Source organism: Mirounga angustirostris, unplaced genomic scaffold (assembly GCF_029215605.1).
Source record: "Mirounga angustirostris isolate CCGP_5_RB_7025 unplaced genomic scaffold, mMirAng1.0.hap1 SCAF_8, whole genome shotgun sequence".
Classification (NCBI taxonomy): Eukaryota; Metazoa; Chordata; class Mammalia; order Carnivora; family Phocidae; genus Mirounga; species Mirounga angustirostris.
The window spans coordinates 95,923,998-96,419,347 of record NW_026991716.1 but is presented as its reverse complement, the minus strand read 5'-3'; the positions used below and the strand labels follow the sequence as shown (position 1 = coordinate 96,419,347).

At 39.8% G+C, this 495,350-nt stretch overlaps 5 protein-coding genes, 1 long non-coding RNA gene and 3 pseudogenes across 22 annotated transcripts; 4 read left to right on the top strand and 5 right to left on the bottom strand.

Annotated features, from left to right (window-relative positions):
- The first annotated feature begins 14,428 nt into the window (after positions 1-14,428).
- On the top strand, positions 14,429-62,966 carry TRAF3IP2 (TRAF3 interacting protein 2). Of its 7 annotated transcripts, XM_054505504.2 has the most exons (12): positions 14,434-14,812; positions 21,844-21,980; positions 22,752-22,948; positions 35,198-36,034; positions 36,889-36,984; positions 45,712-45,898; positions 49,024-49,202; positions 51,266-51,354; positions 55,216-55,284; positions 56,396-56,512; positions 59,855-59,929; positions 62,400-62,966. In XM_054505504.2, exons 4-12 carry the CDS (start codon positions 35,206-35,208, stop codon positions 62,544-62,546), a joined length of 1,788 nt encoding a protein of 595 aa, XP_054361479.1. In that variant the 5' UTR covers positions 14,434-14,812; positions 21,844-21,980; positions 22,752-22,948; positions 35,198-35,205; the 3' UTR covers positions 62,547-62,966. The 7 variants fall into 7 exon arrangements, with proteins under 7 accessions (XP_064454070.1, XP_064454072.1, XP_054361481.1 ...); XM_054505506.2 differs by lacking the exon at positions 22,752-22,948 and having other exon boundaries at positions 14,432-14,812; XM_064597999.1 differs by lacking the exons at positions 21,844-21,980; positions 22,752-22,948 and having other exon boundaries at positions 14,432-14,812.
- Positions 55,398-136,815, bottom strand: LOC135365601 (uncharacterized). 2 transcript variants are annotated; one of them, XM_064598006.1, is made up of 3 exons: positions 136,435-136,815; positions 61,936-62,001; positions 55,398-57,574 (listed from the first exon to the last, which is right to left on the bottom strand). In XM_064598006.1, exons 1-3 carry the CDS (start codon positions 136,669-136,671, stop codon positions 57,530-57,532), a joined length of 348 nt encoding a protein of 115 aa, XP_064454076.1. In that variant the 5' UTR covers positions 136,672-136,815; the 3' UTR covers positions 55,398-57,529. The 2 variants fall into 2 exon arrangements, 1 of the variants encoding a protein (XP_064454076.1); XR_010413735.1 differs by lacking the exons at positions 55,398-57,574; positions 61,936-62,001 and adding an exon at positions 106,494-132,404.
- Positions 87,575-120,428, bottom strand: LOC135365602 (uncharacterized). Its single transcript, XR_010413736.1, has 2 exons — positions 120,294-120,428; positions 87,575-117,337 (listed from the first exon to the last, which is right to left on the bottom strand). It is a non-coding gene; the product is annotated as an uncharacterized LOC135365602 (long non-coding RNA).
- REV3L (REV3 like, DNA directed polymerase zeta catalytic subunit) lies at positions 136,812-318,931 on the top strand. 7 transcript variants are annotated; one of them, XM_045865328.3, is made up of 32 exons: positions 136,812-137,397; positions 189,356-189,545; positions 195,720-195,794; positions 201,492-201,652; positions 208,920-209,016; positions 213,415-213,509; positions 214,063-214,167; positions 215,235-215,319; positions 215,407-215,555; positions 221,298-221,417; positions 224,616-224,853; positions 229,709-229,851; positions 231,423-235,581; positions 239,422-240,335; positions 246,176-246,255; positions 247,561-247,686; positions 250,926-251,118; positions 252,453-252,564; positions 257,964-258,079; positions 261,301-261,419; positions 270,690-270,808; positions 280,146-280,287; positions 281,948-282,192; positions 283,377-283,485; positions 285,333-285,539; positions 294,928-295,037; positions 301,656-301,770; positions 305,796-305,933; positions 308,458-308,648; positions 309,750-309,996; positions 312,166-312,375; positions 317,820-318,931. In XM_045865328.3, the coding sequence occupies exons 1-32, from the start codon at positions 137,259-137,261 to the stop codon at positions 317,958-317,960; spliced, it is 9,390 nt and encodes a 3,129-aa protein (XP_045721284.1). In that variant the 5' UTR covers positions 136,812-137,258; the 3' UTR covers positions 317,961-318,931. The 7 variants fall into 7 exon arrangements, 6 of the variants coding, with proteins under 6 accessions (XP_045721284.1, XP_045721285.1, XP_045721283.1 ...); XM_045865329.3 differs by having other exon boundaries at positions 215,404-215,555; positions 252,498-252,564; XM_045865327.3 differs by having other exon boundaries at positions 215,404-215,555.
- On the bottom strand, positions 171,761-171,860 carry LOC123838040 (U6 spliceosomal RNA; annotated as a pseudogene).
- Positions 318,932-338,143: 19,212 nt separating the features above from the next.
- On the top strand, positions 338,144-339,122 carry LOC123836359 (pleiotrophin-like; annotated as a pseudogene). Its single transcript, XR_008505368.1, has one exon. The product of XR_008505368.1 is annotated as a pleiotrophin-like (transcript).
- An 8,739-nt stretch (positions 339,123-347,861) lies between these two features.
- MFSD4B (major facilitator superfamily domain containing 4B) lies at positions 347,862-360,088 on the bottom strand. Its single transcript, XM_045865337.3, is given in 5 exon segments — positions 347,862-354,242; positions 354,244-355,454; positions 356,705-356,821; positions 357,975-358,143; positions 359,957-360,088. Coding segments are annotated over 5 exon segments (1,584 nt in total). The 5' UTR covers positions 360,008-360,088; the 3' UTR covers positions 347,862-354,206.
- Positions 360,089-374,992: 14,904 nt separating this feature from the next.
- SLC16A10 (solute carrier family 16 member 10) lies at positions 374,993-494,957 on the bottom strand. Of its 3 annotated transcripts, XM_054505501.2 has the most exons (7): positions 494,370-494,957; positions 424,347-424,491; positions 421,742-422,204; positions 394,073-394,216; positions 385,578-385,806; positions 384,489-384,604; positions 374,993-383,275 (listed from the first exon to the last, which is right to left on the bottom strand). In XM_054505501.2, the coding sequence occupies exons 1-7, from the start codon at positions 494,704-494,706 to the stop codon at positions 382,997-382,999; spliced, it is 1,713 nt and encodes a 570-aa protein (XP_054361476.2). In that variant the 5' UTR covers positions 494,707-494,957; the 3' UTR covers positions 374,993-382,996. The 3 variants fall into 3 exon arrangements, with proteins under 3 accessions (XP_054361476.2, XP_045721281.1, XP_064454075.1); XM_045865325.2 differs by lacking the exon at positions 384,489-384,604; XM_064598005.1 differs by lacking the exons at positions 374,993-383,275; positions 384,489-384,604 and adding an exon at positions 387,248-387,408 and having other exon boundaries at positions 385,643-385,806.
- LOC123838108 (U2 spliceosomal RNA) lies at positions 473,723-473,832 on the top strand (annotated as a pseudogene).
- Positions 494,958-495,350: the final 393 nt, after the last annotated feature.

Genomic DNA, 495,350 nt, shown 5'->3' with positions numbered 1-495,350 from the left:
GGATCAGTGAGTTGTGAATAAATTCATACTGGGGAACATATTACACAGCAAAAAAAAGAAACTATTGATTCAAGCCAGAATATGGATAAGATCTCAAAATTATAATATTGAGTGAAAGAAACAGACACAAAGAATACATTCCATACGATTCCAGTTATACAACGTTCAAAAACAAAGAGAACTAATCAATGGTAATAGAAGTTGGCCTTGCGATTTTCTAGGGGTTGAGGGATATTAACTGGGAGAGGGCGCAGAGGAACCTTCTGGAGTGAAGGAAATGTTCTGAATCTTGATCAGATTGGTGGTTACATTAGTCAATACATAAGTCAAAATCCACTGAGCTATTCACGTCATACTAGTGCACATTACTGAATGTAAATTGTTCCTCAATAAAAAAAACTAAAATAATTGAGAAAGACTGCTCATCTTAAAAGAGATGTTATAAGGACTTAATTTTAAATCTACTCTCTCTTTGGGGACAGGTGGAATGTTTACCTTCTCTGAGCCTCAGTTTGTCCTCTGTAATAGAACACTTAATCCATATGTATTAATCTGATGAGGTAATGTACATAAAACATGTCATTTAACCACTCTTCCTTAGTTTTCCCATCTGTAAAGTAGGTATAAAAGGAGTAACTACCTCCTATCAAAGGTAATTCTGAGCCAGTTCACATAAAGCACTAAGAACAGTGATACAGGGGCGCCTGGGTGGCTCAGTCGATTGAGCGGCTGCCTTCGGCTCAGGTCATAATCCCGGGGCCCTGGGATCGAGCCCTGCATTGGGCTCCCTGCTCAGCAGAGAGCCTGCTTCTCCCACTCCCACTCCCCCTGCTTGTGTTCGCTCTCTCGCTGTGTCTCTCTGTCAAATAAATAAATTAAAATCTTAAAAAAAAAAAAAAAAAAGAACAATGATACAGGGGGCACCTGGCTGGCTCAGTCAGAGCATGTGACTTTTGATCTCAGGGCTGTGACTTTGAGCCCCACGTTGGGTGTACAGATTATTTAAAATTAAAATCTTAAAAACAAACAAAAGAACAGTGACACAGGACTTTCAATATGGAGAGTAGCAGAGGCTACCGCTATTGTCAATATTATGAATATGGACCAGATTAACTTCAAGGCCTCAGTCAGCTGCTGGAGGCATCCATCTATCGATAAATGAAAGCCAGGAAGATCAAGTATGTGGTCCATGCCTCCTGCGACAGGGCTGAGAAGGAAAAGCAGGTCCCTTGAGTCCCTACCAGGGTCTTTCCACCACCTGCCTGGGGCAAAAAAAAAAGGAGAGAGAGAGAGAGAGAGAAAGAGAACAACCAGGGAAGTATTCATTCTGCGTTGATTTTTATGTGCCTGGCCCTCTGTGTCTGCCCAAAAAGTTTCTGTGTTCATGAAGGACAACATGGCCTCCAGCATGGAGGTGGGGAGAGTCCCGCACCCTATACATGCTTAGACTGATTCCTACTACTCCAAATTAGCCCCTGAGATGCTATGTTCTCTTCTAATTGATGTAGTAAGGCTATTAGCCCAATTTCGTCATTGAGAGAACTGGCAAACAGGGTGACTAAGTGACTTGCCCAAGGTCACACAGCTACTAAGTGGGGGAAGCCAGGAACCGAGCACACAGTGCCGGATGCTGGGCTCCACGGTCCTAACCTCTGCGCCGCCGCCTCCTCCAGGGGTTCGAGGCTGCTGCCTTCGGGGTCACAGATCTCCCACACCAAGCACAGCTCACGGCATAAAAGGCTGTTGTGAGTTTGGATTGGGATGGAGGCTGAGTGCCAGAGTTTGACGGGCTGGCCCGCCTGCAGACCCTGCAGACCCCCGTTTGTGTTCTGTTCCGTTCCAAAGGCCTCCAGCTGATACAATTTGCAATCCGATAAAAGGGGTGAGTGGTGGTAAAGCACCTCAGCCTCTCTGCCTGTCACCACAGGAAACTGTGACTCTTTCCAGACCCAGATTTATGTCCGTCCTACATAAACTTTATGCAGTGCCTTGCGGCTGCTGAAAGTGATTTACTCACGAGATGTTGGATCCCAGGAGGCAGCCCTTCCGGAGATCTGTGCTAACCCCGCCGATGTCATGTAAAGACACCACCGACACGTCAGAGTGATTCTCTGCAGGACCTGGAATCACAGGGGTCTGGGCTGAAGGTTCTCCCAGAGAAGGGGTGGCGGGGGCGGGGGAGGTCCTCCTGTTTGGCTTGAAAGCCTGACAGCTATAAAACAGAAGAGGCCTCAGAAGTAGATCTTACTTGTGTTTTGTGGATGGCAGAAAACCCATGTGCCCTATCTTTCCTTTCTTCCCGATACGTACCCAAAGAGAGTCTGAGCATGTTGAAAGGGGGAAAATGTATATTCACATATTATCTGCAGAATAATATATGTATTTTTAAATATGGAAGACAATACCTTTTCTAAATATCTATAGAGGGATCGAATCTGCCCCTGCTCTTCGGTGAATAATGGGGAGAATAGAGCCCAGACCTTGGGCCTCTTCCTGGGGCACGTGGTGTGGGCACGGAGTGGGGTCCCCTGATGCAGTGGAGGCTGAGCTTTGGCAGAGAAGTGCTCCCTTCTTGCCTCAGCCCAAGTTCTCTGTGCACTGAGGCCAAGTGTGGGTCTCCATGCTGAACCTAATTGTATCAACAACTAACTATACAGAATCTAGCTTCTTCATTTTGACAAGCTCAAAAAAAAAAAAAAAAAAGGAATAATGGATACTCTCTCTCCATTACTTCAGTTTCAGATAAGCTGTCCGGGGGGGTGGGGGTCTTAATTTACCTGGTGTATCAGTCAGGGAAATTAATACTACCTGCAATAACAAAAATCCCCAAAGTCTCAGAGACTTAACACAATATAGTCATATTCTAGTTTAATTTGAGTTGAGCAGCTCTCCTGCGTTCTCTCTTCTGGGAGCTATGTCTCAGGCTCTCTCTCTCTCACGATACCGCCATACCCTCAAGCTTCTCTGGAGCCTGCTGCTCAGTCTTCCGCCTTCATCTGGTCATCAGTGAAGGATTAATGAACAGATATTCTGATGGGACATATTAGGGGCCAGATCTGGAAGTAACATTTATTACTGCTTCTCACATCCTATTTATCAGAACTTGTTGCAGGCTTCACCTGGAAGCCGGGAGTCTGAGGAATGTTGTCCCCTCTTGTGCTTGCCGGAGGAAGTGAAATTAGTGGGCGTGCCACCAGTTTCATCTACATCTAGGAATGGAGGCGGACTAAGAGGTCGCCAACTCAAGGTCTGCCAGCCTCTCTGTCCACCTAGAAGCAACATTTAATAATCCCATCTAATGTGGATATAGAGTTCTGTCAACTACCTCGTGTAATTTCTGGACTGTCAGAAGGCTCTCCGACTCCAACATACCTTCTCTAGCTTGCCAATTCTGGAAACGTAACACTAGAGAATCCCACGGGATTCAACATTACCCTGATCTTTTCTTTCTCTTCTAAAATGCGCGCCAGTGATCAATTTATTGCTTCTTTTTTTTTTAAAGATTTTACTTATTTATTCGACAGAGAGAGAGAGAGCGAGAGCAGGAACACAAGCAGGGGGAGTGGGAGAGCGAGAAGCAGGCTTCCTGCTGAGCAGGGAGCCCGATGTGGGACTCGATCCCAGGACCCTGGGATCCTGACCTGAGCCGAAGGCAGACGCTTAACGACTGAGCCACCCAGGCACCCTCAATTTATTGCTTCTTACTCCAAATTCATCCCTCATTGCCTGCTATTCAAAAACAGACATGCACCCTTTAAATAGTTTTCCTTTGCAGCGGGCACAAGGTGAAGCTTTGTCAATAAGGATAGTTGGGAAGGGGCGCCTGGGTGGCTCAGTCGTTAAGCATCTGCCTTCGGCTCAGGTCATGATCCCAGGGTCCTGGAATTGAGCCCTACATTGGGCTCCCTGCTCGGCGGGAAGCCTGCTTCTCCCTCTCCCGCTCCCCCTGCTTGTGTTCCCTCTCTCGCTGTGTCTCTCTCTGTCAAATAAATAAGATGGAGACAGTGCAGGAGGAGGGGGTTTTCTGTCCAAGTTCCCCTCAGCTTGTTCGGCAGACTCCTGCAGTTTAGTAGCCCCAGTAGCACTGGCAGCTTCTCCAGTCCGGCCCCTCTACCGCCCAGTGGCCCCCAGCCCCCAGTAGCCAGCAGCTCCGCTCTCGCTTCCCCCAGCCATGGGCTGACTAGAGCCGTTAAGTGTTAATCTTCATTTCAGTGCAAAACATCTTTGGTTCCCGAAGGTCAGCCTAACAGCACCAGAAATAGAATCAAAACCAGTTTTTCTGGTGTAGTGGCAACATTGTACTTTGATAAGCTTAGTACATTCTTCCCTTTGTTGTTTTGTTTCTTAATCACATACGAAAATGTGTTGCTGTAGAAAACATAAAGAGAACAGCTCTGGATATTTTACTTCATTGAACAAAGCTGGGCTACTCCCTGAGTGTGCATTGGCTCCTTCAGACAGGACATTCTCACCTTCAGGCTGCAACGAAAATATGAATCAAAACCAAGAAGATTGTCAGACAATGAAGTGGCTTTGTTAAGGAGAGGCTAGTGTTGCTTTCTCTAGGGATTATTTAAAATAGGGTGGCACCGGGCGCCTGGGTGGCTCAGTTGGTTAAGTGACTGCCTTGCTCAGGTCATGATCCTGGAGTCCCGGAATCAAGTCCCACATCCGCATCCTGCTCCCTGCTCAGCAGGGAGTCTGCTTCTCCCTCTGACCCTCCCCCTTCTCATGCTCTCTCTCTCTCTCATTCTCTCTCAAATAAATAAACAAAATCAAAAATAAAATAAAACAGGGTGGCACCTTGTACCTTTCAGATGGTATAAGTGTGGTCTTGATTAAAAACTGAAGTAGGGAACAGAGAACTAGAAAACAATTAGCAAAATGGCAATCAGTACCTATCATCAATAACTACTTTAAATGTAAATAGATTAAATGCTCCATTCAAAAGATACAGAGTGGCTGAAAGGATTTAAAAAAAAAAACAAGACCCACCTGTATGCTGTCTATAAGAGACTCACTTCAGATCTGAAGACACACATAAACTGAAAGTGAAGGGATGGAAAAAGATATTCCATGCAAATGGAAGTGAAAAGAAAGCCAGGGTAGCAATACTCATATTGGACAAAATAGACTTTAAGACAAAGACTGTAACAAAAGACAAAGAAGGACATTAAATAATTATAAACACATCAATCTAAGAAGATATAACATTTGTAAATATTTATGCACCCAACATAGGAGTACCTAAATATATAAAGCAAATATTAACAGACATAAAGAGAAAAATTGACAGTAATACAATTATAGTAGGGGATTTTAATACCCCACTTACATCAATGGATAGATCATCCAGGCAGAAAATCAATAAGGAAATGTTGGTCTTAAATGACACATTAGACCAAATGACTTAATAGATATATGGAGAACATTTCATCAGAAAACTGCAGAGTGCACATTCTTTTTAAGTGCCCATGGAACATTCTCCAGTATAGATCACCTGTTAGGCCACAAAATAAGTCTCAATAAATGCAAGACGATTGAAATCATATCAAGCATCTTTCCTGACCATAACGGTATGAAACTAGAAATCAATTCGAAGAAGAAAACTGGAAAAATACAAACACATGGAGACGCAACAACATGCCACTAAAGAACCAATGGGTGAATGAAGAAGTCAAAGAGGAAAATCAAAAATCTCGACACAAATAAAGGTGAAAACACAACTTTCCAAAATCTATGGGACACAGCAAAAGCAGCATAAGAGGGAAGTTCATAGCAATACAACCTACCTCAAGAAACAAGAAGACTCCCAAATAAACAATTTATAACTAAAGGAACTAGACAAAGAAGAACAAACAAAGCCCAAAGTTAGTAGAAGTAAGGAAACAATAAAGATCAGAGCAGAAATAAATAAAATAGAGCTTAAAAAAAAAAAAGACAAAAGATGACTAAAACTAAACAGTTTCTTTGAAAAGATAAACAAAATTGAATTGATAAACCTCTAGCTAGACCCATCAATAACAAAAGAGGGTCCAAATAAATAAAATCAGAAATGAAAGAGAAGTTACAACTGACACCACAGAAATACTAAGGATCATTAGAGACTACTGCAAACAACTTCAAACCAATAAATTAGAAAACCTAGAAGAAATGGATAAATTCCTAGAAAGACACAACTTTTCAAGACTGAATCAAAAAGCAACAGAAAATCAGGATAGACCAATTAAAAGTGATGAAATTAAATCAGTAATTTAAAAATTCCCCAAAACCCCAAATTCCAAAACCAAACATCTTCATAGGTGAATTCTACCAAATATTTAAAGAAAAGTTAGAACCTATCCATCTCAAATTATTCCAAAAAATTGAAGAGGAAAGAACACTTCCAAACTCATTTTACAAGACCAACATTACCCTGTTATCAAAATCAGAAAAAGACACGACACCAAAAAGAAAATTACAGGCCAATACCCCTGATGAACATAGATGCAAAATTTCTCAATAAAATATTAGCAAACCAAATTCAACAATACATTAAACAGATCATACACCATAATCAAGTGGAATTTATTCTAAGGATGCAAGGATGATTTAACATCAACAAATCAATCCAACAACACAAAATGAAGGATAAAATCATATAATTATCTCAATAGATGTGGGAAAAGCATTTGACAAAATTCAAAATTCAAAATTCAACATCTAATTAAGAAAAAAGTTCTCAACTAAGTGGGTATAGAAGGAAAATACCTCAACATAATAAAGGCCATACATGACAAATCTACAGCTAACACCATACTCAATACTGAAAAGCTGAGAGCTTTTTCTCTAAGATTAAGAACAAGACGAGGATGTCCACGCCAACTATTTTTATTCAACATAATATTGCAAGTCCTAGCCACAGCAATTAGGCAAGAAAAAGAAACAAAAGGCATCCAAATTGGAAAGGAAGACGAAAATTCTATTTGCAGATGACATGATACTATATATAGAAAACCCTCAAGATTCCACCAAAAAACTACTAGAACTAATAAATGAATTTAGTAAAGTCATAGAATATAACATTAACATACAGAAATTGGTTGCATTTCTATATACTAGTAACAAGCTATCAGAAATTTTTTTGAATCCCATTTACAACTGCATCAAAAAGAGTAAAATACCTAGGAATCTATTTAACCAAGGAGATGAAGACCTATACACTGAAAACCATTAAGACATTAATAAAAGAAATTGAAGACAACATGAATAAATGGGAAGATACACCATGTGCATGGATTGGAAGAATTAACATTTTAAAATGCCCATACTACTGAAAGCAATCTACAGATTCAATGCAATCCCCATCAAAATACTAACGGCAAGGCGCCTGGCTGGCTCAGTCCATGGAGCATACAACTCTTGATCTCAGGGTCATGAGTTTAGGCCTCACACTGAGCATAGAGCATACTTGAAATTAATTAATTAATTAATTAATTAATTAATTAATTAATTAAAATACATGATTTAAAAAAAATACTAATGGCATTTTCCACAGAACTAGAACAAAAAAATCCTAAAATTTGTAAGGAACCACAAAAGACCCCAAAGAGCCAAAGCAATCTTGAGAAAGAAGAACAAAGCTCAAGGTATTACACTCCCTGATTTCAAACTATACTACAAATCAATAGTAATCAAAACATATCATACTGTCAGGAAAACAGACACCTAGATCAGTAGAACAGAATAGAAAGTCCAGACATAAATCCATGCATATACCATCAATTAATCTATGACAGAGGAGGCAAGAATATACAATGGGGAAAAGACAGTCTCTTCAATAACTAGTATTGGCCAAGCTAGACAAGTACATGCAATAGAATAAAACTGGACCACCATCTTATACTACACACAAAAATAAATTCAAAATGGATTAAAGACTTGAATGTAAGACCAGAAACCATAAAACTCCTAGAAGAAACCCAGGCAGTAAACTCTTTAACACCATTTTTAGCAATATTTTTTTGGACCAATCTCCTCAGGCAAGGGCGACAAAAGCTAAAATAAACAAATGGGATTACATCAAACTGAAAATCATCTGCACAGCAAAGGAAACCATCAACAAAATGAAAAGGCAACCTACTGAACAGGAGAAGATATTTGCAAACCATACATACAATAAGGGGTTACTAACCAAAATATGTAAAGAACTTACACAATTTAATATCAATACAACAAACAAGCCAATTTAAAAATAGAGGATTTGGGGGCGCCTGGGTGGCTCAGTCGTTAAGCGTCTGCCTTTGGCTCAGGTCAGGATCCCAGCGTCCTGGGATCGAGCAGGCATCAGGCTCTCTGCTCGGCGGGAGGCCTGCTTCTCTCTCTCCCACTTACCCTGCTTGTGTTCCTGCTCTCACTATCTCTCTCTCTGTCAAATAAATAAATAAAATCTTTTTTAAAAAAATAAAAAATAAACAAAATAGGAACAGACAACGAAAATCCCTTCCAACTTAAAAAAATATATATTTTTACCAGAGTAATATATCTACACAATTTAAAAAACAAATGGTAGAGAGGACTTCTTTAGCAAACCAACTGTCCTCTCTCTTACCTTCCTTCTCCCACTGTCCACAGATTCCTGCTTCTCCATTTTCTTCATGTTGTGGGGTTATACCTTTTTCATATTCCTTCATTATCATTTTAATGGGTCCTTGAAAGGGAGCATATAGAAACCCATGTGCCCATCTTGAAAAATAAGCCTTCCTCTCAACATCGACTAATTTTTTTTTCCTTAGGCAAGAATATAAAAAGCAGAATCCATTGTCTTGAAAATTCTCTGCTTACTGAGTCAAAATGCATACACATGTGTGTCATTTAAGCCTGTGATGGAAACATACTTCTTCCATCTAGTCTAATCTTTTTGACCTTCTAGATATTTCTCTATCCTGTCGCCCACATGGGTTCAGGATCCAGGCTTTTTGCCGTCATCCATTTGGTACTCTTTGGACAAACATTACCTTGAACATGTACATTTTTTTTTTTAAAGATTTTTTATTTATTTATTTGACAGAGAGAGACACAGCGAGAGAGGGAACACAAGCAGGGGGAGTGGGAGAGGGAGAAGCAGGCTCCCCGCAGAGCAGGAAGCCCGATGCGGGACTCGATCCCAGGACCCTGGGATCATGACCTGAGCCGAAGGCAGTCGCTCAACCAACTGAGCCACCCAGGCGCCCGAACATGTACATTTTTAATTAAAACTCTTGATATAGGTCAACCATTACAATAGCAGATTGTAATATGATTATCAGAATAAAAACAGCAATGCCGCAAATAATGTATTAGCTACAGTCCCAAAGTGCTGTGCCCTAGGACGGGAGACATGGTGAGTGGCAAAGCAGCTAGAACCCAAGTGGCCGAAGTGTGGGATCCTCACACCATGGCCTTCCACTCTCCCAGGGATGGTTATCCATCCCATGGCTCGCTCCTCAGCTGGCTCCTCCCGCTATCCCTACCATTTCTGCCCTTCCTGGCGGCAAATGGAGAGCTGGGCAGAGCGTAGAAGAGAAAAATTAGACTAAATTCATCTCTCTCCTACACCACTGCCAGTTAATCCACCTATACTTTACTTCATCCCAATTTCACTTCTCCCCAGCTGCTACACACCGCAGAGGGCCCTGCCCGAAAGGACCAGCTAAACCAAAGCCATGTTTTAATGAGGCAGCCGAACCACACTAAGCTCCTACTATCACATGGCCATTGGTCTATCATCTTTGTTTATTAACGACTGCTTTGCAGAGGGCTAAGTAGATAACACTCAGAGAATGCACCTTTATCTGGGTTAGTGTTTGTGAACAGGGAAAAAAAAGAGAAGACATCTACTTTGCAAAAAAAGAAAAAAATGCCATCAAAGCTCCTTAGCACATAATACATCTTAGCAATCAGAGCCAGAACCCAAAAGCATAATAAAGAAAAGCAAGTGAAAATGCCTATAATCATCATTTTTTAAATGCCTTATTTCCTGCCAATCTTATATTCGCTTCCAGAGAAGCAAAAGTTGCCCGCTCTGCCAGCTCCTTTGTCAGCTGCCAGATGTTACTTTCCTTCTGGAAAAAGGGTCAGAAGGCTGCTGGTAGCTAATAGCCAGCCAGACGCCGCGAGGAAGAACCATGCCTCGTGGGTTTTAGCTGCTGGCTGATTGTCATTTGAGAGCTACAAGTTCTGGTTTGATAAAAGCCAGCTATAGATTTCAAACCTTCTTTTTTTCTTTTTCCATTTGTGCTTTGAAATTGTCGTGCACTCCAAATGGAACTCTGCGAGCACGCGGGCCTTTGTTCTGCCTTGTTAGGCACCAGCAGTTAGAGTCCTCTCCAGACAGTCACTTTGCAGGGAGGGCCCGTGGGCTGAGGCGAAGCAAGGGAGGCAGCAGGGGAGGGGTTTGGGGCTGGATGAGCTGCGTGATGCAGCCCTGAGTAAGGATGGACCCAGCGGAGAGGGTTTCATGCTCTGAGAGGCAAGCTCAGACTCTAGTTGTTTCTGTGATGGCCGGGGGGTGGGGTGGGAATGTGTTTGTAAGTTCAAGTCAGAATTTATTGACTGAAGTCCCCTGAAATGAAACGAGTCACCAGCTCGATGCACCAGGCATGAAATCCGAATCTTAAACTGCTTCAAGGCTACCAACTGTTCCCCAAGGCCAGTGATGAGAATTACCTTCTCTGAGACACCGTGTGGGAATCAGCGCTCTGTAGATTTCAGGGGGTCGGGCAAGAAGAAGGGGGGGCAGCAGGAATTCTGTACAATGGTGTGCTTTAAATTCAGATGCTTAGGGGCTGTCATGTGCCATGCATCAACGGTGAAAAATAAACACCCAGCAGAAGCTGGCTTTGAGTTAAGGCGAGTGCACAATAAATTTCAACTGGTTAAATTAATCGTTTGCTGCTTGTTGTGAATATTAATCCCAGGGAGGGAGCTGGCTTCAACCCAATCAAAAGACAGGTGAAAACTGAAAACAGCAAAACATTTGGGATCTTTAGAGGGAAGGCTTACGTGAGCCAAGCGTTGATGCTGAGTCCCAACGAGAAGCAGAATCTGACAAACAGCCCCTCCTGCTCTATGGGCACAGCTGTGCTGTGGGAGTGAGCTCGCCCTGCCCTCAGCCCTCACCTGTCCCCTCTGGGGCTCTCCAGGGACGTGTTCGGAGAAGAGTCTTGCCTGAGGGTGTGGAAGATGAAGGAGCCAAGACTCCTAATTTGGCTTTTTTTTTAATTGTGGTAAAATATACATGACAAAATTTACCATTTTAACCATTTCCAAACGTGCAATTCAGCGGCATTGAGTGTATTCACTGTGTTGTGCAACCATCACCTCCCAATTTCCAGAATGTTTTCATCATCCCAAACAGAAACTCTGCACCCCTTAAACAAACTGCTCCTCATTCTCCCCTTTTCTGGTAACCTTTCTTCTATCTTCTGTCTGCATGAATATGACTATTTTAGGTATCTCATACAAGTGAAATCAAATAATATTCGTTCTCATATGTCTGTCTTATTTCACTTAGCATAATGTTTTCAAGGTTCATCATGTTGTAGCCTGTATCAGGACCTTATTCCTTTTTAGGGCTGAATAATATTCCATCTTATAGATTATACCACATTTCGTTTATCCATTCATCTGTTTGGTTTTAGGGTTTTTTATTTACGTAGGCTGCATGCCCTGCGTGGAGCCCAGCATGGGGCTTGAACTCACAACTGTGAGATCAAGACCTGAGCTGAGATCAAGAGTTGGACACTTAACTGCCTTAGCCACCCACACGCCTCTATCCATTCATCTGTTGATGGACATTTGAGTTGTTTCCACTCTTTGACTTCTATGAATAGTGCTGCTATAAACACGTGTGTACAGATATCTGTTCAAGTCCCTGCTTTCGATTCTTTTGGGTATGTTTCTTTTTGAGGAATCACCAAACCATTTCCTAATTTGTTTGTAATCTTCCTAGAATTTCTGATATAAAAGAAAGAAAAAAATCATTACAAAAAGATAAAGTAATGGTTGCTTTTGGCACTTGGTATTGATCTCAGTGGGAAATGGCTGTTTATGGAATGACCCCGATGGGACATGTTTGGCCGTAAAAAGTGAGATCCTTTACAGTGGTCTGGAAGGAGAAAGTCGCCACCAAGAAAAAGAAGTAGGTAGTACAACCTTGATAAAGATGCAAAACTATTGTCTTCCCTGGGTGATGCCAAGACAAGGACCCTGGAGGGAGGGAGAGGAAGAGGTCTCTGGAGAGAGGGAGCCACACCAAGGTCAGGGATCCTAAGGTGAAAGATGGCCAATGACGCTGGAAGGCTTCAGAGTTCATTTTAAGATTGCTGACTTGGTCTGCCCTGGGCTGTCATTCCCCTCCGTTGTCCCTAAACCGTCAGCTAAAATCTGTTCGGTGTCACAAAGTGGTGATAGTGGCCCTGTGAGCTGATCAGGAGCATGGGAGGGACAGGGAAGGGGGCGAGGGGCTCTCACTGTGGGGGAGGTTGAACTGTACCCCTATTCGGTGCCAACAGGAAATCAGAGTTGGCTGTAAGGCACGTCCGAAGCCCAAGAGGAGATGAGGTAGGGATTCGCTATCACTTGGAGTAGATATTGAAGGAAAAGGCAGTTGCAGACGAGGGAAGACTTGGGGCTTTCCAGGTTATCCTGAGAATACTGTGCCTCTGAGCAGGAAAACCAGAGCCACCCTAGGTAAAGCCCCAGTGTCAGATGCGGGCAAGCAAGTCCTGCTTAGTGAATGTTCCGTCCCTGCCTGAAACCGAGACTCACCCTCTCTGTGGCAGGTTTTGTCAAGATGCACAGCCTGTTAAACAGAACTCCATGGAGACACTGGGGCAGCTCAGATGAGATCTCACTTCCCATCTCTATGAGGAACATCCCCAAACAAGTCATTCCAGGGACCGGCCTTGAAATAAATATGAACTTGCTGAGACAGAACCCAGCCCACACTGAGGCAGGACCTTGTAAACTACCATCAGCCTCCATAAGGCCATCATGGGTATCAGAACCTTGACCCATGTAATGAAATGGCAGGAATTTGGGGTTTTTCCCCAGGCGCCAAGGGAGACCGTGGCCCCATTACCCAGAATATGTTGAAAGGAGGCAGAAGAGGTTCCCAAAATGGCTACAGTCAAGGCTTACGGAGAAAGGTAACTCCGGGGAGAAATTCTCCATGGCAGGCAAAGCAAAGGGCCCTGCGCTTGAGACCCTCGCTGCTCGACTGTGGTCCACAGAATAGCAGCATCGGTCGGTAGCCCCGGAGAGCTCGTTAGAAATCCAAATCCCAGGCCTCACCACAGACCTACTGAACCAGAATCTGTCACTTAAAACACGCCCTGGCAATTTACATGCACTGCATTCTGATAAGACACGTTTCAGCGTATTGCTCTGCAACCTTGGCTGTACGTTGGAACTACCTGGGAAACTTTATTTAAAGTTTTGCCAGCTCACTATCAGAGCTCTCTGGTGATTCTAATACGCAGCAAAATCTGCGAACCACTGCTTTAGAGGGTTCTGCTCTGGCCTCTTCCTGGCTGCGCCCCTGTGCTTGGGTGAGGTGTCCAAAGCCAGTGGTGTACTGATGAACAGGCTTTCCAAGGGAAAGAAAAAAAAAACACCAAAAAACTGACTTGTAAAGTTCGAAAGTTGGAAGTTTGCCAGTTCTCCTTGTGTACATATTCCTACCCCACCGCAGCTGATTTCGGGCTACCAATGTGGTAGCAGGAGGGCAGAGGTAGGGCGAGATGACTCAGCTCTCAGGCAGCTGTACCAGCCAGCACCCGGGCTTGGGACCAATTGGGTGTATCCACACCGAGCCTCTGCCATCCTCTGGACCATAGAATTCCCTGATCCCGTGCAGGCCTCTTCTCCAAGGGGGTGGTACAGAATTTAAACATGGGCCAGGGTGTCCACGCATGAGGCCCCTCGGAGGTGCTGGCATTAGGAAGAGCATGGAGGGGGTGAGAGCCGGGCTCTGCCCCATCCCTGTAAGTGCAGGAAGGAGCCTGCAGACAGTCATGCCCCATTTGAATTTGCAGCTCTTTACAGAGCTCTACTATGGTATGGCAACCCTCTGTTATGACCAAACATTCCCCAGTCCTTAGGAACGGGTTTAACTTGCCAGTTTGGGGCTTAGGTGTGTTTCAGGGAAGAAGGGAGACAGACAGCACTCTTGCACTGGGCAAGGGACAGGGAGAGAGGCCAGCAAATGCTGGAAGGACTTGAAGGGACCAGGGACTTAAGTGGGAATAAGCAGGAGAATATAACTCAACCCCGACTGTCCCGGAAGCCCTGGAAATGGTGGGGAGTTGCTGGACTTCCCACAGGATGTGGGAGATAGATTTACATCACCGTATTTGTTAGAGGAAAGATGATCTCAGAAGTCTGGAGGACTTACAGCAGAGAGCTCAGAGCCTTGAATTAGACTGCATGAATTCAAGTCCCAGCCCCACCGCTCACTAGCCTTGTGGCCTAAGCTTCCTTCCATTCCCTACTCCACATCTGCCTTATGAACCTGGGGTGCACTGGAAGGCAGGGGGTTGACCAGATCTGGGGCAGGAAATGGTCAAGGAGAGCAAAAGGCCTGGTGGCAATAACACTGGGAGGCTGGAGGAGGTGGGACAGAACAGGCAGCAACCCTCTCTGTGAAAGGAGTTTCTTGGGAAGATGGCACTCTGAAAGGACACCTGGAACCAATGAAGGAAACTGATCCATGAAAAGAGGTTGAGGGCAAACATCACCTCCTTCCCAGCTGTTATTAGCACCAGCCTTCCGCCTCCTACCCAAATGTCAGGTAATACTTCTTTTATTTTATTTATTTTTTTAAAAGGTTTTATTTTAAGTAATTTCTATACCCAATGTGGGGCTGGAACTTACAAGCCTGAGATCAAGAGTCGCGTGCCCTACTGACTGAGCCAGCCAGGTGCCCTGGTAAGACTTCTTTTAAAAGATTCAAAGTGTGAGGGCTTGAGCTACCTCAATTGCTAGAAATTAAGCTTCTTCAAAGGGCCTATGAGCTCCCCAGAATTCTGACATTTCTACCGTGTGTGTGTGCGTGTGTGTGTATGTGTGTGTATGTGACACAGAGAGAGAGAGAGAGAGAGAGAGATATGTTGTCTCATGGGTTGTCAGGGTCTTATGGCTCCAGCTACCTTGTCAGCTTCAGGTACCAGTCAGCAGCACGATCCCGTTTGCTTGTCTGTTTCCAACTTAGAACTACCCATATTCAGAGAGTCCCAGTCTGTGACTTCCTCCCATAGACTAGCTTACCTCCCCACAGAAGACATGCCCTCTATTCAGGGTCCTGGCCCTATTCAAGGGGCCCAAGAGAGGAAGAGCTGATTCTCCCATTCTGGTCCAAGGCCAATCTTAGTCCTCAAATCCTTTTCATGATTGAACTCTTCTTGAGATTATTAATAATGGAAATGCCCACAATTCTCAAGGAAAATCTTTTTCCTACCTGAGACTATTGGAGGGGATGGGGCTTGAGAAAATTGGGAAAATTCCAATAAGGCAAATCAAAGTCAAATATGAGTCATATATTATTTCATATCTACAATATAAGTTCTGGTGTCATCAGGGACCCAGACTACTTCCATCTTGCTGCTCTACCATTCTTGGGGTGTTACTGTCAACCACATGGTCCCCAAAAGCTTACATCCACAACTAAATCCACAGTCTAGCCAATGATAAGTGGAAAAAAGAGGAAATCATGCCTCTTCCCTTGAAGGGCATGACACTTTCCTATCTTCTTTTTTTTTTTTTTTTAAGATTTTTAAAATTTATTTGACAGAGAGAGACACAGTGAGAGAGGGAACACAAGCAGGGGGAGTGGGAGAGGGAGAAGCAGGCTTCCCGCCAAGCAAGGAGCCCAATGTGGAACTCAATCCCAGGACCCTCAGATCATGACCTGACCCGAAGACAGATGCATCATGACTGAGCCACCCAGGTGCCCACTTTCCTATCTTCTTAATCAGAACTTAGTCCACATGGCCATATTATCCACAGGGAAGGCTGGGTAGTATAGTCTTTATTCTGGGCAGCCATTTGCCCAACTAAAGATTCTATTACTGTGGCAGAAAAAGAGACTGGATTTTAGGGTTCACTTTCAGCCACTGCTGCAAACATCAACAACCCAAATTGGGTTGAGCTGAAACTGGGTCCATTTCCTTAAGAGAGTCTCCTAGAGAGGGGGAGGAACAAGTCAGCCTACCCCTCTAGGAAAGCCAAGGTGAGCATTAAAAGGGGACTTGCTTGTCATGCATTGTCATCATCTTCAGATAAAAGCAAGGTGCTCAGTGAGACAAAGACTATTTCCACAGAGAACAGGAAAGCCACAACATGGGCCTGAGGCCTTGTGCCACCACCATGAAGACACATAGGCTTTCCTCTACCGCTAGACCCTATCTTGAAGAGAAAGAGGCAGAAATACCAAAAGACTGAATAATTGTCAAGGAGAGAGTGAATTGAGACTGAATTGCTCTGAATGGAAGCCTAAGGTGTTTCCCTGACTCTTTAGTGGGATGGGAGCTCATGAGGACAAACTAAATCCTAGAAATAGTGTTGCAGGGTTTTGGTTTTGTGTTTGGCTTAATCTACTAATGAAATCTCTCTCTCTCTCTCTCTCTCTGTCACACACACACACACACACGAGTAAAATTTCCTGATCTTATTGTTTTTAAGATACAATTCTAAGAACATCTTTCTTATAGATAGCACCACTACCTCTGTTAACTCTTACTTCTACATGCATTCTGCCAAGTAGGCAAAGCTGACGTGAAAAGAATCCATGTTTTTTTCTCTGCCAGGAAGGTGTCATCACCAAGGTAGCACGCTTAGAGAGAGAAGACAACTATGCTTTCAGGTGGCCTAGAGGTGAAGTTGTCCGTCTGTCCCCAGACCAGAGTGCAGAGCAGGGCGGGCAAAAGCCCTCACCAGGTGTGTGGTCCGACCTTTGGTTTTTCCTCAGCTGGGTCCTCACATGTGGTTGGATGCTCTGATCTGTAGTAAATTCTCTGACATATAATACTCCTTTAGTCAATTGGTAGCATAAAAGTACATCTTCCTGCTACATATGAATAGTTGTATTATCTACTATTTTGTTGTTTTTCCCCCTTACAGTATTGACTGATAACCGATTCTAATTGAGTTACGCATTTGTTTGATAGTTAGTATTTATTATTATAATAGCAGCTAGTATGTATTGAGCACAATGCCAGAGACTGCACACAGATCATGTAATCTGCTCTTCATACTCATCTCACAGAGCGGCAGAACACAGTTGTGTCATTTGTCTGGCTGAGGAGGCAAATGGGGCTAAAGTCTACCCTGGTCCTCACTCACCAAGGGCTGTGCTGAGGGAGAGGCTTCATTCCCCTTTCCTCACACAAAGCCAGGAGAACTGCTACCTTTGGAGCCTTACTCACCTGTGAGAGAGAGAGGCCTTACTCTTCCCATTCCAGAGATTAAGAAACTAAGGAACAAAGAAGTTACGAAACTTCCCTAAGGTCACACAACTGGCAGGCGGAGGAATAGGGACCCAAACCAGATGCCTGACTCAGAGCCCAGGCTCTTAACCTGAACGCTATTGGTATAATGTCTGTTCTACTCCCTGGGAAATTCCCAGTCTTAGGTTGTAAGCGCCCAGAAGACAGGCTTTTTGCATCCACATGATTTGCCTTCGATTCTATACAACGTACTATGTTAATGTGTGCGTAAAGTGCATTCTCGACACTAAAGGAGTGAATGCTCAGATTCTTTGGCCAGAGATCTCCAACTACTGCACCTAGCTGCTTGAGACGAGAATTTCATGCTATAACAAGAGAAGAGGCATTGAGAACTGTCAGGCCAATGATGCCCTGAGGAAATCAACCCTCTAGATTCTCTTGAGGATGTGCACAGTTCTGAGGCCAAGCAAGACTAGGGTCTGGCAGTCAGGCAACCAAGTCTGCTCGAAGGGGAGGGTTTAACGTGAAATGTCCACCTAACTCCCTTGCGTCCACACCTCACATCTTGGTGGAGCCCTGAAAGATCAGTCTGCCCATAAAATAGATCTCCCTTCTAACTGTGTGCCTAAAGTTTCCACCATTGAATGCATTTCTTTGGGTTCGGGTTGCCCTGCCTGCCAACACCACCCTCCAGATTCTCCCCGCCTGCTCCCTGATGCCTGAAATTCCTTTAATATGGAACAAAGGTTTTCATTTCATAGAGGGTGATGAGGCTTAAAATGCAAGCACCCCTCAGAGAGGTGGCATACTGATTTAAATTCACACCATGTAACAGGTATAAATGAGTGCTCAGGTTTTTTTTCCTGAGAGCACCTTTTGATGAGGGGAAGGCAGAGGAGAGAATAAGGACACTAGGAAAGGCAGTGTTAGAAGAAGGGTAGTCTAGAGAAAGAAAAGGGCACAGAGAGGAGATGAATCTGTGTGGCTTCAGCCTATGTGGGGCATCCTTGGCCCCCCCGCAGGTACCAGACAGCTCGGTGGAGGGGGGCAGCGTGGCTTTCTTCGAGAGTTCGCTCAGCCTTCAAACCCGGCTGTGTAGCCCTCGAAAGCTACTTAACTTCTCTGCACCTTCCTTTCCTCACCTGGAAAATGAGGTGAAAAAAACCCATTGTGCACGACTGCTCTGGGGATTTTTATTTTATTTATTTTATATTTTATTGTGGTGAAATGCATATAAGATAACATTTATCAATCTTAGCCATTTTTAAATGTACAGTTCAGTGGCATTTCGCACATTCACATTCGGTGCAACCATCCCCGCCATCCATCTCCAGAACTCTTTTCATCTTGCAAAACTGGAAGTCTATATGCATGAAACAATGATTCCCCATTCCTCCCTCTGATCTGCCCCTAGCAACCACCATTCTAATTTCTGTCCCTATGGATCTGACTATTCTAGGTAGCTTATATAAGTGGAATTACATAGTATTTGTCCTTTTATGACTGGCTTATGTCACCATAATGTCTTCCAGGTACAGCCATGTTTGTAGCACATGTCAGAATCTCCTTCCTTTTTAAGGCTGACTAGTATTCCACTGTATGGATAGATCACACTTTGCTTATCCACTCATCCACTGATGGACCGTTGTGTTGTTTCCACCTTTTGGCTATTGTGAATAATGCTGTTATGAACATAGATGTACAAATATCTCTTCGAGATCCCGTTTTTAATTCTTTTGGGTATTAAAAAAATTCTTTAGAGTATATACCCAGAAATGGAATTGCTAGATCATATGGCAATTGTATTTTTCTTTTGTTTGAGGAACCGCCATATTGCTTTCCACAGTGGCTACACCACTTAACATTCCCACCAACGGTGCACAAGGGTTCCCTTTGCTCCACATCCTCACCAACCTTAATTTCTCTTCTCCTCCTCCTCCTCCTTATCCTTCTCTTCCTTATAACCATCCTAACTATGAAATGTAACTTACACAGTTTTTGCTTCTGAAAGACACACAAGAACCCATTGAGGATCTTTCAGTTTGCATGCCTAGCACCTAGTGTGTGTGTGGAGTAAGGCAAGCACTCACTAAAGGTTTGGGGACTGGAATACCCAGAAGAGCTGGACTAGACCCTGGGAGCCTGGGTGTTTCTTCTCGTCCTGCCATTGTCTCAACAGCCATGCCACAGAGCTGTCAGCCAGCAGTGTGTGAGCCAGGGGACCCTCTGAACAAGGGCCCTTCTCAGGGAAATTCCTTCTGGAGTGCCATAGTTTCACTCTGCCCTTTCAGCGTTTGAAATAACACCATTTAAAAATGGAAAATCAAGGCTCCTCCAAGGAATGAGTCTTTCCCTTTTTCCTTTCTTTTCATGGATTAATACTGCAGAATGGAGAGTTTCTGAACATCAGGTCCAAATGGCTTTGTTTGGTTTGGTTTACAGAGGTGGGAAGAGCTGACTTTCATCTAAGGATGTCTTTTGCAAGAATACTGAGCAGCTCTAGAAGCTGGCAAACACAAATCCTCCCCTCCTAGACTTCCAACTGTGGGGGAGAGAGCTGACCCCCATCTTGGCTACTCTACCTATTATGTCTACAGCAGCTAGCCCCGTATACACACCCGCGGCACCCTATGACTGGCAGTCTCAGCGCCACCCTTTTATTGCCTACAGCTTTTTTCCTTCTTGAGTGCTGTCAAGAGTTATGCAAAGGAAGTTACCTGTGGGCACCTGAGCATGTAGGAAGGACAGAGCACAACATGACAAGAAGGGACAAGAAGTAACATCCCCCCGGAGGTGAGACAGTTCCGGAATCCTTTTCCATAGACTAGCTGTGTAAACATGGAGAAGTTACTCAATGTCTCTGAGCCTTGGATTCCCAAAAGCCAAGTGGGAATGACAGTAAATGGCTTTCTCGGGACTGCTGGAGGGTTAAAGGAGCTGACAGGTAGCGTATGGTAGGTTCTCCGTGATGGCAGCTAAAAGGGTGTATGCGTTAGTCTGAAAACACCAGTGGGGACTCCTAGGGAACAGAGGTGCTCATTTCCCAGACTCCCTGACATTCCCCCTGCGTCCACATTTCCCTGTAGCTGCCTGTGGCACATTCAGACAAGTCTCTCTCCTGTTCAGAATACCCTCTCTAAACAGTTTACGTCCTCAGGCTGCTTTCAATAAGGGCCCCAGCAAAGGCCCTAGGTAGGAACCATTAACCTGTTCCTCCAGGTGCCTGCCCTTCTGTTCAGGATAAATGGAGACAGGAGGAAGGCCCAGCTAACAGCTATTAAAAGCAGCACTTTAGCACCTGGTTATCTTCCTACAGCACCTGGTTAGTACCTGGTTATCTTCCTTCCTCAGGCCTCCCATCTGGGGAAACAGTTGGGAGGAGAAATGGAAAAGAAGATTCTCCCAGTTCTTCCTGATGGGTTGTATTCCGAAGGTAGTACTTGACAGAAGCATCTTCCAGGCTTTTCCCAAGCCGTATAAGGGATCGAAGAGAAATGAAAATGATTTTCACCCCTCCCCTTTTCTTGGCTCTCCTTATTTCCTCCCCTTGACATTCTTTTCTTCTCTGTTCTCCAAGTATCCTGGGACTAGCTGCTGTACAGAGAAAACTATTTTTCCCTAAACTAAAAAAGATTATTATTAAAATAATAATTTTGAGGCAGAAAGTTCAAGGCCAAGGTAATAAATACTATTTAAAAAAAATATGCTTGTGGAAAAAAGACTCAAACAGCTCATATGTGTAAATAGTGTAAAAGTCCTCCATTCTCACTCGTTCCCCTCAATCTCATCCCCTGGAGGTGACAACCACTTAACAGTTTGCATGTATTTTTCCAGACATTTATGATTTCTTCATTTGACAGATAGAGAATGATTGCCTACTATGTTCTGGGCAGTGTGTCAGGTGCCAACCAGCAGTGAACAAACATGAATCTATATATGTATGTATATGTGTTTATCTGGCATATATATTGGCAAAAATGAGATCATATATCTCAATTAATAATATCCCAGAGCCACTTTTCCATGTTAGAATGTAGAAATAGGGGCGCCTGGGTGGCTCAGTCGTTAAGCGTCTGCCTTCGGCTCAGGTCATGATCCCTGGGTCCTGGGATCAAGTCCCGCATCGGGCTCCCTGCTCGGTGGGAGGCCTGCTTCTCCCTCTCCCACTCCCCCTGCCTGTGTTCCCTCTTTCGCTATGTCTCTCTCTGTCAAATAAATAAATAAAATCTTAAAAAAAAAAAAAAAAGAATGTAGAAATACATACATACATATTTATGAGTTTTCACAGCTGCATAGTATTCCATTGTAAGGATATACCAAAACATATACAACCTGTATATGTTATTTTAAAAACAATCCATGTTTCCTCTGCTTGCAGAATGCAGAGCAACCCACTTCATGGGACCTACTTGAGCAGAACCTGGCAGTCTGGATGGGGATGCTCCCGGGTCTGTCACCTGCACAAAGGTGGAGAGATGGCTAGCTGCACGGGCTGACCCTTGGGCCTCTCAACAGGTAGGCAAGGCCAGCCCCTGAAGCACAATGTGCCTGCCCAGGCATCTAGCTGTGGTGCCTAGCCGGCCAGTGCCATCACTGAGTTCACCCCCACATCCCTCTGACTCCAGAGCTCTAGAGGCCACAGCTCCCATCCCACTCTGCTGCCCTGGTCATCCTGTCGCCAGTGTCTCCTTCGACCGTAACTTCTGTAGGCTACTGATTAAACAAGCAGAAAGGAGAAGAAATAAACTTGAGGTCATGAAAAATGCAGCCAGAGGGAGAACAGTGCGTGTGTGCATGTGCACGGGAGTGTGCATGTGTGCGTGTGTGTGTTTTCTTAAAAGGAGTCACTTTTTTCGTGTCTGTTGATGGGCAGGGTGTGTGTGTGTGTGCACGCGGGTGCGCACACGCTCACATGGGGTGGGCAGCCAGTCCTCCCTCACCGTGAAGGGCAACAAATGCTGATGTTTTAAGCAGCTACAGATAGTTCTTGCCTCATATTCCACCCCGCTATCTGCCCCCAACCTCCTCCTTTGGAGCTGCTAATGAATAACCAATCTTAACACCCAAGTTCAACCCCCTCCCCAGGCACCCTCTCCGGCTACGGTTAGGGCATGCGGTAGCCCCGAGATCCGGGCCGTGTGGACATTCCTCCACAGTTACTTAGCTGGGTGGTGGAAACAAAAAATGCACCCTAATTGGTCAGTCAGTGGCCTTTTCTACGGAATGAAGGAGGTTTCTGTTTTAAGAAATAAAGTGACTTCTCGGCTGTTGATTCACTGCCCACAGGGAGATTTTTCAGCGGCGGCTTCTTAGCCTCCGTAGAAATTTGCATACAACTTCCACTTCCTGCTTCAGAGCCTGTTCTACGGCTTACCTGGGCCTGGACAGGGAGGAGGGAGGCGGGAGCCACCCAAGGTGCAGTGTGAGAAGGAGAGAGCACGACCACCCTGTCGGCCGGTCTGTCTGTGCTTGGTGGTGCTAAGGTAAGTTGTTCAGAGCTGTTGCCTGCCTAGCCTTACTTTTTAGCCGCTGACCCATTTTCCCAAACACTGTTTTCTCCTTCACCGAAACATTCTGCCTTCCTTTCCTCCCACCTTCCACCCCCCACCTTTAACTTGTTCCTGCACCCGCTTGGGCTGAGAAAATGACACTTAAAAGTTTCTGGCGGCAAGAAAGTGCCGGTGGTTTAGTATTTCAGACAGGCGAGCTGAGTGAGATTAACTCTTTGAGGAATGGACGGTGCGCACACGGGTGTTGTTTTCGGAGCTGCCTGGGAACCATTTGTTTGAGTACTTAGTGTCCCCACAAGTTTTGGTGAAGAATCCAGCCCCACTTCTCCAAGGAGGGAGCCCGGGATGGCAAAAATTAAGTAATTGGCTTCCAGCCCCGGGACACGTCAGTTTCAAAGATGGAAGGAAAACTCCCAGTTTTCTTGATCCTTGTCTCATGCAGGAAAAAGATCAACCCCACATTCTTGGGCCAGGAAGTTCAGCTCCGCTCTGTGCCGGGCCGGCTCCCCTACAGCCCCTCCGCCCCTCCCAAGCAGCCCGGACATTTACTGGCAACGAAAACCGGGGGAGAAACGCTATTGATCTCAGCAGCTAATCAAGCTTCATGTGACTTTCAAGTTCAAGATGATCTCTTAGAATAGGGGAATTTTTTTTTTTTTAAATGGATGGGGGCAAGGCCAAATAAATAATAAAAAAGAGGACAAGAAACTTGGTTTCAAGTCCTCACTCCACTCCTTGCTGGCTCTGTGACTTAGGCAATTCACTTTGGTTTCCCTAGGCCTGGATTTCTTCATCAATAAAATGTGTGTGGGAGATGAACTAACATGATTTTGTCTAAATTCCCTTCTAACAAAATAATGGGAGTCCCAGAGGGCAAGCCGTACTGGGTGGTCTTGGAAGATTTGTTTTGTTTACTGACTATTCAAATATATTAATTTTACCTCCTGCTACTAGACAGTTCCTTGAGGAAAAAGATTTTGTTTCTTAATCCTTCTCTACCCCCTAGCATCCCATATAGTATCAAACGCTTCATAGGTGTTCAAGTTCTTTCCATATAAGCTGCTTTGATTTGTTTCACTCACCTGCTCTCAAGGCACAAGGTAAAAAGCAGCTTTCAAGGCCAAAGACTGGGGGTGGCTAGGAGGCCACGTGGCTCTGTGTGAGGGCTGCCCGGAATTTAGGCGTTTTTATTGGCTCTTGCTACATAAAACAGGGGGTTTCTTGAATTAGTTCATGTCCCATTTGGGTTCCCCAGGAAGAACTGTCCTGTGAACTTGCCCACAAAGTCAAGGCAGGCCAGAGAACTGGCAGACCAGCCTGGAAGTTTGCCTTACTGACTTAGCTGGAGCTGAAAACCACTCCTGGGCTAGATCAATCACTGGGGGGGAGGGGGGGGGCCTTCAATGGGAGGTGAAAGGAAGCCGTGCAGCACATCCTGATACCATGTAAGGGTGATGGCTGTGATTGGACACGTCAGATGGCAGACACAGAATCCTTAACCTTTTCCAAACCACTACTTTATTATTATTTATTATTATTATTATTATTTCTTTGGGTCAATTATTTTTTGCCAGTACAGCTCCAACAGGCCCTGGCTGACTGGGACGGGCTGACTCAGGGCTTTAAGTATTGCCAAACTGTTTCTGTGGAAAGGCCCTGGTATAGTCATTGTCACGTTCTTACATGGCTTTCTGTCCCCTCCTCCCCCCGCCGCCCCCACGCCGGGATGAGAGGACAGAAATTTCAAGATGTTTCAACTGTGATGAGTTACCCATTCTATTTTCAAATAACGAAGCACCATTATCTGAAACGAGGCTCACTGCTGCCGGGCTGCCAGCCTAGCTTTTACCCAGAAAGACCACCCACAGTCATTCTTCATCTGGCGTTGCAGCTCCAAGTCATTTCATGATGGAGGTCACGAAATGGAGCCGTGACTGCTCTGCTCGCTGTGTGGGGTGGGCTGCCTAGGCGTGAAGTCAGGGCGATGAACCAGCAGGCCGGGGATAAGACTCCTAACTCGGGGATACTCACTTTTGGAGGGTGCAAAGACCGAAAACATTTAAGCCTGCTTCTCCCAGGACTAAAGAGTTAGTGACTTTCAAATGGCTCTGAAAACAGGAGGAGAAGGCAGTCATCTTTGCAGGCATTCTTTAACAGGCTTGCAGAAGACAGATTATGTAGGCAATCTGTCTAAATGAAATCTGTTTTACACAGCACAGAATCGAAAGCTCAGAAATACCCTGAATTCAACCATTTTTCTCCAGCAGGCAATTTTAGATTAGCCCATAAAAACATGTAAGAATTGCGGGCAACTGTTTGGGGGGGGGGGCACAGATGAAGCACATTAAACTTTAAATTCCTTTCAGATCCAATGAAATGACCCCTAATGTTTGATCACATTTCCTTATCAAAACAATCTTGCCGTCCTTCCGTGAGAAAGCATCTGAGGATTGGAATCAAGGAGCTCTCCCCCTGGGCCTCTCCGGTTTCTTCTCAGAGCGTTGTCACCAAGATATTTTTAGTTCATGAAACCCCAGCTGTCCCTTCTCCCCCCGACATTCTTTGCATCGCATCACCAGCAGGCCTTTACTAGCCCACGTGCGCTTCAGTGCCTGGCCGCGAGTGCGTGTGGGGGCGTGTATAGACACCATGGGGGGGCGTGCTGCGAGTTGTAAACTGGCTGAGCTTGGGGTGGGGGGTCCTTTCGTCTACCAGGGGACACCGTAGAGCTGTGCCCGTTTGGCTTGGTTCCCTGATGAGGCAGCTAAAATGGAGCCATTTGGGGGTGATGGAACTGCCGGGTCCTCCCCCAGCCCGCGTGTCCCCCTTCCTTCCACCCTGAAGACCGAGGCTGGCTGGGGTCTTGGCAGGTCCCTCCGCGGTGAGGGAAACTTGGCCCTTTTCTGCCTCGTTGTTTTCCTGCTCTGGGGGGTTCCAGTGTTTTTCCTTCTTCCCCTGCCAGGGTCACTGGGCCTCCCTCCCGTCTCTCATCAGTCTTCCTCCTCTGTGCTGTCTGTCTAGGCTCTTCCAGGCCCACCAGCTGACCTATAACACTCTTACCTTTCACCTGTATTCATTCTTTCCCTTCCCTTCCAGCTGCCCCTTCTCATACCCAGTAATACATAAAAATCACAATTTAAATAAATCTCTCTCCTACACCAATAAAGGGCACATTTTTAAAGATGTCCTTCAAGGTTTCCCCACTTTCCTTGTTGTCTTTCCTCTTCCATTCTCCTTTCTTACTTAATAGCTCTTCTTTTTTCTCTCCTGATTTTTGCTTTCTGCCCCTTCTCCTTCACTCTGGGGCTTGGACTGAAATTAAGAATCATAGATACATGCTTAGAGAAACCTTATCTGAAACAAAACGAACGAAAACCTGGGCTGGTTTGAGGTTGTTCTCCAAATATTTATTCCCAGCTCACTACAGAGCAGAATCAGTCCGTTCCCATTAGTCCATGGTCTCCTTGCTTAGCGACTCAGAGGAGCTCCAGAGCGAACTTCAAATTAGGTCAGGTCCTGCTGTGCTGCCTTCGGCCTGATGTGAGTCGTAGTGTGCAGGGGATGAATAAGGGCCAGTAAATGCTCCCTTGTCTCTTGGGCTCACCACTACTTCCAGTCCTCTGGCAAACCAAATGGAAGAACTTCTCTGTCTGGGAAATCCTGCAAGTAAACTTGGAAGTATTTGTTCACTGGAATTTGAACTGGAGCCAAGCAGTACACTCAAAACCAGCTTCCACTGAGCAAACCGACATTGTGAAAGTTTGCATGCATTTGGGCAGTAAACAAAGAACATTAATGAGTTTAAAGATTTTTTTTAATACGTGACTTTTAGACTTTTAATTTATTTTTTTTTTAAATTATTCCCTGAGGAATGAAGAGCTTGAGAATCTGTAATTGAAACTATCTGATCCAAATTGGATCTGAGGATCTTTCTAACTGTAAATTTATATATTTATTTATTATGTCCACCTGAAATATTCATGTTGTATGTCTCTAGGACTCTTCAACCCTGTTGTTGACCCAAAGAATTCTTTTTAAAAAAATCCAAGCAGTTGGTGAACAGCAAGCCTGATTATTTAGGAGCTGGTAATGTGGTTTATTAATTACTCAGGCTGCTCACTTCTGCCCTTCCTCTGTTTCTTGCTATGCTATTTGTCTTCTTCCAGGGACATAACACCTTCATTAAATCCCATCCGTCCTTGCCTCAGAGGCGTCCCCTGGAAGATATCCCCTCTCTAGATGCATCACCATTTATCATCACCCTTTGTTTGTGCTCTGTCAACCAGTTTTCAATTTATTTTGAATTCAGTTTATGATTAAAATTTAATGAGATCCAATCAAGTGCTTTTCTCAAATCAAGATGCCTCTACAGGCTCATCCATGTCCTCTATTGTAATGGCATGAAGGAAAGCCACCACAGGTTTCCCGCCTGGTAATCCTTTATAAAACACAGGTGGCTTGTATCCACGCCTCCTTAGCTGCAAGGTGAATGGTTCCGAAACATATTCATTCCAGAAGCTTCCAGGGGTTACTTAGCTCCTCCAGGCCTCTTCCTCCCTCCTCCCTTCAAATAGCTGTACAAGTCAGGCTCCCAACCAACAAACAAATTGTTAAGTGCGCAGGTTCTGGTGCTGAACTGCTTGGATTTGAATCCTGTCTATGCTGCTTACTGAGCATGTGATCTTGGGAAAGTTACTAAACCTGCCTGTGTCTCAGTTTCCCCATCTGTAAGATGAGATTGACAATAGTACTTACCAAATAGGGTAGCTGTGAGGATGAAATAAGTTAATATATGTGGAGCAATATTTGACACATAGTAAACATTCAATAAACATTAACAATTACTACTAATAAAGGAGAAGATTTCTTTCTTTTTTTTTTTTTTTTTAAGAGAGAGCATGCAAGTGGGGCATGGGGGAGCAGAGGAAGAGAATCTTAAGCAGGCTCCACGCCCAGCGCTGAGCCCGATGGGAGGCTCAATCTCATGACCCTGAGATCATGACCTGAGCCAAGAGTCAGACGCTTAACCGACTGAGCCACCCAGGCGCCCTAAGGGGAAGGTTTCTTTATATTTTGATTTGTCAGTGTAGTCTATATCAGCTGTTGGTAAACTATAACCCTTGGGCCAAATGTGACCCATGGTCTGTTTTTACTACAGCATATTGCTAAGAATGGTTCTTGTATTTTTAAAGTGTTGTTTAAAAAGCACAGTATGAGACAGAGACCATATGTGGTCCATAAAGCATGAACTATTTACTATCTGGACCTTTACAGAAAAAGTTTGCCAAGTCTCTGATCTGTGTGGTTTAATGGAGTTAGGAGATCTATAGGCTAGATTCGGCTGTGACTTTGGAAAAGCTACTTAATGTATCTAAGCCTCTGTGAAATAGGAATGGAAAAGTGATAGCACATACCCAGTCTGTGGCCCAGCTTGTTTTAAGACAAGAGACAATGTGTATTGAATGTGCCAGAAACTACACACGTTGGTTAAAAAGATATAGTCTCCATTCATTAGGTTCACATAATAGCATTAACATTCAGGTATAAAACCAGTGAACATAGTGTAGAAGAAAGTTCTAAAGCCAAGTCACTTGTAAAAATAATAACAAGGTGATGGGGCGCTTGGGTGGCTCAGTCAGTTAAGTGTCTGCCTTTAGCTCAGACCATGATCTCAGAGTCCTGGGATTGAGTCCCGTGTTGGGCTCCCTGCTCGGCCTTGAGTCTGCTTCTCTCTCTTCCTCTGTCCCTCTGCTCCACTCATGCTCTCTCTCTCTCAAATAAATGAATAAAATCTTTAAAAAAAATAACAACAAGATGGGTTTTGGGTTTTGAGAGCTTGATACGGGCCAGGCCCTAGAGTCAGCATTTTTTTTTTTTATTTATTAGATTTATTTATTTATTAGAGAGATAGAGCAAGCATGAGTGGGGAGAGGGGCAGAGGGAGAGAATCTCAAGCAGAATCCCCTCGGAGCCCGTTGCAGGGCTTGATCTCACAACTCTGAGATCATGACTGGAGCCAAAACCAAGAGTAGGACGCTCAACTGACTGAGCCACCCAGGCGCCCCTACAGTCAGTATTTTATTTATATCTTCCTTTATCCCCACAATATACCTGCAAAGCAAACGTTATTTCCCCCATTTTACATATCAGAAAAATGAGGCCCAGAGAAGTAATTTTCTCAAGGTCACACATTGAATCATGTAGCTGGCAGAGAAAGAATTAAAATGTAGGGATTTTGAATCTAGAGCCTGTGCATTTAAATTCTGCATATTTTCTGACATCCTCAAACTATGTGTTGATTCGGGGTAAGCCCAGCTGGAAAGCAGAGCCGCAGTTAACTGTGCATGTGGACATTAGATCTCTTCACGTGTGCCCTGACAGAGACTTGTTTGCCACACAGGGTGGGGTGTAATGGACATGCAGAAAGGGAGGTGGGAATGATGGAAGGAAAAGAAGCTTTCTGAGGAACTATGAGATCAGAAAAACAGTGATGTGAAGGCTTCATAGGCTCTGTTTCTAGAAACAATTCAAGGCAGGATGTGCTGGAGGAGAAAAAGGTAAAAAGAGTTGGCGGCGGCTCAGGGGGATTGACGGAGAGCTTTGTGCAGCAAGAGGGGGGAGGGGATGGGGAATTCTGTGAACGGGACCCCTGGGAGCATTGTCACATAGGACGTCAGAACTGCTGCCATCTGGATAAGATCTGAGCTTCACAATCGGGCTCCTCAAGGTAGAGTGGATATGCTTAGAGAAAGGTTTCAGGCTGGAGGAGACAGCAAGGCAGCCCCAAACAAGAGACTTGGACAGAGAAACACTGACAGATTTGAAGCAAGGTGTGGTCAGAATCCAAGAGCTAGAACCACAGCTCACGCTCCAAAGGGCAATGAGATTCAAGGGAAGGAAAGTTAGTGTCTCTTGGGTCAGCTCGGGAGCCAGGCTCCCAAGCACGCACCACTGCTTCAGCCTAGTCGTGTGAGCTCCGGACTAGCCCTCTGTTCCAGCCCTCTGTTCCAGCCCTCTGTTCCAGCCCTCTGTTCCAGCCCTCTGTTCCCGGCTTGTGCCAACCCATTCCCACCCCCAGGCAAATGTTCTCACCCTCTGCTGAATGCTCTTTTGTATTTTAAGGGATGTGTTCTTTCCCTGGAGTGGTTTCAGGAATGCCTCCTTCCTTCGCATTGGTTCTTAATCTTTGTGAACATCAGAAGCACTCTGGAGCTATTCCTTTTCTTTCTTTCTTTCTTTTTTTTTTTTTTTTTTTAGCTTTTAAGTAGATACAGAAGGTATAAAATGCTCCAAAAAGCAAGTCTCCCTCCTGCCTCTCAGCCATCCAGTTCCCTTTCCAGAGGCGACCACTGTTGCAAATGTCTGACGAGATGGCATGTACATACACAGTCTTAGTTTGTACAAAGGGTAGCATGCTCTACATGCTGTCTGCTCCTTATTTTTCTAACTTCACAGATAAATCTTGAAGTAGTTCCTCCTCAGTTCACAAAGCACTTCCTCAGTCGTTTTTAAAAAGACACAGAGAAGTCCTCGTTTGGCTGGACTACAGTTTTAAAAATCAGAACCTTTCTGGACGTGTGGGTTGTTTCTAGTCTTTGCCATCACAGACAAGGCTGCACTGGCCATCTTCAGAGCCTCTTCATTTCACATAGTACGCACATATCCCTGCAGAGGAGATTCTTAGAAGTGAAATGACCAGGTCAAAGGGCATGAGCTTTAACAATTCTGACAGTTCCTGCCAAATTGCACAGATTACATTCCCTTGGTAAAGAGCAAGAGAAGCTGTTTACCTGTGGGACTTAAACAAGAATACACAGGAGCCCTGACCTCGCCTCAGAATCTCTAGGTGGGAGGCCTGAGCACCTGTATCGTGAGCCCCAAAAAGATTCTGAGCCAGAGACTCCCTTGAATTGAGTTCCCTCAGCCTCTAGCCTCTCCCTTCTTCCAGGAATTTGCCCCAAGGTGAGGTAGACAGGGCCATTGACCTCCAGGCCTGACAGGCCCAGCTGGCCCCAGGCTTCCTGAGCTGGGCAGGATGCTGGGGAGACACAGACTGTCCATGACGCTGCCAGGGGCTCAGGATCCTGGGGTCACAGGGTCCTGGGGCTCACAGCCCTTCTGGCCCCCTGGAGCCTTCTCCTCTAGGGCAATGGTAGGAAACAGGGTTTTTCTGCTTCCATCCAGGTGTCACCCCCTGTTAGGGACTGGAGCACAGGCCATGCCAGCATTATAACCATGTGGGCATCGTGTGGAGAAGCCCTGCAATAAAACAGGGAAAAATGGAAATATTAGGAGTGGTGAGATATTGAGTGATTTTTTAAAAAATGTGTAGTATTTTTACAATGTTGACATTAAAGACCAAAAATAAAAGTGCCATTTCCAACAACCCACTTATCTGCCCATGGCCCTCTGATGTACCATTTGTGTGTAGTTGTTCTCTGTGACATGGAGGGGATGGCAGGGTTTGTTTTGCCAGTTCTGGTAGGGGCCTAGAGCTGAGAGGGGCCCACATGGTAGCTGTAAGCATGCCTACCCTCTGCTGTGTGGGGCGAAGCCCTCAGGGTGCAGGAACAGACCAGCTCCCTGTCTGGAACAGAATAGCAGATGTTCCTATCACACTGGGTGGTAGAATCACCTTTATTCTCCAAGTGAGGGTGGTGGTCAACTCTGCCATGGGTGGGACCTCTGAGGCATAGCCCAGACTCACCTTGGGGCCTGACACTCAGTGAGCATTTAATAAATATTTGAGATGAAGCAAGGAAGGGGGGCGCCTGGGTGGCTCAGTTGGTTAAGCGACTGCCTTTGGCTCGGGTCGTGATTCCCTCTCCCTCTGCCTGCCACTCTGCCTACTTGTGCTCTCTCTCTCTGTGTCAAATAAATAAAATCTTTAAAAAAAAAGAAGAAGAAGAAGAAGCAAGGAAGGAAGGGGGAAAGGTCCCCAGGTGGTATAATTTTTTTTTTTTAAAGATTTTACTTATTTATCTGAGAGAGAGAGAGAGCCCCAGCAGGGGGAGGGGCAGAGGGAGAGGGAGAAGCAGATTCCCCACTGAGCAAGGAGCCCAACAACATGAGGCTCCATCCCAGGACCCTGGGATCATGACCTGAGCTGAAGGCAGATGCTTACCTGACTGAGCCACTCAGGCACTCCTAATTTTTTCTTAAGAGAGAGGTTTGGCAATGTGCAGAGGGAAAGGGAAAGAGAGAATCCTAAGCAGGCTCCATGCCTACATGGAGCTCGATCTCATGACCTGAGCTGAAATCAAGAGTCGGATGCTTAACTGACTGAGCCACCCAGGCGCCCCTCTATATAATTTTAAGAACTCTGAGTACTTGGCCCACAAATGCTCCTTGCCACCCACCATGGAGCCTGACATTCTCACTGTCAGTGATCCTTCCAGCTACACAGATCTGTACCCTCTCCAAAACAGGCATCGATAATTTATTCATTCAACAAATATTTATGTACCAGCTCTAGGTGGTGAGAATATAGCCATGAGACCAACAGTCAAAAATCGTACCCTCATGAAGTTTAAATTCTAGGGGAGGAAAGAAACAATAAACAAATAAGGCATGTATTAGATATTTGTATTTATAGTATACATTTTGTAGTATGTAAGATGGTGATAATTGCTGGAGAGGGTGGTGAAGCAGGGAAGAGAGACAGGGAGTGAGAAGGGCATGTAACCATTTTAGAGAGGGCGAACAGGGCGATCTCACTGAGAAAGCGGCAGCTGAGTAAAGACCTGAAGGAGAAAGGAGGCAGGCCATGCAGATATGTGGGGGAAGCAAGTGCAAAGGCCCTGAGGTAGGGCCTTTGATTTCCTACATTAGTTTTCTCTCTTGATCTGGATCACAAGTAACATGAAGGTAGGAATGGTGCTTTTTAAGTCCTTAGAAATAGTTTTGATTACCAATTCCCTGTATACCCTTTTGTACTCTTGAATTTTATATCACTTGTAGGTATTACCTATTATAAAAAAAATGTTTTAATTCAGCTCATGCCTCAGAAGGAGGATACACAGCACTGAGTTGGACACATAGTTCAGTAGTCATTTGCTGTTTGAATACTTGATAGTAAGAGGTATAAAACATCAGGGTCTGTTTTGTCTTTTACGGATTACCAATCCCACAGCTTTCCTTAGAGGCTGTTCCTTACCTCGTCATCCTTACTACCATCCAGGGCCGTTTGTTCCTTTTTAGTCCAGTTGTAACTGTAGAATTCCCGCCGCAAGATCAACCTTGGGTGTTCAGTTATGTGAGATGACCCCACTAGTCAGCTTTGTCATTAGCTTCCACCCAGCCCCTGGAGGCTCCTCGGCTAGAAGAGAATTTGCAACTTTTTCGGGAAATACTTAACCCCAGGGAAAATGTCAACAGTGGCACCTGAAGTGTGGGCAACGAACTGCATCATGGAACAAGAGTCAACAGAATGCAGTCCTTTTGCAAGTTGACTCCCTTGGGGCATCTCTTTGCCCTCCCATTCAGCTGTGGGCCCACAGATGCTCGCAGGAGATTCCACAACACTCGGCCAGCCCTTCAGAAAATACTTTTGTTTCCTGACCAGCTGAAGAGCATGTTGTATGGCATATCCAATTTCATAGCTATGGACAAATTGTAGGCAAGAGAGGAAAACAATGGTAAGCATTCAAAAATAATTATTTATTATTTCAGCTATTTGCTGAAATATTTGTGTTTGCGGTAGGTTCCTGTTCATTTTTACAAGGTCTGATCAATGTAGGTGATGAGGTCTCTTTTTTGCAGAGTCCAGGGGCAAGGGGCACCCACCACCTAGACAGCTGCTTAGAAGGCAGGCAGCCAGGAGAAGAGGGAGCCTGAGGCACGGAGGGAGGGCCAACCAGGAATTAGAAACTAAGAGTTTTCTTTTGTGCCAGAAAACAGTACAAAGGTTGTTTGCAGCAGATGGGTAAGTTTGTCACCAAGCGAGGGGAGGAGAAGTGTTAGTGTTCACTTGGCAGAGAGTGGGGAAGGGCAGTTGGAGGTATCTGTCTATAGGCGGTAAAGATAAATTTGGTAGGAAATTGCTGGTCCCACCTCTGCTCAGAGGGAGCATCTTAAAATGCACGCTGTCCAGTTGCCATTGGGTTGGGTCCAGGGCTCAAGAGAAGGTGAGCTCATATTTTTCAAAACTTGTCTTAGAGCAATAATTGATGTACATCATGATTTTATGCACAGCAAGCCCTCAGTAAAGGTTTGTGGTTGAAAATCTGCATGAACCCAGAATACGCATTTAAAAATCCCCCACCAGCAGCACCACCCGTATTCTCTGGTATTATGTCCAAGGCCTGCATAGAACAAACCTCTGGGATGTTTTGTTTGCTGTCTCCCTCCCCCTCCACCTGCTCTGGAGCCTTCTGTAGGCCTTCAGTCACTCCTCTGCTCTTTTTTCCCTGCCTGTCTCCTGCCTTCCCCTGGAGCTTGGGTATCCTAGGGCATCATCTCAACCAAACTCATGATAAGGGGAGGCTAATTTTCTCTTCCATTTTGTCATGTTGATCAAGAGTTCTATTTCTATAGGTAAAACCAGTATTACCTGGACTGTGGGCTAAAGGCGAGCTCGGCCAGCCTTGCTAGCTCATCACAAACCAGATGGTCAGGGCTACCCTAACTGCGGGCATAGGACCAAAGGGAATTAAGTCCTGCAAACAATCTATAGCTGTTAAGTGGAAAATGTCACTATGACCTTTTTTCAGTGCTTTTAAAAAACTCACTCTTCTTTTTTTTTAATCTTTCGTGTGTGTGTGTGTGTGTGTGATTAGGCAATAGCCACACAGCAAAGTTTTTAAAGTTTAAAAGGTGAAAACTCTCTCCCTGATTAACTCCATCCTCAAAGGCAACCAACATGCCAAAACCTGGTGCATCCTGCACACGCGTCTTACACGTCTACATGCACGCACAAAGCAGCCCACGTGATAATTTCTCTTTCCTCGATACTTAGCTGCTGATTTTCATCTGCCCTCCTGTTGCACCATCTATCACATCACTGTCCAGTCACATCCTTTGAGTCACCTTCCATATAAAAATATCTTAATAAGGATTAGAGCTTTTGCTGGAGAATAAGTGAGCAACTTTATGTGACTGGGGCTTTGAAGCACGTTGGTGTCACACTGATGCTCATTGAAATCACATCTTGAATGAGGTCCCTTAAGGTCATAAAGCTGGGACTCCAAGAAATGATCTGTGGCATGTTTTCTCTTGTTCCAGAAACTAGAATGAACCGAAGCATTCCTGTGGAGGTTGATGAATCAGAACCATACCCAAGTCAGTTACTGAAACCAAGCCCAGACTATCCCCTGGAAGAGGGATCAGAACCACCTGCTCCAAGTCTAAGGAACATGGCTCCCAACAGCTTGTCTGCGCCCAGAACCCCTCACTGTTCCTCAGGAGAATTTTCTCAGGCCCAGCCACCCCTGAAACTTTCAAATCACCTACGGCCTGTGTCCCAGCAGGTCACCTGCCTGCGCACTAAAATCCTGGAGGAGAGCGAAGACAGCTTCTGGAGGAGACACCCAGACCCGGGCAAAGATTTTCCCTTGGGCTCCTCCGCAGCCAGCGAGCATGAGCCCGAGTCTGTGGTTGGAGTCCTCCCTCCGGAGCATCAGTTTTCGTTTATGGAAAAACGGAATCAATGGCTAGGATCTCAGCTTTCGGCAGCTTCTCCTGACACTGGCCATGACTCAGACAAATCAGACCAAAGTTTACCTAATGCCTCAGCAGACTCCTCGGGCAGTAGCCAAGAGACGGTGCAACAGCCGGGGCCCCCCAGGCACCGAGCAGCTCCAGATCTGCCTACCATAGACACGGGGTATGATTCCCAGCCCCAGGACGTCCTGGGCATCAGGCAGCTGGAAAGGCCCCTGCCCCTCACCTCCGCGTGTTACCCCCAGGACCTCCCCGGGCCGCTCAGGTCCAGGGAGCTCCCTCGGTTGGAACCTCCGAGGTACCCAGCGTGCGCACAGATGCTGCCTCCCAACCCTCCCGCACATGCGCAGTGGAACTGTCATTACCGTTGTCCTGGAGGCCCCTATCACCAGGTGCCGTGTAAGTGAACTTTACCTCCTCTGGACATTCCGGGCTGGGTAACTAAGTACACAAGGGCCTCGTGTCCGTGCCTCGCTTCACCAGACCAGCACAGACTGGTCAGAATGCAGGGAGGGCATTCTGCTTCCCAGTACCGGGGCTCTCCGTGTGGGGCTGGATTTGCCAGGAGCTCTAGAAGAATGCTGCATCTTAGCCCAAGCCAGTCCCCCTTGGAACCTACTTCTCTATAAAACTTTAAGGAGAAAACAGATTCCTCTGTCTCGGTTAGTTTAACTGAAACCTGCCTACAGGCAGGGAGATGACCCAAATGATTTCTAGAGTATACTTTTGTTGACTTAGTTCTTGGGCATCTGGGTTCTTCCTTCTCTGCATGCTTCTTGCCCATCTTAGATTTGGCAAAGAAAGGGGGCCTTCAGTCTAAAATCCCAGAACGGTCTTGAAAACTCTGGAATCAGGCCATTACCCGAATATTGAATTGCTCTTGTGATGCTGTTGCTTAAACTCCTTTGGGGACTTGAGCCACTGCCTCTACTGTACGCTCTGGCCGCCCTCGAGGACCACAGTCCCCCGAACCGGGCTAACTGCTTCACGCTTGCAAGAGCTTGCGCTTGCCCTTCTCTCTCCGGGATGTTGTTCCCCTCCTTGAACGTTTTAACCCAGCTCTGTACCTCTTCTGTTAACAGCTTTATTGCGATCTAATTTACATACTGTAAGGTTCGCCTTTTACCCATTTAGGTGCACAAGTCAATGAATCGTAGTGTTTGCAGACTTATACAACCATCACCATATACTACCTTGTAAGACTTAGCTCAAGGGTCCCTCTGGAAAGTTCCTCAGATCAATCCTTCCTTCAGGCTCTCAGTGCCCTTGTGCTCTGCCCATCAGAACACCTAGCATCAGTATGGCATCTACTCATGGACTTGTCTACCTCTCCCTCCACATCAGCAAAGGTATATCATTTTTTTTATTAATTAATTTTATTTATTTGGGAGGGCATGTGTGCATGTGCATGAAGTTGGGGGGGGGGGAGGTTGGAGAGGGAGAGGGAGAATCTTAAGCAGGATCTACACCCAGTACGGAGCCCAAGGTGGGGCTCCATCTCGTGACTCTTGAGATCATGACCTGAGCCAAAACCAAGAGTCAGGTGCTTAACTGACTGAGCCACCCAGGTATCCCAGCAAAGGTATATTTTTAATCCATAACTCTCCAGCATTTAGCACAGTGACCAGCATATACTAGACTCTCAATAAATTATTTCTGAATCAGTGGCTAGGTGAATAATGTGTATCAGTGCAGTAAGCATTTCTGAAAGTGATAAAGTCTTAGATTGAGATAAAAGGTCCTTTACAATTCTTGATGTTCAGTCACAGCTGAGGCTGCTGGGAAATAACAGGGCTTTGAGAGATGATATTTTTCTTAGCAAATAAATGCTGTACAAAAAGCAGTTCAAATGGTCAGACCAAAGCGTCTGACCAAAGGCCTGATGCCTAGCTTTAAAATAAATTCTAGAAATAACCAAAAATGTTGTAACCAATCATAATTTATGTATTTGTACATGTACACCTCGTATAAAGCTTCCTAAAATGAATGGAGCAACAGTTGAATTCCTAATCTAGAAAAAAAAAAGGAGGGAGAGGAATTTTTGTCCCGATATACGAAAGCTTACATTCTGGAGGGAGAGGTAGACAAGTCCATGAGCAGATGCCATACTGACATTAGGTGTTCTGACAGGCAGAACACAAGGGAACAGAGCCTGAAGGAGGCATTGATCTGGGCAGGTTTCCAGAAGGACACTTGAGCTAAGTCGTGGAGGAACTTAGAAGATGTTTGGAAGAAAAACGTAGGAACGATTGTGAGGTCAAGAGTGAGGCCAGGAGCCGTGGAAGCAGCAAGGCTTGGGGAGAAAGAGCCTCGGAGGCCTAAACCTGGGACCTTGAGTTTTGGAGGTTGGGAAGTCACTGATTGGGGTTATGGACGCCGCTGCCCATTCTAAGTGCCCAGTAATAGGATGGGTGCGGCGGCAGAGTTCCTTAAGTATGAATCACTGAGGAGTGAACCTTGGCAGCCTCAGGGCTGCATTTATTTCTCCATGATTTCCAGGTTAAAAGGGAATAATTCTGTGAGGATAATACTGTCAACTACTTTTTAACATTCTACTATCTGTGTTTAGAGATAATTTTTCTGATCATAACAGCAATATGTTTGCTCACAAAATTGAAATATGCCTAAAAATCCCATTCATATCTCCATCTCCTATTTATCATTCCTTATTGGGGTTTTGACTTATAAAATATATATATATTTTTTAATGTAAAGTTTAAAATAATTCCCAGTGACATTCAGTGCACTTCTTCCGGCATCATTTAAAAACGCTGCATAGTATTTAATCAGATGGATCTACCAAATTGCTTTTAAGCTGTTCTCTGTTATTGGACAATGGAAAGAGTTTCCAGTTTCTGATCCAGTAAGCAATGCGAGGATAAGCATCATGTACGTAAGTTTTTATCTGCATTGCTGATGAATTCCTTAGATTAATCTGTAGAAGTGTGAATACTTAGTAAGGGCTTTGTGATCCTAAGTCCCAGGCAGTTGCCTTTATCTGCTAACAGGAGAAAGCCTCATTGTGATAGACAAAGAAAGCATTAACTCAATATGATTTCAGGATCCCAGAAAGATCTTCCCACTTGCAAATATTTTTTTGTGTTGAAGCCTGAAGTGACACCACAAGCAGTCCAGGCTTTGGAGGGGAGTGCAAATTGCCCCCTCTGGGCAGACTCTTTTAAAATGCAAACACCCCTGACTGGGGACTCTTTTAGTCTCTAATACCAGCTGATGAGATTTCTCTCATCAGCTGTCTTGCCCTCCCTCAGTACGCTATTTCCCTCCACTGAAGCGGGGAGGAGAAGGCCGCTGGGGGTTCTGGGAGGGAGGAGAGGTGATGAAAGGCAGAGAAGAGAATTTGGACAGAAGGGGCTAATTCACAGAAGACACACAAACAGTAAGCATATGAAACCAAGCTTAACGTTACTAAATTTAAGAAACATGTGTGTGTATATATATAGCAAAAAATTTTAAACTACCCTTTTCCTAATTAGGTGTGCAAAAAGGAAAAAATCCTCAGCTGACACCCATTGTTATGGGGTTATGGGGAAATGAACACTCCCACCTGTTCTTGGCAGGCGTGGCAATTGGTACAATCTTCCGGAAGGCCGTCCCACTATTTATCAAAATTTTAAATGTGCTTCCTTGGCCCAGCAGCCACACTTGTAGGATCTATCCCATAGAAACACTAAACAAGCCTATAAAAACACATGAACAAGGATGTTTAGGAAAGCATCGTTGTAGAGTAAAAAGGAAAACAATTCCAATGCCACTCAGTAAGGGGACAGATAAGGAAGTTGTGGTTTATTTATACAGTGGACTACGAGGCCACTGTTACATAGAACAAAATACACATTTTGACATAAAAAAGATTAGGTGGATAAACAAGATGCAGTGCTGATTCCATATGTGTTATTTTTAAAAGCTGTATGTGTTTAAAACCCAGACATTGAAAAGTCTGGAAGGATTGCCCTGTTGTCAGTGATCATGGCATCAGGGGTGGAGGGGGCAGGGAATTCAGAAGAGACAGAGGGACTTTTCCTTCTAACTGTATATACTTAAATTTGTTACAGCAAACAGGTATTTTTATAATTAAAAGTAAGTAAACGCTGAAGAAAGAAGAATCCCGGGAAATGGGAGCATACGGCAGCCTCATTCCCCGTGCCTCTTTGCCCTGGCCCTGGCTCCCAAAAGCATGTAATGGGGGGTGGGGAGTGTCAGGGTTGGGCTGGCTTTGTCCGGGAAGCCCAGGGCTGAAGTTTTTCCTCAGGGCACTGCAAGCCGGGAAGCTTTATGAGGCCTCTGGCACCAGTGGTTCCCGGGAAGGTCACTCTGAAGATTAAATGAGATAATATACTGAAGGTGCTGGGAATGGAAGCCCTCCCCAACTGGCAGTTCTTAGTTATTATTGTTATTACTTACATGGGTCGGGCAGCCTGGTCCCGTAGAGCGCCCCTCCCCTTCCAGATCCCTCCGGCTGGCACAGATTTTAAGCATTCAAAGCAGGTGTACAAATGCTTAGTTTCATGTCAGGACCATAACTGCACTTAATTGCCAACAAAACCACTTCAAAAGAGCTATTCACCTAAGGGATGCTCGTGTGCTTGGAAACCATGGCTACATGGTTCTACGTGGCTTTACAAGAGCATTAGTTCCTCATCCGTTAATGAAAATATAAATAAATAATGATCGCCATGCAAATGGCATACCTTCGTCTTTGCAAGTTAAAGGAGGCATACTTGTCACCGCTTTTATGTAAAAAAAAAAGTTCAAAGCAGGTGAAAATGAGTAGAGAGTAAGTAGAAGTCAAATAAGCCCGTGTTTTCTCCCCTACCCCCAACCAGTCCCCCAGCGAAGCTGGCCTCTTACTATCTCAGAATCCTTCCACTGAAGGTCACCAAAATGGAGATCATGGCTGTGCAATCAAATAAAACCCATGATGCAAATCACTTGGAAAAAAAAGAATGTATGAAATCTAAAGAGCCTTTATTTTACTATTCAAATGTTCGCTTTCTCTACCAAGAAGACCGAATAAAATAAAACTGTGGGCATATGCCTACTATTACTCATAGAAACCCAAAAAAGTGATTATTTGTATGCTGGAGTGCATGCATAATTAAAAGTAAGGAAAAAATAACCCAGATGGAAGAAATGATAAAGAAAGGAGCTGCTTTCAGGAACCACAGCTGCTTACAGCTGTGGGTGTTCCGGTAACAGTTTATGTTGGCCATTTTGTTTCCTGGCCAAACTGATTGCGTTGTATCATCATGCTTTTTGACAACTTGAAAATCAGATTTTATTTTCTCTCTCATACTTTTGTAATACCATGCTTAATAAGGAAGAAAAACGTTGAATGTTTTGACTGGTAAGTGGAAAACCTTGTTTAGGATTTGTTTTACAAATTCCAAGTGGTAAAAGGCTAGTAACATGAAGACCGTGTGTCCCCAGGCCAAGAGGATCATAAGATTGATAAATAACATACAGTTCTGGGCACCCATTTTGAGTGTGCAAGATTTGTATTTTTGTTCTGTGATTAGCCCTGCCTCAGCATTGAGGAGTTACCGTGCTCACAAATCACTTGTTTGTCCCATCATCCACCACCTTCTATCCTCCAGGCTCCTACAGAATGAATTCTCTTGATGGAATTTTAGGCACTGAGGACAAGTCAGTGGGGGAGATATTTTTGGGCAGTAATTCTTAAGTCTACCAAGTAGGTGACTGCCGACTTGCACGCCTCCCCTTCTCACATACCAACGAGTGTGGGTTTGTGTTTCAAAACAGACACCCACAGACACACAGATTTTCTCTTTATCTATTTTGAGCTACTCAAAGAAACTGTATCCTATTTATCTATGTTCACTGCATGGCTAGCAACAGAGGTTCAACAAATATTTGTTGAATGAATAAGAAGAAGTTCTTTCTGTTTCCTGCCTCCTGGGGAAAGGAGTAATCCCTAATCATGAGTACAGCCTTTGTGATAGCAAGCCTTGGAAAGGCCGTCTTTCACGGTCTTGTGGAAGAGGGGAGGGAAGGAAAGGAGGGAGGTCAATGGGACTTGGCAACAGAACTTGTCCATTCATTTATCAGTTTATCCAACAAATATTTCCCCAGTCCTATGCTAGGCACTGGGTGTACAGTGATCAAACACATGTGGTCCTGTCTCCATGGAGTTCACAGTCTCCTAGAGAGCCAGACAGGAGAGATCAGCAAACAAAACAACAAGGTCTAAGTGCTATGCAAGAAGAAACTGGGTGTTAGACATGTAGGATGGCAAGAGGAGACCTCTTTAAAAGGACACATCTGAGTTGAAATCTGAAGGATAAGAAAGCGAAGGAAGCAAGGAGCTCGGTGTAGTGAAGGCACCAAAAGCAAGTCAGGGGGGCTGGAGCAAGGTGAGCTACGCCAGAAGGTGAAGGATGAAAGGACCAGGGTAGGGAATTGAATTTTATTGTAAGTTAAACTTCTTTAGGAAAACAGAAAATTGAACTCTATAATCCCAAATAAGAAACTTAGTACAGTATCTGGCATGTAGCGAGTGTTCAATAAACGTAAGCCATGATTCTATAGAGAGTACCCAACTAAACGAGCAAGGTTTGGTCAAAATCATGGAACAGAATGATTAAAACGTGAGCAATGAAAAGATCCTCGTTTACCTGATAAACGTTTTTGCATTTAGCCAATTCTCCACACAACCAAATTTCACTCACGAAAGGGAAAGCTTGTTTTTGATTGACCCTCTGGTGTTCAATATTTCTTTGTTTTAACCAATCAAAGCACAGCATAGAGGACTCTATTGTCAATTCTTAAAAATTGGTAAGGTGGATCATTTTCATCTGCTTGCGGAAACCGGTGTAGGTTTTTACCGCAGGTGGCCATTTCAGAAATGAAAGTTACAGCTAATCAAACCTTAGCCCACATGCCTTAGTGATTTTAATGACATGATTTGTTGCTATGAGACAAAAACATGTTGTGCGGGAAATAATCTGTTAGAAATCACATGACCTTGATTCAAAGGCTTTTGATTAAGAGTGCTAACATCCGCTCTCTGGAAAAGAAACAAACCCTATGATTAGAGCCTGGTGGTCCTTTTAAAGCAAATAAACCTTTATTAGCCACTTATTAATGGATATGGGAAGCAAAAATGGTTGCAAACATTAAAAACTTTCAAGGCCACTGGCAAAGTTTCTCCTCTTTTACCTTGTTTTTCTCCTTTCTACTTGTGGAGGGAGACACTGGAGAAAAAAGACCAAAGTGGACTGCAGATAAGTAGCTGGTCTCATGGCTTCTCTTTTTCTGGGTGTGGGAAATTGGCTTTGAGAGCATGCAATCTCCATTCACAGACCTTCGATGCTAGTAGGGAAGGCAGACCAAAAGTTGACAAGAGTCATGCTTACTCATACATACGATAAGCGCTATGAAGAAAATAAAATCGGGGGGATAGATTAAGGCAACTGGGTGAGGGGGGGGTGGGCCCCTCTGAACAGGCTAGTGTGGGAGCTGAGCCCAGAATGACAAGAAGTTGGTCTGTAAAGATAGAGTGCGAGAACATGCTAGGCAGAGAGGATGGCCATCTCATGATCCCAGAGTTAGGGACAAGCTTGGGGTATTCAAGCAGAAAGATGACCAGGGTAGCTGGGGCTTGGTGAGCTTGGGAGAGCATACAAGGGGCTAAGGTCAAGGGCAGGGACCCAATCATGCAAGGAGGATTTTAAGTGCAAGGGGAGATCTCCGGAGGGTTGTAGCTGCAGCTGGTTTCGTAAATGGTCCACTCATACGAGCCTCCTCTAAAAGCAGGGCTGGCCCCCACCTGGGGACCTGATGGCCGCGGTACTTTTTCCCTTTTCTAGGGAAAAGGAGCAGTAGTAACAACCTGCCCTGTTGTCCTGAAATTCTTTTTTTTTTTTTAAGATTTTTATTTATTTATTTAACAGAGAGATAGAGCACAAGTAGGCAGAGTGGCAGACAGAGGGAGAGGGAGAAGCAGGCTCTCCGCCAAGCAGGGAGCCTGATGCGGGGCTCGATCCCAGACCCTGGGATCATGACCTGAGCCGAAGGCAGCCGCTTAACCGACTGAGCCACCCAGGCGTCCCTGTCCTGAAATTCTACCTGGCCATTGGACCCCTTGGAATATATGTGACCTGCCCCAGAATGGCTGTAAGAGCAAAATCTGTGGGGTATATCTTGTCGTGCAGTCCTGTGTCCCCATTCGTGGAGGTGCTCTCCAAGTCCTGGTCTCCTTTATCAGCCAGCCAGGGAGCTGAGATAGATCCAGGAACATCTCTTCACCCCCCTCCCCTTCCCTAAGCCCCCAACATCAAGACCAACCCTAAGCAGTTGCAGGGAGGCATAATGGGCAGGGCCAGGAGACAGCCTGGATTAGAGAGGGGACAGGAAGGACCTGGCTGGTGTCCTGTGTCAAAGCAGGCAATAGCTTGAACCCAGGGAACCTGACCATGCTTGAGAGACTGGCTTGGCCACATTTTCAGGGTCACCCAGCCAAGTTGCCTGAGTCAGGCAGTGGAGACCTGGAGGCAGTGAAGATGTACATTATTTGGTTTCTGTCTATACTTGAGGCTATTGTTCCCCTGAAAACATCCAGGGCTGCTGACTGCCAAACCAAGAATAAAATCCCCAGCCATGTTCTCACCCCCCCACATTCTGGTTCCAACCTACCTTGTCTGTGACTTGCTTGCTTGCTTGCTAGTTTTATTTTGCTCTACCTTCCTGCATGTATCCTACCTTCACAGCAAGCAAACATTATTATTATTATTTAAGATTTTATTTATTTATTTGACAGAGAGAGACACAGTGAGAGAGGGCACACAAGCAGGGAGAGTGGGAGAGGGAGAAGCAGACTCCCCGCTAAGTAGGGAGCCAGATGCGGGTCTCGATCCCAGGACCCTGGGATCATGACCTGAGCTGAAGGCAAACACTTAACGACTGAGCCACCCAGGCACCCCAGCAAACATTCTTATAGTTCTTCTTCTTCTTATTATTATTATTATCAGAAAAAGAATAAAGACCAATACATGTTGTTTTGAAAAACAAGGTTCCTTCTCGTTGTAACCAGCTCTGCCTCCTGATCACCCGGCTTCTTGGGCAGAGGTGGCGGAGCGTGGATCGTGAGGAGGTACTCATGGTTTATTTTGCAGTTTATCCACTCAGTTCTCTCCAACCCCTCTGTAGGCTAGACCCATCCCTAAGGCGCATCTGCACACTTACGGCTTAGATTTCCCATTTGAGCCCCTTGGGGCCTGGGCAGGTCCCTGAGGGGCTTCCTGACTCCCCCTGCCTGGTTTCCCTGCATCCCTCCCCTGGCCTTCAGTTCTCTTCTTTCACCTGGTCAGGCAGGCCGCCCCTCTTCCCTGGGGACCCTGCTGCTCCTGGGCCTGGCTAGGACCCACTTTCTTGTAGGTTACACGTGCACATAAGTCATCACCAGCCCTGGCTGTGCCCCGGGGCCTGCCCTTTTCTAACTGCCGTGGCCCCAAGTGCATGTAGGCTTTAACTAGAGAAGACCAAGAAAGTTGGGAGGTGTTGCCAGCCGGTTAGCTACTTCCCAGAGGTATGAGCCAAGTTTCATCATTCATTTACTTCTTCCTAAGGGAATGGTATATGTGTGTGTGAGCATGTGTGAGCATGTGTGTGTGTGTGTGTTGTGTCCCCTTGGGGGAAGGAAAGAAGAGAGTAGCAATTCTGTATCTATCATGGAGATAACTTCTAGCCTTAGATTCTAGAAACTTGGAAAATTATGGTCAGAATGGTGGTGTGAGAGTTTTTCGTGATTGGATTATCCTAAGTATCTTATTAAAACAGAGGCCTGTGTGGAGCTCTGTGCTTTCCAATTAGAACACCAAACTCGTGATTTCACAGATGTTTTTATTTAGGGAAAAATGACTCAATTTAATGAAAACGATCAAGTAAATAATAGTACAGAAATATGGCAAGCATTACAGAGGTGGTAACTGATACCTGAAACCCACAGTATGGACACAAAAATTGGCAGTGAGCTTCTGCTTTCACACGAAGGCCCTAGAGTCATTCTGCCCTGTTCACTTTGCTGTCTTCACCTACAGGCGGCCACGACCACCCTCGAGCAGCCTACCAGCAAGTGGTCCAGCCAGCTGTGTGTGGGCAGCCTGTCCCTGGAGCCAGCGTGAGGGGCCCGCACCCTGTGCAGAAGGTCGTCCTGAACTACCCCAGCCCCTGGGACCAAGACCAGAGGCCCACACAAAGAGACTACTCCTCCCCAGGGCTCCCGAGGTATCACTATGACAGGGCCAACTTTCAGACATTTTTTAGTGGGAAAAAGAATGATGCCAATGGGATCGAGATGTATCACAACTCTCTGTTGGTGTGCCACCCAGGCTAGTGACCGAGCCCTGCAGGGGAATAGACTCTTCAAGTCAGGAGGAAATGGCAGCTGGTGGACAAGAATCTCTTCACCAGATACATTAAAGTCACTGGTGACTCGTCAAAATTCTCTTGAAAGAAAGGCTCTTAAGATGCCAAGGGACACCCCCTCCTTTTACTGTCAAGTCACCTGGCCTTTTAGCCCAGAAATAGATTTTTGTTTTTACTGTGACTGACTTCCACCATTAGGAAATTCATGCTTATATCCCTAGTTTCTACACCTGTTTAAACCCATGTCTTACTTTGAAATTTTAAATTAGCTCTCAGTAGCAATTTTAAAAAGCCCATTGTTTTCTTTTCTAATATAAGCAACCACACATATGGAGCGCCATTATTAGGTCTTTCCGATACTTCTTGCAGAAAACCATTTCTGGCTTTGCTTCACCAGACCAGTTGTTTAACCTTCAGTCATGTCTCCCCTCATTGTTCTCCTTTGCCTCTTCTTCACATTTTCCTCTTCTCTTAATTTATGGACCTAAAATACAGAGGAAGAACTCCTAGAAAGGGAACTCCTTAATTTAAGACAAAATTGAAGAGTAGATGAAATGTTTGCTCTTGCTCAAGCACAATTTTTATATATCACTCAAAGTAAAATTACATTCTGTTTTGAGAATAGAATGAGATACAAAGGTCCTTTTAAAGCAGATTTTTCAGAAATGCAGAAGTTGGTAATTAGCTCAGAAAGTTCATTAAAAGAAGAAAAGCACATTCTATTTACGATGGCAGATAAGGCACGTGCCTGCTTCCCCCTTTCCTCAAAAGCCCATACATTCTCAGATTTTCCTTCCTGACAGAGCCCTTATTTTTTGAGAACAAAATTACACAGAGTTTGGGGTACCTGGCTGGCTCCACTGGAGAATCATGCGACTCTTGATTTCAGGGTTGTGACTTCAAGCCCCATGTTGGGTGTAGAGTTTACTTAAATAAATAAACTTTAAAAAATTGCATGGAGTTTAAATAATGAAATCAGGAAAATGTGATTTTACAACCAAATAAGTACTCTTGCATAAGAAATATCTACAAGTCAGGAAAACAAACAAAACTTAAGCATCTTTATGGAAACATGTCCACTGGCATTGGATGGGGAGGCAATGGTAATTTTCTAAATAAACACTTATTTCGAAATATTTTCAGATTTACAGAAGAATTGCGAAGTTAGTACAGAGGAATTGCTTTGGTAACATCAATTTAAGCCTGCTATGGTCTCCTTGTATTTATTTTATCATTTTAGGATAATGAAAAATAAGTTCAGGTAATGAAGCTAATCCTCTTAGTGATAAATTTGAAAGCAAACCTTGACACAAAAACTTTACTCTGTCATTAATAGCCATGATATTGTTTTTACATGGAAGTTTTTTGACATTACCAAGGCTTTAACATTTTTTTTTTAATCAAATGAGCAATTTCCTTCTATAACAACCAAGCAACTTTTGGTATAAAGGAATTTAATGCAAAAAGGATATGGAACTGGGTCCCCATTAGATGAGGGCATATTTTATAGGGATTTTTTTTTCTATTTATTAGTAAAAATCTAAAACAAAAATAATTTCCTCAAACATTCACACTTCAGAAATATAGTACACTTGAGATTCTGTGTAATTTTATTTTAAATCCCGTTGCATAAGACTTTCAAAATTTTTCTTACTCTTTTGGGTAAAAATATAAGCATATGCAATAATCTATAAAAAAACTGGGCAGATACACATCAATTTGGAAATCAAAACAGTTTTTAAAATTTAGAATATAAAACAATCTCAAACCTACAACAAATAACAAATATCCATGTTCCCACTCCCTAGATTTTTAAAATGTTAACATATTGCCACACGTCCTTCAGAGTTTTTTTTAAGAAATAAAACATTACAGACGCAGTGTTAGCCCCCCTATCAGTCAGGATTCAGTGATAGAAACCAGAAACAACTCCAGTTATTTTCAGCAGAAGGGATTTGACATAGGGGAGTGGGCGCTTACAGAATTGCTGGAGGCTGGAGGAGCAAGCTTTGGGCCAGGCTTCCAGGAAAGATCCCAGAGCAGCACCTCAGAGTGGGACCGAAGAAGCTGCTTCCTCCATCACAGCGAGAGAGGCAGAAGATCAGAAAGGCGCCAGAGAACTCTCCATTCGAGGCCATGCTGCCAGAGCACAATCCAGAATCAGGAAGCCACCACCACTGCAACGATCGGATCCATTCTGCAACGATCGGATCCATTCTGCACCTGCTGGATCTGCACTGGCCCAAAATGGACGCCTCCGCCCTCACCTTGACTCGGGAGGCTGGTAAGGGGACACTGGGATGCCTCCTGAGGAACTCAGCCCCTCACGGCAGCACTTCTCAACTGAGGCCGCAGAAGTGGCTGAAGCATGGCTTCCATTTCCTTCGGCTTCCCAAATCTCCCACGAGTGTGTCTGGCGGTTCTCAGCACGACGTTCATGGGAATACCGGCGACCAAAAAAATAAGACAGGTGCCATAGAACGATGTGGTAGAAACTTCTCTAAAGGGTCTTCAAAATCAGATTTTCATCCATATATTAGCAACAACATGAATACTTTAAGCCTGCAAGGCCTTTTCTACCTTTTGATACGTAATTAAATGTTATCTATCATGAGTTAAAAGTCCTGCCTTTTTATCTGAATGCCTATAACACCAACCTTGTATATCACGCATTATACTACTTTCTTTTATGGGTGACCATGTCTGCCTTGTGCATACCACTTACCTTCCCAATTAGACAGTCCTTGAATGGAGAAATCGAATCAAGCTCCCTCTTCCGATCCCTAACACGGGTCCTTACATGTGGCAGCCAGCCGAATTACTTATTGACTCAAATTCAATGAAGCAACCCTCGTCCTCCTGGCTCAGAAAAGAAACAGAGGCAGAGGGGAGAGCTAGCTCACTGGTATCGCAAAGGCTTTCTGTCCCTCCAGGTTTGCCTTTGTACAAAACGAAAATTTGACTATAAGTGTATTCTTTTCCAGGGACCACCTGTATAAGCAGCCACCTCATCGAGCTGGAGTTCCTGAGGAGTCCTTGGAGTGTCCTGCAGAGTTGAGAGCCCTAGGTCCCCAGGCTCCATCCCCAGCTGCTGTCCCTAGACCCCTTAGTAACCTTCCAGCCAGAGGGACTCTGAAAACAAGCAATTTGCCAGAAGAATTACGTAAGTTGTTTGCAATGTTGTTTTTCCCTCTTTTTGTCAGGTCTTATACTTTTAGAGTACTTGATGATTATTCACCCATAATCTTGGGTTTTTCTCATATACACAGTGAAATAAATTTTACTTCTTTACTCTTCACCCAAAAAAGTAACCAGCATTTTGTATGAGTGTTTTTAGTGATTCTGATACTGGCAGCAGTCCTCACAAAATGCTTACCACAGGGTTTTCTCCAGCATACGCTCCAGTGACAACCCCAATGCCTCGCTCTTCTAAATGATGCTCGTGAGGGGACTCGTCCCTGGGTAACCTGACTGGATGTCCATGTGGTATTGGCCAGGGACCTAGCGTTTCGCCATAAATTCGCCGCAGCCATCAAGAACGAGGTCATTTCCTGTAGGAGTGAGCAATCTTGCTTGGAAAAAGTGGTCTCACATTCTCCATACTGCTTTACAACCAAATGCAAACTAAGCCTTTTATTTAAAGAAACATTCGACTAAGTGTCAGGTGATGATTCTTTTTCCATAGTTTGCAGCCAGAACCAGAAATGTTGAAATATCACCAAAACGGTCTCATGTTAAGGTCAGTCAGGACAGTGAGTTCCAGAAATCTTACAAAAGCAGCCACTACTTGTGAAATTCTTATATTCTGTTGTGCTTGCTAGAGAAGCTCAGGTAATTCTAAGAAGCCCTTTACAAATCTGGGTGCCTCTTTGAACCAAACATGAAAATCAAGCCTTTTGCATTTGCTGACTCCCATCCAGGAAATCTGTGCTTGCTAGTCATTTAGGACTCCAGAAGATTTCTATGGTAAAGATCCACTGTTGTTTATCATTCAAAAAATTTTTTTAATCTTCTTAAAATCTTACACATTTTAGTCCTGAGTGTTTCTGGAGAATGGATGCTGCCTTGCATAGGATAGAACCCTGATGTCAGTCTATAGATCATATTTATCTTACTATAGTCTATAAAGGAGTCCTAAAATTCTTACACAGGAGTTGGTTGAATAGTAGGTGTTAAGGATACACTGAGTGCTATCAATATGCCTGGCTGTTTAAATGAGTCAATATGACCATTGTACACATTTCTATTTGAGATATCTGTTTCAAGAAAAACCAGAGCCCAAACATAGATGAATACACACGCACTTATATTTTCTCTCTAGCCTTCCTTTCTTCTCCACTCTCTGCCCCAGGGACTTCCTGAGATTGAGCCTGTCCATTCCAGACTAAAAGCCAACACACAGAGATTATTCATCTGTCACATTAACGTGCTAGCCAAATAATTTCCCACAAGAGTTTAGCCTGAGAAAACATCGGTTTGTGTCCTGACTGGGTCAGGCTGATGGGCACAATGCCATCGGTGGCTCCAGGCTGACCTAGGGAGGAGGCAGGGAGTCAGTGATGCTAGATGCCCAGAGGTGGCATCTGTCCTTCAAGCCGCTGACGTTCCTGTAACATTTCTGCTTTCATGTACCCCAACTGCCTGACCTTTCTCCCACCAGTGAGTGGAGAAAGGGCAGGAGGGGGTAAGGAGCCACTTCCTCCCTCTCCCGTAATTGCTCTCGTCAAGCAAGAGTTCAGGGCAGCAGAGAGCATCGTGAGATCAAAAGAGGATACTGCTGGGTGGCCCCTTAGCAAGGTTTGGCTTCTTGACCTGCTGCGAGAGTATTCCTTAGGCACAGTGCCAAGTGTCTCTAAGAAACCAGGAGGTGGCCTGATCTCAAGGACCTGAGGTTCTGGGTGATGGATTTTGTTAATGCCTCACGTGGTTTTTCAGCAGACCTCCTTGGTTTGTCTCAGGCTGCCAGCATTCTTCTTTCCCTGCACACTGGGCAGTCTGCACCCCCCTTAGACAGACCCCCTGCCTCTTGGCCTCTTGCGGTCTGTGCGTCTATGTCCTGAGGATAGCAATTCTCCCAGCTGCTGCCGGCATAAGCCCTCAGACCACCCCCATCCCAAAGTTTCACTTTATTATTCTAGAAAGACAAAAGATATCGCATACAATTTACAAGTGTTCGGAATAGAATAATCTGACTAGTTTCTAATACATGTGAAAAATCTCTCTTAGGGAAAGTCTTTATCACCTATTCTATGGACACAGCCATGGAGGTGGTGAAATTCGTGAACTTCTTGTTGGTAAATGGCTTCCAAACTGCAGTAAGTATTCTATCCCAAGAGAAGGCTGAACAATTAAAGTGAGTACAGTGAGAAGAAAAACAAAGGGAGAAAATATATATAAATAACTGTTGAGGTTTCAGACTATATTATTTGAGTTATGGGATTATGAACTAAATGCTTATGGATGGAGGTAATTATTTTCCAGGTTTTAAGCTACCCGGAGTCTCCAGCACTTATTTCTTGCATGCTTTTTGAGCGATTCTGAGTACCTCCGAACAGCCAGACAGTATGCATTAAGGCTGACCGCAAGTGCAGCTTGGCCCCTGGCCTGAAGTAAATCCTGGGCCCTTGCTGCCCTTTGGACCTTTGCCCTTTTTCACCAAGCACGCCTGCTTTGGCTGCGATTCCTGTGCTGCAGGAGGCTGCAGGCTTCCCCAGGCCACCTGCTTATTGTACCGGGTCCTTCTGCGGGGCCCTGGGCGGTGAGGCCTGAAGTACAAGGCCCAATGTGCCCACCTGCTTTCCACACCTTGATGGGGCCATGGCCCTCTGGACAAGGACTCCACGGCCAGGTTCTCAGCTGGTCTAGTCTAGTTCTAGGGGAGGTAGACAACCCAGCCCTGCAGTGCACTGTGATCTTGGCTCAAGGAATCTCAGGAAGCACACACTCCCCAAGTTTCCCTGCAGTGCCTTCCAACAGCACAGCTTAAAGTCATGTACGTTCTTCTGTAGGATAAATAAAATACCACCGGAGGCCACTCCAAGGGCTGGCTTTCCTAAAACACTGAGATCACATCTTTTCCTTCCCAGAGGCCCCCTTGGGGCATTTAGTGACAGTGAATTCTGGAGAGTGGTGAAAAATTAAGGAAAACAACCATGAATAGCAATGTTGAAGGATAAAAAAGAAATACTTAGTAGTGAAATGTCTATTTTAATGATTGCTTGGCATTATTTAACAGTTTTTATTGAACTTTTTCTTTAGTCTATACTTTTTTTAATGGGAGTGTCTGCAAGTTTAAAATGCATACAATTTATACATTCTAACTTGACTGCATAGGAACCAACATTTCAATTTCTCATTTCTGAAATAAAGCACTGTGGCAACCATGACATAAAATCAAATTGCAGGTCATAAGGCCAACATTTCAGAAAAGATCCCACTTTTGTCTCATTTCCAAATAAGCATACTGATTGCCCCTGGAAAAGAGGTTAGGTTTTTATGACCTTACCAATCAGGGGCTACTTAGACAGAACTTACGTCTGTCCTTGATCCTGATCACTATGAAGCCTTGTAGTAGAATCACAGAGCCCCACCCTGGACAGCTAAGTTACTATATTGATACATCAAGAGCCCCTTAGTGGAAAAAAAAAAAAAAAAAAAAAAAACCACTTAATGGGTAATCTAAGGAGTTTAATGAAAGGACTATTTTCAAAGCTCTAGGTAAATTTTAAGAAATCCACAGGGAACAGAGCACTATCCTGGGACTAGCAAAAGCGGGGAGTTGCTACCACCCCTAGGTCTAAAGAGACAAGGGAACAGTGGTTACGACAACTCGAAGACGGAGGTTGTATTGGTTTGCTAGGGCTGCTATAAAGACAATAGATATGTATTTCCTCATAGTTCTGCAGGCTGGACGTGTCCAAGATTAAGGTGTCGGCAGGACTGGTTTCATTCTGGGCCTCTTCCTCGGCTTGTAGATGGCCACCTTCTTCCTATGTCTTCATGGGGTCTTTGCTCCGTGTGTCTTAATCTCCTTTTCTAAGGACACCAGCCATGTTGCATCAGGGCCCACCCAGAGGACCCCATTTCACCTTAATTAAATCTTTAAAGGCTGTATCTCCAAATACAGTCACACTGAGACACTGGGGGTTAAGACTTCATATAATGAATTTGGCAGTGGCAGGGGGAGGACACAATTTGGCCTGTAACAGTGGGTGTGTGGAGAAGTTGGCCTGACAGAAGCTGTGCACTTTGGCAGAGATCTGGAAAGACAATCCAACACATTCTGCCTCCCAGAAAGCCCACCTCAGTGGCAAGAAATAATTTAGGTGCTGGGTTAACAATTAAAATAACCATTTACTGAGTACTTAATTTCAAGCCTGGCATTATGATATTGCCATGTCCAATTGTTTTAATCCTCACAACCATCCTGGGAAGTAGGTTTGTTAACCACATATTACAAATAAAGATAATAAGACTTAGAGAGTTTCAGTGATGTTTTAAAAGTTATATAAGTGGGAAGTGCAGAAGCCAAGAGTAGACCAAGAGGAGAGCCCAGCTGTCTGTTTCTTCTCAACCCCGATGTTATATTGCTTCTGTCTCATATAATAGAAGGGGGTTACCGATCCAGTCACAGAATGCCACACAAGCTTTCTCAAGATTACCTCATGTGGTCATTGGTGATCTGACATTTTAAAGCAGGAATCATCCAAGCCAAAAGGAAACCCATTCCATTTTTGATGTTCCATCAGTAAAGAAACATATTCTGAACTTGCCTGATGAACAGTACGTGTCTGACAGTTTCATGTACTCGAGGCACTTTCTCATTCCACAGGAAGAGTAGAGTCACGATGAAGAGATAAGGCAGACATACACGAGACATTTAGCAAATGAAAGGATGTTATAATAATGTGTTAACTGTCCAGGACCACTGGTCACAATGGGGCAGAGGCGGGTGAGGTGAGCACGAGGAAGTCAATGTGTGGGGAGGATTCACAGAGCAGGGAGGCTTGTGCTATGCTTTCGGGGTGCCCGGGAGTAAAGTAGACAGGACACGTGAGGAAAAAGAGGTAGATGGCCCGGAGAGCTTGCTGAATGGCTAGGACTCGATCAGTCTTAAATGGCGGAGTGACATTTAGGACAACTGATCTGAATGCAGTGTGGCTGAATCAAATACCCCTCCTCGAGGACACTGTCCCCGAGTCAGCCATTCTAGTATAGCATCCGTCTTCTAAGCAAGAGCACCTTGTACACCCGCACATTACTCTCTGGCTGCCCGACAAGCCGGAGCCCCAGAAAGGCCGCCTTATTTGGTCTTCTGAAAAATAGAAAATAACTGGTTTTTCTCCCCTTCAAATATTCCTTTGAAGACTTGATATTTAATATCAGTCTTTTCAAGGCCCAAGAGTTCTGCTTCTTGACTTTCATCATAAACCTTTTCCCACCATCTCAGTAATTGTTTTTGTGACTGTTGCTTGGATTTGCTCCAAGTTTCATACAATCCTTTTTAAATGTATAGATCGAAACTGGACGTAATACCATAATAATGACCTGGCTAATGCAAGGAAAGTGCCAGAATTGTATCTCAGTACTTGCACCCCACACATTCATTAAAATGTTCCAGGATCGGGCGCCTGGGTGGCTCAGATGGTTAAGCGTCTGCCTTCGGCTCAGGTCATGATCCCAGGGTCCTGGGATCGAGTCCCGCATCAGGCTCTCTGCTCCTTGGGAGCCTGCTTCTCCCTCTGCCTCTCTCTCTCTCTCTGTCTCTCATGAATAAATAAATAAAAATCTTTAAAATAAATAAATAAATAAATAAAATGTTCCAGGATGATATCATGTTAGCCTTTCAAATTACATATATAGCTGGCTTATATCCAACTTGGTCTACTAGGTCTCTCGGATTTTTAAAACAATTATTGTGTAGCCAAAGATACATTTTGATGTGTACCACTATATCCTAATAATGGATATTAAATTCTTAAATGCCTACTAATGTTAAAATAGGGAACACTTTAAGAAAACTGTATTTTGGTTTTTTTAGACTTACATGTTCCTCCCTGCAAAATCATTTGTAATTTTTCCAATCTTAAATGCGTGTAGTCTCTTGTATTTTCTCTTGCTCTGCATCTAGAGAGAGCTCCTCATTAAGAGCCACCTCCCACATCTTTCTCTCCTAGATTGACATATTTGAGGATAGAATCCGAGGCATTGATATCATTAAGTGGATGGAACGCTACCTTAGAGATGTAAGTACATTCCCAAATTCTGAGCTCGTGTTCTGGTGAAAAAGACAATTCGCCTGTGGAGTTATTTTATGAAAGAAGCACTGGCAAACCCACCAAGTCCAAAGCTGAGAAAGTCCCAACAAAGCCTCCCTTGTTGGCAGCCTTGCAGAGACCTGCAAAGGAAGGATGGGGTCACCCTCGTGGACGTGCACAGGCAGGAAATAACGGTCAAACCAGACACAGGTGGTTGATAACAATCAGAGCAAACAATTTTTTTTGACCAGAATGGGAAAAGAGGAAATGAAGGCAGGGAGTAGGGTGGGAGCGACAGAATTCAATTTAATCCGAGGCCACCCCAAGTGTTTTGCAGAATCGGGCTCCAGAGCTTTCCCGGGAGGCTGCCCGTGCCGCGCACCCCCCACCCCCCACCCCCCACCCATCCAGGCGCCCACTCGCAGCCCTGTGATTTGTTTTCCACTGACAGAATCTCTACTGACCACTGGGACACTTTGTGCTTTAACAAGATAGAAATTGATTGCTGCCAGAGTGTTTCCGTGTGGGCTGCTTCAGCTGCTGCTTTTGGAGCGAGCGGTGGGGGACCGAGTCTCAGCAGGCTGGGGCTTTGTGGCTTCTCCTTTTGTCTGCAGCCTGATGTTTGCTTTGTGCGGAAGGGGCCGCTCCTCGTGGCTGTGCGGAGGGCCCGCGCGAGCAGGGCAGGCGGAGGCGCGGGCACGACAGCTTCCACCCAGCGGCCCGAGGGAGGGGGCTCTCCGTCCGCGACGCCGCACCGCTTCGTGATTCAGGTGTCGGTCGGACGGTTGTCCGTGGAGGCTGTGCAAGATGGTGGGCAGCACCGCCTGCCTTTAGGAGCGCTCGTCGCAGAGCCGTTTGCACTGCGTTGGAAGGGAGCCGCGAGGAAGACGGAGGGGAGAAGGGGAGGCAGGAGTCTGCCCGAGGCGGGGCGGGGGGCGGGGGGGGGGGAGGGCCTTTCACTCTCCACGGAGAACGAGCCGGCTGCAGGGCCGGCAGTCTGGCACAACACTTACAGTCCTGCTGGCCCGTTTCCAGCCTGCCTTCACCAAATGGACCGCACTCTACACTGCCATAAACATGCTTTCTCTCTCATTAACAGAAGACAGTGATGATAATTGTAGCAATCAGCCCCAAATACAAACAGGACGTGGAAGGTGCTGAGTCGCATCTGGACGAGGATGAGCATGGCTTACATACTAAGTACATTCATCGAATGGTGAGTGGTGAGGAGAGCGCAGCACAGAGGGGCGCTTTCTTCGGTGAAGGCCTGTCCTCCGCTAGAGACCAACTGAAGGTGGCACTGTGAGGGGTGAAGAACCCCAGGCAGGAGTGGGGGATGTTGGTTCTGGCCCCAGCAACCTTCGGGACTGTGGGCAAGTGACCCCATCTCTGGGACTCAGTTCTTGTCAGTAGCAAGGGGAGATTCATCTGTGAACTCTAACTCCCAGGGCTCTGGAAAACAGTGCTCTGCTGGCTTGGTTGTTCACCAACAAATGCGCAGTCCCAAGAGGGGCCGAGGACAGGGCTGTGAGGAGAGCGGGCTCCTGCATCTGTGTCCTATTCTGTCCCCTGACTTAGACACAGAGTATCAGAGTGGAAAGGACGCATGCCATTGTGTCACATGGACTTGGTTCAAGTTCTGCTTCCTCCTGTATAGTTGAGTGACCGTGGGCCAACTGCCTAAACCTCTCTGTGCCTCCGTGTCCCTCATCATACGATGGGTCACTTATACTTACAGTGTTGTTGTGAAGATTCAATGAAATAATGTCTGTGAAGTGTATGGCACATCTCGATGCTCAGATCAAGGGAAGGGATTGTTCTGAGCTCATGATAGATGAGCAACAGTCCACCACCACACCTGAACCATGGGGCCTGGCCAAACTAAAGCCAGTGGGAGAAATTTATAGGAAGATAGGCTTGCTTGGCATCTGATAGAACATTCTGACTGAAAATATCACCCAGCTTTGGAATTGGCTGTTTTGTGAGCTAGTGATCTCCCTGCTTTCCAGGATGACAGAGATGCTGTGGAGACAGTTCCGCTTCACTAGGACGCTGGACTAGACTTGCAACTTTCAAATGGTTCTACGGAGTCCCTACTGGGTGCCCATAGGTGCTGGGGGTCAGGGCGGCTCTGGGCCTCCCACCCCACCTCAGCCAGAGCTGGTTTGCCTTTCTCAGGCTTATTTGTTTACCAAGGATTCTGAGATCTTAAAAAGGCTTGACATCCACTGGACTAGAACTTGTAAGCTCCATTCCAACTGAAACATTCCACAGGCACCTGGAATGGGCAGAAAGGATCACAGACTAAGACGGGAGTATGGGGCAGGACGCTGAAGTGGCCCAGACAGGATAAGTAAGCGGCGCAAGGCAGGACCCAGGCAGGCCTGAGATGGGCAGCTTTACCTCAGGGAAAGCTGACTGAAGTCCGGGTCTGTCCTGTGGATCAGGAGCACAGGAAAAAGGCAGAGTGGGTGGGTGGTTGAGGCTTCCCCATCTGTCTCCTCTTCTAGCAAGTGCCGACCACTTATTTGAGATTAGAACCAACCCAGAGTAAAGGCCAAGGCAGGGTGGTGAGGTCAGAGAATAAGGCCAAGGAATAAGGAGCTAAGCATCCGCCATTCCATCCTCTCCCAATCTGACAGCCCATGGGCAGGGCCCTGCAAAGGGTCACAGCTGGCTGCTGCAGGTCTGCATGGCCCCAAAGCACTCCATGTCCTGTCTGCATATCTAGGAGGCTGTCGGTCCGGGGAGCTGACAGCTGGTGGGTGGGATGGGCTCCTGGTCCCTGCCAGTTCCTGAGGGGACCTGTCAAGCTCTGCTGGTGTGCGGCAATGCCAGGCAGTAAAACACAGCCCAACCCCAGAGCCCGTCTGACGGTGCCCCGCCAGGAGCCAGATTGCCTCCAAACTTAGTTTTCTGGGGACAACGATGTCTTGGGCCCTTCCTTATCACTGGAGGGGTTGAGGAGGCCAGATAAGAAGACCTCCAGGCCCCCTCCAGGCAACAGAAGCCTCTAGAACAGAGGCAATGAAGAGGTTGCCACAAGTAATGGCATCATAGGGCCAATGACCTCACAAAAAGCCCGGATCTGGAAATAGGAGAGAAATACACTGCGGCTGTCCGGCCGCCAGCCGGCTGGGCGGCCTAGTGGACAAGCAAAACTTTACGGATTCAGTGTCCTGGATGGAAGTCAGAGACTAAATCCAGTTCTTCCCTTGTAACTTATAAACGCTGTGCCCTTCCTTTCACGTGTTTTTCCTGGTGATTGGTGTTTTCACGTTGCACAGTACACGGATCATTTTAAACTACGCTTTTGGTCCTCTAAATTTTAAAAGACAGTGGTTCTGAGAACAAAAAACCTTGTGGAGCATTCGTGTGTGCGTGTGTGTGTGTGTGTGTGTTTATGAGAGGGTTTCTATGGTGACTTCAATAACCAGCTGTCACCACTGCCACTTTCTTCTCTGTCCTGTTTTTATTCCCCTGCACAATGAAGACTTCTCAGTGATAAAAAAATCAATCAGAAGATGAAATACTTGGGAACACATAATTCCTCATCTCCTTGTCATCAGATGACTGAGAGCTTTGTGCTGGCCACAGCACTGGGAAGACTCCAGCTCCCCTCACCTTGAAAATTCTGGGTTTGATAGAGTTCTTGGCAGCTAAGTCTTTGGGGGCCACCGCGGTGTCAGAACAAACTGGAACTATGTGACCTACAGTGTGGCGGGCAGAGCACCTCACAGTTGACCCCCAGTCTCATCTCCCACTCCCTCCCTAGCCCATCCTGTGCTCCATCCACAAAGCATTGCTAGCTGGTCCCAGCCCCACCAACATTCTCTCACACCTCCAGACATTTGCTCATGCTGTTTCCTCTACTGAGAATGTCCTTCCCTTCATCCCTTACTTCCTCTGCCTGACCAACTTCTTCTTGTCTTCCAGTATCTAAGTGACACCTCCCTTGTAACTGCCCTTCAAATCACTGATGTAGAATGGATGGCCCCCATTTGGGGCTTCCACAGCAATTTTATACTTTTCACAGTGCCCTGTGGTTGGCAGTTTACCCTTCTTCCTGTTCACCAATCTGCTGGCTTTGGAAGGATAGGAATCGTGTCAGCAGTGTTCTGGTAACCTGGTTCTCAAAACAAAACAAAACAAAACAAAAAACCCCTGATTTGTAGCATTTCCCCATTTCCATGGTATAAATACTCTCATCATGGCCAAGTTCAAGCTACCAGTGTAAAATCACTGAACACAGAATTAGGAAGGGAGGCATACAACTGGCTTTCGTGAGCCGATACAAGCCAGCTCAGCACACCCTGGAAGGTATCCTAATCCCTGAAACCCGAAGTCTAGCACAGAGTGTGACTTTTAGTAGGCCCTCAATAAATGATTAATGAGTGAGCGAATGGCATGCATGTGTAATGGGGAGAACTTAAAAGTCTCGTGTGTGGCACTCAAGGAAATCAGAATAAAAATGCTGTCGGGACTTGCATGGTCCTGGGTGCCAGTAACTCCTCCTCCTCATTCCTGAAATCAAACCTTCAAATTCTGTCTGTTCCAGATGCAGATTGAGTTCATAAAACAAGGAAGCATGAATTTCAGATTCATCCCTGTGCTCTTCCCGAATGCTAAGAAGGTAAACAAAGAAATAAGCAAGCAAAAAACCTTACAATTCAAGCTTTGGTGTGCTTGCTATCTGGGATTTTAAGTGGAAAAGCTTGCAAACTCTTTTATCGGTCCTTAGAGATAACAGTGTTAACCGGAAAGATCCACAGGCTGTAGCACGCAGCTCAGCAGCGTGAATCAGGAAGGTTTTAAGGTGTTATCTGATGGACCATCGCTGTCCTAATTGTTCAAACAGCCATTACACACAAAGAAGTAGTTTGCATTTTAACTCATGAGAGAGAAAAAAACTGTTCATCTGATACTTCTTATCTCTCATACATAAAAGTCAAGATATGTACATTTTTTTGCTGACTGTCCACGGACGTATTTTGGTGCACAGAGTTCAGCTCTCAAATCTGTAGATGACAGGAATTAAATCTACACAGTGACCAAAGTGAGCTTTGCTGTGGTTCATAGGAGGGTTTTTACACCAAAAGAACATGCCAGCAGGTTTGGGGCATGGGGACAAAAGCCATCTGCAGCCATGTTCCAGGCTTGGCAAGGGGAAGGCAGAGGTGTGATGAATGTCTTGAGACTCAGACCACAGCACCCTGAGCTTAGGCCCAGCTGCACCCGGGAGGATCCCTAAATGTCAGGACTGCGCTGAGACTTGTATGTGGCAGGAGGCAGAGATGAGCTGAGACGATCTAGGGTTCCGAAGCTCACCCCCCTCCGTGCGATAGCGTGCATTTCCACCCCTTGCCCCAGGCTCTCATTGCTCCCACTGCAGGATCTCCTTATTGGCCTTCCCGTCTACTCTGACCCTGTACTAACCACCCTCTACTCTGCCATCAAAGAGGAACATCCAAATTGTAGATCTGATCTGTCTCTCTCCAGCTTAGAAACTGTGTGGTGGATTCCGACTGACTCCGGGATCGCATCCACCTTTCTTAGCGTGGCAGATGAGGCCCCTTAGAAGAGGGCTGAGCCCACTTGCTCAGGCTTCTCTCCCCACCATGTGCACGGTGACTCTGCACTGGCCGTACCGGACTATCTCAACATGCCCCCACACCTGCCATGTTCTTTCATGTTTCTGTGCCCCACACGTTGCCCCTGCTTGCAGTGCCCTTCCCTCACCTGTCTGTGTAGTCGACTCTTGCTTCGCCTTCTAGCACCCAATCTCTCTAGATTCACTGCCCTCTCATCCCCCTTGCCAATATACTAAATTGTTCCTCTTTTGAGCGCTCTTAGCTCTAGTGCCTTGAGTCAATGGGATGCGGTTGGGAGGGGATGGGCTGGGGGAACATGGTGATGGAAAAGGAGACCGACTTTTAGTTGGTTTTATTGTTGTTTTAAAACTTCTTCAGACAACCCCCTTGCTGCCTGTGCTCAGGGCAGGCTGCTCCCACCTCCTGCCCCTTTGGTACACCATTGCCTAGAAAATAGTTTCTTTACATTTTCATTTACATTCCATCGTTAGGCCGGGAACTCCTCAAGGCAGTAACTGTGTCTTTTGGATCTGGGTGTCATCCACACCCAGCATGATGCGTGACAGGTAGCAGGTACTGCTTCAAAGCTTATTCTGCAGGCTCCAAAGGGATCCCATCCACTCAGAGAAAGACCTACAAGGCCCTATCTGACTCAGGCCCCTCTACTTCCAGACTTCCTCTCCTACTCTATCTCACTCACTCTTCTCTGGCCACACTGGCCTGTTGCTCCTTGAACAGGCCAGGCACGCCCCCACCACAGGGCCTTTGCACTGGCTGGACCCAGACATCCACAAAGCTGGGCCCCCTCCACTCTTTTAGGTCTTTGCTCATTTGCTCAGTGAGACCTTTCCTAAACACTCCACTTAAAGCTGCAAACCTTTCAGCCCTGCCCAGTACTCCCTCTCCCCTTTCTCTGGCTTATTTTTCTCCACAGTATGTATCACCATCGAACACACTATGTATTTTACTTATTCGTGTCTGTCTCCCCAACCGAATGTCCACCCCGTGAGGGCAGTCTGAATCGGCACCCTCACGATCCCCGGCTTACAGTTTCTGCTTTTTGCCTGATCACAGACCCGGTGGGCTCCTTCTCCTGCAGGCCAGATCTGTGTCGCTGGAATGAAAGGATAATGAATTAGATTAAGCCCATAGCCTTGGCATACTTCTTCTGAAGCCACAAAGGAATTCCCATCACTCTGCGTGACCTCTGTCCTACCCCTTTTATGTGAAGGTGGTGAAAAGCACGTTGAAATGCAAAGGGCAGGTAGCCTGGGAGGCTGACAGAAAATGCCGCGCACATGTGGTTTCCATAATGAGATCTACAGCTTACACCCGAAGCCAGGAGCATTGCACATGCTAACCCCTTCCAAAAGCCAAACAGCACAACTCCCAGGAGACTTCAGTAGGGCGCGCCCACGAAGGGAAGCCATAGAAGTTCGGGAACTGAGCCTGGGCTCTGGAATCCAGGTTTCTCTCTAAGGGCCTTCACTCCTGTCCTTCCCTCTCCCATAGGAGCATGTGCCCACCTGGCTTCAGAACACTCACGTCTACAGCTGGCCCAAGAATAAGAAAAACATCCTGCTGCGGCTGCTCAGGGAAGAAGAGTACATAGCCCCTCCCCGGGGGCCCCTGCCCACGCTTCAGGTGGTGCCCCTGTGACACCCTCGGTCCCCAGAGCCCGGGCTCACGCCGTGTGTGTGTGTGTGTGTGTTTGGGGGGCGGATCCTGTTCCGACAAGACTCTTCCAGCAGAGCTGTCGGTTCTCAGTCCCTCTCAGAGGGTTCCTCCCACCGCAGAAGGCCTGTCCTGCAGACGACTTCTGCGGACACCTCCACAGACCCTGCCTTCCCAAAAGAGGCTGTGGCTGCTCTGTATTCCCTCCTTCTGATGCCCCCAGCACGTTGCTCCTCACAGTCGGAGGCCTCTCCCTGCTTAGCCAGTAGATAAATGATGTCGCAGTGAACAACCACAACCCCCATCCCGTTGCTTAAAGCTACTTTTATGAGTTAGCCAGATGCTCGCGTGTCCTCAGACCAACCTGATTCGTGTACAAATAATAAAATGTTTACTCTTTTGTAAGATTGTATTTTGCTTTATCTCAAAGGAGATAGATGTGTGTTAATTCCTAGTGACGTGGGCAGTTGCTTCAGGAAAGCTGCTTAGATGCAATATTAGACGAATGTAACCAACCGGTCTGTATGAGAGGATTAGAGCCAGATAGTTAAACAGTCCCTTTTAACCTAATCTTCAAAGCTTTGTTCTTGCAGTAGAACTTTTTAACAAAACCACTCCTGTACACCACACAGCCATGATTCTAAGTAGACTCTAAATAGGGCCTGGCTGTGCACGTAAGAACATCCGTGTATGGGAAGCACAGCAGCTGTGGTGGAAGGCGGCCCGGAACGGTGGTTTGTGCTCTCGTCTTGCTCCCACCACTAACTAGCTGTGTGACCTTAAGCAGGTCCTTTCACTCGCCTGAAACCCCAAGGACTCGCTTCTAAAATGACGTGGACGGAGGTATCTCGAGGGCCCTAAGTGTTTTAAGGTCTGGGACCTAAGTTCTAAATACTCTTTTGAAGAATGACTGAGTTTTCATAGTTATATCGCCCAGAGGATAAAATTACATTTTCCCAACAGGGACATTTTTCTCTTTTTTTAAATCTCATCAGCAACACCCTCACATTAGTAATTTTAGAAACATACATATCCTGCTCATCTGATCTCAAGAAAACACAAACATATCCATATATGAAATATATATATAATCTACATAAGCTCTAGAGCAAGGTGGGGTGTTGTTAGCTATGGCCTAAGTAGTAAGAAATATGAAGATTTTGAGGTGCGGGGTCGGGGGGGAGAGCTACTGTTTCCTGTTACCTGTGTACCTCATCTCCAAAACAAGGCTCAATGGTGCTATGAGATAGTTCACCCCTTGTAAGTCACCGTAGGGAAAAGACAAATACCAACTATGAATAAGAAGGTTTGCTAACGAACTGCAAAGGACACAATTTCATTTATGTTGTTACCCGATGTCTACTGGGTGGTAAGGTGAATGTCTTTGTTTAAAAAAACAACAACAACCAAAAAACAAAAAAAAAACAGGAAAAGGGGAAAAAGCTAGTAAACCTGAAGTAATCATTACCTGAAGTAAGACTATCACCAGCATCTTTGGTGCTGTAACATCCGAGACCTAAGAAACCCCCCAAACACAAACTTCAAGTCTTCTCTCTCTCTTTTTATTATCTTTTTTTTTTTTTTGAAGATTTTATTTACTTATTTGACAGAGAGAGACACAGCGAGAGAGGGAACACAAGCAGGGGGAGTGGGAGAGGGAGAAGCAGGCTTCCCACTGAGCAGGGAGCCCGATGTGGGGCTCGATCCCAGGACCCCGGGATCATGACCTGAGCCGAAGGCAGACGCTTAACAGTCTGAGCCACCCAGGTGCCCCTCTTTGTATTATCTTTTTTTGGAGGTGACACCATCATTAAGGATTCACACAATTGTAAATAAAATGACGTCAGCAACCATTTCTCTGAAATGTTTCTAGTTTGCAAGGGTTTAATTAATGTGCTGTTACCCCTCCTCCCTTCAGAGGCCTGGCCTGAGCTCTCAGCCACTGTTCCCACCCCAGGTGAGTGACGAGGGAAGGTCCCCGGTGTTCCACAAATAGTCATTAAACTGTCACAGCTGGTAGCACTGGTAGCCAAAAAGACAAAAAGTACACACACACACACAACACCTGATCAGGTGATGAAAGTTTGACCCCTGAAGTTTCTATGAAATCTGCTGACCATGGACATCAAAGGAATTTTAACAACTATGTGAGCGCGCTGACACAAAGATTAACACTTGGTTTATTTAGATGTCATCCCTGTCCTCGTGCATTCATCTGCAGATATTTTGGGGGTGGATGTGGGGTAGGGCTGACTCAGTAAAAAATAACCTCTTGGCCACAAGGCTTTATTCAGACCGAAACTGATTTTAGGGGTGAGGTGCGCAGAATGCAAGGTTAGATTTTGTCTAATATTTAGTGACCAACTTAAAATTTGAAATGTAATTTTTAATTTCAGGGACTGAACGTACATATGCCTAGTTAGTTTAACTTAACTTCTATATCATCCAGAGACATCTCAGTGCATGGCTACAATCTAAGTATTAGACTAGCTATTTCTCAGTTCAGTGCTCAGAAAAATGATTGTTGTTGATACTCTTTTCTTTTTTCCTATTAAATAAATCACCTATTTAAAGATTGTTTCTCAGTCGTCTCAGCAAGGGAGGGAAGCCCTCTGCTTTGAGCATTCCAGACCTTGCTTCATGATGTTTTGCCAAGAGCATTTTTCTTAACCTCAGCCACTTCATTAACCACCTCCTCCACCACTTTGCCAAACACCCCATTGTCACCATCACCTTTGCCAAAGGGATTGCAAAGTCCTGTGATCACTGGGAAATGATCCAGAAAGAGTTTCTCAAAACACAGGATCTTTCTGTTTCTTCCTAATGAACCAAGAAGAATCAGTGAGCCCCACCTCCTCATGGCGAGTGAAAAGAGAAGGAAGGTTAGACTGTGGGAAAATACCACAAAGAAGAATTGCCTCTCATCCTGAAGAACTTTGCGTTACTTTTCAAAATGAATAGCTCTATCTGAGCCCACCAACCAAATAAACAAAAACAAAAACCAGAAAGGAAGAAAGCACCGAAATAAACTTAATTCTTAAATCACTTATTTCTGGAAGCATTTGGAATTTTCAATCTGAAAGGCCCCTAGAAATCACACACCTCTGCAGTGTAATTTTATGCATGCCAAGAGAGGGGCCCCCCAAAACCGTGGCTTCTTTAAGTTCCCCTAGGACTAGAACCCAGATATCCTGGTGTCTAGTCTGCAGACATTTATCTGGCAAACCTAGAAAGCTTTCTGGCTCTCGACGGTAGATTTGTTCAACAAACGACCCAGTATCTCCCAGAGGTAAACTGAGCCTCATGAACGTAGGAGGCCTGAGGGAAGATGCACCTCTGTCCTCTGGTGGCTAGAGGATTAAATGATCATGTTGCAACTTGTTCTGGGGGAGAGTCTTTGGGGAATTAATTATTGCTGTGATTAGATGGAGTGTGACTTCTCTTGAAGTAGTTTTGGCATATTTATTTATTTCATGTGAGTATTATATAAAACCAAAGCACAATTTAAAAGATCTTGGCAACTTCCTGAAGCCTACAGATAAAATCTGCTGTTAGATCAATTTTGTTTTAGTTTTATCTGGCCAATCTCCACAGCAAGAACAATGAAAAATGCTTTTATTTTTAAATCCTGTAATAGTCATCTTTCCCCCCAGTGCTTCTCATCTGACAAGAGTAGCACTTGTTGGAATAATGCATAGCTGTTTGGAAAATCTGCATTACCTTTCAGATGAAGAAATGAGAAAGGTATGGGTCCTGATCATTCTCCTTTGAGTTGGGGCGGCGGGGGTGGGGGGAGGCTGCAGAAAAAGCCCCTTTTGTCAGGAGGCACATGGACAACACCAAAGAGCCTAGCCCAGTCAATAGAGCTGGCATCTGGGGAGGCCCTGTGCCCAGCAGGATAGCATGTTCCAAACTCCATACTGATTTGTTCCATTTTCTATTGGAAAAAGCTTTCAGATAGAATCCCAGGATACTTGGTGGGAGCTAGGAAGCTTTCATGGACCCTGGGCACTCATGTGCTGCCAACTCACCCACATGCACCTCAGCCCCTCCATCTGTGACTGTGCATTTGCTCCCAAGTCCTTGGCCTCAAGCCAAACAGGTGGGACCTGGGAGAGGGACACTCAGTGTAGTTGAACTCCCTGTGTCACTTCTCAAGGAGCATATGAGTGTGGGTCCAGGTCACACTCACCAGGGTCTTTAGGAAGTGATATTTGAGCCTCTGCTAAAACAAGGAGAGAGTCTTAGACCAAAGTGTACCTGGGCCAAGGTGACCATGTGCCGGGCCTGCCTGCTCTTTTCTAGAAACGCTCGTATGGAAGGAATAATTGCAGCCCCCCGATCCCCCGGCACTTGTAACTAAAACCACGAGGGCACACATGTCTTGTCCCTTGCCTGACCTCCCTTTGCTCCCTTCACCAGGAAGGCGCTGATGGTAGGCGGCAGCTGGGGTAAGGGGGGGTGTAGAGGGCGCGAGAGAGAACTCAGGCCTGATGGAGCCCATTAGGCTTCGTGTGCAAAGCAAGTTGAGATGAAGTAGCTGCTCTGGTATGCGTCCAAACTGCTGTTCTATTTTTAGCCTCTCCCGCGTGCTTCTTCGCCCCGCACGGAGCGCCTGGGCACCTGGATGGGCAGCAGAACATGGAACCGAGCCACTCATTTGTAAAAGTGGAAGCAAGGAGGCCACCGATGCAGGGCTTGTTTATCACTGACGGGGAAGGGGACCTGGAATGTTAATGAGGAAGGCTCTCTGAAGCATGCCTTCATGGTTAGCTAGGAGTTCAAAGGAGAAGGGAGCCTCAGTCCTGCGCCACACAAATGTAAACCGTGGATAGAGGGAAGGAGAAATCAATTATGCTGTCGCAGGCTTCCATGTCATTGTGTTGGAGTTGTTAGAAAAGGTAGGACAAGGACCGGATCTCAAAAGGAAACAAAGCCACATGGCCTTGAAGTATAACGAGTTTGCCATGGCAACTGATGGAAATGAGCCTCCCGGGCACCGAGCAGGTGTGTTATCTTACAGAATAAACATACTTCTCTCACTCCCTGGTTTTTATAATAAAACCTGTGTTTGGATTACTTTCGCCTCCTCTTTGTTACCCAGAGAAGTTGGCCGGGGCTCAATCAGCCCAAGGCTCTAGTGAGGGAAACAGCATTGGTGTTATCAAAAGGGCTGCTTTAGAAAAAGCTGGCGCAGGGCTTGGCTGCCAGTCTGGACGCTCAGCAGCAGCTGGGCCGCAGATACCTGCCTGGCCTTTGCCCCCTGCGGGCGACGCCCTCCACGGAAGGCCACTTGTCCCTGAGAGCATGGAGGTGGAACGGGGAGGCCAGGCTCTCAGGCTGGCGGTGGTCAAAAGCGGCATTCTTCCGAGGAGAGGAGAAATGTGTTTAGGTGAGGCTGGGACCTGACCGATTTCCAGCGTCCTGTGTTATCTGGGATACGGGCCAAGTGTTCCTTGAGTTCAGGGATTAACTGATTCTATCGTCCAGTCTGTTGTTATCTACAAAGTTCGGGTACTCAGAAGCTTGCAGAGAGCGGCCAAGCGCTTCCCTGAGCTTTAAATCCCTCTCAGATGGGTTCTGCCGTGGTAGAGTCTCATGTTCGAAATGTGCACAAAACATGGAGATTTTATAAAATCCTCCCAAGTTAAAAAGAGAAGTTTCCCTTTTTTGTGGTTACAACGCCAAAAATCATGATCAACTAGGAGAGTCCTATTTTCATTGTTCTCACTTTGTGGCTAAAAGAAAACGGGTTCTAGAGGGGAGGGGGGTGGGGGGATGGGTTAGCCTGGTGATGGGTATTAAAGAGGGCACGTTCTGCATGGAGCACTGGGTGTTATACGCAAACAGTGAATCATGGAACACTTCATCTAAAACTAATGATGTACTGTACGGTGATTAACATAACATAATAAAATAAAATTTAAAAAAAGAAAAGAAAAGAAAACGGCTCTCATTCTAGCTTCGCACAGATTTTCAAAACAGGATGCTCTTTCACAACAGACTCCAAGAACACGAGACAACTCTAAACTAGGCTGGGGCAAAACAGCTGAACTGGGGGCAAAACCGTCCAGCAGCGCTTACTATTCATATTCAGCAGCACCAAATGCACTCCCCGCTCTGGCCCGCGCCCCTGCTTTCCTCCCCCCAGGATGCCCAGCACCAGTGCCCCTGCTCCATGTCAAGCCCCAGCTCCCCCAGATGATGCCCTGGTGGCCCCTTCCCATATACCCTTATCTTTGACCCTAAGAAATAAAAAATGAATGTCTGAAAAAATAAGCTCTGGTGTCAGCGGTGGAAAAAGTCTCCTGCACTAACCCTCCGAGGCAAAGGAGTATCCCCAAGTTCAGGCGCTAAACTAGGCTGGGCGGTGACTGAAGGGGGGCGTTCCACACCCAGGGTTTTAAAATTCAAGATTCTAAACTAAGGTCTTTGGATACCAGCATACAGTTCTTTGTCGAAAAGGCAGAGGAAGCAGAAGTCCCAGCGTGAGCATGAAGGTTCTGGTTCCATCATGCTGTTTCTAATGAGACAGGTATTCAAAAGCTAATCCCAGAAAGGTCACACAGTGGGAGCTAAGCAGCAGCTAGAGATCAGCAACCTATCTACAATTAGTTATTAAATGCCTACTGTGTGCAAGGTCCTATGTTTGGCACAGAGGTGAGTGATACATGACTCTTGCCTTCAAATTATTTAAAATCTAGGAGCCTGGGTGGCTCAGTCGGTTGAGCATCCAACTCTTGGGTTGTGGGATTGAGGCCTGCATCAGGCTCCGTGCTCAGTGCCCCCCGCTGCTTGCACATGCAGGCGCTCTCTCTCTAAAATAAATGAATAGATCTTTAAAAATAAATAAATACAAAATCTAGGACATAGATAAAATTATTTAAAATCTAGGATAGGACATGACACGTGACAAGACCAAATCAAGGCAGTACCCAGTAAATGCTAAGCCAGGGGGCCAGATGCTCCCTTTTCCCTGACCCTCATGATGACCCAGGCCTGAGCCCACATTTATGCAGTTTCAAGGTCAGATCCTCCAACAAGCAGTTGACTGGACATTTTTCCTAACAGAAGACTTGCTCATTCCTCCTCCCCACACACGCGTTTTAGATTATAATATTCAACATCCCTATAAACCACCACATGGGTGAGATCCAAGATTAGGAGACACAATGTAAGAAATGGGAAAGTATGGAAAAGCACTGCAGAGCGTACGTATTAAACTAATAAATGAGGGCACCTGGGGGGCTCAGTCGGTTAAGTGTCTGCCTTCAGCTCAGGTTAGGGTTAGAAGGCAGACGCTTAACCGACTGAGCCCCCCAGACCCCCCTCTAGGCTCTCTTTAGAGAAAGCTGATGTATGCCCTGCAGACTGCATTGTCATTTATTGGTTTATTTTTTATTATTTTTTAAAAATTTTATTTATTTGAGAGAGAGCATGAATGGGGGGCCGGTAGGGGGAGAAGCAGGCTTCCCGCCCAGCAGGGAGCCCAATGCGGGGCTGGATCCCAGGACCCTGAGTCCCACATTGGGCTCCCTGCTCAGCTCCCTCTCCCTCTGCCTGCCGCTCCCCTTGCTTCTGCTCTCATTCTCTCTCTCTCTCTCTGTCAAAGAAAGAAAGAGAGACCACCTAATCCATCCGGCAAGAGGGCCAGACAGTCCTACAGTGAGAGGGAAGGTAAGGATGTGCATTTCACACTGCACCCTCCAATGATCTGGGAAGGCAGAGACCTGGCGGGTGCTGGGATCCGCTGGGAGAGAGCAAATGGGTTTCTGGACTCTGCAAAGTAGGGAGTGGGGAATGTTGGAAGTTGAGCCTGTCAGCCAAATCTACAAATAACTAAGTGGGAAAGCAGAAAATGATAATTTGCTGGAATGAGCAAGGAAACTCTCTCCATGAATGAATATTGACATTGTCCAGTTTCCCCAAGCAAGATATGTGGCAGAGAGCACTAACCACGCTGAGTCTGTCTTAACAAGTTTAACAAGTGTCTTAACAAGTTTCTCGCTTGTGCAGGCGGAATAGCTTTGTAATCAAACAAACCTGAGTGTGGGTCCCAGTTCACTTACTTACAAGTTGTGTGCCCTTAGGCAAGTTACTTTCTCTCAGAGTTTCAGCTCTAAAATGAGGAGGACAGAACCGACTCCTGGAAAGACTGTCAGGATAAGGTAAGATGGATGATATAAATCTTCTAGAATAGTGCCTGGTAGGTAGTAAGTTCTCAGTAAATGTTCCTTTCTTTCCCTTTCCTTCTTGCTTTCTCCCTCATAACCAATGATTATTTATGGGGACTTTGAATACTTTATTTCCGAAAAGTAAAATAGCAAATCCTAACAACAACAAAAAATGAAGCCTTAGGAGGGTCAACATATGAGCTTTTAAGCTAAAAACACTTCCATCTTGTTTTCCAGAGGAGATCGTCAGCATTCGTTTGTTTTCTTACTAAGGCCTGGACCACAGCAGACTCAAAGAACAATCACAGCCCCTGGACACAGCCTTCTTCCTCCCCTCTGTCAGGTCGCTAAGGAGCAAGACTCAGCAGCACTGGCTAGGATGATTAAAGGTTTAACATCTCAAACTTGGCAATGATGTTTGACTTTAAAGGAAACTAACTTTAGAGATTCACAATGGGGCCTCAAAAATAGGATAATGATTTAAAACTATTTTGAAAAGTAATCTGAAACAAGGCAGTATTGTGTTCATATTATACCTATTATTAAAAAGGAAATTTTGAATTCAGTCTGGGAAAACTGTTATGCTCTCTCTGGCTCTGCTTTTTCAAGAAGTGAGGTATCACTGTCCACCTCCAAAACAGCTCACTGCAAGCTATCTAGCCACAAAGGAAACCGGGGGGGGGGGGGGGGGGGGTAAGCAAACATTTTAATTGAAACATAGTTGCCATATTGATTAGTGATTCTCAAACATTTTTTTCTGCCCCAAAGGAAAAAGTTCTCTTGAAACTTCCCCCATGTTGGCTTAAGTAATTTTCATTATATCATTCCTTAAATATGTACCAATATATGATTAGGTATAAATGCTTCATACTCGTAGCTCACTAAAAGCTATAGGAACAGAAAATGAAAAAGTTCTAGAGATCTCCTGCACAACAATGTGAGTATACTTAACACTACCAAACTGTACACTTAAAATTGGTTAAGATGGTGAATTTTACGGTATGTGGTTTTTGCAATTTAAAAAAACTGTAAGGGGGCACCTGGGTGGCTCAGTCAATTAAGCATCTGCCTTCAGCTCAGGTCATGATCCTGGGATCCTGCGATCCAGCCCTGCATCGGGCTTCCTGCTCAGCTGAGAGTCTGCCTCCCTCTCTCTCTCTGCTGCTCCTCCTGCTTGTGCGCTCTCGCACTTGCTCTCTCTCTCTCTCTCTCTCTCTCTCTCGTGCGCGTGCTCTCTGTCAAATAAATAAAATCTTTAAAAAATAAACTATAAGGGGCGCCTGGGTGGCTCAGATGGTTAAGCGTCTGCCTTCGGCTCAGGTCATGATCCCAGGGTCCTGGGATCAAATCCCACATCGGGCTCCTGACTCAGCGGGGAGTCTGCTTCTTCCTCTCCCTCTGCCTCTCCCACTGCTCATGCTCTCTCTCTCTCTCTGTATCTCTGTGTCTCAAATGAATAAATAAAATCTTTTAAAAAAAATAAAAAATAAACTATAAGAACAAACCAAATTTACTAATTAAATAAAAATGACATCACCAGATAAATTCAAATAAAAAACAATAATTTAGTGTAAAAGTGGTAATATATTGCTGAGACTAAATAGCCAATGTTGGGTTTAATTTATACCTGTCATTATAAAAGCAAATGAAGATGCTTTTTTGCATTTTATCTTTCAATTGTTGACCTAAATATTTGATGTTGAAAGTGACGGACAGTCTTTGACTCTCAATCATTATCATTATTATAATTTTTCCTCCCATCAGGTTACTCGTTTGAATCTATCAGTTGATTATTTTAATTGGTCCAATGATTTCAAAATGGTTCACTCCAAAATATAATATTTATTATATTGATAAATCCATTTTTTAGAAAAGTTCTTCACGGAGACTATTTGCAAGCTGGGATGTCAAACAAACACAGAATCAAACCAACACATCTGCTTATGATCTGAATTAAGTGACTGCTTTGCCTAGCTTCTTTTGAATTCAGCCTATGCTACCATGCGACCTGTAATGACTCAATTTTCTCTCCATTTTTCTCTCTTTGAATTACTGTAAAACTTCATTTATGCTGGTGCCATGATTCCTTTGCCTTCACTTTCCATGAACACATCATCTCTGTGTTAAGTCGGCCCAGCTCTTTTCTCATTAGCCTGTGACAATTAAAGTAGCATGGCTATTTTTAGGATGGAAAATCAAAATTAATTTATTAAATACATTAAGAGACTAAATTGCATCTTATCACTGAAAAAGAGCAACTTTAGCTTTCTAATTGGTAAGATAGTTCACTATGATTTTCATCAAACAGAAAGCAAGATGGTTGTTGTTACTTTGATGCCAGGAATGCCAATATAAAGATTACCAAAACATTAAAAGTTGAATATTGCCACATTAATGATCACGTGGTGCCAACCCAATTTTAAACACAAAGCACCAATGCTAAAGAGTATGTGGCTATAAAATAAACATCCCAGTTGAACCAAACAAGCTTATATTTTATTGTATAAGTATTTTTAGACTGTTGTTGAAATGAAAATAGTATTTGATGGACCGTCAATAATATATACAGAGATATCTATAGTTTGAGGAAAAACTGATATAGAGAGAGATAATACAAATCTTTAAAGAATTAGAACACCAGAAAATTGGGGTGAGGAGAGCATCTGGATGAGAGGGAGGCCTGGTGCAGGGTGTTGGGCCCAAGCAAGACAAGAGGGGCATTCCTGCAGAGGGTTGGCTTGGCTCAGTGTCAGAACCAAAGCTGGCTGAGTGCATGGCTCAGGGCAGGTTGCTGGATCCAGGGTGGGTTGAGGATTGGGAATTGGGGGGCAGCCCAGCATGGGGCTTCAGAGCCCACATGGGGCAAGGGGATTATTCTTACAAAGGGATAATCTCATATGTGGGTGTTTGAGTCCAGGCAGGGTGAAGAGGGCATCCCTGCAGAGAGGTAACTCAGTATAGGATTTCAGAGCCCAGGAGGGATGAGAGGGGTATCTGCGTAGGAAGGTGGTCCAGCAAGGGTTGTTACAGCCAAAGCAGCTATGCTAGCTCATAATATACAACAACAAGAACAGAGCATCACTTCTGTGGTTTTTACAGAGACATAGAACTTAATCATGAGAAAACATCAAACACAAATGTAGGGACATTCTACAAAATAATTGGTCTATATTCTTTAAAAGTGTCAAGGGTATAGAAGTCAAGGAAAGAAGGAGGATATATTCTAGACTGAAGGAGACTAAGGAGATATGAGAAATAATTGCATCATGTGGTTCTGAACTAGAATCCATTTGCTATAAAGTACATTATCGAGCCATGGAGAAACTTGATTGGCATCTGAACATTAGAACTCAATGTGTCAATGTTAATTTCCCAATTTTGCTGTTTGGACTGGAGATCTAAAAGGGAATGTTTCTGTTTGAGGAAATGTGCACTATGATATTCAGGCATGATGGGGGAATTAGATTGGCAACATCCTTTCAAACAGTTTGGGGAAGAAAGGTCTTTGTACCTTACTCACAACTTTTCTGAAAATTTGAAATTGTCTCAAAATTTAAAATTTAATGGTACGATGTTAAGTTAAAAAAAAGGATAAAAATGTACATATGAAGTATGACTAGCTATGTAGAAATATCTTGCAAAATAGTAAGAGTTCTTATATTGAGCATTTATTATGTGTCAGATACTGGGCGAAGTAGTTTGTATGTTTTATCTCATTTATATTTCACACCAATCTTACAAACTGGGTGTTACTAGTTTTGTTTTATAGATGAAGAATCTGAGGCTCAGAGAGGTTAAGTAACTTGCCCAGGTTCTTAACTAACCTACTGTACTGCTCAGAGAAAAGATTGGAAAAAATTTCCAAAAAGAATGTGTAGGGACTGAGGGCATGCCACACCAAGATGGGCCACTTTGGCATGGAGATTATTCTGAGCTGAAGGCAATCAAGACCCTATAGTCTCAAGAGAAATCTTTGTCCCTTCCTTAACTACATAGAAGAATCTAAACTGGCGGTTCTTCCCAGAGTAAGGGTTATTAGCAGAGATAAATTTTATCTGGGTGACCCATCTGTATGGCAGGGCAAATATCTAATTACCAATCATCTGCTCTTCTTATCACCCTGTGAAGTACATTCCTTTCCTCTGAAGTCCTAGGCCCTACCCCCTTCTTAGTTCAGAATGACATACAGACCTCATTTTGTCTGTCTTTGGAATTTCCATGTCTGTGTGGATTCCCTGTATGTATGCTATTAAATTTGATTTCCTCCTGTTAATCTGCCTTATGTCAATTTGATTCTTAGTCCAGCTATAAGGACCATGGAAGGCGACAGGAATTCTTGCTTCCTGACAATTGGAAAATGTTCAAAACAGAACTGCCACTGGGCAGTGGGACTCTAAATGACTTAGTTTTTCCTTTTCTCATTTTCAGTATTTTCCAAAATATCTACAATGGCATGTTACTTTTGTAATTAGAAAAAAAAAGAGAAAGTTTTCATTTAAAAAGTAAATCATTTGTCGTGGAGGGTGCCTGGGTGGCTCAGTTGGTTAAGCGACTGCCTCCGGCTCAGGTCATGATCCTGGAGTCCCGGGATCAAGTCCTGCATCGGGCTCCCTGCTCAGCAGGGAGGCTTCTCCCTCTGACTCTCCCCCCTCTCATATGCTCTCTCTCTCTCATTCTCTCTCTCTCAAATAAATACATAAAATCTTTAAAAATAAAAAGTAAATCATTTGTCGTGGAGCAATGTTGTAAAAATGTGCTGATTATTCAAAACCATATTGAATAACCCAAACTATTAATGGTGATATTATCTTTTAGTAGTAGTATTATCGGTGACTTTCATTTTTAATTTTTTGCTTCTGTGTAACTTATTGTTTCCATAAATAATTAATTCATTCAACAAATACTGTACATCTGCTATGATTTATTTTTATAAGAAAAAAATTTTTTAATGTATTATATAAGTCTAAAGTTGTAAATTTTATTCAGAAAAGCAGAAAGGAAGGGTAGGTATGCTTAGAAAAAGACTGGGCACCAGAATATTAATAGCATGTTTTAGTGGAATAGCATTATGTTTTAGTGGAAATTCTATCTTTTAAAAATACTTTTCTACACTTTCCCAGTTTTCAATAATAAGAATTCCTTATATATTCTATTCATGGCTATGTCTTCAGTGCCTAGAACCTTAGAAGCAGTGGCACATATAGAAGTTCAAGAAGATTGGCTGAATGCATAAATGCTTTTGAGTACAAATACTCCAAAAATATAGTTTTCAAAAATAGCATTGACCTTTACTTATTCATTCCCTTATGGTAGTTTGCAAACTTTGCATTCAACCTATGCTCTCTTCCTCTGGAGAAGATCTATGAGAAGGCCCAGGTGTGGTAGGGAGTTCTCATGCCATTTACTGGGTGGTAGTGATGTGGAGAGCTATGTTACAAGAAGACAGCGTGAGCAGAAAGAGGGGACACACTATTCAGAAGAACATCACAATGTTGTTTTATTAAGATTTCTATTCAAACAATTTCTCGGAGGAATGGAGGTGACATATCACTATATTAGTGTCGATTGAGGATAGACCTCGTGTTATAATAGGTGGGTTTCTTGGTAGTGATATCTAAGGTTCATGGAGGAATGGAGGGGTGGGATAAGGTGGGGATGGCTAGGTCATAAGCTTCTTTTTTGCTTGTAATTATGAAGTTCATTTCTCCGGTTTTACAAATGAACTTGGATCATAAACCTTAAGGGACAGCACATATCAGGCCAATGTGGGGAGGTAAGTCCCTTGGCTGGTGCATAACTCAAGCTGACTGCCCAGCATCCATATCTCCACTTGGTGGTCCAGCTCTCAACACATTTATGGAGGAGGTTATACACTATAGTGATATTGCCAAGTGTGAAGATTCTAAAAAACCACACGAGGTAATCCTCATGTATATCCAAGGATTACTAGAAGAAACAAACCTTTGAAGTCATCCTGGAATCTTCTCTTTCCCTTTTAAGCAATACACTGCCAAATTCTGTTGGCTCTACCTTCAAACTATACCCAGAATTTGACCATGACCCATCCACCCCTTACCTCACTTGGATTATTTAAAAAGCCTCTTAACTGCTCCCTGCTGGGCCCGCACAGCAGCCACAAGGACCCTTTTAAAACCTAGCTCAGACCATGTCTTTACACAAAAAATTGCAACGGCTATCACCCATGTCATAGGTGCTACCTAGTGTCCTACGATTCTATGACTCTCTGACCTAATTTCCTACAGCTCTCCCCTTGCTCACTCCACACTGGCCACCTCAGTTTGCAATTCCTCACACATGCCAGGCGCACTTTGCCCTTGCTGTATCCTCTGCAGAAAGTAGTCTCTACCCCCATCAAATGGCCCTCTCTCTTAGTATCTCACCTCAAACGTCACCTTATCAAACAGACCTTTCCTGACCCTCCACATCAAGCAGAAACCACCTACCCATACACCATCTCCTCTACCTTGCATTTTTTCTTCATAGCACTTGTTATCATCTGGGACAGTTCTGCCCACAAAGCGTGTCTGATTTTCCCAAACACGTGGTATGGTTGCACTTGCTAACCTTTTGAAGCTGGATGCAGCCATGTGACTTGCTTTGTCCAGTGACATGTGAGTAGAAGTGCTACGTGTCACTTTCAGGCATAAGCCTGAGGATCCAGTGTGCAATTCACCACTTTATCTACTCCCTCTCCCATGGAGACTAGCCATACTCCAGGTGATGGTTCTCCAGGCAGCCTGGGTTCCAGAGTAAAGGTGCACAGAGCCCCCAGCTGACATGCAATGAACATGCAGTGTAAGTGAGAAATAAACTCTGTCCTTTTAAGCCACTGCGATGGGTTGTTTATTGCCACAAAATAGCCTATCCTGACACACTCTCTGACATTACATATTTATTAGTTTACTGCCTCCCCCTCTAGAATGTACCTTTTTATGACAGTAGGACTCTGTCTGTTCACTGTTATATCTCCAGTACCTGGCACAGTGCCTGGCACGTGGTACGTATTCAATGAGTATTCGTCGTCTGACTGAATGAATGATAAATTGATCACACCAACTGATATCGGAAGATTTAACAATGACAAGTCAATCTAATACTGGACTCACTGACAAAAACATTCATTCCACCTGCTCTGCATGTGAACGACATTGCCCTGACTCGAGATCTGAAGTGTGGCTGCTTATCTCACCAGCCACGGTTTGAAAACACAAATCGCCTATGGGTACATAACGTAGCTAGTCATGAAAGCCCATAAAGTAGCTAAAGTTACAACACAAATGGAGATCTGACATACTGCTGAGGGGACGCAGTGACAACCATAAATAAAAAGCATTAGCAGTGTTTGTGTCGATGCTGAATACTGATGTGGTTTCCTTTCCCTGTGTGGACATTAGCAATGGTAATGAACTGAGCCTCAGAGGACTGGGATTTTATCTGCCGTTGTCATAAATTGGTGTATGAGCCCCTCTCAGGACTTTTGCAAAAGCTGTGTGTGCTTTTGTGAGCTGCTTTCTTTTCACGTGCTTCCTCCTGGTATGTCTGAATGTGGAGGGGGATAATGCATTTCCTGTATCACGTGGCACAGTACAAGGAAACTCATTGTATCCCTTCAGAGGAAGAGCACATCTGTAAGTAGTTTTTAAGGGCGCACTGAAGGATCTTGTTAGGGTGACCTATTCTCCCAGTTCCATTTGGTTGATGAAGTGGATCACGTGACCGATGTGCATAATGAACTGCTTCAGCTGCTGCCAGTGGGAAGCTCAACGTATAAAACACGAAATCTCATGGACTCATTGAGGGCATAGCAAGCTGATCACATGAGAGAGGAGCCTGCCTCATTCTGAGCTGTCATTTCTTACTGCCGCACACAATGCGCCAGTGTTGCGAGGCTGTTGCTTTTACTTTCCCCCAAAGTCACTGCCTCTCCAGCTTATTCCTAATTCACCCAGAAAAGGCACTTCTTTCCGCATACAGTTCCCTACAAAGCTGACATTATTAAGATGTGCAAGCCATCATCTATTAAACGCACATGCAAGGAGTCTTTATGCTGTGTCATTAAAAAGGAAAATCTATTTACATCAGAGTAGGATTGGTGGGTTGTCTTTGTTTGTTTGCCTCTCTCCCATCTCTTCTCCTCTCATCCTTTTCTATATTTATTTTCTTTCTCTGTTCCATTACTTATTTTTTCCTCTTTATCCTCATTGCTAATTCCCTAATGACTGCAATCATAAGGGATGTAATTTGTCTCCCATTTTCCATGGTTGATAGAGAAAAGTGATGTCCACGCCAAAATACACAAGTGATGAGCTTATTCCAGGAGTGATCCAACTTGCACCTCACTCTGGATGCTTCTGAGTCACTGAGGGACCCATAGTGAAGGGAGAAATAAAACTCCAGCTTTCAGTAGGATAATAGAAGAAACGATGAAAAAGGCTGTGTCAGTTCAACTCGCTTCTACCACCAACTGTTCACGTGTGTTCACCACTATGCTGGGCACGGTCAGCGAGCTGGAGAGAGCACGTGGCCCTTGACTTGGAAAAAGTCAGTGAATCAAAGGTGGTGTATGATGACATATCCAAATGCACACTTAATAGGGCTTCGGGTGGTCCCGGAGGAAGATCTCAGTGAGGACTTAAGTTGTCAGGCAAGGCTTTGGGCGGGAGGCAGGAGCCGAGCTAGACCTTGAAAGACAGGTAGGTTTAGGATGCCGTCCAAAGAGCAAAATACTCTATGACAAAGAGCTCAAGAGTGCATGACATCGTGATCGAATTCAGCTGTCTGGGGCGCCTTACCTCATAGCCCCTATTCCCCCGCTAACCATTCACGGCAGCTGCGCAGGTTATCTCAAGAATGTTAGAAACAAATGGTCATCAGGTGTTAGCATAAGGCAATCAATCACAACATAAAGTACCAAGATGTCACGGCTGTAAGCTTTAAACTGATTATGAAGACAGCAGAAGTATTTTATATGCCAATGAGTGTCATGGATTAAAAGCGCTGCTGACTTTAAGGAAAATTGAAAACATAATCTGGGAAACGAGCGCTTACTCTTCTAGTAGAAAAACAGCTTACGAAACTTCTTTGGGAGACCTTTAAATATGTCAGATTTGGCTTTTGCGAGTTGAGTGAATTTTCCTTTGTAGACAGAAAGCTGGCATCAGGGCGCTACAGAAAGCCCCCTGGCACCTCAGCTAGCTCCCTCTGACTCTGACGCTGGCTGGCAGCCTCGGGTGAAAATCCCTGGCTCTTTTCCGCAGAGGAGTGGCAAGACTTGGCAGCAACTGTTGCGTTCACAAAGAGGCGGGGGTGACTTGTTCTCAGGGTCAGCGAGGGTGGGGGTGAGAGGCAGCTCAAGGCCAAGAGTTTGACTTCCTGGCCCTTCCAGAAAAGTCTAGCACTCTTTAATTTATTCCTAATTGGAATACTTTGCTGTGGTTTTCCTGGCCACAAAACATGCCCTTTTAACCATTTCCTCTCAAAAGACCTTTGTTAGATTTGATTTAGTTGTTTCCGTATCAAAATAACTTCCACGTAAAAATCAGTACCAAAAATGTCCCGGATTCCTGTTTCACATAACTCAGTAATATGGTTTCTGAGGTCTTAAGGCCAGGACTTTTAGTCCCTTTGGTTCTGAGGGGTTGGAAGGAAAAATTAAATAGAGTTTATGAAGAATAGAAAGATTTCTATTGAGACCATCTCCCTTATTCTGAATGCCATGAGTCCTTGAATGGTTGGCATGCTTGTGTGCACACATACACACTCCTCCTCACACGTCACCTATTTTACTGAAAAATACTACGATAGAAAACTTCATTCTTGTTCTTAGGGTCTGGGTTGTAGTCCTTCGGCGATAGGCACCTGAGAAGCATGTATGTCTGCAGGCAGCTGGAGGGACAGCTAAGTGGTCTGGCCGCAATGCAAAATGAAATTGAGTTGATGATTCTACTGGGAGAGATTTTTCCCCATGTTTTCATTACCAAACTCCGCCACCCCCACTGCCTATAGGGCCTGAAGTGATGGTAGATAGTACTCAGAAGTAACAACTCCTAAGAGACTCTCTCTGGAAAATCAGCATGCAAAAGGCAGTTGGCCCCAGAAGCCAAGGACTCTTGGCTACAGCAGTAGAATGTTAAAGCCACAAAGCGGTAAAAGGAATCTGGGTTTCCTGTATTTAAAATTGTCTATTGTTTCAGCCTTAGCTTTAGTGAAATCCAGAGGATAAATTAAAGATTTGGCTTTTAGAGTCTTTATAAAAATAAGGTATTTTTGTTGTTAGTCCTTAAAAGATGATGAAAATGAGCTGCTGAAATTTAGATGCCTTCTGAAAATGACTTGGAATAATTACATTTGTTAAACTGGGCAGCCCTGATATTGTATGCTGTATAAATCAACTTTCATTATTCTTTAATGACTCTTTGCAACTCTTTTTTCTCGAACTTTGCAAGCTTGACTTGTGTTCACCTTGCTGTGGAATGCTTTAAAGGGCATTTCATCTAATAGCAGAGGGCAATGATAAATTATAGATGCCAAATCATATAGTAGTGATTTAGGTAGCACTAGGGTAAGGTTGTAAGCAATAAAATAAAAATTTTCCCAATCAACCTCTATATTAGGAGCAAAAAAGAAATAGCTGTCTGCATAATTAAAGAGCAACATGTCAACATGCTTGCTCATATGCTAATCTGAAGGCTTTTTTAAAAAACTTGAAATCACAAAGCAGAATACTGGGAATATTTATCAGTTTAAGCGAAGAAGTTCTATATTTATGAATGAGTATGAAGTAATTTCCTTGTAAGTGTGCTTTGGAACTACAGATATCAAGGAAGAAAAAGAAAGGAACGTGGTCTCAGTCTCTCAAGTATTTGTGGCATCAGAACAATGAGGTGGTAGAGAGTGACCTGGGTCTAAATTTTGGCCAAGTCCCTACTAGCTGTGTGACCTCAGGCAATGTACTTAACCTCTTTGGGCCTCTGTTTCCTCAACTATAAAATGGCAGAAGATAGTGGGTTCTACCTCACAAGGTTTTTGTGAAGATTACAAATAAAGCATTTAAAATAGAATCTAACAGAGGAAGCACTCAATAAACATAGGCTCTAAAATACTTTATCATCCCTCTGCCCAGACTCCTGGGTGGCTTCTTTTCTTATTCTGACTGAAAGCCAAAATCCTTACCATGTCCTGTAAGTCCCAACACAACCAGCCTGTTTTCTCCATGACCTCATCTCCAACTGCTTCCCCTACACCCTCAGCTCACTCGCTGGCCCCCTGGCTGTTCCTCAGACGCAGACACGCGAGGCACCCTCCCGCCTCAAGACCTCTGCAGTTACTCTTCCCCTGCCTTGAAAGTTGTCCCTTAGACATCCTCATGGCTGACCTGTCACTTCCATCCGGTCTTTACTTCAAAAACACCTGTGTGAGACTTTCCTTGGACTACTATCTAACATTTCAACAGCTCATCCCCATTGATATTCTATGGTCCCCTTTCCTGCCTTGTTTTTCTCCTTAGCACTAACTACTTCCTAATAATACTATGTAACTAATTTATGTTGTTTGTTTTCTACATCTCCCACCAGAACTTGAACTCCAAGAGTGCAGGGATTTTTGTTTCAGTCACTGCTGTGTCCCTAGTGCTAGAACTGTACTTGTCACAAGAGTAGCCATAATAAATATGTGAAGGCTGAATGAATGATGTTCCTTAGTTTCTAAAAAATTATAATTCTCGGGGCACCTGGCTGGCTCAGTTGGAAAAGGGTGCACCTCTTGATCTCAGGATCATGAGTGTGCAGAGATTACTAAAAAAATAAATAAACTTAAAAAAATAATAATTCTACCCTACACACATATTTCCTCATCCCAAAGTTTAATGGAGTATAATTTTTTTGCCACATAAATTTTCCTTCGTTTTTATGATGACTGTCAACCCTAGATACAGTGACAACCACTCCTTAGAGACCTGATAACTACAGGAGGAAAGTGAGAGGTGCAAGGTTAGGCCACCCTGGCCAGGGCACAGTTGTTTTTCTAAGCCTCTACCAGTTCAGCTGGAGGAAGCAATAATGCTGTTTGCTGGACCTCCCTATTTCCTAGTCCTTTATCCACAGATAAACCGGGGACAGCTTCTGATTTGCCCTTTCTACCTTGTCCTTTTACTAGCTACGTGAGGACGCTTCTTAAGTAAATATGGCAAATAATTTCCAAAATCTGAATGTATGCAAGGGCAGAGTATATAAAATGAGTTCTGTCTCTCTCTCTTTCTCTCTCTCTCTCCTCCTCCCACCCCTCCCCACAGGGTTTTTTAATTTTTTTTATTTTTAGGATTTTATTTGTCAGAGCGCGCCTGCACAAGCAGGGGGAGTGGGAGAGGGAGAAGCAGACTCCCCGCTGAGCAGGGAGCCTGATGTGGATCGATCGCAGGACCCTGGGGCAGATGCTTAACCAACTGAGCCACCCAGGCATCCCTCCCCACAGGCGTTTTTTAAAAGATGTTGCTAAACATTGACCTGCTTAGGGGGTCAGGCAGTAAGATGGAATATAAGATTTTCTGAATGCCTACCATGTGCCAGACATTACACTAGGGCCTTTACATATGACATCTAATTTATTCCCTCAGCACAATCCTGCAAGGGGCATACAATTATCCCCAACCTCTAGATGAGGAACTGAGGTGAGATCAAGGCTCGGAGAGGATAAGGGACCAGCTCAAGGGCACGTGACTAATAAGTGGCAGAGGAAGACATGGAGCATTTATCAGAAACATGACAACCATTTTCATTCTCTCTTTGCCCCTGTAAGCAGTTTCCTAAGCATTAGACCAATTTGTGTGTCTTGAGCCAACAACTTCTGAATTAGAAAGTTAGTGTTCATGATGGATTTCTGCAGCAGCCTGAAGTTATTGGGATCTCAGCAGCTTTTCCTCTCATTAGAGAGGTGAGGACCTGCACACCAGAGACGGGCTGACGTCAGAGGAAGAGCAGCATCTGTGCCTAGCCGTGCCCCCCATTAGTAACCAGATGTGATCTCGCCCCCCTTCCTCATTTTACCCCTTTATGGCACTTAACACTGCTCTGCTTTGATAAAAATACATGTATTCATCTTACTCTAAACCCCTGTTGGGCACGACTGCTGCCAGGTAGGATTCCACTGACTGGGTGTAATAGCCCCCGCATCCAAACACCAGACAAAGCTAGAGTGGGAAGAGGTCACCCAGTCTAACTTCCTAATGCTACTAATGGTGAGAGTGAAGCCTAGCATGCATACATAACTTGGTCAAAGTCACAGAATTGAGACCAGAGCCCTGGTTTTCTTAGTTCCTTAGTATTCCATTATACCACACTATCTCCCTTGTCTTTAAGGAGAAGTACAATGTGAATGGAATGTGGCTTTAAGAAAAAAGCTATTGGGGCACCTGGGTGGTTTAGTCCGTTAAGCGTCTGACTCTTGATTTCGGCTCAGGTCATGATCTCAGGGCCGTGAGATCGAGCCCCATGTCGGGCTCCACACTGGAGCCCACTTAAGATTTTCTCTCTTCTTCTGCCCTTCCCAACCCCTGCTCTCTCTCTCTCTCAAAAAAAAGAAAAAAAGCTATCTGTGTAGCTGTGTAGGCAGCTCATGGTCCTGCAAAGACTGCAGTGGGGACAGAATAGCAATAGTACAGGAAATAAATAGCAATTATTGAACTAGGTTGGTGGCAGCAGAAATGGAAAAAGGGAGGCAAATGCAAGAAACACCATGATATGGACTTGCTAGGACTCATAACTGATTTGGGGGAATAAGTTCATGGGGTGACAAAAGGAAAGTTGAAGTTGAAGTGAGAGCAAGTGTGGTGTAGTGGTTAAGCCAGGTCTGGTTTCAAATCCCACATCCTATGTGTTTATTTTATGACCCTCTGTTCATTCAATAAATATTGAACACCAGTATGAGCCAGGCATTGTTCTAGGCACTTGGGCTATATCAGAGAATACAACTGACAAAGATCCTGGAACTTATATTCTAGTTATGACTTAACCTTGCTAAACTTTCGTTTCCTCAGACATAAAGTAGATAGTATCCATTCATATGGTTGTTGTGAGGATTAAGTACTCAACAAACATTAGAGATCATTATGGCCAAGTTTTGAGTCTGGATAACGATGATAAAAGTGATATTAAAGAAACTGTGAAATTGGAAGCATAAAATGGTTTGGAAGCAGGATTCAGCGTGAGCATTTCAAATTACAGTCCTTAATCACTGCAGCTTCTGGTAACATATGTGACCCAGGATGGCTACAGAGTTTGATCTGTATGTGTACCAAATTTAAATGTGCCTATACGCCCTGATGTTCTTTAAATAAAAGAAGTTGATATTGTACCCCCAAATCCCAGATTCTTGAGTTTGACCTGTGCTACGTAGGAGTCAGAGGCCTCTGGTAGAAGGACACTCACTCTGTGCTTCTGGGTCTGGGCTCTGTCTTGATATGCAAGAGCCCTGGGGGAATTGGAAGTGAGGTGGTGTGTGGCTGGTCATGGGGCAAAGACTAACATCCAACCATTCTCTGAAAAGAACCATGGAACTCTACTGTCAGAGCTTAAGACTACACAACAAGCAATCTCCAAGGGGGCAGAGGAAAGTGCAGTTCAAAACTCCAGGCTGAAAAAAGACCACCGAACAGAAAACCAACACTGTTTGATGGCTGCATGTGGGTCATCAGGAGAGAGAGATTTGGGGGGTGTCCACCAACTCTGTATGGGTGCAGATGGGAAAGGAACCTAAACAGCCAACAGGGTCTAAGAACACCCAGATTACCAAGAGCTACACATCTAGCCACTAGGGGTTCTCAAAGTGTGATCCCCAGACCAGCAGCATCACTGTCACCTGCGAACTTGTTAAAATGCAGATTCTTAGGTCCCATTCCAGACTTACTCCCAGAATCTCCGGGGGTGCAGCCCAGCAATCTTTGTTTTCACAAGCATCCAGATGATTCTCTGATATTAAAGTCTGACAGCTACGGAGACGCACTGTTGAGCTCTGAGATATCTTCCTAGCTGGGTGTCTCCAGCCTCCATTGCCCGCCTTCCAAAATTTATTTCCCTTGATTGCCTCTGTGTTTACATATTTCCAGGTTTTGTTTTGTTTTGTTTTGTTTTTTCTATACAGGACTCTATGAGGTGGAGAAATGATAAATAGTAGGTCCCATTGGGACTCGAGTCAGTGAAGACCCTGAACTTTATCCTCTCACTCAAAATCTGACAAGAAGATTACATACAGATACTTATCCTTGTAGAATTTTCCACTTATTTTCATGTTCATTAGTAAGCTACTTCTGATTTTTTTAGTCTTCTCTGTAGGACTGTGAACAGGATCAAACTGGGCCTTAAACCCAAGGTGAATTAAAGGAATAATGGATAATAAAGATAAAAATAGCAGCTATCATTGAACACTCACTACATCATAGGCACTGTGCTGCATTTTACAGACTTACTTAACTTAATCCTCTAACCACCCTACATTAAACTCTTTTCTTAAAATTTATTTTTTTTTAGTAATCTCTACACCCAATGTGGGGCTCAAACTCACTGAGTCGCATGCTCTTCCAACTGAGCCAGCTAGGCGCCCCTACATTAAACTCTTATTAACACATTATATATTTGAGAACATTGAGGCTCAGACAGGTTAAGTATCTTGTCTAAGGTCAAATACCATGATGTGGCATATCTGTAGGGTGACCCCAAGCAATCTGACTCCAGAACCAAAGTTTTGGTCACTATGCCATTGGTCTATAACATTTGAATCACCAGGGAGCATTCCAAAAATATTCATGCTGGGTCCCACCAGAGAGGCTAATTTAATTGGTCTGGGTGGGGGCCCAGGCAGGGATACCTTCTAAAAGCATCTAGGCGATTCCGCCATAGGCAGGTTGAAAACCCCAATATATAACACAGTCTCCATGTCTCCATGCTTAACTACAGTACACTACCCAAGATCAGCTGCTAGTAAGTAGTGGAGCTGGGTTCTGAATTCAAATCTGTATGGGCTCAGAGTTTGGTTCAATCATCACAATCACCTTAACCACTATGTCTACCATTTCCACTCCAACAGCACTTTACATTTGAAGATTTACAACTTATACAGCATATTGGAAGGCATAGAAAAATAAAATTTCTCCAGTCAGCATATCTAATAAAAGATGCTACTTTCAAAAAATATTTTTATGAGTTCTTAAATCATCTAAGGTTATCATCATCATCTTCTTCAACGTCTTTTAAAGGTTTGGCTTCTAGAAAGTATTCCAAGTATAATGGCAAAACACCCAGCTTTCCTATGAGTTTATAAATTGAAGTGGTTCTTTGGGATAAACAAAAAATCTTTTCATCTAAAAATTTAATTGAGACCAATTCAGTGCCCTGAGAATTAGTTCCAATGTTTGGCTCAGGTTTCTGGCACTGAGCACTGGGCCCTGGCCTCAAGCCTGCACTGGGTCACCTTACAGCTGCACCTCGGGGCTATCTGCCAAGAAGCTGGTCTCATGGTAGCACTACGCTATGGCTTAACACCAGAACATTGAGCCTTGATACCCAACCCGGCTGAAAGCAATTCACATGACTGCAACTCTGTTTAGCAAACAACCTACAGGAGTCATTCGTGTAGCATTGTAGCACCCTCTGACATTTCTGGGACAAAAGAGGACTAATTTTCAGTAGTTTGTCTAGGGGCAGGGAAGGGTGTTTCTCAAAGTTTAATTTATAACCAGAAAGTTGTGGATTGCTGTAACCATCACATAAAAGGGAAAACGTCTGTCACTTCCATTTGTAGCCAAGTTTGTAGCAGCTTTTTCAAAAAGGGAGAAGTTGAGGGACCAGCTATCCTGGTTCAGGGGCAAGAGAGATCAGGATTTGAAATCTGGTCTCCCCACTAACCAGGTGGGTTTAGGCAGAGAACTTAATTTCGTTGTGCCTCAGTTTCCTCACCTATAAAAGAAGGTCTGGGCTCACTAAATGAGTTCTAAATATCAGTCCTAAAGTTGTATTATATGTATGAGTATATATTTATAGTTTTTCTAATTTGGTGTAACCACTTGAAACATCCCCTTACTAGAGCAAATCTGAATTTCTAAAAACCCGGGGTTGACATTAAGGATGGAATTCGAGAACCAGAAATTATAGATTTTTAGCTGTACGAGGCTATTTAGATAATGTACTCCAACTTGCTCCTTTTATCTTCGTCCTCTCTGTCTTCTCTTTCCTCTCTTCTTTTTTTAAAACTCAAGAAATATTTTCTGAGGTCTGCTGTTGCACCAGGCACTGAACCAAGTGCTGGGAACCAAGTGCTGGGAACCAAGGCTGAGTCCTTAGTCTTAAAGAATTTCCAGTACTGTAGGCACAAGTAAGCAGGTTATTAACACACAACGAAGAAAGTGCTACCATAGAGGTGAGCAGAGGGTACAAAGGCAGACAGAGGCTTAGTTAGTCTCAGGGTAGGGAAGGGGTGGGAGTCGGGCCAGGGTTCCTGGAGAAATGACATCAGACCTAAGGCCAGGAGAAGGGGCACCTTTCTAGGCAGAAAAGCAGCATAGGACTTTAAATACCAGAGGGGGAGCTCTGAAATGGTGGGGAGGATTGCCCAAGGGCATGCAACTGGCCAGTGGCAGAGCTGGGGCTCAAGGCCCTAACCTCCAAATTAAAGGCTTGGTTGAATGTCAATGACATGAATTACTAGTCTTTGTGTTTGGCTTTTGGCAAAGGTGAAACATTACAGGGCCTGTGCCAACTCAGTTAGGACTCAGGGCTCTTCCTGGGCTTTCTAGGCTTAGGACCTCCCCTGTCTGGCTCCAGTGTCTTCAGCAGTAACTCATCAACACAACCACAGCACAGGCCCATCAACTGAGAAGCACCAGCACCGATCTGCTTTAGGGATGAGGCTCTTTCAGCTGCTGAGTGGTGTGGATGGATACAGCTTCTGCTATGACGGGTTTAGGAGACAAGTCTTGGTTAGTGATGGCTCAGTTAAAGAACAGTTACAAGTCACGGTGATGGTCTTCAGATATTTGAAGGGTGGTAGCAGGATTAGATCTATGCTGTGTGGGGTGAAGGGGAAGAATCAGATTCAAATGAATGTATAGGTACAGATTAAGTATATTTCCCTAAGTAAGAACTTGAGGTTGGATGCACTCCGAAGTAATGGCTATCTCTACACCTACAGTATTTAAAACAAGGGCAGAATGACCACTTCACTGGGATGTTACAAAGGGGATGTAGGATTTTATTTATAGAGGTCTAATCAAATCCTTCCAGCTCAGAGTTTCTGTATTTTCACAGTTGGCCCTCGCCAACTGAGGTTTAATTGTTCTAGCTTCTTATCTATTCTTCACAAAGTATTTACTCTCAGTTTTAGTTAATTAACATTTGCAAGCACATTCTTTTTACATTTCTAAGCAAAGAAACACTTATTGTGGGCGCCTGGGTGGCTCAGATGGTTAAGCGTCTGCCTTCGGCTCAGGTCATGATCTCAGGGTCCTGGGATCGAGTCCCGCATCGGGCTCCCTGCTCCTTGGGAGCCTGCTTCTCCCTCTGCCTCTCTCTCATGAATAAATAAATAAAATAAAAAAAAAGAAACACTTATTGTGTGCTGTGATATTTAAGATTTAGCCGGGGTCCACCGCCCCTCCCCCCCCGCCCCGGCATAAAGCAGTAATATATTTACTGCTAGGTAGAAACTGCTCTATTTATGTGAGAAACGGGGCTTTGGGCCTGTTCTGGCACATACCACACCGACCTACCCGGTCTGGTGCACAGTACTGCCCTATTGTAGGTATACTTTGCCGGTGTACTTATATGCTAGGGTCCACCCCCTTACATACCCAAAGGAAACTTTATAAAGTCTTCCTTTCCTTTCTTCCACCTTTGTTTTTCTTTGCGGAAACTGTGCCACTGCTCCATTAGTTATGGAGAGAGAAGGGAGAGTATAGTCAGTGAAAACTGAAGATATTACTGGCAGTTCTGACAGGTGCAATTTAGATTCTGTTAACCCCGAATTACTTTCAAGAGCAGTGGTAAAAGATGATTTATATTGTTTTCCAAGGCAGACTACTCTATTGCTAACATAGTAAAGTAAAACATATAATTTGTTTTTACCTGCTTTCTATGCTTGGTGTGTGTAATGTGTTATAAATCAACTATATTAAAAATATTTTGTTTTAACTTAGTATTTGGATCAGGTATTACCCGAGGTCTAAAATTAGTATGTTTTAAAACAACATAATAGCTTTTTCAAAAAGAGAAAAAGGAAGGCAAGCCCATTTTCTAAGTGTTCGAAATCAAACAACATTAAAAGGACCAGCCAAAATGAGTTGGCTCTTCCCTATAAGCCGGGGAACAGAAATGACTTTAACATATTCTGCAAAGGAACTTGTCCTGCACTAGCTCCCATAGTCTACCTTAGAGAGAAGCTTCGGCTCAACTATACATGGAAAAAACAGAAGTTCCGTAGCTGCCGGTTAGATCAGTTTATTATGCCCTGAGAGAAATGCTGGCAGGGGCTGAGAGGTCCCTAAGCACTCCGTGCAAAGTTACAGGGAACGGCCTCTGGTGTAGCTGTTTCCTATGCATGGGATGAATAAATCATTTTTCCCAAGGTAATCCTGCGGAGGGCCTCTCCTCAAAGAGTCATCATCATCTGGCCTCTGCATGCAAATGTAAAATTATAGCTTTACATACACTGATATGGCAGCACATGGGAAAGAACTCCACCAAAAATGACAAGCAGAACTTGCAAGGGCTGCAGCAAGCACCGATAGACTTTGTTTTTTCCCTCCAGTTGTTCTTCATATGACAAAAATGTTTTGATTAGTGATTTCTTTTACCATCAAGAATGATAAAAGCAAGGGGACACCAGGCCAAATCCCCTGAAATCAGTGGAGGGAGAGAGCCAGAACTCAGGTGGGGCACTGGGCAGAAGAGGGCCGTGGGCCATTTTGAAAGGATGAAAAGGACAGCTGGGAGCAGAGGACGGGACAGTCTGCAAAGCAGGGGAGCAGGTGACCCAGAAGATTCTACAGCTGCTTGCTGCAGCTGCTCTCATAGTCTCCTCTGCTTCAGGAGAGAGGCAAATGTGTTTAGAAATGAAAGGCAAGAGGGCATAGGAAAAATGTACCTTCCATTGCTAACCAACTGGAATATATTCTTCACAACGCGCACTCTGTTCTGCGCTATGAGGTAGTTATTTTCAGGATTCAGATATAGGCAAAATATTAACCAGCAAACTCTGTGCTTCTTAGTGCAAGCACAATTGGGTACACGCAAATTACGCTGCAATTTCTAAGGACAAACTTGTAGTTGGAGCCTTGAACATTAGAAATGGTAGCAGTTTTGTAATATGATAGTTTATGGCCTTGCGCAGCTGTTTCTGAACTCATAAAATGCTTTGTCACATGTAACCTTAATTTTTATATGCTTTAGGGCACAAAATGGCCTTAAGCCATTATTTCTTGTTTTAAACTCAAATAAGGGTGGTTGATCCCCCTACTCTGAGATGATTTCCAAGAACTCTGGACCCTTTGGACTATCTGAAGGACTGGCTGTGGTTGACTTGAAATCCTATCCTCAGGAAATAAACACACAGTTGTGGACAGAGAGGTCAGGGGCAGGCCAACTCCATCCATCCCCATGTTTTCTTCAGGATCCACAGGCCTCCTAAACGACAGGGTTTTCACCTTCTTGACAGCAGAACTCACAATCACAAAAAGACATTCCTCAAAAATGTCAGGGACGGAGAGAAGTCACAAAAGAGGAGGAAGAGAGTTAATAGTAACTGCTTAGTTACTGGGCTGTTTTACAGATTAAAAAATAAAAGTCCCATAAAGTTTAGTAATTAAAGTCACACAAGAGGGTCAGAAGTCAAATAAAGGTCTGTGAACACCAAAACTTCTTTCTACTACTGCAAGATGGCCTGAGGGGTGGCGGGGGGAGGGAGGGCCTCAAAATTCTATAGAGCTCTTCCCTCATAGGGTTTATGACATGCAGACAGAGAGTGAGTATGTCACTGATTCCAGAAGGCGAAGCCATTTCTCAGGTTATCTGCCCTCGCAGGCAGGGTGCTCTCCTCCCAACCCCAGTCAGTCAGGCACTTAGAACTACGAAAGCTTACTCCAGGGTCTCTAGCCAGGCCTGAGTCTATGGAGGCCGAGGGCCAACAGCTGCCTGATTTCCCAGCTCAAGTAGGCCTGACGTGACTCAGGAATGGAGAGCGGTCCTCCGAGTCTGTTCTGGTCTGAGCAGCCTCAAAGAAAACAAACATGCTACTAAATGCAAAGCACTTAGTTCTGTTGAGATGGGTTCCTATAAACATGTTTAGAGAAATGAGGTAACTTCGATGAGCAGTTCAGCTAACAGAATAATAATGCTGATCTCCAGCATGAAGCCATAGTCCTAATCTGAGCCCCTGTCTGATCCTCAAGTCTGTCCCGTTACTCCCTCCCAACTCTGTCTGTTCCAGAGAGGATGTCTCTTCATTGTTCCCACATGCTTCCCTCATTCCTGCCTTCATGCCCCCAGCTGCTGTGGAATCTTCAGGCGAAAATGCCTTCACTACGCCCCACTCAGCAAATCCTATCTCTCAAGGTCCATATCAAACCCACCTTTTCTCCATTGAGTTTGCCTTGATAACTTCAGTCAGCAGTGGCCTCTACAATCCCATACAGTTACCACTGTATCTCCACTATTCATGTTCATATTTGATTATGTCCAACTTAGAATGTGACCGTAAGGGCTCTGTAAACTTGCATTAACTCATCTTTGGAAATCCTGCCAGTTGCCAAACTGTAAGCATCTGTTGACATACTAAAATGACTGGTAAAGCAAGCACCATAGCAGCGTTTCCTAACCTCAGATCTATTCTTTTTCTTACTTGGGTTTAAACCAGATGTGAGCTGAGGAATGCTGTCCTTTGAGATTCAACTAAATTGGCTCAAATCCCATTCCTTTGTGTGGTGGGAGCCCTACATTCCTTCCTGTTGGGGATTCTGGAAGGGGATGGGAGTAGTTTACAATTTCTTTTCCTAGTCACCTCTGGCTCCAAGTTCTTGCCTTCTGTGGACTTAGTTCAGTGGCTGGAACAAGTGTTTTGCTCTCTCTGAACCCAACATCTCCAGTTATGGAAATCAGCTCCTTTTTTTTGCTTCAGTAAAATGGGCTAAAGCAGGAACTATATCCCCTTAGGAGAAAAACCAGAAGTGAGGCATATGTGTCCTAGGTCTTCAGATATTGATACTTCATTGTACCTACTATTTGCTTTTGAAGATTTAGAAAAAAATACTTTGTATTAACTAACTCTTCATTACATAGAGTAGAATGCTAGAAAGAATTTTCTTAGCCATTTTCTAAGTGACTGTTTTATTACTTGTGCCATAACAAAAGAATAAATGAAAGCTGCTTCATTATTTTTCATATACGACAGCCTCGTAATCGCTAATTAAACATATACAGACTTTTGAAGTTAATTATAATTTTACCTCAGATAGAGATTACTGTGTTTTCTGTTTCTTTGTTCCAAATGGGATGCTTCTTGTTGAGAGGGGCAGTAGAATATAGTGGATGAGTACAGAGTCTGTACTGTGTGGATTCAAATCCTGTCCTACCACTTACTACCTATGTGACTCTGGACCCACTACTTAACCTCTCAGTAACAAATAGGGATAAGAATAGTACCTAGCTCATATGGATTAAATGAATGCATGCAATGTTTTACACAGTGTTGGACACACAGTCAACACTATAGAGGGGTTATTTTCTTTTTTATTCGGTATCACATGGTTTATGCTACAAATGCATCATTATGGGCTGAATTGTGTCTTCTCAAATTCATGTGTTGAAGCCCAACCCCTCAGGATCTCAAAATGTGACTGTGTTTGGAGATAGGGCCTTTAAAGAGGTAATTAAGTTAAAATGGGGTCATTAATCCAAAATGACTAGAGTCCTCATAAGAAATGCAGATAAGGACACAAACAACAGAGAGAGAGGGATGACCATGTGAGGACACAGAAAGAAGAAGGCCATCTGCAAGCCAAGGAGAGAGGCCTCAGAAGAAACCCAACCTGCCAACACCTTGATCTCAGACTTCCAGTCTCCGGAACTGTGAGAAAATAATCTTCTGTTGTTTAAGCCACTCAGTCTGTGGTATTTTGTTATGGGAGCCCTAACAAACTAATACATGCATCAAAAGTAAATTTGTTTAAAAAATATTAAATATGGTGAGAAACTAATGGTCATTACAATCGAAATTGGTAGGCTATCTCTAAGAGGTTTTGATTTTTGTGAGGCTGAAATATAGTGGTTAAGAGCACTGGACTCTATTCCTGGTTCTGCCACTTTCTGGCCACATACCTGTAGGCAAGAAATCTAGAGACATATGTAAGGACTATATGAGCTCCGGGACTTCATGGGCATGTAAGAGTAAATGAGAGAACGTGTAGCACAATGCCTGGCACATAAGAAATGCTAAGCTAGGAGTGCCTGGGTGGCTCAGTCGTTAAGCGTCTGCCTTCGGCTCGGGTCATGATCCCAGGGTCCTGGGATCGAGCCCCGCATCGGGCTCCCTGCTCAGCGGGAAGCCTGCTTCTCCCTCTCCCGCTCCCCCTGCTTGGGTTCCTGCTCTCACTGTGTCTCTCTCTGTCAAATAAACAAATAAAATCTTTTAAAAAAAAAAAAGAAAGAAATGCTAAGCTAATAAAACTCTATCTAGCTATCTATTTAAATTCTCTTAATAACGGTGGTAGGGGAACAGGGGAGACATTTTCTCAGGATCTGGCAATTTCTGCTTTGGGTGGGTGTGTGTGTGTGTATTTAAATCCGATAAGAAAGCTAAGAGGCCCTTAGAAATTAAGTGATTTCTCCAAGGTTATAGAGAGTAGGGTGGAGATGGGATTCATAGGAAGATATATCTGACTCCAAGACCCATTCTCTTCCCACTCTTATCAATTATCTTTCCCATTAATTTTCTACAACCTCTAGGTTCTAGTATGCTGTCCTCACCTAATACGTGCTTTCCAGTATATATATATATATATATATATGTTTTATTTGTGAGGGGTCATGGGGCCAGAGCAATAGGAAATTAGATATCATTCTCAAAGGCTCTTCTCATATATCAAAGAAAAACAAAAAAGAAAAAAATAAATAAAACCCAACCTGCAGGTAGGTACTCCTGCTACCAGTTCTAGCTTTGGTAACTCTACTGTGCTGTAATGGAGACAGCCAGCACATAATGGCCTCATAAGAACATGGCATAAGTGATTATATTCTCACATTGCAGTGTCCTGATTTGAACCAACAGACTATGATTTCTAAAGGATTAGAACTTGCACTGCTATTGGATCAACCCCAATGTCTAATTTTAGCACTGAACTTGCTCCAGCAGTACTTAGTCCTAGTTAAATAAGCAAAGTGTGTTCTCAGTCGCTAAATGATAGCTCTTCATTTCATTTTGTAACTTGCCCATACTGCAAGTCAGTAATCACACATCAGCTACCAATGGAGATATTTTTAAACACCCAAACAAGGTGTTTTTCCAACTAATTTCTCTAACAAAGAAACAGATAAAACAATAAGGTAATTTCTTGAATCATTTAGGTTTTACTAAATCACCTCCCAGAAAATATGTAATTCCATCATGTGAGCAGTTATTTACTGAGTTATATGTAAGCACATATTTACTTTACTTTTGTTAAAAATAGACTGGTTCTTAAAGAAGGTGATACCATGCCATTCAGGAGCAAGAGCAGGAGACTCTTGATCTCAGGGTTGTGAGTTCGAGTTCCATGATGGGTGTAGAGATTACTAAAAATAACTAAATAAACTTAAGAAAAAATAAAAATAAGAGCAGAAGACCAAAGCTAAGTGATGAGAATATTTTTCTACATAGAGCTAAAATGGTTAGTGTGAACTACTTTGCCCTAGGTAATATTTTTGCCACTTCATTAGTTTTATACTATGGCAGAAGCTTGCTTTGCATAATATTTTTTAAGTTTATTTATTTATCTAAGTAATCTCTACACCAAATGTGGGGCTTGAACTCACAACCCTGAGATCAAGAGTGGCATGCTCTTTGGACTGAGCCAACCAGGCATCCTGGTTTGCATAAAAATTTAGATACTTGGGTTTAAAATGCAAAACCCTTATTTTCAAAAACTCATTAATCCAGTAAAAATATTTTAAATGTTCACTACAAATCTGCAAGACAAATTGAATTGTTATTTTTAATAGAATGGAAGAACAAAAAACTGAAAATTGTTTTTAAAAAATCTAAAAGAATACAGATAAACTATAGTTTGAGGCAAACAAATATGGAAGCTTATTTTCCAAAAACATTGTATAGCTTGTAATTTTCTCTCTATATAAAACTTTGAATTCCATAAAAAATTTAGTTTAAATAACTAAAATGCTTTTCTCTTCTGGCTCTTTGCTTTTTTTTTTTTTTTTAAGATTTATTTATTTCACAGAGAGAGAGTGTGTGTGAGTGAGGCAAGGGGCAGAGGAAGAGGGAGAGAGGGAATCTCAAGCAGACTCCCTGCTGAGCGCAGAGCCCAGTGCAGGGCTCAATCTTATGACCCTGAGATCATGAGCTGAGCCCAAATCAAGAGTCAGATGCTTAACCAACTGAGCCACTCGGGCGCTCCGTGGTTCTTCACTCTTTTAATGTCAGTGTAAAAGCCTTGCCGTATAAATTGAAATATTTATACTGAAAAAAAAAATGGTTCCTTTTGCCTAATTTCATGAGTAGTAACTCTTTGGGAGGGCTCCAAAGTTATTACAGAGAATCTGAAAATCCTGGTGTTCTCCAAAAACAGACTGAGGTTTCAGAAAAAAGAACCTCATATATCACCTTACACCTATCAGAATGTCTAGAATCAAGAAGAAAAGAAATAAGTGTTGGCAGGGATGTGGAGAAAAAGGAACCTTCGTGCACTGCTGGTGGGAATGTAAATTGATGCAGCCACTGTGGAAAACAGTATGGAGGTTCCTCAAAATATTAAAAATAGAACTACCCAAGATCCAATAATTCCACTACTGGCTATTAACTCAAAGAAAATGAAAACACTAATTCAAAAAGAAACATGCATCCCTATGATTATGCAGCATTATTTATAAAAGCCAAGATATGGAAGTGACCCAAGTGTTGATAGATGAATGGATAACATATATGTTATATTATATATATAATGGAATATTACTCAGCCATAAAAAGGATGAGATCTTGTTTTTGAATTTGCAACAACATGGCTGGACCTAGAAGGTATTATCCTAAGTGAAATAAGTCAGACAGAGAAAAACAAATACGATATGATTTCACTTAAATGTGGAATGTAAAAAAACAAAACAAATAAACAAACAAAAAGCAGAATCAGACCCATAAATACAGAGAACAAACTGATGGTTGCCAAAGGGGAGAAGGTAGGGGAATGGGCAAAATGGGTGAAGGGGAGTGGGAGATACAGGCTTCCAATTATGGAAAGAGTAAGTCATGGGGATAAAAGGTACAGCCTAGGAGGGGCGCCTGGGTGGCTCAGTCGTTAAGCATCTGCCTTTGGCTGAGGTCATGATCCCAGGATCCTAGGATCGAGCCCCGCATCGGGCTCCCTGCTCGGCAGGGAGCCTGCTTCTCCCTCTCCTGCTCCCTCTCTCACTGTGTCTCTCTCTGTCAAATAAAATAAAATCTTAAAAAAAAAAGTACAGCCTAGGGAATATAGTCAATGGTACTGCAATAGCATTGTATGGTGACAGGTGGTAGCTGGACTTGTGGGGAGCTCAGCATAACATAAACTTGTTGAATCACTGTGTTGTATACCTGAAACTAATGTAACATTATGTGTCAGCTATACTTCAATTAAAAAAAAAAAAAGAACTTATTAGACCGGGGGAAGGGAGAAAGACCCTTCATTTTCAAAGAGGTTGGCAACCATTGCCCTGGCCTCCCTTTGACTTTCTTCCTCTGCCCCTTCAGGAATGGAGAAATAAGAAAAAGAGAGCAACTAGAAGTGGAGGTAAAGATGATGGTAAAGCACTGCCTGATACCATTTTTATCAAGCAGAAGATGTAGGATGGAGCAGCTAGAATCCGATTCCTTTTTGTTCTTTTCTAACTCAAATGCTGAGTTATGATGCCCTCAAAAAAAAGAGTAGAACCACTATATGGACAATGACTGCATTTCACTTGAATTTCTGTGATTTGGGATCCCTCAAAATGACTGAAAGGGCTGTGAGGGCTTCTAAATCAAGCAGGCTGTTAAATTACATAATTTCGTAAACTGAGACAATATCAAATTGAAAAAGAATCAGCAGAATTTCTAGTCAAGGTGGCACAGTAAATTCACGCTTCAATTCATCCTGTATGCTCTAAACACACAATAATGACAGATACAATAGAAAAAGAGAAAACCAAAAGGTCATTGCTGGGCTCAGAAAACAAGATAAACATCTTTGTGGACCAGAAATGCAACAGAAATGCAAAGCAGTGAGCTGGGCAAATGCTGCAGCCTATCAAGCTCCGAGTGTTAAAGCAGCTAGGGGCAAGTGGAAATCCAGCTCTGGTGGAATACTGGGGCTAAAATGCTCTACTCAAGATGGAGACCAAAACCAGCGATGTTACCAAAAGCCAGGACCTGGAGCAGACCAACCATCCTGGTTTTCCCTGGACTCTCCCTGTTTTAGCCCAGAAAATCCCAAATCCCAGGAAATCCCGTGGTTCTGGGCAAACAGCGATGATGGGTCACCCAACTTTCCCTCGCCCCATGGAAGGAAATGGAATAAACCTACTGCCAATATACTGGCTGGTTGCCAGTGGATTTATGGGAAGCAGTGGACCCAGAACAGGAAAGCAAAGGACGAAAGACAAACAATACTGCAGCAAATGAACTGAGATACCAGCTGGTTTAGACACTAGATGAGCCATATTAATGACATGGATCAGGAGCATTAATGGCCTCTCAAGTCATTTTACTATCTGGTTCTAGACTGGAGCGTGCAGTGGAGATAAGCTCAGGTGGAAATACTCATCAAGTTGGAGATGGGGTAGGAAAGGATAACAGAAATATCTCCCACTCAAAGTGATTGTGCAAGTCCAAATTCCAAAACATATAAGGTTAATGGTAAAAAAGACAGCTGGGCAATGATGGAGTAAGTGACACCGGACCAGTGTTCCTGCTCTAAAAAGTTATAAAAATAGATAAAATATATAAAACAACCATTTTCAGAAATTGAACAACAAGCACTAAGAGGCTGTAATCCCTGGGAGGAACAAAACAAATGAGTTCCTCAAGTGCCCCAGTTGTCTGCCTGGAGGCTCTCTGTGGATTGACAAACAGAAAGGCAGAACTCAAGCACAGCACAGTGGTTTTGCTGTGTTTAAGAGCAAATGGCTTGGGTCATGATCTGGGGGTCGTGGGGTAGAGCCCTGCATCAGGCTCCCTGCTCTGCCAGGAGTCTGCTTGGGATTCTCTCTTTCTCCCTCTGCCCCATCCCTTCCCTGTGTGTGTGCACTCTCTCTCTCAAATAAATAAATAAATAAATCTTAAAAAACAAAAAAAAGAGTGAGTGGAACTCAGGAAGGTAACTACAATTTGAGTAACAGGGTATCAGAGAGGAGAAAGATGTGCAGAGACAGAGCTCCAGAAATCTGTATAAGGGTCATCTTGAATGTTTGTTTGAATATTAAGATGCATAAGCATAGGGAGGACCCCTTAAAGCCAGGCAAAACAACTCCTGGGAGAGGAACAACTCTTGGGGAAAGAATTACTGGGGATCTGAGACTTGGGCAACGCTTTCACAAATGGAAGCATTTGAACTCTAACCAGGACAGAGTCCTCTTAAACATGGGGGGTGCTAGGAGACAACATTCTATGACGTGTCTCCATATCTTGTGACAACTTTTGTCCTTGACTATCTTTCCAAGGATGTTTGTATAGTCAGTAGCCTTTGGCAGGTATAGTGTTGCCTTCCAGGAGAAAGGGTAAATTTGTTTCCTGACCAAGATAATAAAAAATGCCTCCTTCCTGGGCAAAGTTGGGGCAGATTTGATAGCAGTTATCTTATAAAATGAGAGATTTTCTAAGTTCAGGATTCCTCAGCTATGATTCAGACTCACTGTGAGTGTAACATCCACTTGGATCCACTCTGCATTTGCCTCCATGAGGTTTGGGGGACAAGGGAAACCAATGAGAACATGGAGTTCATGCTGCCTGCGGCAAGTAATAAAGTCCTTCGTTCTCTGACCTAGGCGTCTCGTGTCTTCTGCCAGCATCTAGACATCCATCACAGGCTTGCCAGTAGGGTAAAATCTCAGATACTGAATAGCCCCTGACCTGACAGCAGGCATTTAATAGAGACCTCAGAAAGGCTGTCCAGCCCACAAGCTAAATCCACCCCATAGCCTGGTTTTGTGTAACTTTTGAGCAAAGAATTTTTTTTTTTTTACATTTTTAAAGGGATGTAAAAACAAAAACAAAAACAAAACCCAAGAATTTGTAAGAGACTGTATATAGCCTGTAGAGCCTAAAATACTTACAATCTGGCCCTTTAAAGAGAAATGTCATCTACTTCTACTACAGAACCATCTTAACAAAGCTTTAAAACATGACTTGAAAGGATCAAGCTGATGTGCAAGTAAATTAACTGCCTGATGAAACAACATGCTTGTGAAAAGAAGACAAAAAAATCTAGAAATTCAACAGCATGGTAAACACAGTGTCCAGCACCAATAAAAAATTATAAGACAGGCAAAGAAGCAAGGGAATGTAACTCATAAGCAGGATAAAATCAGTCAATAGAAGCAGACTCAGAATTGACAGAGATGGCAGAATTAATAGAAAAGGACTTTAAAATAGTTCTTATAAATATGGTTAAGGATGTAATGGAACGCATGAAATAATTTGGAAACAAATACAGTATCTCAATAGAGACAGTAAAAGAATTTTTAAAAAGTACTATTTATAACTTTTGGAGCTGAAAATACATTATCTAAAATCAAAATTTTAAATTTCAGTGGATGGGCTTAACAGCAGCAGATTATATGCTGCAGAAGATCAGTGAACCTGAAAGATGGGCAATGGGAATTTTACAACCTGAAGCACAGAGGAGAAATGTAAAAAAGGACAGAGCCTCACTGAGGGACAATATCAAGGAGTATGATTCAGAAGAGAGAAAGAGTATATGGCAGAAAAAAATATCTGAAGAAATAAAGGTTGAAATGTTCCCAAATTAGGTGAGAACTTTAATCTCACAGAAATTTCATTTCTCTGGGAACAAGAGAAAAGAAAGGTTAATGATTAGAATAGATGATAATCCCAGTTTCTGCGTTCTGAGGGTAGCCAGTTGAGATTCCTAGATGTCAGGCTTAAAGCATGTTCAAATGGAGTAAGGGCAGACGGTGGCGATTTGATTGATGGTCCTGGTTTGCAGTTTGCATGTCTCTGGTGATCTGCCTGAGTGGCCCACACAGCGACAGGCACGAAGATGGTACATACGTCAGCTGTTGTATTTCTCTTAAGTTTATATAAAGTTGTCCCACTTTAATTTGCATGGCTTTGGGGAAAGGGCAGTTCTCAATGATTCCAAGCCAGAAGGGCGGGAGAAAAAATGAAAATGTTACTTTGAAGAGCTGTAGCCAAGTATTGGAGGAAATGAGAAGAATTCAGGATCTAACAGAGAACAAAACCTCAAACACAATTAACAGAACTGGAATAGAACCTAATATCCACGAGTATGTATTTTTCTACGGAAATGTGATTTTTCTCTCTACAATCCCCATTTCTATCAAAGATAATCATAGTAAGGCCAATTTGTTTGCAAATTAAGTCTGGTTTCAACAAACTTGTCCTGATTATTTACATAAGTGCAACAAAAATAGTGATTGGCCAATTAGGTCCTAGGTTGGCTTTCCTGGAACTTTTCATAAGGAATCTCAAATTGAACTTTCAAAGCCTCTCAAGGATAGGAAGTCAAACCAAAGACTCATTATCAGATTTTGCCTGCAATACCTATTGATTTGGGTTAATTCCTCTCTTTTTGAGGTCCCCCCAAGTATCTTGAGGTTCCTGCACCTAGCAGGAAGTGACCTTCCTTACTCACCTTGCAAGGCTGCTGGGAACAGTACAAGCAAGGTATCAGGCCGATTTTTCCAAGGGGCTTTATTGGCTCCATAAAATCGACCTTAGTTCCTGAAAGCTGTCTTGTAATATCTGAGTCTATACATCTCTCTCTCAAATATGACAATACAGTCAAAGCCTTGGTGATACAACCAATGTTTCCAAGTATGTCCTGTTACAAAGAGAATAGATTCTCATTGAGCTTATGCAAATAACTATATTGCCACAAAAATAAGAATACTCACTAAGAGTTTCTGAATCCTGGAGAGATCAGGTAGGAGGAAAAAAAGTAGTTGTTCCATCTTTGTTCACAAAGATACTTTACCAAATTGCTGTAAGTTATAGCTAGCTAGCTAGCTAGCAAAAAAAAAAAAAAAAAAGTTTCCTTAAATCTAGAAAACAAAAGATTAAAGAACCAGCAATGTTTTGAACAAAAATCCTATAAAATTAGACTCATTCTCATTTAGTCCTATGTAATTAAATCTTGACCTTTCCATAGCAATTTCTATTTTAAAAGGCCAGTTTTTCCTTAGAGTCCTATAAATTCTTACCCTGTTCAGTGGTATGATCTGAAAATTATCAGAAACCTATACTTGTCAGAGTCCTTTCCATGAATCTCCTTGAAGATGGACCACTTTTGCAAAAGCATCAGAGAAAAACAGTAAGTGTCTGTAAATGACAAAAGACTTAAAAATGCCCATGTTTAAGATCTGATGAGAGTTCCTTATGTTACTAACAGAAATTTAATTATTTCTGTGACATAAATTTTAAGATAGTAACTAGAATTACAAGTGTTTTGAGAGAGAGAGAGAGAACAAATCTTTTGAGATGTTCCAGGGACTCTCTAAAAGTCTCAAGTTAGTATGAAATCAAAAATACTTCATTTAGAATTTGAATTTTATAAGATTTGTCAAAATATCAAAAAGGCTTGGATGCAATACTTAATTACCCATTTTAAGAGGCAAGATTTCAAAAGCAAATATAGAAGATTACATCGTTCTGGGCAAAACTTAGCTCTTTTAATAGAGAAGACTTGGTTTACATCATCAAAGACGTGATGAAGACAGACTGAAGCACAGTGGGTAGGACACAAAATCTTTGCTTTCCAAGCTGATGACTTAAAAGGTAAAGAAAAGCCTTTGTTTAGATTTCTTGTTAAGAGCAGACCAATAATCTAAGAAGACTGTCTTTTTGGCAGATGAGATAAAAATTAGTTTTACATAAGTGCGCTATTGGTATTAAAGCTTAATTTTAAAATCCTTGTAATAGGAATTCAATTTTTAGCCACCCTGACTACACAAGATTCCTTCTCTCTCTTTCCCTTCCATCTCTCTCCCTCTGGCCTTCTATGTCCACAGTTTGTCCTTCATTTTCTTCTTTCCCATTCTAAAATAACCAGCTTTATTTTAGAACAAAATCACTTTCATTTCCCTCAACAAAAATGCATTTCCATATCTCATGCCTTTTCTAACCAAAAAAGAAAAAAAAAAAGGAAAAAAACAAAATAAAACAAAACACTACACATCTGGGTGCCTGGGTGGCTCAGTCATCAAGCGTCTGCCTTCAGCTCAGGTCATGGTCCCAGGGTCCTGGGATCGAGTCCATGTCAGGCTCCCTGCTCAGTGGGAAGCCTGTTTCTCCCTCTCCCGCTCCCCCTGCTTATGTTCCCTCTCTCGCTGTCTCTCTATCAAAAAATAGATTAAATCTTTAAAAAATTTTAAAAACCCTACACATCCTACTTTTCTTACATACAGAATTGTTTTCTGTATAATTTCTAGTAGTTTTAATTATATATATTAGAATTCTTAACCCTTAGAAAACTTAATTTCTAGCGAAAACTAAGAAGTAGAAATTGTGAACTGTTACACAGCATTGTTTAGATTGGCAAATTTATGAATACATTTCATGATATCTAGAAACATACATTTCCTCATAGTATTTTTTTAATGTGGCACAACACATGTTTAGTAAGAGGCCCAAATATCTTTATTTCCTCTGTAGTAAAAGGTCAAATGTAGGTAAACTTAGACTTGTTTAGCAATTAATGTTTCAGTATTTTTATCTTATTTGGAAATGATGAAGACATTCAATGAATTCCCATCATTTAATTTAACTTAGCAAAATTCTAAGGATGGAAGTTACCAAAGGTCTGGGAAACTATTTTGGGGGCGGGGAGAGGGAGGGCGGACAGACTATTTTTAAGTAGACATAACATAATGATTGCTGAAAAGCTCACTTATCCTACTTACATCTATCGAAATTATTTGCTCCCAACAACTAGGCTTAGACCACCCATGAAAACTTCATTAGACTCTAGACGATGTCAGTCATCATACCAAGCTACTTTTCTTGCTGACAAATTTTGTAATAGATAACATGAATTTATTTGACTAGTAAACCCAGGTAGGATAAAAGCTGTTATCTGCATAATACTTAATGCTGACAACCCTGAAGACATACCTATTTCAATTAAACCAAACTGAAAGCAGCTTTTATTTACCAAAGATTATGCCAGATCACATGAACTCAAAAAACATTTGGGTTAGTTTCCATATTTTTGAGCTTTAGAAATAATTCGTAAGTGCTTATTTTTAAGCCAATTCAATAGAGTTCTTTTACTAATTAATTTTGGCAATTCCATCCAGAGTTAGAAGGAAAAAGAAAATCACATACATAACTTACATCCACAGACATACGTAAATATGCAGATGCAGATAGAGACCCTATAAGTTTCCATTTCAAAATTTTAGCCATGGGTCAGGTACAATATAAAATTCACTAGTTTATAAATAACAGTTGAATCCAAACTGCTTCTAACAGAGGAACAAGTTAAGGTTACCCACTCCAATGACTAAAGTTTTTTACTATTTGTGGAGACTTTTAAGATTTGTATTTGCCCTTGACAATCTTAGGAAGGCTGTGGACTAGAGTTTGGAAAAGAGAGTTTTCATAGCAATTTCTATTTTAAAAGGCCTCTTACTTCTGCCCCTTTTTTCCTTTGACCTCAGGCAGAGTTTTAGTTACCTCCTGGGGTGTTTACATTACCAAGACAAGGTAAGATTTACATCTTCAAGGGACAGAGAAAGAATGTAAGTTTTCTCCTAGGAGTTCCAGTGCCTTTTGGATGGCTTCAGCAGTCCCCACAAAATGTAGTAACACCACCCTGTAATTAGGGGGTGCCCTGTAAAAACAATTCTCAGGGTCAAGTGGGGCCTCTTCAGGTTAGAAATGAAGAAGGGGTATTTTGGGTCACTGTGGTCATGGAAATGATGAACCCATTGGACCATGACAATTTTGTGCAGCAGGAGATGGGCTTCCTCCGTGAACCTTAGCAGTGATCACTGTGATGGAAGGATGGGTACAGCGCCAGGTAGTGTATATCCAAGTGAGGAGAGGGAGGGCTTGGATATGAGTATCAGTGGCTCTAGGGGCCTTTGTCTTCCCAATTCCCGCTTCCTCCTCAGGAGAGCCCTCGATAACCCTGTCAGCTCTTCCCATGGGGGCAGGGATACCTCGTGAGGCATGCTGGTAGGGGAAAGCCGTTCAGTGGAAAGCCAAGGGGGCTCAGGATCTGTGGTATCTCGGAAGGAATGAGCATATAGCCCGGATGGATCTCTGAGAAAGTTACGGATTTTAGGGTCTTTAGATGCTGGCCAGTTAATGCATTTTGGCCACTGTGAGGAATTTAGAGCCTGTTCCAAACAAACAAGAAAATCCACAATAGCCAATTAGCTCTCTTCTCTCCTTCCTACTGCATAAAATTTTTAAGAAAGGTTTGAATTTCACTAGGTTTTTTATCTCAGTTTCTACTTGTTTTTCTCCTGTTACCTTAATCTTATGTGCTGTTACCAGAAAATGGGGGATGACATTACTGTCAGCCCTCTTCATAGGTGGCTGCTTTCTTTTCCAAGGTGTCCCAGGAGACTTCTCCAGGATGGGAGTCTGCCTTCAGTAGTGTGATATGCACAGGGTGGTTGGGAAAAGTCCCCAGGCCTCTGGGGCATAAACCAGAGTCTTGGCATGTTGGTGTACATGACATTGAATAATAACCAGGAAGCATCCATGGGCTTTTGCAGTTATCAAGGAGCTGGTGTGCCTCCTCAAGGTTCTTAGGAGGTGCTGGCACCAGATGTTTAGGACATTTATATCTGTTCATTAATTTTTTAGCAACACCACACCAAGCAATTAAGCCCACAATATCTCATTGGGTCAGGGGACAAAGAGCAACAGTAGTGAATGAAGTGGTGACACAGAGACGGTAGGCCTCTGATGTATTTTCCCTCTTGTGGTGACATTGGCTTCCATTTGCAAGGCTATTTCATTTTTCTGGGTTAGGACATGTAGTCTGGGCACAACCCACCGACTCGGTGGTAACAGGCAGAGGTCTCCCATCCTCTTCACCTACAGGAATCTTTTCCCTGTGCCTTTAGCCCAGTGCCCTCCTTGGGCAGTGACAACAGCCTTGCAATCTAATCCACCCTGCATAACTCTCCTTAGTGTGGAGGACCCTTATGCACATTAATAGTCCATTCAAGTCTTTATAACTAGCGGTCTCATCATCTTGTTGGCCTTAATCACACTGCTCTGGGGAGATTGTGGGATTATTATGGCAGGCCTGACCTTTTGCACTGGATACTGTAGGCAGTATGTGAAAGTGTATAGCGGCACGACAGACCCCCAGCTTGCGTGCTTCTTTCTCAGATGGTGTTACCCCCCTGACTTTGGTGGTTAGTAAGCACGTTGCAGGTAAAGGCATTTCCCGCGGTTAATTGCAAGGGCAATCATGCAAGGCCAGTTGTGTGTTGGTCTCAGCCTGTCAATCACCAGTGTTGCGGCTAGAGTGGTCCTTGTGGTTCTGATCATTGCAAGATGCCCTTCAGCAATAACTGTCAGGAAACGTTGAAAAAAAAAAATAAAGTTTTATTACTAAGAGGACCTGGAAACTACACGGCACACTGGGGGCCACACAGCAAGGTCATGGGTAGAAAGAGAAAGCACAGTGAGTGCAGGGACCTGGGGTTCTGCTTTTATTGGGGGTGAAGTTGGGAGTCTAAGGTTTCACCTCACTCTTTATTGGTGAGTTTAAAATGTAAAAGCAGGAATTTAAAGCCTAGGAAAAAACAAGTGGCCCAAATGGTCAGTTATCAAGATCAACCAAGATCTCTAAAACAAAGGAACCTCAACGGAGGGAGGCGGCCTGGCTCTGTATCTAGTCGTGTGGCTGGCAACGTGTCTGTTGGAAATAGCCGTCTTTGAAGTGAATGCCTCTTTGAAGCGGATGCAATCAAATCTTAAATCAGGCATTTGCATTATAAAAAACAAACAAACAACAAAAAAAGAAGAACAAAAAACAACTATCAGGGCTTACACTACACCCACATTATTTTCCAGTTACACTTCCATAAAGACAGATTCATTCTTTTAACAGATATTTATTGAGCATTTACTATGTTCAGGGAATATACCCATAATATGGGAAGGAGGTAAAAAGGGGGAAAAATCCCAACCACTCATGGATCTTACTTGGGGTGAGGGCAAAGAGACTGTAAACAACAATTAAGTGAAAACATAGTATTTCACCACATGAAGAGAAGTGAAAAATAAATAGAGCAGGGGAGGTAGGGGGAGTTATCATTTCCAAGAATGGGCAGGAAAGACCTTATTGAGAAGGTGATGTTAGAGGAAAGATCAAAGGAAGGAAGGGAACAATCTATGTGAGAATCTGGTACAAGTGGTATATAGCATTGTTGTGGCTGGTGCAGCAAGAGCCCAGGGGGAGAAGCAGGTGGAGTGCAAGTGATAAAGGGAGGAGGAGGGCCGGGAGGACCAAACAGGACCTTACAACACCTTTGTAAGGACTCCAGCTTTTATACTCCCTGAGGTGTGAAGCCTGGGGAGGGTTTTGAGCAAAGGAGTGATAAGATCTCCTTGGATTTCCGCAGAAGCATGCTGGCTGTTGAGATGAGTACAGACCAAAGGGGAGCAGAGGCTGAAAGAAGGTGGCCAGTTAGGAGGCTCCTACAAGAATCCAAGAGAGAGCTGATGACTGTTCCCACTTAAGTGGTAGTCCTTTAGATGAATGGGAGTGATCCAGGAGAGAGGGTGGGAATGATGACGCAGGGGAGAGGGGAGAGTTGCTGATTCACTATCCTTGAGCAGGGGAAGGGATGGGATCTGGTGCACAAGCCACAGAGAAGTGGAGCTGGGAAGGTCTCATTTGGAGCAAGAAACAGGAAGGCAGGCAGACAACATGGGCACAGATGCCGGTAGGTGACTGTGGACCCAGCGGTGTGGTCCGTGAAAGTTCTTTTCCGATTACTCCTACTTCTCAGGGAAAGAGGAAGCAAGGGTGATCAGGATAGTGGGGCAGGAGGTATTGGTGGCTAGATGAGGAGAAGGTATAAATCAGTGGATTAGGAGAGTAAGAAAATGAAGTTTGGATTTGCCGTGGTTGGTCTTTTCAACCCAACAGACATTTGGAACAGTTCTCTAAACATCTTGCTCCTAAATCTATGGACATGAAGAAGGCATCATTTTGAAGCCAAGTAATTATCAATGGCTATCCATCTTTATTATGCCTATTCTCTGGAGAGAGAGGGAAAATTCTGCCCTCTAGTAAGGGTAGACCTGCCTCAGAAATGCATAGCTCAATGTGAACGGAATGTTGGCAGATCTGTAGCTTTCTTGTACTTTCGCAGAAACTAGATTGCATTTGTTTGAATTCCTTCTTTATTACCAGACTCCTTTCAAAAGAGAATCAGCACATTATGAACGTAAATGCACTTATCATTGTATTTCCCATTTCCCCTAAAATTATAACTGAAGTAAACACTTCAAGGAGAAATTAATGTCATAGAGGGGAAAATACTTGTTTAAAGGGTTGGATGATTAGAAATTTTTTCAAAAAGGCTGTGAAACTCTCTAATGACCACCTGATATCGGAGGCTTAGAAAGAAATGAGTGGTGATTTTTTCACGGCCTGCAAATAGCATCTAATAATTCATCTCAAATAAATAAGGGTGTAAGTTGTATCATAAATATACTATGCATCAAAATTATAGATCTAGAAAACCTATGATAAGGTGAGAAGAAGACTAATTATCATTTCATATTTCTTCTATTGATGCAACTCAGAAAAAGAGAAAAGCAATCTTGGAGTTTCATGAGACATGAGCAGTGTGTTGATTCTCCTAAAACATCTTATTCTCCTAAAACTCTGTATTTGAAGGGGGGAAAAATCATACTTAAATTACATTATTGGACTACACTTACATGTATATATTTTTCCAGAATCTAAATCTTTTGTAACTGTCTCATCATCCCTAGTCCTTCCATTAGGGGATATTCCAAGACAGGGATTGCCCGCATCCCACAACATGGGGATCCAAAGGACATGTATCTTTATAACAGACATATTTTTAACAGGGAAATTATGAGTTTTCCTTTTGTGTGTGGAGGGGATAGCAGATTATTATTTTTAAAAATTAGGCCACTTCTTGGGGTGCCTGGGTGGCTCAGTAGTTGAGCATCTGCCTTCGCCCCAGGTCATGATCCCAGGGTCCTGGGATCGAGCCCCGCATCGGGCTCCGTGGGAGGCCTGCTTCTCCCTCTCCCACTCCCCCTGCTTGTGTTCCCTCTCTCATTCTCTCTGTCAAATAAATAAATAAAATCTTTAAAAAAAAATTAGGCCACTTCCTATAAATAATTACTGCTCATGTTGGGGAATGAGATGTTTAAAAAATCGTTGTGAATAGGGGCACCTGGGTGGCTCAGTCAGTTAAGTGTCTAACTCTTGGTTTCGGCTCAGGTCATGATCTCTGGGTCGTGAGATTGAGTTCCCAGTTGAGCCCCACGCTGAGCCTGTGTGGAGCCCACAATGAGCCCCATGCTCAGCCGGGAGTCTGCTTGAGATTCTCTCCCTCTGCCCCTCTCCACACCCGCCCCCCTTAAAATAAATAAATAAATAAATATTTTAAAAAGATCATTAGGAATATGCAAAGCCAACTGAAGAGTCAGTATACTCTACTTTTTGGTATGAATGAAGCAAAATCAATGAAACAAACTCACTGCTTGCTAGCAAACATTTAAGGTTCTAGAAATGCTGTTCCAACTATTCTTAAAGACAGAGGAAAGCAGTTATAATTCTTACACAGAACTATTTATTCTGCTTAGTCCAAGTTTTAGTTTTGAATGTCTTTAGGCAGTTTTTCACTCTTGGGCAAGGCCCATCCGGCCATTCTCAGGTAGGTTTGACTTTTTCCAGATGGGCAATTTAAAAAATATTGGTTGAAAATGAATAATACAAATGTTCAGATTAGATCCAACCCATGATCACATGGGCCGTTGGGTCTGTGCATGTAATGAAGGATAGGTTAAGAATGCATACCAAAGCAACCTGGATTCCTTTAATACTGTATTATAAATGGTAGAAACATTATGGCAGGAGGGCAGGGGGGAGACCCAGATTTTAACTAAAAAAAACTGTAAAGGGTTGTTTATGTTTTCAGCCTATACTACCTCTTGGAGTAACAAGAATTTTCGTAATTCACTGAAAAGCTTTATTATTTATCCTAAATTTGTCTTTTCATTCCCTCACAGAAAGGAAATGTAACTCCAATAAGAACAAATTTCAGTTGTGATGTCTCTGGTGTTAAAGATATTCTTTTTTTTTTTTTAAAGATTTATTTATTTATTTGAGAGAGCGAGAATGATAGAGAGAGAGTACATGAGAGGGGGGAGGGTTAGAGGGAGAAGCAGGCTCCCTGCTGAGCAGGGAGCCCGATGCAGGACTCGATCCAGGGACTCCAGGATCATGACCTGAGCCGAAGGCAGTCGCTTAACCAACTGAGCCACCCAGGCGCCCAAGATATTCTTGATAAATAAATTTAAAAAATAATCACTAAAATGAGCTTTTTGATTTATTCATAGATTTTAATCACCTCAGCACTTCTTGCCCCTCATTTGCACACATAATTGAAGGCTGATGGTGCTTCTGCCAAACTCCAGATTTCACTCTGCTGCCATCAACCATGTTCAAAGTTTCAAAGTTTCAAAGTTTCTCAGGTCTAAGCGTCTTTGCTTTCTGAAAAGTGTCTTTTGTGTGAGGGAGGAGGGGACAGCATGCCTTGCATTGCATTGATTACTTAAAAAACAGCTAATCTTAAAGCCTTATTTGCATCGTTAATACCAAACAGAAGCTATAAAACCTGGGGAAACTGAGAGCCGGCCCAGTAAGCCCTCATGTGTGGAGCTCATCTGATTCTTCTCAGGAAAATGGAGTCTGTGTTGGCCTCTGCCTCCATCAACCTGTGAGTCCTCCATCAACCTGCCTCCTGGGGTCCTCTGACAGACCACTGCTATCATCCTTAGCTTCTTCAGGGGAGGCTCCCCACTGCAGTCACTTAACTGTCATGTCAGTACCTATTCAGCATTTACAGATATGAAGTACTGAATCCATCTTTGTCAAATTGATAAATAATTTCGCAAGACAAGGGGTTCCAACTTGATGACCTCAAAATTTCCCACCTGGTCTAAAATTTTGATTTGTATTTGTCTCAACCTCTACCTATAGATTTTCAGAATTCCTACAAATGTTTATGTGTATATACAAAAGTTGCCAGTTTGGCCATTAATGGGGTATTAATCCTTTTCCTGCATTATATTGGTGATTTAAGACCCAGAGTGAAGTAAAATCCTGTTAATGGTTTTTCTAGATCAGTACTATCCAATAAAAATATAATACAAGCCAAAAAATGCAAACCACAAATGTGATTTAAAATTTTCTAGTAGCCACATTAAAATGGTAAAAAGAAACATGTGAAATTAATTTTAATGATATAGGTTCTTTAACATCATATGTTCAAAAAATCATTTCAACATATACTTAATATAATTGTTAAGATGTTTTACATTCTTTGTGTGTGTGTGTTAAGTCTTCAAAAGCCAGTGTGTATTTTACATTTGTACATCTCAATTCTGACTAGCCACATTCCAAATACTTAAGAGCCACATGTGGCTTAGTGGCTGCTTTCTTGACAGCAGTAGTTTTAGAGCCCTGATACTCAAAGTCCTCCGTGGACCAGGAGCGTTGGGATCATGTGGGAGCTTGTTAGAAATGCAAATTCTTGGAATGAGAATCTGCATCTCAACAAGCACTGCAGGTGATTTGTAAGGACTTTCAGAAGCACTATTCTAGAGGGTGGTATCCAAATTCTTTTTTCAGTGAAACTTAGTTTTGAATATTCTTATAATTTACACATTTCTAATTTGTATACATTTTTTATGAGTCGCTATGCTTCCAGGTCTCCCCATTTTAAAAAGTAACTTGTTTTTTTTTTCTAGTTATAATAGCATAACTTGTTTATACTGAAAAATTAGAAACTAGAAATAAGACAAAAGAAAACAAAAACCACTTGTCATCCCATCAACCAGAGATAACTATTATTAACATTTTGGGTGTTTACCCTTCCAGTATTTAAAATGTTGTTTATTTCTTAACATAATATATAAATAAATTCTTTGAAAAAAATTCATACAGTAACATAAAATAAGGTACCTTTAACTACTTCCTGAAATGTGGTCCCGCCCTGATCCACTCATCAGGTGAAGAACATTTGAGTTGTTTCCAAATTTTGGCAATTATGAGTAGAGTTGCTATAAACATTGACTTCCAGGTTTTTGGGTAAATACACAGGAGTGGGATTGCTATTAGAAAACATCTTTTTTTAATGCTGCATTGTACTTCAGGACTTGAATATATATGAAGATATATTTATTCATTCAATCAACAAATATTAAATATTTATACTATGTTAGGCAATAAGAATATAGTGAACGTAGTATTGGTCGGTGTTGGACCCAATCCTCCTAGAATTTGTTTTTAATCGAAATCCTATTAATAGACATTGAAGTTATTTCCAATTTCCCTATCATAAACAATGTTTTAAAATTTCAGTTCAGTCATTACTGATCATCTGCTATCTGCCCAAAATTTTCCTAGGAGTTTTCAAGGAAAATAATGAGCAACTAGGCAATAGCCTTGGTTGGGAAAGTCACCTAACTCTAACCACTGAGCTCTAGCACTGGTTAAAGTTGGGGTGGGGGAGGGGAGGGGAGACTCTCGCCCTAGGCAGGTGTTGCAGATTAATTCTAGGTTAATGTAGAGAACCTGGGATTATCCTTCATTTTCCTAGGCCAGTGGTTTTCAAACTTTAGTGTACATCAGGACCACCTGGATGGTTGTGAAAACACATATTCCTGGATCCCACTTCTGATTCAGGGGGGGCTCAATCATTTGCATCTTTAACAAGTTCCCAGGTGAGGCTAATGCTGCTGGTCCCAGAAACATACCTTGAGAACAGCCCTCTGCTGTTTCTGGGGAGTTTCTTACTCTGATATCTAAAATTTGGATTCTCCTTCATCAGCAGTTAGGAATTCAGGGATCTAGAAGTAGCCATCCTTGAAGTTACTGGAGAAGTTATTGATGCAGAAGAAACTTTCTTGGGCAGAAGAAACTTTCCTGCGCCTCGAAGCTCCTCGCTAAGATCACCAGACAACTCCAGTTCCTCGCAGTTTATTTCTATTCCTCTTGAGCTACTACCTTCATGCAGGCTCTTCCCCGACTTGCACTGGTTGGCAGGGGATCTTGGCCTCTGGCACTCTCAGCACCACCGGTAGGCAGGGAGGGGCTTCCCTCATACTTGAAGAGTTCTTCTGGAACAATACCTTAATATCAAGTCCAGAGTTTCCTCATCTGGGTTAGAGAGGACTGGGTTTCTAGCTGCAGGAGCCTTGTGAAAGCAGCAGGCCACTCTCCTGAGACTTCAGAAGGGCTGGGAGGGGATAGGCTTACCCTGGACTTGTGTGTGTATGTGTGTGTATGGGGGGGCAGGGAGTGGATCTTGAGAAAATGAGCTAACTCTGGGAGTTGTGAGGGCCAGGTCCCCTAGGCAGAGGAGCCAGAGTTCTTAAAACTGCTGGTGAGTTTAAGAGAAGCCTTCTTGGTTTTCTCTCCTTAGCTAGTTTAGCGGGTGGGTTTAAATAAGTGATCTGTAGTTCATCCCCCTTATAGCAGGTTGAATGTAGTTTTACCATTCACTAGCTCCATCACTAAGGTTCTTAGCAAACTTCCTCATCTGTAAAATGACAATACCCCCATTCTTAGGGTTACTGTAGGGATTAATACAGTAACATGTAAGTTACCTCATTACTACAGTACTTAACACACAGTAGGCCCTTTATCTGATGGGAGCATGGGTCAGGAGTGAAGCTATGGTAGATCACGCTGTGGGACCTTCGGTGGACTCATCACAAAGTATGCCTGGTTCTTTTTGTACTTAGGAGTACTGGCATTACTCCCTCTGGAAAACGAGGCTAGCCTGCTTTGGGGGCCTGCCGTCAAGCATTCACAAGCATACACATGGAACCTAACTTAGCTGAGAGGGTAACAGTCACACCACACTAGCATTTAAAGACTTTACAGGATCAAGGATGGCCATTCACAGATGGGACTTTTAGAACTAGAAGAAATAGGGCTGATTCATTTCAACCATTCATTTTACTACCTTGGGAGGTTAAGCGACTGTCTCAGGCTCAGAAAGCATTGCAATGTTTGGAGTTCCTAGCTCTGAGCTGACCTTGTTTTCAGCTATTCCATGCTTTCTGGATCTTGACCCTGTTGCTCTACCCGTAAAGCACTTGCTCTAGTTCCCATTTTATTTCAGATTGCATACAGAATGAAAACGAGAAGTTGATGAGCACAGTTCTATGGCTCCAAGTTTTTGCTTAGAGAAGGGTTTTGGAAAAATAAGAATTTAAGGTCAATTTGGAACAGTGTGAGTATAGGGTGGCATGACAAAAGCATCAGAACCCATCTTTCTGCTTTGTCATTCCCAGATACTCTAAAAGCTTAATACTACTTAGAGGTTCACTATAAACATTATTGCATCCGTCTGATTTTAGCTTATTGGCAATTTAATACTTATGTTTATTTTCTAATTTTCTGTTTTAGTAGTCAGGAATCTTTTCTTGTTGTCTTAGGCATATCTCAGCAGTGAAAATAATTTTCCCCTGTGTCAGAAACTTAAAGAAAAAAATCAGAAGCCTAATTTAAAAGTCTGTAAAATGTAAACTTCAGATATGACACGGTATTTGTTTTACAAAGGAAGGTTTCTTTTTTATTTTTTTAAGCAAGTGTTTTTTATTTATTTTTAGAGGATGTGTGCTCCGTGTGGGGGGGGGGAGAGGGAGAGGGAGAGGGAGAGAGAGAATCCCAGGCAGACTCCCCACTTAGGGCAGAGCCCAACATGGGGCTTGATCACATGACCCTGAGATCATGACCTGAGCTAAAATCAAGAATCGGAAGTTGACCAACTGAGCCACCCAGGCACCCCTCTTTTTTTTAATAGGCGTTAAAAAAAACCCCAAAAACTCCACTAGCTGAAGAAAAGGTAAATAATTTCAGAATGGTGTGTACAGAGTGCACTCCCATCCCCCCACCCTCCTACTGTCTTCTCAGAGTTCCCACTGGTTTTTCTGAGAGAATCAAGAGCCCATCATGGAAATGAATCTCCATCACCAGAGCTTGACTCCCCACTTTCCTATCCCCCATACTTAGTAGAAGAGAAGATGGGTGGCAGTTGTTCCGTAGTATTCCAATTGTAAAGGAAGCATTTTCTCATTGAAATGATGTTAAAAGAGATGTATGGGTTTCCCTTAATGTGAATTAGACAAATTTCTGAGAGTTGGCCTGAAAAGCAAATAGCCATTTTAAGATTATTTCTATGAGAATCATATTTGTAGGTCCAAAAATTGGCTGACCATCAACAAACATTTGAAATACAGTCTGTCATAGGTTGGGAAATGGTGGGATATTTTTAAAAATTTGATTTATACAGATTCTTTCAAGTGTGTATTAAGCCACAACCATTCCTGGAGTTCCTGAACATCTGTTGTATTAATAAATGTAGCACTTATACTAATATATCACTTAAAGCTCAAATATAACTTGGGGGCTCATCATACTATTTGTTCTATTTTTGTATGTGTTCAAAATTTTTATAATAAAAAGATTAAAAAAAACCCCTTCAGATGTAAATTTCAAAATTCCCAAAGGATTAACCTAGGGGAAAACTGGGAGGCAATATAAAAACCCTTAATAAGAAGTAAAAACTTGAATTTTAAAAAAAAATTATTTTTTTTAAAAAGTTTAATTTTTTTTAAAGTTTAATTTTTAATTGCAACCATTATATAGACAGCAAACCAGCCATCAAAATGTTGAAAACATTTCAAATAATGGACCTATTTTAAAGCCTCCAAAATCTCACGTCACTGTTGTTTGTAATTAAGAATATCTTTTAAATGCCTACGTTAGGACATTTTTAAAAATCCACTGCAATTAATATAAAAAAGGAAAATTAAATTCAGATTTTAGCATCTCTTTTAACCACATTTATCTCTTTAAAATGTAGCTTAATACAAATCTATTAGACTTCCTAAGATATAATTAAATTCAGAGTTAAAACATTTACTCTTTAGATATCTATAGTTAACCAATAAATTTTCTGTAATATCCTTTCATATCTTTTATAAACAAAATATTTTAAAGACGTACAATGGCATGATGTAAAAGAGCAATAATTATAGTAGACAAAATAATAAATGAAATATGATATGCCTTCTGCTATATACCTATGAGTTTTACAGAATAATCATTACCACAGATGTCCTTAGAGAACAAAAGAGAATGAGAAAGTATACAGGTTGAGGAAGGCGTGGAAGATATTTTCTGTTATCTTCTACTATGTGGTCTCTCACTGCACTATTCTTTAAATAAAAAAAGGGCTCCACAAGGGCAGGTCCTGTTTCAAATTCCCCTTACCCTTCTGACTAGAGAATAATGTGTTTGTGTAGGATATGATTACACCAGACAAGGCTGCGAACACATGTGACTTACTCAATGATTCTATTCTGCTTCCTTTTAAAGATAAAGAATGCATTTAAGTCGATTGTGTATGAGACTCTAGTAATTCCTTGGAAGACTCCATTCGAACAGAGAATAATATTACCCTATTTTCAAACATTAAGAACATAGCCATTTCTGGGGTTTTCATTTTCTTTCCAGAAACTATGAATTAATACTTTCATTTATTTTGAAAGAGAAAAATATGACACATGTAATTACTTCAAAATAGTTTTAATTTTTCTTTGGATAAACAAAACATCCCCATAAAATATTTACTTTAAAAAATGTTTATATACAAATAACTGTATAAGATAGAAAAAACGACTAAAAACACACAACCACCAACACAACCGCTCCTAACAGTAGGCCAGGTCAGGGTGCAGATCTCATGAAAACAAGCTGCTTACATTCCCAGAACCACAATCCTCTGGGTGGAATCTTGTCCTGTTTAACTCACTGGGTGGCGGAGCCCAGAGGAATTAACTCAAACTATGAAAATCCCAAAGCATGGTCACCTATGGGGAAATGAGGAGACAGATATGACTTGAGCATGGTAATTATTTTCTTGTAGTAAAAGTAAAGAAAACAACCTTACATGGTAAAGGTTTTGTGGGCTCCAACATCAACAGGTAGCTGATTGTACATATATTTACCAAACATAGCATTTGTTAGCTATGGTGGAAAACATACTATGTGTGCTTGCCATTTTGCTTTAAAATAATATTCTCCAGAGCACTCCCATTTATTGATTATAGATGCATGTAAGTGGTATTTAAAATAATAAAACATTACCAACATTTGAGGGTTTACTGTGTATCAGACATACTGTTCTAAGTACTTCATATGGTTTGTTTCACCTAATCCCCACAATAACCCTATGAGGTAAGAACTATTATTATTCCTACTTAACAAAGAGCTTAAGGCATAGGGAAGTTAAAGATCACACAAATAGAAAGCAGAACCAGGTGCCTTGTCTGCAGAGCTCTTGCTTTTAATTTAGCTCCAGTGCTATAATGTGAAATTGGATTTTAAACCCCATTATCACACAGAACTATTCTAAGATTGTAGATTCCGTTTCTTTGTGAACTTCCACCTCTTAATACCATTCTGACTCACTGTTTACCTTCTGCCTCCCGATTCACCTTCTGGTTTCACCTGCCTCCCTATACAACCTGGACCCCCAGTCATTTCAATTATACCCCAATTATACTCCTGCCCTGACCTCTCCTACTGAAGTCAAACCAAGGTGGTCGCCTGCACCAGCAATCTCTGTTACTACTACTGCTTCCCAGCAGTGAAACATCACAGCTGATTTAATCCAAGAAAAAGTCATGCTTCCTGTTGTGAAGAGGCCTTCACTGCTGCTCAGCAATCCTTTCTTTGACACTTCGCAGCATCCATAGCAGCTGTTCCCAACTTCTTCCAGGATTAAACCCCCAAGCACACCCACCTATTCCTTTGTAGATTATTTTACTATGGATTTACTTAAAATCCATCCAAAGTAGTGTTGCCAGATAAAATACAGGATGCCCAGTTAAATCTGAGTTTCAAATAAACAAACGATCATATTTTAGTATAAGTATGTCCCAAATATTGCATTATAGAAATATCTAAATGCCATTTAAAATAAAAATCCCCAGCAAACTATGTACTGAGACCCTACCAAATAGTGTACAGAATATACTTAATACTAAAAATGTATTCATTGTGTACCTGAATTTTACTGGGCATCTTGCATTTTAATTTGCTAAATCTAATCCAATCAAATTCCCTTACTTTTCATTCCCAGAAGCACCCTTCCTTTTTTTAAAGGTTAATTCTCTGAGCTATGGTACTGATCTTTCTCCTTGGTTCACTTTCTTTTTCATTCTACATATTCCTTCCATTCTACTTTCAAGCATACTCATGTCATCCCTACTACAGTATGAATGATCCCAATTCTATATCCCTCCATGAGCCCACCCATGCCCTTTGCTGTGTCACTTTGCAATTTCTCTACAAAGATAAATTCTATTTCCCACCCCTTGAATCTGAACTTAGCCACATAACCTGATCTGGTCAACAGAATGAAGCAGAAGTGCTGGTGTGTCAGTTTGGAGTCAAGGATTTAAGGGGCCTTGTATGTTTCTGCTTGTCCTCTTAAAATTCTTCTTCCATCTCCATGAGAAGGCTATGCCTAGGTAAGCCAGACAGGAGGAGGATGACATGTGAAATAGAGTCCAACATGGAACAAAGCTCCTGAGTAGGCTTGTAGATGCACAAGCAGCCCCCACTGAGATCAGCCAACCCTCAGACACGAGCTATAATAATAACTGCAGCCTTTTTTTTTTAAGATTTTATTTATTTGAGAGAGAGAGCAAGGGCGAGAGTGAGAAAGAGAGAGAGAGAGAGCGCCCAAGCAGGGGGAGTAGCGGGGGGGGGGGGGCAGGAGGCAGGCTCCCTGCTGAGCAGGGAGCCCGATGTGGGGCTCGATCCCAGGACCCTGAGATCATGACCTGAGCCAAAGGCAGATGCCAACTGAGCCACCCAGGCGCCCCAATAATAACTGCAGTCTTAAGCCACTGAGTTTTCCAGTGTTCGTTATGCAGCAAAAGCTAACTGAAATATCTACCCTGAAAAAGCTCTTCTTGACCTTACTATACTTACTTTCTTGCACTCCCAAACTGCTGCAAAAAGTACCGTTTATTTTTTTTTTGGCTGTGTTTTCTTACCACTTATTCTTGTTATCTGTATCACTTCTCTTAATTGACAGCAAAACCTCCTAATGGGCACTCCTATAGCTGTGACTCTGTCCTTATCTACCTTGGCCTCTGTATAGCACCTGACACTGTAGATCGCCTGATACCTGTTAAATTTCCCCCTCCCTGATTGTACTGCACTGGTCTCAATTTCTTTGATTGTTTCATCTATTTCAGGGGCTCATCTTCTCTCTTCTACTCTTGGAGTTTATTCATTCCCCCAATAGCAATTATCATATATTTGACTCACACATCTTTATCTCCACCCTAAATCTCCCTTCTAAGCTCTAGTTGGGTGGGTTCTCAAATTCAGTGTGCATTAGAATCACCCAGAGGGCATACTAATGTTCAGATTGTTAGGGCCCCACTGCTTGAGTTTCATATTCAGTAAGTCTGGAGTGAAGCCTGAGAATTTACATTATTAACAAGTTCTCAGGTGATGCTGATGCATAACTTTGAGAACCACTACTGTAGTTTCGTATTTCCTACTACCTAACAGTCTCTACTGGTTATCAAACATTGCACAAGTGATTCAAACACTGCATACAGGGTCAATTAGGGTGTTTTTGTTTGTTTGTTTTGTTTTTAATTGTAAGCCCTAGGAACCAATTTGGGCTAGCTAAAGCAAAACCAAGAATTTATTAGGGAGCTCGCAGAATCAATGTGAAGGCTGGTGAACCATGCTCCAAATAAGGAAAACAGAAAACAGACTACTTGATAATAGGAGCATTACCTCTAAATCTGAAAAAGTAAACAGTGTTTCTTGTGTTCCTGAGTCCCTCTGTTCAAGATTCAATTCCAAGGATGCCTGGGTGGCTCTGTCAGTTGAGTGTCCCACTCTTCATTTCGGCTGGGGTCATGATTTCAGGGTCCTGGGATCAAGCTGGGTGTCCGGCTCCATGCTCAGCGAGGAGTCTGCTCTGGATTCTCTCTCCCTCTCCTTCTGTCCTTCCCCCCACTTACTCACTCTCTCTCTCTCAAAAAAAAAAAAAAAAAAAAAGATTCAATTCCAAATGAGAGTCCCCTACCCATTCTTTAGTTGAGGGCAGGGATAGAAAGGACTATAGTGGAAGCAGCCACCAATGATTGTTCTTCTTTCATACGGTCTTCGTTCAGGCCCTCACAATCAAGCAGGTGGATTACTACAACAACCTCTTAACCGGTTTTCTTGCCCCTAATCTAACCTCCAATTCATTCTCCACATACTCTTCAGTTATCTCTTTAAAACACATGTCATTTTCTTCTTTGCCTTGTCTGGTAGTGTACCTGTCTTATCTTGTTTTAAGTAATAAATTGCTTTTCTTTATGTGCAAGTGGATGGGATACCTTCGCCTTAACAGACTCATAAAATGGAAAAGTAGTTTTATAAGGTAGGAAATACATCTCATTGTTAAATCAGGACCTAATCCTTAGTAATCAGGCAAAGGTCAGAACTGGTCCCAAAATAGAGACCCCTCTAGGAGTCTTTAAGAGATCAATGTCTCACTAGATTGAAAACGCCGCATGACAAGGACCTAGTCCTCATTGCATCACTAGCACCTTGCTCATAGCAGGCACTTAATGAAATGAATAAAGTCTTCATCCCCAGGCCTTCCCTACCTTAGATTACTGTAATAGACTCCTAACTGATTTCCTGGTCTGCAGTCTCTGCTGCCTATCTCCTCACTACCAACTCCTTCCTGTATACCACTGTTAAATCAAGCCAGTTATCATTTCCTGCTCAAAACCTTCTGACTCCCCAGTATATGTTTGCCAATTCTAAATTCTCCGTACTCAAAGCCTTCAATAATCTGGTTCCAACCAGTTTTTTAAGGCTTTCTTCCATTTCTACTTATACTGTCAACCAATCTAGGTAAGATTTTTAAATATAACTTACTTTTTCTGTTCCTATTGCTTTGGTTCTACTTTTTGGAATGCCTTTCTCCCATGGTGTTTATCCTACCCTACCTTCAAGTTTGTTAACTTAACCTGTCAGTATTCTCAATTTATTTAAATCCGTGGCCCACCATCCCAGCCAGGTTCTTTTGGTCATGTCCCCTTGTACCCTATATCCCTAACTTCGTGGTTAGACATCTTTCTGTTTGAAGCTTTTGGGTGCCTGGGTGGCTCAGTCAGTTAAGGGTCTGACTCTTGATCTCAGCTTAGGTCTTGAGTTCAGGTCTTGATCTCAGGGTTGTGAGTTCAAGCCTCCCATTGGGTTCCATGCTGGGCATGGAGCCTACTGAAAGAAGAAAAAAGAAAAGAAAAGAAGAAAAGAAATCTATTTGAAGTTTTTGTTAATTGATGTCTTGCATTTATACATATTTCATAAGAGTTGAACACATACTATCTTAAATTATCACTATATACTTGTTTATTTGTCCCACCAGATTTTAAGAGCTTTCTATCACTTATTAATCTTCTATATTCCTCCAGAAACTACTCTGGTGGTTTACACATAGTACTGATGAATGAAATCTGTTGAACAGATGAATAAATGGATGTTTATAATATGAGGTTAGTCTTTGGGACTGGTCTCCTCGAGGCAGCAGCCAGTGGCTGTGCTAGTAATTCCAGAACTGCTAGAATCAAAGGGTTTAAATCTTGGCAGCTTGGAAGTAGAAGGTGAGTCTAAACCAAGATGATTAGATTGAGCACAGAGGCCAGTGCCAAGAAGCCAAAAATAAGCATCAAGTAAAAAGATCCAAAGCCCAAACCTGAGACGAAGTGTAGAACAAAGGGTTTGGAATCAGGCAAAGACACAGTAGAAGCAACAGTAGCTTAATAATAGGTTGATGGGGATCTGGAATGGTGGACTTCTTTTAGGGGCTTGTGCATACCATTTCCAGGATCAAAATGAGTGGTTTATTAGTAAAACAGAGTTGCCTAAGAGTCAGAAGTTGGGTGGGCAGCAAAGAAATACATGGAAATAAATTTATAACAGCAAATATAGTGAAATATAAATAGACCTGCTTTGAGAGGTAGATTTCATTTGAGTTCCATTTTCTTATGCTCTGCCATCTTAATTTGTTTCACATATTTGCATAAATTCACATCCAAGTTCTAATGCAGTTTTTTGATTCCTCCATATTATGGATAAAGAAAAACATATTTTAAGAGAGATAATATCATAGTACCCAAACCAAACACAAAAACTCAGAATTTGGTTTTGCTATATTTTTTAGACTTTCAAACTACCAATCAATAAAGCTACAATAAGAACACTATACCTAATAACCACTGATTTTTTTTTTCTACATTAACTGTTTATAGACCAGAAAATTCTAAGAATTTTTTACAAGGGTTTTTTTGCCTTTTTTTTTTTTTTTTTAACTTAAAACAGGGGCACCTGGGTGGCTTAGTCAGTTAAGCATCCAACTCTTGATTTCAGCTCAGGTCATGATCTCAGGGTCGTGAGACTGGCCCGTGTCAGGGCCCACTATGGGCTTCCCGCTCAAGAGCACAGAGTCTGCTTGTCCCTCTCCCTCTGCTCCTCCCCCGGCTTGCACATGCGCACACTGCATGCATGTTCTCTCGCTCTCTTGCTCTCTCAAATAAATAAAATCTTTTAAAAAAATAAAAAACTTAAGATGTAAAACAAAAAAAATCCTATTTATATAAAATGCATATTTTATTATTGAGAGCGCTACAAAGTTTAATTCCTACAGCTACCTTTCCCTATAAAGCATTTGTTTGCTTTCAGTCTGTAAGGTTGGGTTAAGCAGCTCTCTGCCACACACAGTATTTCCTTGTACTAATTAGCAGCAAGCATTGTGGCAAAGACTAATGTCCACATGAAAAGCACAGCAAAATTCACTTTAAATCCTATTGTAAATGTGCAATAGTCCTTTGCATGATTTGTACAATAAATTTTGTTATTTTGAATTAAATGATGAATAAAGTACACTTTTCAAGCCTATATTATTCTTCCTGATATTACTGAGAGGAGGATAAACTCCCATATTAGTTCCTTGGAAAGTTAATATATTTTGGCAGGCAACATAAAAGAATAGGAAGATCACTTATCAAGGAGCTAGGTGACCTTGATCCTACCTATTCTATGGGGTCTTAGGTAAGTTATGTATTCTTTCTAAGTCTCACTATCCTTATCATAAAACATAAAGACTTGAATTATTTCAGTGGTTCTTGCAAGGAAGACTGCACCGGGATTGCCTGTGGACATTTTATTTTGACTTGGTAGATGTGAGAAGGGAGGGCCTGGGTAACTGCAGCTTTACACTTCAGAAGTGATTCTGATGCATAGTACTGGTTAAAAACCAATGGTCTAAATAATTTCTTGAGTCTTTTGCAATTCTAAAAGTCTACTTTTTATATCCAATCAATGGAATTTTAATAGCTTCTAGCTTTCATCATTAGTCTCTTCTTGTAATGAATAAATGTATTTTAGGAAATAGGGAAGCTGCTTCTAAATTATGAATAGCTTACAGGTACTGAGTGCTCACCAGTTCTAAGGCATTAACTCATTTAATACATGTAATTCAATCCTCACAACAACACTGAGGTGGGTACTAGTATTATCATCTATATATCACAGATGGGAAAACTGAGGCACAGAGAGTAATTTTCCCAAAGTTACAGAGCAGGTAAGTAGGGAAACTGGGTATAGAGCCTACACTCTTCACCAGTATGCTACTGCCATTCAATATAAAGGACCTACACCCGCAAACAGCACCCTGCACTTCTCCCTACCCAAGTAGCACTGCTTTCTCTGTTACTTTAGGAAAAAAGAAGCGTCTGGTTTTAGAAAATTTGTAGAATCTGAAATCTGGAAGGGGGAAGTTGGGAAAGGCAAGAATGAAATGACTCAAGGGAGGTGAGCCTAAGTCCCCAGACCCTGAGTTACAACAACTAGAGACTACTTAGATTCACAAAAGCCTTGCTAAAAAGGGTAATCATCCCTACAAGTGATTTGCCTTCAGTTCTCACTTCATTCCATAATGTCTGAGACATGTTCTTTTTGACTGACCAAATATTAATTTAAAAAACATTAGAAATTTACTTTATTGGGTGAACTAGACCCAAAACGATAAAGTTAAAACAGGAAAGTAGGCACAAAAGCTATGTTAGAGACTCAGAGAGAGGGTAATGACATTTGAAATTATTCAGCCTACTACTAATTTTGGGTATACAAAGGAGAATTTATAACAAGTGTACCCTGGCATATGGAGTAGAGTCTAGAGCAATATAAGGATAACTAACCTTCCCTTCCCAACAATATGGACAGAGTGACCTAACGGGTCTGTGGTCCTGATTGGACAATGTGAAATGCCAACCTACACAGCAGTGCTATTTTTTCTAACTGGGTGCACTCAGCAATCTGGGTACAGGTACCCAGTTAGAGCTGGTGTTTTGCCAGGTTAGTGACAGCAGGGCAAGCAGGGAAAAGGTGATGTGGTTCTGGCAAGAGAGTGGTAAATAATTTAAAATACAATGCAGCAAAAGATCAAAGGAAGTAAAGGCAGGAGAAGGATGATAGGGAGAAAAAACAGAAGTCTGGATTGGAGGTCGCACGTCAGAGAAGGACGAGAGACTGACATAGAGGAAGAGCACTGGAGACATCAGGGAACTGAGAATGATGTACTGGGAGGAACTGAGGGAGAGAGCTGGGATGCATGTTGTGGCCAGAGAATGTGAAGTCTGCAGTTAGAGGTGAAACAGATTGGGTGTATGACAGGATCCCAGGTATGGCAACAGAAACGAGCAGCCCAAGATCAGTGGGGATGAGATGTCAAGGAACTTCGAGGGTGGTATTCTGTCTACGTTGGTGATGGATTCACTCAGGATAAGGGTAGCAGTAAGGAAAACAGGAAGACTGTAAGCCATGTGTCAGTCTTTAATAATTTAAGTCTTGAAAGACTTAAAGATTATTTATTTATTTATTTATTTATTTATTTATTTATTTATTTGACACAGAGAGAGAGATCACAAGTAGGCAGACAGGCAGGCAGAGGGAGAGGGAGAAGCAGGCTTCCCACTGAGCAGGGAGCCCGATGTGGGGCTCGATCCCAGGACCCCGAGACCATGACCCGAGCTGAAGACAGATGCCCAACCGACTGAGCCACCCAGGCGCCCCTCCCTTCATTCTTAAGACTCATCTTTGTTCCACTTTTTTGACTTGGTAAGAACCTGTGTTTCATATTTTCAACTTAGGGCTAGCTTAGTATTTTGCTAACGTTGAATAGGTAATGAAATTATTGCTAATTCAGGCAAGAAAAATCTCAGCTCCCCACTCTCATAAATTGCTAAAAATAAATGTTTAAAAAATAAATTACAACTCAGTTGCCCCAGTTCTGATTTGAAAACATCTGGTGAGACCCTGGGTACAGGTTCCCACTACTTTTTTTTTTTTTAAGTATAAAAAATACATGTACAAAGGTTTCTTATAATCTTGAAAGAACAGGGTGGCATGCTATTTACTGACAGGCTGACCTTTACACAAAGAACCTCCACCTTCAACAAGCTGAAATTATTGTTACTGATGCCTTGAGAATATCATTGCCTCAGAAAGCAGCATGTTTTGTCCAAGTCACACAGAAGTAGCTAGATAGACACCATTTGGTCACCAAATGGTGCAATGTAGAGGGCAGGGGAAAATTATTTCTACATACCAACCATATGCCTGATACTGTGCAAGGAAGGAAAGGAAATGTCAAATATGATTCCTTATGTCAAGAAGATTACAATTTATTGGTTAATTACATAATACTTGAGCCCAGAGCCATGTCTTACATTTTTAAAAAAATTACAGCATCTAACATAGGACTTTATAGATATCAATAAGAAGTTAATAACAAATTAAAACAATACAAAATGTTTAGAACTAAGTAATAAAACACACATTTAACATAGGTGACTGAGAGAAGAGGTAACAGTTGAGCTAGTGTCATTGTAATCCATGAAAAAATCTTGTTCCTATTCTGTTTTGAGCAGGTACTGACACAGGAAGGTCCCTATTCCTATTTATTGAAATCTTTAGGGAAGAAAGAAACTGGGTCAGCTTTTCCTACAGGTAGAAATTGGAAGGTCAGGCTTATCCTATGCTGGGGCATCAGGAGTGGCTGAGTCCTTACTTGCATCTTTTCCCAGATGGCCAAGGAAACTAGCCTTGAGCAATAGCTCTTTTAAGTATGCAAAACTATTGACCAACCTGTTATTGAAACCCTTTCCCTCTTGGATTCTTTGATCTTATATTGATATCCTTTCATTCATTTATCAAAAAATTATTGAGCACCTACTATATACCAGTAATCTGTTCCTATCTTTTTACTTTTGATTTCTTTACTACTCTTCATTCTCTACCCTATCACTCCCAATCATCTTTACTCAGCCCTCAGCTCTATTCTTCTCTCTCTCTCTCTCTATATATATTTCTATACACCTATATATATTTGTATATATATATATATATATATAATCTTATCCTTCAAAAAAGTACATCAGTCCGCTGAGGTTCATGTAGCCTTTAGGCTAGTATCTCCCAACCAGCATATCCTACACATACAGATAGGAGGTTACAGTGTCTGTAAGGTCTTAAACTTCCTGCTATTGCTATGCCTCATTGATCATCCCTTCTCAGTCTTTCCTGCCGGCACCTCTTCCTCTAGGGAGTATTAGGTTTTGAAAATTTGTCTTTTCTTGAATCTGTCTTTTCACTCTACATTCTTACAATTTCAGCTCCCTCTCCCTATCAATCTCCAAGCTTAAGTTTAATTTCTTTCTATTCTTGCTCTTTCTATACTTCAGGTCTTCACGGAGTCTGTTGCCCTAACTTTAGATAATTCCACTTCTTCCTTAAATTTTAAAGTCTATTCCTTAAGAAGTCTTTGTTCCTTTCCCTAAACTAGGTTAGACAGCTCTGCCATGTGACATTACTGCACCCTGTCCTTTTCTTTTGAAGTATTCATCATCTCATATGATCAGTTTAATGGCTGTCTTGTCCAACAGACCAGGGGTAAACAATAGCCCATGGGTCAAATCCAGCCCCACTGCAGTTCTATTGGAACCTAAACACACTCTCTTATTTATGATTGTTGATGATTGCTTTTGCATTTCAATGGCAAAGTTGAGTAGTTGTGAGAGGCCATATAGCCTGAAAACCCCAAATATTTATTATCTGTCCCCCTAGTTTGCCAAATGCTGCATTAGACTATAAGCACCATGAAGACTGAAATCACGCCTGGTGTTCTCATTTCTAATATTCCCAGCACCTAGAGTAATGCCTGACCCGTAAGTATTTCTGGACTAATTGTATTTCAATCTCAAGCTTTAACCCATCTTGTCAGTGAAACAAATGAGATCACATTAATTGGGCTGTGTTTATAACGTTATAATCACTGCTTATCCAGATAGTGATTGTAGTATTCTAGTCCAAGGGGGAAATAGAATTAACCAAGTAATAAACAAATGAATAGATTATTACAACCAGAGGTAAGTGCTATGGAAAAAAGGAACACTGTACAATTAGAATATGTAACAGAAAACCATAATCAAATATAAAGTTTGGGAAGACTTCCCGGAGGAAGTGGTCTTTGACCTGAAATCTAAAGAGTGAATTAAGTGGGCAAATGAGGTGGAGAGAAGGAACATGGCATGTCCCAGGAATTGATGCTCTTGTCAAATAATAAACTATAAAGTAAGTTCCTTGAAAAGTTAAGGGTAGGATCCAAAATGGAGCAAATGCTCAGTGGGATATTTATTATAATGTAAAATTTAAAACACTCTATTGTCGGCCTACTGTGGGAAAGTGGTAAACTGCCGTATGTCCATAGCACAGTATATTCTGCATCTATTAAAATAATGGGTATGAAAAATTTTGATTTGTATGGAAAATGCTTCTATAATGTAAAGTAAAAAAAGTGGGACATTGCTTCCACTAAGTAATATATTCATAGAAAAATGTTCTAGAAGAAAAATGGACTAAAATGTTAATTATAACTGCCTCTGGGTGGGACTGAATATATTTTCTTTATGGTTTTCCGTATTTCCTATGCTATGCATTTAAAACCTTTAAGACTGGAAAAATACATTTTACTGAGAAAATAAATGTAAGTGTTGATTTGTATCTACACATTTGAGGATAGTCTTTCCTGAACCCTGGAATGAGGATATAAAATGAGGATCAAAACTCAGGAGAGTTCACTGTCAATAACAAAGATTATTAGTGGAAGTTTTCCTGGAATGTGATTTAAACTGTAGATATAAAAGTGCAGTGGGGACATTGGGGCCAGGGAATACTACCCTGAGATATGCTGCTCTATATGACACCTTGCTTCTGAGATTCCGTATCTTGATTATTTAAATTGGGAACTTAATCTAACCTTACTCCACGTGTGTTTGGTCTCTTCCCCTGCCTAGCCATAATCCATCAGAAATGCTCTGGTTTCAATTCTGGATATATAATTTAAATGAGGGTCCTGGAGAGCTCATGCATCAGCTCTAATATTACTTTATTCTGAAAGCTTCTCTTATTTTTTGTTCCTCAAACATCATCTTTAATTTATAGGCCCATTGGCCTTTCCCTTAAAACTATTACTGCTAATTTATGGAAGTGGGTGAGTTGAGAGTTGTTTTTAAAAAGTTTTGCTTCTTCCTGTAACTGAAATAAAAAGATAAGAACAGAAATTCTCACCACAATGATTGATTTGACTTCCCTTTAGTTTTAAAAAAAGAAATAAAACCCCATTCTTTTGGTTAAAATATACTTAATCATCATTCAGGCAATACATATTTGTGTACCTATCTTACACCCAGGCAGGTGCTATGAATCCATGGGGGGAAACCTGCATGAAGTCTTTTGAGAGTGCATAGTTGATAGCAATTGCTTCCAGAGTTCACCATATAGGGCTTCCAAATCCCTTGGGGGAGGGGTGGGGTGGGGAATGAGTTTCTTTTCCATCATGGTTTCATAGAGGCAACACAGTGGATGAAGGGCTGAGTAAAAATTTCCTTTGGACTAGATCAGGGCTTTTCAGCCTTGGCACTATTGACATTTTGGGTCAGATAATTCTCTCTGTTATGGGGGCTGTCCTATGCATTATAAGATATTTAGCTGCATTCCTGGATTCTTACCTACTTGATATAGGTAGCAGTCCTTCAGATGTGATAATCAAAAATGTCTCCAGACATTTTACCAAATGTCCCCTGGGGGTGGTTAAGACAAATAATTTACCTTGACTTCCACTGAATTTACTAGAAAACAAACAAAAGCAACCAAATAATTAAATAAGAAAGAAAATACAGGGGCGCCTGGGTGGCTCAGTCGGTTAAGCGTCTGCCTTCTGCTCAGGTCATGATTCCAGTGTCTGGGGATTGAGCCCCGCATCGGGTTCCCTGCTCTGCGGGAGGCCTGCTTCTCCCTCTCCCACTCCCCCTGCTTGTGTTCCCTCTCTCGCTGTGCCTCTCTCTGTCAAATAAATAAATAAAATCTTAAAAAAAAAAAAGGAAAGAAAATACAAATTTTGCCAGATCACTATGCCCTTCTGCTTATTCCCTAGATTAGAAATAAATGGAAAGACACTGACAGGACAGTCCATTTCCTACAACAGAAATGACTAGCATATAGACCCTACTCAGAAGATTCTCTACAGTAAAGAAGTAAAAGTAATAGATCTGGAGTTAGAAGGCTTAGGTTCTTGCTAAATAGCTTCACTTCTTTGGGCCTCAGTTTCCTGATCTATAAAACGGAGGTGTAGCGGGAAAGCAGTAGTGAGGTTTGTAAATAGATCTTTTAATTTTTTAATTCAATAAACATTGAAGATATAGTCTAGCCACTATACATGGGGCTAGTATATAAAAGATAAAAAGACAGGGTCCTTTCCTTCAAGGAGATTATATTCTATTACAATGACAAACTACAACTACAATAATCTAAGAGTTATAATAGAAGCATGTACCAAAAAAAGTGGGAGCCTGGAAAGAACACCTAAATTTGTTTGGGGAAGTCAGGGAGACTTTTACAAGGGAAATGGCATTTTAACTAAAACTTGAAAGATGAATAAAAATTTTGGCAGGAGACAAGAAGAGGGAAGATATTCCAGTTAGAAAGGCAAAGGCAGAGAAATCTGATGCTTAAAAAAAAAAAAAAAAAGGTATATTTAAGGAACTGTAAGTACTCCAGTGGTGCTAAAGGATATATAAAAAAGGTGAAATGACTATTATATTGTAGTTGATAATTTAAAATTTATGTGATAGACCACCCTTGTCGTGGTGTAGAAAGTAAGTATGGAGGGGAATGAACCAAGAGGCCAATAAGTGACTACTGCAATAGTCTACCTAAAGGTAGTGAAAGCCTACAGAAGGTCAATTATGTGGGCAGGAATGGGGAATATTCAGAGAGAGAATGGGCAAGGCTTCAAGTCAGAATGTTGGAGCAATTATATAGCTAAGACTTACTGAGCACTCTCTGTATGTGTGCAATAGTTCATTTAATTCATATAATAAGCCTAATAGGGATGGAAAACAGTCCAATTTGCTAAAAATTAATTTGCCAAAGAATTAGGTAGTTAAATTTACCAAATACTTGTTTTATAGAAAATCCACCTTAAATTTATTTAACAAACATATTCTCTGGTAAAATTACTTTTTACTGAATTGGCTTTTGGTAGAATGACTTACAGCCTAAGATAATATACACTTATCCTCATTTTGTTGAGGAAAAAACTGAGGTTCAGCATTAGCAAAGGCAAGGCCAGGTCTATAGAGCTAGAGCTTTTAATCTCTACATAGCTAATACCAGTGTAGGGATAAAGAAAACAAATGATCTAGAATATCTTGTTTCAGCTCTAATGTGTTATGATGTTAATATACTTAAATCAAGAACCAAAACTTAAAAAAGAGAGATACAATGAAACTAAGTTCAAAATCTATTAAGAGTACCACAGCTTTTTATGGCGACTTCCTCAATTTTTCTTGAGGGCATTTTAAATTTTTCTCCCTTCAGCCAATTGATGAAGATAATGACAGTGAGATAGTTCTCTTTACTTTCCTGTAGTTCTCTACTTTTTTTCTTAACTACCAGAAATTGCCATCTATCTGGAGTCAACTGCCATTTATATCCATGTGACACATAAAACCCACTGATAACTTTTAAACTTTCATCCCAAATATTTATTTCATCACAATGCAGATAGTAGTATTTTTCTGACAATGGGAAAAAGGTCACCATAATTTTGTTCTCTCCGGTATGAGACTTCTGAAATCTTTTAAACTCAACTCTATTTTTCCCTGAGAATCACTAGCAAAAACCTTGCTTGGATCTGTAATGACCATGGTTCCCAGCCGGAGACAGTGGAGTGCACTCCAGAAGTTCAGTGGAGAGTAGTAACTCCTCTTGGGGGGGCATTTTTGTCAGAGTTGCATGTAGTGCCCAGGGGCCAGGGATGTTAAATATGCTGTACAATGTAGACTTGTTTCACCTAACACATCAGAAGCCCTTGAGAAACACTGAGCTCAGGGTCAACTTCATGGGCATGCAAACTGTGCAGTTCTACAGGGCACAGTGCTTGGTTTAGTGTTCTGCAGTCACCATTTTAAAAATCTTCACACTTTTATGTTTGAACGTCTGTTTTATAAATGAAGTCCGGTGGTACAATGGATCTTACATTCAAGCAGAGGAGGCAATGTGTGCATCTTTTCTTTCTTGCCACCCTCTTTGCATATAGTCTTCATGATGTGTCATAAACACAGGATTCTGATGGATCTACGGATCTAGGAACTCAAGGAGTCACAGTGATGAGACAAGGCAAGCATATTACATCAATGGTTGATTTAGTGGACCATTCCAAAAGGCTACACTCTCCATTTGAACCAGAACTTGCTTCAGATGCAAAAGGAAAGCAATGGCATCCTAAAAAATACAAGTGACAGAAGAACCCCATCATACCTTTCTTACTAGTGTGCATTACTTCCCCGTATTACCATTTATACTGAAAATGATGACAGAGAAGGAAGGGGAAAGGTAAGGCAACCCATGGTTCCCTTCCCTTTCAGTCCTTCCATACTCAAATTGGTAGGATGTGTGCATATCAAGAAGGGAAATAAAAACAGTTGAGTTGGTTCTGTGTAGCATTTACACTGTTCTGATAAGCACAAAATGCATATGCATGTATAAACTAGGAAATATGAATTGTGTAATTTTGGTGATTCTATGTATGAGTTAAATGCTTTTATATTTGCATTTATAAATGGCATTGCACAAAATAAAGATGAATGGTAAAATTCATTCTAATAATTTAAAATTCTAATTTTTCTTTACTTAGAATGACATTAAAAAGCAAATAAAAAACATCATTACAAGTCAAGGGAGGAATGACAGAAGAAAGAAAAAGCTTTATATTTTAGTAAGTATAATGGTACTTTTTTCTTCCTTTTTGAACAAGGGGCCCCACATTTTTCATTTTGCTCTGGGCTCAGCAAATTATGTAGCTGGCCGTGACTGAGCTAGTTTAAGCAGAAAGGGATTAAAGGACAGTATTTAGTTCACAGTTCTCTGAGAGAACCAGGCTTGGATAATACATTGCTATAAACAACACCCAGGAAAAACTAAACCAGAAAGAACACTCATCCCACATCACAGGGCTATTCTAGTGGAAACTCATCCCAACACCACCTGCCGGTCAGCACCTATACTCTAAAAATGGATGCGAGAACTCTTCCCCAGCTACCCAGAAGAACCAAGTATCTCCACCATGGTGTTTGCCGGAAAATCCCATCTCCCTGAGTGTGGCTGAGGCATCATGTTGTTCACCTTCACACATATGTCTTGAATGGGTGCATCTGATTGCTGGAAACGAGGTCAAATGTACTGATATGCTGAAGCTAGCTGCTGATTGTTAGCATCTTTTCCAACTAATTCCACATTCAGTGAAGTCATTTTGGTAGCTTGGGAGTAATCACACCCCAAAGATTGGCCAAAGCTACAAATCAGAGTTTTTCCCTTCCCCAGCCATTAGTAAACATTTACCAGCACACCATCATCTAGCTGCAAGCAGCACTCTAGCTGCAAGGGAGTCTAGAAACTGTAGTTTTTAATTTTCTAGCTTCTAAAGTGCAGAAAATTAAGCTAAAAGGGGGCTGGATGAGTGTTGGGTAAGCCATCTTATAAAACCTGCTGAAAGATTATGGTAGCCATTGCCTTCTGTTCTAGATTATAAATTGCTAATAGGCAAATACTGACAGACATACAACAGTATTGGTACAGAAGGTTTGGCAGGTTTTTACTAAAAGCATGACATGATGAGTATAGGTCAGGGGACTAGAAGAGATAAATGTCAGTTGAGATGACTAAAATACATTTTTATGATGCTAGACTATAAACTTTGTAAGTAAGAGCAGGGACCATGTCTGTTTTGTCTCACTGTATCTCAAATCACCCAGCAAACAGAAGCCACTCAACAGTAACAACAATACAAAAAGAAATACTTAAGGATAGAGAGAGTTCAATTTTGGCATTTCTCTTATTCTGTGTAGATAAGACAATTCCAAATGATTTTGTTTACTCCCTTTAGATGAGTTAAACCTCTGGATGTCAATAGTTCATGATGATACTTTCACATATGTTATCTCATTTGAGTCTGTACCATTCCTGAGAAGTTAAAACAGGAATTACTATCCATTTCATAGATGAGGAAACAAACTCCAAAAAGTGATCTTTCCAAACTCATTCAGCTAGTAAATGATGGTTTAAAATTTTCATTTCCCGACTTAAAATTCCAGAACTCTTTCTTACTCACACATTGGATAGTGATTAATTAGGGAAGTATTCTCAGGTTTTCAATTCAAGCATCAGCTTAAACTCAATTACATGCAATGGACAAAACATCCTAATTTCATGCTGCAAATGTTTTTCTTCAAGAGTGAACATTCTTTCCTTGGCGTTTTGGAAAGACTTGAATTGTGGTTGCAATTGCCTTTTCTTAGTCAATGATGTTGATTCAAGAGATAGGGGGAAGGAAACCCTTTTCTAGAAATAGTTAATGCATGAATTTGATACTTTTACCTTTTTCTAGTTAGGAATAGTATAATTTAAATATTATGGATGTACTTGAATATAGTACAGGCACTCTCGATTTTATATTACTTTAGAATCATGAGTAGTGGGTGAGGTTGCTAAGACAGATTTCCAGGCCTCATCCCTAAAGATGTGACTTAGTAAGAGCCAAAATATTAAATTTTTTTAATTAAATATTTTATTTATTTATTCATGAGAGTCAGAGAGAGAGAGAGAGAGAGAGGCAGAGGCAGAGGGAGAAGCAGGCTCCCTGCCTAGCAGGAAGACCGATGCAGGACTCAATCCCAGGACCCTGGGATCATGACCTGAGCCGAAGGCAGACGTCCAACCATCTGAGCCACCCAGGCGCCCCCAAAATATTAAATTTTAAAACTCCAGTGCCATAGACTGTTATGAGAATCACTGGTGTCATGCATCTGACATTCAGCTTGTACAAAAATATTTATTTTACGAGAAAATGCATTTTAGCACAGTAATGCTATTTTTAAATCACTTCCATAGGCTTCTAAAACTTAAGAGATTTGCCTTTTAAAAATATTAGGTAATTTCCTGTATATTAGAAATCTTGCTACCTATGTTTATTATAATCATGCTCTGAGGTTGAAAACTGCAGACTAATTTACTGTAGTAATCAGCCTCAAATCCCTTGGAGCATAAATTCTTATTAGCATTATATGTTATGGAATTTATAGACAGCTTACCAGTGATCTGTCCCTTTGAACCTTTTGATTTTCCTATTTGAAGAACCAAAATGGTTCAAAATGAGGATCTTTCACAGCACTTAAAATACATGGCAACCTACTAACCATTAAAATACACCTGCATCATATGTAAGTGTGAATGATCTCTAATTAGGGCAGGCTGAAAATGAGTGTCAAAAGTCCTTTATTCAGTGTCATACTTCGAACTTGAAACCATGGTTTCTGCCTCCTACTGCTTAAATCTTTTTGTTGGGATGAAACCCTTCCGGTTTTGTTAAGTGAAACTCTCGTTCCACGGAGGAGAAAACTAAGGTCCAAAGAAACCAAATTATTTGTCCAAGGTCACACCCAGTATTAGTGACCAAGTCAGACAAAAACCCCTCGGTTCCAATATGATGGCCAACCCAGCTGCTTCTGTTCTTTTTTTTTTTTTTTTTCGATTTCATTAACTGCACCCCTGTCTATACCCCCCTTTTTGGATAAAGTTGTTTTGTTTAACAGTCCTTCCCTACCTCCTTTTGCTTTTATGCCTTTGGGTAGTAAAACCTTAAACAGATAGTTAATGAATAACACTGGGTGTCCACATCTAATGCGGTGACTTTCACGGGCCTTTTTCTTTGGCCGAACATTTCTCTGAAAGGCTCTTAATCCTGGATTCTGCCGGGGGAGGGAGAAGAGGAGGGAGGTCACTGAGCGCGGACAAGTCCTTACATGTACACGCGCGCGCCCGGAACGCAGCCTGCGGGGCCAAAGAGGAAACCAAGGAAGGATCTATTAGGGCGGGAGAAAAACACCGCGGTGGGAAATCCCTGAGCATCGGATCTGCCAACCCCTGGCAAAGCTAAGCAGAGCGGAGCGTGAACAAACCCCTTTAGGTGGCCAGGGGCAAACATCGCAGCACCGCGTAAAAGGATGGGGCGCGGCGGCTCCAGCCGCACCAGCGGGAGGGAGCGCCCGGGCGGCCCTTTTATAGGCCGGAGCCCGCGCTCGCGCGCCTCCGCCCCTCGCACCGCCCCCGGGCCACGCGCAAAGCCGCGGCGTTACCTGAGAAGGGCCGGCTGCATCCGCGCTCGGCCCCGCCCGTTCCGCCGCCCGCCCTCCCGCGAGGCCGCGGCGGCACGAGATCTGCGCCTTGCCTTCCTCCTCCCGCGGGCGGGTTTTCTTACCTTGTAAAAAGCTGTCTCCGCGGCTGCCCCCCGCCTCCTCCGCAGGATGTGAAATGGCGGTCGGCTAGGCGAGCGTGAGCACCGCAGCTCCCGCTTATCACGCCTCGCCGCCAAAACGGCCCCGAACACTTGTGGCCCCCCTCCCGCAAGCCCCTCGGAGCCCATCCATGACATCGGCGCTCCGCCGCCCCCCTCCGCTGCCCCCACCCAGGTGGCCGTGCCCACCAGCCGAGTCATCGATTCCCCGCGCCAGTCGTGGGCCCAGCTTTCCACCAGCTTCCTCCCTCGCTGCGAGCCCCGGGGGCGGGGGAGAAAACACCTTCTCGGCCCCCGCCCGGGTGTCCCGCTCGGGTGCCCGCCCCGCTCCCTCCCTTTCCCGCCGCGTCCCCTCCCCCAACTACTCACCGCCCTCCCTTCGCCACACACACAACCCCCTTCTCCCTTCCCCCAGTGGTTGCGTCCGTGACATCATCATCATGGCAACAAGAGCTGCAGCCTGGGACCGAGGAGCCCGTGTGATTCCCGGCGGCGGCGGCAGCGGCAGTGGCGGCAGCACCAGCACCGACGAAAGCGCCAGGGCTTCTCTCCTATTGCCCCTCGCCGGGTGCTCCTGAGGAGGCGGCGGCAGCAGTGCCAACACCGCCCCGCCCGCCGCCGCTGCTCACGGTTTCTGTGTGTGTGAGGGGAGGGGGCCGAGCCGAAGAGGGGAGGGGGCGCCGCCGCTGCTGTGGGGCCGTCGCCGCGGAAGGAGCCGCCGCCGCCGCCGCCGCTGCTGCTGCCGCCAGATCGCTCGTGAAGAGGAGGCGGTGGCGGCGGCGGCGAACATGTTTTCAGTGAGGATAGTGACTGCCGACTACTACATGGCCAGCCCGCTGCAGGGGCTGGATATCTGCCAATCCCCCCTCACCCAGGCCCCTGTCAAGAAGGTGCCGGTGGTGCGAGTCTTCGGAGCGACCCCAGCAGGTAAGCGGGCGCGGGGCGCGGGCTGGAGCCGGCCGGGCGCCGGGGCTGCCCTCCCCGCCGCGCGCACGCCGCCGGTCCTCGGTGTATCGCTGCCGCCGGTTCCCTTCCCTCCGCCCTTCTCGCCTTTCCCCCGGTGCGTGACAAGAGGCGCAAAAATGAGGGTCCGCGCGGGCGCTGCGCCGCCTCCTCCCCGGGGAGGGAGGCGGCGGGCGCCGAGTGTTTCCAGTGCGTGCGGCGGCCGGGAGCCGGATCCGGACTCCCTGTCTCGGGCCGGGGGGAAGCGGGCGCCCGCCAACAGCGCTCTGGCCCAGGAGGATGGGCCAGGTGACCGCGCCATGTCCTCCCTGAACGGGTTCACAGGGCCCCGCTCTGAGGTCTGTCGCTGGTGGGACTGCGGACACCCCCGTGCGTCTCCCAAGTGCCCTTTCTGGAAATGGCTGTAAGAGGAGTGAGGAAGTGTCAGCTCTCTGTATTCAGTCTCTCCTCGCCGCCTCTCGCCCGCGCTTTCCTCTGCCCCTTCCGGAGATGCCGCGGGCTGAAGAGTGGCGCCTGGGGCCAAATAATCTTTCGCATTGAAGTGACCATGTGGTTCTGCTGTGAGTGCAGGTCGTGACTCCTTAGAGTTTAAGCCTCAGAGTCTGGGGACTGGGCAGCATCCTCAGGTGCATTGCTTTGAGGGAAACGTGGATCCTTGCGAGTAGAAAATGCGTGTGTGCTGCCCAACGTAAAACATCCCATTCAATAACGTGAATTTCTTAAGAACCGCAGCTGAACTCAGCAACACAAACATTTAGAAATGCCCCTATGCTGAGTTGTGGTATTGCATTTTAAATACACGTATCTTTAAAGTAAAAACTGATGAACGAGTAGGGTGGGGAGACAGCAGTGACAGAAGCTACATTCTCAAAAGCTCTTAGGGGTTTGTGATAATATAAATAGGTAGTGGCCAGATTTACAAGGTTTTAAATTGTTGTGATTTTCGACATGCTTTGAACTACCTACGTGAAATAATGGAGCTGCCTCCTAGAAAGGGATGCTCTTACCTCTAGCTATGTATTGCCCTATGGGATTTTAGATAGCATTTCCCACTTGATGCTCCTTGCCCTAATCACTTCATCTTATTACTGTTTCTGTGGACTACCAAGATAACACTTTCTCAAATACAAGCACTCATTTTCAAGCAGTTTTCTTTTAATGTGAATTCTCTTTGTTAAAAATTTCAGTGTTGTTAGTGAGATTTGTATTCCTTTTTAAAATAATGAAAACGATTTTGATGCTAGGGACCTGATAAAATGGGGACTTTGAGTGCTGTTCATTTGGTGAAAGTATAACACCTGAAACTTTGGAGGCTGGAAAATAGAGGCAATGAAGTTCTGAAGGATAGATTTTCTGCCCTTTTAAATGTATTGGTGCTTTGTTTCTAATTGGAATTTCAGTGTAATATACTGTTTGTTCTCACTTCAAGTACAGAGGAAGAATAAGATAGTGACGTTTATATAGCTCTTTTCAGCCAGATTTCTGAATTATAAAGTGACATGCTAATAGGATATATTGTGGCATTTCTATGTATTAAAGTTTGTATGATTTGGATTACTTTTCTGCGCATAGTTGTTTGTTTTTTTCCCCCTCTACACAAGTCATTGTGTAGATATTGGATATCATCCAATATCCCTGGATGATTTTCAAGCTGTGTTATAGTAGTTTTGTTTGTGGAATAGGTGAATTTCACTGTGAGCTAGCAGTAATTCTATAACGTGAGAAAATACTCTTTAAAAGATAAAGATGATGAGGTACTTTTGTGTTTTTCAATATAAAAAAGACACAGGACTATTCGATGATAAATATTTTTTCCCTTCTGGACATCTTGCAATAGATTAACAGCCCCCCGTTAAAAAAAACTTCAAAAAATATACTTTGAAATGCATAATGTAAATGAATGTGGATGACTTTTTTACATATATCGAAGGATATAAAAGTTGATACAAAGAAACTGAAACTTAAAGTTAAGGAGTATCAAATTGAGTTTACTATAAGTATAGTTCTCCATTTTACACATAAAACTTCTGTTTCTTCAACAGGTGAAAAAATTTGAAGTCACTGGCATACATTTAGAGTTTATAGCCTTCAGAATCAAGCCAACATTTTCAACATGTTAGAAACTCCCAGTAAAATTAGTATTAATGAAACGTAAACAAAAACTGTACAATTATCTGCTCCTGAATTCTCTCCCCAAAGACATCTAGTCCAGTTCACCCATTAAAATAAAACCTGAAAATAATTAATATAAAAGGTCAATCTGACTTAGTAAAACTCTGAATGATAGAATTTTTAATGAAGACCGTTTTATTGTTTGGAAATACAAACTATGTTTATGTATTTACTAATTAGTAAAACAATGAAAAATAGTAACATAAATCTGTGTTACATAGAGTACCATAAATTTAAGCCTTTCATATAAATTTAAGCTTTTCACATATAGTAGTTAATTTTGGAAGCCCTTAATTATCTTGATTTGGAGAAAAGCTGTTTTTAAACTGAGTTTGCTTTATAAATGAGTCCTGAAAAATAAGCAGAAAAAATTGTTTCCCAAATAGGGCATTTTATATTTGTATTATAAATTCTGAACTGATTGGTTTCTTACATTTTTACTAGTTCAGTTTTTCTATTCAAAAAGGTATTTTTCTGCTTTAGAAAACAGTCCGGTTGACTTCTGATTGTCCTGTGTTTTGAGGGCATATCTTGAGTAATTTAAGAAATAAATTGTCTTAGGTTTAAAAGCTCTCCTATCTTGAGTTGGTGAAATTTGAAAAGGTATTAAAGAAAGTGGCATATTCAAATTTGAATGGTAAATCCTGACTCATTTAATCCCTTGCCGACTGAGGATATTGATTACTGAATCACTTAATTTTTCTTCATGTGAGTGATGGAATTATTTTTAAAACCAAAAAACCTCTTCTGCTTTTCTTCACTCCTTTAAAAATGTCTTGAACGTTGTTTTGATATAACAATGTATTGAGCAATGTAATAACGTTTCAGTAACTTGTTTTAATGGAGAGAAGCAAGGTTATAAATAACTAAAGCAGAGGGCTGTGTTTTTTCACTTAGATTTGAATACAGGTGTGACTGCTCTGGGAATTCACTTTAAATAAAATCCTGAGGCTTCATTGTGAAGACCTGACTCTGGTGGATCTGGGAACCTGTCCGGTTTCCACATCCCAACTCTTGCTTAGTTGCTTGATGTAACTCACTTCATGTTGAGTTTAGAAAGCTCTCAGTTTTCTCAGCACCAGGTTAAACAGAATTATCCTCTCAAAAAGCTTCCCTGCTGAGATGCAGAGTAGGAGTAAATAGAAGAGTGTGAGTGAGATGTTCACACAGCAAGTAATTAACAAAGTAGGCCAAACAGACTATAGAGGGAGCTGCTTGTCTTTAAGATTACTGTAAGGAACTCTGCCACTCCCCCCTCTAGTCTTCCTCCAGTAAAAATTTTAGTAGATTGTTCTAGATGCTAACTGTTAAACATGAAATCAAGTTTTTCAACATAAGAAATTGATCATTCTGAAATGCTATATAAATTTATGTAGTTGTTTAATAACCTCACTTCTTTTGTAAATTGGATTATTAACTAAGTTTGAGATGAATACAGTTTTGAAAAACCATAGCATTTATCAACAATTCAAATTACAACTAATTTCAACTAATTTCTCTAATAAAACTCTTGTTTGTTCATAGTCTTTTTTTTTTTGCTAAGCCACTTAAAAATATTTTAAGATCACATAATACCTATTTGATGTAATTACTAGAAAGGTTTTTCAGGAGCACTACTGAGATTTAGTGATTTACTACAAACAAAATTAATGACTTTATTTAGTAGGCATTTGGAGCCCTGAGTAGCAAATTTTGTTAGCTTTCTGTATTATATTTGATTTAAAATCACAATTAGTAAATCAGAGGATGAAGCAGGGCCCTCTTAAGTCTGGACACAGTAGAATCTGGTAATAGTGATTGGATACATTCAGTGAACACTTAATGAGAACCTGCTATGTATATTGAGCTATTTTTGGTGTCATTATGAACAACTTTTACCCTCTAGACTCTCACAATATTGTAGAGATGACATGGAAACATAAGTCAAACATAGTTTGATTGGAGTATGACGGAAAATGTGTTTAAGAAAGCAAAGACTCAAAGGAGGACATGTCAGTGACCAACTAGCAGGCAAAAAGGGGAGTCAGGGAAGGCTTCATGAAGGAAGTATGGATTAAGTCATTTTTAAGGAATATCCAAATTCTGATAGAGGAACAGATACAAGGTAATTCACAAAGAGAAAACTGCTCTCGGCAGGGCAGCTTGGCAAAACATATCATAATCCTTGAAATGTTTTTTGACCCAATAATTCTAGTTTTAGGGATTTTAATCTATGAATGTAAATCTTTTGGCAAAATCTGATTATCTTTTGAATCCATCTACTTCTTTTCATTATCCATCACCACCCTAAACTACTAGCATTTTTGGATGCATTTACAGTAGCCTCCTAACCTTGGCCTACCCCAATCCACTCTGTTCCCTTCTAATCTGTTTTCTACACTGTAATCAGAGGGATCTTTTCAAAATGCAAACCTGATTATATCACCCTACTACTTGACATGCTTCAGTAGCTTTCCATTGCATTTAGGATAAGGACAAAGCTACATGTCTTATGTGGTGACGTCTACATGTCTTACAAGGTCTTGCATATAGTCTGGCCCCTACCTTTCTATCCAGTCATGGCTTGAGCCATGTTCTTCTTGCCTTGCTCTTTGTGTTCCAGCCATATTGGCCTTATTTCAGTCCCTATTCTTGCCATGCTCCCTTCCACAATGATGCCTTTGTACCTGCTGTTCCCTCTGCCTAGAATGTTTTTCCTTTTCCTTCACCTAAACTCTGATTTATCTTTCCTCAGGGAAGCCTTCCCTATCAGAGACTCTCAAAACTCCATAAACTCTCCTTCATAACACTTGTTATAATTGTAATTGTATATATGTTGGAGATTAATGTCTGTTTTTCCCAATAACCTCCATAAATGCTGGTAATGTGTTCATTTCTGCTCACTATTATACAGTCAATACTTACCACAGTGCTTGAAAATCAAGCATTTTTGCAAGAATTAATCAGTAGATGATAGTCATCAACAGGGCACAACCTCAAATATTCAACAGTTGGGAAGTCGTTACATAAACTGGGCATATTCATATAGTAGAACTAATGTCATTAAAATAACATTTTAGAAGAATATAAAATAATATAGGACAATGCTCAGTATATTATGTGAAAAAAATGAGTTTGCAAAATAGTCATTTATTAAAATGCAGAAAAAATACACAAAAATATAAAGGTTGGTTATTTCTGAGAGATGTGTTTTGAATTTTTTAGATTTTCTTACAGAGAGAATGTATTGATTTTATAATTTGAGAAAAAACTGTGTACAAAATTAAGGAAAAACTGGCTTTCTAGGTATGGTTCAGAAATACAGCAAAAGAGACTTGAAGTTCATACTGGGCTCCAAAATAAGTATCCACACAAATGCATGATTGTGTGATGATAGTATTGAACTTTATTATATAAATTCAGTTTAGGAACTACAGAATGATTCTTACATTAAAGCAAGCCAGTAATTTCTGGCTTTTTTTTTTTTTAATTATACCCATTCATACGTAAACTGATTTTAATTTTAAAATGTTTTGAGAAGTAGTGCGGTTTTGGCACATAGCAACAATGAAACAGAGTGGAGGCCAGAAACTGACTTAAATATAAATAAGAACTTTGTGAAAATGGATGCTACCTTTACCCATTAATATGGAAAAAAATTATTTAGTAAATAGTGTTGAGATAGCCAGTTAATCATCTGGAAAAATAAGAAGTTGGCTTCCAGATGAATCAGAAGATTTAAATGTGAAAAAAACCAAAACAAAACAACATAGGATAATTATTTTTAATATAATCTAGGAATGGCAAAGACCTTTCAAAGTATAAAACAGAGCTGGAGCCAGGTTGCTGATCTTTACAACATAAAAAAATAAATTCTGTATAGAGAAAAAAAATCTTAAAAGAAACAGACTAGTAAAACTTATTTGTACATTTTCACAAAGGACTAATGTCCTGTTAATATACAAAGAGCTCCTAGAAAATAATCTAGTAGACAAAATGAGCAAAGAGAATTCATATGAAAAGGTGTGCAATCTTATTTATAAAGGAGATGTAAATTAAAGCTACAGCATACTATTTATCACCTATCAAATTAGGAACAATTGATTACATAGTATAACTTGGGAAGAATGAGAGGAAGAGGAAATGGGCATTCTCATATTGCTGGTGGGAATATAAACTTCATTTTCTATGGAAAGCAATTTGGAAATCATTTTCAAAATTAAAGATACACATATATTTTGATCTAGCAATTTCATTCAAGGATTTTATCCTCAAATATTTTATATATGTATTAAATGAACATGTAAAAATATCTGTGGCAGCATTGTTTGTCATTGCAAAAAATTGGAAACCTAAGCATAAATCAGTTAGAGGAGTGGTTAAGTAAATAATGGTATATCTATTCAATGGAATACTAGGCAACCCTTAAAGTAACAAAGCAACACTGTGTACTGCAATGGTGCCACGTCTAAGATCTATTAAGAGAAAAAAAAAGCAACATGTAAGACTCCCATGTATAGTATGCTGCCATTTGTGTGGTTTAAAAAATACATATAAAATATATATGTACTTGTGTGTATATATCTGTGTGTGTGTGTGTGTTATAAATATCAAAGGATATATGAGAGTTTGGTAACAGTGGTTGCTTCCAGTGAAGGGAACTGGTAGCCTAGAGGACAAAGGTGGGAGACTGAATTTTTTTTTAGTATATTGTGGTAATTTTGGGATTTTTTTTTACCATGTGCATGTGATACCTATTCGAAGTTTGGTTTTTTAAGTTGTGTTTGAAGGAATTGGTAAAGAAGAACAAAAACAAAAGGCTGTAATAGTTGTGAACAGTTATCAAATGACTACTGCAATACTGTTTAATTTTAGATTTTGCTAGAGGTCTTCTAATTCAGAGCCTCCCGATGATATTATGTGGTTCACTGGAGGGTGGCCCTAGTGGAGTGGATCTAAAGGAAGGCTGTGGGGTTCCTTTAAGCAGGTACCATCATGAGCAATAACCTGCAGTTACTGCTCCTTTTGATATTTTTAATGCATTAAAGATGTGCTTTATTACTTGGAATCTACTTCAGCTCGCCACAGAATACGCAGCTGCCTCTTGTGGAGAAGGGATCATGGAGCTATTACTGTTGGAGTTTATATTCTGGGTGCCTGAGGAGCATGTTACACGGTGTAAGGTGTAGCCCAATGACAGTGAGAGCACAGGGTAGCAGGGATGTTGATTGCCCCAGGGAGCCCAGCTCTAGGCCTGAATTTCTGTATTCGCCTGTATTGGATCTCCTAGTCATGTGCATCTGATGTGTCATTTAGCTTGCTGCAAGGTGGCTGCCTAATAGTGCATGTATGTTTTGCAAAAATAAACATCGTTATTTTGAAATATTATTCTCGATGTGAAAAAGGCTGCATTTGAGATTCATTCATATTATTACAAACCTCATTTAAATGTGATAAATTTTTTTCACGAAGCACCATGTTGATGCTTCCAAATGCCCTTCTGTTGGTCTCTGTGCTGAACAGATACTATTTACAATGTGAAAAAGGTTGGGAAACACTGTTCTGGTCAAATCCTTTCATTTTATATAAAGAGAACTGAAATCTAGATAGGTAAGCTCAGGGATGTGTCCAGTGTCCTATAAGTTGTTTGTGTGGGCTAGGGGTGAAAACTAAGGATCTTGACTCAGCTCTCACTGCCTCACACTGTCCCCCCAAACCTGAGGGAAAATTGGAAGAAGGCATTGATAATTGAAAGGTGAACATACTGAACCTTGAAGGAATTATTAGAAGACCTGCATGTACACAGTTTAGAAATCTTTAAGGGCCTACTGTGTGTAATAGTGCTTAGAATCTTCCTGTAAAATAGGTAGTAGTGGGATTCGTTTTATAATGAGGTTTAAGGAGGTTGGGGTTAAACAAATTTCAAAGGATGTTGTCATTAGCCATAGACATTTCAAAGAAATACTCAGCAACTTACTAAGATATGGGGTATGGTATGTTGTATGTTAATTTGGTACCTGGCTGTCATTTTAACACCACAGTGATACTAAATAAGAGAGGAAATAATGGGAGTTCAGGTACAGTGAACTTTGGGTAAAATGTGTTAACTTAGAGTTTCCAGGTAAGATACAGATAGGGCAGGAGTAAGTGTCTTAGGCAATTAAAACAAAACTCCACTGTTTAAACGTAAAGTAGATACATTTTTGAGATTAAAACACATTATAAGTAAAAATAAAACCCTCTTAATAACGGTCTATTTAATCTTTTGGTGTGTGGGTGTTTTTTTGTTTTTTGTTGTTTTTGTTTTTGTCATTTAAGTTTTTCAGATGACCTTCTGTGTTTCTTCCAGTTCTCTGTTGCTTTTTAAATATTTCTTTTTTTTTCAATGAAAAATATTTTGTTGCTTAATTAGTATTGGCAAACTGGACTGTTTTCTGCAGCAGAAATTGAATGTATGCCTAGCAAAGTAAATTCTGAGAAAGGGTAGTAATTGTCATTGTAAATGTTAGGGTTTTTTTGATCCAATTCTATTTTCTTTTTAGACGTTAGTTGTGGGAAAAACTAAGAATTTGAGGTCAATTTCCTTGGGGGTAGTTATTTAATTTTCTTTGGGTTGAGAGAGCATTTACTATATAAAAGATTCAAATAATATAAGAAAGCGTGTTACCTCAAAAATGCTTGTGTAATAAATAACAATATAACAAGAGTTTTCTATTTTTCTTCCATTTATTACAATTACCAAGGAAGTATAACCATAATTAAAGAAATATCTTATTTTGCATATATATTTACACTTCAAAGTAATTTATATATTAAATTAGGTTTTGTTTGAGATGGTGAAATGAAAGGTTTTGTAAATAAGAATACATGTTGATATGTGAAAAAATGTGAAGTTAAAACATGTTGGCATACTCCTAGTTTCTCAGAACAAGAAAATGACTAATCTAAATTTCATTTCAGAATAAAAACCAAGACAAGCCACATAAAAGCAACCTAAAAATTAAACTGTCATCATATTATTTGTTTTAAAACTATGGAATAATATATCTGAGGAAGATTTCTCTCAAAATTGTTTTTCTCAATTTCAAGTAAGTAATTTATTTTGGTTAATATATTGGGGATGAGGGGGGTTGGGGGTAAGCCTTGGCATTGAAGTTGATAAATCCTACTCATCCTTAAAAGTAACAACTCAAATATTAACCTTTTTAAAGCCTTTTGTGACTCCTTTGCCCATTCTCAAAAGGTTATCTCTTTGGCTTCCCATAGTCTTAGCCCCCTTTCACATTGGTGATAAAGGACTTACTACATTTAGCGTTGTGTTTGTCTGTAGGCATGGTTACATGGCACCCTTGTGTGCCTCCCTGCCCCCCCCGCCCCCAATACCTGTTAGACTGTCTTCTGCTGAGAGACCCTGGTCAAGTTATTTTACTTAAGTGAGCCCTAATTTCCTCCTCTGTAAAATGAGTTCTAATAATTTTTACCTCATTGGATTATTATGATTAAACAATAATCAGCAAATGTGTGGCATGATATCAACATAAGTGTTACTTTCTTTACTCTTCTAACTCCAGAATCTGCCACATTATTTCATATATACTAAGATTAATTATTAATTTCTCAGAATAGGGCAAACTAAAGTACCTGTACATTGTGGTGTAAAGCTTTTTGTAGTTCGTCACTACCTCTTACGTCTTCAGGCTAGGTAATTACCTGTTTGAAATACTTTTTAAAGAGTTGACTTTTTTATAAATACCCGTTAGGCCTGATTTTTCTCTTTTAACTGTTGATCTATAGAGAGAAACAAAAGTGTCCAGGCCTGATCTTGGCCTTGAAAAAGGGCAATGTTAAGCCATTGATTCAAGGAGTAACTATAATTTTCCAATGCTGCAGATTAGGTTAAGTTTATTTCCTCTGAAAGAGCCTTATTTTCCAAAGCCTTCAGTAGTGCCTTCTTTATTAAAGACGGTGGTAGAAAGAATTAAAAGTATGTGTGCCAGAGGTCACAAAGGTGATAATAGGATTTATTGCTCTCTTGTTTTTGCCGTTTGTGAATTCATAAAACACAAAAATTGAAGCCATTGGTTTTTAAACTTATTTAGGATTGTGGAATGTGGACCAAATGAATTCATTATTGCCTGGAGTTTCGATTTCTTCACCATATTTTCCCTATATGTATTCCCAGGTTTGGTTTGGTTTTTTGTTTTGTTTTGTTTTTAATAACATTGTCTTTTAATTTTTTTCTTGAAGTCATTAGAAAGATTTTCAAATTAATTTTGATGACTCACTCCTTGGTTGATGATGCTTCATGATTTTAAAATAGAAGCCAGGTTAGTCAAAAGACACTACTTTTAAGTCATTTTACTAACAGATTATAGGCCATTTATTGACCCCTTACTATGTACTCAGTTCTAAGTGAGTGTTTTAATCTTTACAACAACTCTATAAAATGGGTACTATTATCCCCATTTTACAGTTGAGGAAATGAGGCTTGGAGAGGTTAATTAATTTTTTCCTGAAGTTATTCAGCATATATTTACCTCATAGCATGTGAGGATTAAAATGAGGGAATGTGTATTAGAAGAAGCAGAGAAGCAAAGAAGAAGCAGAGAAGCAAAATCTGAGATGTTGTAATTTGATAATAGCCATTATTGAGACATGACTGTGACCATGAATATATTCTTACTCACTTTTGTGTGTGTATCATAGTATACCCTGCTACTCTGTACTGACCCTTTTTTTCCTGAGCAGTATTAAGTCTCTCAAATTCATGTTCCCATCTGGACTGGATTGTTTTGTTTTATGTATATGTGCTTATAAGGTGATAGTGGGACTTGACTATAATATCAGTCTGATACAAAATATCTTTATAAGTTTAGTTTGATTAAACAAGTAGTATATGAATATATTCTCATTGTGAAATTTAACAAACAGAAACAGGTAAAACATAAATCCACTTGTATTGGTTTTTGCATAACCTCCCCAAAACGTAGTGGTATAAAATAAGCTATTTGTTAGCGTATGATTCCGGGATGGGCTCAGTTAAGCAATTCTGCCCCTGCTGGTGGCTGGGCTGCTTATATGGTGCGGTCAGCTGAGAGGTCAGCAGGAAGGCGGTTGATCTAGGATGGCTTCATTCATATGTCTGGATATTGGTGCCAGCTGTTGGCTAGGGTCGTGGAGTGCCATGTGTCTCCAGCAGGCTGACCTTCCGCTGGAGGCAGTAGTAGTAGGGTTTATGGAAGCAGAAAGTGAAGGCAAGCCCCGTATATTTTATCTTGTTCCATGGCCAAAGCAAAACATGGCAAAGCTCAGGGCAGTGTGGAAAGGGTTTCCTAAGAGTGTGTGACTCATTAGGGGGCCATTATTGCAATAATCTATACCACTGTTGCTGGCTGACTCCTTTTTCAGGAAGCATTTGTCAGTGTGTCGGTGCCCTACTCTTGAAAAAGTATAGTATTTAAAAATTTATTCAATTCAGATAAATTTAGCTAATTCCTTGTTCTTGTTTTATTCCATTCTCATCATTGCTCAGCATCAGTCCTGGTCCCATTTAATCAACAAATATTTACTGAGCCCCCACTAAGTGCACAATAAGGTATCAGGTGGGCAGCAGATGGGGCAGGATTACTGTGTTCATCATCCAAGTTTCTTAAACTTCCCTACCTATCTGCTCTATTATATGAACAAGATTCTATAAAAGCAGGCAATTACAACTTTTCTGAAAATGACCAACAGCCCACATAAGATAGAATATATCTTGTGTACTATACTTTTTAAATGTCTTACAAGAATATTTTCAAGAGAAGAAAAAGTGTAACACAGGTTGTTTTGATCTGTACTCCCACCAGCAATATGAGACTTTTTCCATCTCCTCACCAAGATTATGTTCTCAAATGTTTTGATCTTTGCCAGTCTAATGGATAAAAACATAGATCTCCGTGGTTTTAATTTGCATTTCTTTTATTACAAGTGAGATTGAGTGTCTTTCCATATGCTTGAGAGCCAGTTGTATTTCTCTTTCAGTGTACTACATGTTTATCTTTTATCCACTTTCCTTTCTTGGGTCTTGGTCTTTTGTTTATTGATTCCAAGGAGCTCTTCATATAATAGGAAAATTGGTCTCTATGAATTGACTTTCAAATATCTTTTCCCAGTTTGTTTAATCTTAGGGTAAATACATTTTATTTAAATATTTTTTTCATTTTATAAAGAACTTTTATACCTTAAATGAGGCTTTAGATCACATTTAGTTGAAGTTAGTTTTAAATATTAATCATGGGAATAGAAGAAAAAAATAGTGACTTTATCACTTCTTATTTAGAGAACTAACTTTAAAATGCTGTGACTTAAAATGAACAATTTCAGAAGGATCCTATTTTTTATTTACTTTTTTTTTTTTTTTTTTTGGTTCTATCCTGAAACCACCCCTTTTGGGGCTATTTCTAGATGATTAGACTGTGTAGCATAGGTGGAAAAAATTTTATGTTACTTAGAATGACTTGATAATGTTGCTTTGAGTCTTGTCCAGTTCAGTTTGTGTGTGTGTGCGAGCATGCGTGCACGCAGTGTGTACAACACATAAATGTAGTAGTAGTGGTTCAAGCAGTGCTCTGACTCATAACTCCTTACCTATTCAGCCAGACTTTACCTAATCAATCAGATAGCTACATTAAGGTGGCTAGATTAGGCTAGCCTTTACCCAGTGGGCCAAATAGAGGAAAGACAACGGCCTCTGACCTTTTTTGAGAAGGCGGTAATGCTGCCCACAATCCAAACAATGTCCTACGTTTTTAATAAGATTGTAGGGAGCTAGGAAGACGGTAGCAGAGGCATCTATGACCTCCTCTGTGGCATTTGACATTGTGAAATACTTCCGTTTTTCCCCTTCACTTCTGTGTAAAAGGGGATTAGAAAACCGTGAGGCTATAGAGATGAGTGTGTTTTGAGTCATTTAATGTAGTTTTCAGAAGTTTTTAAAGTTGGCAAACCCTTCATACATAATTTCACCCAGCAGCATCCAAAAAAACAAGAATCCTTACGTGATTTATAGTGGGGAATGGTAGAAAACCAGTTTTTGCCATGCTTTAGTTTTTAATTTTTCAAAGTTGTTGAAGTGTTCTTTAGGATCTATTATATCATCAATATCTTTATAAATGTTTCACTGACAATTAAAAAGTTTTCTAGATGGTAACTATAATTAAATCATAGTGACCATAATTGTCAAATCACTGTTGTATACCTGAAACTAGGTATACATATTGTATGTCGGCTATACTTCAATAAAAAATGTTTTCCATTTATTTGATACAAAATTGTGTGGACATACTGTTTCCTTGACTAAAGGAAATGTTAACATTTCTGAGGTTGTAATACATCTTACAATGTATGCATTTAATACAGTAATTTTCCCTCTGAGAAGTTGATATTAAACTGATGGGATATCTTCTACTATATGACCTCCTAAAGAAAATATGACATTTCATAATTTGTTTTCATCCTCTCTACACTTATTTTTTTATGTAATATGTCATGGAATGAAATTGCTTCCCACTTCATTTTGTTCTTCATTTTTGCCTTGCATCTCTAATTGTTTTAACTTGTATATTTTGATGTTGAGTTATTTGGCACATAAAACTTCATAACTAACAGATCTTTTATGGCAGTGCTTTTCAAACTGTTTGTGGTTAAGAATCAGTTTTTCCCTGATACTTCTTTAAAATATATTAGAAGTGAATTAGAAAAATGAAACAAGAAAGAAAAACCAAGAAGCAAAATACAAGCTTCCTTTTTTTATTATTATATTAAACAGGTATACAATTCCCCTGTCAGGTTGCTGTTAAGAGTTTCTAAATGCTTACTTTCAAGTTTTGTACTTGTCCTGTTCCAGACCTATAACAAACAGCTAGTTTATGGACCACGTTTGAGTAGCTCTGTGAACATCTTTTTTTCAATTTAAAGAGACCCTTTCTTCTTGAAACCTACTTCTTGTCCCACATCAAAGTTGTTATTCCTATTTCCTTTTAGTATTACTATTTCCATGATACTATCATTGCCTATCACTATTTTTAATCTTTTTTTATGTCATTTCATTTTTTTAACCCTATCTGAGGATCTTTCCAACAGAAAGGTTTTAAACAATGAAAATTTGTTATAATTGATTTTTTCTCCTACAATTTTATACTTTTTAATAATTTGTTTTACTCTTTCCTTTGCTTTTTGCAATGTTAGACTGTTTTATGTGTTTTTTTTAAAAAATAGATGCAGGGCGCCTGGGTGGCTCAGTCATTAAGCGTCTGCCTTCGGCTCAGGTCATGATCCCAGGGTCCTGGGATCGAGCCCCACATTGGGCTTCCTGCTCTGCGGGAAGCCTGCTTCTCCCTCTCCCGCTCCTCCTGCTTGTGTTCCCTGTCTCGCTATGTCTCTCTCTGTCAAATAAATAAAATCTTAAAAAAAAATAAAAAAATAGATGCAGAAATCATCTTAAAAGCTTATATATAGAAATTTAGTTGTAATTATAAAATTTAAGAACAAATCAAAAATATTGTCTTTTGGGGTACCTGGGTGGCTCAGTCGTTGGGTGTCTGCTTCGGCTCAGGTCATGATCCCAGGGTCCTGGGATCGAGCCCTGCATTGGGCTTCCTGCTCCACAGGAAGCCTGCTTCTCCCTCTCCCACTCCCCCTGCTTGTGTTCCCTCTCTCACCATGTCTCTGTCAAATAAATAAATAAAATCTTTAAAAAAAAAATTGTCTTTTATGTAATAGAAGAATTTAGCCTATTTTAGCGTTTTACACTCTCGGCTTCCCAAGTTAATCTTTAACTTAAAAATGTTGAATAAACTATGTATCTCCTCTTTGAAAAAATTTTTAGCTTCTGTATTAAATTTCAGTAGAACAATTTGGACTCAACTCTACATATTAATTTGGTATGGAGTACCATCACTAATCTGTTTATACCATACCTCTTATACCCATGCTTGAGTTCCAATTTAAATTTCCTTCTTTTCGTTGCCACAAATATGTTTTTAGGTACTATTTTTCAGGAGATATTCATGTGGATTACTTTTTCTGAACACTTGAATATCTGATAATGGCTTTTTGTTGCATGCATGTGTTAGTGACAGCATGGTTCAATATTGTATTCATGTGCTCAGACTTTTTCTTTATAATTCTCTAGCCATTATTCCAGTCTCTTTTACTTTTGACTGGGACAAAAAAGTCCTTTTGATGTAGAGATGCTGGTGCTTTTTACTTGGGGATAGTTCTTCTATTATACCTTTGAATATTGCTTTCATTTCATTTATTAAGGCTTTTTTTTTTTAATTAAAGAAATAACCTGTTATTGGTAGATTGGTTCATATTTCTTTTTTATACTGGTCTTCCAGTGGACTTTTGGTGATTTCAGCAGTGATGGAAGCTAATGTAACATCCAGAATGGAGAGAGCTGTACTGTATCAGTTAGTGTTTTTAGGTGTGAAACATTCCCTGGGTGTGATAACTCTTGAGCAAGTCTGTTTTGAGGCTTAGGAAACTGTCCATGGGACTGGAGATAGTGCTTGCTATTTGGTATTCCTAACCTAGGGTAGTTATGGCACCAGTCCTCATGATCTCATCCCCTGGTACTTTACCTGCTACCTGGGGAGAGCCAAAGAATATCTGCTGAAATGCTGCGAAGACTCCTGATGAAGAGTAACTACTTCACACTGCCTTGCTCACACCTTGTTTCATATTTTATATCCTATAAGTATAACCAAATGGTCTTCTTGAGTCATGTGAGTCTCAATGTCTATTTGGACCTTAAGCGTTATATATGTATTTCATGATTTTATTATTTTTGGCTTGTTTTTAATACTTGCTGAGTGAATCTGTATTTATTGCTTATTCTTTTTGTAAGCATTTCAAATTATAAATATGTAACATAGTCTCTATATATCTATAATATAGATTAGTATGTGTAAAGAATATAACAAATACCTGTTTTAATACCTACGGTAAGACATAGAATGTTACAGTATTGAAGTATTTGATTGCCTCCTTCTCTCCTATCTGATAATTTTGGTTAATCATTTCCTTGCTTTTCCTTATAGTTTTACCTCATATGTATATATCCCTAAACAATAGATTGTGTGGTTTTATCTTTTTGGAACTATTTGTGTGTGCTTGTTCTGCAGTGATTTTTTTTCTCCCAACATTATGTTTTGGACATCATCCATGTTGAATTATATAGATGTAGTTCATTCATTTTCACTGTTATATAGTATTGCCTTATATGACTATACCATAATTTTATTTTTCCATTCTCCTATCTTTGGACATTTGAGTTGTTTCCTGTTTTTATCCCTAATTACAAACAATGCTGTTATGAAAAGTGTTGTGCATGTCTTCCAGTGCATGTATGTAAGAATTTATATGTTTATACTAGGGGTAGTAGAATTGCTGAGGTTGAGTGTGCACATGTCTCCTTTACTAGGTAATGCCAATTGTTTTCTAAAGTGGTTCTACCAAACTATATTCCCACCAGCAGTGTGTGAGAGTTCTGATGTTCTACACCATCACCAACATTTAGAATTGTCAGACTTCTTAAGTTCTAAATTAATTCTTATAGGTATAAATGATATCTCATTGTGAGTTTGTGTTTTCTCTCACTACTATAAAGTTGAATTTTTCCATATGTTTATCATCTGCTTGTTTCACCAAATATTGAGAGAGATGTGTTGAAGTCTCCAGCTTGTGGATTGTCTGTTTCTCTTTTAGTTCTGTCAGTTTTTGTTTCATGTATTTTGAAGCTTTGTTAAGGCCTTATAGATTTAGGATTATTATGTCTTCTTGGTGAGGTGGCCTCTTTATCCCAAGCAGGATTCCTTGTTATGAAATCTTCCTTGTTTGTTTTTAATATAGCCATTCCACCTTTTTTAAATTAGTGTTTACAGGAAACATCAAGAATTTGAAGGGCCTGAAATTTTACCTTCTTGAAAGCTGTCAGGTTAACTTGCCACAAATTTTCATAGATGCTGGCAGTAGACATGAGATTCCTGGATCTCCATTTTATTGACTATTAATAAGGTGGAACTGCAGATGGGAGATGGTTGCAGGTAAAGTACTGAGAAGTCTGTTCAAAAACTGCTACCACAAAGAGACCCATGGGGAATTGTCTCCTAGCATATCTTTTTTTTCATCCGTTTACTTTCAACCCATTTATACTTTTATATGGGTTTCTTGTAGAAAGCATATAGCATATAGTTGGGCTTACTCATTTAGTCTAATAATCTGTCTTTTCATTGGTGTGTTAAGATTGTTTATGTTTAATTAGTAATACGGTTGGACTAAAAATCTACCACTGCTAGCTGTTTTCTATTATTGTCCTTTGCTTCGTTTTTCCTCTTTTGGATTACTTGGATATTTTTTATTTCTTTTCTCTCCACTATTTGCTTATTTATTTATACCTTTTGAAATTAATTTAGTGGCAGCCCTAGGGTTTGAAATATACGTTTGCAACTAACCAAAGTCTTCCATCATATAACAGTACATAATTTCATATGTACTCTAAGGATTCCAAATTCTTCCTGTTTATCTTTTGTGCTTTTGTTATACGGTCTACTTTTATATATGCTATCAACATATAATATGTTGCTACTATTTTTGCTTTAGACAGTTATCTTTTAAGAGCAATTACAAATAGGGATGCCTGGGTGGCTCAGTTGGTTAAGCGTCTGCCTTCAGCCCGGGTCATGATCCCAGGGTCCTGGAATCAAGTCCCACATCAGGCTCCTTGCTTAGTGGGGAGCTGTTTCTCCCTCTGCCTGCTGCTCCCCTTGCTTATGCATTCTCTCTCTCTCTGTCTCACACATAAATAAATAAAATCTTTTTTTTTTTTTAAAGGCAATTAGAAATAAATAAATGAAGTTTTGTATTTACTTTCATTTATGTCAGTTCTAGTGTTGTTGATTTCTTTGTGTGGATCCAAGTTTCTGTCTGGTATTATATTCCATCTGTGTATTTTTATAAAATATTTTTGCTGAGGGGATGCCTGGGTGGCTCAGTCAGTTGAGCATCTACCTTTGGCTCAGGTCATGATCCCAAGGTCCTGGGATCGAGTCCCATGTTGGACTCCTTGCTCTGCGGGGAGCCTGCTTCTCCCTCTGCTTGCCGCTCCCCCTGCTTGTGCGCTCGCTGTCTCTCTCTCTCTCTGACAAATAAATAAAATCTTCAAGGGCGCCTGGGTGGCTCAGTTGGTTAAGCGACTGCCTTCGGCTCGGGTCATGATCCTGGAGTCCCGGGATCGAGTCCCACGTTGGGCTCCCTGCTCAGCAGGGAGTCTGCTTCTCCCTCTCCCGCTCCCCCCTCTTGTGCTCTTTCTCTCTCTCACTCTCTCTCTCAAATAAATAAATAAAATCTTTAAAAAAAAAAAAGAAAGAAAATCTTCAAAAAAATATTTTTGCTGAGTATAGAGTTGTGGATTGCCTTTTTTTTTCTTTTTCCTTTAAAAAGATACCACTCTTGGGCGCCTGGGTGGCTCAGTTGGGTAAGCGACTGCCTTCGGCTCAGGTCATGATCCTGGAGTCCCGGGATCGAGTCCCACATCGGGCTCCCTGCACAGCGGGGAGTCTGCTTCTCCCTCTGACCCTCCCCCCTCTCATGCTCTCTCTATCTCATTCTCTCTCTCAAATAAATAAATCTTAAAAAAAAAAAAAAGATACCACTCTTGTTGTCTGGCTCATGTAGTTTTGCTATAATTCTTATCTTTGATTCTCTGTAAAGTGTCTTTTTTTTTTCTTTTTTTTTCTTTGTATGATTTGCCTTTCCTTTTTTTTTTTTTTTTTAAGTTTTTATTATTTATTTGAGAGAGAGAGAAAGAGAGAATGAGCAGGTAGAGGGAGAGGGAGAAGCAGACTCCCAATGAGCAGAGAGCCTGACATGGGGCTCGATCCCAGGACCCTGGGATCATAACCTGAGCTGAAGGCAGACATTTAACAGAGCCACCCAGGTGCCCCGATTTGCCTTTACTTTTGAACATGATGTGCCTATTTGCTTTTGCTTGGTGCTCTCTGAACTGCTTGGTTCTGTGGTTTGGTATCTTTTATTTAATGAGGAAACCTCTCAGCCATTATCTCTTCATGTATTTCTTTTTAACTGTTTTCTCCTCTCTGTGTGATTTCAGTTAAATGGATGTGAGACCATAAGATACTGTCTCATAGCTCTTAAATGATTCATTATGGGTTTTGTCTTATTTTCCCCTACTCTTTTTTTTTCTGATATGAGATTTATCTTTTAGGGAGATTTCTTTGATAATAGTTGTTGCTATTCCTGAAGTATTGATATTTCAGAAGGTGAAGCTATAGTAGAAAGGCATGTATATATATATTTTTTTTTTTGGCATGTCCTGAGGGCTTTCAGATTATTAGTAGAAGTTAATAATAAGTTATGTCCCAACTAAAAAACAGTCTGATTAGATTTAAGGACCATGAGATATGGCCCAGGATTATGGCTATTGTTGTGGAGATAGAATTTAATGTAATAATTCAATCTAAAGTATGTTTAATTTTATGTTTTATATGTCTTATTTTTCTATGTTAATCACTTGAAATTCACTGGATTTTCATTCTGAATTATGCCTCAGTTATTGTAATAGTACATATTTAATTTGGCATAAAAATTAATTGTACAAATTATCAAGTAGCTTGACCCAGATATGTTTATTTTACTCACCTAGGACTATGTAGAATTAAATAGACATGAGAAAGACAAGAAATCAATATTAGTATTTTGTTTTTTTTGTGGTCTGTTAACTGAGAAGGTGTTTTGGAAGTGAAGATGGGATATGCCTTTTTTTTTTTTTTTTTAAAGATTTTATTTAGTTATTTATTTGTCGGGGAGAGAGAGCACAAGCAGGGGGAACGGCAGGCAGAGGGAGAAGCAGGCCCCCCACTGACCAAGGAGCCTGATGCAGGGCTTGATCCCAGGATTCTGGGATCATAACCTGAGCCTAAGGAAGACACTTAACCAACTGAGCCATCCAGGCATCCCAGTGGGATGCCTTTTATGAGACTGACGCGCTGCCTACAACGCTAAGGAGGCAGGTTGGGATGCCTTTTAAAGGAGAGGTCTTTTTATGCATGGAAGCTTCAAGATCACTAAAAATTAATAAACCAACTAATATAAATTAAACTTGGAAATTTCAAAGTGTGGGAAAGTTTTTTTGAGTACATATACTTTGAATTATCAAAAGTGATAAATGAGATCTCCCTAGTTTTGACAAAATTACATGGTAAATGAATAAAAAGGAATGTTACCTCAAAAGGAAAGTAAGATATGCTTCTAATTTTTTTCATTTACATCAATTGAGGTGTGTCAGATTTACTGAAGAATCTTTGGATATGTGTGATTCAAGAATCTAACTTTTAATTATTAAAAAAAAAAAATCCTGACTTTTGAAACCTGAGGTTTAATGGGTATTAGTATAAAAAAAAAAAAAGATGTTAGGGGTGCCTGGGTGGCTCAGTCATTAAGCATCTGCCTTCGGCTCAGGTTGTGATCCTGGGCTCTGGGATCGAGCCCCGCATTGGCTCCCTGCTCAGCAGAGAGCCTGCTTCTCCCTCTCCCACTCCCCCTACTTGTGTTCTCTCTCGCTGTGTGTCTCTCTTTCAAATAAAATCTTTAAAGAAAATAAAAATTAAAAAAGATGTTAGGGGGAACTGGTTCGTTATAAGCATTTTTTATGTGAGCTCAGCTTTACCTAATAAGATTCCTTGTCATGATACCTTAAACTTTTTCATGGAAAGGAAAAATGTTTTGTTTGACCCGTGTTTCAGTAGCTGGCAGATTTTGAAATGGGGACATCTCCAAGTTGATAATGGACACTAGCCACATAAAAGGGCAAGGAGCCAAATGCATGAAACATTTTCTTTTTTGGCAGAAAGCTCCAGTATATGCAGATTCTTTTTAAAAATTGAAGTAAACCTGATCATGGGCAGTTTCTTGTTGAGTGTGTTGAACTCCCACCACAGCCCCGGCATGTAACTTGAGAATAGAGGGTCAAGCTTTTGTTGACAACTATGACACTTTCTGGCTCTACTTCTGCAATTGTAGAATCAGAACAGGGAATTGTTTTTCCTCTGATAAAAAGGAAGACTCTGAATTACTTAAATGCAATTGGAACCCTGATCCTACACATACATACACACACACATAAAAGTGCAGATGCGGGGTGCCTGGGTGGCTCAGTCGTTGGGCGTCTGCCTTCGGCTCAGGTCATGATCCCAGGGTCATGGGATCTAGCCCCGCATCGGGCTCCCTGCTTCGCAGGAAGCCTGCTTCTCCCTCTCCCACTTCCCCTGCTTGTGTTCCCTCTCTCGCTGTGTCTCCCTCTGTCAAATAAATAAATAAAACCTTTAAAAAAAAAAAAGTGCAGATGCATAGTGTTCTTTTATCCTGACATGTTTTTCTCAGTAATTATTCTTGGATACATTGTAGATCTTTGGTAAATATTTATGGAAAAAAATGAATTATTTCTTTATATATTGTCTTAAACAGATGACAAATCTTTACATGTAGATTGTGGACTTTCAAATCCATTCTCTGTGCATTTCCATTGTTACTACTTTAATTGAGGTCTCATTATATTTGCTTGGACCATCGTAATATTCTCTCAGCTTGTCTTTGAATTCCCTTCTTTTCAGATTCAGCCCTTATAATGTCACTAGTGATCTTTCTAAAACCCAGATTTTTTCCAAATGATGACATACAGTGGTACAGGAGAAACTACGTGAAAAATTGCTAATAACCTCAGTGTTAAAAAAATGAAGGATAGGGATGCCTGGGTGGCTCAGTCACTTAAGCGCCTGCCTTAGGCTCAGGTCATGATCTCAAGTCCTGGGATTGAGTCCCGCATCGGGCTCCTTGCTCAGCAGGAGCCTGCTTCTCCCTCTGACTGCCGCTTCCCCTGCTTGTGCTCTCTCTCCCTCTGACAAATAAATAAAATCTTTTTTTTTGAATCTTAAAAAAAAATTTTTTTTAAATGAAGGATAGTTACATCTATATGATGTATATGGTCATCAAAAATCTGACTAAGAAATAATATAAAGGGAAAGTGTTCACTTGCCTGGCTAAGTGAAGAAAATATGCTTCAAAATAGTCTGTACAGTATGATCCTTCTGTTTAAGAGTGTATATAATATAAACATTAGAGAAATAATAAAACAATATGAAGGTGGTAGATTTAAGTAATGTTTTTCTTTTTTGTGCTTTTTTATATCTTATAAAAGCAGGTATTACTTTATAACTAGGGGGAGAATTAATAAAACATATAATCTATTCATATAATCTTCTCTTTGAAAGCCATTATGAGCGTCCCATATTCTACAGGGGTATTTCCCAAAAAATAGTCCATGGATATGCCTGTTTGAGAATCACCTGGGGTACTCATTAAAAATACAGATTCCTGAGGCCCATCCCAGACATATGCAGTTAAAACCTCTGGGGTTGTCTAGGAATGTGTACTTCTGGCAAGTGCCACCAATGATTCCTATATATTCTAAAGTTTTGAAACTGGCCTACAGTATAGAATAAAACTCTGGATGACTTTTCCATGATCTGATACCTCAGTGCCTTCCCAGCCTCATCTTATTCTTCCCCAGGCACTTTGCTCTTTAGTCTGAACTGCTTCCTCAGATGCATATCTCATGTCTCTGCATGTACTTTTAGCGTAAGGAAAGCAGGGACTCTGGCTGTCCTGGGTGTGGAGTGCTGGGGATAGTGTTGCCCCTCATTAAATGTTTGATGAATGAATGTATACCATTCCTCTGGATGAAATGACGATGTCCATTCAGTGAATTTTTCCTATTTTAAAATGTCCTGAGACATCACCTCTTGTGAAGTGCTTTTGACTTTGCTCAGAGTTAATTAATCCTTTGTGCCACCATTGTACTTTGTACTTCTGTTAGAGCTGTTATCACACTGACATGCAAGTTGTTGTTATTGACTTGTCTGACTTCCCTATTAGAGTGTAAGTTTCATGAGGGCAGATTAGTATGCTGCCAGTCTTTGTGTCCTCAGTGCTTGGTGCCTAGATATGCAATAAAAAGTGGTAGAAAAAAACTCATGATGGAAGGACAAATATTCTATGATTCCACTTATGTGAGGTATGTAGAATAGTAATATTCATAGAGAAAGAAAGTAAATGAGTGGTTATCAGGGGCTGGGGAAGGGATAAATGGGGATTTATTGTTAAATGGGTGCAGAGTTTCAGTTTGGGATGGTGAAAATGTTCTAGAGATGGATGGTGATAATGGTTACACAATAGTGTGAATGTGCTTATTATTATCACTGACTTGTATGCTCAAAAAGTTAAAATGGTAAGTTTTATGTATATTGTAACACACACACAAACCACCTCATGAAGGTGAAGACCTTGGTTATTCACTCAGCTTTGTTCTCTACAGTTCCTAACATTGTTTTGTTTCATTGTTTAATTGTGTTTTCTTTTGATTTTAAAGATGTTTGAAATTAAGTCAAATGTATCGAGAAAGCCCATAGGAAATTCTATAACAAGTCAACAGAATTTATAAAGAGGAAAACCTAGCATATTGCTTTTTAAAAATCACATATTTAAAGAAAATATATTACAAATAGTAATTAAAATTGAAGTGGCTGTCACCTACTACAAACCAGATAGTGGTGAAACAGAAGCAATATGGATCTTCAATCATGGAACTTCAAATTTGATATGGTCAAAGGATCTTTTTTTTTTTCCTTGCTTAGAATTGTCTCCTTACTCAAGTCCAGGGTGATTGGCAAGCAGTACATTGAGTACCTTGGCAGTATCCTAAGTGGTTTTTGTAGATGAGCTCCTTTGAGTTGCTTGCATCTCCATAAAGTAATGATGATTCTGTGTTTCCATAACAATCATATATGCTATTTAATACTGTTCACTTGGAGCTATTGCAAACCTAGTCTGTGTGTGGTGTGTGTGTGTGCGCGCACACATTCCTTCTAGTACAGTGGTTCTTTTTGATTCAGTTTGCAAAATAATTTTTTTTTAAGGCAGGGGGACAGAGGGAGAGGGAGAGAGAGAATCTTAAGCAGGTTCCACACCCACCACAGAGCCTGATGCGGGGTTCGATCTCACAGCCCTGAGATCAGGACCTGAGCTGAAACCAAGAGTCAGTCGCTTAACTGAATGTGCCACCCAGGCGCCCTAAAGATTTTTTATTTTTAAGTAATATCTACATCCAATGTGGGGCTTGACCTCACAATCCTGAGATCAAGAGTCACATGCTCTACCGACTCAGCAAACCCGGCACTCCACAAAATAATTTCTTTGGGAGAAATTTAAAAGGTAGATTTGGGGACTTTGCACATAGAGTTTCTGGCAGAGAAAGTCTGGGATGCTTCTGATTTAGGTAGTCCTTAGAACATAATGAAAGAAATACTATTACAATGAAACCTATTTTGGACTGGTCAAGGTCTCTTAGAAGCAAATTATTCTCTTGGGGCGCCTGGGTGGCTCAGTTGGTTAAGCGTGTGCCTTCGGCTCAGGTCATGATCCCAGGGTCCTGGGATCGAGTCCCACATCAGGCTCCCTGCTCAAGCAGTGGGGAGTCTGCTTCTCCCTCTACCCTTCCCCCCTGCTCGTGATCTCCCTCTCTCTCACTCAAATAAATAACAAATTATTCTCATTTTTGGAATCTAATAAAAATGGCATATTTCTTCTTATGACTCCATCATTTCTATCAGCTCCCTGTTCTTTCTTGTCAATGATTGCCACATCTCTTCTTTCCTACCTACTGCCATTTTCTGTCAGGCATTGAGAAATCCTGGGGAGTAACAGGTAGGATCATTCTCTTCTTTTTCCTTAATCAGTTTTATTGAGGTATAACTTACATACAACAAAATTGACCAATTTTAAGTATACAAATAGATGAATTTTGGCAAATGTATCAATCCTGTAACCACCATAACCACAATCATGATAATATAGAACACTTCTATTACCCTAAAAAGTTTCCTTGTGTCCCTTTCAATCAAACCTCCCTCCCCACCTCCAGCAACCACTGATCTGCTTTGTCACTATAATTACTATATAATTACAATATACAATATAATAACTATAGTTTTGCCTTTTCCAAAATTTCATGTAAATGGAATCATACAATATGTAGTCATTTGTGCCTTCATATTCTTGCATGTATGAGTAGTGTATTCCTTTATATTGCTAAGTCATATTCCATCATAGGGATATACCATTCACTAGGACCTGGACTTTCAGATTGTTTCTGTTTTGGACTATTATGAATAAAGCTGCTGTGAGCAGTCATGTACAAGTCTTTGTGTGAATGTATATTTTCATTTCTCTTACAGATACTTAGGGATAGGATTGCCGGGTCATATATTTAGTTTACTTCATAAGAAACCACCAAACGCTTTTCCAAAAGAGCTGTGCCATTTTGCATTACCTCCAACAGTGTATGGAAGTTCCAATTTCTCCGTAGTCTCAACATTTGGTTCCAGTTTAGTCTTTTTTAAATTGTATCCCCTCTAGTGGGAATGTAATGATACCTCCTTGTTTTAATTTTTATTTCTAAGGACCAAGGTTACTGAACATCTTTTCATGTGCTTATGTGCCATTCACATATCTACTCTGGTGAAGTACCTATTTAATAATATTTTTCCTACAAAAAAAAGATTAAGTTTTCCTTCTGTCCAGCACCAGTACCCCCTTGGCCTCCCCACCTGCCCCAGATTCCATTCCTTGGCCCTGTTCTCTTTTTCTCTGTGTTCTTACGCTTAGAACTTCCCAAACTCTCAGCTCAGGCCCAGGCATTTCCTTATTGTTCATGTAGAACTATGAATCTCTATTATCGTATATGGGAATTCTTTGTGGTTCCATCCTTTCTACAGTGCTGCTTATAACCCATGTGGGATAAATTTAATGGTTTCTCTGGCTCTTTCTCTTGTGAGCTGACTAGTTTATAGTTAATACCTTATTCTCCTCTTGAGCACTCTTAAGATTTATGGAATGAATACTCTCCTATCCCCCTTTTTAAACTTAGTCGTTCTACCCAGGAGATGCTATCTTAGCTTTCTTGGGTGTATTAGCTTCTACATAACACAGATTGGTTGGTTTTCTTTCCCAGCGAAAACAACATAAGCAACAGATTGAGCAGAGGCAGATATGAGAACCCAGCTTTCTCTTAGTAAGCCAGACAGTAGAGAGATTTACAAAAATGTAAAACAGTTTCTATCTTCGTACCATTTTTTTCTTTTGAAAAACGAAATGTTATTCATGTTAACATGTAATAGGTTTAATATTTTTAATGAATGAAAATGTTAGTACTTTATATATTTCTCAGTTTTAATTTCTAATATGGTAAATTTTCATAGACATTACCCAGATAAGCAAAATTCTTTGGGGTCCTCCATAACTTTTAAGAGTGAAAAGTAGGGCGCCTGGGTGGCTCAGTCGTTAAGCGTCTGCCTTCGGCTCAGGTCAGGATCCCAGGGTCCTGGGATCGAGTCCCACATCGGGCTCCCTGCTCTGCGGGAAGCCTGCTTCTCCCTCTCCCACTCCCCCTGCTTGTGTTCCTGCTCTCACTGTCTCTCTCTCTGTCAAATAAATAAATAAAATCTTTAAAAAAAAAAAAAAAAAAGTGAAAAGTAGTCCTGAGACCAAAAGTTTTGAGAACTGCAATAGCCAGTGTTTATTAAGCACTTACTACATGCCAAAGTACTTTACATGTTTTAACTCATTTAATTCTCAAAACAGCCCTGTTACATAGGTACTACTATTATCTCCAGTTTACTAATGAGGAAACTAAGGCAGAGAGATATTAAGTAACCTCTCCAAGTTCAAATAGTAAATAGAGAAGCTGGGATTCAGACTTAGTCTGGTCCTTTTCAGAATTTCAGCCTCTTAACATTCTCCTTTCCAGTATACAGTTAATCATGAATTCCTATGATTTCTTCCTTTAAAATATTCTCAGTTCTCTCTTTTCTTACTATCACATCCTAATCCTGGTCCTTCTTTCTTAGAGGTAACCGCTTCTAGCTGTGTTACTTGTCAGCCATTGTCAGATTTATAGCCAAATATACAGCTTTTCTCATTTCTTTCCTCCTCTCCGTAATCTGTTATAGCTTACTCTTATGCACTACTTTAAGCCCATACTGTCTTTTCCTTTCTTTTTTTTTTTTTTTGTAATTTTATATAGCACTTATCCTCCACCTTGAGGACTCAAATTACACATGTATGAGTCTGCTTAAAGTTGTTGCATGTGGGTTCCTAATGTTTTGATCATTTTTTTTCAGGTTTATTTTGTGCCTCATTTTGGGTAATTTCTATTGCTGCTCTCAAATTCTTAATCTTTAATTCTGGCATTTCTAATGTTCTATTAATTCCATCCATTGTATTTTTCATCTCAAACATTTATTTTTCATCTCTGGTAAGATGAAAATTTTGATTCAACTTCTTTTTATATTGTCCACATCTCTGCTTAACATGTCCAAGCATTCCTCCACTCTCTTCAACATACAGGTTATAAGAATTATCTTGATATCTTTGCTGATTCCAATATGTATCAGTTCTTGGCTTGTTTCTTTTGCTGCTTTTTCTCCTCATTATGGGCCATATTTTTCTATTTCTTTTCATGCCTAATAATTTTTTATCAGATGCCAGACATTAGGAATTTAATATTGAGTTTGGGATATTTTGTATTTCTAGAAATATTCTTGAGTTTTATTCTGGGATACTTATTTGGAAATCGTTTGACACTTTCAATGCTATATTTATGCTTGTTCAGGTGGAACCAGAGCAAACTTTATCCAGGGTTCATTTTGCTCCATTACTGAGGCAATAACCTTATGATTATTCTGTCTGATGTCCTTTGAAGTATGAGATTTTTTTTTTTCCTTTCTGGATGAAACAAATTATTCGTGCCACTGTCTGACCCCTGAAATTGTTCCCTCTGCTCCTTTTAGTTCTTCTCCTGCTTTGGGTGGATTCCTCACAAGCATGTGCTGATATTACTCAGTAAAGTCTTCAGGGGGCCTTCTGCAGATCTCCTGTCTCTCTGCAACTGTCTCCTCTGTGGTACTCTACCAGGCATATGACAGCAAGCTTGGACTCATACTTCCTCATCTCAGGGAGATTGCTGAGCTCCACCTGACTTCTTTCTCCCTCTGCTCCCTGGAAGCTCTCTCTAAGCAGGGAGCTGTTCTAAGAGGGCTCACTTTGTTTCCCTTCTGTCAAGGATTACTCTCCTATACCAGCCATTGTCTTATGTCTGTTTCATGTGTTGTTTTTTTTCTGTTTTTTTTTGTTGTTGTTTTTCAGGCAGGAGGGTAAATCTGTTCCCTATTACTCCATGTAGACTGGAATCCCTGTCTATTAATTTTTTTAAAATTCAGCTCAAATATTAACTCCTCTCCAAAATGTTTCATAATCCATTTTCTAGGCAGGAATCATTTAACTGCAAAGAACAGAAGCCCTTTCAAAGAAGTTCTAATAAAAAGGAGATTTATTATTATAATACAGAGAAATTGCTCAGATCTTCACTGCATGGTTCAAACAGGTCTGTCTTCTCTTCCATTCTCTTCTCCACACACCAGTCTTCTCTGCAGGGTTCTTTCCACCTGCCTTTGACTCTCACTTGCCATGGTATTAACTCTGGCTTTAACTCAACATGACCTTTCAGCTCCAATCCTTATACTGTGTAATCAGATTATCTATTTATGTAAATGGCCTCAAGGAGCCAGAAAATTAGTATTAATCTTGGGTAAACAGAGTTCAATAGTGACATGACCATGATTAATATTACAATTACAGTTTTTTAAATGAAAAAAAATTTAAAAATAAGTATTTTGTGTGAGAAATACCAACTTATAAATCTAACTAGGAAGTTAGTCTCAAATAACATTCAGTAAACACTGTGTTTGTAACAAGATAGCTCAGACATTTTGCTTATGTTTTTAGATTAAATAATATGATTCATCTACAAACATTTTCAGAGCATATATTATGTACCAGACATTGTCCAAGATGAGTGATACAAAGGAGCTTGTATTATAAAGCCCAGAGAACCAAATTCAGCCCCACCACCTGTTTTTCTAAGAAAAGTTTTATTGGATCACAGCCCCTTCCATTCATTTCTGTATTATCAACAAGAGAGTCTATGGCCCACAAAACCTAAAAATTTTCTGTTTGTCCTATTAGGGAAAAAGTTGGCCAACCTGTGGTATTAGGTGATTGTAAATATTTTTTAACATCAGATGTTTGATTTCTTTTTGCAGTGTCAAGACCTTCTTTATCAGGTCTTAGACTTTGACCAGAATGAATATTTAGAAGTTAAATTATTTTCCCAAAGTCCTGACATTAGACACTGGAAGTTCTTGCTTTCTTTCTCTCGCCATCCCCCCTTTTTTTAAGAAGTTCTTGGTTTCATTCATGAAGACCATAGGATTGTTTTTTCTCAATTTCTGGTTGGATTTGAAATCTCTCATATGAGGGCATCTGGGTTTACTGGTAATTCAGAACACATGCGGTATGGTATTTGGCAAGAGGTTAAAGGCCAAGTTGCAACCACCCACATAACAATCTTTTGCCAAACCATCAAGTGTTTTCTGTAATTTTAGCAATAAAAACAGATTTTTTTTTCTCTCGTTCTATATTAACACAAAAACTAATATGCTTTGAGATGGTTGGTATAGTTGAAAATTAACTTGTTTTCAAATATGAAAATTAACACAGAAACTCAGGGAATACTATCTAAGTGTATATGTGCTTGTGAGGTTAGTAATCAGTATATAGTTCCTTTGTGTTTATGGTTGCCATTAGTTAAGATAAAGAAGTCTTATACAGATTTGCATGAAGTTATTCACTCTTCAGGTCTCTGCTACTATAAAAATAGATCTGTTATTCATTTTTAATATGTGCCTCTTTAAAATGTCATAGCCACTAATCTCAGTATCAAATGCTGGATTCTCCTCCTGCTCCACAGTGGGAGATTCCCACTGAAGAGAATTTAAGAAAGAAAAAGTAAAGAGTCCCTTTGATTTGGGGAGTTTTTATAACTAGGTTAACCATTCATCCCAGTTTGCTTGGGATGTTCTGAATTTATACAAGCATAATTATTAATAGTGCCCCCCTTTATTCTGAAAAATCCCAGTTTAGATGACAGATTAAATGGTCGCCCTATTTATAATCATGTTGACCATTGAGCAGCTGGATCTGCTTTAAAATTTAGCATTTAACCAGCTTCTGCATTTATTCTGATTCTAAATTTAACAGGAGAGCTGGTGATTGATGACTGCAAGACAGCACAGTTGTTAAAGTGAAATTTAACTTGTAAACAGGCTTATCTGATAGTAGGAAGCTAGATTATGTGTGTCTTTAAGGCTCAAAATAATTTGAATCCCTACTGTTAAAAATGAACTTACTGTGTAGTGTTTAGGGATTCCTCAATCTCTTTTCCAGTCTGCTTCTCTATGCTTTTCTTTTCTCATTTTTCTCTCTTTACCATGAACGCTATTTTTCCACCCCACTCATATACACTTGGATTTTCCTGAATATATCCTACACCACTTTTTCTAACTCCCATACCTTTCTTACATTATTCCTTCTATTTTATTTCTTGCTTTACCTTTTTCCTATCTATGCCTATTAAATTCCTGACTATCCTTTAAAGCCCAGTGGAAATATCACTTCTATGAAACCTTTTTTGCCACATCCCCATTCTAAGTCTCTTTTCTCTAGGTTCCCTAAGCATTTTGTTTCCATCTCTGTTATGTGTTATATATAACTTGGTGCCCCAGCCCTATCCCCAGCTAGAGATGGGGCAAGAGACTGTATTTAATTCATTTTAAAATCACATTACCAGGGTGGTCAGGTGGCTCAGTCGGTTAAGCGATTAAGTCTCTGCCTTCAGCTTGGGTCATCATCCCGGGGTCCTGGGGTCAAGCCCATGAGTTGGGCTCCCTACCTATCAGGGAGTCTGCTTCTCCCTCTCCTTCTGTCCCTCCCCACCACTCATGCTCTCTCTAATAAATAAAATCTTTTTAAAAAATAAAATCACATTACCTATACAAAACCATTTATATACTAGGTATTCAGTAAAAATGTATGGTTGGTTGTTGGCTTATTCTCCTTATTTCTTTAGAACAACTAGGCCAGAAGATTTTTTTTTTTTTTTTTTTTTTAAGATTTCATTCATTTATTTGACAAGAGAGACACAGCGAGAGAGGGAACACAAGCAGGGGGAGTGGTAGAGGGAGAAGCAGGCTTCCCGCAGAGCAGGGAGCCTGATGCAGGGCTCAATCCCAGGACCCTGGAATCATGACCTGAGCCGAAGGCAGACGCTTAACGACTGAGCCACCCAGCGCCCCTAGGCCAGAAAATATTTTTAAAAGATAACTTTCTTTGTAAGCTTTGTAAGGGTAACTTTAATAATCCAGTTTCTAAGCTTATTTACTATCTTTGTCTTTATTTTACCTGCATTGTTGTTAACACTTTTTTTTCTTCAGATAGAAGTATATTCTCATTGACACTTTAACTGGGACCAAAAGTTTCTATTTTTCCTTCCCTTCCTAAGGATTTTGCCATGTTCCAAGAGCTTCTTAGGTTCTTTTCCCATTGCCATCTTATCTTTAGTTAATTCTTGAAGATGATGAGATGATCAGTTGCCTCACCACCTACATTAGTTCTCTGGATTAATCATTGCCTTCCACAAATCCTTATTTTGGCCACTATATTTTTAAGGAAGAAGTAGAATGAAAAGTATTAAGGAGTTCAGGAAAGTATACCTTAAACATTAACCTACTTTGTACAATTTTTCTAATGGCACAAAAGAAAAATGAGCAGGTGACATTACAGCCCTGGCATTTCTTTTTCTTTCAAATAAGTCTGATTTCATTAGACTCGTGGTCAAGCTCTTTGGGCACGTTATCTTGCCCAAATTTTTATTTTGTTTGGATGAAAACAGAAATGCACAGGAATTTTCAAAACCTAAAACCAAAAGGTGAAGCCAAATGCTAAACAGCTGTCTTTGCCATAGCTGTTTGATATAGTGACTGGGAATTGGGAAGTTTTGTTATAGAATTGTATTCAGTGCTCTGATCGCATCTTAAACCTTTTGTTTTCTTCACTCCAAATAATTAGCATTTTATTTCACATAAATTATGAGCTAAGGATTGTGACTTGTAAATGAAATAGGATAAGTCAGTTGGTCTCATCTACCTTATTTGTGTTATAGACTAAGTTCTTGGGTCATCGTATATATGGTAGATTAAGTCTAAAGTTAGTCTGTTCTCACATTAGGAAAGTTAGGATAATCACCCCTAACTTGTAGGAGCATTTCAAATTAATGTAGCATCTACAGGTGCTTGGTACTTGAAGGTACGCTTTATATTTCACCATGTTCTTGTGAGATGGATGTTGTTTTGGAATACATGAGAACTCTAGAAACCTATTAGAGGGGAGCCTTATAGTGGGGCTTACATCAAATATAACAGATCCATAGGTTTGTTCATACTTTTGAGGAAGAGATCTCAAACTCTCTGTTACTTCCTCTGTTACTTCATCTTCAGGAAGTTCATCTAGATTGGGCCAAAACACAGGGTATGTATGTATGGGGCAGTAGGGGAGGTGGTGGGACAACACAGCCTAATGGCAATCTCACCCTTGGTGTTCTACTTTTGGCCCTTCAGTCTATGGCAATGACTCAAGGTCACCTTGAAGGGTGCTGTCATAAACTTTCATCATGAGGGGTAAGTAGTAGCATTTCATAGTACAGAAAAATTATCCTTAGGTCAGAATTACTAAGTTAATTGTGGTTTGAGAAGGAGCTTAAAGATTATGGGTTGAAGAAAAACCGTCTTTTATGTTATGTTTTAAAGAGAGAGAGAGATCGATATATTTTCTAAATAGGGAATTAGAATTGGATGATTTGACAGACTTGAGTAGAGACTCAAAAGGCTAAAAATTGCCTAGAAATGCTAGAATTAGGAGAGTACTCCTCTTGGTAGTTTTGTAAGTTTAATAAACTGAAGAAATTAATGAATGTATAAATTACTTTCATTGAAGGTTGATTATAAGGTAAATGTTTTAAGAGATATTTAAGAAATGCTAGGTAAACTTGAAATCAGCATTGGCAGAAGTAAGGATTAGGAAGGAGTATGGATTTATGGATTAAGGAAGAAATGGCACTGTTGTTAACTGTACAGATATTCTTAAAGATTTAAAAATATTTGCATTTGATTCAGTAACCTTTTAATTTTGGATATTTTTCATTTCCTACTAAGAACTCATTGGGAAGCATCACAGTGGTGATTTTGAAAAATATTACATCTGTGATGTGATTATATGTAGGTAGTTCCTTATACATCACTAAATTTATATGATAAAAATATATCCCTGGAGTTTTTGTTATTTTTATTTTTTATTTTTTAAAGATTTGTTTTAGAGAGTGCTTATGAATGAGTGGAAGGGGCAGAGGAAAAGGGTGAGGGAGAGAATCTCAAGCAGACTCCCCGCTGAGCATGGAGCCCAGCTCGCTCTCAATGTCATGACCCTGAGATCATGACCTGAGCTGAAATCAAAGAGTCAGATGCTTAACCAACTGAGCCACCCAGGCACCCCAGTTGTTATTTTTAAAATTTGTTTGAGTGGTGCTTTGGTAAAATGAAAAGAACACCAAAATAAGAATCAAGGGTTTATAATACTTCTGGTTCTGAGGTCCTTGGAATTCTTCTCATCCAGTTAACTCTATGACTTTAGGTACTCTGAATCTCTTATCTCATATGTAAAATGGGTAAACAAACTGACATATCTATACAAGGAGTTACTATGGGACAACAAAAAGGAATGAACTACTGATACATGTGACATCCTGGATGAACATTAAAATCACAGTGCTGGGCAAAATTCAGGCACAAAAGAATATGCCATTTTTATGAAGTGCTAGACAAAACTATTGTGAAAAATCAGAACAATGATTGCCTCAGAGGAGGTGGGGACTGACTGAAAAGCAGCAAAAGGGAATTTTGGAGGTGATGAAAATGGGAAATGTTCCATAACTTAATATACATTTGTCAAAATTAATAAAGTATAGTTAGTATTTGTGCATTTTATTATCTGGAAATTTTACCACTCCTCTCTGTGCCCACCCCACTTCCCCAACACCCCCCCCCCGCCCCGGAAAAGAACAGTAAACAAATACTGCGTGTCATCCTTGTGCAAGGGCCATGCTAATCTCTGTATCATTCCAATTTTAGTATATGTGCTGCCGAAGCAAGCACTAAACAAGTATTGAATTTTAGTATATGTGCTTTTCTCAATGGTAGTGGGTAGGAGTTCTGAAAATACTTTTTATGTTTTTTAGGATTGTGCAAACGAGTAAATACATTAAGGAAAATGGAAGCCAGGTTTCTCACTGTTGGATAAAAGAGAACATGGACATAGGGACAATTAGAATGTCTCTAGGGTGTTGGGTTGGAATTGGAGGTATAAGTATAGTTTTTATTATATACAGAGAAGGATGGTTGGATAGATAGAGAAATAAATATAGGGTGTGTGTATGTGTATAAATATGTAAATTTCCTAGTATGTGCTTAGAGGTTCTAGAAGTAATGATACCCCTGTAGCAATGAGCATAATTTGCATCCAGATCTTGATTTCTAAACAATATTCTCCACTAAAAGTAACCAAGACTCCCTTGAGAAAAGTACAAGATGAACCTGGAACATTTCTTGTTCCAGAAAATAAGTATTTTTAGGAAAGGAATGATGGAAATACATCAAAAAGACATTGAATTCTGGTTTCCACTCAGACATGAAAGAAATTAGAAGTCGCCATTCTTGAGGTCCTTATAGTAGAAACAAAGCTGAACAAACTAAAAAGCAACAGTTCTTCTTAGATCCATCAGAGAACTGAGATCACAGAGTAAACCAGTGCCCCCAAAACTGGAGAGACAGGCAAATACAAAGAATCACAGCTTGCTGGGAGCATAAACTAATGAAGCCAGGAACTGGTAGGAAAACTTAACTGTAATTCATGACCTGCCAGAAGCTGAGTGTGAACTAGCTTGATAGTTAAAAACTCTTGGGGGTCTAGTTTTAAGAGGGCTCCCACGCTCTTGTGAGTTTGTCTTCCACAGGCTCCACCAGGTTCTCACAGTTAAGATTGGGAGGCTGGGGGATTTCCTCATGCTTCCAGCAGGAGGGGAATAGTAACCATTTTGAAATAATGCTCATAGCATTCTGTTCTCTCCCTGCCTAAAAGGGAAACTACCAGAGCCTAACCAACTTGGGGAAACCAACTTCCTCTCTAGCCTTGCTGTCTCATCTGTGGCGGCAGGGCAGGGGTGGGGGGTGGGGGTGGAGCCAAGAGGCACTTTCAAAAGCCATAGCCAGGGATACAGACCCACTGAAAGACCCAGACCTCATCATGGGATTATGGAATACTTCCCTCACATTTTACCACTGCATCAATAGGGCTCCTGTGGAATAGAGGATTACAGATGAAAGAACTGTGAGGTTTGCACTTTGTTAAAGGAGTTTCTAGGGAAACCCAAAGACAACAAGGAAATTAGAGGAAATTTTAGCTTTTGATACCCATAGCTACAGTAAATACAGCCTAACTTCTAGTCAGATATGGCAGAGATTTTGGAATTGTCAGACTGGGAATTTAAAATAACTATGATCAATATGCTAAGGGCTCTAATGGAAAAAGTGGACAACATGTAAGAACAGATGGGTAATGTAAGCAGAGATTGAAATTCTAAGAATCAAAAGAAAATAATAGACATCAAAAGCACTGTAACAAGTAAAGAATGCCTTTTTTGGGCTCATCAGGAAAAGAGAGGAAGGAGCAAAAGAAATATTTGAAGTAATAATGGCTAAGAATTTTCCAAAATTAATGACAGACTCCAAACCACCAATCCAGGAAGCTCAGAGGACATCAAATATGACTAATACCAAATCTACACCTGGACCTATCATAGTCAAACTGCAGGAAACCAAAGACAAAGAGAAAATCTTGAAGGGAGCTAGAGGGGAAAAAAACACCTTACTTATAAAGGAAGAAGGCTAGGAATTATGTTGGACTTCCCTTCACAAACCATACAAGCAAGAAGAGAGTAGAGTGAAATGTTTAGTGTTGAAAGAAAAAAAATCACCAACCTAGAATTCTGTATACATTGAAATTATCTTCCAAAAGTGAAGGAAAAATAAAAACCACCTCAGACAAATAAAAATTGAAGGAACCTGTTGCCAATAAGAACTGTTACTTTGCAAGAAATGTTAAAAATAAGTTCTTCAGAGAAAAGGAAAGTTAGTGAAGGAATAAATGAAGGTAAAATAAAACCTCTTATTTTCTATCTTTACTGGATATAATAGATAATTTCAAAATAATGTATTGAGTGATTATGGATAAATGAAATTTGATAGCAATGTTACAAGGGGTAGGAGAGAGGAATTTGGAATTTACTACCCATGAAGTGCAGTAAAATGTTATTTGACAGTGGATGTAGATTAAATGTATACAGCAAACTCTAAAGCAACCACTAAAAAAATTCAGGTTTTTCTTTTAATACTTTAAAGATGGTGCTCCACTGACTTCTGGTTTGCATTGTTTTTGATAGGTTTGGCAGTATGTTTTTGTCCATTATTTTGGAATTCTAATTTTCATGATTTATAACTACTTTATTCAGGCCTCCATATAAGCAGTTTTATGCTTAGTAGAACTAAATGGCCATACCAGTCTGATACTATTGAGTAACTGAACATAGTCATAGAAAACTTCCATTTAATTCATATACAAAAGTTGTACAACATTTTTGAAGCGGATGGTTTGAAGGGTGGGAGGTGGCTATGCTGCTTCTACATTTTGACAGCAAATATTAAGTGCATGTGGTAGGTCAGTTTTACTGTTACTAAGTTTATTGTCGGAAAGTTTTATTGTCTGAAAAATTTCTTACATTGACAGTTCTTAATCTTATGTTTTTGGTAATGATCTCTTTAAGTAGAACATCTCTCTGTGATTTGACAACATATCTTAATGTGATTGAATGTTTAAAATACTATACTTAGTGCATCATTAAGTGGAAATAGAGATATATAAGTGGTTTGGGGGCTAATATTTATATTTCTCTCAATTTAGTCATAATTCTATAATGCAAATTCAGTAATTCATTTTAATGAATGCATTGTCTCTAATGGTATATTCAAAATTAGGTCTTCTCTTGGGGCACCTGGGTGGCTTAGTTGTTAAGCATCTGCCTTTGGTTCAGGTCATGATCCCAAGGTCCTGGGATTAAGCCCCGCATCGGGCTCCCTGCTCGGCGGGAAGCCTGCTTCTCCCTCTCCCACTCCCCCTGCTTGTGTTCCTGTTCTCACTATCTCTGTCAAATAAATAAATGAAGTCTTAAAAAAAAAAAATTAGGTCTTCTCATTAGAGACCTCCAAAATAAAACAATGAGTATGGATAGGCTAAAAAATTATGTAAGAGGTTTATTCAGGTACAATTTACAATTTGCCTATGCATCCATGTTGTAGAATGTATCAGTACTTCATTCCTTTTAATGGCTGAATAAGTATCCCATTGTATGGATATTCCACATTATATTTATTCATCAGTTGATGGGCATTTTAGTTATTACCACCTTTCGGCTATTATGAAAATGCTACTATAAGGTTCATGTACAAGTTTTTGTGTGGGTTTATATTTTCATTTATCTTGGGCATATAACTAGGAATAGAATTGCTGATCATATGATAACTTATTACTGAGTTGTAAGAGTTATTATAGATACAAGTTCCTTATCAAACATGATTTCTAAATAGTTTCTTTTATTTTGTGTTACCTTTTTACTTTCTTATAGATCAGTAAAATTTTAAGGTCTTTCAGTGTTCAGCTATCATAAAGAATGGTGGAACAGTTTACTAGATTTGCATTAATTTAATTACCTGTATCATTTTATTTTATTTATGTGTCTTTGAGGGAAAATTCAGGCATTTATATACAAATTTGACTGGAACTTTATCTTGATTAGCTATTAATACTGTTTTATATCACTGGAGGTGAATTTTCAGATAGTATTCAGATTGTTAATTTTACTTTAAGACCCTGAATTACTTACCTTTGAATTGAAATACCACATAGATTAACATGTGTGGCCATTCTGGTTGTAAAACATCTGAAACTAAATATTTGGTTTTTTGTTTTTAGACTCCAAACCCAACGTGGGGCTTGAACTCATGAACCTGAGACTGAGCCAGCCAGGTGCCCCAAAACAATATTTGTTTTACAAGCCAGGATTTTATTTTTAGCAAAGGTTAATAAATATTATTTTCATGACATTTAGTCTGAAAGGTATACATTTTCTTGGAGATTCTGGCTTGAAAACACTATTAGCAGTTTAATTTTTTAAGGCTTAGCCTTTTTAGAAAAAATGTGATGGTATACCGTATTGTGTGAGCCTTTAAATAGTACCCAAACTGAGGTTCCCAATCACTGTGAAAGTCAAAGTAATTACTGGTTTCCTTTCTATAGTAATAATTGCAAACTAAATTACACGTGAATTTTGGACATGTCTTTTCATCACATTCTTGACATATTAATCATATTTGTATGTTATATTTTGCTGTGTTAGTTTATTGTTGTTTAATATGGAAAGTTGATCCTTAATTCAGTCCCTTCTAGTACCCTTGCAAATAGGGGAAGATAGGAGGACATTATAAATATCTTTGTTAGCTTTTGAGAAGAAATTATAGGAAAAAAAAATAAAGGCAAATTTTCTATAAGACTCAGCTGAAAGACCTCTTAAGGAGTTAACCAATATGAAAAAGACATCCTGTCCTGTTGGTTTTCCAACAATAAATTCTCAATTCTCTGACATCAACTATGGGTGTTCTGTAATTCAACTCAGTTACGACACTACCTGAAATTAGTGCAGATCCCCACAGGATCTGATCCCTGATCAGTTCCAGAAGATTGCCCCCACTTCACATGCCAGCCACAAATGGATACCCAGGCTACCTGCACTTCTGCCTGGCCAATTACAAATTTGGGATTCTCATAAACCTCCCTACCCTCAGGTACAATAAATTGCTAGAACAACTTACAGAACTCAGAAAAACACTATATTTATACAGTTTATTATAAAGAATACAAATGAACAGCCGGATGAAAACAATAGTGCAAGGTTCAGAAGGTTCCTGAGCTCAGATGTCTCTGTGGAGTCCAGATGTACCACCAAACCAGGAAGCTTTCCCAAACCTCATTGTTCCAGAGTTTCTGTTGAAATTTCATTACAAAGGCATGATTGATTAAATCATTGGCCATTGGTGACTGAACTAAATCTTAAGTGGCGGGTAAGGTGGCGGGTGGAGAGTGGGGTTGAGAATTCCAACCCTCTAATGATATGGTTGATTCCTCTGGCAACCAGCCCACTATTCGGAAGCTATCTAAAGATCCCATCAAGAGTACCTCATTAGTGGGGCACCTGGGTGGCTCAGTCGTTAAGTGTCTGCCTTCGGCTCAGGTCATGATCCCAGGGTCCTGGGATCGAGCCCCGCATCGGGCTCCCTGCTCGGCGGGAAACCTGCTTCTCCCTCTCCCACTCCACCTGCTTGTGTTCCCTCTCTCGCTGTGTCTTCTCTGTCAAGTAAATAAATAAAATCTTAAAAAAAAAAAAAAGTACCTCATTAGTGTAAATTCAGTTATGATAGAAAGGGCTTCATATGAATAACAAAAGATACTCCTATGAGTCAGGAAATACCAAGAGTTTAGGAGCTCTATGCCGGGAATGAGACATAAAGACCAAATACGTATATTATGCCACACATGCTTATCCAGCGTGGATGAAACACCCACTGTATTCTAGGTTCTCTGCTAGGCATTGAGAATAGGAAGAATAAGAAGACATGATGCATGTGTTCATGGAACTCACACTATAGGTATGGAGACAGAAACAGTGAAGTTCCATTTTACATGGGAATTAGGTTCTCAGGCAAAGGTATGAGGTCAAAACCTTTTTTAGAATTAGGCAGGATTTCCCGTGACAGTCTCTTAAATTGCATGAATTCTACCACACTATCTTTCAATAAGTCCAGCAGCTTAATTTTCCTTATTTACAGACACAGACACTAATCACTTTTCCTCAGCTGAGCTCTAGTTGAAATAGTTGGTCCGCAATTGGGGCCATGTTTTATGAAAAACTATGAACTGTATCTTTTAAACAGAATCACACTTAGTTGGCTCTTTCAATAGGAGATGCTTCTTCCACTTTAAAAGTACAAAGGAACTGAAACAAACTAAGGAATAACATTTATATACCCTATCTCATGGCACTAGGTCATAAATTTATTAACTGGGCACACTGGCACTGTTTAATTGCATTCTCATATTCATTCACTTGATCTTCTTTCTCTGTCTCTCTACCTGAGTCTCTTCCCATCCCCCCTGATTTATTCCTACCCAGTAAATAAAATGCACATATGATGTGATTCCACTGTATGTGAACAGTGTAAATCTACGCATAATAGATTTATATAAGTTCTCTGAAGACATAAATGAAGAAACGAGTTGTGCACTTACTTTGTAGGTAAAGGAAGGTGTATATAGTTGAAATAGCAAGGGAGCTTGTCCTTGACGAGAATAGGAGTTACAGTATTTTCCATCTAAATACTAATCATATTTTTTATTTTCTTCAAACAATACTTCACAACAGCCTTTCTCCTATTTCCTCAGTGATGATCCTTCTGGTAATAGAGTATGTTAATTAATTCAAGGAAATATATTGAGCATGTTTAAGACATGACTGAGGCAAAGGATTCTAGTCCTCAGTTTTTTGGGTTTTTTTTTTTTTTTTTTTTTGGTTTATGATGCTTCTATAAGTTCTCATTTTGCATAGTACCCCAAATTGTACTGGTGAATGTAAAATGGGAAAATTGATCCTCCCTATTGAGTTGAGAGCTATAGGGCAAGATATAATGTGTCCTTTGACTACCTACCAGTTCTGCGTAGTTTTATATCTGCTATTTTGTTAATGTTTTCTCTGTGTCTTATGCTCTTTTGTTGTTTTATTCCTTTGTTATAGTCTTCTTTTATGCTAAATAGATATTTTCTTTTTTTTTTTTATTTTATTTTATTATGTTATGTTAGTCACCATGCAATACATCACCAGTTTTCGATGCAGTGTTCCACGATTCTTTGTTTTTGTACAAAATAGATATTTTCTAGGGGTGCCTGGGTGGCTCAGTTGGTTAGGCGACTGCCTTTGGCTCAGGTCATGATCCTGGAGTCCCGGGATCGAGTCCCGCATTGGGCTCCCTGCTCGGCAGGGAGTCTGCTTCTCCCTCTGACCCTCCTCCCTCTCATGCTGTCTGTCTCTCATTCTCTCTGTCTCAAATAAATAAATAAAATCTTTAAAAAAAAAATAGATATTTTCTAGTATACTATTTTAACTCCATTTTTCTTACTTCCTCCTTTTCTTTCCTCCTCCCTCCCTTGCTCTCCCTCCCTACCTCTCCCTTTCTCTCTCTTTTAGTTATTTTCTTCACGGTTACTCTGGGTGTTACACTTAACATGTTAATTTAAGACACTTGGATTAATCCCAGTTTAATTTTCATGCAGGCATACCTCATTGTGCTTCACTTTGCTGTGCTTTGCAGATACTGTCTTTTTTACAAATTAAAGGTGTGTGGCAACCCTGCACCAAGCAAGTCTGTCAGCACCATTTTTCCAACAGCACTTGATCACTTAGTGTCTGTCTCACATTTTGGAGACTTGCATTATTTTGAACTTTTCATTATTATATTTGCTATGTTGACCTGGGATCAGTGGTTATGACTTGCTGAAAGCTCAGATAATGGTTAGCATTTTTTAGCAAGAAAATATTTTTTAAGGTGCATACATCATTTTTTTAAACAATGCTATTGCACACCTACTAGACAATTATAGTGTGAACATTATAGTGTGAACATAACTTTTATATGCACTGGGAAAACAAAAAATTCATTTGACTCACTTTCTTGCAATATTTGTTTTATTGCAGTGGTCTGGGACTGAACCCACAATATCGGTACGCCTGTAGTACATAAAAACTTTGCTCCATTATAACATCATTCATGCAGATTACATCATTACACATTATAAGCCCATCAACACAATTTTATAATTACTACTTTATGCACCTGTCTTAAATGATATGGGAGAAGGCATTATACATGTTTATTATATTTTGTATTTACCTGTGTAGTTATCTTTACTGGTACTCTTTATTGCTTAGTGTGGTTTTAAGCTACTGTCTATTGTCCTTTCATTTTAGCCTGGAATGAGATTTCTTTTAGTATTTCTTATAGGTCAGCCCTGCTAGTGACAAATTCTCTCAATTTTCATTTAGCTGGGAACATCTTAATTTCTTCTTCCTTCCTATCTCACCCAGCTCTCCTTTGTTTTTGAAGGGTACTTTTGCTAGATACAGAATTCTTGGTTAACCATCTTTGTCTTTCATCACTTTGTGTCATCCTACTGGCCTCCATGGTTACTAATAAGAGGTCAGCTCTTAACCTTATCGAGAAAATTTTGTACATGATGAATTGCTTTTCTTTTGTCACTTTCAAGATTTTGTCTTTGGCAGTTTGGTTATGATACATCTTGGCATGGGTCTCTTTTGAGTTTCTCTTACTTGTAATTTATTGATCTTGGATACACAGATTAATGTTTTCAATCAAATTTGGGAATTTTTTTGGCCATTCTTTTTTCAAATATTCTTTCCATCTCTTTTTCTGTCTCTTCTTCTGAAGCTCACATTATGTATGTTGGTATTCTTGATGGAATCCCATAAATCTCTGAGCCTCTGTTATTTTTTTCTTCATTCTTTTTCTTTTTTGTTCCTCAGATTGGAGAATGTCAACTGGCCTGTCTTCAAGTTCATTGATACTTCTACCAGTTCGAATGTGCTCTTGATCCTCTTTAGTAAATTTTTCATTTCTGTTGCACTTTTCAACACCAAAATTTCTATTTGATTTTTTTAAATAATTTCTGTCTATTCATTTATATTTCTATTAGGTAAGACATGATTCTTCAGACATGACCTCCTTTGTTCTTTGAATTTTTTTTTTAAGATTTTATTTATTTTGGGGGGGGAGGGGCAAAGGGAGAGAGAGAATCTCAAACAGACTCCTCACTGAGTGTAGAGCCCAATGCAGGGCCCAGTCTCACAACCCTGAGATCAGGACCTAAGCTGAAACCAAGTCAGCTGCTTAACCAACTGAGCCACTAGCACCCTGTTCTTTGAAATATTTTTAATAGCTGGCTTAAAGTCTTTGTCTAGTAAGTTGAATGTCTGCGCTTCTTCAGAGACAGTTTTATTGACTCCTTTTTTCCATGCTTCTCTTTTTCTTTGTACGTCTTACCATTTTTTGTTGAAAACTAGACATTTTAAATAATTCGACAGTTAAGAAATCATATTCTTCCCTGTCCCCAAGATTTATTATTGCTCTGTTGTTGGTTATGTTGTTTGTTTCTTTAGTGACTTTCATGGATTAATTCTGTACAGTCTCTATTCTTTGAAGTCCCTACTCAGCTAGCTTATTGGTCAGTTAATGATTGACCAGTGATTCCTTTAAATGCCTTGAGCTAATAGGTCTCCTTCCACCTTTTGTTGAGGGGCTCTGTATGTTCGTGTGTTGGTGCAGACCCTCAAGGTCAGCCATAGTGAAAGATTGGGGCCTTCTCAGCTCTTCCTGAGCATGCACCCAGCTCCACACATGTGCATAACCTTCTAAATTTCCAGAACTGTGTCAGAGCCTTTCAAGTTCTTATGGATATTTCAGTCCTCAGATTTTCCTTTTGAGTTTTTTGTGCAGCCTCTTAGCTGCAGCTGGTAAAACTCCCTCAGGCAACTGCCATGTTAAACAATTGCTGCTGATTGTATTCCATAAAGATGCTACAGATAGGACTATACACAAGGAGTGAGCTCTGAGTCTGATCAAATAAAGTCCTGAGAATGGAGCTTTTCAGTGAGCTACCAGGCAGGTCAAATGGTGACAGTTTTCTGGTAATTGGGCTTTTGGGGAACTGCAAATCTATTTTGGTCTCTCCAGGGCCTGCATGGCTATCTGTTTTCACAGCTACTCTGAAGCTGGGGGGGATGGTGGGGGGAGGCAGAGGAGATTGGATTAGGGCAAATTAGAATACCACAAAGCTTCCTGTTCTTCCTAAGATTCATCTGGTTTTCTTGAATAAACACTTGTTGGATTGTCACAAGCCTTTTAATTTATTTCCAAAATGCTGAAAAAAGTTTATTTTGACAGAATTTGCCAGTGTTCTTGTTGCTCTTATGGAGGAGCAGGTTTTTAAAAGTTCTTCCTCTGCCATTCTGAAGTGTTCCTTGCCATTTCTATATACTTTTATCTACATCCTTCTCCCAGTTTCTGATCCAGCCTCTCATTGCTTGTGTTTCTCTTATACATTTCTCATGGACTGTTGGAACTTTGTTTCCATGGCTAACATGCTTATATTTTCAAGTATTCGCTGTTACTTCTCTTTCTTGCCTGGCAGTCCTTTCAGGATCTCATTTTCTCATATCCCACATAAATCAAAACCCTTTATTCCTCCCTTAAATATTACTACTCCTCAAGTTTCTGACCTATGCCCCTTCTTTTGTCTATGTATTCTCTTGAGTGAGCATTTTTACCCATCTGTTAGTCAGACTCCCAAATCTGTCTTCTTCTCTACCCAGATCTCTCAAGCTCAACATCTGTGTACCTAATTGTGCTTAATGTAAATCTCCATTTGGAAATTCTATAAACATGTAAAATTCCATAAGTTCAAAATAGAAATCAGCCTACTCTTCTTTCTCAGTTTTCTTTGACATTCACATCTATCCAGTTGCCCAAACCAAAAATTTGCATCATCCTTGATTCTCTTTTACCCTACTCCCAAGTCCCAGTTACCTCTAAATTCTGTGCCGTAAGTTGATGTTTTCTTGATGTTTTCTCCATCTCTACTGACATCTCTCTTCTGAATTAGTCCAGCAACCTCCTAAACATATTTTCCTATTAAAGCTCTGTCCCTAGCTTCTCCCACAGTGGGCCCACAAGGGAACTTTATAAAATGCAAATCCACACAGATCACAGAATCGACACACTCACACTCACACATGCACGCTTTACCTTTCTCTCCATTGCACTCTTTGCTCCTTCCTGACTACATTTTTCCTGTTCCCAGACCATGCATATTCTCATTTGCTTTCAGATTTTTGTATATACCACAACATTCTCTCTTTGCTCTTCTGTTGCTTCCTCTGGGAAGCCTTTCAATATTCTCACAAAGCTGAGTTAGATACTTTTGGATATAAAATTGCCATACTGTAATTGCCTATTTACTCATCTTTATTTCTAAGTAGAGTAAAAAGTTCATAAGTTCAGAGACTATGATTATGAGCAGCATATGGTCTAACACCTAATGCTGGACTTTCACAAAGTATTTGAAGAATATAGAAGTTATGCCTACATTTATGAGTGAAAAAGCCAATTGTGTTTAGCACTGGAAATACAAAGATATACTAGACAAATGTATAAATAGACCTTTGAAACATCTGGTGCTTGAGGGATATAGTTCTCTTAGTAATGTGGGATTAATAACTTAAAGCCAATGATTTTTTTAAAAGATTCTATTTATGTATGTATGTATTTATTTGAGACAGAAAGAGTGAAGGGAGGAGCAGAGGGAGAGGGACAAGCAGACTCCATGCTGAGCATGGAGCCCAATGCAAGGCTCAATCCCATGACCCTGAGATCATGACCTGAGCCAAAATCAAGAGTCAGATGCTCAACCAACTGAGCCAACCCAGTGCCCCAAAGCCAATGATTCTAAATAAAGTCATGTATACTTTAGTTGAAGAAATAAAATGGCATGAATAAATGTGAAACCCCAAAGAATTATTTATAAAGGAGAAAATGAAGAGGACTGTTTAGCAGAAAGTTAGATACATACGCCCTTTGTAAAGTTAATTATTATACTTAGTTTTTTGTTGTTGGTGGTGGTGTTTTGCTTTGTTTTTTTTAAGATCTTATTTATTCATGAGAGAGAGGCAGAAGGAGAGGGCGAAGCAGGCTCCCCACAGAGCAGGGAGCCCGACATGGGACTCGATCCCAGGACCCTGGAATCATGACCTGAGCCGAAGGCAGATGCTTAACCGACTGAGCCACCCAGGCACCTGATGGTGGTTTTTTGTTTATTTGTTTGAATTTCTGCGTCATTTAGAAGTAGATGACTTCTTCCTGCCTTTCTCTTACAGAAATTGTATAATATTTAGAAAATATATATAAGCAAAAAAAAAAATAATCAAATCATTATCTCACTTAATGTGTTATATATTTTTATAATTGAAATAAACCTGAATATCACCTGAAATAAGTATATCATGAACATCTCTTCATGCCAGGAAATATACTTCAACACCATCTGATGCTGAGGTTGGAAACTTTCTGTAAAGGGCCATTTGGTATGTATTTTAGATTTGGGGGGCTAGAAGGTCTCTGTTGTAGCTACTCAACTCTGCCAGTAGCAAAGCAGCAATAGACCATTCCAAATGGATGTGGTGTGTTATAATAAATTTGTATTTACAAAAACAGGCAGTAAGCAGAATTGGTATGAGAGCCATAGACATGACGTAGATATATCATAATTAATCTCCTACTTTTGGGAATTTATAATATCTTCAATTTTTTTAAACTATTGGTAATACTGTCTCAGCATCTTAATATCTAAATCTTCATGTACATTCTTGTTTTTTTCTTAGATGATAATAGATGATATAACAGTTTTGCTTGGTTCATTTTGTGGTTTTGTGGGAATGGGGAAAGAAAGTAAAACTTTAGAGAGAAGCAAAGAAGGACTTTGCTTGGAGGGATACAGATTGAGGTAATGATAGTGATATAAAACTTAAAAAGATATTCTAAGAAGAAAATACGAAAAATTCCATAAATACACATTCTCCTGTTCACATACCAAGTTTTTCTATTTGATAGCTCTGTAGAGTTTTATTTAAAATCTTGTGTATATTGAAGATTTGGGAGATAGGGTTACAAGTTTCAAAATAAGCATTTCTTATTCAGTCTCCTAAGATACTCTTAGGCCAGCATGATTTTAATTTTGGTGACCAGTCAGCTTATTTTAAAAATAAAAGAAAAAAGAAGACATTAAGCTTTTCTGTTCTAGATGATGAAGTCTAATCGGTTAGAGCAGGGATTAGCAAACTACTATCCAGGGACCAAATCCTTCCCACTGCCTGTTTTCATAAATGAAATCTTACTGGAACAGCACAGCCATGCCTATTCACTTATGTATTGTCTATGGCTGTTTTCAGCCTACAGCAGCAGAATTAAGTAGTTGTATCAGACACAGTATGGCCTGTAAAGTCTAAAATATTTACTATCTGCTACTTTACAGAAAAAGATCTGCAGACCTCAGAATTAGAGGAATGGTACTTGTTAGTGTTTCTGTTTATCAAAAATATATCTACAAAAAATATAGGTAATTTTTCTATGGATAAACTAATAAGACTTTAGATGCACGATTTAATTAAGAGACCAGACCTAGGCCCTTAAAATGCAGAAGAAAATGTGGGAAAATGACATAAGAAATGTTGGAATACAGAGGATTTAAAGTTTAGTGTACATCTAAATTCTGTAAAAGATTAGATTCACAGTATCCAAGTACTGGCTGTTACAGAGGCACCTACCTTAGTTATACAAGCCCTACTTACACGGAGTTGGAAAGTAGCCACCTCCACACAGTTTTGTCATGGTGTCTTTAAAAGCCAGCAGTTATGCTATGAGAAGTTTCTGTGGAGCTTTCCTGAAACAACTTTATTGCAGTTTCTGAATTAGGCAACATCAGTCAAATTGGAAAGCCCAAACTCTTAAAAATTTTTGAAACCTGTGTGTGTAGGCTTATTCTCCCAACAACAGTCTTTATTCCTGCTAAGTTTGCTGCCTTAATTCAGTTTGACATGACAATAAGAGGGGACATTGAGAAATTAGGGACATAAAGAATGCCAGTTGCTTGCTTTCTTTGGATCCACATGTTACTTAGACATAGCTTAATATTTTAAACCTTTTAAGAATCCCAAATCATTTAGCAGGGTTTCAAAATAGCATAGCTTTCACTAATTTTATAAAAACATTCTTAAAAGAATCCTGTGTGTGGAGCTTTTTGGAGTGTAGTGAAAAAGCCGCTGGATTGAAGTCACAAGTTCTTCACTAGGCAACTAACTAGATGTTGCAAAAGCCTGAATGTGCAGTACCAGCTACCTAGCTCTGGACTTATGAGAGAGAAACCATTAATCGAATGCTTAAGCCACTGACTTTAGGTGTTTTCTCACAGCTGTATCCTAACTGATGGGGATGGAGCAGAATAGCTTATCTTCAGGGGACTTTACATATGTGTGGCCCCACACATTTGTGTGGGGTAGAGCTGATGGAGAGAAGTCTATAGAAGTGGTCTGTATCTTGTCAAGATAAAGCAGTGCTATTACAGAACTACAAATTTTACAATAATAAAAGACCTGTTGCCAAAAAGAAATGGAATCTCACATTGATTTTTACACATTTCTTATTCCTAGTTTAACTTTTTGAGTTTCTCATTTTATCTTGTTTCTCATCATTTTCTTTTCTGTGATACTCATTCTGTATTAAAGCCGTTAAGTGCAATGACAAAAATTCTTGTGTTGTGTTCTTCAGGAGGTTGTTCTTGAGGAAAGGTGGTAAGGCACTGAGCCATCCCTAGCTGCTGGAGAACGAGAGGGAGGTACATCTGTGTTGATGTAGTGACTGCGGCTTTGCATGGGACTTTGGGTTATTCAGGAAAGGAAAGTGCAGTAAGCTGGGGACTCTTCCCAACACCTATGTCCCCCTATAACTCTGTAATCCTTAGTTGTATCAAAGTCCCTCTGTTTTCATAGATTTGTTTTTTCAGATACTCAAGGCTTTTACACCATTCATTTCTCCTTAAGCAGTTACTCTATTTTGCTGAGAGTTTGTTCATTTACTAAATATTTATTAAGCACATATTATGTGCTTTGTGCTGGGTCCTGAGGATATTATGATCATTCAAACACAGCACTAGCTCCAAAGAATTTTCAAATGAGAGAGTCAGGTAAGAAAACAGGCATTTACATTACAAAATAAAAACTGAGGAGTTTAAGAATTAAGGAAACCAACATTCACTTTTAAAAAAATTGAACCAGCAAGATTAAATGAAAAGAGCATTGATTTTTAGATTTTATTGATCTGCTTTTAAATTTTGATTCAATTACCTAGTAGGTATGTGATTTGGGAAAGTTAACCTTTGTGATATTTGCAAGGTTTTTAAATGTTTTAGAAATGAATATACGTAAAGCACTTAGTTCAGTGCCTGCTGAATAAATCATTTCTGCTTTTTTCCTCAGTCATACACCACAAATTATTGTAGTTTTAAAGCCTATGAAACAGAAAGATAATGTCTTTGGCCCCTGCTTCACAGGAGATGTGAAAAGTGGGGATTTTTAAAAAATTCAGTGAACTTTGAACACCCTCCCTATAAAGAAACTTAGTAGAAATCAGATTTTATGATTATTTCTTGTAAAATTTATCCAAATTTCCATTATTGAGATATATGGACTGTAAAATTAATATCTTAGGAACTTAGAGAATTGCTTATAAAATATACTGTTACACTAATTCTTGTTTTTTTTTTTTTAAGATTTATTTATTTATTTGAGAGAAAGAATGCACAGGGGTAAGGGACAAAGAGAGTCTTAAGCAGACTCTGCATTGAGTGTGGAGCCCGACTCCAGGCTGGATCTCATGACCCTGAGATCATGACCTGAGCTGAAAGCAAGAGTCGATGCTCAACGACTGCACCACCCAGGCGCCCCACTATTACACTACTTCTCTAATCACTGGTCTTAGATTTATTTGTCGACTTAAAAGAGGATACTTCTCTGTCTCCCCACTTTCCTTGCCCTCTGGTTTAGCATGCCACTTGCTCTTAACCAAATTGTGGTTTATGTCCTGAGTGGTAATGGATATAACATTTTTCATGAGATGTTTAAAAAGCATTCAAGTAGATCATCAGTAAATTAATTAAATATAATTTTAAGACTCATCATTACAATTTTTTTTTTCTATTTGAAGAATTAAGAAATAGCAGTATTTGGCAGATAGTGCCATGTTTGGAATGAAACGAAATAATCAAAGAATTTGCTTTTGGTGAAAGGGTTTTTTTTTTTTTTCCATTCCTTTGAAATTAAGCAACATAACTGCTGCTAAAAATAGAAACTGGTCTAACAGCAGCACAATTTATAGTTCTTCAGAAGTGTGAAAGTTGGTAGTTGAAATCAGAATACTGAACTTGAGAGGGTATAGATCTTATTCCGTTGTGTGATTGGTGTATCCCAATTTTGCTATACTGTTTGTGATAACTGTTCCAGATTTATTTGCTAATTCTGTTATAGCTATACCTTAAAAATAAGATAAACTGATGTTATTCACTATAGAGTGTGAAATACAAGATATCAACAGAACATAGAACTATTTTCTGTGTATTTTATATAAATCATTCTAAATTATAAATAGAAACTAATAAGCAAACAGTTACCTTCCTACCAAAAAAGAAAAAAAGCCCAGTGAAGCAGAGTGGAATAAGGGATGGGGAAGAAGCCTAAGGATTGTGTGGGCAGGGCAGTACAGTGATAGTGACAGCATGAGAAAAATGGGTATGTTCTTCCATCACTGCCGTTCTCCTTGTTTGAAGTAGACAAATGGCATGTCCCTAAGGGGAACTAGGGACAGTGCTCTGAGGACAGGAACCACTTCTGTACAGCCTGCCAGATTCATGAGAGTAATGGTGCATCTGTTTTTTGTTGCTGCTGTTGTTACTTAACCTTGTCATGGATACATTACTGTTTCTGTGGCACTTCTTTTGTGGGTTCTTACTCATATTACTTTCTTTGTCATAGCAGTACCTGATTGTCTGTTGGCGGGTCAGCACCATTTACCCCTTTTGCACCTTGCCAGATAGAACGGCTTCCTGGGAAGTGTGCATGCTTGTTTTTTCACCTCTCATTGTGTCTCCCCCCGTCCCATTCCACCAAATGTGCAATTTAGATATCTAGAGGTCCATTATGGACATATGATCTGTAGAGGTTTTCTTTTGCTTTGTTTTTGTCTTTTTTGGTTGTTTTCTTTTCTGTTTTGATTTTCCTAATAGCAAAGTTTCATTTTTACCCTTCCCAAAACCCCACTCCATACCCGTATAGCAAAATTCCACATACTGGAACTGCTTTTACCCTCTCCTTTCTCCCAGAGCAGTCTCTGTCTCAGGGAATTCTCTTGTTTGAAAACCTTTATGCCAAGACAGACATGCATTGTTTTATTTAATAAACTTTCAGTGAGTTTTTGTAAGATTCGTAATACTGTGCTAAGTGATATTATTAGAGGGCAATTCAGTGAAGTATACAAAACCAGTGAGATTGTGAGGGTAAAATATTCAAACATATTTTCACCAAAACTACTATTTCAATCATACTATAATGCTTATGTTTATAAAATGCTTCTAAATGTTCTGTTGTGAAATGCAGTTAATATGAGTGGCTTTAATTATGGGTTAATTTTCTTCAACTCTTATCCTAGATAAGCTATGTTGTCATTAGAACATTTAAATGATTTGCATTCTGATCTTTGTAATGTTAAAATTTTAAAATGCACCTCAAGACTAAACTTTATGATGTATTATATTTTAGGTCAGAAGACATGTCTTCATCTGCATGGCATCTTTCCTTACCTCTATGTGCCATACGATGGTTATGGACAGCAACCAGAAAGCTATCTTTCTCAGATGGCATTCAGTATCGACAGAGCACTTAATGTGGCTTTAGGCAATCCATCTTCCACTGCTCAGCACGTGTTCAAAGTGTCATTAGTATCAGGAATGTAAGTATATGTTAACTTTTTAAATTTCTTTATCTGTATATCTAGTACCATTCCAAGTAAAGAAAACCTATCTGATTCAAAGATACTTTTTTTTTTTTTTTACTTCTAATCTAATGGAAGTAAGGCAAATTTTATGCTGTAATTTTTAAAGTAAATTTTTATTGCAGTGAAAGATAGATGGTTTAACCTTTTCCATTTCTCCACATCTTAGAACTGTAGAAATTCATGTAATTTATTTTTTATATAAATATATATTTATTGAGCACCTTCCATGTGCTAGGCACAATCCTAGGTGCTTGGGATATATTGGTGAACAAAACAAAGATCCCTGCCCCCATGGAGGTTATATTCTAGTAGTGGGAAACTGAAAATAACCAATAGATATGACATAAAATAAATTTATTTATTTATTAGATGATAGTGCTATGGAGCAAAGATGTAGAGCAGGGTATGACGGATCACTATAGTATAGGGTAAGGAAGTGGACTGGTGGCAGTTTTATATAGGGTAATCAGGGAACGTGTCATTGACAAGGTAAATGACATTTGAGCAAAGACTTGATGGTGAGGGAGTAGGAGTAACATGGAGGTGACTAGAATGGAGGAAAAAGAGTAGGACAAAATGAGGTTAGAGAGATATGAATGGATGGAGATCATGTTGGCCAGTGGTTTTTAAAGTATGGTTTCCAAGATCACCAACATAAGCTTTACCCGATTTGACAATTATGAGAATGCACGTGTCACATCTCCAAATACAGGGAGCATAATTGAACAATGGTCCCACCACCACCCTGAAGTCTATCATTCCATATGAACTGAAGCTGCTTTCCATAGGCTACTTCTAGCCAGTGGCTAAGCCTGGTAAGGATACTAAGGCAGACCTGTTCCTGGGAGACACTTGAGAACTCTCTGAAAGCCTTTCTGCACTTTGATTAAAATTACACTACAATAGAAGACATTTCTACTGATCTTCCCTCTGTCCCTCTCTCTTTCACATGGGATCAGATGTGTATCTAAGTTTGGTTGCTATCCCAGTCTCTCCTGGGTCCCTCCTCATTTTCTCTCACAGGTGTTTCCCCTGATAAATTTCCTGCACATACTGGCATCTATTTCTCAGAGGAATCAGATCAACATACTTAGGAACTTATTTAGTTTCCTTGGGTCACACCCTAGACTTAATGAATCAGAACTCTGGTGGTGGGGCCCAGCAATTTGTGTTTTAATAAGCCTTTGTAATGATTCTGATGCACACTAAAGTTTGAGAACCACTGCAGTGGGTTGTTCTGAGGACTCTGACTTTTACTCTGAGCTATTGCAGAAATTTGAGTAGCCATGATCTCACTTAAACTTGAAAGGATTACTTTAGCAATTCTGTGAAAAGTAAACCATTGGGGGATAAGGGCAGAAGCAGGGGAAAGCATTAGGACTCTGTTTCATTAATCTGGGTGAGATGAGAAAATATGGTAACTTGCATTTGGGTAGTAATAGGAACAGTGAGACGTGGTCAGCTTCTGGATCTATCCTGAGGTTTGAGTCAATAAGCTTTGCTGTCTGATTGGATGAAGGTTGTGACAGGAGTCAAAGATGACTATAAAAATTTGAGTCCAGGGCGCCTGGATGGCTCAGTCGTTAGGCTTCTGCCTTCGGCTCAGGTCATGATCCCAGGGTTGTGGGATCGGGCCCCACATCGGGCTCCCTGCTCCGCGGGAAGCCTGCTTCTCCCTCTCCCACTCCCCCTGTTTGTGTTCCCTCTCTCTCTGTCAAATAAATAAATAAAATCTTAAAAAAAAAAAAATTGAGTCCATGCTGCTAAAAGGATGGAAGGTGCAGGTAGAGCAGGCTGGCAGGAAAGATTTGGAGCTCATACTAGAACATTTTGAGTTTGATATGTTTATATGAAATCTATCTTAAGTCTCTCTACTACTTACACCTTAATGTAGACTTTCCTCTGGACCATCACAGTATCTTTTTAATCAAATTTCTTTCTATTTTTATCTTGCTCCAGAGCCACAAAAGTACTCTTCTTATAATATACATTGGGTCTTCTTAAAATCATTTAAAATCCTTGAATGGCTTAATATTGTTCTTGGAATGAATTTAAGCTTCTAACCACAGCCTGTGTGATCTGACCCCTGCCTACCTCTGTAATTTTGTTCACTATGCTCTATCTAGAAATTTTACATGGGTCTTCTTTCAGTTCCTCTGATGTGCTGAGCTCTTTCCCAGCTTCGTACATGTAGTTTGCTTTCCTTGAGTGCTCTACCCTTCTCCAGTCCTTCAAATCCTTCACCTCTCCAGAGAAGTTTTCTCTGACTTCCCTACTTAAAATAGGTTGTCATTATTGTTATTCTGTATCTCTGCTCATTCTTTGTTTCCTTCAGCACTTAATATACTTGGCAATTATTTTAATTAATTTGTTTACTTAATTTTTATATATTTCTCCCACCAGCATGTTAGCTCCACAAGAAAAAGGACCATGTTTGTCTTTCCACCATTATATCCTTAGCACTTTGTGTGGTGTTGGGCACTTAGTAAATATGGCTCAGCAACTATTTGGTTGCATAAATGAATGAGGTAGAAGTTCACACATGTCCTGTGATTGTAACCATAGGTTAAAGATAATTATCAGCTTTATATTCTAATTTTTTTATGTTTAATAGTTTCTAAGAACTTTCCTATACATATTCTCATTTCAAAGTTTAATTTCCAAACAGCCTAGTAAAATGAATAGTTACCAGTCTTTATTCTTTTTAAGTAAGCTCTTTCCCCAACATGGGGCTTGAACTCACTACCCTGAGATCAAGAGTCACATGCTCCACCAACTGAGCCAGCCAGGCACCCCACTCACCAGTCTTTTCTATATTTTTATTTTTTAAAGATTTTTTTTATTTGACAGAGAGAGAGACAGTGAGAGAGGGAACACAAGCAGGGGGAGTGGGAGAGGGAGAAGCAGGCTCCCCGCTGAGCAGGGGGCCCGATGCGGGTCTCGATCCCAGGACCCTGGGATCATGACCTGAGCCGAAGGCAGATGCATAACGACTGAGCCACCCAGGCGCCCCCTTTTCTGTATTTTTAATGGGTATTTTCTTAAAGGTATTGTCATGTTTTTAGGAATCTGAATACCTGAGGCAAAAGATGAGCTGTTTTATGGCTGCCATTCTCTTTTTCCTCTTATCCTATTTTTTTTCCTAACCTGGATAACCTTTTTCTTACCATACATGTTAGCTTCTATGATTATTTTAGTCCTTCATTTTTTCCTACTTCTTTTGACAAGGTTGCACATAGCTACCAAGTTAAAATTTGTACATGTTTAATTCCAGTCTTTTTAGATAATGCATTATCGTGAGGTTAGGTCAAGAGATAGGATTATGACCTTAGGCTCATTTCTGGAATTCCTTGCCACTTAGCTGCCATGATTCTAGAAAATATCCTATAAAGAGATTCTTTTTTTTTTTTTTTTAAGATTTTATTTATTTATTTGATAGGGATACAGAGAGAGGGAACACAAGCAGGGGGAGTGGGAGAGGGAGAAGCAGGCTCCCTGCGGAGCAGGAAGCCCAGTGCGGGGCTCGATCCCAGGACCCTGGGATCATGACCCCAGCCAAAGGCAGACGCTTAAACACTGAGCCACCCAGGCGCCCCCTATAAAGAGATTCTTAATCCATCTAAGTTAATTGAGATCTTTTGCTATCCATTTTCATTTTCCTTCTTACTGTTATGTTAAAAAGCAATGATAAGATATAATTTTTTAAGCATAAAATATCTACTGAAACTCTGTTCCATTCTGCTTTCTTCCATCCAAAGGATCTCCCTGTTGAGGAATTCTTTTGGTAAAATCAACTGAAGCCAACAGCAGGAAGTAAGGGTTGCCAGTTAGATTATACAGAAGCAGAAAATGGAATTTATAGAATTTCCAGGCTATATTTTGGGGCAGTAGATGGTGAAAACAGAATCCTAGATTTATAAAGAATTTTAGAGGTTTGATAGTCTTAACTTATATTCACTTTTTGAAATTTATGATAAAGTTCTAATTGTAAAACCCTAAAGATTGTTAACAAAACCAAAACAAAGCAAAGAAAACATGTACTGCACTGCAAATTTAATTTTTTTCCCCAGTTTATCTGGCTAAAAATAATTCATGTCTCCAGATAGAGAGCTGTATTTATCTACATGAAGAATACCATAGCAGGAGGAATAAATAGTTGAATTTTCCAGTGAGAGAGAATGAAATCGTTCATGTAATATGTTTGTTTCATGGCAGCAAAAATGGGGTAAATGGTGGAAAAGTAGACAGAAAGTAGTTAAGTGTTATTAAAAAAAGTAGGGTGGGCGGGGGGAAAAAAAAAAAGAGTAAAGAAGGGTAAGGGATAAGGAGTGATGGTCAGAGAAGGCTTTTATGAGGAAGTGAGTCTAAGTGGAAACCTGAATGAAGATTGACAGCAAACCATGCCAGAGTTCAGAACAAGCTTTCCACGCAGAGAGAATGGCAAGTTACTTGAGCGTGGAGTAAGTTAGAGGGACTAAAATGTTGAGGATGGCAAAAGGAAGAGTAGTATGACACAAGATTGGAGTGAGGGGCAAGGACAAGATAAAGAACCTTTTAGGCCTTGGTAAATAGTTGGATTTTTTTTTTTTTTTTTTAATAGAAGTTGCTTTACAACAATCATATAGATGGCTCTGACCTAAAAGCTTAAAGTAGCTAAGGGGAAAAAAAGTTTATACTCCAAATAATGACTCTGCTGCCAAATTACTCCTGTATTTGATGTCCACTGTACTGTCAGACATGATGGAAATGGTGTCCTAATGAGGATAAGTTCTATCTAGTGCCCATTATAAAGGGACAGTATTTTTTTAAATGAAAGTGAATGAGTTTACCCACCTAAAAGATTTAACCAACCACTTATTTACAGATAAACTCTAGGGAGATACAAAACTTTTTATTTTGTATGCAGATTCATACTTGTTTATATATTATTTCTAATTATATCATCTTTGAAAGTGATAGTCTGGGGGGCACCTGGCTGGCTCAATCAATAGAGCATGTAATTCTTGATCTCAGGGTTGTGAGTTCAAGCCCCATGTTGGGCATGGAGCATACTTAAGAAAAAAAATGATTATGGTAGTCTGTATATCAGAGGTACTGGTGTAGTTTCAGATCCTCCTGAAATGATGTAACATACTATTCCAACTTATTTCATCTTGCACTGAACACTTATTTCCCTCTTTACTATGTCGATTTTTGCTTCTTCCTTTCCCCATTCCAGGTAATGCCCTTGAGAAAAATCCAACCTCAACGTAATTAGGGTCCTTAAGTAAGCCATGGTCTTCTCAATCTCTTAAGTTCCTGTCTACACAGTTTTCATAGGCTTCGTTTGAGTTGGATGTGTATTATGCACACACATACGTATATGTGCATGTATAATATAGGTAAATTGTCTCTGGCTAGTGAACTTGCAAAATTAATAATATATAGAGACAAATAAGAAAGTAACATGAATGCTGTTAATTAAAGGACTTTGTTAATGAAGAACTATAGCTTTTGACAGAAAAAATGGGAAATAGGTGAAGAAGGTGCTTGAAAGGTCTCTGTTTTTTTCATACATGGTCAGAGTAAAGAGAAAAGAGCCATTTTTTAATAGTCATTATGATTGAAATTAAGATATAAATAGTTTGCTACTCCTTTTTGTCCCTAGTTTTTGAAAGTTGTATTTTTAAACTTCTTTTTTTTTTTTTTTTAAAGATTTTATTTATTTATTTGAGAGAGAGAATGAGATAGAGAGAGCATGAGATGGGGGAGGGTCAGAGGGAGAAGCAGACTCCCTGCCGAGCAGGGAGCCCGATGCAGGACTGGAGCCCGATGCAGGACTCGATCCCGGGACTACAGGATCATGACCTGAGCCGAAGGCAGTCGCTTACCCAACTGAGCCACTCAGGCGCCCAGTGTATTTTTAAACTTCTTAAAAGAAGTAACCAGATTTCAGTATTTTATATATTAACCTGTTGTAGGTTTAATTGAAAGGTTTTGAATGGTTTTATTTGTTTTTTGGGGTTTTGGGTAATATTAAATATAAATAAGACTGAATTAGGTCACCTGAGTCTAATTTGGGCAATAAGTTGCATTACTTCATCTCTGAATGCTGAAAATAATTTGAAATATCTTTTTCTTTTATTTCAGGCCTTTTTATGGTTATCATGAGAAGGAAAGACACTTTATGAAGATCTATCTTTATAATCCTGCGATGGTGAAAAGGTACAAGAAAAATAAAAATATGAATAACTATCACTTAAGTATTTTAATAATAAAAAAAATCTAGAAGAAAGGATTATATAGTTTGTAGCATTATTAAAGAAAGAGACCATAATATGTATATTTATGTGCAAAGAGAGAGCCATAGCTTGGCCTCTAGGAAGGATATTTTAACAGTGAAGGGACCTTGCTTTATAAAGCTCCTTACTGTTTCTTTTCTGTCTTAGGTTTAGAGAGCTTGTAGAAGTAGATAAGGAGAGATGGATCTTAGTAGCGAGAGCAAATGTTCAATACCAGGAGAAATTTGCTCTTTAGTTTCAAAGCAAAAAGAAATACATGAGAGTGAGTCCAGAGTGTAAGGGCTTCTGAGAACTCAGAATTCTGTTGACTCTTTATTAATGTTAGTGAAATTTTATATCCCAGGTTTTTTGTTTGTTTCTGGTTTTGTTTTGTTTTTTCCTTCCCTCAGTAAGTCTGTCTATCTTATTTTGTCAATGATCCTGGAGCCTAAGTTATTGATGGCAGGAAGGGCACATATAAAGAAGACTTCAGTCATCCTCTGGGGCTCACAACAAGGGTTGTCACTCTGTGTGGTGACGAGCTAGGGTAAAAGTGTCCTTGGAGAAGTGCTGATTGTTGTTTTTTCAGAAGATCTCTCTGCTAGTAAGTACTAGGTTTCAAAAGGTAACCTTTTGGTAAGACACAAATTGAATGTTTCCCCAGAGTGATTTTAGGCACCAAGAGAGGCACAGCTACCAAGGATGTAAGGTTTATTCTGAATTAGGCCATCTGAGTGCTTCACTGAATCACTGCCTTAATCCCAGTCCCTTCTCCAAGTAACCAGTGAAAACTAGTTTTCTCTATAATCTCCTACCCTTATTCCATAACAGCTTCTGTCATGTAGGGTACCAAAATAATTTTTCAGAATAGGCACTTAACCACAGTGATGTTTCTTGTACCACTTGCCCTTGGTCACACTCTCTAATATCCATGGAGTCCAAAAGAACAATCATTGTGAATTCTTACCCTCTCCTGCACACACAGTGGTAAGAGAGTAAACTTAATCATTTTTACTCTTTCTCATCCCCAGATGTGCTAGAGGGAGAACCATGGATAAAATTTGCATGCATCTTTAAAAATAGCCTAGTTCTATGTGAAGTATACATCTGATCTGTTTTTCTTCCTTGTGACTATAGCAATCAAATACTTATTAAACTATTTCCAGTAAGTTTGCTTTAAGTTACATAGTCAGTTTATCACAGTGCCTATGTGAAATTCCGTGATTTATTGAGAGATTACCTGTATTCAAAATCTGGCTCTACTCCATCTGTTACTTATCTTCCTCATCTGTAAATAGGGTTTATATTAGTGCACGTTGTTCTGATGATCAAATGTGTTAATATCTGTAAGTCGCTCAGAACAGTGCCTGGCACATTATAGGTGCTGTGTTGGCTATAGTATATATGAAAACGTTAATGTACAACTTACCTTTACCCTCGCTCTGAACTTGTTTCCCTAGAGGCGATTTAAGACTGTGGTGTGTGTCCTTTTATTTTTCACACATACATACATATACGCACATATCCTCTTTTTAAAATTTCCACATACAGGGGCGCCTGGGTGGCTCAGTCAGTTAAGCGTCTGCCTTCAGCTCAGGTCATGATCCTGGGGTCCTGGGATCGAGCCCTGCGTCAGGCTCTCTGCTCAGCAGGGAGTCTGCTTGTCCCTCTCCCTCTGCCCCTTCCCCCGGCTTGTGCTCACTCACTCTCTCTCTCAAATAAATAAATAAAAATCTTTAAAAAAATTCCACATACAATTGATGTTCTGCTAGAATATAAGTCCACAGGCAAAGATTTTTTTCTGCTATGTTTGATGCTTAATCATCAGTGTCCACAATATGTGTGTCTGGCACACAGTAGTCAATAACTTTGTGTAGAATAAATGAATACATATCATTTGGAGACTGGCCTCTTGCTATCTCTATTTGCTCATCTCCTGTGAGCTTTACTTCCATTCTTCTTAAACTACCTACTCTCACCACACCCTGGAATTTGTCCTACCTCTGAGATTTTCTTTTTTTTTTCTTTTTTAAATTTTATTATGTTATGTTAGTCACCATACAATACATCATTAGTTTTTGATGTAGTGATCCACGATCCATTGTTTTCGTATAACACCCAGTGCTCCATGCAGTACGTGCCCTCCTTAATACCCATCACCAGGCTAACCAATCCCCCTCCCCCCTCCCCTCTAAAACCCTGTTTGTTTCTCAGGTCCATAGTCTCTCATGGTTCATCTCTCCCTCCAATTCCCCCCGCCCATTTTTCCCTTCCTTCTCCTAATGTCCTCCATGTTATTCCTTATGTTCCACAAATAAGTGAAACCATATGATAATTGACTTTCTCTGCTTGACTTACTTCACTTAGCATAATCTCCTCCAGTCCCATCCATGTTGATGTAAAAGTTGGGTATTCATCTTTTCTGATGGCTGAGTAATATTCCATTGTATATATGGACCACATCTTCTTTATCCATTCATCTGTTGAAGGGCATCTCGGCTCTTTCCACAGTTTGGCTATTGTGGACATTGCTGCTATGAACATTGGGGTGCATATGGCCCTTCTTTTCACTACATCTGTGTCTTTGGGGTAAATACCCAGGAGTGCAATTGCTGGGTCATAGGGTAGCTCTATTTTTAAATTTTTGAAGAACCTCCACACTGTTTTCCAAAGTGGCTGTACCAACTTGCATTCCCACCAACAGCTACCTCTGAGATTTTAAATGCAGACATTTTGGTTTCTGACTACAGTCTGTCTTTTTTTTTTGCAAATTCTTGAGAGATAATTTACCACAAAATTCACACATTTTAACTATATACAGTTCAGTGGGTTTTTTTGTTTGTTTCTAGTAAATCTAGTAAATTTACCACTATGATTCAGTTTTAGAACCTTCTCATGGCTCTAATAAGATCCTTTATGTGTGTTTTTTTTTTTTTTTTTTTAATCTTTTCAAGTCTGTCCCTGAGGTACTCCCACTCTACTTGTTTTTAGGCTTTAAACTCCCTTGCCTCACTACTACTGCCCCATTCTGTGTAGCCTTCTCCTGCAATTAATTTCTTTCCTTTCCAGCTCAGATTCTGTTCTTTACTTTTCAACTCCTTTGTCTGCCAGGTAGAACCATCAATTCTAGGTTAATCTATTTATTTACTTTCTTTCTCTGCTAAACTCTGGCTTCTGATTACTATAGGATACAAAAAATTCACGGCAGATTGGTGCCACTATGAATTCATAGTCTTCAACTTCACCTAGGCCCTGCCCTGCCTTATTTCTGCTTTTCTCTAATTTTCTTCTTACCTTTCTCCACCCTCTTTACTCAAAATGTTAAGTCCCTCCCAAGGCTTTGCCTCCTACTTCATAGAGAAAATGGAACCCATGAGTCTAGAAAAGTCGTTGTCAAAGTTGTGCACTGGGGATTCTTTAGATCCTTTCAGAGGATCTGCGAGTCAAAATCAGACCTCTGTGTTGCTAAATCCAGTTAACACCTTTTTGTCCTTAACTTTTGACCTTATGTCCGTGCTTGTAGTGCTTTAAAATAACCCCACATGTTCACTTTCTTTGATATAAGCCTCCTCTGTTTTTCCTTATACCTGTCCAATCATTCATATTTATGCCATTTGGTTGGCTCCTCTTTTAACATCTGCAGCTGTTCTTGGGGTTATGTCTTAGGCTTTCAGCTTTTCTCTCTGTACTCTTTCCTCATTGTACAGCCTTATCTACTCTCATGGTTTGTTTTTTCTTTTTGTTAATCTTTATGCATTTGACTTCCAGGTATATATCAGTAGCCTAAATTTTCCTCCAGAGCTCTGGATCAATGTGTTTAAGGGCTCACAAATCAGAGAAAATTTTAATTTTAGCTTTCCACTTTTAATTTGTATGATTTGGGACAACTTTTTAATCTAAGACCCAGTTTCTCTATAAAATGGGGATAATAGTATCATAGCTTTATAGTGAGGATTACTTGAGAGTAAGCATTTAAAACACCTAACACAATGTCCAGTACATAGTCCTTAAATATATGTTAGCTGCCTCTGCTGTGTAAATAGTTATTCTTGTCCTCATTTTCATTGTCATTTATTGTCAGTATTTTCATGGAAACTTACCTGAATACCCCCAATACCTAAATCCCAGTATGTCTAAAACGGAGTTTATCATTAATCCCCCTCCAAAAAAATCTGCAAAGAAACCTGTTTTCTTCCAGTCCTTTCTATTTCAATAAACCTGGCACCACCAAGAAATCTAGACATTGTCCTTAACTCCTATTCTACCATACCATACCCTCCACATCTAGTCAGTCATGAAGGCCTGACCATTTTATTCATTGTGTCTCCTGAATCAACAGATTGCCATGATCTTTGTTAAAGCCACCATCATCTTAGTTTTTCCACAATAGCCTTCTCACTTCCTATCTCTAGCCCTTTGTATTTTCTAGCTACCCTGGTCATTTCTCTTTCCTGCTCCTCACTTCAAAGGCAAATTCTGCCATCTCTTTGAATGTCTTAATAGGTTGTGTATGATCTGACTTTTCATTATCTCTCTAGCCCATTCCCCCATAGACACACTCACCACAGCCTCCGTCACTAAGCCTCACTCAATGATTTCAGTTCCCAGATAAGCCACATTTTCTTGTGACCCTTCACATGTGTAATTTTATTTGTGTGAAATACTCTTCCTTTCTTCAGAGAAGAAGTATCTTTAATTGATCCTTAATCTCCTGCTTAGAGACTTCTCTTCAAGCAGGCTTTGCAGAAACAACTTCTGTACTTTATCTTATTAATATCCCTTCTAGATGTTTCATATACTTCCCTTGTATAGCACTTATACTTTTTATAATTGCCTGTTGTTTGTATTCCCCATCATGAAGGAAAAATAACCCAAGAAAAGAAAAATACTAAAACGGTAATATTTCTGAGTAGTGGGTTTGAGTCATAAATCCTTTTTCAGAACATTTGTAATAATCTTTTAAAATATTTTTCTCGGGGCGCCTGGGTGGCTCAGTCGTTAAGCGTCTGCCTTCGGCTCAGGTCATGATCCCAGGGTCCTGGGATCGAGCCCCACATCGGGCTCCCTGCTTGGCAGGAAGCCTGCTTCTCCCTCTCCAACTCCCCCTGCTTCTGTTCACTCTCTCGCTGTGTCTCTCTCTGTCAAATAAATAAATAAAATCTTTTAAAAAAAATTAAAAAAATAATAAAATATTTTTCTCAATTTTTAAAAGGAAAAGCTTTTTTTTCTTTTTTAATTTTATTTTTAAGTAATCTCTACACCCAACGTGGGGCTCAAACTTACAACCCGGAGATTAAGAGTCACATGCTCCACCAACGGAGCCAGCCAGGCACCCCAGGAAAAGCTCATATTTTAAAAACTTTTGACATTCTGTTTTTTTAATATAATTAGTATTAAGTTTGTTTTAGAAGTCAAAATATTCTTCATCCAGGTAGTTTTTTTGTCATTTTCTTTGAGTGTGCAACTTACTTTAAAACTTGACCTAAACTTTTAATTTCTAATAAAATACAAAGTTTCAGTAAAATTAAAATAAAAAATTTGTGTGCTAATATAATGTGCTTCATTCTCTATAGTAGTGTAATGTTTCACTTAACATTTTAGGAACCATAATTTTATGATGTAACTTTTTTTTCTAATTTAGGATATGTGAACTTTTGCAAAGTGGAGCCATAATGAATAAATTTTACCAGCCTCATGAAGCGCATATTCCCTACCTCCTACAGCTGTTCATTGACTACAATCTCTATGGAATGAATTTAATAAATCTGGCTGCTGTCAAGTTCCGAAAAGCAAGAAGGAAAAGTAAGGTTAATTTTCCAAGTTCAAATTAAAGCTTTGAAACAAGTGTTATGTACTTGATGATTTATAAAATAACATATATTTTGAAAATAACTGCTGAGTGGATAAAGAATAAAAAGAAATATGCAAAGTGGTATTAGGGTTTATCAGGAAAAGAATCTCAAAAGAAATTTTTTTGGTAATTAGTTTATTGAAATATAATTCAAATACTGTACAACTCACTCATTTAAAATGGACAATTCATTAGCTTTTAGTATATTCACAGAATTGTACAGCCATCACCACAGTCAAATTCAGAACATTTTCAACACTTCTAAAAGAAACCCTGTAGTCTTTAGCAGTCACCTCTAACCCTTCCATGCCTCTCACCCCGTAGCAACCACTAATCTATTTTCTATCTCTCTATGTTTGCCAGCCTGCACATTTCCCATAAATGGAATTATATGGTTTTTTTTTTTTCATTTAGCCTAATGTTTTCAAGTTCATCCATGTTGTAACATCTATTAGTGTTTCATTCCTTTTTATGGCCAAATAATGCTCTATTGTATGAGCATACTACATTTTGTTCATCAGTTCATCAACTGATAGAAAATTTGGGTTTCCACTTTTTGGCTATTCTGAACAAAGCTGCTTTGAACATTCATGTACAGATATTTGTATAGCCATATATTTTCAATTTCCTTGGGGGCACATACCTAGGAATAGAATTTCTGGGTCAGATGGTCTAGCATCTTTTGTTTTTGTTCTCATTGAATTCCTTCTCTTCTGCTTGAAACAAAATGAACCGAACATTTTTTTTCTGCCAACGCTATTGTCCTTTCTGTTACAATTTTTTTCTTTTCCTTCACTGCCAAACTTCTTAAACCAGAGGCTAGCTTTTTTTTTTTATCTCATAGTTTACTGGCTATTCTTTTTGGTTTAACTTCTTACATTTCTTTCTTTCTTTTTTTTTTTTTAAACAAAACTCTTAAGAGTTTTTTTTTTTTAAGATTTTATTTATTTATTTGAGACAGAGAATGAGAGACAGCATGACAGGGAGGAGGGTCAGAGGGAGAAGCAGACTCCCCGCCAAGCAGGGAGCCCGATGCGGGACTCGATCCCGGGACTCCAGGATCATGACCTGAGCCGAAGGCAGTCGCTTAACCAACTGAGCCACCCAGGCCCCCAACTTCTTACATTTCTTCTACAGTATCTAAACTGTGCTCTGAAAAGTAACCAGGGAGGATTTTTTTCTCCCTAAATAGTGGACTAAGTTATCATAATCAACCCTCCTATTAAAAAGAATCTAAAGGCTAAGAAGATTAAAAAAAAAAATCTTAAATGCATCAAAGAGATACAAAACAGTAAAGAAATACTGGCCAAAAGAGGAAATAGACTGCTGAAAATCAACCTTTGTCCCGAGGGGTTGGTCATCCTGGAAAATTTGGAGCCTCCACTGAGACAGCCTTACCGAATGAGAGAGGCAGAAAACAAAACCCAGGGTCTCCTTGGGTAAGATGCCATTACAAACTGGGAAGTGGAACAGTCTTTGATATATTTCAACAGTTTGAATTCCTTGGAGATAAAAGAGATTCCCAGCTCTAGAATTTGATCTGAGGTGGTGATGGTCTGGTCAGATACTCAGATACTCTAGTACAGTAGAGGAATTTTCTTTATTACAGGTCTTAAATTATTCCTAAAAATAACATTTCAAATATAGTATGTTCGCACAATTTAGAATATACCAGTCACACAAGAAAACTGTCTCAATGAGCAAAACCTAGCAAACACTGATGTGCACACGCATGTACCAAAGACCTACAGAGAATTCAGTTATTAGAATTATAGATGCAATTTGAAAAACTATAATTCAGAATTCTTATCAAATACTATTTGCAGTGCTTTAATATATAATGTTATAGTCACTTACTGTTGTGTTTGTCGTGTCTCTCGATGATGCTAATAATACCCTATGTGAAACAATTTAGATTGTTTTATATTGACAACTTATATTAAATATTACATTTTTTAAATGCACAGAAGTTGAAGCATTGAGACCAACATATGACTCCCCTTTTAAGTAGACCAAAATAATTCATTTGTTCATAACTAATTCTACTAGATAATAATCTCAGTTTTAGGTGTCAATTTACAGTTTACTAAATGCCAGTTTTTCTCATCATCTCAAAATCTTAGAATTTTATAAAATTCTATATAAACCAAGTTGTGTAAATGGTCCATAGGATCCCCAAGATAGAAATCATCTAATAAAGGATGAAGTAGGCTGTCTGCCCAGTATCTTTCTTTTTCTCCATAGAGAAAAGATCAGAAAGTAAAGGCAGGAAGAGAGAAGATATTAGAAAGGCAGGAGAGAGATAACTTCACTGCTTAACTTTCTTCCCTACAGGGATTGTTTCCCCAAATTCTTTGAGGGCTGTTATTTCTTACCTGGGAGATCTTCTGCGGGGGGGGTGGGCAATGTAGAGATTTTCAAGAGTAAAGCTTTAAGGAATCACATTACCCAATTTCAGGACATGTATTACAAAGCTACAGTAATCAAGACAGCATGGTATTGGTAAAAGGATGGACATATAGACCAATGGAACAAAAGAGAACCCAGAAATAGACCCACACAAATAACATCAACTTATCTTTGGCAAAGGTACAGTCGTAATTCAGTGAAGAAAGGATAGTTTTTCAGCAAATGGTGCTGGAATCACTGGATGCCAGAAAATAAAAATAAAAGAACCCAGACACATACTTCACACCTTATATAAAAAGTAATTCAAGGGCACCTGGGTGGCTCAGTTGGTTAAGCGACTGCCTTCGGCTCAGGTCATGATCCTGGAGTCCCTGGATCGAGTCCCGCATCGGGCTTCCTGCTCGGCAGGGAGTCTGCTTCTCCCTCTGACCCTCCCGACCCTCCCCCCTCTCATGCTCGCGCTCTCTCTCTCTCAATCTCTCTCTCTCAAATAAATAAATAAAATCTTTAAAAAAAAAAAAAAGTAATTCAAAATAGATCATAGACTTAAAGGTGAAATGTATAACTATCAAACTTACAGAAGAAAACAAAGGGGGAAAGTCTGCCTGACCTTGGATTTGGAAATGAGGTTCTAGGTAGAATACAAAAAGTATGATCCATGAAAAGAGGAACTGCTAAGTTGATTTTGTCAAAATTAAAAACTTCTGCTCTGTGGAAAATACTGTTAATGAAAAGATAAGTCACACACTGGGAGAAGACATTTTCATATTACATATCAGATAAAGTACTTGCATCTGGAATATGTAAAGAACTCTCAACAGTAAGAAAGCAAACAAACCAATTAAAAATAGTCAAAAGATGGGCACCTGAGTTGCTCAGTCGGTTGAGCATCTGACACTTGGTTTCAGCTTGCATCATGATCTCGTGGGTTGTGGGATCAAGCGCGCCCCCGCCCACCCCCCCGAGAATGGAGTCTGCTTGAAGAATCTCTCCTTCTGCCCCTCCCCCAACGTGCGCATGTGTGCTCGAACTCTCTCAAATAAATAAATCTTTTAAAAATAAAAAAAGTTTGGGGCGCCTGAGTGGCTCAGTCGGTTAAGCGTCTGCCTTCAGCTCAGGTCATGATCCCAGGGCCCTGGGATCGAGCCCTGCATTGGGCTCACTGCTCAGCGGAGAGCCTGCTTCTTCCTCTCCCTCTGCCTGCCACTCTATCTGTGCTCTCTCTCTATCTCTCTGTCAAATAAATAAATAAAATCTTAAAAAAAAAAAAAAAAGTTCAAAAGACCTAGACAGATACTAGGAAAGAAGATGTAATGATGGCTAACACATGAAAAGATGATTGTTAACATTATATATCATTAGGGAAATGCAAATTAAAACCACAAAGAGCTACCACTAAATACCTATTAGAATGGCTAAAATCCCAAAACTAGCAATACATGCTGGTAAGGATGTGGAACAGCGGTAACTCTCATTCATTGCTGGTGGGAATGCAAAATAGTGCAACCACTTTAGAATACAGTTTGGCAGTTTCTCATAGTGTTATACATAGAGACTTACTATATGACCCAGCGATTGCTCTCCTCTGCATTTACCCAAGTGATTTAAAAGTTATATCTGCCCAAGAATCTGTATGCAAATGTTTATAGCAGCTTTATTCATAATTGCTAAAAGTCTAAAGTAACCAAGATGTCCACTCATTGGGGCAATGGATAAACTGTGATATAACCATACAGTGTAATACTGTTTATCAATAAAAAGCATCAAGCTATTGATTCATACAACATTGGTGAATCTTTAACGCATTTTACTGAATGAAAGAAGCTAGACCCAAAGGCTACTAACTGGATGATTTCATTCATATAACATTCTGGAAAAGGCAAAACTATAGAAATGGAAAACATATTAGTGGTTGCCAGGGATTGAAGGACAGGGGAGTATTGACTACAAAGCAAATGTACAGGGAAACTTTTAGGGTGAAGGAATTATTCTGTATGGTACTGCATGGGTCTATATATTTATCAGACCCATAGAACTATACCTTAGCCAAATGTTGAAGGTTAACATCCTCAGTGGTGTCATGTGGTTATTGTGTACCCCTTCATATGAGGTGATGAGGAGAACACTTCATCTCTGTGATACTTCATAAACCCATTACCACAGTCTAATGATGAGAAAAACGTCAGACAAACCCATACATGGGGGTACCTTCTACAGGTTACCTGGCCAGTACTCATGATTCTCAAGGCCATGAAAAACAAGGAAAGACTGAGAAATAGACCAGAGGAGACTTAAGGAGATGGGATAACTAGATGCAGTGTGGTGTCCTAGATAGGATTGTGAAATGGAAAGTGGACAACAGTGGAAAAACTGGTGAAATTCAAATAAAGTGTGCCGTTTAGTTAATGTGTCTGTGTCAGTTTATTTTGACAGACGTACCGTTGTAATGTAAAATGTTAACAGTAGGGGAGACTTGGTAAGCAATACGTAGAAACTCTGTACTACCCTTGCAACTTCTCTATAAATGTAAAATTATTCCAAAATAAAAAGGTTATTGGGGGAATAAAAGAATATAACAGGTTGATTATTAGTATCAAATATAGATGAGAGCTCAATTAGGATTGAAGAATGGAAAAGATTCTAGACTATGAACAGGAGGTTTTTATAGGAAAAGGAGGTAATTTTTGCAAAAGTTTATTTCCAATAGGAAAAAAGCATGAGAAGAGTTTGAGTTGTCAAATATATGTAAGCCATTTATTTTAGTTACAGAAGTTAGATGAGTATTATTAGAATGTTAATTAGAAGGAATTTTTTTTAAGATATGGAAAATTTTTACAATTTGAAGGCAGAAATACATGAAATTTATTTGGAAATTAAAAGCAGGGAAATTGCTGCAAGTATGATGAAATAAAATTTATATCTCAATTCATTATACTAAATGGCCCTCAGGTTTTGGTTTGTTTTGTCTTGCTTGTTTTGTATAAAAGGTTATAATGAAATCATGGAAAGAATAAGTGAATCACTTTTTTATATTTTACATTTCTCAGACATCATATAGTTAAACTGTTAACTTCTTACAGTAAATTAATATATATGCATAAGTTAACATTTTTATTTTATAAGACAAGTTAATGTACATAATGTAGTCTTACTTTTGTAAATGGAGTAAATTCAAAAGTAAAGATTTAGGAATTTTAACATTTTATATGCATATACAGCTTTTCTCAGTATTTCAGTTATATAATCAGGTATCAGATGAAATAGAAATGGTGCTAACTACTATAGTTGTTAAGGTGAAGTATATAAAATAAATAGAGTAAATATTTTGAGCACCACAGAGGTATTTTATATTACATATTTTAACATCCACAATTGAAAAATTTTATGTGTGTGTGTGTATATATATATATAAGTTAGGGAGTTTCCATGTTCTTTAGGGAAATATGCTAAAACACATAAAAGTAGGTAAAATGAATTTTTATAATGTTATCAATAACTTTGAATCAGTAAATTTGTGTAGATTCTTTTTTCATATAAATTTATTAGAAAATAATATTTATGGTAATTTTCAACTTACAAAGTAATTTCATATTAATGCCCTAGCCACCTAACAGCAAAGTCTTTAAAAACTTCTGAAGTTATGTAAAATCACTTACATGTTTTGGCATGTGTTTTATGGAAATAACAAAGATGGTAGTACCTGATCTCATTCTTTTTTTTTTTAAGATTTTATCCATTTGTTTGACAGAGAGCACAAGCCGGGGGAACAGTAGAGGAAGAGGGAGAAGCGGACTCCCCGTTGAGCAGGGATCCCAATGTAGGGCTCGATCCCAGGACCATGGGATCATGACCTGAGCCGAAGGCAGCCGCTTAACTGACTGATCCACCCAGGCGCCCCCTGTTCTCAGTTTTAATTACACGATTTTGTGATCAAGCTCACCAAATAAGATCAAAGTACTGGGGCACCCGGGTGGTTCATTTGGTTGAGTGTCTGACTCTTAATGTCAGCTCAGGTCTTGATCTCAGGGTCATGAGTTCCAGCCCCTTGTTGGGCTCCACGCTGACATGGTGCCTACTTAACAACAACAACAAACAAAAACAAAGCATTACATTTAGCTGGAAAAGATTACAAATTTAGTATCTTTCTTAGGATTCTTTCCATGCTACTCAATTAAGCTTTCTCTTAGAATTTAAATTCCCACAAAAGATCACAGAAAAGTTTAGAGACTACTTCAAAGTATGCCCCAGGACTCAGTGCCTGAAACCTAGACAAGTAAACATGCATAGTCACTTCTTCCACTGCTGGTCAAATTGTTTTGCATTTGCCCCAGGTTTCCACTCACTGTTATCTGCCACCACTTCTGAAATGTGTTGCATATTTTTTGTTCAGGGATTAGTGTTAAAGTATGTTTTGAATCTTATCTGGAATCTGATTTCCACTAGAATTTTAGTGGAGATTCATACAGAATACCCTAGGAGTTTTAAAGTCTATAAAAATTCTTAATTCTTCATTATTTTCAAAATGAGTTTTTAATCATACCTACCACAATAGCACACTTAAATGTGTCATACTTTTATTCCAGTATCTAAGTATTGTTTCTATTTCTCATATCCATATTAGAAATACTTTTGTCCCCTCTTAGTTTGGAACCATTGTTCTCAGCTGTGCATATGCATTCCTGTGTGTGTATGCATTTTAAGGGCACCATTTTAGGAACTAGTCATATAGGTTATATATTATTTTACTTAAAGGGTAATTGTGTGCAAGTTAAAAATAGAATTTATCCCCTTTAACCTTTCTATTCCTAGGTGATTCATTGCGTACAACTGGATCTTGCAAGGATCGGCTACCAGGAAATTCTCTTACTGGTACTTTATTTCTGTGGGAAGAAGATGAAATACCAAGGTTAGTTAATGTCGTAAAGGAAAAAAAACCTCTTTATGTATATCCTAATGTATTCAGAAATCAGTGGTTACTATAATTTAATCTTAACGTTATATATATATATATATATTTTTTTTTAAAGATTTTATTTATTTATTTGAGAGAGAGAATGAGAGACAGCACAAGAGGGAAGAGGGTCAGAGGGAGAAGCAGACACCCCGCTGAGCAGGGAGCCCGATGCGGGACTCGATGCGGGACTCGATCCCGGGACTCCAGGATCATGACCCGAGCCGAAGGCAGTCGCTTAACCAACTGAGCCACCCAGGCGCCCAGCGTTATATATATTTTTTAATCTACAAGTCTGTCAGAGAAGCAAATCTCAACATTAGTATGTTAAATGGAATCACAGATTTTAAAAACAGACCTTGGAAATAAGATGAAAATAGACCTACTTATCATCTAATTAATAAAAGTAATCTGGGTATAAATTTTTATACTTCTCTCCAACATGTCTTCATTATGCATTGTAAATTGTTATCCTATAACTTGTCAAATAAAAATCACATATAAAATAGCAATTTAAAATGTAAATAGCAAATATTGTTAATAAAAATAACTCCCAAATTTCTAAATATTTTTATGGAAAAAATGTAAGTTGACATAGTGTGTATGAATAATGTAGTTTGTGATTTCTTTTGACCAAGTATATTATTTATTAGACTTTCTGGAGGAGATAACATTTTCCAGATGTTTAGAATTCCCTACCATAAAGCAGATATGTAATTAGTGCCTATCTAAATTATCAATAATAATTTTATACATAGAATTCAGAGAGGTGGCGCCTGGGTGGGTCAGTTGGTTAAGCGACTGCCTTCGGCTCAGGTCATGATCCTGGAGTCCCACGTCAGGCTCCCTGCTCAGTGGGGAGTCTGCTTCTCCCTCTCCCGCTCTCCCTCTTGTGCTCTCTCATTCTCTCTCTCAAATAAATAAATAAAATCTTAAAAAAAAAAAAAAAAGAATTCAGAGAGGTATCTGAGGTATCTTTAAAAAAAATATAAAGTTTTTGTTGTTTAAGATCCTAATATGTACTTCACAGAATTTCCACATTTTAGAATTACTTGGGCTTTTTTTTTTTTTAAAGATTTTATTTATTTGAGAGAGAGACACAGCAAGAAAGGGAACACAAGCAGGGGGAGTGGGAGAGGGAGAAGCAGGCTTCCTGCTGAGCAGGGAGCCCAATGTGGGGCTCGATCCCAGAACCCCGGGACCATCACCTGAGCCAAAGGCAGACACTTAACGACTGAGCCATCCAGGCACCCCTATTTGGGCTTTTAATAGCTAAAGTTAAGAAAGAATTTCACTAAATAATGATAGAAATACATTGTTTTATGACAGAAATAATTGTACCAGAACGAAACTTCGAGGACTTCAAAGTGATATGCACAGTGACTTGCCTTACCTCTTGATTGACCTTAACAAGTGTTAGGACTTTTTGATAAACGTGCACACACATGTTCACATATGCATACAGGTGTACTTGTTGGTTCCTCTCAGGTACAGCAGAATTGTTTTTTAATCATGTTGAAATGGTATTAAGTTTAAACAAAATATTATTTACCACATCAAATTCAAGTTCTAATCAGTCCAGAGCGAAGTGACCAAGAAGCTACTTGCTGCCTTCATTTTTTTATGCCTGTGATACCAGTCCTCTATCTTTCCGAAATTGGAGCACATCAATTTGATCCAAGGACTTTACCTATTCACTAGAGCCTTTAGTTTTCAAAGTTCCATATTTAATAACGTGTTTTGCTTGATCAAATAAGAACAGAATTTATTAGTATGAGAAATCCGTTTATAAGCAACCATCTTTATAGTTAGGTCATAGTAAAGCTTTACTGGTTAGAAGTAAGTTTGGGGAAACCATATATAATGAAAAGATTGCAACTTAGACTGTTTTGGGGGAGCCCATTTTATTCTTAACTGACAAATTATGAGCAAAGATACAAATAGGCAAACTAGTGAAATTAGACGAGGTACTCAGAATTTATAATAAATATAGGATAGCTATATATTTTTGTCTCAGATTATCCCACATTTTTTTATTCTGGGGATGCTTATATTTTAATTAACATGAGAATCCATTGTTTCACCAAGTACAAATAGCATAATGTCAAAAAATGTTGTCATGGATTAGTATTCTTAGATTTTATTAGTCTCATTTCCGTCCCCAGTGTTGTTATCACCTTCTTGCTGGGTACCTTTTTTTTTTTTTTTAAACGTTTTATATTCCCTCACAAACATTATTACAAGGACCATGACAAATAGCAGCAACCTCGTAAGAGATGAGAGTGCTGAGTTAGCAGTTCTGCTAACCCTACTTGTTAACTCATTGTAAATTACCACATATCATGGACCTTCAGGGTCCTTTGCCAGAGTGTTGAATCCACAAAAGTCAAGTCTACTGCAGTAATCTCAACCCTGGCTGCCCATCAATTGATCTGAAGAGACTTTTAAAATTATAGATGTTTGAGCTCCACCCTCAGTGATTCTAATTAGTAGGTCTGTTGTGTTAAGCTAGAAACAGAAATGTTCAGAGAGGCACAATTGTCTAGTTACTATCATATGGCTTATCTACTTTTCATGATTATAATGAATGGTTTACATGTTTTGCTCACTCAAATTTTTTACTTATGGTTTTTCTATCTACTGGAAACAAATTTTTAATTGTAAAAACTACTTCTTTCCCTAGGAACACCTCCTGTTCTGAATGTCTAAAGTAGTTTTGTAATAAGGGCAAGAAATAGTTGTAAATTTTTACTATGAGATTGCATTTTTTTAATGTTATTCTTCCCATCTTTTATCACAAATATGCTACTCCTGGAAAATTCACCCTTGAAATTTACAGTATAATTCTTGCAAAAATTGTGAAATTTTTTGGTAAAAGAAAACTGTTGACCAAAAACTATTTTATCTACTATTTCAATTCATGGCAAAACTGATTTTATTAAATTATATGAATAAAAAAGGCAAGTTACATTGATAATTATTTTTTTCTGAAAGTAAAAGGGATATATTTTGATAGGTTGGCTAATATGTCCCTTCCCTATCAATGGAAAAAGATATGTATGTGTTTTGTATCTACACGTATATGTATACACATATAGGGATTTCCTTAGGAATAGACAGTGGAAAATTAGGTTTTGCTAATATGTTTCTCTTAAAATATAAAAAAAAAACCTTTCAACTAAAAATGTTAATGAAATCTGCCATCACCCACTTTCTAGTAAAAGTTCTCCTTTTCATTTGGGGTCCATATTTGTAGAAGATCTAAATTTTAGAATGAGCAAACTGGTATCCACATTAGATGTTGTACGTTCACTCTATCAAACAGGGACAGTTATGTGGTGTCTTCCTAATCCAGCTCTGATGAAAAAAAAAATGCTTTTGAGTAAAAGAACATTAGTGGGGAACAACCCTCTGAAGTTGTCATAAGAATTAATGCCTTGTGGTATCACCACTTTTCTTAGCTATGATCCCACTGTTGAACTCATATAGTTTCTCAGTTCTGTAGTTATGAAGACTTTTACAGTGTTCCTCAGCTCAGCAGTAGTTGAGGACAGGGAGAACAGTATTATTTGCCCACTTTTCAGTATGCTTACTTCCCCTTATCTCTTGTTGCATATTCTGTCCTCATTTTTTACAACCATCTGTGATTACAGAGCAAGATGCCTCTAGGCAAGTCATTACAAATATATATGGTTTCTGTATCCCTCTGTTGTCCCTCTGTTATCTAATCCCATTCTACCCTGGATATGACCCACATGCTAAAGCATTGTACTTTCCTTATATATAAAATATAATGAACCGGGCGCCTGGGTGGCTCAGATGGTTAAGTGTCTGCCTTCGGCTCAGGTCGTGATCCCAGGGTCCTGGGATCGAGTCCCGCATCGGGCTCCCTGCTCCTTGGGAGCCTGCTTCTCCCTCTGCCTCTCTCTCTCTCTCTCTGTCTCTCATGAATGAATAAATAAAATCTTTAAAAATATATATATATATATAATGAACCAAAATATATAAAATATACTGAAAAAGGATCTCAATAGAGTTGTCAATACAATAGGTTTTGTATTTTTCTCTTCCTGTTTTTTATTTCTTTATATGTACACACACAGTATCAAATGTGTCATAAATAATTGTGACTTACTATAATATCACTAAACATGAAAAATTATATAAGAAAAGTCTTCAGAAAATTTTCTTTTATGTGATATATATATTTTAAATGTCATTTATTTTTTAAGTAATCTCTGCCCATTGTGGGGCTTGAACTCACAGCCCCAAGATCAAGAGTTGCATGCTTTACCGACTGAGCCAGCCAGGCACCCCCTAATTATTATATTTTTTGATATCTTCTTAATACAGCTCTTTAATACTGGAAGGTGTTGAACCACAGAGTACATGTGAATTAGAAGTGGATGCTGTAGCTGCTGATATCTTAAATCGGCTGGACATCGAAGGTATATACACAATTATTAATATGTGTTTTTATTTTAAAATTTAATGGCCGGAGTGGAAAAAATAGGGAAGAAAACATTAGTAGGGAAGTAACATGTTATAGAAGGAGGATGCAAAATGTTATGAAGATTTCTTCTGTACCTCTGATGAGATGGTCATTTTTTCATTAATATTTTCATTCATGTAAGTATGTTTGCGTAGACATGAGCCTAAAGTAAGACACTAAATACATTAGCCATCATAAAAGAATTTCATATACTCTGCCTTTTAATTTTTTAATTTTCAGGTTATATACCAGGGAGGGGACTCTTAGGTGTATTAGCTGTCATCACATGTTTAAATCTTACTCATTTGATGGGTTTCGGGAGCCAGGAGGAAGAAAACTAAAAAAGGAATAATGTGATAATGTAAATTGGGAATGTTTGGTCGTTTTATTACACAAAGCAGGTAATTTTTTTAAGGCAGTATTTTTTTTTTTTAATTTTGGATTTCTTTTTCTGAGCAAGTATTTTTCACTTTGATCCTTGTTGTATTGAAGTATTGTTGTGATTATAGGTCAAATTGGTGGAAACCCTGGTCTGCAGGCCATATGGGAAGATGAAAAGCAACGGCGAAGAAACAGAAATGAAACTTCTCAAATTAGCCAACCCGAATCACAAGGTATAAACCTAATAGTACTCTGGTGATTTTTTTTTTTTTTTACACTAAATATTCTAATAGAAAAGTTTAAGCCATTGAGTTTTTACCTTGACATTAAATTTTATTTTTCAAATTACCTTTAAATGTTCTAGTTTTTTCCTATTGTCATTGCTCTGAACTGTAATTCTTTACCTCCAAAGTGTCACTCATTGTTCTCTCCCTCCACCCACACCCCCTATCCCCATAGAAATTGGCATCTTCATTGCCCTTGGTTTTTCACCTTACCTTGTCTTCTTGTCCCACCTCTTAGCTCCTTTTTTATTTTCTAGTATGTTCTAGGCTTTTGTATTTCCAAATGAGCTAGAATACTCACAGAAGATAAGAGTCCCAACTTAGAAACACTGTATTTTGTTCATTAAGCTTTGAAAATGAAAGCTTTGAAATACTGCCCTTAAACTACTGGGTATGTCCTATAAATTCCCGCTTTGATCATCTTGTACAGCTCTGAAGAAAATACTCATTTTATGTATTACTAAATTCTGCTACATTCAGAAAAGAATATGAGGGCTTAAATAAATGCCATGGATACAATAAAAAATTTTAAATAAAACTAAAAGAATTAAAGATATATGTAAAAGAATAAAAAGACATAATTCAGAAGGTAAATATATTTGAAATACAGTAGTAAGTATACATTGAAGTCCAATTAAAATTTTTATTATGTCTTGGACACTAAAATGCTATGATAAATTTTGAATGCCTATTAAGATAGAAATATTTTATAAGGGGGAAATTTCTAGGTTCAGAGTGTGCGATACATTTATAGGTAGAGAACAATGTTTTTGTTTTAGATTTAAGTTACAATTATAGAACTTAATCTTGAACTGACTTTAAGTGCTTAATTTTCTAGCTTCAGTAACAACTGTTTCTCTTTTGTTTGATTTAATAATAGGACTACTTTTAGGTGGTATTATATGTGTCAAGAGAAAGATAGGAAATTGTTACCATTTTAAAACTACTCTAAGAGAAAGGAAAATATTTCATTCATTTGTTATCTACATGTTTTAATGCACTTTTAAAATTCAAAGATCGCAGGTTTGTGCCAGCAACAGAAAATGAAAAAATTTTTCAGAAGAGACTTCAGGAAATTCTCAAACAGAATGATTTCTCTGTGTAAGTGGTTATTTATTATAGATCTCAGAACTAATTTTATTGCTTTGTTATCTAGTTTGTTATAAAGGATATGTTTTAATTAAGCAGAACATTATCAGGATCAGTGGACTACAGCGATGGATCTCAGGAGTTCTCTGCTGAGTTAACATTGCACTCTGAAGTTCTGTCTCCTGATATTCTTCAGTGTACGCCAGCTAATATGGTAGAAGTCCACAAAGATAAAGAGTTGAGCAAAGGTGAGGTTTGTTTTGCAAGTATACAGAAAATACTATAATAGACATCTGTATATCTAGCACTGAGATTAGTATTTGGTTGACTTAGCTAAGTTTCTCCCATTCCTTTACCTTTTCTTCATTTCTAGAGGTAAACACTATTCTAAAGTTGTTGTAAATTGTTACCATATGATTTTATATTTTCTTATGTACGTATGTCCATAATATATACTGCTATTTTAGATTTTAAATTTTACATAAATGGTGTTCTACTTGATATAATGTAATTGAGGAGGCACCTGGGTGGCTCAGTCAGTTAAGCATCTGACTCTTGATCTCAGCTTAGGTCTTGATCTTTGGGTTGTGAGTTCAAGCTCCACGTTGGGCTCCATGCTGGGTGTGGAGCCTACTTTTTAATTAATTAAGGTATAATTTGTATAACATAAAGCACACTCATTTTAAGTGTACAATTCAGGGATGCCTGGGTGGCTCAGTAGGTTAAGTGTCTGCCTTCTGCTCAGATCGTGATTCCAGGTTCCTGGGATTGAGTCCCGAACCCGGCTACTTGATCAGTGGGGAGCCGGCTTCTCCTTCTGCCTGCTCTGTCTGCCACTCCCCCCTGCTTCTGCTCTCTTTCTCTCTCTCTCTGACAAATAAATAAAAAATCTTTAAGTGTACAATTCAGTGATTTAGTAAATTTATAGAGTTGTGCAAACATCCCCATAATTCAATTTTAGAACATTTCTTTCACTTCAGAGGATTCCTTGTGTCCATTTGCAGTCACATCTGTTCCCACCTTCAACCCTAAGTAATCACTAATCCACTTTCAAGATTTGCCTTTTCTAGATATAGCATATAAATGAAATTACACAATATGTGATCTTTTATGTCTTCTTTCATTTAGCATAATATTTCCAGTTCATCCATATTGTAGTATCTACCAGTATTTCAATTTGTTTAATTTTATTATCAGATAGTATTGTATTTTATGGATATTACCATATTTTGTTAATTCATTCATCAGTTAATGGGTATTGGAGTTGTTTTCACTTTTTTGGCTCTTAAAAATAATGCTGCTATGAACACTTATATGTAAGTCTTTGTGTAGATGTGTATTTGTCTCTTGAGAGACACCAAGAATGGAATTGCTGGGTCATTTGGTAAACTTGTATTTAACTTTTTAATAAACTACAATACTGTTTTCCAAAGTGACTATACTTTTTACATTTCCACCAGCATTTTGTGAAGGTTCCAGTGACCCTGCATCCTCATGAACACTTGTTATTTGTCTTTTTTATATAGCCGTTCTAGTGTGTGTGAAATGGCATCTCATAGTTTTAATTAACCTTTCCCTCATTACTAATGATGTTGAGTATCTTTTATGTCAACATTATAATTTTGAAATCTATCCTTGTTCATACATGTCTCTAGTTCACTCATTTTAGCTGCTGAATAGTGTTCCTTTGTAAGACTAAACACGTTTATCTGCTTCTCTACAACTATTAGATGGTTTTCACTTTTTAACTGTTATTAATAGTGTTATTTTTGTCATCTTGTGGCAAGAGTTTCTCCACAGAAAACATACAGAAGTGTAATTTGCCAGGTCTTAGGGTATAAGTACTCTACCTAGACAGCATCTGTTCTAACAGGGTTTCTGTAAGGTAGTTAGATTATACACGATTAGTAAATAAAAGAATAATGAAAGTTTTACTCCAGGGGCACCTGGATGGCTCAGTTGTTAAGCGTCTGCCTTCGGCTCAGATCATGATCCCAGGGTCCTGGGATCCAGCCCCGCATTGGGCTCCCTGCTCAGGGGGAAGCCTGCTTCTCCCTTTCCCACTCCTGCTTCTGTTCCCACTCTCGCTGTCTGTCTCTCTATCAAATAAATAAAATCTTAAAAAAAAAAAGTTTTACTCCAAAGTCACATTGTTTCATATGCAATTTTTCTAGGCAAGGAGAGCCAGAATAGCAGGAGTAGGATTACAGCTTTCAGCAGAAATGGAAATCCTCCTTTACACTGCTGCATTAGCGGCAGAGGCTCTTTTGACTATATTTAACTACAATTCCAAATGAGCATCGTTACACCCAGGGCTTCCTCCCTAAGAGTTGCATCCCAGCATTGTGACATCTCTGACTCATGACAGGTTGCACCTGAGGTCTCCTGAGCTCACCTCATTGGCAACCTACCTGCTCAGAGTTCTACTTGCATTTGCTTTGTCTTAGCATCTGCCAGCTGCATTCTAATCAAAATGTATCCAGCATTTCCATACTATTATTTCCTGTGCATTTTAATATCCACTATGACAGCCTCCGGCCACACTGGCTGCCTGCCTGACTGAGTTATCTCCTCAGGTACCAATTATTGATTTTATTAGTGTTCTGGTTACAAAGCTGCATAAATTTTGCCTTAACCTTTTTCCGCCCCATAAGCCCTATTATTTTTAGAGCTCCATTTTTCAGGTTTTGAAGTATGTTAATAATAAAAATATCACATTTTAGTAGTAATAATATAAAATCGTACTTAAGTGTATAATCCCACAGTGTACTAGAGCCTATATTTCCCTACATCTTCAATCATTTGATAGTATCAGATGTAAAAATTTTTTGCCATTCTGATTCTTTGAAATGGTATCTCAGTTTAATTTGCATTTCCTGATTACTAATAAGTTTGAGCATTTGTGTGTCTTTATCTGAGAATTGCTTATTCATGCTCTTGGCTCATTTTCTTTTGGGTCCTTCCCTATCGTGATGTAATGCAAGTTTTCATCCCTACAGCTTATGTGTGCTTACAGTTTGGTTTTTCGCATTTAGGTCTTATAAGTACTTATCTGAAATTTTACTTGTATATATAGTAAGGATCTAATTATGTCTCTCTTTATAAGAGAGGGAGGGGTAGAGGGAGAAAGAGAATTGGGGCTCAATATCATGACTTGAGCTGAAATCAAGAGCCAGACACTTAACCAACTGAGCCACCCAAGCACCCCATATTTTTCTGAAGGTAAATAGCTAGTTCCAACATATTTACTGCAAAATTTTTTTTCCACTGAATTATTCCACCTCAGTTATGTTCCCCTATGTTATTATGTTATATTGTTGTAATTACTGTTGATTTATAAGTATTGATATATATATCAGGGGCAGATCTTACCTTGTTCAACTACAAAATTGTCTACTCTTGATCTTTTAAAGAAACTCTCCATATTAATTTTAGGATCAGATGGTTCATTTCTGGAAAGTACCCTGTTCAGATTTTGCTGGGAGTTTATTGAATTTATAGGCTGATTTAGGAACATTTTTAATCTTTAATAAAGCCAGATCATCTCATCTATGAACAGGATGTATTTCTCATTTTACTTGGTCTTCTTTCATATCTTTCAATAGAGTTTTGCCATTTTCTTTGTAAAATTTGATATCTTAGATATACTCTCAGGTGCCTTATAATTGTTGCAATTGTAAGTTTATCTTTGAAAAATTATATCTTCTAATTCCTGGTATATAGGAACTTCACTGACCTTTGTATATCAATCTTATATTACAGCAACTTTTATTAGCACTAATAGTTTATGTCTTTTCTGTTGGATTTTTTTGTGTATGGAGTCCTCATCTGTAAATAACAATTTTATTTCTTTACCCATCTTCATACTTTAAAAGAAAAAATTTTTTTAAGGCACTGCTTAAGGACTCAGATAATGTTAAGTAGAAATAATGGTCTTTTTCCTGGCTTTGAAAGGATTGCTTCTATATTCTATTATTACATATGAAATTTACTACGGGATGTTAGCAGATAACTTTAATTAGATTAAGATCTCCTATTGCTTGCTTGCTATGAAGTTTAGTTTTTTTAAATCATGAATGGATAATAAGTTAAATTTTACCAAATGTTCTTTTCTGAATTTATTGAAATTGCATTTTTTTCCTTTTACTCTGATAATATAGTTACATTAAAATGATTTTTATTTTCAAATGTTAAACTATCTGTGTACTCCTGAAAGAAACCCTTCTTTGTCACAATGTGGTATTTTTTTTAAAGCATTGCTATATCTACTTTACTAATACTGTGTTTGGAATTTATTCTTTTTGTTTTTAATAATTGAGAAAGAGCCATACTTTGCCCCATTGAGTTGTGGAGTTTTCTTTCTTTTTGAACTCTTCAAGAATTTTAATAATATATAGAATTGTCAAATCACTATGTTGTACAACCAAAACTAATATAACATTGTATGTCAACTATATTTCAATTAAAAAAAAAACAATTTTTATTAGATTTGTATAATCTATTTCTTGGAGATTTGATAGATCTCATCTATAAAGACATCCAGACTGCATAGTTTCTTGTAGGTGAATTTTGTGTTGGGGCATGGAAAATAGAGGGGATTTTAAACTACTGATTTAATTTCCATAATTGTTACAGGTCTACTCAAGATTACTATTTCCTTTTTTTAAAGATTTTATTTATTTATTTATTTGAGAGAGCGCGCACGTGCAGGAGCAGGGGGAGGGGCATAGCTAGAGGGAGAGGAAGGGGGAAAGAATCTCAAGCAGACTCTGCACTGAGCGTGAAGTCCAAGCAGGGTCCAGTCTCACAACCCTGAGATCACCACCCAAGTGGAAACCAAGAGTTGGTTGTCCAACTGACTGAGCCACCCAGGCACCACTCAAGATTTCTATTTGTTTGTTTAAGATTTTACTTATATGAGAGGGGCGCCTGGGTGGCTCAGTCAGTTGAGTGGCTGCCTTTGGCTCAGGTCATGATCCCAGGGTCCTCGGATCGAGCCCCGCATCGGGCTGCTCAGCAGAGTCTGCTTCTCCCTCTCCCTCTGCCGCTCCCCTTGCTTGTGCTCTCTCTCTCTCTGTGTCAAATAAATAAAATCTTTAAAAATAAAAAAATAAAAAGATTTTACTTATATGAGAGAGAAAGTGCATGAGTGGGGGGAGGGGAACTGTTTTCCAGTTAGCTCTAACTGCCTTCCCTTTTCTGCTATTTCCTGCTGCTATTTGCTTGTTACTATCTCTCTCTCTCTCCCTTTCACTAGATTATGAGACTCATTTTATCTTTATTCTTAAAATTATTTAATCCAGCAGTTCAAATTAGGCTTATTAAAATCACATGTTGAAGAACAAATTTTTAGATCATGAGTTGAAAGTGGAGAAATGTAAAATTAATTTGTAATTTTTAAGCCATAGAGAATAAAGAAATTACTCTTTTCCCTGTGTATATTTTAATTTAATCAGAGTAATATAACTGTACAGGGCTAAAGAGATTGTAAATATTTAGTGATTCACAGACTGAGGGGTTTGGGTTTTTTTTTTTTAATTTTTAAAAATTTTTTAAAAGATTTATTTGAGGGAGAGTGTATTGTGCACACGTAAGCACAAGCGGGGGGGGGAGGGGCAAAGGGGAGAGGGAGAGAAAAATTCTAAGCGGACTCCTTGTTGAGCATGGAGCCCAATGTGGGTCTCCATCTTACGACCCTGAGGCTATGACCTGAGCCGAAACCAAGAATCAGAGGCTTAACCGACTGCACCACCCAGGCACCCCTGGGTTTTGGGTTTTTTTTCCCTTTTTTAATTACTCCACGTAACTGGTTAGATATTCCTGTGGCTTTTACTAAATTTTATTATGTTTTTATTTAACATATATCACTAACACTTCAAAATTTTAAGTAGGTTTGCATCGTCATGCTTCCTAATTTACACAAATTTTAAACAGTAAATTTTAGATTTAAGCTGTTGCTTTAATGTTTTTGTATTCTTTGTCATCTTAAGGTCACACTACACACAAAGTGGAGGAAGCTCTTATTAATGAAGAAGCAATTTTGAACCTCATGGAAAATAGTCAGACTTTTCAGCCTTTGACCCAAAGACTGAGTGAGTCACCAGTTTTCTGTAAGTAACAATTCTACCAAAAATTTCAGTATGTTAATCAATGAAAGTGTGTTATGTGAGGGGGTATTTTTCCTTTGGTTTGGAAAGATTAATGTTGCATGTTCAATAAATCCTTACTGTAAGTATAAAATGAAGCCTTGAATTAAATGAAGTAGCTTTGTTTTTTGTTTTTTACACAGCTTTTTCTAAAAAACAATTGTGAAAGAAAATAATTCCTTTGCTTTTTTTTTTAACTTCACTTTGGTTGGAGGAAGACCATATTGGTTTAGGGGGGAAAATGCATTCATTTTGAGTTAAAGTTTTCCAAAGTTGAGTACTTTAATAAAATACCATAATTCTTTCTTGGTGAGTATCAGAAATTTCTCTGAACAGTTACTTTTAAGCCATTAATTTTTGTTTGGGTAGACTATGACCTTTATTTCTGCATGTTTTTGCATCTCTCTAAACGCATTTTCATTAGCGTCATAAGCCATTTGCTAGATTTCATTTCATTAATATAGTCTAAATTACTGACATGTTTTTCAGAAATTTATTTAAAATTTCATTGCAAAAAGTGAGATGTCATTGAGTTTCATGCCTCTTTTATTGCTTGGTTAGTGATTTTATGTTTCTTTGCGAACTTTCTATTTTTTCATTCTTATTGTATCAAATGTGTTCCCAGCTTTCTACAGTGTCCTCTGTCTGTTATCTTCATTTTCATTTGAATGGAACACAAATTGACTAGGAACAATACCAAAAGTATTGTACACAGTCATAGATCAAGAATATTTGAGACAGAAGTAGAAAACTTTTTTTCCTTTATAAATAAATGGCATATGCAGAAAGAAATGATCCAGAGAAAAAATAAGCAGCTGAAAGAGAGGAACATAGAGAAAATGAAGGAATTGAAAAAGAGACTGAGAGAGACATATCCTTATTTCATTACATGAGGCAAATAGAATATATCATTAGTAGATAAATTCCACCTTGCCTAAGGTTGCAAAAATGCAATCTCAATGTTAGTCCAAGATCTGAAAGTCAAATATCTATAATTCATTTGCCTAATATTAATCTTTTTTTTTTTAAGAATGAGACAGGAAAAATGAACTGCAATTCTAGGTTTAAGAAAAGATTTGTAGGGGCGCCTGGGTAGCTCAGGCAGTTAAGCATCTGCCTTCAGCTCAGGTCATGATCTCAAGGTCCTGGGACTGAGCCCCACACCCCTACTGAGCAGGGAGCCTGCTTCTCCCTCTCCCTCTGCCTGCTGCTCCCCCTTCTTGTACTCACTCTCTCTGTCAAAATAAATAAAATCTTTAAAATAAGAGAGACATTTTTGCCAAAATGGCTCTTTTAAGCAACATCTTTATTTTTGCCTTTGTATTTGGTAGTATAATTGATCCAATTTCTTTAATGTGAATGAAGAAAATATGAAACCTGATGTTTTAGTAAATAGGGAGTGCATTATCTCATTTTACAGAGAAAAAAGTTGTGTATTAGAACAAACCTCCGTCTTCGTGGTCTTTTTTTTTAAGATTTATTTATTATTTGTTATTTATTTAAGATTTATTATTTGAGAGAGAGGGAATGAGAGCGCATGCATGGGGGGTGGGCAGAAGGAGAGGAAGAGAGAGAATATCAAGCAGACTCCCTGCTGAGCTCAATCTCACAACCCTGAAATCATGACCTGAGCCAAAACCAAGAGTCAGATGTTTAACCAACTGAGCCACCCAGGCACAACCCCCCCTTTTTTTAAATAATACCTTTTATTGAGATATTTCATATACCAGAAAATTTACCTTCTAATGTGTATGGTTCAGTGATTTTTTAAAAGATTTTTATTTATTTATTTGAGAGAGAGAGCACAAATGGGGAGGATGGGCAGAAGGAGAAGCAGACTCCCCACTGAACAGGGAACCCAACATGGGGCTCGATCCTAGGACCCTGAGATCATGACCTTAGCTGAAGGTAGATGCTTAACCAACTGATCCACCTAAGCACCCCCAGTTCAGTGATTTTTGTCTTGTTCACAGAGTTATGCAACCATTACCACTATCTAATTCCAGGACATTTTTATCACCCTAAAAAGCAGCCCTATAGCCATTAGCAGTCACTCCTCATTCTTCCTTCTCTCAGCTCTTGGAAACCACTAGTCTATTCTCTTTTTTCCTGGATTTACCTGTTTGGGTCATTTCATATAAATGGAATCATAAAACCTTTTGTTTGTGGCTTCTTTCACTTAGCATAATGTTTTCAAGGTTCATTCAAGTTGTAGCATGTATCAGTATTTCATTCCTTTTCACTACTGAATAATATTCCCTCATATGGATATACCATAGTTCATTTATCCATTCTTCAGATGATGGTTATGTGAGTTGTTTCCACATTTTTGGCCATTACGAATGATACTGCTGTGGTTATTCATGTATAGGTTTTTGTGTGGACGTATGTTTTTAGTTATCTTGGTTATATACCAGGAGTGGAACTGCTGTGTCATATGGTAACTATGTTTAACATTTCAGTGAACCATCAAACTTTTTTCCAAAGCTGCTGCACCATTTTACAGTCTGACTGGCAATATAGGAAGGTTCTAATTTCTTCCACTTCCTTTCCAATACTTATTACTTGTCTTGATTTGGCAAGCATAGTGCATATGAAGTGGCATCTCACTGTAGTCTTCAAGGTTTTTTAAGTAATGTCATTGACCACTTTCAAGCTCTCTTGTGTTTTTCAACCACAGGTTTCATTTAACTATCCTATGAGCTAAATGAAACTTAAGTGAGAATAACGTGCTCACATGTATTGTTTTTAAGGCACTTCTTCCTTAGCATTCATTCATATATTTATTACGTATTTTGATTTTGTTTTGAACTCTGGTGACCCTATTTGGTTTAGTGCTCCTCAAGCTTAATTGTGCAGTAAGAGCTTGGACAGCTTGTCAAAATGCATCTTCCTGGGCCCTAACTCAGAAGTTCTGATTCAAAAGATGGAAGATGGGTTCTGGGAATCTTCTTTTTAATGAGGACACAAAATCATTACAATACAAAGAGTCCAAGGATCATCACACTTTGATAAAAGAGCTACATCAACACAAAAGTCTTTGCATGAGCTGTATTCTTTCAGTATGTGCCAGCATCTGTGATTTTGTTGTTTTGTAATTGATCTGAATTGTTGAATTATTTAGAAAAGTTACTTGTTAGTGATGCTTCACTTGTTTTATAGTGGACAGTAGTCCTGACGAGGCTCTGGTACATCTTCTTGCTGGTTTGGAAAATGATGGATATCAGGGGGGAAGAAATAGGATGCCATCACCATGTCATTTCTTTGGAAACACTAAAAATCCCCAAAATAGTGACGATGAAGAAAATGAACCACAGATTGAAAAAGAAGAAATGGAGCTTAGTTTGGTGATGTCTCAGAGATGGGACAGCAATATTGAAGAACCTTGTGCCAAAAAGAGGTAACTTTTTAGTTATTTCAGTTACTTTAATAATTTCCTGTTGTCATTTATCACTATTCTTTAATTAGAAATTATTTTTTACTATTATTCATAATATAAATACCTTATAAACTAAATAGTCTCCTTTTGGGGCACCTGGGTGGCTCAGTCGGTTAAGCGGCTGCCTTTGGCTCAGGTCATGATCCTGGGGTCCTGGGATCGAGCCCCGCGTCTGGCTCCCTGCTCAGCGGAGAGCCTGCTTCTCCCTCTGCCTCTGCCTGCCACTCTGCCTACTTATGCTGTCTATCTTTCTGTCAAATAAATAAATAAAATCTCAAAAAATAAATAGTCTTCTTTTAAATCCCTTTAAAGTAGTGCTTTGTTTTTCATGTGGCATAAACTTCATATTCTAAGCAGAATAAGATTTTGCTATATTCAAAAAGATTAAACCTAGGTGTTTTTTTCCAGTTTTATTAAAAGATTAAACCTAAGTGGGTTTTTTTTCAAGTTTTATTGAGATATAATTGACCTATATCACTATAGGAGTTTCAGTTGTACAGCATAAAGATTTGACCTTACGTATATTATTAAATGACTACCACAAATAAGTTTAGTTAACACTTATCATCGCATATAGATAAAATAAAAAGAAATGGAGGGGAAAAAAGGAAAAAAAGGTTTCTTCTTGTAATGAGAACTCTCAGGATTCACTCTAACAACTTTCCTCTTTCATCCTACAGGAGTGGTGGGGCGCCTGGGTGGCTCAGTCGGTTAAGCTCTGCCTTCGGCTCAGGTCATGATCTCAGGGTCCTGGGATCAAGCCCCACGTGGGGTTCCCTGCTCAGTGGGGAGCCTTGCTTCTCCTTCTCCCTTTCCCCTTTCCCCCTGCTCATGCTCCTGCACTCTCTCTCGCTCTCTCTCAAATAAATAAAATCTTTAAAAAAAAAAAAAAATCCTACAGGAGTGGTAATATAGTCGCAATGTTGTACATTACATCCCTAGTATTTATCTTATAACTGTAAATTTGTACCCTTTGACCACCTTCCTCCAGTTTCTTCTACCCCCATAAACCTAACTTAGAAATTATAAATATAGTATTAATATGTGTGGCTAGTAAGTGGGGCAAAGTAGAAGTGCCTCCTTACCTGTGAACTTGAGGAAAAAGAATGCCCCCTGAGAGTTATATGGGTTACAGCAACAGTTACAGAGTCAGCTTGAAGACAAGAAATAGCCTTTAGGTCTGATTAGACTGAAGGAATTAAATATTAAAAGCAAATAAATAAAAGAGTCTCAGAAACAGAGACTGGTATTCTGGTTCATTTCTCAAGCTAAATGAATAAGATGGCACTGTGGTTTTCGAAGTCAGTTTCTTGTGAGACTAATTGGTTTGAGTTATATGTTCTGTGTGTAGAAAAAGATGAGTCCTTTGAGCCTGAAACACTGAGTATGCCTCTCCTTTAAACTTATGTAGACAATACTAAAACTTCTGAACTCTTTGTTTGAAATTCTCTTGTTATCTGAGTATACATCAGAACCCTTTCTTCGATATTTTCACAGTATGCTCCCTCATTGAATTCCATTTTCATCCTATGGGTGGAGAATCCAGACCTGCAAAATATTATTTCATACTTTTCCTAGATTCATGTACTCAGTTCCCTTTGCTGTGACAGTGATAAATCATTCAAAGACTCAGCCCTTGACCTTTGAAGAACTAGTGCTACCTGGTCCAGACAGAATCGGTATTTGATTTCCTGATAGATTTGACCCTCAACAATGTCATAAAATGTCTTTTGTCAGTATTTCCTATCTGTTAAAAAAAAAAAAAAAGGTGAAAGACAAATTTTTATAGCTCTTCTATAAGTTTTTCAATTTTTTAATATAAACTTTATAAATCTTTCCATGAAATATCCTACTGGGAAATGCCTCAACCACATCAACCTATAAAATGGCTTTGTTCTTGTTTCTCTGTTCTTATTTCTGTAATAATAATTCTCCCCAACATTTGGAAGTTTGCACCTTCAGTGTTGTATTTGACTTGCCCTCCTTTGCCGTTCTATTCTTCCACCCCCCTCCCTCCCAAGGTAATTTCCTAGTTTGGGCCTTCATTATCATTTATCTGGAATACTATGATTCACTTTTTAACTGGTCTCCTCCTTGCCTCTAGTTCTCCTTTATAATAGGGGTAATAATTATGATTATTAGGTAAACATGGGCACTTGGAAAGGGAAGCAGAGAGTATCAGGAACCTTCATGTGTTCAAGTCATGCTCTACAGTCTTTATATCCTTTTTAAATATGGTTATTTAGGGGAATGTTATATCGAGTCTTAATTTCAACCACACATTTGGTAAAGTCTTACATAACATCCTTGTAGATAAGGAGAATACATGGCAGTAGTGACCAATTAGGTGGGTTCACAAGAACTTACATGACTTTGCATTTAAAAAACAACATAAATGCTTAAATGCCAAGTATGCTAGATTGGATTGAGATTGTCACAAATATTAGAGATTGATAATTCTTTGGATGACAGAATATAGATCCAAAAATGCCTCAAAACTAAATAGGTGATGCCTAATAAAGTATATAGACTCATGCAAGGGCTGTATCTAGATGAAGTATATAGAGTCATATGTTTAGGTTCAGTCAGTCAGCTTTATAAATACAGACTAGACAGACCTTCAGCTCACTCTGGGCTTAAGAGTTTCTGTGGGAAAGCCATGATTTTATTAAGAGCACAATAGGGACGCCTGGGTGGCTCGGTCGGTTAAGCGGCTGCCTTCGGCTCAGGTCATGATCCCAGGGTCCTGGGATCGAGTCCCACATCAGGCTCCTTGCTCAGCGGGGAGCCTGCTTCTCCCTCTGCCTGCAGCTCCCCCTGCTTGTACTCTCACTCATTCTCTCGCCTATGCTCTCTCTAGCAAATAAAATCTTTAAAAAAAAAAAAAAGCACAATAAGTCTGTAGTGTTGTATGCCCTGAGTTCCGTATTTTAAGAATCCTGAGAAAGGACAGGAAAGGGAAAGAAGAGGAAGAAAAGGAAGGATCTATGAACATTGTCACTTTTATTTATTTATTTATTTATTTATTTATTTATTTATTTATTTATTTATTTAAATTTAATTAACATATTATTGGTTTCAGAGGTAGATGTCAGTGATTTATCAGTCTTATATAATACCCAGTGCTCATTACATCACGTGCCCTCCTTAATGTCCATCACTCATTTACTCCATCCCCTCAGCCCCCTTCCCCTCCAGCAACCCTTAATTTCCTATGGTTAAGAGTCTCTTATGGTTTGTCTCCCTCTCTGATTTCATTTTGTTTTATTTTTCCCTCCCTTCCCCTATGATCCTGTTTTGTTTCTTAAATTCCACTTAGAGTGAGATCATATGGTAATTGCCTTTCTCTGATTGACTTATTTTGCTTAGCATAATACCCTCTAGTTCGATCCACTTCATTGCAAATGGCAAGATTTCTTTTTTTTTTTTTTTTTTGATGGCTTAGTATTGCATTGTGTATATACATACACCACATCTTCTTTATCCATTCATTTATCAGTGGACATCTGGGCTCTTTCCATAGTTTGGCTATTGTGGACATTGCTGCTATAAATTGGGGTGCAGGTGCTCCTTGGGATCACTACATTTGTATCTTTTGGGGTAAATCCCTAGGAGTGCAATTGCTGGGTCATAGGGTAGCTCTATTTTCAACTTTTTGAGGAAACTCCATGCTGTTTTCCAGAGTGGCTGCACTAGATTGCATTCCCAACACTCACTTTTAAAGAACAGTAGGAAGAATAGATAATGTTTGGTCTAATTAGAGAGGAATTATGGGACAAATTATAAATGCCTTCAAATATTTTAGAGTTATGTGGAAAATAGCATAGGCTGCATATAGCAACACAGGACAAAAGCAGGAATAATGAATGGAATTTGGAAAATTCTGTGTAATAAAGGAAGAAAATCACTAACAATTAATAATAGAAAAGATTAACCTGTGAAACAGCAAGCCCCTTACACTGAGAATGTAAAAGTGGAGATTTTGTCATCTGTTAAAAATAAGGTTTTTGCATTGAGTAGAAAATTGGACTAGATGACCTCTAATAATTCAGCTCTTAAGACAATGATTTTAGTACAAATTGTGATTTGGTAAAGCATTAATGTAGAAACTGTTGTACATATAATTAAGGGACATTTTCAAATTTTTGAGACAAGAGAAAGAAAAACTTAGGTATGGATAGAAAGGAAAGTATCAAGCTGGGACCTAGTGAAAAGATTTAAATCGGTAAGAGATGAATCCTGAAGAGATTATCTGGACTTCACAGTCCATCTGAATTCTTCTTTAACCTGCTTTAGAGCCAATGCTGGGATTGACTCAAAACCTGTACCACTTCCTAGCCCCTCTGATCCCTGTTTCCTCTTTCAGCCTGACCTGAGTACCCCCTTGCTTACCTTTTTGTTTGTTTTTTCCAGTTCACAATGTAGAGATTGTATATTTGTGGAGACTTCTTAAAATGTGCCGGGATGCCACCTTTTTTAGAAGTTATTGGGTTCTCACCCCAGCTGTTATCTATATCTAATAATAGGATGAGGGGGAGAATATAAGGAAGAACATGATTAGATATGGTAGTCCAGGATACTGTGGAGCTTTGGATACAGGAATGATGGTGTTTTCTAGCTCACATGAAAAGGATTTTAAGTTTATCTGCAGTAACTTTTTATAGGACATGATACTAAAGCAAAATAAATCTTTTCTAAGGTTATAATTTTCAGATCTCTTCAGTTTACTATTATATCATCAGATTAAGCAAATTTTACTAATCTGACATGCTTTTTTCTATGATCATACTCACTACTGAATCTTAATATTCTGTAGATCACTGTGTAGAAATACCCATAGAAGCTCAACTGAAGAAGATGATTCATCTTCAGAAGAAGAAATGGAATGGAGTAATAACAGTTTGCTTCTAGCCAATCTTTCTATACCTCAGTTAGATGGAACTGCAGATGAAAATAGTGGTAAGTAAACTAATATACTGAGAGCATTTCATGATTTAGCAGCTAAAAATGTATTTGATTTTAAAACTGTAATCACACAGGGGCTCCTGGGTGGCTCAGATGGTTAAGCGTCTGCCTTCGGCTCAGGTCGTGATCCCAGGGTCCTGGGATCGAGCCCCGCATCGGGCTCCTGGCTCAGCGAGGAGCCTGCTTCTCCCTCTCCCTCTGCCTCTCTCCCTGCTCATGCTTTCTCTCTCTCTCTCTCTCTCTCTCTCTCTCTATCTCTGTGTCTCAAATGAATAAATAAAATCTTAAAAAAATAAAAATAAAACTAATCACACATACAAAGTCGGTTGAGTGTGAGGCTTTGACAATACTATCTATTATGTTTTGTCCTTCTCTAAGATTTTTTCTTTTGAAAGAATGTGGATATATGCTTATTTCTCATTTCTAAGAGCACATTTGTAAATCACTGATTTAAAACTTCATAAACTTTAATCATGTTAACATTTAAGTAGCATAAGAGACTATAAGAAATATGTTCAGATGTTAACTCGAATTTAAATAAAAACTTGAGAAAAGGGGCGCCTGGGTGGCTCAGTCATTGGGCATCTGCCTTCGGCTCAGGTCATGATCTCAGGGTCCTGGGATCAAGCCCCACATCGGGCTCCCTGCTCCGCAGGAAGCCTGTTTCTCCCTCTCCCACTCCCCCTGCTTGTGTTCCCTCTCTCACTGTGTCTCTCTCAGTCAAATAAATAAATAAAATCTTTTTTTTTTTTTAAAGATTTTATTTATTTATTTGAGAGAGAGAATGAGATAGAGCATGAGAGTGGGGAGGGTCAGGGGGAGAAGCAGACTCCCTGCTGAGCAGGGAGCCCGATGTGGGACTCGATCCCAGGACTCCAGGATCATGACCCGAGCCGAAGGCAGTCGCTTAACCAACTAAGCCACCCAGGCGCCCTAAATAAATAAAATCTTTAAAAAATCATAAAAACAAAAAAAAACTTGAGAAAAAATGTGCTCAGCTTATTTGAAGTGATAATACAAAGAAGCGTATTGTTTTATGAAAAATTTTCAAGGTGACAGTTTTTTCCCTATTCACCACAAAGGCACTGAATATTAATCTAATTTATTTCTTTTTTTTTTAATTTTTATTTTTAATTTTTTTTTTGAGAGAGAGAGCGAGAACATGAGCCGGGGGAGGTGAAGAGGGAGAGGGAGAGAATCTCAAGCAGGTCCATGCTCTGTGCAGAGCCCAATACAGAGCTCGATCCCAGAACCCTTAGATCATGACCTGAGCTAAAATTGAGAGTCAGATGCTCAACCAACTGAGCCACCCAGGCACCCCTAATATAATTTATTTCTGACCAAAGGAATATGTATTTAAAATAATGACTAATAATCAAGTATAACTGACTTCCTGATTACTTAGATTGAGTTATTATCTTAATGATAGGAATGACCTTTTGAGATAACCATTTTAAGCATAGAAACTTAATTTCATATAGTTTCTTTCATGGTGATAGTATGGAAAAATATTTTAAAAATTAAAAGCATGGAAGTGAAATAAATTCTTTTTTTCCCGGTTTCAGACAATCCATTGAACAACGAAAATTCTAGGACTCACTCTTCTGTGATTGCAACAAGCAAGCTATCAGTAAAACCTTCCATCTTTCACAAAGATGCTGCTACATTAGAACCCCCATCTTCTGCTAAGATTACCTTTCAGTGTAAACACACAAGTGCCCTTTCTTCCCATGTTTTGAAGAAGGAAGATTTAATTGAGGAACTTCCACAGCCAAACAACATAGAAAAATGTCTAGATCATTCAGTTGCTGCTTTTACCAATGAAAGCACTTACTCTATGAAATACCCTGGATCTTTGAGCAATTCTGTCCATTCAGAAAACTCTCATAAAGAAAGTAAGAAAGATACCCTCCCAGTATCTTCCTGTGAAAGTAGTATTTTTGATTATGAAGAAGATATTCAATCTGTTACAAGACAAGTACCAAGTAGAAAGTATACAAATATTAGAAAAATTGATAAGGATGCCCCTTTTATACACATGAACCGTCATAATAGTGAAAGTACATTGGGCAAAAATTCTTTCAACTTTTCTGACCTAAGTCATTCAAAGAATAAATTATCCTCTGAAGGAAATGAAAAAGGAAACAGCACAGCTCTAAATAGTTTATTCCCTTCATCCTTAACTGAAAATTGTGAATTGCTCTCATGCACAGGAGAGAATAGAACTATGGTACATTCTCTTGATAGCATTGCTGATGAAAGTGGGCTAAATAAACTTAAAATTAGATATGAAGAGTTTCAAGAACATAAAACAGAAAAGCCAAGCCTCAGCCAGCAAGCAGCACATTATATGTTTTTTCCCAGTGTTGTTCTTTCCAACTGTCTCAGACCACAGAAACTCTCTCCTGTCACGTACAAACTACAACCCAGCAGTAAACAGTCCCGGTTAAAAATGAATAAAAAGAAGCTTATAGGTCATCAAGAGACTTCTACCAAAACTAGTGAGACTGTATCCACAAAAGATAATTGTATACAAAATAATCCTTGTAATAGTAATCCTGAGAAGGATAACATATTGGCCAGTGATTTAATTAAAGTCACCCGCGGAGCTTTTGAAAATAAAACACCCGCAGACAGTTTCATAGACTGTCACTTTGGAGATGGAACCTTAGAAACTGAGCAGTCCTTTGGATTGTTTGGAAATAAATATACACTTAGAGCCAAACGCAAGGTAAATTATGAGACTGAAGATAGTGAGTCAAGTTTTGTAACACACAACTCAAAAATTAGCCTACCTCATCCCATGGAAATTGGTGAAAGTTTAGATGGAACTCTCAAATCTCGAAAACGAAGAAAAATGTCTAAAAAGCTACCCCCTGTCATCATAAAGTATATTATTATTAATAGATTTAGAGGGAGAAAAAATATGCTTGTGAAGCTAGGAAAAATAGACTCTAAAGAAAAACAAGTTATATTGACAGAGGAAAAAATGGAACTATATAAAAAGCTTGCACCTTTGAAGGATTTTTGGCCAAAAGTTCCTGACTCCCCTGCAACCAAATATCCCATTTATCCACTAACACCAAAGAAAAGTCACAGAAGAAAATCAAAACATAAGTCTGCTAAGAAAAAAACTGGTAAGCAACAAAGGACAAATAGTGAAAATATTAAAAGAACTTTGTCTTTCAGGCGAAAACGGTCACATGCTATCCTGTCTCCTCCCTCGCCATCTTACAATGCTGAAACCGAAGACTGTGACTTGAATTATAGTGATGTTATGTCTAAACTAGGTTTTCTTTCTGAGAGAAGCACAAGTCCCATAAATTCTTCTCCCCCTCGCTGCTGGTCTCCCACAGATCCAAGAGCTGAAGAGATGATGGCTGCTGCAGATAAAGAAGCAGTGCTTTTTAAGGGTCCTAATGCATGTAATAACAAGACTGTTAATTCCCGTATGGAAAAAAATAGTCGAGCAAGAGCGCAGGTTAAGAAATCGAAAACCAAGCTTGTTAATCCCTCTGTAGTTACTAAGAAAAGGAACAAACGAAATCAGACAAATAAAGTAGATGATGGAAAAAAGAAACAGAGAGCAAAACAGAAACAAAAAACAAATGAGAAAGTTATGTCAAGAAAGCATATAACAGCTAAAGATGAAAAAATAAAATCTCAGTCTAGTGCTGAAGTTAAGTTTGTGCTGAAACATCAGAATGTGTCTGAGACCTCAAATAGTTCTGGAGGCTCTCAATTACTTTTTAAACAGAAAGATGTGTCACTAATGGGCTGTGCTATAGATCATCCCCTTTCTGCCCCCTTGCCCACCGGAATTCATGCACAACAGAATTTATCTGGTTGCTTTCCTTCTTTTTTAGAAAGCAAGAAGCCTGTAGATTTGCAGACATTACCCAGCTCACGAGATGATTTGCATTCATCAGTTGTTTGTAGTTCTTTGGGACCTGGAATCTCAAAAATTAATGTTCAGAGGTCTCATAACCAAAATGCTATGTTTACTCTAAAGGAATCAACCTTGATTCAAAAAAATATATTTGATCTTTCCAACCATTTGTCTCAGGTAGCACAGAATACACAGATATCTTCGGGTATAATGTCTCCAAAGACAGAAGAGAATGCAAATACACAAAAAAACTATTTGTCATCTACCGGAAAGTTAAATGAATATCGTAATTCTTTAGAATCAAAGCCAGACCAGGCGTATGCCCCTAATTTTTTGCATTGCAAAGACAGTCAGCAGCAGATTGTGTGCATGGCAGAACAGTCAAAGCACAGCGAAACTTGTTCTCCAGGAAATGCAGCTTCAGAGGAAAGCCAAATGCCTAATAATTGCTTTGTAACTTCCTTGAGAAGTCCAATCAAACAAATAGCATGGGAGCAAAAACAAAGGGGTTTTATTTTAGATATGTCAAATTTTAAACCTGAAAGGGTAAAACAGAGGTCGTTGTCAGAAGCAATTTCACAAACCAAAGCACTTTCTCAGTGTAAAAGTCGAAATGTGTCAACACCTTCAACATTTGGTGAAGGCCAGTCTGGACTGGCAGTTCTAAAAGAATTGTTACAGAAAAGACAGCAGAAAGCACAAAATGCAAATATTATGCAAGACCCATTATCTAATAAACATCAACCAAACAAAAATATTTCTGGTTCCCTTGAACAAAACAAAACGATTAAACGAACACGATCAGTAACATCTTCAAGAAAACCTCGAACTCCCAGAAGTACAAAACCTAAAGAAAAAATTCCCAAACTTCTTAAAGTAGACTCTCTAAATTTACAAAACTCTGGCCAGTTGGATAACTCTCTATCAGATGACAGTCCCGTCTTTTTTTCAGATCCAGGTTTTGAGAGTTGTTATTCACTTGAAGATAGCTTGTCTCCTGAACATAATTATAATTTTGATATTAATACAATAGGTCAAACTGGATTTTGTAGCTTTTATTCTGGAAGTCAGTTTGTCCCAGCTGATCAGAATTTGCCTCAGAAATTCCTAAGTGATGCAGTTCAGGATCTTTTCCCAGGACAAACTATAGAAAAAAATGAGTTTTTAAGTCATGATAACCAGAAGTGTGATGAAGACAAACATCATGCCTCAGACTCAGCCTCGTGGATTCGATCTAAAACTCTAAGTCCTGAACTATTTGAGAAGTCATCCATAGATAGCAATGAGAGTCATCACCACAACCAGTGGAAAAGTAGCTTTCATCCTCTAACAACTCGCTCTAATTCAATAATGGATTCTTTCTGTGTCCAGCAGGCAGAGGACTGTCTAAATGAAAAATCCAGATTGAATAGGAGTTCAGTAAGCAAAGAAGTGTTTCTTAGCCTCTCACAGCCAGGCACTTCAGACTGGATTCAAGGTCATACCAGAAAAGAGATGCAACAGTCTCTTGACTCAGTCAATACCTCTTTTACTACAATACTATCCTCCCCTGATGGTGAACTTCTGGATGCAGCCTCTGAAGATTTAGAATTGTATGTTTCAAGAAACAATGATATATTGACACCAACTCCTGATAGTTCACCAAGGTCTACCAGCTCTCCCTCACAATCTAAAAACGGCAGTTTCACCTCTCGAACTGCTCACATCCTGAAACCACTTATGTCCCCACCAAGTAGGGAAGAAATTATGGCCACTTTATTGGATCATGACCTTTCAGAAACTATTTACCAGGAACCATTTTGCAGTAATCCTTCTGATGTACCAGAAAAGCCCAGGTAATCAGAATTATTTTTTCCCCTTGAGTCACTCTGAATAATTATAATGAATGTAACATTAGTACATGACTGCTAGTTTTCTGGCTGTAATATACTGTATTTATAAGTAAATCGTTGTAAAAGTGGTTCATAATTATGGACTTCTGAGAAAATTCACAAACTAGCTGGATGATTGATTGCACCTTGAGAACTTTAAGTTGATAAGTGTTGGTCTTAGATCTCACTGTTAACACTGTGTCAACATTAAGGATTAGAGATGCAGAGGCTCACCGTGACATGATGGCAGATTAAGAAGGATGTCATAATACTTGAAAAGTACATTTATTGTTTTAAAAATGGTATTTATTTCTAAAATTACAAACTTACAATTTTTAAAAGAACTTTATTTTTAAAACATGTTTGAAAATGAGCATACATATGTTTTAAGTACTTCTATGATATATCTCTAAATGAAGATTATTTTAAGTTGTTTATATTATATCCCTTTCTTTTCATGTTGCCAGCATCTTCAATCATATTGTTACTACTGTTAGTTTGTAGTTATTAGGAATGCAAGACGGACTTCACTTCCCTTTATCTCTCCTTTTTTTAAAGAACGCTAATTGAACATAATAAAAAAATTAAAAAATAAAATAATAACCATACAAACAGACTATTTAAAAAGGAAGTAATCCCATAGCTCTATGTGGTAAATAAGAGAAAATGTTAGTTAGCTCTCTGAAATTTCTCCCTTAATAATGAACTTGAATTTCTTCAGGCTGTTGGAAATACAGTTGTTGCAAAGGAATTGGTAATGTGGGGTCAGACTAGTACAAAGATTTGTGAATGGAGAGAATTTGAATCCATGTAGGAGGCTCCTAGTCAAAATAGGAATAACCAAACTAAAATCCATAGAAAATAAATAAAATATTGTAGCCAGATGCTGTGCCAAAATGAGTCCTACAATATGATAAATTTGGTGCCATGATAAGGAATAATTTGAAAGTAAAACACTGTTAATATGTAACCCAGTGACATAAAAAAAAAAAATCTTTTCAGAGAGGCAGTAGACAGATGCACAGACACATAGACACACACGCACAGAGCCAATAGCAAAACGCGAAGGCATCAGTATTGGTTGGTTTATTTATAAGCCAGTAGTTAAGTAGGTATTCTGTACCTCTTGCATCACCAACGTAGAATATAACTGATAGGAGCTAAGTTGGGGAACATGACTTAAGCCAGGCCATTTAAGTGATGATTTTTGTTCCTCCCCCCTGTGTCTTTGATCCCATTTACCTAACCAGTTGCAAGGAGAGGCAATTCATTTCAGCCATCCAGTCAGAAGCAGAGAAGGGCGGCTAGGACTGCTGTGGCCGACTTAGCCTAGTCTAAATGATAGAAGAGATGTGAAGAGTTAGTAAGGCAAGAAGCCACACCACATGTGTACACTAACCTTCAGCAGCACCGTGTTCCTGATCCTAGTTGAGAAGACACAGTGAATACCAGGATTTTACCCAGCAGATCAGCAATAATGCATGAGTCTATTTAAGAAGGGGTTGAGAAAAAGTGATCAGAAATATAGGGTTGAAGTTCCCTCCTCTAAAGACTTGAAGTGGAAGACAGAAAATCTCCTCCCCACCCTTCCTAATATACAGTTTTATAGTTTTACAGTTTTGTTTTGCTTACTACCTGTATGTGGTCTTTTAACACAAATGGGACTCTTTTTCTTTATTTCACTGCCAGAATGTATGAATGTCTATTCCTTAGGCATTAGTTTCCATTATTTGGGGGGCTTTGGCTTTATCAGTAGTGATTATGATATATTTTTTAATTGAACTGTTTTTTCTGCCTCAGCCTTACATATCTAATTTTTAATTCTCAGTTAACTTACCATGTGTTAGTCATTAACTCTGTTGCTGTTAGTTGTCCAACTTTGAGACTGGTCCTGCAGCTGAAATAAAAGGTTGATAGTCATTATTATTATTATTAAACATATTTAGTATGTTTAAAAACAATTTTTAATATAAAACTATTCACTATAGTAAATTTAGGAGGTATAAAAGAATAAATATCACACCATTTCTCTACCTATTGACAACCACTCTTAATATTTTAATGTGTTTTTTTAGTTTTTTTAATGTATAGTTTTTATTTTGTTTTATGAAATGTGATCTTACTATAGTCACAGTATTATATACAGATTTTTTTCACCTAATATTCTACTATAAACATTTTCTAAATTATGAGTTTCTGGGACTATCATTTTAATGACTACATAATAATCCTATCATATGTATATTTTATTGGACAGAAAATTTGTTCCCTGTCCTGCCACTGTAGATAATTATGTGATTATTGTTTCCTTCATGAAGCATTTCTTATATTTTGGGGTTTTTCCATATAGTCTTAGAAGTAGGATTACTAAAAAATTTAAGGCTTTTGATATATATTATGACATGAATTATAGCAATTACATGCTGCTGACAATTTTCAAGAGAGCTGAATTTACCACACCTCACCAATTTTTGTTAATTTTTAATTCATTATGATCTCTGTATCATTAATATTAGAGTTGGCTGTGTCATATAAAATGTGTGCTCATTTTCTTCAGTAATGATAGTCTTGCTTCTGATTTTTCATATAGCTGGGAGGTGGTTACAGAGTTAACTATTTTTTTTTTTTAAAGATTTTATTTATTTATTTATTCGAGAGCGAGCGAGAGAGAAACAGCATGAGAGAGGAGAGGGTCAGAGGGAGAAGCAGGCTCCCCGCTAAGCTGGGAGCCCGATGTGGGACTCGATCCCAGGACCCTGGGATCATGACCTGAGCCGAAGGCAGTCGCTTAACCAACTGAGCCACCCAGGCGCCCAGAGTTAACTATTAAGGGCCAAAGTCTTTCCATTTGAAGGGGAAAAGGAACTGTGGTAACCCTTCAGCTCCAAATCAGAAAACATGAATCCAGTTCATTGAATTTTATGTAGAGAATGACCAGGATGTTTGGGAAATCATGCCCTAGGAGAAGTAATTGAAAAAACTAAGAAATTACCTTCATGTCCATGAAAGATATGCCATAAGGAAGAAAAAGTAGACTTTCTTGCTACATCAGATGGAGATAGTACCAGTGGATATATGTTAGAGAAGGAGGTTTAGCTTGGTATTTCCAACTGTTGGAAACTAAATCAGGCTACCTTTTAATAGTGATTCCCCACATACACATACATTATCAGCATTTGTGCTATGCATTCTGTGGGCTCTGCCAACTTAAAGTTCTTATGTTAATGTTAAGCCTTGCCATGTAAAGGGGAGAAAGAATTATGGTAATTTTTTTCAATTGTGTGTGATTTTTGTACTGTTTGAAGGGACTTGGGGGAGTACAAAGATATGTTTGAACTGACTGGTTTTGCTAAACTACTATAGATACTAGAGCATATCTAGAGAGGCTATAGATAAAATCCAGGGATATAGTCTCTAATGATAAATTCTTCCATTGTTTTTATTCACATGCGGTGACAGTGGAAAGTTATTTGGTTAGAGGAAAGGAGTATGGTCAGTTTGTGCCATCTCCTTGGAGAAAAGAAGACTTCATGGGGCACTTAAAACAAAAAATACCTTCTTTCCCTGGTATTTATGATTCCTTCCAAAGGAAATTAATTTAGTAGCATATACCTGTGAAGAAAAACATACTAAGACTAAAAAGAGTGTGCCTGCATAAAATATGTAGGGAGAGGGCATAGAAAGGGAAGAAATGGGCATTTTTAAGAATCCAAAAGAGACTTCAAAAAATATCTAGGATAGGGAGCTAAATATTTTGGTAATTGCTCTTTGAGACAAAACAGTTCTAAACTATGTTGTTTATAGGGAGATCGGTGGACGGCTTCTCATGGTAGAAACTCGACTTCCAAATGATCTGGCTGAGTTTGAGGGAGACTTTTCCTTGGAAGGACTTCGTCTGTGGAAAACAGCATTCTCAGCAATGACTCAGAATCCGAGACCAGGGTCACCCCTTCGCAATGGCCAGGCAGTGGTCAATAAAGGGTCAAGTAATAGCTATAAAATGGTTGAGGATAAAAAAATTGTGATTATGCCTTGCAAATGTGCCCCAAGTCGACAACTGGTTCAAGCATGGCTTCAAGCCAAAGAAGAATATGAACGTTCCAAGAAACTGTCTAAAACTGAGCCAACTGGAGTTGTAAAATCTGCTGAGAACTTCAGCTCTTCAGTTAACCCAGATGACAAACCTGTAGTGCCTCCAAAAATGAGTACAGCTCCACATATACTCCCCACTACAGCACATACCAAGGAAGATGTTGATAACTCTCAGATTGCTTTACGAGCACCAAACACAGAACGTAGTCGAACTATAAGTGAAAGTCAGGCACTGCCACTGGTTGCTTCTACAAATGATCATGAGAAAGGTGAAGATGATGATGATGACTATTATGTTAGTTATAGCTCCCCTGATTCTCCAGTAATTCCGCCTTGGCAACAAGCAACATCCCCAGATGCCAGAACATTAAATGGAGATGAGAGACCCACATCACCAGTAGAGGAACTACATTCCCTGAATATTGAGAACTTCTTAAAACCAGTAAAAGATGGTATACAGAAAAGCCCCTGCAGTGAGCCTCTGGAGCCTCTAGTGATATCTCCAATTAATGTGAGGGCAAGAACTGGAATATGTGACCCACTCTGCCTTCATAGTACACCAATTGTACAGAGAAAACTTCTGGAAAGGCTTCCTGAAGCAAGTAGCCTGAGCCCTTTATCAACAGGTGAGTTTACAAATAACAGGAAGCCTTCAAAATTCTTTTTCAAAGATTAGAAATGAAAACATTAGACTACATAATGAAATTCAGAGCTTTTTTTATGTGATTTTTAAAATATATATTTTAAATTCAGTTAAAATATAGTGTATTATTAGTTTCAGGTAGAGTTCAGTGATTCATCAGTCTTATAAAATACCCAGTGCTCACTGTATCATGTGCCCTCCTAATGTCCATCACTCAGTTACCCCATCCCCTCCCCCTTCTCCCCTCCAGGAATCTTCAGTTTGTTTCCTGTGACTAAGAGTCTCTTGTGGTTTGTCTCCCTCTCTGATTTCATTTTGTTTTATTTTTCCGTCCCTTCCCCTATGATCCTCTGTTTTGTTTCTTAAATTCCACATGAGTGAGATCATATGGTAATTGTCTTTTTCTGATTGACTTATTTTGCTTAGCATAATACCCTCTAGTTCCATCCATGTCGTTGCAAATGACAAGATTTCATTATTTTTTTTTGATCGCTGAGTAGTATTGCATTTGTGTGTGTGTGTGTGTACATACATACACCACTTCTCTATCCATTCATCTGTCAATGGACTCTGGGCTCTTTCCATAGTTTGGCTGTTGTGGGCATACAATGCAGGTGCCCCTTCAGATCACTACATTTGTATCTTTGGGGTAAATCCCTAGAGTGCAGTTGCTAGGTCATAGGGTAGCTCTATTTTCAACTTTTTGAGGAACCTCCATACTGTTTTCCAGAGTGCTTGCACCAGCTTGCATTCTCACCAACAGTGTAAGAGGGTTCCCCTTTCTCTGCATCCATGCCAGCATCTGTTTCCTGATTTGTTGATTTTAGCCATTCTGACTGGTGTGAGGTGGTATCTCATTACGGTTTTGATTTGTATTCCCTTCATGCCAAGTGATGTGGAGGGTTGTTTTCATGTGTCTGTTGACCATTTGTATGTCTTCACTGGAGAAATGTCTGTGTCTTCTGCCCATTTCTTGATTGGATCATTTGTTCTTTGGGTGTTGAGTTTGATAAGTTCTTTATAGATTTTGGATACTAGTCCTTTATCTGATAAGACATTTGCAAATATCTTCTCCCATTCTGTCAGTTGTCTTTTGGTTTTGTTGACTGTTTCCTTTGCTGTGCAAAAGCTTTTTATCTTGATGAAGTCTCAATAGTTCATTTTTGCCCTTGCTTCCCTTGCCTTTGGCAATGTTTCTAGGAGGAAGTTGCTGAGGCTGAGGTCGAAGAGGTTGCTGCCTATGTTCTCTAGGATTTTGATGGACTCCTGTCTCACATTTAGGTCTTTCAACCATTTTGAGTCTATTTTTGTGTATGGTGTAAGGAAATGGTCCAGTTTCATTCTTCTGCATGTGGCTGTCCAATTTTCCCAATACCATTTGTTGAAGAGACTGTTCCATTGGATATTCTTTCCTGCTTTGTCGAAGATTAGTTGACCATAGAGTTGAGGGTCCATTTCTGGGTTCTCTGTTCTGTTCCATTGATCTGTGTGTCTGTTTTTGTGCCAGTACCATACTGTCTTGATGATGACAGCTTTGTAATAGAGTTTGAGGTCAGGAATTTTGATGCCACCAGCTTTGGTTTTCTTTTTCAACATCCCTCTGGGTATTCAGGGTCTTTTCTGGTTCCATACAAATTTTCAGATTATTTGTTCCAACTCTGTGAAAAAAGTTGATGGTATTTTGATAGGGGTTGCATTGAATGTATAGATTGCTCTAGGTAGCATAGGCATTTTCACAATATTTCTTCTTCCAATCCGTGAGCATGGAACGTTTTTCCATTTCTTTGTGTCTTCCTCAATTTCTTTCATGAGTATTCTATAGTTTTCTAAGTACAGATCCTTTGCCTCTGTGGTTAGGTTTATTCCTAGGTATCTTAGGTTTTGCGTTCAATTGTAAATGGGATCGACTCCTCAGTTTCTCTTTCTTTTGTCTGTTAGTGTATAGAAATGCAACTGGTTTCTGTTCATTGATTTTATATCCTGCCACTTTGCTGAATTCCTGTATGAATTCTAGCATTTTGGGGGTAGAGTCTTTGGGTTTTCCACATAGAGTATCATGTCATCTGCAAAGAGTGAGAATTTGATTTCTTCTTTGCAGATTCAGATGCCTTTTATTTCTTTTTGTCTGATTGCTGAGGCTAGGACTCTAGTACTGTGTTGAACAACAGTGGTGATAGTGGACATCCTGTCATGTTCTTGACCTTAGGGGAGAAGCTCTCAGTTTTTCCCCCATTGAGAATGATAATTTGCTCTTGACTTTTTGTATATGGCTTTTATGATATTGAGGTATGTTCCCTCTATCCTTACACAGTGAAAAGTTTTAATAAAGGATGCTGTACTTTGTCAAATGCTTTTTCTGCATCTATTGAGAGGATCTTATGGTTCTTGTCCTTTTATTAATGTGTATTACATTGATTTATGGATGTATTACATTGATTGATTATGGATTGATTTATGGATTCCTTGCAGCCCAGGAATAGGTCCCACTTGGTCATGGTGAATAATCCTTTTAATGTACTGTTGGATCCTATTGGCTAGTATCTTGATGAGGATTTTCGCATCCATGTTCATCAGGGATATTGGTCTGTAATTCTTTTTGGTGGGGTCTTTGCCTGGTTTGGGGATCAAGGTAATGCTGGCCTCATAGAGTTTGGTAGTTTTCCTTCCATTTCTATTTTTTGAAACAGCTTCAGAAGAATAGGTATTAATTCTTCTTTAAGTGGTTGGTTGAATTCCCCTGAGAAGCCATCCAACCCTGGACTCTTGTTTGCTGGAAGATTTTGGATTACTGCTTCAGTTTCCTTGCTGGTAATGGGTCTGTTCAGGTTTTCTGTTTCTTCCTATTTCAGTTTTGGTAGTTTATACATCTCTAGGAATGCATCCATTTCTTCCAGATTGCCTAATTTGTTGGCATATCGTTCCTCATACTATGTTCTTATAATTGTTTGTGTTTCTTTGGTGTTGGTTGTGATCTCTCCTCTTTCATTCATGATTTTATTTATTTGGGTCCTTTCTCTTTTCTTTTTGGTAAGTCTGGCCAGACCGCTCTTACTAATTCTTTCAAAGAACCAGCTTATCTAGTTTTGTTGATCTGTTCTACTGTTGTTTTGGTTTCTATTTCATTGATTTCTGCTCTAATCTTTATAAATTCTCTTCTTCTGTTGGATTTAGGCTTTATTTGCTGTTCTTTCTCCAGCTCCTTTAGGTGTAAGGTTACTAGGTTGTGTATTTGAGACCTTTCTTGTTTCTTGAGAAAGGCTTGTATTGCTATATACTTCCCTCTTAGGACCACCTTTGCTGCATCCCAAAGGTTTTGAGCAGTTGTGTTTTCATTTTTATTTGTTTCCATGAATTTTTTTATAATTCTTCTTTAATTTCCTAGTTGACCCATTCATTCTTTAGTAGGATGCTCTTTTTAACCTCCATGTATTTGAGTTCTTTCCAAATTTCTTGTGATTGAGTTCAACTTTCAAAGCATTGAAATCCAAAAATATACAGGGAATGATCCCAATCTTTTGGTACCAGTTGAGACCTGAAAATCAGAGCTTTTTAAATGAAATTTTAACTTCACTAATGAGAATTTATTATTATTTTATCATGTCTTGTAAAGTCATCAGTTATCACATGGAAACTTCTTTGTCTTCTGTGAAATCTACTTATATATGCTTCCATCTTACCTTCTTTTGCCTTCTGGGTGAAATATACAAGCCCTCTCAGAAACCTTCCTTTCTCTCAGCTTGATTTTTCCCACTGGTTTTAACATACACCCAAGTCTCTCCCACCCTTTAAGATATAAAGAAAACCAAAAACCTGCCTTGACCTTACATCTGCAGCTTCTACTCTTTTTCTTCTTCTTCAAAGCCAGATTTCTTAAAAGATTGCTATAATTTTTTTTAAGATTATTTATTTATTTATTTGACAGAGAAAGACACCACGAGAGAGGGAACACAAGCAGTGGGAGTGGGAGAGGGAGAAGCAGGCTTCCCGCCAAGCAGGGAGCCCAATGCGGGACTTGATCCCAGGACCTTGGGATCATGACCTGAGCCGAAGGCAGGCGCTTAACGACTGAGCCACCCAGGCACCCCAGAAGATTGCTATAATTTGACAACTCCATTTCTTTACCTCCTACTCATTTCTCAGCCCACTCAACATTCAGTTCTGACCCCATCATTCCACTATTATGGCTCTTGTAAAGACTTTCAATAAGTTTCATGTAGCTAAAGCCAGTGTATGTTTTTTTGGTGTTCCTTTCACATGCCCTCTTTAAACAGCCATTGTTCATTTGACCATTCCTTCCTTCATGGAGCTTCCAGTCCTCTTGGCTTTTCTCCTACTCCTGTATTTCTGCCTGCTTGCTTTCCTTTGAAGCTTTACTCTATATTTTCTCTCTAAATGAATGAGTTCCTGCCCACAGGATTACTACAGATTAACTAACAAATTTAAATTTCCAGTTCAGAACTCTCTTAACCTCCAATCTAGATGTCTATTTGGCATTTCTACTTGAATGCTCAAAAGCACCACAAGGTCAATATTTTTCTTTTTGGGGTGGGGGGGAGAGGAGGAGAGAGAAACAGGCTCCATGCCCAGCACAGAACCCAGTGCGGGGCTTGATCTCACAACCCTGAGATCACGACCTGAGCCGAAATCAGCTCAGACATTCAACTGACTGAACCACCCTGGCGCCCCATAAGGTCAATGTTTTTAAAACTCAATTCATGATCTCACAGCACACATTTGCCACCAGTCACCCAGTGTACTCATACATACAAACATACATGCCCACACATAGAAGCCCCTGTGGTTCTCTTTTGGTTTTCCTTACTTCAGTGAATAGTACCACCATCTCTCTGTCACTGAGTTACACAAGTCAGAAACATGGGATTTATTTGTAACACCTACCTGATTCTCTTACTGCCCATCCTCTGGTTCCCAGTCCATTACCAACCAAGTCCTGTCACTTTTTTGTTTCCTCAATTACCCACATCTCTCCATTGTTTTCTCTACCTCTACCACCACAACCTTAGGCCAAGCTATCATCATCTCACCTGGACGTCTATCCTAGCCTTCTTTCCACCCACAGTAATTTCCACTTCTTTTGCTTGGTAATCAGGGAAAATCCTTACTCTGTTCCTAGTTAATTCCTACTCTTTCTTCTGATTTTTTTTTTTTAATTTTTTATTTATTTGCGAGAGAGAGAATGAGAGACAGCACAAGAGGGAGGAGGGTCAGAGGGAGAAGCAGACTCCCTGCTGAGCAGGGAGCCCGATGTGGGACTCGATCCCGGGACTCCAGGATCATGACCTGAGCCGAAGGCAGTCGCTTAACCAACTGAGCCACCCAGGCGCCCCTCTTTCTTCTGATTTTTAGCACAAAAAAGCCTTCCTGATTTCCCTGACTAGTAAAAATTCCCAATTATATTCCCTTTATCATACTTACCCCAGTTATAATTTCATTTTTCTATATGCATTTGATGAATATCTCATTCTCACTCTAGACCCTGTGAGGGAAGAGACTATTTTGTCCTCATAAATACTTGATGAATAAGTAAATAAATGAATTAAATGATTGCCTAGGATATGACAGGTATAAAACTCAATAATTAAAACAGAATTGTTTTTATTTAAAAATACAAAATTTTAAAGTTATTTTGGTGGGGATCAGAGGTTTGAATTAGTTTGATTTTCAAATTATGAAGTCTTTGGGGGGAATTAATAGGACAATAGGACAGTACTCACAAATGGTACTCAGGAGTTTGGAATAATAAAAATTTTAAAAAGCAGGCAATTTTGATGTACATGTTAAATATGACATTTCTTTCTACAGAACCAAAAACCCAGAAATTGAGTCATAAGAAAGGAAGTACTACTGACACTCTTAGAAGAGTACTCTTAACACAAGCAAAGGTAACTATGCTAAACATACTTAATGTTCAGTGGAAGATCCATTCTTACCTTAGATTTCAGTTAGATAATTGATAACTTTGTGTCTCAATTTTTTAAAATTTTATTATATATTTTTGCATCATTTTATTTACATATCTTTGAGACAACAAGAAATTGCCTAATTTTTTTTAGTTTTTTTTTGTTGTTGTTGGGATCTAAAAGATTCTTATATGTAAATACAAATATTACAGAGAAAGTGAATATGATAGCCAAAATGTGGATTATGAGGATACAAATACATTAACTGATTACTGGCAAAATCAGAACAATCCAATGACAGCAAAGCTCAAGTAAGTGATTTTTGATCCCACCAAAAATATATCCTTTTTCTTGGTTTATTACTTTTTCATCAAATATAACATTGATTTTTTCAGTTCATTTTACTTAGTAGCAAAGGAAAAAGCAACATTATTTACTACTGAAACTAAAAAATTATAAATATCTTTATTCAAATACTTAGAAATATATGATTATGTTAAAAAGGGTTTACATTGAACATGTATCCTTAGAAATAGATGACAGGAATCACTTCCATATTGGCTACATTTCATTAATATTAACCACATAAAATATGTTTTAGCATTTCTATTTTAAAACTAAATACTTTTTAAAAACTTTCATTTTTAAATCAGTATTGTTGAATTACAACTTACTTATATTAAAAAATAGGTACAAGTGTTTTGTGAACATAAATCAATACTTGGGGGGAAATGGTTAATGGATCTGGAAATCAGAAAAAAAGATTTTAAAAAAATAGATTCTGTTTTTTCTAAACCCATCAAGATGATCTATATTTTCATTCATCTTTCAGATACATGTTGTGCTAGGGTAAAATACAGACCCACAATTTCAAATCTTTTATAAACTTTAGCCAAACTAGTTGCAAATATATTGCCTGCTTATTTGCCATACTTCCAAGAAAGGTCAAGATAAATGTCCATGTGGTGTAAATGTCAACTCTCCGACAAGACTTATTTTCATTATTTGGGGTTTGTAAACTAAAGATCAACATATGGTTTGCTTACAGATTATATCAGATATTTCTACATATACCCAGTTCTGATATCTTGAATTATTAGCATGAAAAGAATGTTAATAAAATACTTACTAGTTTCTTCTTGGGTCTGAAGAGATGGTACTAGTTTATTGTATTACTAAACACATAAAGCAGATTATCTAAGTAGGAATAAGTGATCAAAAGAAAGAAAATGATTGCTTATTTATCTTTTTCTGGCTATGTGTTGTTTTTGTTTTTTTTTTTAATAGAATCAATTTGCAGCAGTAAATACCCCAAAGAAAGAAACTTCTCAGATTGATGGACCATCTTTAAACAATACTTACGGTTTCAAAGTCAGCATACAAAACTTACAGGAGGCAAAAGCTTTACATGAGGTAATAAAACTGCAACAGTAAGGATACATACACTATTTAACTCTCATGTTTCATTCTGTGGACAAGTATGGACATTTCTTACTGAGGGAGGAATACATTGAATTCTGTACCTGTTAATCTTCATTTTGTTATTAGTTTATATATTTATATAAAATAGAGAAACTTTTATTTTGGGGGGTCTTGTGGGGGTTTTTTTTGGTTTTTTGTGGGGGTTTTTTTTGGTTTTTTGTGGGGGTTTTTGAGAAACTTAAAGTAGCCATCAGTTACTGAGACTGCGTTTTGGTTTCACAATTTTCACAAATCTTATAGCTGAAATTTGGTTTATAGAGGCTAAAATTAGAAAAGCTTTTATAACTATTCTGTATGTTATTCTGGGATTGTTATTAAGATGTTATATCGTAAATGAGATATTATGTTTTCTATTTGGTTCGTTCAGTGGATCAGTGCTTGCTAATTCATTTGTTACGATTCTGTTGTTCACATAATCTCTATAACCCAGTTACCTTCACAGGACAGAACATATGCCAAAGAGTAGGAAGCCATCTTGTAAAAATGTACATCAATCACAGGATGGACTAAAGAATATGTATGAATGGGTCACTGAAAATTTATCTGTATTTAAGAAAACACAACTCAGAGCATATATCTGACAGGCAGTAAGGCGGAAATTAGAGTATATTTTCATTGTTTATACCTGTGCTGGCTACCACTAGCAGTGTGGCTATTGAGAATTTAAAAATTTGCCTTATCCATCTAGGAAGTGAATTCTAAATTTTATTTAATTTTACATAGTTTAGATTTAAAAGTGGATACTTGACTCCTTTATTAGAAAATTTTTAAGTATGTTTGGAACTTAGGTATTTAAAACTACTTTTTCAGTTGTAAATTTTATGATAATACAGACCAAGTATTTCCGTATAAAAGTTTAGCATCAGCATTGAAATGTGCTATAAATGTAAAATGCACACTGATTTTGAAGACTTAATAGGAACAAAGAATGTAAAATATCCCATTACTAATTTTTTATATTGATTACATGTTGAAAAGGTGATATTTTAGATGTATTAAATGAAAACATTTTTAAATTAGCCTATTTTTACTTTTTTTTAATGTAACTACTAGAAAATTTAAAATTACATGTGACTTTCATTATATTTCTATTGAACAGTTGTTTTTATGTCTTTGCCTTTAGAGCACAAAATTTGATTTTTTTTTTTTTGTATTTTTGTTTTCAAGTCAGTTCTGTCTTAAACTGTTCTAAGGACAGATGAGCATAGACTTAAGAGAAAAATTCAAATATTGTCCTCATTTTTACCTAAATTTAAACTAAGATTTGTGCTTTTTTAGAGATTGGAATATAGTCTCATTCCCTAATTATTTGAACATTGTTTCATTCAGCAGCATTTAGTTCCTCTTCATACCTACTTGGCCCTGTACTATATCCCCTGAAGCCTAGATAAATAAAGTAATAAACTCAGGAATACATACCTTATGAAGTACACACCCAAAATTAGAAAAAAAAAAAAGGCTGTGATAAAAATATTAAAGCAAATTTGATAGACCTTAGCAAAGGCTTGTTACATTTTATTATCCTTTATTATTTGAAGGATTATTCTCCTTATGCTCTTATTTTATTTCTACATAACCCCATTGCAGAATCATGCACCCTCTTGAAGTTAAATCACTTGGAAGGTCTGGTAGGTTGCACAGCTTCTTGGCTATGCAGGCCTTCATCTCAATATATACTCCAAACTGCCACCTGGTGGTCACATTGGGAATGAGCCAAAAAAAATCTGCACTATGTATGCTGTTCCTTTTTCTGGGGAATTGTGTCCATAGCATTTTTTCCTCTCTGTCCCATTATGCTGCGCTAATTTCTCTTTCTTCTGCATATAAATACTCAGTGCAGAAGAGAAGGATTATAATCCTCAACCCCCTTTGTCACCCACCTCTTTCTTAGTCACAGTCATTAAATCTCTCCCCCATTTCTTCATTTCATGTTTGCTTAAAAAAATGCCCCTAAGATCAGTAGTGCATTTTATATCAAGGAATAGAAAGGCAAAATTTGAATGTGCAGTTCGGCCTACTAAATAAACAGATCAATTTCCACAAATCTTTTGACCTGAAATTGTCTTCAGTCTTCTTTCTAGTCTGTCCACTTGTTCATCCTTTTCTAACTAAACTGGTTTTTTTGGTTTGGTTTTGTTTGAGTTTAGAGAGAGGTTTTCCAGTTTACATTTTTTTATTTTACCAAATTAATATGTGATTATTGTTAAAAAAAATTAAACCTAAAGAGCATACATTTAAAAGTAGAAATGCTTTCCCTTAGCTCCCCATTTTACTTACTTTGATGTTTTTAATATTTAGAAACAGTACATATTCAAGGAAAGTGGTAGATTTGTGGATATTTGTTTTATTCTTATGCTTTATGTATGTACAATTAATGTTCTTTACATTTTAAAAAGTACTTAATTATAAATTTACTAATGAATGCATGCAGTATTACATGTATATGGTAATCATGAATCCAACCTGTGTTTTATTTTTTTTACCCAGAGTTTCTACTTACTTTGTCTTGGTTTTTAAAAAGAGAACTAAGGATTATAGTTCAGAGTTTTTATTAGTGTATAAGTGTAAAAAGCAAAATACTTTTTTTTGCATGTACGTTAAAGAGAAAATGTACATGGGCAAAAATCTAGCTGTGTGTTGTTGATGCCATATAATTCTTATATTTTTTCAGGAAAAACTATAATTAAAAACTTGCCTAGTACATACAGAAGTAAATTGTAGTAGTAGAGAATTCATAGTTTCAAAATGAAATACATCTTTCTTTTTAGTTTAAACTATAGGTGAAACCATAGTTAACCGGGTAGAAAGTAAAAAGTAACAGACTCTCACTCGAATGTACAACCGCTTGGACTAGTCAGTCATTCTCTTAACAGTTGAGAAACTTGAGAGGCACTGCATGTATTTTAGAGAAATTATTTTAAGTATATATTGTCACTGAGAAATTATAGCACAAGCAGTTTTTCTAAAATAAAAACATGAATTGATTCAATCTAATTTTGGAAGTAAAAATCTTTAGTTTTAATCTGCAGATTATTAAATTGACGATTGTGTCCTTTATGGCCATTTTTTTCCATAATTTTACACATAGTTCCTTGGAGTCTTAGTGAAACATTTCTTTCAACATGTCTCAAAAAGTTGTCTAAAATCATCATTTTTATTTCCTTTTATAGATACAAAATCTTACCCTGATCAGTGTGGAATTACACGCTCGAACTAGACGAGACTTAGAACCAGATCCTGAATTTGACCCAATCTGTGCTCTGTTTTACTGCATTTCATCTGACACTCCACTACCAGATACAGACAAAACAGAACTCACAGGTGTAATAGTGATTGATAAAGACAAGACAATCTCCAGCCAAGGTATTGTTCATTTTTATTAATTTTGTACCTACCCACCCTAGGATGAACCTTTTAATGGGGCAGTTTCCATGCTGGAGATCTAAACCAAGCAAGTATCGGGAACTCCTTTTTAAAATGTGTGCTGAAGTAAGAGTAGGAAGTATTGTGTATAGCTTTGTCCTGGATTCATTATTCTTACTTGAATTATTGTCCAAAGTCAGAAGCACTTCATAGAAAGCTATTAATAAAATTTCCAATTAACATTTCTAATTTGTTCTGAATACTGTTTTATAAAATATTAATTGATAATACTGAATTAAAATTATTATCTTTAGGTTGGGTGGACAACCTTAGGTATGCATTGCTGGTATTTTGCTGCTAATAGAGAGTTTTTCTTTGCTTAAAGAAGTTACTGGTATGAGTTAATGGATTGTAAGAGACTTTTAAGATACATTCCAATTTTATTTATATCTCTTCCTAAATATACACATTTTTGGTTTAGACATTCTTCACAGAGTATACCACATAAAAAGTGTTCTGCAGTTGAATAGTAACATGTGAATTCAGTCAACTGAGGAGGAAGTCTTAGCACAGAATGAAACCATATAGGAATTTGCAGTTTAATCAGTGGTGTGCTTGAGCTGGCTTGTACCACTTCACAAGCCAATTGTTAAATTTTTGTGAATTTTCTGAACTAGTTGATGTCATATTGGTAGTTTGAAATCTGCCATGGTGGGGAGTCTTTACATTACGGAAATAAGCAAGCACTGCAAATCAGGGCTTTTTTTTTTTTCCTTGAGAAGTAGTTGTAAACATTATTTTTTTTTTTAATAAAATGTTTTCTGAGTTCTAAACCAGTATTTCCAAAAAGTGTTGGCGTGCAATCTGTTCATAATTATAGGACTATGTGGTACATACTCTTTTGTAATACATAAGTTCCTTAAAAATCTCTTTTGATCATTTGATAGTTGGCCTTGGATGGTTGATAGTAAAATCTTGTCAAGATTTATGAAAAGGATTTTTTAAAATACTCTCTACTAAGCAAAGTTCTTTCCATAGGAAGAGTAAAGACAGAAGCAAAATAATAAAATTTCTTCTTGGGTGACACGTTATTACTTGAGGAATTTGGTGGATGTAGACTTTTCAGGAAAATAATTGAAAAAATGAAATTTGAATTTTCACTTGCATATATTAAACTAGAAAACCTTTAAGAAAGTTTTCAAGAAATTGAGTTAATTGTTTACTTTGGGGAACACTGTTAATTTGAAGTATTTCGGTAGCATAATTTCACTCAAAAGTAAGGGATTATATTACTTACACAGTTACATGTAATAAACATTTTGCTTGTTTCTTAGATATCAGGTATCAGACCCCATTACTGATTAGATCTGGAATTACAGGACTAGAAGTTACCTATGCACCCGATGAGAAGGCACTTTTTCAAGAAATTGCAGATATAATAAAGAGGTATTGTTTTGTATTTTCTGATTTTTCTGGTTTTTGTTCAGAGTCCTTTCTTGCTATTGATTAACATGGGCGAAGATAGGAAAAAGGAAGAGAATCCCTTCCTATGGCCCTTAAAAGTTATCCTTGGAAAGATTTTGCCCTCACCTCCCACAACCGTTTCCATTTCCAGCAGATTAGGGATGCCAAAAGAATATTCTGTTCTCAAGATTGAAGGGTCAGTGAAAGAAATATTGGCTTAGCCTCTAGCTTTCCCAGTTGGATTTTTAGCATGATTTTTCTATGGTGGTGAAATAATGCGTACTAAATTTAAATTGTATTATTCATTAAATAGGCTTCTACCTTGGGAGCCAGCCATCATTTCAGTACTTTTTTTTTTTCTTAAATGTTTTCTGAGGTCTAAACCAAGTTTCCAAAAAGCTTTGGCATGCAATCTGTTCATAAATATAGGATTATGTGATACATACTCATTTGTAATACATGGTTCCTTAAAAATCTCTTTTGATCATTTGATAGTTGGCCTTGGATGGTTGATAGTAAAATCTTGTCAAGATTTATGAAAAGGATTTTTTAAAACAGAAGTATTTTAATTTAAAAATAAAGTAATTAAATCTTTTGCATTTTCTCGAGACTGTAACTTTTGATAGCTATGGACCCTCTTATTAAATGGTTCACTTTTCTTAATGTCCTTTATATGTTATTCTAAACAACCCCCTAAAAGATTATTTCATTCTTTCAGCCCATTTGTTGAGTACCTACTCAACATAGGCTTTAAGAGGATAAACTTTGGAGTCAGGTAGCTCTGTAATTTTTTTTTTAAGAACATGGCTTTTATTGTATGCTTCTATATCTATATTTTAAACATGTATATCTTAATGAATGGAAGATGTTACTTGAAGGACAGGGTTTTAATTTTTATTTTGTATTCCAGTTAATTAACATGCAGTGTTATATTAGTTTCAGGTGTACCATATAGTGATTCAACACTTCCATACATCACCCAGTGCTCATCACAGCAAGTGCACCCCTTAATCCCCATCATCTGTTTCGCCCATCCCCTCATCTACCTCCCTTCTGGTAACCATCAGTTTGTTCTCTATAGCTAAGAATCTATTTCTTGGTTTGTCTGTCTGTCTCTCTCACCCCCCCACCCCCCGCTGCCCCTTTTCTTGTTTGTTTTGTTTCTTAAAGTCCACATATGAGTGAAATCATATTGTATTTGTCTGTCTCTGAATAATTTATTTCACTTAGCATAATACTCTAGCTCCATCCATGTTGTTGCATCTGTATTTTTGTCTTGAGCAAGTACTTATCTCTCTAAACTTTAGTTTCCTCATTTGTAAAATGGGTAATAGGTAGGAGAGTTAAATGAGGGACACCTGGGTGGCTCATTCGGTTAAGTGGCCGACTCTTGATTTCAGCTCAAGTCATGATTTCAGCTCAGGTCATGATCTCAGGGTTGTGAGATTGAGCCCTGCATTGGGCTCTGCACTGGGTGGGCGTGGAGCCTACTTAAGATCTCTCTCTCCCTCTCGCTCCGCCTCCCCTCCCCCCCAAAAAAAGGTAGAAGAAGGAAGTTAAATGAGATAATGTACATAAAAATCTTAGCCTGGTCAATACATAAATGTTTACTCTGTGTAAGGTATAGTGCTAGGTGCTAAATATAAAAATGAATAAAATATAAATGCATACTTTCAGAGTTTTGCTGTCTTTATTTTTCTATTCTTAATATTTACCATCTCAGATGGCAAACAAAAAGTAGTATGAAGTGATATTTAAAAAGTTAAACCAAATCCATTGTCTTGTCATTCTTCTCTTTATATTTCCTTGAACTATTTAATAATATTACATTTTTCCCAGCCTCCCTAACTTAAATATAAGCTTTGATTTCTCCCTTTCTCTCTTCCCTCCATCCATATATTACATTTTATCCATTTAACCTCAGAATTATGTTTCAAGATCTTTGCTTTCCCCCAGCCCTGACCCATTGCCACTGCCCTTAGTTAGAACCCCCATCTCTCTTGTGTCCAGATGTTAATGAGTTATTTAAAATTTTAGTTGTGAAGCAGGTTTTTTCTGCCTAAGCAAATAAATTGTTTTCATATTTCTGCTGCTTATGTTTTCTCCAGTTTTGTTTTTTCCTTCACCATTAATCACCTCTACCCAACCTTGTTCTCTCCATAACTTTTAGAAACCAAATAAATTAGCTATAACTCACCAGAATTGAAGAACAAGTCACAAAGATTTTGTTATTGTCACCAAATGTCTTCACAGAAGAAATGAAATCCTTGGGATTTTGAACTTGAGACATAGTTTAACAGCTTTAACAGTTTCTTAAGACAAAATGGCCTGTAGGTCAAAAAATAAATATACATAATAAATCTGAAAAATATTAAAAACAACTACCCCATTCTTCGAAAGGAATAAAATCTATTTAATCAATTAAAAGCACAGAATAACTTTTTTTTTTTCCAGCAGTCATCTCCGAGCAGTAGCAATTTATAAAAGACAACTTTTTAAAAATAAATATATTTTCGGGATGCCTGGATGGCTCAGTCATTAAGCGTCTGCCTTCGGCTCAGGTCATGGTCCCAGGGTCCTGGGATCGAGCCCTGCATCCGGCTCCTGCTCGGTGGGAAGCCTGCTTCTCCCTCTCCCTCTGCCTGCCGCTGCCCCTGCTTGTGCATGCACATGCTCGCTCTCTCTCTCACAGATAAATAAATAAAAAATATATATTTTTTTAATAAATAAAATATTTTTAAAAATAAAAATAAATACATTTTCAAAACATCAAGAAGTAAGTGTACTTAACCAACTCTATTATAGTCAGGTGCCACAAAACAGCAAGTAGCTGACTGGAATAATAATTCTTGCAGTAATAAGGTGTTTTATGAATCAGAAATTCAGATGAAGAAATCAGAAGAACTATCTTTATAAGAGTTATCAAAGAAGGGCTCTGTAATCATCTGGCATCCTCTTCATGTACCTGTGCTTAGAAATGTATGAAGTAGGAACTCCAGCAATCTTCCACATTCTTCTCTGAAAATCAAGGCCAACTGTGGCGTTATTCTTCGTACTAAAGCAGTCAGCTGCACCAGTTCTTTCCTAAGTGTATGGGAATCCTTCAAATCTCCTATTCCTGCTAATCCCTAGAGCCGCCTGATATGATATTTCTGCCCCAGTTTCTCAAATATAGACAGTACATAGTTTTTGGGGAGATGCACTTGTCATTCAGATAACTGCCCTGAAAAGAGTTTAACATTGGGGTGCCTGAGTGGCTCAGTCATTAAGCGTCTGCCTTCAGCTTGGGTCATGTTCCCAGGGTCCTGGGATCGAGCCCCACATCGGGCTCCCTGCTCAGCGGGAGGCCTGCTTCCCCCTCTCACACTCCCCCTGCCTGTGTTCCCTCTCTCACGGTCTCTCTTTCTGTCAAGTAAATAAATAAAATCTTTTAAAAAAAAAAAAGAGAGTTTAACCTTAATGGAAGAATTGATGAAATTGCTATCAACAAAGATATATTAACATATTAGATGTTATGTTAGAAGACTAATGAGCAGGAAGAGTGTTGGGAGACCTCTCTTTTCTTGAGTGCTCTAGGATCTTTCCAGACTTTTGTATTAGTCTACCTTTTTAGCCTCTGATCTCTGAGACTAAGTATTTGCCTCATTGTTGTATATTGCCATGTTTTCTTTTGCTTCCCCATGCTCCTGTCTTACCCCTGGTCTTTGTTCTAGAATTACCAGCCATGTGGCACTTTCTACCAAGAAAACACTCTTTTATAGGTTGGTGAAAAGATCCATTTGGCTGTTCTATTAAATTAATCAATAAGTGATCATTAAATTAAGTGGTTTTCTCAGAAATTTCAACCTATTTGTATAGAGAAAAACACATGGATAATATATACATTATCTTTTTCTCCTGGCAAGTTTGAGGACTACTCTGTGGTCCATGGTATAATTGTGGATCACAGCAGATTACCAGATGTTGAAATTTATATTATAGAATGTATTTTGATAGGGCCCTTAAGGAATAGAGATCATAAAAAGAATGCTGTTGCAGACATTTGAACCTAGTTCTTTTGACATCACCATTTAAACCCTTCAGGATTAAAAGTAAGGAGACTTTTTTGTGACATTCTTATTTTTGTTGACTGAAAACGAAAGCCATTCAACCCCATCATTTTAAGAAAGCAGCTATGGAAGTATGATAAAATATTAGCAAACTGGTTTTAAAAATGGATCTGTGATCTGCTTATGATCCGTTGTTAGACCACAGACTTGCAGAGTAGCCATATATAGCTTACATCAGTAAATTAGTATAATCCTATGCTACAGACTTTGGATGATACTTCAAGTGTTAAATGACACAATCTGGACAAGCCGCACAGCCCACAGTAGCAGTTACAACCAGTGATATAAAACCTAACTTTATAAGTTTTTGTTACCTTTCACTCTGCTTTTTGGCTTTTATAAATAAGACAGAGTAATTTGGAGCATCGTAGTTTTTGCTCTCCAAGTTTTTGTCGTCAAATTGTGATGATAATTTTCTCTCTTCCTTATACAGTTTTCCCACTGAGGTAAATCTTCAGGTTTATTTTCCCTTATACTATCACCAAACATTTTTCTGTGGTGGTCACCATGAAAGTACTGAGAGGAGCCACAAAGAGGCTATTTCTGAGTTGAATGCACATTGTCAGTTCAGTATGACCAGTGCAAATGTGTGACTGCAATGAGCACGTTTTTCTCCTAGTTTCTAATGCTTAGCTTCCCCACATTAACTTCACCCCTGTTAATATTTCATTGTTCCATTAAACTGAGTCACCTTCTCTTAAGTTTAGAGGACAAGCTTGTCATTACTGAGGCCTTACTTCACATGAGGACCAAATCATTACTAAAATTAAGTGAGAAAAGGAAGACATTTTCATTTTCTTTCTCAACATTAAAACCGCGTAAGACAGTATAGATTAGTGAGAAGTGGCAACAAAATGATCTGGGGGCGATTTTTTCAAAACAGTATCCACACATGCCCTCATACATCACCCTGCCCCTACCCACATGATAGTCTCAATCATATGGTCACTCTAATACTTCAGTGGTAATGCCTCTCTCCCACCCCGGGTTTTTTTTCTTGCACCCCAGCTTCTATCAGCTTCTTTCCTAAATTATATCAAATAAATAGTCTTAGTAAAAACTATGATCACTTTACAAAAGTAGCTTCAAATTAGGAACTCTAATCGCCCTATTCCTTCCTATATAGAAATTCCATAGGTACCACTATATCATCTCTTCTCCATCTGAGAGACATAATAGATTTTTTTTTTGTACTTTATATCATGAAGAAACCATTCTTTTGATTAAAGGTTCAAATGTGTGGTCCTTGTTTAATTTTTTCATTCCTTTTAGGTATGATCCTGATATTCTGCTGGGATATGAGATTCAGATGCATTCCTGGGGTTACCTCTTACAAAGGGCTGCTGCCTTAAGTGTTGACTTATGTCAGATGATCTCTCGGGTGCCAGGTATGAAGCATTGTGAATATTTTATGGTTCAACAACAGAGCAAATTACAAAGTAAATAAAGACAAGATGTTTAAAAAGTACCTATTCTAATTTTTAATACTAAATTGTGTAAGTTCTAGATATATTGTAACTCTATTATGGACAAATTCAAAAATTAAGAAAAGTAAAAAAAAAATACCCCCATCTCACTGCTATATAGGCAGTTGTTTTTTTTCTTTAAGTCATTTTGCATAGGTCTATCTAGGTCTCTTTTTATATAGCTTTAATCATACATATATCCTTTTTTTTTGTTATGCTTCCTTCATCTTGCATCTTCTAAGTATTTTTCTATGTTATGAGATAGTCTTCATAATCATTATGGAACACATAACATTTCTTTGGTTGATGTACCGTAATTTTATTTTGTCTGGTTCTATGTTTTATCCTTTTGGTTATAAGGAAGGAGAAGATGGTAGAGGAACACTAACTATTGATTTTTATTAAGGTATCAGGCTAAAAACTTGCATGAATTTTGAAGGCTGTTTCCCACAAGTGTGATTCTGTTTGAAGGAGGGGAGCAATAATAAGTTTATAAAGCACTTTTCAGAATTATGTTTTTCTTAATAACTACAAAATTTTTAATAACTTGGTTTTAAAGTCACAAGTCTGACTAGGACAAAAGAGCATATATCTTGGGTATATTGGTGAAAACTAACCAAGAGAATTCCTGGGAGAGGTTATGACTTCAATACAATGTCTTAAGTGTTAGTAACTTTAAAAGGAAAGGCTGAAGGTAGAAGATTCAAAAACAGTAAGTATTTAGGACGCCTGGGTGGCTCAGTTGGTTAAGCGACTGCCTTCGGCTCAGGTCATGATCCCGGAGTCCCGGGATCGAGTCCCGCATCGGGCTCCCTGCTCGGCAGGGAGCCTGCTTCTCCCTCTGACCCTCCCCCCTCTCATGTGCGCTCTCTCTCTCTCTCATTCTCTCTGTCTCAAATAAATAAATAAAATCTTAAAAAAAAAAAAAAAAACAGTAAGTATTTTGATCTTCGCAAAAAGCTTGGAATAAAGGGCAAAGATGGTTCTTCACTGCACAAATTTTTCTTAGCTTCTGTGTCCCTTGAGTGCTAGGAATAGTGGTATATCTCAATTTTTTTAACATTTCATTTGGGATAGGTTTTTGAATATTCAGGAGCAGCAACATGAGTGTTCAGGCTACTCATTAATTATTTTAATTAGCTGTAACAGGTAAGGTATATGACTTCAGATCAGAAAAGTGAATGAGGGGCACCTGGGTGGCTCAGTTGGTTAAGCGGCGGACTCTTGATTTCTGCTCAGGTTATGAACTCGGGGTCCTGAGATCAAGCCCCACGTGAGACTCCTTGCTCAATAGGGAGTCTCCTTGAGGATTCTCTCTCCCTCTCGTCTACCTCTCCCCCCACGCGCGCATGCACTCTAAGATAAGTTGTTTTTTTTTTAAGATTTTTATTTATTTATTTGACAGAGACACAGCAAGAGAGGGAACACAAGCAGGGGGAGTGGGAGAGGGAGAAGCAGGCTTCCTGCCAGCAGGGAGCCCAATGCGGGGCTCGATCCCAGGACCCTGGGATCATGGCCTGAGCCGAAGGCAGACGCTTAACGACTGAGCCACCCAGGACCCCCAATAATAACATTTCTGAGTAGAATCTACTACAATACAAAATGAAAATTATACTAGCATTATAAAGTGGCTAGGTTAAAATACTACTGTATGCATCTTAATACTAATTATGCATTTAAAGATTAAAGTTAGGGCGCCTGGGTGGCTCAGTTGGTTAAGCGACTGCCTTCGGCTCAGGTCATGATCCTGGAGTCCCTGGATCGAGTCCTGCATCAGGCTCCCTGCTCGGCAGGGAGCCTGCTTCTCCCTCTGACCCTCCCCCCTCTCATGTGCTCTCTCTCTCTCTCTCATTCTCTCTGTCTCAAGTAAATAAATAAAATCTTTAAAAAAAAAAAATATTAAAGTTAATGAAGCTCATCAGCCCCCCCCAAAAATAAATAAAGTGGCTAGGTTAAAATAAAAGAAATAATATTAATAAAGTTCTTAGAATATGATAAGACATTCAATATATAGTAAATATATATATATTATTCCAGATCCTCTTTTTTTTTTTTACATTTTTTTTATTGTTATGTTAGTCACCATACATTACATCATTAGTTTTTGATGTAGTGTTCCATGATTCATTGTTTGCGTATAACACCCAGTGCTCCATTCAGTACATGCCCTCTTTAATACCCACCACCAGGCTAACCCATCCTCCCACCCCCCTCCCCTCTAGAACCCTCAGTTTGTTTCTCAGAGTCCATAGTCTCTCATGGTTCATCTCCCCCTCCGATTCCCTGCCTTCATTTTTCCCTTCCTACTATCTCTCTCTCTTTTTTTTTTTTAATTAACGTGTATATACCTAGTGTTATATAAGAGAAACACATTTTCATTTCTATTCTAGGTAAAATCATCACCCAAGAAACTAGACTCAGAACCTTATTCTTCACCTAGTTGTCCATACAAAATTAGCAGAATTTCATTCTGAATATGACCATCATTAATTGATGTCAACAAATTTTCAGAGAGTTGTTTAGGTTAAAAACTCTACCATATTTTCCAGGAAATGACCAGTGTAAGAATAAACATATCCTAACACCAAAGAAATGCTGTGGTGTTAGGTGTCATAAGAATAGCACCAGAGGGGCGCCTGGGTGGCTCAGTTGGTTAAGCGACTGCCTTTGGCTCAGGTCATGATCCTGGAGTCCCAGGATCGAGTCCCGCATCGGGCTCCCTGCTCGGCAGGGAGTCTGCCTCTCCCTCTGACCCTCCCCCCTCTCCTGCTCTCTCTCATTCTCTCTCTCAAATAAATAAATAAATAAAATCTTAAAAAAAAAAAAAAAGAATAGCACCAGAAATTACCAAATTTAAAGTGAAAAGGGTTTATTATTTTTAAAATATGTGTTTATACACATTTTTATTATTTAAAAAATATCATTTTCAGAAGCATTTCACAAAATTCTCTCATAACTTAGAGGGAAGAAAAATGTTTTAATCAAAATAATGATTATTCATTCTCTAAGCCTAATAAAAAACAGATGATTATATTTCATCTTTAATCTTTCTCTTTAATTTTTATTCTCATTTTTATTTGGCATAATTTGCTTGGAAATTTGATTTCTGTGAGTCCTGAAGCAATCTATATTCATTTCTGTAGATGACAAAATTGAGAACAGATTTGCACCTGAAAGAGATGAGTATGGATCAGATACAATGAGTGAAATAAATATTGTTGGCCGAATTACACTAAATCTTTGGAGAATCATGAGAAATGAGGTAACGTGCTTCATCTAAAATTTTATTGGAAATAAGAGATTAGGATGGTATAACTATTTTAGTTATTGTAGAGTGTTAGTATAATCTACTATGTAACTTATGCTTCTTTGTGAATTCTTTTTGTTATACCTAAGTAGAGCTACAAAACTAAATACTACATTCTAAAATGCAAAGCTACAGGACTATTTAATGTTATTGATGTGTTTTAATTTTGTACCATTTGTGTCTATATAGCAATAACTAGAAAAGTCTACAACTATCAAAGTTTTATGTTGTATGTGTCGAATGTTGTATAATTTCATCATTTTTTGCACTTAGTGCTAGATGAATTCAGCTTGGTCTTTCTGATTTATTAAGTAAGAAAAATTTAGTCTACATAGGAAGGAACCAAGGATATTTAAAAACTGGGTCAGACTAAGAAGGTAAATTGGAAAGACAGTACTTGGAAATAGTTAATAGCAGCTTCCAGTTGAGACTTTGGGGGTCCAGATAAGGATTTTTGGTAGTATAAATTTCAACAAATGATCTTATTTACAATCACTCAGAGAAATAATTCTTTAAAAATGTAAGATCATGGGATCTTAGACCATATTTGCATCCTTGAAGTTGCCTGATTTCTTTTATTAAAATGTAAAAAGATATCTACTGTAAATTGGTCTATTCTCAGATTTTGGACTTTGGATAATATCAGATAAGATGTTTATATTTAAAAGAAAGCTGCATTCTTCAATCGCTTCTGCTATTTGAAACTACTTTCTCATTATATTTCTATTATACACTCCTATTCACTATGATCTTTCTTGCTCTTCCACATTTCTATAAAACATATGACTTTCCAAGCATGCCCTCTGCAATTCTTTTGGGCACCAGCACACAGTAATTCTTTCATATAAGGAATTAGGTTCTTTATATAACATTCAGATGTCCTTATTTTTATTTCCTCTCTACACCATGAATCTAAAGTTATGCTCCCATTTCATCTAATTTGAAAATGTATAATATATGTAACTGCTTGAGGGTAATTTTATGTTAGTGTTTTCTTCTTAAAATATTATCAGAGCACAGGGAATCCCCAGTGACTTCAAAATAATTCCTAATGACACAGCATAGGATATGGAAGGTATAGAGATTGTGGTGTATTTGGTTTGTACATTACATTTTGTATTTCAAATTGCAGTCTCTGATATTGTCTGTGATGAACACGTAAATTGAATATGTAAACACAAAATTAAATTATTGAATCTTAGTTTCATCCCTGAAGATCCAAAAGGCAACTGTACAATTATCCACTGTTAACTTAAAATCACAAATTGGGGAGTAAATATTTTTTCAAAGTTTAGAGCTTTCTTTACTTCTTACTGAAAATTCAGGGTCAAAGGCTTTCTCTAATTCTGGGTTGAATATACAGTATATCTGATCTTTATTTGTAAATATGGGAACAACTGTGAGAAAGTTATGAGTTGGATAACTTACCTGCCCCCCTTCCTAGATGGGCCACTGTTTTTTTCTAACCCAAAGTATTCCTGGAAATTTGGAAATTTCCAGGAAATCTTGAATGAACTTTGGGAAGTTCTGTCTTATATCTCAAGTTATTTTGGAACTTTAAGGGTTATGACTTTGGACAGAAACTGGCCCTGAGAATTTTCATATTCGAGATCCTCAAACTATTTTTCCTGATTTAAACAGTTCCAGAGGCTCCTTTTTAATCTTTATTTCTTTTATCTGTATCTCCCTCATGAAACTTAGCAGTTTCTAACTCTATAGTTTTTTTGGTTTTTTGGGTTTTGGGGTTTTTTTTTAAGATTTTATTTATTTATTTGACAGAGAGAGAGATAGCGAGAGCAGGAACACAAGCAGGGGGAGTGGGAGAGGGAGAAGCAGGCTTCCCACCGAGCAGGGAGCCCGATGCGGGGTTCGATCCCAGGACCCTGGGATCATGACCTGAGCTAAAGGCAGACGCTTAACGACTGAGCCACCCAGCCACCCCCTATAATTGTTTTTAATATGCTCTTTATTAAAAATAATTTGTATTCACTATTAAAATGAATGCGGACAAGTATGTAAAATGAAAGTGAAATCCTCTTGTTCTCTCTAGAACATCTCAACTGTTGCACTCCCCCAATACAGTTTACAGTTGAATGAATATCTTTTCTTCTATGCCTTGTTTGGGTTTTTAAAATTTTGTTTATTTATTAATATAGTAGTTTTCACTGTCCTGTTTTTTTTTTTTTAAGATTATATTTATTTGTGAGAGAAAGAGCACAGTTGGGGGAAAGGCAGAGGAAGAGGGAAAAGCAGGCTCCCCGCCTGAACAGGGAGCCCAGTGTGGAGCTCAGTCCCAGGACCCTGAGATCATGACCTGAGCCGGAGGCAGACGCCCAAGGGACTGAGCCACCCAGGCACCCCTCACTGTCCTTTTTAACATAAAATTACTACTGTTCTCTCTGGACTTTGAATCCTCAGTAACAAACATAGTGCCTCTTAAATAGTGCTCATGACATACTTGTTGACTGCTTAAATAACTCTTCCCCCAGAAGATGGTGTTTAGAATTCTGGGTATCAGCTTAATCCAGGCCTTTCAAGAATTTGCCAACGACGAAATATTTATTCATTGCCATCTCTGCTGCACAAATTTGAGCCTGGGGTTAGATCAATCAAGTGTATGGTTGGGGGGCACTTGGGTGGCTCAGTCGGTTAAGCATCTGCCTTTGGCTCAGGTCATGATAGCAGGTCCTGGGATGGAGTCCCGCATCGGGCTCCCTGCTCCTCCCTCTTCCTCTGCTCCTCCCCCTTCTTGTGCTCTCTCTCGCTCACTCTCTCTGTCTCTCTCATAATAAATAAATAAAAATCTCTGGGGGAAAAGAAGTATAGCCGGTTCCTCTATTTTCACAGGCAGAGAGCATATTATATGGTTGCAGGTGTTGGTAGATAGGTGGATGGTCAATGAGAGTCTGTGGAAGTTCTCTTTTTTTTTTTTTTTTTAAAGATTTTATTTATTTATTTGAGAGAGACAATGAGATAGAGAGAGCATGAGAGGGGAGAGGGTCAGAGGGAGAAGCAGACTCCCCGCTGAGCAGGGAGCCCGATGCGGGACTCGATCCCGGGACTCCAGGATCATGACCCGAGCCGAAGGCAGTCGCTTAACCAACTGAGCCACCCAGGCGCCCTGGAAGTTCTCTTCTGACTGCCTCAGTTTTCTCAGTAAAAAAGCAGTCAGTGTTCTCAACTGAGAATAAGCATAGTGGAGGGACTTTTTGTTATCTAGGAGAATTCGTGAGTGGTTAATTAAGAAAATACAGTATAAAAGCTAGGTAGCATGGACAGCCCATTTGCGATTCACATCAGAAAAAGCGATAACCTGCCAGCTCTGTTCAAATTCACAAATGTAAGTGTAAGTAACAGAGGGTTAGATTCAACCACAACTCACAGGCAAAGGGTTATAGCTTTGTGAAAAAATAATCAGTCAATTACAGAGCAGGAGAGAGGCAAAGAAAGAAATGGTATGTGCAAGGTTGTGATTACAGTTGTGCAATTTGAGCTAGATAAGGGAGGTTGGGGTACTAGAGGGAGTAAACTACAAGGATGGGAGATGGTGTTCAGAGAATAGGATGCATGAGATTATGGAGGGGTAATTATTGATGGTAATAGAACTTGGAGTATGATCATGGGAGTGGGTGGCTAAGGTGGGACAGAGGCAGTGACATGTGAATTTGCCTCAGACCTAGCTCTCTGGTAGCAGTGTGGAAGAGAACAAGATTAGAGGTAAGGAAACCAGTGACAAGATTTTTGGGGTAGCTCAAATGAAAGTTGGCAGTTGTATAAGGATTCAAAAAACAATTTAGAGGATAAATCCACAAGAATTAGATGTACAAAAAGATGAAGAGGAGGTGTCAAGAATAATTATCAGGGTTCTGGCATAGATGGTTTAAGATCACAGTTAGGTGAAAAAATATAGGGTATCAGATAACCAGGTGAAGATAGGAAAGTCCCAAATGTGTAAATAGGAATGTAAATAGGGGGATGCCTGGGTGGCTCAGTTGGTTAAGTGATGCCTTTGGCTCAGGTCCTACAGGATCCAGCCCCCAGTCCATCTCCCTGCTTAGCAGGGAGTCTGCTTTTCCCTCAACCCCTCCCCCTGCTTGTGTTCTCTCTCACTCTCTCAAATAAATAAAATCTTGAAAAAAAAAAAAAAAGGAATGTAAATAGGAAAGTCCAAAATATTAGGTAGAGGTCTAGATTAGAGATAGAGCCCTGGAAGTCACATGAGAGTGGATGAACTCACCAAGAAGGGAATGGAGAGAGTGATCAGGATTGAGCCAAAAGACATTTTTGTGAACGAAAACATTTTGAGGAGTAGACAGAGGAATCAAATCCTAAGAAGCAGTCTAAGACGAAGAACCAGAAGAGAACACTCCCAGGAGAGCCACTATGAAAGTCGGATGTTTCCACAAAGCATGTAAACCTCCCATTATCTCAGTTTGGCAACATCAGAATCTGTTTCTTATATTCCCTATTACAGTTTTAGTTTGTCAATAAGCATGTCAGGTGCTTTTAAATAAGACAATGTGATGGGCATTGAAGATTATATAGAAGTAGAATAATGTACTCGCTCCCATTCATATATTGTTTTATCATTTATAAAGCACTTTTACAGACTTAGTCACTTTTAAATTTTGATACAAACATAAATAAGACAACAGAGTAGTGAGGTACTATTCCAAATAGAGAAAACTGAAGTTCACAGAGATTTAGTGACTTGTTGAAAGCCTCATTAGCTTATAGTAAGGGGTCCAGACTCAGACTCATGGGGCGCCTGGGTGGCTCAGTCGGTTAAGTGTCTGCCTTCGGCTCAGGTCATAATCCCAGCCTGCTTCTCCCTCTCCCTGCTGCTCCCCCTGCTTGTACACTCTCTGTCAAATAAATAAATAAAATCTTTTAAAAATTTTTAAAAAATAAAAGACTCGGACTCATTGTAGGCATGCTATTTTCAGAGAACTTAGTGTATATTTTATTTTCAATATGAATATGTATAAAATAAATAAATATATATGCTAAGCTCTCTGAAGACAGCTTTCCAGTGTCCTAGAAATTTTTTTTTTAAGATTTTATTTATTTATTTGACAGAGCACAAGCGGGGGGGAGTGCAGGCAGAGGGAGAGGGAGAAGCAGACTCCCCACTGAGCAGGGAGCCCAATGCGGGACTCGATCCGAGGACCCTGGCATCATGACCTGAGCTGAAGGCAGATGCTTAACTGAGCCACCCAGGCACCCTGTCCTGGAAATTTCTTATATCTTCATATGGGTGGTGGTTACTTGGTTGTATATATACATAAAAATTTATGAGTTCTTCACCTTAAATTTTTGTACATTTCTTTAATAAAGTATGTGTTAATCAAAAAACTTTTTTTAACTTAAGACTCAGGTAATGAGGGGGGCGCCTGGGTGGCTCAGTTGGTTAAGAGACTGCCTTTAGCTCAGGTCATGACCTGGAGTCCCTGGATCAAGTCCCGCATCGGGCTCCCTGCTTGGCAGGGAGTCTGCTTCTCCCGACCCTCCCCCGTCTCATGTGCTCTCTCTCTCTCATTCTCTCTCTCTCAAATAAATAAATAAAATCTTTAAAGAAAAAAAAAGAAAGACTCAGGTAATGAGGAACAACTGAGGGAATAAGGTGATGGAAGATAGGGCACAGGTACTTTTGATCTCCTTCCATTTTTCTTTATTTCATCTTTATTTTCTTTGTTCCCCTGCGCTAATTCTGACTGCCTCTCCTAGGTCTGAGTAAGTTTATTTCTGAAGGAATTAAATATTGTGTTTTGCACATTAACTACAGCTGTGAATGGAAAAGTGTAACCATACCTCTATCAGACCATTCCTTTATCAATAAATAAATGTACAAGCATTGTAACTTTTTATATCAATTCTGACTTTGATCTACATAGTACATTTATCTAATGTTTAACTTATTTAGATTTCCCCCCAAAACAAGTAACTCCTACTTCATATTTCTGAATCCATACTTCAACTTCTAGAGTAAATCACTTTATCTAAAGATTGGAACATTCTGAAGATAGATCATCTTAATTTTAGAGTTCATGTTTCCTTCCTTTAGTTTTACTCACAGCTGGGATTGTAGCTAAGTATATTTATGCTCCTGTGACACCAAGAAGACTCAAAGTAGAGTGGGTGTCATAAGGTTATAATATTTGTTTAGCCTTAATCCAATTTGTGAAATTGTTCTATTTGAAATAAAATCAACCCAGAACATAGATCTGCCATCTGTCTCAGGTATTGGGAACCAATTTCTTAAGATTTTAAGTTTAATTTGAGTCACAAAATCTGCTAGTTAATCCTCATAGGTCAACTTATGTGGCAAGTTTCAAAATTTTCCCTAATGAGAGAGCTATAGGACAATAAGGTGACCTTTTCTGTAGAGGTTTTTTGATTGCTTATGTTACTGAAGACGTATACTACAGCAAAAGTTTAAATTTGGTCTAAAGTGCTATACTCTGTATTAGGTAATCATGTAACTACCAGAGATCAGATGTTTGGCGCCATTTTCTGTAACACTAAATGGGAATTAAAAAAAAAAAACCACCAAATGAAAATATTTGTTAGCAAGTAGAAGAGTCACTCAAATACAGGGATTTGATAATAAAATGAGTTATGTTTGAGAGAAGTACTCCAGGCCAGTAATGATTGTTGGAAAAAATGGTGATTTACTTCCAAGATAATGGGTTAGTACCTGCTTTATACTGGTAACCCTAGAATAGGCTTGTTCTAAAGTTTAAAACTCTGTGTGTACACACATGTATGCTTGCAATTATACCAATTGCAGTGCTGTCATTCTGGTGAATGATAGAAATTGTAGATGGGGCGCCTGGTGGCTCAGTCGTTAAGCGTCTGCCTTTGGCTCAGGTCATGATCCCAGGGTCCTGGGATCGAGCCCCGCATCGGGCTCCCTGCTCAGCGGGAAGCCTGCTTCTCCCTCTCCCACTCCCCCGCTTGTGTTCCCTCTCTCGCTCTGTCTCTCTCTGTCAAGTAAATAAATAAAAAATCTTCAAAAAAAAAAAAAGAAATTGTAGATAAAGTAAGACCAGTTTGGGTCATACACTGAGATGAGCCTTTAAAATTCAGTCCCTGTTTTATACCTGCTGGATTGTAGAAGTGGTAAAGAAAATATTTTATAATTATAATGTACAAATGTGAAGTGCTTTTGAACTATTCCTCCCAAGTTGACCTAAGAATGAGGACTGCAGATTCCTCAATTTCCATTTTGCCTTGAAATGCCCGCCGTTGTCTAGATTGCTTGTGTCCTATAGGTATTTCTGAGATAGCATTTAGCTAAGGTATGTGTTATGAATTTGGACCCTTTTTTAGTATTCTTTTCCCATTAACATACTTTTTCCTACATATTTTTTAAAAAGATTTTATTTGAGAGTGTGCACGAGTGGGGGGAGGGGCAGTAGGAGAGAATCTTTAAGCAGACACCCTGCTGAGCACGGAGCCTAAGACAGGGCTCAGTCTCACAACCGATGAGATCACGACCTGAGCGGAGACCTGAGCCGAAACCAAGAGTCAGACACTTAACCGACTGCGCCAGCCAGGTGCCCCTTTTTCCTACATACTTTGAGCATGGGGAAACATTTCTGCCATTTCCTTTTAATCTCTTGCTTTGGGAATGAAGTTAAGTGACTATAATGTCCATGTATTGGGTCTTAGTACCAGTGTAATTCTTGGAAGCAGGATGAATGCCTGACCTTAACTAGATAACTCATTCTTGAATCTGTGAAATTCTGTTAATCAGCATGTCTTCGTGGACCAAAAAGTAAGTATGGAAAGAACATAAAATTAACTTGCTTAAAATAAATGCCTTTTTTTTTTTTTGCATGGCAATCCAGATTTATTGAACTACTGATGCTAAGTTATACAAAATTGCACCACTTTTCTAAAACTAATGATGTATGGGGATTAACATAAGAATAAAAAAAATAAAAACAAAATTGCACCACTTTAATTAAGGCTTTTAGTTTACATTTGGCCACCTCAAAGTAGTTGTAACATTAGGCTGGTCAATTTAAATACTGTGGCTCCCTGTTGGGATCTTTTTTTTTTTTTTTTTTTAAAGATTTTATTTATTTATTTGAGACAGAGAGAATGAGAGAGACAGAGAGCACATGAGAGGGGGGAGGGTCAGAGGGAGAAGCGATGCGGGACTCGATCCAGGGACTCCAGGATCATGACCTGAGCCGAAAGCAGTCGCTTAACCAACTGAGCCACCCAGGCGCCCTCCCTGTTGGGATCTTTACACCCACAATCTTTACACCCAAACAGTTAATGCATACAAAGCAACAAGGCACTGTTAAATAAAACAGCAGTAGTTACTGCAACTTAGGCCTTATGACCAACTACACATGATTAAAATTACTTCCCACATTCACATCCATGGTACTCATCCACCATTTAACACCTCAACCAAAACGTTACAAGTGAAACAATCATTAACAGGCAAAAATACTAAACCTGTATATTTGGTATTGCAAATACACTAAAGCATGAGCAAGCAAGGAATTCACAGAATCTACAGCTGCAGAAGCATGAAAATTATTTACAAAAATTGTTAAATCATTAAAAAACTATTTGAAAATATATGCTTCTTGTTGTAGACCACTACTGTACACACAACTATAAACATTGTTCCCTATGTAAACAAAAAAGGAAAGATATAATAAAAGATTCGAAAAGTGTGGACATTTCCTTCCCCACAGATATTAAAGGCATTGTCGTTAAGACATTATACTGAAAGGACTATCATATTGTAAAAATGCTCTGTCAGGGGTGCCTGGCTGGCCCAGTCAGAAGAGTATGCGACTCTTGATCTCAGGGTCGTGAGTTCAAGCCCCTCATTGGGTATAAAGATTACTAAAAATAATAACTTTTAAAAAGAGTTTTTAAATGCTTCGGTCAGTATTTGTATTGGCATAGAGTATAAAAGAAGTGATAAAAACAGATCTCTTAAATATGTCATGACCAAGTTGAACTCATCTGGTCTGATTGTTTTCTAATTAAATATTAGCTTATGAGTATTTCCGTCTAGAAGGCTATATATACATAGTTTTATTTTTTTTTGTAACAAATCATTTTTATAGGTAGCTTTCATATCCACTGTGAAAAGTTTGAAGTAATATTCCAGATCTTTTAGAACAAAATTTGCACATAAATACAAGCATTATTATAATGAAGTCTTGGTTTTGTTGATTTTTTTTTTTTTAGGTGGCTCTAACTAACTACACCTTTGAAAATGTGAGCTTTCATGTTCTTCATCAGCGTTTTCCCCTCTTTACCTTTCGAGTCTTATCAGATTGGTTTGATAACAAGACAGATCTGTACAGGTAATTGTTTTATAACTCTGAAGAGGATAATATCTGTTAAAATGAGTATTATTAGAGTAAGTTTACATACAACAAAATGCACACATTTAAATTGTATTGTGCCATGACTTTAAAAAATGTATAGACCCTGGAACCACTATCCCAGTCTAGATTGTGAATGTTTAATATTTTAAGAAACTGCTGAATTGTTTTCTTTGGCAATTCTTCTGCAAGTCAGCTGGCAATAAATTCTCTCAGCCTTTATTTATCTGAAAATGTCTTTATCACATCCTTATATTTGAGGGATATTTTCAGTGTCTAATTCTGGGGTTGAGATTTTTTTTTTCTTCCACCATTTTAAAGATTTCACTCCCTTTTCTTCTGGCCTCCATTGTTTCTAATGAGAAATCAATAGTCATTCTCCTCATTTTTCCAGTGTATACAATGCATTTTTTTTCAAAGTCAGGCTTCATGAACAGCTGACTGCTGCTGTTCCTCTGTGTAAGGTTTATAGTGGAGGCGGGGGGATTACTCAGCTCTCCTGATCCACAGTCAGTCCTTAGAGGTTCCTAAGGGTTGAGGCTTTCTCAGCAGTCCTGCACTTCCACAGAGCAGTGGACCTCTGCTCTGTACTATTGCCAGGCCTTGGCCCCAAGCAGATTTCCTGACTGCCCCAGGGGAAGATGGCTTTTTGCTTCAATTCCTTCCTCATCAGCGCTGTTTCCTTGCCTGGAATCTATGATGGAAAGGTTCCCTGCCTCTTTTCCAGTGGTAGACAGCTGTTGCTTGTTACTTAGTACAAGGCCCACAGTTGGAACAGGGCGGTTGCCTGCCCTTCCTTCAGGTGCAGCTTTTGCAACTACCCCTTTCCCAGCAGCAGACATCTTTTGCATCTTTTCTTTCCCCAGAGATGGTGGATCTCTGCTTAAATCCTGAGGATTAGAGTTTCCTGCCAGTCCCACAGCAGCTCAAGCCTTTGCTTCATAGGAGAGAAAAATCAGAGGAAGATGCAGGATTTCATTCCTTTGTGCCCTGCCCTGCCCCCAGTCTTGGTGGGGGTTCCATGGAAAAACACTCCTCTGGTATCTAGGGTTCCCAGTGGTTATAAACTGTCATGCTGGCCCATCCGTGACCTTTAAGAATTTATTAGCATTTTAACTAGTTCACTCTTAAGTGCTTTTATGGCAGCTGCTTCTGCCAGTGCTCTGCCAAAGATGACGTAAGTTATGTGTCCTGTCTTTAGATGGATTTGTCACCCTGTAAAATTTAGTTCAACTGATTCTCTTGTAACCTCAACTTTCTGACGGCTTCAAGAAAACATGATTTTGTAGATTATCCAGCTGTTTATTATTGTTAGATTGGATTGATGTCAGTGTCCTTTTGCAGCTTGCTTTATCTGAAACAGAATTCTGTGATTTTTTTTTTTCCTGGTTGCTTTCAAGGTTTTTCTCTTTGCCTTTAGTTTTCAGTAATTTCACTATGATATTCCTAGATGTGGATTTTTAAGAATTTAACTTTCTTGGTGTTTGCTGTGCTTCTTAGATCTTTAAATTGATGTTTTTCATCAAATTTAGGAAATTTTTGGCTATTTCTTTAAATATTTTTTTCTGCCCCCGCTTACTCTTTTCTAAGACTCCAAATTACATGTGTATTAAACTATTTTACAGTGTCCCATAGATCTTTGAGGCTCTGTACATTTTTCTTCAAACTTTTCTCTAACAAGCTATCTTTAGGTTCACTAACTTCCTTCTGTCATCCCCAGTCTGCTGTTAAACAGGCCAGCCATTTTGTATTTCAGTTACTGTATTTTTAGTTCCCAAATTCTCATTTGGTTCTTTCTTTTTATAGTTTCCATATTTTGTTGCCCTGTCTATTCACTCCTTAAGACTATATTTTTCTTTTAATCTTTTAAATATTGTTTTCCTTAGATTCCTGAACATATCTATAATAGTTACTAAATCCAACATCTGGCTATCTCAGTGTTAGTTTCTGTTTAACTGCTTTTTTTCTTAACTGGGTCATATTTTTTTAAACATTTTTTTATTTAAATTCAATTTATTAACATATAGTGTATTACTGGTTTCAGAGTTACAGGCCTGTGATTCATCAGTCTCATAACAACTGGATCATAGTTTTTGTTTGTTTCTTTGCATGATTATGTAATGGATATTGTTGATGTTCTCTTGTACAGATTCTGGATTTTTATCTTCCTGTGAAGTGTGTTTATTTTTGCTCAAGTTGGCAATTCAATTATTGGCTGATCACCTTGAACTTAACGTAAACCTGGTTTTTATGCTTTGTTAAGGTGATTCTCTCGAAAGCCAAAGTGTTCTCTAAGCCCCTCAAACTTGTCAGGATTCAATCTCCAAACTCTGTCCCATTTGCATATTGCTAGTGCTTGGTTTTAGGTTTGTCTAGAGTAGGCTTTACTCTAGGTCAAAGACCTCCTAAGGCATGGTTTCTCTGGACTCCCAGCTGGCTGCCCAACTTGTTAATAAAGGGATAATGAGGTCTCTCCTCTCTAGCAACCCCAGCACTGTTTGAATAGTTCTTTTCCAAACCCACGCTCACAGCAGCTGCTCCTTAGTAAGCCTCATAGGGTTTCATCTTCCTCATTTTCAGCACAGCCCTAGGCCAGTTACTCACAGGAAACCCCCGCCTGTGTTTCTGACTGCTAACCTCTGCTGCTTGCACAGATAATCTGTCCCTCGGGTTCTAGCTGTGAACTGCCTGAAGTCTGATCTTTGCTTCCTCAGCTTAGCAAGACGGCCTACTTAAATTCTAGCATCCTGCAGTGTAATTAGGAAATTGTCTTCACATGGGCTGGGGTTCACTAGCACAGTCTTACGTTGCCTATTGTTCTTTGCCCAGAAACAACTACCTCAACTGTTTTATCAAAGCAGGAAAGCTAGTCCAGTGCCATTTATTCCATCATAGTCAGAAGTGAAAGTTCCCACCTCTACTTTTCTTTTTTTTTTTTTTTTAAAGATTTTATTTATTTATTTGAGAGAGAGAGAATGAGAGAGAGCACATGAGAAGGGGGAGGGTCAGAGGAAGAAGCAGACTCCCCGCTGAGCAGGGAGCCCCATGCAGGACTCGATCCCGGGACTCCAGGATCATGACCTGAGCCGAAGGCAGTCGCTTAACCAACTGAGCCACCCAGGCACCCATACTTTTCTTTAAGTTGAAGGTAAAATGATAGTAGCAAGCTTAGAAAATAGCTATATAAAGAAAAAAGTCCTGAAATTAATATGCCCGGTGTTTGAAATGAATGAAGCTCTGCTTATTGAATTGTAAGGCCACATGATGGTGAGGATGGAAATATAGCCTTAAAAACAACTTGAAACATTTGGGGAACTGCTTTCTGAGCATGTCATCTCTAGTCTCTTTTGAGGAATCTCAAGGAAGTAAAGTGTGAAGTCACAGAAAGCACTAAGCTTATGATCAAAGCCTTATAGAAATAGAAGTTTAGGAGAAGTTATCTATCAAATAAAATGAAACTTTTATTTATTTTTTTAAAGATTTATTTATTTGAGTGAGAGAGTGTGTGTTGGGGGGGGCACGAGCGGGGGAAGGAGCAGAGGGGGAGAGAGAATCTCAAGCTGACTTCCCATTGAGCATGGAGCCCGATGCAGAGGTCGATCTCACGACCCCTAGATCATGACCTGAGCCGAAACCAAGAGTCAGATGCTCAACCGACTAAGCCACCCAGGCACCCCAAAGTGAAACTTTTAATATTAATATTAAACTTAACATTGAAAACTATATTTGGTGGTTTACTCGTGAGCCCTAAAATGCAGTAAATGCATATTTTGCTACCTCTAATTAGGCATTATCTAGGATAAGTAATTGCTTTTGCCAAGTGAAATAGAGAGCTAGACCTAACATAGTACATAAAGGACTTGAACTAGACATTAGACCGTTTATGTTAGATGGCTTGTTTTACATGGAGACCATACACTCTTTCTTTGGAGATACTTTGGAAGATCACACAATTATATTTTTAAATTTAAGTGAAATCTTACCAACAAAGTAAGTCATACTTTTTAATTTGCATTTGCTAAAAAAAAATAATTGCATTTGCTTTCTACAGTGTTTTAAGTAAACAGACACATTTTTTGTAAATTGCCTCAGAAATTAAAGGAACTTGCTAGTCAAGAATTTCTTGTATTAAATCTGTTTGTAAAGCATGAGGGAGCCCTGATTATTATCATTTTGTTTTTGTAAATTCACATTTGGTCTCCTGAAAGCCCTTGATTTATATAAATGAGTTAAGTTCTTAGAGTTGTGTTGTTAGAATGTATTGTCCCATGAAGTGTTATGTTCCATGTTTAGATTCCTCAATCAGCTTATAAAACCTTCCTAATCCCTACTAGTAATGATCTAGGGAACTCATAGTAGCATTCTGATTTCATCTGCTTTCCAAGCAATAGTTTTAAATACTGTTCCAGTTTCTGAGCTAGGAGCTGTGTGTTGGTAGCAGAAGGTTATGTAGCTCAAGAAGATAATATTCAAAATTTTTTTCTTCATTTCCTGGATGTAGAGCCAATCCAAAGAAAAAAGTTCAGAATAAGTGAGTTTTTACTTAGAATTCTTAACTCTTTTTGTCACTTTCTTTTTAGAAGCCCTACCCCAGAAAATACCCTGTGCCCTCAAGATGCTCTAAGTTCATCCATTCAGCACCTACCCAGGCCTATCATGAGTAGCTTATACTTTATATTTCTCTCCCTCTTCCCCAAATAAAAACTTGCATTTGGGCTCCTGGGTGGCTTAGTCAGTTAAGCATCTGCCTTGGGCTCAGGTCATGATCCCAGGGTCCTGGGATCGAGTCCCACATCAGGCTCCCTGCTCAGTAGGGAGTCTGCTTCTCCCTCTGCCCCTACCCCTGCTTGTGATGTCTCCCTCTTTCACTCTCTTGCTCTCAAGTAAATAAAATATTTTAACAAAGAAATAAAAACTTGTATTTGTTTATTATACTTGAATTTCACAAAGTGTTAGGAGAATGACATAATTCTTTAACAACAACAAAATTACCTAACAAAATTCTACTTTGTCACATTATTTTTTTAAAGACCACAATTTAATTCCATTCTCTTTTTATACCATGTGGTGACCCAAATAGAACTAGAAAGTAGGAATGAAGGTGATCTTACTTATTTTTTAAAGATTTGTTTATTTATTTTAGAGCAAGCAGGAAGGAGGAGTAGAAGGAGAGAGTCCCAAGCAGACTCTGAGCTAAGCATGGAGCCCAACACGAGGCTTGATCTCATGACCCTGAGAGCACAACCTGAGCTAAAACTAAGAGTAGGTCACTTAACCAACTGAGCCACCCAGGTGCCCCATGAAGGTGATCTTATTTTAAAAGATTACTTTTTTAATTTAAAAAGTCCACTTTTGGGGTGCATGGGTGGCTCAGTCATTAAGTGTCTGCCTTTGGCTCAGGTCATGATCCCAGGGTCCTGGGAACGAGCCCCGCATCGGGCTCCCTGCTCGGCGAGAAGCCTGCTTCTCCCTCTCCCACTCCCCCTGCTTGTGTTCCTTCTCTCACTATATCTCTCTCTGTCAAATAAATAAATAAAATCGTTAAATAAATAAATAAAATAAAAAATCCACTTTGTAAATAATTTTAAAATGTCAGGAAAGATACGGAGTGACATCAGCAAGATGGTGGAGTAGGAAACCCTAGATCCTCCTTCCCCTATAAACACACTGATTCAGCCACAATTCACAGACAAACTCCCTTTGTGAGAAATCCAGAAACTAATTGAAAGAATCCTGTGCCCTGGATGAATGCAGAACCAGACTCCCCAAAGCTGGTAGGGAGATTTAGGATACTCACTTGCCAGAGTCCCTGCTTCTGGCCCAGAGCTATATGATCAGGAAATGGCCCCTAGCTCTCTGCTTCTCCCAGAGGAGGAGAAGGGTTGGTTTGCATATCTGGCACCCCAACTTTTCCAAAGGGGCTCTGACAAGTTCAGCAGTCTAGCTGGCGGAGCCAAATGGAGATGGTGGCATGGGGCTGGTAGATGCCATACATCCTCCCCTGCTGCCCAGCACAGAGTGAGTAGATGACAAATCCCACCTCTCAGCTTACCCCTGGGGAGAGAAGGAGATCCATGCATCCAGTGCCCCAACTCCTCCACGGCTACACAAAGAACTGCCATCTGTCTTTCCAGTTTTATTTTTATTTATTTATTTTTTTTTAAAGATTTTATTTATTTATTTGCGAGAGAGAGAATGAGAGACAGAGAGCACGAGAGGGAGGAGGGTCAGAGGGAGAAGCAGACTCCCCGCTGAGCAGGGAGCCCGATGCGGGACTCGATCCTGGGACTCCAGGATCATGACCTGAACCAAAGGCAGTCGCTTAACCGACTGAGCCACCCAGGCGCCCTGTCTTTCCAGTTTTAGAGCTGTGACAGGTTCAACACAGTCTGGCTGCCTAGAGGAGAACAAAGACAGTGGTTTGGACTGGCAGACACCATAACGCCACCTTCTGCTCAACAAAGAGTGGGTGAACAGCAACCACAGCTGCCTGCTTCTACCTGGGAAGGGAAAGAGTTGGTAGAGGCCCCCAGAATCCTGGCTGGGATGATTGGTGGTGGCCTCCTGTATAAAGCTAGTCCATGAAGACTGGGAGAAGTGCCTGCTTTGTCTAATGTAGGACACCAACAGAGAGTCAAGGAAAATGAGGAACCAGGCAAAGATACTCCAAACAGAGGAAGATAAATATCCAGAAACTGACCATAATGAAATAGTTATATGATTTACCTGACAGAGAATTAAAAATAACAGTCATAAAGATGGTCATCAAGGTCAAGAAAACATTATATGAGCAAAGTAAGAATTTTATCAGAGATAGAAAATATTAGAAAGTACTAAACAGAAATCATGGAGCTGAATAACACAATAACTGAACTGAAAAATTTATTAGAGGAGTTCAGCAGTAGACTAGATTAAGCAGAAGAAAGAATCAGAGAACTCCAAGACAGGTCATTGACTGCCATGTGGTCTACAGAAAGAATGAGTCATTAGATCCATTTTGTTTTATTTTAAAGGGACTGACTGAATCCATACATAATGTTATCTCAGATTCACATTGACAAATCTGTATTATTGAAGGATTACCTTAATCTAAAAAATACATTAAAATGTGATACAATTTTTTGCCTTTCAAATTAGTAGTAACTTAAAAATTATAATCCCCAGTGTTGACAAAGATGCAAAGAAAACAAGTACTTTATCATCACTAGCTCGAATATAAATTATTAAAACCATCTAGAAAGCAGTATGTCACTATGTATTAAAAGCTAAATCATAACAGACCTTTTGACTGTATCTAGGAATTTATCTTAAGGAAATATTTCAGCATCAGTACATAGACTTAGCTATAAAGATGTTCATCACAGCATTGCTTATAGTAATAAGAGCCATTAAATTATGTTATAATCATAGAATAGAATATTCAATAGCTATAAAAATATATAATTATGGGGAAATAGTCAAAATATATTAAGTTAGAAATGCAAGTTATAGAACAGTATTTCTGTTTATTTTATTTAAAAATTGAATATAAAGTTTTTAGGACAGCTTTTTGTTTAATTCTTTTTAATAGTTTTGTTCAGATACAATTCACATACCATATAATTCACCCATTTAAAGTATACAATTCAGGGGCGCCTGGGTGGCTCAGTTGTTAAGCGTCTGCCTTTGGCTCAGGTCGTGATCCTAGGGTCCTGGGATCGAGCCCCGCATCAGGCTCCCTGCTCGGCGGGAAGCCTGCTTCTCCCTCTCCCACTCCTCCTGCTTGTGTTCCTGCTCTTGCTATCTCTCTCTCTCTCTGTCAAATAAACAAATAAAATCTTTAAAAAAATAAAGTATATAGTTCAATGATTTTCATGTATTCAGTTGTGGAACCATTACCACAGTAAATCTTAGTATTTGCATTACCCCAAAAAGGAACCCTGCATCTCCTAGCCATCACCCTCCAGTCTTCCCTTCTCTACTCCCACTTCTATTAATCTGCTTTCTGTCTGTATAGATTTGCCTGTTCTGGATATTTCCTATAAATAGATTCATATAATATGTTGCCTTTTGTAACTGACTTCGTTTAGTATAGTTGTCCAGATTAATTCATATTGTAGCATGTGTCAGTACTTCATTTCCTTTTATTGCCAAATAATATTCCATCATGTGGATATGTACCACATTTTGTTTATTCATTCATCAGTTGATGGACACTTGGGTTATTTCCCCTTTTGGCTTTTTTGAGTAGTGCTGTTAAGAACATTCGTGTATGGGATTTTGTGTAGATGGATGTTTTCATTCTTGGATATATACTGAGGAGCGGAATCAGTGAATTATATGGTAGCTATGTTTAACAATTTGAGGAATTGCCAGACTGTTTGCCAATGCAACTGCACTATTTTACATTCCCACCAGCAGTGTATAAGGGTTATAATTTCTCCATACCCTCACTAACACTTGTTATTATCAGTCTTTTTTATTATAGGGTGATTTTTTCCTTCTTTTCATGTTCATTTTCCAGTTTTTCTGTATTAGTCATGTATTGTGACTTTTAAAACTTTTTTTATTGAACAGTTATGTGACTATATTGTTCTAAAAGCCATATAATTAAGGGTTGCAATATATTTGAGCCTTAATATTTGTTAAATGAATAAATTTTATTTTTAATATACTTTATTTTTATGTTTTAATATTCAATCAAAACTTTTGTTCACGGCTTTGGTGGAGGGTTTTTTGTTGTTTGATTATTTTCTTAAAAGCAGGGTAAAGAGATTAATTTATGTAAAGATTTAAATCAAAGAACAGAATATTTGTATTTTCACAGAAAATACTGATTTGACATATATTACCCCAGGTATAATCTCATTGAAGTTATTTTCCTAATCATCACCAAATTACTGTGTTTCTTCCCATGAACACATAGGAGGCATGCTTTTAGAGTGGTATTTACAGTGATAACCCAAAGCCTCCATGTTCTTTAAAAACCTATAGATATGGTGAATTATAATTGTATAATTATTGCATCAGCAGTAGCATCTAAGAGAGTGTTAATTTTTTATAATAAAAATAGAGTAACAACAAGCAAAATACTGAGAATAATAATTCTTACAAGTACTATTTTAAACTTTGCATATTTTCACTAGGTTTTATGCCCTTGAAATATATGGAATTTTCTAATGTTTAACTCCTTTACATATTTTGCTAATGGCTCACATCATGACTCCCTCCTTAAATCCTCATTTTTAATGTGTAGGTTTTAGCAGAATTAAGAGTACTAGTTCTAAGCGTCCACATTTTTCCCTAATGTTCATCGCATGGATTCTCTTTTTAACAGGTGGAAAATGGTTGATCACTACATTAGCCGTGTCCGTGGAAATCTCCAAATGTTAGAACAGCTGGACCTGATTGGGAAAACCAGTGAAATGGCTAGACTCTTTGGCATTCAGTTTTTACATGTACTGACAAGGGGTTCACAGGTAGGAAATCAATTTTCTTACACACTTGCAAGTTCTATGTCAGTGACATACTTACTTTTGAGATGTTTGAGGTGATTTGATATTTTGAACTTTATGTGGTACTGATATATAGGTAGTTAATCAAATCTTGTCATTTTATTTTCTGGAAAAGCTTTAATTTCACTTAACACCTCCACTTTTTATTTTCTCTCCATACCAACTTTCTGGCCACTGCTAAGTTTTTCATGCTATTAAAAAACTAAATGACTATGTCCCTGGGATGACATTTTGTTCCTGAATATTGTCAGTGTGATTAGGGAGGCCTTCAAAGGCCCCTTAAAACTAGGGAAGAAGCAGCAAAGAAAGTCTGCCTCTCTTTTGTTTTACATTCCTAATTTTAGCATGTTCTAATTCCCAAATAAAAGTTTAATATAAAAAGGAAGACGATTTAGGAACAATATAAGTAGCTATATCACTTTTTTAAGAAATTAAAGAAAAATAGGACCCTAGAAGTAATTTAATTCATAACTTTTTAATTAATTTCCCATGGATATGAGAGATTTTGTCAAATGCATCACCCAAAAAGAGTTCATGCCTTCATTTCAACAAACACTTATTTGAATACCTTTAATGTGTTAAATAAACACTGTGCTAGGCATCAGGGATACTACATTAATTCACTCAGGTTCCTTAACCTCATAAAATCTTTTATTTTAATTATTTTAATTAGTGTAAGTCTATAACATTCCCCCAATCTACTAATTCAGTAAATACAGCAAAAAGAGTTCTAATTACTTTGTCATGTTTATTATATTGTTTATAAGCTATTTATACCCCCCACAAATTTTAAAAATTATTTGAGCTGGCTTTATAATAAGAGGCAAAGATACCTTAAAACAACATGAGAACATTTCTGTGAACCCATGCTGGTTCTTGTGAGTGCTTTCCTTTTCTAATACTCCAAACCATCTGCTTAATAGTGGTTATTACAAACAATCAGTAATTGCTTGATTCAATTTTGTGAGGGACTGGTGTTAAGCTGACTACCTTTCAATTCTGGAATCCTTGTGTTTCCTTCTTGGAAAATTGGAATAACATTTATCCATCTCAGGTCTCCTGACTTTCATTCTCTAATTTTCTCAAATAAATTTCTCAAAGATCATTGGCCAACTTTTCAAATGAAATTGTTAAACTGTATAGTCTTTCCTACATCTGTTTATTATGAAATAGATGTTTTTAAACATAAAAAGAAATCTAATTTTGTCTCTTTCCAAAATTTGACTTATTGTATAAGTTATTTGATATATTTTACAGTTTTTATAAAAGTTATAGGAATATAGGAAAAGAATTTATGAATGTTTCCTACAGGCACCTGAAAGCTTACTAAATAACCCGTAGTATATAACTGTATTGTAAAAATGCATCCTTGGGGCACCTAGGTGGCTCAGTCGGTTAAGCGTCCGACTCTTGATCTCAGCTCAGGTCTTGATCTCAGGGTAATAAGTTGAAGCCTCGTGTTGGGCTCCACGCTGGGTGTGGAGCCTACTCAAAAAACCTATAAGAATGCAGTCTTATTCAGAAGAGTAGAACATCCCCTGATGATTATCATATATTCAAAGACCAATATATTTCTATTTAAACTGTTTCTTCTTTTCTTCCTACTTCACCTTTCTGCCTGCAGTATCGTGTGGAATCAATGATGTTGCGTATTGCTAAACCAATGAACTATATTCCTGTGACACCTAGTGTACAGCAGAGATCCCAAATGAGAGCCCCACAGTGTGTTCCCCTAATTATGGAGCCTGAATCTCGCTTCTACAGCAACTCTGTTCTCGTTTTGGATTTCCAGTCACTATATCCTTCGATTGTGATTGCATACAACTACTGTTTTTCCACCTGCCTTGGCCATGTGGAGAACTTGGGAAAGTAAGGGGTTTTTTTTTCTCATATTTATAATTATGTTGTTGTGCTTTGTACTTCTTACTAAAAATTAGGCTTTAAGTGTCTCTTTGCACTTGATACTGTCCTTTTGAGCAAGATGAATGGGCTGTAGCACAGCTAATTCATTCTTTGTAGTTAACTTACTAATTGATGTGGATAACTGTATGACTAATTCATCATCATGAATGGATGACTCATGAAGAAGATCATGAATAGATCAGTCTTGCAACTTACTTGTTTCATTCTCCATGTACATCTGTGGTCTCTTTAAATGAGAGTTACATTTAATTTGTTGATATAAATCACTTTTCAGTGGTGTAGTTTGAGGATTATGATCTCCTATCTCCAGCTGTCACCTCTTCTTGACCTCTTAGAAATGGTCAATGATATTTTTAAGTTAAATTGGTAAATGTTGGGTTGTATTTATTCATGTCAACCAAATTTTATAAACTGAATAACATTTTTAATGTTCAAAGGAGTATTCTTCTCATAAGAAATACAGAGTCTTCCTTTATAATGATTTTTGTGTATTTAAAACCAAGTTATGGGAATACCTGGGTGGCTCAGTTTTTAAGCACCTGCCTTCAGCTCAGGTCATGATCCCAGGGTCCTGGGATCGAGCCCCACATCGAGCTCCCTGCTCAGCGGGAAGCCTGCTTCTCCCTCTCCAACTCCCCCTGTTTGTGTTCCCTCTCTCACTGTGTCTCTCTCTGTCAAATAAATAAAATCTTAAAAAAAACAAGGTATAGTGTTAGTCTAGAGTATACTCGTTCCTTCATAAAAAGTATTCATGGAAATTATATTGGTAATCCTGTCTTTATTAAGAACAGAAATTTGGAAAAGTTATTTAAAATCTTTCTATTTAAGGCTTAAATTTTTCTTTAAGGAACTTAGTGTAAAATGGTCATATGTTGAGCTGAAATCTGGTATTTCAGTATAGATTTTACCCGTAAGTTTTAGGATAATGCCATTTAAGAAATGTTTCTTTTAATAAATTGTGAATACTGAAGAACTGCTATTTGGTAATAGACAAATTACTAAGTAAATGAATTCATGTTTAGATATTTGAAAATGAATTTCTACTGGAGTTAAAAAGATTCCTAAAATTGTCTAGTATCGCTATTCTGTGATTTGCGAAAGTATGTGCTTAATGTTTTCTTTCTTAATAGGTATGATGAGTTCAAATTTGGCTGTACCTCTCTAAGAGTACCTCCAGATTTACTTTACCAAATTAGGCATGATATCACAGTGTCCCCCAATGGAATAGCTTTTGTCAAGGTAATACTCTCTTGTAAGTGAAAGGTATCGACTGTGGCTTAACCTTTGGAGAGCTGATGATTTAGATTATATGTTGGCATATAAAACAAAGAAAAGAAAAAAAAAGTTTGCTTGAATATCTTATCTTAAAAAGTAAAGATATATGAATCTGCTAAGAAATTACTTTTTAAAAACCAATTACCTTGTTTTGCATGAATTTGCGTTTAAAGTCTTTTAACTGTTAGATTTTAGTTTTTAATGAAATACTGAAAGAAATAAACGTGCATATATGCCTTCTGACCTCTATTAGAATCTGAGACTTAAATAGCTATTTGACAATCACAACAGTGTTAACTTACAAGATTTAAATTGCTTTAATGTGTAAACTCTAATTGTTCTACATTATTTTAAATTAAGAATGTCTTAGAAATGATATTCTAATATATTTATTGATTGCATTTTAAGATATCCAAACTAATAATAGGGTCTCTTTTTTTCTCTCCCCTTATCTCCCCTTAAAAGAGACCAAAGGGAGCCTCATAAATGAATAAATTAAAGACAAATAGGAGAGTGATCTAGGAGAAGATTATATTGCCTCTCTTATGCCAACTTCATTCCTTTTTTTCTTTTTTTCTATTTCCTTACCAGTGAGTCTGACTATAATCATGGTACAGTAGGGCAGTTGATGGTAGCATGGACCCCACGAGCCCTCAGATTCATTCTGGTGTACTTAGCAAAAGTAGCATAATTTTCTACCAGTAAGAGGTTGCTGTGTTCAAAGAGTACCCTAAAATTAGCTATTTAGATAGGAGGAAAATTCTCACCAGAGACTTCATGACCTATTCCTTTTTGGAAAATATTACCTCTTTAACATAATGACATATATTACATCTTAACTAAACATTATGACTGCTTCATAAGGTACACAGAATGAATTAGAGGTTAGAATATGTTTTCGTTGTCACATATGTAGTGGCTTGTTATATTATCTTCCTTTAACAGTATTTTTAAAATTTACATCTACATTTTGACCCAAAATGTAAAGCTTAATAAAACTAAGGTTTTTTAATATTCAGAAGTGTGATTATTCTATACCTAAGGTTTTAATTGTTCAGTCCAACATGCATTACCTTGCACGTGTCTGTGAATCATCTTCAAAGTTAATACTGTTTTGTGGTTTTCATTCCTACTGGACTTCTCATAAATTCTCCCTAGTCTTGATTAATACAAATGATTTTTTTTTGGCATCAACAAATTTTATCACCTCACTATTCATCCCCTCTTCCAGATTGCTAATAAATATAGGCCGGAGGGGATGGCTTAGTGGTCTAAGCATCACATTTGAAATACCTAGAGTCCCTGGAACTGCAGGTTTGAATGTCAGCAGAGTCAACCCAGCTCATCATTCTTCCAAGGTAGATAAATGGAGTTCCATGCAGATTACTGTGTGGGGTCATTAGGATGAGATCTTTAAAAACTGAGGTTTGTTATGAGTGATACAAATCCCGTGTGTCTTTCTGAAAGAGTGGGGGTTTGAATCAAAGTTTTGAAAAAAATTTCCCTCTGAACTTGTTGTATGGTCTCTTATGCATTAGTTGACATCCTCCTCCCTGGAGGTCTCTGAACTCACATAATAGTGCTACATTAGATTTATAAACATTACAGGAACCTTTTAGGAGAAAAGTCCTCTTCAAAGGAAAGAAAATGTGATGATTTTGTATTGATGGCCACTGGCCCTGTGGCCACTCAGTTGTTAGTATGTTTCAATTCATGACAGTTGGCCATTGTTAAACTTTGTGCTTCCTTCTTAATTATCTAAATCTATAACTTCTAAGGGATTTTAAGTATTCTTTTTTTCTTTATGATAGCCTTCAGTAAGAAAGGGTGTCCTACCAAGAATGCTTGAAGAAATTTTGAAGACTAGACTTATGGTGAAGCAATCAATGAAGGCTTACAAGCAGGACAGAGCCCTTTCACGAATGCTTGATGCACGTCAGCTAGGACTTAAGCTTATAGCAAATGTCACATTTGGCTATACAGCTGCGAATTTTTCTGGGAGAATGCCATGCATTGAGGTAAGTGATACAAATCTGTAGTTTTTTCAAGAGACTGAAGCAGCATTAAATGAATATCTGTTGATTGAAGTATTTTGTTTAGACTAAAACGTTTCATTTCCATGACATAAGATCAGTTTTGCTCAAACTGGAGCTTGTATACATATAAAATCTTAGGGGCTTGGGGGTTTTTCTGTATGAGAACTCTTTATCTTACACATTTTTCTACATATCTAGATGAGCATACGGTAGCAAACTACTAGCATGAGATTTAGTGTCACGTTTATAGCAGCACTTAAAACAACCTTCGTACTAAATAATTCCTTTTAATGTATTGACAGATCTCTGTTAGGTTGGCCTCTCCAGATGTCAGAATGACCAAACATTATATGTTTACTAATGTACCAGTAGATACAAAGCAAAACCTTTGTTCTGCAGAGGTAGTTGCAATTGAAAGACACTTTTCACAGAATAAGACTAATTTTTTGCTATTTACTAAATTAAGGTGTTAATTTAACATGAGTACAATATAGTGTGACAAGAGTAATACAGTAACTTACTAGTGATTGGGAACAGAGTAGATTTGTTTTATTGGTGATCTTTTTATGCCAAATGAAGGCCAGAACATTGTAGTATACCACATTAGTAGTAGTTTAGAAAGGGAAAAGCAGTAGAAGGATAAAGTCCCCACACAGCACACAATAGGCAGAATAAACTTCAAAAACTTGTACAAGGGACTTTCAGTTTCAGGTCCAGCATGTCAGAAGCTCAAAATTGTCAGTCTCGCCCCACAACAAGTAAAAAGCTGAACATACTGAAAAATCAGCTCTTCTTAGATCTGTTAGAGAAGTGAGGTCACAGAGCAAACCACTACCCCCAAAATTGAAGAGCCCAGTAGGTAAATACAAAGAATCACAACTCACAAGAACAGAAACCCAAGAGCACAAACCTCTCTAGGAACCAGTGCTGAGGCAGGGAAACCTGAACTATCACTGATGAATTGCTGGAGGTTCAGTGTGGATAAGTCTGACAGCTTAAGACTCCAGGGGACCCAGTCATCCACAGTTTTGTGAATTTTACCTCTATGAGCTCAACCGGGTTCTCAAAGGTGTTCTCTCTCTCTCACACACACACATACACACACACACAAAATTCTCCTGTGCTTCTGGCACAGGGAGGGGAAAGGAACCATTTTGAAATACATCAGAGCATTCTGTTCTTAACAGGGTCCACCTTCAGGGGCACTATTTAACTGGAGCCTAACTGACCTGAGAGGAGGGAAATACCCAGCTCCAAGTGCTCTGGCCTTCCATGTGTAGGAGGAGAAATATGCCAGCCCACTCTAGCCATCCTGTCCCACCAAAGATGGGGGAAAAAAACAGAAGCGCATGTGAAGGGACGCCTGGGTGGCTCAGTCGGTTAAGCAGCTGCCTTCGGCCCGGGTCATGATCTCAGGGTCCTGGGATCGAGTCCCACATTGGGCTCCTTGCTCAGCAGGGGGCCTGCTTCTCCCTCTCTCTCCCTCTGCTTGTGCTCTCTCTGTCAAATAAATAAAAAATCTTTAAAAAAAAAAAGTGCATGTGAAGTCCACAGTCCAGAGGTACAGTTTCACTGAAAGAATCAGACCTACTCGTAGAACTATAGAACACTTCCCTCCTCCCACAGATTACCACTATATTATTAAAGATCTATTTATAGTAGTCCTTTTTACCTGATCCATCTATCAAAAAAAAATTACAAGACATACCAAAAGCCAAAAAACACAGTTTGAAGAGACAGAGCAAGCATCAGAACCAAACTTAGATGTGGCAGGGATGTTGGAATTATCAGACTGCAAATTTAAAACAACTGTTAGGATGCTAAGAGCTCTGATGGATCAAGTACATGCATGAAAGGACAAATGGGCAATGTAAGCAGAAACATGCAGACACTAAGAAAGAACCAAAAAGAAATACTAGATATCAAAAACACTTGAACAGAAATGAAGAATGCCTTTGATGGGCTTGTTAGTAGACTAGATGTGGCTGAGAAAAGAATCTCTGAATTTGAAGAAATCTCAATCAGAACTGACAAAACTAAAAAGCAAAGAGAAAAAAAGACTAAAAAAAGAATATCCTAAAACTGGAGCAACTGCAGAAGGTATAACAGACACGTAATAGGGATTCCAGAAGGAGAAGAAAGAAGGGAACAGAAAAAATGTTTGAAACACTAATGACTGAGAATTTCCCCAAATTAATGTCAGACACCAAACCACAGATCCAGGAAGTTCAAAGAACAGCAAACAGGATAAATGCTCAAAAAACTAAACCTAGGGATATCATTTTCATACTACAGAAAATCAGTAGTAAAATTAAAATCCTCAAAGAAGACAGAGGGGGGAAAAAAAAACACCTTGCCTATATAGAAGCAAAGATAAGATTTACATCCAACTTTTCCTCTGAAACCATGCAAGCAAGAAGAGAATGGAATGAAACACTTAATGTTGAGAGAAAAACACTCCAACCTAGAAATCTGTATCCTGAAAAATTATTGTCCAAAAGCAAAGGAGAAATGACTTTCTCAGACAAACAAAAATTGAGGGAATTTGTTGCCAATTGACCTGCCTTGCAAGAAATGTTATAAAAAATTCTTTAGAGGGAAGGAAAATGATATAGGTCAGAAACTCAGATCTACATAAAAAAAACAAAAGAGCCTCAGAGAAGGAATAAATGAAGGTAAAATAAACACTTTTATTTTTCTTATTCATAATTGATCTAACAGATTACAATTTGTTCAAAATAATAGCAACAGTGTATTTGATTATGTATGATTTATGTGTATACTTATGTATAAGTAAAATGAATGATAAAGGGTTGGGAGGAATTGGATTATTTCATCATTATAAAGTACTTGCACTACTGTGAAGTGGTATAGTAGTATTTGAAAGTGGTATATTGAAAGTAAATGTATATTGCAAAATCTAAGGCAACCAACCACTTTTATAAAAAGTAAAAAGAGATATATAATTGATGTGTAGGAAAGGAGAGAAAATGCAATATCAAATAGTCAAAATCACAAAAGGCAGAAAAAGAGAGGGAAACAAAAATAGGAACAAAACAAGGGCAACATATAGGAAAAAATAAAATCAGTAAGGATGTACTTGAACTCAACAGCACCATCAACTGAATATGGTGGACATTTATAGACTGCTTCATCCAACAATACCCAAATATGCATTCTTCTCAAGCTCCCATGGAACGTGCACCAAGACAGACCACATTCTGGGTCATAAAACACACCTTAACAAATTTAAAAGAATATAAATCACACAGTGTCTGCTCTCAAATCACAATGCAATTAAACTAGATATCAGTAACAGAGAACTGGAAAAAAATGCTTAGAGATTAAACACCACATTTCTAAATAACACATGGGTCAAAGAAAAACCTCAAAAGAAATTTTAACGTATCGGGGCGCCTGGGTGGCTCAGTCGTTAAGCGTCTGCCTTCGGCTCAGGTCATGATCCCGGGGTCCTGGGATCGAGCCCCGCATCGGGCTCTCTGCTCGGCGGGAAGCCTGCTTCTCCCTCTCCCACTTCCCCTGCTTGTGTTCCCTCTTTTGCTGTGTTTCTCTCTGTCAAATAAATAAAATCTTTAAAAAAAAAAAAAAAAAAGAAATTTTAACGTATCTTGAACTAAAGGAAAACACAACTTACCACAATTTGTGGGAATCAGCAAAAGCATCAATTAGAGGGAAATTTATAGTATTGAAGCCACATTAGAAAAAAAAGAGAAAGATCTAAAACTAATCATCTAACTTTCATCTTAGAAAACTAGAAAAAGAATAAAGCCAAAGTGAACTGAAGAAAAGTAATAATAAAAATTATATCAGAAATCAGTGAAATTGCAAACAAGAAATCAAGTGAAAAAATCAGAACCCAAAAGCTAGTTCTTTGAAAAGACTAATAAAATCAATAAGCCTCTAGTCAACCTAAGAAAAAGAAGACACAAATTGCTAATATCAGAAATGAAAGAGGGGACATCACTTCAGGTCCCATGGACGTTACACAAATTTGATAACCTGGATGAAATGGACCAATTATTTTTTTTAAAGATTTTATTTATTTATTTGACAGAGAGAGAGAGCGAGAGCAGGAACACAAGCAGGGGGAGTGGGAGAGGGAGAAGCAGGCTTCCCGCCGAGCAGGGAGCCCGATGTGGGACTCGATCCCAGGACCCTGGGATCATGACCTGAGCTGAAGGCAGATGCTTAACGACTGAGCCACCCAGGCGCCCGAAATGGACCAATTATTTAAAAGATCTAATCTGGGGCGCCTGGGTGGCTCAGTCATTAAGTGTCTGCCTTCAACTCAGGTCATGGTCTCGGGATCCTGGGGTCGGGCCCTGAATTGGTCTCCCTGCTCAGCGGGAGGCCTGCTTCTCCCTCTCTCACTCCACCTGCTTGTGTTCCCTCTCTCACTGTTTCTCTCTCCTGTCAAATACATAAATAAAATCTTAAAAAAATAAAAAGATATAATCTGCCAAAACTCATATAGTAAGAAAACAAGTCTGAATAGGCTTATACCTATTAAAGAAACTGAATTAATAACTAATAACCTTCCAAAATAGAAGGTACCAGACCCAGGCGGGTTTACTGGTAAATTCTACCAAACATTTATGGAAAAAAATTGTACCAATTCTCTACAATCTCTTTCAGATATTACAAGCAAAAGGAATACTTTATAATTCATTGTGAGGCCAGCATAATCCTAATACCAAAACCAACAAAGACATTACAAGAAAACTACACACCAATATCTTTCATGAACATAGATGCAAAAATTTTCAACAGATATTAGCAACTCAAATCCAACAATATATAAACAATTATACATCACAACCAAGTGGGATTTATCCCAGGCATGCAAGGCTGATATAACAATCAGAGATCAGCTAATGAGATCCGTCACATCACACACAGGCTAAGTAAGAAAAGCCAAATGATCATAACAATAGATGCAGAGAAAGCATTTGACAAAATCTAATATCCATTCATCGTAAAGACCCTCAGTAAAATAGGAAGAGGGGAACTTTCTCAGCTTTATAAAGAATATCCACCCAAAAAAAACCTACAGCTAATATACTTAGCTATGAAAACCTTGAATCTTTCCCACTGAAATTAGGAACAAGGCAAGGATGACCCCTCTCACCACTGCTTTTCCAACATCATAAAAGACCTGGAAGCTAATTCAGTAAGACAAGTAAAAGGACATAAAAGGTATACAGATTGGGAAGGAAGAAATAAAACTGTCTTTGTTATATATGGCATAATCCTCTCTGTAGAAAATCCAAAAGAATTAACAAAAAATCCTCCTAAACCTAATAAGCAGTTATAGCAGGGTTGCCGAATACAGGGTTAATACAACAAAAGTCACTTTCCTATATACTAGCAATGAACAAATGAAATTTGAAATTAAAAATGTAACACCATTTATATTAAGCATTCCCAAAAATGAAATGCTTTGTATAAATCTAACAAAGTGTGTATAAGCTCTCTATAAGGAAAACAACACAACTGGTGAAAAATGCAAGAGCTAAATAAAAGGAAAGATACTGATATCGGTAGATGTTGACAGATAAGACTCAGTATCGTCAAGATGTCAGTTCATCCCAAATTGATGTATAGATTGAGTGCAATCCTAGTCAGAATCCCAGCAAGTTATATTGTGGATATTGACAAACTGATTTTAAAGTTTACACGAAGAGGTGAAAGACCTAGAATAGACTACACAATTTTGAAGAATAAACTCAGAGAACTGACAGTACCTGACTTCAAGACTTACTAAAGCTACACTAATCAAGGTAGTGTTGTACTGGCCAAAGAATTAGTAGTGGAACAGAATAGAGATTTCAGAAATAGACCCACATAAATATAGTCATCTGATCTTTAACAGAGGAGCAAAGGTAATACAATGTAGTGAAGATAGAAGATAGTCTTTTCCATAAATGCTGCTGGGATAACTGGATATCCACAAGCAAGAAAGTGGATCTAGACACAGACCTTATACCCTTCACAAAAATTAACTCAAATTGGATCACAGAACTAAATATAAAGCTCGAAACTATAAAATTTCTAGAAGATAAACATAGGAAAAAATCTAGATGACCTTGGATTTGGTAATGGCTTTTTAGATGCAACACCAAAGGCACAGTCTATGAAAGAAAGAATTGATAAGCTGTACTTCATTAAAATAATTTTCCACTCTGCAAAAAACACTCAAGTGTGAAGAGATAAACCATAGACGTGGAGAATGTGGGGGTTAGGGGCACTGACCCCCCCACAGAGTTGAAAATCCACAAATAACTTTTGACTCCCCAAAACTTAACTACAAGTAGTCTGCTGTTGACCAGTAGCCTTACTGATAAACAACACATATTTTTTATGTTATATGTATTGTATGCTGTATTCTTATAGTTAAGTTAAAGGAAAATGTTATTAAAATCATAAGAGAAAATACATTTACAGTACTATACTGAATTTATTGAAAAAATCCACATATAAGGGAACCCATACAGCTCAAGCCTGTTTTGTTCAAGAGTCAACTGTGTATATACCACATTTTCTTTATCCCTTCATCTGTCAGTGGACACTTAGGTTGCTTCCATGTCTTGGCTATTGTATATAATGCTGCAACGAACATAGGGGTACATGTATCTTTTACAGTTAGTGTTTTCATTTCCTTCAAATATATACCCAGTAGTAAAATTGCTGGATCACATGGTATTTCTGTTTTTAAATTTTTGAGGAACCACTATATTGTTCTCCATAGTGGCTGCACCAATTTGCAGTCCCACCAGTGGTGCACAAGGATTACCTTTTTTCCACATCTTTGCCAACACTCATTTTCAGGGAATTTTTACTTTAATTTTTCTCATTATGACTTTTCAGGATCCCAACCATTGCCTAAACTGTAAAGCAGTCATTTTCCTCTTTTTAAATCTAATCTCTTAGCCCTGTATTCTTCAAACTAGGAACCATGGCACAAAGTAGCAGAATCACTTTTAATTTAATTACCACTCCTTCCTTCTTCCCACCCCACCCCCCCACTCCTGCCACTGAGTCCTTCACACTGCACGGTCTTGGGGGCAGCTGCAAGAGCTCTGACTCTTCCAGGTGTAACTTAAATGGATCAAAGTAGGTAGAGGCAGGTAGACATTTAGGATCAGTATGTGTATGTCTCAAAAGCATATTTGACTCTGACACTAGATGGCTCACCCTTCCAGCTGTTTGCTGTCACATATTTTAAAGTGTATCTTGTTTTGAAAGTGGCAACAGATGACATTGAACATTTTATTCAAACTTGAATTTCAGCTAGATAACATGATTTTTTTTTAAATGTCTCAGGATATAGTTCACATTCTCAAGATTTTCTATTGCACTAAAGTTCTCAATAGAATTCATGATTTTTTTTTTTAAGATTTTATTTATTTATTAGAGAGAGAGAGACAACGAGAGAGGGAACAAGAGCAGGGGGAGTGGGAGAGGGAGAAGCAGGCTTCCTGCGGAGCAGGGAGTCCAATGCAGGGCTTAATTCCAGGACCCTGGGATCATGACCTGAGCCGAAGGCCGATGCCCAACGACTGAGCCACCCAGGCGCCCCGAGTTCATGATTCTTAATACCCAAATTAAGTTTCTACTACCAGTTTTTTGGGTTTTTTTTTAAGATTTTATTTATTTATTTGACAGAGAGCGACACAGCGAGAGAGGGAACACAGCAGGGGGAGTGGGAGAGGGAGAAGCGAAGCAGGCTTCCCGCTGAGCAGTGAGCCCAATGCGGGTCTCGATCCCAGGACCCTGGGATCATGACCTGAGCCAAAGGCAGAAGCTTAACGACTGAGCCACCCAGGCGCCCCTACCAGTTTTTAAAAATTTATTCCTTTGTTCATTTAATATTTCCTTTTTAAAGCAACCATAAACAGCCTTTTTTAAAAAATATTTATTTATTTGAAAGAGAAAGAGCACGAGCCAGGGGGAGCAGCAGAGGGAGAGGGAGAAGCAGGCTCCCCTCTGAGCAGGGAGCCCAATGCAGGGCTCGATCCCAGGACCCTGGGATCATGACCGGAGCCGAAGGCAGATGCTTAACGACTGAGCCACCCAGGCGTCCCTATAAACAGCCTTTTAAACACTTACCCGATCCTACATTTAGTTGAGGTGATTGAAATTTTACAGTTAAAGGAGGATGATTATAACTGTTGTTTGCTTCTGAACACAAAAGTGCATGATTCTTACTTTAAAATTTTAAAAGGAATGCTCCATTTATGCCAAAGGGCAATTTTCCCCAACCCTTAGCTTTTATGAGTTTAATAATGAAGCAGCAGCCCTATGCTGGTCTCCTTAATTTACTTAACTGTAAAATATAATTAGTTTGTCACATTTGTCAAGTTCTACCACCTTTTTGTTTTGTTAGTTTATGCCATCATCTTTGTTTAAACTCACTGATGACCAATGAAAGTACCCTTGTTAGGGGCACCTGGCTGGCTTAGTTGGTGGAACATGCAACTCTTGATCTCGAGGTCATGAGTTCAAGCCCCATGTTGGGTGGAGAGATTACTTAAAAAAAAAAAAAAAAAGCACCTGGGTGGCTCAGTTGGTTAAGCATCTGCCTTCAGCTCAGGTCATGATCCGAGTCCCAGGATGGAGCCCCATATTGGGCTCCCTGCTCAGCAGGGAGTCTGCTGCTGCCTCTGCAGCTCCCCCTGCTTGTGCGTGTGTGTGCGTGTACTCTCTCTCTCTCTGTCAAATAAATAAAAATCCTTAAAAAAAATTTAAAAGAAAGTACCCTTATTAGACATATATCTGCCTACTTAATTTAAATCGAACACATGTAATATATTTTCCATCATATAATTATACATTTTTCTTTGTATTCTGTATTATCTAAAAATTATAACCAATCACTGAGATTAAAGTTCAGTATTAACTTTAATGATACTGAAAGAAATTATCATAACTACAACAGAAAAATTTTGAAAGATACACATACAATCACTCATGCACATACACAGAATAATTTCCTGGCTAATTAGTTATAAAGGCATATAAGAAAGTCCTTAAATAAACAAGGCTTATTCTTCCAGGAATTATGAAGCTGTGTACCTTGTGTAAAGTGCAATCCTTTGTACTTACTAATACACTCACAGGCGAATCTGTGTATTGATTGGTTCCTTTCTTTAGATTCTTCACCTTATTTTCTTCTTGAGTACTTACAGAAGGAATGCTGACACTGAAGACTATTTTGTTTTCTTTTTTATTCTTTTCTCCTTATTTCAATTTTAGAAATATTTAGTAATGAAAAGTATTCTATGTTAAAGTCTATTGATTTATACTAAGCTATGTTAAGAAATTACTTCCAATGTGTTTGTACCAACAGGTTGGTGATAGTATTGTTCACAAAGCCAGAGAGACCTTGGAACGAGCTATTAAACTGGTGAATGATACCAAGAAATGGGGCGCTAGGGTTGTATACGGAGATACTGACAGGTAATGAACTTCCTGCTTTATAGTTGGTTTTTACATCTCTTCAGATATTCATTTAAGTATTTGAAATGGCTTAAGGGTAATCCTTCCTAAAAACAGTTCTACTTAAGTCCTGCCCAGTCCTTATGATCTCATGATCAGGATTAAGAGACAGAAAATTTAAGTGGCCTGAGCCACAGACTTGTAGAGATTCCCATGGCATCCCTGCAGGTAGCCAGGTAGATAGTGATCTGTAAAAATCCTGTATATACTGGAGTCTAGTCTTTAAAGAAACCCACTTTTTAAAAATGTGAATGATTCCTCATATAGCTGCAGCTCTGTGAATTTAAATATATGTCTTAATTTTGAAAGATACCTGTCAAAGCTATGAGTGGTTAACTTTTCACTAGGCCCCAAAATGTTTTTGACCTTCTGCAAAAAGTGCATATAGGCAAATACAGTTTTCCATTTGATTCCAGAGGGCTCACAGACTTCCTGAAGCCCATCCTCCATGGACTGACAAAGGATAGGACTGCCTCTGAGTCCTGAATTAATAACTTCAACCTGGTTGCTTGCTTTGGTATTTATTAGGGTCTAGGTATTTATGTAACATCTTATTTGTATGACTTATTAAAATTCTTCTAGAATATAGGTATTAAGCAAATTTCTTAGACTCTGATATTCTTCTCATATGGAAGGCTTAGTGTCACGGTGGGATCATGCTAAGAGCACTTGCCTCGGGAGCTCTAATAACTTTACAGCCCAGTGGAGCAGTAGGAGATAACGCTTCTAATCATTACAAACAGCTTCTAGGTAATCCTTAAACAGCATTTAATCTTCTCCATTCTTTAATGCACATACAATCAGCATAATCATATTAGTGCTGAGTGAGACCTTACGTCATATAGCAGCTGTTTCATTACTAACAGCTAGGGATACTTTCAAGTTATCCAGGCCCTGATTATCCATAGTCTCTACTCTAACCCGTCAAAAGCCACTCCTAAGTTTGAGTATTTCACTGCTCTGTAAAACCACTTCTGCTGAGTAGTCCAGCAAAATAAAAGTTACTAGAACATCGTTTTGCACCTTGTTAGCAGAGCTCCTTGCAAAATATTTAGGGAAGAGGACAAAGTTAAACCTTTTGTTGAGTTTAATTCAGGATCATACATGTCCATGGTTGATAACACACAGAGAATCAGAAATTGGCATGATTCTGATTATAGTTACTTTGTTTAGCCTTTAAGATCTTTAAGAATTCAAACCAAAAAGCACAGACTCAACAGATTGTCAGAGCTGGAAGACTACTTGGGTGCTATTTAGGTCGGCAGTTTTCACACTGTTGGGAGGAACCAGTGCAGGCACATTCTCAGGTACTGCCTAAAAGCACATTGTACGCAACCAATGAATTATTGAACACTATATCCAAAACTTTAAAAAAAAAAAATTTTTTTAAATAAATAAATAATGATAATGAAAGCACATTCCCCTAAGATAAGAAACTTGTCTAAAATCCCCAACTAGTCAGCAGTGGAACCATAAAGTAGTACTCAGTGTTTTATGATTCCTAGCTGGTGCTTTCTCATTAAGTCAGAATTCACAGGTGTTTTATGATTCCGATCAAAGAAATTTATTCATCATTTCATTGAAATATACTGTATGAGGGCAAGTCTAGAATATGCATTATCAGTGGTAACAGTATCACCTTAATAGGTACAAATAGGGAGCAAAACTTAAATAGTACTTAGATAGTACAATGGGTTTAGGCCCCACAAAGTTCAACCCCACCCAACAATATTTTATTCCTTGCTAGTTATTTTCTCTTATTATATTTACTTTTTAACTTTTTTCTTTGAGAAGACAGTAATGATAAAAGATTGAGAAACACTGCTTTAGGGATAATAGATCATTGAGAGTGAGGAGGTCTGGATTCTCTTTCTAGCTGTACTCCTAACTGCATGGTTATTAACAAATCACTTAGCCCCTCTGAAGCTCAGTTGCCTCATGATCAGAATGAGAGAAATCTGATAGATGATGGTGAATGACCATTGCCTCCCTCCAATTTCAAAACTGCTGATTTTATGAATCTTGGGGTCTAACTAAGGGAGATCAGTTACCAAAGCATCAAAATTACTCTGTTAGAAGGGTGTTTCTCTTTCTAAAGCAGTTAATGCATTATTGTCCATTTAGAAAGTATAATAAACACACTGCATTTCTTTTTTTCAATTAAATGATTTTTTATTAAAATATAATTGACATATAGTATTAGCTTCAGGTGTACAATGCAGTGATCTGACAATTATATACATTATAAAATGCTCACCATGATAAGTGTAGTTACCAACTGTCACCATACAAAGTTATTACAATATTATTGACTAGTGGTACAAACAGTTATTTTATAGAATAGTGGTTCTCAATCGTATTTACTGCACCCTAGTGGGATATGACCTACTCCCATTAGTTATAAGAGCTCTCTAGAATCTCTTGGGTCAACCATACTCAAATAAATTTTAAAAAATAAAAAAATTTTAAAAAGAATCTCTTGGGAAATTCATCTGATTATAGTTAAGAAAGGCCTCTCAAGTTATTCTAATATTCCCGCTCACCCTCTACCACGTGAAAATCACTGCTCTATGTGTGTACTTGATCTCTCAACCCAAAGATAAATGTTACTTAACTAGATTAAAAGCACCAGTGACAAACAAATTCATTTTAAAACCGTCTCTTTTTGTAGGCTAGTCACCTCCATTCTGTTAAGTGACCTTCCATTAATCTTGGCCAGCTGTCTTGAAGCTTAGCTCCAAATAAAACTGGCCAAAACAACATAGATGGACTCAAACCCACTAACTACTGGGTAAAATCTCTTATATATACCCTATAATAATAACTTTTAAGATATCAAGTTCATCAAGGTATAATTTTTAACAAAAAAGTGCACTATTTTTAAAAAGAAAATGCGCGGGCGCCTGGGTGGCTCAGTCGGTTGAGCGACTGCCTTCGGCTCAGGTCATGATCCCAGGGTGCTGGGATCGAGTCCCACATCGGGCTCCCTGCTCTGCGGGGAGCCTGCTTCTCCCTCTCCGACTCCCCCTGCTTGTGTTCCCTCTCTCGCTGTGTCTCTCTCTGTCAAATAAATAAATAAAATCTTTAAAAAAAAAAAAAAAAAAGAAAATGCGCAGTATATAGTTCAGTATATACATGTATAGATCCGTGTAACCAGTTATCACCTCAGTAAGGGTCCAGAACATTTCTATCAACGTAGAAAGTTCTCTTGTACCCCTTCACAGTCAGTCCCTCACTTTCATCCCCTACCACCAGGCAACAACTTATCTGATTCTATTACCACAGCTTAGTTTTTCCCGTCCTAGAGTTTTATAGAAATGTGTATATATGCACTTTAATTTCAAAGTGTCTTCATCATCATTGCACCTGACCTTAATTTTAAGCATAGTGATCTTTTAAAAAACAAAAGTTTGGCAGTTACATCTCAAGTTAAACATACCCTTAGCATATGACTCAACAATTCTCCTGGTATTTACCTAAAGGAAATTTAAATTTAGGTCCACACAAAGTCTTGATGTAAATGTTTATTGCAGCTTTATTTATAATAGTCCAAAACCACAAACAATCCAAATTTCCACCAGAGGGTGAATGGATAAACAAATGTGGCATATCCATACAATGGAATATTACTCAGCAATAAAGAGGAACTAGTTACTGCTACTTCAGCAACCTGGATGAATCTCAAAAATAAGCTGAAAGAAGCCAGACATAAGAGAGTACATTCTATATAGTTCCATTTATATAAAATTCTTGAAAAAAAAAAAACCTAATCTGTACTAATTGAAAGCAGGTCTTGTGTTGCCTAGGGCTAGGAGTGGAAAATTATTACAAAGGAGTACATGGGTCTTTTGGGGGATGAAAATGTCCTTAGTTTTCTAAGATATCATAGATTTAGTGGCTTAAACAACAGAAATTTATTTTCTCACAGTTCCGGAGGCTCGAAGTCCAAGATAAGTGTCGGCGGATATGATTTCACTTGGAGCCTCTCTGTTAGGCTTATAGGTGGTCACCTTCTGTCTGTGTCCTCACATAACCTTTCCTTTGTTCATGTGCATCCCTGGTGTTCCTTTGTATATTCAAATATTCTCTTTTTATAAGGACACCAGTAACATTAGGCTCATCCTCACCACCTAACTTAGGGCCTCTTTTTAACTTAATCACCTCTTTAAAGGTCCTATCTCCAAGTATACTGGGGTTAGGACTTCAACATATGAATTTTAGGGGGAAACAGTTCAGCCCATAACAAATCTATGCATTTGTCGGCATTCATGGAACTGTACACTTAAGACGTATTCATCTTGTTATATGCAAATTATACCTCCATAAAGTTGCTTTTGAAAATAATCTTTCAAAAGGAAATTTTAAAAGCTATTTTAAAAATAAAGCTATATTGGTGTAATAAGCATCAGATGGGCCTAACAACAACAACAAAATTATAGAAAGCTGGTTCAAAGTATAGCCTTTAAAATTAATTTAGATTGAGACCATTTTTAAAGACCTTAAGTAATACTGAATAAATACTCATTTTCTTAAGCTTTTCATATCAGACTCTAGGTATTGTCTCCAGTATTGGCAGAGAAAGCTTTTCCAAAGAAATCATCCAAATGAGATTTAAAGTGCAATATAAAAAACATTTAAGAAATACGAGATTGGTTTATATGGCCCCAAGACTAGGAACAAGAATCTTAAGATAATGTTTCAAGATATTGTCCATTACTATTTAATATCTTTCCATTAAAATTATAGGGGCGCCTGGGTGGCTCAGTCGTTAAGCGTCTGCCTTTGGCTCAGGTCATGATCCCAGGGTCCTGGGATCGAGCCCCGCATCGGGCTCCCTGCTCAGCGGGGAGCCTGCTTCTCCCTCTCCCGCTCCCCCTGCTTGTGTTCCCTCTCTCACTATGTCTCTCTCTATCAAATAAATAAAATCTTTAAAAAGGTAAAAAATAAATAAAATTATAAGTGAAGGGGCGCCTGGGTGGTCAGTCAGTTAAGCGTCCAACTCTTGAAAACAGCACAGGTCATGATCTTGGGGTAATGGAGTCGAGCCCTGCATCAGACTCTGTGCTTCAGTATGGAGTCTGCTTGAGATTCTCTCCCCCTCTGCCCTTTCCCCTGCTCGCTCTCTCTCTTTCTCAAAATGAATAAATAATAAAATTTACCAAAAAATCATACATGAAGATCAACTTTATAATCTCTCTTATTTAAATATATTTATTAGCTACTCTCTTGGTCACAGATTGTATATTATAAAGTTAACTGGATTATGTTAGAGAAAAATACCCAATACTTTTGTTTTTTTGTTTTTTTAGTCTTTTTTGTATTGCAGTTTTTTATTTATATTAGAAATCTTTCCTTCTTGACCTGCATATACTGCTGTTGGAATTGTACATTAGAGGTCTCTACCTTCCTGTCAATTTTGTTGTAAACCTAAAAAAAACTTAATAAATGTAAACTCTTAATTTTACTATTTGAATACCTTTTAAGTATACATATAAATGACAAAGCCTTTTATAAAATAAATTTAAAATAGCAATATTTTAAAAAAAAGAAATATCTTCCTGAAATTCAAATTTGACAGTATCTTTCAAAAAATATTTTTAGTGGGGCACCTGGGTGGCTCAGATGGTTAAGCATCTGCCTTCAGCTCAGGTCATGATCCCAGGGTCCTGGGATCGAGTCCTACATCGGGCTCCCTGCTCAGCGGGGAGCCTGCTTCTCCCTCTGCCTCTCTCTCTCTGTCTCTTATGAATAAATAAATAAAATCTTTAAAAATATATATATATATATATTTAGTGTATACCATTTACCCAGAAATTTCACTGATAGAAATTTGTTCTAAGGATATAATCAGAGGTGTGACAAATTATTATATATGAAATATTAGCAAAAAATTAAAATAACCTAAATATTCAATGATGGAGGTTTGGTTAAATGATAATATCCATACATTGAAATACAGTATAACTGTTAAAATAATGTAAAAGAACTAAACAATGTGGGGAAATGTTAAGATGTACAACTATATGGAATCTAGCAATAATGATCTTTGATCCCAAGTGAGAAGAGATTTACAGATATACCCAGAAAGATTTGTAGTGCCTTTTTTCTGAATGGTAAGATTAGGTGGCTGTTTTCTTCTTTGTGCTTTATGTTTTGTAACACTTCTTCAGTGAACATATATTACAAAATATGTGTGTCTTAAGTTGGGTGGTTCTGAAAGGAAATTTCCTCCCATATCACAAGTAAATTTTCCATTTCTTTATAATCACATTTTATGACTGATGTAATTGTGTGTCATATAAAGCCATTATTGTCTAGGAATGACCCAAGACCTTGGCAGTTCTGACAGATAAGCTGGTCTGTGTGTAGCCAAACTAGAAATATTAAGTGTCTTAAAGATCTGTAATAAGCTATACAAGGAAAGTATGGTAAAACAAGAAAGCTTAGATAGGAAGCAACTTAATAAGGCAGAGTAAGGGGGGGGGGAATGTTTTCTTTGGTATTAGAGTATTAGCCAGGAAAGTTACTCTTGATGAAATTTTTTTGTTACAATGACTTCCTCATTTTTAATCTTCTTAGTATATTTGTGCTACTGAAAGGAGCCACTAAGGAGCAGTCTTTTAAGATTGGTCAGGAAATTGCTGAAGCTGTAACTGCTACCAATCCTAAACCAGTGAAATTGAAGTTTGAAAAGGTAAGAGAAATGTAATTAATACTAGTAATCACATAAAAAAAAATACTAGTAATCACATATAAAATTTACATACCTCCTAGAGATTTTGGACTTGCACAATACATTTTCAGGATCAGTAATAGTATATGGGTCTACAAAGTGTTAAATTTAAAATATTTTCCCTTAGTTTTGTGCAGTTTTCTCAATTTTTTAGTAATGTCTTTATATAAAGAAATAAAAAGGTTGTTCCAGTTAACTGTTGCTGTGTAACAGACCACCCCCAAATTTAATGGTGTGAAACACCCTTTTTATTAATAATGCTTACAGATTTTATAGGTCAGGAATTCAGAAAGGGTGCAGCAGAGATGGCATGTCTCTGCTCCACAATGCTTAGGTCCTTAGCAAATGTGGCATATTCATACAATGGAATATTACTCAGCAATAAAGAGGAACTCCTTAAAACTGAAGGTGATCCAACCAATACCTAATGGCTGAAATCACCTAAAGCTTGCTCACTCTAATGTCCGGGGGTTGATGCTGGCGGCTGTTTGGAACATCATCTAGGGCTGTCAGCGGGAACACCTACACTTGGTCTTTCCCTGGGACCGTGTGTTCTTCCTCACAGCACGATGGGTCTGAGTTCCAGGAATGAACATCCCAAAGAAAAACAGACAAAAGCAGTTTTGCTTTTCATGACCTTGTCTCAAAGTCACACAGCATCATAGCCTGTCTAGATTTAAGAGAGAACATAGACTCCCATCTCTTAATGGGAAGAATGTCAGAGTCAAACTGTTAAGACCATGTGGGATGGCAGATATTATTTCTTTAGATAGTGCAGTCTGCCATAAGGACCTTAGACTATTTTCATTTTACTTTAGATATCAAATACGTATTTAGTTCTATAAAAGACACTAAGCTAGGAGAGGTGTGGCATACAAAGAAGCGTAAGACACAGTCGCACTCTCTAAGAGCCAATAACCTAAAAGGAAAGATTAGAAACCTTTTATTTTAAACTTACAGAAAGTCTCATGAGAGCAATCTCCCTAAACACTGTAAGAGCACAAATAAAAGGAGGTATTATTTCCTCCTGGGCTGTATGGGGAGACTCCATGTAGGAGGTAATATTGCACTGTGTCTCAGAAAATGGTTAGAATTTCAATAGGCAGCCATGGGGCTGCAGTCATTCTGCATAGAAGAAAATGGTATGTAGGAGGATATGGAGTTAGAAAAGCACAGTATGGGAATATAGAGTACAGGGAGAGAAGTCTAGAAAATAAAGTTAAGACCAGGTTGCAGAGTGTCTTGAATGCCAAGCTAAAGTGTTTAAACTTAATTCAGAAAAGTTTATCAAACATGAGCATGACATGATCAGAGCTGTTTGGGGAGGATTGTCCTCATGGTGGTATACAAGATGGATTGGGAAGAGGGGAATCTCAAGATAGGGTGCAACCTGTGTAGCCTGAACTAGGGAAAATAAAAAAGGGACAATTCAAGAGATATTGAGAAAGAAGGATGGGTAGGAGTTAGAAATGGTTGATTAAGAGAACAGGTATGAAAAGGGTAAAAGTAACTATACCGGAGCAAGAACTATGCTAGAAGAGATTTCAAAAAAGACTAGGATATGGTATCTACCCTGAAGAGTGAGCATTCTAATTGGTGCACAGATGGGGAGAACAGCTAGAAAACAGTGAGAATGAGTGCTATCCTAGAAGTATACATATAGTGTGGACACTCACTCAACCCATCTGGCAAAGTGAAGAGCATGACATGTTTAGAAAATAACACCAGACATGAAAATTTACCTGACACAGATCATAGACCTAACATAAAAGCAAAAACTGCAAAACTTCTTAAAATAAACATTAGTTAGGGATTATGATGTAAATGTTCATGATGAATATTGATCTGTAGTTTTTTCTTGTATTGTCTTTGGGACAAAAAAAAAAAAAGGCTAGTTTCATAAAATGAGTTGGAAATGTTCCCATGTATATAAGATTAGTACAGTTATTTTTTTTTTTCTTAAATGTTGATGTAATTCACCGGTGAAGCTCTCTGGTCCTGACATTTTATTGGGGGGATAGGGAGGGAAGTCATAGATTTTTAATTACAAATTTAACATCTTTAATATATATTGAAATATTCAGGTTTTCTTATGTCAGTTTTGATAACTTGCAGTTGTCAAGGAATTTGTCCATTTCTCCTAGGTTGTCAGATTTATTGGCATGAATTTATACTTCCTGTGATTTTGATTTCTGTAAGATCTTTAGTGACATCCCTCCTTGATATTGATAATTTGGGTTTTTTTCTTTTTCTTTTGCCTTGATCATCTAGCTAGAGGTTTATCCATTTACTGAACTTTTTGGAGAACCATTTCATTAATTTCCACGCTTTGTTATTTCCTTCCTTATACTTACTTTGGGTTTAGTTTCCTTTTCTTTTCCTGTCTTCTTAATTTAAAAGTTTGAATCACTGATACTAAACAAATATTTTTTAATGTATTTTAAGATCTCTGTTTCCCTCTAAATACTATTTTAGCTTCTAATTTTGGTATCTTGTATTTTCATTATTACTCATTTGTTTCAATGATAAAGACCTAATGTCTAATGTCATTTAGAATTGTTAAGTTCCAAATATTAAAGGATATTCCAGGAATCTTTTTGTTATTATTTCTAATTTAATTCCATTGTGGTCAAAGAATGCACTCTGTATGATTTTAATGCTTTTAAGTTTATTGAAATTTGTCCTTTGGTCCAGCATATGGTCTATCTTAATGAATATTCCCATGTGACCTTAAAAGCTATCTGTATTCTGCTTTTTGGAATGTCCTGTAAGTGTCACTTAGGTTATGTTAATAGTGGTGGTGTTGAAGCCTTCTATATTCCTAATGATTTTCTGTCAATTTCTAAGAGAGAGTTGCTAAAGTCTCCAAGTATAATCATGGTTTTGCCTATTTCTTCCTTTTTGTTCTGCTAGTTTTTATTACGTAATTTATAAGTTTTCTTATTAGGTCCATACACATTCAGGATTATTTATCTTCCTGACAGATTTATATTTTTATCTTTGATAATATTTCTTGTCTTGAAGCCTACTTTTTCTGATATTAATATAACCGCTCTAGCTTTGTTTTGATTAGTGTTAGCATGTGTATCCTGTTCCATTTTTTATTTTTAACCTATATCCTTACATTCGAAGTGTACTTTTAGTAGTTTATTGCTATGTCTTACTTTTTGGTCAGATCCAATCTGATTACTTCTGCCTTTTAATTGGGATGTTTAGACCATTTACATTTAGTGCAATTATTGATAAAGCTTGGGGACAGAGGAAAGGACCAATTTGGTAGCATTAAAAGGGGGTGGAGGGCACACAACCATTAATCTAGTAATTTATCCAGTAGAATAATCCATGCAAGGTTGTTCACTGGAACACCAATTGGGAACATCCTAAATGACCCACAGTAGTAGGTAACTAGTTACATAAATTGTGATACCCTCCCATAATGGAATACTGTGTATCTACAAAATAAACTGAGCTTTCTGTACTAGGATGGAATGCTCTCCAAGATACATTAATAAATGAAATAAAGTACAGAATGATATATATGGTAAGCTACCATTATGTGTATAAGTATCTCTGGAAGGGTACACAGGAAATCAATAACAGGATGCCTCTAGGGCAGGGAAAGTAGAGGCAGGAGGACTAGTATATTATCTTATAACTTTTAATTTTGTACTTAAAATTTTTAAATATGTAGGTGTTAGAGTAATTTTTAATTGTTTAAATAGATATGATTGACGACTTTTGAGAGAGCAGTGTCAGCTACAATAAGGGCAAAATTTGATAGTGCAAACAAAGGAGTTGAGTGGTAAGGAAGTAAAGACAACTCATTTTGTGTGCTTTCCCCTCTAAATGTTGTATCATGAATTTAATTGGTGCTAAGCCATATTTAGATTTTGTGTATGTGTGATTAATATTTGGTTAAAGACATAAAAAGATATTCATGGTAGGGGAGAATGGTAATTGAGAGGCATTTTGTTAATCCATTACAGGTATATTTGCCCTGTGTCTTACAAACAAAAAAGAGGTATGTGGGTTACATGTATGAAACACTGGAACAAAAGGACCCGGTATTTGATGCAAAAGGAATAGAAACAGTCAGAAGAGATTCCTGCCCTGCTGTTTCTAAGGTAAGTTCTACCTATCTTGTTTTCATCTTTAAGAAGTAAGTCACTAGGGCGCCTGGGTGGCTCAGTTGGTTAAGCGACTGCCTTCGGCTCAGGTCATGATCCTGGAGTCCCGGGATCGAGTCCCGCATCGGGCTCCCTGCTCGGCAGGGAGTCTGCTTCTCCCTCTGACCCTCCTCCCTCTCATGCTCTCTGTATCTCATTCTCTCTGTCTCAAATAAATAAATAAAATCTTTAAAAAAAATTAAAAATTAAAAATTAAAAAAAAAGTAAGTCGCTAAAGAATCTGGTGAAAATCCTTAAGCACACATCACAGTGGCCCTCCTAGCCTCTGTGACTATGTATAACTATCAGTGGAGGAACAATATGATTTTTGAGAATTTCATTTCTAATGAAAACAACTTGATTTTAGTCCTTAGTTTCTGACTTCTTCCCACACCTTACCTTTTATCACAATTGCTAAAAAAACACATAACTTGGTAAGAATTTCCTGCCTATCACCTGGAGATGATAATATGTTATCATATGACAACACCCAAAACCTAGGGAGCAGGATAAAGAAACTAGCAAAAGAATAATTTTATAAGTAGAATAATTTTATAAGTAGTCCATTCTAGATAAACTGAAATTTTATTTACTTGAATGATTAAATACAAGTTAGATTTCTGAACAGTGGTACCATAAATTACCTAAATTTCTCAACCACAGTAATTTTAACCATAGTATTTTCTATTTTTTCTTTACTCAGGCCCAGACTCCTTCTGTAACAAACCAAATATAAGTAGTATAAATGGAACAGTACTCTACCCACTGATTTTTTTTTTAATTTTTTTATTGTTATGTTAATCACTATACATTACATCATTAGTTTTAGATGTAGTGTTCCATGATTCATTGTTTGTGCATAACACCCAGTGCTCCATGCAGAACGTGCCCTCTTTAATACCCATCACCAGGCTAACCCATCCTCCCACCCCCTAGAACCCTCAGTTTGTTTTTCAGAGTCCATCGTCTCTCATGGCTCATCTCCCCCTCTTCATTCTTCCCCTCCGGCTATCTTCTTTTTTTTTTTTTTTTCTTAACATATATTGCATTATTTGTTTCAGAGGTACAGATCTAAGATTCAACAGTTTTGCACAATTCACAATGCTTACCAGAGCACATACCCTCCCCAGTGTCTTATCACCCAGTCACCCCATCCTTCCCACCCCACCCCCCATCCAGCAACCCTCAGTTTGTTTCCTGAGATTAAGAATTCCTCATATCAGTGAGGTCATATGATACATGTCTTTCTCTTTTTGACTTATTTCGCTCAGCGTAATACCCTCCAGTTCCATCCACGTCATTGCAAATGGCAAGATCTCATTGCTTTTGATGGCTACATAATATTCCATTGTATATATATACCACATCTTCTTTATCCATTCATCTGTCGATGGACATCTTGGCTCTTTCCACAGTTTGCCTGGACATTGTGGACATTGCTGCTATAAACATCGGGGTGCACGTACCCCTTCGGATCCCTACATTTGTATCTTTGGGGTAAATACCCAGTAGTGCAATTGCTGGATCGTATTCTACCCACTGATTTTTATAAGAGCATAAAAAGCACAATAGATTGTTGTCAATGTCAGTCAGTATATTATGCTATATATATAACGTTATATGAATTTGAGATATTATTTAATACTAGTTTCTGAAGAGATATCATCCAATGCATTCTTTCTCCAAGGGTAGAATTGTACTTAAGCCAAATTAGCAAACTAAGTGAGTAAATATGCATTGGTTCCAGGATTCATAATAAGATACAGAACTTTAACCTAGAACTAATTTAAATTCAATCCACTACATAAATCCACTGCATATCAGAAATATTTCCAGCATAGAAAATTCCATCACAATTAATATATATTTGTTGACACTATGAAAAAGCAAAAGACTGATTTTTATTTCACTGCTTGATGATATGACAAACTTCTGTCTGTCCACCTGAGTCTATAACAGGCAAATAAAAAACAATACACGGGGGTGCCTGGGTGGCTCAGTTGGTTAAGCGACTGCCTTCGGCTCAGGTCATGATCCTGGAGTCCCGGGATCGAGTCCCACATCGGGCTCCCTGCTCGGCAGGGAGTCTGCTTCTCCCTCTGACCCTCCTCCCTCTCATGCTCTCTGTCTCTCATTCTCTCTCTCTCAAATAAAAAAAAAAAAACAAAACAATACATGAAATCATGTCTGGCTTTTTGTGCTTAAGTATTTCATGTTACTCATTACATAGCAAATGTTTTATTTGCATGTTATTTGGTATGATTTTCCTCAAACTACCTGATACTCTGTTTTTAGAAATAGCAAGCTATATAAGATCTCCAAAATATTTTTCAATTTTTAATCATTTTTACTATCCAGTTACTATAGAGTAGATTGTTTAGGTAAATGGCAAATTACCCAGTAGTTACATAACTGAAAATATAACAAAGATGAAATGTACTAGGGGATATTTTTATAAACATATCCTTTTTTTTTTTTTAAGATACTTGAGCGTTCTCTAAAGCTGCTATTTGAAACAAGAGATATAAGTTTAATTAAACAGTATGTTCAGCGACAATGTATGAAGCTTCTGGAAGGAAAAGCCAGCATCCAAGATTTTATCTTTGCCAAGGAATACAGAGGAAGTTCCTCTTATAAACCTGGAGCTTGTGTGCCAGCCCTGGAGCTTACAAGGTAATGATGCACAGCACAGCAGAACTCAGTATCAGCAAGTGTAGTCCTGGGATTCTGAGTGGTTTGGCATAGATGAAGACAGCTAGTCCACAGGCAGTTTCTTCACCTGCCCAGATGAAGCCTCACTAAAGGTAAATAGATGCTCTCCCATACTTTGTAAGCTCTGAAGAGGAAGAAGGAACTCCTCTTTTGGGCTTCCCTTGAGAAACTACTACATTCAGTGAAATTATAATCTGGTACAGAGCTTGAATTGTTGTTTTTCCACATCAAAATCACTAGGTAGTCCTTAATATGGGTCTACCAAAGCACTTTAGAATGATACCAAATGGTATCATTCTAAAATCCAATCATCTAACCAGCTAAATTTTCTCTTCTCTTTCACTGTTAGATTTATGATAGTTCTTACTCTTTGGAGATAGAAAACATTTTAAGCTAGTTGATATCTGGCAACTCATGTTGTTTTTCAGTTAGCAATGATTTACAGTGTAAGTTGTTGTTTGTTTGTTTTTTAAGATTTTATTTGAGAAAGAGCACGAGCAGTAGGGTGAGGAAGGGCAGAGGGAGAAGCAGGTTCCCCACTGAGCAGGGAGCCCGAAGCGGGGCTCAATCCCAGGACCTTGAGATCATGACCTGAGCCGAAGGCACACTCTTAACCAACTGAGCCCCACTCAGGTGCCCCTATAGAGTAAGTTTTAAACTGTTACATTATGTCTGCTTGGTGCTCATTAAGTCCAGTGTATATAGCTCTCAAAAGTTGTAACTCTGGGGCACCTGGGTGGCTCAGATGTTTGGGCATCTGCCTTCAGCTTAGGTCGTGATCTCCAAGTCTTGGGATCGAGCCCCACATCGGGCTCCTGGCTCAGCCAGGAGTCGGCTTCTCCCTCTGCCTCTCCCCTGGCTCATGCTCTCTCTCTCTCTCAATCTCTGTCTCTTTCCCTAATGATAAATTTTAAAATCTTAAAAAAAAAAAAAAGTTGTAACTGTAACATAGAGGTACCACTTGTATTCTCATGGTTTCATAATTGTTTAATTCTCATTTAATTTTCTGGTAAGATGCCTCCATAACAGTTTTTGAATGAATATTTATGTGGATTTAAATAGGAAAATGCTTACTTATGATCGGCGCTCTGAGCCTCGAGTTGGAGAGCGAGTGCCGTACGTTATCATTTATGGGACCCCCGGAGTACCACTTATCCAGCTGGTGAGGCGCCCAGCGGAAGTGCTGCAGGACCCGACTCTGAGACTGAATGCCACTTACTATATCACCAAGCAAATCCTGCCACCTCTGGCAAGAATCTTCTCACTTATTGGTATTGATGTCTTCAACTGGTATCATGAATTACCAAGGGTAAGCCTACCAAATAGTATACCTATGCTATGACTGTAGAGAGAATTCACTTGCAATTTCCAGTAGAACTAAAGATTTTATTTATGTGCTATGAGAGGCAACACAGATGCTCTGTTATCCTAAACTGGCAAAGGTGCCACAGTCTTCTGGTTTCCTAAAAGAAACTTTTAAGTTTTCTGCAAACACCTTCCCAGCTTCTGTCACATTGGCCAAATTATAGAATATTAAAATAAATTCTGCACTATTTCAGTGATAAACACTTAACTAAAAAATAAGCCATAATAAACCAGCTAATAAAAAGAAATGAAGGAGAGCAAAAATTCCTTCAAAATGTGTGTTTAAGAAATATATATAGTATATAGTATGTAGTATCTAGAAATAGTGCTGAAGAAATCAGACTAAAGACTAATGTTAAAAGAACATTATGCTAGGGGCATAATAGTCGTTAAGCATCTGCCTTCAGCTTGGGTCATGATCCCAGTGGGATAGAGCCCTGCATCGGGCTCCCTGCTCAGTGGGAAGCCTGCTTCTCCCTCTGCCACTCCCCCTGCTTCTGTTCCCTCTCTCACTGTGTCTCTCTCTGTCAAATAAAACCTTTAAAAAATATATATATATATATATACACACACACACACACACACACACACACACACACTAAAGTGAAACCTCGAACTTGGAATCTTGGCCAAGGGAGTTTTGCTTGAACTGTTAGTTAACTCACTGGCAGCCTGAAGGAGCAGTCTGTGATCAGATAATCATCTGGGAGACGTGAGTCTCAGAGAGGAGCAGTTTTTATCTACTGTTCGGAATTGGATCTGCTCAGTCATCTGCTATTGTCTCAGGCTATGAAAGACTGATGGTATTCAGGCAAACTAGTAAAAGTTGATCCTCAAATTACTTTTGATTTCTCAACAAGCACGTATGGCCTCAAGGAAAAGAATAAGCTAGGAAACGGAGGTTGAAGCTGTGCTGGCCGCCGTCTGTCGTGCTGCGTCCCAGCTTTGCACCAGAGGCTCGGATGACTTTCAGTTCATTAGCAAGAATGCTAAATCAATGGCATTTTTAAGAGGCTAACCTAAGGGCACCTGGGTGGCTCAGTTGGTTGAGCGACTGCCTTCGGCTCAGGTCATGATCCCAGGGTCCTGGGATCGAGTCCCATATCGGGCTCCCTGCTCGGCGAGAAGCCTGCTTCTCCCTCTCCCACTCCCCCTGCTTGTGTTCCCTCTCTCGCTGTGTCTCTCTCTGTCAAATAAATAAATAAAATCTTTAAAAAAAAAAAAAAAAAGAGGCTAACCTAATAATAACTTTGATGAATAGTGATTAAAAGATACCAGGAGGAGACCAAGGGTATAATAACATGATGTTATTTCAGTGTCAAAAGAGTACCAGAAGACAGATCTCTGAAACCAGTATTAACTTTCAATGAAGAATGCTTAGGTGAAATATATCTTTACATTTGGAATGTTCCAGGTTTACTCTTGCTTGAATTTTGCACCCTACTGCCTAACAAGTTATTTTTAACCTTCTACTTGCCTTGTTTCCCTGGCCCAGTTGTGTAGCCTTAAACAGTATCCACTCTCATCCTGGATTTCTTCCACTGTCCTCTCTAATCTCCAGTGTCCTGTATGATACATCTATGTATCTCAACCAAAAAACTGAGTGACAGGAGACCATTTTTTTTCCCCAAAAGAAAAGGGAAAAAAAGAAAAATTATATATGTATGTGTGTGTGTATATATATGTATATATGTGTGTGTATATATTTATCTATATATATATCTGATGATATTAACATGTAAGTTCTGTGAAAGGAAGGATTTTGTTCATTTCTGTAGCCCCATTATCTAGAACAGTCCCTGACACATAGTAGCTACTCACTATGTGTTAGAATGAAATAATGCCTTCGTAAACCTGTAATTAGCAGGACAGCAGCTCTGCTGTGAAGCTGGATCAGACTTTTTTTTTTTTAAGTTTTTTACTTTAATTCCAGTATAGTTAACATACAGTGTTCGTTTAGTTTCAGGTGTACAGAATAGTGATTAAGCAGTTCTATCCATTACTCAGCGCTCATCATGATGTACATAAATGTACTCTTTAATCCACATCACCCATTTCACTCATCTCTCAGCCCACCTCCCTGAGACTTATTTCTGAATTGATGTTTTTATAGATCCAGAAAGCCACCAACTCCTCTCGAAGTGAACCTGAAGGGCGAAAAGGCACTATTTCACAATATTTCACTACTTTACACTGTCCTGTGTGTGATGACCTGACGCAGCATGGCATCTGTAGTAAATGTCGGAGCCAACCTCAGCATGTTGCAGTCATCCTCAACCAAGAAATTCGAGAGTTGGAACGTAAAAAGGAGCAACTTGTAAAGGTATGACCTTGTTAGATAGACCCAGAGCCCCAAACAATCTGATTCTTTAGGGAAATGTCATCAATACTTGAGATATAGTTTGGGATATAAAACTGAGAGAAGTGGAATAAAGATTCTAAGTTAATAAACTTTTAAAATATCAAAAATATCATAATTGAACTAAATTATTACCAGATGGCTTGTTTTGGATACTAACCCTTTATCAGATATGTCGTTTGCAAATATCTTCTTCCATAGGTTGCCTTTTAGTTTAGTTGATTGTTTCATAACTTATTTTTTGTTTTTATGGAATAGTGTATTGTGTTTATTAAAACTTAGAACTACAATGTTCTTCTACCCAATTTCTTTTATAATAGTATTTTTTTAAAAGGAAGTACCAATTTCTCTACCATATCTATATACCATTCTCATAAAAATCTGATTGTCAGAGAATTGCTAATAAACTTGGAAGGCTCACAGTTCTGAGAGTCCAGATAGAAAATAGTTAACATGATTGAGTCTTAATCTGTGCCAGAGAACTGTCACAAATGAGTAAACTGTCACAGAGGGGTTAAGTAATTTGCCCTATGTTACATTGCTAATAAGCAGCTGATAAATAGCTGCTAATAAGCAGCTGGCTGGAATACAGACATGCAGAGATGATTTTTCAGATGTGGGAATTCTAGCAGAAATAATAGAAATCTCTTGAAATAAGTTGGAAAATGAAATCTGAAGAAAAATTATCTAGCACATTTTTTAAAAACAAAGTGTATTTCTTAAAGGAATGATTATATCTTATACCATCATATTTTGTATTTTTAGCTTTCAGGCTAGAGAAAACAATTTTGGAGTGGAGTTTGTTTTGTCTTGTTTTAGAAAAGCAATATATAAAGTTATTGAAATGTTTGAAAACCAAATAATTAAGAGGTAGGTAGTGTGAGTTAGTGGAAAATGAATCATGCTGATAATAAAGACATCAGGATTCTAGTCTGGACATCATAATATTGGCCTTGTCCTTTGGCCTGTTTTATCAGAATGCTCTTTTATAAGCCCCTCTAGCTCCAGTGTTGTAAATTCTCTTATACAATCATTCCTCACAGTCCTAAAGTAGTCCAAACCAGTATGTGAAGGCCAGGCTCTGCACCTTGTCCTCAAGGTAAAGAAGCTATTGAATCAAGACAGAGTGTCAGTCCACAATCTCAGTAAAACTTAGCTGCCACAAAGGTGAACAGGGAGAGAGAAGGCTCTTAAGAATTTGAATATTATATAAAGATTGATTAAGGGTTGGTAAAGCACAGACTATTTCCTCTGCACCATTCTAACTGCTGCAGTTAGTACTGGCAGGAAATTCTTAAGTTTTAGAGAGCACGGCCAGTCATCCAGAATCCATTAAACAGATCTCATTAAGGATGGTGGAATCGTAAAGGTAGGATTATTTTGATGCAACCACAGAAAGCCCAGCTTGTTGAAATAAGCTGATTCTTCCCTCTCCCCTTCCACCCTCTAAGTAGTTCTTAAACACCCTCACTTTTCTCCTTCCCTTCTGTTATCATCCATTCTCTCTCCCCTAAACTCCTGCGACAACCTCCTACCTGCCATTGTTTCCATTCTTTTTTTTTTAAGATTGATTTATTTGAGAGAGAGAGAGTGTGCATGTGTGAGCGGGGTGAGGGGGCACAGGGAGAGGGAGGAGGAGAGCAGCAGACTCCCTGCTGAGCACAGAGCCTAACACTGGGCTCCAGCTCACGACCCTGAGATCATGACCTGAGCCGAAATCAAGAGTTGGAGGCTTAACCGACTGAGCCACCCAGGCGCTACTGACTCCATTCTTAACACAAGCTAGAATTATATTTTAAAAGTACAAGTCTGGTGCTTTCTCTTTCTCTCTGATAAAATTCAGACTCCTTAGGTGTGCTTTATAAGTCTGTCTCCATTCTGGCACCTTCCTGCTTCCTCTCTATCAGCATTGCTTACCCTTGTCCCTATTACACTCGACCCTCCATGCATGCCATACTGCACTTTTAGGTCCATGAATGCACTTTAATTTCTCCCCTGTTCTGGCCTTTAGAAATCCTGTTCCTTCTGTCTGGAATGCTTTCCTCTACCGCCATTAATCATCATCTACAAGGAATCAGCTTGAACCCCTAGACCCGGTGAAGCCTTCCCTGCAGTGGGCTCCTGCCATAACCTGTTCTGCTTTACTGTGATGAGGTGTAGGTCTGTCTTCCCCCACGAGAAAGCTAGGAGCCCAATGAGGATAGAGACCCTGCCCCTCTCTCACTGCTGAGACGGCTGGGCCTGAGCAGAGTCCAGCCCGTGGGGGTAGTCTGTAAAAATCTGAATGAATGAACAGCTTCCTGCTGAAGGCACAGCAGTATGTCACTGGCGTGATTACCAAACAACTTTTAGCCACTTTGTATTAGTTTAAGGTTCTAGTTGGTGCAACCACTGAAGTCCACTGGATGTTCCCAGCTTCTGTTTTATAGGTTGCTGCCCTGGTGATAGCAACCAACCCTCATAGAAAATTCTCTTGTTGGCTTCTATTACAAGGCGCAAATGTGAGCAGGACCTCCAGAGCTACACTGAAGTCAAAGGCTGTGATTGGTCTCTTCCCCGGACCTTCCTGTCTTCTGCCCTCAGTAACATACACCGCACTAGTCGGTGCCATCTATTTAACTAGAACCCTCGGTCAAGATTAGTTCTTATTTCATATAGAAATAGTTTAAAAGAAGGGATGCTGTTTATAAATAAGGATGGTTCATCATCTTTCAAAAGATATTTTAAACTTTAAAGCATTTTTTAAGAGAATTAAAATGTGTGTCCCCTGTGTACTAAGTAATCAGTAGGAATTTTCATAAAGCAGAAATTATAGGAGATATAATCAGAAACAAATATTAGTAATAGATTTTCATGCTTCTCCGCCCAAGAACAATCAAGTGATCAAAAAAGTAGTTAGAGAAGATGTAAACAACATATGGTAGACCTTATGATTATATATCAAACTCTGAAACCCGATATTATAGAATACACTTTTCACGCGTTACAACAAATATCAAAAAAAATCGACCCTATGTTAGTCCGTAAGGAAAGCTTTAAAAAGGAGCACCTGGGTGGCTCAGTCAGTTAAGCATCTGCCTTCGGCTCAGGTCATGATCCCAGGGTCCTGGGATCGAGCCCCACATCGGGCTCCCAGCTCAATGGGGTGTCTGCTTCTCCTTCTGCCCCTCACCCTGCTCGTGCTCTCTCTCTCTCAAATAAATAATATCTTTTTTTTAAAAAGCCTTAATATATTTCAAGAAGTTAGAAATATTAGACATTTTATCAATACAATGCTATAAAGCTAGTAATTCATTATAAACTCAGAAAACAAAATGATCATTCCACTTGGAAATTTTAACTTTCTCTTAAACAAACACTACACACAAGATTTTAGAAAGCCATAGCAGATCTGATCTCAGAAAAATTCATTAAACACTTTTTTTAAAGATTTTATTTATTTGCGAGAGAGAGAATGAGAGAGAGAGTACATGAGAGGGAGGAGGGTCAGAGGGAGAAGCAGACTCCCTGCCGAGCAGGGAGCCCGATGCGGGACCCGATCCCGGGACTCCAGGATCATGACCTGAGCCGAAGGCAGTCGCTTAACCAACTGAGCCACCCAGGCGCCCCACCTTAAACACTTTTAATAATAAACATGAAAGAGTGAAAATGAAATAAGCAACTGATCAGCTTTCTTATTTTTTCAAAAATTTTCAAAGGATAGCAAAAAGAAAGACTAAAGCAGACTTTTTTTTTTTTTTGAATGTCTGCCTCCTTATGAGCTAAAAAGTAAGTATCCAGGTTGTAGTGTTTCAAGTTTTAAACATAAGCTGAATTGAGCTATAGTGCTCCAGGGTTTAAATCACCAGTAATGGATCTTGAAACTAAAAACTGAGTTAAATTTAAAGAGGCAAATAATTCCATCCTGGCTTATCAGGCACATAGAGTGCATAAATATTGATCAGTTTGCCCAGCACCTGACACATAGCTGTAATACAGAAGCTCTGTATTTGGGAAGAGATGGGAGCCTCCTGGCAGAGGCTCCTTGGTGAACAGCATAGTCTTCCGAGAGCACGCTGAGTAAGTACACAGTTTCTCAGCAGTTTGCTTGGACAGTATTATAATTCTGAATACAGTAACCATTCTGCTCAGGAAAACGTGCCCTTCAGTTGACTGGAAGATACTGGGGCAAAGAACAAAAATGTTGAGACATCTCTAAAACAGAAGCTCTTTGAGATACAGATCTGAGAATTAACTAAAGCAGTTTGATTTCTCTTAGAAGATCATCTAGAGTAGAGGCAGCTGTTTGGTATCCATTTTGTAAATCACTTGGATACAGTATTCAAATAAAAAATCCAGTCTGTATTTGCTTGATCCTTGGGTCCACATTTAATACCTTTTTTAATTTTTTTAATGTTTTTCATGTTTTATAATCTTTTTAACATATATGTGACCTGAGACTTTGTTAAAAATCTGATCATTAAGACATAAATGCTTCTCCTCTGTTAAAAATTGCCTTATTACTTTTCTTTCGGTCAAATCTTATTAAACATCAGAATCACTTGGGGGCCCTAAAAAGTACACATCCTTAGGCTCTTTTGCCTGGAGATTCTGATTCATTGGTCTGGGATGGGGCTCGGGTGTCAGTACACTTTTAATTTTAAGTTCATGTATAGCAAGGTATGAGAACTGGTCTAGACTACTACTTTCTAATTAATATCTTTTGGGGTTTTTTCCGTACTGGCACTTTCTCTTCTGGAATAAGAAAATGGATCACTTTTTTATTATTGGCACCTAAAAAGATAAATCTGAGTAATTTGAAAAAAATAGTGTTTATAGCTCATTTAAAAGACAGTCTTTAATGGTAATTGGGTCGCTTATTCGTGGATCTTAATATACCATTGACCCTGAACAACATAGGGGTTGGGGTAACTACCCCCCTCCCAGTCAAAAACCCACATAGGAATTTTGACTGTCCAAAAACTTAATTACTAATAGCCTACTGTTGACTGGAAGCCTTACTGATAACAGTTGATTAACACCTATTTGGTATGTTACATGGATTATATACTGTATCCTTAAAGTAAGCTAGAGAACAAAAATCATAAATTAGAGAAAAACTTGAGCTTCCTTGTAAGAATTTTGTAACATTTATAGTAGTGTACTGTGAGTTTATTGGGGAAAAAAATCCATATAGAAGTGGACCTGTGCAGTTCAAATCTGTGTTGTTCACGGGTAACCTGTAATATCCATTAGGGTAGGCTAGGCTTCAGAGATGAAAATTAGTGAAACTTTCTGTAATGTCTGAAGTCTCATATGTCTGCCAGTAATCTATGGTGGGTCAGAGAGGAGGGATTATACAAGTTTGTTGTTAACACATATACATAGGGACTTTCCTATTGTTTTATGTATTCCTCTTATACTTTCAGATATGCAAGAACTGTACAGGGTGCTTTGATCGACATATCCCGTGTGTTTCTCTGAACTGCCCAGTACTTTTCAAACTCTCCCGAGTAAATAGAGAATTATCCAAGGCACCATATCTGCGGCAATTACTAGACCAGTTTTAAATTGTCAATATCACAGAATTCCAGGTGCTATTTTTTTTTCAGTGTTTACCACTAAACTGTTGTGCATGGTGCTTTCTCAACTTTCATCGAGTCAAGTATGTTCACTGTCTCTTATCTGAAGACTGAAGGCTTTATGCTAACTGAATTAAAAATTGTACTTGTTGATCTCTGAATAGCTCACTTCTTACAATGTACAAATTCTTCATCCTTTTATAACGTATGTGTTGAATTTGCTCCAGTATGTGTAACATCTTGTAAATCCATTTGAGTAGATGATACTTACTTCCCTGTGGAAGGAGCACTGAAAACCTCTTTAAAAAAAAAAAAAAAAAAAACCATTCGTGTGTTTCCCTTGAACTGTCTGTATCAAGACGTGTTACTTAGAGATACTCATTCACTTTATAATTTTGACTGCGAAATATTTTGTAAATACACTTTTTTACTTTTCAAACAACTGAGTAAAATAATGTGCAATGAATTTTATACAAATGATTTTCAAGTTGTTAGGTATATTTCCTCTAGGTTTTGCTTGACTCAGAGTAGAGTTGTTATTTTGATCGAACTGTGCAAACAATAGTACCATGTGTAGCATTTTGAAACGTTATTTTCTAAAACCGCTGTCTTGCTTTAGCTATTCCTGGGGCATTGTGAGGAACTGTGCAAAGACATTTTTGTTACAAACCTGTGGGCCTGTTGCAATACTTTAAAAATAAATTTTATTCCATTTTTGCTTGTTTTGTATAGACATTTCTATTGCTTCTAAATATGCTTAAAATATTTTCTTTCCTTATGTACTGTACAGTTAATCTTATTTGCCATCATCTTGAACACAAAATGTGTATTTAGAATATTTGTATAACTGTATAAAATGAAAAAGGAATTATGTGGTCAGTGCATTGTTTTCTAAACTGGAAATCATTTTGTTTTAAAAAGTTAATGGAAACCATATTAAAGTTGAATAAAATATGAAATACGGCAGTGTGATTATTAATTATCTCCCTCTGTTGGTTACATCTTACCCTACTCTTTTCTGAATTTTAATATGGTCATTTTAATTGATGCCGCAAATTCCCCCACCCAAAACTTGAGGATAAAAAAAAAAGTAGTCTAGAAAAAATTCAGCTCTCATCCTTTTATAGTTACAAGAATCTACTTGTTTGTTAGTAGATTTTCTGTGTACACTTTCACTTAGATACAATTAATGGTGAAGCCAGGACTTTCCAGAGGGAAAGCAATAATTAATTACATTATTCCTTTTTTAAAATTGCCCATTTTTTCAATAGAAAGCAGTTCTTATTTTAACATAGAAAGCTCATCTGGTTGTATACCAGAAATAGGTCTTCCATTGCCAAATCAGGACTTCCAAATACTGCGGGGGGATTCGTTTCTAAAAATGAGATGGTAAATACGGAATCACAGAGCTACAAATCCTGTTTCTGCACATATTTCCCCTAAGTTCTGTAGAGATGAACCCCACTTTGAAGGACTTTTTTGTTTATTTGGGAGGCTGGGGCTGGCCCTCAGAATTGGGATTCTATTACCCTTGCATGGCAGTCATTGGTAAACTTTTCTCTGTCTTTTCTAAGTTCTGTGCTAGCAGGACTCCCACTTACATCAGCTTTCCCATAGTAACCAGATACGGTATTCTCAACAGAATAACTGTTCTCCAGCTCTTTATAATTGAACACATCCAAACTAACAAATGGTTATCAAACCACGAGGACCCAAAACTGGCTCCATTTTACACTCTTCCCATAATCTCGGGTTCCCTTTTCGTAGGAAGTACATCCCTTGGAACACCATCCTCAGAGTCTGCAGCCTAACTGCCTTTTAATGAGATTCATTTGCTGTTTCAGTGTCACCTGTGTTGAAACTTGGACTGACTTGACCAAAAAAAAAATTTTGCAAGAAGCTTGCAGCATACTTTCATAATCATTTTCCCTGCCTTTTCAAAACTATTAATCAGCTATTCATAGTTTTTCACCCAGACCACAAAAAGAAAAGCTATTTGAGTAATGCTGGAGAGAGAATGTCATTAAACATGCCCTTAAGTTTGTTAAAACATCATTTTCTCTCATTCTGCCCACTTCCCACCGTGCCTTTCCTTAGATGTAAAGTATTAACAAGAGTTACTTACAACTGTCTCTCTGTCCCAACCCCATAGAGGTCCCAGTCAACGGTGGGAAACAGGCAAATGCTGAACTTGTAATATTCAGTTCTGTATGAACTTCCAATTTTCTAGGTCTGTGAAGAAGGTCAGGACATAAAAATGTGAACACAGCAGTTACAGAACTTTAGACGGAATAGTCCTGCCAGGGCTGGAGCAGGCCACCCAGAGAGTCTGGACTCTTCGGCCCTGCCCGGGGGTCACAGGCCCCTTGCCATGAGTCTCAGGAGGTACACAGTCCCCGCCACCAAGTGTGCTGCCCTGATGACCTAAAATTCTCTTGCAGAGCTAGATTTTATGCCGGTAAATTCTTACAGCTCTGTAATCTTGATCTTTCCATCTTCTCATTTTCATAATAACTGAACTACAGGGATATTCTTTTAGGGCCTATCAAATAAGCTTGTAAGTTCACTTCTCCACTTCAGAATAGTATTTCTTAAGATATTCACATACTTGATTTTATAAAGTAAAAAGCCTGACTACAAATGACATCAGGGCTCTGCCACGAACAGGGGGGAGAGAGAAGGCAGCAGAGCACAATAGCTATTTTGGGGCTACATATGTCCGTCTCAGCCAGACCTGGAGGACAGTCAGCCTGTGCGCCCCACTAGTGCTCCCCGTGATACCTCATCCGACGCCCCTGATACGATGAGACGTGGCCTTGAGCCATTTGGGGTTTCACAGACATGAATGAAATCTAATACCACTAATGCCCCAGAGTTCTGCTTAATAAGTGGCTTTATACAGGAAATTAGTCATGGACCGTCTCTAGCATTTGAGGTCTGAGGAGGAAGTCCTAAGACGGCACGGAATCCGCTGTGTCTGTCTTGTTGCCTTGTCCATTCCCATAAGCTCTCTTGTCACTTGGGCCAAGCTCCAAGAGTGGCTTACAGAGCAAACATCTTGAGGAACGCTCAGACTTATAAAATGAGGTTTCTGTGTCTATTTGGGGAGGAGAGCATGTGACCAGGGAGAGAGGAGGCATTTTTAAATCCAAATACCATCTTACCGCCTGAGCCTTTAGCTGCACTTGCTACTGCTGCCATCACAGTGCCTCTACTGGGGGGAAGGACGGGCAGATTCCAGGGAGACAGTGGGCTGGGAGTAAGGAGACCCAGGCCCCGGTCCCCATAATTGCTACTGCGAATGCAACACTTTGGAAAGGCCACTCATTTGGTCATAGAGATCAAGAAGTTTAAAAACAATCATTCTTTGAAGACAGGATAATACCACCTGCCCTGATCACGTGATACAGGCTTTATGAACGGGAATAGGAGTGGATGCAAAAAGTCACACAGATGTAAAGTATTAGTTATTCAATAAATATTCACTGAGCACCTAAGAGACGCCACACATTTTGCTCATCTAGAGATACCAAGGTAATCCAGTGTCCTCACGTGTGTGTCAATCTATTGGGAAAGACAGATAAGTAATGACAGTGGTTTTTGGTTTTTTGGTTTTTTGGTTTTTGTGGGGTTTTTTGCCTCTTCCTCTCCTGTAGGATGAACCCAAAAATAAGGAAGAGAAAGGCAGCATTATCGAACTCCAGAAAGCTTAGGAATAGAAGACCCCAGGTGGGAACCAATTATTTAAAGTGAACAGACCACCCTGACTCCACATACATAGGTGACCACGCCCACCCCCATACAGTTAGTCTTACTCTATAGCAAATGAGAACCAGAGGGGCACTGAACTTGGAGACACTGGGCACTGATGGGGGCAGGACTACATATACCACGAAGAACAGGGGAATTAACTGGCAGTCTGCATCCTCAACAATGAGGTGAGACCCTCTGCCCCACACCCTGCCAAGGTGCAAAACACCAAAAGCCAAGTCTACATTCCCATATCACTGTGTGTTTCTTTGGCTCATAATAATTACAGGTTTGTTTGTTTTTTTTAAAAGATTTATTTATTTGTCAAAGAGAGACAGCACAAGCAGGGGGAGCAGCAGGCAGAGGGAGAAGTAGGCTCCCCGCCAGTCAAGGAGCCCAGTGTGGGACTCGATCCCAGGACACGGGGATCATGACCTGAGCCGAAAGCAAATGCTTAACTGACAGAGCCACCCAGGTGTCCCAATAATTACAGTTAATTGTGTGTGCCAACATTTGATATCAGTGTCTCCATTAAATTCTATATATCATGAAGTCAGAGATCATGTCTGATGTGCTCCCCAACATAACCCACCACCAGCATAACACCCTTAGATTACCGATAAATAACAGTGAATTGAAGGGTTTAAAATGCCCACCTGGTGAGAAACTAACAGCAATTCCCCTAAGGTCAGAAATAAGACAGGGATGTCCACTCTCACCTCTATTTTTTAACATAGTATGGAAGTCCTAGCCTCAGCAATCGCACAAGAGGAAGGAATAAAAGGCATCCAAATTGGTAAGGAAGAAGTCAAACTGTCACTATTTGCAGGTGACATGATACTATATATACAAAACCCTAAAGACTCCAACAAAAGACTGCTAGAACTGATACATGAATTCAGTAAGGGTTGCAGGATACAAAATCAATATAGAGCAATCCACTGTATTTCTATACACTAATAATAAAGGAGCAGAAAGAGAAATTAAGAAAACAATCCCATTTACAATTGAACCAAAAATAATAAAATACCCAGGAATAAAGTTAACCAAGGAGGTAAAAGACCTGTACTCTAAACACTATAAAACACTGATGGAAGAAATTGAAGATGATACAAACAAATAAAAAGATATTTCATGCTCTTGGATTGGAAGAACAAATACTGTTAAAATGGCCATACGACCCACAACAATCTACAGATTTAATGCAATCCCTGTTAAAATACCAATAGCATTTTTTTCACAGAACTAGAACAAATAACCCTAAAATTTGTATGGAACCACAAAAGACCTCAAATAGCCAAAGCAATCTTCAAAAACAACAAAGCTGGAGGTATTGTAATCCCAGATTATAAGACATACTACAAAGCTGTAGTAATCAAAACAGTGTGGTACTGGCACAAAAATAGACACACAGATCAATAGAACAGAAGAGAGAGCCCAGAAATAAATCTTCAATTATATGGTCAATTAATCTTCTACAAAGGAGGCAAGAATATGCAATGAGAAAAATACAGTCTCTTCAACAGACGGTGTTGGAAAACTGGACAGCAAAATGCAAAAGAATGAACTAGACCACTTTCTTATACCATACACAAAAATAAACACAAAATGGATTAAAGAACTAAATATGAGACCTGAAACCATAAAAATACTGGAAGACAAATACAGGCAGTAATTTCTCCAATAATGGTCATGGCAAAATCATTCTAGATATGTCTCGTGAGGCAAGAGAAACAAAAGCAAAAATAAATTATGGGGGCTACATCAAAATAAAAACCTTCTACACAGCAAAGGAAACAATCAACAAAACTAAGAGGCACCCTACACAATAGAAGAAGATATTTGCAAGTGACATATCCCATCAAAGGTTAGTATCCAAATTTATAAAGAACTTATACAACTCAACACCCAAAAAACAATCCAATTAAAGAAGGGCAGAAGTCCCCTGAAACAAATAATACATTATATGTTAATTAATTGAATTTAAATTTAAAAAAAAATTTAAATAAAAATTTAAAAATTAAAAATTTTAAAATTTTAAAATTTAAAAAAAGAGCAGGAAAAAATGAACAGACATTTCTCCAAGGAAGACATCCAGATGGCCGACACATGGAAAGATGCCCAACATCACTAATCATCAGGGAAATGCAAATCAAAACCACAATGAGATATCACCTCACACCGGTCAGAATGGCTAAAATCAAAAACACAAGAAACAACAAGTGTTGACAAGGATGTAGAGAAAAAGGAATCCTCGTGCACTGTTGGTGGGAATGCAAGCTGGTGTAGCCACTGTGGAAGTATAGAAGTTCCTCAAAAAGTTAAAAACAGAGTTACCATATGATCCAGTAATTCCACTACTGGGTATTTTCCCAAAGAATATGAAAACACTAATTCAAAAAGATATGTGCACCCCTATGTTTATTGCAGCATTATTTACAAGAGCCAAATTACAGAAGCAGGGGGAGGAGCAAGATGGCAGAGGAGTAGGACACCTGGATTTCATCTGGTCCCAGGAATTCAGCTGGATAGGGATCAAACCAATCTGAACACCTACGAACTCAACAGGAGATCGAAGAAAAGAAAAGCAGCAACTCTCTGAACAGAAAAGCGACCACTTTCTGGAAGGTAGGACGTGCTGAGAAGTGAATCCGAGGCGATATTCGGGAGGATAGACAGCGGGGGAGGAACCTCTGTCAGCCGCTTCTGGCAAGTGATAGAGCTGCGGAGCACAAAATCGGAACTTTTAGAAGTTGGCTCCGCTGAGGGACCTCGCTCCAGTGGCTAAGCAGGGGGTGGAACCCTTGCTGGGACAGTGTGGTCTCAGGACCCTTGGGGTCACAGAAAGACCGGGGGTGCCTGAGTGCGGCAGAGCTCCCAGGTAACGGAGCAGGGAAGCCGGCTGCAGAGACGGAGCCCAGGCTCTCAGCTCGGGGTTGCCATAAACCGTGATCCGTGGCACAGTCAGGCCACTGCTCCTCCAGCAGGGACCCAACAAGCGGCAGATCCGGGGAGACTCACCTTCCTCCCCCGGGAGGAGCCGCGCGGGAGCGCACCGCAGGGATCTGCTGGGTTTGGAGACTCCACACCGAGTCGGGTGCCAGAGATAGAAACGCGCGGTCACAGGTCGGGTGAGCACGGAGTGCGGCCGGAGACCGGGGACAAGGGAGTGACTGACTGCTTTTCTCTGGGGGCTCACTGAGGAGCGGGGCCCCGAGTTCTCGGCTCCTCTGGGGCGGAGATTGGGAGGCCGCCATTTTCACTCTCCGCCTCCAAAGCTGTACGGAAAGCTCGCAGGGAACAAAAGCTCTGGAGAGCAACCCGAGCAGATTACTTAGCCCCAACCTGGCAAGGGCAGGGCAATTCCGCCTCCGGCAAAGACATTTGGAAACCACAGCAACAGGCCCCTCCCCCAGAAGATCAGCGAGAACAGCCAGCCAAGACCAAGTTTACCCATCAATGAGAACAGCAGAACTCCAGCGCTAGGGGACTACTGCCCATAGAATCCATGGTTTTTTTTCCCATGATGCTTTAGTCTTTCAAAGTTAATTTTTTCTTTTTTAACTTTTTTTTCTTGAATTTTTCTTTTTCCCTTTTTCAACCAACATCTTATCAATCCCTTTTTTTTTAATCTTTTTTATTTTTCATGTTTAGAGTCATATTCTATCCCTTCATAGTAGTTAACCTTATTTTTGGTATATATATAAGTTGTTCTCTCTTTAAAATTTTGGGATACAGTTTCTTCTAACAGACCGAAATATACCGTAAATCTCTAGTGTATGGCTTTGTTCTAGTCTCCTGCCTGATCACATTCTCTCCCTTTTTTTTTTCTTTTTTTTTAATTCCTCTTCTTTCTTTTTTCAACCAACTTCCTATCTTATCAATTCCTTTTATAAAATCTTTTATAATTTTCATCTTTACAATCATATTCTATCCCTTCATCATATTTACCCTTATTTTTGTATATATATAAGCTTTTCTTTCTTTAAAATTCTGGGAGGCACTTTCTTCTAACAGACCAAAATATGCCCAAAATCTAGTGTGTGGCACTGATCTAAGCACCAGGCTGATCATATTTGATCATATTCTTTTTTTTTTTCTTTCTTTCTTTCTTTTCCCCTGGTTTCAGGTCTCTTCTGATTTGTTTAGTGTATATTTTTCTGGGGTCGTTTTTACCCTGTTAGCATTGTGTTCTCTCATTCATCTATTGTCCTCTGGACAAAATGACAAGATGGAAAAAATCACCTCAAAAAAAAGAACAACAGGCAGTACCGACTGCCAGGGACCTAATCAATACGGACACTAGTAAGATGTCAGAACTAGAGTTCAGAATGACGATTTTAAAGATACTAGCTGGGCTTGAAAAAAACATGGAAGATATTAGAGAAACCCTCTCTGGAGAAATAAAAAAACTAAAATCTAACCAAGTCAAAATCAAAAATGCTATTAACGAGGTGCAATCAAAAATGGAGGCTCTAACTGCTAGGATAAAGGAGGCAGAAGAGAGAATTAGTGATAGAGGAGACCAAATGATGGAAAATAAAGAAGCTGAGAAAGAGATAAACAACTACTGGATCACAAGGGCAGAATTTGAGAGATAAGTGATACCATAAGACGAAACAATATTAGAATAATTGGGATCCCAGAAGAAGAAGAGAGAGAGGGGCAGAAGGTATACTGGAGCAAATTATAGCAGAGAACTTCCCCAATTTGGGGAAGGAAACAGGCATCAAAATCCAGGAGGCACAGAGAACCCCCCTCAAAATCAATAAAAATAGGTCAACACCCAGACATCTACTAGTAAAACTTACAAGCCTCAGAGACAAAGAGAAAATCCTGAAAGCAGCCTGGGAGAAGAGATCTGTAACCTACAATGGTAGAAACATTAGATTGGCAACAGACCTATCCACAGAGACCTGGCAGGCCAGAAAGGACTGGCATGATATATTTAGAGCACTAAACGAGAAAAATATGCAGCCAAGAATACTACATCCAGCTAGGCTGTTATTGAAAATAGAAGGAGAGATAAAAAGCTTCCAGGACAAACAAAAACTAAAGGAATCTGCAAACACGAAACCAGCCCTACAAGAAATATTGAAAGGGGCCCTCTAAGCAAAGAGAGAGCCTAAAAGTAACACAGACCAGAAAGGAACAGAGACAATATATAGTAACAGTCACCTTACAGGCAATACAATGGCATTAAATTCATATCTTTCAATAGTTACCCTGAATTAAATGGGCTAAATGCCCCAATCAAAAGACACAGGCTATCAGATTGGATAAAAAAACAAGACCTATCGATATGCTGTCTGCAAGAGACTCATTTGAGACCCAAAGACACCTCCAGATTGAAAGTGAGGGGATGGAAAACCACTTACCATGCTAATGGACACCAAAAGAAAGCTGCGGTGGCAATCCTTATATCACACAAATTAGATTTTAAACCAAAGACTGTAATAAGAAATGAAGAAGGACACTATGTCATACTAAAAGGGTCTATCCAACAAGAAGTTCTAACAATTGTAAATATCTATGCCCCTAACATGGGAGCAGCCAATTATATAAGCCAATTAATAACAAAAGCAAAGAAACACATCGACAACAATACAATAATAGTAGGGGACATTAACACCCCCCTCACTGAAATGGACAGATCATCTAAGCAGAAGATCAACAAGGAAATAAAGACTTTAAATGACACATTGGACCAAATGGACTTCACAGTCAGAACATTCCATCCCAAAGCAACAGAATACACATTCTTCTCTAGTGCCCATGGAACATTCTCTAGAATAGATCACATCCCAGGTCACAAATCAGGGCTCAACTGGTACCAAAAGATTGGTATTGCGTATTTTCAGACCACAATGCTTTGAAACTAGAACTCAATCACAAGAGGAAAGTCGGAAAGAACTCAAATACATGGAGGCTAAAGAGCATCCTACTAAAGAATCAATGGGTCAACCAGGAAATTAAAGAAGATTAAAAAAATTCATGGAAACAAATGAAAATGAAAACACAACTATTCAAAATCTTTGAGGGATGGGAGGATGGGTTAGCCTGGTGATGGGTACTGAGGAGGGCACGTTCTGCATGGAGCACTGGGTGTTATGCACAAACAATGAATCATGGAACACTACATCTAAAACTAATGATGTAATGTATGGGGATTAACATAACAATAAAAAATTAAAAAAAAAAATCTTTGGGATGCAGCAAAGGCAGTCCTGACAGGAAAGTATATAGCAATACAAGCCTTTCTCAAGAAATAAGAAAGGTCTCAAATGCACAACCTAACCCTACACCTAAAGGAGCTGAAGAAAGAACAGCAAATAAAGCCTAAACCCAGCAGGAGAAGAGAAATAATAAAGTTCAGAGCAGAAATCAGTGAAATAGAAACCAAAAGAACAGTAGAACAGATCAACGAGACTAGGAGCTGGTTCTTTGAAAGAATTAATAAAATTGATAAACCCTTGGCCAGACTTATCAAAAAGAAAAGAGAAATGACTCAAATAAATAAAATCATGAATGAAAGAGGAGAGATCACAACCAACACCAAAGAAATACAATTATAAGAACATATTATGAGCAACTCTATGCCAGCAAATTAGATCATCTGGAAGAAATGTATGCATTCCTAGAGATGTATAAACTACCAAAACTGAACTAAGAAATTGAAAACCTGAACAGACCCATAACCACTAAGGAAATTGAAGCAATCATCAAAAATCAAAAATCCCAACAAACAAAAGCCCAGGGCCAGTTGGCTTCCCAGGGGAATTCTACCAAACATTTAAAGAAGAATTAATACCTATTCTTCTGAAACTGTTCCAAAATATAGAAATGGAAGGAAAACTTTCAAACTCGTTTTATGAGGCAACCATTACCTTGATCCCAAAACCAGACAAAGACCCCATCAAAAAGGAGAATTACAGACCAATATCCTTGATGAACATGGATGCAAAAATTCTCACCAAAATACTAGCCAATAGGATCCAACAGTACATTTAAAGGATTATTCACCACGACCAAGTGGGATTTATCCCTGGGCTGCAAGGTTGGTTCAACATCCGCAAATCAATCAATGTGATACAATACATTAATAAAAGAAAGAACAAGAACCATATGATCCTCTCAGTAGATGCAGAAAAAGCATTTGACAAAGTACAGCATCCTTTCTTGATCAAAACTCTTCAGATAGGCATATAGCATACATACCTCAATATCATAAAAGCCATCTATGAAAAACCCACAGCAAATATCATTCTCAATGGGGAAAAACTGAGAGCTTTCCCCCTAAGGTCAGGAACACGGCAAGGATGTCCACTATCACCACTGCTATTCAACATAGTATTAGAAGTCCTAGCCACAGCAATCAGACAACAAAAAGAAATAAAGGCATCCGAATCGGCAAAGAAGACATCAAACTCTCACTCTGCAGATGATATGATACTTTATGTGGAAAACCCAAAAGACTCCACCCCAAAACTGCTAGAACTCATACAGGAATTCAATAAAGTGGCAGGATATAAAATCAATGCACAGAAATCAGTGGCATTCTTACATACACCAACAACAAGATAGAAGAAAGAGAAATTAAGGAGTCGATCCCATTTACAATTGCACCCAAAACCATAAGATACCTAGGAATAAATCTAACCAAAGAGGCAAAGAATCTGTACTTAGAAAACTATAAAATACTCATGAAAGAAATTGAGGAAGACACAAAAAAATGGAAAAACATTCCATGCTCATGGATTGGAAGAACAAATATTGCAAAGATGTCAAGGCTATCTAGAGCAATCTACACATTTAATGCAATCAAATACCATCAATTTTTTTCAAAGAAATGGAACAAATAATTCTAAAATTTGTATAGAACCAGAAAAGACCCCAAATAGCCAGAGGATTGTTGAAAAAGAAAAGCAAAGCTGGTGGCATCACAATTCCGGACTTCAAGCTCTATTACAAAGCTGTAATCATCAAGACAGTATGGTACTGGCACAAAAACAGACACACAGATCAATGGGACAGAAAAGAGAGCCCAGAAATGGACCCTCAACTCTATGGTCAACTAATCTTCGACAAAGCAGGAAAGAATGTCCAATGGAAAAAAGTCTCTTCAACAAATGGTGTTGGGAAAATTGGACAGCCACATGCAGAAGAATAAAACTGGACCATTTCCTTACACCACACACAAAAATAGACTCAAAATGGTTGAAAGACCTAAATGTGAGACAGGAGTCCATCAACATCCTAAAGGAGAACACAGGCAGCAACCTCTTCGACCTCAGCCGCAGCAACATCTTCCTCGAAACATTGCCAAAGGCAAGGGAAGCAAGGGCAAAATGAACTATTGGGAATTCATCAAGATAAAAAGCTTTTGCACAGAAAAGGAAACAGTCAACAAAACCAAAAGACAACCGACACAATGGGAGAAGATATTTGCAAATGACATATCAGATAAAGGGCTAGTATCCAAAATCTATAAAGAACTTATCAAACTCAACACCCAAAGAACAAATGATCCAATCAAGAAATGGGCAGAGGACATGAACAGACATTTTTCCAAAGAAGACACCCAAATGGCCAACAGACACATGAAAAAGTGCTCAACATCACTCGGCATCAGGGAAATCCAAATCAAAACCTCAATGAGATACCACCTCACACCAGTCAGAATGGCTAAAATTAACAAGTCAGGAAACGACAGATGTTGGTGGGGATGCAGAGAAAGGGGATCCCTCCTACACTGTTGGTGGGAATGCAAGCTCGTGCAGCCACTCTGGAAAACAGTATGGAGGTTCCTCAAAAAATTGAAAATAGAGCTGCCCTACGACCCGGCAATTGCACTACTGGGTATTTACCCCAGAGATACAAATGTAGTGATCCAAAGGGGTACGTGCACCCCAAAGTTTATAGCAGCAATGTCCACAATAGCCAAACTATAGAAAGAGCCAAGATGTCCATCAACAGATGGATGGATAAAGAAGATGTGGTATATAGATACAATGGAATATTATGCAGCCATCAAAAGGAATGAAATCTTGCCATTTGCAATGATGTGGATAGAACTGGAGAGTATTACGCTGAGTGAAATAAGTCAAACAGAGAAAGACATGTATCATATGATCTCACTGATATGAGGAATTCTTAATCTCAGGAAACAAACTGAGGGTTGCTGGAGTGATGGGGGGTGGGAGGGCTGGGGTGGCTGGGTGATAGACATTGGGGAGGGTATGTGCTATGGTGAGCACTGTGAATTGTGTAAGACTGATTAATCACAGACCTGTACCTCTGAAACAAATAATATGTTATATGTTAAAAAAAAAAAGAGAAGATAGTAGGAAGGGAAAAATGAAGGCAGGGAAATCGGAGGGTGAGACAAACCATGAGAGACTATGGACTCTCTGAAAAACAAACTGAGGGTTCTAGAGGGGAGGTGAGTGGGGGGATGGGCTAGCCTGGTGATGGGTATTAAAGAGGGCACGTACTGAATGGAGCACTGGGTGTTATACACAAACAATGGATCATGGAACACTACATCAAAAACTAATGATGTAATGTATGGTGATTAACATAATAAAGTAAAAAAATAAAAAGATAAAAAATAAATTACAGAAGCAGCCCAAGTATCCAATGGAATATTATTCAGCCATAAAAAAGAATGAAATCTTGCCATTTGCAATGACATGGATGGATCTAGAGGGTATAATGCTAAGTGATATTTCAGAGTCAGAGAAAGACAAATACCATATGATTTCACTTATATGTACAATGTAAGAAACAAAGAAAGGAGTGAAAAAAAAAACAGGCTCTTAGGGGTACCTGGGTGCCTCAGTTGGTTAAGTATCTGCCTTCAGCTCAGGTCACAATCCCAGGATCTTGGGATCGAGCCCTGCATCAGGCTCCCTGCTCTGTGGGGAGTCTGCTTCTCCCTCTCCCTCTGCCTACCTCTCCCCCGCTTATGTGCTTGCTCTCTCGCACTCTCGCTCTCTCTCTCTGTCAAATAAATAAATAAAGACTTTTTAAAAAACAGACCCTTAAATACACAGAGCAAACTGCTGGTTACCAGAGGGGAACAAACTGGTGGAGGGATGGGTGAAATAGATGAAGGGGATTAAGATTACATTTATTGTGATGAGCACTGACTAATGTATAGGATTGTTGAATCACTATATTGTACACCTGAAACTAATATAACACCACAGGTTAACTGAGAGACAACCAAGAGTTAGGAAGGGTTGAACGAATGATAAAGTTCATCTCCTGTAGGAGATAACTCCTTTAAGATAAGACGAGGTGGTTGTTTTATCTAGAAACCAACAGAGTGTCAAGGAAAATTGAAAATCAGAGGAATATGTTACTAACAAAAGAACAAAACAAAACCGCAGAAAAAGACTTCAATGAAACAGAGATAAATGATTTACCTGATAAAGAGTTAAGATAACAATCATAAAAATGCTCACCAAGGTTAAGAGAACAATGCATGAACAAAGAGACAATTTCAACAAAAAGATACAAAATATAAAAAAAATACCAAACAGAAGTCACAAAGCTGAAGAATTCAATAATTCAACTGAAAAATGCAATAACAGACTAGATGAAGCTGAATAAAGGATCAGTGAATTCAAAGACATGGCAGTGCAATTCAACCAGTCAGAGTAGCAAAAAGAAAAAAGAATGAAAACCAGTGAAGATAGTTTAAGAGACTTATGGAAAAACATCAAGAAGACCAATATTTGCAGTACAGGAGTCCCAGAAAGAGAAGAGAGAGACAAAGGAGTAGAAAACTCATTTGAAGAACAAATGGCTGAAAAGTTCCTTAACCTGGGCAAGGAAACAGATATCCAGATCCAGGACTCCCAGAGAGTTCCAAGTAAGATGAACTCAAATTGACCGCACTCCAAGACACATTATAAGTAAATTGTCAAAAGTTAAAGAAAAGGGGTGCCTGGGTGGCTCCGTCCCTTAAGCATCTGCCTTCAGCTCAGGTCATGATCCCAGGAGCCTGGGATCAGGCCCCGCATCAGGATCCCTGTTCAACAGAGGGTCTGCTTCTCCCTTTCTCTCTCCCTCTGCCTCTCCCCTGCTTGTGCTCATGCGCTCTCTCTCAAATAAATAAAATCTTTTTTAAAAAAAAGTTAAAGAGGGATGCCTGGGTGGCTCAGGCAGTTAAGCATCTGCCTTCAGCTCAGGTCATGATCCCAGGGTCCTGGGATCAAGTCCTGCATCGGGCTCCTTGCTCAGCAGGGAGCCTGCTTCTCCCTCTGCTGCCCTTCCTGCTTGTGCTCTCTCTCGCTATGTCAAATAAATAAATAAAATCTTTAAAAAATAAATAAATAAATAAGAGTTAAAGAAGGAGAGGATCTTAAAAGCAGCAAGAGAAAAACTTGTTATGTATGAGGACATGCCACTAATACTATCAGCAGATTTTTCAGCAGAGACTTTGCAGGACAGAAGAGAGTGGCATGACAAATTCAAAGTGCTCAAAGAAAAACACTGCCATACAAGAATACTCTACTCAGGGCGCCTGGGTGGCTCAGTCGTTAAGCGTCTGCCTTCGGCTCAGGTCATGATCCCAGGGTCCTGGGATCGAGTCCCGCATCGGGCTCCCTGCTCTGCGGGAAGCCTGCTTCTCCCTCTCCCACTCCCCCTGCTTGTGTTCCTGCTCTCACTATGTCTCTATCAAATAAATAAATAAAATCTTAAAAAAAAAAAAAAGAATACTCTACGCAGCAAAATTGTCCTTCAGAATTGAATGAGAGAGTCATCCAGACAAGCAAAAGCCAAAGGAGTCAGCACCACTAGATCAACCTTCCAAGAAAATGTTAAAAGGATTTCATTAAGCTGAAATGAGAGGTACTAATTAGTAAGAAATACATATGAAAGTATAAATTTCAGTAGTAAAGATATATAAATTCAGAATAATCTGTTATGATGGTGATGGGTAAATCACTTGTAAACCTAGTATGAAGGTTAAAAGACAAAAATAGTAAAAATAATACTACATAATTAATACTAATAACTACATAACAAAAAATCATAACTACAATAATTTGTTACTGGATACACAAGATAAAAAGATTTAAATTGCGACATCAAAAACAAAATGTGGGGTGGGGAGAGTAAAAATATAGAGCTCTAAAATGCATTCAAATGAGACTACAGGGAAGATGGTGGCAGAGTAGGAAGATCTTGGCTCACCTCATCCCACAAATACAACTAGAATACTACTAAATCATCCTAAATACCCCAGAAACTGATCTGAAGATTGGCAGAGCAAACACCACAACTAAAGATAGAGAAGAGGCCAAATCGAAGAAGGCAGGAGGTGTGGGGATGTAGCTTGGGAGAGAATGGATCGTGGCCACTGTAGTGGGGAGGGAGCCACAGTCATGGAGAAAGGCAAGAGACAGTCTAGCACACAGGGGAGTGCATGGGAAAAACTAATCTCCATAGCAATTGGCTTAGAAAGCAAGAGAGCCCGGATTTCATGAGTTCTTGCAACCAATGGGGCTTAAAGCCTGGAGTTTTAAAGGTCAGCGTGCTTGGCTCTGGGAGAGCTTGGAGGACATTGGCGCTGCTCTTGGAGAAGAGGCTGGGCAAATAGCCTGTGGACAGACAGCATGGAAACAATCTGAAGAGCGCCTGAGGCACAGAGTGCAGAGGTTAGTTGCTAATCTCAGAGCATGTCCCAGAGAAGGAACATTCACAGTGAGATGCCTCTGAGAACAAAGGAACTAACAGGTGCTATTTCTCCCCTCTGCCCCTCAGCATAAACAGAGCCACCTGTGGGAACCTGTGGAGGGAGAGCCAACACTCACTACATGACTTGCTTACACCAAGCCCTGCCCCAGTGCACTCCAGAAAAACCACCCTTCTCTGTCACGCTTGCCTCAGTCGCAGTGCGGTGGGCCCCCTCCCCAAGAAGACCAACCCAAACCCCTGCCAACACCACATCTCCTAACCCGGGAGTTTTGAGAGGCTTTAGTTCCAGTGGCAGTGGCCATTGGTCTCATTTCACAAGCAGACCAGAGCACACCTAGTTAAAATTCACCACATTCAGGCCAGGGACCAACACTGCCCGCAGCCGACAAAGAGAGCCTCTGCAGATGACTGGCCTGAAGGATAAAGCAGCCAGGACACAATAGCAGAGAGTACACAGCACACATTAGAGACACTCCCAGAAGTGCCAGGGCCTGGGGAATGGGAGACACTACACTGCAGAGCACTACAGAACCTCTTCTTCACAAAGCCATCACCCTCAAGAACAAGAGACATAGCTGACTTTCCTAACACACAAAAAAAAACAGGCACAGAGACTTAGACAAAATGAGAAGACAAAGGGATTTGTTCCAAATGAAAGAACAGGGCAAGGCCACAGCCAGAGATGTAAGTGAAACAGATATAAGTAACATGCCTGATGGAGAATTTAAAGCAATGATAATAAAGATATTCATGGGACTTGAGAAAAGAATAGAGTACAGCAGTGAGACTATCAACACAGAGATAAGGAATAATATAGCAGAGATAAAGCACTCAATAAATGAAATAAGAAACATGCTCAAGGAATGAATAGCTTGGAAGAAGCAGAAAAACCAAGTAATGACTCAGAAGCCAGAGTAATGGAAAGTAATCAAGCTGAACAAAAGAGAGAAAAAAAGAATTATGCAAAATGAGATTAGACTTAGGGAATTCAGTGACTGCATCAAACATAATAATATTCATATTATAGGAGTCCCAGAAGAAGAGAGAGAAAAGGGGTAAGAAAATTTATTTGAAGAAATAATAGCTGAAAACTTCCCTCATCTGGGGAAGGAAACAGATATCCAGATCCAGGAAGCAGAGGACCCCCAACAAAATCAATGAAAGCAGATCCACACCAAGACAAATTGTATTTAAAATGGCAAAATACAGTGATAACAAAAAAAAAATATTAAAAGCAGCAAGACAGGGGCCCCTGGGTGGCTCAGTCGTTAAGTGTCTGCCTTCGGCTCAGGTCATGATCCCAGGGTCCTGGGATCGAGCCCCACATCGGGCTCCCTGCTGGGCGGGGAATCTGCTTCTCCCTCTCCCACTCCCCGTGCTTGTGTTCCCTCTCTCGCTGTGTCTCTCTTTGTCAAATAAATAAATAAAATCTTAAAAAAAAAAAAAAAAAAAAAAAAGCAGCAAGAGAAAAGAAGACAGTTACATACAAAGGAAACCCCCATAAGGCTATCAGGGGATTTTTCAGCAGAAACTTTCCAAACCAGAAAAGAATGGCATGATCTATTCAAAGTGCTGAATGAGAAAATCCTGCAGCCAAGAATACTCTATCCAGCAAGGCTATCATGCAGAATAGAAAGAGAAATAGTTTCCCAGACAAATAAAAGTTCATGATCACTAAACCAGCCCTTCAAGAAATATTAAAGGGGACTCTTTGGGTGGAAAGGAAAGACCAAAATCACAGTATGAAGGTAGGAAACAAAATGCAGTAAAAATGAATATTTCTGTTAAAAAAAAAATGAGTCAAGGAAGTCACAAAATAAAAGGATGTAAAATATAACACTATATACCTAAAACATGGGGAGGAGAGGAGTAAAGAATGAGTTCAAAATTAAATGACCATCAACTTAACATAGACTACTATATGCAGAAAATGTTATATACAAACCTAATGGTAACCACAAATCAAAAACCACTAATATGCAAAGAATAAAGAGAAAGAAATCCAAATATATCACTAAGGAAATCCAGCAAACCATAAAAGCAAGAAAGACAAGAAAGGATCAGAGAAAATCTTCAAAAGCAACCACCAAAAAAGTAATAAAATGGCAATAAGTACATATCTATCAATAATAACTTGGAATGTAAGTGAACTAAATGCTCCAATGAAAAGACATAGGGTGACAGAATGGATTAAAAAAAAAAAAAAAAAAAGACCCATCTATATGCTGCCTACAAGAGACTCATCTTAAACCTAAAGACACCTGCAGATTGAAAGTGAGGGAATGGAGAAACATCTATCATGCAAATGGATGTCAAAAGAAAGCTGGAGTAGCAACACTTATATCAGACAAAATAGACTACAACAAAGACTATAACAAGAGATAAAGAAGGACACTATATAATAATAAAGGGGATATTCCAACAAGAAGATATAACAATTATAAATATTTATGAACCCAACAAAGGAGCACCCAAATACATAAAACAGTTAACAACATAAAGGAACAAATCATTAGTAATACAATAAAAGTAGGAGACTTTAACACCCCATGTACAGCAATGGACAGATCATCTAAACAGAAAATCAGCAAGGAAACAATGGCTTTGAATGACACACTAGACCAGATGGATTTAACAGATATATTCAGAACATTCCATCTTAAAACAGCAGAATACACATTCTTTTCAAGTGCACACAGAACATTCTCCAGAATAGATCACATATTAGACCACAAAACAAGCAAATTCAAGACGATGGAAGTCATCCCATGCACCTTTTTTGACCACAACACTATGAAACTAGAGGTCAACCAGAAAAAAAAGTCTGGAAAGACTGCAAATACATGGAGGTTAAATAACATGCTACTAAACAATAAATGGGTCAGCCAGGAAATAAAAGAAGAAATTTAAAAGTACATGGGAACAAATGAAAATGAAAGCATAACAGTTCAAAGCCTTTGAGATGCAGCAAAAGCAGTTCTGAGAGGGAGGTTTATAGCAATACAGGCCTACCTCAGGAAGCAAGAAAAATCTCAAATGAACAACCCAACCTTAAACCTACAGGAGCTAGGAAAAGAACAGCAGACAAAACCTAATACCAGCAGAGGGAAAGCGATAATAAATATTAGAGCAGAAATAAATGATATAGCACTAAAAAAACCAATAGAACAGATCAGTGAAAGCAGAAGCTGGTTCTTTGGAAAAAAAAATCAATAAAATTGATAAATTTTATTTTTTTATTTTATGATTTTATTTTTTTTTATCAGACTTATCAAGAAAAAAAGAGAAGGGATCCAAATAAATAAAATCACAAATAAGAGAGGAGAAATAACAACACCACACAGAAATTATAAGAGTATTAGGAAGAACTATATGCCAAAAAACTGGACAGCCTAGAAGTGGATCAATTCCTAGAAACACACAACCTATCAAACTGAAACAGGGCTTCCGTTCCCTCCCCGGCAGGGCGCAGCGGAGGCCGAGGCTGGATCGGGGTCCCAGCCTGCCCGTCCCAAATCCCGCCAAGGGCGCCGCCGCGCGGAGGCCGAGCCGAAGCGGGCACAGGGGAGCGGGAGCCCGGGCCGTCACCACCCGGGAGCGAGGGCGCAGCCGCGGCGGGCGGCCGGCGGCCACGGGCACCCGACAGAGCGCAGAGCCTCGCCGCGTTCAACAAAGGCAGCCCGAGCGCGCGCAGCGTTTGCAACTCCAAAATGCAGGACCCACAGTGCGTGCAGCCGCGTCGGAAACTTGCAGCTGCCTTCCTGGCATTCGTTTTCATCTTGGCAGCTGTGGACACTGCTGAAGCAGGGAAGAAAGAGGAGGCAGGAAAAAAAGTGAAGAAGTCTGACTGTGGGGAATGGCAGTGGAGTGTGTGCGTGCCCACCAGTGGGGACTGTGGCCTGGGCACCCGGGAGGGCACCCGGACTGGAGCCGAGTGTAAGCAAACCATGAAGACCCAGAGATGTAAGATCCCCTGCAACTGGAAAAAGCAATTTGGAGCAGAGTGCAAATACCAGTTCCAGGCCTGGGGAGAATGCGACCAGAACTGGAAGTCTGAAGCGAGCCCTCCACAACGCCGACTGCCAGAAGACAGTCACCATCTCCAAGCCCTGTGGCAAGCTGACTAAGCCCAAACCTCAAGCAGAATCTAAGAAGAAGAAAAAGGAAGGGAAGAAACAGGAGAAGATGCTGGACCAATAGATGCCACCTTCTGTGGAACATGAAAAGGACATCAGCAAACAGGATCAGTTAACTATTGCATTTATACCTATGTAGGCTTTTTATTCAAAAATTATCTATAGCTTAAGTACACAATAGGCAGAAACACAAAGAACAGAAAAATTTTGTAGTAGCGTTTTTTTAAATGCATACCATAGGACCACTAGGGGCTTATAATAAAGGACTGTAATCCTATTTAGAAAGTTGACTTATAGTACATGATACATGGTAGAAAATTGAGGTAAGTTTTTTGAAGTTATGTGATATTTTACATTTAAAATCTTTTTTTTTTCCATTTTTTTTCTTTTGGCAGCAATTTACGTGTTATGACCATGTAAACTACTTTTCTTGTTAGATAATTTTTTCACCTAGACTTTTTTTCCCAATTGAGAAAAATATATACTAAACAAAGCAGCAATAAAATACAATCATCCTATCTGAGGAAAATATCTTGTTTTCTGCCAGTGGATTTAAAAAACAAAAACAAAACCAAAAACTTTGGTCAGCAAAATGGGGGAGCACGGCATGCTCTAATTCAATGTTGACTTTTTTTTTTTTAAAGATTTTATTTATTTATTTGACAGAGACAGCAAGAGCAGGAATACAAGCAGGGGGAGTGGGAGAGGGAGAAGCAGGCTTCCCGCTGAGCAGGGAGCCCGATGTGGGACTCGATCCCAGGACTCTGGGATCATGACCTGAGCCAAAGGCAGCCGCTTAACGACTGAGCCACCCAGGCGCCCGACTTTTTTTTTTTTTTTTTAAAGAAAAGCATTAAAAGAAATTCTTTCATTTTGGCAGGAACATTTGTTTTCTTGATGAAATTATTTTTCCTTCTGAGGAAAAAAAAGACTAGGAAAATAAATCAAGGTGATGCTGAAAAAAAAAAAAACTGAAACAGGAAGAAATAGAAAATTTAAACAGGCCAATTATCAGCAAAGAAATTGAATCAGTAATCAAAAAACTCCCATCAAACAAAAGTCCAGGATGGCTTTTGGCTTCACAGGCAAATTCTACCAAACATTTAAAGAGTTAATACCTACTCTTCTCAAACTATTCCAAAACAATAGAAGATGAAGGAAAGCTTCCAAATGTATTCTATGAGGCCAGCATTACCCTGATACCAAAACCAGATAGACATTACAAAAAAAGACAACTATAGGCCAATATCTATGATGAACATAGGCTCAAAAATCTTCCATGAAGTATTAGCAAACCAAATCCAACATTACATTTAAAAAATCATTCACCACAATCAAGTGGGATTTATTCCTGGGTTGCAAGGGTGGTTCAATATTTGAAAATCAATGATAAATCACAATAAGAACCATTTGATATTTCCATAGATACAGAAAAAGCATTTGACAAAGTACAACATCCATTCATGATAAAAAAAAAAAAAAAAACTCAACAAAAGTAGGTTTAGAGGGAACATACCTCAACATAATAAAGGCCATCAATGAAAAACCCACAGCTAACATAATCCTTAATGGGGAAAAACTGAGAGCTTTTCCTCTAAGGTCAGGAACAAGACAGGGATGTCCACTCTCATCACTTTTATTCAACATAATACTGGAAGGCCCAGCCACAGCAGACAACAAAAAGAAGTAAAAGGCATCCAAATTGGTAAGGAAGAAGTAAAACTTGCACTATTTGCAGGTGACATGATACTATATATACAAAACCCAAAAGACTCCAACAAAAGACTGCTAGAACTGATACATGAATTCAGTAAAGTCACAGGATACAAAATCAGTATACAGAAGTCCATTGCATTTCTATACACTAAAAATGAAGGACCAGAAAGAGAAATTAAAAAAACAATCTCATTTGCAACTGGACCAAAAACAATAAGATACCTAGGAATAAACCTAACCAAAGAGATGAAAGATCTGTACTCTGAAAACTATAAAATAATGATGAAAAAAACTGAAGGTGACACAAAGATATGGAAAGACATTCCATGCTCATGAATTGGAAGAATATTGTTAAAAGGTCTATACTACCAAAAGCAATCTACACAATTAATGCAATCCTTATCAAAACACCAACAACATTTTTCATAGAACTAGAAGAAATAATACTAAAATTTATATGGAACCACAAAAGACTCTGAATAACCAAAGCTATCTTGAAACAGAAAAGCAGGGGACTGGATATTAAGGAGGGCACTTGTGATGATCACTGGGTGTTATATGTAAGTGATGAATCACTAAATTCTACTCCTGAACTGATTATTACACTATATGTTAACTAGAATTTAAATAAAAACTTTTAACATTTCATGTTTAAAAAAAAAGAAAATGAAAAGCAAAGCTGGAGGTATCACAATCCTAGACTTCAAGATATATTACAAAGCTGTAGTGATCAAAACAGTATGGTACCAGCACAAAAATAGACACACAGATCAATGGAACAGAACAGAAAACCCAGGGCGCCTGAGTGGCTCAGTTGGTTAGCATCTGTCTTTGGCTCAGGTCATGATCCCACAGTTCTGGGATCAAGTCCCACATTGGGCTCCCTGCTCAGTGGGGAGACTGTTTCTCCCTCTCCCTTTGCCCCTCCCCCTGCTTGTGCTCTCTCTCGCTCTCAAATATGTTGGCTAATTGAACATAATTAAAAAATAAATAAAAATTTTTAAAAAGAAAGGAATCTAAGGATACCACTACAGAAAATCATCAAATCACAAAGCAAGAAAAGAAACAGAGGAATTACTAAATAGAGAACAATTAACAAAACTGCAGTAAGTACACACGTACCAATAACTACTTTAAATGTAAATGAACTAAAATTTCCAATCAAAATACACAAAATTGGGGGGGGCAGCACCTGGCTGGCTTGGTCACTACAGCATGCAACTCTTGATCTCAGGGTTGTAAGTTTAAGCCCCACATTGGGCATGGAGCCTACTTAAAAAAAAAAATACACAAAGTGGCTGAATGGATTAAAAAATAAGACCCAGTGATATGCTGCCTACAAGAGACTCCCTCAGCTTTAAGGACACACACAAACTGAAAGTGAAGGTCCTGAAAAAGATATTCCATGCAAATGGAAACCAAAATAAAGCTGGGATAGCTATACTTGTATCAGACAAAACAGACTTTAAGACAAAGTCTCTAGTAAGAGACAAAGAAGATCACTATATAATGATAAAGGGGTCAAACAAAAGGACGTAACATTTGTAAATATTTGTGTACCCAACATACATGCACCTAAATATATAAAGCAAATATTAAAAGACCTAAAGTGAGAAATGGACAGCCATACAATAATAATTGTAGGGGACTTCATTACCCACTTCCATCAATGGCTAGATCATGCAGAGAGAAAATGCATAAGGAAACATTGGCCTTAAATGACACATGAGGCCAAACACACAACATTTATAGAACATTCCATCCAAAATCAGCAGAATACACATTCTTCTTAAATGCACATGGAACATTCTCCAGGGTAGATATTAGGCCACAACAAGTCTTAATAAATTTTAAAAGACTGAATTCTTGTCAAGTATCTATTCTGACAACAATGGTATAAAACTAGAAATCAATTACAGGAAGAAAATATGAAAATTCACAAATATGTGGAGATTATACAACATGCTACTGAACAACCAATGAGTCAGAGAAGAAATCAAAAGAGAAATTTTAAAATATCTTGAGACAAATGAAAATGGAAATACAATATACCAAAACTAATGATGGAACCAAAGTTGTCCTAACAGGGAAGTTCATAGCAATAAATGCCTACATTAAAAAAAAACAAAGATCCCTACCAACCTAAATTTATACCTCAAGGAACTAGAAAATGTACAATAGCCAAGACATGGAAAATGTCCACTGACAATAAATGGATAAAGAAAATGTGATACACACACACACACACGAATATTAGCCATAAAAATAAGGAAATCCTGCTATGTGATACATCAATGGAACTTGAGGGCATTATGGTAAGTGAAATAAGTCAGACAGGAAAAGACATATACCGTATAATAAATCATTTATATGTAGAATCTAAAAAAATTTAATTAAAAAAAAATTTAAAAACAAATCTGAACTCATACAGAGAACAGATTGATGGTTATCAGAGGTGAGGGTAGAGGGTGTGCAAAATGAGTGAAGGGGGTCAAAACATACACACTTCTAGTTAAAATGTCATGGGGATGTAAAGTATATTATTGTTAACCATAGTTAACTATACTGATTGTATATTTGAAAGTTGCTAAAACAGTAAATCTTAAAAAAAAAAAAAAAAGCATAAATCTTAAGAGTTCTCATTACATGAAAAAAATTTCTAACTATGTGTGATGATGGCTATTACCTAAACCAATAGTGGTGATCATTTTACAATGCATATATATATCATTATGTTGTACACCGAAAACTAATAGTGTTATGTATTATTTCTCAATAAAAACAAAGAATATATTTATATTCATTTTATCTATGTACATATACATACAAACACTTCTTTGTATATCCAGTTATCTCTAGAAGATGTACAGAAATGACAATAAGAATGGTTGCTTTAATGGGGGTTGGAGTTAAGGGTGAATAAGATCTACTTTTTAATTTACCTTTGTACTATTTGATTGTATTACTGCGCACATATAATATCCATTAAAAACAATTATGTGCTCTTGCTGTTTCTCACTCCTTTATTGCTAGTGGGCTCCATTTAGCTTAGCTATTTGGTCGGGTCCAAGAAGTCCATCCTTTGCATGGTACCTGAGCAGAGAGCTCCCCAGGCCAGCTGCGTGAATTTGCAGCCACGCATCATCTTCTTCTTCTTCCTGGGTTTTTTGGGGTTTTTTTAAGGTTTATTTTAGAGAGAGTATGTGTGTGCGCGTGCGCGCACGTGTGCAAGTGCGGGAAGGGACAGAGCGCAGAGGGAGAGGATCTCAAGGAGAATCCCTGCAGAGTGAGAAGCCTGATGCAGGGCAGAGATCCCATGACCCCGAGATCATGACCGAAGCCAAAATCAAGAGTCAGCCGCTTAACCAACTGAGCCAGGCAGGCGCCCCTCAGCCACAGGTCTTCTTACTGATATGTTGGGACAACTAAATGTTCTTGTGACCCATAACCTTATTAGCTTAGTCAGGGTGTCCCGCCTGGCCTTCCCAACCACAGTTCTTAAAAACTCTTATTATTTCCCTTTTGTTAATGGTCTCTTTTACTAAACTAGTGAATATTACTCTATGAATAAAATTTCCCATTTGTGCCCGTTTTATTTTGGTCCTTTGTCTGAGTGCTTTGGAAACAGTAATAAAAATAGTAATAGTAACTAACCTTCATTCTATACTTACTATGTGTATTAGTTTGCTAGGGCTGCCAAAACAAAGTACCACAGACTGGGTGGCTTAAACAACAGAACCTTCCCCAGGATTCTGGAAGCTAGAAGTCTGAGAGCAAGGCATTGGAGAGCGGTTTCCTCTGCAACCTCTCCCCTTTGCTTGTAGATGGCCGCCCTCTCCTGTGTCTTCACAGGGTCTTCCCTCTGTGCCAGTCTGTGTCCACATTTCCTCCTCTTATAAGGATACCAATCATGTTGGATTAGGACCCACCTTAATGACCTCATTTTAGCTTAGCTGCCTCTTTAAAGACCCTATCTCCAAATATTCAGTGTGGGCTATTAGAGGTTAGGACTTCAACACAGGGATGGGGAAGGGGGGAGCAACACAATTCAGCCTCTCAGTGTACGTATGATGCAATATGCTACATGCTTTAAGTCTCCCTGCCTACCCCATGAAAGAAAATAGAGGCCAAGAGATTAAGTAGTGTGACCAAGGAAAGAGTTGGCTGGGTCCAAATTCAAATTCAGGCTGATAGACTCCAGATCCCACACTTCACCACCACACCACACATGAGCTTTTATAATGTGTTCTATAGGGTCCATTCAAGTTTCCCAAAAGAGAGAAACTGAAATGGTTGCTAGAGTGAGCAAATAGAAAAATTCCACTTCCCAAACCATTATCTTTTCCAGTGGGTGGTAGCAGGAGCCCCAGCCAATGCTCCTGTCTGTATCCTTTAAACCACAGTGCCTTGGGCACCTGGGTGGCTCAGTTGGTTAAGCGACTGCCTTCGGCTCAGGTCATGATCCTGGAGTCCCGGGATCGAGTCCCGCATCGGGCTCCCTGCTCAGCAGGGGGTCTGTTTCTCCCTCTGACCCTCTTCGCTCTTGTGCTCTCATTCTCTCTCTCAAATAAATAAATAAAATCTTTAAAAAAAAAAAAAAAAACCACAGTGCCTTACCCCAGCCTTCCCGTGCAGGGAACACTTAGGAGCAGATGTCATGGTCATTCAGCCCGCTCTCATGCCCAACCAAATCCATGGAAGTTGAAGCAGAAGTACCCCAAGCCCCTACTTCCTCAGGGAAAGCACTGGGGACCCCTGGATATCACAGTCAGCTATACTTGAAATCCCATCACATCTGGCTCAATGCCAAGGCTTCCAGAGCTCTGTATTTAGGAGGAGCCAGAAAAAGCCAAGCTTTGTCCCTGGCATGATGCGAAGGTAAAGATCCTTGCCCAGGGCAAGGTGCACAGCTATAAACTTAGATCGCTGAAAGCAGAGATGGCAGCATTCAAATAAGGACACCCACAGTATCATTACTAACTGCTCGGATAAGACAGGAGAGAGTATGCCGTTTAGTTTCTCTCAGCTCAAAGGTTCCCACTTTAAAAATATCTTTCCCGGGGCGCCTGGGTGGCTCAGTTGGTTAGGCGACTGCCTTCGGCTCAGGTCATGATCCTGGAGTCCCGGGATCGAGTCCCGCATCGGGCTCCCTGCTCGGCAGGGAGTCTGCTTCTCCCTCTGACCCTCCTCCCTCTCATGCTGTCTCTCATTCTCTCTCTCTCAAATAAATAAAATCTTTTAAAAATAAATAAATTAAATAAATAAATAAAAATATCTTTCCCTTGGGCGCCTGAGTGGCTCAGATGGTTAAGCGTCTGCCTTCGGCTCAGGTCATAATCCCAGGGTCCTGGGATCGAGTGCCGCATCAGGCTCCCTGCTTGGCGGGCCTGCTTCTCCCTCTGCCTCTCTCTCTCTCTGACTCTCAAGAATAAATAAATAAAACATTTATATATATATATATCTTTCCCTAAGACTCCAGTAAAGTGTGAGGGGGGTGGAAAGGTTGCTGTACACCTGAATCATGCTCCAACCTAGAAGCATTTAACCATATTATCACTACAGTTGTTTTAAACAAGACAAAAAGGGCTGTGGTCACTAACAGCAGGGTTTCAGCTGCAGGTTCTTTATAGAAGGGAAGCAAGGAGAAACACCCCAGTTTCTCCTTGACATGCAATTTTGAAAACTTCCTTTCCATTCTGAAACAAAGACATAACTGCAATCATCTTTAATTAGGGAACTGTTATTCAAGTAAACTATATATATTTTTTAAAGATTTTATTTATTTTTAAAGGTTTTATTTATTTGACAGAGAGAGAGACAGCGAGAGAGGGAACACAAGCAGGGGGAGTGGGAGAGGGAGAAGCAGGCCTCCTGCTGAGCAGGGAGCCCGATGTGGGGCTCGATCCCAGGACCCTGGGATCATGACCTGAGCCAAAGGCAGACACTTAATGACTGAGCCACCCAGGCGCCCCAAGATTTTATTTATTTGACAGAGAGAGACACAGTGAGAGAAGGAACACAAGCAGGGGGAGTGGGCGAGGGAGAAGCAGGACTCCTGCTGAGCAAGGAGCCTGATGCGGGGCTCAATCCCAGGACCCTGGGAGCATGACCTGAGCCGAAGGCAGACGCTTAACGACTGAGCCACCCAGGTACCCATGCCAAATTCATTTTTAAGCATCCATGAAATGAAACACCAATTTTATCTTAAACCAACACGAGTATTTATTTATATCAATATTTTATTCAAACAAGCTTTTACATTGTACAGAGGCATGTAAGTTGCGAGCAGTCTTAAATACAGATGTAATCAATCTATGAGGCTACCTCTACCTCGTTAAGGGCCCCAAATCAAAACTGATTGGTGAAAACCTGTCTAGAAAGGCAACCTCCAACTGGTGCAGGTTCAGTTTCATTTCAAGTAGGATTTCAAACCAAGTAAGCTCTCCGACACTTGCTCAATGACTAAATAAAAAACTGGAAGCAAAGAGAACAAAACTTTGAGGTAGATGTCTGATACAACCTTTCATCTATTCAGTATGTGGGTGATACTAAGTTGATTATAATGGGCTGAAAGTCTGCCTAGGGTTTGAAGCAATACTAACAAAAGCATGGGTTTCTCTATCTTCTTATAGCTGGTTTCTTCTGGGAAAACTGATTAGGACAAAATATTATCTAAGTCCAATAATGAAAGCACCCAAAAAAATTAAAAACAGAACATATGAGCCAGCAATCACACTTGTGGGGATACCCAAAAGAACTGAAAGCAGAAATTGAAACAGATACGTGTACATAAATTTTCATAGAAGCGTTACTCACAATTGCCAAAAGGTGGAAGCAACCCAAGTGTCCAGAACAGGTAAATGGATCAACAAAGTATACATTCAAAAGACTATTAAACAGCCTTACAAAGGAAATTCTGACACATGCTACAACATGCTAAGTGAAATACACTGGGCATAAAAGGACAAATACTGTATAATGCCATTTATATGAAGTACTTGGAGTAGTGAAATTTGTAGAGACAGAAAGTAGACTGATCACTGTCAGGACTGGTAGGAGGATGGAATGGGGAGTTACAGAGTTTAATGGGTTATGGAGTCAGTTTTGTGGATGACGGCTGTGAGGGTTGCACAATAATGTGAATGTGCTTAGTGACACTGAATTTATACACTTAAAAATGGTTGAGGGGCGCCTGGGTGGCTCAGTCGTTAGGCGTCTGCCTTCGGCTCAGGTCATGGTCCCAGGGTCCTGGGATCGAGCCCCGCATCGGGCTCCCTGCTCGGCGGGAAGCCTGCTTCTCCGTCTCCCACTCCCCCTGCTTGTGTTCCCTCTCTCGCTCTCTGTCAAATAAATAAAATCTTAAAAAAAAGGTTGAGATGGTAAATATTATGTAATGCCTATTTCATCACAATTAAAAATAATTCTTTTTGTTTTGTAGATTTTATTTGTCAGAGAGAGAGAGAGGGAGCACACAAGCAGGGGCAGAAGCAGAGAGAGAAGCAGGCTCCCCACTGAGCAGGGAGCCCGATGTGGGGCTCGATCCCAGGACCCCGAGATCATGACCTGAGCCAAAGGCAGACGCTGAACCGACTGAGCCACCCAGGCATCCCTAAAAATAATTCTTTTAAAAAGCACCTTATAACCTCACAAGTTGTTCAGAACCTAAAAAGCCCACAGCCTTAAGTCACTCATGTCATCTAACAACTTTTACACTTCTCCAGGCCATCCATTAACTAACATAACCAAACACATCGAAGGCAAGTTGCCATAAAGCCAGAGATCAGATAGGAAAGGCATTCTGCAATTAAAAATATAAGCCAAAAGGAAGACAATACATAAGAATTAATGGCCACGGTGCAAGAACCTAAGGGATCTTTTCTGCAAGAATTAAGAGAAATGAACAAGGCAGAAGTACAGGACATGAGAACACATAATTAAGACAACCACCAAAAAATGTTGGAAAATTCTCTTTGCAAAAATTCAATGTTATAAAATTTTAACTCATTAAATATGAAACTATTTATAGCTAAATAAAAATCCAAGTGCAACCTAGCTCAAATGCCAACTGGCCAAAGTGCATAAAGCGAAAGAGCTTAAGTCCTCCTGACAAACAAGGTGACCAGCCTCGGTTTGCTTCCTTGACACACAAGGAAAGACAAACCTGCTCTTCCAGATCACTAAGCACAACTTTCTACCATCAGGACCCAGTAAAACTAGGCCTTTCCTTAAGTGCCATGATAATTTATATTATGCCATTTGAGAAGGTATCTAGCACAACTTTTCTGACCCCAGATACTTGTAAACTTCTAGTATAACAGAAGATAAAGCCTTCCTAGAAACATCTTGTGTGATTGTTTGATACCTGGTTTCTCCCACTAGACCTGTGTTATCCAATATGGCAGTGACCAGCTAATGCAGATATTTAAATTAAAAATTCCTTTTATTTGTATTAGCCATATTTCAAGGGCTCAATTCACCACATGTGACCAGTGGCTACTGGGCAGTGCAGATATAAAATGTTCCCATCATTGTGGGAAATTCTACTGGACGGTACTGCTTTAGAGGGTAGGTTCCACAGAGGTAGGAACCTTCTGATCTTTCACCAGTATAATATAACACCTCTCACAGAGACAGCCAAATAGGAGGCATTCAACAGACATAAGAAATAAATATTCAACAGCCAATGCAGTAAATGGAGAGGACTGAAGGGAACTCCTGAGTCTGGGGTTTGTGTGTTAAGAGAGAGGAGGGGGCGCATGGGAATACAGACTCCTACAGATTTAGGGTCAGATTTAGAAAAGCTGAAACAAAACAAACTGAATTCCCTAGAGTAGCAAAGAATTTGACCCTCTCAAAAAGTGAATCTTGCTACCCAAAATGTGGTCAGTCCACAGGCCAATAGCTCCCCATCATGTAAAAGCTTGTTAGAAATGTAGAATCCCAGGGGCGCCTGGGTGGCTCAGTTGGTTAAGCGGCTGCCTTCAGCTCAGGTCATGATCCCAGGGTCCTGGGATCGAGTCCCGCATCGGGCTCCCTGCTCAGCAGGGAGTCTGCTTCTCCCTCCCCCCTCCCCCGGCTTGTGTTCCCTCTCTCGCGCTCTCTCTGTCAAATAAATAAAAATAAATCTTTAAAAAAAAAAAAAGAAAAGAAATGTAGAATCCCAGCCCCTATCCCAGGTACTACTGAATTAGAATCTATATTTTAACAAGCAATTCAAATGCACATTAACGTATGAGAAGCACTAGCCTAGTTCTCTACTCTCCAGATTGAGCAAGTATCCCTCGCTCAACAAATTTAGAAAAAACAAAAACAAAAACACTAGGCACAACTGCATGTAAATCTATAATAATTGCAATAAAATTTTCAATTAAAAAAAGGGCCATTTCTAACAAACGTGGAATCATACCTTAAGCTTTTTTGTATCCCTTCTCTACCACCTCTACCCCCACTGCACCCCTACAGTATAGGAAAATGTCAAACACACATAGTATCTGTGAGTTCACGTACACAAACACACACACATTCAGAGCACTGTGAACAAAACAAGTGGCACTTAACAGATACAGATACAGGGTATCCCAGAAGAATGTTATCTACTTCCACTAAGAAACTTAAGCTCTATTTTAGTAATAACTTTTAAGTGGCAGGAGTGATATACTGCTATGGGAAACCAAAAGTTCTGGTTATGAGAAAGCTATCCTGATTATTCAGTGATTCTACCTGAAACGCAATCATTTTACATGTAATCCGCGTCTCACACAGTTTTTAGGAGGGTGTTATGTTACTCCACTGATCAATTAGGTTTGTTTTGTTTTGTTTAATAAGTTACAATTCTTCAAACTAATAACCAGTCCAACAACTGCAGTGGCAACGCACTCTGGACACAAAATTCAAGTTGTTTCTGAAACTTTATCTGGTAGGAGGGAATTTTTTTTTTTACCCTTTTACCCAAGAAATTATGTTGAGGAGAAATCTTAAGAACTTTTCTAAGTGTTTAGAATTATAAATTACTTATACAGGGGCGCCTGGGTGGCTCAGATGGTTAATCGTCTGCCTTCGGCTCAGGTCATGATCCCGGGGTCCTGGGATCAAGCCCCACATCGGGCTCCTGGCTCAGCAGGGAGCCTGCTTCTCCCTCTCCCTCTGCCTCTCCCCCTGCTCATGCTCTCTATCTCTGTGCCTCAAATGAATAAATAAAATCTTTTATAAATAAATAAATAAATAAATAAATAAATAAATAACTTATACAAGGGTGCCTGGAAGGCTGAGTTGGTAGAGCATATGATTTGATCTCAGGGGTCGGGAATTCAAGCCCCACACTGGGCAAGGAGCTTACTTTAAAAAAAAATAAAAATAAATAAAAACTTTGCATAAATTACTTATACTTGTCCCTTACATTTTTATGCACTTCCCCAATCTTCCAGCTGACTTTTTAATACCTTCATTACTTTTATGATAAACAGGTTTTTTAAAAGGATTTTTCTTTAAAAAATAAGAGTAACTGAAAGATGCCCTCAAAGCATCTTTACTTTGAAAATTATTACTATGAAAATATAACTAAACTGAAATTTACCTATTTCTCTTATAGGAAGCTGCATTTGAACAAGTTAAAATCACAATGGGAAAGAACATAAAATGTCAAGGGGAAAAAAAGCCTAACTCTGAGTTAGCCCATCCATTGCCCCACAAACAGAATCTCTTCTATCAGGTTCATTGGCCTGGCCTAATGGAGCCTTCCATGCCCACTCACTCAGTTTGGTACCCATAATCACTTTCGATGACTGCTGAGGGCTTCTTGTCCCCAGCTCCAACTTTTTAGTTCTCTTGTGTGTACAGCATACACACACTAAGGTAACACCCAATGAGTTGCATCTCTGCACTAGCCTCTCCCCCTGGAGTTTGGGTAGAACCCGTGACTTGCTTCTAGCCAAGAGCATACTGCAAAGGTGAGGGATGCCACTCCTGTGATTATGTTAAAGAAGACTCCAGCTTGGCAGACTGGGGTGAGAGATTCTCCTGCTGGCTTTGAAGAAATGGGCTGCCATGTTGTGAGAGATCTACAGAGGGCTGCCTGGCAAAAAAACGTGGGAGGTTCTAGGAACTGGGGCTGATGGCAGCCCACAGCCAGCAAAAAACAGGGACCTGAGCATACCACAGCAAGGAACTGAATACTGTCAACCACATACATGGCCCTGGAAGTGAACCCTAAGCTTCAAAATGGAGCAGAGCTCTATCCAACAGCTTGACTGCAGCAGCCCCACGAGACCCTCAACAGAGGACCCAGTGAAGTCATGCCCACATTTCTGACTCAAACTGTGAGACAAAAAATGTCTGTTGTTAGGGCGCCTAGATGGTTTGGTCAGTTAGGCAACCAACTTTTGATCTCAGCTCAGGTCTCAATCTCACAGTTGTGAGTTCAAGCCCCACGTTGGGCTCCATACTAGGCGTGGAGCCTACTTAAAATAAACAAAAATGTTGTAAACTGCTAAATCTGTTATTCAGCAATAGAAAACTTCAGTATTGGCTACTTGTATATCAGCAGACACTTACCTAGGGACTGATTATTAGAATGAATGCTAATTCTTGGAATTATACGAAGTCTTATCCTTCCAATATGGAAATACATCAAACTTTAACAATGCCTACAATCATGGGCGCCTGGGTGGCTCAGTTGGTTAAGCGACTGCCTTCGGCTCAGGTCATGATCCTGGAGTCCCGGGATCGAGTCCCACATCGGTCTCCCTGCTCAACAGGGAATCTGCTTCTCCCTCTGACCCTCCCCCCTCTCATGCACTCTCTCTCATTCTCGCTCTCTCAGATAAATAAATAAATAAATCTTTAAAAAAAAAAAAAAAATGCCTACAATCTCATATGGCCACTCACATTTTGGTTTGTGGAACTCTTGTGGATTTTCCAGTGTGGATTTCCAAATTTTCTGCCATGTTCTTATTATCATCCTTTTCTCCCTGAGCTGCATCTTCTACCCGTTAAATGTAGATGCTGCAGATAGTATCCCTGTTCTAGCAAGCGTCCCAGCTGCCAAATAGCATCTACTGCCTAAATTCCAACAACCTGAGAAAAAGCAGTAAATGGAACACAGGTGGTCTCCAAGTTGTAGCTAAGAGAAAAGTACAATACAAAAAGAGCAAGAAGAATACACTTTTTACTGTTCATTTCTCCACCGGCCCTCTCCAAAACTGCTAGGTTATATATACAAACCCATATTATGGCAGGTATTGAAGGTGAATGAGCAGTGGTCAAAAAAGATACATTTCACTCGAGAAAAAACAAAGGCAAATTTGTAGAAATTAGATAAATGAGAAAGCAAACATACTGCAAGCAGGTAGAAATTAAATGTTATTCACCATAAAACATGGTAAAGAGAAGTAAACAAAAGCAGTCATCAGTGCTAGTCATTTATCAAAGGAGAGCTCACACCAGCTTTGCCACACTCATATGAAGTACCCTTTGTGATCCCTGACCCCTAGGCCACCAAGCCCCTTTCTAATCATTATTTTGGTTTCCCAGGTATTTCAAACTCAGGAAGGAAGAGCCCTGGGTGGGTGAAACAAATATTCCAAATACTGCAAAAGACTGTGCCTCTTTGTAAATTAAACTAGCAGCGTAGTTTACAGTGCTTACAATGTAATTACCAGCCAAACTCAATAAAGAACAAACCCTGTACGAGCAAGGCCCAGACCCAGACTTCATTACTAAGGTAGGCCCCACTACTAACATAGTAATTCTCAAGCAGCTTTTAAAGTTGGAACATTGCATCTCCAAATCCCACTTGAACATCAAGAAAATCAGCATATAAAAATAACTTTTTTTTTTAAATATCTGTAAAAATAGTAAAATCTCCATAATTGAATGAATTACTGTAAGACACCGATTATAACATGCAACATTATTTTGTATATGTACATGGATAACTGTCAATTAAATTTTGTCACAAAATGTTAAGTGACCACTGACTTTAAGACATATTCTGATTTCAGAGATGTTAAAAATGTGAAAAAAGGTGCATCTTAGAACTGATGAAACACTACTGAAAAATGTGTTTTGCAGGTAATTATTAAACACTGAGTCTCTTAAATTGACATGTATTCACAATCAGTATTCTCAAAACTATCACTTTTGTTTCACTTCTCATTTGAAATGAAGAATGGATGGGACTTACGTTATTTCTAACAGACACACTGCACAGACTTTTTTTTCACTTTTTTTTTCCTTGCACAAACTTTGAAACTTGTGGATTCCTAGTTTGAAAATCCTCTCATTTTCACTAATAGAATCACAGATCAGGAGACAGATAAACAAGGCCTCTTTAGGGACTGAGTGCAGGGCCAGAAAAAACTAGTGAGCAGCAGTCCTGAAGCCGGGTCTCTAGGGCCCTGTTCTGTGTTCTCCTGATAGAAATCAGAAATCAAATGAGGAATCAGAATTCTCCAGCGCAACACTACAGGGAGGGCAAAGCAATTAATAAAAATCTCTGTCCATTTTCAAAGTTGCTCTTTTATGAAAGGACACTCCTCTACTTCCCTGGTAGAATACTGAAGATTGATCATTTGTTCAGCTAATCAATTCAACTATTAGATGGTTTCATTCTATTAGAACAGCACCCAACTTCTCAACAACAAACACCTTCTTTGCATGCTCTGAGGGGTGGAGACCATAAAACATTACCTAATCAGCCACATGCCAAACACCAGCCTCACAGTAAGATCCTGCCGGACGAGACCATTTGTTCTTTATGGAAAACTCTGGAATTACAGAACCTTTCAAAACTTTGTAGCATTTGCTATACTCTGACCTAGAAATTTTGATCCCCAAAGCATGTTGAAGATCTGTTAATGTTCTGCTCTGACTGGCTTCTTTACAACTGGAGATTATTCAAGGAGGTCAGAATAATCCATCTTCTCTAGGTGTTAGTCCCTTTTAGCCTGGTTTCTTGCAAGGTGATTCACAGGGAACTGGCCACTATTAACTTGAGGGGACTCCAATACCACTGCACTGGAGTGGAATTGACTGGAGATTTCAGCCAAGGGCTCCATCAAAATATTTTTAGATGTCTCTATTACAGAATTCCTCATTGTATCATTCATTTCAATCACTTCAAAATCCATTTCATTCCATTTTTCTGCATCCTCTTCTTCATTGTCTTCCTCATAGTCATTTAGCTCAGAACTAGACAGCAAAGCTTTCTGGTCCTCGCTTTTTGTGTGTTCTTTTCGCTGCTGACTGAGAGGTGAGGTGGCTAATTTATAGAGCACGGGAAATAAAATAGCAGTGGCTATCGATGCCCCCAAACAGGTGTACAAAACTACAGGCAAATCAGGGTATTGTCCTTGAAGAATTCCAATTATTGCAGGAATAGCCATTTCTCCCAGGGCAGCACCGACTACAAAAAATGCTGCAGATTTCCCATGGATGGTTGTGTACTGCTCAATCCAAGAAACACCACTGGGAAACGTGGTTGCCATCGAGGCCCCATACACCGAAGTCGCTATCCAGAGACAAACTGGGCTCTTGTCGAAAAGCACCAACAATAAGGATGATGTCAGGCTGCCAATGTTGCTTAACACAATCATGGTTCCAGGTTGTAAACATGTAGCAAAAAAGATTGCTAGGCCCCTGCAGGCTGCAAAGGTCCCCCAGAAGATGGAGTTCAACCCAGCCGCTTCACTTTCCGTCATGCCTGCGTGGCTGGTCGCAAACGTGAAAACGTAAGAGCCATATGTTACCTCGGCTCCAACATAAAAAAAGAAGAACAAAAAAAGGAGACAAAGAAGGGCATTGTGGTATTTAGCTCTTCGAGACCTCTGAGCAGATGCTTTTGCTTTTTCCTGCCTTGAGCTCTTCTTTAAAAACAGAGCCAAAAAAAAGGTAGCAACTACAAAAACGTAAGTACCAATAACAGCATACGCCCACAGTAAATTCATATTGTCAGGTACTCCGAGTAGAGATTCTGAGTCAGCTTCAGATGACTGGTTGAGGGCAGAATGGTTAGAGTTAGGCTCTGCGTGGTTTGCAGCAGACACCGTCGTGCCCAATGCCAACTTAGCCAGCAGTGGAGCCAAAAAGGCACCCAAGGCAAAACTGAAGTGTAAGGCCTGCATATGTGGGGCTCCTCTGTCCCCCCAGATAGCCAAGATTAGGACGTTACCACCTACCAATGAAAGATGAGGAAAATTATTTAATCATGGTAACTTAGCAAAAAACGGTTCACTACTATCAGGAGGAGGATGAGTCTATTTTACACGGCACAAGGATGAAGGTATTCTCAGTCATCAAATGTTGCAACTCGGTCGATTTTATGATTAAGGAACTCTAACCTACCACCACCACAGAACTCTAAGCATCGGAACATCACATACTCACAAATGGATTCTACAAGCTAGTAAACCACGACCTCCTAGAGCCAGGCACCTTAGCCCAAGGCTTTTTACAAGACAGTTCTAATACGAGGCTGGCAGGGGGTGGGGAGGGTGGGAAAGAGGTGGATATTTATTTGTAAACATTTTAAATATATATTACCATGAGATAATGGCCAAATTACCAAATAACCAGTTGAGGAAAATTATTTAGGTATATAGCAGATGCAAAACACATGTTCAGAAACCTGAACACTGTAGAATTCTGCTGGGCCCATTACAGGAAACAAAGGTGAAAGGCAAGAAGCATCAAGTGTTGTGTTAGCTTTCTCTTTTTTTAACATATTTGCAGATAAACATACAATTGTGCCCCATAATTTCACGACCAAACTAAGCCTAAAGTATAAAATATCCCCGATATATCAGGTAACAATAGAGCAGGGGAAGAAGAGAGCTGGTTTTAGGGGTGGACAAATGCCAAGTATGTTGTTTAGTAGGTTTTAAAAGATAACAAGACACATGAAGAGGATCTCCTGCAGGAAGACAGGAGCTTTTGAGAGGGGAAAAAAAGAGAAGGAAAGTCATACACAGCACAGGTTTCTCTTAGTTCAAAAGACAGAGGGCTTTTTAAATTGTATAGCTGCTTCTATGATTCCTCAGTCAAATATGGTTCCAAAGTTGGTTTAACCTATTAACCCATGAATTCCTCCCATACTACACCGATAAAGTTCTATCCCAAAATGAAAGCCCACTCACCTGCACCATAATTACCCACATGGGGGACCCTTTCCTGTTTGGGTACTGCAAATCAATAATCTCTCACTGAACAAAATTCCTTAAATTCACTCCATGAATTGCCAAAAACAGGCACCCTACTTGGCAAGAAGAGTAGCTGCCAGAGGGTAGTTCTGACTGGGTGACGCCAAGAGCAATTCAGTAGGTCGGTGTCATTTTACACTGCAAATGACCATTTGATGTCATCTGCTCTACTTTTTCCTAGTAGAAAGTCCCTACTCCCAGAGATGACCCTGCAGGGCTCACTGACCTGTATCCAGAATGCCAGCTGAAACACCAAAGACGGACATCATGACAATCAGTAATACTGCTGTCTTACAAAATGGAACAAGATAAAGACCAACTGTGGTGGTCAACATTGACACCCCTGAGAAGAAAGGTAAAAGTCAGCTATAAAAAACAATATTCATGCAAGGAGTCATAAATCAAGTCAACATCATAGAAATTCCCATAAATGCAAAGTAGGTCAAGTTACAATTGGGTAACAGTAAGTGGATAAGAGGTTCAGCATCCATAAATGGTTATTTCCTTTACAAGCTTTCATAATATTTATGGACTATAAAATATAAGTTAATCTAATGTGAGTACATTTCTAGCATTGCTGATAATCAAACCATATACTACAGGGCAAAGTTTTATAGCAAAACTGACAACTCAAAAATTTATTTAAATATCTCATATTTTAAAAAGAGACTTTTAATCTAAATAAATAAATACATACACACGTACATACATCAAATAAATAAAATAAAAAGACTTTTAGGTATGAGGTAAAAAATTAAAAAGAAAAATAAAATGCATTTATGTTAGTTTGTAGTAGAAATGTATTAAGTAATTTAGCTTGGGAATAAGGAGGGAAATACAAGAGATCTATATGTTCTCAACCCACTTTGGAAATCTGAGTAATTATTCATTTATTCATCAACAACAGTAAATTATTGTCCTTACTTCCAAAGCACTTTTATCACATTAATCCAGATTTTCTTTAAACGTGTCTATTTATTCAAAAGAGAGTAAGTTAAAAGCTTTGCCATCTACTTGAAGGGCGAGGTAGAGAGGTCTGGAGGCATCATTAACATGGGACGGCTGGGACAAAAATTTAGCCTACGTCCTTTTGCCCCCAGTACTTCCCACCTTCATTCTCAGTTCAGGGCCTAGCCTGGGCAGGTTCAAGGAATTCATTCTGATCTCTGGTGGCCCCAGGAGATCTGCCCTAAACCCTGACAAGCAGAGTTCTTTGGACAACTAGTATGTGATCCAGGGGTGGTGCCTAAATTACACTGATGGTCAGGAAGGCTAAAGATAGTAACACATTCTAGGGCTAATCTAAATTTCCAGAGCGGCCCTGCATGGATTCCCTATAATTGTTGAGATGAAAACAGGCATCAAGGAAACCTGATTTTCACCGAGGACGCCTGAACACTACTCATCTGAGTTGTCAACCATAAAATGTTTCATTTTTAAAAACAAAGCGTAAATTCCTTGAAAGTCATAAAAAGCTAAAATTGGTCTGTACTTACCCAAAAGTAGAAAATGATTCATAATGTCAAGAAGAACTCCACCAATCACTGAGCCAGTTAAAAATCCAAAGGCACGGCCCACAAAAATCAGAGAAAGACTGCTAATATTGCGGTTCACATTTGTTGCCAAATCTTGAAATGTTGGTCCCAGTATAGCAACACTCATTCCCTAAAATTTAAAAAGACAAAACCTTTCATTTACAATCATTAAAATAATGTCTATCTGTGTGGTAGTTTTTTTCACTATTAAAAAGGGAGGAGGAGGGGCGCCTGGGTGGCTGAGTTGGTTGAGCAGCCGACTGTGGATTTCACACTCTTGATTTCAGCTCCGTCATGACCGCAGGGTTGTGAGATCAAGCTCCATGCTGGGCTTGGAACCTACTTAGATTCTTTCTCTCCCTCTCTCTGCCCCTCCCCCACATCTAAACATTTAATTAAAAAATAAAAATAAAAAAGGAGGAGGGGTTTTCAGTGTAATGTAGGGGATTACTTCAAATCTCACAGTCGGAAAAATTCAGGATGACAGTACTAGGACTCCTAGACTATAGGCTACTGCATCTGGTGTGTCAAATACTACTGGTTTTCTAGTTTTGACAACTCTCAAGTCTAAAAGAAAATTCTTTAATTTTTCTGGCTGCTACAATTTTGTTTCCTTTTTGAACAATACCACAAGAGACTCTTGTATTAACAGTAAAATGTAACATCAAAATCATTTTTGAAATAGTTTTGTGCACTTTGAAATATACTATATGCACAAATAACACAGTAATTTAGATGTTAAAAATTTAAATTATCAAACCATTAAAACAGCATTCCTGTTTTTTTATGGTGTTAAAACAGCAATATTTCTGGATGCACATGGTGTCCTTCCTCTGACGCATACAAAATACACAGAAAATAGACAAATCAAACGTTTCTAAATCTGTATTCTTCTTCAAAGAAAACTCCAAGCCATCAGAGAATATTTGTTGGATACTTTAAAAAAAATGCTTCTGTCTATGCTTCAAGAATAATTCATTCTAATTGGACTGCTCTGCTCAAAACACGGGTGTGCGTCTTGCCCAAGCCAGAGCAGAGCAAGCACTTGGTACATGGAGGGAAGGCTGAGCTCCATCTCCAATCAAATTACTTCCTCCTTGTAAAGCACTTAAAACAGGACCTGGCACAAGGTGAGGGCTCAAGAAGCGTCTGCAATGATTTTTCTTTTTTCAAATTAAAATACTCCAGGAACCCCTTGTGGCTCAAGCGAAAGACGCTAAGTGACTTCCTTAGAGGACACTCTGAGAAGTGACTCTCCTCAGAGGACTCACCCTACCAAATCCCCAAGAGCCCAATATTCAGGACAAGTGATGAGAGGACCATCTCCAGAAATAAGGGAATCGTGGGGCACCCAAGGGGTTTGTCAAAAGGCGCTTCTAGCCTTGCAGTTCGCTCTTAAAAACAAAAACTGAAGGATCTAAAGGTTTGTTTTACATAGGATTGTGGGTAGAATAAGAGACCTATTATTCCTGCCTCCACCACTTAAAACCAGCTGTGTGGTCCAGAAAAGTCATTTTCCCTCTATGGGTCTATTTTGCCCCGTCTGCAAAAATGAGGAGTTGGCTGAATCTGGTCAGACAAGGAAGAGGAAATCCCAGAAAAGCAGCTCTGTGTAATAATTTGGGGTCTGCGTGGGCTCAAGGGGGAGGGGCTATAGACCTGGCAACACCCCCTTGCATCTATCTCCCCCACGCCACGTAGAAGTAGGAAGGTTTGCTGGAACTGGCAAATATATTAGGAAAATCAATTTCCCACTTGACAATAACCAACAGTAGAACTGTGCCCATTTTTCAGATTAAGAAACCAAGGCTGGGGCAGACGAACGCGCCCAAGGTCACACAGTTTGCAAGTGGCAGAGGCGAGACTCGAGCTCAGAAGCCGGCGTTCTCTACAGAACGCCCGCTTACGCCCCCGCCTGGGAGGATTCCAGCCCCGGCTCTCACCAGCCCCAGGAAGGCAGCACACAGGATCACGGTTATGAACCAGCGCAGCATGCTTCCAGCCCGGCGGCTCCGCCGGGAGCCCGCCACCACCACCGCCTCATTCTCCGCCGCGGCCTCGGCCCCGAGGAGCCGCTGCCCGGCAGCCGGGACCCCGGCCCCACGGAGTTCCAGCTCCAACTCCAGTTCGGCGGCTCAGGAGAAGCGGTCTTGCTGCCGCCCGGCTTCTCAGCGGAGCCTCGGGCAAGCGGGAGCCAAGCCCCGGCTCCGCCTCTGCAGGCCCGGCCGTCCCGGCTGGAGCCACTTCCCCAGGAACTGCCCCCTGGTCAGGGCGGGGAAGTCGAACTTCGGGAAAACGCCGGGTGTTGCAGGCCGGTGACGCGAGCCCTTCAGCCGGCAAGGTGCCGGCGGGGGTCACGTGGCGGAAATGTGGCCTCTCGCCAACCGCGGCCTCTCTCAAACCGGAAGTTTATGTGGTTGCCTGGGAGACCGGACGTGGGCGCCCGGGCCGCCGCATCACACACAGCTGAGCCCACAGAGGCCCCGCAAGCGGGCGCCCCGTGGCGGACTGAGCTGAAGCTGCAGCCTGGGACCCGACGGATCGTGAGGTAAGACGCGGCCACGCCCTTGCGGGCGAAAACGTGGGCCAAGATTGGCAGGGTATGGCTTTGCACCCGCTCCCCGGGGCTCCTCGCAGGGCAAAGGGAGCCCGGTCTGCCCCTTATACAGCTTTCTAGAATTGCTGCCCTCGCTCCTCTGAGCTATGTCGTCCATCTGTCACTCCACCACATTTGTTGAACCTCATATGTAAGCGTTCTCGGGTATGAGCTCAATGAATCCTCAGAACAACACTCCAAATTCCACGTTTTCCTCGTTTTACAGACAGCTGGATTAAGTCACAGAGAATAAGTAGCAACGTGCCCAAGGTCAGAGGCTGTACATGGTGTAACAGTAGCTCAAGAGAAGTCCCGACCCAAAGCTGACGTTTCAAGCACACTCCGGCTCCAGTCCCTGCAGACAATACCATTGTTGTCAGGAAGTGGAGCAGGACGTGGATTTCCAGGATCCCTGAGGAAAGGAAAGGCCTTGTCTTCTTTATCCAATTCCAGCTTTTTTTTTTTTTTAAGATTTTATTTATTTATTTGAGAGAGAGCATGAGAGGGGGGAGGGTCAGAGGGAGAAGCAGACTCCCCGCCGAGCAGGGAGCCCGATGCGGGACTCGATCTCGGGTCTCCAGGATCATGACCTGAGCCGAAGGCAGTCGCTTAACCAACTGAGCCACCTAGGCGCCCCCAATTCCAGCTTTTTGTTTCCTTTTGCTCTTTGACCAGACCACGGCCTCAAGACGTGTGAATATTTGTTATTGTCTATCGGAAATGTGCTTTTGCACCCAATTACTTTTACGCACTTAGGCTCCCAGACTACAAACCTAAATCTCCTCGTCATTTCCTTTCCAACCCATCTCTCCAGCCCCATCCATTTGGTCATTAAGCCCTTCCCAGATTACCTCAAAGTACAGAGGCTGTGATGTGAGAGAACCTGTTGTAGATTTCAGAGTCAGGGAAGGCCTCTTTGAGAAAAGTTTGATGTGGCTGAAACAAAATGTGTATGTATTGAAGAGAATAGAAGGTTATATGAGAAGTAGGTTACAAAGGATTTTGTGTGCCTCCTCCATGGAGGAGTTCTGTCTTTGAGCGACACACCTCCAACTGGCTCACTGAGATTTAATATAACCAAAACTATTCTGTAGGAATTCAAGCCTAACAGTATTTCATCTTTATCACCTAAAACCAGACTCCTTTTTTTCCTAAATAAATCTGCCCCTGCTCTTTGATACTCCATGCTGATATCACCACCCACCCAGTCATCTTTGTAAGGAAAGTGAGATCCTGCCTTGATGCTTCTCTTTCTCCCTCCTCATCAAGTCCTGCCAATTTTACCTCAACAGATGATATTTCTGAAACCAGCCCTCTATGCTGTTATCACAGCCTACTTTTAAAACGTTATCACCTCTCACCAAAACTATTCCCCTGAGTTCCTAATTGGTTTTCTCCCCTCTAGTCTTCTGTTCTCTCATCTTTCACCCCTGAGTAGCTCACTGAAATGAAAATCTGCTACATAAAACCCTTCAACTCCTCAAGAATAAAATCCAGCTTCATTTGCTCCCCACCCACCTCTCTAGCTTTATCTCTTTACATTCCAACGACATCAAAATTGCTATTAGTTCCTTACATGTGGCTTCTCTCTTCCTTACCTTTGATCATATGGTCCCCTCTATCCAAAATGCCTCCTTTCTCTTTCACCTGCTGTGGGAGAGGCTGCTAGCTATTCATCAAAATCCATTTGCCCTTCCTAAGTAATTGAATTATAACCCAGTGCATGACTGCCCTAGCCCCCTACATTTCCCAGCTGAATTTGCTGTTAAGGACGCCAATAGAATGTGAGCAGAAAGGCCAGAGAGAATTCTTCCCTCTGACTGTTAAAAAACCGGTTGTTGTTGTTTTTTAAAGATTTTATTTATTTATTTGAGAAAGAGAGAATGAGAGAGAGCACATGAGAGGGGGGAGGGTCAGAGGGAGAAACAGACTCCCTGCAGAGCAGGGAGCCCGATGCGGGACTCGATCCCGGGACTCCAGGATCAGGACCTGAGCCGAAGGTAGTCGCTTAACCAACTGAGCCACCCAGGTGCCCCTGGTTGTTTTATTAAAGATTTGTTTGTTTGTTTGTTTGTTTGTTTATTGGGGTGGGGGCGGACAGAGGGGGAGAGAGAGAGAGAAAAAAACCTCGAACAGACTACCTGCTGAGCGTGGAGCCCGACACGAGGCTCATTCTCACAACCGAGATCATGACCTAAGCCAAAATCAAGAGTCTGGTGCTTAACTGACAGAGCCACTCAGATGCCCCAAATCTGTTGCTTAAATCACTGAATTTTTGTTACAGTAGCTTAGTCTCCCCTAACTAAGAGCACCTGCCTTATTCCTGCCTATCTTCTCAATAATCATACATATTTTAAAGAATTTAAGAGAAAAAAATAAGGATTTTTATGTTAACCTAGATAGTTAAATTTTCTGTTGCTCTTCCTTCATTCCTGAGCATCCAGATCTCCTTCTGGTATCCTTTCCCTTCATCTTCAGCATTTTTTTTTTTAGGGCAATTCTGCTGACAATAGCTTTCTAAGTTTTACTTCATATCAGAACGTCTTTATTTCACCTTCATTACTGAAAATATTTTCACTGCATATAGGCTTCTGATTCATAGTCCCTTACTTTCCATACTTGGAGATGTTCCAGTGTCTTTTAGCTATCCTGGACTCTGCATTCAATCCTTGCTCTTTATGTAGTATTTCATTTTTCTCTGGCTGCTTTCAAGATTTTTTTTCTTTACCTTTGTCTTTCAGTAGTTTGATTTTGACAGATCTAGGCATGATTTTCCTTGAATTTAAGTTCATCAAGCTCACCAAGCTTCTGGAATCTGTAAATATACGTCTTTCACCAAATTGGGGAAGTTTTTAGCCATTACTTTTTCACATAATTTTTCTCAGCCTCTTTCACCTGTCTTTCTTGTATGTTAGACCTTCTGATCCCCTGGACAGTTTCTTGAATGTAGTAGACTTTCTCTGGTCACAGGTCCCTGATGCTCCTATGTTCTGTTTTCTCAGCCTTTTTATCCCGTTCTGCTCTGCAGTTTAGCTAATTTCTGTTAATTTGTCTATCTTCAAGTTCACTGCTGCTTTCTTTCATCATCTCCACTGTGCTATTACACCTATCCAGTGAACTTGTTTCTTTCAGATACTGTACTTTTCAGTTCAAAATTTCCACTTGGTTCTTTTTTATGTTTTGTTTCTCTGCTGAAAATGTCTTTCTTTATATTTCTCTCACGTGTGTTTATCTTTACCTCCTGCAACATATAATAGCAGATTTAGAGTCTTTGAATATTCCAACACCTGTGTTATCTCAGAGTTGTTTTGGTGATTGTCTTTTCCCTCAGGATTTGGCCACATTTTCCTGGTTCTTTGTATGACAGGTGTTAACCTTAAAAATAAAACAGCCAGGGGCGCCTGGGTGGCTCAGTCGTTAAGCGTCTGCCTTAGGCTTAGGTCATGATCCCGGAGTCCTGGGATCAAGCCCCGCATCGGGCTCCCTGCTCTGCGGGAAGCCTGCTTCTCCCTCTCCCACTCCCCCTGCTTGTGTTCCCTCTCTCGCTGTGTCTCTCTCTGTCAAATAAATAAAATCTTTAAAAAAAATAAAATAAAAAATAAAAATAAATAAAACAGCCAGTAGTTATTTTACCAGCAAAAATGGATTTATTTGGGAATAGCAGAGAATTGCGGTCTGGGGCCGCAAGCAATGGCAAAGCCATTAGCAAGTCTGGAGAACAAAGGAGAGGACTCCTCTTTTATGGAAGAAAGGGGGAAGTTGGGAGAACTGTTATAAACAAAAAGCCCAGTGGAGTAAAGTGGGAATTCAAAGTATAGTGGCTTTTCATTGACTGAGTTGTGACAATCTCTCACGGACTGGGCTGTTGCCAGAGGAGGAGGAAAACCTCTCTTCCTTCCTGCTAGGATAGTAAGGTAGTATTTAGAAGTAGTACCCAACTTGCCTATTTGCAAGTTACGTCTCCTGCTGTTGGATCTGCAGTTGACCACGAGTGGCAGGGCATGAGAGCTCCCCCTGCTGGCCTCCTGACTTCATTTTAAACAAAGTTTCCTCTTACTAATTTTTACACAGGTCGTTTTCTGTCGCCTCCTGAACATAGTGACAGTTAACATTGCGCTGCCTCTGGATCCTGTTAAAATCCTCCTCTGGAGAATGTATGTTTGTTTAAGCAGGCGATCAACCTGATTGAGTTCACATTACAGGTTTTGTATCACCTTCTGTGATGGTTTCAATCTCAGTTCAGTTTTCAAAGCCTCTGCTCTGTTGCTCTGGGTCTGTCCTGAACGTGTACCACTCAGGGGCCCATGAGTAACTGTTAGCTGTCAAAGCCTTTGCTGTGCTGTTTTGGGTCTCTTGCAGACAAGTGCAGCTCAGCCCTGAACCTAAAACTTACAGTTGATGGGGCGCCTTTGTGGCTCAGTCCTTAAGCGTCTGCCTTCGGCTCAGGTCATGATCCCAGGGCCCTGGGATCGAGCCCCGCATCGGGCTTCCTGCTCAGCAGGAGGCCTGCTTCTCCCTCTCCCACTCCCCCTGCTTGTGTTCCCTCTCTCGGTGTGTTTCTGTCAAATAAATAAATAAAATCTTAAAAAATAAAAATAAAACTTACAGTGGTTCCTACACAAAATTAGGAATCACCTTCTGTGACCCTGTCCTCTCCCTCCTCCCTACTCACTTTCCAACTCACAGAGGACCCTTTTCTCAGTTCCCTGGACCTTCCCTCAGTATCCCTGGATAGAGAGACAGGGCTTCTATCAGAGTGTTAACTACTCATGCAGCCAAACAGTTCCCACATGGGCCCTCTCCTCAGGACAAAACCACAAGAAGAAAGAGGAAAAAAGGCCAGGAAACTGATCCCCTGGACGGTTTCTTTTCCAACTTGTGCCTTCCCTTCACAAGCTTTTACTTTTCAGAGTCCTGAGGCAGTGGTTGTCTCTATTTTGTCATGAGTTTTTAGTTGTAATTAATGGGAGAGATAAACAAGAGTAGGCTTATGATGCCAAAGCAATACCAGAACTATTCCTACCTTTAAGAATCCGCTTAGGCATGGGGCACTTGGGTGGCTGTTGGTTGAGGGTCCGACTCTTGGCTTTGGCTCAGTCATGATCTCAGGATCATGGGATGGAGCCCCGTGTGGAGCCCCAAGGCAGCTCAGCATGGAGTCTGCTGGAGATTCTCTCCCTTGCCCTCCCCCTCTGCCCCTCCCCCAGCTCATGCTCTCCCTCTAAATAAATAAATCAAATCTTATCCTTTAGCATAGTGCGTGGCACAAAGTGGGTCTTCAGTAAATGTTTGTTGAATGTAGTAGACTTTCTCTGGTCACCCTAACCAAAAATCTGAATTCCTGTGTAGTTGTGCCACTCCTCAATCTTCTTCCACATTCTAGCTTGTATTATAAATATTTTAGCATGCATCTTTAGTTTCCTAGTAGATTGTAACCTCAAAGTTTTGTATCTCTATCTCCCCTGTAGCATGTAGCATTGTATTATATACTTAATAAACACTACTAAACTGAATTGAGGTTCAGTAAACTAATTTTAAAGTTAAATGTTTTAATTCATCCTGATTAAACTTGCAAACAACAACAACAACCTTCTCTAAATGGAAGGATCTACTTTCTAATTCTCCCCGCTTCACTCCTGAAAGCAGCAGGATATTTTGTCCAATTGCCTCCAGAGGTCACTCACCACCTTTTAAGAAAGTGTGATGAAAATAGGGTACTGTTTTGTGCAGATTTCTCTTTAGGCTAATAGGATAAAGGTTTTGTGTGAAACAATTCAGGAGAAATAAAAATGTTGATGGGCCATTTTTTTCAGTTGAAAATAAATATAGCTTTTTTTTTTTAATATTTATCTATCTGAGAGTGCGTGAGCAGGGGGAGGAACAGAGGGAGAGGGAGAGGGAGAGAATGTCAAGCAGACTCCCCGCTGAGCTGGGAGCCTGACTCAGGGACACGGGGCTCAATTCCACAACCCAGAGATCACAACCTGCGCTGAAACCAAGAGCCCAGCTGAACCACTGAGCCACTTTTGTTTGCCCTATGTCCTTTGAAAAGTTCAAAATAATACTGAAAGGATCTGACATGGGTGTCTGATGGAATTTTTTTATCTCATTAAAAATAAAAACTTAGGGGCACCTGGGTGGCTGAGTCAGTAAGTATCTGCCTTCGCTCAGGTCATGATCTTGGGGTCCTGGGATGGAGCCCCGCATCAGGCTTCCTGCTCAGCGGGGAGTCTGCTTCTCCCTCTGCCTGCCGCTCCCCCCGCTCATTCTCTCTCTCTCTCCCAAATAAATAAATAAATCTTTTAAAAAAGTTAAAACTTACTGATTTTTAAATTTCCTTTTTAAAAAAAATATTAGAATTTCCTTTAACGGGGTTCATTCTAACATTCAAGACTATAGGACTCTTTGATCTGCCATCATAATGGTCTCCTGTGCTGTTTTGATAAGATAAAATCTTTGGCTTACTGTACTGTTATTAGCCAAAACTGACTTACCAAGAGAATAAAAACAAAGCAGCCCAAAGTGAGAGATTGACTACTGTAGGCTCAAATAGAAATAGACTAGCATTTCTTAAAGTACTAAGTGCTTCAGGAGCAATTAGAGTCGTCTGCATAAAAAAAGGGAAACTACTTTAGGGCTTTAAGTGCTCTGTAAGAGATCCAGCCTTCTTCCTCTGTACACAGAGGCACTGAGGCGGCCACTTACCCAGGGCTCAGTGCTGCTCTGCCCTGGAGCCAAGCCATTCTGGCTTAATCCCTGCCATCTAATACCACACTTGCTACCATCTGCTTGGGGAAAGTCCAACACCTTTGCAGAAATCCCCACAATGACAGAGACTGTGTTGCTAACCTAGGAACAAACACCAGTAGCAGTATTTTTTTTTAATTTCTACGCAAACTATATAAAAGCCCACCTGTTCATTGATATACTCATTAAATAATTATTAAATACCTGGTTTGTGCCAGGCATAGATCTAACAGTGAAAAAAGCAGACAAAAGTTCTTGCCCTCGTGGACAAGGTAGAAAATGAACAAATGCATTTGTAATATGTCGATAGTGATCAGTACCCTAAAGAAAAATAGAGCAGAATAAAGGATATAGCAAGTGGTGGAAAGGGGTTATTTTAAACTAAGGCAGTGTTGGAGAAGGAGCCTGTGAGTGACATTTGAACCGAACCCTATTTGAAGTGAGGGAACCAGCCCTGCAGGAAGAGCATGCCAGAAAGAACAGCAGGTACAAGGATCCAGTAGCCGGAGTGAGCTTGGTGTATTTGAGAAATAAAAAGGCCAGCATGGCTGGAGCAGTATGAGTGAAGGGAGGGTTGGTAGACAATGAGAGAGCAAGCAGGGTTTCTGGTTGCGTGGGCCTTATGTTAAGGATTTTCCAGATGAGTTGGAAGAATACACTAGAGAGGAGCAGGATGGAGAGCAGAGAGAGCTGTGTTTTAATAATTCCTTGACAAAATTGTAACCAAAACTAGGATATAAAAAGAGTCACTGAAAAGTTCCATTGTAGACATCTAGGAAGAATTGAGAGCAAATCCTAGATCAGTGAAGGAAGAATTTAATAAAATCTGAGGTAAACAAATTATTCAAAATATGTCAAAGTGAAAAGTTGAGGCAGAAAAGCTTGGGAATTTGCACAGAGAAATCAAGGTGGAGTAGCTGAAGGGCAGAGAGAAAAGCAAACAGGAACTCCTGCTTGCTTTGGAGTTTTAACTCCGAAGTAGAGTTAAAAATAATGAGTTGACCACTTTTACTAAGTGGTAATAGGTAAGTCTGGAAAGGCATTTGGGGGCCAGATTGTGAAGAACTTTGAAAACCAAACTGAAGACATAATCTTTTGACTTTAGGAAGCTATGATAGGTTTTTGAGTAGTAAGAGTATCCTGATGAAAGCAGAGGACTAAGAACATCAGCAGGCAGTACTGGCCAGTTGAACTGGAGTAGGAAGAAACTAGAGAAAGGGAAGTAACTTCAGTGGTTTTATTACACAGATTAGTGAAGTGATCATTATATTTGCACCAGAGTGGCTTGGTAAGAATGGAAGGGTGGGTATGGAGGCAAAATTCCCATGACCGTGTGTGTGTGTGTGTGTGTGTGTGTTTTCTTCTGTGCATACATGCTCAGTGGTAGCTTTAGAATTTCTATAGAAGAAGGCATAAGATAACAATCTGGTCGGAAGAGTTAGGGGACTTTTATTCAAGATAAACCATTTTTACTTCAATTATAGCTTTATTTAGAGTGGCTGAGGGTAAGGAACTAAAGGAAATTTTAAGTGGGCTAAATTGCTCCCTCTCTCACCACAAGCCACCCATTGGTACTAATCTTGATACAGTGAAGCCTCAAATGCTGTGAAAAATATGGCCCTAAGAACTTAAATCTAACTTTGAGGTTTCTTCAAAGGGAGAAATTATGTACAGTGGAAAATGTTCACCTAACCCAGCTCTTACTGGGGAGGCTGGGGCAGGGTCAGCTCAGTTGTCCATTAGCTTGAAACACAAATGCTTTTTATCTGTTATTTGAGTGGGGAGACCTGTTGGGAGCCCAGCGAAGGGAGCTGAAATAGTCAAAATCCATGAGAATGAGTCAAACTGAGTCATTAAAAAAAGAGCCTACTGAAGAACGGGAGCTGAGCTGCTAAGTCAAAACAAGGGGCTTGGGAAGCCATAAGAATGAGGAGTTAGGGCCAGGACATGGACCTAGCATGCCAAAATAGCATATTCATAACACCCAGCTTCTATCTGGTTTATATAATGTCATAAATAGTTTATCATACTACTATGTTACTGGACAATTAGGGAACATTAATTATATACTCGAAAACATTACTCAGTAACAGTTTATTGGAGCTCACTTGTTAGGTTTTCAACTCTTTCCTGGCTTCTTTGATGATGATTTCATAAGGAAACAAAAATAATCTGCTCTGGACTGAATTGTATCCCTGCCCTGCAAAGTTATGTTGATGCCCCAACCCCCCCGTGTGCTCGTATTTGGAGGTAGGCCCTTTGGGAGGTAATTAGGTTTCAATGAGGTCATGATGGTAGGGCCCCATGGTGGGATTAGAGTCCTTAGAAGAAGAGGGAGAGAGCCCCAAAGGGTGGTTTCCGCTGCCCTCCTAACCCGGACCTCACGTACCCCCCATGCCACGCCCCCCCTGCCAGCAAGCCCGCTCCTGAGGCCCTTCTATATACACCTACCCTCGGGTTCATCAGTGAAGCTGTAATTTCAATTACAAAAACACTTAAATCCACCGAAGTTTTTTCATCATGACATGAGAATGCACACAGTTGCATCATGTCTAGTATCCATTATTTAAATTGAAAACCTCAGAAAGCACAGATGCATAAAAAAATAAGTACTCATTCATCTTGCCTTAGTAGTCCCGTTCTGGGAAACTCAGTTTAAGAAAATTATCAGAAATATAGAAGAAAATTTATATTAAAGTGGTCATAGCGACACTTTTTTTTTTTTTAAGGAAACTCCACACCACATATGGGGCTCGAACTCAATGATGACATGATTTGACCCTAGATTCTACCATGTCTGATGTCACATGATACATGAACTTCTCACTCTTTTGCTTAAAGCAGTTTTTGTTGTTGTTAAGGTTTTTATTTATAACACCCAGTGCTCCATTCAGTACGTGCCCTCTTTAATACCCATCACCAATCAGTAAATATTTAAAAAAAAAAAAAGATTTTTATTTATTTGACAGAGAGAGACACAGCGAGAGAGGGAACACAAGCAGGGGGAGTGGGAGAGGGAGAAGCAGGCCCCCTGCTGAGCAGGGAGCCCGATGCGAGACTCGATCCCAGGACCCTGATACCATGACCTGAGCCGAAGGCAGGCACTTAACGACTGAGCCACCCAGGTGCCCACAGTTTTTGTTGTTGGTGAACAACAAAAGTCAGGATAAATACAACATGAAAAGATATTTACAAGTCCTACATGAAAAAAGCATGTTGCAAAATAGCGTATTTAGTATTTCGTTACTTTTTAAAAAAACTTTTTTAAATTTGAGACAGAGAGAGAACACAAGTGGGGAGGAGAGTCAGAGGGAGAGGGAGAAGCAGACTCTCCTCTGAGCAGGGAGCCTGATGCGGGGCTCGATCCCAGGACCCTGAGATCATGACCTGAGCCGAAGGCAGATGCTTAACTGACTGAGCCACCCAGGCACCCCAAGTATTTCCCCACTTTTATAAAACATCTCCATACATAAGTCTTAAGGGATAATGATAAAGGCAATTCATTATCTCTGAGTGAGGGATGGGGGCGGGTATTTTCTTCTTGTTTAATATCTTAAGACAAGCTTTTGTCTTCCTATAAAATTAGAAGGTACTGTAGGATTTCCATGAGTGTCCCCTTCAGCTCCATTATGCTAGCATTGTATTAGATTTAAAATACAGGGACTTCACTCTAAACCAAGTATCTACCATCTGAGTCTCTGTGTTACAAGGTTGAGTATGAAGAGACAGTCATTGCTCCTGGAAGGTCACTGCTTCTAGGCCCTCTTAGGGGGCAGAGCTAGGAACGATACGTACAGACACATATATACCTCCAAGTCCCGCACATGTGTGCACATACACACATATTCATACCACATTTTCCAATTCCAGTCCATCACCATAGCATCTGTTCTAGCCTCCCTTCTCCAACAGTGGAAACCTCAGTATATTCACTTCTCTGTTTAAGCTCCATCTGTGGAATCAGTCTCCTGACTCTGTGGGCCCTCTCCTTGGCCCTGGGCCAGCCATGCCAGCCACGCTCTCCCCAGTCCTGATCCTGCTATGGCCAATTCACCCCCGCTGTACTGGCTGAGTTCTCTAAGGAAATGTTCCCAAGATGGAGGAAGTCAATATGCTAGTGTTGACATGTTTGGAAACCATTTATTCAACAAATAATTATTGAGCACCTTCTCTATGCCAGGCATTTTTCTAAGCGCTGGAGATAAAACAGACAAAAACCCTAACTTTGGGGCGCCTGGGTGGCTCAGTCAGTAGAGCTCTGACTCCTGATTGCTGCTCAGGTCATGATCTCAGGGCCGTGAGATCAAGCCCTGTGTCAGGCTCGGCACTGGGCAGAGCCTGCTTAAGATTCTCTCTCTCCCTCTGCTCCTCCCCCCGCACTCTCTCTCTCTCTCAAAAAAATTAGATAATGAAATTATGGTTTACTTCTACAAAATAAACAAACAACCCCTACCCTTGTTGAACTTACAGTCTAGTGGAAAAGCCAGACAATAAAGAAGATAAATATATAAATTGCTAGTAATAACTGCTAGCTAAGGAGAAAAAAATGACCTTGGGAGTGGGATAGGGAAGTGTCAGGGAGGGGAGATTAAATTTTAAATGGTTAGGGGAGGCCTCACCAAGACGACTTTTTAGCAAAGTCCTAAAGGACATGACAGAGCAATCCAGGTAGAGAGCTGGGGGCAGAGCAGTGAGGGGATGGGAGTGGAGGGAGGCAGGTGGTTCAGGAGGAGAGAGCAGGACGTACCATCAGAGACGTGACCGGCGCCAGAACAGGCGGAGCTTTGCTGGTCACAGCATGACTTCGGCTTTTTCTTTTTCTTTCTTTTTTTCTTCTTTCTTTTTTTCTTTCTTTTCCTTTCTTTCTTTCTCTTTCTTTCTTTCTTCCTTTCTTCCTGCAAAGTCATTGTTTTTATTTGTATTTATTTATTTTTAACTTTTTTTTTTTTTTTAAATTCAAGTTAGTGAACATATAGTGTGGTATTGGCTTCTCGGCTTTCCCTGAGGTAGGTAGCCACAGGAAGATTCTGAGCAGAGGACTGACTTCACCTGACACGTTTTGACTGGGTGTGGTGGCTGTTCTGTAGAGAATAGACAGAAGGGGGAGCAAGGGAAGGGAACAACGGACGAAACAATCATGAGGGCGTGGTTCGGCATGGTAGCGAGTGGCAGTAGTGAGAAGTGCCAACTCTGGACATATTTTGGAGGTAGAGCCCATAGGACTTGCTGGCAGACCAGAAGTGGGTGTTAGAGCAGGAGAGAGGCGGTGAGGATAACTCCAAGGTTTTTGGTTTGTACAACCAGAAAAATAAAGTTGCCATTCACTGGAGTGAGGAGAGCTGCAAAAGAAGCAAATTTTGGAGGGAATATAGGGAGCTCAGTTTGGGATATGTTAAATTGGGAGATTCTTTTTAGTCATCCGATTTAGAGGTGTTAGGTTGGCAGTTGGATCTATGGGTCTGAAGTTGAAGGGTGAGGTATGTTCTCCATTGCTGATGTACGTAGCAACTCCATTCACGAGCCAGAGGGTCACTGAGGGGGAGCATGTAGGTAGAACAGAGAAGCTGTGATGTACTCCCAGTGTTTAGAGCCGGGAGACTGAGCCAACACTGAAAACTGGGACGGAGTGGCTAGCAAGGAAGAAGACCAGGTAGATGTGTTGGCACTGGAAGCCTGATTCAGGGATCAGAAATTGATGCCCACTGTACCGCTCTTGATCATTCGAATACAACGAGGACTGAAAAATGACAATTTGATTTAGCGATATGGTGGTCAGTGGTAATCTTGAGAAGGGCAGTTTCAGCGGAGTGGTAGGGACAAAATCCTAATGGAGAGGACTCCAAGGAGAATAGGAGATAAAATTGAAGAGAGTGAGTAGAAATTTTCTCAAAGTTTTCTTTTTCTCCTTGGCTTCTTCTAAATGGATGAAAAGAAATGAGACAGTAGCTGCAGGGGACACATGGGTTCAAAAGAGGTATTTTCTCCCCCAAGATGGGAGAAATAATAGCATGTATATATGCTGATGGAAATGATCCAGTTGAGGAAGCTAGAAGTGTTTAATTTGCAGGGTGGGATATGTAGGGGCAACTAGTGAGCTGAATATTCAGAGAGCTGTTTGGATTTTTTTAGATCCCAGGAGTAAGGGTAGGGAACAGTGTGAAGAGGGAACAGATCTGGTAGGCTGGAAGGGAGTGGGGATTGAGAGGGATGGAGTCAACCGAAAGAAGAGCTCAGAGTTGAAGAGCAGGCCAAATGGACGTGAGAAAGAGGGAATAAAGTGATCCTAAGTCACGGATAAAAGAGAAGGATGATATTAAAGATTTCAAAGATGAAACCATTTCCAGAGATGACAAGGTTCCAGGTGTTGCTGTTGAGTGTGAGTGGAAATAAAGTTGCTCCCCATGAACATTGAACATTGGACCAAAAGCCATTTGCTGGAGTAACTGACAGAAGTACAAGAGGGACCAGGGAGGTCCACAGATGCCTGCGTCAAGGACAGGTGGTTCAGCTGAATGGCATGAGCGTGGGAAGTAAAGGGCCCAGCCATGGAGGAAACCACTATTTGGGGTAGGAAAAGTGAGCTTCCTATCCCTGAAAGAGTTCAAGAAGACACTTGTGACCAAGTATTTAAAAAAATAACTCATTTAGATTCATTAGTTGGAGATTTGAGAGCTTTCTGTGTTAAGTCTGATACTGTAATTATTTAATTTGAGCTATGTCTCTAGAAAAATTAGGTTTCCTGTATACAGTAGAATTCTTTTATTTTTTCCTATAAAAATTATTTTCCCAGGAGAGAGAATTTTATCCCGCTGAGGATCAGTAACAATTTCTCATATCCATTCTCTCCTGGTTCTCTAAAAAGCCCTCCAGTGGCCTGCACATTTTTGCACCTATGTGCAGTCATGTAAATAATTACTGGAGTTGGGGCCCTTGGGTGGCTGGGTTGGTTAAGCATCTGTCTTCCGCTCAGGTCATGATCCTGGGGTCCTGGGATCGAGCCCCGCATCGGGCTCCTGCTCAGCTGGGAGTCTGCTTCTCCCTCTGCCTCTGCACCCTGCCCCACTCCACTCACGCTCGCTGTCTCTCAAATAAATAAAATCTTTTTAAAAATAAAATAATAATTATTGGAATAAATGATATATCACAATTCCATATTCGAGTTTAATGTATAAAATCTCTTTAGCACCATTAAATGAAAATAATGATTTGCTTTGTGGTTAGGGCACATCCAGTAATAAACATCCTCTGACTGCAGAGTCAGTTTTTCTCTCAGTGAGTATCCACCAAAATTCCAGCCTGGTTCTTGATCATCCCTGAAACTGTCAGTGAGTCAGAGGTCCCAAGTAACAGCTGAATGCAATAAATTTAATCAGTCTAAGTAAAACAGTAATGTAAGTCAAGCTACAAAAAAAGAGTGTCAAATAGAAATCGTTTTTGGACTCTCCAGTGCTTTGGGATCATTTCTATCCCTGTCACTTGCCCAGGAGAGATAATGATACCCAAGCACATTTGGAATACATGTATGCAGCTTAAAAGCACACAGCTTATTTTTCTTTCATTCAACACAGACGGTTTCCTTCACTTCAGTAATTTTCCCTTCCCTCATCTCCCCAGGCAATTCCATAAATATAACCACAGAGCCTCATAGAAATTTGCTAACATTTTTTTATTGTCTTTACTGAGAATACCACATTGTTCCACAGTAAAATGATTTTATTCTCCAAATGATTACAAAGCTCTTTCGATTAAAAAGGTTTTGGTTATCTATAGGAAATTGCACATTATAAAAAAATCAGTTATAAATTACACTCTTTAAAAAGAGAAAAACAATTTTTAAAGGCAAGTACTAAAATACTGCATACTGATCAAACCCAGCAAAATTATTTCACACAGTGATCTATATTTAAGCAACTGTTGTGCCCAAAATGGCATCCTGTGCAGGCAGAGACCAGAGCCGCTCTGCAGTATACAGCGGCCCTGGGAATAGTTTGGTTTTGATGTCTAAGATATAGCATGTTTTTCTAACTTTGAAAATATGCAAATAATTTAAAGTTACTTTTCAGATAAACATTAAAATAAGTTGACATGGAAAATGTCATGTTATATGAGGAGATACTTAAAATATCCACGCTCTCTTAATACTGTAGGATTCTGTTTGTTGTAGCTATAATTTTCAGGCTAAAATAAACTGAAAGGAGAACAAACTGACAAAATGCAAATTTATCAAGCATTGCACAGTGCCTTTGGAATCTTACAGTTCTCAAACCACATAAATTAAATTACATCAGAAGTTAGTAAAGGGATATTTCATCTCACTGTACAGTAACTTCTGATTAACCAGCCCCCATTCTCCCTTCCACACATAACTCCTGTTAACAGTAGTAAGGAGTTATCATTAGTTAACAGAGAATCCAGTATACTCTAGTAGATTCTAAGTGTATTGTTTTCCTAATTTCCTAGAGTGTATCATTTTTCTAACTTATATTTATAAAATCCTCATAGAGTTAAGGCAGTCTATAAAAGCAGGATTAAATAAAACCCTGTTGTCCTCCTCACTTCATCGGAATCCTACTCACAAGACATTAAGACTCAGAGACGCACATGGGATTTTAGGTGGGTGTCATACAGTCAGCCACAACCATGATGCTGAGAACCCCGAATAAACCATAGGTCTGAGATTTGCTCACACTGACCCAGATGTAGTCTTTACTAATTTGTCTTTATGTTAAATCCGAAAGATGAACACTGATACTTTTGGTGAGAATTTTTTTAATGTAACTCATTATCCAAGTTTTAAGACTGATAACTCCCCTCTTAATTTTAGCCTGAAAAATAGCTTAAAATATCCACTTAAACAAGCTCATTAAAAAGCTATTTTGTACATATGTAAATATATATACAATAAAATATATATAAAACTTTTTATAAACCCTCAGAGTTACAAAATACTTTGAATAGCTAACTTTGTGCTAGAAACATTGACAGGGACTTTTTTATTTTTATTTTTTAATTGAGATATAACTGACATATAACATTGTATGGGACTTTTTCCTTAAAGTTACTACCTTTGGGGGGTATATTCATTACTAAGTTTTCATTTGGTGATCATTTTCTTATCAGTTTCATACTTTAAAGCCTACGTGTCAATGAAAATTATATGCCTGTAAATAGGTATCAGAACTCAATTGCTTTTTAGGTGAGGGTTTTTTTTCCTTAGATGTATATACAGAATACAACATGCATAATACTGCTGGATCTACACATTTCCTATTGTGATAAATATATTTAAAAAGAAGAGATAATTTTGAAAAGAACATGAAATTTAGCACCAATTTTGACCTAATTTTTCTTTGGTAGGAAAGAAAGGCACCAAATATATAGTCTGCTCATTGCAATGGGGTCAAAAAAAAAAAAGAAAAAAGCACTCATACAACCCTCAGTCCCTGAAATACTATTCCAATATAGACTGAATTATGAAAGATACTTTGACCCATTAACTTTCTAGTATATGAGAATATACTATAGAAGACTACATTTAGGGAAGATCATAACAGAAAATGTTTGTGTGTTTACCCACATTTAAAATATTTAACAAATTGCCTCTTCTAATAATGGACAGATACTAAAAAGTATTATTTGGTAAAGAATAAAAGTCATATATCAGAGTTTCCAAAATAGTGTCACAGATTTCATTAGATTTCCAAAAGTTATTTTATACTGATAGTTCCTACCGCACACATGGTTAGTGGCATTCAACTCCAAAATACTGAAAGGCCAGAAACATCTTCCATTAGATTGGGAACTTGTGGGTTAGCTCCTACACCTGCTGCCATACTCAACGACAGCATTTTTTAAAACTGCAGGGAGACCAAAGTTCGTTGCCACAGTCCCTGTTCCACTAGGAAAGGGGTGCCTCTTGCAGGAGTTTCACAAAGCTGTGAGGTTAAGGCACAAGCATGTAATCTGTTGTCAGTGATTATCCATTTTCCTGCCAAAGAAAACAAGACTTCATCGTCAAGCTGCCAGTATAGTTTGAAAAGCCACTGGTGAAACACTTTAGTAAGTGTCCATTATTATATATAGATTGTAAATTTCTTCAGTTTTCCTGCTTCAGATTATCCACAGGCCACATTAGTTAATACTCCTTTTTTGTTCCTCTTATATCTTATCAGAACAAAGCACTTAAATTTTACTGATATTTTGGCCCCTTTACTCCTTGCACTCCCTTGCCTTTTAATCTCAGAGTCACTGCTAGCTCCCTTCTGATTAAGCAAGAATTGATTAAGCTGGGCTTTTAGTTGGACACTGAAAGCTGAGGTAGGTGGACTGTCATGATCAAGTACTTAGAAAGGTTTATTTCATTCCCAATGTCTAACACACTAACAAAAAATTGAAATCTGCTGTTTTGTAAATGAGGTAGCCTCCTATATTATATGTCAAGAAAATAGTACCGTGGGATATTTCCTTGAATGTATAGAGGTCAAGATGATTAATGTTCATTATTGAAAAATTGGTAATTTTAAAAAGGGCAAGCTAAGTAAACTAGATCCCAAGTTTCAAGGTTTTGAGTGATTCAAACATGTGGCAATGAATTGTTTCATGGGTCTTTACTGTCTCAGAAGGAGTCATCTAAAGTCATCTGATTAAGTCCACATTTATTTAAGTTCAGTAACTGTGGTTGTTTAAGTTGTATGTGGGTTTCACATTTGCTATGGGCATTTGGCCCTCTATTTTTGAGATTGTAACTTATCACTCTATAGCGTATTTATAAAACAAAGCATTAATGTCTGCCAACAAATCAACTGATAAAAAGGGCTGTGGCTATAAAATTATAGTGAGCCCATGAGCTGTCTATTGTTGCTTTCCGCCTTGTTATTCTTTGCCCCACGAACCATTCTCAAACTCAGCTCCAGATGGTCTTTTTATTTCCTTTACACCTAAGTATCAACAAAAATCAGTGAGTGTAAAACGAGCAGAATTAATGATTGTCAGTCAAGTAGAGTAGCAAGACTTCCTTCTCTGCTGTGTTCGTATTCCACATTAATCCACATCACCATCACAAATGGTAAACTTGTTCTTCTGTTTTAGTCACAAGGTAAAAATTTTGTGGTTTTAAGAGTTAATTAAACTATGATGATGACACTTTTTCTATTAGCCAAGATACTACTTGTCTTTCAGTTAAAGAATATAAATGTAAAATAAGAACATTTCACTTCCTTCTCCTTTTCACACATTGGGAAAAGCAACAATTTTCAGCCTAATGGAAAAATTGCTCCTTAATGTTATGCCAGCAACAATGAAGTTTTCGGTGTTCGAAATTCCCTAAGGAGTTTAAAACTTAAATTGTTTACATATTTTTTAATTGGAGCTAATTAACTTATCCTTTCTACTTGTATCTCTAGACTCTGGGAATTTACTCCAACACCATTCACCATAAAGTATAACGCAGCCTAAGGCAGATTCATGAGGAACCGCATCTGAGGGGCCCACTACATTCCAAAGCATCCCCCACGATGTGCTCTCAGGACTAAGTTTTAGCAAAATTTTAATAGAATATGAAAATCAAAGTAAAAAATTATGCCCTCTGAAAATACTCATGTTAAGAACTTGACAGTCTTTTCTCTGAAAGCATGACCTTAAACATTTAAATAAAGTTTAACATATTAGCACAAAAGATGCCAGTTATATGAAACATATTACTTCCTTCCCAGATTTTAATCGCATAATTAAATAATGTTTTCAGTGTCGACCAATAGAACTCTAAGTTCAAGGCTGAGAGCAAGCTGTTCACCAGGTTACATGACATAGCCTGGGCTTCCATTCTCTGAAGCCACAGGGACCACCAGTAAGTAGGGCAGCTAAGCAGCCAGGGGAACTAGGCAAGGATGTTGATGGACTCCTCAGCAGGCTTTTGGAGGATAGGGGCAAGTAAAGAGAAAAAGAATGATATGGGGAAAGAGACCAGGAAGAGCAAGCAAAGAGGCCTAAGCAAGAGTGGGAAAGTGCGCTGCCGGAAGCCCCCACTCAGTGCCACCCACGCTGGACTGGCCTGCCCCTGATCGCTGCATTTTCTATTCAGTTTTCTCTTGATTTAACAACAGAAGTCATCTGGACATAAAGTGCTTTATAAATAACAAAGGTAGAAATTAAAATATTCTTCAGTGCAGTTAAAAGGATTAGAATTAGGAGCAGGAAAAACAAAGCTGTGTTTACTTTACAACTAAGTATACATTTACTTTAAAAGTGTAGAAAGTTGAAGCTAAGAGTTAAGGTTTGCTCCATACTTGGGCAGAGCCCATGGGATCTTCTGCAAACACGTATAAACAGATACTGTAGATCAGGTAGTACAAATGAGGTCCTGCTTCTGTTCATGAATAGAATTTGAAGCTTAATGCAAGCACTATGCAATCTCAAGTGGACATTACAAGTCTCTTAGTAGGACTGTAGACTAAGGATTGCAACTGTGATCAAAGAAATTTATAAATTTTGAATAAAGTATCAATCTGGGTGGTTTGTTGTTGCTAGAATGGATGGATACCAAGAGTATCTACTGCAATACAATTGAACTAAAATGTTTCTGGAAGATCCATGGGTATGTTACAATAGTATCTGATTCAGAGTCTCTGTAAAGGGGAATAATTGCTCCCCTTCTTATATATTGTTGGCCTCAAATGCTAGAACCTTTTGAATGTGAGAATTTGCTGAGTTTTAGCAGAATTAGGATGATGAGATAGAAAGCAGAGTTCTGACTCTACTCTGTTCCTCTCAAGTGTCTGGATTGAACAAAAAAATTCAGGCCCACCAGCTCACTTTATTGCAATAGTAACACTGCTCAGAAATTAAAAAGGATTTACTTTGAAAGATTAGGGTAATGTTTCTTGGTCTAAATCCTTATGAATATTAGTATTTTTCATTTTCTAAGTTTGTAGAACTTTTAGAACTTCAGACTTCTAGAACTTTTTGTACCAAACATGTTATGAAATATACATTTTATAGAATTTAGCATCTTTTATACTTTATAACTTTATATTATTACAGCAAAGAACTCTCCGTAACAGTCTATTACAGTGGAGCTTTTTCAGTATCATAGGACCTGTTTAATTCATTCCATCGGACTGAAAACTGCATATGTGTAATCTTGTACATGAATATAATATTCTGAGATCTAAGTTTTACTATAAATACTTCAGCTACTTTGGGTTTTTTTTGTTTGTTTTAAGTAGGCTCCACACTCCTACTCACAACCCTGAGATCAACACCTGAGCTGAGATCAAGAGTCCGAAGCTTAACCAACTGAGCCACCCAGGTGCCCCACTTTGCTCTTTTATTATGGAACCTAACCAAGCAAGATCAAGTCTTTTGAGTTTCAGATTATTACTTTTTTTTTTTTCCTTTCTAAAATCAGCCAAATTTTGAAAGGGAAAACATTTTGGAAGTCTCTACAGAGTAAATTTTCTCTTTTAGAATTCTTTCTGTAAAATTGGCAGGAGCAGGGACAAGTCTTAGGAGTCTGTGCTAAAACTATAAAAACTATAAAAAAAAATTTATAATGGCAGGTTTGATGATTGGTCTTAGTTGTATGTTTTTGCTGATCTCAAAAGCACTGATAATAATGAGGAAATAATGTTTTATATAACTAGGCATGGATAAATGCAGAACCCAATAATATAGTATCATTTCTAAGTTTTTTGTTTTTATTTTTTTAGAGAGAGAGCATATGTGCGTGGGGAGGGGGAGTGGGAGAGAAAGAATCTCAAGCAGACTCCACGCCCAGAATGGAGCCTGATGCGGGGCTTGAACTCACAACTTAAGATCATGACCCACCCAGGTGCCCCTCTAAGTCATTTTCTAAAAGTTTAAAATAAGAATATGAAAGGGCAGTATATGGTCAAAATATAGTTGTTTTTTAAGCAACATAACCCTCCAAAAAAACAAATTACCCGTTTCCTAAATATGAAATACAGAAGTACTGAAAGTTACAACCATGTGTATGTCATAGTGAACTGCTGAATATCTTCACAATCAAAAATAATTTAAAATCCTATTAATAATAAATTCCACATTTGGTATTCCTACTTTGAACTTCTGGGTTTCTAGCTGTTTAATTAACCACCTCACTTCCCTCCAGCCCCCTATGTGGCCTGCCTTCCCCCCCCCTCCCCCATCAACAACTCCAAATCCATATCCTCTTCAGGTTTCTACATCCTCAGCTAAAGACAAAGAAGAGAAGCTTAAAGGAAAAGTAGGGAGATAAGAGATTAAGTTTCTGTCCTTCCAGAGAAGTTCGAAACAGATGGATCCTGGAGGTGCTTTAGAAAAAGATAGCATTCTTCCCAGGTGAACAAGCTACATTTGAGGAAGTTCTAATACGCATTTATACTTAGGATTTAAATATACTTTGCATATTATTAACTTTCAAAGACATAAATAAGAAACATGTACTAAAGTATAATTTCAGGATGAGGAAAGTGTTCCTATTTTTTGTAGATGAGTATAGGTCATGGCATGACTTTGGTTTTAATTTTAGGTCTTTAAAACTTTAATAGCTTTCATACAAGTGTCTCTGCATAAAGAGAAAAAATACTGGGAATGTTAATGGGGAGCGGGCTAGGATAAATACCGAAGAATGCAAATTTTTGCCAGTAAATTTTGGAATACAGAAGTTGTTTCTCTTTATAAGTCCTTTTAACTTTTCAAGACCCATTAATTTTATAAACAAACTGGAGCAATTGTTTCTATCAGAAATATTTTCTGCATGAATACAAAGACTTTTTTTTCCCCATTTGTACCTGAAACTGCAACTTGGTAACATGCTCAGTAAGACTCTGTGGAAATGTCAAGTCCTAGTGCTAACAAAGTCAGAAAAACTCTACGTTAAGATGGCCAGAATCTCTTTGATTCATTCTATTTCACTTTATTGTTACACTTTAAACAAGTTCAGAAATCTGGGGGGTTTCTGGCTACTTGAGTAATCAACACACGGCCAACCGAAAGGAAGCAAATGGAAGTGGGAGAAATGCCCGCCTCCTGAACTGCTCTGCCCTTACGACCGTGATCCCTTCCGCGCCGTGCTCTGAATGCCGACACAGCGCTGCCATCTCTCCCAGAAGCCCCCCGGACACCGGAGCAAGGCAGAAGAACTTAACCTCAGATCCTAGTTAAGAGCAGGCAAGCAGCTTTAACACAGACTTGAGGTTTTGGTAGGTCTGACATTATCTAGAATCCAGGCTTGAATCTTGTAAAAAGTTTCCAAACAGCAGAAGAAATTAAAACAGAGATACCAGAATTAAAAACATCACGTGAGACAACAAACACAGTTCCAGTCCTAACCAAATTGCAACCCTTTCATTATAGCTTGAGGTATTTTTAAATATTTGTACAAGCTTATTAGCATTCACAGTTTCCAGAGTTGCTTTTTACTGAGATAGCATCAATGCTCACAATATTTGACTTTCCGACGGAAGTTTTCATATACCAGACTCTCTGCCCCCACACTCATGGAAATACCAGACAGCTAGCTATTCAGTGGCAGAATATGGTTCTTGTAGTAATAAGCGTTCTAGTTCCCAATTATTGTGCTAGTCTTAGGATGAGATTAAAAAAATAAGAAATCTGCAATTTATATAAAAGGAAAACTTGCTTAAACTTCTGAAAGCAAGTTCAGTCTGGTGGAGGTATATAAGACATTAAATAACAGAGTCAGATTCTTTCTTAAAGATTCCAGGTGAGTTTGGCAACAGAGAGTTCTGATTCTCCAACATTTTCTCCATCTTTTCTCCTCCGGTGGTTTTGTCAATCTCTCTTTGCTTCTTACTGTGGATCCAGGGGATAAAACAAAGGACAGCACCTCCAATAAGGGGAGGGATTCCAGCGAGGTAGAATGCCACATCATAGGAGCCCAGCTTGTCACGAAGTAACCCTGGGAAGGGAAAAAACTGTCACCAAGAGAGAAGAAGGGTGGCTCTTAGGGGTCTCAGATCAGTCACACATTTCTTAGGAAATGGGTCTGAAGTATAAACCTTTTCTGATATGAGAAAGGAAAAGATCTTAGATCTTTAATCTTATCACAGACTACAGGCCTACGGGTTTGCGTACCAAGATATTACATGGAAAAAATATTTGTAACCAAGCTTTGGCTTTTTCAAAACCAAAGGGCTTTGGGGTATTCTGACCCAGGGTATAACGGTCCTTATTTCAGGGGAAGGTGGATAAACTACCAAGCTGAAACTTCTCTCATACACACATACATACCTCACAGTGTCTACATGTCAAACAAACCTTCTTGGGCCTATTTGTTTATGAAATAACATGAAACTATTTAAAATCAGAATTCAAAATCATGAAAAATTATAAATCTGAGAGTTAAGATGAAAAAGTTTTGTTAAATATACTTGTCAGCACATGGGAGTAAAATGTTTGGCACTCTGATAGATCCTTGGGCTCTGCTTCTTAAAACTGTTATTCAGAATACTCCTTGTTTCTAATTTCTCTAACAAAATCCAGATTTTTTTTTAAAGATTTTATTTCTTAAGTAATCTCTACACCCAACATGGGGCTTGAACTCCCAATGCTGAGATCAAGAGTCACAGGCTCTACCAACTGAGCCAGCCAGGCACCCCACAAAACCCAGATTTTAAAAGTTATCTTAGTGTTTTTAAACTTTTGTAACTCTTACTATAAAACCTCACCTATCTGAAATGTCCAGGGAACACACTGAATTGAGTATCAGACTTTTTGCAATAAACAGCTGAGAATTTGTCCAATTAAGTACTGACACATTAAAAAGGTGTACATTTATTCTAGACAGAAATCTAAAATATACAATATATAGATACAACTTTCTTATCTTCTGAATCAGAATATTCTGTATATAACTAAACCCTTCCTCCTCTGAACACTAATTATCATGTCTGGCTATAATCCTGTGATCCCTCAGAACCTCCTGGTGAGCCAAGAGCTTTCTGCCTAACTTCGGAAGTTTCCAGTTATCTCCCTTGTCATTGGTCTGTTCTCAGTTATTTCTAGTTGCAAACACCATGCCTACCAAAGTGCGGCTTATAATCTGCTGTAGACGTGGAAACCCTAAAAATCTAAGCTTGTAAGGTGTAAAAATAGTGTAAGTAGTGTATTACCTGGGGGACAGGGGAAGGGCTGGAGGGTTCTCCCACAGGGAGTCTGTGACCTTCAGTGACTGCGTGCTTGTTCATGACTAGGTTCCCAGTTCGCAAAGTTGCTAGACGTGTTGGTTCTGGACATAAGAATGAACTTTCACTGAGCCCCTCACATGCCAGACTCAGATGACAATACATACATTTGAATTTTATCCTAGTTGTATCAAATCTAGTGACGCAGATTGGCACCCAAGTAATATTGAACATGAGGCACCTTTATACTATTCAGAAGTTTTCTAAAGGTGAAATTCATACAACATAAAATTAACCATTTCTGTGGCATTTACCACATTCACAATGTTGTACAACCACCACCTCTATCTAGTCCCAAAATATTTTGATCACACCAGAAGGGAATGCCATACCCATTAAGCAGTTAGTTATTCCCTAATCCCCCTCCTTCCAGCCCCTGGAAACCACCAATCTGCTCTTTGCCTCTATGGACTTAGCTATTCCGGATAATTCATATAAATAAAATCTTACAGTATGTGACCTTTTGTATTTGGCTTCTTTCACTTAGCATAATGTTCTCAAGGTTCATCCACCTGGTGGCATGTATTGGTACAGTACTTCCTGCCTTTTTACGGCTGACTAATATCCCATTGTATAGCTACACCACATTCTGTTTATCCATTCATCCATTGATGGACATTTGAGTTGTTTCCAGTAAATGGTATTTTCCATTAATTATTTCTGGGGGGGGGGGATATGATCTCTTACACAAAGCATACATATTTAGAAATCTTTCAGAATCTTCATCTCTTTTTAAAAAGCAGCCATGTTTCCATTTCTCAAAAACACATACTAAATGAAATATAGCAATTGTGAAAGCTTAAAGCCCAAAAGCTTACAATTAAACATGTTATAGAGTGTGTTATGTTACCAATAAGGAGAAGAGGGACTCCTCAGCAAACTTTTTCAATATGTCATCCAAGGCTGGTCTTATTAAAAATGTTATCAGTAAGGCACACACAAAAGCAAAAGAATGGTAACCAAAAAATCGTAATATATTTTCCATCTAGTAAATTACTAGAGAATCATTATATTTACCTGCAATAGGTGGGCCGACAGTCATGGGTATAGACATGAATCCAAGTAGAAATCCAATTGCTTGAGAAACATCCTGGGGGCCAACTAACTCAAAGGCAATGGGGGCCATAATGGAAATGAAGCATCCATCGAAGAGACCCATGATGAGACAGACAGCAATGAGGGCCCCAAAGACCCTACATAGGGGAATCATCATGGACATCAGACCAATGAAGAGAAAGGAGAGTACCTAGGACAAGACAGCACAATGTCAACTCTGCTCTCAGGAAAAGTGAGTGTTACAATTACTGAGCAACACGCTTAGGACTTTGGGCCGACTATTGGTTAGTTGCCTCCCTGGCCCAATCCACCTTGATTTTATATATATAATCAACTCCCATAATCATCTCCCCTAAGTTCCCCTAGCACTTTCTCAAAATTTCCATAAAGGGACAAGAATAAAATAAGTATTTTTACATACTTACTTTCCCTTCCAGCCTGTAAGTTCTTTGAAGTCAGAATCTGTACAAAAGTCATCTTTGGACTAGATAATCTAAGGTTTAAGAATCTTACACCTGGTCAGTACTCAATAAATATTTGTTCTTTGAGAATCAGCTCAAATTCATTCATCAAACATCCGATTTTGAAATTGTATATACTCTACTGGTGTTAGTCCTTTGCAAAAGGATAATATGCCAGCAAGATCAGTACTTCATATCACAGAGCTTCCAGCTTGGGGAATACGATGACGGAAGGTTTAGCTATTTAAATAATTTAGAATATGTTGCCTGCCAATATTCCAGACATATTCCAGATATGCAGACCAAGTGAGAGATTAAAATAAGTAACTATGTATATTACATAAATATGTACTGAATTTTGATTATTCAAATTCCAATTAAGTTTTGACTGCCATAGGAAATATGTATATAATATGCAAATGAAAACATAAACATATTCTACTAGAACATCCTAAGAGCTAAATTATGTAACCCAATTTTACTTGATAATGTAAATCAATCTGATTATCAAATGATATTTTCAAACACTGTCTTCTGGTGATCCAGCACAGATATACCCTATTTAAGCACCCAGAGTTAAGGCTGAGAAATATTCTGAGCCACGGAACACGTTCATTTAACAGTAGAGTAGTTAATACAACCAGACTCTTGATTTTGCCTGCCATTGGGTAGTTTCTGTGCTCTGTGCTGTATACTATGCCACGTGAATAAGCCCTGGTTCCTACCCTTGGGTTGTGGGGGGACAAACATGGAAGACGAGCGCACATCAAGTGTTCTAGATGTTGCCACAGTTGTATATTCAAAGTACGGTGGGTGCAAAAAGGGAGCAGGCAATTCAGTAACTTTTTTAGGCAAAGAACTAAATAAAACTTGACAGTTCACTAGTCAGCAGAAGAAATGTTTCAAAAAGCATCAGCCTTTTTAAAAATACGCGTACAATAGCAGCTATCATTTACTTAGTGTTTATTAGATGCCAGGCACTGTTCCAAGCACGTTAGCTAACGATCTCCTAACAACTTTATGAGGTGGGTACTAATGTGATGCCCATTTTATAGCTGCAGACAGTGATGCTGGGAGACGTTCAGTACTGTGCCTAAATGTGCCCACCCGGGAACCCTTGGTCTGCACAGGCGGTAGCAGCGAGCAGGAGGAACTGCTCCCAGAGGGTACCTCCAATGACGAGGGGCCGGGGGAGGAAAGGAGAGAGCATACAAAGCAGCCATCTGGATCACCATCTTCTCCGGTTTTTCCGAGGGCCCACCGGGCCCACCAAGCTTGGGTGCTCGCCTCAGGGCAGCCGCGCACAACCTCCCAGGGGTCAGGATTTCCTGCTGCGGAGGAGTGCAGGGATGAAGGAACAGCAGCAGTGCCGAGCTCTCCAGCTGACCGGGACGCAAGTGGTCCACGGACCCCACAGTAAGAAACATGCTCTTGAAAAAGTGTCAAACTCCAGGTTGGGTCTCTTTTTGACACCATCATCCCATACAGCTGAGTGCATTTGTCTTCCTCACTATTAAAATATGACTTTATGGTATAATTATTAGTTTAAGACTCTGAGTTAGTTATTGGAAAAGTCTGGCACTTCACATTTTCTAAAGAACACAATCTCCCATTCTCCTGATTTTTTTTTCTTTTTTTTTGGTTAAAGATTTTATTTATTCATTTGTGAGAGAGGGGGGAGAGCATGAGTGGGGGGGGTGGCGCAGAAGGAGAAGAAGAGGGAAAAGCAGGGATCATAACCTGAGCTGAAGGCAGACACTTAACCGACTGAGCCACCCAGGTGCCCCTTTTTATTTTCTACTTAAACATTTTCTCCAACCCAACTTCAGTGAAAACACATGCATAATTTCTTTGCATGGGTAATTAGTGGGCTTGCAGCCTGGTAGGTTGGAAAGAACTAAGGTTCAGAGGAACAAGACCAGGTTCCAGCTCTCTGTGACCTTGAGCAAGTAAAAAGGCTTCCCGATGTTTCCCATCTATACAAAAAGATCTAAAAATAAATAGAAAGTAGAAAGTGATTTGAAATCACAAGTAGGTAAATGACAAGGAGTACTGTCATTGATAAACTAACCACACTTTAATTGTCTTAATTATACATACATTTTTAACTCTACCTACAAACACAAAAGCAGAAAAACATGGAAAGTCATTTGAATCTTGGAAACTCATCTATTATCACAAACTCCAGAGAATCTAGAATAAAACTTCAGGACATTGTGGGGCCACACTCCATGGATTTAACTGGTAAAGCCACCGACCAAACATTCCCAACCATGCCACTGTAACTACACTAGGTTACCTTTCAAGAATATTTTTTCCTTTGAATATGTTTCCTATTCTTTTACTATTTTGTTCAGTAAAAACTCTCCCAAGATAAGAGAACCAGAGTGAATTATTGAAAGCCTAGCACACTACTTGGCACCAAGTCAATTGCGCTCAATAAATGAATGTTTTTCTCGGACAAATTTACATAACATGTGACCCAGGTGCTTTACTTCTGGTAGTTATCCTGATTTTTCTATACATTTTTGGCCCCTTCCAGTTTTTGTTCTTTGGTTAGTTTTGTAAAAAATAATTCACTCAGGGCGCCTGGGTGGCTCAGCCAGTTAAACGTCTGCCTTCGGCTCAGGTCAGGATCCCAGGGTCCTGGGATCGGGCCTCACACTGGGCTCCTTGCTTGGCGGGAGGCCTGCTTCTCCCTCTCCTTCTGCCTGCTGCTCCCCCTGCTTGTGCTCTCTCTGCCAAATAAATCTTAAAAAAAACTTAAGAGTTTCAGATTTAGGGGTGTCTAGTGGTTCAGTCAGTTAAGCATCCGACTCTTGATTTGGCTCAAGTTACGATCTCAGGGTCATGAGATCCAGCCCCATGTCGGCTGGGCTCTGCACTGGGCGTGAAGTCTGCTTAAGATTCTCTCTTTCCCTCTCCCTCTGCCCCTCCCCACCTTTCAAATTTATTACTATATATTTGAGCTTATAATTTCTTAATACTTTACCTGACTACGAGTTCTCCTATAAACTATAGGTAAAACTATATTAACTATATTCTCTCTTTTCAATTATTTGACAATAATTACTAGTTTTTATTCAAAATTGTTAAGTTTTAATAACTTAAATAGAAATTGTTATTTAAAAGTAAAATTTCTTGGTTTTTCATTAAGAATTGAGTTCAAAGGCATTTACACATTTATCCTTTAGTCTCTCTCAGAAAATAGCTGGTGAACTGTTCATACGGGAGTTTCTGTACTTCATCACTTCCCCAAATAAATATTGATCCATACATCAAATATTGATTTGTAAATACTGGGCTCCAGTTTGAAAGATAAATAAATTTAATATTACTACAATCTTCTTTCCCCTCCTCAAACATAGCAGCTCTGGTTGGATTTAAATGAGGTATTCAAAGGTCCCTAATTCTCTTCTAGCCTCTGGCACTGTTGAGGTGTATTTCCTGCTTTTGTTTTCTTAAAATCATCCAAGGAAATATCTTCTGTCACAATATTATAGGTTCTATTATAGAACCCCTTGCTTAAGTTAGTTTACATACTTAAAGAACAAAAAAAATTGTTTTTTTTTTGTTGTTGTTGTTATCCTTCCCCATTTCTATCACAAAAAACATTCTTGGAGAAATGTGTTTAAGTTTTGCTCAGGAATCTAAGTATAGCTCAAGAAGAAAAATGAGCTGCATGTGAATAAGCAGAAGGCATTTTCAGAGGCAGACACACAACTGGCCACAGTTAGATTCAAGTGTTGCTCCTACAAATTTATTCACTATAAAGTTTCCAGATTTTTCTAGCTAGGAACCCAGAGCAGAAAGCCTTTAACCATTATTATTCCATATAATGCAGTTAGTCATCTCTTTGCTCAGCATTTAAAACGGTTAGGCTGAAAATACCTGGAAACCAGGACCTTGACAGAGTTTACATTCAGAACTCTGAAGCAAAAGCGTGAGACTCCTGAACAAAAAGTTGAGTCTATCTATCAGCAAAGGTCTCTGGGGCACCTGGCTGGCTCACCTGGTAAAGCATGCAACTCTTGATCTCAGGGTTGTGAGTTTGAGCCCCATGTTGGGTGTACAGATTACTTTAAAAAAATTATAAGCAAAGATGTCTAGTTCGGGATAACCAAGGTCTCCTTTCTTGAGACCTGTTCCAAATCAGGATCTGCTTCAGTATTTGATAGACTATTAAAACATAATCAAAGGAAGGATTTATTAATCATGCACTCTGGGCCGACACTTTACATAAGTTGTCACTATGAATCCTCACCGCAGCCCTTGGCCGGTTCTGGAGACAGCTGGTGACAAGAACTGGGGTGAAATCATGTCTCACTCCAGAGCCTGTGCTTTTCTGCTCTGCAGCCTCCCAGACCCAAGATGACTGTGACCAGAAATGAGACCATGTGGGAGGTCGTGAAGTGTGTTCTGTGCCCAGCTGCTAGGAGACGGGGAGGGGAGAGAACCGTCACAGCCCCGTGAGGTTAGGCTGTCACAGACAAGAGCAGGGAGCAGGTATGTCCGCACCACCAGGGACGAGAAGGTAAGGAAGGTAAGCAGTGGGAGCTCCAGCTCTCAGAGGCGAGGCCAAAAGGCAGCCAGCCAGCGAGGGAAAGAACAGTGGGAATAAGCAAACAGGCAGAGCTGGAGTTGGCTGCAGCAGAGAACAGCCAAGAACCAAAAACCACACTGAACGGTTGGGAGTTGGGCAGAGGAGCCAGGAAAAAGGAGAGACAGAGGCGGGGAGTGATATAAAGGAGCGAGTCCACATGGGTTGGGCCTGTGGCACTCTGTTCACAGGCGGGGCCCGCTGGTGGCCCCCCACAGCCACACGGCCCACGGAAGGCCTTCTGCCTCCTTCACAGGCCTCTCGGAAATGCAACCCCTCACTGTGACTCAGCACACACTACTGTGGAGAAGGGATTACTGCTTCTAGCCCAGGAATCTCTCCTCCACATACAATCACAGTGACTTTAAAATGTGAAATCAGGGGGCACCTGGGTGGCTCAGTTGTTAGGCGTCTGCCTTCGGCTCAGGTCATGATCCCAGGCTCCTGGGATCGAGCCCCGCATCGGGCTCCCTGCTCAGCAGAGAGCCTCTTCTCCCTCTGTCCCTCCCCCTGCTCATGCTCCCGCTCTCTCAAAAAAAATAAATAAAATCTTTTAAAAAAATAAAATAAAAAATAAAATGTGAAATCAGGGGCGCCTGACTCTTGATTTCGGCTAAGGTCATGATCTCAGGGTCGTGAGATTGAGCCCTGTGTTGGGCTCCACGCTCAGTGGGAAGTCTCCTTGAGATTCTCTCCCTCTGCCCCGAATCAAATAAATATAGCTTTAAAAAAAAATGTGAAATCAGACCACGTCATTCTCCAACAAAGACCCACTACACTTAAAGTAAAATCTCTTCATTTTGGCTTTTAAGGTCCTGTATAATCTGGCCCTTCCTAACTTTCCAACCTCTTCCCATGTCACTCTCCCTGTCTTCTTGAGTTCTTCATTTTTCCTGCCCCCAGTTTTGCTCCAGGAACTCAGGGGGGCCACGCACGTCGTGTGTGCATCACCCCGCCAAGGTCTAGCCTAGAGCAGAGTAGACACAATCTCTGGAAAGAATGAAAGGAAGCTGAAAGTCTGTAATGCAACAAGTGTCCATTAGAGGGTTCTCTTGACCCTTGAGAAGAAGACCAACTGATCCACAACAATATTCACAGCTGGGTCCTAATAAAAGGGGAATGATCATAATACAGTAAATGCTTTCAAAAGTACCACTCTACCAGCTATGGACACTTCCTTCCCCCATATGCCCAGGCTCCTTTCTGCAGCTGTCTGCTGGGACCTACACACAGACACCCACAGTGAGGCCGCCTCTCTGTTCCTCAGGGTTCACACCTCTAAGTACAAGTGACCACGATACCGTCGTCAGAGGGCTGGGGTGAGGAATACCAGAGAATGCACGTCTGGCACATGGAAGTACTCAGTAAAGGGTGGATGCTGTTTTTTCAAATCAATCAATGGAAGTTACTATATCTGTAGTAAATGCCTTTTCCAATTATTTTCCTGCACCCAAATCCCACTTCTCCTTCAAGACCCAACCCAAATACTGCCTCCCATCTACAGAGTGAGGAGACACACTCACTGCCCCAATCTCTAACTGCCCCCTCCCGGGGCTCCCCTTCACCTTCCCTTCAGAGCCAAGCTTTTGGGCAAAGTAGTCCACATGGCCACCTACTCAGTGATCATGATCCATCTTTAGCACCTGCCACTCCAGTGAAACTCTGCAGCTAAATCCAGTGAAAACCTTTTAGTCTTTAATGTGCTTGCCCTCTCACTAGCTGCCAACACTGCTGACCACTCCTGTCTCTGAAAACACTCTGTGCCCTGCTTCCTTCCCACCAGTCTGGGCACCCCTTCCATTCTCCGCTGCACACCCCGCTCCTCCGCTCCCGCCATACAGCCCATGGATGCCGAAGTCCCACGGGTCTCTGAGACTCTCTCAGGAGCTCCAAACCCGGCTTTCCCACAAACCCCACAAATTTAAAATGGCAACAATGAACTGAGCATCTTACTCCATTACTGAATTATTGATCTTAATGAAACAGCACAACCATCCACTCTGATGGGAGCCACAAATCTCAGACCCAGCTGAGGTGGCTCCATCAAACTCTCATTCCCAATATCCCTATTTTACACCCTGTCTGATTCCAATGTTTCTGCCTTGGTTCCTCCTGCCTAGACTACTTCAACAGTCTCCAACTAGTCTCTCTGCCTCCACTTTTTTTAAACAACAGCTTTATTGAGATAATAAATTCATAATGAGTGGGCCTGAGTTAACAAAGTCATACCACCATCACTAATGCCTAATTTTAGAATATTTGTATCACCCCAAAAAGGATCCCCATACCCTGTAGCAGTTACCCCACCACCTCCTCCCCCAGCCCCAGGCAACCACAAATCTACTTTGTCTCGTGGCGCTGCCCATTCTGGCCACTTCCCAGAAAGGGAGCTATACAGTATGTAGCTTTCTGGGACCGTCTGCACTCTTGCCCCTCCTCCACTTCATTCCACCCTACACAGTTCCTGGATTAAGCTTAATAAAATACAACTCCTATCGTGTCACTTCCTTGGTTAAAACCCTCTCATGGCTCCTGGTAGATTTCAGGATAGTGTTCATCCTCTTCCTAACCTGGCTCCTGAGCCTCTCCCTCCATTCCCTTTATCTCTCCTTTTGTTCAGTTTCCCAGACATAATATACTGTGTCACACCTCCACCTCCCTGTCCATGTGGTTTCCTCGGCCTGGAACACACTTCTCTGCTTCAGCTATCTGACTACCGCTCACCTCTTAACGGCCCACCAGCCCAGGAAGCCTGCTCAGACCCTCGCTAGTGATTCAGATGTTTGGAGCCTACGTTTCTATGGCACCCATCTCGAATGGTCATTATTCCAATGTGCTGCAACACTGTTATCTGTCTACCCATGAGACCATTAGCTACTAACTGAGGGCACAGATCATGTTTCATGCTTCATCTGCAGCATTCAGCCCAGCGTCTAGCAGGGAGGAGTCATTTAAGAACTTATCAAATGAGTGTCAGTAGGATCTTGGAATTAGCATTGGTTTAGTGCACACCTCTCAACACCCAGGAGGCAATCTGCAGTAAGGAGTTCAGAAGAAACACACCCCCATAAACTTCAAAAGGTATTGCAAAAGGCGCAGGACTGTGAGAACTGTGCCAAAAATAAAACATTCTTCTTAGGAAAAGCAATGGGCAAAAAACATTCTGATTTGGTGGAGTTCCATGACAAAACAAGTAAGATTGTTTGATCGCCAATGTCCCATGCTGAAAACCCAAAACTCATAACCGATTTTGCCCTTGAAAAACTGCTGGTAGAAGTTAGGTTCCAGAAAGTATCTGTCATTTTTACAGAAGAATTTAAGCAAATAAATATATAAAACGAGACATGAGGAGATAAAGATAATTTTGCTGGGGGAAAAGTGGCTTAAGAAAGTACCTGAAGATAAACCTTCTTCACACCAGGCACATAATCTGCAATCCTGCCAAAGAGCAGCCGTCCAACCCCTGAAGTGATGCCAATGCACATGAGAACCACCTCTTTATTTTTTCCATCTTGAAATCTTTCATTCACATGTTTCATCTGTGGACCAAAGAGAAAGAGGCAACACTAAATACGGTAGGAAAAATTGACAAGTTTTGACACAAAATGCCTTTGTGTCTCCACAATGTTATGGACTCTCACCCCCTTCCAAATTCAAATATTTATAAAATTTCTTCTGTGAGAATTTTTCATCAGAACATATGAAGACAAGGCTAACGTGATTTAGCTTGCATAAGAGAAACAAGAATCCTTATGCGAGGTCTTACTTCAAAAACGCATTACCAACACACATTTTCTAAGTTGACATTGAGCCATTAGCTAAAGGAAGAGAACATACTTTAAACATACCAGACAACCTTGCTCTCTCAAGGTCACCTAAGGACCCAATTATCTGCTCTCTTAAAGGCAATTTAAGGCAGTTTCATATCTTCTTGGAGAACCTGACCCAAACTGACAGCCCTGAAATAAGCTGTCCCGGAGCTTCCAGGCTGAGAGCGTAAGGGTCCCTACCTGTGAATCTGCCCGTGTGCCATCAAAACGGACAGATCCAGAGGCAGCTGAACACAGCACTTAGGAGAAAAGCCTCTTAGAGAGACTGCCTGGGTTCAAGTCTAGGGTCCATCCCTTAGCAGCCTGATGACCCTGAGTAAGGTCTTAACCTGTACGTCCTCAGTTTCCTTGTCTATAAAATGGAGATAGCAACAGTACCTCAAGAAGGTGGTTATGAGGATTAAAGTAAAATATCTGTCTAAAGAACTTAGAATAGTGACCGACACAGTTAATAATGATTAGATAGTAATTTTAGGGGACGCCTGGGTAGTTCAGTCGGTTAAGCATCTGCCTTCGGCTCAGGTCATGATCCCAGAGTCCTGGGATGGAGCCCCACGTCGGGCTCCCTGCTCCACGGGGGGCCTGCTTCTCCCTCTCTTCCTGGCTTGTACTCTTTTTTTTTTTAAAGATTTATTTATTTATTTATTTGAGAGAGCAAGAATGAGAAAGAGTGCATGAGAGGAGGGAGGGTCAGAGGGAGAAGCAGATTCCCTGTTGAGCAGGGAGACCGATGTGGGACTCGATCCCAGGACTCCAGGATCATGACCTGAGCCGAAGGCAGTTGCTTAACCAACTGAGCCACCCAGGCGCCCTGGCTTGTACTCTTGCTGTATATTAATTTTAGCCTTTTTTAAAGGACCTTTTTCCCTTAATTTACACTGTACCTAGGACAGTGACTGTAAAACGGGCACCTGACAATGTTTTAAAAGGCAGTGTGACCAGGCAGGTGTTATCCTGGGTGATAAAACATGCAACTCAGCACCCACTAGCATAAGCTTTGCTCCACAGCCCCTAAGTGTCACCCCTATCTTAGCACTTCCATTCTCTCAATGATCATCTGTGTTCTCACAGTAAGGATAAAAAGCATGTCTGTACTCCTACTGTTTTCTCTGAAATCACAGAGATGTTTTAACAAATCCAAACAGTTGTTTGAAACAATCAGACTTACTGTTCCCTACATCAAACTTTGGCCTGAATTCCAGAAGCCTGCAAAGCAAATCACCCAGCAAGTTCAATGGCCTGATGTTCCCAGGGGATCCTAGTAGCCTTCAGGGATGAATGACATCCCCTTAAGAGACTTCCATTTTGCATTTTTATGCCCGCTTGGATATGCCAACACCTATATTTATATTCTTTACTTTGGTATTAAAAGCCCTTCATAACCTGTTACCAGTCTATCTTTTTGCCTTTATTACCTACTGATCCTCAACTCAAAAGCAGAAAATGCAAATGTCTACAGGACTCAGGCAAGTAACATTAAGGAGTGAAACAGACTTGTTGGGGAGAGGGAGCACATACTTAAGTTGATTATTACCATATAGGACCACCATGTTGCCAAGTCTATCTCCCAGCCCCCTTTTCTTTTAAAGGAAAGTCAGAAATTTTTTTGTGTGGAAATGTTGGCACCTACCTTAAATTTAGAACCTGGCATGATCTAACCCCATGCAAGCCAAACAAAACATGCCTGCAAACTGCATTAGGCCGGCTTTGATCTTAGCCCTAATCCTATCTGGCCCAGCAGGACAGGTTTATTCGGTGTCGCTTAAACACATCTCACACTTTCTTACCTCTACATTTCTGCTACCTCTTCCATCTTCTTTGACTTTCTGAATCCCACCCATTCTTTCTTTCCTTTTTTTTTTTTTTTAAGATTTTATTTATTTGAGAGAGAATGAGAGAGAGCAAGCACATGAGAGGGGGGAGGGTCAGAGGGAGAAGCAGACTCCCCGCCGAGCAGGGAGCCCGATGCGGGACTCGATCCCGGGACTCCAGGATCATGACCTGAGCCGAAGGCAGTCGCTTAACTGGCTGAGCCACCCAGGCGCCCCTCTTTCCTTTTTTTTTTATTATGTTATGTTAATCACCATACATTACATCATTAGTTTTTGATGTAGTGTTCCATGATTCATTGTTTGTGTATAACACCCAGTGCTCCATGCAGTACGTGCATTTAATACCCATCACCGGGCTAACCCATCCCCCCACCCCCTTCCCCTCTAGAACCCTCAGTTTGTTTCTCAGAGTCCATAGTCTCTCATGGTTCGTCTACCCCTCCAATTCCCACCCCCCTTCATTTTTCCCTTCCTGCTATCTTCTTCTTGTTTTTTTTAAACATATAATGTATTATTTGTTTCAGAGGTAGAGGTCCATGAGCCAACAGTCTTACACAATTCACAGCGCTCACCATAGCACATACCCTCCCCAATGTCTATCACTCAGCCACCCCATCCCTCCCACCCCCCATCACTCCAGCAACCCTCAGTTTGTTTCCTGAGATTAAGAATTCCTCATATCAGTGAGATCATGATACATGTCTTTCTCTGATTGACTTATTTCGCTCAGCATAATACCCTCCAGTTCTATCCACGTCGTTGCAAATGGTAAGATTTCATTCCTTTTGATGGCTGCATAATATTCCATTGTATATATATACTACATCTTCTTTATCCATTCATCTGTTGATGGACATCTTGGCTCTTTCTATAGTTTGGCTATTGTGGACATTGCTGCTATAAACATCGGGGTGCACGTACCCCTTTGGATCACTACATTTGTATCTCTGGGGTAAATACCCAGTAGTGCAATTGCTGGGTCGTAGGGCAGCTCTATTTTCAATTTTTTGAGGAACCTCCATACTGTTTTCCAGAGTGGCTGCACCAGCTTGCATTCCCACCAACAGTGTAGGAGGGTTCCCCTTTTTCCGCATCCCCGCCAACATCTGTCGTTCCCTGACTTGTTAATTTTAGCCATTCTGACTGGTGTGAGGTGGTATCTCACTGAGGTTTTGATTTGGATTTCCATGATGCCGAGCGATGTTGAGCACTTTTTCATGTGTCTGTTGGCCATTTGGGTGTCTTCTTTGGAAAAATGTCTGTTCATGTCTTCTGCCCATTTCTTGATTGGATCATTTGTTCTTTGGGTGTTGAGTTTGAGAAGTTCTTTATAGATTTTGGATACTAGCCCTTTATCTGACATGTCATTTGCAAATATCTTCTCCCATTCTGTCGGTTGTCTTTTGGTTTTGTTGACTGTTTCTTTAAGACTGCTCAAATCCCACCTTTTCTATAAAGCTGTCCTTGATTATCTCTGTCTTACATCCCCTTCTTGTCACTGCCTAATGTTTTCATTGGCAGCTTAAGTACTGACTATTCCTACCCAGCCTTTCTAGCTTCTAAGGCGACGCATTCTCTTGTGTCAACTCTTACATGTCAAACTAGACCCATCCACTTGCCTGTTCCAAAGACATCTCAAAGCCACCATGCCCCATGCTGAACTCCTCTCCCCCTCACAACCTGCCCTCCCTCCATTTCAGGTAACACTACTACTGTTGGCCCAACTACCCAAGGGAGAAACTAGATAACCACCCTAAATTACTCCCTCTCTGTTCCCCAAGATCCAGAGTCACCCCTACCTAAATTCTGATGATCTTACCTCCTACCCTTCTTAGACACACTTCCTTTGGTCTTTGTTCCCCGTGTTTTAGTTTAGGTTCCTCTTTTTTTTCTTTTTTCTTTTTTTGCGGGCAGCAAAGCAAGGTTTATTGAGTGATGGTAAAGTGATAGTACAAAGCTCCTGAAGAGGGAGGGGACCCGAGGGAGGGTTGCCTTAGTTTAGGTTCCTATCACTCCTCACTTAGACAACAATAGCCTTCTAGCATACTTCTTGCTTGAGCCCCCACTCCTGAATCTCTATTCTCTGAGACCACCAGATTAAGTTCAAAATTAAAAACACTTCTCTGCCTAAGATCCTTTGATGGCTCCCATAGCCTTCAGGGTAAAGCTCCGACTCCTGGTTTGACAGATGAAAGCCTTCCTACTTTGCTCCTGCAGCCTCACCTCCAGCTGCCTCCTTACACGCACCGTGCTAACACTGTGCTGTCCGGTACGGCAGCTACTAGCCACACGGGCACTACTGAGCACTGAAAATGGAGCTACTGCAGACTGAGATGTGCTAAGTATAAAACACACAGCAAGGGGCGCCCGGGTGGCTCAGTCGTTGAGCGTCTGCCTTCGGCTCAGGTCATGGTCCCAGGGTCCTGGGATCGAGCCCCGCATCAGGCTCCCTGCTCGGCGGGAAGCCTGCTTCTCCCTCTCCCACTCCTCCTGCTTGTGTTCCCTCTCTCACTGTGTCTCTCTCTGTCAAATAAATAAAATCTTAAAAAAAAAAAAAAACACAGCAAACTTAGAAGACTTACTAAAAAGAAAGCATGCAAAATATCTCAACAATTTAAAAACTGATTCCAAGTTGAAATATTTTGCCTATATTAAATAAATATATACTGTTAAATATACTGTGAAACTAATTTCATTTATTATTTTTAAATATGGAAACTAGAAAATTATAAATCACATATGTGGCTTGCATTATATTTCTACTGAATGGTGTTGGTCTAAGAAATCCACTTGTGGCTGCAAAGATAAGATAGCTGTTTATGATAAAGGTAACCTCAAACTGGCTTATTCCTCCAGGCCCTTATCACTCCTCCATAAGTGAAATCAGACAAAGTGGAAAGATGGATTCCAGCTCAATTCTGAAGAAAATGAATAACCTGATTTAAGGTAGGTAGGATATAATTATGGGTATTCATCAGCTTTATGTTGGAATTTGAATCCAGACTTAATGTATTAATCTACTTCAGTAAGTACCCAAAGGATCTATTATAACTTTTCAAAAGACATTTTTAGTATTCAAAAAAACTAAATTTAGGGGTGCCTGGGTGGCTCAATCGTTAAGTGTCTGCCTTCAGCTCAGGTCATGATCCCAGTGTCTTGGGATCGAGCCCCGCATCGGGCTCCCTGCTTGGCAGGAAGCCTGCTTCTCCCTCTCCCACTCCCCCTGCTTGTGTTCCTTTTCTCGCTGTCTCTCTCTGTCAAATAAATAAATAAATAAAATCTTCAAAAAAAAACAAAAAAAACCCCCCAAAAGTAAATTTACTAGTCATTCTTTTGATGAAACTAAGAACACCTGCCTGCCAAACTGCTATTATTCTTTATTAATGGTTTATTATTCCCCCTTGTTCTACTTTGTAATCCTTAAAAGGAATATTAAGGTGAAATATTTTGGGTCTTTTGAAAGTGGGTAAGTTTTGTAAAATCAAATTATGCTTAAGTGGGAACTTAGTTCTTCAACTATAAGGGGTATTATTTCATTGAAATTCGTTGCTGTTGTTGCTGTTAAAATAAAACAAGAACTTCAGCTTCTACTACCTCCTCCCACAGCCAAAATCTGCAAGCTAAAGAAGTTTCTTTGGTCAGTAAGTAAGGGAATCTGAGGGGTTAGAGAACAGAATCTAGGGATGCCGATCTCTGGGTCCTAGAGATCCTTCCTCACTGAGGTACCAGTACCTCGAAGATCTGGTGTTTTCTCCTTGCAGCCTGGGCCTCCCATGATTGCTGCACATTATTTCATGAATCTCTGCCTATGTCTCATCCTCTGGAGACTGGCGTGCACTTCAGCAGAAACATGAATATTAGGCAAAATCGATATGTCTAAGAAAGTTATATGGATAAGGACATTCAAATGTTGGACAGATGTTTCCATATTTAACTTTTAACTTTTTTGGGGGGGGGAGGGGCAGAGGGAGAGAGAGAATCCCAAGCAGGCTCCACACTCAGCGCAGAGCCCAGCGTGGAGCCCGATCCCACGACCCTGAGATCTTGACCTGAGCTGAAATCAAGAGTCAGAGGCTCAACTGACTGAGCCACCCAAGCGCCCCTTAATCTCACTTTTTTTTAATGAGCATTTTTTTAAAGCTTTATTTTAGAGAGAGAGAAAGAGAGGGAGAGAGAGACTCTCAAGCAGACTCCCCACTGAGTACAGAGCCCAAGGTGGGGCTTGATCGCAGGACCATGAGATCATGAGCTGGGCACTCAACCAACTGAGCCACCCAGACACCCCCAATCTAATTTTTTAAACCAATACAGAGCTTAAAACAGAGGCCACTAGTGCATAAGGAATAACATCATTTTGTAGAGCAGTTGTTTCAAGTAGACTTTATCTGAATGTTTAAGTGCCTTCCAGGCAGGAGTTAGTCTTTTATTTCTGTTCTCAAACATGTGTTTACTCCAGGGCTGCACATCTCTCAGAGATTACCAAAACCTTGCTGACAGTTTGAATGCTACCTGCTCCTGAAACATTTTTCATCATTTGAGCAACAACTTTTGTTAACCACAGAAGCCATTTTTGGATTTTGCTATCCAAAGTAACCACAAACTCATATCCCTAAATATCTGCTCATTCTACATCATGGGTGAAAGAAAGAAAAAAAAAACAAAGTAGTTGACAGCTTGCCCTTCCTCCCAACCATCCCCACTTCAAGTAAACGGTGATTCAACCTATATCCACGGATGACACGTCTCTGACCAGCCAACTGACGGGTGAGGTTCCTCTCCCCTCACTAGAGCCCAGAGACAGATTCCTTTTTGAGAGGCTGAGGCAGGAGCGTAAGAAAGTCATCTTGCTGGGGGACCTCTCCATCTCTCCCCTACAGAGAAGCCACGGTCCCAGACACAGGGAGACATAAGACATAATGTTCTTCCATGGAGAATCCAGGCTGAGTCCTCTGGCTTTTAGGCAACCACGAAGGAAATTAAATGGGTGGCCATAGTATAAAACCAGCTCCAATAAAGCTGATGTAAGGGCATTAGAAACCCCCGCTTGTCCCTGACAAATAGTTGCACAACAGAAGACTACCCAATAGGAGGGAACCCTAAATCACTTTATTTGTAGAAACCCTTGAAACCCAGTGGTGGTACATACCAGCAAAGCAAGGAGGTTATTGGTCAAAAAGGTCTGATCATTACCTATAGTTGTTTTCTAAAAGTGTGTGATTTGGCCAATACCATGATGGTCTTTAGCCTCAACTGCCCTTGCCTCCAACTTTTTAAAGGGAAGGGTGGTTTTTGCTTAATGTCTTTTATGTAACATTTATGTAACTTATTACATAAAGAAGATGATCAAACTTTTGTACCTAGAGGTTAGACTATATATCTTTGGGGAATAGTTAAAGAAGAGGAACTACGGGACACTTCAAGATAACTATTTCTGATGCTGGACGTGCGGTAACAGCTGCTGAGTCAAGTTCGGAGTGCTAAAAAAAACAACGACAAAAGGCAGTAATGTAGGGAGGCCAGGAAAGCAAGACAGAAACAGCTCCAACAGAGCACGGCCGGCTGTGGCACTAACAGAGCTTCGGCTACCTCTGCAGAACTGGGCGGGAAAAATCAACAGTATTAGTCCTCCACGGTTGTTGTGGTTACTGTGCCCTTTGAGAGAGAAACGGATTCCAGCAATGCAGCAATGCAGCCCTCATCTGTCCTTGCCTGTGAGGATTCTGCTTCTCTGCCCTTCTGCCCTTCCTCTTCACGTCCACATCATCAAACTGGACAATAGGCACTCATTCTGCCCCTAGGAGAATAAACTCTTGTGGCCAGGTCACGGGACCTGTATCTCTTACGTTACATGCTACCTCCAAAAATGGGGTAGTAAACGCTGCACAATATTTTCAGTGGTTTTGTAATAATGATTTCTGCAGCTCCCTACTTTCCAACAGGGATTCAGAGTTCAGAGCACTTCTACTCACTTGCTCTTCACTCCAGAGATTAACAGCTTCAGCCTGTTGCTTTTCACTTGGATGCAGTTTAGTTTCTAACACATCCATTCAGTATTTGAAAAGCTATTCCATCACTCTAAAAGACTGTTCTGCTGAAAATATACTTTTTAAAGACAAACTCAAAGAAAAGAGCCTGGCCCCTTTAAAAATTAGAAAGGGAACAGAAACTCTGCTAGAGTAGTTAATGGATAATCTTAGAATTTGTTGCAAATCAAAACTTTACACTACCCTTTGACTTCAAAGTAAGATGAATAGAAATCTGAATAGGAAATAGGGTTTGGTCTTTTTTTTTTTTTTTTTTCTGTCTTTTTTAAGCAACTGTGTTTTCTCTCTCTGTTTCTGCTAAGAAAAGAAAAGGAAGTAAATTAAAACAAGTGGGGCATTCACCTAGAAAGGTTTTTTACATGTGCCCTGTACAGCAGCAAGCCCACTGTGGTGATCAAAGGTGGAAGAAAACTACACTCACAGATTTGGAAACATAAATTAAGCCCTTTATATCATAATAATGTTGAAATAGAACTCTATGGCTATTAAAAGATACTCCTTGATTAGGTCAGCCTCAAATGTCGTTTTAGCTTGTTAAATCTGATCAACTGTGCTTTGAGAATAAAACAGCGCTAAGATTTGAAGTGAAAACATAAAATTCTTTGCCTAACAACATTTTTAAGAGCTACCATCTTCAGGCAGCCCAGTAAAGCCCAGCTTTACTACGAAGATGTTTCTGTTGTGACTACACCTGCAGAGCAGGTACCAACTGCCTCCTCAGCAGCTGACCAGGTAGGGAGCAGACCTTTGGCCTGACAGACCTTTCGGAGGCACAGGGAGCTGGCGCTGCTTGTTTTCTTAAACGGCCAGTCTTTCCATTTCGCCACAATGGGCTTCTGTGGTGTGTTATCACATGTGGCCCTGTTAAGACTCGTAAAGGTCAGGACTGAGAAAATAGAGGGAAGAGTTTCCAGAGTGAAGGTTACTTAACAGCCACCAAGGAGCAGAAACAGAAGAGTTCAGAAGGAAGAAAGATGGCTGATGGCTCAAAAAACCCTGATCTGATTTTGAAAACATTTTCTAACCCTAAAAGCATTTATTTTTCCTTTTTTAAAAAAATAATTTCCCTGAGATTAAAAAAAAAAAACAAAACAGAAAAGATAAATAGTCCATCCCTGACATAGCATTAATTAGATCAGATCTCGATTTGGCAAAATGTTCTAGAGGAATTATCAATCAAAACCAATTTGGATTTAGATGCCAGTTCAAATAATCCTTTAGAAGGTGGACTTCAACTTAAAAGAGAAAATAAATCACTAGGGTTTTGGAGTAACTTGAAGTTTAGCGACCCTGACAATTTCTATGCCAGATATTTCACAAATTATCGAAAACTGTTCTAGTCCTTCCTGATCAATTAAAGATATTTAATCTGTTGGTTTATTTAAATTTATTCATTCCACCTAAATCCAAATTTGATTCGAAACAGTCGCCTTCTTGGACTCTCATTCCTGGCACCGATTCAGCACTCTCTGAGACCCCTGGTTCCCAGCTAATTTGCACTCTGAATTAAGACAGTGTCTGTCTGGAGGCGGGTGGGGGGCTCAGTTGGTTAAGCTTCCAACTCTTGATTTTGGTTTAGGTCATGATCTCAGGGTCGTGAGATCGAGCCCTCCGTGCTAGGTGTGGAGGCTGCTTGGGATTCTCTCCCTCTCCCTCCGCCTCTCCCCACCCCTCCCCTCCTCTTGTTAAAAACAAAAACAAGAAAAGAGTATCTGTCTGTGAAGGAGTTAGACCATCTCCCCTCTACTAAGATGACTCCAGAGGACTCAGCCACAGTCCACAGCCTGCCTGTGTGGCTAACACTTCAAAGAACACTCTGAAAATACACCCTGGCCTCAGCAGCTCTGCACACATGGATTCTGGTTTGTGATGAAGGCTCTTCTGAGGTATCATGTGTTTCCATGTTTGCATTTGTTTAGAAAAGGGGATGTGCCCCCTCTCCTCCAGGCTTTGTAAGGCATACAGTGATGAGTCTTCTCTATCAATTCTAAGAATTATCTAATTGCTAACCCACTCCCTAGTATCACATCAAGTTAGAAAAAAATTTTTATCTGACTGATGATGAAAAATTGTTAGGATTGGGCCTAGATCAGTTTTCCTTCCACTAATGTCATTTCCATATACTTCTGAGATTGTCTACCCCCAGTTTGTTTGTTTGTTTGTTTGTTTGTTTGTTTGTTCTACCCTTTCTTAAGAAATAAGCCTATATATATCAGAGTTCTGGGGTGGATGGCGGTGGGGGGCGGGGGGAGGTTGATTAACATTATTTTAAACATGTTCAGTTCTGTTTTGTAGTTTTAAAGTGTTCAGGAAGAAAAAGACCACACCGGTAGAGGAGGACAGAAAAGAAAATGGAAGGCCTGAGTGGTCTGGATTAAGGATGTTGGCACAGCAGAGAGAAAACCTTTGTGACTGAGAGTTGGAAGGCCCAGGCATAGCAGGGGGAAAAAAATCTTTGGAGCTGAATTATGAGCTCTACTCCTTACTGATTTCAAGATCTTGGACATCAGTTTCCTGATCTGAAACCAATACTGCACGCTGGTTCACAATTGGGCCAGTACCATCCCCTCAAGGGTGTTTTGAAAATTTGTGGAGGGCATTTTTATCTTTCTGATAAGGTTGTGCCCAAGTTTTAGCTTTTTAAAAATTTTTAAATAAAATGTATATCACCTAGTATTTACCATTTTTAACCATTTTTTAAGTGTACAGTTCGGTGGCATTAAATACACTCACCTTGTGTAGCCGTCACCACCATCCATCCCCAGAACATTCTCATTTCCCCAGACTGAAACACTGTATCCATGAAACACTAACTCCCCATTTCCCCAAACCCCTGGCAACCACCATTCTACCTTGTTTCTATGAATATGACTACTCTGGACACCTCATCCAAGTGGAATCCTACAGTATTTGACCTTCTATGGCTTATTTCACTTAGCATAATGTCTTCAAGTTTCATCCATGTTGTAGCACGTATCCCAAGCATTAACACTAGAGGCCGCTTTTAGGCAACAGGCTTGAGCAATGGAAACTTGAGCAAGGCAAAAGGGCCCACAGCGACCACCAACCACGAGCTGACCCAAACAGGATCATTAAGTGACCCCCCCCTTGAAATAGCCCTAGGCCCTAACTGACCTATTACAAGCAGGCACAGTTCCTAAGATTACCAAAAAAGGAAAATTCCGTAAGTTCCCACCCTCCTTCGCTCTGCCCTGTAACTGTGGCCCCTCCTCACTGCCTTGTCGAAGACAGTCCCTCCTTTGCTGTCCTGCTCGCTGCTCCCTTGCGGTATATTCAATAAACTTCTATCTCCTTCATTCTACCCTGGGTGAATTCTTTCACACCTGTGCCACCGGCCCCCACCCAACTGGGATGCCCCACATTTGGTGGCCAGTATGGGGACCCTCATCAGCCCTGGACTCTTTCCAGATTCTCCAGGAATTTCTTGGGACTTTCCCTCAGTGGACTGGACTCTAGTACCTCTGGCCAAAGTTACTCCTTGGTGAGGATCTGAAGCCCCATGGGGAACCCGCCAGACCATCCTTCCCTCCCTCTCCTTTTTCTTTTCAGCCCTTTGGCAGCCAACCCTAGTACTCCTCAGACAACTGAAGGTCCCTGACCAAGATGGCTCCCTGGTGTGGTCCGAAGGTCTGAGGGCAAACAGGTTGGACTGCCCATGCCTGTGAGGGTGAAGGAGCCCTTTCCACTCCTCTCCCACTCCATCTACAGCTCATCTAGGGTGAATGTGCACACCTTAGAGACAGTTGGGACCCTTTCTTGATACTGGCTGACTCAGCTACCTTGCTCCCCCTTTTTCCTTTGTTCTGGCAGATCCAGCCGCATCTTGACCAACAGGCAAAACACATTTCCACACATCTGAGGGGTGAGTCCTCTCCCTTCTTTTTCCAACCCGGTTTGGCAACCATGTGTCCGGCTTTCCCTGTTGCAGGGGACACCCCAGCAGGGACTGCTATTGCCATTTGCTGTGACCCTCTCCTCGGTGGGATGCGACAGTAGGGTCAGTCACCCTGCATAAGATCCTGTCTTTTCTCAGGTCTATGGGACGCCCTGACTGAAAATGCGACCAGAAGTCAGAGTTTCATTCCCTTTGGTGGGAGGCCTCTTTGGAAATCAGCAGCCAGTCTTTCCCACTCTGGGACAAACCCCCTCTATTCCTTTGGACTCACTCTTGAGCTGTATTCTTAAATACTGGAGCAAATTTGACCCCCAAAGCCTGAGGAAAAACATTTCATCTTTTTACGTAATGTTTCCTGGCCTCAGTACAAACTCCCAGATCAAGAGGTATGGCCCCTCCACAGAACCCTTTTTTTTTTTTAATTTTAAGATTTTATTACTTATTTGAGAAAGAGAGAGGGATAGAGCACAAGCAGGGGGAGCAGCAGAGAGAGAGGGAGAAGCAGGCTCCCCGCTGAGCAGAGAGCCCAATGCGGGGCTCGATCCCAGGACCCTGGGATCATGACCTGAGCCGAAGGCAGACGCTTAACCGACTGAGCCACCCAGGCGCCCGAACCCTTTCTTATAATACTATCTTCCAGCTTGGCCTTTTTTGCCGAACTCCTCCAAATGGTCGGAGGTCTCATATGCACAAGCCTTCATGGCATTGTCCCCAAAATCCTGACCTCCGCAAAAACTGCAGAATGTGTCTTGTTCAGTTTCATGGCCCATCTGACCCTCTGTATAGATTTTAAAGTCTGTGGTAACCTGAAACTTTCAAGTTTTGCTTGGATGATAAATTGAAATCATTGGACAGTGAAGTCACTTCGAAATAAGATAAAATATTAAAGCAGTGAGTATTAAATATAGGTTCATGCTTTTGGCTTCTCATTGCAGAGAAACTAAAGATACTTGGGTCTGTTGGAAAACATGCTTTGTGCCTTATTGAAAGAATGTCCTATGGAAAAGTATGTTTTTAAAAATTATGAAATGTATTCATAAATTTCAGATCTAAAGAATTCTGGTGCAACAGTTCACAATTGGTTACCACTTAGTTTTCACTGGAGACTAAGGTTTCTAAGTTAAAATTCTGCTACATAATTAGGACTGATGGAAATAAGGAAAGCAACTCTGTATGTAGAAAATTAGGAAATGTATGAGGAAGATACCTTGCTTACAGAGTTCCCAGCAGCCTTACCAGATAAGTCAAGAATGTCACTTCCTGGCAGATGCAGGAACCTCAGGATATTTTGGGAACCTCAAGAAGAGGAATTTGCTCAAATCTACAGGTATTGCAGCCATGTCTGACAGCACGTATTTGGCTTGGATTCTGGCCTAGAAAGGTTATTAAAAGTTTAATCTGGAGATTCCTTATAAAAGTTCCAGCAAAACTGGATTTAACGGATCTACATGGTCAAACACTATTCTTACTGAGTTTATGTAAATAATTAAGCCAAGTTTGTTTGGGGTTTTTGGGTATGTATTTTTTATTTTTATTTAAATTCAATTAACATATAATGTATTACTAGTTTCAGAGGTAGAGATCAGTGATTCATCAGTCTTATATAATACCCAGTGCTCATTACATCACATGCCCTCCTTAATGTCCATCACCCAGTTACCCCATCCCCCCACCTCTCTCCCCTCCAGCAACCCTGTTTGTTTCCTATGCTCAAGAGTCTATTATTGGTTTGTCTCCCTCTTTGATTTCATCTTGTTTTATTTTTTCCTCTCTTCCCCTATGATCCTGCTTTGTTTCTTAAAGTCCACATGAGCAAGATCATATAATTGTCTTTCTCTGATGGACTTATTTCACTTAGCATAATACCCTCTTGTTCCAACCGCATCGTTGCAAATGGCAAGATTTCATTTTTCAAGGCTACATAATATTCCAGTGTGTGTGTGTGTGTGTGTACACATATACATACCACCTCTTCTTTATCTATCATCTGTCAATAGACTTCGGGCTCTTTCCATAGTTTGGCTGTTGTGGACATTGCTGCTATAAACACTGGGGTGCAGGTGCCCCTTTGGATCACTACATTGTATCTTTGGGGTAAATCCCTAGTAGTGCAATTGCTGGGTTGTAAGGCAGCTCTATTTTTAACTTTTTGAGGAACCTCCACACTGTTTTCCAAAGTGGCTGCACCAGCTTGCATTCCCACCAACAGTGTAGGAGGGTTCCCCTTTCTCCACATCCTCGCCAACATCAGTTGTTTCCTGACTTGTTAATTTTAGCCATTCTGACTGGTGTGAGGTGGTATCTCATTGTGGTTTTGATTTGTATTCCCAATTAGGCCAAGTTTGTTAATACTGGACTTGTTTTACAAACAAATTAGTCTTAGGGTGCCTGGCTGGCTCAATTAGTGGAGCATCTTGAGGTCGTGAGTTCAAGCCCCATGCTGGGTGTAAAGATTACTTAAATAAAACTTTAAACAAATAAATTAGTCTTGATTTGGCTATCTGGAAATACGGGTGCGTTCAGAGAGAAAAATTATGTTTCAGTAATACATCCTTAGGGATTAGATTCTAGTTTTGATTAACTATCTTTATTTTTTACTGGGGGGGGGGGACAGAGGGAGAGGGAGAGGGAGAGAGAATCTAAAGCAGGCTCCATGCCCAGCATGGAACCCAATGTGAGGCTTCATCTCACAACCCTGAGATCATGACCTGAGCTGAAATCAAGAATCAGACGCTAACCGACTCAGCCACCCAGGCACCCCAATTGTCTTTTAAATGTTTGTTGTTTGCCTAAGCTAGACAACCTGAGGTAAACTTTAGAGAAATTGTCACAATAGCTCATGTATAGCAATCTTCAGGCCAGGTGCTAGGGATGCAACCAAGGAAAGGGGGCTCTGTCCCTACCCTTTAACGTATCCAGTCTACTTTACCCATTTATTCTTTACCATTTCCTGAGGTGTCACAATTCACACAAAAAGCTCCCCAATATTATTTGTAGAAAAATCCAGTTTTCACCAGCCTTTCCCACACTTACATTGAATACATTATATAGTATAAGGGCCCGACAAAAATACGCTATTGCTGGTTTCAATTGAAGTTAAAAAGAGGTCTGTGGATGGGGCGCCCGGGTGGCTCAGTCATTGGGCGTCTGCCTTTGGCTCAGGTCATGATCCCAGGGTCCTGGGATCGAGCCCCGCATCGGGCTCCCTGCTCCAAGGGAGGCCTGCTTCTCCCTCTGCCTCTGCCTGCCACCCACCCTGCTTGTACTCTCTCTCTCTGTGTCTCTGTCAAATAAATAAATAAAATCTTAAAAAAAAAAAAAAAAGAGGTCTGTGGATTTCTTTCTCCCCCATTAATTCAAAATCTCTTAGCAGTTTTGGGCCTATATTCTAGGGATAATTTTCATGACTGAATAAACCATGTATCACTTCTAAAAGCTACTGTTGAATTATCTACAAATACTTCTTTTTGTTTAACTAAATACAATTTGGAATGCATGACAACTTACTTCCTTACTAAAAGCAGCAGCTCTGTTTTAGTTTTCTTATTTGTAAATGATCAGCTTTCTAGGCTTCTTATGTATTATATCCTGTACTAACAAGTTCCTATGTTAGTATATTACACTTTGAAAGAGGAAAAAAAAAAAATAACAAAACAAGACAAAACAAAAAAACCCCAACTAGCTTGTTTTGATGAGTGTTCCGTAGCTATTTAACTTCCACTATTAATGAATCCTAAGTGGCCAGAAATAAAGATCCTTATTCATTTTAAGTAGGAGAATACTGGTGAATACTCCCTGAGGCACAAAACTGATAAGTGGACAAATTTTCACTAACCTGAGTAGTCAAATTGCAGCAAATGTTGAGATATGCAGGAAAATAAATGCAAGGTTAGAAAAGCAAGAAAAGCACAGACACTATGGAAAAAATCTGAAAAACATGGGGATTAAGTGAAGGAGAGGAGAGGTCTAATCATTAACGTAATAACCATATGAGAACTGAGGAAGAGTAGTGTATTTTTAGAAGATATAAGGACTGAGTAAAGTATCTGAAAAAAAGGCAATGTTTGGGCCCGATGCAAGACTTCTAAATTTTCAACATGCACATTTCAATACACCAGATAAAAATAAGTTGGATAAAAAATTCATCAACTGTTGGCTGGCCTTATAGATATAAACTAGAGAGATTCTCTGTCATAGGCTTCCCAAGGGCAATAGGAAGCAGTCTTATTTTTAGTATCTTCCACATATCTAATTCTGTCCTTCACCAGTAGAAGGTACTTACTGTCACCTCAAAGAGGTTGTCCCTGACTTCCCAAACTGAAATTACCTCCCTGGTGGTCATTCCATCGCATTTTATTTTCTTCAAAGAAAATACCACTATTTGAAAACTACCTTGTTTACTTATTTATCGAGCTCTGTGAGAGCCAAGATCATACCTGTTCTCACCACCGCATCCCCATACCTACGCTAGGTGCTAAGGGCACCTAACAGGGGCTCAGTGAGTATCTACCGAATGAATGCTTCAATCTGTTCAGGCGAGTTGTCATTACAGGACACACACATCAGAAAAAAACATCCAAACAATGGGAATAACCCGTTCTAATTCTAGTGACACCCCTGCCACTTACTGTGCAACCCTGAGCAAAATAAAACCTCTCTATTCAGTATCAGTGTAGCTTCCCTCATAAAAGGTTGCTGTGAGAACTGAATCAAAAAATGTATGAAACAAGGCCGCCTGGGTGGCTCAGCCGGTTAAGCATCTACCTTTAGCTCAGGTCAGGATCCCAGGGTCCCAGGATGGAGCCCCACATCGGGCTCCCTGCTCAGCAGGAGTCTGCTTCTCTCTCTCAAATAAATAAAATCTTTAAAAAATCTTTAAAAAAAAAATTTATGAAACAAACTGAGGGTTGCTGGAGGGGAGGTGGATGGGAGGATAGGGTAATGGGGTGATGGGAGATGTAATAAATACTAGGTGCTATATGCAACTGATGAATCACTAAATTCTAACCCTGACACTAAATAATAATAATAATAATAATAATAATAATAAATGTATGTGTGTGGGGTGGCTGGGCTGGCTCAGTTGGTAAAATATATGACTCTTAATCTTGGAGTTCTGAGTTCAAGCCCCACACTGGGTGTGGAGATTTTAAAAAATGTATGTGTGAAATAAATACCTTCATATTCTTTTTGGAAGTTTGCTGGGAAAAGAAAATGAATGAACGAACGAATGAACGAATAAATAAATGAATGAAACATTTGCAGATTACATAACAAAAAACCCTGCAAGAAATGTACATAGGTGTTACACATGTGTATATAATCAACATAGTGAATCTCAATGGACAAATCCTGATATTTAAATTAATCCACTATACAAATATCCTTGTGTCAAAGAAATTTATAAGCCTATTCTTAAATGAAAAATAGAAAAATAAAATAAAAATTACACTTGATCCTTGAACAACATGGGTTTGAACTGTGTGGGTCCACTTATACACAGACTTTTTTTGATGAGTACAGTAGAATACTGTAAATGTATTTTTTTATACTTTTTTAAACTTCCATTTATTGGGGCGCCTGGGTGGCTCAGTCGTTAAGCATCTGCCTTCGGCTCAGGTCATGATCCCAGGGTCCTGGGATCGAGCCCCGCATCGGGCTCCCTGCTCTGCGGGAAGCCTGCTTCTCCCTCTCCCACTCCCCCTGCTTGTGTTCCCTCTCTCACTGTGTCTCTCTGTCAAATAAATAAAATCTTTTTAAAAAATAAATAAATAAATAAACTTCCATTTATTAAGCAATCTCTACACCCAACATGGGGCTCAAACTCATAATCCCGAGATCAAGAGTCACATGCTCTACCAACTAAGCCAGTCAGGCATCCCTCTCTTTTAATTGTCTTAACATTTTATTTTCTCTAGTTTACTTTATTGTAAGAATACAGTATATGATACATATAACATAAAAATGTCTTAACCGACTATTATCAGTAAGGCTTCCTGTCAACAGTAGGCTATTAGTATTTAAGTTTGGAGAAGTCAGAAGTTATCTGCAGACTTCTAACTGCATGCGGGTCCAGTGCCCCTAACCCCTGCATTTTTCAAGGGTCAACTGTACTTAAATTAGAAAATTTGGTGAAAAAACAATGTGATTACACTTTATTCTGCAAAGTACCAAAACATTCTGCATTAGCTAATAAATGTCAAAGTAACAATCAACACAATTAGAATAATAAACCAAGACCAAGGAGAAAAAGGGAGAAAATGAAACCATTAGCCCCTAGTATTTAGTCTCCAGTGTTTAGCCTCTAGACTAAAAACAAAATTTAAATGTTAACTTCATATTTCTCTGACGTTTTATGGGTTTAACCTGATTATAGAGCAAGTAAGATCGACAGGGAAACTCTTCAGACTATACAATTCTATCATAAATCAATTTTAAAATATTTCTAAAGCACGGCATCCATCCTCCCCAAGGCTGGGGATATTTCATGAACCTCAAGGCTTTTCTCCTGTCCGAACCTTACCGTGATCAGTGAGAAATACAGCAGGAGAGATCAGCTTAGGAGCCCAGCAGCCCAGTTCTGGCCCAACACACAATAACCTTTGGTTTACAAGGATCCTACTAGGAGGCCTGTATTCTCAGGGACACAAAAACCTTGACCTTGACCAAACAGGTCCACAAAAGAAAGACAACAAAGCCAGTATAACTGCTAATGGCAGCTCTGAAGAACTGGAATGTGTCAAAATGGCAAAGCAACCCCTGACTAGGAAATGAATCTTAGGAGTTGACCAAGGTTACTGTTACATGAGAAAACTTTTTTGTTCCTCTAAAAATTCTGTCTCTACTACGTACACATTTACATTTTAGGCTACGATAAGCTTCCATTTATTTTCCATTGATATTCTCGGATGTTATGCTGGTTCTGCTGCTTTTTTAACTATGTGACGTTTGACAAGCAGCTTACCCTTTCTGTGCCGTGGTTCCTTTACTAGTCTAATAAAAAAAAAAAAAGGGTGCAGTTAAATCATGCATATAATCCCTTTCAACTCCTAAATTACTGTTATATCTTTGCAGGTATGTAAATATTTTATTTAAAAGCCACACTCTGAAGAGGAGCTGGGCTCAAGGCCCGGCTATCCTAGGTATGAGCCTTGCATCACACCGATCTCACAGTGTGGCCCCAAGACTCCATTGAAAGATAATGTTTGTGGGAGCCTTTTGTAAACTGAATGTTAATAAAAATGTGGGTAGTCAATAAATGTTACATCTCTTTAAAAGAAACTGGTAGGGGCGCCACCTTAAGCATCGGCCTTCAACTCAGGTCATGATCCCAGCGTCCTGGGATCAAGCACCACATCGGGCTCCCTGCTCTGTGGGAAGCCTGCTTCTCCCTCTCCCACTCCCCCTGCTCGTGTTCCTGCTCTCCCTGTCTCTCTCTGTCAAATAAATAAATAAAATCTTAAAAAAAAAAAAAAGAAAGAAAGAAAAGAAACGGGTAGTTTAAAACAAACCCTTGCGTGGCTATGAGGCCTGGCCGGGCAGAACCTGAAACCATGCTCGGAGCTTTGGATGCTGCAGTTGTTCCTGCCATGTTACTCCAAGAATGAATCCGTTCGATTTGACATGGATGCAGACACAGCTGGATTGCATAACTGCACACCAGCTGTCCGTGTTTGCAATTCTGCCTCCAAATGGTAGGCACTACCTACCATTAACTGAGCTTTTCTCCAATTTGTTACAAGGGAATATGAACTTCCTGATTACAAGTGAGATGCCAGCAGGCAGAGGAAGGCAGAAAGCTAGATACAGATAATGGGAACGGAAAGCAGGAAAAGCACAGGGGAAAATGGACGGTGGCATGGGCAATCTGGGGGCTAATACAGAAGAGATGTGCAGCCCTCAAATGTTCTTTGTGTGCTAAAGACTCTTCCCTACAGGACAATTATATAACTCAGGCCTGTTTCCTCTTATGCCCTATAATCCCTGGAGCTAGTGTCTGCAAGGGCTTCTCCAAAGAGATGCTCCAGAACTTGGGAGGTAAGGTTAAACTAGCAGACGTGCACTCTCAATGCATCAGACAACACTCTCCACCTGTCACAACCACCTGATAAATACAGGCTAAAGCCAAGGTCCAAGTATAGCCTCACAAAGGGAAGATTCTTCAAGTTCAGATTTCTATTCCTATTCATCTTCTATCATAGTAACTTATTTTCTAATTGATACAAAAATCATAATAGGACCCTTACCAGCTAATTTAGGTTCTTCAAACTTCAACAAACTTTAATTTGATACTAATCCAAGCATTTGAGGGATAAGCAACTATCCACATAACAGTTAAATTTTGAAATTATTCAAAAGTGTATTTTAACAAATAAAACCTGAGAAACTTAAAAACAAAACAAAAAACCTGGTGAAATTTACACATTAACAAAAGAGAAGGAACAGCTTTCCAACACAAGGACTCTCTAGGGCCTTCTCAGGACACTAATGATCAGTGGCCTCACTTTATATGTAACTCTAAAATATAAGCAATTTATTTTTTTCCCTTTTTCCTATAATAGTACTTATGTTAACCAAATATATGACAGATCTTGCTGTAAATTTTTACATTTGTCCATTTTTTCTTCTGCTATACTTAATGTTTATTATAGAAATCAAAACCTAACATAAGACTATGTATATTCCATGTTCTGCTTGCCACAGACTGTGAAAAGCAATTCAGTTTTCTCACATTCACAACGTGCTGGAAATCAGAAGAGGAGATGAAGGGGCTGGAAATATGGTTACATGACATCCTCTCATTCGCATTACATTAGAACAGAAGCCCATTTCCTGCATAGTCCTCTCCATGGCTGTGCAGCAGGCTCTGAGTGCTGGGATAGTCCAGCCCAGCACTGCCTCTTTTCTTAGTTCTGAGAATGGAAGGGAAACTTGCAAGGCAAAGAAAACTGTGCTTGGTAACAGGCAGCACTCCATCTGTGCAGTGACTTGATGAAGGAACAGCAGACTCTTTCATAAAAAGAACATGAGACTTGGAGTCCAACACCTGTGTTCAAATCCCAGCTCTGAGCATAACTCAGTGAGTGAACTTGAACGAGAGTCGTTTCCTTAGCCCTAAGTTTGTAGTTATTTATTATACCTGATACACTCATTCTTGTGATAGTTACATGAGATTTTGTGAAAATGCTTGACATACTATAGATTCTTGACAAATGTTACCTGAATCTCCCTCTGAGGAAGCCACAAATTGATGAAAACAAGTATGTTGTTCCCATTTGCATGGCTCAGCACCCTGAGCTCTGGCTTGGAGTAGATTCCTGCTTTCACAATATGAACAGAGGGGCCCTGACCAGTGAGGTCTAACAGTGACATTCCTGTACTGACCCAGGAGAGCATGTGGCATTCATCAAAGTTATAAAATGTCTCTTGAGGTACGACAATCTCATTTATTGGCATGTTTGTCTCAAAGTTTCATTTCTAGTTTAAAAATACAACTTGTTCATTCCAATTACAACTGGACTTGGTGTCCATTTAATTGCCCTGTCAGCAGGCAAATGATCGGGTCTTTAATCATAGAATCAGATAAACGGGTCTTCCTACCAGATCAAAGTTTCTTTGAGAATAATCACTTCCCGACACAAAATGACATATTCCTGTCTTATCACGGAGTTTTTGAAAACAGGCTAATAAACACATATATTGCAGATTACAACACGAGTCAGTCATCTTCTCTTTGATAGAGAACTACGTGGGTCTAAAGCTTAAAAACTAAAATTCGACCCAACTACCATACGTTCTAGAGTCAAAGAACATAGGTACTCAATAGCTGCTTTTCGAGGTGAGTAGTGATGGAGAAATGTGAAAGTAATTAAATCATCACCCTCGTATTGAGGATGGAGCACTTCAGGTCAATGAAAAAAGTTAATAGTCATTGTCATTCCTAGACATTTATCAGTCATCTCACTGATGTGGCCCTGTGCCTACCAAAGCAGACTTTTGGTCAGACTATGGCTCTGAATCCTACCCTACTCTTACACACTCCACCTACGGCTCTTTGAGATTTTCAGCTGCTACCCAGTAGGGCAGACACCAACTCTCTAGCTTTCCTAATTAATGGGGATGGCCACAAAGGGTTCCTATTTCCTCCTTCCATATACTTACAATAGTGACAGAGACAGAGAAATTTCTCCTACTTATCAAGTGACAATTTCAACATATGCAAATAAAGCTGTGGGTCAAAGCAAAACACCAATTCTTTACTCCATTAACAGATGACATTAGTGTCAATTATTCTGAGGTTTGCAGAGTTTGAGTTATTAACTGTTTAATGAATATGAATACCATCAGGTCCTATAAAATGGGAAAAATGGGGCGCCTGGGTGGCTCAGTCGTTAAGTGTCTGCCTTCGGCTCAGGTAATGATCCCAGGGTCCTGGGATCGAGCCCCGCATCAGGCTCCCTGCTTGGCGGGAAGCCTGCTTCTCCCTCCCACTCCCCCTGCTTGTGTTCCTGCTCTCGCTGTCTCTCTCTCTCTGTCAAAGAAATAAATAAAATCTTTAAAAAAATAAAAATAAAAAAAAATAAAATAAAATGGGAAAAATGTATAAATGTGCAGAATGTAAAAAATCATTATGGCATCAAATAGAGAATTTTAAAGACTGAAATGGTGAGAAAATGAATATTGCTTATAGAGTGTTGCTTTAGACTTACCTGTGCACTAGGTATTGTGCTAGGTGTTTGGGATCTCTCACTGAACAAAACAAAAAGATCCTTAGCCTCATGAGGTTTATATTCTAGCAGAGATATACACAGAGATAGCAAATAATAATCATAATAAATAAATTAATCATAATAAATAAATTATGTAATATGTTAGAAGGTATTAGGTGCTATGGAAAAAGAAAAAAAGCAGTGTGAGCGGGGTTGGGAATGCTGTGGGTGGGGAGAGGGAAGAAGGGAGTTTTAACCAGGTGGTCAGGGTATGCCTCAGTAAAAGGTGAATAGCGGGGTGCCTGGCTGGCTCAGTCAGAGGAGTGGGCAACTCTTGATCTTCGGATTATGGGGTTCAAGCCCCACGTTGGGTGTAGAGATTACTTAAAAGTAAAATCTTAAAAAAAAAAAAAAAAAGGTGAATAGCAAACAGGGCAGTGTGGCAGGAGCAAGGGAGGCAAAGACAGAAGACGAGATCAGACAGGGAAGAGGAGCCAGATGATAGAGTACCTTATAGACATGAGTTTCTACTCTCGGAGAAATGGAGAGCCCATGAAGGATTTTGAGCAGAGCGATTTATGTGTTGAAAGAACACTGGTGGCCTCTATATAGAGAACAGACTGCAGCGGGCAGGGAAGTTAGCAGGGAGACCAGTTCCGAGGCAAGTGCACGGATCCGGGCTAGGGATGATGGTGGCCTGGTCTATGGGGTGGTAGTGAGGATGATGAAAGGTGGTCAGATCCTGGATATATTTTGAAAGGAGAACCACCAGAATTTCCAGACTGGATCGGGAGTGTGGTATGAAAGAAAGAAGAGCCAACGATGAATCCAAAGTTTTGGGCCTGATTACTTAGAAGGATGAAACTGCCATCTCCTGAGATAGGGATGGCTGGGGGCAGAGCAGGCTTGTGAAGGGGTAAGACCAGGACTTCAGGGTTGGACATGTTAAATCTGAAACACCTAACAGTCATGCAAGTGGAAATAAGTAGGCAGTTGGTTCTAAAAGTCTGGTAGAGAATTCAGGAAAGAGGTCTGGGTGAGAAATACAAATTTAGAGTCACTGGCATATATCCAATGTTTGAACTGAGGAGACTGGATGAAATCACCAGTGGAATAAGTAGATACAAAGATTAGGGAGAAGCTCTAGGACACACTGATATTAAGGGTCAGGTGAAAAAGGAACCAGCAAAGATACTACGGGGTGATGGAGAGGTAGGAGGAAAACTGAGAGAGTACTATGCTTCTAGAAACTAATGAAGAAAAACTGGATAAGGAGAAGCCATAAAGATGTAGCCTAGAAACAAAGCAAAACGACTCTCAGGCAAAAGGGGCAAATAATAAAAACTGAAGCAGATGCTACTAACATGGTTATTTAGAAAGTTAGGCTTCACCTAAATTGATCTATAAGATTTGTACCCTCACAGTGGAGATTATAAGTGGGTAGGCCTAAAAGAGAGATCATTTGACAGCTTTCAGGAAGCAATATGATTCCTCATCTTTAAAAGTCAACTACTAGGGGCACCTGGGGTGGCTCAGTTGGTTAAGCATCTGCCTTTGGCTCGGGTCATGTTCCCGGGGTCCTGAGATCGAGTCCTGCATTGGGCTCCCTGCTTGGCGGGGAGCCTGCTTCTCCCTCTCCCACTTCCCCTGCTTGTGTTCCCTCTCTCACTGTCTCTCTGTCAAAAAAATAAATAAAATCTTAAAAAAAAAAAAGTCAACTACTAAAAGACAAAACCTCCAATCCTGCTTTAAAAGCAAGACTGACACATATTCTCTCTCAAATCATCATGTATAGTCTAACAGGTAAAAATCTTAGAATTTTTAACTTAATCACTTAGTTCCCTAGTTGATTAAGAATCTGAATTTAACACCAAATTTCATGCTCAAGGCCCAACTCCAATCCTGTGAAGCTTTTACTAACCACTTTTCCAAATGGGTATCATCTTTCTCCTTTGGCTCTTTTATAGCCCTCACTTAAAAACCACTCAATTGGCAATCACATGGTCTTTAAAATAAAATACCTCTCATTTTTATACCAGAACTGGATAGATGCTTTACAGACATTTTCTCTAATCCTTACACCAACTCTACAAAAATTGGGTTTACCCCTATTTTATAGATGAAGAAACTGATTCTCACAGATGTTACTCAAGGTCCTGCAACTAGTCAGGGACAAAACCCAGATCCGTCTTAACTGCAGAGCCCTTACCTTTACCCAAGATACAACACTGCCTCTGGAATAAAAGTGCCACACCAGTTATTACCAACCACTATTTCTGTGACCCCAGGCAAGTTTTTAAATCTCTCAGTTCCTCAGTCTTCTCATCAGTGAAATGAAAATGTTACATCACAAGTACTCCACTGCTGTGAAGATTAAATAAGATAATGTATGTAAAAATTACCAACTATAACAGCTTTTATTACTACATTTACTAGATTTTATGCTCTTTCGACAGGTTCTTATACTCCCATCTGTATTCCCTTCAATACCCAATAAAGGGTTTAATATGAATTGAACATCTACTTGTGTTTGGAAGATGACAGGAGACACCTTTTCCTCCTCTAAGAGGAAGCCTGGATCCATGAAGCCTGGATTAAGTTAAGGATCCACAATCCAAACCATAATTTACAACAGTGACAAACTCTGTGCACCCATCAAACACAGGATTTAAACAGCCCATGCGGCATTTAGCTGTCTGGTGTTTCCTCTCCAACATGGCTTCCAGTGCTCTACCAGTTTGACAAAGAGAAAAGCACAAATGAAAAATATCAACACCTTTGTTAAGAAAACATGCCTGGAAGGAGAGAAAGCAGAAAAAAGACCTGGTTTGTTATCAGAGTTAACAGAGACCTTATTGTTCTGTGTACTAGCTGATTTACAGCCTCCTGATGACAATAATATAATACTGTCTGACTCATCCTTCATTATGAAATTTGATTTACTTTAAGAAGACGACGACGACCAATTAACATATTTGTTAAATTTCCTTAGGCAGAGTCATTTCACTTAACATCTTTGAATGGGAACCAGAAGTCGCTTAACATCTTGGCTAATGATGGATCTGTCTTCCAGCCTGAGCAATGTGGGCTAATACTGTTTATTTTGCCTACTTCACAGGTTTTTTGTGAAGGTCAGATGAAATAATAGATGTGAAATTATTTTACAAGTTATAAATATGTTACCAGAAATAACTACACAGTCACCCACCCCTTATCCTTAGGCAAATGTCTGGTATTAACAAAACTGAGATACTGATTTCTCTGCATGTGCTCACTTTGTAGCACCAAAGAAAAATTTTTTAAAAATCTTCTTATCTTTGAGAAGGACACCACAAGTGTTTTAACCATAAAAGCTACAGAAAAGATAGTTGATAAAGTAGACCCTTCCAACAACGGATCTATATTCTAACAAAAAAAATAGCTTCAGATGGTTTAGATATGCCTTCCTAAAAGTGTGAAAATGGACTATCAGGTCAAGATGTAGCCACACACTACATAGGTGACAGGGGTCACACACTAGGGCATTTTACCTAGTACCTCAGTCTCTGCAGAATGCCAAGTGACTCAAGAGTACTAAAAACTATTCCTTCTCCCTGCCTCCCATTGGTCATCCCAGTTGCTTCTTCAACACTTGTGCTAAAATGAGAATAAGAGGAACTGAGAAATCAAAATTATTCTTAGATCCAGGACTGCTTACCATTCCTCTTCCTGTTTCCTTGACTTAATTCCTTTCTGAATTCAGCATAAGAACCCACAAAGAGTTGATGACATAGTTTACTAGCTGACTCCTTGAACCCAGAATTCCTTGAGCTGTTACCAACTTCCACCAAAACTTTAAAATTGCATGAATGTCCAAAAGTAGACTAAAAGCTAGAAAAGATCCAAGTTCATACACATATTGTACAGATAAAAGTGTATCCTAGCATCATTTTTATCATTTATCAACCATGTTGAACTGTAAATACATTTTAGCCACAACAGTAAGAAAAACGGAAGAAACATAAATAAGCACTTTGAGCAAATTTCGCCAGGGGCAAATACTTCAGATACTGCTAATTCTTGTATCAGTATCAAGAGGCTTAAATTTGCCTTTGAGATAGAAGTAAACAATATAAATTGCTTGAGCACTTGAATTCTTAATTTCCTGTGAAATCTTGTTCTCCCCACATTTCGAACTTGCTACCATTTCTCTCATTTCAGTAATTCCTCTGAAAAGAATTCCCATTCTCCCAGAAGTATCCCACAAGTAGATGTAATGCTTCTTTGTGCCAAGGCCATTGGCTTTTACAGTTTACCTCATTTCTGTACCCTTTTGTCAAGAAGTAATTGATGTTGGCAAAATCACTGCACCATCTTTGTCCCTGATTATGATTTGTAAGCTACTTAGAGAAAATGTGACCTATTAAGTTTTTGTATTGATGACATCCATTCTAGTATTTTCGCCATCCTTTTTTTTTTTTTTTTTTTAATTTTTAAAAGTTGTTTCTGTTTATTTAGGTTTGGCAATTTTTAAAATACCAATGCACACCACGAAACATACCCTCTATTTAATGATCTGCTGGATGTGTTGACCTTGTCTTAAGGGACCCTGAATTTCGAGAGTCCCTGAATTACCACCAGGATAATGCTTAAGGCAAGGCCAGCTTCAGTGTGATCTATCTTGCTCTTCTAAGAACTTTTCCTGTATGAAATAGTAATACCCATTACCAGCAAAGCAAAAGAAGCGTACTCACCAAGTGAACATAAGGCACAAAGTATCCAAAAAGTGCAAGTGGTATTCCAACTGCCCAAACCGCGTAAGCAGTCCCCTTGAAGATGGCAAAATTGAAAACTTTTTGTGGAGGACCAAACTTCCTCCTGGAAAACAGGGAGAATCTGTGGCCTCCTTTGGTTCCACTCTCTTTGTCTCTGGCATTTGGAACAAGAGGTCGGTAAGTGAAGCTAGCCAGAAAGAGAATAAACGTGAAGATGCAGAGGCCCCTCAGTGTGTGGAAGAGGCCCACGCTGTCAGTCAGGACCCGTAACAGGAAAGGCAGCAAAATTGTGAAGATGCTGCTGCCGGCGGTGACGATCCCATTCACCAGTCCGAGGCGCTTCTTGAAATAGTGGCCCAAGATGACCAGCGAAGGCTGGTAGGCAAAGGAGCAGCCACAGGCAAACAGGACTCCATAGGTGAGGTACAGAGGCTCAATGGAGCTGTATAAAGATGAAAAAGATGGAGGAGCGGTCGTTATTCGTAGCGAGTGCTTGGCAGAATAAAACCTCACAGCAATGTGGGTATTCAGTTCATCAGCCTATTGTATACAAGGAAAGACTTACCAAAAAGAGGTGATAAACTTAATACATCAAGAATAGGACACTAAAAAGATGTTAATTCAACCTGAATGGATAATAAAATGCCTCAAGTGTGTGAAAAATGACCAGGAAGGCCATCTGAGATGTTGTCCCTCCTTCCTCTCTCCATGGAGTTCCGGTGAGCCGAGCAGCCCTCGGTGGCAACTGCTGTGCTCTGCACAGCTCAGAAAGGACAGGGCCGGGAGGGGCTTCAGCAAGCCCGACAGTGATGAAACTAACAAAAAACCTCGTCTCAATAAAAGCTTTGAAAAATTATACTTTTACAATGAAAACTCATTATTTTATTTTTACTGAGATTTCCCAGGCACTTACCAAGCAATCTATTCAAAGGAAAAGCTGCATTTGAAACTTTCTCCCCAAGGTTATGTCAGAAACATTTGCACAGAGAAGCAGTTGTACCTCATTTTTGTTGGCCTAAGGGCTGTAGACCAACCTTCACCCCTGTATTGCGCGGTTCTCAGTGTTGTGCAAGATAACAAGAAATGATACTCTGACTGCAGAAAGACTTCGTGAAGTATGTTATTAGTGATCCCACCTTGTAAGTTTTAAGGCCATGTAGACCTCAAAATAATAACAAAAGATTAAGAATTTTATAGTTTAACCAAAAATAATTACACATCTCTTATGAAGGTCAAGGATCATATTATTACATTCTTTGAAACAATTAAGGTAAGGACTAAAAGAAAACTGAAGTTATTTCTTTTGAGAAGTCCATTCAAAAAGCTATATATCAGTAGTAAAGGCAAATTATTTATTAGAAACTAACACAGATAAAGTTGGTTAATAATTAAATTTTGAACAATAATACTAGTCTAGCAATATGCTAAGGTAATCATAAGGAACTCTAGCATCTGATAAAATCAAGGCATGTTGGCAATCCTCTAAGATGCCCTTTCCCCTCTAGTCACCCACAGCTAGCACAATCTCCAAAAGGGTCTCAAGAGTCACTTCTGGGCTCTCCTGAATTAATTTTACCTCATTCTGATCACCCTTTACTGAATCTCTACTCTATTCCATATCATATATTTAGCAGCTATACATTCCAGGTACTTGGTGAAAAAAAAATATTAAAAATGTGAAAATGCCCTTCTCATAATCTGCTTAGTGAAACAAGACATCTACCCCAAATAATAATATAGAAAATATAAATAATACTTTATTCATTCTGCCTCAGTTTTTCCACGTAACTGCAACTTACTTCTTAAGGTGCTATTTTTATTTAGATCTATTATACATTTCTCTGCCTTTTTCAAAGCATATGTTAAAAATAGTACTCACAACACAGTATCATCATGAACATCTATATCTGAACAATTATTCTGCAGTATTGTAAAGCTGTCAGTTGGAAAACCAGACAGCCATGGATATAATTCGGAAACACTTTCTTGCACACTATTTTAAATACTAAATGCTGGGTGATATTAGCTTCATATCTCTCCTACAGAGTAAAGCACATAAGCACAAACGATGGCATTTTCACTGCTGCTGAGCCTCTTTTACTTCTAAATTTTCACCTCAGTAACAGCTCGTTCCAACTGCTGAAGTTTGACAACTGAAGAAGTGCAATTTAAGTCAGTAAATAACAATTATGTTAGTGTAAAAAGGATTCCGAGCAGGAATACTGATGTGACCTGGAGTTGCTAGAGAAGGCTCTCCCAAGAAGGCAGAACTTGAACTATAGGAAAGTGGGTTCGACACCTGGAATTTATATCACATTTCCCCTTGCGCCTCTGAAAGCTTGGTAGCTTCTGATCAGTGGGTGAAAAACGAAATTGAATGAAAAACATGAGAGAGCTACAAGCAAAAACATTCAAATCATGAAGCTCTGACTTGCTGCTCTGGATAACACTGTTTAAGTCATACTGCTTAAAGCTTATGCAGTGAAAAGGAGGGTTTTTCCTTGTAAACAGCAAAGTTTCTGAAGGAACGACTCTATGGTATCTAACAGTTCTTGAAAAGCAGCATGAAGAACCAAGTCCTTACCTTACAAAAGAACTGGACATGAGTCCAATGAATCCAACAGCAGCACCCACAACAGCTGTCTTCCGACAACCAAACATGTCTGTGAAGACACTGGCTATTGGGCAGCAAAAGAAAATCATCCCCATGGACAGAGAACTTACCCATGCTGTAAAAGAGGGACAAAAGGGACATTATGATATGGCAAAGTGCACTTGTCCTTATCCCATAGGATATAATACATATTTAGAACAATATTAGTGCAAAAAAAGCTATTACTTTTTGGAATGGGAGGGAGTTGGAATAAATTAGAAGCAAATCTGAATCACAGCTCAAAGGACTTGCCAGTACTAATTATAACTAGCACAGCAATTATTTGTGTTTAACTGAATTCTTGAGAAGTTTGTATTCTTAATCAAATCATTCTCCTATACCCAAACACTATTAATCTCTAACCTGTTATCTATGGTTTTAAGAAATTTCTATCTAGTCTATGGGAAGAAAGTAATTTTTTATTTTTTTTTTTAAAGATTTTATTTATTTGACAGAGAGAGACACAGCAAGAGAGGGAACACAAGCAGGGGGAGTGGGAGAGGGAGAAGCAGGCTTCCCGCTGAGCAGGGAGCCCGATGCAGGGCTCGATCCCAGGACCCTGGGATCATGACCTGAGCCGAAGGCAGACGCTTAACGACTGAGCCACCCGGGCACCCCTAGAAAGTCATTTTTTAAAAAATGAGTTATATTGGGGCGCCCGGGTGGCTCAGTCGTTAGCTTCTGCCTTCGGCTCGGGTCATGATCCCAGAGACCTGGGATCGAGCCCCGCATCGGGCTCCCTGCTCAGCGGGAAGCCTGCTTCTCCCTCTCCCACTCCCCCTGCTTGTGTTCCCTCTCTCGTTGAGTCTCTGTCATATGAATAAATAAAATCTTTTTTAAAAAATGAGTTATATTTAGGAATGCATGCCTAGGTGGTCGAACTGAAGAAATGATGACCACTGGAAGTCAGGATAGTAGTTAACACTTAGGGGTAGGAAATAGAATTATAATCATTTGGAATCAGTAGTTAAGAACTGAACATCTGCCTAGAGTCTGGGCTTAGTTCTTGTGCTAAGGGAATCAAGACATAACAGGTAGACTATTTGTTGACCTGGATAATAGTTTCTGGGTATCACTTTATTTATGAAACCACATACACACTTTTTTCTTTTTTTCTGTAAGTATGTTATCTTTCACACACACAAAAAAAACCCTTAAGAATCAGAAGTCATAATTTCCTATCTGACTCTGTAAAAACTACAACAAAAGGGAACCAAAAAAAGAGAAATAAATACTGAATACAAATTAGGGTAATTTTCTACCAAAGAAATGAGTGATCTCAAAAGATATTAAGTCTATAAATTCTTCTTAGAAAGTATAAAAAACGAATGGGACCTAAGTAAATGTGGGCTAAACAACAAACAGATTTAGGTCCAAATCCCTTGGCCATACAACTACAGTATCTCCTTAGGCAAGTCACTCCCCCTGAGTCTGCTGATCTTGAAAGAGGATCTAACACCTTCCTTTCTTCCCCAACCCCAGCTTTGTCCCTTTTCATGACCTCTTCCCCTCTTCCCTTGCTGCCATACTCTCTACAGTAGGGATGGGGAAGAGAGAAGCTGGGACAAGGAAGGCAGACGCCATCATAAGTGGTCCTGCCAAAAGACCTGTCGGATCATGTTTGAAGCTGACTCTCTTCTCAGATGCACTTTTGTGGGTTCTTCAGAGTCTCACCTCAGAGACCTTCTGGCTCCACTGACAAGAATAATTCATTTTCCTCCTGGCTTTCTTGCTGTTACTTAAAAACCCAACTGTTGTAGCTTCATTGTCCTTGTAGGCAGTGTATCTGGGCAGGAATCAAAACTGCTCCAGACTGCCCCTCTCCTGCACTAAGCTTGCCTCTGATGTACAGGAAACATTCATATTGCTTTGCCCTGACAAATGTGGGAGTGTAGACAAATTCCAACACAATCACCTCCTGGATAGCTTTGCCGATGGGAGCAGTTAGCCAGCTATAGTTCTCTCCTTGTTGGATTTTTTAGGAGATTCAGACCCCAGTCCTCTGGGCCCCCTAACTGAAGAGAACTCTTTAAATCTCTAAATGGTCCCTCTCAAGTTCCCCTCACTAGATATCAAGTGAGAGAGCATGCACCTCTACTTCTCCTACGTGATAAAAGAAGCCATAGCATAATTTTGTGGAAGAATCCTCACAAAATGTTCTTCCTTGACCCATAAGTGTCCTTCTTATGTGTTTTAGAGCCTCTAATTGGTTCTTGAAATATGTCACTTTTGAATTTCACACTATTGTACCTTAGTGTCTTGGCTAAAATCCCAACAGCACATTCTGTTATGATAATAATCAACAACAGATGAAGTTAGGTCCATCTTCTGATCAAATTCAAGAAGAAACTAATTCTTAAATGAATAATTACTTGCCATTGTTAACTCATAAAATTTCTAGCTTTTACAAAGTTTTAACATGGCAGCCCAGAGAATGCAAGGTCTTATGGGTTATGATACACATCATAAAAATAAAAGACTGCTATTGTCTTTCACCCCTGTGAAGTCTGTGATTATTAATAAAAACTCAATAAAGTTTTGAGGTAATGTATTTGTATACTCAGAGATGATCTCATTTAATCCCCAAACCTCTGTAGGTAGGTACTCCTATTAAGTTCATTTAACAATTGAGAAAATTGGGTGCCTGGGTGGCTCAGTTGGTTAAGCGACTGCTTTCGGCTCAGGTCATGATCCTGGAGTCCCTGGATCGAGTCCCGCATCGGGCTCCCTGCTCTGCAGGGAGCCTGCTTCTCTCTCTGACCCTCCCCCCTCTCATGTGCTCTCTCTCTCTCATTCTCTCTGTCTCAAATAAATAAATAAAATCTCTAAAAAACAAAAAACAATTGAGAAACTGAAGTACATAGTCACTATACCCAGCATGGTAAAAATTTTTATTTAAAAAACACGCAAACAATGAATCATGGAACACTACATCAAAAACTAATGAAGTACTATATGGTGACTAACATAACTAACTAAACAAACAAACAAATTAATTAAATAAAGCAAACTAGCCCAGTCCCTTGATGGAATTCAACCAAACACCTGCACAGGGTTTCCTATTATTGTTGAGAAAACAGATTTTTTTTTTTTTAAGATTTTATTTATTTATTTGACAGAGAGCGAGAGAGCACAAGCAGAGGGAGTAGTAGAAGGAGAGGGAGAAGCAGACTCCCTGCTGAGCAGGGAGCCTGATGCAGGGCTCAATCCCAGCTCAATCTCAATCCCTGAGATCATGACCTGAGCCAAAGGCAGATGCTTAACCATTTGAGCCACCCAGGTGCCCTGAAAACAAATCTTTTTCAATGGAAGAGGTGCTATTTAAGTTATGGAATAGCAACACTCTCTCCCTTCCTATTAAAAGTGCCATTTCCTTCAAGGCACTATCCTAGGCTGTTGATAATATAAAAACAACCAAGAGATTTCTCTACCTTCCAATAATTTTCAATCTAGTAACATATATGCAAACAAAAGTCCAATCAGAACACCACATGGAATATAATAACTGCCTTAAGAGATACAGATGTCAAAAAATGTATAATAAAGTCTTTAGAATATGTTTGTATACGTGTGTGTGATATTAGAGAGAGACATCCAGGAAAGGGCACATTGGGGAATCTTTTTCAAAAACACCTGGAAGCTTTCCAATTTTCCCATTCAGATCCTGTTTCCTACTCCATACCAAGAATCAATCCTCAGCTCTCAGTATATGGCCAAAGTGATGCACATCACTCAAAGGAAGTGTTAGGTTTAATATAGAAGAAGATTTTCCTGCAGGGGTGCCTGGGTGGCTCATTTGGTTAAGCGTCTGTCTTCAGCTCAGATCATGATCCCAGGGTCCTGGGATCGAGCCCTGTGTAGGGCTCCCTGCTCAGCAGGGAGTCTGCTTCACCTCTCCCTCTGCCCCTCCCCCCCTCATGCTCTCGCTCTCAAGAAATAAAATCTTTAAAAAATAAAAAAAGATTTTCCTGCATATTAAGTAAAATAAAGGTGTTATAATTATGCAGATGTAAATGATTGCAAGTGCAAAGTGTTTACAATTGAAAATACTCAAAGGGAAGAACTACTATAGTTCGTTTAAGGTTGATATTCTTTTGCCCTTTTTTGGTAGCTCCAACCCCCATTTCCACTTGATCTTGGCCTCTTTCAAGACATCTTTGCTCTGTAATATTTTAACATTGGTCTAATAGCTTCAAATAAAATGCAACAATAGTATACAAAACTGAGATTAAAATGCAAAATATTATTTAACAAAGTCCCAATGACTCTTGGGGCATAGAGCTGTCTGGAAACTACACAAAAATTCAAGAATGAGTAGACTGTACTTGACTTGACCATTTCATTGCCATCCTAAATTTTATTTGGTAGTTATATTTCAACTAAGGAGTGGTTTTTAAATTATTTGCTTTTGAGGCACTTAGGTGGCTCAGTCAGTTGAGCGTCCAACTCTTGATTTTGGCTCAGGTTATGATCTCAGGGTTGTGAGACTGAGCCCTGTGTTTTGCTCCGTGCTCAGCAGGGAGTCTGCTCGAGACTCTCTTGCTCTGCCTCTCCCCCCACTCACATGTGCACACTCTCTAAAATAAATAAATCCTTAAAAAAATTATTTGCCATCAACTTCTGTTAATAGAATCAGAGTAAAGTGGTCAAGCAAACCCTCCTGCAGAGAACAATTATAATGTGTGTGTTGAAAAAAAAGTATTTAAACACAGGAAAATGTCTAAAACAGTCAGAAGGTGGAGGAGAGTTTATCCTTGGAAAGCTGAAACTGAAAGAATTAAAAATTTTAAGTCTGTGGGTTTTTTTGAGAATCAACAAACTATACAGGTGCTGGATAGGCTAGTTAGAGGCCAGACTAAAGAAAAGTAGCAGCTAGAGAAAAAGAAAAGCAGCAGCTAGAAGCTGTAAGAACTGGACAGAGATTATCACCTGCTGCACATCATGGAGTGACAGTTTGCAGTTTGAGTCTAGGCAAGCTAACTGCCTACTAGGAAAAAAACTCAATAATCCCTGGAAGAACACAACAGAATCAGAGCCTTACTTCAAAATATATCTACAATATATGTGTTTCAACCTAAGATTATTAGACATTCAAAGAAATAAGTAATATTAATTGACCCTGAATGGGCTAGATATTGCATTTAGCAAAGACTTCAGAATGTTTATTATAAACATATTAGAAGTACAGAAGGATAACATTTCCAAATAATTAAATATAAAGTATAGTCTTAGTGAGTGTGCAGATAGGGAATCTCAACAGTGAAATGGAAACCACAAAAGAAAAGGAAACTCTAGGGGTGAAAAGCCAATAACTGAAGAATGCATTCATAGGTTCACTAGCAGATTGATAACAAAAGATAAAAAAGAATATGGAAATCTGGGGACGCCTGGGTGGCTCAGTCAGTCAAGCATCTGCCTCTGGCTCAGGTCGTGATCCCAGGGTCCTGGGATCAAGTCCTGCATCGGGCTCCTTGCTGAGTGAGGAGCCTGCTTCTCCCTCTGCCTGCTGCTCCCTGTGTGCTCTCTCTCTCTCTCTGACAAATAAATAAAATCTTTTAAAAAAAAGAATATGGAAATCTGAAGACAGGAAATAGCCAATATCAAGAAGAGAGAAAAAAAAATAGTGAATAAGATATTAAATAAGAATGAGTCTTAGAGATCTGTGAGACAAAAATCAAAAGGCCCAACATATGTACAACTGAAGTCCTAGAAGGGAAAAAGAGAAAGGAGCAGAAAACATATACGAAGAAATAATGAGTGGACCCCCCAAAATCACAGATTTTGTGAAAAACATTACCTAAGAGATCTAAGAAGCTCAAAGAACCTCTTAGCAAACCACTCCTAATCACATCAGAAACTTCACAATGCCAAAGACAAAGAGAAAATTTTGAAAGCAGCAAAAGAAAAAAATGATCTATTATATCCAAGGAATACAACGATACCATTATCAGTTGGCAACTCATAAGAAATAATGGAGGACAGAAGACATTGGAACTGTCATATTCAATGTGCTGAAAGATGAAAAACTGTCAACCATGGATTCTATATCCAGCTAAACTATCCTTCAAAAAAATGAAGATAAAATAAGAACATTTTTAGATAATAAAAACAGAGAATGTGTCACTAGGAAACTTCCCCTACAAGAAATACTAAAGAGACTGGTTCCGGCTGAAGGGAAATGATACCAGCTGGCAACTTGGGTGCAAAGGAAGGACTGAAATACACATGCACGTGCTTTTTCCATATAATTTATTTATAAAAACTTATATGACTGTTTAAAGCAAATTATAACACTGTATGTAGATGTAGTATATGATAACAACACTAAAAATGAAGATAAATGTTATATACTATTGCAGGTTTCCTATATTTCACCTGAAGCAATGTTGTATTAACTTGAGATGCATTTGGGTAGCTTAAAGATGCAGATTATAATCCCCAGAGAAAGCATTAAAAAATAATGCAAAGAGATATAGCTAAATGGTCAACCGAGAAATTAAGATAGATTACTAAAATTCTTTGATTAATGGTTAAGGCAGAAGAGAAGGAACAGAAGAACAAAAAACAGATGCAACAAATAGAAAACAAATAGCAAAATGTCAGACCTAAATATGACCATATCAGTAATTACATTAAATAAAAGTAGACAAAAGATTCTAATCAAATGGCAAAGATTATCTGACTAGATTTAAAAAAAAAACAAGAACCAATTATATCCTGTTTAAAGAGATGCTTTTAAATACAAATATCCAAATCAATTGAAAATAAAAAGATGGGGGAAAATATGCCATGTAAATAACCCTAAGAAGGCTGGAGTGGCTCTACTTGTTTTAGACAAAACAGATTAATAAAAGAAGTATTACTAGAAACAAAGAGGGATATTTTATAATGATAAAAGTGTCAATGCATCAGGAAGATATAACAATGATAAATTTATATACACTCAATAACAGAGCTTCAGTAATATAGGAAGCAATAAAATTTGATCCCTACTTTACACAATATTTTAAAATTACTTCAAAATAGATAAAACTTAAATGTGAAGCTTAAAACTATGAAACTTCTAGAAGAAACACTGGAGGAAATCTTTGTGACCTTGGGTTAGGCAAAGATTTCTTAAATACAATATTAAAAACAATCCATAAAGTAAACATCATTAAAACTAAGAACTTCTCTTTGAAAGACACTTTTTAAAAAATTTATTTATTCAAATTCAATTAACATATATTATTGGTTTCAGAGGCAGAGGTCGGTGGTTCATTAGTCTTATATAATACCCAGTGCTCATTACATCACGTGCCCTCCTTAATGTCCATCACCCAGTTACCCCATCCCCCCACCTCTCTCCCCTCCAGCAACCCTCAGTTTGTTTCCTACGCTCAAGAGTCTCTTATGGTGTGTCTCCCTCTTTGATTTCATCTTGTTTTATTTTTTCCTCTCTTCCCCATGATCCTCTGTTTTGTTTTTTAAATTCCACATATGAGTGAGATCATCTAACAACTGTCTTTTTCTAATGGACTTATTTCACTCAGCATAACACCCTCCAGTTCCATCCATGTTGTTGCAAATGCCAAGGTTTCATATTTTTTTGATGGCTGAGTAGCATTCCATTGTGTGTGTGTGTATACATATATACATATATATGTATATATATACACACATATATGTATATGTGTGTATATAGATATATATGTATATGTGTGAATATAAATATATATACATATACACCACATCTTCTTTATCCATTCATCTGTCAATGGACTTCTGGGCTCTTTCCATAGTTTGGCTATTGTGGACATTGCTGTGGTAAACATTGGGGTGCAGGTGCCCCTTCGGATCACTACGTTTGTATCTTTGGGGTAAATACCCAGTAGTGCAATTGCTGGGTCATAGGGTAGCTCTATTTTCAAACTTCTGAAGAACCTCCATCCTGCTTTCCAGAGTGGCTGCACCAGCTTGCATTCCCACCAACAGTGTAAGAGGGCTCCCCTTTCTCTGTATCCTTACATCTGTTGTTTCCTGACTTGTCAATTTTAGCCATTCTGACTGGTGTGAGGTGGTATCTCATTGTGGTTTTGATTTGTATTTCCCTGATGCTGAGTGATGTTGAGCATTTTTTCATGTGTGTGTTGGCATTTGTATGTCTTCTTCGCAGAAATGTCTGTTCATGTCTTCTGCCCATTTCTTGATTGGATTATTTGCTATTTGGGTGTTGAGTTTGGTAAGTTCTTTGTAAATTTTGGATACTAGCCCTTTATCTGATATGGAAAGACACTGTTAAGAGGATGAAAAGACAAGCCACAAACTGGGCAGAAAGATCTGCAAATTATGCACCTAATAAAGAACTTATATCTAGATTATATAAAGAATTCTTAAAACTCAATAAAAAGCATACAGCCCAATTAAAAAATTGGTAAAAGATCTGAAAAATCACTTGACAAAAAAGATATATAAATGGAAAATATGCATATGAAAAGATGCTCAACATCACTAGTCATAAGGGAAATGTAAATTTAAAAAATAATGAATCGTGGTGATGGGTATTAAAGAGGGCACGTATTGAATGGAGTACTGGGTGTTATACGCAAACAATGAATCATGGAACACTATATCCAAATAAATAAATAAATAAATAAATAAATTTATTTTAAAAAAATAATGAAAAACCACACACGCCTATTAGAATGGCTAAAATGAAAAGGACTAATCATACAAGTGCTGGGGAGGACATAGAGCAACTGGAACCTGCAACTGGAACCGTCACACACTGCTACTAGGAATATAAAATTGTTCAATCACTTTGGAAATCAGTTTGGGAATTTTTTTTTTTAAGTTAAACTACCCCTATCACATGACCCAGCCATTCCACTCCTAGCTATTTACCTAAGAAAAACAAGTATACAAAAACTTGCACAGACATTTATGGCTGCTTTATTTTTAACAGTCAAAAACTAGAAAGAACCTAAGTGTTTAGAAATAAGTGACTATATAATCAAAGTAAGGCATATTCATATAATGGAACACAACCCAGCAACATAAACAGGAGTGAACTCCTGATAAATACAACAACATGGATGAATACCAAAATAATCACACTCAGTGAAAGAAGATCAAGAGTACATAAAGTACGATTCAATTTATATAAAGTTCTAATAGATATGGATTAATCTATAGGGACAGGAAGCACATCAGTGTTTACCTAGAGGAGGGAAGGAGCTAGAGGAGGGATTACCAAGGGGCACAAAAAAACCCTTGAGGGTGACGGTTATGTTCATTAGCTTGACTGTAGTAGTGGTTTCACTGGTATATACATATGACAAAACTCATCTAACTACATACTTTAAACATAGTTTATTACATATAAATTACACCTCTATAATGCTGATTAAGAAATGAACCCATGTGGAAGATTTCAACAACAACAAAAAATAGATGTCATAAAAAGCAAACACATAAAACAAAACTAACAGAACTAGACAAATCCACAATCACAGCTGTATATTTAGCACATCTGTCTCAGTAGTAGAAATAAGAAGACCAGGGTGCCTGGGTGGCTCAGTCGTTAAGCATCTGCCTTCGGCTCAGGTCATGATCCCAGGGTCCTGGGATCGAGTCCCACATCAGGCTCCCTGCTCCGCGGGAAGCCTGCTTCTCCCTCTCCCATTCCCCCTGCTTGTGTTCCTGCTCTCGCTATGTCTCTCTCTGTCAAATAAATAAATAAAATCTTTAAAAAAAAAAAAAAAAAAGAAGAAGACCAAAAAAATCATTAAAATATAAAATTCTGAGGACACTATAAACCATTTTAACCTGACATTTATAGAACACTATATCCAACAACAAATGCCAGGAAAAGTGTTAATCACCAATGAGGGTGGGGTTGAGACAGATGGAAAAGAGAACATTTCTGGGATATCTCCTAATCCATGGAAAGCACCTGCACAGAATTGTCATTAGCTCCTCGGCAATCCTGTGAGGTATTATCTTCATTTTAAAGATGCAGGAAAGGGGCGCCTGGGTGGCCGTCGTTAAGTGTCTGCCTTCAGCTCAGGTCCTGATCCCAGGGTCCTGGGATCAAGCCCCGCATCGGGCTCCCTGCTCGGCGGGAAGCCTGCTTCTCCCTCTTCCACTCCCCTGCTTGTGTTCCCTCTCTCTGTCAAATAAATAAATAAAATCTTAAAATAAATAAATAAATAAATAAATAAATAAATAAATAAATAAAAATAAAGATGAGGGAAAAGAGATTACGGGTCCTAGGCAACTTGCCAAGGTTATATAACTTTGGTGGGATTCAAACTAAATATCCAGGTTGGAAACACAAGTAAGATGACATGCCCAGGGCTCGTGGGTGGCTCAGTCAGTTAAGCATCTGCCTTCAGCTCAGGTCACGATCCCAGGGTCCTAGTTGTAGCCTGCTTCTTCCTCTCCCTCTGCCACTCCCCCTTGCTTGTGTGCTCTCACTCTCTCAAATAAATAAAATCATTTTAAAAAAATTTAAAATAAAGAAGACATGCCCAAGAGTCCTTCATTAAAAAACACCCACAAGGCACACACAGCCAGGCATTATGTTTGAAGTTGTGGATAAAAAGTTATCCCTTCCTGAAGCTCACAATCTAGCTAAATTAAGACAAAATCCAGTGAATTCACAGTTCCAGGCATCATCCTCTGTTCCAAACACAAAGTGATACAGTTAGATACAATTAGATACAAAGTAATACAATTAGATACAATTAGAATATACATATATATTTTTTAAATGATTCAAAAAAGACCCAGTCATGGGCTACAGACTACCTGCAAAAAGGGATAGGCTAGGTTGGGCCTGCTTTCTGGAGTCCAGGTCTAGAAGCAGGCATTGGCCATTGTTAAGAGGACTAAAAGTACTCCCTGTGAGACAGAAGAAAGCCAAGCTCACTGACAAAGGCCAGAGCTGGAATGCCCCCACACCTTTTAAAAAGGAGACTGGAGGCAAGACTGGGAATTTAGTGATTTCTATCCAGATTAAAGATTTAGAATCCTACAAGCCTCTAGGGGAAGGGAGGATACAGCCTCAGCCTCATGAGTAGGCCTGAAACAAGGTCCCAACTGGCTCTCTGGCTGGTCTGCGAGATTTTGTGTTACTGTGGAACAAGAAGCTTAAAAGACCTTGTTCTAAACTGGGAATTTAGAGAGCCCAGAGAAGACCCATTAGAGAGGGAGGGTGAGGAAGGAGGGAATCAAACAAAACAATATATTTCCCACTCAGAATGATTCTGTAAACTCAAATTCAAAAAAATTGAAGTCAGTCCCATGCTAACAAAGACTACCAACAAATTACCAATTAGCAAATAGTCACTCCAGATGAAATTAATTCTGTAGACCAGTGTGACTACCACTCCAAAATGAGGATGTTTAGAACTTTCAAAGAAATTAATAAAATAATATTTTCATTAAAAAAAAAAACACTATGAAACAGGGGCGCCTGGGTGGCTCAGTCATTAAGCATCTGCCTTCAGCTCAGGTCATGATCCCAGGGTCCTGGGATCGAGCTCCACATCAGGCTCCCTGCTCTGCAGGAAGCCTGCTTCTCCCTCTCCCACTCCCCCTGCTTGTGTTCCCTCTCTCACTGTGTCTCTCTCTGTCAAATAGATAAATAAAATCTTTAAAAAAAAAAACAAAACTATGAAACAAGCAAAAATAAAACACAGGAAAGTACATTAAAAAAAGTATTAATTAGAGGGCGCCTGGGTGGCTCAGATGGTTAAGCGTCTGTCTTCAGCTCCTGTCATGATCCCAGGGTCCTGGGATCGAGTCCCACATCGGGCTCCCGGCTCAGCGGGGAGCCTGCTTCTCCCTCTGACCCTCTCCCCTCTCATGCTGTTTCTCTCTCGCTCGCTCTCTAAAAAATAAAATCTTAAAAAAAAAAAGTTATTAATTAGAAATCCTGGATATGAAAAAATAGCCACTCAAATACAAAAATTCAATACATGGAGAAAACTTTATTCCAGATTGCAACCTAAATATGAAAACTACTTTTAAGATTTTATTTATTTATAGGGCGCCTGGGTGGCTCAGTCGGTTAAGCGTCTGCCTTTGGCTCAGGTCATGATCCCAGGGTCCTGGGATCAAGCCCCACATCGGGCTCCCTGCTCAGCAGGACGCCTGCTTCTCCCTCTCCCGCTCCCCCTCTCTGTCAAATAAATAAATAAAATCTTTAAAAAAAATAAAAAATTAAATTAAAAAAATATTTTATTTATTTGAGAGAGAGAGAGAGAAAAAGTGAGTGAGAGAGAAGGAGCAGGGGGAGGGGCAGAGGGAGAGAGAGAAAGATTCCCTGCTGAGTAGGGAGCCCAACGTGGGGCTCGATCCTGGGACTCCAGGATCATGACCTGAGCTGAAGGCAGTCGCTTAACCAACTGAGCTACCTAGGTGCCCCCCACCAAAATATCTTGAACTCATGATAGAAAAGTATTTCTAGTCATAGGCACAAACCATGAAGAAAAATATGGATAAAATTTACAATTCCTATGCAAAAAAGGACACTAGAACCAAAGCAAAAAGAAATGAGCCACAGGATGGGAGATCATGGTAGGGCATATAAGTAGTAAATTATTATCATTTGCATTTATAAAAATAGATTATAAATCAATAGGAAAAAAGACAACCCAATAGAAAAATGGGCAAAAGAGTTCAGAGGAAATACAGAGAAAAGAAAACCCAATAGCCAATTCACATTTACAAAGATGCTCATTAGTAATCAGAAAAATGCAAATTAAGAGAATAATAACAGACCATAATTTGGCAAATAAGAAGTCTGACCATACCAAGTTTTAGTGAGGCTATGGGACAATGGGAACTCCTGTGCATACCAACATCAATTGAAATAACCATTGTGAATAACAATTTGGCAACATCTAGGAAAGCCAAGGACATGCATACTCCACATTCTAACAATTCCACTCCCACTTATGTACTTCAGAGAAATTTTATACATGTGCACAAGAAGACCTGAATAAGAATGTTCACTGAAACGTTGTTGGTAATAGTAAAAAAATGGCAACAATCTAAATGCCTATCAGCATTAGAATGAAGAAATGTTGGGGTTAGTATCTAATGGAATACAGACTCACACATGTAGTATAATACATAATGGGAATAATAAAAGCAAATTCAGCACAGTGATTACCTTCTGGGAAGGCATAGGCGAAGATTAGAAATAAAGAAGGGGGTACACAGGTGACTACAATTGAGTCTAATATTTTACATTTTAAAAAGGAAAAAATATTAGAATCTGAGTACTGAGTAGTAGTTATATAGAACATACATTTGTTGTATTATTCTCTACATTTTTCTGTTTGTTTGAAATATTGAATAAAAAAAGATAAAGTTAGTTTTCAGATCCTCAAAGGTTCCTCACAAGTATTCCTCTAGAATACCAGAGGAGGTAGAATAACTTTATTAAAAAGGGCTAACAGGGGTGTCTGGGTGGCTCAGTCGTTAAGCGTCCGCCTTCGGCTCAGGTCATGATCCCTGGGTCCTGGGATCGAGCCCCGCATCGGGCTCTCTGCTTAGCAGAGAGCCCGCTTCTCCCTCTCCCACTCCCCCTGCTGTGTTCCCTCTCTCACTGCCTCTCTCTCTCTCTGTCAAATAAATAAATAAAAATCTTTAAAAAAAAAAAAAAAGGGCTAACATATGGGGTACCTGGTTGGCACAGTGGGTTGAGCAGTCAGCTCTTGTTTCAGCTCAGGTCATGATCTCTTGGGTCGTGAGATCGAGCCCACGTAGTTCTCCAAGCTCAGTGTAGAGTCTGCTTGAGATTCCCTCTCCCTCTCCGTCTGTCCCTCCCACTTGTGCTCTCTCATTCAAATGTTTTTTTGTTTTTTTTTTTAAAGGGCTAACATAGGGAAAACAATTTCAAACTCCTTCCATTTATAAAGCTCACTATAAAAATGACAGACTAGGGCGCCTGGGTGGCTCAGTTGGTTAAGCAACTGCCTTCGGCTCAGGTCATGATCCTGGAGTCCAAGGATCGAGTCCCACATCCGGCTCCCTGTTCGGCAGGGAGTCTGCTTCTCCCTCTGACCCTCCCCCCTCTCATGTGCTCTCTCTCATTCTCTCTCAAATAAATAAATAAAATCTTTAAAAAAAAAAAAATGACAGACTATTCTGGCAAAATTGAAATCTTCAAATCCCATATATTCCACTGCTCTGGAATTAAAGCTTCTCTTCACATTACATCATTAATAGTTCTGTTAAAACATCAAATATATATTTAAATAAATATTCAAAACACTGAATTAAAAATATATCAAATAACAATAGAAGAGCTATTAACCAGAAGTGATGGAGGCATCACTTCTGCATAGCCATTTCATGGTGCTCACAGATGAGAAAGACTTTTTTTGTGGGAGGGGGGGAACCTTTAAGTTCCCGGGTGCTGGCAGTTAGGAGCATAGTTCTAACACTTGCTGTGGCATATATCTGCCTTAAAACTACAGGTAGTTTGAGGTTATATTTTATGGTTTCACTGATTCTGCGTGGCTACTCGTATCTACAACTCTTGGAAACCCCATTCTCAAATAAAATAAAAATACCCAAGTCTTATCTCAACAGTAAGATAAAAACTTGAGACTTCTCTTTTTTATTTTTTAAAGATTTATTTATTTTATAGAGAGAGGGAGCATGAGTGGAGGGAGGGGCAGAGGGAGAGGAAGAAGGAGAGAAGCAGACTCCGCACTCAGCGGGGAGCCCCACACAGGGCTCAATCCCACAAACTTGAGATCATGACCTGGGCCAAAACCAAGAGTCAGATGCTCAACCAACTGAGCCACCCAGGCACCCTTGTCTTCTCTACTTTTTTAAAAGTAAACTTTTTAGAATAATGTTAGGTTTATAGAAAAGTTGTGAAAACAGTACAGAGAGTGCCCATATACTCCACATCCAGTTTCACCTATTAACATCTTACATTATTACGGTAGATTTGTCACAATTAATGAACATTGATACATTATTCAGTCTATACAAAGTCCATACTTTATTCATATTTCATTAGTTTTTACTTAATGCCCGTTTTCTGTTCTAGGATGCCACTTTATATTTAGGCATCATGTCTCCTCAGGCTCCTCCTGACTGACAGTTTGTCTGACTTTTGTTTTTGAAGACCTTGACAGTATCGGGGAGTACTGATCAGGTATTTTGTAGACTGTCCCTCAGTTGGGATTTGTCTGATATTTTTCTCATGCTTAGACTACAGTTAGGAGTTTTGGGGAAGGAAGACCACAGAAGTAAAGTGCCATTTAATCACATCATATCAAGAATACATAGTATCACAATATGACTTATCACTTTTGATATTAACCTTGATCACCTGGATGAGGTAGTATTTGTCAGGTTTCTCCACTGTAAAGTGTACCTTCTTTCCCCCTTTTTCATACTGCATTCTTGGAAGTCACCAAGCACAACCCATACTTAAGGGGTAGGGAATTATGCTGTACTTCCTTGAGGACAAAGTATCTATCTACATAAATTATTTGGAATTCTTCTGCACAGGAGATTTGTCTATTCTCCCACATTTACTTATTTGCTCAATCATTTATTTATATAAGTATGGACCAATGGGTATTTATTTTATACTTTGACTTACAATCCAATACTACCTATTTATTTTGTTGGCCGTTGGAAACTCTTTCACTTGGCTCCTGTGACCCTTTGACATACCCCAAATATTGTGGAGGAGGTTTTTTTGTGGATTTTGCTTTGTTTTTTTGAGCACTTCCTGGCTTTCAGGTACTGTGAGATACTCCAGGCTCATTTTATATATTTTCTGCCCCAGTCCTAGAATCAGCCACTTCTGTAAAGAGCCCTGGTTCCTTTCAAAGAATGGTATTAGAAATCAAGACCTGGGTGCTTAATGTGCTTGTTGCTATGTTTCTAGGCCCTCTCATGTCACAGAGCTAGGTAATGCATGTATGCACATCAACCCACGTATATACCTATTTCTATAAATACTTCCTATACGTAACCATCCAGATCTACATTAAACTAAACAAATTCATATCAATTCCTACAACCCTAATCCATTATCACATAAATCATCCTAGCCTTCTCCATTGCTTGTCTGTAACCTTCCAGATAGTTGAGTTTGTGGGTTTTGTTCTTCCCACTCTTAACTTAGGTTGACAATTGCAGCCTCTAATGCAAAGTTCTCACTCCGATTTATTGAAACTCACACTACGAGTAATGAACATTTGGGGTGCCTGGGTGATTCAGTCGGTTAAGCATGTGCCTTGACTCAGGTCATGATCCCAGGGTCCTGGGATGGAGGCCCTTGTCAGGCTCCCTGCTCAGCAGGGAGTCTGCTTCTCCATCTCCTCCTCACTTGTGCTCTCTAATAAATAAAATCTTTAAAAAGAAAAAAGTAATGAACATTTTCTAACCTTACCATAGTTCAAAGTAGAAGATAAAACCCTGCAGCCCACAGCCATAATGCAGTGTGCCAATCATACAGCTAACTGAGTCTGCTTAGGTTTCTCAATCTCCACGAGAGGATGCCGACCTGACAGGCTGCTAGTTTGATCTCTAAAGGAGATGAATCCAGTGTAATTCAAAATAAAATACCCACAGTACAAGTCCTAAACTCCTGGGCAGCTCTTATCAAAAGCCCTGTTGAAAGCAATGACATTTAAAGATGGGGAAATTGTGCAGTATACTCTCCATGTTACCCTTAGATTAGGCCAGACCTGGAACCTGTGAACTCGGTCAGATTACACAGGCCCCTGATGGCACTGCTTTCAGATTTGTCTTTTTTTTTTTTTTTTTTTTAAGATTTTATTTATTTATTTGACAGAGAGAGAAACAGTGAGAGAGGGAACACAAGCAGGGGGAGTGGGAGAGGGCGAAGCAGGCCTCCCGCTGAGCAGGGAGCCCCATGCGGGGCTCGATCCCAGGACTTGGGATCATGACCTGAGCCAAAGGCAGACTATTAACAACTGAGCCACCCAGGCGCCCCCAGATTTGTCTCTTGCTGTCACAGCCTCAGCTGTTAGAGAGACACTTAGAGAAACTGCCTGATGAAATCCATTACATTTACATCTACCATAAAGGTAAAGCCAACATTCTTTCCTTCATTCCTCGGTGCTTCCTACAAGAAGCTAAGGGTTAGGAAACCCTTCATTTGCTTGAGTAATAAGTAAATTCTCTCCTCTTTAACCACCTCCATCATGCCTTCCTTTTCATTCTGGTTGCCAGAAGCCTAGATCCATTTTTGTTACTGCATTATAACAATACAGGCCCTTAATGGTTTACGTATTAATTAGGTAATATTTTCCCCGGTCTTAACCACCCACCATATATTTTCAATGGTTCCTGATTTCTTATTTTCTGCTCCTATCTTACCATTTTATTTGTGTAGTGTTCCATGCTTCTGAAAACCACCTCAAATCCTTTGTGGAATGAGGTAGCATAAGTTAATACACATATAATCCTATTATTACCATACTTGTTCAAACTTGGCAGTAATGACAGGATTAATGGCCTATAGTGGGCAACTTGGTTAAGAGGAAAATTTTTTACTATGTTCTTATAGAAGAGATCGAAAAATATTCTCCAAAATACAAAGAAAATAAACAACTGTTCTTTCCTTGAACATCATTTTCTTATAAGACACTAATGACATAATTTTAAATTCCAGGCCACCAAGAAAAATACTTTTCTAATTAGATCCCCGTCAAACATCCATTTCTGTGTAGCTCTTCTCCACCATGGTGAATTTTTATCTCTTTTCTTAACCGCAAGAACTATACAGGTAGTGGCTACACCAAGAATTAAAATCAGACCTAATAACGGGCAGTAGGTACACTAAAAATATACTCAGGACAAGCATCTTGTCTTTGTAAGGAGAAAGGAAAACTAACATTTAGTGAGTACCTACTATGTGGCAGACAATATGTGGAGCACTTTATTTTTTTTTTTTTTAAGGATTTATCTATTTGAGAGAGAGCATGAGAGGGGGGAGGGTCAGAGGGAGAAGCCGACTCTCCGCTGGGCAGGGAGGGGGATGCGGGACTTGATCCCGGGACTCCAGAATCCATGACCTGAGCCGAAGGCAGTCGCTTAATCAACTGAGCCACCAGGCGCCCTACGTGGGGCACGTTATATATACCACTTGGTTCAATCTTTGAAGCAACCCCAGAATATAGACAATATCCCTGTATTACAGTGTCTGAAATAGCCAAAGCTCAGGGATTAAGTGATTTGCCTAAGGGTACTCAGCTATTTAAGTGGAAGCCTCTAGATTTATACCCCATACTGTCTGGTCTAGAGCTCTGCTCTGTCCATTCCTTCACCCCTTGTAAACAACCATACTGCTTTTATGAGCTCTCATCAGGGCACCTAAGCTAGGGAACATTTTAAAGCTAGGAGAACAAGATAGTAACCCTTCAAGAGGATGATAAGGATCCATAAAAATGCTTCTATGGAAGAACAGGTTAGAGCCAAGCTTATCCAACTGGCCTTCAGTGTTCTCTCCCTCTTCTGCTTCTGCAGCACTTACAGTTGGTACCACTCACTGTCACCGACCCAAGGTTCTTTACCCTGTGCATTGTCTACACACACACACACACACACACACAATCTTGTCTCTCCAAGTCTCAATTTCTTTTTTTTTTTTTTTAAGATTTTATTTATTTATTTGAGAGAGAGACAATGAGAGACAGAGAGCATGAGAGGAAGGAGGGTCAGAGGGAGAAGCAGACTCCCCACTGAGCAGGGAGCCCGACGCGGGACTCGATCCTGGGACTCCAGGATCATGACCTGAGCCGAAGGCAGTCGCTTAACCAACTGAGCCACCCAGGCGCCCCTCCAAGTCTCAATTTCTTAAATGCCATCACCATACGTTACATATGCTTTCCCTCTTCCATTCTCCATATTATAGTAGGTAATCAAAAAGGTATCAAATGAATGAATGGGAGCATTCAATCCTGAAGAGGGAAGTTACTGCTGGATATATAAGGTTAGATCACTCTACCTTTCTCAAAGAAGGCCGCATCTACCTCCTTTGTCCATGGTAAGATGTACCTCCCTTACTGCAGCAGCGCGACCTCTGAGAAGCCAGAAGAAAGTTCCTTCACGTACAACTAAAACTACTTACAGCATAGCATAAACAATTTCTATATTACTTTACTTCTCCCACAATGAAATAGTCCTGATTCACTACGACTTTTCTTGAATTTCTCAGGATAACCTGTTCTGCTGTAAGACTCACAGAACTAAGTCCTATGTAACACTGAAGGATTTTTTAAAGTTATCTCTAATAAAATGTTGAAAAGAGCATAGTTAAGGGCCAAGATATGAAAGGAAACATAAGTTCCATCAATCAGATTTGTATGTGACACATTCATTCATTCAATATTTATCAAAGGCCTGTAACACATGTACTGTTGCTGTTTTACGTGCTCAGGAGACAGAGAAATGAACAAATCCCTGCCCTCATGGAGCTGCCCTTCCACTGGGGGATAAAAAGCTAGGGAGAATGGTTGATATACTGGCTGGCAAAAATCAAGACTTGAAATCAGTATCAAGAGAAGACCGGGGGCGCCTGGGGGGCTCAGTTGGTTAAGCGACTGCCTTCGGCTCAGGTCATGATCCCAGGGTCCTGGGATCGAGTCCCACATCGGGCTCCCCGCTCGGCGGGAAGCCTGCTTCTCCCTCTCCCACTCACCCTGCTTGTGTTCCCTCTCTCGCTGTGTCTCTCTCTGTCAAATAAATAAATAAAATCTTTAAAAAAAAAAAAAAAAAAAAAAAAAGACCGAAAGCAACAAAATCAAATTTAATGGAGAAAAATATATATAGTATTTTACATGTAGAGTCCAGGAAATTAAATGGACAAATATGAGTGAGAAGGGGTTATACAGCTTTATTCATGCAATAAATACGTATTAAGTCCCAGACTCTGTTGGGCACTGGGGATCTCAAGTCCCTAATCTCAAGAAGCTCATAATCAGGAGAGACAGACAGACAAGGACAGAGCAGTATACAGTGTGATAACCGACCAAGGTATGAACCATATATTGGCACCATTAGAAGGGGTCCCCACTCCGGGAGGGGAGGCACTGTCAGACACTCTTTCCTCAGGGTAACACCCAAACCATCTTGAAGGATGAACAGGCCTTAATCAGGCAAGGACTGGGGAAAAGAGGCAGGAACATTCCACATAGAGGGAACAGCATGTACAAAATTAATATCTATATTAATAGATATAATATTGTGGTTGTCAAAAGGTACAGCCAGAATCACAGTACAGGTGTGCCTGTTGTTCTAAGAAATAGAGTTCAGGGGCACCTGGGTGGCTCAGTCATTAAGGGTCTGCCTTCAGCTCAGGTCATGATCCCGGGGTCCTGGGATCGAGCCCCACATCGGGCTCCCTGCTCCGCGGGAAGCCTGCTTCTCCCTCTCCCACTCCCCCTGCTTGTGTTCCCTCTCTTGCTGTGTCTCTGTCAAATAAATAAATATATAAATAAATAAATAATCTTTAAAAAAAAAGAAATAGAGTTCATATGTTAGATGTTAAGGAGTCATCATTAAGTTTTAACCTGGGAATTACACGAGCAGATGGTATTCTAGAAACTCCATTCTGCGAACAGTTTAGAGAGCGGACTATTCATGGGGGAGATTGGGAGGGAGGCACCTGCAGGCTGCTACAAGTGGCCAATGATGATGGTCCAAACCCTCAGAAGTAGCAGGGCATCCAAAGGGACAGACTGGAGATGTGGGTGGTAGAATCAACAGAACTTAGACTGATTAGTTATAAAATAAATAAATAAATAAAGGGAGTAGCAATAAGGTTGACTCTTAAGAGATCTGGCTAGGCGACAAAGTGAAGGGGCAGAGTCTAACAATGTGGAAAATGAATGGGTTTGGGAAGTAGGGAAAGGGAAAGATGAGTTTATTTGAAAATGCCAGCAACTACTCAATATGCCTGGATGTAAGGCAAGTTTCTTCTTCCAAAACGGTTCCTCAGGAATAATTGAAATGATTGCTTTATATTAAAGCAGTAGTTGCTTTATACTAACTTCTCTTTTAAAAGTTTCCATACATGGGGCACCTTCTCAATCTCTGTATTTTGAACAAATTATTGTTAGGGAAGTTACAAATAAGCCTCAAACTACCTCAACCATACCTACTGTTGTTGGTTTTGGATAGTACTAGAGATCACCTGATGGATGGGATTGGTAAAAGGGAACAAAAAAGTTTAACACATTTATATATTTCCCTGGGAGCATACTTCACACTTGCATGTTTGGATGCCACAAATTTCAAAAAGCAACACAGTGAGTAAGCACTTATGTTGTGGAGATCACAAATATGCACCCACATGACAAAACATCTGTCCTAATAATGCACCAGTAGACTTGCCACAAGGAACCTTCCTGGTTCCCTAGCCTCTTACTTCCATTCAGGGACTTCCCAGGAGAGAGAGGCCTGTCTCCACCCCCTCAGCAAATACTCCTGTGGAAGATGACTATCTGCTTGGTGCCTTTGGTGGGAGGAACTGAATATGCTCAGTCAGCCCCTTCTGAGCCACAATGCTTAGTAGTGGCCTGTCCTCAAGAGGTCCAAATTCTCTGATCATCCATGATATAAGCTTACAAGGCAAAGCCTGCAGGAGAGATGTAGAGCTGACCTGGAACTGCCACACCAGCCCTGTCCTTTAAATACAGAAGGAGATATCAGGTGGCCATAGATCATAATGATATTGATGATGATGACAGCTGACTTAAAACTCACCATGTGAGTTTAAATGGTGACTTAAAGGGGCACCTGGGTGGCTCAGTCGTTAAGCGACTGCCTTCGGCTCGGGTCATGATCTCAGGATCCCGGGATCGAGCCCTGAATCAGGCTCCCTGCTCGGCGGGAAGCCTGCTTCTCCCTCTCCCATTCCCCCTGCTTGTGTTCCCTCTCTTCCTGTGTCTCTGTCAAATAAATAAATAAAATCTTTGGAAAAAAAAATAAATGGTGACTTAAAACTCACCATGTGCTGGACACTCTACATGCTTCACATATATTCAGTCATTTAATATCCACAACAATTGCATGAGGTAGGTTACTCTTAAGAACACTGAGACATGGAGATTTTAAAACCTGCTAAAAATCACACAAATCTAGTGGGAGATAAAGCTGGAATTTGAGCCGAAAGCCCTCACTCTTAGCCACTAGGCTATATTGACTTTAAAATGATCTAATCAAAATTGTAATATTAAGAGGATGAGAGAAAGGGTAGTATGAAAGAGTCGTATCTTCATCCTCCATAGAAGGAAGTCTGCATATAAGTTTGAAAATTCAAAATATAGCCATATTCTATAGAAATTTTTTTTAGAAATACAAAGATAACCATAAGAAACTGTTGAACAAGTTGAAAGCAGTGCCTTTGGAACAGAGTAACCAGGGTGAGGAGGAGTGGGATAGGGCAATGCTACTTTTTTTTTTTTTTTTTTGACGGAGAGACAGCCAGAGGGAACACAAGCAGGGGGAGCGGGAGAGGGAGAAGCAGACTTCCCGCAGAGCAGGGAGCCCGATGTGGGGCTCGGTCCCAGGACCCTGGGATCATGACCTGAGCCAAAGGCAGACGCTTAACAACTGAGCCACCCAGGCGCCCCACGGGCAATGCTACTTTTTATTAGGACTTACAGAAGTCTTTTACACTATATACACATATAACTGATAGTCATAATTAATTTTAGAAAACTGATACCAAAGTTTGTTAGAATTAATCAGGGTATAGGTCTAGTCTGCTTTTAAAAATCATATGACCCCATTATGATGAAATAATAAAACTACCCAGCAGACAGCCTAAGCTGAGAAGATACCACTGGGAATAGGAGGGTCATAATGGTGATATGGCCTGGCTCAAGATTTGACAACTCTGATCCAAACTCCTAGGAAGAGATGAAATCTGTGGGTCGGATATCAAAGAAACGGTAGATTCCCTAAGCCCAGTCAAAACACAGCCTGTCCTGATGGGGGGTTGAAGGGGTAACAAGAAACAGTCTTATGCTAAGGGGGCACCTGGGTGGCTCAGTCGGTTAAGCGTCTGCCTTTGGCTCAGGTCATGATCCCCGTGTCCAGCCCACATCTGCATCGGCTCCCTGCTCAGGGGGGAGCCTGCTTCTCCCTCTGCCCTTCCCTCTGCTCCCCTGCTCATGTCTTATGCTTAGAACTGGTTTTATCTGAGCTAAAAACTGACTTCAGTTACTAACTTGCCAGAACATCTAACCCTGGAAAACATAAAGACAACTATCCTTCCTTTAACAACAAGAATATCTGCAATGTGAAGGGGAAATGGAGGGTTAAAGTCATTGCCGTAAAGCAAAACACAGAACAGTCCTGACTATGAACAGGCCACTTTGCCTGGCAATGTCAGTTCTGCAAAGGAAGGTAAATATCAGGCCAGCATAAGTAGAGGAAGTAGACGAAGACAATTATTTCAAAAAACTCCCTTGTGAGAATTGGGAGAATTTGAAATTATAAAGCTTTATCTTGCTATTCAATACTTAATAGTATTAAGCAACATGTGTTGTTTTAAAAGGTAAAAAGGAGTATTAGACCTCACAGAACTGAGTAACAAAGATCATCCTAGACAGCTACAGTATCTCCAATTCCCTTCAAATGGGAAGGAAGACCTGTTTACTCCTTTCGAAGGGGTTTACCTGAGTAAAAGTAATTTAGGTAGGTGTAGGATAAACTCTAAGGCAAAATTTCCAGTTAATATCAAACCATCACCCCTTTGGTAGCCCAGAACTTGGTATACATTTCCTATAGGGTTTTGTGCTAAAGTAACATTTATCAAAGCTTACTATGTGCCAGGAACTGTGTACATGCCTTATATGCATAATCCATTTAATCCTTACAACAACCCTGATTGAAGCACTCTACTATCCTGTATAAAAGGGGAAACTGAGGCAAAAAATGGTTAAACAACTTGCCCAAGGCAAGATACAGAGTGGAGGAAGACAACCCAGACAGTCTGAAGGCCATGTTCTCAGCCACTGCACACCACCCACCAAGAACCTAGTTTTGTAAAGGGCTACAGCAAACCTTCTGGAGACACACAGAAGCACCTCCTCCTAAAACTGTCATGTACAAACAAGTCTCAGTATTCTAAGAAAGCATCGACCTACACAAGTTTGTACCTAACACATGGATTTCTGTCTTGGTGAATCAAATGCCTCTTTGCCCGGCCCTAAGTACCAACTAAACAAAGATGCTCTGATAAGAACATTCCTAGCCACAAGTAATTCTGCCAGGGAGTTATTTACTACTGAATGGCAGGAACTTATGAGAGCCGTTAAACTGCCAAGATAAACCACAAACTGCACATATGGCTGGATTGCAAGCCAGGGCTCTCACTCACTTTCCTCCCTGACTGGAGTTAGGACCTAGATCATCTTTTATATGAAGAATTCATAAAGACAAGTTGACTTGATGAATGAGAAAAAAAAATACTTAAAAGGATACCAAAACCACTCATCCTTTGCTCTGTTCTACTATGTTTAGAAATCTTGATCTTTCCATAAGCATAAGAGGAAAGATTGGTCTTAGCCAAGTCAAAACTATCTCTGCCATTCTGCTTAATCTTTTTTTTTTTTTAAAGATTTTATTTATGTATTTGAGAGAGAGAATGAGATAGAGAAAGAGAGCATGAGAGGGGTGAGGGTCAGGGAGAAGCAGACTCCCCGCTGAGCAGGGAGCCCGACACGGGACTCGATCCTGGGACTGCAGGATCATGACCTGAGCAGAAGGCGGTTGCTCAACCAACTGAGCCACCCAGGTACCCTCTGCTTAATCTTAAAATCAAATTTAAATACTAAACATCTACTGAAAGTATAACAGTGAAAAAGAAGACTCATGATCAAGTAAGGCCTACAGAAGGGTAGGACAAGAGGGACCCCTGCCCAGACCCCTGCAGGTCACAGATGCACATGCTCATACAAATCTCATTACAGACACATGGATGCTCGTACTGACACAGTGAGACCTGTAACTCTGAACACGTACTCTTGTTCAGGCCTCAGAGAAGCACATCTCCGTACCTATTGTCCTATGTCCACAAAACAAAAGGGGAGCCCATCTAAATGCCATGAAGTTGCGGCTGTGCCACTGCAAAGCACTTAGATAAGAAAACAAATTAACTTATAAAATCCTTCCTCTAAGAGAACATGATTCCAGTGAATTCTTGAACAATGAAGTTTCACTTCCATGTAGAGCTTGGTATTCATTTTCTTGCTTTTCTTCCTGTTCCAATTCATGGTTCTGGTGGCACTCACTAATCAACATGAAATTCACAGCCATTACACATGGAGAAAAACATTTTGCACCATTAAACACTTCATATTACTCTTAAATACATACATATGTTACTGGATCTAAAACGAGTGAAACATGACAATGACTGTTTATATTGAGAATTAATAGACCCTAAATGTTAGAACAATTTTGATTTTACAAAACTAATAAGACTTATTAAATTTCAAAAATACATCAAATTCAGGGGGCGCCTGGGTGACTCAGTTAAGCATCTCACTTTAGCTCAGGTCATGATCTCGGGGTCCTAGGATTGGGCCCCGTGTTGGGATCCCCACTCAGCAGGGAGTCTGCTTGACCCTCTCCACCGCCCCTTTTCACATAAAATTTTTTTTTTTAAGATTTTTTATTTATTTGACAGAGAGAGACACAGCGGGAGAGGGAACACAAGCAGGGGAGTGGGAGAGGGAGAAGCAGGCTTCCCGCCGAGCAGGGAGCCCGATGTGGGGCTCGATCCCAGGACCCTGGGATCATGACCTGAGCCGAAGGCAGACGCTTAACGACTGAGCCACCCAGACGTCCCTTCACATAAAATTTTTTTTAAAAAAAATCAAATTCAGCTATAAATACTTTGCATTTAAAATTAAAACTGGAATATATTCTGTATTTTGCCCTTTGATTTTTCTCATGTAGCTATTTTAATGAGATCTAATTCACATACCATACAATTTGACCTTTTAAAATATACAAGTCAGTGGTGTTTAGTATATTCACAAAGTTGTGCAATCATCATTATCTAATTACAGAACATTTTTCTCACCCTAAAAAGGAATTCTATACCCATTAGTTGTTACTCCTATTCCTCCTTCCACCCAGCTCCTGTCTAACATGAACTACCTATTCTGGACATTTTATATAGATGGAAGTACGAAATATCCTTCCATTTTGTGTCCAGCTTCTTTCATTTAGTGGTGTTTTCAAAGTTCATCCTCATAACATGTATGAGTAATTTGTTCTTTTTTGTGGCTAATATTCCATTTATGGATATACCACATTCATTCACTCGCTGATGGATATTTGGGTTCTTTCCATTTTTTGGTTATTATGAATAAAAGCTATGCTGAATGTTTGTACACAAGGTTCTCCATTCACATAGCTTTTCAATTCTCTCGGGTATAAATTGCTGTGTCATACAGTAACTTAGGAATTGGCAAACTGTTTTCCAAAGTGGCTACACCATTTTACATTCTCACCAGTAATGTATGAAGGTTCTTTTCCACATCTTTTCCAAAATTTGTTACTATTCATCTTTTTATTATAGTTAGCCTAGTAGGAATGAAATGGTACTTCACTGTGATTTCTATTTGTATGTCTTTCTAATGACTAGTGATGTTGAGCATTTTCTCATATGCTCGTTGGCCATCTTTAGATCTTTTTGGAGAAATGCCCATTCAAATCCACTGCCCATCTTTAAATGTGTTCCTTGTCTTTTTATTGTTGAGATGTTAAGAGTTCTTTATATATTCTGGACACTAGTCCTTTAAGATATATGATTTGCAAAACATTTTCTCCCATTCTGTGAGTTTTCTTTTCACCCTCTCAATAGTGTCGTTTGAAACAGAAGTTTTAATTCTGACAAAGCTCAATGTACCCATTTTTTCTTTTGTTGCTTGTGCTTCAGATGTCATATCTAAGAAACCACTGCCTAATTTGAGGTCATGAAGATATAATGCCTATGCTTTTTTCCTGAGTTTTACAATTTTAGCTCTTATATGTAGGTCTTTGATCCATTTTTAATTAAGTTTTGTATATGATGTGAGATAAGGATCCAACTTCATTCTTCCTCATGTGGCTATCCAGTTGTTCCAACATCTTTAGTTAAAAAGACTATTCTGTCGGGGCGCCTGGGTGGCTCAGTCGGTTAAGCTTCTGCCTTCGGCTCAGGTCATGATCCCAGAGTCCTGGGATCGAGCCCCGCATCGGGCTCCCTGCTCCGCGGGAAGCCTGCTTCTCCTTCTCCACTCCCCCTGCTTGTTGTGTTCCCTCTCTCGTTGTGTCTCTCTCTGTCAAATAAATAAATAAAATCTTAAAAAAAAAAAAAAAAAAAGACTATTCGGTCTTGGCTTGCCTTTTTTTTTTTGCTTGCTTATCTTCATAATTGTTCATATTTAGGAAAAAAATAACATTTTTTAAAATTTTTTTCATTTTTTTTTATAATTTCACAGACCAACTGTTATGCAATAAACTGCACATAAAGGGCTCAAGGAGAAGCTTTGGCAGGTGTATACACACCACTGCTACAATCAAGATAATGAATATTTCTACTCCTCTAAAAGGTTCCTCATACCCAACTGCAATTCCTCACTCCTGCCCCTTCACAAACAACTGCTGATTCATTTTCTGTCACTATACAGTCTGCATTTTCTAGACTTTTCCATAAATGGAATAATACAGAATGTATTTTGTTTCTTACTTTTAATTTGCACTTAATTTGCATCTTTGTTGAAAAGTATTCAAATATTGTGGTTCAAATGCAATTACCTTATTTTTTAATCCTTAAATCATTACTGTGACTACATCTTGTTACTAACAGACCAAAATGTCTTGATTATAATAGCATACATTTTTTGCTGAAATAAAGGCAAATAATTTTATAGAATCTGTGAATTTTTTTTTTTTTTTTTTTTTTTTTTGACAGAGAGAGACACAGTGAGAGAGGGAACACAAGCAGGGGAATTGAGAGAGGGAGAAGCAGGCTTCCCGCGGAGCAGGGAGCCTGATGTGGGGCTCGATCCCAGGACCCCAGGATCATGACCTGAGCCGAAGGCAGACCCTTAACGACTGAGCCACCCAGGCGCCCCGAATCTGTGAATATATTTTACTTTATTACTCAACCAAACATCACAGGCCAATCGAAATAATACAAAGATATATGAAATAATAATTCAGCCATCTTTGATATTTTGCTAAAATTGAGTTAAAACCACAAGTTTACACATTTCCTAATTTTGTTACTAGGAAGCTTTATTTTTCAAGGTACAGAGAATATTTTAACAATTTTTAGACATAAGGTATATAGGACTCCATTTGTACTTTAGAAGCAGGCTGGGCTGGCAATGTTCTGTTTCTTCATAAGGGTGTTCATAATTATCCTTTATAGGTCTGTTTACACCTTTCTATATATAGGTTGTATTTCACAGTGAAAGAGATAAAGGAAAAGGAAACAGCATCACAGAAGGTCACAATATGTGTGATCCTGGTGGACACTGTAAATCTAACTAAGTTGGTATAAAGTATGGGTGAAATGGAGTCATTTTGCTCACTTTGTTCATATGTGAATTTAGCTTTTGGAGGATTTGAGTCAAGCCATACAACTCTCCAGGATCCTCGCTCCCTCAGGCAACTAGGGACCTTCTACATACATTACACTTCTAATATGGTCAGAACTGGGAAGGAATCAGGAGAAAAGAACATCCAAATGACACTTTGGTAGGCCAGGCATAGGGCCAAAGGCTTTCCATACATATGTTATTTAATCCTTGCAGCAACTCTGCCAGACAGGGAGTATTGACTCCATTTCACTGGTAGGAAAACTGAGGCTTGCAAAGATTAAGTAATTCTCCAAAAGGCCACAGAGCTAGTTAGTAAGGCACTAGCTCAAGGCCAGCTTGCTGAAGATTCATTCATCAAATATACCAAATTTATTAATTTATCAACAGTGGAAGAAAGATCTAGAAATTAGAGAAACAAGCAAACCATCAAGATGAATAAGACAACCAGTCTAGGAGTTCAAAGACCAGATTCTAGTCTCAGCTCCTTGACATCACACACTTCCCTGCCTGAAATACACTCCTGCCATCCTGACTATCCCATTTATTTATTCATTCCAACTCTTACTAAGGAATGCAAAATTCTCCAGGTTTTCTATGTTAGCATATTTCTTTTCTAAGTAGGAAAAAAAGTATTTTACTTTATGATTATATAACCATATGCTAGACACAATCCTAAATGTTTTATAAATATTAACTCATTTAATCCTCTTTACAACCCTGTGAGGAGAGCATTATAAGGATACCCTTTTACTAAGGAAGCCAAGGCACATAGAGATCAAGTAACTAACTTGAGATTACACAGCTAGTAAGTAACCCAGCCAGGATTCAAATGCAGACAGTTGGATCATGCTCTTAACTACTACACATTGCTGCCTATTAAAAAACAGGTGATTCTTGTAGGAAAAAGGTACTTTATTATCCTAGTGGATTCCGTCAGAGCAGAGATGGGCAGGTAAGAGCATGGCCGATGGCTAAGTGGAACCCAAGCCTGGGGCCCAGGGAGAAAGGGGGGGTGTATGCAGAAGCAGAGGTACCAATAAACAGCAGCAGCAGAACGTGAGTGGCCCTTCTGCCTGGTGAGGGCAGATGTAATGTCTACCAAGCCACAAGGCCGCTCTACAACACAACAGGACGTCTGGTGCTGAGAGTACAACAGTGGTCACTCAACTAGAGCATCCAAAAACAGGCAGGGGCAACCAAAAAAAGAACAGCTCACGAAAAAATGCTTTCTTCTAGTCACTGTTTAAATGTAAACACAAAGGAAAGGGCCATATGCAGTGAACAGGTTCACTGAAGGCCGTCACATGAGTAAGTTTCCACAGTAGAGAAGAAAGGCTTTACGTGAATTAACAGGAAGACCTGCTCCCCCGGAAATCAAACTGTGCTGACTCCACTGTGGTGACATGGCATCCAGAACGATTCCCCCTGACCTAGCTGCACGCTCCAGGGCCGACATGTGCCTCCAATTTTTGTTATGACAGAAGTAGGGGGGGACACCTCGGAGAGTACACAAAGAAATGCTTCAAAGCAAACTATATATTGTGATATAGTGATACGTCGTATAATTAAATTTTCCAATTCATAACTCAACTACAGGCATCCTTAAATTGTAATGGCCTGATTAACAATAAAACCTGACTTTGGAATTCTCATTCTGGAAATCTCCCAGAGATATGCTGTGTAAGAGGACTTCAATCAGATCAAATCAAATGTGCAAAAGCCAAAAAATCGTAAGAATTACTTTGCATTTTACTTATTTTATAAAGGAGAAAAGAGGAAACAAGTATGTCTATCAATTGTCTTAGGCTTCTCCGAACAGGTTTAACAGGATTTCTACTTTGTCCCATTGTCTTTCACTCAAGTTACCTCTTGTCACATCCAGAGGCACAAGAGAAAGAGGCCAATTTGGATAGGGGAGCTATCAGTAAAGATTCTGAAAATGGGATTGATTCCACCCTTTAGGGTGTTTGGAGTTTGATCTTGGAGGTCTCTGAATGCATGTGGCTGGTCTACAGTTATACAAGTTTGAAACTTAAAAGCCACTGTGAATTAAACTGAATTTAAATACCGAATAACAGCTTTATCACTAAAATAATATTTGTCAAGTACTCTGTGCTTCCACTCTGATAAAAGTAGATTTGTAACCAGTAAGTAACTTTTAAAGCACTGAAAAGAGCCAAACACTGGTGATTTTGACAAACCGTAAGGCATTCCCAGGGCGCCTGGGTGGCTCAGTTGGTTGGACAAACCGTAAGGCATTCCCTACCCACTAGTGTTGCTGTCATCTAAAGTCCTGTCTCAGGTAGGGGCTGTTTCTCCGCTTTCCCAACACTGAACTCAACCAGCTTGTTAGTTTCACACGGGCTCCAAATCACAGTATTTTTCCATTTCTCCCCTGGCTTTCTTGGAAGCCTGACAGACTAGATGGAAAGATGAAGACTTTCCAAGGTCCAAACACACAGCTGCTCCTTCCAAGGCTAGCTCCAAAACTGACGTGGCTGCTTGGTAGGCATTGCCCTCAATTGATCATGAATGTCTTATACCCTTTCATATTCCAATCTTCTCGTTTTCACTGGAGAGACTTATTGCCCAACTTAAAAACCCACTATAACATTAAGTGAAAAATTAACACTGTACAACTATATATAAATTATATATAAACAAGAACTGGAAGGACATGTGAAAAGATAAAAACAGTCAATTTGTTGGGGTAAAGATTTTTCTTGATTTATAAATTATTTTTTTATTATATTGTTTGTGCAATTAAAAACCACTAAAGATGGGGCGCGCCTGGGTGGCTCAGTCAGCTGAGCATCCAACTCTTGATTTTGGTTCAGGTCGTAATCTCAGGATTGTGAGATCAAGCCCGCATCAGGCTCCATGCTGGGTGTGGAGCCTGCTTAAGATTCTCTCCCTCTGGGGCGCCTGGGTGGCTCAGTTGGTTAAGCGACTGCCTTCGGCTCAGGTCATGATCCTGGAGTCCCGGGATCGAGTCCCGCATCAGGCTCCCTGCTCGGCAGGGAGTCTGCTTCTCCCTCTGACCCTCCTCCCTCTCATGCTCTCTGTCTCTCATTCTCTCTGTCTCAAATAAATAAATAAAATCTTCAAAAAAAAAAAAAAGATTCTCTCCCTCTGCCCCTTCAAACCTCCCCACCCCCCCAATTCAAGCACACACGCTCTCTCTCTCTCAAAAAGAAAAAACCACTAAAGAGATAATAATCACAATCTGTCACTGGTAAGCCCCCTTCTATAAGGGACAACACATCCTCTTTTGAAGAAACAGAGGTATTAGTTCTCTCTTCAATAAATAGCCTTCCTAAATGCATGTCACTTCATGTGGTATGCAGGTGAAATTCTTCAAAATAGAAAGGTTTATAGTATGGTGCTATGAAATTAACTTCCATATTTCTTAAAACAACTGGTATCATCTTCATCAAGTAGGCTACACTGTCCAGCAGAAGAGGGTCACCCCCTCTTATCAGACCACTAAATAATCAGGTAACTTAAATATGTAAGAGAGTGAAGAAGAAGCAATTGAGAGTATCATGTCTACTCTAAGATTAAGTACAGCTTTGAGCCCTGAGCTTTAGTGACCTGCTCTGGGACCACATGTAGATTACTTAACCTCTCTGTGCCTCATTTTCCTCATCAGTAAAAATGCAAGGTTAGCAGCACTTACCTCGGACGGTTTAAGGATTAATAAAATAACATATGTGAAAGAGCTTGTAACTAACTCTTAGTAAGTACTCAATAAATATTAGCCACCATAATAATTACATATATTGTGTTAACTGATCAATTATCATGGCTAAACTGATGGAATGAGTCAAAGAAATAAACTCTCAAGGGACGAGAACCTTGTCCTAAGAAGAAAACACAAGGGTATCACTGCCCCTTTTGGCCTCAAAGGAGATGGAAAAACTGCTAAAAGTCTCAGGCTACAGAGCCAAGGCAGCTGCATCTGAGCTGCACTGCCTGGATTCACGATGAGCCTGGGAGAAACATGGCCCAGGCTGTGCACACTCACCCATGCCACCTCAAGGAGCCACAGTTTAAACAGCATCCCTCACCTCCGTGCACAACAGGATCTTACTTTATCCTTCCCTCCCCTACCTCCTAATCTCTATTTCAGATCCAGTGTTCAGAAATAGCCTTTTTACCATTCTCCCCACTCTGTCTCCACCCTCGCTGCCCTTCAGACTGTTAGAGAAGCAGATTCACTGATAGATAACAAAAACCATAATGTCACTTGAGAGATGCCTGCTGTGAGAATACATGATAAACAGCATCCAGTATCAGATTAGGAGTACACCAGCAAGAACACTGTGTGGTGCTCTCTGTTATCTGCTATGTGCTAGTTTTAGGACACAGAAGACACATCTGTTCCTTTCTTTCATAACACCTCCCTAGTTGCTTGCCCAAAACTGAACATTTCCCTCCCCTGCTCAAAAACCCAACACTTAAAGGAAACCCAAGCTCTTTTCCCTGGCTTACAAACCCTACCCAATGCGGCCCTCCACCCCTCCACACTGGACAGTGTCTTTCTGTTCCCTGCCTCTCAGCCTTTGCATTTCTGTCTTCCTCCTCCTGGAAGGCTGTTTCCCTGGATCTACACATGGCTATGGTCACTTGGGTCTCAGACCAAATGCCACTTTCTCCAATAGGACTTCCCAATTAAGAGTGCCCCTTTTTAAGCATTGTCCCATTTTACCTTCCTCAAAGTTCTTGTCACTCCACGAAATTCTTACTGACTCATTTACCATTTCTACCACTAAAACGTAAATTCTATTAGAGAAAGGACCATGTGTCTAGTTCACTATCATGTACCTGATGCCTAGCCCAGTGACTGGCACAGAAAAGGGGCTCTCGATTTTTGTTGAGTTAAATAAATGAGTAATAACCTCTGACGATGATAATGCTACCTAATATTTACTGATTCTGAACAGTGTCTACCCATTATCTCATTTAAGCTCTCCAGCAAGCTTACAAGACACCCCATTTTACAGGTCAGAATACCAAAGCTTAGAAAGAGTAATGTGCTACAAAGTCACTCGGGTAGTATTGGCAGAGCCAGGGTTCTGGTCTCATTCATAAAAGAATATATAAAAATATAAAAACTTACATTCTTAACCATGGTACTACATTTTAAGTCATATTTCTTCATTTGTAATATGATAATAACCATGTCATCTCACTTAACAGGTTTATTGCGAGGAGTAAACATAAAAAAGGGATTAAAAAGTATAAAGTGCAGGGCGGGGGCGCCTGGGTGGCTCAGTCGTTAAGCGTCTGCCTTCGGCTCAGGTCATGATCCCAGGGTCCTGGGATGGAGCCCAGCGTCGGGCTCCCTGCTCAGCGGGAAGCCTGCTTCTCCCTCTGACCCTGCTTGTGTTGCCTCTCTCTCGCTGTGTCTCTGTCAAATAAATAAATAAAATCTTAAAAAAAAAAAAAAAGTATAAAGTGCTATGCAATGTAGTATAGTATCTTAAAATAGTCACACACTGCTTAACATGAATCTAACTAGGTAAAAAAACCAAAAAGCAATACAATTCTTTAATCTCACACTTCATCTCTGGCACAGCTGGTAGTATTGGCATAAATCTGACACTCTAGATATATTTCAATATAAGTCAATGCATGTTATGTCCACCGATCTTCAGCTGCAACTACACAAATATGGGAAGTATGGGAAGAAGCTGATCAAAATACTGGCATCGAAAAGAAAACATATAAATACCAAGAAAATACTCTTGGTGAAGTCAGCCTTCACACCAGCACATTGGCTCCTCATGCCTCACGTGAAAAAAAAAAAAAAGAAAGAAAAATGAGGTAACACCCAATTTGGAACACTGCTTTGAGCAGTCTTCACAATCTTAATATCTCTTATTCTAGGACTTTAACACAATTCCCACTAAAATAGTAAGTGGTTCTCAGCTATAAATCCAAAAATAAGGCACTACTGGGGTACCTGAGTGGCTCAGTCAGTTGAGCATCCGACTCTTGATTTCAGCTCAGGTCGTGATCTCAGGATTGTGAGATTAAGGCCCTGCGAGGGGCTCTGCGCTCAGCGGGGAGTCTGCTTGAGATTCTCTCTCTCCCTCCTCCTCTGCCCCTCCCCATCCCCCGTGCACGCACACTCTCTCTAAATAAAAATAAATAAATAATAAAAATAAGGCACTGATTATAATTCTTACATTTATGACAAATATTACATACATATAAACACCTACCATAAAATATACACATGCCTGTGTCTGAACAAAGCCACTACTGATTCAAGTTACTAATTGCCATGACTGTCTTAAGAATTCATAATGTAAATCAGTATACAACAGTATTCAGTATAGAGTAGTAGAAGGAACATGGAGTTTGGAGTCCAAAGATCTAGTTTTCAGGTACCTCCTATTTGATCTAGTCAATCTGAGCCTCAGTTTCCTCATCTATACAGTGAGGATAACAATAATACCACCATCGTACATGCTGGTCAAGTTAGGATTAGGGGTGTTATTTATGTAAAAATACATCAGAAAGTATAAACAGATTTTACATTTGTTATATAGCAATTGACTGCAATTCTAACAGCAAATCTACAGTATACATGTAATGTTTTCCTGATATTCAGAATAAAGAGAGTTGTAGGAAGTACTTATTTAACCATAGAAATATCTAAGAAATTACACTTTGTTATTCAAACTGTCTAGAAAAACTTAACAGAGGCAAAGGGATTTCAAGGACAGTTTGATGCGACATGGAGAGAGTAGCTTCTAGAGAACTCAAGTCATACAGATTTTTCAATATGTCGTAATCATAACATCTTACTGTAAATGTGCCCCCATTTTCCAGAAGTTTCATGGGAGGTAAGTGATAACCACTCCATGCCCATACATATTTATCAAAGCATACTACCATTTCTACAAAGATTCACCCAAACTACTCCCCTTAGCCCTGAAGATGATCTAATAAATTATCTATAATTTAATAACACTGCTTGTAATGCTGATGTGATCTTTAGTGTGGTTAGTTGTCTTCGAACTAAAAAGTCTGCAGATTTCATGACCTATTTAGGTCTAGCTGAGGAATTTAGAAACAAAAATGAAACTCAGGGTTAAAATTAGTTTTATTAATAAAATTTAAGATACTTTAATAAAATATTTTTCTAACTGTATTTCCTCTTCCCAGTATAATATACTAAGGTTGAAGTCTGACAAGCTTTAATTAATGTGCCACTTAGCCATCAGTACTTATGATTCAAAGTCTTACTAATTAACAGTGAGGAAAATTTCCAAATACTGTGCAATGAACTGAACTTGAACTCTGACAGTCATTAATGGATAAAATTGCAGACGTAGGAAAAACAAACAGTTGATAAGCAGTTTATAAACATTTATTTTTCCTATAGAAGGTCTATAAAGAACATTTTCTACTTCATGTTTTCAGAGATTTTTACATCATACTAAAGCTCATACTAAAAATTATTATACTCTCTCATTCCTACTCAATAACCTAAGCCAGAATAAAATTTTAGGGATTCAGTGAAAGAAAAGCTCTCTGTTGGGGGAAAATTTTAAATTAATTTTTTTCAAACTAGAAGTACACAAGTCCATTTCTCAGCCATCGACCAACCCCAAATAATTAGGTTCAGAACAAACAGATGAAAGGCCCCAACTTAAGAGTTGAAAGCATAGGGTCCTTTGTATTTCTATGGCCAATCCCATCACTCAAGGTTTACTTACCTTGTGACAACTAAAAAGCCCACTGCTAATCAAGAACCCCTCCATCTTAGGTCTTAGAATGAAATTATCTTGGATTTAGGGCAATTTTCTCTTCGGAAGGTCTTGGTTTGCTCTTCAGGCAGCATCTCAGCATGCCCTGGAGTAGAGTACTGGAGCCCATGGCCCTTGCCCACCTCTGACTGTCCTACTTTCCTGCTTCTTCTGATCCAGTCCTGACCCCAACTCTGGGACTTCTTGGAGATTTGAAAGGGAAAAAGGAGGAGAGGGTGGGATTTCAGCCAGTGTCTCCCTAATGGTGACATAACACGAACTCTACTGCTCTTGTACTGATGAATGTCAGTGCCTCCTTCAGGAGGGCTTTTAGGTGAGAAAAGACCCCCACCCCCTGAGCTGAGGTCACAGAAGTTAGTATGAAGGAGGACAAAGACTCAAATCCAGCACCCTTGGGAAACTATCTCTGATGAGGGGCTCCAATTCAGACTACTATATGCCCCTTAGACCTACACTGGAATATTCAGGAATTTTACCAGTTATTAGTCCATTGTAACACAACAGAATCAGACAAAGATTACCTCCTGGTTCTAGGGTTCAAAGTGTGAACCAAATACCTGGGGGAGCAGTGCACCTCAGCCAGCAGGTCTCCCTGATTTCAGTCACTAAATTAGACCCTGAGGAAGGAGGCTAGTATCAGACACAGATCCTTCTCCAGAGGGAACCCCAGTCTCGGAGCTACTCTAACACATACCTGAGCATGGACATGAATTACACAAGTAAATAAATAATTGATCCAGTAAGCAATGAGACGCTGAAAGAGAAAGGACTCTTTTACACTGTAGTAATCTAAAGAGACTTCCTCACAAGCATCAAAACATCCTCGGCTGTGGCCCTTACACCGGGATTGTCAGGCACAGTTGCTTGTGACAGAATTATATTTGATAGGGAAGATAAGAGTAGGTAGGATGAAGAAATAAAACTCCAAAAGCAAAGTTACTATGGAACCAGGCAGAGAGCAGCCTGACAGGATGATGACAAGTGGGAGGTATGGGCTAAAGTCCAAAGAAGCACCTGATGATAAAAACATACATGGGGAGTAATAAGACCCAAATCACACCAGGCTCCAAGATCATGCTGATCTTCTCAAAAGGAAAGTTAATATGCAACATGTGAGTGAAAAGCAAGTATAAAAATATTATACCATGAACAGGTGAGGCAATGTTTATTTTCCAAATCAGTAATGATGAACTGGCAATAAATAAAATACCAGCAGCAGTATCTAGTGATTACTCAGCACCCCTCTCCCAGATGGGTGACAGCCGGCAAATGAGGGTGAACTCCAGCCATGCAGAACGGCTTAAAACAGAACCCACCAGTTCTCTCTGGGGAAGCAGGAAGCAGGAGCTATGCAGAGTGTGATAAGAACTTGATAAAAACTGGGTAACAAGAGCCCTTACCTAAACCAGGTGCTAAGTCTGCAGGGAAAAGCTGCACCTAAAGGATCTCAATCGTGCCCTGGACACTTTAAAGAGGATAGTGAGATAAAAGGCCAGAGTTCCACCCCAGCTAGCCCACTGTGGAGGAAGGAGTTCTCAGATTAGACTAAAGCCCAAGGACAGAGTCAGGTCCAAGTTCAGTACACACAAGAACAAGACACAGGGGCGCCTGGGTGGCTCAGTTGGTTAAGCGACTGCCTTCGGCTCAGGTCATGATCCCGGAGTCCTGGGATCGAGTCCCACAGGGCTCCCTGCTCGGCGGGGAGTCTGCTTCTCCCTCTAACCCTACCCCCTCTTGTGCTCTCTCACTCTCTCTCTCTCAAATAAATAAAAAAATCTTAAAAAAAAAAAAAAAAGAACAAGACACAGGATGCTGTCAACGAGGGGAATGAATGAATGCAGGGCCATATCTTCAAGGCCAGGGAACTCACAGGCAAAAATAAGGGCAAGCCAGAGTCAAAAAATCCATGGGCTCCCAAAGTCAGAAACTAGGAAGCTGACAAGCATAGGGACAGGAAAGGAACTCAGTTTGGAGCAGAAATCCTTCCTGGCATTACATGTTCACATAAAAATCACATGCTTAGGGGCTCCTGGGTGGCTCAGTCGTTAAGCGTCTGCCTTCGGCTCAGGTCATGATCCCGGGGTTCTGGGATCGAGTCCCGCATCGGGCTCTCTGCTCGGCGGGGAGCCTGCTTCTCCCTCTCCCTCTGCTGCTCTCCCTGGCTCGTGCTCTTTCTCTTTCAAATAAATAAATATATTTTTTAAAAAGACTGTTTATGGTTGCTTTAAAAAGGAAATATTAAATGAACAAAGGAATAAATTTTAAAAACTGATAGGGGTGCCTGGGTGGCTCAGTCATTAAGCATCTGCCTTCAGCTCAGGTCATGATCCTGGGGTCCTGGGATCAGGCCCCACATCAGGTTCCCTGCTCGGTGGGGGGCCTGCTTCTCCCTCTTCCATGTCCCCCTCCCCAGTCTGTGTTCCTTCCCTCGCTTTGTCTCTCTCTGTCAAATAAATAAAATCTTTTAAAAAAAAAATTTTTTTAATTTTTTAAACTGAAGCTGGTTGTATTGTATATTCCAAAATCACTTGGCAATAAACATTCCAAATACACTCTGAATTATGAATAAAAAAATAGATGAACAGAAATATTTTGCAGAACACTTTATATTTTTTCATTAGGAAAATAAAATTCCTAACTGGCCTCATATCCACACACATTTTAAGAAGTATTCCCCACAAAATATGCTTTATTTCAGAGTAGTTCAGTTTACACCAGAAGTTCTAAAGAGTAAAAATAATCCTGACACCTTAAGATACTGCCAATTCTTAAAAAAATAAAACAAACAAACAAAAAAACACATTAACTACTCTGCAGTGACTGAGACAACCCTAATCTCTTGTTCAGATACTAAAAATCAGCACTATAACATGATGTGCATCCTCTTTGTCAAAAGGCTGTCAAATAATCTATACTACTGTTGGTGCCCCGCATAAGTTAAAGTTACTGAAACCAATGCTTAAAGTGAGTGGTCCATGGATAGTTGCCAGTCTAAACTAATTACCAGTTCACAAGATAACTAAAGAAACAGAGTGTTTAGAAAGGTTTATAGTGGGTGCCTGTGTGGCTCAGTTGGTTAAGCGTCTGCCTTCGGCTCAGGTCATGATCCCAGGGTCCTGGGATCGAGCCCCTCATCGGGCTCCCTGCTCAGTGGGAAGCCTGCTTCTCCCTCTGCCTGCCTCTCATTCTTTCTCTCAATCTCTCCTCAACAAATAAAATTTAAAAAAAAGAAAAGTTTATAGCAATTTGAAAGGGTAATTTTATGTCTAATAAATCTAATATAAAATACAAATCCAAAATCATCACGTTTGCTTTTGTTTTTCTCTTTAAGTAATTCTAGACTAGAGATATGCACACAATAACAGATTCCAATTGACATTTTACTTTCCTTCCATTTCAGGTGTGAACTTTATATTGTGTAGAAACTATAGAAAAACACTTCAAAAGAACAAAGGCTGCCAGAGTTACCTGACTCTCTACTAGTCCATAAACAAGTTCAATTTCTAAAACAGTGACATGTAGGAAAACGGACATGGGTCAACTTCCACCTCTCTTCCACCACCCATTTTTGGGTGCTTATGTTTATTTTTAAACACTACTGATGAGCACTTTTCACACCAGGCATATGCCTGTGATTTATAAGTAGACCCAGAGGAAAATGTCTTGATTATTTATCTAAGAATCTGAAAAAGTGTTACACACAGAAAAAGGAGAAATGGAAAAAATGCTTCATGACCCAAACTAAGGATGTTGGAAGAACAACGTCAGCGTGTTTGTCTGAATACCAATATGATTCTGCAATGTGAAGACATGTGCAAATCAGCTTTTATGGAAATAGATGCAGGTGTTACAGTCATGACATTTTTCATATTTCTAAGTATTTTAAATGAATATCTATGATGGATGTCCCCATTAATACTACTTAATGGTTTAAACCAACTTCGTATTTAAAAACTGCACCTCAGCCTGGTTGGCTCAGTCGGTTAAGCATCTGCCTTCCACTCAGGTCACGATCCCAGAGTCCTAGGATCATGGGGCTCCCTGCTCAGCGGGGAAGAGACAGTACCCTCTCTCTTCCTCTGCCCCTCCCCCCGCTCGTGCTTGTGCTCTCTCTCAAATAAATAAAAATCTTAAAAAATAAGTAAATAAAAACTGCACCTAACCGGCTTTAAAAAATTCCTTTATCATAAAATTATGCATTTGGATACATAAAATATTGAAGGAAACATCCAAAATGATAAAAGTAAAGACCAGAAATCCTGCCAGTACCATAGTCTCCAAACCAGTAAGGTTATAGTGCTCCTCTGCAATGTTATTTAGTTTCCAAAATTCCAAGTCCTAGGTAGGACCCAGATATAATCAAGGTCCAAGCAACATTAAATACATTCATCATAACTGGTTTTTGTGTGGTTTTTTTGTTTGTTTTGTGGTTTTTTGAGAGCCAGAGTGAAGAGCCATGGAGCCATGAGGTAGTAATAATTATTTAAGTCCAAAATAAATATGTCCCATTTTATTTGGTTTACTCACCCCTTATACTGAGAGGTGAAAGCCTGCCTCTTCCCTTCTTACTGCTCTACTGATATCCTAAGCACACTTGTGGATTTGATTTTGAAATCTAAATACAAAATATTCACAGTTCATCCCACCAGTACATGCTTTCAAAATGCCCCAAATAGAAACAAAGAGCAACAACAAATGCCATAAGCAAAAACAAAAAACAAATGACAAACTGGCAAAAGTACTTGCAACTCATATCACTGAAAAATGGCTGAGATTCTCAATAAATTAGGAATTCCGACTAATCTATAAAAGCCAACATCCTAGTAGAAAAATAAAAGATATGACAGTTCACAAAAAGGAAATACAAATAAGTGACACTTTATGCACATGAGAAAATCCTCAACCATAATAAGAGAAATGCAAGGTATAATGAAATACCATTCTTTCCCTAACAGATTGTCAAAAAGTGTTAACATAATAGTGTTGACGTAGAGGGTACATTGCATTCTCACGTACTACCCTAGGGAATGTAAAGTGGCAATATAGAGATAAGGGCGCCTGGGTGGCTCAGTTGGTTAAGCGACTGCCTTCGGCTCAGGTCATGATCCTGGAGTCCCGGGATTGAGTCCCGCATCGGGCTCCCTGCTCAGCAGGGAGTCTGCTTCTCCCTCTGACCCTCCTCCCTCTCGTGCTGTCTCTTGTTCTCTCTCGCAAATAAATAAATAAAATCTTTAAAAAAAAAAAAAATAGAGATAATATGGTAATTTTTATTAAAATCAGAAGTATAGGGGCGCCTGGGTGGCTCAGTCGTTAAGCGTCTGCCTTCGGCTCGGGTCATGATCCCAGGGTTCTGGGATCGAGCCCCACATCGGGCTCCCTGCTCCGCGGGGAAGCCTGCTTCTCCCTCTCCTACTCCCCCTGCTTGTGTTCCCTCTCACTATGTCTCTCACTGTCAAATAAATAAAATCTTTAAAAAAATTTAAAAAATTAAAATAAATAAAATAAAATAAAATCAGAAGTATAGACCAGGGTGCCTGGGTGACTCAGCCGGTTAAGCATCTGCCTTCAGCTTAAGTCATGATCTGTAGGTCCTGGGATTGAGCCCTGCATTGGGCTTCCTGCTCAGCAGGGAGTCTGCTTCTCTCTCTCTCTCTCTTCTCTCTTCTCTCTCTCTCTCTCTCTCCCCCCTCTGCCCTTCCCCACTGGTCATTCTCTTTCTCTCTCAAATAAATAAATAAAATCTTAAAAAGAAAAAAAAAAAGTATAGACCAAAAAGGACATTATTGGGTCAAATGACAAAATTGGAATGTGGATTATATATGTTAAAAAAGGGTATTGTATCCATGCTCAATTTACAAAGTTGATAACTTATTAGAGTTATATATCATTTACTATAGTTATATATTATATAATATATAGTTATATATATTATATAGTATTGAGAAAATACACACTTAAGCATTTAGAAGGAAAAGGCCGCAATATATTCAACCTATTTTTTTTTTCCAACTTATTCTTAAACGGTTTGGAAAAAATTTTTTTCTCACATATATGTGGATGTATGTATGTACACACACATAAACACACACACATCAGAAAGAGTGTACAAGGGGCACCTGGGTGGCTCAGCCGTTAAGCGTCTGCCTTCGGCTCGGGTCATGATCCCGGGGTCCTGGGATGGAGCCCAACGTCGGGCTCCCTGCTCTGCGGGAAGCCTGCTTCTCCCTCTCCCACTCCCCCTGCTTGTGTTCCCTCTCTTGCTGTGCCTCTGTCAAATAAATAAAATCTTGAAAAAAAAAAAAGTGTGCAAGTATGCACAAACGCTAACACAAATGGAATAAAAATGTTAGGAGGTGATACAGGGTTTACAGGTATTTTTATACTATTCTTATTCTCGAAACCTTATCACTAAAGAGTTTTTTAAAGTAAAAAAAAAATGTACATATACTTTGACCCAGAATTTTCACTTTAAGAATATATCTACAAATGTACCAGTATGTTAATCATTTATATGTACAAAAAATATTTATTATAACATTGTAAAAGCAAAAGATTGGAAACCACTTATGGTCCATCGATGGGAACCAGTTAATTATGGGACATCCACACAATGGAACATCCGCAGAGCTGCACTATAGCAGTAGCTACTGAGCACTTAAACCGAATGTTCATTTCGGTTCCCAGAAAATTTTAAGTATGCTTGGAACAAATTATGTATTCCATTTTTCCCAACTGAACATTTTAAGAAATCTAAATACAAGATCATTCTCAAGCATTCAAACTGGAATGTCTGTAAGTGCAAAACACAAAGAATTTCAAAGATTTAATATGAAAAAAAGTGCAAAATATCTCACTAGTAATTTTTTTACTTTGATTACATCTTGAAATAGCATTGAGAGATTTTCAAATACAGTATTAATTTTACCTGTTTGTCTACTCTGTAAAATACAGCTACTAGAAGACCTCTACTTACATATATGGCTTGAGTTCTATTTCCCTTGGCAAGGCTGCTATAGAGCAGCGGTAAACAAACCATTGCCTACAGACCAAATCCCGCCTGCCGTCTGTTTTTATGCAGCCCAAAAGCTAAAAATGGTTTTTACATATTCAAATGGTTGGGGGGGGAAAAAAATCAAAAGAATGTAACAAGTTATTATGTAAAATTCAAATGTCAGTGTCCGATAAAGTTTTGCCGAAACAGTCATACCCATTCATTTACATGTTGTATATGGCTGCTTTTCTGCTAGAACAGCACAGCTGAGTAGGTGCGAAAGAGATCGTTTGGCCTACACTAAAATATTTACCGTGCGGCCCTTTATAAAGACCACCTGCCCACTCTTGCTACAGAAGATGAAAAATAAGGCATTTCTATATGATCTGATTGGGCCCACCTCTAAAATATATAATTTAGTTAAAAAGCAACACTGAATAGTTATTACTTTTACCCTGCTTACTTCCAAATGGGATCTGAGGGGAGCTATTTTTGTGTCAGTAATACTAAAATATTAAGTTCAATCCTCTTATCAGAACTCCTGGGCTGGTTTAGGCCAGATGATAAGGTCTGTTCAGAGATGTGGCACATGGTTACCAAGGACAGAAAACCCACTCAGTCCCCTCACCTGGCTTCACAGAAGCTTCCCTCAGTCCCCATACATGGCTTCAGAGTTACGGCACAGTCCATCCCGTCTTCAGCCTGACACCCTCCAATAACTACACTTTGATCCCTTTCCTATTCTGATGATTCTCTTTCCTTGGCTTTGTCTTCCTGGGGCCCCGCAGTAATCTTCTGAATGGGGATGAGGGCATTCCTTTAGTCAGATCTGAACAAGCTTCTCTATTTGCGTAGGGCACGGAAGGAGAGGAAAATTAGGTGCCAATACCAAGTCTCAACTGCGTTGAGACTTCCACAGTTTCCTTCCTAGTGGTGTCTTGTCTGTAAACAACACCGAAGGTAATTCATCTATGGATGCCTGATAGGATCAAATGAATGAGTTAAAAAAAAAAGGTAACTTTCATGAAATTTATTGACCAGGTTGTTTTCGTCTTTTACCATTTGCATTGCAGTTTTTTCCATTATAATTACATTTCCTAAAATTAGAGTAGCTTGCCAACAAAAAGCCCTGTAAAGCCAATGGTCTTAATAAAGTTTGTATGTAAATTTTTTACCTTAAGGTAGCAATATGCATTTACTACTTACACTTCAATTATGTTGCATACTTTTTCATGTTTATTATATTTCTTCTTTGGTGAATTATCCATGTCTTTTACCTATTTTTGTTTTGGGGTGCTAGTTTTTGTAAAAACTATTAACTTAAGACGATAATGACATCAAGTCCAATGTTCTGTCCCTTCTGGAAAAGTAGCCTCTAAAATGTCAATAATTTGGCTCTGCTCTCCCTTTCCCTTCTCCTCTCCTTGCAGTACAACAGAAAGGGCATTAGATTTGAAATCCTAAGATACAGGTTCATTGCTGCCTCCCTGGTACTTATTATACTTACCTATAAAGTGAAGAAGCTGAATTAACTGGTTATAGCAAGGCCCTGAAGGTCTAAAACTTTTTCAGTCTATTAGTCTTTTCTATTCTCTCTTCAGTCATCACCAGCCCCAGTCTACCTAGGATGGCAAGATGATTTAACTGTGAGTTAATTATGGGACTTTCTTTTTTTGGTAGCTATAAGTCCATGGTTATGCAAAAATCAAAAATAAGAAGTACAGAGAAAAGAAATGGTTGTCACTTCAAAAGCTTCAGTTTCTATATAAATGATAAAATTAGTTAAAATTCTACCATCTCGGGGCACCTGGGTGGCTCAGTCAGTTGGGTGTCTGCCTTCGGCTCAGGTCATGGTCCCAGGGTCCTGGGATCGAGCCCCACGTCTGGCTCCCTGCTCAGCAGGAAGCCTGCTTCTCCCTCTCCCTCTGCCCCTGCTTGTGTTCCCTCTCTCGCTGTGTCTCTCTCTGTCAAATAAAGAAAGAAAATATTTAAAAAAAAAAAAAAAAGAGAGAGATTCTACCATCTCAGGAACTTGTTAAGATTCTACCATCTCAGGGTCAGACTGTGGCTCTTGTGAGGATGTTAATGGCATTATTGAAAACAAATAGCTTCAAAGCAAATAACCAAATATTGACTAAAGCAGACACAGTCCAAAAATTTGGTTCATTTGGTAGAGCAAAAGAATAAGTCAGTCACATTGGTTTTGATCCTCCCACTTCTTTTTACCAATCCTCTTCAATACTCTGATTTCCACACAATTGTACTAGGCCAACTTACTTTGAAAAGACAAAATTAAATAATCAATATGTGCAGTGCAAACGCAAACCTGGTTTAAAATGTTTTAGTTTTATCTTCAAAAGGGCCACTACTTTTAGTTTTCTAGTATCCTCCAACCTACCATCTGCCATTTTCTTAAAGAGAAATTCATATTTTTCTTTAAAGGATCTGGCTCCCCCCGCCCAAAATAAGTACGATTTTATTTAAACAAATGATGAGGGGAGAAATCCACTCAAAATTCTACCATTTTAATACAACCACTTTTTTTTTGTTTTTGATTTTCCATATTCCCTTCATCTTTGTTCATGTTCACATACATTTCTAGAGTCATGGCGTGGTACACCTGCTCGTTTCACCAAACATTTCCTATGTTGTTACACAGCAATCATTATCATTTACAGTTGTAATATAATCCATAAAGCAGACTGTCATCATTTATTAAGCCATTTCTGTATTTAGGGACGTTTAAATTGACTCTGAAGTTTCCCTTTTTTACAGTAAGAGTATAGTGAAGATCTTCATGCATAGAACTTTTTCTTTCTTATGAGTCATTAAGCAAGATCCTAGGGAATGAGATTTCGGGTCAAATGGTATGACTATATTTGGCACTTTTTTTTTACAGATCTTGCCAAATTTTATTTTAATCAACAGTAAGGACTATTAAACACCTAAGTGTGATACTAATATTATGGAATATGAAAAATACTCCTTTTTTAATGGATGTAGGAGGTTAAGGACCCCTAAAGATAATGTGATCAAACAATATCCCTTTCAGCCCCTAGATTCCTCACTGCTTTGGGCATAATAAGTAAACATCCTACTGCAGTCCTTTCATCTGGTGGTAGCAGGGTAAAACACTTTTTAGGTTTCAGTAAAAGGATTAAAAAAAAAAAAAAAGAGTTCATAAGCTTCATGACCCTATTTTATCTTATTTAATTTTTTTTCTTTTTTTAAAAGATTTTATTTATTCATTTATTTGAGAGAGAGAGAAAAAAAAAACAGCATGAGACGGGAGAGGGTCAGAGGGAGAAGCAGGCTCCCCGCTGAGCAGGGAGCCCGATGCGGGACTCGATCCCGGGACTCCAGGATCATGACCTGAGCCGAAGGCAGTCGCTTAACCAACTGAGCCACCCAGGCGCCTGGTCTTTATCAGATTTCTAGGCATGATAGTACTTTTTTTTTTTTTTTTTTTTTAAGTAAGCTCTACACCCAAAGTGGAGCTGGAACTTACAACTTCCAGACCAAGAGTCGCATGCTCCACCGGCTGAGCCAGCCAGGTATCCTGACAGTACTTACTCTGTTCAACTTGTACAATTTTTATTCTCAAGACCTGACCTCTCTAGACTCCTTATGACTAAGAAAGAAAGAGTAAGGGAGCACCAGAAAAATGGCTTCAAAGAAACAAAAAATGGAAACATTTTCTTACTACTTATTAACACCAAGAAATAATGCCAGCCAATCCTATTCATTCTGTGACATCTTTAGCATTAAAAACTTTGCCCTTTTTATCATTACTAAAACAGCACATGATAGGTCTCTTAATTCACACAAAAAAACGGAAATGTAGGAAACCCCCAGCCTTCCCACAACAGCAACAACAACAAAACCTGCTATGGTATGACAGACATAGGAAAAAGCCTGAAAGAACACAAAATCAAATATTGCTAGAAGATAAAATAGGACCCACTATATATAGACTTTTGCAACTTGCTTTTTATGTAGCTTTTAAATATATAATTTTCATTACAAAATACAGCATACAGAAAAGTATAGGAATTCACCAACCAGGTTTGTCTAATCATATTTTTTTGTAATATTTGCTTTAGATTTTTAAAAATAAATTCTAGGGTTGAAGCCCCTTGTGTGGCCCTGTCCTCTACATCCTTCCTTCATAGAGCTGAACTACATCCTGAATTGGCTATATATCATTTCTATGTATGGTTATTTTTTTTTTAAGATTTTATTTACTTATTTGAGAGCAAGAGAGAGTGGGGGGGGGGGAGGGCAGAAGGAGATGGAGAAGCAGGCTCCCCGCTGAGTAGGGAGCCTGATGTGGGGCTTGACCCCAGGACCCCGGGATCCTGACCTGAGCTGAAGGCAGACGCTTAACCAGCAAAGCCACGCAGGTGCCCCTCTATGCATATTTTTATATTTTTATTACGTAAGTCCATTTCAATAAAATATATCTACCGGGCGCCTGGGTCCTGCTTTTCCCTCTCCCTCTACTATTCCCCCGGCTTGTGCTCTCTCGCGCTCTCTCGCTGTCAAATAAATAAAATCTTTAAAAAAATAAAATAAAATAAATCTACCTTATTTCTTCAATTCTAAGATTCATTTTTTCATATTAAAACATCTATAAAATTAGGATGTATCTTACAATCAATAAATTCAGTTTATATACAATAGTGGTGCATCTTAGCATCAATAGCGTTTTAGATTCTATGAAATGTATTGTTTTACACGTTTTTAAATGAAATGTAGATGTATCATATTAAACATTCTACAACTTCATATTTTCACTCAGTACTATATTCTTGAGATTTACCAATGTTATTACATGAATGCAACATCTTTAAATGTCTTAATTCACCATTACACCGCAGGATTAGAAGTCCGTGAGATAAGGAGGAAGTGCTTGCTAGTGGAAATGGTAACCTGTATGTTTATTTTTTTTAAATGTGCCTGTTTGACTAAAATAAAGAAAAGGAGTAACAGACAAGACAGAAATAAGAAAAAAAGGAAGTAAAGAAAACCAACAGAAGAAGCTGCTTGCTTGATTTCTGAGTAACTGGCAATACCAGACATCAGAATAACTAAACATGATGACTCAGGAATAAAAATGATGACAGGAAAATTTCTTTCCTAGATATTTGTGCTGCTGTTACCCCAGAGCCCAGCCCAAGACACAACCTGCTCATGTCAGCCTAGCAGGCACTAAGACCCCCAGATCCCACCTTCACACAGCCCACTCCTCTCACGCCCGCAAAGTGGGCAGAGCACAAGCATCAGGATAGGGCAGGCCTCAGTGATGAGGCGACAGAGCAGCATTTACACAACCAAGACTGGAGCCTCAGGCTTTGTTTCCTCTGATTCTGCTCCTCCCTGCCCCTCCCCTCCCCTCCCCTCCAGCCTCCTCTCCCCTCACTGCCTGCTCTTACTACTTTAGTGGAGGAAGTCCATTTCAAAGATCTATGTCGTTTGTCTGTCTGCTCTCCTACGCACATGCATATCCACACAAACACACACAACACTGAAAAGCCTTAGTAATCACTCAGGATTAGATTTTGCTGATGGTACATAAGAAAATTTCCATTACTGTTCCTAAAACCAAACTCCAGTTTCAGCTTACTGAGAGTGAAAAAGGGTAAGAAAATAATAGAACTAGAGCTCCTAATAGCTTTTCTTTATTCCTTCCATATGATCCAAAAATACCTTACTGGAGGCAGAGGTTTTTTTTAAAAAGACCTCAGTGGGTTTTTCTACACACAAACACAGAGCCCTTACCTTTCAGAATCAGAGGACATACTGTGATTATTCTTATAAGGATGTTATTTTATTGCTAATTAATTCTTATATGTGTATTTTGCCCCATTACATCCATTTAAACATAAGCCAGTTGGGGAAAAAAATTATATTTATCTAATACCAGTTATCGCTTCTCGGCCTTTTGGCTAAGATCAAGTGTAGTATCTAATACCAGTTAACAGAGAAATCCCCATATTTGTGCATATTTCTTAAATAAAAAGTATTACTGAATCTATTAATAAATGTAACTATAAAAAATATAATTCCTAGTTTATTAATACATTAACTATATATTTTTATCTTTAATAAGGGTAATATTTTAAACTCTAGTGTTTTTTATTTCATACAGGGTAATAGTACCAAACAGCCCCAAACAATTTTATAAGTTTTCTTTCTCCAAAACATTACCATAAGCCATAAAATCCACTTGTATTCCGCTGTTTTGGAGTATTCTGCAACTAAAGTTCCTGTTACCTGCTTATATATTTGAAGTGTGTGTGAACATAAATTATTGGAACATTTTTTCAACTCTCAAATTTGATTAACTCACTTTCTTCCAGGTTATCCTAATTAACCTACAGCCTTCAAGCTTTGGGATTATTGCTGCCAATTCTGTACAACCATTTGTTTAATGCACAATCTTCTCTAATACCTTCAAGGTGAAATTGCAAATATAAACCCTTTTTGATTTCTACTAATTAACTAGACATTGGAATGTGGCATGCCCCATAATCTGTATTAATGTGTGAATACAAGTTTTGCCTACTTTATATGAAGCATTCAGAAAGAACTTATTAAACTGAAATAAATTCTTTCAGTAAAGGATTTTCATGTGTTCAAAAACTCCACTGAATGCCTACTATGTGCCAAGCACTAGGCCAGGCAGTACAGATAAAACTGTAAAGACGACACACATAGATAGCCTCTGCACTCACGGACCTTACAAGCCTAGTAAGGAAGACAGACATTAACAAATAATGACAACTAAATATCGAGAAAGCTAATGCCATAATTTGTGCCTTGCACAGCACCTGCCAAAGTTAAGCTCGGTACCTACTATTATCAGTATCTTAATCTCAAAAATACAAATTCTGTATCCAGTAAAGGACTATGTTGAATTTACTGATCAGGAGTAATAGAAAGGGAGGAAAAGAGATGATAAAGTCATGCCTCAAATTAAAATTGTAGGACAGTGATGGGTGCACAACATGGTGAATATACTTAATGCACACTATTGTACACTTAATAGTCGTTAAAATGATAAAATTTATGTTACATATACTTTACCACAATTTTAAAAACTGCATTTGGTTGTTAAATGTTTAATCAACTTTACCAAAAACACAAGGTGTATAAAAGATAGAGAGAAGAGGAAGCCACACAGCATAGAGCTAAAAACAGACAAAAAATGTAAAATTGCTTTGATTCTTTTCCAACTTTACATCAATTGTTCGGTTCACCTTCCCTGGTCACTATCAGGCTGCAGAGCATAGTTGGGGGGGGAGGGCGGGGTGCAGAAAAAGCCACAATCTTAGAAACTGGTTTCACCACACATTCACATTTTCCTATCTTGGTTGAGTTCTCAGAGCTGTTATCATTCCTTTTTCTTCTCACTTCTCAGCTCCCAAACCTCTGCCACTCTCTTCAGATCTGCCCCTCTACCCCAATACATGACACTTAACAAATAACTTCTCAGAGAAAACAAAAGCCCCTTCAGCTTCCTGATCCTCAGCAATCCTACCTCCATTTGTTCCTGTTTTTACTCTCTTCTCTCCAGGTCCGGAATCAGTGGTACCTCTGGCAACCCCCGCCCCCCCACCAGCACCACCAGCAGTGCTTGGATTCCTTATCTGACTTGCTCATGAACCTTACTCTATTCACTCGCGCTTGGTAACTTCATCTCCCTCTCTACAGGCTCCCGCTCAAGCTACTCCCATCCTTTATAAAGTTAATTATTAACCTCCCCTGATGCTAATCCTCCTCTAGCTACCACCCTATTTCTCCTCTTGTTACTTCTCAGCCCCCACCCCCCATCTCTACTCCCCATTCACTGCTCCACAAACTAATTAAGCCCCACTCACCTCCACCCACACCAATAAGTTTAAGCTAGCTAAAGTCATCAGTGATTTCCCATGGACTCATTTCAGTGGACCCTCTTCAGTCTTTTTCAAAAATAGGAAACTTCAGGGGTGCTTGCGTGGCTCAGTTAAGCATCCAACTCTTGACTTTGGCTCAGGTCATGATCTCAGGGTCATGGATATAATCCTGGTTGGGCTCCAAGCTCAGCAGGAAGTCTGCTTCTCCCTCTGCCCCTCCCCCGCTCGGGCACACACACTTGTGTTGGCTCTCTCAAAAATAAATAAATCTTTAAAAAAAAGTAAATTTCAGCCATATTTGACTCTCTTGATTGGGAATACCACCATTCACCCAATTACCCAAGTGAAAAATCTGTCTTTCCAGAGTCCTCCACTGTTTCACCTCCTCAGTCACAATTTCTTTTAATTAAAAAAAATAAAATATCATCCTCTTGTGAAATTTAAAAGTTCAGATAAGTATAAACTAAAACAAGGTGCACAGGAGACATGAAAACATAGATAACTGCACACAAATGTTCAAAGCAGCACTATTCATAATAGGCAAAAACTAGAAACAACCCAAAAGTCCATCAAGATGTGTGTGAATGGAGGGACGCCTGGGTGGCTCAGTCGGTTAAGCATCTGCCTTTGGCTCAGGTCATGATCTTAGGGTCCTGGGATCAAGTCCCACATTGGGCTCCTTGCTCAGTGGAGAGCCCACTTCTCCCTCTGTCTGCCGCTCCCCTTTCTTGTGCTCGCGCTCTCTCTCTGGCTCTCTCTCCCCCCCCACCCTAATAAATAAAATCTTTTTTAAAAAAAAGGGTGAATGGATAAAAATTGTAGTACAGGCATACAAAGGAATACTACTCAGCAATAAAAAGAAATGAACTACTAATATATGCAACAACATGGGTGAATCTTCAAAACCATCATGCTGAGGGAGCACTAGAGACAAAGAAAAAACTGTATGATTCTATTTACACAAAATTTTAGAGCAAACAAAACCATAGTGACAGAAAGCAGATCAGTCGTTGCCAGGGGCCAGGATAAAAGGAAGACTGACTGGAAAGAGACACAAGAGAACATCTTGGGGGTGATGGAAAGGCTCGATCATGATTGTGATTGTGGTTCATGACTGTATGCATTTGTCAGAACTCATCAAATTGTAGACTTAAAATTGCTGAATTTTATATGAAATTATCCCTCAATAAAGCTGGATTTTAGAAAAATTAATTGAACCAAGGCACCTGTGTGGCTCAGTTGGTTAAGTGTCTAACTCTTGATTTTGGCTCAGGTAATGATCTCAGGGTCGTGAGACTGAGCCCCACATTGGGCTCCATGCTCACAGAGGAGTCTCCTTGAGATCCTCTCTCTCCCTTTGCCCCTCCCCCATGCCCTCGCTCTCTAAAATAAATATTTTTTTTTAAAAAATGAGCCTTCTAAAATGTGTCCCAGTTAATATTTCTAAACCTTCAGGGTGCCTGGGTGGCTCAGTCGTTAAGTGTCTGCTTTCGGCTCAGACCATGATCCCAGGGTCCTGGGATCGAGCCCCGCATCAGGCTCCCTGCCTGCCAGGAAGCCTGCTTCTCTCTCTCCCACTCCCCCTGCTTGTGTTCCTGCTCTCGCTGTCTTTCTCTGTCAAGTAAATAAAATCTTTAAAAAAAATTTTTTTTTCTAAACCTTCAATTGTTTTCTAAAGTCCTAACTTACATTTTGGTTCTAAAGTCAGTCAGTCCCCGGGCGCCTGGGTGATTCAGTCATTAAGCGTCTGCCTTCGGCTCAGGTCATGATCCCAGGGTCCTGGGATTGAGCCCCACATCAGGCTCCCTGCTCGGCGGGAAGCCTGCTTCTCCCTCTCCCACTCCCCCTGCTTGTGTTCCCTCTCTCGCTGTCTCTCTCTCTGTCAAATAAATAATAAAATATCTTTAAAAAATTTTTTTAAAAAATAGTCAGCCAGTCCCACATACAGTCTTATGTTTCCATAATGACACAAATCCTTCTCTAGTGACTGGAAACACTTAGCAGAATTCTGTTTTGTTTCCAGAAACCTTATAAAAGCAACAATTTGTAACATACACAGGTGAATTTTATCATCAAAATGGCATTACTTTGTGATAAATAAGTAGTGTCTCTGATTCTACCCACATAACCTCATTTACTTTTTTTTATTAAAGATTTTTATTTATTTATTTGACAGAGAGACACAGCAAGAGAGGGAACACAAGCAGGGGGAGTGGGAGAGGTAGAAGCAGGCTTCCCACTGAGCAGGGAGCCCGATGCGGGGCTCAATTCCAGGACCCTGAGATCATGACCTGAGCTGAAGGCAGACTCTTAACGACTGAGCCACCCAGGCACCCCTCATTTACTCTTAAATATAAAGATTCTTTGGGAACCTCATTAATGAGGACCTCAAGCTCCAAAAAGTGAATACTAGTCTGCATTTGAGACACTTTACCCATGCTGAAAACACAAGACTAAGACTTCCTCTTTTTTTTTTTTTTATTCCTTTGGCACTGAAACGTATACCTTTCTTTATTCCCATTCCCATCCCTAGCATCTAATACAGTACTTAAAGTTGACTTCTTCAAAATATTTATTCAATGTACAAGTCAATGGAATTGCTGTCCCCAAAAGACTCACTTCCTAACAACCTATATTCAAGCCAATGTTATAATGTAATTAACTTGCCTAATTCTAATAACCAAAACCACATACACAGGTCACAAGCCTTTACCTGTTATGGCAACTACGTTAATCCTCAACTAACAGGCTTTGAATGCCCACCTGAAAACCACAAGGTTGTGTATTAATAGGTGTTCCTGTAATTCCATTTACAGTGGCCAGGGTTTTAGGATGATCATGCTACAGTGCAGGACAGAAAGGGTTGCAGGCAACTAGTTTCCATGTACTTATTATTAGACTTAGAAAAGCTGATCAATTTTGACAGTTCTACTAACTCACTGACTTGGCTTTCCAAAAAATTAAGGATATTTCCAGCTAAATAGAGTAATTATCCAAAGATTAGTGACCAATGATTAATTTATCCTCTTAAGGGACCATAAATAATGGGGATTACATTGTCTTGACATTTTTCCATAACAATTCTCAGTTGCCACCAGACACCTGAAGTTATCATGATGAATTAGAGGAAGAAGACAGATTAATTGGATTAAGCATTACTTTTACTAGATTTTTTTTCCAAAAAGAGTAATAGTCTGCCTTTTGATTTAAGTGACTCATTATCTGTTTTCTAATCAAAATTACAAGAAACAACTACCACATATACAAAACTATAACAGCATACATATAACAAATGAATGCAAAGTTACAGAAAACAGTGTTTTGAAGTCAATACCAAAAACCTACACTGCTATTTTGTGATTCCTGACCTTTGCTATTAGCAAGTCTTTTTCTGCCTGGTGTATTGCCATGGGATTTAAAAGACTGCATGCATGGCTTCTGTTTATCAAACTCTGAGGAAAAAGTGCTTTCGTTGGACTTCCCTTTTCCTCCCCTCTCCATAAGCACTAGATATCAAATGTACTTGTCAGCAAACCAGTACTTCAGGTCATCCTAGCGAGCACAACAGGAGACAAGCACGGTCAAAAGACTGCATTAGACCCGGACATTTGTTTTAATACAGACCTTGTAAATGAAGTCAAATGACATTAAAAACAAAACAGTTACTGGAAAGGTAAGAGTGTCTTACCCAAAAAGGCAGATAGCCTCTTCTTACACAACTATCAATTCCCTTTCATCCGCCCCCTGCGCTTACAGGTTCTCCCACCAGGGTCACTGCACTTCCAACACCTTCAGCTGGGCTTGAATCACAGGAGAGCAATTCAGGACTGAGTTCTGAGAGATTCCAGCACAGCACGTGAGTCAACACACACACCCACGTATCGGCTCTGTGCCAAGCTGCTCAATAACAATACTGTTTGACATATCGGTGGTGTTTTATGCATCCAAAAGCACAATGACCTTCTACTATCTTGCTGGAGTCTCGCTGCTATGCTATGTGACACAAAACTAAGGCAAAATACACCTGGGTGTAGCCAGACAGCTGTTTATTACCTGAATTAGGACCAACTCCATTCCCAGCCAGCGAGCACATGTGGACACCTCCTCCTCTCCCTGCCAAACCTCAGAGGTCTAGTGTGACGGAATTACAAGTCAGTCCTTTTTTTTAACAAACTGCACAATATTCCACCCTACTCCTAGTCAGAGAACTTAAATTCATTTATACTAGTTTCCTAGTCTTCCTAGACAATTTTTTAAAAAGGGAGCCTACACTGAAAAGAGTTAGCTGTTTTCATTATGAATTGTAAATGAAGTAGCTGACTCAGTTACCAAACTCTGTGAAGACGGATCTACAAGATAACATCTGCCTGTTGAACGGGTTTTCCACCACCGTCAATACCTTACATTTGAATTTGAATTACATAAATTAATTAAAACTATTCTAAGCTATTCTCATAGTCTCTTGGTCTAGAACACCTTGAATATAAGACTTACAGACTAGCTTAATACATCACGGATGAAAGAAAGAGTAAATGCCAATAGCCTTAGAGATTGTGCTAAACTACAGGGGAAAAAAAATAAGTCTTAGGACGACACTTTGGAAATACTTAAGACAATGATAATAATACAATTCTAACCTTTGGGAAGTTGCAGATCTGAATAAGAAAACTCTAAATGCTAGAAAGACTTTTCAAAGGAATGAAGTTTTGCTACTTTTTTTTTTTTAAGATTTTATTTATTTGTCAGACAGAAAGAAAGACAGCGAGCACAAGCAGGAGAAGCAGCAGGCAGAGGGAGAAACAGGCTCCCCACTAAGCAAGGAGCCCAATGCAGGACTGGATCTGGGATCATGACCTTGAGCCGAAGGCAGACGCTTTAACCAACTGAGCCACCCAGGCATCCTGAAGTTTTGTTACTTTTAAATAAGATGATTTCAATGGACACTAACTAAACTCCTTAGGAGCAGCCCCCAGGTCTGCTTGAGACAGAATTTCTGGGTTTCTCTTATTATATCATGTTCCCCTTAGAGGCACGTGCTCTTTCCAAAGCTCTACCTCCGGCTTCAGCTTCACTCTGAGGTTCCAGGTTTGCATTTCCAGTTATCTGCTTGACATCATCCCCTGATGTCCTGCTAGCATTTAACACTCAAATGTCTAACATCTGAGTCGGTCTTTCCCTGTCAATTCCTCCTCCTCTTGCCCCTGGTCCTGACAGTGTCTACATCCACAACTGTCTACAGGATGAAAATGTGGGGCTCCCAGTTCAAAAGTCTTAATGCAGACTCCAGATGCAGGCATCATGTCTGCTTCCATGTGACTCTCTACACCCAACATTTGCTAAAATTCCCTCAGTCTATCCTTCAAAATGTCTCACATCTGTCCCTTCCTTCCCATTTCAACTGCTGTGCCTCAAATCTCACCCAGCTCTCAGCCAACGACTTTATAATTGGAGTTCCTCCTATTTCCCTCTGCAACCTAGTCACATCTTTTTAAGGCAATACTTCAGATCCCTTCAATATCTTCCCATTGCCTCTTTATTAAGTCACGTCCAAACTTCTTAACTCGGCACTCAAACCTTCCATTCCCTAGCTCCACCATTCTCTTCCAGCCTTATCTTCTGTGACTTTCCTCACATACATATGCTGGCTCTAGGCAAACCAAACAGCTTGCATTCACTAAATAAGTCCAGTGTGTACTCAGGTATAAAGAGCCTGGGTCCTGATGCAGAGACTTAAGCTCAAATCCAGCCCCCACTGCTCACTAGCCTTAGGTGCCTATCTAAAACATGATAATCATAATAGCAGTTATATCGTATAATTATGGGATAGATAAAATATAGAGTAAAGCACAGTAAAACATCCATTATTAGGCTGTCTCCTAGCCTTTGCCTAGGCATCGTACTCTACCTGAAATACCTCTACCTGCTAAATCTGCTGAAGAATCTAGTGATACTTTAAAGCCGAACTCAAAAGCTACCTCCATGAAGCCTTGCCTGATCAGCTCAGAAGTCATTTGGCCTTCCCCTAAAATCTTGTATCCAAAAAAAAAAAATCTTGTCTCTTATTCGTACTGCATTTAACATGTGTAGCATATTGCCTTAGAGTTATTTACGTTTTTGCCTCTTCTCATAACCTCTCATGTATGGAATACATCAAATTTATTCATTTCCTGCATGACTCCTACTACATAGTCTGTGCTCAATAAATGAAATGATTTCTATATCTTTTTAAAAATAAAAGGAAAACATTTTTAAGCACACATACACCCAAATTAATTAATTAAAGCTATTTTCAACTGAATTGGCTGGGTCAAGAGGAGGCAGAGACAAGACGATAGCACATAGAATGAGACAGGGCTGCTCTTGCAGACTTGATCTTCTCAAGGACAAGGTGTCACCTTGAAGAGTCAGGAAGTGCTTCCAGCCAAGTCTCCAGATGGTTCATTTCCATCCCCACGTTTAACCCCAAAAGAAGGCCTTGATCAACACCTGTCCTGAGAGCACAGGAATGGCAACAAGGGTGTACCCCACCTGCTAGGTGTGTCAGGTGAGAATCTAAAAACAAAAATAGGGCACCTGGGTGGCTCAGTTGGTTAAGCGACTGCCTTCCGCTCAGGTCATGATCCTGGAGTCCCGGGATCGAGTCCCACATCAGGCTCCCTGCTCAGCAGGGAGTCTGCTTCTCCCTCTGACCCTCCTCCCTCTCATGCTCTCTGTCTCTCATTCTCTCTCTCGCAAATAAATAAAATCTTAAAAAAAAAATAAAAACAAAAATAATCTCAGGTCTTCCTAGTATTCCCACTTGTGGTAACAAATTTACTCTAACATATTTACTGGTATGTGTCCTCTTATATTTCCAGATATTATATACAATTGCCAGGACATTTTGCTGCTTCTAAAGGGCTCAAAAACTGGGAAAACACATAGCCCTAAAAGCAATGAAATATAAAGTTAATTTTTAAAAATAGCATTGACACTTATCAAATTAGCAAATACTAATAAAAATTAAACTTAACATTGGTAGGGTTTTCAGGAAGCCAATATATTGCCGATGCACAGTAAACTGCTTTAAGTTTTCTAAAGAACAATCTGGCAATGTGTAACAAGTGTTATAAAATTGTTCATACCCTTTGAACCAGTAATCTCACTTTTGGACATATACCCTAAGGAAGCAAAAACAATTTCTTTGTTCAAAGATGTATACAGATAGGATACTTATATTGCATAACACTGCCTGCAATTCAAACATCCAGCAAAGGAGGACTGGCTAGTAATCTAGGATGCAGCAGTATGGCAGAAGGCCACACTTACTGAAAACCTTAAGTAGGGATACTATGTGGTATAGAAAAATGTACCTTAAAAAGAATGTTCACTGAGAAACTGAAAACAAAAGTTTTTTGTAAGATGGTATCAACACTCACTTGGAAGCAAAATATAATCTGAACTGACATGAGACGATTTATGGTCTTTATTCATCGACTTGTTCTGAACACCCATAGATTTTGCTGCAGAAATATCAATGTATTTGATTACAGGGTGCTGCCTCAGATTGCCCTGTAGGGTGTTAAAAAATTGAGATGTATGTAACAGTTTACTTCTTTAAAATCAAAACAAATCTGAACCCCAAAGATATATGGCCCCAAGAGCTTCAGGTAAGAGATTGTGGCTCTGTACTAATGACCTCTATACACATGCAAGAACATTTGTATATATGTATCTGTTATAAATTTAAAGTAAAAGAATTAGTTTGGTATTCCTTGGCTTTCCATTTCCAGCCTATTCCATAATTAACATTTTTCTCTGAGTAGAAAGAGATAGGGCGCCTGGGTGGCTCAGTTGGTTAAGCGACTGCCTTCGGCTCAGGTCATGATCCTGGAGTCCCGGGATCGAGTCCCACATCGGGCTCCCTGCTGAGCAGGGAGTCTGCTTCTCCCTCTGACCCTCCCCCATCTCATGCTCTCTCTCTCTCATTCTCTCTGTCTCAAATAAATAAATAAAATCTTTAAAAAAAAAAAAAAAAAAAAAGAAAGAGATAAAACCTAACACGTACAACTAAAACTCCATACATCTATCACTTATTCCTACAAAACAACTTATTCTCAGGGCAAGTTTACTATTATAGTCATGAGAGTTAATATTTCTAATGCTAATGATGAATTATTTTTAATATTAACGTTTTTATTATAAAAGTAACACCTGTTCAACACGGAAAACTTAGAGGCCACAGACAAACCAACAGAAAGTAAGAAATCCAAAAACATGGCACTCAAGGATAACTACGGAGTTGGGGGTGTCGCTGCCAAAGTTTGAGTGTTACATTAGTATAGAACAATGGCAACATTTTGCCCCCATCTGCACTAAAACATCAATTAACTTTGTGGAATAACATTGTTTAAATAACTATTGACAAATGTGAATCCTTTGAGATGCTGCCATTTGCAAACTGGAACATGAAGTCAAAACTAATAAAAAGGATAATTAAGTAAGATGAAAAGGTTTTTACTATTAAAAAGTCACCAGACTAACCCACTCAACTTGGCATTAATACCAATCTACCCAGAAGAATCCAGAAATATCTCCATTTAATGAGTAGTGGTTTTCTGTTTTTATAAAGCATAGCTCAGAATTAGTCTTGGATTCAGTCTAAGTTTGTCACAAGAATAAATTTTGACTCTCTGAATACATACAGAACACCTCTTATGCAATTTATTTTTTAGTGGGGCACTTGGGTGGCTCAGTCATTAAGCGTCTGCCTTCGGCTCAGGTCATGATCTCAGGGTCCCTAGAGCCCTGCATCGGGCTCCCCGCTCAGCGGGAAGCCTGCTTCTCCCTCTCCCATTCCCCCTGTTTGTGTTCCCTCTCTCGCTGTCTGTCAAATAAATAAATAAAATCTTAAAAAAAAAAAAAAATTTACTCTTCAGCAAAAAAAAAAAAAGTAATAGCTGAACAACAGATCAATGCATAAACTCTAGTCAGTGATTCTCCTTCTTATGGGAGAGCAGCATTTCTGACCAACATTGTTCCCTCTTGATAAACATAGAAGTCTCATAATCCTTGAAAACTTTAATGCACACCTCCAAGAGTAGTTTACCCTTCAAGTGAGAAACCCTAATATTCAGAAGATAAAGACATGCTTCTGTATTTATCCACCAGCCAAGATTTTGTCACTTTCCTTTTAGTTGTATAATGGAAATAATTAGGATTCTTTTTCAGTTTTTTAAATACAAAATTATAATCTTGACTATGCTTTTTTAAACTAAATGTGCCTTGGGGTGCCCGGGTGGCTCAGTCGGTTGGGCATCTGTCTTTGGCTCAGGTCATGATCCCAGGGTCCTGGGATTGAGCCCCACACTGGGCTCCCTGCTCAGCAGGGAGCCTGCTTCTCCCTCTTCTTCTGCCCCTCCCCCCTGCTCGAGTGTGCTCTCTCTCTCAAATAAATTCTGTAAAAAAATGAAAATGAACTAAATGTACCTCTCTGGAACTTCTAATATGCTCCTCAGGGTTGGGGGAGGGGGGGAATGTCCTGCCTTCTCAGACCCATACACCTCTCCAGACTTAATTTAAGCAGAAACACAGCTTTGGTCCGTATGCATTATTTCACATCTGTATTTCATATGTATCCCCATAACTAAAAATTAATGAAATGAAAAAAGACTTCCAACTTGGAAATAAGGCACATCATTTCCTCAGTTTTTTTTTTTTTAGATTTTTTTTATTTATTTATTTGAGAGAGAGAGAGAGAGCACATGAGAGGGGGGAGGGTCAGAGAGAGAAGCAGACTCCCTGCCAAGCAGGGAGCCCGATGCGGGCCTCGATCCAGGGACTCCAGGATCATGACCTGAGCCGAAGGCAGTCGCTTAACCAACTGAGCCACCCAGGCGCCCTCCTCAGTTCTTTTAGCTCTAGTTCCTATAGGCAAGATGGGAAGTTATTTCTGTTGTTACTGAAGAAAGAAAGTATGATCACACACATCTGGTACATGTCCATGTGAAAGTACTGCTTTCCTCCATCGCTCCAGTCTCAGAGGGACTGGCTCTTGTGTGATGGGTTTGCACAGCTCCCCAGGAGTGCTGGAGTTGCTCATTCTGAATCACTGCCAAGAAAAACACCACGGTTCATGAGCGGCACTAGGCTAGGCTGGTGCTCAGAGCCGTGGTGAGCCAACTGTTCAAGGAGTGTTTGGGAGTTAGTTTGTTTTGTTAAGGTTTGTTTGTTTAATTTGAATATGAGATCAGATCTCTGATTGGATTGTAATAACTCTAAATGGAATTCTATTCCAAAAGCAACTTCCCAGGATTTCTGATAACTTGGGTAGAAGATACTATTAAGGTTCTAGAGAATATATAGGTAATATGAAGAAAATAGTTTCAAGGCAGAAAAAAGGCAGGGTTCTACACTTCAGGACAACTTTAACACAAGTACAAATTTTTACCCAGCTGAAAAGATGCTCTTAAATTCAACATAATAGATGTAAATACTGGTATCATGTGCCGCAACCCTAAACTGTTCAAGTTCCAACTTTCCTATCTATAAATGGAAGTAACAGCACACTACAAGCCTACCTAAAAAACAATGTATGAATATATATGAATGTATATGAAAGCTCTTTATGATAAAGGACTACGCAAATTATCATTTAAATATGAATTATCCTTAAAATGCCATTCACAGAATGGTAGATTAGAATAGGTTGCAATTAGGTTCTCTGTCTTCCACCTCCAGGTTTGTTTTTGTTTTTTAGTTTTTTGGTTTTTGTTTTGTTTTGTTTTTGTAAGCACTCTCTAACCCCAACATGGGGCTCAACCTCACCACTAGGAGATCAAGAGTCACATGCTCTACTGACTGAACCAGCCAGGCACCCCTCTGTCTTCCACTTTAATCTTAATTCATAACTCATTTGAATTCATGCTATTCCTCCCAAACGTTCCAAGTACATCAAAAATGTAACAACAGTTGTATAAAATCATTGTTTTGTCCCATGGTTATGACAAAAGGAATAAAATGGCCAACAATTTCATCAGAATTTTACAAGGATTAACCACCACACTGAAGAGAGGAGTGGCACACTAATACACACTAATATCTTTTGCATAGAGGCAAAAGATAGCAGGATAAGTTCGGAAAAGTGCAAGGCGTTCAGCGTGGCCAGAGCACAAAGAAGAAGAGAAAGAGGTGAGAGGCAAGGCTAACGGGTCAGGAAAGGGCCAGAACCTGAAGACTTCTGGTGTACGTAGTAGTAAGTATCACCGATGCCTTTAAACATAACAATGATATGGTGCTGTGTTTTAGAGAAATCACTCGTGCATAACTGAGGACAGAGGGACCAGTTAAAGCATTAGGACAATAACTGAGGCATTAATGAAGGCATGAATTAAGACAGCACTAAAGGAAAGAAAGGGGATTGATTTATGAGGCATTTAGGAAGTAAATGTAAAAGGATTTTGTCTAGTTTAACAAAATAGGAAAAGGGAGAAATAAGAAATTAAGATGAATTCAACAAGAGGTGTCAGGCACCGAGAAAATTCAGAAGAAAGGATAGGTTTATTTACAAGTGGGCTGTTGTTTTTGGTGGCAGAAGATTGTATGGGGTGGCTAAAAAAATGTATTCATTTTGAGTATGATATACCTGCATATCCAAATGGAGCTGTCCAGATATAATAAATACGGGTCATGAACACAGAGAAGAAATTTGGAAATAACAACCCTAAGAGAGCGGCTGGAGCCATGGGGTGTGGGAGACACCCAAGGAAGATAGGAAAAGTGAAGCCAAGTACATGGCCTGGGATGAAGCCTCAAGGAATTGCAATATGGATTCAACAAGAACCCATACAAAAAGATGTAACAAATCACAATAAGAGCACAGAGTACAATTTATTCTAAAAGATACCTCAAAACCCTTCCTGAAGTAATTCTGGTATGCTTTTATTTTTGATTGATTTCATTCTTTGAGCAGTTAATTTTATTGATAAAAGTTCCATGATAAAACACCCACAGGAATACTCATTATTGTATTTGATCAGAATTCATTATTTACTATTCACACTGTTTCATCTTGCTCTGAATTCAGAAACATTTTGGAAATGGAGTACAAAATGCTCACATCGTACTCCTTTCTTTATTATTCCAAAATCCCGAAATCATTTTTGTGATCTAATGACCTACTGTAACAGCCAGTCCAGGTGAATTTACATGTAATATAAGATTGGATGTTTTAAGATGGAGGAGAACAAAGGAGATTCAAGCATAACAGCCATAAGTGAGTTCTCTTAGTTTTCAACCTCTTCCAGTGCAAATAACAGGCATTTTTCTTATAGCAAAAGATGTATTGGACCATGAACTAGATTGTTCATTCACCATAGTCAGTTCAACAAAACATTAAAAACCTTCCTAGGGTATAGAAATTATTAGTTATACAGGCAGCTTTCCACACACACACACACACACACACACACACACACACAGCCCTTAGCATAAAGACAAGACATAGCAGTTTGGTTCTGAATTATAATCAACTTCCTATAAGTCTAGGTGTAGCAAAAAACTGCAGTGTGTAGATATCAGCATAAATGTAAATGTGAAAACTTTTTTTAAAAAACCTTCAAGACGGGCGCCTGGATGGCTCAGTTGGTTAAGCGACTGCCTTCGGCTCAGGTCATGATCCCAGGGTCCTGGGATCGAGTCCCACATCGGGCTCCCGGCTCAGCGGGGAGCCTGCTTCTCCCTCTGATCCTCTCCTCTCTCATGCTGTTGCTCGCTCGCTCTCTAATAAATAAATAAATAAAATCTTAAAAAAAAAAAAAAAACCTTCAAGACGGGGGCGCCTGGGTGGCTCAGTCGTTAAGCATCTGCCTTTGGCTCAGGTCATGATCTCAGGGTCCTGGGATTGAACCCCACATCGGGCTCCCTGCTCCGCGGGAAGCCTGCTTCTCCCTCTCCCACTCCCCCTGCTTGTGTTCCCTCTCTCGCTCTCTGTCAAATAAATAAATAAAATCTTTTTAATAAATAAATAAATAAATAATCTTCAAGAGCATGAACTGACTTGAAGTTTCAGAGGTGCCAGCAGGACTATTTTGAGAGATGTTACAAGATGCATTGTTCCCTAAATGGTATTGAAAATCCTACTTTGTGACTGTAACTGTCTGAAGAGCAATCTACCTCATATAGGGAAGGCAAAGTTGCATCAAAGATTGTAGCCAGAGAGCCTCCCTTTGGGGACCTTTTTGATAATCTACTTTTCTTTAAAACTACTGAATTTTGGGGCACCTGGGTGGCTCAGTCGGTTAATTGTCTGCCTTCGGCTCAGGTCATGATCCCAGGGTCCTGGGATTGAGCCCCACATCGGGCTCCCTGCTTTGCGGGAAGCCTGCTTCTCCCTCTCCCACCCCCCCTGCTTGTGTTCCCTCTCTCACTGTGTCTCTGTCAAATAAATAAAATCTTTAAAACTACTGAATTTTTAATACCTTGATTTGTACTTTAAATACCCAAGACTGGAGGATAACATGCAGTGTTTCCCAAACTTATTTAACCATAGACCTCCACTTTAAAGAAAGGCTATTAAAGAACACAATTTGGAAATTACTGAAAGAAGCAAGAGTCTACTTGACCAAGCCTCTGGACCACAAAGACATAATATCTTCAAAAGGATATCATTAACTACACTAAATACTGATTCTGAAAACATATTTGTTTTAAATAATTTTATTTTATTTATTTATTTGACAGAGAGATACGCAGCAAGACAGGGAACACAAGCAGGGGGAGTGGGAGAGGGAGAAGCAGGCCCCCCGCGGAGCAGAGAGCCCGATGCGGGGCTCGATCCCAGGACCCTGGGATCATGACCTGAGCCGAAGGCAGATGCTCAACGACTGAGCCACCCAGGCGCCCGTTTTAAATAATTTTAAAAGTGAATATACCATTAAAATATTTCTCTTTCTTCCGGAAGAAAACCTAAGTAAACGAGATTAATACCCTGGTAAGATCCCAGAGTGTCCATAGTGCTGTATCTGAAGATAAAAGAATCCTTAATTCTTTATCAGTTCCAGGAAGGAACTAAAAATGGGTTTTCTAATATCCAGCACACTTGTGATTTCTAAGGGAAAATACGTTCCAGTTAACTGTAGTAACTGTTTTAGTTTTCCCCAAAGCATCTGATTTACCTGTACACATGTGAACAGGTAAAAGTTTAACTGAAAAGAGACAACTCAAGTTCAGCCTGCTCCCTCTGATGCAGCACTATGTGTGAGGCTTATCTCTGAGTATCATGTCACTGGCAGCTAGGACAACATAGTGGGGCTGTGAGGCACTCAACAATTTTCACTCGTTCCACTGCCTAACCTGTAGTTCAGCTTGCTTCCCTTTTCCAGAGTCCTAAATTCACAAAGTAAGATTTATTACCATAGACAAAGAGGCCATCAAATGCCTTTCCCAGCCACCACCATTCACGGGAATTTCCTTAGAATTTCAGCTTTTTAAAATAAGATTTAGTCCTGGGACGCCTGGGTGGCTCAGTCGTTAAGGGTCTGCCTTCAGCTCAGGTCATGATCTCAGGGTCCTGGGATTGAGCCTCATCGGGCTCCCTGCTCAGTGGGAAGCCTGCTTCTCCCTCTCCTACTCCCCCTGCTTGTGTTCCCTCTCTCACTGTCTCTCTCTGTCAAATAAATAAATAAAATCTTAAAAAAAAAAAAATAAGATTTAGTCCTGATATATTACAAATGCCTCAGGGAAATATTCTGTTTACTCATTTGTATCCCACAGCAGATCAAAAAATCCTTGGGAACTGCAGACCTTGTTTCTTTCAGTTACCATCTCCAGCGCCCAGCACAGAGAGGGTCAGAAACTTGGTAAACATTTGTAGAATGAATAAGGACTAACATTAAGATGTATAAACTAACCTATAACTTAGTGTGAATGAAAGTCTTCAGGGCCTTTCCTGAGAAGTTCTGGGTAGATCATCAGTTGCATTGAAAGAGTTAAGATAACCCTGAAGAGGGCCACCTGGGTGGCTCAGTCGGTTAAACCTCTGCCTTCAGCTCAGGTCATGATCCCGGGATTCTGGGATCGAGCCCTGCATCGGGCTCTCCGCTCAGTGGTGAGTCTGCTTCTCGCTCTCCCTCTGTGATCTCTCTCGCTCTCTCTCAAATAAATAAATAAAACTAAAAAAGATAGCCCTGAAGAGAAAGCCTGAGAAAGGCTCCTCTTCAGTTCTGTCTGGAAACATCATCATACCATGGATCAGTCTAAAGGAACATCGTTCTTCAAAAGAAACCCCATACTTCAGCTGAATGCCATATGAAATTATCTTCTCATTGGAAGCCCCTCTACAAAAATCTATTTCAATGAGACATTAACAACAGGCAATCCTTTATGACAGCAAAGTAAGACCAAGAAACAGGGACCTTAATCTTTCAGACTTCTTTTCTAACCCTAGAATTCCTGGTATGGTACTCAATCAATTGCTAATGCTTGAATTAATCAACAACATAAAGAAGCTGGATTAGCAGAAGGTTATCCAGCCAATGCAAAGGATCAGTCATTAAAAACCCAGTTTCTGGAGTCAGATAAAAGTGAGGTTGAATCCTGGCTCCACTGCTTACTCTGTAAGCCTGAGTTTCCACATATGAAAAGAAAGATATTTATTAAGCCTATAACGTGGAGTTGCAGTAAGGTTTAAATAGGAATATATACAGTTCTTTGCACTGGGCCTGGCACACAGTTAGTTCTCAAGAAAAGTGAGCCATCATTTAGAAACCTAGATTCACATTCCACCACTACCTCCCTATGTATCCTTGGGCTCATCACTAGGAAGAAGCCAATGAAAACAAAATCAAGGGCTCTCTAATGCTGGGATTATCAATCATAAATAAGGTAAAAGAAAATGGATCAAAACTTTTTGAAAAATAAACGCCTTAAACAATTCAGATATTTTTGGGGCGCCTGGGTGGCTCAGTTGGTTAAGCGACTGCCTTCGGCTTAGGTCATGATCCTGGAGTCCCGGGATCGAGTCCCGCATCGGGCTCCCTGCTCGGCAGGGAGTCTGCTTCTCCCTCTGACCCTCCTCCCTCTCATGCTCTCTGTCTCTCATTCTCTCTGTCTCAAAAAAAAAAAAAAAACCAATTCAGATATTTTTTGGCTTTGTACTTGAAGCTTGCATATGTTTAATCACAAATGACTCAGCATCAGAATATCAAAATGAAAAAGCCTAAACAGGCAGACTTTAGGTATTCTCAAATACTTCAGTGCCTGGGGTGAAGGCTGGACTTTATGAAACACCTGTATATGTTGGGGGTGGGGGCACAGGTCTTTGTATTAAATGGCTTAAAGACAATCTTGTTACCTTTTTTTTTCCCCCACAGATGAGGTTAAATCTTTTTTCTTCCTTAGACCTTAAAATTCATCAGTATCAGCTCTGTATAGCATAGCATCCAAGTAAAGGTCACTGTTCAATCTAGCAGCTGTGTTATACAGAACATTACAAGTGCATAGGCAGGCACCCAGAGCGCAGGTTGGTTCTCTGTCACCACTTAACCCTGCGGTGGGCACCTTTGCGCAAGGGCACAGCCATACACAGCAGTCATGCAGATAAGCACAAAGATCTTCAGTATTTAACTGGCATACCTGTATAACTATTCATACAATATACACCCACACAAACACAAACATGACAAAGTTGTCAGGATTTAACTGAGTAAATGAAAAAGGATATTCATCAAAAAATGAAAATACAGAGCTTCAAAAAGTTCAAGGGAGCAGGTTCCTGTCCCCTCTCCCACCCTCAGCTGGCCAGTACTGGGATATTGTAGCCAACAGGAATTTGGGGGATGGGAGGTAGGTGGAGGCTTCAACACTGTAAAACTCCCATCCCTGGAAAAACTATGGCCTTTCCCCAATAGTTGCTCACTCACACACTCACTCTCAAAATGAAGATAGGAGAAAAAAACCCACAGATAGCAAATGACCTACTCACCTGAGTCTGCAAGAACAGGGGTAAACAAACTGTTGTCTTGTTTGAACTGCATTAAAAATCTGTAATCCCAGGCAAGAATATACTATATGCTAAAGGAACCAGTCTGAAAATGTTGACTGTCAATTCTGCCTCCTTGAGCTTTTCCCTACCAGATACCCAATGCTCATATAAAAAATTATTTTTTGTTCAATATTGCATATGCATATCAATCCTGCTGAACTTTACAAAAGTTGCCTTCCATTAAAAATAAATAACAGGACATTACATTTCTAACACTGTGACCTGCGAAACACCATAGTTCAAGAGCTATTTAAGGAACAGAAATTCCAGGTTAAATATGGTATATTACATGTGCAGAGACAATGTACAAGAATATTCATTGCAGCACTGTTTATATTAAGTTTGGAAGTAATCTAAATGGCTATTAAAGAGAGAATGCATTAGTAAAGTATAATACATTCATACAATGGAAAACCTTGAGTTAAAATGTAAAGATTTTAAGCTACCAGTTCAAATTGAGGTATTATGTGGATAAACTGCAAACGATGCAGAGTAGAAGAAAAGCTGCAGAATGATACATGTAATACTATTTATATAAGGTTTTAAAACTCCCAACATTACCTCTGCCTTAGAATTTGTTGGAACAGTCTTGCATGTTCCTTGTATGTACACTAAATACCTAATGAATATTCACTCTAAAAATAGAAAAGGTTAAAAAAAAAAAAAAAGACTATTAATCATATAAAGTTTCCCCAATGGCAGGGAGGAACCTTATTTAGTACTGGAAGTCACTTAACCCTTTAAGTCATAAGATGTGTGCTCTATCTCCATACTACTACTCACCAAGACACTATTTTACCAAGCCTCAGTTTGCTCACCTACATGGGGTTGATAACACCTGCCTCGCAGGTTGAAGTGAAATAATGCATGTAAAAGAGTTTATACAAAAGGTCTTGGACTTGTTTTTTGCCTATCAGTCAAGAGATCACACAATAACGCCCTACAGGGGAAAAAAAAAAATGTTGAGTCTGCACTTTTTCATCTAGTCTCGTATATGGTTAAATATGACAAAGAACACAACAGGAAAGGGCAACCCCTCACCTTCCTCCTTCCAGTCCCTGATCTGGCTTGCCTCCTATGCTTTCTATATTTAGCACGCATTGCCCCCCCCCCCAAAAAAAAACCACGAAACCGTGACTCTTGCAGGGCTCCCTTCGGAACTCCCCGTGATCTTGGAATAAATCCCTTTAATGTCACCAACCCTGCCGCCCCTCACCACAGACACCCGTCTGCAGCCCCGGAGGCAGATGAACGAAAACCCAACGGTCATGGCCACATAAGAGACCGTAAAAATCACAGTGCGATGTTGTTGGGTTTGAAAGGTTCTGTTTGTTTTCAAAAATTAAGAGGAAAGTATACCGTAGACTCTTAAACCCTACTCTTAGAAAGAAGATCTGGGCAAATAAGTTCTGCGACTTGTTTCCAAACACACCGTCCCCACATCTGGATCCAATACAAAGCCAGGCACACCGAGGCCCCTGGAGCGGCAGGCTGCGTTTGCAGTGGGGCAGACCCACCTCTCACACCCGCCCGCACACAGCACCCACCGAGGCGCACATGCCGGCGCCGACACACACTCCGCACGCGGGATGCTCTCAGAGGCCCCGTGCCCGCTCTCCCCGCACTCCCGGCTGGCGCGGCGGGCTCCGAGCCTCACCTGTCTTGAAGACCATCTTGTCATCGTCCTTGGACCCGAAGGTCTTCAGCATGGCCACGAAGAGCACCCCGCAGGCGTTCTGGATGCCGAACACCGACCCATTGCACCACATGGCGGCAAACATCACCAGCCAGCCCCAGCCGCCCTCGGGAGGCTGCGGGGGCTCAGCGCCCGCCGGCCCCGTCAGCTCTACCTCCACCTTCTCGACGGACGCCTCGGGGCCGTCCGAGGGTCCCGGGCCGGGCAGCGGAGCGGCCCCCACCGTAGGCGCGGGGCCCGGTGGCTGCGCCTCGCTCGTCCCCTGCGCGGCGGCGGGCTCCTCGGGGAAGGGCACCATGGCCCGAGGCGGCCCCCTCGGGCGCCAGGGGAGCGCGAGGGGTGCGAGTCCCCGGCGAGCTCGCGGAGGAGCTGCCGAGCGCCGAGCCCGCGGGCTGCTGAGGCCGAGGCGAGGGCGGCGGAGCCCCGGGTGGGCCGTCAGCGCAGGGCGCGGAGGCTGCCGCGAGGAGGAAGGCGGAGGCGAGCGAGCACCTCACAGCCCAGGGACTCGGGCCTCCAGTGCACAGCCCCGTACCCGCCACTGCGGCGGGGGCCCGCCAGCCGGCTCTTAAAGACGCCCCCCACCCCGCTGGCTGGGGGCGTGGCTGGAGCGGGACGTGCCCCAGACTCTCGAGATGATTGGGCTTCAGGAGAGCGGAGGCGGGGCCCGCCCGCCTGGAGGAGCCAAGACCCAGGTGCCCGCGGGTGGCGGTCTCTGCGCGCGCGCCTGCGGCAAGGCCTCCTCCTACCCAGTAGGGGGTCATAGATGTGTAGGTTGCCTCGCCGCAAAGTGTTAACGGAAGGAGCGCGAATCCTCCTAGGTACAGGCTGGGTGTGTCATCACACAGCAGTACGGGAGCTTCTTTAGCCTTAGCTCACTGACAGCTTCACAACCAAACTAACATTGCCTCTTTGTTTTTGTTTTGCTTTTTGGCATTCACCTCT

Excerpts from the sequence above, each read along its gene's own strand:
- LOC135365601 (XM_064598006.1), bottom strand. The coding sequence starts at position 136,671 with ATGACTCGGCTGGTGGGCACGGCCACCTGGGTGGGGGCAGCGGAGGGG. Across the intron at positions 62,002-136,434 it reads CGGAGACAGCTTTTTACAAG|CGACACAGATCTGGCCTGCA; the intron begins GTAAGAAAACCC and ends CTTTCATTCCAG. Across the intron at positions 57,575-61,935 it reads TCAGGCAAAAAGCAGAAACT|GTGCCTGTGGAATGTTTCAG; the intron begins GTAAGCCGGGGA and ends TGCCCATTCCAG.
- REV3L (XM_045865327.3), top strand. The coding sequence starts at position 137,259 with ATGTTTTCAGTGAGGATAGTGACTGCCGACTACTACATGGCCAGCCCG. Across the intron at positions 195,795-201,491 it reads AATCCTGCGATGGTGAAAAG|GATATGTGAACTTTTGCAAA; the intron begins GTACAAGAAAAA and ends TTTCTAATTTAG. Across the intron at positions 235,582-239,421 it reads GATGTACCAGAAAAGCCCAG|GGAGATCGGTGGACGGCTTC; the intron begins GTAATCAGAATT and ends TGTTGTTTATAG.
- TRAF3IP2 (XM_064597999.1), top strand. Across the intron at positions 36,985-45,711 it reads CTCCCTCCACATCAGCAAAG|GCGGCCACGACCACCCTCGA; the intron begins GTATATCATTTT and ends CTTCACCTACAG. Across the intron at positions 56,513-59,854 it reads CTAAGTACATTCATCGAATG|ATGCAGATTGAGTTCATAAA; the intron begins GTGAGTGGTGAG and ends TGTCTGTTCCAG.
- SLC16A10 (XM_054505501.2), bottom strand. The coding sequence starts at position 494,706 with ATGGTGCCCTTCCCCGAGGAGCCCGCCGCCGCGCAGGGGACGAGCGAG. Across the intron at positions 422,205-424,346 it reads ATGTCCAGTTCTTTTGTAAG|CTCCATTGAGCCTCTGTACC; the intron begins GTAAGGACTTGG and ends ATCTTTATACAG. Across the intron at positions 394,217-421,741 it reads TTGTGCCTTATGTTCACTTG|ATGAAACATGTGAATGAAAG; the intron begins GTGAGTACGCTT and ends TTTGGTCCACAG.